Source organism: Prionailurus bengalensis, chromosome A1 (assembly GCF_016509475.1).
Source record: "Prionailurus bengalensis isolate Pbe53 chromosome A1, Fcat_Pben_1.1_paternal_pri, whole genome shotgun sequence".
In the NCBI taxonomy this organism is placed as follows: Eukaryota; Metazoa; Chordata; class Mammalia; order Carnivora; family Felidae; genus Prionailurus; species Prionailurus bengalensis.
Window position 1 is genome coordinate 141,246,204 of NC_057343.1, and position 551,104 is coordinate 141,797,307.

General features: G+C 42.4%; 6 protein-coding genes and 1 pseudogene across 13 annotated transcripts; 6 read left to right on the top strand and 1 right to left on the bottom strand.

Annotated features, from left to right (window-relative positions):
• Positions 1 to 33,566: 33,566 nt before the first annotated feature.
• IQGAP2 (IQ motif containing GTPase activating protein 2) lies at positions 33,567 to 330,327 on the top strand. Of its 4 annotated transcripts, XM_043592352.1 has the most exons (36): positions 33,567 to 33,911; positions 82,291 to 82,390; positions 178,923 to 179,079; positions 189,334 to 189,411; positions 192,997 to 193,073; positions 208,948 to 209,015; positions 209,436 to 209,549; positions 210,248 to 210,426; positions 212,549 to 212,636; positions 216,976 to 217,139; positions 220,989 to 221,149; positions 226,300 to 226,424; positions 239,059 to 239,222; positions 254,300 to 254,390; positions 260,172 to 260,339; positions 262,884 to 263,026; positions 264,878 to 265,048; positions 276,573 to 276,656; positions 278,243 to 278,314; positions 279,352 to 279,421; positions 281,624 to 281,832; positions 290,042 to 290,191; positions 292,941 to 293,104; positions 295,217 to 295,441; positions 296,885 to 297,025; positions 297,366 to 297,450; positions 297,897 to 298,129; positions 300,644 to 300,776; positions 304,249 to 304,351; positions 304,871 to 305,012; positions 315,793 to 315,880; positions 318,007 to 318,219; positions 321,129 to 321,289; positions 323,252 to 323,389; positions 324,451 to 324,559; positions 329,380 to 330,327. In XM_043592352.1, exons 1-36 carry the CDS (start codon positions 33,866 to 33,868, stop codon positions 329,491 to 329,493), a joined length of 4,728 nt encoding a protein of 1,575 aa, XP_043448287.1. In that variant the 5' UTR covers positions 33,567 to 33,865; the 3' UTR covers positions 329,494 to 330,327. The 4 variants fall into 4 exon arrangements, with proteins under 4 accessions (XP_043448287.1, XP_043448308.1, XP_043448298.1 ...); XM_043592373.1 differs by lacking the exon at positions 264,878 to 265,048; XM_043592363.1 differs by lacking the exon at positions 209,436 to 209,549.
• F2RL2 (coagulation factor II thrombin receptor like 2) lies at positions 244,133 to 250,435 on the bottom strand. 3 transcript variants are annotated; one of them, XM_043592441.1, is made up of 3 exons: positions 250,100 to 250,431; positions 249,675 to 249,921; positions 244,133 to 246,264 (listed from the first exon to the last, which is right to left on the bottom strand). In XM_043592441.1, the coding sequence occupies exon 3, from the start codon at positions 246,254 to 246,256 to the stop codon at positions 245,186 to 245,188; it is 1,071 nt and encodes a 356-aa protein (XP_043448376.1). In that variant the 5' UTR covers positions 246,257 to 246,264; positions 249,675 to 249,921; positions 250,100 to 250,431; the 3' UTR covers positions 244,133 to 245,185. The 3 variants fall into 3 exon arrangements, with proteins under 3 accessions (XP_043448376.1, XP_043448370.1, XP_043448357.1); XM_043592435.1 differs by lacking the exon at positions 249,675 to 249,921 and having other exon boundaries at positions 244,133 to 246,258; positions 250,100 to 250,435; XM_043592422.1 differs by lacking the exon at positions 249,675 to 249,921 and having other exon boundaries at positions 250,100 to 250,430.
• Positions 330,160 to 332,955, top strand: LOC122479776 (annotated as a pseudogene).
• A 10,375-nt stretch (positions 332,956 to 343,330) lies between these two features.
• F2R (coagulation factor II thrombin receptor) lies at positions 343,331 to 362,087 on the top strand. Of its 3 annotated transcripts, none has more exons than XM_043592399.1 (2): positions 343,331 to 343,465; positions 358,687 to 362,087. In XM_043592399.1, exon 2 carries the CDS (start codon positions 358,968 to 358,970, stop codon positions 359,880 to 359,882), a length of 915 nt encoding a protein of 304 aa, XP_043448334.1. In that variant the 5' UTR covers positions 343,331 to 343,465; positions 358,687 to 358,967; the 3' UTR covers positions 359,883 to 362,087. The 3 variants fall into 3 exon arrangements, with proteins under 3 accessions (XP_043448334.1, XP_043448327.1, XP_043448343.1); XM_043592392.1 differs by lacking the exon at positions 343,331 to 343,465 and adding an exon at positions 344,195 to 344,495; XM_043592408.1 differs by lacking the exon at positions 343,331 to 343,465 and adding an exon at positions 352,830 to 352,949.
• A 65,811-nt stretch (positions 362,088 to 427,898) lies between these two features.
• Positions 427,899 to 444,096, top strand: F2RL1 (F2R like trypsin receptor 1). Its single transcript, XM_043592452.1, has 2 exons — positions 427,899 to 428,281; positions 441,779 to 444,096. The coding sequence occupies exons 1-2, from the start codon at positions 428,164 to 428,166 to the stop codon at positions 442,888 to 442,890; spliced, it is 1,230 nt and encodes a 409-aa protein (XP_043448387.1). The 5' UTR covers positions 427,899 to 428,163; the 3' UTR covers positions 442,891 to 444,096.
• A 25,543-nt stretch (positions 444,097 to 469,639) lies between these two features.
• S100Z (S100 calcium binding protein Z) lies at positions 469,640 to 476,206 on the top strand. Its single transcript, XM_043592464.1, has 2 exons — positions 469,640 to 470,619; positions 473,739 to 476,206. The coding sequence occupies exons 1-2, from the start codon at positions 470,479 to 470,481 to the stop codon at positions 473,895 to 473,897; spliced, it is 300 nt and encodes a 99-aa protein (XP_043448399.1). The 5' UTR covers positions 469,640 to 470,478; the 3' UTR covers positions 473,898 to 476,206.
• A 30,264-nt stretch (positions 476,207 to 506,470) lies between these two features.
• LOC122490035 (corticotropin releasing hormone binding protein) lies at positions 506,471 to 519,552 on the top strand. The gene is made up of 7 exons (XM_043592477.1): positions 506,471 to 506,869; positions 507,254 to 507,347; positions 507,630 to 507,787; positions 509,399 to 509,609; positions 511,818 to 511,966; positions 516,222 to 516,339; positions 518,783 to 519,552. Exons 1-7 carry the CDS (start codon positions 506,792 to 506,794, stop codon positions 518,938 to 518,940), a joined length of 966 nt encoding a protein of 321 aa, XP_043448412.1. The 5' UTR covers positions 506,471 to 506,791; the 3' UTR covers positions 518,941 to 519,552.
• The last annotated feature ends 31,552 nt before the right edge of the window (positions 519,553 to 551,104 follow it).

Sequence of the window (551,104 nt, forward strand, 5' to 3'; positions counted from 1 at the left end):
AGAAAAAAGCCCTGTAGACTGAGATGTCCAAGGAAGTCTCACCAGCAAATTCCATTTTGGCTGGGGCTGTAGGGAAAGCTACTGCACATTGCAAAAGCTGAGCAATTTGTAAGTTTCCCCTAAGCCTCTTCTGGTCTCTGAAAAGATTGGACATGTACCATTGCAGGCTGGGGACTTTGCTGTGCTATTGACCTTAGGCTAGAGGATGCCTGTGGCCTCTCATCTCCATTAGAGGACCCCTATAGCACTTTCTGAAATGGAGGAAGCTGGGGCTTTTCTAGACCTCAAAGTCGCATTTCTCGGTCCACACAGGGGACTGATGAAACTTCCAATGGAAGGTTCCACCATCGCTAAAAGCATGAGTTTGAGTAGGGTCAGTTCCAAGTTTGGTGGGAGGGGGTGGCAGTGGGGGGGTTCCTCCTTAAGAAAATTATAACCAGAAAGTTAGCTACCAAAGTAACTATTTAGAATGAGAAAAGAATTTCCCACAATTTACAAAGCTTTAAAAGTTGACAAATATCAGAGACCGTAGCAAAATCCCAGAAAAGTAATATAGTGTCTTCATTAATTAACTGCCTGACACATCTCTATAATTCTTTTTCTGTATTGTTTGCATATTCTCTGATTGCCTCTTCCTCTGGTAACAGTTTTGTGATATCATTGTCTAGACAGAGAATAGAAAGATAAAAATTAGTTTTGATTGCTAACAGTTTTTACTGTTGAAAGTGTCTTGTTTCTTCTCCATTTCCCACATACTTCCTGTGCTGACGACAGAGACGGCTTCACATGGGCAATCCAATCTCTGGCTCTGTATGTTCAAGTCACAAAGCCAGGCAAGTAGGCACAGGGGGCGGCAGGAATATTTCCAGAAGCCATTCCTTCAGTGAGACAGCTAGCAATAACTTAACAATCACAGAAGTGGTCGTGAGCCACATCAATGTATCTCACCAAACCCAAACTAAATATCTACACGTCCCAAATGCCCAGCTCCACCCGGGGCAAGTGTGAGGGAGAGAAGACAGAGTAGAAAGATATGATAGTTTTAACTAAGGAAACAATCTATGAATTTTGCAATTATATCTTTAGTTTTGCAAATATTTAAAGCACATACGACCATTTGAATACTGTTAGGAAGCACTTGTTAGGACCCAGTGCTTCGAAGGGGCTCATGCAATGGGGGCCTTGAGGTTTATATTTCATTAGCTTCGTGGTAAACACTCTTGTGGGTTTCAGAGTCACACAGATGTGGGTTTGAATCCTGACTCTGCCACTTAGCAGCTATGAAGGCACGGAGGAAGCTACAATTAGTCTTCCTGTGTGTTCATTTCTGCAACTATACATTAGGAGTGATGTTTGTGTTTCCCCGGGATTTTTAAGTATTAGGAAAATGTATATAAAAAGTTTAGCAAAGCACTTGGTGCAGGTCCTCAATAAAGGGTAGCCAATATGATCAGCATGATGGGCTCAAATCTGCTCCTGGAGGCAGGTCTGCACTTCCCTCCGCTATAGGGACATTGAGGTGCAGTGATGATGGGAGCCAGATCCTCTTGGTTTGCTCACACAGGGTGGAGCCCTGACGTTGTCTGGTTCTCACAAGGCTCCATACAGGATCGGGTAACTTCTGGCTTCTACTGTAACAGGCAGGCCTGGCAACAACTCCCAGTGACTCACCTACAACCCCCAACCCAGCTGAGAGCCCTCCTCCCACAAAGGCAGCGCACACAGTGCCCTGCCTGAGAGACTAGATGCTCAGCTCCACAGGAGGGCCTCCGGCAGCCAGGGAGAAAAGGCAGGAGAAGTGTTGGCACAAATACCAGGATACCAGGACCCTCCTGACTCCAGCGGTCCACGGGTACACGGTGTAGACCTGGCATTGCCCATCCACAGCTACCTCTTCCCGTGGGGCCCGGGGCTTTGCCATCCATCCTGCTCCAGACACAGAACGTTGTCTACGTCTTTCCCACGTACAGGAGCCTTGCTTCCTCAGGACTAAGAAAAAGACCAAAGAGCAACCGTTCCAGCCGGCCAACCTAACACAACAGCGAAGGAAGTGAATAATTTACAGGGAGGAACGAGGGCCGTGTTAAGTGATCCCTGCACACAGGAAGGCACAATGGTGACACATGTATGGAGCCTGACGTTGTGCAGGCCCCACAGGGGACCATTTGGAGGCAGTAAAGTAGTGTAGCACCAGCAGGAATTAGGAGCTTGGTCTCTAGACTCAGTCAAATCTAAATTCAAACCTTCACTTCTCCACTACTAAGCCATGGGGTCCGGGGCAAGTTGATTACCCTCCCTGAGCCTCAATTTCCCATCTGTAATAGAGGGATACTTATATCCCTGTTTGAAAGGACAGAATGATAAAATGCAGGTGCTTAGCACCCTGTCTTAATGATGCCTTTTGATGACAGCAGTTCCTAATTTTAATCTACTCTAATTTGTCAACCTTTCTGTACAGATCAATACAAAAAATAGATAATAAAAAAAAAGGAGCAGAGGCTTAACTTCTGGAAACTTCACAGAAGATATCCAGAAGAGCATGCCATTAGACACGTGAAAAGAAGGAGCACCTGGCTGACTCAGTGGTTAGAGCATATGACTCTTGATCTGGGGGTCATGAGTTCAAGCTCCAGGTAGGGCGTAGAGCTCACTTCAAAAAGGTGACAAGAATTTCATGAGTCTTCATGGAAATACAAATAAAACCACGATATGACACCACTACGTACCCTGTGCCCCAGAATATCTGAAATTTAAAGACTGTTATGACCAAGCGTTGACAAGGACTTCTCATCGAGGAACTCCCACTTGCCTGTGGGAAGGTAGATTGAGGTGACCATTTGGAAATGGTACAGAGTTCTTCTCCTTGGGATATGCTCAACAGTAAGAATTTAGATATGTGCGTCAAGGACATGCACAGTAATGTTTGTAGCAGCCAATGCCAAATATGGGACAGGCTAGGGAAATACTACCATTGTGTCCCCAGTGCCTTGGGCCATGCCTTACATATAGTATCACACGGTTAATATCCGTTAAATGAACAAATGAACAATCTGCGGATACAATCCGACCCCTCAGCCTGCATACAAGGCTCTCTAGGATCTCGTCCCTGCCTCCCTCACGAGCCACCTTTCCCACTATGCCCAAGTGTATACATCATGCGGGCACATAGGTGCCAGTAGAACTGCCAAGTCTTGCTCATGCAGCCCCTCAGCCTAGAAGGGCCTTCCACTTGCTTGCCTTCTTAGGTCACGTTTCCCCAGAAACAGACTCTGTGAAGGAAGCATATATGGTGAGTGCTTTGGGGAGTAACACCCATAAAGGAATGTAGAAAGCAGCACTGTGCAGAGATCTCAGCTGATCCCACGTGGCCCTATTTAGGGGCTGGCTTTCAGAGTGGTCTAGGGGCGCCTGGGTGGCTCAGTTGGTTAATCGTCTGACTCTTGATTTCGGCTCAGATCATGATCTCCTGGTTTGTCAGTTTGAGCCCCCGCATCGGGCTTTTTGCTGACAGCACAGAGCCTGTTTGGGATTCCGTTTCTCCCTCTCTCTCTGCCCCTCCCCCACTTGCTTTCTATCGCTCTCTTAAAATAAATAAAAATAAAACTTAAAAAAAAAAAGCGGTGTCTCAAATTCAGGCAAGAGGTGGGGCCTTCGTAACCCCAGCAACGGGTTGTGGCACGAGGCCATCTGAGGAAGGGGATAACCTTGGATGAAGTGGCTCCCTTTGAGGAGGGAGAGGCCAGGGGAGGGATTCAGCTGTGACTCATCGGCAGACAACATTCAGAGCAGCTGGGGAGCAAGTGCTTTGGTCCTAAAGCGGAGGGAGAGAGGCTGTGGTCACAGCGTGCCCTGCACATCCTCATTTCTCACAGGTAAGAAGTGATCCAGTCATAGCCTTGCCTGCCCCAGGAAGCCTGCCCTGACTTCCTCTACCTGCCCTCAGCAGCTAAGCTTCCATAATCTGCAGGGGTACTTGATGCCTAGTTCACCCAGAGGGGGCCATCCATGCGTAATTTGATTCTATATAATAAAAGCAAATCTACAGGTGTCTCTCTTTCTAAATATAGATAGTATAGCCTATATGGTTAAGAGCGTGGATGCTGGAGCCAGGTTTTCTGAATCCACTTGCTGGCTCTGTCGCTTCTAGCTGGATGACCTCAGGCAAGTTGCTCAACGCTCTGTGCCCAGCGTTTCATCAGTAAGAACAGAAAAACACTAGAAAGAAAAAAGAGAAAAGAAAAAAAAAAAGAAAGAAAAAAGTAAGTACCTCTTAGGATTGTTGAGTTGTTGAGTCAAGGCTGCAATGCTCAAAACAGGGCCAGACACAGAGCAAGCTTTCAATAAATGTGAGCAGTTATTACCAAAGGCATGCATCGTTTCAGGCATTCAGTTTAAGTTGTTAGAAAACGAGTAAAGCCAAGTCCTTGCAGGTCTTAGCTCTCAACAAGAACTCAGAGAGAGATTTCTAGCCCTCATTTCAGCCACTACATTTTTTTCATTGTCACACACTGTGAAGCAGTGTACCAGACATTCCAGAGCAATAACTCCAGGAGTCACTTGAAGACTTTCTTTCACACGGAGGAGTAAGACAGCATATCTGCACCCAGGCAGCGGAAATCAGCTTCATGTTGATAAATGGCACGGCCACCGCCATTGCTCTGAGCTGTTCGTTTAAAATGATGCAAGAATCAAACAACCACAAATCTGCATGTCCTGGGTGACTCCTTCCCCCGTTCCACCCTCCACGCATGCCGTTCTTCTCTAAGGGCCCTACAGCTGCTAGAGAAAAAGATACAGAGATTTCCTGCTGGCGTACTGTCGCTTACCTGACTGCTAGCCTTCACTCTCCAGAAGCAAAAAGAAGGAAAGGGAGAAGGAAGCCTGGGGATATGGAAACACAGGGGATTTTCCAAGCAGGGGAAGTGAAACAGGTGCCCCCTCCTTCTCCAGGGCAACCCTTTTCCTGAGGCGCAAGGCAATGTCACAGTCTTACTGAGACTCTGGTGAACCCAGCACCCAAGTTTTGTGGTCGCATTGTCGCAATGTGAAATCTTTCATTCAAGGCGACTCAAGAAATGACATCCAGATGAGTTGCAGAGGTCCAGGGACCCTGAATTGTTGATCGTTGCAAGTTTATTAATCTAGTCAAAAAAATAAATAAATGCCAAGGAACTACTACACGCCAGAAATCATTGCAGGCACCAATAACAAATAAGACAGATGTGGTCCTCTCTGTTTTCAAGAAGCCTACATTGCAATGGGGAAGACAGGGGAGCCTGGGTGGCTCAGTGGGTTTAAGCATCCAACTTCGCCTGAGGTCACGATCTCACAGTTCGTGAGTTCGAGCCCTGCGTCGGGCTCTGCGCTGACAGCTCAGAGCCTGGAGCCTGCTTTAGATTCTGTGTCTCCCTCGATCTTGCCCCTCCCCTGCTTGTGCTCTGCCTCTCTCTCTCTCTCTCTCTCTCTCTAATATAAATAAACATTAAAAAAATTACAATGAGGGAAGACAGACAATAAATAAACAAATAAATGGAAATGGTTGCAGAACTAATACACAAAACACAAAGCAGGATGGTATACCCTCCATCACTGGGTAGGAGCTACTTTAGATCGATTGGCCAGGGAAGCCCTCCCTGAAGAGGTGACTGTTGACCTGAAGGACAAGAAAACATCTCAAAGCTCAGTCTGGTCTAGACGGTGTTTTGCTTTGGAATCCTATAAGCCGGGAACCCCCTCTCCCCACAAGGAGACAACTACCAAGTTAGATGCAGGGCTGTAGCAGGAAGGGTGTGGGAGCTGTGGCGGCAAAGAGAACTTGCTGCCCTCCTCCACCCTGCTGTCGTTGAAGCGGCAGCTGGCACTCCTGCCGGCCTCCGGTAGAGCCGTCTTTGGTTTTCTGTCCCAGAACCGAATCCGTCTAGAGTGCAGATACCAACACGGTGACGCAAAGCATCTTGCTGTTCCGTAGCTCCCGGTTCTGCGGCAAGCCGGACCATGTGGACTCTGCTTACATACTTCTCACTGTTGCACAGCCAGCTCAGTGCCTGCAGCACAGCCCTGTCCCTTTTAGCAGTGTCGTACAGGGAACGGTGCCTCACGGGTGGTAAACCTCAGCTTCAACACACACACACACACACACACACACACACACAGCTCACAGAGCTCACACTACCCAGCCACAGGAAAAAAAAAAAACAAAGGTGCATTATGAACATAAGCAACCCTGCCCAAAAAGAGATCTCGCCAGACAATAGATTTTTTTTTTGGTAACCCTCCAAATTCTCTTTTTGTGTTCAGTAACGTGCAGTAATATATTTTCCACAATTTTGATCAGCATAAATACACAGGTTTGTATCTTGTTTTTTCTATTTGGCACTTTTCATATAATACATTTTTCCTCATTAGTATTGTTCCCAAGTGTCATTTTAACAGCTTAATAGAATGCAAGCGTGTTGAATTTCATTGTTTATTTTTGCTTGTTTTTTGTGTTTTGGTTTTTTTTTTTTACATTTTTGAGAACTGAGATTGTTTGAGGTTTTTGTGTATTATTCAAGACCCGGCTAAGGTAGACTTAGTTTTTCTCTTATTTTTTTTTTCTTCTCTTTTGCCTTGTCAACAGTTTTATGGCTCTTGTTAAATTTACTAGCAGCTCTCAGGAAAGATGGAGCCAGTTTATGGCACCGGCCAATAGTGGACATGTGCCTTTTTTCTTAGATCTGTTTCTCAAGGGGCATTATCAGCATAAAGAGATGAAAGTGTTGCAAACAGTTTGAAGGAATTCCTTGTTTTATAAGGAAAAAAATCCCAAAGCCTTCCTTTAAACCCACTAGTGGTTATATAGCCTTAATTTAACCTTAACCTTGGTGCTCCATAAACAGACCACTTTATGCACCTGCCTCAGGCCTGTCTTCACTTCTCCCTGCTCTGAAATGCTCTGTCCAGAAAATTGCATGGCTGGCTTGCTTACTTTTTAGTCAGGTCTCTGAAGGAGAGGCCTTTGCCCCTCACCCCACCTAAAATGCCGCTCTGCCCCACTCTGCCTCTCTTCTCTCCTCTTACCTTGCACGGTCCTCGTCATTGCCTGACATAATATGTGTCTTTTTTGTTTTTATAGATGTTATCTGTGTCCCTCCTCTAGAAGGGACATTTCATAAGAACAAAGACTTCATCTCTTCTGTTTGCTTCGATATCCCCAATGCCTAGAAGATGCCTCATACATAGCATATGTTCCATAACTATCACTGAATGAACGAAGGAGTGAATGAACGAAGTGTCTGATTACATCATCCATCTTGACATTCTGAAGAGTAAGAGCTGGAAAACTGTGCTAGGCTGATTGGTGAATCTAAAAGTTTGCTGGTCATGAGGGGGCAGCTGGGTGGCTCAGTCCATTAGGTGTCCAACTTCAGCTGAGGTCATGATCTCACAGTCTGTGAGTTTGAGCCCGGCGTTGGGCTCTGTGCAGACAGCTCAGAGCCTGGAGCCTGCTTCAGATTCTGTGTCTCCCTCTCTCTCTGCCTCTCTCTCCCTTTTTCTCTCAAAAATAAATAAATATTTTAAAATGTTTTTAAATAAATAAATAAATAAATAAATAAAAGTTTGTTGGCCATGAGTTCCTAACTCTAATGAAACTGATGACTACTCTCACCCCCAAAATGTACACTCACAAAATTTGCCATGTGATTTCTATGGGTCCTGCCTGGCTGAAGCTTTTAAGGGATCCAGAAATCTCAACTTGAGAACTAGTGCTCCAATGACTACAGTGTAACCCAGAGATCATAGATGGGCAGCCCTACAAACACACCCTGTTTTGGTTGAAATGGGTTCAATGCCAGATGAACTGGCACAAGGTTTTTTTGTTTGTTTTTGTTTTAAGTTGTGAATTTGGTTGCTCCATAATGGAAAAATCTGAACATTTCACATAGGAAAACAAATCCATATTTTCTCAGTTCTCTTGAAAATTCAAAAGATTCGGCAGCACTCAGCCCACATTCCTAACTGGAGATAAGCAATCATGGCCCCAGGTTACCTCAGTCTCCACTGCTCCCTGTGGCTTCTCTGGTTTAGAAGCTGAGTGTTCGTGACCATTTATTAGGCTCATGACACTGTTTTCTTAAACCTGAGTTAAGAGGAAAGCAAAACAGACCTCTGCCTCTATTTTTCTTAAGCTGGGTCCACTTCACGTATTTCTGTCACCTGCCTGGCTGCTACAGGAATTTGACTTGAGACCCCTTATCTAACTCAACCATGAATCCTAAGTGGAGGAAGCTAGGAGCCCAAACGGTTACGAAACTTGCCCAGGATTACATGGGGGCTGACTTGAACTCAGGTTTCCTAAATCAATGTTTTTTCCGCCGCGCTGTCTTCTCAACTGAATAAAGAACCAAGAAACGTTATCATGTCACTAGAAACTATGGATTCCTGCAAATCTACCAGAATTGCCTAAATTTTTCAAGGTCATCTCTGTATACCTGCCAAATGCTAAGACACATCCAAGCAATGCTTGATGTAGTGAAGGACCAAACAAATGAATGAATCAGTTTTAACCTGGGGGCTGGGGAAAGGTTTAACCTGGGGAAAAGTAGGATTCATTTATTTATTTTAGTGTTTATTTATTTTTGAAAGAGAGAGAGTGTGTGAGCGGGCGAGGGGCAGCGAAGGGGGGTGAGACACAGAATCTGAAGCAGGCTCCAGGCTCTGGGCTGTCAGCACACAGCCCGATGCCGGCCTCGAAATCATGAACTGTGAGATCATGACTTAAGCCAAAGTTGGACACTCAACCAACTGAGCCACCCAGGTGCCCCGTAAGTAGGATTCACAACTTTCACAACTTTCACAACTACCGAGGGTATAATTTTAATTCTGATGCCTCATTTTTGTTTTCTTTTTCTTTTTTTTAAAAGGAGATAGAAGTTTATTGAATAATACTACGAGGGAAGGTCAAAGGAGAGCTGTCTGCCGTGAGGCACTGGTAAGGGACCAAGTCATAGGGTGGAGTGAGAAAGTATAGGGACATATGGAATTTTCCGTTGTTTTGTAACTGTGCCTGGGTTGCTAGGGACATTGGTTGGTTATGGTCTGTTTGTGTTCAACCTGGTGATCATGGTGGGCCCTTTCACCTCATTCAGGTTTCCATTGCTCAAGCCTGTTGCCTAAAAGCAGCCTCTACATTGCTCCTGATAGATCGACAATAACAAATCTTTGACAATTGGGCACAGGCCTCATGTTCAGTAGCTGCTTCATGCTGTGCGCAGTGGGTGGTTCAGGGGGGTGCGGTGTCCTTACCTAAACTTGCTAGTCTCAGGGGTTCTGTGCCGTTACAGACCAGAGCATGGTATTATATTAATGTGCTGGTAGGCCATTTGAGTGTGAAATTCCCTGGTAGCCAGGTCCATGGGATTTAGGGGGAGGGAACTCCCCGACGGGGTAGGCTGGAATCCTTGTTGAAACATCATTTGTACATGAAATTGTTAGATTCACTCAGACCCATGGGAACGTATTTTGCCTGTAGATCAAGGTGCCAGCTGGAGGCTTACAAGGGACAGAACAGGAGAGGAGAGGAAAGGAAAGGGGTTCTTTGCCCTCATAGGCTTGGGCAGTCAGACCTCTTTGCTGTCAGACCTTCAGACCACATCAGAAAGCCACCCTGGCCAAAGACCTTCAGTTGTCTAAGTAATACTAGGGTTAAGGGCGAGAAAGGAGAGGGAGAGAAGGATCCCTCCAAAGGGTGAGAAGGGAAATACCTCCCCCTTTCAGGCAAGGGTGATCTGGCTGGTTCCCCCTGGGCCTTCGAATTCTCCCCCAGGAATACCCTCAGCCGGAGGTCCTCAGTTCCCCAAGGAGAACCACTGAGGGAAAGCCCTGAGAAATTCCTGGCGAATCCGGGGGAGTCCCTGGCTGGCAGAGGTTCCCCATGAGGGCCACCGAATGTGGGGCGACCGGATCGGGTGGAGGCCAGCGGCACAGGCTGTGAAAGGATTCACCCGAGGCAGAACAAAGGAGGTAGAAGTTTATTGGATGCACTGCAAGGGAGCAGCGGGCAGGACAGCAAAGGAAAAACTGTGTGCCCGCTCATTTTTATTTTCAATAGAATCAGTTCCACTGTATGAAACACACAGCTCGAGCCCACCACGTGAGGTTGGTGCACCGCAAACTGAGTAGGGATTAGCCACCCGTCTTCTGCAGGACACAAATGAGTTTCATTATCTTCATCTGCTCATTTGATTTTAAACTCTGCAGGCTCCTTTAAATTCCCCACAGCTTGAGTTTCAAGGCTTCAAAACTCATGATTTGTGCTGATTCCAAGAGATAAGAAGCAGGTGACCTGAGCCGCTGGTGCTGGGAAGTGCCGCAGAGGTTGCGTTCCTTCTGGCCACTGACGCTAACCAGGCTGGACGTGAGCCCTGACTCTGTTCTGCAAATCCATTCCTCTCCATCTCCAGCTGAGTATTGCCTCTCTGTGGGAAATTATTCTCCATTCTGACAGTAGCAATGTTGTGCCCTAGAGTAATAAATGAGAGCCACTTGACCTTTTTAGGAAAGTCATTATCGTTATGATAGCATAATTTTGAAAAGCATTTCCCCCTTAATATTTATATCATCCCAACCCTGAGGACATTAACTGCCACTTCTAGTGGCCCCTGTATCTGTTTTTTTCTATTTTAGCAACAGGTGACCTGTTTTCAGCTAGATACACAGCCATAGAGTAAATACCACGTTTCCCAACCAACTACCCTTGTAGACAGAAAGAGCCATGTGTCTAAGTTCTAGCCAGGGGCACCTAAGTAGAAGTATCATGTATAATGTCTAGAAAGATCAGGCTGCCTAGAGTGTGGGCATGATGGCTGGATATCAAACAGCCATTTCAGACCATGAGGCAGAAGCCACATGGAAGATGCCAGAGCAAGAGGATAGAAGGAGCTTGACTTCCTAATGATGATGGAATTTCCTGTGATTTTTCAGCTGAGTCTAATGCTAATTAAAGCAACTAAAAGTTTGTCGAGAAGACTGAAAACCATTTTGCTAAGTAGGAGTTAATTATATTTAATTAAAAATAGGTGCTTGAAGTTACTTTTCACCATGTCCATCGAGACACTCACTTCTGCATTATGGGTAAGTGAAAATCATGTTTCCCTTCTTTCTACATAAAAATAAATGAATGCTTAAAGACTTTTGTAGCAATTTGTATGTTTTATTATTATTATTATTTTTTTTTAATTTTTTTTTCAACGTTTTTTATTTTATTTTTGGGACAGAGAGAGACAGAGCATGAACGGGGGAGGGGCAGAGAGAGAGGGAGACACAGAATCGGAAACAGGCTCCAGGCTCTGAGCCATCAGCCCAGAGCCCGACGCGGGGCTCGAACTCACGGACCGCGAGATCGTGACCTGGCTGAAGTCGGACGCTTAACCGACTGCGCCACCCAGGCGCCCCAATATGTTTTATTATTTTTGAGGTATCATTGACATATAACATATGAGTTTCAGGCATACAACATAATGATTTGTTATTTGTATATAGTGCAAAATGATCACCATAGTAATTCTGGCTACCATCTGTCACCACACATAACAAAACTTTTTTCTTGTGATGAGAACTTTCAAGATTTACTCTCTCGGCGACTTTCAAATATGCACTACAGTGTTATTAACTGTAATCGCCATGCTGTATATTACATCCTCATGACTTACTATTTTACAACTGGAAGTTTGTACCTTTTGACCTTCTTTATCCATTTTTCCCCCCCTCAACTCCCCATTCTGGCAACCACCAATCCGTCTTCTATATCCATGAGCTCACAGGGTGTTTTCGTTTTTGTTTCTGATTTGTTTTAGAATCTACCTATAAGGGAAATCACATAGCGTTTGTCTTTCTCTGACTTACTTCACTTAGCATAATGCCCTCAAATCCATCTATGTTGTTACAAATGGCAAGGTTTCCTTTTTTATGACTGGATAATATTTCCAGTGTGTGTGTGTGTGTGTGTGTGTGCATGTATGTGTGCGTGCACGTGTCTGTGTGTACCACATTTTCTTATCCATTCATCCATCAGTGGATACACTTAGGTTGTTTCCATATCTTGGCTATTGTAAATAATGCTGTAGTGAACATGGAGGTGCAGGTATCTTTGGGGGAGAGTATTTTTGTTTTCTTTGGATAATACCCAGAAATGGAATTGCTGGATCATATGGTAGTTCTATTTTAAATTTTTGGAGGGCCCTTTACACTGTTTTCCACCATGGCGGCCCTAGTTTACATTCTCACCAACAGTGCACAAGAGTTCCCTTTCCTCCACATCCTTGCCAACACTTGGTATATTGCTTGTCTTTCTGATAATTCTGACAAGTGTGAGGGGATTACTTTGTGGTTTGGACTTGCATTTCCCTGATGATTAATATTGAGGCCCTTTTCATGTATCTGTTGATCATTTGTATACCTTAGCTGGAAAATATCTATTCAGATCCTTTGCCCATTTTTTAATTGGATTGTTTGGGGGTTCTTTACTGTTGAGTTGTAGGAGTTCTTTATGTTCTTGATATATTTTTGATATTAACCCTTTCTCAGATATGTGATTTGCAAACATTTTCCCAGTTTTCCCTGTTGTAAGCTCCAGGGGTACCTTATAGATTTTTCATACTATTTCTCATGTTTAGAATTATTTGCTAAGTATCTGTCTTTGCTGTTGACAAAAGCAGTGAAAGCAGGCATTTCTGTCTTGTCACTGCCGCTTCCTCAATATCTGGTCTAGCTCCTAACACTTAATGGAACTTAATAAATATTCATGGAATGAACGAGCTTTTGTTATCACGCTATCTGGACAATGTTTTTCACTTAAGAAAAATGTATGAACCCCCACAATCTCAATGTTGAGCAGAATCAAAATAAAATGTTTTAGAGTTGCATTAGCAATTGAGAAAGATTGGTCTTCTATCTGGACCGGTGGGAAGATTTCCAGGTACATCCTTGAAAAGGGACTCAGGACAGAAAATGACCGGCAGTCAGGCAGAGAGGAGGCCGGGCTCTGTGGTCAGTCAAGTCACAAACAAGTAAGGGGCAGAGGTAGTGTTCCTCTGCGTGCACTCCCTCCACCCTCTGACCCCCTGCCTCACCCCGGCCTTGCCTCAGGGTTGCCGCTGCAGGGCCACACTGGAACATCAAACAGGGGATTTTGTTTGCTGACTTGGCTTCATAACAGGGCCTCTCCCTGACCTTTTCCTTGCGTGTAATAAAGGGGAAGGACGCATTTAAAGTGGAATTGCACAAGTTTCCCGTATGTAGTATTACGCTTTCAAAGGAACACCTCAGCTGAGCACCGCTGCCTGGAATAGATTGAGGGCATCTGCCCCAGCCGCACCCTTGGCACTTTTGCCCCAGTGCCTCAGCCTTTCCTGTGGGAGTGAGAGCTGGCCCAGCCCAGCCCCCGGGAGCCCCTGCCACAGCAAGAGATGTGCTGGTACTAGACTCTGTGTTGCCAGGTGCCTGGAAGGATCCAGAGACCCCTCAGGTTTGACAGTGGTGAGCTGTTTTTAGGATGTGTAGAGAATGAAGGAAGAAGGACCCAGCCACACAGCTGGGCTCCGTGGCCCCCCAGGACACCATTCAGGATAGTAGAGCCCCTCAAGTATCTCAACACCCATTTCCAGAGTCGTTCTCTGGAATTATCAGACGGGAGTTTCTCCGCTGTTATGTTGACTCGGCTTTTCTCTATCTCCACTTGAACCACCTCTGTCCCTGCTGACTAATTGTCTGTACCACCCTTTTCTCTTCATCAGGCTTCTGCTGCCTTTACCCTGTGGCCCCTCTTTAGCACCATCCTACTGTCACTTTCCCTGTCCAGACCTCACAGACCACCCCAACGGTGGTGTCTGATGCGTTCAGCCTGTCGCCGTGACCAAGTTCTCACGTCAGACCTCAGCCATTGGCCAGCCATGGGGAAGTTGCCGTCAGGTTAGAGGCCAGTTCCCAGCTCAACCCATTGTAACTGAAGCCACACATGCAGAGTGACGTGGTAGAAACCATTCACCCACTGGACATGGGCACCTTGCATATGACAGGGCTCCGTGCTGGCGCGGAGAACACAGCAGGGAAACAAAACAACACAAGCGTCAGGCTTCGTGAACGGTGCTTTCAATTGGAGGTTAGGAGGACTGACAAGAGGCGAACTAGAAAGGGAATCATAGGATAGACATGGGTTGATGTGACGGACAGAAACAGAGCAGAAGTGCATAGGGAGTGCTGGAACAATATCGGAGTGGCTGTCCTTTTCAAACAAGGCGCCAGAGCAGGTCCATAAGAGAGAGTGAGGTGTGTGTCATTAAGGACACAGAGAAGGTGAGAAGGCCACGAAGGAAGTCTCACAGGGCTCTCGCGTGGTAAGAATGATGAGGTTGCTGGAGACACGGTCATGTCACTTGGTATTGGCTTTGTCAGCATTGTCAGCACTGAGAATCGCAGGGAGTCCTGCCCTCTGTGTCTCGGAGAGGAGAGGAAGATGCCTCCATAAGGTACGTAGTGCAGCATCTGATGCTCCAAAAAGTCCAAGAAGGACCGGACCCCGAAGGGCATTTACAGAGGGAACCAGAGGACAGGCACCGCATTCTGTCTGCGCCTGTCCCTGCTGTCCCAGAGCCTTTCCACAGGAGCAAGGATGCCATGGACTTCCAAGTCGGAACTATCCGGTTCAGTGGGCCTTAACCTGAAGGGGTGCGGGAATCACCCGGAGGCCTTGTTCAATTCAGATTGCGGGGCCCATCCCCAGCAGTTCTGAGTCAGTAGGGCTGAGTGGGCTCCAATGACAGATGTTTCTAACTCTTTCCCAGCTGCTGCTGCTGCTGCTGGTCCAGGTATGACTCTTGGAGAAGCACTGCTCTCATTTACACTCTCATCCCTCCCAGTCCCTCAGAGTCTGCCCTCACCTTTCTTCCTGTCTGAGATGGCTGGCTTCCTCTTCTGTGTCTCCCTCAAATCCAGCTTGGAGCCACTTCCTCCAGGAACCTCTCCAAGGAAAAATCCTTCTTGCCTTCCTCTGCCTGTTTCCATGCCGTGTCATATCTGTACTCATCTATCTGCTTTCTGGATTGTAAGGGCTTGAAGGCATTTCCTCCAGTTCCTAGTATCTAGTAAATGTTAAGTGAAACTGTCTGAGACCCCTGGTTTTCCCCCTTGGCATCTGCGAAAGGAAGGCCGTGCTGGGAATGAGTTCCAGCTTGCTGCTCCCTGGGCTTCCCTCACCATCAAGACCCCATCTCCTCTGAGCTCCCGAGCTCCCCTGAACTCCCTAGTTCCAGCAGATCCAGACGCGCTGTTGTAACATCTAGCCACCCTGGAAGTTGAAGTTCTTTCTCTCACAAAACAATATGCAGTTAGAAGTTGTAAGAGGGCTCTTTGTCTAAGAGACTCCAATAAGCAAAATCAAGTACCGGAATGGCCAAGTGTGCGTGGGGAAGCTGGAGAGTCAGGAGACTGAGTGATTCCACCCTGCCTCTGCACAAGCTGAGTGGCCATGGGCCAGCCACTGGCCCCTTTATGTGTCAAATGAGGGAACTGGACTAGATGATTTCTAAGGTCCTTCTCAGCTCTCAAATTCCAAGACTAGAGAACTGAGTTCATGTAGATGCTAAGCAAAGATACCCAGACTTCCAGCATGAGAGTGCCAGCTCTGGAGGAAAATCTGTTTTTCCTGTAAGCTCTTTCCTAGTTTTTGCTCTGCCTGTGGAGTCATAGGCAACTCCCTAAAGATTCCAGGGGAGCTGTGGATGGAAATGCAGCTGCGGAAGGAAAATGCGGGACTAAATTGTAACACAGAGAAAGGTGCATAGACACCTTACAGGATAACTACAAGAATTAAGAGAAAATGATATAAACAGCAAGCACCTAGCACAGAGGCTAGCCCAGCACGTATGTTCAGCGAGTGTTAGTTCTTCAGTCCACGTCTGCTGCCAGGCTGGCCCTTAAAGGAGGAAAGCATTGTGTACTCTGAACCCCAGAGTCCTTCTTATCAGTTTCTGGTCACTCCCGCTGGCCTTGCTTGGTCACTTATTCATTCAACCTGTGTTTATTGAGCTTCCACCGAGTGCCAGATAGGGTGTGAAGGATCAGCACAGGTAGTTACAATACCATCCGTATTCTCGAGGAGCAGGCGCTGTGCTTTAGTTAGGGATATGGACAAGTCAGCAACTATGATGAGATGGGACACATCTACTAGGAATAAGCTTTGGGTCTAAGAAGGTAAGAGAGATCAGAGGAGAATTCCTGGGCAGGTGACATCCAAATTGATTCTGGAAAGGTGAGAGACGATTGCCTAGACTAGGTGGTGGCAGGGTAGAGGATTCTGGGGAGAGGGAGAAATGAGTCTGGGCAGGTGAACAGGATCACATCACCAAAGGTCTGTGTCCTACAATACAGAGCTGAGTCTTTAACTTAGGCATAATACACTGCAGGATTTCAAGCAAAAAAATAACTAATTAACTTAATTGAATAAATTGACAGTTCTGATTTTAGCCCCCATGTTTCTTCCTCAGCAGAAGTTCCAGCCACTTCTTTCTTTTGCCTGTGTCATTTGCTCTAGGCCAGCAATCCTCTCTGCCACTGTTGCACTCTGTGTCCAGCCCCAGACCCATGTGGGTCCACGCAGGTCAAGGACCGAAGGAATCCCAGAAGCTGCAGGCCCTCTGCTCCATCATGGGCCTTCAGGAACCAGGGGGAAGCAGAAAGTAGAAGAATGTTCCAATGGGTTAGGAGAGTTTTCCTCATTTAATATCTAGATTTTAAATTGAGTAACTTTTCAAGTATTTACTTGTGAAGAGCTTGTCTTCAGATTCAAGGGCAGCCAGTATAAACCTGGATCTTCAGTGAGCAATGAAATCTAAAGAGTCTGACCTCTCCACTCCCTCAGAAGTGGGGTCACCAGATAATGTCATTCCTGGCTGAGAAACCCCTGTGGCTTCCCATCTCGCTTGGAAGGAAGTCCAAAGTCCTGCACAGGCTGCCCTGCCTCCAAAATCAGTCTCCTCTGAGTCTTGCCATCTCCAACCACACCTGCCTATGGCTGGTGTGTCCTCCGTGGCTGCTGCCTGAGATGCTGTCCCTTCTTGGCAGTCTCTTTTTTGTTCAAGGTCTCACACCTCTATTTCACCTACTCAGAGACTGTCTCTGGCCACCTGGTCTAGAGCAGCCTCGAAGAAGGGCCCTGAGATCGGGGCACAGGTCTGTCCTTGTCCCCTTACCTCGCTTCCTATGTTTCCCCCCAAGACCCTTCTATGAGCCACTGCTCAGGTCCCCAACACTCCTTCGTCTCCCTCCACAACTTGGTTGCATTCCTCTGAAGTTCTGCATGTGCCAAGTGTTCTCCCAATGTTTGCTTTTCCCTCCTGCCTCTTCCTCGAGAAAAATAATCTTTCTCTGTGTCCTATCTCTCCAGGATCCAGAGTAAGGGGTAAGAAATGGGACTCTGGAGACATAAACACATGCAGCAAATCCTGAAGGACTGTGGTGAGCCAGGTACTGTCCTGGGCCCTGGTTTACTCCGGGGTTTGAATCCTAGCTTTTCAACTTACTCCCGGGGTGTCATGGTCCTAACCTCTTGGACCCTTAGGCTTCTCATCTTTAAAATGGGACTAGTAGGGGGTGCCTGGGTGGCTCGGTCGGTAAGCGTCCGACTTCAGCTCAGGTCATGATCTCACAGTCAGTGAGTTGAGCCCCGCATCCGGCTCTGTGCTGACAGCTCAGAGCCTGGAGCCTGCTTCAGATTCTGTGTCTCCCTCTCTCTCTGCTCCTCCCCCACTCACTCTGTCTGTCTCTCAAAAATAAATAAACATTAAAAAAAATTTTAAATGGGGCTAGTAAAATCTACTGTGATGGTTAATTTTATGTGTGAACTTGGCTGGGCTACAGTGCCCAGATATTTGGTCAAATATTATTCTGAATGTTTCTCTGAGTGTGTTTTGGGATGAGATTAACATTTAAGTTGGTGGACTTGAGTAAAGCAGATTGACCTCTGTAATGTGGGTGGGCCTCGTCCAGTCAGTTGAGGGTAGACAAAAAGACTGGCCTCCCCTGTGCAAGAAGGAATTCTGCCAGCAGACAGCCTGCAACCTCAGCTCTTTCCCAGGTCTCCAGGCTGCCGGCCCACCCTGAAGAGTTTGTACTTGCCAGGCTTAATTACATGAGCAAATTCCTTAAAATCAGTCTCTCTATGTATAGATGCATCCTACTGGTTTTGTTTCTCTGGAGAACCCCAAACTCATACATCTACCTTGCAGGATTTTGTCACATTCATCAGCCCTAATATTTGCTCCCACTTACTGAGTGCCTACCGCGTGCCACCCGCCTTGCTAAGGGTTGACCTTACTTGATCTCGTGTAATCCTCACCACAGCCTTACCAGCTGCCATCATTATTATCCTGTGTACAGCAAGGAAATGGACATTCATATGGCAATCTGACAGTCAATAAAGGCTGGCGTGAGGGGGGCTTGAGAGGGGAGCTCATAGAGGAGAGAGAGATGTGCGTGACCAATTACCTGGACTTTCTACAGCCTCATTTCGAACCTGTCCACTTAAACATCTTTTCACTGATAAGCTCATACACCGAAACAAGCCGCCCACATGGCCTGCTTCCAGTGAAGCAGAAGGCAAGAGAGATGTAGCTCGCAGGGTGCTGTGGCTCACGGAGCGGCTGCCAGAGAAAGGCTGCCCAGCCGTCACCACAGGGTTTACCCTGTCTGCCCTGACTTTGCTGTCGCTTCACTTGGCCTGCTCTGGGAAGCAAGAGCCCCCGACTGAGAGGCTGTTAGTCCTTCTGGAATGGTTCTCCCGGTTTGCCATGCTAGATGTTTCCCCAGAAAATTCCCTTTATCCATGAACAAACTTTTTTTAAATTTTTAATTGGAAAGGGAAGGACAAATGAAGGGTTTTCAAAAAAATGAGAAAATGGGGCGCCTGGGTGGCTCAGTCGGTTAAGCGGCTGACTTCGGCTCAGGTCATGATCTCGCGGTCCGTGAGTTCGAGCCCCGCGTCGGGCTCTGGGCTGACCGCTCAGAGCCTGGAGCCTGTTTCAGAGTCTGTGTCTCCCTCTCTCTCTGACCCTCCCCCGTTCATGCTTTGTCTCTCTCTGCCTCAAAAATAAATAAACGTTAAAAAAAATTTTAAAAAAAATGAGAAAAGTCTTTCGAGGCAGATAAATGTGCACTTTTCTTCCACGCGAATTAGAATGGATTCTACAAAAGCATGTTCCATTTACTATACTCCTTTTAGCATTTTGTTAGGAGCTTTGCCTGCCCGTGTTTTCTTTTTTCACGTTCCCATAATGCTGTGAAATAGATATTGCTTGACAGATGATGGCATAGTGGCTCGAGGGACACAGGGACTTGCCCACATTCACATAGTCACACAGTTACTCCAGCTTTGCTCTGGTGAAGGAGCCTCACCACGAGTGATCACCTGGCAGCTATGGGGAGACCTGGTGATTCTGATAATCCTTGGCTTCTGCTGGGAAGAATGCCTAAGGGGAATGCCTGAAAATAGTGGGATCTGTTTGCTTTCTTTTTTTTTTTTTTTTTAATTTTTTAAGTTTATTTATTTTGAGAGAGAAAGCGCATGAGACGTGTAAGGGCAGAGAGAGGAGGGAGAGGAAGAATCCCAAGCAGGCTCCACACTGTCAGCACAGAGCCCAATGCGAGGCTCGAACTCACCAACCGTGAGATCATGATGACCTGAGCCAAAATCACGAGTCAGACGCTCAACTGACTAAGCCACCCAGCACACGCGCTTACTCTAGGTTTCAACATATTCTAAATGCTAGCCATAAGACATAGTTCTTGTCTGGCCAAACACTGGGTTGACATTGTGCAGATGGTAAAACATCATAAATGCCAAATTCAGCAAAAATGTCCCTGATGGATCTAACTTTCTCTTTGTCCTAAAAACTGAGAACACTGGTTTTTGCTAAGAAGTGTCCTTATTACTACAGTGTTCTTTCTGTTTGGCTGACGTTTGTTTTCTTATTCTTGTTAATCCTTTCCGAAATCCATGCCTTCTCAAACCAGTTAGACCACGAATTCCTTGAAACCAGAGGTTACGCACTTCCAAGCAGCTCGATAAATATGCTCTGACTTCCTACAAATCATTTATGACACCCAGTAATTTCCCTATAGAATCAAAATTGTGTACTTTAGCAAGCCATCAATTTTATTTTTAAGCAGTAAAGTTCATGCTCTCACTTCTCCTATCATGTTTTTTTCTCCTGGATCTAAATCACACTGTGAATCCATGTGTGTACCCTGATAATGTATGATATAACTCGCAGTGCAGCTCTTTAAGCCTCCTTTTCCTGCAAACCTAGGGAAATCAGAAATGTTTGCCAGGGACACATTAGCTTTAAGAACTTGTTTCCGAACTGTATTTGCATACTCATGCCCCCTCGGTCTCTGTGTCTCTCTCTCCTCTCTCCTGGCCTCTCTTGCATTCCCACAGATCGCAGTGTGATTTTTGCCAAATTCATACAGTAACTTCTGGGCTGTGAGCAAAGGCTAGGGGACTGTGAGAAAGGTCACTGCTCCCTGCCTATTGTTCCTTGGCGTTCCCTGGCCCCAGCCATGTTCTTGTTTAAACACAAGACTTGTTAAATAGTTCCTAAAACTAGGTGTTTGGAGAAGGAGAAGGAAAAGTCATAGGAACTAAACCAGCTGCCAGTCTGGTGACCCTAGTACAGAACCTACACAGGGCCAGGCATGAAGGAGGGGACAAGGCAGGGGTGCAATGTAAGTGCAAATGCCCCTTTATTCTCTGGGCTGTGGGAACCCATGCCTGTCCTTCCTCACCTGGGCAGCCCTCCAGTCTTGTTTGACCTTGGAGCTGTACCTGCAGGGCAAAAGAGAAGCCATGTGTTTCCCTAAGCAGTTCTTGGTAGTCTGCCAGGAGGCCCGGCGCTCTGCTGGCATCGCTGGCGATTCGGACAGGCTCCTCACTGCTTGCTTTCCGGTTAAGGCTGGCCTGACCCCAGAAGGAGGCCCTGAGAGAAGTTCCTTGGAGGGGACCTCTGGAGGCAGGTGTGGGTGGGGGGCCCTTCTCTTCTTTCCTGAGACAGCATTGGCGAGGCGTGTAACCACCCCACCACCCCACCATCCAATCGCGTTTCTCAAATCTTGAGTGGGTCACACTCTCAAGAAAGGATGGCCCCGCCCCCCCTTGCCCCCCAAGGCTGGCACAACAGACAGATCACCTGCACGAATATCTCTCTCCACCTAGCCTGGCACCTGGTCTAAACTTCACACCACCATGTTCTTTCCGGCAGGTCCAGAAAACCCTGTGAGGATGAACAAGTGTCACTTGAGAGCGCACGATGCAAGCAGTGCACCGATTGGCCACTAAGACTGTCCAGTGTGCGGATGCCTCCCAGAAGATAGCAGGGCTTTGAGAAGCAGGAAGGAACTCAGCAGGGGTAAGTCTGAATGCACAGGCGAGTCAGAAAAATCTGCAGCACCGGCTTCTCAATAGACATGGGTGCCAGTAAAATAGGGGAGGAAAAGGTTGTGAGGCAGGACCAAGCTGGCCCTTAGCCCAGAGGAGTAGCAGGGCCTGAGGGCTCTGGCTGAAGAAGGGTCCATGCCCCATTTGCAGGGGAAGTCATTGACCACTCCCAGCCCTTGCTGCGGGCCTGAGAATGGGGGCCCCACTGGCCAGGTGTCGGTGTTTCTGTTTTTTAGGAGAAGGGAGAAACCACAACCAGCTTGTTTTTATATATTGGCAACTAATTTAGTATTTAGAAACACTGCATAGTCCTGCCCAGTATACACTAATTAAAACATTTGTGTGCCTCATTTGGCTTCTCGGAAACAGTGAAGGAGGAGACCACCCAGGGTCATACTGCCTCTAGGGGCAGCCGAGACCCTGTTCCTTCCAGCTCTAATGCAGAACATAAAATGATGTGACAGGCAGGAGGCCCTTAACAATCGATCAGACCCATTTAAGCCAAGAGCCAAGTGTAATTCTGTCCACCTCTTTACCTCAGATCCATATCTTGACCCTGGGAAAAAAATAGTTCAATCCGTTCTTTTTCTTTTTCTTCCTCTTCCAAGCTCAAAAAAAAAAAAAAAAAAAAAAGCAAAAAGCTAACATGTAAAGCTTCACCAGGATTATCTCTTTGGCGAGGTGGCACTTACTTCTACAGGAGACCTTTGTCTCCTAGTCATTAGTCAGCAGTGTTCAGGTGAATCCCCAAGCCAGCAACATTTAGAACTTGGACAAAAAGCCATGAAGCCCTGAATGACCTTGGGCAAGGTTCTTGGTCTATCTAATTCCCTTCTTTTGCTCACTAAGAGAACCTGTTGTTATGGGGGAAAACACAAAACCAAGAATAACTAATCATCTTCCAGACATGTGTGCCTCAGTTTGTTCCTCCATAAAACTAGTGGAACAGGTCCAAGGCCTTCGGAGGCCAAGGGTCTCTAATAGCCCTCTACCTAGAACACTTCCCCCTGTGAACTCAGGAATGCCCTCCAGCAAGAGTGTGAAATGCATGACGTTTCAATTCTTTGAGTTTCTTTCCACTCCCCCTACCTCTGGTTACCGGATGCCCTGGCTGAAGTCTGGATGCCCAGGGACACTTAAATGAATAAAAAGCCTGGTTGTTTTACTAAATGATGTAGCAAGATCTACAAATACAAACACCCCTTGGACCCAAAAGCACATGAGGAACTTGTGCTCCCTGTTTTAAAGGTTCAGAATGTCCTCATCATTCATTTTAGAAATCACATTCAGGACTTTCATGCTGAATGCCATTAAGTGGGTAGTGTTTGGAACTATCTGCTCATCCTAACTTGGAAGCAAGTTTATTTACTCAGCATAAAAGGAAGTATTTGAACTCACAGAGTGTGATTCTCTGCAACTTTTAAAAGTAGCAAGACTGGACAGGCAACTTTTAGGACAGTAAGACATATTTCTCTGTTCTGAATACCACCTTGCTACCTTAACTAGGCAGTTGTAGCTGGGTAGACATTCAATGTGAAAAAGGATATGAGTTTTAGTAAATACGGGTAATATACTTAGATGATACTAATGGGCTCTGGTTTCTAGGATTCCATTCTATGGCCTTCTTCATTCAGTTAGTTTTGAACCATTCTCTTGTGAAACTAAACGTTTGAACCATTCTTTTGTGAAACTAAACGTGTGAACAACGTTTTTGAGACTATCACAGTATCACCTAGGTGAATAGGATGACCTTCCCATCCCACCATTAATACTTGCCGAAGACGTTATTAGGACCCAGCTGGCCTTTTCAAATGACAGATTTGCGTAAAAATTAGGCTAGGAGCAAAATGGACCTGAAGCTGCCTTAGTGCATGGCATATGGTTATATTCCCTTCTCCCTTCCTCCACGTATAGCTCAGTATCCCTCAAAAAGGAGACATCAGAAAAATTATGGAATATGCAGAAGAACTGAACCTGAGAAAAGGCCAGCAACTGCTGAAGTAGATGGTATATGGGAATGAGAAGGGAACAGGAAGCAGGCTGAGCCCCAGCTGTCCCAGCTCTGGGTAGAGGGCACCTCACCAGGCTTCAGTGGTGCTGGAGATCCTCTCTCAGATACTTTCTCCAGGGCACAGTTTCACCCTGGTCCCAGCTCAGCTCTCCCGCTTCTGTGCTAAGAAGCCAACCTATTCTCCTCAGGCCCCTCCTGGCTTCTTTCTCTCCCCCACGTGATCATTTTGCTCACCTCCTCTGGATTCTCGCCTAACGCTTACAGCCTTGCTTAATCATTTAGTAGCTGCCAGTAAGGAAGGACACGGCACAGGGAATTTCATTGAAGCTGTGTTCTTCTAAGCCATTAAGTGGAAACAAGCATCACACTCTGCCCCAGACAGTGTTTTGTTGATGCTACACTTGGTTCAAAGCCTCCCATGACTTCCTAGGATTTTTCTATTCTTTTTCTATTCTTTTTCTATTCTTTTTCTATTCTTAGGCATAACTCGCCATTCTTCTACCTTTATGCAGCTTGTGTTTCCCCTGGCCCTTCTCTTTTGCCCTGGCCTCTAGACCAGGAGTGGAGTGATTAGAATGTGCTCGTGTAACTTTTACCCCTCATTGTGGTTCCTGGAGCTGGAGCCTCTCCAGTACGACTCCCTGCTTCTGCAGGGTTTTTCTCTTGCTGGAGTCCTCCTAGCCCTGTGGTCTTATCCCCAATGGGCAGCTCCTGGGAAAGACAGGTCCATCATCTCATCTGCTTTGTTTTTCTTCCTCTTTCTGGAAGTTGAACGGCGTGGCTGGCTGGAACGGACAACCTTGCACTGAAAGCACCTAAGTGAAGGTGTGCCTGGGTGGCTCAGTCAGTTGAGCGTCTGACTTCGGCTCGGGTCATGATCTCACGGCTCGTGAGTTTAAGCCCCGTGTCAGGCTCTGTGCTGACAGCTTGGAGCCTGGAGCCTGCTTTGGATTCTGTGTCACCCTCTCTCTCTGCCCCTAATCTACTTGCATTACATCTCTCTCGAAAGTGAATAAACATTAAAAAAAAAAAAAAAGCACGTAAGGGACTCCAAGGTGTTTTTTCTTCTCAGAAATGTCATAGTTACCCCTCTTTCTGGATTTCATTCTATTGTTACATGTAATTCTGCCATGTTGCTGCTGTGTTCTTTTCTAGGTGGGGGAGGTATTGCAATACAAGTACTTGTTACTCTACATGTAGGTCATCTGCCAAGGTTTAGCTCTCTGTTGCAACCAGATTCTGCTTGAAGGTTGGCCATTCACCTGATAGGTGGTGTTAACTGAATTTCTTCTGCATAACAGGGCTTGTTGGCATCAAAAGGGCAAGGGAGAAACAAGAAATTGACTTCAGAACCCCAGTTTGAGGGTGTACCAAGAAATTAATTGTGGGGAGAATTGAGATTGAAGTTAATCATTCCTTGATTTGGTGAATATTTATTGGGTCCCTACTACATGCAAAACGCTGGGTTTACAAGCAATGAATAAAACTAGAAAGCAGTTAAACCACAATAACAGATGATTTGTTAACAGCTCTAAGACATGGAGACCCAAGAACTCTTTGAGGAAGAAATGAAAATTACGCAGAAATAGTAATTTTATATATTAGCTCCTACCTTTTCCTTAAAAAAACTGAAAGTCCTGAAATAGAACTCTTTTATCAAAGAAGCGTGATAGAAGCATCCTTAAAGAAGAAGCAATGACTGCCTGGGGTAAGATTACAGAGGAGGAAGAATAGGGACGTGTGACCTCTTTTCCTTGTGGCCCTTGGACACTAAGGGATTTTTTTTTAATTTTTTTAACGTTTATTTATTTTTGAGACAGAGAGAGACAGAGCATGAATGGGGGAGGCTCAGAGAGAGAGGGAGACACAGACTCTGAAACAGGCTCCAGGCTCTGAGCGGTCAGCACAGAGCCCGACGCGGGGCTCGAACTCGCGGACCACGAGATCGTGACCTGAGCCGAAGTCGGCCGCTTAACCGACTGAGCCACCCAGGCGCCCCACTAAGGGATTTTTTTAAGGGACTGAGCCACTTAATCAAGGGAAATAAACACGAGTGGAATTCCAAAACCTAATTTTTGAAACCAAGAACTATAAAACTGATAAAGGCCCTGACACAGACAAGATACCCAGTGTTAACTGAATTCTATTGAAAATTATATTATCACAGAGACTCATTAGCTTAAATCGAGGAGCTAGAAAAAAAAATTAATGAGAAAATAAAGAATGAAAAAAATCATTTAAGTTTTAAAAGAGCTATTTGTAAACTTGTTTACAAAGAAATTAGTGTAAAAACCAAAAATAAAATCAAAGTGAGCTCAGCTCTTCTGGCCCATGGAGAGTTTGGAATCCTAGGAACATCTCTGGTGACCTTGAAAAGGAGTTGCATGTGAATTGTGGACAGAATTTCAAAACTTTGATCAAAGGTTCCCTTGCTTATTGAAAAGGACTCCACCCAATAGAGGAATCTTCTCTATAGCATTTCCAGCTAAATGCTTTCTTTTTCAAAGAACATCTCATACAATTTCGATGGAGTGTTATTTCAAACCTCAAGTTTATTCTAATTAACAGCTTTTCTGAGAAGATATAAACTCCAGACATTTAGAAAAACTTGATTTACCACACTTTAAAGGACACTGAAAGTTGATAGTACAGTTTGCAAAAGACAAATTCCTGGCTCTTTTCTATTTTGTTTAATTTTACCTCCTGGAATGTTCTCAGTTCTCTCAAGAGATTGTAGAATTCACTCTCAGAATGAAAACAATTTAAATTCATTTAAAAATAATTTAATAAATACAACTAGACAACACATAGCCCTTGGAGTGGAAAGAAGGACTGAAGTTTTTAACAAATCTAACAATAAACATTAAGGGCTTGAAATAACAGAACATTAAGCAGCTTTTTCTGGGGACCGTTGTGTCTCCCCGCCCCCACTCGACCTTGTGGCTGATCAGTGGGAGGTTTCTGCCTTAGCCTTCAACACAGTCCTTACTCTGCATATGCGGTTTGTGTTCATAGTACATTTTCACAGAAACATAGAACATGTGTCCTGGTAAACTAACAGCTCTGACACTCCAACATGCTTAGAAATTTTAGAAAATGAAAAGAAGCTGCTATGGACTGAATGTGCTGCCCCACCCCCACACACCCAATTCTAATCCCACCCAGCTTGGTAGCATTTGGAGGCAGGGTTTCGGGGAGGAAATTAGAGGCTATCATGATAGGATTAATGCTCTTCTAAAAAGAGACGGGAACCTCCCCTCCCCCTCCACGCATGCACCAAGAAAGAGCCATGTGAGGTCTCAAAGAGGACCATCTGCAAATCAGGAAGTGGGCTCTCATCAGAAACCAAATCTGGGGGTGCCTGGGTGGCTCCCTGAGGTTAATCATCCAACTTTTGATTTCCGCTCAGGTCATGAGAACAAGCCCCTGTGTGGAGCCCCCATGTTGAGCCCCTGCTTTGGGTCAAGCCCCTCTCTTTCTTTCTCTCTCACTCTCTGCTGCTCCCCCACTTGTGTGTGTGTGTGTGTGTGTGTGTGTGTGTGTGTTGCCACCTTGATCTAGATTCCTCAGCCTCCAGAACAATGAGTAACAAGTGTCTGTTGTCTAAGCCACCCAATCTATGGTATTTTGTTATAGCAGCCACTGCTGATGGAGACAACAAGCCTTCACAAGTCAGTTTACTGACTTGGCTTAGAACCTGTGGAGATCAAATGATAATCTTTATATGTGATAAGCATACTGTATTTGTTGATGTCACCCAAAGAGATCGCTACCATGATTTTCCAATCTTGATTGAGCCCCTACTCTATGCTAGACAATGATCAAATTTCAACTCCACGAAAGCTCTCAATATTTAGACTCCCAGAGTCTCTAAGAAGAAAACAGTAGCTTGGAATTCTACACATGGAAGATCAGCAGGTTTTCAACAGCTATAACTCTCCCATGTTGTCTGGACCTTCTTGCGGCTACTACTGTTTGGTAGTAAGGGTGAAATCTGGGTACTCCAAGTGCTAATATTTTATTTCTTTTTAATTAAGAGGAAGTAGAAACATAAATAGCAACTAAGGTAGCATTTACTAAAGGCTCAAAGGAAGATATTACTAAAGATATTTGATACAGGAATTTGGAGGGGAAAATAAACTTAAGTGCAAGAAGGAGAAAGCCAACACAGGAATAGCCACTGGAACAGTCCAGGTAAGAGCTTGAACCTGACTGGCCACGGTGAGGATGAGAGCAAAGAAGAAAGAAGAGACATTAACTTGGAAGACGGCTATTTATAAGGAACCACCTGTCTTAGTGAGGGATTGGACGCTGAGCAATCAAACCAGATTGGGGTTTTGAATCTAAGTGACTGAAAATGTTTGTATGAATAAAGTATGGCAAACACAGGAAAGGTACATTAGTAGAGGGGGAGGGGGTCGATGTGGAAGTGGTTGATTATGATCTTTTTATCTGTTGAGTTTGAGGTGGCCGTTGTATTTATAGTATGGCAAAGGGCAGGCCCTGGCGAGAGCTGCCTTCCTTGCAGTGGTGTTCCTTGGTGCACTATTGGCTTTTACGCTGGGCCTCAGGCTGACCAGATCCAGATGTGAAGTTAACTCTTAGCAAGCTGAGTGACTGACCTTTAGTAGGTAGCTAGCTCTAAGTACAAAACACAACAGAATGTTTAAGCTGTGCTTTGTGATCAAATGTGGCAACATCTACTTAGACAATAGACCAATCATATGGCCATCCTTCCATTCACTCATGAAGTGATCAGGTGTCCCTTGTTGAGTCTTAACGGGAGGACCAGGAGTCACTAACCAATCGCCAAATGGAGAAGCAGTCATCAGGGACTGGGTCTCTGCAGCCCGGTAAAGAGCAGCTGAGTTTTGGAGTAGGAGCTACAACCCCGTCACCAGAAAACAAGCATCTTGTCAGAAAGATGTGTATGTTTGCATATTCAGATTGCTTCTATTAATATGTTTATCTCAATGAGGCTTTGTTTCAAAATAGTATAGATATGCCTTAATCAAGCAAAGTAAAAGAATCTCAACTTTAAACACTGGTAAACCAACATTCTAAGACACTGTTTCTATTTTGACTACATTAACAAAATGCATATTTCTTTTAAAAAATATTTTGAAAAGCGTTCCAAACACAGAGAAAGATATAGAGGATAAAATAACAAATATTTATGTATGTACCGCCTGGATACAAGAAACGTCATATTTGCCTCATTTTTTTGAAAGGAAATGAAATCTTACAGAATTTGATGTTCCTGTCTACCTTCTCAGCATCCATCGCCTTCCCTAGTTTGTCGGTCGTTATTACTATTCTGAAATTGGTATGTTCTTCCTGTGAGTCTTTTTATGCATTTGCCACATGCATATGTCCCAATATCATGTAATATTATTTTATATGTTCATAACTGTACATGAATGGAATCACATAGTATTTTCTTATTCTGTCATATTTTTATATATCACAATGTGTTTATCCAATTCGCGACTTAAGGACATTTAGGTTGTTTCCAGTTTTTCCTGGAATGAACATCCTTGTACATGTGTACCTGAATGTGACCACTTCTCTAGAGGATCTTAGTAGATGGGGAATTACTGAACTTCAGGAATTGTACATCTTTGCCTTCGCTAGAGATGGCCAAGTTGTTCCTCTACATGATTGCTCGAAGTACATTCCTCTCGATACTGTATGAGCATTCCTAATATTCCACACTAGCTAAACATTTTAATTTTTGCCAACCTAGTGGCTGTTTTAATTTTCATCCCCCGAAAAACAGTGAAGCTTTTTTTTCAAACTATCCAAGCTCTCCTAAGTCAGCTAGAAGTTTGTTGGCCTCTCACCCACCAATTAAGACAAAGTGTTCCAGATGGGGAGTAAGAGTCAGAGAAAATTATGCTGGGGGAACACGTGTAGACTCAGATAAACCCAGTCCTGCCATTCACTACTGTGAGGCTCTCCAAGGCTCAGTTTCTTCACAGAGTTGCTCCAGGATTGAAAGTAACAACTATTTCTCTTACGCTGCCTGGTACACACAGGTATTTAGCAAATTCATGATTGTATCAAAATAATTGAGTAGCCACTACATTCCAGGCATTGCTGCAGAGTCCTGGGCACACAGCAGTGAGCATTAGATCAAGCTCTACCTGTCATGAAGCTCACATTCTCAGACAAATAATGAACAAAGAATCCACTATGTGGGATGTCCGATGATAAAATTAATGCAAGGTAAAGGGGATAAAAATGGAAGAGGGGCCCCTAGAATCAATGCTGCTTCTTCCTCTTGCTCATTTCCAGGCTGCCCTGGGATCTACTGAATCACTGGAGTTTTAACTTTCTTGAACTGTGAAATGGGAAAATAATAATGGAATCCTGTGTGGTTTTATTTACTCATTTGCTAAAACTGAAGTTTAGATAGTCGTCCCAAACTTTGATGTGTTTAGAACTTTAACTTGAAAGTAAAGAGAAAAAACAAGAGTGCTTACTGATTTGACATTAACAAAATCGTTGAAAGTTGTCCAAAATTATACAGATTTTAGTGGCATGAAAAAGGGCTTCAATGAAAAAAATGTGTATGTATATATATATATATATATGTAACAAAAATACGTAAAGTACAAAAGGCAATGGGTGGAGACTCTCTGGATACCTGGAATGTAGTTTAGCCTCTATTGCTCCATAGCCATGGAATCATACCTCTCTGTGCTGCTCAGTGTCCTTGTCATAAAATGATGCTAAGAGGCCATCAATCCTACAGTTATTTTGCCCCCTGACACTACTACTTTTTCATTTGTTTTTGAGAACTGAGACATTTATTTCTGTTCTGATTCTTTTTTTTTTTAAACTGATGTTGGACTGTAACAATTTCCCTTTTTAGATATGGAAGTCGTCTTTGCAAAGAAGTGTGGTTCCTGCTTCTGCTCAGGACAGGGGATGAGTTGGAAAATCTTAACTTAAGGAGCACCCGGGACTTTGAAGAAGCTTTGAATAATTTCTTTGTTGTCATTGCTTCATGCTTCACTTCTTTGGGTGATGCTCTGAAAGCACATTGGTCAATATTCGGGTAAATATGTTAAAATGATTGATAACATGATATTGGAAAATCACCAAATTATTTCAAAGGTAAATGGAATGTTAGAATTCCATGCCAAGAGTTTTACTTAAACATACTTTTTTATCCTGTCTGATGCTCTTGATATAATTAACCTGTTATTGTTATAAAAACAAAGTTACATTTTTTCCAAACACCTTCATGTTCATTTCAACTTATCAAAAGGAAAGAGGTAAGTCTTAGAAAATCATCTTTTAAAAATAATGTTGCTTTAAAATGGTTTCACTTTGTCTAGTTTTTCAATGTCATCTTTTGTTTCACAGTAAAGAAAAAACTCCTCTTTATTAAAAAAAGATTTTTTACTAGATGGCTTCAGTTTTTGTTTGTGATATTCTCGTAAGCACAATCAGATGGCAAAGTACGCTGGCACATTGTCCTGTATTTATTTGACTCCCTCTCCAATGTCAAACCCTAAGAGAAAATAGCCCAGAATTCTGCAAATAAGTTTCTTTTCTGAGACTGTGCAGAGAAATGATCTCAGAGATAGTACTGTTACCCAGTGAATGAAGATGGAAATCCCAAAGATTAATTCCAGCACTTGCAAAAAAATCAGGAGCATTTACTTTTACAGCTTCTTCTTAGTGTTGTCTATACAAACAGTAGTTGTGACAGAGCTTGAAGCCTCCCCAGAGCCCTCAGAAAAGAGCTGACCAGCTAGAACATGAACTTAGAACGACTCTGGTGATCACCTATGTATGTTTCAACCTTCACTTTCTACCATGAACAGATACTTGCTTACTACAATCTGTGACATCTATGTAAATATTGATGGCACCAACTTGTTTGTATTAAAACTCCCCCTTTATCACTTACTGGTGTCAATGTCATTGAAGCTCTCCTCCTACTTCTGCCTCAGCCCTTTTCATCAGGTGTCAGCCTCCAAGTTACCCCTCTCTAATCCGTCCTATAATCTGCAGCAAGATTCACGTTCCCTGAACTCCCTTTCATCATACGGCTCCCATGGCCATAACTTTGAAAGCTCTCAAAAGCTCCTATGATCATATCCACACAGTGATGTCAGTGTCCTCCATGATCTGATATCACCTCCAGAACTCCCACCCTCACCTCCCTCGTGCCCCACCCATTGTCCTTTGTCCTGTTGGTCTTCCTGGAGGGGACATTGTGTATCTCTTACCCACTTTTCAAGGTCCACCCTAAGGCACTCTTTCAAATCCTATCACCTTCATCAACGATTCTAGTTTATGATTTCACCTCATCTCTAAATACATAGACTACCCACTTACTTGGGCCTGAATTCTCCATTCACACTGAAAACTGATATACGCAAGTTAGAGTTTCATTGTTAGTACTTCAGACATGGAATCATAGAGACGGAATGAACTTTAGATTATCCTCCTATTCAGCATCGCCTGAAGCACAGAAAATTCTCCTAGACATGTTCCCCTCTGGGTGAACACTGACAGGGTGCTATAACTTAACATGTGTCTGTTTCACCTTTGAATTGTTCTTATTATTAGAGGCATCTGCTCTTTAAGGAAGAACCCCACTCATTCCATTCCAACCAGGTGAGAATCTAATGCTCCCAGAAAAGAAAAAAAAAAATAGGGGAGGAGGAGAGAACCCTCTTGTTCTCCCACCTGAGCGAGATTTCCCTTAGTCCAATTGAAATCCCTTGCGCCTATTTTCTAACAGAACTACTCTCCTGGGTGGCTCAGTTGGTTGGGTGAGGGACTCTTGATTTTGGCTCAGGTCATGATCTGGAGGTTTGTGGGTTCAAGCCCCACATCAGGCTGTCCACGCTGATGGCGGGGAGCCTGCTGGGGATTCTCTCCCTCTCTCTCTGCCCCTCCCCCGCTCTCTCTCACCTTCTCTCCCTCTCTCAAAATAAATAAACTTTAAAAAAAGCAGCTCACTTTTAAACATAAAATTAAAAAGAAAAAATAAAAAAGAACTAGTCTAAGCAGGGCCTGCAGATCTGCAGTGTCAGCATCACCCAGCAGCTTGTTAGAAATGCAAATTCACCGGCCATAGCCCAGAGCAACTGAACTGGAAAATATGAGGGTGGGGCCCCAGAATCAGAGATTCAAGGGAAGGCATCACCGCTATGAAATGGAAAACAGCTGGCCACTGTCTGCATCTCTGCATACTTCAAAATAGTGTCACTACGCACTTTCTCTCCAAATAATCTCACCACTCTACCTCAATTATTTTATTTTGCCGGCCACGTGGTCATCCCCGCATCCCACATGTGACAATCAGGTGAGGGCACAGGGATAGAACGGTCCCACATTCCTCCAGATGTTATCACTCTGAGGCACAAAGAGAAAAACAGCTCCAGGTGACCGTATTAGAAAACCCCTTTTAGAAAAGCCACAAGCAGTTTAATTTCCTTTAAAGCTTAGCCGGAAAAGATGTTCGTGGTGTGCGACCCCACCTGGGCTGGGCGGCAGTTCTGTGCACCGTGGGTGTGGGGCGGAGGGGGAGCCAGCCGAAAGTGAGCGGAGGATACTCAGAGTCGTGTTTTGAGTGGTTGCTTGGGTAGTGTTTATCTTGCTATTCCAACACACACACACACACACACACACACACACACAGAGTTTCTTGTCCTGAAAGGGGAACCCTGTATTTTGCAGACAAAGAGTCGCAGAAGCAACTTTCGAAGGAAAAAAAAAACCCGAACAAGAGAAAGAAAAAAAAGAAAAAGGCTTCGTGCAATCTCCCCAGAGGGCAAAGAACCGCGCTGTTTGTCCTGTAACTCGGCAACACCCCGGGCGAACGGCGCTGCCTGTATCTTCTGCGGTTTCTCTTGCTCTTCTCCGCGCGGGCTCACTTCCACTCTCGGAACACCCCAGAAGTGCAAATTCAGGCTGGGCGGCCGCGGGCCCCAGCTGCAGGGGATCCCGCCCCAGCGTCCCGCTCAGCCCCTTCCTCCACCCGCGCCAGCAAAGGGGCGGGCTCACGCGGCCCGGGCGCTGCGCCCCGCACGCGGTAGGGGTCGCTGCTCGGCGGCGCGCGCTCCCACCGCGGAGAATAACGGGGCCGGGCTGCAGGAGAAAGGAAACCTGCCCGGGACGCGGCGGCGGCCGGGACGGAGCGAACGACGAGAGTTCACTTTTGCTCGGGTGTCAGCGCGCGGCGGCTGCAGCGAGCGCCGACTAGGGAGCACCGCGCGCGCGGGTCGCCCATCTCGGGGCGACCGGGGGAGGGCAGCGAGAGGCCGGATACGAGCGCGCCGGCGGGGCGCGGAGCCGGCGAGCCTGGCTAGCGAGGGGAGCCGCGGGGGCGCGCCCCGGGCGGGCCCCCGGAACAGCGCAGGATGCCCCACGAGGAGCTGCCGTCCCTGCAGAGACCCCGCTATGGCTGTAAGTACGCCGGGTGCGCGGGGCTTCCGGCGGCCTTGGGGAGACCCCTCCCCGGGGAACGCGTTGGAGAAGCCGAGGGAGCGGGGTGCGCGCCGCGGAGGGAGCCGGAGGGCAGCAGCTGTGTGGCTGGCAAAGTTGGGAGCTGGAGTTGCAGAAGGTAGTGAGCGGCGTCTTCCCGCTCTCCCCGCAATTTTCAGATCCTCAGGGGCAACCCCAGTCTTCTGCCCGGAAAACCCCGCCGGGGCGCGCGCAGGCAGTGCTGAGTCTGAGCTCTGGGACGGGCCCGGTTGTGCGTTTAGGGGTATCAGGTGAGGAGCCCTTGGAGCTCCGGGCCGCTGCCGGCTCGGACCAGGGGGTGGCGTAAGGGACTGGATTGTTCCAACTCTGAAGGAAAGTTTGCCGTGGCTACAGGTGGGCACCGCGAGTACTGCGCCCACGCACTCTACCAGTGGCAAAGTCGGTTCTCCTGGAACAGCTCTCTTCCTACCTTGCTCCCTCGAGCTGCACGTGAGCTGAAAGAGCCAGTTTGCGCACCATTGGCGTGAATCCTTTCCTGGTGCTGCTGAAAGGGGCACCTCCGGGCCCAACCCCTCTGTTCCCTGCTGCCCTAAGACCCTGCCAGGACTGCCATGGGGAGAGGACGCAGAGCTAGGCTCCCCAGGATCCGGTCGGAGCCCGTGTGACTTGAACGAGATGGTGTCGATTTACCCAGCCAGGGGCTGCTGCCATCGGAAAGAGGTTGCTTTGGCGGATCGTGAGTAGATGGAGCCAGATTAGCACCAACCACGTGGCTTCATGTACAGAGTTCAGAGCCTTGGCTAAACATGCCAGGAAGTATTTCCTTTAAAACAAACAGAAAGTTGGCGTCCATCGCAGGCCCTGTCAGTGGACCCATGGCCGAAGACCACTGGTTAATCTTTTGCCCTGGCTGGCCTTGGGGTAGAGGAATCAGGTTTGGGTGAAGGTGGTGATACCTGCTGCAGGGTTGTTTTGTGCGCTTGGGAGGGCGGGGTGGGAGGGGAGGAGTTAACGTGTGTAAGTTCTTTCTCCCCATTAGTCTTGGAATGGAGAGTTAGAGATAGGAAGTTAGTTTTGCCATGTGACCCGTTTGGTGTATGGCAATGAGGAAGAAGCCTGAGGAGCCAGCTGCAGACTCCGTACAGCAGGGAAATGCATTAAACAACGCGCCAGGACCCGGTTCTTTGCAGCCTTAATGACACTGTAGTAAAGCACACAGACAGCAGAGCTCCTTGGATTCGAGGAGCCATGCTGTGGTCATTCAGTGTGTGTGGTGTCACCCACAGGTTGGTGAAAGCCTCTTATTTATGTGACAAGCTCTCGGAACATATGGTAGCTTCACTGTGTCAAATTATAAGATGACCCCGTTCTGGAAACTAGGCAAATAGACCCCCCCTCCCCATGGCTTTGGATGCACATTTTAAAGCATGATGTATTTGGTGGGTCATCTCTCAGGAGTTCAATGTGCGTGCAAAGTTGGAGTGAATGAAGTGCGTTAGTGTAACGTTTTCACGTGCAGAAACAGATGGATCTGTGATGGTGCCTGATTTTCATCAAATACACCTGTGGACCTAGCCCACGTCAGAAACGCAACCAAGGAGGTTCACATCCCACAAGCATGAAGAACACTCCACACTGCCACTTTGTTTTGTTTTGTTTTAAATGTTGATTTATTTTTGAGAGTGACAGAGACCTAGCACGAGTGGGGGAGGGGTAGAGAGAGGGAGACACAGAATCTGAAGCACGCTCCAGGCTCCGAGCTGTCAGCACAGAGCCCGACGCGGGGCTCGAACTCACGGACCGTGAGATCATGACCTGAGCCACCCAGGCACCCCAGCCACTTTCTTTGGAAATAATTGTTCCATTTCTCGCATGAGTCTGGTGTAATGGAGTGGGGTGCCACCTGTTGGAAACACTCCCATTTGCCTTCCCCCAGCTCACAAAGTGCTGGCGTTGTTTGGTCATTGACTAAAAGTGTTTGATAGTTTCTAGACTTTAAAAAAAAATTTTTTTAATGTTTCTTTATTTTTGAGACAGAGAGAGCATGAACGGGGGAGGGTCAGAGAGAGAGGGAGACACAGAATTGGAAGCAGGCTCCAGGCTCCAAGCTGTCAGCACAGAGCCTGACGCAGGGCTCGAACCCACGGACTGTGAGATCATGATTTGGGCCAAAGTCGGACGCTCAACCGACTGAGCCACCCAGGTGCCCCAGATAGTTTCTAGACTTTATGGTCACCCTAAAATATTCAGACTTCAGTAAAATAGGCTGTATGTCATTAACATGAACATTTCTTTATTTTGCTGCTAGGCTCATGAATGGTTGTACGCTCATAGTTTCTTTGAAAAAATCTAGTTGAATATACCTCCGTGTTAGTCAATGTTAAGGAACACTCATTATTCATGCAAAAGGAGACTCTCTGATGTATTAGAATACATCATCTCTGGTGGTGGTCTGATTTTGGGGCTCTGTCAACATGAGACTGCAAACAGTGCTGTGAGCTCCTTACAGGAAACCTGGCAAAGGAATGAAGGAAAATGCACTGTCCTTGGTGTGTTGATTACAGAATTGTGCTTCTTCGGGTTTCTGAGTTTGGTGAATACAGGTTTAGTTTAACAAAACCTCAAACTATACCGAACAGGTATTACCCCTGACATTAAATGAACAGAATAGGGCACCTGCGTGGCTCAGTTTAGTGACTGACTTTGGCTCAGGTCATGATCATGCAGTTCGGGAGTTCAAGTCCCCATGGGGTTCTGTGCTGACAGCTCGGGGCCTGGAGCCTGCTTCAGATTCTGTGTCTCCCTCTCTCTCGGCCCCTCCCCTGCTTATGCTCTATCTCTTGAAAATAAATGATAAATTTATTTGATACATTGTTGTAATTTAACTTCCAGTACTGTACATTCTGAGTAAAAGGTATTTGAGACTGGACTGTGTGAACAACTTTTTAGTAGTTGGTATTAAACTTGTTTTAGGTGTATTTTTTTTGTTCTGCCTTCTCTCTTCCTCTTGAAATGTCATTTAATTTAGTAATTTTTGTACAAAGTTAATTCACTGAACTCAGGGCTGTTTTCCACCAGGCTGAGTGTGGGTAAAATACCACATAGTAAGTTGCACTTGAGGGGTTTCTCAATGAGTGTCCATGAAGGCACTCGTCTCGGATTTCGGACATGAAAGATTGCTGAAGTCTTTTTGATTGGCACATGGGAGCCCGGAATTAAAATTAAATCATTTTTCTGTTTAATCCCTGCTTTTCCACTTTGGCCACCTTCTCCTGCAACCTATGAAGTTATTTTGTATCCTGTGAATACCGAACAAAGCTGAAATACCAGCTCATTCATGTAGTGCTGCAGGGAATAAGTGGCAAAAGAGAAAGGTGGAAATTGCTTTCTAATTTATTTTTTAATGTTTATTTATTTTGTGAGAGCGAGAGTGAGAGCGAGAATGCAGGGGAGGGGCAGAGAGAAAGGGAGAGAGAGAATCCCAAGCAGACTTTGTGCTGTCAGCATAGAGCCTGATGCTGGGCTCAATCCCACAAACTGTGAGACCATGACCTGAGACGAAATCAAGAGTCAGATGCTTAATTGACTCAGCCACCCAGGTGCCCCAGCTTTACTACTTTAGAACCAGAATGTTGTATAAGATAACTAGGGTATGTTTTTACACTCAAAACCAAATTTAAGTGACACTGATGGGTAGGCATGATTTGCAAGTAATTTTTGTGCTCTCGTAATGAACGATAATGAATTAGCCAAAATAATTGTCAAAACACACTGCCACCATGATCTGTCAAAAGTTTTGTTCCAGTTACTTGAGAGTTAAGAACGTCACTGATAGCAAAAGATGACCCTGTGCTCTGATGATCTCAGAGCTGATACCAGTCAGCGTTTAGGTACTTACTATGTGTGTGGGGGGGAGGGGTAGTAATCAATGTGTTTTTGGCAAGCACTGTGGTTTTCTGCCCTCTGCAGACTTCTCTCACGAGAAACGTCCTGAAACGAATAGTTGTCAGTGTTACCCTGTTTCTTTGAGAAAATGCAACAGGAGCCTAGCAGAAGCGTGTGCCAGCCTCAAGTGTGCTGGGGTGGGGGTGGGGCTGTTCTGGCTGATGCGGTGAACGTTTTGTTTGTTTGTTGGATAATGCTCTTGTTTCAGCAGCGAGATTTCTAAATCACCTGGTAGCTGGAGTACTGGGGTGGGTAACAAGACACAAAGTCAAGTTATTCCTTCATGGGCTATTTGTTTTGATTGAGTTTTGCCAAAGGATCTTCAAGGTCAACAGCCAAAGTGTGGTTTTAGTATGCTTTTAACTTTAATTACACGTGTTGTTAGCCAAAATGACTTGTTTGGGAGAGTTTAAGCTTGTAATACCAAGGTTGTTGTAGAATTTAGTATTTAGGGGGTCAGTTAACCCCCTTTTTTCTCTAGGGAACCGTTGGTTTGCCATTGCCCCTTACCCTCCCGCTAGGCAAGCTTTTTAACAACTTGCTTAAAAGTCTACTATACAAACAGTTCTGATGCACCAAGTCTTCGTGGTAACCAGTGGAGAAACAGAGTCCACTCGACTTCTGTTGGCTGGTCAGCTGTAGTTCCACAGGGCAGGCACTTGAGCATGGGCATTCAGGTTGTGCGCTTGGCAAGAGCTGGTTCTTCTCATGACACTTGTTACCATCTGCTTATTAGTACCTTTGAGAGGGCCAGCGGTCTCCCCATTTCACAGAGGAGCTGAAATCCAAGGTAACGTCTCAAGGCCACACAGCTGGCTGGTGACCCCAACTTGACAGCTGGTGTTACCAGGGCCTGAAGGCTTTGCTCAGTGGCTATTGCCAGTTTGTCTTCTCTGAATTACTCATAGGGGTTCCACCTCTTTTTCTTTCCGGTGTGTCGTCATTTTTTTTTTTTTTAAAGTTTATTTATTTTTGAGACAGAGAGAGACAGAGCATGAACGGGGGAGGAGCAGAGAGAGAGGGAGACACAGAATCGGAAGCAGGCTCCAGGCTCTGGGCCATCAGCCCAGAGCCTGACGCGGGGCTCGAACTCAAGGACCGTGAGATCGTGACCTGAGCTGAAGTCGGACGCTTAACCGACTGAGCCACCCAGGCGCCCCCGGTGTGTCGTCATTTGATCAAAGTCACCAAACCTGTAGCTATTTGGCTAGTGTGCTCTTCTAAAAGTGGATGCACGGTGAGGCGACTGAGTGGCTCAGTCGGTGTACGTCTTACTCTTGATTTCAGATCAGGTTATGATCTCACAGTTAGTGAGTTTGAGCCCCTCACTGGGATCTGTGCTAGCGGCATGGAGCCTGCTTGGGATTCTGTGTCTCCCTCTGTCTCTCTGCTCCTTCCCTGCTCATACCCAACCTCTCCCTCTCCCTCCCTCCCTCTCTCTCTCTCTCTCTCTCTCCCTCTCTCTCTCTCTCTCTCAAATAAACCTTAAGAAAATGAAAAAAAAAAAGTAGATGCATGGTATTGTCTAAACTGGATTTTGTTTCCTCCCCACCCTTAAGAAAAGCATACAAGAATACCTGAGCTTTTTTATAGAGCGCGTCCAGACTCATCAAAGGATTTTATATATGTGTAGAGACCTCCCATCTGACTGTGAGGCACTAAAATGAAAGAACAGTTTTTCCATAATACAGAGGTATGCTCCAGTGATTCCAAATAGGATAATTTGTAAAATGCACTTTTATTATGTATACTGGCCATGCCTTAAAATCCGGGGTTGATGAGAAATCAGGCAGAAGTTTGTGATAAGTGAGCCAGACTTGTTCACTTGACTGTTAATAGTTTATTTCTCCCTTGAAAGGCCGAAGAATGGCGTCTGTGAAATGGCAAAAGGTTTGGAGTGGAGTAGATGTGGGTTTGAATCCTTATTTGGGCACTTACTGGTTGAGTAGCCTTAGGGTTTTCTCCTGTACCTCGGAGGGTGGTGTTTTATATTCCTGTAATGGTGGCTGATGTGGTTTCTGGCACACAGCACGAAACGTGTGGTGGTAATTTCCATTAACAGGGCACCTACTAAGTACAGCAGGTTCAGATGAAAGGAAAATGACGAAGATGGGCACAGCCTGTGAGAACCTGGAAGATAAAGACTGATGCTTATACTTGTGTTTGTGCACTTACTAGTTCTGTGGCAGGGAAGAGATCAGGGTGGATTAGGATGGGGCAACAGGCAAGCTTCACGAATTGTGAATTTGAACAAGACCTTGAAGGTGGGAGGTAAAGGTGAAAGGCATCCCCCTGTATTTGTTGTGTGGGGTTGAAGCTTAGGTTGTAGGATAGATGTTGGGGCAGGGTGGTGTAGCTGGAAGGGGATTTCTCAAGGAATCCTTTCTTTGTGGGCACCAATGGGCAGTTAGAGCTGTCTTGAAAAAAGTAGCTTGGGTACACTTTTTTTTTTTAAACTTTCCAGTAAATTTGGAGAGGGGAGTGGCCCAGTGAAGTGGAGAATTGTGGGAAGGCTGGGGGTGATTGGAGTGCCTGGTGCTGGAAGCTGCGGGGGTCCGGTGAAGTTTGTGCACGTGGGCATTTGGGTCCCCTGTGTCTGCTGCTCGCAGATGCCCACGCCATGCTTCTAGGTTTGGGGATGCCCACGGATGGGCTCATTTATCAGATGCTTTGGCTCAGGATAGGACCGAGGATGCTGCGTGAGGATGATGCGTATGATACTGAAGGCATTCAATGAATCCAGAGGCAGGTAGACACGGACCTTATGGGGCCCTGACTGACTGCGGCCCGGGAAGCGCACAACTAACTCTAAACCATGGCAGAAGGTAAATTCCCTGAGATGAGGTGAGAAGAGTATCTTGACAACAGCAGGGTTTCTGTCACTTATTTTTTTTTAACGTTTGTTTATTTTTGAGAGAGAACGTGCGCACATGGCAGAGCAGAGGAGGGGCAGAGAGAGAGAGAGGCAGCGAAGGAATCCCAAGCAGGCTCTGTGCTGACGGCAGAGAGCACAATGCAGGGCTTGAACTCAGGAGCCCTGAGATCATGACCTGAGCTGGAGCCAGACGCTCAACTGGCTGAGCCCCCAGGTGCCCCTTTCACTTCTTTTTTTTTTTCTTCATTTTCTCCATTACTTGGGACAGTTGTTACTTTTCAAATTTCACTAGAGATATAGTGCCTTCAAATGACCAGCATCCCAGTTGGATTGAAAAATGGCTAATGGAGCACTCTCAACAATAGCCAACTTGTGGAAAAAGCCTAAATGTCCATCAACTGATGAATGGATAAAGAAATTGTGGTTTATAGGGGCGCCTGGGTGGCGCAGTCGGTTAAGCATCCGACTTTAGCCAGGTCACGATCTCGCGGTCCGTGAGTTGGAGCCCCGCGTCGGGCTCTGGGCTGATGGCTTGGAGCCTGGAGCCTGTTTCCGATTCTGTGTCTCCCTCTCTCTCTGCCCCTCCCCCGTTCATGCTCTCTCTCTGTCCCAAAAAATAAATAAACGTTGAAAAAAAAAAAGTTTAAAAAAAGAAATTGTGGTTTATATACACAATGGAATACTATGTGGCAATGAGAAAGAATGAAATATGGCCCTTTGTAGCAACGTGGATGGAACTGGAGAGTGTGATGCTAAGTGAAATAAGCCATACAGAGAAAGATACCATATGGTTTCACTCTTATGTGGATCCTGAGAAACTTAACAGAAACCCATGGGGGAGGGGAAGGAAAAAAAAAAAAAAGAGGTTGGAGTGGGAGAGAGCCAAAGCATAAGAGACTGTTAAAAACTGAGAACAAACTGAGGGTTGATGGGGGGTGGGAGGGAGGGGAGGGTGGGTGATGGGTATTGAGGAGGGCACTTTTTGGGATGAGCACTGGGTGTTGTATGGAAACTAGTTTGACAATAAAGTTCATATAAAAAACCCCAGAAAAGAAAAATGGCTAATGGAAAATGGCTGACCCCACGTTTCCAGTTGGCTTGTAGGTTCAGAGATGTAACTAAATTCCAAGTGGACTCTCTTTAATGTTACAATCCTGGATTGGGCCGTGTGTGCCCATGTGCCTGAAAGGAGCTGACCACTGTTCCTCCTGTCAGTGCAGTGGTTTGCAGGGAGCAGTTTTCTGGAGAAGCAACAGGAGTAGAGCATCCCTGGGGGCAGGCCGAGCACCCTTGCCGCAGAGCCTTCTAGGTGATTCTGTTGCACTGCTCTAGGGCCAAGGTGAAAGAAACGACGTTCCTAATATGCAATTACCCCCCTCACAGCGCCTGCAGGTTTTTGTGAAATAAGTGTAAACACATGGGTACAACACTGAAGGTTTTACTTGTTCCTCCTGTGTTTGATTTGAGCACACACCTGCACCACCCGCAAATCCAGGCATTGGTTTCTCTCTAAGTTTGTGTTTATATTACAGGATTTATTTGGGTCTGTCTTTAAGGTTTCTTTCCTCTCTTCTAGGAAACAAATGTGATGGGGAAGATCAAGTCCAAAATCTCCACTGAGGAGAGAGTGAGGTCCACTTCGCAAGGATTTCTAGGTGGAGGCAGTGCTTTTAGGAGCCACTGGGGAGGCTGAGGGAGCTGGCAAATCTTTCTGTGTAAAAGGGAGGCCCCAAGCTGGCATTCCGGGCTCTGATACTTGCGGGGGCTCCTGGACAGTAAGGTTTGAAAGATGTCCTCTTCCTCTTTCACTTCAGAACAATTTGAAGTATTTTTTATTCACTTATTCACAGTTTTTTTTTTAATTTTTCAATGTTTATCTCTTAACATTTTTTTTAAACGTTTATTCACTTTTTTATAGAGAAAGAGTGTGAGAGGGGGCGGGGCAGAGAGAGAGGGAGACACAGAATCCGAAGCAGGCTCCAGGCTCCGAGCTGTCAGCACAGAGCCCGACGCGGGGCCCATACCCACAGACCGCGAGATCATGACCTGAGTGGAAGTCAGACGCTTAACCGACTGAGCCACCCCGGAACCCCTACAGTTTTTAGAACAGTTGAACATGCTGGCCGAAATATCATTTGCTAGGCAGAAGTGGTCCCAGGGAAACTACAGATCTGTTTATTTTGCTATTGGTTACCGACAAGAGTATATATTCCTATGATTGCATTTTTTGCTTGGGATCCCCACAGATGACTTCTAGTTATTCTCCTTTTGCTATCCATTGCTATCAGACCTTTGAAGGAAGACCTTTTTATATCATTAAAAAAAAATTAAGGTCGATTAGTTCCTGGTAACTTTCTCCATGCTCATATTTTTATTTGCAGATGTGATTTCAATCTTAATGTCAACCCATTTCCTTAGTCCTCTCCATTAAAAGGACTTGATTTGCAAGAGATAGAAGCAACATATATTTCAAATACTTAGGTAATGTTTATGTTCATTACCTAGCTGGGAGCCTGGTGCCGTGGCACTGAGACAACGTTCAATAAATATTTGCTGCCATTACTGGTTTTGCTTCAGGTGTCTGTACTGTTTCTCTAAAGGAGGAATTTGTTTCTCTTATCCGTTAAAGATCATTTGAGCAGCTTTCAAGTGGCAGGCAAATGTTTAATGTTTAGATTTGTTTTTATACTCTGGAACCTCGGCGAGTTATTTTAATTTCTGTATGCCTTAATTTCCACAGTTGTAACATGCAGGTGGGGCAGTCCCTGCTCAGAGGGTTAAGTGATTTAATACACGGGAACATACCTGGTCAGAATGTGCCCCTGTAGAGGCAGCCCTTGACTGTTGGGCAGGGGGTGAGGCTGATGGTGGTTCCCCCTCGTCGCTACTGCCATGCAACTCTTGATCTCAATGTCGTTAGTTCGAACCCCATGTTGGGGTAGAGTTAACTTGAAAAAAATCATGGGCCCATACTCTGTTGAAAGTTGATACTCACGAGAACATGCTTTAGTTATCTCTATGGAAATTGAATGAATCTTACTTCGGGTGGAGATCAAATTATCCTTGTTTGTGTATGTGTAAGAAATCCTAATGCACGTTGTTCCTGTTTCTAAATCAAGTTGGATGGGGATTGGCTTCTTGCACTGTACTTTTCTGTCATCTTAAAAAAAGATTGTGGTGTTGTCACGCACACAGTTGAGTAAGGAACTCTGCAGTTACTAAGCATCCTGTTGTCTCTTTTCGGGTCCAGTTGATTGTTGCTACTGCTGCTGGTTTGAAAGCCCAAGTGTTCATGATGGAAACATACCCTGATGGGAAGGAGTCACTTGAAATAAGTATTAGCCTTTTGCCTGGATCACATTGTAGAGTTTGACGTGGCTAGCAGGGTCCGCCTAGTGCTGTGGGGTTTCAGAAGGGAGGTGAGGAGGTGGATTTGTCTGACACCCCTCAGGCCTTCCTGCCTCTAGAAAGTTAGTGAAGCTTAAATTCATGGGTCCAGCGAAGCTCAACCACTAGGTATAACCTGGGATGTGTGTTGGAGCTGTGAGAAATCAACAATATAGGCTGTTTCCCACCTTGGCACTTGCAGATTATTCTTCATTCTGCTCCCCTCTTCTACCAGGCTTTTGATTCTAGCATGTTTCATATAAATGTTTTCTATCCCCCCTCTACTCCTCACTGTCCCACAAAGAGACCGTTGAGACCAGCTGCCATTAATTGACTCCTCCTTGGCCATTGGGTACGTCTGCCCTGGGCTGACTGAGTAGGCTTCCCACAGGTGAGGTAAGGGGGCTGGGAGGTGTTGGTCATAAAGCCAGCCATACAGGGTAGGAGTTCTCCTTTCAGCCCCTGCCCCGCCAAACTGTGCTACCCCATAGAAGATCCAGGAGGGTGGCTTCCCAGAGCTTTGCTCCTACTGAACTCTTACAAGTTTGTCTGAGAAATGGTCGTTTCAGAGCTAATACAAACATGCTTTAGCTTTTATTCTGAGATTTATTTTCAGAGATTTATTTTCCAAAGGGAAAAAAATTAAACATAAATGAAAAGATAGTTACCTGTCCACTGGAACCAGGTTGACAAAAGTCCTTTCATTTGGCACTAATTGTGGATACAGCTTTAGATTTCTTCCTCTGTTCTCCAAAAAGGTATTTGCTGCTGTTCTTTTAAATTAGTCAGTAGTTTGGAGGATGGTGCTTATATGTTCCTCTTCAATGAAGGCTCTGGCAAGGGCCTTTCATAACAATCGAATGAGTTTAAAAAAATACTATACTACATTGATTACTCTGAAGACAAACATGGACAAAATAAAAGAAACACCTTAAGGGTAGGGACTGTTTTTTTTTTTTTTGGTTACTGCCGTATCCCCAGTATTTGGCACATAAGTAAATCATCATGTCAACAGTGGTTCCATCTAGGTAATGAGGTAATGGGTGAATTAAAAAAAAATGTTTTTCCTCTTCAAATTTTCTATGAAAATGCTTTTATAGTTGAACAGTTCCAATAGGTGCCCTTACCCGATGAAGATGCAAAGTTTTTGTTGGATATAAACCCTGCCTTGAGAAAATTACAAGTCTGAAAAGCAGGTCTGTTGGCATGGAAGCATTCGATGGAGAGCGAATTTTCCAGGTGTGTGTGTGTAAGGGCGAGTCGGATGGAGAGACTGACAGAAAGGCTGAAGTGATGACAGGGCCAGGATGCATAGTTGTTAGGCTGCTGTAGTTGGGATAGAGATCGTTGAGAGGCTGGATGAAAAACATAAAGATCAGCAAGGTGAACTTGGCAATGGCGACAGGGAAAGAATCCCAGGTGGGCAGTAACTATTTAAGGTTTTTTGTTTGTTGGTTTGTTTCAGTCATTTCTGCACCCAAAGTGAGGTGGGAACTGAGGACTTTGAGCCTGTTAAGAGTCCCATGCTCTTCCCACTGAGCCAGCCAGGTGCCTTAGGTTTTTAACATATGGGAACTGATTGGTAAAAAGCAGTAATGACTCAAGAAGTCCTGTCTGCAGTGACGGTAAAGATGGCTGCCATTAACAACAGAGGGATTATTCTCCTGACTGACCAAGAGAACTCTGAACAGCCTAAAAAGAGGAGACCACTAACTATTGTTCTTTGATTCGACTACAAGTGCTGGATGCTGTGTAATTCACACGGAGTCTGCAGACCACTGCCTTCAGGGGTCAAGTGTGATCAGAGCCTTAGGTAAAAAAAAGCAGCTTTGGAATGTCCTTCACTTGGAGTTTGCATTCGCTATGTTAGTCACTCCAGTTGGGAGGAAAATATTTGCGAACAGTACACAGATCCCAGTACATAGGAGTCTAGAAACTTATTGGCCCCTTGGAAGTCGCCACTGTCCCCTGAATTATGTTAAAAACCTGTGGTGGCTGTGGTGGAAATACTCTAAGCCTGAAACCATGAGAGGCGTCAAGCGCTGTGAAGACTAGGGTAGCGTAGACCATCTGAGAGCTTGGGGGTTAAGGTGTTACTTGTTGTGTGATGTGGAGTAGGACTTCCCTGAGCTCCTGTGTCTATCCGAAAAATGAGTTGATGTTTACCCCAAAAGGGACGTGAGGTATGGGACATTGCTTTGAAAATGACTCAAGTGTGTGTATGTGTGATCGTGTCGGGGACTAATTTGGCCACTTGAGGAACTTTTTACTGTAGTCTTAGGCATGTTAGTGTCATCCTTTCATCCTCTATCTGCCTCCAAGCCAGTGCCACTTGAGTTTTGTGACACAGGCTGTCTTTGGGCCCATATTCGCAATGACATTTTTTTTTCTTCTTTCTCTAGTTTGAAAGGCAACGTTTTGAATTTGGGTAACAATACCTGTGACATGTGAACTTTCTAAATACTAATACATAATCTTTGGCCAGATCCTTCCTTGTCTGTCTGAACATTTCTTTTCCTAGAAAGTGTAAATAATGCAGACCCAAGAGAGGAGTAGTAAGATCTTTAAACTTGAAAAGACTTTTCAAGAGTAATGTCTTGCAAATATCATATCACTTCACTCATATGAGGACTTTAAGACACAGAACAGATGAACACAAGGGAAGGGAAGCAAAAATAATATAAAAACAGGGAGGGGGACAAAACGTAAGAGTCTCTTAAATATGGAGAACAGAGGGTTGCTGGAGGGGTTGTGGGAGGGGGGATGGGCTAAATGGGTAAGGGGCATTAAGGAATCTACTCCTGAAATCAATGTTGTACTATGTGCTAACTAACGTGGATGTAAATTAAATAAAATAAAAATTAACACACACACACACACACACACACACACACACACACTAATGTTTTGGAGCCCTGTGCCGTGGGGGAATGTTTCATAAAGGGAAACTACCTTAAGAGTTAGGGGAAATCTGTGTGTTCAGCAATGGGGGGATGAAGCTAGGGAAGGCAGTTGTGTCTCCCAATTCTGAGGAGAGAACTTCTTTGCCAAATTGACATGTTGTGATTTATTGTTAAGTAAAGGAGGGGTGGAAGGGGGGCAGCTGGGGTCATTTAGGGCTTGAGAAGATTTCTCAGGGCTGCTGGGTGTCAACAGTGGGCCAGCTTGCTAGGTTAATAGCACAGCTTTGACTCCTACGATGCTATCGTAATAGCACATCTTGTTTTAGAGCCGCGGAATTCATAGTTGGCAACCTAGTAGAATCTCCACGGAGCTTTACAAAGAAAACGTTGATTCCCTGGATCCCATCCCCCAGATACTCTATTTGTTTGGGTGTAGACCTCTGGTACAGGTATTCTTATTTTTTCTATTTTTTAAATAAAAAATTTTGAACCCCCCCCAAAAGCCTCAAAGAGAACAGGACAGTGAATACCCGTTGCGTGCCAACAAGGACATTGTCGTCCACATCCCGGGTACCAACCGTACCATGCATTCAAGTCCACCATCCAATTTGAAATTCAACCAAAGTAATTTTCCCCGAGCGTACTTTATAACCATTTGGGTCCACGGTCCAGTCAGGTTTTTCACATTACGCCCACCCCCAACCTTGGTCTTCCCCAGGCTGAACCACCTCCCTATCAGTTCAAGGACACTGAAGCCCCCGAGGGGGCCAGGCCACTTTCCTGGCATGAATGACTTATGGGTGATGTGGTTTCCTCCCAGCACATCACATCAGGAGGCCACCATGTCCAGCCTCCTGCTACTGGTGATGAATAGATGAATTTTAAAACTCCATAGGAGATTTCAATGGGCAGCCAAGGTTTGAAATCCACCTAATTAAAACTTCTCACTCTGTGTGTTTGTCATAAAATACACAATATTTGCCATTTTAGCCATTAAAAACATTTTTTTAACGTTTATTTTTGAGAGAGAGAGCACAAGCTGGGGAGGGGCAGAGAGAGAGGGAGACACAGAGTCCAAAGCAGGCTCCAGGCTGCAAGCTGTCAGCACAGAGCCGGGCACGTGGCTCGAACTCATGAACCGCAAGATCATGACCTGAGCCGAAGTCAGACGCTCAACCAACTGAGCCACCCAGGCGCCCTCATTTTCGTCATTTTTAAGTATAGTTCTGTGGCATCAGGTACATTCACAGTGTTCTGCAGTCATAACCACAATTCTTCTCCAGAGCTTTTTCCTCTTAACTGAAACTTTGTACTCGCTGAACAATAACTTCCCATGCTCCCTTCTTAGCAGCCCTTGGCACCCACCCTTCTACTTTATCTAGGATTTTGACTACTCTAGATATTTCCTACAAGTGGAGTCATGTGATACATGTCCTTTTGTGTCTGGCTTCCTTCACTTACTCTCATGTCCTCAAGGTTCACCCAAGTTGTAGAACTTCCTTTTTAACACTGAATGATATTCCATGGTGTGTGTGTGTGTGTATACATGTATGTACATATGCATATATACGTGTCTATATATGTGTGTGTATTTGTGTATGTGTGTGTATGTATATATGTGTATATGTATGTTTATATACACACGCCATATTTGTTTATCCATTCATCCATCAGTGGACCCTTGGGTTGTCTCTGCCTTCTGGCTATCGTGAATAACATGGCTGTGAACGTAAGTGTGTATGGTATGTGTTTGCATGTCTGCTTTCACTTCTTTTGAATCTATATACTCAGAAGCGGGATTGCTGGATCATACGGTAATGCCATGTTTAAAAAAATTTTTTTAATGTTTATTTTTGAGACAGGCAATGTTAGCCGGGGAGGGACAGAGAGAGAGAGGGAGGGAGACACAGAATCTGAAGCAGACCCCAGGCCCTGAGCTGTCAGCACAGAGCCTGACATGGGACTCAAACCCACAAACTGTGAGATCATGACTTGAACCAAAGTCAACGCTTAACGGACTGAGCCACCCATGTACCCCAATGCTATGTTTAATTTTTGGAGGAACTACCACCCACCTCTGAGTTTTCAGTAAAGTGAATTGAAGAAGCCTGTGAAGGGTGAAATATCTTTGAGTTCAAGGCAGAACTCCATTCGAATGCCGGCCTCTAGGCTCCTGTTCACGTTGCCTCCTCACGGGTGTGTGGGGACCTATGTTGTCTTCATAGAGCATAAAAGACCAAGAGTGTAAAATCTAACTGTGGTAAGATTTACTTTTTTACAGGCCATGTGGCATGCAGGATAAGAGCATGTATTATTTCATTCACGGTATACATCACTTTTTAAATCAGGAGTTTAGTTTGGGGCTGGTAATTTAAATAGTACATGGACAGCAAGTTGCCCTTGGTTTCTATAAAAAGTGTAAAAGCAGGTAACAGGTTGCCTCTTGGGGGCTTCTCGGTTTTTTAAAACCGAGTATTTTCGTTACCTTAGCTCCTCCAAATACTAAATGTGTGACCTGGGGCAAAGTCTTCGCTTCCCTGGTTCAGGTTATACACCTGTAAAATGGGGATGACTACAGTACAATGAATTACCTGCGTGAAGTACTCAGTGGCTGGTACAGAGAAAGCACTCATTCAGGAGAAGCTATGAATATAATATTTCCCGTCAGTTTCAAAGATGTTATTTAGATCTGATTTTCTTCAGAAGTTTTATTTGGAAAGCAGACATTTGTAAAATGAGCTATTACTATTTTACTGGACCTGAAGTCTCTATTTGGCAGTCTGTGACTGGTAGCCTCAGGCTCCTAGAGTGGTGATTCTTAATCTAAGCCAAAAGTGGCAGGAACGTGTGAGAACCTGGGCTGTAGAACCGTGGACTGAAGGTAAGAGGAAACCATGTCATACGGGTGAGTGTTTGTATTTTTATATACAGCTCCAGCCGTGGAGGCTGAGATTAAGAAAGCATGTTCGGAAGACTTTGGCTTCATTGTACCCTGCGTAAGGTGGATTCGGGATTGGCAGCCTGCTCTTTTTGAATGTTGGTTGTTATTCTATTTCCTGGTTGAAAATGAGCTGAGAATTTTTAGATCAACAGTCTAACTGCATATAACCACGTTGCTGTGCGTTAATGATTAGTTTGGAGCTTGTGCTAAATATGACGTGTGAGGTCCCAGGGATTATTTAACAAGAGAAAATGTTGGTTCTGCAGAGCCTAGTAAGTGTTGAAAATGGGCAGTGTACTTTAGTGGGAAATCTTGATGGAGCCCTTCTCTTGGGCCTGTCTTTGGTTGCCTTGTACAGCCTGGGGAGAGACATCCCATAATGCTTCATGTCTTCTAGGAGGGGACAGGACCCTGAGAGGTGGATCTTGTGTACACAATTCTGAAAGGAGGGATTGGTTTCTGCCTTTTTCTGTGAGTTTAGCCTCTAATGATACTGATAATAACAAGCAGACCTAGTGCTTATATGGGCCAGATGCTGTTGTAAGCCCTTTTTATGAATCATCTGATTTGATCCTTATAATGACCCTCTGCTGTTGGTAATGTTATCCCTATAAGTAGGGAAAATAAGAGGGATTAAAAGGCAGAGTCAATATTTGAATCCAGGTGATGGCACTCCAGATTTTGTGCCCACCATAGCTATCGGATACAAGTTAAAAAGTTCGTTTGGGCACTTGGTACTCTGTCTTCTTCTGGGTATTGTATTTAACCATTGTATTCATTTCCTATTTTATAACAAATGAACACAAACTGCGGGCTTACATGCAGTTTTAGAGAAAAGAGAAATTTATTTTCTCACAGTTTTGGAGGCTAGAAACCCAATCAACCTGTTGACTGGGCCATGATCCCTCTGAAGTCTCTGCTAGAGGATTCCCTTCTTTCCTCTTGGCTTCCTGCTTCTCCTTGTTGTTGGCAATCCTTAAATTCCTTGGCTTTAAATGAATCCCTCCAATCTCTTCTTCCATGATGAAGCATTTTCCTGGGTGTCTGTTTGCTCTTCTTATAAAACACTACTCGTTGGGTTAAGGCCAATGCTAATCTGGTGTGACCTCATTTTAATTCATTGCATCTGCAAAGACCCCATTTCAAAATAAATTCACATTCCAAAGTTCTGAGCATGCATGAATTTGGGGGGGGTACTATTCAATTCAGTAAAACCATTAATTTTGGAAAAAGGGAAAATTGTGGACGTCGTAAATTTTTAGCACAATGACTTCGGCTGCTCATAAATAGTTGGTAAGTACAGCCACGGAGAGGAGGTGAGTTAGGGGACTGGCTGGTACCCGCTCTTAGGTCAAGTACTTGATCCTCACCAAGCAGATGAAAGAAGGGGGTTGCAAGCAGAGTGCAGAAGGAGAAGGTAGCAGAGAAAAGGTTTGGCCGCATCAGCATGCAGATGATGTGTGGTGGGCACTGACCTAGTGAGAAAGCAGTAACAGCAACACTGTTGAAGAGCAAGCCCCTCGAGCTGATCATTTAAACCTTCTCTCAGTGACTTAAAGTGCATTTAGCTCATTCTGAATAAGAGAACTGGGTAGTGTGTGGCCGTTTTTAGAGCAGTGTGTATCAAGCATACCTTGCAGGGCCTGTAGGCTTAGCCAACAGGCAGAAAATAAGCTCATTTAGAAGTCATTTGATCAGGCTGCATGGCTGAGACATAAATTGTTCCCAATGTAATTTCTATGGCAACAGGACTTTATGACATATATCCATAACTCAAGTTTATGAATATCCACTTTGCGTGTTTCGCTTTGGCCCGGTGAGCACAGAGCCAAATTTGGGGCTCATCTGTACAATTTGTGGAGGGCTTACCCCTTGTTTTCAGTTTTTTTATATTCTTTCTGGCTTCCTTGCCCTTGTCTTGTACTGCTCTTTTTACCCCTTTTCTTCTTTATTTCTTTTTTTAAAAGTTTATTTATTTATTTTGAGAGAGACAGAGACAGCATGAGTGGGGAGGGGCAGAGAGAGAGGGAAAGAGAGAGAATCCCAAGTAGGCTCTGTGCTGCCAGTGCAGGTGTGATGTGGGGCTCAAACCCACGAAACTGTCAGATCATGACCTGAGCCGGGACCAAGAGTAGGACGCTTAACTGACCGAGCCACCCAGGTGCTCCTGGTTTTGTTTTGTTTTTGTTTAATTTTATTTTTAAGAGAGAGAGACAGAGTGTGAGTGGGGGAAGGACAGAGTGAGAGGGAGACACAGAATCCGAAGCAGGCGCTTTATATTCAGACTTGTTTTTACTAATCTATCCTGACTGACCTGCTCAAGTACTCCTAGGAAGGGAGGGAGACATAAGTATTCCTGTGACAGAGAAGCGCTTAGGGCAGATCTCTGGCTGAGGACATAGCACGGTGTCAGGGAGACCTGGCTCTGTTGCTTACTGTCACTCAGCTGTGGTTTTCTGTCCTGTGAAATCAGAGTGTTCCTGTCGGATGGCATCCTTAGGACAAAACGGGATAGCAAACGTAAAGCACCTGACACAGGGCCTGGCATGTATGGAGTGCTCCGAAGAGCAAGGAAGCGTTCCTGAGAGGGAATGGTGTGAGCTGAGCCCGGAGATGGGAATACTATGCGGGATTGGTAAGAGCATGGGGACGGGGACTCTCGAAGCCCACGTGCACCTCGTTCTTTCTGCCCATCTTTGCTCCGCGAGGAGCATGTGCTAGCTCCGGGAAGTCAGGAGGCCTGGCCGCTTCCCTTCTGCCAGCAGAAGTGACTGAGAGATCTGAAACTCCTAACACTGTTGACCAAGACTATTTTGGGAGATGGATTCATTAAAATTTTATTGCTTTCGTTCGTTTGTTTTTCTTCTCCATCCTCTCTATTTACTGCCTTCTGTTGTGTATAAACTTTTGAAGTCTGAAGAGCAGACAGCTGTTAATGTTGCCATTGGAGAACCACAGACACAACTTAAACTGATTGATTTCTAATGACACAGAGAAGTGCTTACAGAATCAAGTGAAATGTGAAGATACACCGTGGGGAAATTAGAATTTAAATTCTGTGGGGGAAAAGACTGGAAGGAAATGCTTCGGATTGTTAACAGTTGTTTTAGGTGGAACTCTGTCCTGTTCTTTAGTCTTTCCTAGAGAGGCCTGTAATCATATTAAAAACAGAGGGAGAGGGGCGCCTGGGTGGTTCAGTCGGGAAGCGTCTGACTTCGGCTCAGGTCATGATCTCCTGGCTGGTGGGGTTGAGCCCGGCATCAGGCTGTGTGCTGACAGCTCAGAGCCTGGAGCCTGCTTCCGATTCTGTGTCTCCCTCTCTCTCTGCCCCTCCCCCACTCACACTCTGTTCTCTCTCTCAAAAATAAGCAAACGTTAAAAAAAAATAAAAAAAAAACAGAGGGAGAAAAACCCTCACACTAGATTGCATATTACTCCTTCTGATGGTGAGAGAGCAAGTTCTGTTCCATTGGGACTTGATGGACTTGGGCGAGTATAGTCTCAGCTAGAGGTTGTTGGTGTGATAGAGTTGCTAAGGAATCATACTGCCTTGCCTTCCTGCTACCTTCGCCCTGGGCCTGGGAACACCAGAAAACCATTCAGACCTCCTGGGTCCATGCATGCGTGTCACATGGAAATAGGAAGGAGGCTTTCGTGTGTGCTGGTGTTAGAAGTCGGAGGATGGACTGAATTTGAATTGGAAATTGTTGTGTAACTAACTGCATGGATCACGTTGAGAATAGGTTTTCCCATGGTCTGTGCCAGTAACCTCTTTGACACCCTCAAGTCAGAAGATTAGAATGCCTTTGCTCTGTTTTGGGTTTCCCTTCATCAGCCTCCAGTCATGTTCAGTGAGCAGAATCTCAGCTGGCATCTTGCCAGCAAGCGCCAAATTAGACATAATTGCACATCAGTTTCACTTGCAGGTCTGGTGCTTACTGTGCCCTGCAGAAGCATGCCAGACCTGGAGCTTTGTTCTCCCTGGGAATAGCATGCCCCAGAAGAAAGGTTACAGTGTAACTCATCGTCCAAACCTAGACATCTTTGTGGGCAAAGGGGGATTCTGTTAATCATGCCAAGGCAACAGTGTCCGCAGCAGAGTCAGCTGGGCCATTTCTGGGCAGACTGAGACGTAGGGTCCCTCTGCTCCTTACGATGGACCTTTCCCGGTCCTGTGAAATTGAACCTCCTTTCCTAGACAGCAACCTTGGGAGGAGAGGAGAAGCCAAAACAGTTGGAGAGTGTGCTGGGCATTTGAGAAAAGGGGAGGCAGGGTGCCTTTTCAGGGAAGTTGAACTAAAAATAGAGCACAGCCATTCAGCAGTTGCTTGGACACTTCAAACGCTCTCGCTCTCGGGTTTGTGCCATTGTTCCTTTTCTCTGCATTCCATGTGAGTCCCGTCTCCCTTTCCCCTGTGTTATAAAGGAGCTGGTCTCCAGGCTGCCTCGGCTGGGATGCAGCCTGTTTAATATACCGAGGGAGCTGGATGAGAGGGTCACGAGGCCTCTTGTAGCTCTCTGAGCCGTGATTTTATAATAGGTAACCTAAGGCCTGCGCTGCATGAGAGATGAGGGGGCCACAAAGCAGGAACCCTTCCTGCTGAAAGGGCAGGGCCCCAGATCCTCTGTCCCTGGCTGTCCCATGCTCAGTAGCATGTTTCTCTCTGAGCGAAGGGAGTGCAGGCCTTTGACTGGAGGGTAGGTTTCCTGGTGGGGTGAGCAGTAGGTGTTGGGGATGCTGAGAGGGAAGAGAAAATGGCACTATAGTTAATTCTGTAGGTCAGGCTTTCTCAGCCTCAACACTGCTGCCATTTTGGACTGGGCACTTCTTGGGTGGGGAGGGGAGGAAGGGACTGTTCGTTGTGGGATGTTTAGTGGCATCCCTGACACACCATGTGCCAGCGGTACCCTCCCCCCCACCACGTTATGACGACCCAAAATGTTTCCACACATTGCCAAATGTCCCCACTCGAGAAGCTGCTGTAGGTAAAGAATCAAAATTGTTTTCTGGGTATTTCTGTATTGCTGGGCTTGCTTCTGGCCACGCTCCCACCTTAAGCTTTTATAATACCATTTACCCGACCAATTAGTGTTTGTGATGGTGGGTGGCGATTTAAAATGAAATAGCCTCACTTTCATGAGCTGGGATTTGGCTCTGAAATAAAGTGAGCTGAGCTCTTCCCCCCTCCCCTTTCAAGAGTGCATGAATAATAAAGTCTTTCTGCTGGGAATGGGATTAGGCTTTTTTCCCACCTCTTAAAACTCTTTTTGCGGTATTTCTTTTTTTTTTTTTTTAATTTTTTTTTCAACATTTTTTATTTATTTTTGGGACAGAGAGAGACAGAGCATGAACGGGGGAGGGGCAGAGAGAGAGGGAGACACAGAATCGGAAGCAGGCTCCAGGCTCTGAGCCATCAGCCTAGAGCCCGACGCGGGGCTTGAACTCCCGGACTGTGAGATGGTGACCTGGCTGAAGTCGGACGCTCAACCGACTGCGCCACCCAGGCGCCCCTTTGCAGTATTTCTACCATGCCTAGTACAACAGGTTTTTTACTGACAAAAATTTTAACGTTTACTTAAAAAAAATTTTTTTTTAACGTTGAGTTTTGAGAGAGAGAGAGCATGAAAGAAAGAACGAGAACGAATTGGGGAGGGGCAGAGAGAGAGAGGGAGACACAGAATCCGAAGCAGGCTCCAGGCTCTGAGCTGTCAGCACAGAGCCTGATGCAGGGCTCGAACTCACAGAACACGAGGTCGTAACATGAGCCGAAGTCACACGCCTAACCGACTGAGCCAGCCAGGTGCTCCAGATGTTAACTTTTATAAAAAAGGGTTCTCACATACAGCACATGTCACATGTTAATGCATTCATGCATCCTCTGAGGACGCAGTTATACTGCAGATATAGGAGATGTGGGCTGGGCCTGAGATTGCACATGTCAGACAAGTTTCCAAGTGATGCCCATGCTGTTGGTTCATAGGCCACACTTCAAGTAGTGAGTGTCTAAGAAGGACCAACTCTTGACAGTTGAAGAAAAGTTGGCAAATAGGTCCAGGAAGATGATCGAACACTCTGAGTGGGGGCAGCATAATGCTTTGGGCAATCTGCCGTTTGTGCGGGACTACCCACAGACCTTTCCGTGCACCGGACATGGTTGTCTGAGCTGTCTGTAGCATTGCAGGCTGTCAAGCAGCGGGAGGATCAAAGCTTGTAGCCAATTACCTGGCACCGTGAGGAGCAATTTAACAGGACAGCCTGAGACAGATGGCTGCACCCTCTGATTGGGCACTAAAGGGGTAGGCCAGTTCCAGAAAGGTAGCAGATTAGACCATTTTAGACTCTGAGATATTTGCTGGTTCCCTGGGTTCAGTTTGAGCAGAGAGAACGAGAACGAGTCACACAGGGGAACCGGCCCCTCCAAATAGCTTTGGCATAACTTGGTAGTTGCTGAGCTCTGCAGGGAGAGCAGCAACCAGGCACCTGCTCTCCTAGCAAGGGACACTCTCCCAGGGTATTGGGCAATATGAGGAACAGTTGGTGCTGTTCTTGTTGCCCTGAAGCCTTTGTTTCTGCAGGTCTGCTCGTACCAGGGATGGAGTGGGAGAAGGTACTAGGAACTGTGGGAAGAGAGTAAAACATATCCAACTGGTGATGCAAGGGAGGTGGGAGCCCAGGCAACCCACTGTTCTTGTGCCACGAGTGGGGATTGGATATCAATCTATAAATACAGCAGTGTCTTTGCATTGATTATTAAACCAACTAACTTAAAGACTGTATGTTATAGAAGTAATAAATTGTCATCCAAGCAAAAAAACCTGGAATGTAAAGAAAAATTTTAAATAATCTTTAATTTTCTTACCCAAGTACAATCATTGTGAGCATTTATTTAGACATAGTTCTTTGTAGTTTTTTTTCCCTTCATATCTGTTTTGTTTAATGTATGTTAAAATTAGTTAACATTGCTGTCACTCGGATGCAGGTATTAAAGTAAATTTGTTTTATTCATAATTATTCAAAGTTAGAGTGTCAATCTATAAAAATGTTTGTGGGAGAACAGAAATAAATGAGTCCTTACATTCTCCAGAAGTCCAGAGACCCTGACTAAATCTTAAACCCCAAGTTCATGGGAGATTTGCATTTGAATAACTTCACTCCCGCTGAATGAAAAGGGACGCACACATGCACACGCACACACACACACACATACACACACACAACTATATTGCTTGCGTAGGGTTTTAGCACATTTCTGAGTTCTCTCACAGTATCCCTCTAGGAGGGAAAGTAGATCTCTTTAGTTTGTAAGTAAGGACAGGATAGTTAAAGTGGTTTAAAGACTGATAGGGGGTACTAGTCTAGACCTCAACGTCTTTCCGTATGTCTTTACAGCAAGAAGCAGTCGAAGTAAGAAGATTGGGGATGAGAGAAATGTCACTTGATTGAGTTAGGCACATACACCTATGTACACAGATTAATTTGTATAGTGCTATGTGACACATTACCCCCAAAACTTAGTGGAATAAAGCCACCCCTATGTTAAACTTGTAGATTCTCTGGTTTGGGTTTTCAGGCAAGTCACAGTCTCTCTCCATTTGCTGGACCAGTTAATGAACTGGAAAAGCCTCAGAGGTGTGGCTGAAATGACTTGAAGACTGAACTCAGCTGGGCCTATTGTCCAGAGCAGCACCAGGTCGACTTTGCATGTGGCATGGTGGCTGGCTTCCAAGAGGGAAGGTTTTATGAGAGCAAGAGGAAACCACGTGGGATTTTATAACCTGGCTTCAAAAGACAGATAATACCACTTGTGCAATCCTTTATTCGTTAAAACCATTGTGAGTCTGCCCGGATTCATGGAGATGGGACCTAGACTCTACCTCTTAATGGAAGGAATCAAATCATTTTTAACCACTTAAAAAGAAAAGACACTGTTTAGTTCACACTGTGCTGCAGCACTGATTAAATAAAAAATTAGCTTGGCTTGAAGTTAGCAAAGCTAAATCAAGAATGGGTTCATTGTAGGGATGTCTGTGTGGCTCAGTCAGTTCAGCATTCGACCCCAGCTCAGGTCATGATCTCATGGTGCATGGGTTTGAGCCCCACATCAGGCTCTGTGCTGATAGCTCGGAGCCTGGAACCTGTTTCAGATTCTGCCTCTGTCTCTCTTCCCCTTCCCTGTTCATGCACGTGCACACGCTCTCATATAAAAAATAAAACATTAAAAAATGTAAAAGAATAGGTTCATTGTAAATAGAGAAATAAAAGATGTGTATGTTGTAAAGAAGCAATGAAAATAACTATGAGCACATTTATTATAGTATGGGAAGTCCTAGGTGCAGCAATCAGACAAGGAAAAAGGCCCCCAAATAGGTAAGGAAGAGGCAAAACTGTCACTATTCGCTGATGACGTGGTCCTGTACACAGAAAACCCTAAAGACCACCAAAACACTATTAGAATGAATAAATTCAGTTAAGTTGCAGGATGCAAAATTAATATGCAGAAATCTCTTGAGTTTCTGTACTAATTCTATATTAATAACAAAGTGGCAGAAAGAAATGAAAACAAAACCACATTTACAATTGCACAAAAAAGAACAAAATATTGGAGGGTGGAGCAGCCAGGGGAAAGAAGATTAAAATATCTAGGAAGAAAGTTGGAAAGATGTATACTTGGAAAACTGTAAAATATTGATGAAAGAAATTGAAGGCATACACATGGAAGATGTACCATCCTCATGGATTGGAAGAATTAATATTATTAAAATGTCCATTCTACCCAAGGCAGTTTACAGATTCAATGTAATCCGTATCAAAATACCAATAGCATTTTCCACAGAACCAGAAGATATAATACTAAAACTTGTATGGACTACAAAAGATTTCAAGATACATTACAAAGCTATAGTAATCAAAATGGTATCGTACTGGCACAAAAATACATAAATCAATGGAACAGAATAGATATCCCAGAAATCCACGTTTATGTGGTCAATTAATCTAGGGCAAAGGAGGGGAGAAAATAAAATAGAGAAATTCTAGTCTTTTCAATAAATGGTACTAGGAAGATTGGACAGCTACATGGCAAAGACTGAAACTGGACCACTGTCTTACACATAAACATAAACTTAATGTGAGACTTGAAACCATAAAAATCCTAGAAGAGCAAACAGGCAGTAATTTTTTTGACGTGAACCTTGACAATACTTTTCTAGATTTGTGTCCTCAGGCAAGAGAAATAAAAGCAAAAATAAACTACACCAAATAGTGTATTTTGGACTACACCAAAATAAAAAACTTTTGCACCAGCAAACAAAACCATCAACAAAGTGAAAGGACAACTTCCTGAATGAAAGAAGATAATTGCAAATGATCTATCTGGTAAGGGGTTAATATCCAAAATATATAAAGAATTTATACAACTCAACACCAATAAATCCAATTTAAAAATAGAGGACTTGAATAGACATTTCTCCAAAGAAGACCTACAGATGGCTGAAAGACACATAAATAGATGCTCAGCATCACTAACCATCAAGGACATGCAAATCTAAACCACAATGAGCTAACACTGGACACCAGTCAGAATGGCCAGTAGCAAAAAGTAGCACGTGTTGGCCAGGATGTGGTGAATAAGGAACCGTCATGCACTTGGGAATGTAAATTGGTGCAGTCACTGTGGAAAACAGTATGGAGGTTCCTCAAAAAATTAAAAGTAGAAATACCATACGACTCAGTAATTTGACTATACCCAAAGAAAATGAAAACACTAGTTGGAAAATACATATGCACCCCTATGTTTGTTGCTATTTACAATAGCCAAGATATGGTAGCATCCCATGTCCACTGATAGATGAATGGACAAAGAAATAGTATATACACACATTATACATATATGTGTACATATATACATATATTGTTAGCCATGAAAAAGAATAAGATCATATGTAACAACATGGATGGAAAGAACTAGACACTATTACACTAAGTCAAGTCTTTGAGAGACAAATATCAAGTGATTTCACTTATATGTAGAATCTAAAGAAAAAAAGGCAGAAACCGATTCATAAATACAGAGAACAAACTGGTGATCGCTAGCCAGGAAGGGGATGGGCAAAATGGGTGAAGGGAAGTGGGAGGTACAGACTTCCAGTTCTGGAATGAGTAAGTCACAGGGATGAAAGGTACAGCACAGGGTACATAGTGGTATTGTAATAGCATTTTATGGTGACATATGGCAGCTAACACTTGTAGTGAGCACAGTGTAATGTATAGAGTTGTCAAATCACTGTGTGGTACATTTGACATTAATTTCAAATGTACCCTTGTATATCAGCTAAACTTCAGTTTTCAAAAACAATGAAAATAATTGAAGTGAATAGAAAAATTGAGGCCAACCTAAGAGTTTGGTGTTTAAGGAGTGGTTTAAATAATTTATGAAATCTGTGTATTGGCAATATCCTGCAGTCTTTGAAAAGAATGATGTAGCTCTATATGGAGTGACATGGAAATATATCCATCTATTAAGTGGAAATAGTATTTACAGAAAAACATGTATCCAATGATTCGTTAATATTTTACTGTAGTCTATACATATATGTGAAAATTTTAGGAAACAGTCTTAAAGGAATCATACCAAACTGTTATGGGGGTTTCTAATGAAGACAAGAATATGATGTGGGTGGGTCTTAGGTATGAAGGAGAGACAACTCACTTGTTACTCTCTATAGTTCTATGCTATTGAAATTTTATAGTCAGTAGTTTGTATAAAACCAATTATGTGGATCGACTTCTGTTTAGAGCTGAAAACTAACGAACCATACTATGTCTTTCAATTCAACATGCAATGGATTTTTAAAAAAAATTTTTTATTTATATTTACTTTTGAGAGAGAGACAAATTGTGAGTGGGGGAGCGGTGCAGAGAGAGAGAGGGAGACACAGAATCCGAAGCAGGCTCCAGGCTCTGAGCTGTCAGCACAGAGCCCAACGTGGAGCTTGAACCCATGAAGATCATGACCTGAGCCGACGTCGCACGTTTAACCGACTGAGCCACCCAGGCGCCCCAAACATGAGAGGGATTTTTTTATTAGAAGTCTGCAGAAAAAGAGCATTCTTCTGAGCATAATGTTGAATTTAAGTGTTTTATTACTTACCTGTTCATATCATGAACCTAAAAATAGTGGCATAAAGTTTGGGGTGACAGGCATACTTTTCATGTTTGATGTTGAGTTATTCTAATTTCTAACCTAGCGTTACATGCTGAGTCCATTAAATCCAGCCAATTACCACTGTGCCCTGTCATAGTCATACTGGTTCATGAGCAGGTCTCAGTCACAGTGTTGGTGCTTTCTTTCCCCCACACAAAGCTGCGCTGTCCCACCCTGTCCTACTTTGTTTTGCTAGTCTCAGAGTGTCTTGGCCCCATGTCAAACTTTTTTCCCCAGTATCACCTCATGGTTGTGAGCTGTTCATGATCCAAGTTGTCCTTATTGGAGATTGATAGTGACTTGCCTGAATTTGCACAGTTGAATTCCTGGTTTTCCTTTTTCCTACCCTTTGTTGGCACAGTTAGTTAACTCTGCAAATTTAGAAAGTCCTAGGGGATAGCTGGGAAACGGAACCTATTTCTTGGGGTTTTGATGTTCCCAGGTACCTCAGTGTTCACAATCCATACTTTTCAATCCTTTGGGGCCTGTTCTAGACAACTATCTATTATTGTAGAAATGTTATGGTCTGCCTTTTTGGTGCCTGCCTCTCTGATTCCCCCATTTAATAAGCTGGGGTGGAGTTTTGTTAAAATCTGAAAAGGACATGTCAGAATAAAGAAACTTTAATTGGGCACAAGCACTTAGACTTTACTGTTGAGTGTCTCCTTTTGATATGGATTGTGTCTGGACCAGTTTGTCTAAGTCCTGGCTCTTGGTTCATAGGAAATAATGTTGTCTTCTCTTTGCATATTATGTATACATTAGAAAATGAAAACTGTGTGAATAATACTGTGTGAAATTTAAAAATTTGATAGTGATTTTAGTACGCCTGTATTGCTGTTATGATTTGCTATGTGAGATTTTAACCTTCAAAATGTAGTAAAGTTGACTTGGTAAACATGTAAGTCAGGAGAGGGAATTGGTTGCTTCCTGGGCCTGCTGTTCTATCTTGCCTTCCTTGTGTTTTATGATAGGTAGAGATGCAGTAGGTGTGGTATTGCACAAGAAAGAACTGGTCTGCAGTACATTGTCATTGCCAGCCAGATTTAAGAAAATCTTTGTTGATTAGTTTTGCATCCTCTCCTCTTCACCAGAACGTCTGCTCACTGGCAGCACAGTTCCTGAAATGCATGGTGATTCCAAGTGACCTTTCCATAATGCCTTTAGTAGAAGTTAAGAGTAGACAGACATACTCCTGTTGAGTGGAATCATGTAATCTTGCATTCTCTCTTAAATGAAATTAACTATATTCATATAATCAAATTGGGGAAATTCAGTAGCATTAGAAAAGATTTACAGCTTTAATAAGATTTAAACGGGTTTATTTCTAAGACAGTATTCTGGGGTTGGGTTTGTCGTTGATATTTTTTGTTTGTTTTTTGTTTTTGCTCCCTTTTTTTTTTTTTTTTTTAGCATCGAATAGTTCTCAAACTAATAGAACAGGGCATAAGCACAAATGTAGATTTGGATCTGTATTTTAAAGGTGTGTAAGCCCTCTACTTATTTCTTGTCTTGCACACAATCCAATCACATTTTATTTTTCAAACAATGATATTATTTAAAGTAATATCATAACGAGAGCTGGTAAGAGGGACTTAACCTGTGCCAGTGAGTCAGCTGTGTCCTCGCTAGGCAGATGTCTCCTGTCCTTATGGCATTTACCGTTGAGCAGGACAGACAGAGACATAAACTAAGGGGTTGTGAGAGGATTGGCTTAGAACATGGAGCTGGGTAATTTGCTGCTTCCAATCCATCATACTCTGTTCCCTAGCAGGCAGGCCATTATGGATAGTCTATAGGCTCCCTTGCCCTCTGGCATTTGGGAGATAAGTCACCATGTGTGTTTTCCTCACTTCCACCTTCCCCAGGCTGTTGGTTAGAGGTGGTGCTGAGTTCCTCTGCCGAAAGACACAACTCCTGTTAGATGGCCCTCTTCTGCTGTTGCTGCAATTAAGTTCTTGATGCAACCATTTTGTCCTCTTGTCCCTTCAGACCTAGGGAGGGTGATAGCACTCCACTGTGGCTAGCTCCTGGGGACCTCAAACCCTTGCTAGTTTCCCTTATCTTTTTCATAGTTTTGTAAATCGTGCTTTCATTAAACTCTTTTCTTTACCCTGTTTGAGTACCATTTCTTTCCTGCCTGTACCCTGAATAGCTAGACAATATCCCAAATGAAAAAGTTGAGGCTTAGATATCAGTGAATAACAGAACTGGGGTTAGAATCTAGTCTATTTTGTGTCAAAGCCTGATTCTTAAACTCACTGTTTTACTATTTGCCTGTAGTGACTTAGAGATTCTTACTATCATCTTGAAATTGAAGAGAAACCTGAGGGAAGTTGCCCACCTGTTGCGTGTGAACATTGTTAGGATGCTAAACAACAAACTATCTCCTGCACTTTTAAATTAGTGATGTACTTCAATTCAACCTCTGTAGTTCAGAGTTTTTTGTTACTTTCTTTGGGAATTGCCATCAGGATTATTTTATCAGGAAGGGGAAAAAATCTAAAGTAATAAAATGTTCAATTTGCCACTTAATTTTCTAGGCTTGGCTCAAGTTGACTAGTGGTTGTTGGCAAACATCTGATCCTATCTTTAAGGACCAAGTTTCAGGACATTTAAAAGAAATGCATAATTAAGTTGAAGGGCATTCCAAAAGGAGCATCTCAAAATGTGCTCAGTAATGCATCCAAGTTGGAATGAACATAGAGCTTCTTGGCCAGTTATTTTGGAAGGTAACATATTTTATTTCTATGTGTGGTCTCTTGACTTAGAAATACCAGAATTTTATCATGTTACCTGAGTCTCCTCCTCTCACTGCCCATTATTGCCTTATAACCAGACTGCTCTTTGAGGCAACATAACTTAATGGTTAAGAGCTGGGCCATTGAGGGGCCCCTGGGTGGCTCATCAGTTAAGCATCTCACTTTGGCTGAGGTCATGATCTCCTGGTCTGTGGGTTCGAGCCCTGCATTAGGCTCTGATATTTCAGAACCTGGAGCCTGCTTCAGATTCTGTGTCTCCCTCTCCCTCTGCCCCTCCCCCGCTCACTCTCTTCCTCTCTCTCTCAAAAATAATTATTACAAAAAAAAAAAAAAAAAACAAAACGCTGGGCCATTGAGCCATGCTGCACTGGTGCCATCCAGGCTCCACAAATACCTACTGAGTGTCACAGGGCTCTGTGCCTTGGTTTCCTTATTTGATAAGTGAAACTAATAGTACCTACCTTACAGTTTTGGGGAGGATTAAAGTAATTATGAAAGTGTTTAGGATAATGTCTAGTACCACTATATAAATGCTAAGTAGTGGCTAGCATGTTGAGTTTTTTGTTTATCTCTGATCATCATCATCATCTTCAGTCTGGATTCCATTGATCCTTCTGTCCTTTGCGTAATCACATTCCTTCATAGACCTTGTCCATCAAACTTTAGTGAGTTTCTTCTTGGAAAGATACGGAAATTAACTCCCTGTAGTTCCTACTTTTGAAGAGGTTGTATCCAAATCCTGGCATGGAGAAAAGGAACTGAAGGAGAAAGAAGAGATTAGGAGCCTGGTGGGAAAGGGAGCATGCTGGGGGGGTTGGGGGGGGGGTAGGGAGTTGTTGGTTTGTTTGTTTCTATTTGTTTTTACAAAGCTAGTACTTAGGATTCAGCCCCACGTTTGGGGTGGTTTCTATTGAGTCTGATGTTAATGAGCCAGGTACCTTTGTCATTCAGTCACTACCTCCTGTGCCTCTGTTTGGAGTTTGCAAAGTGTTGTTAATGTTTCTTACTTCCCTACCTTCCAGTTAACTTGGTGGACCTCTTGCATGACAAGCATCCCTCTTGCATCAGACATATAATAGATATCAAAATCAAAGGAATTTTGCTTTAAGAAGTTATGCATGAGAAATCCCCGTCTGCCATAAATAAAGAGGGCATTCAAAGCCTGAATGTGGAGTAGGAATGGGAGAAGGATGGCACATGGAGAGTGAAGTTCAGGCCTCGGGAGGAGTAGGGAAATGGCACCCAGCGCTCCCTGCCGTTGACTCTAGAAATCGGAAAGAGCTGTTCTACCCACAGTATGGGGAGTTGAAAAACTCTGCCCCTGGCTAGAGAATGGCCATGGGAAAAAAAAAAGAGAGGAACTGGCCAAAAAAACTGGGACCCAAAGCTGGGTCACTCACAGATGAGGTAGTGAAATTCTTATCCATGGGCTCAGAGCCCCTCCATCTCAGACATTAACACAAAGTTGTCTAAAACCAGTGGGGAAGGTTAAGGGAGCTATAAAAAGGGATTGGGCTATAAGACCCTTGTTGATAATGTATCTACTCTACCTCTCAAATTTTCTTTAGGGGATGTTGTAATTCTCCTCTTCCCACCCTTCCAATGAAAATAAAAACTTATGGTATGATTTATTATAAGAACTCTTTCTTAACTTCCAATTGCCTGATCTCATTTCCTTTAATGAAAACGGTATTGCAGTAAAATTAGGTTATAACAGTTAAAGTCTTGATCCTAATACAGGCCTATGGGTTGACTTATCCCACGGGATAGCTCTAGTAATGCATAAGAAGACTGTGCGTTCTGGGTGTATGGAATGGGGAGGGGAAGGAAGGTGAGTCCTTTTTCACTCAAAGTACACTGACTTCATTTTTAGAGCCACAGGCCAGGTCTGAGAGCACATCTGGCCACTCATGCCTCCTTCACTTGGGATGAAGAGATTAAACATTGAGTGTGTGTAAACCTGTCTCACTTACCTGAGTCACTACTCAGCCAGAGGCCCCCACTCCCACCTCCTTTTTTTTTTTTTTTCTCCTAAGTTCACATTCATCTAACAGTATGATACAGGAATAAAGACAAAATTCTTTCTGCCTCAATCTGAGGAGATTCATTGAGAGCTTAAATAAACCATGTCCTGGTTGAAGATTTTCTCTGGAACAGGCTCTACCATGGGAATGCCACAGTTAATAATGAGAAAACACATTCAAGTTAATCATTTTGAGAGTTTTAAATCCTCTTTATAGAACCTCATTTCAGTATAATAGCTATGACGCATAAAACAGGTGGAAACAAAGGTTATGGTAGATGCACAAAGTTTAAAGTTCAACATTATCCCCTTGTATATATACAAAGGGTCAGAGCTGTGTATGGAAGAGCATGGGTTCTAGAACCTTAAACTGGCCTGCCTGGCACTGGGGCTTTGGGCAAGTCCTTAGCTGTCTGAGCCATGTTCTTCTCTGTAAATTAGGGTTCTCTGTCTAGCAGGGTTGTGGAGAAGATCAGTAATTACATGTCAGGCCACTGGCACGAAGCCTGGTAAATTAACAAATGGCAGATGTTACGGGACATGGCATTTCATGTCTCAGATACACCCAGGGTTTGTCATAGAGCAGGCGTTCAGCTGTAGACTTAATTGCTACAGTTTTAGCACATCTATTGGGCAAACTGTAGAGTAGCTTTATGAGATACTTGTATAAAACTTGAATCTTTAACACTTCTTTTTTTCATGCCAAACTTTGGTGCATTTTTCTTTCTGTCACTTTTTCAAAAACAGGTAGGGCATTGAGTACAAAATCCACAAACTGATAAAAATGAGAAAAGGTAGGCTCTTTCTTTCAGTAGACAGCCTTCCAATGGTAGAAGGAATAATGGAGTTAGGAAATCTTTAATAGATGCTGATAGTGGTGGATGAAACTTTTATAAAGAAAAGGTTATTTATATAGTCTCAAGGTATCTCCCCACAAATGACTTATTTGTTGGTGGGGGAGGGGGGGTGGGGGTGGGTGGGGAAGTATAAGCATAGTGGAGAAATCTGGTATACCTCTCCTTAACCAAGTGATTAAAGTTAACATCATCCATGTGGAAATAAACCAACATCTCCTGCCTCCTGATTTGAGTCTGTGAAATCACACAACTTGAGTTTTGTGTGGTAAGTGCAAAAACTACATATTCTGAATCAAATCCTAAGGAAACATCAGACAAGTCTAAGCTGGTAGACATACTATAAAATGGTCTGTAATCCTCAAAAACATAAGATCAACAAAGATAAAGGCTGACAATTCAAGATTAAAAGAGGTTAGACATGGCAATGAAGTGGCGTGGGACAGAAAGCCATAAAGAACATTCATTACTGGGATAAGTGGTGAGACTTGACTGTGGGTTAGCTAATAGCATTGTATCAATATTAAATTTCCTGATTTGGATAATTGTACTGAGCTCACGCAGTAGGATGTCTTTGTTCTTAAGAAATACACACCACATAAAATAGCCTACAAGAAAAGAGGCATGGAAAATGCAGCCGTAGGCCAGAAAGGTTCACTTTTGCTGTTAGGTTTGCCAAGGGCTGTCTGGTCCGCTTTACCCCTGTCCCATTGAGACCTTGGGGGAGGTAAGCAGGATGCTGACAAAAAGAGAAAGGCATTTTCTCTGAGCAGAGATGAAATACCCTATATTGAATGCCTTGTTACCTTTTTGATGGATGAGTAACAAGGTGTGAGAAACCGATGAGAATGCCAGAAACAAAGGCCTGGCTGTGATCATTCTTCACCTATTTGAGTATTTTATTTAGATCTTTATTTTTTTTTAACAGCCTCCAGGTGGATGGCATTATGAGAGCATCATTTAACTTTTTGAAAAATATTTTTCATACCTTAAGGTAATCTCAAATCATTAATACTGTTAAAGAGAAGATAGATGTAAAAGTATTCCCATTTAGCAGGTGAGGAAAACCCAGAGAGGTGCTCACTGTGGTTCTTCTCACACCTTGCACCTTCATCCTGTGTCCTGCAGGGATTGGGTTCTTTTCAACCATGGATTCCTATGTGCTTGTTGGCAGTACAAGGACACGTGTAAGTATAGGACCAAACCTATCTTCTCCGGTATAGTTAAGCAGTAGTTCTTGTTTTGAAAGGAAATTAGACCAGAGAGATGCCATTTCTCATTTGAAACTCTTTGGTTCTGCAGAATTGGTGAAAAAGGCCACATTTGATTCGAGATCTATCTCTATGTCGTGAGCCCTCTGGATATTCCTAAATTCATCCCTGTGAGGCTGGAGTCGGCAGGTGTCTATAGGACTCCCCCAGTGGTGCATAAGCCATCGGATCTGTTACTGTTCCTATGGGAATTGGTTGGCAAGCCCCCCCAGGCCCAGCTGTCTGCCTTTCTGACAAGTAGCAGAGTGGTCAAGGGTGGGGCACTGGGGCTGGGATGCTAGCCTGTGTTTTTTGGCTCTGCCGCTTGCCCCCTCTGGACTGTGGGCAAGGATCATGCTTCAGGTGACAATAATAATAGAACATACCTCACAGCTTTATAGTGAAGATTAAATGAGTTAGTATCTGCGAAGATGTTAGAACCATGCCTGGCATTATACAAAGTGCTATGTAAACATTTTTTAAATCGTGGTAAAATACACATAATTCTCATATTAACCGTTTTAAGCATACAGTTCTGTGGTATTAAGTATATTCACCATCCATCTCTAGAATATTGCATCTTCCCAAGCTGGCACTCTGTACCCATTAAATACCAACTCCTCATTCCCCCCTCGCAGCCGTCTCTGGCAACCACCCTTCTACTTGTTGTTTATGCTTTTGAATATCCTAAGTGCTTCATAGGAGATTGTGTGGTATTTGTCTTTCTCTGGAACAGCTCATTTCACTTAGCATAATGTCCTCAGTGATCATCCATGTTGTAACAGGTGTCAGAATTTCCTTCCTTTGGAAGGCCAATTTGTATTCCATTGTATGTATAGACCATATTTTGTTTATCCATTTCTCTGTTGGTGGACACTTGGGTCACTTCCACCTTTCAGCTATTTTGAGTAATGCTTCCTTGAACGTGGGTATGCCAGTGCCTGTTCAACTCCATGCTTTCACTTGTTTGGGTTGTATACCCAGAAGTGGCATTATTGGATCACCTGGTAATTCTGTGTTTAATTTTTTGAGGAAACACCATTTTCTACAGGGATTGTACCATTTTGCATTTCTACCAGCAGTGTGCATGGGTTCTAAATTCTCCACATCCTATTTCTTTTTTTAGATAAGCTTTTTTTATGTAGGGGCGCCTGGGTGGCTCAGTCGGTTGAACGGCCAGCTTCGGCTCAGGTCATGGTCTCCCAGCTGGTGAGTTCAAGCCCTGCATGTGGCTCTGTGCTGACAGCTCGGAGCCTGGAGCCTGCTTCAGAGTCTGTGTCTCCCTCTCTCTTGCCCCTCCCCCTGCTCATGTTCTGTCTCTGTCTCTCAAAAATAAAAAAACATTTTTTAAAAAGTAAGCTTTTTCACGTATAAAAACATTGGGGGTATTTATTTAACAAACACTAGTCTAATAATCAGTGTTGGTTAAGTTGTAGCTTTAGCCTTTTCAAGGAGAGAGAGGGGTGAGCAAGATAATTTGACTTGAGGGGCACCTGGGTGCCTCATTCAGTTAAGCGTCTGACTTCAACTCAGGTCATGATCTCACGGTTCGTGGCTTCAAGCACTGCATCAGGCTCTGTACTGACAGCTCAGAGCCTGGAGCCTGCTTCAGATTCTGTGTCTCCCTGTCTCTCTCTGTCCCTCCCCACCCCCTCTCTCTTTCTCTCTCAAAAATAAACAAACAGTAAAAAATTTAGAAAAGATATTTTAACTAGAGAAGTTTGAGGAAATGTTTTGGTTAATGAGATACTAATTAAAATGTTTACCATCAAAACTTGTACCCAAACCTTAATTCTGTATTTCCTGCCCCCACCACCAGAACTCCCACTGTACTCTACTTTTAAGGATAAAGGCAATTCGTAACAGGTATGCTCACGCCAAGAACTTAGAACCAAAGAGCTTTTTGGTTCGTGTGCTGGAGTGTGTAGAGAATGAGCTTGCTCAGTTGTATCTACCAAATTGGAGTACATCTACCTTCCAAGAGTTTTTAATAACTTGAATGACTTTTAATAACTTGAGTTTTAATAACTTGAATGAAGAACAGAAGAACCAGTTCAGCTCTGAAAAAAGGTGTGGAAAAACAGATGGGATGAGAAGTTCTGGTTCCTCTTGGACCCACAGTATGAGTGGATGCTGCAGGTAGCCGTGCACTAAGACTGTCCTCCCATTCCATGTGCAGTTCCGGTGAGCCCTGTGGATCACCAGGAGGGGTACTGATGCAGGGCAGGGGCAGACGCTGGAGGGCTGATGGGATGAGTAGATCCGCTGTCTCCAATGAGATGTTCCCTGGGAACCACGCCTCCCGGCTGCTTCTCTGCCTAGATTTGCCTGCGCATGTGCAGCCGAGTGTGAGCTGAGCTGGGTCAGCGCCTGAGACCTCTGCGCTGTGAAACCCGGTGCCGGCGGGGGTGCAGACCCAGGCAGCCAGCAGGGTACACGAGACACGTCTGCTTTCAATGCCAACTATACTAAATTTGGAGGTGGGGACTCCTATCCAAATACTGAACCACAAATGGGGGAGTGGAATGCACAGTGGATGATTTCTAAAAGAGTGACACTGAAATTAGATAACTTGTGCTTATTTGCCTTGGAGCCCTGCCCCTGCATTCTTCTCTTCACCCCAGTTCTTTCCATGTGTTTAGTCTCTTCTGCATTTAGGGATATTTTTTTTTTTTATGATAAAAGGCATTAATACACAGGAGTATATGGAGGTCAAGAGAGGGCTTAGAAAGGCAGGTTTGCATCTCCTGAAGGCACTGTGCTGGTTAAGACCGACCGCCGCTAGACCGTGTTCCCCGCATGTCAGCCGTGATCTTGAGCAAATGATTCAGCTGTACCAAGTCTCTGTTGGCACATCTGTAAACTGTAAATAATACCAGTGTCATAGAATCACTGTAGGTTAAATGCAATAATATTAGAGCCACGAGAAACTGCCCTGGGAGTCCTGGGGGGCGGGGAGCACAGAAGGGTGGATGTGAAGGAGCCAAAGGCTCCCCAGCTGTTTCTACTGGCTCCCTTTTGGTTCCTCTGCTAACTTAATCCCGTAGGAGAGCTTCTACATGCTGCAATTCACAGACGTCTTCATTTTCTTTCTGGACCTCTTCTCTTTGTCCTGCTTCTAGACTCTTATTCTTTCCAGCGTGATCTCAACAGGAAAGGAAGGCTGGCATGGGAGAGGGTCTGGAGCTGCCTGGGACCATTGCAGAGGAATCCACCTCAGAGGGCAGAAAACCATTGAATGTGCTGCTCGAGGCTCTCTGACTAGTGGAGGCATCAAGTTGGCAGTGGACGGTGGACTAGGAGAGGGCATGGGAAGCATGGATTTTGAAGAGCAGATCTAGGACTTGCTCCTTAATCTCCATCCCCGCCTCCTGGGATGCAACGCTGAACACGTTCCAAAGGAAAGCAAATCGTTCTTGACCGAATACTGGTGAACTGGCAAACTAAGGAGCTTGGCTTGAGTATTTAATAGTAATTACATTGATTTATGTCACTGCTTTAACAACTGATGCCCAGTGAACTATATATGATTCTATTGCAATTATGTGTGTTATTAGATGTGCCGGGTTAGCTTTGTTGAGAAAGCTTTTATCAATGGAATGGAAGTCTGCCCTGCTCTTTGATTGTGAGCTATCATGTGATCTCCTCGCTGTCATCAGACGCTTGTACTCGTTTCACCTACACTGCTTAGAAGCAGCTGTCAAGAGTCCTGGGGAGCTTCCCTGTTCCTCTTAAGAAATTCAGAGACGCTTGGAAGGGTGGCGAGGGGCTGATTGGAAACTCTGAGGGCTAAGGAGTGGGGCCAAAGATAATGCATAAGACTGCATCTTGAAGCGCACATGCAGTTTGCCTGTTCTTGATGTACCTCTCTAGCTGTGTTTCCCCACCCAGCCATCTCTCCCCCTCTTACAACCTGACTTCAAACACATGTCATGGAGAACAGTGGCCCTGAATAATCCCATTATTGAATAATCTTTTCTCTTCCCCTTGGCTTTTCTGTTCTTTGTCTTATAATTAATTTGCCCTTTTTCCAAAGGAGCTTTCTAACTTTTCTCCCACATTAAATACGTGTTCTGTTAGATTTTAAGCTATTAGGGGCACTGAATCCTTTCTTCCACCCTATTCCATCCCTTCTCTCTACCCTTGACGTGCACTGTAAGTATTTAGCCATCGGTAAGAGACTGCCACATACCAAAAGAAACACATTCTGTTGTTGTATTTATTGGTTTTAATTACAAGGCATTTGGAAGGCATTTTAGCACTCTGCGTCTTCATAATTTTCTGTCAGCATTTTGCACCTAGTGGACCGATAGTAAGTTTCCAGCTTCACTTGGCTTCATAATCACGGACACTTGTGCTGCACAAATGCTAACGAGGCTCTCGTGTCTGAAGTAGAAACGATGACTTAACTCTGAAATTGTATTCAGATCCTCTCAGGAGCTTGGTGGCTGACACACACTTTGGCTGTCTCCTCTCATGTGCGGTGGACATGTGGTGCAGTTTACGTACGGTACCATGGTCCGTTCCCCAGCCAAGAAAGAAATGCCAGAGGGAGACCAGTTATTAATTTAAGTCTGAAGCAGAAGAGCATGAATTCTGCTTCATGCGCTTGCTGTCCTGACTGTTGTATAAAGCTTTTGAGTTTTGGACTAAGGGAGCATAATATGTGAAAATCTCAGTCTCGTTCATTGCACTTATAAGAACATCCACTTTTCTAAACTTGGGACCTCGTACTGCGTGTTCGAACAAAAAGCACGCAACAAGCCAAAACCAAAATATTTTCAGCTTTGTTGCCCAAGTGGGGTAAATTCTTTCCCACAAGAGAGCCGTTCCCAGGGTATTTTACACACTTCTCAAGAAGTTTACAAAATCATGGTTTGTATACATTCTCTTCAGCCTGCAGAGTTGACGTTGGCCTCACCCACTCTTGCCAACGCCGCTCCCTTCCCACCTCAGCCATTCTGTGTCCTCCTACTGCTCCCTGTACTGTTGACATAAAAGAATAAAAATACTTTTTCTCTCCTATAATAGGGTACCTCCAAAAGTTTGCTAAAAACTAAACATAAGCCAAGTGTTGGTTTATAAGAACAAACCAGCTCTGTAATCTAGCTCTGAGACCTGGAGCAAAGCACTTAAACCATTTTAGTCTTAGTCAAGTGGAAGTAATTTTTACTTGTCCATCTCTCTGATGGGGCTCTTAGAATGGTATGAGATAATTTTCATGGTAACACTTTATAAATGTACAGGACTGCTATGAGACAGAAGAGCCTGATTTAATTGGTTCAAGTCCTGCTGCCTGATATTGGCCCCGTGGGTGGTGTCACATGATTTCTCATGGGTCTGATTTCATGCAGACCTGAAATGTGTGGACTGGTGGTGATCTTCATGTCCTTCTTATAAACAGAGAAACTTCTTGGTCACGATAACTAGTCTAAATTGTGTTAGCCCAAAAATCAGGTTGAAATGTATTCTCGATCCGTGACTGTATTGTCAGAATATCTCCGTTTGCACGGTATGATCCATTTGAGAGCTCAGTTTTTGGCATAGTTAGAAAATTGACTGTCCTGAATCATGTGTTAATTCACACTCACTAACAAACAGCATATGCTTGCATTGATAATGCCCTTCTGTTCTACATCATAGCCTTCTAATTGAGTCTGTTACATTAAACTTCTAAATATACGTTCAGATTGAAAGTCGGCTCCTTAGTATATTGCTAGAACAGTGGGATGCTTCCACCTTTTTTTTTTCTCTTTAATTGTACAAATTTGCCTTTATGTGAATTGGCATATTAGCGTGACTTACTGGTGCTGAGCCATTTCCACCTCCACCATCTGAAGTCGCAAAAGGAGTTGGCTACTCCTTGGCTTCCTTTTTCTTCCCCCGTACCATGCTTTTCTTCATCCTGTTCATTCTGTTGCCAAATTCTGCCCTTGGAAAGCATCACTGCCTTTTTCTGTCTTGTCTCTAATTCAGACTCAGGAGGTTTCATGTCACACAGGCATGTTGGAGCCGCCTTTTCATTCTTCAGATTAGGTCCCCTTCCATTCATTCCATTTCACTCTGGGCTTACCCTGTCTGTTGCCTCAGATAGCTTGTCACACCCAATCGTTTAGGCAGGTGGAGCCTTCAGACAGAAGATCCTGGCATTAGTCGTCTTCCTGTCTGCCATCTTTGTTTGAACTTGTGTGATCTTTTTTCCTCATTAAGCCTATTAATATTTGTTGCCCATTTTCAGTGTCGGTGGATCCTTCTCTAAAAGTTATGGAGCAATGGAGCAATTAGTGCATGGAAGGCATGCTTCCCAGCAGAATTGGCATTAAGGCTTGTTCCTCATTTTCTTATTTTTCTGCAACTGATCATTAAAACACATTTAATCTTCCATTACTAAAACGGTACGCATCAGTGGTATGGAGTATCTGGAAAATGTCTATGAATCAAAAAAGTTGATGAAAAAACCCCAGCTCACTCCTTTTAAGAACAAGTGCTTTAACATTGGTATTTCCTTGTAGGCATTTTCCTTCCCCCTTAATTATAGTTCATATAATAACATAACCTTATATTATTTAAGTTACAAATATATACCCACTATATATATGTACACATATATACATATGTATTTATGTACATATATATATACTGAATATATATGTATATACATATATACTGAATATATATATACATCCAGTGTGTGTATACATGAGAAGAATTCAAATTTGGCTTTTTTTCAATTTATGTACCACTCTATGTATTCAATTCAGATACATTCAGTTTGCAAGTTATATCGGAGATATGCACTAAAGGCAGAGTGAGGGGAAAATTGAGTATAATCAATTATCCTTGAAAAACTAGATGATTATCTGTTGTCTTTATTATGCATATCCATAAACTTTATATTTTATAAGTTATTTAATAATTGGTTATATTATAGTTTAACTGTAAAATATTTTCTTAATGTTTATTTTTGAGAGAGAGAGAGAGATGGAGTGTGAGCAGGGGAGGGGCGGAGACAGAGGGAGACACAGAATGTGAAGCAAGCTTCAGGCTCCAAGCTGTCAGCACAGAGCCCCACACGGGGCTCGTACTCGTGAACTGTGAGATCATGACCCGACCTGCAGTCCTGTGCTTAACCAACTGAGCCATCCAGGCACCCCTAACTATAAAATAATTTAAAGTATATGTGATTTTTAAAAAGTATTCGTAAAGTAGCTTCATGGGGCAGGTAGCATTATTCCCATTCTACAGATGGTGAAACTGAGTGTCTAGTTAACTGATCCATGACTGAATGTGACAGTATTATAGGCATATTTTACCCCACAGCCACTTCCCTTTCCACTCACCCACACCTTTCCATCAGGTGTCTTTGTCAGTGTAGTCAGAAACTCGCCTTTTGCGGGGACAGAGGAGTAGAATAAAGGAGGGTGCCTGAGATAAAAATGTTTGATTTTCTCCGGTGTGTTCCCAGCATTTATTGATCATATGACTTTGCTTGTGTGTTACATAAGCAGCGTCACTGACGTGTTTGTTTTTGTTTTGCTCTTGTTATTGCCCTTACGTTCTGATAAGTCTAATTTGGCAATGCTGAATAGTATCTTAATATTTTTCCCTTCGTTGGACTATCTTTGACATTACTGCATCTCTAAGAAATAAGCCTCTGATTTTACTTTCTTTACTCATTCAAAATAGCACTAATTTATATGGCTTACAGTAGAAAGGAAAGAAAGTCACATAAATCTATTTGCTGACTAGTAAGATATCAGTAATACCATTAAAAACACCCTCAGAAAACCCTAATGGCTGCTGGGCCAGTCATCAAATGGATGCAGGGAGGCAGTGACGCTTGAGTGTAGTTGAAAGACCACTCAAGAGTGGTTCAACTCAAGTGAGTTGAAAGACCACTCAAGAAAGAAGAGTGTAGTTGAAAACTTTGGAATCGGTGTTGTTTGGAATCCCAATTCTGCCGTTTACCTGTCTTCATGATCTTTGAATTACCTAACCTCCCTGATTTTATTTCCCACTAGAAAAGTACACATCCAAATTCCTATCACAACGGGGGAAGCAGGGACTGAGATAGTATATGTAACATATCTGGCACATAGAAAGTGCTTATTAAGTCTTAGTCCCTTCCCTCCACTACTTTTCATGTATGTATCACAAAGAGTTTATGCTGATTAGAGAAATGCAAGAAATAATGCATGCGCGTGGAATGTGCAGGAAAAACACCTATTCAAAACCAAGAGGTTGTTTTGTTTTCCTGCACTTAGCCTTGAAGTATTTGTGATTTATTTTCTCCTAATAGTAAAAGAAAAAATAGACCAAGACTCAGTATCCTATTGTCTTCTAAAGCTCAAACAGCTTTGTAGAAATCTGATACTCTGGTTTGTTTGGGGTAGTTTTTGAGAGAATAAGGACAAGGTGTTAGCAGTGACTTGGTACTCCCTGAGAGCAAGCCCAGGGAGCTGTCATTATGTAACCTGCTACATCTGTTTAACAATAATAAAATATCATTGTTCGCATTGGGGTCATTAAAGTTAAGGTAAATACCTGCCTCCCTAAATGTTCATTATCTATAGAGAACAGGGAGAATAATTTTAGGACTAGTTCTACCTAATAGGAGACGTGTGCACTGACCATCTTAAGCATGAAAAGTTCATAGACAAGTAGGAGTTGAATTCCTTTCTCTCCTTTTCAAATAGTAGAATCTCATCCAAACTAAAGGTTTTACAATTCCTTCTGTAATTTTAACTGTTGGAGCTAAAAATTTCAAATTGGCCTTGGAAACTTGACAACCCTTTCTTCCTTACTGAGATCTGTTGCTGAAGTGTGTGTAGGAGCAGACAGTGAGCAAATGGAATTTTCCTCGTGCCTACTTGGTAGCAAAAGAAGTGGTTTTTGTCCCTCAAATATTTTTTTTGTAACAGTAATTGATTAATAAATCCCCAATCTAGGAATCCTTGCCTTTAATTCTTCCCCTGAATGGAGCAAAGTCCTAGATCGAACCCTCCCATCCCAGTCTGCAGGGTGGACCTTAACAATCTCTATGTCCTGCTTTGAATTTGTAGATTATATATATATATATATTTTTTTTAAAAAGTGAGACATTCTTTGGGTTTGTACAGTGGACCGACATTAATTTTACTCTCTGTGTGAGAGTTAGAAATGAGGTTCTGTTCTGAAAAGGTGTGCGGGGTTTAGAGATTCAGGTTTGATAGAAACAAATGGCGTTTTTTTTTTTTTTTTTTTTTTTTTAATTAATTTTTTTTTTTTTTTCAACGTTTATTTATTTTTGGGACAGAGAGAGACAGAGCATGAATGGGGGAGGGGCAGAGAGAGAGGGAGACACAGAATCGGAAACAGGCTCCAGGCTCTGAGCCATCAGCCCAGAGCCTGACGCGGGGCTCGAACTCACGGACCGCGAGATCGTGACCTGGCTGAAGTCGGACGCTTAACCGACTGCGCCATCCAGGCGCCCCAACAAATGGCGTTTTAAATGCTCAAGGATGATAACATTTTTGTGGGAAACACGTTTGGAACTTTTTGTATCAAAGTGAGATCAAAGAACCCTCTTTCATATGCAGGGCTTAAAGCTGTGTACATTTAAAGCATATTTGCAGAAAAGGATTAACCATTTTCACAAAGCCTGAACTGTTTATTTCTTTTTCCTGAGTAATTGTGGCAAAGAAGTTCCCTAAGTCTCCTGAGCATTAATAACCTCACTGGAGAAATGAGATTAGTGTCTGGTTAGAGACTAACTTGTGTAAGTAACCTGTGTTGTTTCGAGTGGTTACTCTTTCCTCACATAGGAAATTCTTCTTCCAATGATTAGCTGGAGATTTGGGGTTTTGGCTTATTAAAGGACATGACCACAGTCCCTTATTAAGGGAAGAGACCTCAGTCCCTTACAACCTTGTCTAACATGAATATCCTCTGAAGTTGTACATTGATACATAACTTGGGAGTTCTTAGAAATGTGTGATAGGGGAGAAGTTCTAGGAAAAGTGTGGAGGACGGGCATTGGAGCTCACCTTCCCTTAGGATCTGGACAGTAGGGCTGTGTTACCACCAGGGCACTGGACTTAGTAGGACTAAACCTGAAAAGGACACAGCCTTTCTGCTCGCGAGCACAAAGCTGAGCACATCACTTCAGCAACTTTTATTGAGCATGTACTATTTACCTGGCACTTGGTAGGGATGGATGAGTTACAAACCCCTGCACTCAGTGTCTCATAATTTTAGTGACTTGATAAAACTTCCACTGTTTTTAACACGTGGCATGGCGCTCTGTACCATTATTGAAGATTCTTGACCTCAGAATATGCCTCAAGTTACTAATAGCTTTAACCTCAGGTTTGCCTGTTTTTCAAAAGAAGATTAAGATTAGGGAAGTTGGATCATGTGATCCTTAGAAGCTTAAGATCAGCTAGCTGTGAAATACTTCAGGAAGCATCCCGGTATGAAGCCAGAATATATCATGGGTCAAGTTTATTGAGTGTTTCACTTTATTGGGAACTTTGGACTTGGGGTTCTCTCATCTTGGTATCCCAACCCCTGTCCCCTGCCCATTTTAGGGTCTTGGAATCAATTCTCTTATCTCTAGTTCCTTACTTGGGGTATACATCTCTTGGAAGCATTCTTTAAGTTCTGAGAATGGGGAGATAACCATTTGGCTCTACTCTCCCAGCTAAAAACTGGACCCAAATCTTAAAAGGTGGTTCAATAGACATTTGAGTTGAATTACACATTTAGGACTTAAGATTCTCAGGGTTCCTTTCAGACATTTTGAGTCACCCAGAATAACTGTATATAAAATGCTAAAGTCTAGCATGTTTCTATGAATTAGTGCTTCATACCATATTTTTAACTTGTTTCCCCTTAAAGGGACGTTTTAAATAATACCATTTCATAAAATAGAGGTTCCCAATCCTGATTTTTGTGATTCTTTTTAAAAAAAATTTTTTTTAATATTTATTTTTGAAAAGAGACAGCATAAATGGGGGACAGCAGAGAGAGAGGGAGACACAGAATCCGAAGCAGGCTCCAGGCTCCGAGCTGTCAGCACAAAACCTGATGTGGGCTTCAAACTCACGGACTGCTAGACCATAACCTGAGCCGAAGTCGGACGTTTAACCAACCAAGCCACACAGGCACTCTGATTTTTGTGATTCTTGCAGACCCGCTCTCCACTGGAAGGGAGTATATCCCTACCTATCTTTTCTTTTAAGTTTATTTATTTATTTTTGAGAAGCTAGGGGAGGGACAGAGAGAGAGGGAGAGACAATCCCAAGCAGGCTTCACACTGTCAGCAGGGAGCCTGATGTGGGGCTTGATCTCCTGAACTGTGAGATCATGACCTGGGCCCAAACCAAGAGTCAGATGCTTAACCCACTGAGCCACCAAGGCACCCCCCCCCCCCCCCCCCCCCCCCGCCCGACACACACCTATCTCAGCATCCTGCAGTTATGTCAAACTTACAATTGTTTAACTCTAGTAAAAGCTTTTTGAGGGACTTTGTGTATCATAGTTGTCACTGTATATCCAGTCTGTACAACAGACTGATACAAAGCAGCCACTCAAATATCTGTTGAACAAGTGAATGGATTTTAATACCAAGGAGATGGTGGCTTTGTTGTGTCTATGTGTGAAGGGAGCAAGTAGGGTAGCTGAAATTAACAAGTGACCAGGCAAACTCCTTAATGAAGCAGGTCTCTGGGCTATTTTTACATTAGATTTTGTGGGTATTCTTTGGAAAATGAACTCAAGTTTCCTTCCATGACTTAGAGTTCTACTTCAACACCTTCTCTACCAACACTTACTGTGCTCCTTAGATCTCTGAATAAGCCCCATAATGTGATTGCTGTAGAATGTTAGTGCTTTAAAATGCCATTTTGGAGCCAGCATCTGCTGATGTTACAAGAGGAATTTTGTGAGCTGCTAATATTTCTGGAAGTTCTTCACAATACCTTTGTGTCTCTTAGGGTTCAAGGCAGCAAGTGAAGATGAACTTCAGAGGAAATGGCAGTTAGTCAAGCTGTTTTAAGGTGAAAGCCATTCTGAAGGCACTTAAATGGTCTGCTCTTGGGTTTGGCAGTGACCAGAACCTGTTCTGTCCTGGCTCACTCAGATCTAACAGCAGCACGGCACTGGGCAAGGGCAGGGGCTGCTGTGTTCAGGGAACTGGTTTCCAGCCCTGGCTCAGCCATTGACCCAGCAAGTAACTACATGCCATCCCTTTCCCTTACATGACCGATGTTTCCTAGAAGGAGGCAGTGTCTATTTCTCAGAGTGATTAGGAGAACCACAGAATAACATGGAAGAGTGATTTATGGGTGGTAAAGTCATGCTTAAGTGAATTAGTTAATCAGTTCCATGATGACTCTTTAAATGGCAGTGTTATTATCCATGCCTGTGGTTCTTATCAGAAGTTGCTACTTGGTAAATGTTAAATAATGCAGAAATAGTTGCAGGCAACCTCTGTGGTCCAGAAGGATCTACTTTTGCTGTGATTAAGACATTTTCACGCTCATAACCGTAACATGTGCTTTGACCATACGTCACGAAGGAAAGAAGTGAGGCTGAAGTGGATGTGGTTGAAAGGGCAGTGGCCAGATGTGTGACCCGGTGGGCCAGATCAGAAGGGAAGGAAGGGATGTGTTAAAGGAAGCCCCACGAGGGCAAACATGTTTTGTTCACTGCCCTGTCCCTGATGGTTTGGCTCATGCCTGATCCATAGAATCTATAAATTGAACATTAGGTAAGTGAGGTGTGTGAAATGTTACTGGACTTGCTCCATCAGTGACCATACCCTTCTTGTATTCGGGGTAAGTAGGCAAATAAAACTACCCGCATAGATATTTTAGAGTCCTTGTGTTAATCATTCCTGATGAGAGATTGTGTAGCATATATTCTATGGAGCATGTAGCTTGTGCAGGGTAGTGAGCTGGGCATGGTGAGAACATAACTGTGTCTTGTAGGAGTTGACTATGAAATGAAACGAGATAGGAGGTGCCAGGAGAGAGCACATTTTGAGTGGGAACAAACAGGGGACTTTGGGAAGGAAGTGATGATGGAGTTGAGCCATCAAGATAGGCAGAATTCTATCAGCTGGGGCCAATACTTTGGGATTGCAATTTAAGGCTTTGTGGCATATATGTGTGTGTGTTAATTCAAACATTAAGTCTTCCCGTTGGATGGGGGTGATGTCACAGTTTAAGAGCCTCTCTGCAGCTCTCCTGGACTGGTGGATTCTTGCATGGCTTGTGGAAGGAGGTGGGGGTTGAGGCCTCGGGACCAAGTACTGCTAAGGCTTCTCTTTCCTCCTGGGTCGGTTTGTTGAGGTGGAAGGAATTCATAGCCAAAAAGGAAGGTGGCAGTAAGAATGTCTCCTTTTGAATGTGACCCCTGCACTCATACTTAAAAGTTGGGAAGGTAGCATCATCATGCGGATATATACTAGGAGTTTTATATTGTTTTCAAGCTTTAATGTATCTGAAGGTACTATGAGATGAAAATGTTCTGTCAGGAATGGAAAACCGTCTTTAGACTGAAGTTAAAATGAGAGATTGGCAATCACGAGGTGTCCGGGGGATGACGTGTTAGGAGCCCTGGAGGTGGAAGATTAGGTGATGATATGTGGGCATGCCAGGTACCTTCTAGGAAAACTTGGGATATGAAAATCATAATTTGAGAAGTGTATTCATTATGGGATGAGGGTCAGCTCACTTAACAAAGGCATTTTTTCAGAAATGTTTGTTGTCTGCATGCAAGGAACCATGATAAATGTAATGGGGACATGCAGATGAGTTAAGAGTCTTTTCCTGCAAGGAATTCCCATTTCGTAGGGGGAGACGTGACTGAGCTTCTGTGATGAGTGATGTAATAAAAAGGTGAACCAAAGTGCTGAGGAAGGTAGATGGATCCTGACTTGCAGATCTACAGAATTTTGCTTGAGAAGATGTAAGACACGGAGGTGGGAGAATGGCTTTCCAGGGCAGAGGGAAGGTGGCGAGCAGAAGCACTCCAACCTAAAATGTGGTGTTGTGGTCCTGGCACACAGAACTGCCTGGAAGGAGTTCTCAGAAGGAGTTTTCTGATGTTTAAATATCCCTGTCTCTTAGTGTTCATTGTTGAATTGCCTGTGTTTTTTCGGGTTGTTGTCTCAAGTGTTTATTTGATGAACACTACCCTTAAAAGTAATGTGATGCTTTCCTCTATTTCTAGCTATTGTGGATGATGAAAGGCTCTCTGCAGAGGAGATGGATGAGAGGAGGAGGCAGAACATTGCTTATGAATATCTGTGCCATCTAGAGGAAGCCAAAAGGTAAGATCCCAATGCAGTCTGTGTACCTTCTCCTGGATAAACTTTGGGATACTATACTTTTTAAAAAATGTTTTATTATTTTGGAGGGGGGGGGGCAGAGAGAAAGGAAACAGAGGATCTGACATGGGCTCTGTGCCGACCGCAGAGGGTCCGATGTAGGGCTTGAACTCAGGAACCGTGAAATCATGACCTGAGCCAAAGGCGGACGCTCAACCAACTGAGCCACCCAGGTGCCCCTGGGATACATACTTTTAACCACTCATTTGCAGTCTTATTGGTAGCAGTGTAAGTGGAGAAGAACCACCTGTATTTTTGTAAATGGTCAGGCGGAATTGAGAAAAAGTTGCTGCCACAGCCAGGGTCAAGGCCCTAGGAGGGGAGGCAACTATTTCTTTTTCTTGCTTACGTTCTCCCAGGAAATCTCTGGGCCAATTGCAGATTATTTCAAATTCCTCATTTCACTGATTTGGAAGTGAGGGCACAGCAAAGACTTAAATCAACTTCTTTTTTTTTAAGTTTTTAATTTTAATTCCAGTTTTGTTAACATACAGTTAGTTTCAGGTGTGCAGTATAGTGATTGAGCAATTCTGTACATTACTCGGTGCTCATCATGATGAGTGTACTTGAACTTCCTTTTCCCCAGAGCTTCCTCAGATATTTTTGTCACCCCAAATGCCAGTAATTATAAATACTGTATAGGACAGTATCATTTTGAACTGAAGTCCATCGGTCACTAAGCTAGAGAGTAGGTTTATGACTGCAATCTCCATTTAAACATTGGGTTCTCTGAGGAGAAAGTGAAGATAAACTAATTTGCCCTTAGGCCTCTGTATCGGAGGAACCACAAGAACTTTGTCCTGTGCTGGGTGAATACTCCAATGCCCATATGCCATGAATTACATTCTGATTTAGTGCTTTGTGCTGTGATTGAGTAACAGTATCATTCCTTGGACAGATGGTATGTTCTAGCTTTGTTAAGTATATAGAAATAAACATTGGGGTAATGGTCGTTGGTGTTAATGATCTCTAATCACTGTTAAATAGCTGTCTACAGAGCTGGAGGAATGAGGCTTTTTATCAAGTGCTGGGTGGAAGAGAATTCAGTGACACATGAACTAATTTGGCCTCAGAATCACTTGAAAGGGGATTTCTCAGGGTTGTTTAATAATTTAACAGTGTCTCGTAGCTCTAAGCTCTAAGCTCTGAAGAATACTTTTAAAGATTCTAAAATATGTGAAGTTGACAGGTGGCAGGTCACTGAAGACTCAATATCAGCCTAAGATTATTAAAAACAGGCTTTTAGTCAAGTTGTTGATAATAAAGTTAGATACGGAGAATGGCTCATAAATATTCCAAATAAACATGCTTTCAAAGAAAAAGTTTAGGAAGAGTAACGAGAAACTTTCTCCTTACACACATGTTGAGTTCTAAATTTTTGCCTCTTAATTTTCTAAATGAGAAGCAGTGTCCTACTGGGGAGAGGTCAGCTGACTGGATTTCCTGGTCCCAGCATTACCACTTAGGAACTGTGTGACCTTGGCCACATTGTTTAACCTGTGGGAACTTCAGTTTTGTCTCCTCTGTAATGGGATGATAAACATGTTAGCACAGTAATGAGTTTTTGTTGTGTCATAAAATAAAATGCGTAAATTAGGGGTGTCGGGGTGACTCAGTCGGTTAAGTGTCCGACATCAGTTCAGGTCATGATCTCGCGGTTCATGAGTTCAAGCCCCACAGTGGGCTCTTCACTGACGGTGTGGAGCCTGCTTGGGATTCTGTCTCTCTCCCTCACTCTCTGCCCTTCTCCCACTTGCATTCTGTCTCTCTCAAAAAAAAAAAAAAAATCTAGGAGTTTCTAATGTACAGCTAGATTTAAATACTACTTTAAAAAATGCATGAATTAAAAAAAATAAATAAAAAGGATGTTAGTGCCACCTGCCCTACCTCATGATTCCCACCCCTGCCCCTGCTCTAAAAATCACCTAAAATATAAAAGGCAAAAGTGTTCTGTAAACTTAATAGTGCCAGTTAGGTGTATGGTGATAAGTATAGTTTTCTCCTGAATGTATTGAATGTATCAATACAGCTTGACAGCTTGTCACAGTGTTTTCAAACCTTTGTAGTTGAATTTTGTTTTAGAGAAGTCAGAGTAACAATTAGCCTAGGTTTTTTGAAGAAAGTTTCCTAAGAATAGTTTCATTGAAAGAAAAGACTATGAAATATACAACTTTTCCTCTAAGATGACTTTATTAGTTTATTTTACAAGAAGAGATTAGGTGTAATATGTATTTATGAATCTTATTAACATCTGAACATTTTTGGTGACTTTTAGGGAACCTGATTTTTGGAAGTGGAGTCTGTAAAAATGTGGCCGTTAATAGATACATATTAATATGTGAGCCATGATTTCAGAAAGCATAGTACACAGAATTCTGATGGTCCTAAACTCAAGAAATAAATGAAAGGGTGAATTAGTCTCTGTCCAAAAAATTCAGAGGGTTTGGTACATGATTCTTTTACAATGCTAATGCCTTAGGAATTTGTCATATTGGGTTTATTATAGTGCATGCATGTGCAGGTGTTCATGTGAGTATGGTTGGCTTAAAAATACTGAGTTTCTACTAACTGGTAAACTTAGAATGTGTAAGCTTAGCCAGGATCTGTCTCTAGTTCAGCTCAGAACTGATTGGGTGTACTTAAACTAAAAATGTGTAGGTTCTGTTGTTGTGCCTCTTTTTGGTTCCAGAGGTAAGAACTGGAAGGATGTGTTTGTATGTTCTTTTAATTCAGAATTTTTGAAAACTCAAAATTGTAATAGTCTGTTACATATTTAACTTTGGCTTTATTAATTTCAAGATTTGTGATAATTAATAATAAACCATTTAAAAGCTACATCATTCAGAGGAGATATCACTACTAACAGAAATAAAAAGGGTGATGTACTACTATGCCAACAAATATATGTAGGATAACCTAAATGAAATGGACAAATACCTAGAAAGACATAAACTATCAAAACTGACTCAAAAATAAACAATCAGAATAGACTTAGAACAAGTAAAAAGGTAAAGTTAGTAAGCAAAAAATTGCCTGCTTTTCAAAAAACATGTAAGAGGAGGGAACACTTCGCAACCCATTCTACTAAGACCCATTTTTTCTTTGATACCAAAAGCAGACAAAGATACCTCAAAAAAATGATAGACCTACATGCCTTATGAGTACAAATAACAAAATCCTCAACAAAATACTAGCAAACCAAGTCCAGCAACATAAAGTATCATATACCACTAAGTGGGATTTATCCCGGGAATGCAAGTTTAGTGTAATTCAAAAATCGATCAAGACATTTTAATGGGAAAAACATCTTTTAACAAATAATCTTGGGCAACTGGAAATAGTCAAGCATAAAAATGAATTTGGATCCCTATTCCATGCATAATCTAATCGAAATGTGAGAACCACAACTACAAAACTCCTAAAAGAAAACAGGTATAAATACATGTGATTTGGGGGTAAGTAATGGTGACATTTCACCAAATAAGATACACATGCACCAGAATAGGACAGGGGGTTTAACATCAGTTGTTAGGGAAATGCAAAGCAAAACCACAGTGAGATACTACCTCACACTGGAATAGTTAGAATAGAAAAGACCAACAATATCAAGTGTTTGCAAGGATGAGGGAAGGTGCTTGTTGAATTACAAAATGGAGCAGCTACTTTTTATAACATTCTAGGGTCGCCTAGGTGGTTCAATTTGTTGAGTGTCTACTCTTAATTTTGGCTCGGGTTATGATGCTAGGGTCATGGGATCAAGCCCCCTATCAGGTTCTGCACTGAGCATGGAGCCCGTTTAAGATGCTCTCTCTCCCTCTGCCCCTCTCCCCCACTTGCACACACTCTGTAAAATAAAATTTCAAAAAATGTAAAACATTCTGGCAGCTACTTAAAAAAAATTAAATATGGAATTACCATATGACCCAACAATTCCACTACCAGATATATACCAAAGAAACCTGAAAACCTGTGTGCATGCAGAAAACCTGCACACAAATGGTCATTGAAGTATTACTCATGGGAGCAAAAAGTGGAAACAACCCAAATGTCCATCTACTGATGAGTAAATGAAATGCGATATATCCCTACCATGAAATACTATTCATCTATAAAAAATGATATTAGCAAATCACATTCAACAGTGTATAAAAAGTACTGTATAAATCACAACCAAGTGAGATTTATCCCAGGTATGCAAAGCTTGTTTCATATTTGAAAATCATTTGATGTGATCTATCACATCAACAGGCTAAGTAAGAAAAATTACATGATATGTCACTGTATCAGTGCAGAAAAGGCACTTAACAAAATCCAAACTTATTCAAGAAAAAAATTCTTAGTTAACTAGGAATCAAGGGGGGGGAACACCCTCAGTTTGAGAAAGACAGTGAACAAAAAACATGCTAAAAGCAAACATCATATTTAATGGTGAGAAATTCCAAGCTTTCCCATTAAGATACAAGGCAAAGACCTTCCTTCTCACCACTCCTTTTTCAACTTTGAACTGGAAGTTCTAGTTAATATAATTAAAAAAAGAAAATATAGATTGAAAAGGAAGAAACAAAACTGGGTTTATTCATAGATGACATGATTGACTATTTTAAAACTCTGTAAGAATTTTTTAAAAATTGGAACTGGGGCGCCTGGGTGGCGCAGTCGGTTAAGCGTCCGACTTCAGCCAGGTCACCATCTCGCGGTCCGTGAGTTCGAGCCCCGCGTCGGGCTCTGGGCTGATGGCTCAGAGCCTGGAGCTTGTTTCCGATTCTGTGTCTCCCTCTCTCTCTGCCCCTCCCCCGTTCATGCTCTGTCTCTCTCTGTCCCAAAAATAAATAAATGTTGGAAAAAAAAATTTAAAAAAAAATTGGAACTAATAAGCAATTATAGCAAGATACAAGATTATATGTAAAAGCCTATTGCTTTCCTATATGTCAGCAATGAACACGTGGAATTTGAAATTAAGAACACAGTTCCATTTACATTAGCACTCAAATGAATTATTTAGGTATAAATTTAATAAAATATGCACAAAATCTATATGAGGAAAACTATAAAACTTTGATGAACTAGAAGAAAGAACTAAGTAAGTGGATAGATATTCCATATTCATAGATAGGAAGACAGTATTGCTAAAATGTCACTTCTTCCCAACTTGATCTATAGATTCAATGCAGTGTCAGTCAAAATCTCAAGTTATTTTTTGCATATTGGCAACCTGATTCTAAAGTTTATACTGAGAAGCCAAAGACCTAGGGGCACCTGGGTGGCTCAATTGGTTAAGCATCTGACTTCGGCTCAGGTCATGATCTCATGGCTCATGAGTTTGAGCCTGCATTGGGCTCTGTGCTGACAGTTCAGAGTCTGGAGCCTGATTCAGATTTTGTGGCCCTCTCTTGCTCTGTCCCTTCCCCACTTGGGTTCATTCTGTCTCTCTCCCTTCCTCCCTTCCTCTCTCTCTCTCATAAATAAGCATTAAAAAATGTTTAAGAAAAAAGAAAAAGACCTAGAATTGCCAACACAATATTGAAGGAGAACAAAGTTGGAGGACTGACACTACCAGACTTCAAATTTAATACAAAGTTGCAGTGATCAAGAGAGTGGCATTGGTGAAACATTAGGCACATAGATCAGTGAAAGAGAATAGAGAACCCAGAAATACACCCTAAAAGTATAGTCATTTGACCTTTGACAAAGGAGCAAACCAATACAATGGAGCAAAGATGGCCTTTTCACCAAATGGTGCTGAAACTGGACATGTAAAAAGTGAATCTAGACTTTACACGTTGTACTCGTCACAAAGTATACCATTATACCCTTCACAAAAAAATACCTCAAATGGATCACACCTACCTATAAAAAGAAAAACTGTGAAACTTTTAAAAGATAACAAAGGAGGGTGTGCTTGGGTGGTTCAGTCATTTAAGTGTCAGACTCTTGATTTCGGCTTAAGTCATGATCTCCCCATCAGTGGGATCAAATCCCACATCAGGCTCTGTGCTGACAGTGCAAAGCCTGCTTGGGATTCTCTGTCACTCTCTTTCTGCCTTTCTCTCTCTCTCTTTCTCTTCAAATAAACATTAAAAAAAAAAGATAACAAAGGAGAAAACTTAGATGAAATTCAGTATAGCAGTGACTTTTAAGATAGAGCACCAATGGCATGAAAGAAAAAAAGTGAGTAAGGTGGATTTCATTAAAATTAAAACTTTCTGCTTCACAAAAGGCAGTGTCAAGAAGATGAGAAGACAGTCCACAGGCTGGTATAAAATATTTGTAAAAGACCTGTCTGATACAGAACTGCTATATAAGATATTTAAAAACTCTTAAAACTAAAGAATAGGCTAAAAACCTTAACAGACATATCTCTGAAGAAGATACACAGATGGCAAATAAGCATAGGAAAAGATGCTCCACGTCATGTGTCATCAAGGAAGTGCAAAATAAAATAAGATACCACTGTACAATTATCAGAATGGTCAAAATATGAAACGCTGGCAACACCAAATGCTGTGAGGGTTTGGAGCAACTGGAACTCTCATTGCTCATGGAAATGCAAAGTGGTATAGTCACTTGCAGTTTGTTAAAAAAAACCAAGCATACTCTTATCATGCTATCCAGTAGTTGTGCTCTTATTATTTAACTGATGGAGTGAAGTCTTAGGTCCACACAAAAAACTTGTGTATGGATGTCAAAAGACTTTTTTAATAATAGGCAAAAGTTGGATGTGACCGTGATGTCCTTCAGTAGGTAAATGAATAAATACCCTGTGGCATATCCGGACAGTGGAATATTATTCTTTGCTAAAAAAAAATGAGCTATCAAGCCATGAAAAGAGGTACAGGAACCTTAAATGCATACAGCAAAGAAAAGCCAATCTGAAAAGGCTACATCCTATACGATTCCAACTATGACTTTCTAGCAAAGGCAAAACTATGGAGACAGTAAAAATATCAGCAGTTGGGAACGGAGGATGAACAGATAGAGCACAGAGAGTTTTTAGTGTAGTGAAAATACTCTGTATGACACCACAGTGATAAATGTCATTATACATTTGTCCAAAACCAACAGTGAACCATTATGTAAACTGTGGAATTTGGATGATTATGATAGGTTCATCAGTTATAGCAAATGTAGGTTCGTGTAGGCTAATCAATTATAACTAATGTTCTGGCTCATTTGGCTGAGTGTGCAACTCTTAATCTTGGGGTTGTAAGTTGGAGTCCCACGTTGGGTGAAGAGATTACTAAAAAGAAAACCTTTCAAAAAAGTGAATTAATATACTGATACAGACTTCAACCTGAGTGGACGCTGAAAATATACTGAGGGAAGGAAGGCAGACACAAAAAGCCACTTATTATATAATTCCATATATATGAAGTGTCCAGAAAAGGCCAGTCCATGGAGACAGATGGTAGACCATTGGCTACCTAGGCCTGGGAGAATAGAGGGGATGGAGAGTGACTGATTATTGTATAGTTATTGTAGGAACAAAAGTGTTCTAAAATTGATTTTGGCGATGGTTGCATAACTCTGTACTGAAAATCACTCAATTGCAGACTTTAAAAGGGTAAATGTATGGTATATAAGCTGTACCTTATTAAAGCCGTTACAAAGAAAAGTTCCTTTGACCAGACCAACTTGGAGAAGTGCTTAGTAAACCTGTTAAATAAGATTAAGTGGTATTCAGTAGATAAAATGAGCATAGAATGTATGCCTAAGATACATGGGTTCTAAACACTGTTGATTTTATAGTTTCTTGAGCACCCACCATGCTTAAACTGGCGCGGTAGGGTCACTTTGGGGGATGGAGATCAGGCAACTAATAATGTGCTCACAGAAACTGTTCAGTTAATGCTTTTACTCATGAGTTTAAAATTCTGTCCTTCACTTACATTTGCTCTTTTGATCTCTCTGTATGTGTGTGCGGGAGTATCTCCCTGTTTCCAGCTCATCATTCTCCTAAATATCTCTTCTATGTTCACCTCTCTATCCCACCACTAACCTCGTGAAGCCTTCTCACTTCCCCTGCTAGATTACTGCAGTGCTCTCTGACTGGTTTCCTCAACCCTCTTGCCCCTTTAATCCTTTATCATCTGTATCATAGTCAAATGAATTTCTTCAAAATTCTCATCTGTTCTGGCCAGCCCCATTGAAAACCACTCAGTGTTATTGCAATTCTCATAGAATAAAGACCAGACTCTTACAAGGCCTCATGAGCTTTGTATGGTCCAGTTCTTACAGCTGCTCCAGTTTCATATTGTGCCCCCTTCCTTATTGCTCTTTTTCCAGCCACATTGACCCCTTTTCCATAGGACCTCTGCATGTGCTATTCCCTTCTCCTGTGTATCTATTCAGGCTCTACTGTCTTTAGATTTTAACTCCCTTTTTCAGGGAGTCCTTCTTTGGCATGGCCCATCTAGGTCAACTACCCCTATTATAACATGACATCATATCTGTCACATAGTTGAATGAATTACTTAATGCTGGTATTGGCCTACTATCATTTGTTCACTAATGATGATTCGTTGTTTTTTTCTGTGTGTTTTAGTTTTCCTGGAGGTAACAAGTAGGATGTGAATTAGATTCGTGGTGGACAAGATTCTACATGGTGTGCCAGGACTGCCAGCCTAAAGTAAAATTTAGTCTTTGTCTCAGTGGAGAATTCTATGTTGTAGTTAGATGGTACAAGTTCTTCCTGCCATTTATGTGACCCAGTGGGTTATGAAGCTGGGAATCCGAGACAGTTTGATACCACAGGGAAGTAGAGGTGACCCAGAGAAGGGCATAGAGTATTTTTCAGTGAATGAATAAATGACTGAATGAACGAAGAGAGGAAGAGCTAACCTGTATTATTAAGACGACTTGTGGCTGAAATTATTGCTCATAGCTGATAAAATTACGACATCTGGGCATATGGACTTACTAATTAAGTCTCAAAGTACTAATATTAATGACCAGGGAAAATATGAAAGGCATGTTTTTAAGACCAAAAAAGATAGTTGCTTTATAAAGTGGATCTTGGGGCACCTGGGTGGCTCAGTCGGTTAAGTGTCTGACTTCGGCTCAGGTCATGATCTCATGGTCCGTGAGTTCGAGCCCCGCGTCGGGCTCTGTGCTGACAGCTCAGAGCCTGGAACCCGTTTCAGATTCTGTGTCTCCCTCTCTCTCTGCCCTTCCCCTGTTCATGCTCTCTCTCTGTCTCAAAAATAAATAAACGTTAAAAAAAAAATTAAAAAAAAAAATAAAGTGGCTCTTGACCCTGTGTTTATCCACAGGCTAACAGGTTTACATGACGTCACAAAGAGCCAATCGTAATTCTGTTGGGAGTGCACATAACTATGTGTACTAGTTATCCATGACTGTGTAATTAATTACTCTAAAACTTAGCAGCTTAAAACAAAGAACATTTATCTCACAGCTTTTCAAAGTCTGGAATCTGATTCTAGTTTAACTGAGTCCTGTGCATTCAGTCTGTCATAAAGCTTCAGTCCTCCTAGGGTCCAAGCAGAACAGATCTTCCAAGCTCGGTCATGGTGTTGGCAGGATTCAGTTCCTGACGGACGTTTGGACTGAGGACCCCATTCCCTCGTTGCTGTTGGCCACAGGCTTCCCTCAGCTCCTTGACATATGGGCCTCTCTGTGGGCAGCTCCCAATATGGGAGCTGGCTTTCCTCAGTGAGCAAACAAGAAAGGGCCAGTAAGTTGGAAGCCAGAGCCCTTTTGTAACCCATTCTCAGTAGTGCTGTCCCATAGTCTGCTGTATTGCAGTCATTAGAATCAAGTTAGTAAATCCAGCATGTGTTTCAAGGGGAGGAGATTCTAGAAGGGCATGAATTCTAGAAGGCAGGAATCACCAGGGTGATTACAAGCTGCCTTCTACAGGGTATATATATATCCTTTTGCAATTGACCCCAGAAAAGAGGGCAGGATCCTCTTTATTAATGTCAGAGACCAGATCAGAAATTGGATGGTGTCTTGGTGTAAATGATTATGGTATTAAGGTTATTTATGCCTGGATAGTTTAAAAAGATTTTTTTTTGAAATGTATTTATTTGAGAGGGAGAGACTGTGTGTGCATGTGCGCAAGGGAAGGGCAGAGAGAGAGGAGAGAGAAACCCAAGCAGGTTCTATGCTGTCCGACGTTTCACTGAATGAGCTACCAGGTGCCCCTATAATCTTGAATTGTGAACTATTTGGGACTAAGCTTTTCATTCCTCTGCCATTTTAAATAATACTAAATGGACTTTTAAGTTTTCTTTTCAGGTGGGCCCGGGAGACTGTCTTGATCATTTCTTTGCTGTAGGGATTTTGCTGAAATGGGACCGTTCAGACAAGTCTGCTACTCCTATGGGCTTTGAAAGTTTCTCTCTGATGCCAGAAATCCCACCCTTTAAATTAAAGGAGTTAATTTCCTAAAAAAGAATTTCTTCTGCTGAGTAGATTTCATATTAACTTCTGCAAAATATCTTTGAATAATGAAAATAATTCCCTTTTAAGAACTTCATTTCTTTAGTTTTGTAGGGCAACTGTGAAAAAAATCTAAGATGGAGAGTTCTCTTTGGGAAAGTCTGGATCGAGGAAGGGAAATCAGACTAGAGCTCTTAGGAAGAGCAGGGAATGGGAGGGGGCATGTTGGCAAGAGAAGGAGAGGGAATTTGCAAATTATAGTTGAGCAAATAGTTATGAATGGGGCTGCTGTTGTATGTTTCCCAAGGAAGTTCCTGATATATTTCTTTTTTAAGGAAGGGGAAAACACTACAAATCTGGCATGCTTACTTTTTCTGTCCTACCTCGGAAAGTAAACAGAGCAAAAAAGCCTTCCCTTGGTGATGGGCTTGTTTAGAAATATTATCTTCAAAGAGCTCTTTATGTGAGCCAAGCTGTTCTTTGTATTAGTGACTCCGAGGCAGTTTCATATGTGGTCTGGAAAAGAAACAAAAACACGGTGTGATTCCTTTTGTGTCAGTGCTTACAACTCAGACACCAAAAAGAGAGCTCATTGATTAGATCAGGTTCTGGCCTTACCTAGTAGAGAGGTAGAGAATCATACTTGAAAGGAGAAATGCTTCAAATGTTTAAGCAAGTGAGGACCATGAATATGGGTTTGCTTAACCCTGAATATTTGTGATTTCTTTAAGAAAAAGAATCTTATGACTGGGGAGTGCTTTAGAGAATCCATTGGATTTCTTCTACAGGCTTGGACCTCACTGTTTTCCTAAAGATGCTGCCTATGGCTTGCTCATAAGCGATGCTAATAGAAACTAGGAATCTGGAAGGAAATATCTTCCTTGCTCATCAACCCATTAAGGGACATGTTGTTGCTCTCTACAAATGTTAATCAAATATTAAGGAATTCTTAATTGCGTTTTCAAAAAATAAATAGTTTTTATTCTTCTATGGTGATTCTGCATTTCCCCCTTCCTCCTTGTTCTCTCCCTGGCTCTGATCACCCCTCTGTGTCCCAGGGAACAAGAAAGTGTGGGGTCGCTCCATGCAGTGGCTGACAGGCTGGTGGGGCAAGGGGCACAGCTGAGTCGAGAGCAGGGACCCTTTTCAGGGTCTGGCTCCTGGGTAAGGGGAGGGCCTGCCTTCCAGGAGTGTCCTGTTTGGATTTGCTTACCAGTCAGCTTGCTTTGAGAGCCATATGCCACAGGTCGAGGACCTTTTTGACATCCTGGGGCTTGTCCCCCTAAGGTACGTATCCACAGTAGGCAGACAGAGTAACCTCCGAGGAGAACTAGTCATCAGGGTTAGCCATCAGGGGATAACCACAGACAAGAGGATAAGATGAGACGTGGTCTTTTTTTTTTTTTTTTAAACAGAAAGAGTACATAACGGGTGGGGGGTGGGGGGAGAGAGAGAGAAAGAGAAACATTCTTGAGCAGTCTTCACGCTTAGCACAGAGCCCAGCACAGGACTTGATCCCATGACTCTTGGATCACGACCTGAGCACAGGCTAAAAACAGCTGAGCCACCCAGGCACCCCAAGAGGTGCTCTTGAGGTGGTGTCTCCATGGCAGGCAGCCCAGCCTTCCAGGGCATGCTGCTTGCAGCTAGGTCCTCAGAGGAAATGTTGATGCTGAGGTCCAGCTGTGTTGTAACCAGGGATGGTTCTGTGGAGCTGCAGTAGAAGGGACATTTGTTAAGGACATAAAGGGAGAAGCCATACAGTTTCACAGGGAACTATATTTGAGGGACAAAGGAGGTTGGGAAGTCAGATGCGTTGGGGAGGATCCAGGCATCACTAACCTGACTCAGACACACACGTTGTATGGTCTCCATCAGGCAAGCCTGGGGTTGGAACACATAGTTGAGAGACTTCTTTAGTTTCACATATTTTGTGTCCTAGCCTTGGGGAAGTATTGGGCAGATGCCAATCAGGTGTGAGCCCACAAATCAAAGCTTAACTCTTTAGCGTGCCGGTATTTTTAAATACAAATAATCAATATTAATCCTCTCTAGCCAAAGAGAAATTGAGCAACTGATATTTGATCCCAAAGTTTATATTAGTCTTTCAAGCTCTTTGAAGTTGGAGAGCTGGGAGAGGTTAGGAATTTTCCATGATCTCAAACATACTTTACTCCAAGGGTTACCAAGTGAGTGTCCACTCACCAGACACACACAGGGCCCAAAGCATTCAACTTACACAGGGTCATTCCCATCTTATAGATGGCAAAAACAAGTCCTGGAAAAACCTAAGGAATTTTTCCAAGGTCACAGCCAACAGACAGATAAATAATATTCCAACCCAGCTCCTTCTGATTTCATAGCCAATTGCTTAAAAACTAACACAGTCTCTTTTCCTTCTTTTTTTTTTTCCTTGTGTTACTTGCTTTTCTTTTTATTTTTTTCCATTTTTATTTTTTAAAATTTACATCCAAATTAGTTAGCATATAGTGCAACAATGATTTCAGGAGTAGATTCCTTAGTGCCCCTTACCCATTTAGCCCATCCCCCCTTCCACAACCCCTCCTGTAACCCTCAGTTTGTTCTCCATAGTTATGAGTCTCTTACGCTTTGTCCCCCTGTTTTTATATTATTTTTGTGTCCCTTCCCTTATGTTCATCTGTTTTGTCTCTTAAAGTCCTCCTATGTGTGAAGTCATATGATGTTTGTCTTTCTCTGACTAATTTCGCTTAGCATAATACCCTCCAGTTCCATCCTAGTAGTTGCAAATGGCAAGATTTCATTCTTTTTGACTGCTGAGTAATACTCCATTGTGTGTGTGTGTGTGTGTGTGTGTGTGTGTGTATATATATATATATATACACATACCATATCTTCTTTATCCATTCATCCTTCAATGGACATTTGGGCTCTTTCCATACTTTGGCTATTGTTGATAGTGCAGCTATAAACATGGGGGTGCCTGTGCCCCTTTTATCCTGTGGATAAATGCCTAGTAGTGCAGTTGCTGGGTCATAGGGTAGCTCTATTTTTAGTTTTTTGAGGAACCTCCATACTGTTTTCCAGAGTGGCTGCACCAGCTTGCATTCCCATCTTTTCCTTATTTCTTAATGTGCTTTAGTCATGTCATTATTTTTTTTAAATTTAAATTCAAGTTAGATAACATATAGTGTAGTATTGGTTTCAAGAGTAGAGTTTAGTGATTCATCCCTTGCATATGATACCCAGTGCTCATCCCGGCAAGTGCTCTCCTTAATTTCCATCACCCATTTAGCCCATCACCCCACCCACCTCCCCTCCACAACTCTCATTGGTGGTCCTGGCTTTTAGGTTCTAGATAGACTAGCTTTGTTCTAGGTCTCGATCAGTTTTCACTGCTTGAGCTTTGGTGGACTTAGCACAATATGACCATCCGTTGTCTTTCTTGATTTTCTTTCCCTTTTTTTTCAATCTTTTCTGTTGCTTACTTGCTTGTTTCTGTTTTCTTTTGCTTTGTTTTAAAGATTTATTTACTTAAAATTTTTTTTTTACATTTATTCATTTTTGAGAGACAGATAGAGTGTGAGTGGGGAGGGGCAGAGAGAGAGGGAGACACAGAATCCGAAGCAGGCTTCAGGCTCTGAGCTGTCAGCACAGAGCCTGACGCAGGGCTCAAACCCACAAACCACGAGATCATGACCTGAGCTGAAGTCGGACACTCAACCGACTGAGCCACCCAGGTGCCCCAAGATTTATTTATTTTTTTAGAGTGTGAGAGTGAGTGGGAAATGGGCAGAGGGAGGGAGGGGGAGAGAAAGAGAGAGAGAGAAAGAGAGGGAGGGGAGAGAGAGAATCATAAGCAAGCTCTGTGCATAGCCCAGAGCCTGACACGGTGCTCCATCCCACAACCCTGGGATGTGACCTAAGCCAAAAGCAAGAGTCAGACACTCAACTTGACTGAGCCACCCAGGCGCCCATGTTTCTGTTTTCTTTTAACTAGTACGTATAGTAGTTCTGGGAAGAATTTACCTTGTATTCACCCTCCCTTTCTTGTCTCGTCTGTCTGTTTTCTAGTAGCCTTCTTGAAGTTTTAGTAGGAATTTGCACTTTTCAGTGATGTAGACTTTATTTCCTTTTGGTGCATCTTTGTTCTTGGTTGGGTCTGGATTCTACATTCAATCTATCAATTGCCTTTTGGGTTCTGCCACAACTAAAACTGGCTGGAAAGAATGCTGTGCCTTGTGGTTGAAACATCAAAAGGGTACAAATAGCAAATACCGCTGAGGTCTCTTCCTTCCTGTAGGAACCTCCCCACCAGATGCTGCCTCATGCTGTGATGCTTATAATTCATAAAACAGTGTCATTATTTGAGGCCTTAGGGGAATTCTAAGGAGGGCTGGTGGGGGAAAACAATTGTAGAAAGTTCTACAGTGATTTTTTCCATATCTTTCATTTGTAGAATGTAAAATAGTCTGCCATTGCTTTTTTTGGTCTGAACAGTTTTGTTATCCTCTAGCTGAGTGCAAATCTCCATATGTATATGGGGACATTGAGTGTCAGAGAATTTCATCAATTCACCAACCCATGATGGAGTTACTGGGAGATTTGGGATTAGGATAAAGTCTCCTGGCTGTTTGACAACTGCTCTTTTGTCCCATGATTCCAAGTCCTGTTGATTAGAAAAAGCATTAGTAGAAGGCTCAATGGTGAAAATACACAATAATAAATATATTTAATTTAGGCTGTTTAATAAATTCAGTTCGGGTTCTCAGCTATATACTGAATTCATAGCATACTTTTTTGTCATTTATCTTATATTTTTCCTGTGAAACTTGAACCTGTTTAGGTGCTAGAATAGGAATTCACGAATTGAGTTCTAGTTATTTCCATACTCTCCTCATTTAGTCTCGATTGGCTCAGATGGTCCTTGACTTTATTTCCTTTCAAGTAATATATAATACAGAAGTTCCTTGCTCAAGGATTTCACAGGGCAAAAGCTGAGGCAGCTACATCATCTAAGTGAGAAAGTGACTTTGGACAGTGATGCTCATATTCAGTTACCTACTGCATGGGGATCACAGGGGCACTTGTGCAAATACAGGCTTCTCAGGTTCACTCCAGACCCTCAAAGTCCATCTCTAGGAAGTGGAGCTCTGGCGTCTGCATTTTAACAAATGGCTCAGGTAAATGTTTATGCTCAGTGAAGTTTGAGAATCACTCTCTGAAGAGAGAAGAGACCAGCATGTATCTCAACAGCTCTGGCTTTCCCATCCCAGCTAAGATGAACACAGATTCCCCTTGCTTTGTGACCAGAGTGGGAGAGGAAGAGTATTGAGGGTGTCCTGTGCTGTCGAGAGAATGATGGAGGAATGAAAACAGCTTCTGTAGAAAAAGTGATAGTACATCAGCCAGGGTTGGGTACAAAGCCTGGGCAGTTTTTAGAACTTTGGTTGGCTCTTGAGTTTTTCTCATGGGGCCGGTCAGCATGTTCATGTGAATTTTGCCAACAAAATGAGAGGACATGAGTGGGGCAACTGGGTTCAGGGATTGGCATGTTGGCTCTGAGAAAGTCAAAGGAACAGGAGCCACTGGGTGAGCATCATTGACATTGGATGGCCTTGAGGTCCCATCTTGGTAAGGAAGCTCATGAAGCCAGGATGAAGTGGGGTACAGGGAGAGTCAAGGAACTGCCTATTATGATGTGGGTGAAAGGGAAGACTTGTAAAAATGACAAGTGGAGAAGTGGGTAAATGAAAAGCTCTGGAGATTTGGAAGCCTAGATATTAAAGGTGAAGTATTTCCGGATAGTTCAGGTCCAAGATGGGGCCTTTGTGTAGCTCAAGTGCAATGGAGGAGAAACCTTTCGATGAAGGAGGGAGTCTTCCAGCTGTGCTTTGGGTTTTCCCAAGGGCCCCCACCTTCTTGAAGCCGCCAAGCAGAGATGAGCATGGGAGGAACACAGTGATTGTGGCAAGAAAAAATCTTGGAGGTCAGGAGATGAGTGATGAGGTTAGGAAGTGAAACAGATGTGAGGTGGAGGCAGAGGTCTTGGAATAGAGGTGTTAGGGCCTGGCCTGGGCAAAAGTCAGTTTAGCTGTAATGGTGATAAATAACCCTTTGTTCCGTGGTTCTGTGAGTTAAGGAAATTTGGGAAGCAAACAGCCCTGGTTTGTGGGAAGTAGTATCACAAAGGAAAAGTCAGAATGCCATTAAGACAAGCAGGTGGGGAAAGTGTAAACAAAAAGTTGAGAATATAAGAGTATTACATTTTTAAAACAGGTCAAGAGTTCCAGAGGCACATCAGAAGGAATTAGTAGAGGGGCGTCTGGGTGGCTCAGTGGGTTAAGCGTCCCGACTTCGGCCCAGGTCATGATCTCTCAGTTTGTGAGTTCAAGCTCTGCCTTAGGCCCTGTGCTGACAGCTTGGAGCCTGGAGCCTGCTTCGGATTCTGTGTCTCCCTCTCTCTCTGCCCCTCCCCCGCTCATGTTCTCTCTCTCTCTCTCTCTCTCTCTCTCTCTCTCTCTCTCTCTCTCTCTCTGTCAAAAATAAATAAACTTTAAAAAAAAAAACTTAAGAAGGAATTAGTAGATTGAGGGTATGTATGGGAGGACTGCTCAGTAGGACTCAGTGAGACAGATGAATGTATCCAAAAGTGTGCTTAAGGGTCAGCCCTTGTTTCAGACCTTTGTAGGAGACTAAAACCACTGCAAAAACAAGGTTAGATTGATTTGACAATGGGCAGGCTCATTAGAGATCTTACGTTACTAATTCATTACTAATTCATTAAAGTGACATACACTTGAAGCGAGTAACTTTAAAATCTTGTGACCCAGAGTGAAACAGGCTTATATCATGCCCCCAGCTAGCCGTGTGATGATGTGTGCATGTGTGTCTAACTAAACAACAAAGATTCACAAAGCAACACTTCACCTTTAATACCTACAACACGCCCTGACATTTACTGCTCTGTCCTAATTCATTTTCTCCAAAAATGCTGGTCGTGACCCCTTGATTCATGACGGATGCAGGGTTCAGCCTGCTGCTGAACAGGCATGCATCTGCTATCTTAAGCCTCTGCGGTAATACTAGGCGCTGTTCCCTGGGCATCCTGTGGATGAAGAATATTCATTTGCTTTTGTTGATCATAATGAGAGCTTATTGTATGATCAGGAAGAAGCCAGCAAGTCATGTTTAATCAAGGCTTTCCTACTTAAAATCTTTACTGGCTCTACACCACCTACAGGACCGAACTGTACCTCCTTGTGTGTGTACCTCACACAAAGGGCCGCAATGGTCTTACCCTTATGATGGCTTTCTGTGGTTAATCCTTCCCTCTTTGTCCTTTTCCCACTGCACTTACTACAGTTTATGATAATTCTTAGTACATGTTGGCCTTTCCTAGCTATCAAGGAGCTCCTCAAGGTAGACCTTCTTCTCTCAGTACCTCCAGTGACTCACACACAGCCTGGCACAGAATGCATGTGGGTTGGTTTGGCTGAGCAAGTGCAGTGATCTCCGAAGTCCTGCCTGCAGTTTCTTGTCCAGTATGGCCTAGAGGGACCCTGTGAGGGGCACCAGTTCTCTCCATTCAGTAGTTCTTGCTAATCATGGGTGATGTTCACTTCTGATTTGTGTGGGTCACTTTGGGGAACACAGATCAGCCAACTGCTTTGACGTTTTATTGTGGAAATGGTGGTCCCAAAATGGTAGTACTCACATTCCATATATATTCTGTTACCCATGATCTTCAGTGGTACCCGTGTCATGCCTCTCACAGTTTTGGATAGTGTAGGACTGGGTGCTGTTCACTTTTCTATTTTTTTAAAAAATTTTTAAAAGTATTTATTTTGAGAGAATGCAAGTGGGGGAGGGGCAGAGAGGGAGAGAAAGAGAATCCCAAGCAGGCTCCACGCTGGCGGAGGGCTCAAACTCACAAACCCCAAGATCACGACCTGATCTGAAGTCAGACGCTTAACTGACTGAGCCACCCAGGTGCCCCATCTTTCCATTTTAGTGGGGCACTTTGGTGGCTGCTCTGTGTCTATGGCCTAATGGGATAGGAATTCTAAAGGACCTCTATGTAGATAGAACTGCCCACCCCTGATGATGCATTTTGCACAATAAGTTGAAATAGGCTTTTTGTGGATCAGAACTGCCTACGGTCTAACATATATCAATAAGATATATTTAAGGATGGATTAGCAAAGGTTCAGCAGACTGAAATGATAAATGCAGATGCACAGAAGTCCAGTGGCTAAGTCAGACAAAACTAAATTCATTTATGTGATATAGACCTGTGTGTGTGTGTATGTGTATGTGTGTGTCTTTTGAGAAACACACAAAAATGGTAGATGGCATATTATTTTCTTGTTCCTGATATGCCTCCCAGGCTGGATATAGACAGAACAAAGGGAAAGTAGGCTCGGTTGGGGATGGGGGGAGGGGGTCAGGCAGGAGTGACCTGGTTTCTAGTAGCCACATGAACAAATCAACAAACAAGTTCAGGTAATTTTAATAAATTCTATTTACTCAAGTATGTCCTTTAAAATATCCTTTCAATATATAATCATTGTATAAAACTATTGAGATGTGATACTGTCTTTTCTCCTCCAGCACAACTCAATTCAGATTAGCTGCCCTTGAAGTGTTTAATAGCCAAGGGACTAGGGGTGACCACATAGGTCAGCACAGGCCCTACGTGCTTGATGCGTTAGTCTATGCGGGGGCCTCTCAGGAACCTCTGACCATGCCAAGCAAACATGAGAAAAGGTACAGAGATAGATGTGTGTTGTGTACATTGGAAGCAAAGTAAACCTTTAAGAGAAGAGAAATGGAGAATTCACCGGTGAGGTGAACTTGAGTTTTTCTTCTCTCTTAATTTCCAGCCCACATTCACATTTAGAACAGAAATGAACTTGCCAAGATTCTTAAGGAAATAGTAAGTGATAGGCAGTGCATTCCCCTTTTCTACTTCACTGTGTTCAGGGGTGAGTGGATGATACCCCTGCATCTTAGCAGAAGAGGTGGTGTTGGAGGGCTGGGGGTTACAGCCAGTTCATCCTCTGCCTCTGATGGTTTCTCGCTTCACTCATGCAGTTCAGCAACCAAAATGGACGCTGATAAGGTGGTGATCAGGAAGTCACCTACCCACCAGCAGCCAAATGCATGTCGTCAAATCCACGTCGCTTTTACCTTTTTCTCTTCCTTAATAAAGGTCTAGTTAATGATGGACTATGACACAATTGGCCATCTTATCTTGAGGCATAATGGAGTTAAATTAAGACGTATCTACAATGCTTGATTTTTACAAAGGTGATGATGGAAAGAGAGGAGGTGGATAGTACAGACATGGGAAGGAAGTTGGCCCAATATCGACATTTTAATTCCCGGGACTAAAAACAAAAGTGCCTACTGTTTTATAAAGGCCAAGAAGGATGCTTTTTCTACCTAGGCAGACATTCTCTAAATTTTATTCATAGGACAGTCCCTTGTGTAAAGCTGCAGAAACAATAGAAAATACAGCTTCTTTGTTATCAGAGAAGCATTATCTAAATAAAATTAGCAGATTCAATGTTCTGATTTGGCCTTGACTGAAAGTCAGGTGCAGAGGCGACACGCTGATTTTGTTGTTCTTAGCGAACGAACTATAGTTGATTTCTTTTCCCTAGTTCTGGCTGCGTTACTATTTGAGTGACCTTGAGCAAAGCACAATGTCAGTGTCTCAGCCTTCTTAGTTATTAGACATGTCCAGGAATACCTTTCACACCTCCCTCCTTAACGTTACCTTGTGATAAGCAGGCTGAGAGTTGAGTAGTAGGCTGGTGTATATTATAAAAAGTTGAAACATGAGATAAAATGCCTCTTAAACTCCACTGTTGATTAGAAAAACATTTTCAGTGGTGGGAACAGCTGCGAATCAGGCATCCCACCTTAATTAGAGTCAAAGAATGTGTGCCTTCAGCTGCTTTTTATTGATTCTGTTTGCACATTTACTTCCTGTATAGCAGAAATACAGGTGGAGTAGGTTTACACAGGGAAGAATGAGCACGTCTGAACAACGCAGAAGGGGAATCTTCTTTCTGTAAACAGTATATTCAGGACCAGATACAGGCCCCTCTTTCATAGCATGAGGAGACTAGGAAATTGCTTTTTAAACCGGGAAACACACACATGGATTAATGATACCTTTCCATGGTAGAGCATCCATTGAGGAAAAACTTTGACCAATGTTGGCATAGAAAATCCAGCTTGTCAATGTAACTCTTACTGAATAGGTCACCATCTCTTGTAGGCAGAAAAATAGGGTGGTTAAAAACCACCCTTTGTCCTCTCACCTTGAGCAGGCCTGGAAGTCAGTCCCTGGCTGTTAGAGGTGACTCGGGCAGCAGGCAAATTGGATTTCTTTGAGGCAGGTGCAGACAGCACTACAGGACAGCACGTTTTCTGAAATAAACCTGAAATCAAGCTCATTTGGGCTCACCTCAGCAACCTGCTACCTTACAAGTTGAGAGTACACTTGTTCTCCCCAAGTTCCATTCTTACTTGTGTCCCCTTAGGCTCAACCCGACGCCTCTTCTCTCTACCCCTGCCCCCACCCAACCAGTCAGGCACAGCTGAGAGTTTGGGTGGAGGACTCCTGATAGACAACTCCTTAGCTGCTCCAAGGCCTGCGAGGAGTTGCCACAGAATGGGCAAAAATCAAAGCTTTTCCTTCCTTCTGTGAAACCTTCTACAATTATTAAATTAGTAGGGGGCTGCAGTGTGGGTATCAGGGAGAGGCCTGCCTGACTTTGGGATATGAGGAGTGCAAGTTTTTTGAGGGTAGAGACTATCATCGATGATAGTTTCTTCTGTTGCTCTGCAGGACATGTTTTCCAGCAGGTTCTTTTAAAAGGTGTGGTCGCTAAAGTGACTTCCAGCGTGGGCCCCAGATGTTCCATTGGATGGGCCGTGATTTAAAACCTAAATTTAAGTTAAGCCCAAAAGAAAGAGCAAACTGAAACTTCAAAGAACCCAAAATACAGCATGTAATTTTATGTGCTATAAAGGCTTATGGGGGTGCTTCGCCCAAGTGCCAGCATCATCTTTGGTTTATAGGAATAATCTAGTCCAGCTGTCATTACAGATGTGGGAGGGGCAGGTTGTGACAGGTGGCTCTAGAAACCCTGTCAGATGGGGAGGAGTGTCTAGAATGCCAACTGGCTTCTGTCCATCTTCTAGATGTTCCCCTTCCCAAACCTGAGTGCTGCATTCTCATTTCTTTCTGGGTTGTTCCCCAGTCTCGCTGGTAGACATCAGAATATGGAGTGAGCTCTCCTCTCCACCTTGTGAAGCAGTGGCTCAATGCATCAGGCTCATCAAGTGTTTTTAATTCCTTAAAGTGTTTTCTCCATCTCTGCTTTCCTTTTAGCATTGCAAGGTTAGGGTTGCTAATGGGCAGAAGCAAGACAACTGATTTTCAGAGCTCAGAGCAGAATCCAGTTCTCTGGATGATCATGCTTCCTCTGTAACTATCTTTGTGTGGAATGTTCTGAATCTTTTGATATGTCAAGATTGATTAAATAACACGCAGACATGTACAGCAAAACACTGTTTGCAATAGCTTTGAAATACTGTTACATTAGCGGTAGGTTCTGATGGACGTGTGTAAGGAAAGAATTTTTCTTCGCTACCTTTTAACTGCAATAGGGAATAAACAAATCTGAGTTTTCCTTGTTTCGTTTTGTTTTAGTGAAAACTACCTCGTTTTGCATTTGCGTGGGTGTTCTTAAAGTCCTACTGTTTGGCATTTTTATAGAAATGACTTTCTGTGTAATACAGGCACCCATTGGGAGTCAAAAATCCATGTGGTCGTAGGAAAAAGGTCCAAGCTGGGCATAAGAGCAGGCTGGGCATATAGTGTCTCCTGATCTTCCCTAACTGGTGCTTCATGTGCTTTGTGCCCTGGGCGAGGCTCCAGTGAGAAAACAGGTGGATGCTATCAGGCACAGCCTGGTCTCTTTTGCTTCTGGAAGGGAGTGGGAGTTGATCTTTTCTGTGTTTTAGATGCTTGACATATTTCAAGTACGTTTTAACCTTGAGTCTTAATTTTGAGTTTCTCACAGATTTTCATTGACTTCCACAGGAAACATACTTTTACTGGTTTTAATATTTGGTAGCATAATGTTTTGTTGAACACTTAGTCCTTGATGTTTAGATTCACCTTTTTCTCCTTGTAAAAAAAAAATCCTACCAAGGCCAAATTATCTAGAGTCGCTATGGTAACTTCGGAGAAATTGAGAAAGCATGCTAATGCAAAGACCAATATGCTTGACTGCATTTAAAATGTGGGGGAAGAATAGCTTTGGTATAAACATAAGCTGAATCTTCCTGGAAAAAGTTGAAAAGGACTAAAAGATTGGTGGCTTGAATAGCTTTTCATGGAAATTTTAGCCATCATTTTTGTTACTAATGACTTGAGCATCTTTTATTCCACATGTTGGAGTTTCCTTGCTCTAGCCATCTTTTGAAAAAAATAAAATATTTAAGTTTATTTATTTTGAGAGAGACAGAGACAGTGCAAGTGGGAGAAGGGCAGAGAAAGAGGGAGAGAGAGAGAATCCCAAATAGGCTCCGTGTTGCCAGCGTAGAGCCTGACACACGAAACCGCGAGATCTTGACCTGAGCCAAAACCAAGAGTCAGACGCTTAACCGACTGAGCCGCCCAGGCACTCCTGAAAACAATAAATCCTAGTTGGTTACAACCTGTACAAGAATAGTATCAGTTTAGATTGATCTGCAAGACAGTGATTTAAAATTTTGCCCAATTTGTTTCCCTCTTCCCCCCAGTATGATTTTATCCATAGAAGATTAGCTTCTAATTTTAGTTATAATTCAGTCTTACATTAATATACTGCTTTACGTTGAAATCAACTCATATTTCCCCCTGAAATACAAATTCCATCAGTTTCAGCCCCTCTGGCACAACTATGAGCATATTAGATGCTTCTGTTTGTCTTTGACTAAGTATTACTGAACACCTATCAATTAATTAGGGAGAAGTTTCCTGAATATTTTCCTGGATCCTTTGCCAACTATCTGGAATTTTGGAATTTTGATGTATTATTGGTCTTGGCAGCACAAAAGAGTATTACAATTCGATTAAAAAAAAAAACAGACATTCTCTTAGATTGAGTGATATCACACGCTCAAAAGTGACAACCATTTAAAGGAAGGTGGTGACAGATTTGAGTGTTGTATAAAAGATGACTGAATTTAAACTTTCTCCAGAATAATACACTATTTTGCCCCTGTTGCCACTCTTGATTACTTTTCCTTCTCATACCTGTCCCAAGCACAATTTTCCACCTGTCAGGTTGGTAATCATTTAACCTCTAAACTCGCTGGAATATAAGATGTTTAATTTTTTTAGTTACTAACATTTATCTTAACTGAGTGCTTACTCCATGCCAAATGCAGTTCTCGGCTCTGTGAACACAGTAGTGCTATTTTTACTCCGTGTGATGTGTGTGTGTGTGTGTGTGTGCATTGGTATTTAGTATTGTCAGCTTGAAGGCTGAGAGTTTGTATCACTCTAAGACAAAAGTATTGCTTTTTTTTTTTTAATTTTTTTTTCCCAACGTTTATTTATTTTTGGGACAGAGAGAGACAGGGCATGAACGGGGGAGGGGCAGAGAGAGAGGGAGACACAGAATCGGAAACAGGCTCCAGGTTCTGAGCCATCAGCCCAGAGCCCGACGCGGGGCTCGAACTCACGGACCGCGAGATCGTGACCTGGCTGAAGTCGGACGCTTAACCGACTGCGCCACGCAGGCGCCCCAAGCATTGCTTTTTAATATCCTTTATTGAGGTGGTTGTTGGCTTAGATACGGGTATGTAAATCTGAAATTGAGGATGTTGTAAACTGGCTGCTGAAGGAGTAGAAGGGCTAGGTTCCTTCATGTGACAGTTTCTGTCCTCCCACTTGGCCATCGCAACCCCAGCCCTGGTGGAGGGGGGTGGGGGAGGGGGCACGTGGAGTTCTAGGGCAGCTGGGTGCACCTTCCTGCGATGGGGTTGGAGAGTGGAGGGCGAGGTCTTTTCTTTCTGTCGTGTCAAAATAATCTCATGTTCTTAAGCAGTACTTGATAGGAGATTGCAGACCAGCCAAGGGGAAATTGGGCAAAAATCCTGATCTCCTTCTCTGTAATTTTGTTAAGGTAAGCCAACAGATCAAGAAGCAGCTTAAAATGGATCAGGTGAGGAGGACATTTTTAGAATAATGGACATTATGCAGATACAGTAGTATGTACCTGTGATGGCTGGACATACAGAAGCTATTTTGGCTACGAAGTATGGTCATTATTCTGAGTAGCATCATGCTCATCTAAAATCTAGAGTACTGCCTCAACCTGGCTGTGCCACCTTGCCCCGGGCTGGATGTTGGGGCTTTGCTGTAAACAACACAGGTGGCCCACACTTGTGGATCTCGCAGTAAACAATTGACCAGGTTATTTCATTGATGGGAAGGTTGAGGGTGCTAAGTTCGCATATGGCAGGGAGACCTAAACTAGTCAGAAGACGAACAAGAATAGTAAGGTTTCATTGAAAAGTATGTGTTTCTGAAATCAAACTACTAGTTGGTGGTTTAAAAGTCAATAATTGTAAGGTTTAAGTACAGAGGATATCTGCTAGCTTGTAAGATACTCATTAGTAACCCACTGACATGCATAGTTAGTCTTCCTTACAGCTGGCTTCCTTATAAAGGAAAGACAAAGTCTGGTTATTTGTAATAATTGGGGGTTGTAAGAAGCCTTATGGTTCATTTATTCCTAAGAGAACCTTGCGAGGTAATACAACTGATTCTTGAATTATTTTATGTTATTAAAAGAGAGATCACTTCCCCACCATTGGTTTATATGCCTAATTTTGTTCTCTGTTAAAGTATTACCAATCCAGCCTCCTGATATCAAATAGGTCGATTGAAATAGTAGTCAGCTGGATGTACAGACGTAAGAGTTATCTTCTGCTATCCCTGGGTGTTCACCTTTGCTTGGTGGCTGATCTATAAAGTAAGCGTAAAATTTGCCCCTAGAGGTATTGGGAAGGGAAAGGAGGAATTTGGGGAAAATGTGGGTCAGTGATGAGAATAAGTTTACAATCAGTTCTTAAGTTGCACTGTGTATCTGTTAGGTGAATTTGACTTTTAACTGTTAAAAAAAAATTTTTTTTTGATTAACAGTTCTAAATGATCGTATGAGTATGCAGTTGACTGAGGAATGGCTTCTAAAGATATTAGGTCCAAAATCCTGGAACTTATAAATGTTAACTTATTCAGAAAGAAAGTCTCCACAGATGTGATTAAGGATCTTGACATGGGAGAGTTTCCTGGACAATCTGGGTGGGCCACAACTGCAATCCTAAGTATCCTATAAGGAAAACAAGAAAGGCAGCCATCTACACAGGAGGGAACTTGAGTGATGTGGTCACAGTAAGCTTAGGTACTCATAGTTCCCTCTTTTTTTTTTTAAGGAATTAAATTTCTTGGCTTCTAGCTGTCATTTCAGGATTGTTCGCCATGTATGTGGGCGCAGAATGGGAAGCGCGTGGACTGAGGTCACAGGGCATGTTTGCTAGACATTGTGTTCTCCTGTGTGTCCTGGTGAAGAGGGGGTGGGTAACACCTCCCCTCAAGAACAGAAAGCCCAAAGCTGAACTGAAACAGTGATTTAGAAAACACAGGTGTCCAGTGCTTTCAGAATTCAAAATGATGGACCCATCCTGAGAAGTCCTGAGTTGGGATGGGGGAAGAAGCTATATTAGGCCCAAGCTAGAAAGGAGTTGTGGGCTCTGTGGAGTTGCAACAAGGCACAAGCCTGACCTCCCGTCTGTGGGTTACCCTTCTCTAGCCATGTGACCTTGAATGATTATGAACCTCTTCTCAGTGTTCTCCTAGTGAAGGAATAATTCGCACGTCATCGGATGGTTGTGGGGCTAGAAGTAATAGTGGATATAGAAGCTGTTTTAGCAGTTTGCACACAGTTTCCTTGGGAACTGGGTGTCCAGTGCTCATTACTTGCTAATCCCCACTTGAATTATTGTAAATGTGAGGTGAGAGGAATGAGAAATTCTTGTTAGTGAGTAATTAGTGTAGTATTCAGCATCAAATTATTCATGACACTTGCTTCTTGTGTCTATTAATCATAGTTAAGGTCAAACCTTTATTCTTCTATAGACTATGCTCTTTAAGAATTACCAATTAATAAACTCAGGGAACAAAGCAATCTATAATAAACACCTATATTTTAACTTTGGTCTAAAGTCGGAGGGTAGAATTTAACTTAATAATCGCCCTACAAAAGATTCTTTGGTTCTAAATTACTAAAGGTCAGCTTTCTGAAATAAAATTCTTCTGGCCTGAACATATCCCAGTGTAAGGAAGGGGAAGAGAAACTGATATTCAATAATTCATCTTTCTAGAATCTATCCTGTTGGTAGAAGTCATCTTTGCAAACGTGAGATAAGGTTGTTTCATTAAGGGAAGCATAAAGGTACAAGTTACATGTGGCCTCAGAGGAAGGGGTCGTATGTTTGCCCTTTCCCTGTAATGCCAGACTAATCCACAGCCTGTCTTAGGCAGATTATCCATCTGTTAGCTTCAAAATCAGAGGCAAAAGTCTTTGCTTCCACCTTCTCCTCATGTGTGGGTTTGGGAACGGACAGATAAAGCTAATAAATACCACATACCTTGAAAGGCCAGGCACCAGCTAGGTTTTAATGTCTGTTGTTACAGCCAGTTCCATAGCAGTCCTGTGATGTAGGCATTGCTCCCCACTTCAGTCAGGAAACCAGTGATAAGAGGTTCTGTAATCTTTTAAGGTCCCATGACTGGAAGAAAATGGACAAAAGACTGAAAAAGACCTCCAGATGTGTGAGGTCAAGCTCCCATCCTAGCTCTTCAACTGTGTCCTAAATACTTCTTCAGCTTGGGCCTGACAGAACTTCGCTTCCCCCTACCCCCTTGTAGAGGCCAACTTGCAAAAAAACAAACAAACAAACAAAAACCCCTCATTTTACCAGTTGGACCTGTCGATAGGATGTTCTGGAGAAGGTATACCTGGTGGGAGCAGAAAGTCTCCTTCATTCCAAACAGAACCCACGTCCTTGCAGGAAGTGGCTCCTGTTGAAACCAGGGATGGTTTCAACCACGTTTTTTTTTTTTTTATTAAATTTTTTTTAACGTTTATTTATTTTTGAGACAGAGAGACAGAGCATGAACGGGGGAGGGGCAGAGAGAGAGAGAGGGAGACACAGAATCGGAAGCAGGCTCCAGGCTCTGAGCCATCAGCCCAGAGCCCGACGCGGGGCTCGAACTCACAGACCATGAGATCGTGACCTGAGCTGAAGTCGGACGCTTAACCGACTGAGCCACCCAGGCGCCCCTCAACCACATGGTTTTTGACTTCTAGACGTCGCTCTTCTGTTTTCTGCCACTCGTCACGTCATGAAGTAACTTTTTGTAGGAAAGCATCTTTGCCCGTTAAGTATTCTGAAAAGAAAGGGTTGAGCCCATTAGAGGTTGCATTAAGCTATTATCTTCATGAGGATTATTTCTGACTCCCCTTTCTTACTTATCACCCCCACTCCCATTCACACACGCAGTCCTCGTAAACTCCTCACATCCACACACTCTGCACGTCACCACCCACCTTCAAGATGAGTCACTTCAAAATCAGACTTTGTTAACCTGGCTGCAAGGAGATTTCTTAGCTCTTCCCATATGTGTGGAGAGAGCCCCATTGGCATTCTCCCATCCTAGTTCAAATATATGCCTCAAACTTAAGTGTGCTAGTTGGAAATAACACTTCGCCTTAAGCAGTATTGTTCACTGAAACGTAAATTGCCTTGTACCCATTCTCATTCTTGCAGAAATCCTGGGAAGAAAAGAGATTTTATGTTGCAAGTATTAAAGAAAAATCCTTTCTCTGCATCTCTCTTTTTTTTTTTAAGTTTATTTATTTATTTAGAGACCGGGGGAGGAGCAGAGAGGTAGAGGGAGAAGAGAATCCCAAGCAGACTCTGTACTGGCAGCCCAGACCCTGATGTGGGGTAGGAACTCAGGAACCCTGAGATCATGACCTGAGCTAAAATCAAGAGTCCAACGTTTAACCAACTAAACCACCCAGCTGCCCCTAATATCTCTTTTTTAAACACATAACAAGACTGTAGATGACTGATTTAGGCAACTCTGGTCCACTATAGAAGTTTTTATATCTAACAGCAATAAAAAAACATTCTCAGGGATTTTACCATTATGGGATTGTTAGCAATTTGGGGGAGGAGAGATAACTTTGGACTTAATTCCTGAATTAAGAAGCTGCCATCACCCTGAAGGCCAATTTTCTTTTCAACTATTCCTTTACTCACCTGTGAGCTATGTTAAAGCATTTATCAAATAGTCTTTTAAATGTAAAAATAAAATGCAGTAGGATTGAATGTCCTGCGTTTGGAGTGCTTTTAGAGAGCATTGGGATTTGTAAGGGGCGAGGTATACACGGAGAGAATGAAAGATTCAGTAATAACCGAGTAAGACCTCACAGTACCACTCACGTACAAAAATATGGCCTAAAGCATAATAGAGCCTATAAGATGAAAGCAATTTTGTTGTTATTGTTATAATAGCCAACAGGCATTCTGTATGTTTTAGGTCCTTTCAAAATCTTCCTTTTGAATACCACTTTATTCCTCTTGTGACTTTGAAACATGGCCATTTCATTTTTAAAATGGTATTGAATCTGCGTGGCAGAATACATTTAAGACGCACGAATTACATTCGGAAGGCTTCAGGACCAAGGGGCTAAACAGCCTTGAGCATTTTGCTTTAAATATGTGAGCTTAGGGGTTGTGGGAGGGGGAATGGGCTAAATGCGGAAAGGGCGTTAAGGAATCTACTCCCGAAATCTTTGTTGCACTATATGCTAACTCACCTGTATATAAATTTAAAAAATAAATAAGAAAAAAAGAAGAAAATTTTTTAAAAAAGAGAAAAGAAAAAAAAAGGTATATTCCTTAGCACCCCTGAAAGGAAAGTTCAGTAAAAGGACTGTAGTAGCATTTGAGATTTTTATCTTGTATTTTAAGACCTTGCATTCATCACAATTTTAATGGCATTATCACATGTCTATCTAGTAGCAGTGAGTGTGATGTGAGTAGTATGTGCTTTTAAAATGGCCTCACTTCGGAGCACCTGGGTGGCGCAGTCGGTTAAGCGTCCGACTTCAGCCAGGTCACGATCTCGCGGTCCGTGAGTTCGAGCCCCGTGTCGGGCTCTGGGCTGATGGCTCAGAGCCTGGAGCCTGTTTCTGATTCTGTGTCTCCCTCTCTCTCTGTCCCTCCCCCGTTCATGCTCTCTCTCTGTGCCAAAAATAAATAAACGTTGAAAAAAAATAAAAATAAAAAAGAAATAAATAAAATGGCCTCACTTCCACAAAGTTTGCTTTCTTTCTCATACATTGTCCTTGGTGAGTTTTATGTCCTATTTGTATAGACACCAGGAGACCCATGTTGTTGCCTGCTGCTTTTTCGAATGGCCGGCAATGGATGTGTGTCTTTTACTGTTTTGCCAGATCTTGATAATTCTAGTTATATGGGGTATAATGGGAGAGGCTGGGAAAATGGATTTTTTTTCTCCTACTTCCTTTGTGAAAAAAATCGAAACAATTTAATAGATGTTCTGTGAGTTGTGCTGGAATAGAGTTGGTAACAGCTTTACAGGCTTATAGCGCCTTTCGTCTATTTGAGAAGATAAGCGTGTGGTGTCTCACAAGGTGTCTTACCTTTATGTAAGGTAAGACATGAGACATTTTGCTCCTTGTGTCCTGACATGCCCTTGAGCCTCCGTCATTGGTAAATATGATTCCCGTTGATTGTTCCATCCTTTTCCTGCTCTCGCACTGCCTCCTTCCTTCACAGGGAGCTCCTTGTGGTTCTCTGCCAAGTGTGTGTGCCTTCCAACACGCTGTCCCCTCTGCTTCAAGTATTTGCCCCCTTCCTTCTTGCATCAGTAGGTCTGACATGTCCTGAGGACATTTGAGTTGGGCCTTAGCTTCCAGAAGTTCACCCTGGTTTTCACTTCTTGGCCTCCCACAGCTCTGCACACATAGTGATTCTTCTTTGCCTCTTCTTAACCCCTGATACACTTTTCTTACTCTTCCTGCACTGGGCAGTCCTTGTTGTCTTATTCACCAGCCGTCCTGCCCCACTCCTGTGGCCACCCCTCACCACACACACACACACACACACACACACACACACACACACACAGCAACGTCTGCAGTGAGAGACAGCCCTGTTCATTACCTTAGTAACAACTTCACAAGAGCAGATTGCCAATGAATACCGACCAACTGTGTAAATCTGTTGAGACTGTGAAAAGGGATTCAGAGAATTCTGAGATGCCTTTGGCCCCAATAGTTCTTTCGCGGGCTTGGGAAATACGGCATGTACTGGGGGAAAGTTGCTGAGTTGGAAAGTCGGCGGGCTGTAAAGTGGGCCAGGGCAGCAAGAACTTGTGGGGTGTGTTCAGGCTTACTCTCTCCTTAGTGTGAGCCTGGGAGTGGCTCATGCCTCCTGTCCCCAGAGGGTGGAGAGCAATCACACTGGTGGCAGAGGTCACAAACTGAGTGAAAGGGTAGCACTGGGATATTGCCTTGGGATGAATGGGATTTCTTTAAGCTGTTGGGCAGAGGGGGGAGGAGCACAAGGAAAAGATTAGCTCTACGCAGGGACAAGGTATTTGGGCAAAAGGTTGGAGCCCGGATTTCCTGTTCCAGAATCAGTAGTAGCAGGGAAGATGCCAAGGTACGCTAGAAGCCAGTTCTGGAGAGCCTCGTCTACTAGGCTAAGATGTTTGGGTGTTACCTTGGCGTGCAGAGATACGTTTGAAGGATTTCGGGTTGCAAAGTGCAGGAAGCAGACAGTTTTGGTGATGAGAGGGGAGGGCGACTGTGGACAGAGAAGGAGGTTCTTAAAATAATCTAGGCAGGAACAACAAAATGAGCACCCTCTTGATTCAGCCGAACTGAGTCCTGTGTGTCAGGCAATCGGGATTCAAAGGTAAGGAAAGTGGGGTCCCTTTGCAAGAAAAGGATTTGAAAACAAAATCACCTCAGTTGTCACGCTGATAGCGAGAAAATTGCCGCCTACAGGAAGATGCTTGGGTGGTGATAGGGTGGTAGTTAACAGACGTTGCAGCCAGGTTGCAGGATGCTAAGATAGCAAATAGTAGATTTGGCCTTTGTTCACGATGAAATGAATTATACCCTCTGTTCGCTAGTAGCTTCTGCCAGGAGTTTGGTCTCTTTAACTGGTTTCCCTGGCTCTTTGCTTGTCCCCCCACCTACCATACTGTGTTCCCAGCACACTGCCAGGACTAGCCTTTTCACTCACAAGTCCAGTCATGTGACTTCTCTTCCCCAAACTCCACAGTGGCTCCCATCTCAGGGTATGAGCCAAGGTCCTCCCAGTGGTCCACAAGGCACCCTATCCATTAGTGCTCTGGTCTCAACTCCTTCATTACCCACTCCACTCTGGCCACCCTTGCCTACTTGGTGTTGCTCAGATCCCCCTAGAATGCTCTCCCTTGAGGCCTCACCCCTGCATGTCTCCACGTCAAATCTCACCTCCTTGAAGTCTGCTCAGATATCTCCCGACCATCCTATTTAAAATTGTAACTTGTCCTCACACCCCTGCCTTGGCCCTCCCCATACCTCTGACCCTACTCTGCCTGTTAATGTTTGTGACTTGAATTGATTTCAAACCCAATACATCTTTTATTACTACCACTACTCTTACTAGTATTGTTCGCTATCAGACCTCTCCACATTGCCCCACCCATACGTATGCTGTTTAAAGGCAGGAATCTTCACCAGTTGTGTTAACTGGTGCATCACAAATGCTCACAATAGTGCCTGGTACAAAGCAGAAGTTAGTGAATGTTCGAATGCATTGTGATTTTCCTGCTATTACTCATAAGGCCTAGTTAACTACACTTTCCCACCCCATATTAAATGGGTTTTGGTCACTGGAAAGAATAGTTGATCCTACCAGGATCTAAATTCTCTGTATATTTTACCCAATTTTTTTTTCTTCAAATGACCCATTTCCTCTGAGATTTTTAGAGCAAAGTTTTATGAAATGTGTACAACAATTAGAGAACAAAATTTGAAGTCCACTTTTCACATAAAAGACAGTTACTTGGCAGAAGGGTCCAATCATATTATATCATAGAGGATTTGTGCTGTGCAAGGCTGAAATGGACTTTACTATAAAAATCTGGCAATACTGGAAGATAAGGTCCTCTGCTTCTGGAGCATACATTTCCTGGATGCATTTCAGTAACGCTTAACAATGAGCTCTGCATCATAACTGTCTTGAGGAATATCTGTTAACCCCAAATTAGGTGTGACCTTTACCATTCTGTTAGCTCTTAATTCTGGCACTAAACATACTCACACACACACACACACACTCACACAGGAAACAAAAGAGAAAATACGGCGGAGAAATAGGCGGAGAAAGAATAATTGCATAAAAGGACCACAGTTTGGAGTGGGTGTTTTTGTACTGATTTTTGTCACCTCACCTGCTTTTCTTCTGTGCACACGCATATTAGAACACTCATACGCTCTCACCTCCCTCTGCTCCTCCATCAAAAACAAAGTTGTTGCAAGAAATTTAGGAAATGATCGTAGAGATCGTGGAGATGTGCAGGCCTTTGGATAACTTCAAATTACATAGCCTGCCATCTTACAAGTAACTTGCAAAGGTGAGTTGGGGGCTCTTTAGAGTCTCAGATGGAAAAATTCCAGGAATACTGTGTGAATGGGTTTTTCCCGCCGTCCAAATGAGAAAGTTCCTTTTTCTGAAGAGCTGTTTCTACACCTTTTTATTGCATTACTCATTTCTCAATGGGTTTATTATGTGCAAGATGGGCAAACATTGGTTCTTGAGAGGCCAAAAAAAAAAAAAACCCAATTTATGTATAAAGGACATATGTACACACATATGTAAACAAATATACAATATAGCTATGGTATTAAAATTTCATGGAAAGGCAATTAGGAAAAATCTAAAGAAAATCCTAGGGGTGGAAGCCATAATTAAAATAATAGTTGTTACACCACACCACTCTGACCTAGACTCCTAGGCACCAGCCTAGGGCATGAGTGGCTTGTTCTGGGCGTTCATGGTTTTGTATGAGGTCTGGAGGAAGTTGTTTTGATGGCTTAGTAGTGAGCTGTGTCCAGGGGCCTAAGTCTGTAAGGAGAACAGGTGGGTCCATTTGATGTGTCGGGCTATGGGTGAACAGACAGAATTGCTCAGGTTCCCTGGAATCCTGCAGGGCTGAGTGGAGGATTTGCTGGACTCCCAGAGACTGGCAGGCAGGAGCAGCATTGGGGAATGTGAAGGGCGTTTGGAATGTCCCACATAAGCCACCTCCCCGAGAAGCAGCACATCGCCTTTTCTTTTTGCTTCTGCCATTAACGTAGGTCCCTTTGCATTGGTCATTTGAGCATAGCTGAATGCAGCAGCTGGCGGGACAGACCCGTGGCTGCCGAAGATCAGCAGCACTATGTCAGCCCTTGTGAGGAACAGAATGGTGGCCACACGTGGCTTGGACATAGCTGCCTGTGCCTGCGGAATTTCTGGAGACCACTCTTTTGAGGACTGTGGTCATGAGCCCCCATGAATGTAGCTTTCTGAGGGTGAAGTGGGTTTCCTTTAGCATCTCCGTAGACGAAGACTGAATTTTAAAGTTTTATTCAGTCTGTTTCTTTAAGTTTATTTATTTATTTTGAGAGAAAGAGTGGGGGAGGGGCAGAGAGGGAGGGAGAGAAAGAATCCCAAGTAGGCTTTACACTGTCAGTGCAGAGCTCCATCTCCTGACCCTGAGATCGTGACTTAAGGCAAAATCTCAAGAGTCCGATGTTTGATTGACTGAGCCACCCAGATGCGTCCTTTAAGTTTCTTAAAGCTTATATAATTCCTTAACATCAGGAGAGGAAAATTTTGCCCAGACTTGCCAAGTACCTCAGACATGGCACTTACAGCTCATACAGTCTGTCTCTTGGGGTTGATTGTGAGGAGCTTGAGGGTTGAACCTATTACCTTCATCTGTGTCTTTAACACTTAGTACAGTATATGACACTTGGGAATTTTCCATTAAATTTTGTGATAAGACAGTGGCCTTGTATGTGGAAGAGGTGGCTGGTAGCTGAAAATTTGAACATCACCGAAGGACAAATGCTGTAATCTTCTATTTTGGCTCAAGTCAGACTACAAAGGGTCCTTACCGTAGAGTTAAGTTGTGTACCTTAATATTTATTAGGTTACTTTTAAAGAATATTTTCATTAAAAAATTCTGAGTGTTAACTAGGAAAAGATAGAGTTGAGGGTAAATTGCAACATGTAAGACAAAGATTAATCTCCTTAATACATAGAGTCTCTTTTAAATAAGTAAATAAGAACATTCAGTTAGAGCTTTTTTGCCTACATTAATTCATAATTGATGTTTTTAAAAAGTAAGCTTATGAAACATATTCAAACTCATTAAAGAAAGGCATTATGAAAGCTTCCCATTTTGCCTATCAAATTGACAAGGATTAAAACCTGATCGCTGCTGTTAGAGTGATGGGAAACAGGTATTCATACCTCTTACATGGGAGTGTAAATAATCTATAATCTTGGGGTGCCTGAGTGGCTCAGTCAGTTAAGTGTCTGACTTCGACTCAGGTCATGATCTCACGGTTCTTGAGTTCGAGCCCTGCATTGGGGTCTGGGCTGACAGCTTGGAGCCTGGAGACTGCTTCAGGTCCTCTGTTCCTCTCTCTCTGTCTCTTTCCCTCCCCCACTTGCATTGTCTCTCTCTGTCTCAAAAATAAATAAACATGAAAAAAAAAATTTTAAAGTAATATATAATCTTCTGGGAGGATGGTTTGGCAACAAATATTTTTGTGACTCAGCACATTCTTTCACAAGAATGCTTATTGCCACATTTACAAAAGAGAAATTATAAGCAGCCTGCATGGTGAGGAATAAGTGACTAATTAAATGAGGTAAACACAAATGGTGGACATTTGGTCATTAAAAATCAAGTTTGTGAAGTCTAATATTGTGTAACTGAACTAGAATCGTAGAAAACCATATCTATAGTATATGTTGTATTCAGAAAAATGTATATATTTTCTTAATGTTAATTATATGTATTACTGGATCAAAAATTACAGTTCTTCTTGATACTTTTCAAAATTTCCTGTTTTTATAGTAGGGCAATATCACTTCCATAATCAGGAAAGTTATTTGATAATACAAAGCACAGTCTATGGAAGTGAGAGCGATCTTAGGTACTTAATAGGTTACCCATCACTATAATGTATTAATGATGACTTTTCTTTAAGGGTCCTTCCCCAGTGGTTACACAAAGAAAAGTAGTTTAGTAAAAAGCCCTTAATGTTTACTTTAATCACTATTAAATATGTTACTAAAACAGAAACAAATAGAAGCTGCGTGGAATTGGAGAAGGAGCAAGGACTTCTCAGGTACATAGTCCTGGGTTGGGATCCTGGTTGTAGCTGTGGGACCTTTGGCGTTGGACCTACAATTTCCCCATTTATGAAGTGGGTGTATTAACCATCTCTGTCCTCTTAGGACTGTCTCGGGAAGCAATTTGAGTAGCGTGTGGGGGACACTTAGCACAGAGTGTGACTCAGTGAACAGGTGGCTCTTCTTAGGGGGAGCAGCCTCGAGGGAGGAGTATAGCATTTCCTCTAAGAGATCCAAACTTGAAAACCATGTATTAGGAAGTGATTACTCCCTTTACAAAGGATGACTATTGTGATGGTGTATTAATTTTCTATTACCTAAACTTAACAGCTTGAAGTGCAGACATTTATCATCTAATGGTTTCTGTGGGTCAGAAGTCTGGCCATGGCTTAACTGAATCCTCTACCGGAGGCTGCCATCAAGATGGTGAGTGGGGCAGGGCACCTGGGTGGCTCAGTTAAGCATCCGACTCTTGATCTCAGCTCAGGACTTGATCTCACGGTGGTGAGTTCAAGCCCTGCGTTGGGACCTGCGCTGGGCATGAAACCTACTTTAAAAAAAAAAAAAAAAGAAAGAAAAGGTGGTGAGTGAGGTGGATTCTCCTGTGGAGGCATCTACTTCCTTGTTTCCTGGGGTTGGATGCAGGATTCATGGCAGCTTGCTTATTCCGAGCCAGGAAGTGGGAAGAGAAAGACAAGCACAGATGCTTGTAATAGCAAGACAGAGTCTTACCTAAGTCAGTGTAATTATGGGGATACCAGTCTGTTACCTTTGCCATATTGGTTAGAAGAAAATCACAAATCCCACTGGCACTTAAGAGAAGGTAATCACGCAAACAGGTAAATACCCTAAAGGGGGGATCATGTGGAGGGTTGCTTTGCTACAAATGATATTGACATGTGTTCCATACACAGAAGCGAGTGCACTATTTTAGAAAGTGATTTGGTTGAGGAAAATACTGGCTTACATTTTAATAACACTGATTGGAAAGCAAGATGAAACCACCCTGTGTTTGTTTGGGTTAACTGTTAAGGGCCAATAGTGCTGTCATCTGTGATTTAGAGGTTGAGGGCACTGCTCTCTTCCTTGAAAACCCTGGTTATCTTCCAACTCAGCCTTTGGGGATCTCAAGACTTGTTACTTTGTAAGTAATGGGTAATTGAAGTATTACTTCAAAGATGGTTTTTCTTTTCTATAATGCCGGACTTTCTTTTATTATTTCTGTACTCTTTATAAGTATTTATTTCAGCAAAAATAAACTTTGCCTTGTCTCACTCAGATTCATTGTTAAGCGTTAAACCTTCGTTTGTTCTCTAGATTGAAAAAAGGCATTTGTTTTGCTTTGAACTTGGCATTCTCAAATGAGAAGTGTGGCATTTTGTGTTCTCTGCTGGGTTCCCCCTCCTTGCACTGGCTCAGAGTTCTGATTAGTCAACTCTCCTCTGTATATGAAAATGTTGATGAATAATGCTAAGAATTGCATGGGTCTCACAAAGGCCCACATGTGGTTGCTGTTTGAGACAAGTATACTGAAATACAGAATGTAATGTTTTTGGAGGTACATTTGTAATCCAGAAGATGAGGACGGGTGACTGATCATACCCACACCCAAGGGAAAAGAGGCCCTGATGAACATCAGAACTTCTTTCGGGCTGTGAACAGATGTGCCAGCTGCCCCATTATGGTACTTCTAGTGGCTGCAGGTTGGAGCCTTGGTGACTGGACTCTGGAATATTTTATAACATGTATTTATGAGAGCCTAAGTGTATGGCTGACTGACCAAACTTAGCAAGGCACTGTTAAGTCCTGCACCATCTTACAGTGTAGAACTCCTGCATGAGGAAACATCAAGCCTCCCAACTCTCATATCAAAGAGACTGTTAGTCCTTGCTGGACATATTCTGATTATGCATGCCATACGTCTTAGAATTCAGAACAGAGAGATGCTCAGCATTTTCTCTTCGGCCACTTGTTTGTCAGAACGCTGGATTAGATAACAAATCGCTACACGTTTCCATTCTTACTGCAATGTATTTGTGTAGTGCTAACCTTTTCAGAATATCTTTTCTTGGTTTCGTATCTTTTCTTGGTTGAATGAATGCATCCATGTTGTGGACTTGAGACAGTTGGTATTATCTCCATTTTATAGGTGAGGAAACTAAGCCTCAAGGATTTGATCTTCCAGGATCATGTCACACAGAAATAGAGTCAAGGCCACCTTGTCCCAAACCTCAGATGCCTTTTATGAATGAACTGTGGTGAAGGGCGGGGGTCCATTTGAATCCCACCTCTTCTCTGTCCCAGTTCTGTGACCTTGGACTGTCACTAATCTTCAAAGCCTCAGTTTTCTCATGTGTGATGTGGAGAGACTGCCTTCTCATAGGGTTATTAGGGTGAAAGGACAATGAAAGCATAGTTCCTAAACGTGGTGGGCACTCAGTTTATGGCACCCATTGATAGAATTGATTCTGCTCTTATTCTCACAATTTAGGTGTTGGTTGGGCTCCCAAGCCCATGGGATATAGGTATCTGAAATTCCAGGCCCATAACCCACAGTCAGTGAAAGAGAGAATGCTGGTGAATTCCTGAAGGTTACCCTGGATGTGGCCTGATCTCTGGGGTCCTGGATCATACTCCCCTACAGGAGAGTTGTCACGATGTGGGGTGAGATGCTCTGAAGGCAAGAAGATGAGCAGAGGATAGTGGAAAAAGTGGAAGGTGTGGCTTTTGGGCAAACTCTCAGATTTGCTATTCATATATTAGCGATTCATTTAAAGGAGAAAAAGGAGTAGGGAGGTATGATGGGTTTTACTTAGTGTGGCATCCAAAAAATTCTGAATTCTGACCTCCTGCCAGGGATTTGGATTCTAATTTGTCACTCGTACAGATAGCACTGTCATTACTGTGTTAACACAAGAAGCCATCTCTTCTTGCCCACTGTCAAAATCCATCTCGGGTACTAAGGTCGGTCAGAGAAAGACAAATATCCTATGATTTCACTCATGTGTAGAATTTAAGATACAAAACAGTTGAACATAAGGGAAGCAAAAATAATGTAAAAACAGGGAGGGTGACAAAACATAAGAGACTCTTAGATACAGAGAACAAACTGAGGGTTGTGGGCGGGGTGTTGGGTGGGGGGATGGGCTAAACGGGCAATGGGCATTAAGAAGGGCCCTTGTTGCTATGAGCACTGGGTGTTATATGTAAGTGATGAATCACTAAATTCTATTCCTGAAATTACTATCACACTATATGTTAACTAACCAGGATTTAAATTTAAAAGCATAAATATAAAAAAGAAAACCCACCATCTCAGGGACTAGGAGCAAATATCCTGCTCTAATGAAGTCTGTGTCTTTTATGTGTATGCCAAGGACGGTTGCTTCTGGAACTCCAGCATCTGGGCCCTCAGTCCTGCCCCTCTGTCTGGGAATCAGAGAGAAGCTCTACTCCTGGACTTCTGAGCAGATGTCTTTTTTTTTTTTTTTTTCAACGTTTATTTATTTTTGGGACAGAGAGAGACAGAGCATGAACGGGGGAAGGGCAGAGAGAGAGGGAGACACAGAATCGGAAACAGGCTCCAGGCTCTGAGCCATCAGCCCAGAGCCCGACGCGGGGCTCGAACTCACGGACCGCAAGATCGTGACCTGGCTGAAGTCGGACGCTTAACCGACTGCGCCACCCAGGCGCCCCAGCAGATGTCTTTTTTAACCGCTTTAAAAGCGTTGTTGCCCTGTGTCTGGATCTTCTTTTACTCATTCAAAAATAAAACAGCTCCTTTAAGAGGAGAGATTCCTCTGCTTTCCTGCATGAGTTCTGAGATGGGGTGCAGAAAATGAACTTCTCTGAGCTCTTTTAAATTTTGCGTCCCATAGCAAGTTATCTCTGCAGGTTTTTTAAAGCATGGCACCATATACATACACATGTGCCCACCAGCATTTAATGAAAGGCTACAATTCCAAGGTAAGACAGCTTGAAAGTATTCAGAAAACTAACCCGCTTTCTAACCTAACATAAACTCTGGGACAAGTTGCTTAAACTTTCCAAGTTGCACGTAAAATAGGAAGAAGAAGAGCTGCTACGCAAATTTGTTCTGGAGAGCATACGCTCTCAGTAAAACATCAAATGTTAATTTACTTTATTTAAAAGAAAAATCCTGGAAGCCCTTGTTGCAGTGCAGCATTGTCATAACAAACTCTTTTTTCTTAATATAGAAAGCTTAGAAAATACAGAAATGAGGGGCGCCTGGGTGGCTCAGTCAGTTGAGCGCCTGACTTCGGCTCAGGTCATGATCTCACAGTGTGTGAGTTGAAGCCCCATGTCGGGCTCTGTGCTGACAGCTCAGGGCCTGGAGCCTGCTTTAGATTCTGTCTCCTCTCTCTGCCCCTCCCCACTTGCTCTCTGTCTCTGTCTCTGTCTCTCTCTCTCTCTCAAAAATAAAAAAAAAAAACCTTAAAAAATTTAAAAAAAGGAAAAACAGAAATGCATAAATGTTCATTTCAAACTTTACCCTACAGAAAAATAATAAGACATCATGATATCTTTATTCCCTGGGGTTTTTTTTAACTGGAGATACTTTTGTGTGTGAAACATGTCATGCCAATAGAAGTCCATAGAACATACATGCACAGCTTAAGGCTCACTAAATATGTGGGTACCTATCACTCAGTTGAACATCCAGAACATTGCCAGTTCCTATGAACCTGTGTGCCTGATTTCATTTATTTCGTTTTTAAAGATCAAGTTGGATTTATATATTTCATATTGTGCTCTTTTTCTTTATCATCTGCGTTTATCTATAATGTGATCATTTTAGGTTGTTTTTTTTTGTCTTTGGAGCATAAAGTAAGCTCATGGACTATCCTTATCTTAATGATAATTATTGCTGGTAACCTAATATATGCCAGGCATTCTGTCTAAATGTTTAATTTTACACTACCCTATGAGCTGCAGTAGTTCCTCATTTAACTAATGGGAGAACAGACTTTCAGAATATTGAAGTAAATTGCCACATGATCTAACAAGCAACAGATCTGAGAATGGAGCCCAAGTGCCTTGTCACTTCTATTCCCACCAGCTGCCTGATGGACTACATATTGGAAGTGCAATGCACATTGAAGGAATTGGCCATTAGATGTATTTCTGCCTAATTCTAAGCAAGAATTACACACGTGACTAGGCTCTAGTTTTGTGTGCTGGTGCCACAGAAACCCAAATGGAGGCAAACTTCAACAAGAAATGTGGGGAAAGGATAATTTCTTGATAACCTAAACAGTATCACATGCAGAAGGTCTGCTTTTATTTGGAGGGCCCCTTGTGTTGGGTTGTCTGGTCCTCCCCCTCTCTCCCGCTCCACCCCCATATTGTAGTGGACCAAAGTCTGGGCTTTTATGTTCTCAGTTGCCCTCCTGCTGTGTTTTCTACATCTGTGCATCTATAATTACGGTGCCACCTGGGAGAGCCACTCTCCTCCTCTCTTTGCCCATGGAGACATTGCCCTGTGGAGTCTAAAGAACGAAACGGTTGCTATGGTTGCCGCGCGGCAACAATGTCGAGCTCAGTTTGACTTGAAAGTCACGCTGCTGCATGTAGAAGGTTGGAGACTCAATTTGGCCCAGTTACAAGTCGCTTATTATATTCTATAGGTATAGTCACTGTGGCATCCTTGGCTGTACTCTGTGACCTCTAAGATGTGTATAGAAATAGGACGTGAATAAAAGACTGTGTCTGTTGAGGTAGGAAAGCCTCTCTCCCATAAATAACTTTTAGCTCTCGCGTGATATGCTACAGCTCTCGTTAAGTTTAGTGAGGCAGCCGTGGTTCCACTTGCCCAAGCGTTCATTTCTTCAAGCCTCACCTTCATCCTCACTATTGTCTCTTTTTGAGGTATGGGAATTTACTGCCTGGGACCAGTGAATAGCAAAACCCTGTTGGGATTTTTTCAAAGGGCCATTAAATGCCAACAGCTACCACCACTTGCTGAGGACAATAAAAGGAGTGGAGTAAGGTGGTCACCATTAGACAAACACATTGAATTCTTACACTGTAGGTGTCCAACTTCAGTAATGCTATAATCTGAAGTTCATTTAATCATGCTTGCATTGAAATAGGTTTTTGCATTGAGGAGGACATTGGTTGGGATGAGCCCTGGGTCTTGTATATAAGTGATGAATCATGGGAATCTACCCCCAAAACCAAGAGCACACTGTATACACTGTATGTCAGCTAACTTGACAATAAATTATATTAAAAAAATTAAAAATAAATAGGGGTTTTTTTTGAAACCTAGAGATAATATTGCAACATAAAAAGAGTTTAACGTGTTTTGACTTAATGTCTGAAGTATGATACGATTCTTCGAAAAAGTTGGAGAACTTTGGAACATGCTCTTAAGAGAGGTTACTCCTAAAATGTCATTCAGTGCAGTTCAGATCGACTTTGTAATTTTTTAGTAATTCATTTAAATTTTTAATTCGTTTAAAAGTTTTTAATTTTACTGTGGTACACAATGACTTTTGGTGGCATGCTCCTGTGTTGGTGTGGAGTCCTGGTAAACAGGGAAGTCTCACAGATTGTTGTTCTTTCGAGCTGGACTGGTAGTTTTGGATGAGAGGCAGGTATTCTCTTGGCTGGTGATGTTTCAAGATGTCTGCATGGAATCTTGCGTCTCACAAGACTTGATCTCATTGGTGGGTTCTTTCCACATGTCCTACTAAAGCTGCTGAATCCGTGAACCATCAGAGCTGGCAGGGTCTTTGGCAGTGGCCTTGATTTTAAAGCATCCTGTGCCGACAGAGGAGTGTGCCTCCCTAAAACATTGTCAGGATACATTCAGGTGTCAGGGCTTCGAGTGCATTCCTCCCCCCCAATCCTCCCCGCCCTTGATTTTCATCAGCCTTGTGCCCCTGACTTCTCACAACTCCTATCCTAGGGTTGGGGGAACAGGCAAAATCTTTGGGTCAATACCTTCAAAGGGAGCAAGGGCAAGGGAACTAGTTACCATATCTCCACACAGCTCAAGTTACCTGCTCATAAGGTCTTTTTTGTCTTCCTAATTTTTGTTGTTGCTGCTGTTCCACTGCCACTCTGCCTTCTGTGTCTGCTGCTCTAATCAACTTTTAAATGCTGAAGTTCATCAAGACTCAGTCCTAGGCTCCCTCCTCTCCCTCTGTACTTTGTGAGATAGGTGGACGAAGATGGAGTTTTCCCTGTGGGAGATGACTTGTAAGTGTCCATCTCTAGCCCAGGCCACCTCTCTGAGCCCCAGGTCTGTCTGTGTCACTGCAAACTCAACATTCTCCACTTGTGTGTGCTATCTCAAACAAGCGTTCAGATCCAAACTCAAGACTTTCTAATACCCCCCTCCCGCCATAACCCTTCCCCCAACAAAAGATTGGGCTTTCCTCCATGTCTTCTTCCCATGAAAAGCACCACAATCCACTCAACTTCACAGCCCAGGAATCTACACCAGCATCTCCCCTTTCCCCTTTATGTTCAATAGTGCCTACGTTCTATCATTCCTGACTCTTAAATCTCTGTTCTTCATATGGCTCTGCCTAGTGATTTGGTCCTTGCCTCCTTCACTCATCCCTAGCACCACCTCCCCTGGCCATACTGGTCCTCATCTGTCCCTCAGATGGACCCTTCCCACATTAGAGCCCTCTGGCTCTGGCTACTGCACACCATCCTACTGATTTCATATGAAGGACCGTGTCCTTAGAGGAACCTTCCCTTGATACTTAGATGGCCATTCATCGTGGATAAGCTCTTAAGGCCTGTGTGGCTCTCTCAGAAGAGATTTAGTCCCAGAAGAATAAGGACTGTGCCCTTGTTCACAGCATATGCTTTCTGCCTAGTGCAGGGTCTGGCACTAGGTAAACGCTTGGCAGATCCTCGTTTAGTGAATGAATGAATGAAGCCCGGCTCCGTCTGGCAGTTCACATACGTCATCTACTTGGGCCTCAAAATCATGTTCAGATTGCCTAAAGAGCTTGCTAAGGCTACTCTGGAAGCAACAAAACAGAGCAGGGAGTCACCTTGGGACTGGGGAGTCGCCCAAGTCTAGGCTCTTCTCCCATCACCAGCTTTCTCAAAGAAGAAACACTTGCTGCTGTTAGATTTAATTAATAAGTTAGGGATGATAAAAGGAGAAAGGAGCAAGGATTCTTCTCATAAGGGAAATTGAGGAAGAGTTTGAGGAGCTTTGCATTTTACAGGTGCTAATTTCCTTAGGGTAGTTTCTTTAAAAAAAAAATCCTCATAAGTCATAAGCTTGGGGGACTATAGGTTTTGCTGCCACACCTCTGAGTGACATTCCAAGTCTACCATCCGCTGCTTCCTGAGATGGTCTGGCCTCCAGAGCCACACCGATCTATTCCTGATCTCCAGGCTTGTAGCTTTTAATCAAACCTCTTTCAGCTTCTTTCTCCTCTACCATTTTAGTTCTTATCTTTTTAGACCCCATTTATCCACTCAAGAGGTATCTGTTTATCATCCATGATGTTCCTCGCACACTGCTGGGACCCACCTTTATTCCTGTAGCTTGTAAACATCTCCCCACCAGTACCCCTCTCCTCAGTAACCACCACAGTTTCAACAGGAACTGTCATTAGTTATGTAATGAGGTCTTGACTGTGTCAGTGTGCTGAGCCTTCTTTATACATTGAGTACTTTCTGTACTAGGCTTGGAATTTTAGGAATAGACACCTTCAGCATTTCGTGGTCTGTTTGCCCTACCAGCAGTCAGGCAGGAAAGGGCAGATAACTAGTGTAAAATCATGAAGTACATATAATTCACCAAAGCCACGCAAGTTTTAGCTACTGGATACCTCTGAGGCCTCCGTCCATTCTTGGCTCAAACACCATACAAAAAGTAACCTAAGAGACCTAGTATTTGGGCAAGAGGTAGTACTAGTTGATTTTCTTTATCACTTTCTCACTCTGCTCTCCCCACACCCCATTTATCTAAGTACAATTAGTTTACTGCGAGTAAATGTCTTGTTCCTAACATATGAAAGCTTCTAGCACTTAGTGGACAACTCATAAATGTTACTATCTTTTCACAGAAAGCAGTGACATGTGTTTATCTCACACTTGAAGTTAGTGGAAAAAATACTGACCATCAAGTACACATCTATCTACCCTATTTGGATTTGACCCAAGAGTTAAGCCAGATGGACCCTACAGGAGACAAAAATAATGGTCTTCAGAGTGGAAAGTGGAAAAAAAATAGTGGGACATCTATTTTTTTATTTATTGCCTCTTCAAATGTTATTTTTTAGACAAAAATGTAGATAATATTTTGGAGCTAATAATTACAGCAAGAAAGAAGTATACAAAGTTAAAACACAAAATTCAGTGACTTTTTTCTGTACACTATCAATGAATGAGTGGAATTGGAAATTAAAAACACAACACCATTGACATCAGCACCCCCCAAATGAAATACTTAAGTATAAATAGAACAATATGTACAAGAAGTATATGAGGAAAGCCATAGCCCTCTGATGAACAAAATCTAAGAAGCACTACATGAAGAGAAATACTCCCTGTAAGAAGACTTAATTTTACCAAGGTCATCTGTTCCAACTTACTCTATAGATTCAATGCAATTTCAATCAAAATTCCACAAGTTATTTTGTGGATATTGACAACCTAATTTTAAAATTAACACGGAGAAGCAAAAGCCCCAGAATAGCCAACACAATACTGAAGGAGAATAATTGGAGGACAGTACCTGACTTGAAACTTACTGGAAAGCTCTAGTGATCAAGACAGTGTGATAGTGGTAAAAGAGTAGACAGTACATCAATGGAAAGGAATAGAGAGCCCAGAAATAGACCCACGTAAGTATAGTTAACTGATCTTGGACAAAAGAGCCAAGCAATACAATGGAATAAAAATGGTCTTTTTAACAATAAAAGAGTAAAAAGATCACTCTCTGGCTGCCAAGGGTGAGAACAGGGAAGGAGAGATGAATAGAAAGAACAAAAGATTTTTAAGGACATGAAAATACTATATATGATACTATAGTGGTGGTTACATTTGTCCAAATACATGGCATATACAATACCAAGAGTGAACCCTAGGGTAAACTGTAGACTTTAGGTGCTAATGATGTGTCAATGTTGAGTCATTGATTATAACAAATGTACAGTTACTGTAGGAAAATGTTGAAAATGGGAGAGGCTGTACCTGTGTAGGGGCAGGTGGTAAATGAGAAGGCTCTGTACCTTCTCAATTTTGCTGTCAACCTAAGACTACTCTAAGAACTATTTTTTTAATTAAAAAAAATTTTTTTAATGTTGATGTATTATTGAGACAGAGCGAGACAGAGCATGAGCGTGAGCGTGGGAGGGGCAGAGAGAGGAGGAGACACAGAATTTGAAGCATGGCCCAGGCCCTGAGCTGTCAGCACAGAGCCTGACGTGGGGTTCAAACCCACCAACTGTGAGATCATGACCTGAGCTGAAGTCGGACACCCAAATGACTGAGCCACCCAGGCTCCCCTAAGAACTATTTGTTTAATGGGGACAGTGTTAGTACACAACAGCAACACCAAACATTCTCTTGCTCTATGTCAGCCACTGTCGTGAGCTCTTTAGGTATATTAGTTAATCCTCATAAAAATCTTATGAAGGGCTGTTTTTATCCCTATTTGACAGATAGGGAAATAGGCAGACAGAGGTTTAGTAACTTGCTAGTGAAGCTGATAAGTGGTAGACTGTCAAACCCAGGGAGTCTGGTACCAAAACTCTGCTCTCAACCATTCTGCTAAGCTATAGTATGTGTATATAATTTGCAAGTAAACATATGTGTGCTTATAATACTTGTTCTATAGGAGTATATGACTGAGAAAGCTGAGAGACCATTGTTTGAGAAGGCTTGATGCAGAATGGGTACTGACTTTTGTTCACTTCTAATATTATGCATCATCATATCATGGGGGTGAGGTTTGCCTATAAAAGGGACTGGGGGAAGGAGTAGATTGTCCTTTCTAGAGGAAGGGTCCTGCTGCTTATTGGAGAAGAACATCCTTAGGTAAAGAGGGGTGAGGAGGGAAATGAAGGAAAAATTAGGCCAGAATATATGTGTAAGATACTATGAAAATAAAATGGGTGTGTCTTTTTTTTTTTTTTTTTTTTTTTTTTGCAAAAGAGAAGGGTCCAGAGTGAATTCGAAAAGGAATAAAGGAAGAATGGCAAAGAGCACAAGGGCCTGTTTAGCACCGGTTTAAGATGGAAGCAGGGCAGGCGATGAAGAAAGGGAGGGCTTCATGACCTGGTGATCCACGGGTGGTTTCCAGAGCACCTCCAAAAGCTCAAGGCCAAGTCCTAGAACTGAATACAGTGAGATGCTTACAAATTCATAAGAAAAAACTAAGCCCTTAACAGTTGTCTGGCCAAAGACCCAGGCCAATTCCCAAAAAGGTAAAACTAATAAACTTCCAACAAGCTCACTTCTACAAAATGTCCTGAAACCACTTAGATGTGTTTTTTTTACCGGTTAATTGAATGAAACAAACACACACAGTATAAAGCCCTCATCTGCCCCCTCTGTTTTAGGTATCCTGATCCCTTTGCACTTGTGGGGTACACTTTTGGTAAAGTCTGGTGATGTGTGTATGTATGTACACAGACACACACGTATTTTTCAACTATATATGATATATATACATGTATGTAAAACTAATGTTTCCTTTTAAATCCTGCCCCATATAGCAGTCTTGGATACAGTAAATATCACATAGCTGTCCTAGCATCACTGATTGTAGTGAAGAGTTGGAAATGACACATGTTGATGGTATTTAATCTAGCAAGTCAGTGGAGCATTAGGCAGACTTAGCAATCAGTGATTAGGAAGACAGTATAATCATGCAAGAAAATGTTTGATTATGATGCTGAAAAGAGCAAGACACAACTGTACCTTATAGACTACCTCTGTTATAGTATTTGTCACCTTATGTTGAAATTCCTTATCCGTGGGATACCCGGATGGCTCAGTTGGTAGAGCACATGACTCTTGATCTCTGGGTTGTGAGTTTGAGCCCCATGCTGGGTATAGACTACTTTTAAAAAATTATAATAAAATATTTTAAAAAGAAGAAGAAGGAAAACAAGGAGGAGAAGAAGAAATTGCTTGTCCCTTACCTGACTGCCTTTATGGTCCAGACTTGGGAGTTCCAAGCACAGAGATGGGCTAATTTATACTATAGTGCATGTAAATGTATCCACAGTGCTTGCCCATGGTAGATAATGCTGAATGAATAATCAACTTCTTCCCACGAAACAGTACCCAAGAACTAACAGTTTCTCATATTTTTAAAATTATGGCAAATGGTATGTAGAGAGTTTCTTTTCTGCATTGTATAAAGTATAATCTTGGGAGGGCACCTTTTGGGATGAGCACTGGATGTTGTATGGAAACCAATTTGACAATAAATTTCATATTAAAAAAATAATAAAATAAAATAACTCTGTATTAGACAAAAAAAAAACAAAATATTATCTTAGGTTTCTGGATTGAAGATTAAATGAAAGCATTGGTAAAAATTCTCTGGTGTCATATTGGTAACTGCAATAAGGTATCTACCTTAAATGAATGTATACAGATGATTGGTATATGGTCTTGTTACAGAAATCATTAGGACAAGAACATAATACATTTCAGATATCTCCAGGATGCTTTGGAGCTGGATTCTTCTAAGTCTGATTCATACTGTCAGAAAGACCAAGTTTTCTAAGACTAATTTTAGTAATACTTGACCATTAGCCAAAAGATAGAATATGCCAGTAAAGGAGAGGGTTCTGAATCTTCACCCCAAGAGAATTACTGAGCTATCCAAACACAGATAGTGAAAGACTCAAAGAAGAGAACTCAGGCTTTGTCCAAGGGTTTTGTATCATTGGAAGGAAAACTTTAAAACCCCTAGGCACCCCCAGGGCTTCATGTTCTGAATCCCTCCTCCATGCCCAGTTGATGCATGCTAACCTTTCTGCTTTAGTACCTAACTTTGTATTCCATGAAGTCACAATCTTCTAATTGCTTCCTTTACTGGTGACCTTTAAGAGATCACTTAGGCTTCTTGGGCTCAGTCTCTAAAGAAACCAAAATCTAAAGTATGATAGCATTTGTTGAATTAGGCAGAGAAAAAGCTATTTAGAGCTACAGTGAGACCGGAGAGCTTCTCAGATGCTATAGCCTGAACTGTGGATGTGGATATTCACAGATTTTTAGTCTCAAAGTCTGTAAGTCATAATTTTTATTTAAAAAAAAAGTTCTTTCTGGGGGCACCTGGGTGGCTCTGTCAGTTAAGCATCGACTCTTGATTTCAGCTAAGGTCTTGATCTCAGGGTCATGAGATTTATCCCCACATTGGGCTCTGTGCTGAGCATGAATCCTACTAAAAAAAAAAAGTTCCTTCTAATGTTTGCAGGGTTTTGCCTCTTAATAACTATTTACTACATGTATTAGTTTTATAAAATGTTACCTTTGAACTCTCATGGCCTTAGCTAATTTTAATGTTCCTTCATTGGTAGAAGATTTACAGACCATGAAAAAATTAATAGTTCCTATTTATTGAGTGCTTCCTCTGTGCCAGGCACTGTGTTAAATGTAATAGATGTATTATCCCAGTCCTTCCAGCACTCCTTTGAGGGACATGGTATTATTCCTGAAATACATTTTTTAAAACCCCTGAGTTTTCAGAGTTCAGCTTGCTCAGGGTCGAAGCAGGAAGGGAAAGTTCTGTGTTTGACCAAGATCTGTCTGCCATCAAAGCACCACTCTTAAGAAGGATGATGGTCTGGAACTTTGGTAAGATTTAGCATATTAAAACAATTGAATTGGCTTGTGGGTATGTTTCATGTGGGAATTCTAGGAATTCCGTATAAATTTGTGATACTGAAGTTCATTAACTTCCCATCTTTCAAATAAGCCCCCGAAGTATTGATCTGACCTAGCACAAGAGTTAAGTGGAAACTTTTGCACCAGTTGGCATCTAAAAAAGCCAAGCCTTAAAAGACTATATATATTCCCACTGTATGACATTCCAGAGAAGGGAAAGCTGTGGGAAGAGTAAACGGATCAGTGGTTAGTTAGCAGGGGCTTCGGAGGGAGAGAGGGACAGAAGAATGAATCGTTGGAACCAAGATCATTAGGGGACTGAAACTATTGTGTGTGGTACTGTTAATAGTGGATATGTCATTATGCGTTTGTCAAAACCCGTGTATCAGAATATGTGACATCAAGAGTGAGCCCTGATGTAAATTAGGAACTTTAATTAATAGGGTCTCTGTATTTATCAGTTGAGACAAATGTACCACCCTAATGCAAGATGTTAATAATAAGAGAAATTGGGGGATGCCTGGGTGGCTCAGTCCATTAAGTGTCCAACTCTTGATCTCAGCTCAGGTCTTGATCTCAGGGTCATGAGTTCAAGCCCCGCATTGGGCTCTGCACTGGGCGTCAGGCCTACTTAAATAATAATAATAATAATAATAATAGGAGAAAGTGGGAGGTGAGGGTGGAAGGCATATTTGTCCTTCCCCCGTAATTTTTTGTAAACCTAAAACTGCTCCAAAAAATACTTAAAAAAAAACAAACAAACAAAACTCAAATCTTTCCCTCCAGTGTCAGGATTTCCTCCATGCTTTTTAAGGTACTGACCCCGTGTCCTAAAACAGCAATTACATGTAAAATTCTACTGTCCTTAATCCCACTCCTGGTCTTCTACCAGGTCTGGGGGTGAGCTTTTCTGTATACACTTTGTCTTTCCAGCTGCCATTATGGTCTCTGCTTACATTTGATCTATCCACTCTCGAGCCTGTCCTGCATGTCATATACATCTTCCTGAAATGTAGCCCTGCTCATATCCCTCCCTGAGCCAAAAACCTTTGTTTCCTTGCCCACCTCAAAGATTCTCTATCTGCATCAGGCAGCCTGTACTCCATGAAATCTTGTTAGAAACAATTGTTTCTTGAAATCAGAAGTGATCACCATCAGTATATCGTCCATAGCTTTTTGTTGGCATTTAGTCTAGTGGTCTTAGGTTAAACATTGTGTTGTACCTGCCCGTTTCTCCCCAGGCAGTTGGACTCTGTGATTTGATGGTAAAGACAGTGCTTTCCCCCGACCAATTATTTTTGAATCAAGGTATTGCTTTGAATACAGTAGGCACTAGAAGGATTGCATTCAGCTGTATTAATGTATGTATGTTCCCAGTCTCCTTAGAGCTTTGCTGTTTGGTGAAATGAAAGAGAAATCCATTGCCCTATGTTAATAGAACAGGAGGTGAGTTGTCTGACAGTAGAGTATCGTAATTTATTGGTATTTGATCACTGGCGCATTTATGTGGGGGTGCATACCCTGTACTTTGCCCTATTGTGTCTTAATAGTTTAGAGACACCTGGGTGGCTCAATTGGTTAAATGTCCAACTTCAGCTCAGGTCATGATCTCAAGGTCAGTGAGTTCAAGCCCTGAGTTGGGCTCTATGCTAACAGCTCAGAGCCTGGAGCCTGCTTCCAGTACTGTGTGTCCTCTCTCTGCCCCTCCCCTGCTTGTACTCTGTGTGTCTCTCTCTCTCAAAAATAATAAATGAACATTAAAAAAAAAAACTTAAACAGTTTAGATTGGGGTGCCTGGCTGGCTCAGTTGGTTGACTGACCAACTCTTGATTTCAGCTCAGGTCATGATCTCACAGTTCGTGAGTTCGAGCCCCGCATCAGGCTCTGTGTTGAGTTTGCGGAGCCTGCTTGAGGTTCTCTCCCTCTCTCCCTGCCCCTCTGCTGCGCTCTCTCTCTCTCTGTCAAATAAATAAACTTTAAAAATTAAAAAAAAAAAGAGTTTGGATTGACATTAATGGTCTTAACCAGTACATCTTGATCCAAATATCTATCCACGTGTCTTTCCAAAAGAAATTTTTGTTGCCTAGTAAATGGGTACCTTTGCTATCTCTCCAGTTAGAAGATTGAAAATGATATTTAAAGATGCTGTTGTTTTGATAACTTTACATTTTTCGAGGATTCTTGTGACTGTTTCTCAAGTAATTCTTTTAAAAAAGTCTTTTTACCTTTGTGGCTTAATTCCAGTGTAAAATTTTCAATGAGGTGGAAAGGGGTATATATTTTCTAGTCTTTTTTTTTTTTTAATCTCAAGTAGAAGGTGGGGTGAGATAGAAATACGTAGTAGCTCAGTTATTGCCTCCAACACTTAAGAGTTCAGCTTGAAGAAAAATAATTGGCTGGAAAGAAGAAAGGAGCATGCATCTATAGAACCAAATTTGTTTCTTATTTGCTTTCAAAACTGTTTTAGCAAAGCATATTTCACCAAGATGAATTTCAGCTTGAGAGATGTCCAGATGTTAAAGTGGCAGGACTCCAAATACTGAATGTGCTGTGGTTTTAGAAAAATAGTCTCTCTCTCTCTCTCTCTCTCTCTCTCTCTCTCTCTCTCTCTCTTTGGTTTTCTTTTGTTTCTTTAAAAATAAAGGTCAAGAGCGATACCAGCAGGAAAGTCAGAACAGAAGTGAATTTGGAGATATGTTCTCATTGAGGAATAAAGGGAATAATCTTTGAAAAAGGAGCCGCAGTTTAATAAGACATAGGAAATGTGAGTTCAGTTGACCATAACCTCTATTTCAGTCAGTAATGCAATTTGGTGTCAAAAAAGTCACCGAAATATTAGGTTGTTTTATTCTGTGTTTGTTTTGAGGGGAGATTAGCATCCTATTATGGTTTCAGGTGCTACATACATTTTTAACTTCTGTATTTCTTTATAAAAATTAAAAAGCTATGACAAAACTCTTGATGTTTGTCTATCAAATTTGATATCTATCATCAGATTGCAAGTCAGTATTGGATTATTTGTTGAATTAAAAGTTATTTCTTAATTTGGCAAGATGATAGAAATAGTAATTGGTCAGAAAGGCACAAAATACAATAAGAATTGTAGAAGAGATGTTGGGGTGCAGGAAGGGAAAAGTTGGGTGAGATGGAAAGTTATCCAATGTGTTCTTAGTGCTTTAAAATAGAGCAGAGCCAGGGGTGGGGGCAGTACCTGGGTGGCTCAATTCGTTGAGCATTGACTTCATCCCAGGGTCATGATCTTGTGGTTCATGAGTTCAAGCCCCATGAGGGGCTCTGTGTTAACAGTTCAGAGCCTGGAGCCTGCTTCACATTCTGTGTTTGCCTCTCTCTCTCTCTGCCCCTCCCCTACTCTTATTCTGTCTCTGTTTCTCTCTCAAGAATAAAAAAATGTGTATTTTAAATGCCTATTATAGATAGATAGATAGATAGATAGATAGATAGATAGATAGAGTGAGTGAGTGAGTGAGCGAGCGAGCAGAGGGGCGCCAGGGTGGCTCAGTCAGTTAAGCATCTGACTCTCAATTTTGGCTCAGATCATGACCTCATAGTTGGTGAGTTTGAGCCCCATGTCAGGCTCTCCACTGACAGCACAGAGCCTGCTTGAGATTCTCTCTCCCCCTCTCCCTCTCCCTCCTCCCCTCCTTGCTATCACTCAAAAATAAATAAATGAACTTAAAAAAAATAATAAAGTGAAATAGAGCAGAAGGTAGCCTTGGAAGATGTCAAATGACTGTTTGACATCTGTGAATTAGATCTTAGAACATTTACGGATGAGTTTCTTTTGCAAATGATCTGTAGGTGGTCACTTTTGGTTGTCTGGTGGCTTTCTCAAGAAGAGTTGCCATCTTACCTTGAAATTTGATTGGTAGTCCCAGAAAACATCGTATTTTAAGAATTGGTGAAGATTCTTCCATTTGTAAATGCTTGTTTTTAAAACACACACACACACACACACACACACACGGAAGGCAAGATAGTGATCCCCTTCTCTGTAAATGTGGTATTCCTAAGCAGTTGATAATAGAGTGAACTGTTGGTAAGTAAGACAGCTAGTGAAGAAAATGGTAGCCAGATGCCATGTAATGGCGGTCAGTAATAATTTTGTTGATCTTCCTAATCTCCCAAGAAGGATAAAATAAGTTTTTTTTTCTCCCTGATGCAAGTTAATGCTTAAAGGATAAAGGAAATCATTAGGGATTTCATACACCCTTATTCCACAATTTTTTTGACTTTATTTATCGCTGGATGCCTACACAAATATGATTCATCCATGTGAAATAATTTCAGGGAGATGAGTACACACTTATTACTTTTGAACCTGCTTACTGTTATCCCAAATTTTGTTCCTCTTAACTGACGTCAACTCTTCATAAGTAGAAGATACATATACATGCAAATGCAAATAACAGTAATATATCTACTGGGTTTTTCATTTCAACCTGTTATTTTTGTGCGATTTTAAATATTAGGCATGTAGAAAAGAAAACTTAAAGCAGAGGTTGTTCTCCTCCACCCCCACTGGGGGAGTTGGGAATTAGAGATTTGGATAGCAACAGATATAAGTTAGATCTATCACCTACTGAATTGTGTGATCACTGAATTGCTTCCTAAACTGGAACATGAGCTGTTGTAAGGGTTAAGTGAAAACCTGCCTACAGCATCTAGTTTGTAGTAGGACCTCACTGAAATGGCAGTGTGCATAAGTGGAAGAAGGGATATAAATAGGGTGAGTTTGGGATTTCAACTTTGACATACATTATTCACCTCTGGTGTTTTTGCCTGATAACCTCTGTCCAGTTACTATTAAGTATCATCTACCCAGAGTCTCCTTGAGTTTATGAGCTGTCTGCCAGAAACTATTGGTGGAATCAGTGGAACCACAGAAAATAAATAATTCACTTAGAATATTTTCACTTGATTCTCACTTTTTAAGGGAATAATAATAAAAGTTCTCTGAGGGAGCTTTAACATTTTATGTTTGAATTTAGTTCCTCAAAAATGCCATTTTGGGGGGAAAAGTGGCATTTGGGTCTAGTGTTAATTTTAGAAAATTAAAATGATTGAGTTTCAAGTTTTTGGTTTACACATGTTTAAAACTTACAAGCCAGGAAATTTCCTGTCAGAAACTTAGCGTTGTAAAACTAAGATCTACTCACACACCAGAAGACATAGGACCATGAGTTTACCATCCCGAGAAATGCACTTTTACTATATTTTAAACTAATACTCATTACATTTTACTTTTTTGGTATAGCGTTCTACACGTTTTAACGATGGCATATATTTGTGTAACCACCACCACAATAAGGATACAGAACAGTTTTATCACCCCAAGTATCTCCTTTGTAATCATACCTTCTCCCTCCTCCTAAACCTTGGCAACCACTGATCTAAAGTTTTGGTTTTTTTCCAGGATATCATATGAATGTAAGCATAAAGTAGTAACCTTCGGGTACTGGCTTCTTTCACTCACTGCACCACATTTGAGATTCATCCATGTTGTTGTGTCTAACAATGTTTTATTCCTTTGTATGTCCATGAGTAGTGCTCCATCATAGGAAGGCACTACAGTCTGTTTGGAGGGCACTGGGGATGTTTTGGGTTGTCGGTAATGATGGTAGAGCTGCTATAAGTTCATGTACAGAGTTTTGTGTTAATGTTGGGTTTATCTAGAAGTGAGATTGCTGGGTCATATGGAAAGTGCATAGTTAACTTAATAAGAAATTGCCAAATAATTTTCTGGGAAGGGCTGTGCCATTTTGCATTCCTGTCCGCAATGAAAATTCTAGTTGTTCTCCATCTTCCTCAGTACCAGATACTGTCAGTTCTTCGTGGTTGGTCTTTCTTTCTTTCTTTCTTTCTTTCTTTCTTTCTTTCTTTCTTTCTTTCTTTCTTTCTTTGCTATTCTAATAGGTGTGTTGTAATATATTGGTGTAGTTTATTATTTTACATTTTCCTAATTGGCCATTTCTGTCATAGGGTTATTTGGTAAAGTTCTCTACTCGAATCTTGAGCCCATTTTTAAAGTAGACTTCTTCTTGTTGAAGTATGGGACTTCTTTATGTTTTCTTATCCGTTCTTTGTTGGACATATGATTAGCCTTTTTTTTCTTTGCACTCTCTTTCACAGGGTCTTTAATTGAGCAAATGTCCTTAATTTTGATGGATTCCGGTTTATGATTTTTTTTTCTTTCATGGTTTATGCTTTTGGTGTCCTGTCTCAAAACTCTTAGACCAAACCAAGGTCGCAAAGATTTTCTTCATGGTTTTTTTCCTAATAGTTTTATAGTTTTGTGTTTTGCATTTAGGTCTGTGGTACATTTTGAGTTAATCTTAGTATAATTTTAGTGTAATTTTAGTATAAGATGCAGAGTGTAAGTTGAGTTTCATTTTTTGAGTATGGATTTTCAATTGTGACAGCACCATTTGTTGAAAAGACTACCCTTTTCCTGTTGAATTGCTTTTTTACTTTCATTAAAAATCAGGTGATCATATTTGTGTGCTTTTTATTTGTGGACTGTATTCAGTGCCTTGATGTAGGTTTCTGTCCTTTTGCAAATACTCCAGTAAGTCTTAAAAGTTAGTACCATGAGTCTCCTGGCTTCTTTTGCCCAAAAGTGGTGGAGCATTTTAAATTCCTTGGCCATATAAAGTTTATTATTGGCTTGTCTATACTTCCAAAGAAATTCTGATGGTATTTTTATAGGAATTGTGCTAAATCTGTAGATCAGTCTGGTAGATCAGTCTGAGAATTGACATCTTAACTCAATTAAGTCTTCTGTTTCATGAACATTATAGGTCTCTCCATTTGTCTAATCTTTCAGTTCTTTCATCAGTTTTTTGTAGTTCTTTAATTTTTTTAATGGTTGTTTGCTTTTGAGAGAGAGAGACAGAGTGCAAGAGAGAGAGGGAGACACAGAATCCAAAACAGGCTCCAGGCTCTAGGCTCTGAGCTGTCAGCACAGAGCCCGATGCGGGGCTTGAACCCTTGAGCTGTGAGATCATGACCTGAGCCAATGTTGGACGCTTAACCAACTAAGCCACCCAGGTGCCCCTTAGTTCTTTATTTTTTTTTTTTAATTTTTTTTTTTCAACGTTTATTTATTTTTGGGACAGAGAGAGACAGAGCATGAACGGGGGAGGGGCAGAGAGAGGGAGACACAGAATCGGAAACAGGCTCCAGGCTCCGAGCCATCAGCCCAGAGCCTGACGCGGGGCTCGAACTCACGGACCGCGAGATCGTGACCTGGCTGAAGTCAGACACTTAACTGACTGCGCCACCCAGGCGCCCCTAGTTCTTTATTTTTAAAGTGGAAATGGGTTTTGGATTTGGAATTGGATTTTTTTCACCTTTTTGCTAACAAAAAAAATTTTTTTTTAATCTGATGCATTTTCTTTTACTGGAGTAGGAATACAGGAAACTTGATCATTCTAGATTGTTACCTCATTTAGTGCTGGACCCAGGCCCTTAATGATGGAAAACTGCCCCTTGATAGGGCAGTGACCATATATATACCAATTTTATTTTTCATACCAGCTTGTTATAAATTACAATGGAATAGAGACCGTCCTGACACCACTATTTCCTATTTCTGTTTTCTTTAAGTTACAGTTTCTGTCTTGGGGAAAAAGCAGGCAAAATCTAATTTGTAATGGACAGAACTAGTTGTCCACTTAAACAATAGAAAACTGAGTCATAAATTCTGTCTTCATAAAACTCCTCCATACTTTTGGAAAATGAGTCATTTTTAGGCAGCGTCTGCCATAGATAGTTGCCAGAAAGTGATCTAACTTGGATAAGCTTGATGCTTTGTGTAAGTTTCTGGGCCCCTGTAGAGAAAGCATTAGGAACTAGAGAGATCCTTGTATGCATATCTGTGTGCCAGGCTTACCAGTACATCAACACAAGTCATTGTAGCATTTGGAATGTTCAAGTTCATTTTTTTCCTCCAACATTACCTTGTTTCAGAATCACCTGGAGAGTGTGTTTAAAAAACAAAAACAAAAACGCTGTTGTGTCCCACTACCACAGTTTGTGACTCAGAAGGTCTGGGATGGGCCCTAAAATTTATATTTCTCACAATTTCCAGGAATTGTGAAGGCTGCTAGTTTGGGGACCACTTCGAGATTCATTCCTTCAGTTTATCTGTTTGAGTCACTATAAAGAACTGATATTTAAAAAAAAAAATAGAGCTAACTGAATGTCCCCAAGATCTGGTTTATGATAAAGTCTTGCTCATAAGTGACATTCTCCAGCATTTGGGTTATTGAAAGGGAACAGGAACTTCTCCACGCTAGAGCCCAGTCTATTGGAAATGTGGGGGGGGGGGGGGGGGGGGGAGGAAAGAAAGCTGTGTCATGTTGCTTTCTGCCTCTCCTTTTGTCAAAACAGGATGGGATAGATGCCTAGAAATGTAACAGCTTATTATCTGAAGTCTGGGTCTCAGGTGCTCTTGCCTGTGGGAGGTGTCAGATGTTTGAACGTATTTCTTTGATTTAGTCACAGAATTTCATGCTAAATTTTGTAGGTTGAAAGCAGACTTAACTTGGATGCAGGGAGAAGAATTTAGCAGTATGCAAAAGGAATTTGCAAGATGACTAGGTGATTCATTCTAGCATGCTTACCTTGACTTAAAGGTTGACTTCTCTGTGTCATAGATAGTATGATAGAGTGGAAAGATAAATCATTAACCAAGAAAATAGGTGTTCTTGTATGCCTTAGACACTCAGTGCAATCACCTTGAATGAGTCATTGAATTTACTTGAGTCTTGATTTGGTCAGGAAACAGGAGTCTTTGGAATAGATGTTCTTTTAAGTCGCTCTCTGGCCTTGAGATTTTGTTTCTCTTTACTTCCAACTAAGCGATGCCTTGTTTTATTCCCTCACCACCATCCATCCCTATTATAAAGTGAATACCTTCCTAAGAACTGTATAACACCCTGATATCAAAAGCAGAGGAAATGTAATTAGTGAACTCAAAAATGTCCTTTCACTGTTAATATTCAAAGGAAGAGCTATTTGAACCATGCTCTATGTTCTGTTCATTAGAGATCTTGCCTCATCAAATTCGTCCTACCTAAATTGAAATAGAGAATTTTCACATCTTTTTAAAATACACACGCTCAGTTTTGCCTGTAGATGTCAATTAGACAAGGCTCAGCCGAATAAGAGATGAAGGTAAAGCTTGTGGCAAGTATAGTAAGTGGAGGAGTTTCTAATACTTTCTATCCTATTACTTCTGTAATAATAGCTCAGCCTTCGTCTAGCTCTGAATAAAATGGTAGAGTCCATTCTGGAGCCTACTCTTACAAAGTGCGTTGAAGAGAAAAATTGTCATCTAGTAAGAAGTGAAGAATTCTTAATGAATGATCACATTTGTTTTCATTGGCTTAAATTGAGATGATTAGGAGACAACTGTGGGGCAAAGAATTGGGATTTTAGAGACTAGTTTTATTTATCCCGATTGAGTGGTTACACATCCACTGGGCCTCAGACACACTGTGGACTTTACTTACCTGCCTTTTGATACATAGCATTAGATAGCTCTCAAGTGCGCTTTGGCCAATGATCTTTTACATATAGATTTAAGAAATCTGAAACTCAAGTAAAACCTGCATACAACCTGATCTCTTTAGGAATCTGTAAATCTGGGACAGCTGCTCTGAGATGGATAAAAGCCATGGGGGGGGGGTCATTCGCTATAGGAAGGGGTTCCCCTGAAATGCATTGGATAGTCTGCTTTCAAGCTTACCTTGGAATTCAGCAGAATTAATCCTGGTCTTGATCATGTAGGGAATCAAAAGGCATGTGGAATGGAGTGAAACAAAGTCCTTGATCCAAAAGTCTCTCTCCCAACCTATACCTGACTTCTGTGTGCATGATTTTATTATCTACGCTGTGTATCCTAAACGTTGGACTTTTCAAAACTCATGAAGACTGGGCTGATGGGTGTAGCACGATAAAGCCCTTTGACAATCCATTAATAACAAACCTAGAGACCCTGCCAGGGTTTCCGTTACTCCCGCTCTTCAAAGGCGCCCTGTGTTTGAGAATCAGCTAACACTGATTCAATGACGCACAAACTAAAACTCGAGGATTATGGAAAAACAGAACTGAAGGCAGTGTTGACCATTCAAGTCATGTGTCTGAGCATAATGTAGGCCACAATTTCTCACTTTGCTTTGAAGATGGAACCACAAGGAATTTCATTGTTAAGGATTGGGGAACATAGGGTTGAATAAGCCAGAGGAAGAAATGATATCATGGCCCAGTTGAATCAACTGAGAAATATTTTTATATTAAAGAAATTCTTCAGCCTTTATAACCTCGGCGTTCACGTTCTTGTGTGTAGTGAGTGGAAGATTCTTTTGAAAAGGAAGTTAACATTAATGGCTTTGTTGAAGCTTTAGGGAAAATGTGGTAATGGAAGACCCACTATTGGTGATCTGAAATATGTTTTTCTTTCCTACTAATCTTCTATACATTTATGGTAACATCAGGATGCTGACACTCTACAATTGCTCTGTGCCCTTAACCCAAACGCATGCCTTGTGCCAACGTATTCAGTGAGGGAGCTCTCTTTTCCTCTGTCTTATTATCGTTGAGGAAACCCACGCCTGTACATTATGTATGAGTCTGGTGTGTTATTTAAGTACACTCCCAGGAGACTACCATTAAGTCTGGACGTGGGGGAGAGCTGCGTCTTGGCATTCTCAAACATAAGAAAGATGTTACCTGATACTTGAAGAATCTTGGCTACAGTTGAGTAGCCATCTCTGGATTAGTTTACTGTTGTTCTAGAATACTGCTTTTTGTTTTAACCGATTGTGCCATTGTTCGCTGATGGAAATTATTTCATGCTGGCAGCAGTTGTTAGGCACTTCTAGGATTTCTGATAGATGACGTTCCCCGTGTCCTTCTCCATGTCAGCAAAATTAGAAGTCCGGTCTTGGACCATCATACTTAAAGCTAATTTGGGACTGAAAATCTGGAGCCATGCAAACTTACAAATAAAAATACTACTTAATAGCAGACGGTACGTTTAGTTGATTTAGTGGTTGAATCTTCAGTGATTTTTTTCTTTTTTTAAGTTTGTGCAGGGAACCATTTTAAGATAGTCTGGGGAAAGAGAGAGGCAGGGAGGAAAAGAGTATGAGGTAGGCTAGGTGGGAAAACGACAGCGATAGAGGCTCAGGGGTTAGAGCAGTGGTTCTCAGACTTCGTGTTTGCCAGTAGCTCTTCTAGCCGGCTGGCCCTTCCCTCAGAATTGTTTTAAATGCATAAAATAAGGCAAAAAGGACTAGAGAGGAAGCCAATCACATTGAAAAACAGTAACCAAAATATTGAAGAAAACAATTTGTTGGGGTAGTATGTGCATCTTTATTAGCGTACGAAATGTGCTCTAGTGGTACATCTAATCACTGTTAAAATGTATAATAGTGATGAGCTTACACACTACTTTGAAATCAGCAGCTGTAGAGGGATACGGAAGTTTATTTCTGTTGCTGACAAAGTCAGGTACTGCCGGTGCCTGTGGTGGTTGGTTGCTCATATCCATCATTACAGGAAAATGCTAAATTATAGGGAGAGATTAATGAAAAATAAAATGTAATGATTTCCCTGTCGGTGTCCCCAGACCAGGAGCCTGTGGGTCCCCCTGCTGACAAGAATTTGGCTTGAATATTAATTTGACCATTACTGGCTGTTTGACCTTGGCCAAGTCAACTTACCTACATGTAGTCTTTTTCCTTCTCTGATACCTACGTTGTGAAGTTGTTAGAAAGCTTATGAACAGCGTGCATCGCCTAACCCCTTGGGTTGAGATAATAACTGGAGGCATGTTAGTTGTTGGTTCCTCTAACTGGCTTTCTTTTAGTAGTTAAATAATGAAATAACACTCCTGCTGACAATTCGGGGCTACTACTAAGGGGAGAAACCCAAACCAGATTATACTGAGAGAAGAAACCTCTTTTTACCTTTAGATTCTCTTAATGGTGGTTGACCCTTAAGGGGCATAAAGGGTGAGGTTATGGTATAATGTGAAGGAGAGGAAGCATTACACAATTTGGGGGAAGGAATGTATTAGGAAATTCCCTCCTGGCCTTGTGATCCAAAGTCTTTACTTGCAAAGAAATAGCTTTTTGCTCATTTTAAGGGTTTCAGCAGGAACTGGGAGTGACATTACCACCTAGCCCATTTGGGCATGCGTTTTTCCATTTGTCCAGTAGGTTCCCTGATGTTTGATTGGCTGAAGCATATGAACATGTCTTGGGTGCTTCCAGAAGGGGCAGATCTCCTACCTTCTTAGATCACACACCCTCTACCTACAGAGCTCCCAAAAGTCTGGTTACGCTATTAGATTCTGGTTTAGTATGTGAGACGGGTCTGGTTTTATTACTTAAGGGGAAGCTCAGAAGGGTGGAGACCCTGGTTTTGTATGAATATTTTCTTAAGCAAACATACCTCTGAGGCACGAGGATGTGTTCTTTCTCTGACCGGCTACACGAGTAGGTCTGTGCACGGTGCCGGGCAATCCTTTTTTCTCTGATGACTTTTAAAGGCAGGATACTGTAGTGTTTGATCCGTCCCTTCCGCGGGGGTGTGCGCTCTGTGAGGCAGTGGAGTTTCAGAGTTTCCTTGTCCCTTGGGTAATACTAACACCCCATTTAATGTCTCCTTTTCATCAAAACCAGATTTGTCGTCTCACTTATTTCCCAGTGTCTGGCCGAGATAGTGATCTTTATGAAAACAAACTGGCAGTAACCCAAGCCAGATAAGATGGGAGAGCTGCGCCTCGGCAGAAGGAAGCTGTTAGGGGAACAGATGGAGACAGTATCTAAACAGCTTCGAGAAGGTGTATGCTTGTGTGTCTCAGAGGCACTTCCTGTCTTCCAACGGCTGTTTGAGTCAGGAGAGCACTGCTGGGGGCCTGACGGCCTTCCCAGGCCCTGCCAGGGACCCTCTATCGGCCTAGCACTTCGGACAACGCTTGATGCCCGCGGCAGACTTCGCCTGGACAGACATCGTTGGACATTGCTGAATGCAGGAGTGGGGTACAAAGAGCAAATAGAGCAAATCGATACATGGTGTATATGATTAGTAAAACAAGGTGTTGCACTTGGTGGAGAATTACCAAACACGCTGTGTAGAGATGACTCATTTTCAACATACCATAACTTACTAAATCACCAAAGGTGAAGACCGTAATTGTCCTATTAATCTCAAGGTAAAAATAGGACTTGAAGAGGTTCCAGTGCTTTGCCCATCACTGTGATGATTTATTGTTACTAAACAATTTCCTGACTGCATATGGCTGGTAAGCACGGAGGACAAGGAAGGAAAGAAACCTTTTATCTGTATTTACCAGAGCTTATGTCTTGGCTCTTTGCAAGTTTTTGCTCTTCTGTTAATCTAAATTCAACGTACCTCAATTCGTGCCTTAGCCTGTGTTAACTTGCTAACTTACCTCCTTGTGTCATCATTTTCTTTCTTCTGATCCAACATGTCCAATTAGAAGGAAGATTTTATACTTCCCCTTGTTACTTTTATGATTGTCATCTTCTTGTTTAAGAATCTTCCTTGGTACCCCTATCAAGCCTCAACTTCTCTGGCCATCAGGCCCTCGGGTCATGCCTTTTTACCTTATTTGTTCTCTGATCCCCAGCAGGGATCCTTGGCCTCGTGAGGGTGGCTTGGTCATGGTCAGATACTGCTTGTTCCTTTTTATTCTTTCTCTCAGGGGGTTTTCTCTCTGCCACATTCCATACATTCTCCCGGGCTCCACTCTGGTGTGTTCTTGCGTCCTGGAGCCATTGAATCTTGGCCCGCACTGCCTCCCCAGCGTCCTTGCACCCCCTCTCCCATGGTCTCCCCCACACATTTTGATTATTTTGTCGATTTGGCTGTATATTGGCCTTTTGTCATTTCACATAAGTTGGTTGACTTGTTTCCCCAGCAAGTCAAAGTTTCTCAGTAGAGTGGACTCTGCTGTACTGATTTTACATGTAATAGTTGCTAGCAAATCATCAGGACACAGTAAGTGTTCAATAAATACTTAGAGGGAGTTGGCAAAAAATGCTACCAGTTAGATGTCTCGCAAGAGGATGTGGAGCCTTGATGTGGTCACCAGCATTAAGTTTTCCCCAATATACTCAGAGTTGATGCAGGATCAGCTGAAGGAACTTCTTAAAACCAAGCTCAGGTTAGTGATTGCCAGTTTACTCACAATGAGAAGTCTAAGTTCTGGGCAACTGGAGTATCTGTGGTAGCTGATCACTGCTTGCTTTTCCTGGAGGCAAGGTTGCCAGAAGGTTGCCCTGGGGCCCTGGTTGGCCAGGAATATTGCTTTGAAGCCTTTCCAAAGCCCTAGCGTATGCTCTCTAGACTCCCTGAATATAGTGCCAAATTCTTGCTCTTAAGTTTCCTATATTCCTCATAGGTGGCTCGGCTTTTAGGAGTTGAAGGGCTGATCTATGCAGGTGGGAGTAAAACCCAGTCACTGGCATTCTAAAGGCTGGGTTGGGGGTACCTGGGTGGCTCAGTCAGTTAAGTATCTGATTCTCGATTTCATCCCAGTCACGATCTCCCTGTTCGTGGGATCGAGTCTTTCATTGGGCTGTGTGCTGACAGTGTGGAGTCTGCTTGGGATTCTCTCTCTCTCCTGCTCACACATGCTCTGTCTCTCTCTCTCAAAATAAATAAAGTTTAGGGTTAATGGATGAATGAATGAATGAGGGAAGGGAGGGAGGGAGGAAGGAAGGAAGGATGGATTTGATTTGATTTGCTGGGGGAAGAAAGGGAAGGTGACTTAGGAAGAAAAGTACAATTAAAAGGCTTTGGAACAAAATTGCCCAAGGTCACACCAGGGATGTGATGGGATGAAGTTTGTGGATCAGATGAATGGCAACCGTGGGGGCGCCTGGGTGGCGCAGTCGGTTAAGCGTCCGACTTCAGCCAGGTCACCATCTCGCGGTCCGTGAGTTCGAACCCCGCGTCGGGCTCTGGGCTGATGGCTCGGAGCCTGGAGCCTGTTTCCGATTCTGTGTCTCCCTCTCTCTCTGCCCCTCCCCCGTTCATGCTCTGTCTCTCTCTGTCCCAAAAATAAATAAAAAACTTTGAAAAAAAAAACTTTAAAAAAAAAAAAAGAATGGCAACCGTGAACTTGCTGAGAGCATGTGTGACTCTGGGTACAAGGGAGAGACAGTCTAGAAGGGGCAGGTGGGAGTGCTATGTAAAGCTGAGGGGAGGTGAGAAGTTGGAAGAGAAGTATGACTGATGTCTGGTTAGTTTGTTTTTCCTGAGGCTGATTGGGCCAGTGATACACATATGAATAAGGTATTTATGAATAAATGACCTTCCAACTCCTTTTCCTGAATATTTTTTTACATGGAAATTCAGAGTATATACAGAAAATGTGTATAGGCATAAAATGGTTATTTTAAAAGTATAGTTTAATATGAATCATAATGAGTATTTTTATACTGGTGGAAGGGGCGCCTGGGTGGCGCAGTCGGTTAAGCGTCCGGCTTCAGCCAGGTCACGATCTCATGGTCCGTGAGTTCGAGCCCCGCGTCGGGCTCTGGGCTGATGGCTCAGAGCCTGGAGCCTGTTTCCGATTCTGTGTCTCCCTCTCTCTCTCTGCCCCTCCCCTGTTCATGCTCTGTCTCTCTCTGTCCCAAAAATAAATAAACGTTGAAAAAAAAAAAAAAAAAAAAAAAAAAAAAAAAAAAAGTATACTGGTGGAAGCTGCGGGGGATTAATTTCCGGAATACACTTATTGTTCTTTTAACACTGAGTATTTTTAGAAGCTTAGAGCTATATGTTTATGAGGACCTTCTTTGTCCCCTCGACAGCATCAAGGGGGTGTTTAGAAGTGGCGTGAGCTCAGGAAGGCTGGTTGAAATAAACACTACTCAGCGGGCCGATGAGGGTTTACCGTCTCTGAGCCACTGATGAGCACCGAATGTGCACAAGAGGCTGAATGGTCGATTTTTGCAACAATCAGTAGTAGTGTTGTTTGCAAATGGGAGCAAAGGTTCACTTGGTCTGGAACAAGGGTCAGCTCAGCTTTTCTGTAAAGGATCAGATATTTTTGAAAGCCACAGTGTCTCTCTGTTGGAGCTACTCAACTTGCCTTGTCGTGTGGACGCGGTACAGACAATACAGAAACAAATGCATGTGGCAGAGTTCCAAAACTTTATTTATGAATACTCACATGTGATACTCCTATCAATTACGTGTCAAGAAATGCTATTTTTTTAAAAATTGTTTCAACCATTTGAGATACAAAAAATACCCTTGGCCTACAGGCTGTAATTTATCAGTTCCTGATTATAACATAGAAATCGGATGTTAGGGACGAAGCCATACCCCATGCGGGCTGCTATACGCTTGTCGCCGTGCAAAAGGGAACTTTACTCTTTAATTAGCAACTGATAGCGTTTACACTATACGTTTTCAAAACCCATGATTTTCTTGGCTGATTTCTTCACACTGATTAACACTTTCCTGAGGTATTTGGTCTATAACCAAAGTACTGTCTTTGTCTCTGGATTCACAGGCTGTGGTTTAGTATTAGGTTTCTCCTGCTTCAAAACCAATTGTATGTGTACCCAAATGTGTGTGCATATGTACCCATACCCACATACACACATATGTGCACATAAGTGGGAGGGCTCTTGACCTTAGAAATTTCAAGCTCTTCTCATTTTGTTTTTTACCCAATACTCAGTGGTTCTTCATTTATTAACCATGTGGCGGTTTCTTTCCGGATGTACATCTTGGTTTTCTTTTGATAGAGTCCTGTTTCTTCCTCCTCTGGCTGGCAGGAAACTGCAAAAATAGTTCTTAACATTAAGAAAATGGAACTTCAGCTATAAATCTTGTCTACTTTGAGAAGAATGAGAGTTTGAGGTCCACTGTTGATATCCAAGCCCCCCACACAGAATTCACTCAAATGGGCGCATGTGGTAGAGAAAACTGAAAAATGGCAGACAGAGCTTTACAAAACAGCCCAAAGGTGTGGGTGTCCTCATGGTTAGAACTTTGGCTAATCCACAGTTAGTGGATTAAGACAGATGGATTTCATTTATGAGCATAGTGTTGTTTAATGCATTTAATTATTCAAGAAATGCATAAATGTGTTTCTGACCTTTTAAGATAATGAGGATGAAATTTTGTCTTGCTAAACCATTTTCTGTATATACGTAAATGTTCACAAAGTATGTTTATTCATATAAACTGAATCATACCATAGGGATTATAATGCAAATTGCCTTTTTAAAAACGTAATACATCCTATGAAGCACAGGTCAGTATCTTTCTTTTCACCATACTTTCTTGAGGTTGGAGGTGAAAGGATAGCAGAGGGGACAGAAAACCCTTGGTGTGACTGATGGTGTGGTAAGTTGGCCTCCTCTCCAGGCCTGAGAGAGCATTATTGGGATGCTCTTCAAGGCCCTCATCTCTTACACTGTCTTAGCCCCTGAGAGCCTAGTGGTCCACCTCCAATTCTGCCTCATGAGGTCATGTTGCCCCTCAGACAGCCGTAGAGGTCTAGACCTAAGACAAGCCCTGGAGTGGCTCATTCTTGCCTGCGGACCACTATTGGCCCATGGAAACATCTCATAGTCTTGGCTTCAACAGACTGGGAGGGATAAGCCAGCCCCAGTGTAGCTGGCATGTTCCTTCAGCCCCTAGTCATCAAGGCAGCCAGCCACACTGCCTCTGATGTTCTAGATTCCCAAGGTTGAAATCAGGCACCAGCTCTCTGTGCTTCCTTAACCGTGGAGAACTCCTGTGCGGCAACCCAGTTGGCCTCACCAAAAACCCTCCTAAGAGGCAAGAGGTGATAGTCCCACTCTTTGTTTAATGGGGAGAGGGGGCTCTCAGAAGATCTTTCCAGAAGGGGTCTGACAGAAGATCTTTCCAAAGAAATCCTCCTTCACATCTTTGTCTTGAAGTTCACCATGGGGGAGAGAGTCAAGTCTGGTTCTTCATTATCTCCCTCTGGCACATTTTCCAGGGTGAACTCTTTTATAACTCACATTGATATTTGATATTACTACTAGTATCTTGTGTTACAGTAAAAACTTCTAATGTAGCATCCTCATTACACGGATAAGTGCAGGTTTTTTCTCTTCAGTTGGAGACAGCCAGAATAGTTGGATTGTACAGGGTGTGTGTGATAGAAGAATGTCGAATTATTCACCCGTAGGGTCGCAGGTACATGTCACACACTTGCCAACACTTTGGCAAAAAAAATTTAAAGATCAGTTTTATAAAGTTTCTTTTCCTGTGAATTGCCTCTTTTTTTCTAAGTTTAGTTCTTTATTTTGAGAGAGATCATGCAGGAGAGACAGAAAGAGAGAGGGAGAGAGAGAGAGAATCCCAAACAGGCTCCACACCACCAGCACAGAGCCTGAAGCGGGGGCTGAAACTCACAAACCTATGAGTTCATGACCTGAGCCGAAACCAAGAGTCAGAAGCTTAACCACCTGAGGCACCCAGACGCCCACTGTGAATTGCCTCTTAATATCCTTAGCTCAGTTTAAAAAAAATGTCTTCTTTATTGGTTTATCGTTCTTTGTATTGTCTGAATACTAATCCTTGGTTATATGGTAAATACTTTCCCTAATCCTGGCCTTGTCTTTTAACTTTGGGAAATTGGACGACATCCAAGATACGGTAAATAATGTTCCTTTCTGTGATTTTTTTTCTGGTGTCTGGCTTAAGAAGACCTTCCTTCTCCACGGTTAGAGACCTACTCCCCTCTATAGTCTTCAAATGTTTTCATAGTTGAAGATTTTTGATATTTAGAGGCTTCATTTACCTGGAACGTTTTTGTGGACAGCTCTCTTAATTTTTTCCCACATGGAGAGCCAGCTGTCTGAATGCTCTTGTGAAAAGAAAAGCCAGTGGCATCATCTGTGGTGTTCAAGAGCTAGTTAAAGAGGATGGGGTGGGGGGAGAATGTCAGATCTTTTTTAAACATCCTAAAGGCCAAGGTGAGGAGACCTCTCAGTCCAGAAGATATTCATCTTTTGGAAAAGCTCTCCTAGCAATGGACTTTGAAGACCCACAGTAGACCAGTGGACTCGTAGGTATACTGTCAGAGCATTAAAATAGAGGCAGACTAAAATCTTTGAGCATCTGGGCATGTATAGCTCATGAGAAAACAGTTGCGGGCAACTTATCCATAATGGTACCTTTCTTTCTAAGCAGGAAAAGCCATTATTAAACAGTTTCTCAATGGATATTTTTTCAGCTCTAATAGTTAAGTTTCTTCAAAGAATATACAGGGGGTCCTCTTGAACTGAGCCCTTAATTCCTCCCCAGTAATCCCTTTTTTTTTTTTTTTAGATTAAAACCTCTTTTTTTTTCTAGAGCATTTTAAGGTTTACAGCTGATTGAGCAGAGGGCACAGAGACTTCCCACAGACTCCGACTTCCACACACTTCACAACTTCCCCCAACCCCACCGGACTGCTACATTAGTTACAATTTATGAATCTACTTTGACACATTGTAACCACCCAAAGTCCACAGTTTACATTATGGTTCACGCTTGGTGTTGGAGGTTCCATGGGTTTGAACAAATACATAATCACATATTTATCATTGGGAATACAGAGTACTCCTATCAGAATACCCCAGAGAGTAGGTTCACTGCCTTAAAAATTCTCTGTGCTCCACCTATTCCTGCCACTCCCTCACCTGGCAACCACCGGTTTTTTTGCTGTGTCCGTAGCCTTGCCTTTGCCACAATGTCATACACTTGGAATCATACAGCAGGTAGCCTTTTCAGATTGGCTTCTTTCACTTCGTAATAAACATTTAAGGTTCCTCCATGTCTTTCCATGGCTTAAAAGGGCAAGTCTTTTTACCTGAGTAGCATTCCATCATCTTGATGTGCCACAGTGTTTCTCCATCCACCTACTGAAGGACATCTTGATTGCTTCCAAGTTTGGGCAGTAAGGAATGAAGCTGTCATAAATATCTGAGCATAGATTTTTGTGTGGACACAAGTTTTCAGCACCCCTTGGTTACATAACAAAGGGTACAAGTGCTGATTGTATGATAAGAGTAGGTTTAGTTTCATAAGAAACTGACAAACTGTCCCCCAAAGGGACTGTCCCATTTTCATTCCCACCAGCAGAGAATGAGAGTTCCTGTTGTCGTACATCCTCACCCACATTTGGTGTTGGCAGTGCTCTCCATTTTGGCCATTCTAGTAGATGTGTATTGGCACCTCATTGTTTTAATTTGCATTTCCTTGATGACCTAGGTATGGAACATCTTTTCTTACGCTTATTGGCCATCTCTGTATCTTCCTTGGTGAGGTCGCATTAGTACTTTTCAGTTTATTTTTCCAAAACCCTTCCAGTTTGTTTGGGAACACTGTGTCTAAGAGGTCAAGAAAGATCATGCAGATGGCTCAGTAAACCTGAGCTGGAAAACTTTAAAATTGACCTTCCCTACATCTTCCCTTCATTGTCCCAGGTTTCATAGGTAGATGGAGACTCATCATCCTTGCCATTGGAAAAGTAGTCCAAAGCATAGCATAAGTGAAAAACTTATTTACTAAGAAATCTAGGCATTTGTAAAACCCCTCTTGTGTTTCTTCTATGATATAAAAGCCAGAAGTGATTGTTGATTTGAGTCTAGGATTTTTGCCTTATTTTATCTAAAACCCTTGCACATAGATTGAAGTATTTATCCCTTGGGCAGAGAAGACAGTGCATGCAAAGGCTGTGTGAGATGGGCATGGAGCATGGTACTTTCCAGAAGCTGAAAGTGGACAGAGGCCAAGCAGCAGGCAGGGGCCAGAGCTCAGAGCCTTGTGGCCACCTGAAGTCTCTGGTGGGCTTGATGCTGAAGCCAGTGGATGCCACTGAAGGTTTTTAAGCAGTGTGAGAAGATTGGGTTCGTGCTACAGAAGAACTTGGGCTGTGTGAAGGCAAGTCAGCGTTGGACAGGAGTAGACCCAGAGAAAACAGCCGAGAAAACTTCTCAGTGATCCAAGTGAAGGATTCTTGAGTATTTGACCTTAATTGTGTTTGAAAATATAAAAGTATCAATGTCTGTGGTTTTTTTTTAACGTTTATTTATTTTTGAGACAGAGACAGAGCATGAATGGGGGAGGGGCAGAGAGAGAGGGAGACACAGAATGTGAAGCAGGCTCCAGGCTCTGAGCCATCAGCCCAGAGCCCGACGCAGGGCTCAAACTCACGGACCGCGAGATCGTGACCTGAGTTGAAGTCGGACGCTTAACCGACTGAGCCACCCAGGCGCCCTGCGATGTCTGTGTTTTTTAAAGTGAAATAAAACCTCTTTAAGTACAAGTATGATATAGAGTAACCAGTCACAAAACTTGCAGGGCCCACTGCAGAATGGTATCGTGAGACCCCTTGTTCAAAAGTTGAGAATTTCAAGCTGGTGACAAGGCATTAAACCACATGCGGGGCCCTTAGAACTGCCCTATAACTGATATTGGGTCTGTGTAATAGAATGACTTGAGTGGGGTTCTCAACCCACTGAGCCACGATGGTGCCCCAGAGCCCTTCTTAACCTTACTAGTGGTGATCGATAAATTGTAGAGGTTGAAAGCCAAATTAAAAATAAATATTATGACTGGGCTAGCTAAGGATGATGGTAGAAATTAGGAGGTAATCTCTGTTATTTCTTGTTATAGAGGCTGTGGTTGATGAAAACCTCACTAAGAAAGGGAAATGCTATTTAAATCTGTTCCTTAGAACTATTCCTTACCAATACATACCCACTGAACTGACTTTCTCAGAACATATTCTTGAATAGTTTAGGAAATACTGGTTGGGGCAGAAAGTTTCTTGTCAAAAAAATTTTTTTTAGGAAGAATTGGTAAGACACCACTTTTTATTTCAATTTGAAATGTTAGGACCATTCTCCTTTCGTTCAGTGTCTCTAGAAAATGGTTTGCAGGACTTGTTGGCCTTTTCATAGGAAGTGTCAAAAATGTCAAGTTCTTTCACTCTGAAAATAGAACGCATAATGTATACACATATTTTTAGCTACTGGTATCATAGAAGCATAGTGGCTCTGGAATTGGGCAGTTGGGGATTTTCTGGAATGGGATGCTGTGTTTTTCCTTGGTAATAAGTTGTCTTGGTGAGCTCTGTACCAGAGATATCTTGAGGGCAAAGTGTGAGAGCACCTTTTAAAGCATAGCCTACATTTCTAGGGAAAAGATCTTGTGCTTACTAAACCAAATCCCTTTCAGCAATTCTCAATGACTCAGAGCCCTGATATTTGCATAGTGATTCAACCAGCAAGGAGAGTGGCTACTGAGATAATTTGGTTAAGATAAGTTCTCTGGTTAATGCTTTTAAAAGGTTAATAAAGGCCTTTCCTGAGTAGTCTGCTCTATAGTGGTTTCCAGGAACTTTTGATTATCTACCGTGCTACCTACAGAGCTGGGTAGTAATTGTGGTATTAAAGTATTCTTTCAGAGAGACCCAGAAGGCCAGTTCTGGACAGTTGACATTAAACACTGCAAAATTCCACAGTACAGACAGCTTGGCAAGTTTGATTCTGGTGCATTCTGTTCAGAACTCGTTTCTTGTTTTTTGTGTGTTTTTTTCTCAATAGTGCCTTTGTCTGTCTGCTAAAGGTCAGACTGCAATTATCCAGTACTGGTGGTGGTGTTCCTTTGTGAGACCAGGGAAGGGGTGGACAGAGTGACTTAGTTTTGTTATTTATAACAACGTGTCACAACACCAGGTTTTATATATTTGAAAATGTAAATAAAATCATCTGCATTTTCAACTACTGATGGGCAGCTGTCGACTCTTTTTTCTTTTTATTGTATGTTTGTTTTTGAGAGAGAGGAAGGGTGGGTGCGCAGAAAGAGAAGGAGACACAGAATCCGAAGCAGCTCCAGGCTCTGAGCCCTCAGCACAGAGCCTGATGCGGGGCTCAGACTCAAGAACTGCAAGATCATGGCCTGAGCCGAAGTCGGATGCTTAACCAACTGAGCCACCCAGGCGCCCTGAGCAGCTGGCAATTCTAAAATCACTTGGGACATTTGTAGGTCTCTCTTGAGCTCATTCTCCCCCTCTGCTCTTTGGTGTCATGGGTCAGAGCCAGCATGGATTTGGCTTAGAGTCAGAGTTAGTCGGAATCCCGGTCTCGGCATTTGGAGCATCGATGGGACACTCAGATAAGTGGGTTTTCTAATGTGGGGTACCACAGCAATGTGGCAGAGCTCTTAGGTGACAGGACTGGCATATTGCCTGCTACAGAGTGGGGAAGGCATACACATTAATTCACCAGTACAATGCCTAGGAGAGGGGGAGAGGTTCGAGTGCAGACCTGTGTGAGTCTGGTCACGTGCCCTTTCTTTCTCCAGGGCATCGGGGCTGGCACCTGAAGACTGCTACTTAGAGAGTGACCAGGGGTGGCCTCTAGTGGGCCTTGGCATGCCTCAAGCTAGAGTACAATCCTATCGTACTGTTTTTCAGCTGCACCCAATTTAGGAAGAGTTGATCATTTGTGTGTATTTATACTCACTTTCAGTATGGCTGGTTTCGTGAGGAGCCTCTCTCAATTTGTTCAGCGTAACAGCCTGAAATAGCCTCACTTCCCTCTAGGCACTGCTTACAACTGTGCTCTTTCAAATCGCATTTCCAGTCCCTGGACGATACACACTGATGATATTCTGTAATTCCTTAGTCTTGCTAAAAGTCCCTAATCTCATATCCAGTTCAAGCTCTGGACCTTTCCTACTCTCCTCTGAGCTCTGCTCCTCCCAGGGTGACAGGAAACAGAGAGCAAGGGTCAAGCAGTTATTTAACTCAGCAGGTCAGTCAGGGGTGAGAAAGTACTTCCATCTGGTTCATTCTGATGCCAGGGGTCTCTGCACGGATACTGTGTGTGGCTCCCCCAGGGCTGTGCTCAGCCTCGTGTCAAGCTCTTTGGCCCAGGACCTGTTCAGGAGGCTCTGTGTCTCACTTTGGTATTGCTGGGTGTTCATGTCCCATTCATGCTCCCAACTCCTCCTCAGAATTGTGTTTTGTTGACGGGCTCAGGGGCTGCCTGGCAGCCTCAGGAATCCCACCCCACTAACTTGAACATCCTTGAAAAGGAGCTCTGCAAACTACCCTTCCACTCTGCCCGGGGGCTGTCATGAACTAGAGTGTAAAGGAGTTTGCTCACCTTCTTTCCCCAAGTACTACACCTGGATCCCTCTAAGCTCTGCTTCCATGGAGGTCCTCGGTGGGCTTCCCACCTTCCAAATCTCTAGCTCACAAATGGATGCCAGTATCTGTATCTATGGGTATCCCCCCCACCCCCCGCCATCCCAACTCCCTGACATGCCCCTTTCCGCTGCACTGCCAGCCAGGGTGGGCCTAGGGGTTCTACAGCTCAGCACGCAGCAGACAAGGGATAGAATGCCTGTCTCCCCTTCTTGTTGGGTACTTCAGTTTGTCTTAGAGATTGTCTTGGAACCCCTCCCATGTTCCTGACTTGTTGAGGAAGCAGGTAGTAACCAGTGCCAGAAACTTGGCCTCCACACAAAGGCAACATCAACTGTTCTCCCTTTTCTTGGAATCTGGGGTGGGGGGGGTATGGTCTGCTGGTCAGACTGGTCCTGTGACCTCTGGGTAAGCACTAGGGGGCACTGTCTATTCCTACACATTCATGGCTTTCTAAGTAGGCTACTTAGCCTCATTGTCCTCAGCTTTGGGCCTTGGCCATAGGTTTAAGAACAAGAAAAAAGTCCCATTCAATTACAGCTTCTTAATGTTAGTAACATTCCCTTTCTTTATATACCTGCCATCTAGTGCTGGGAATATTTTTCCCATTCATCTTGCATGGCAGAACCAGGCTGAAACTTAGTGGCATCAGTGTAGGACTTGAGTTGTAGGCTTAAAATAAAAGTAACTTTAGGAAGGGTACCATGGATCATTTCTCGGCCTTTTGGCTAAGCTCAAGTGTGAGGAAGGGTACCACAGAGGTCTCCATGGACTTTGTTTGCTATGGTCTGAATGTTTGTGTCCTCCCAAAATTCTTAGGTTGAAATCCCAGTATCCATTGTGATAGTATTAGGAGATGGGTTTGGGAGACAATTAGTTCATGTGAGTGGAGCGCTCAAGAATGGGATCAGTGGTTCTTCTAAAACAGATTCCACAGAGCTCCCCAGTCCTTTTTGCCATGTGAAGACAAAACGGGAAGTTGCCAGCTCTGAATAAAGAAGAAGGCCCTTACTGGGCTATGCTGGTACCCTGATTTTGGACTTGGCGACCCCCAGAACTGAGAGAGACCTCATTTTAATTAGTTACAGGGATAGGAGGTTAAAGCTTCCCTAAAATTTCTTCCATTTCCATCTATGGACTCCTTGCCAGCAACTTGGAAACATAAAAGTGTATTCTACTGGAAAGATTGTTTGAATCACTGTTACTTCTTCACACTCAACCAGGAAAAAGAAAATCAAAATAGGCTGACAGTCTCACTTAAAATAATAGACGTGACAATTAGGTGTGAGTAAGCTACTGGATTGCTCATTTACTCAACACAAAGAAGAGAGAAAAAGGAAGCCCCTGCAGGTATGTGAGTGAAGTGGTGATCCCTGTAAGGGGAAAATTAATCTGGCAGCAGCAGGTAAACCGTTTCCTCTAGGGAGGGGTTGCTCAAGTTTCCTCTGGGGAGGGTTTGCTCAAGGTATGGCACCCTAGTCAGAGGTCAAAGGGCCTGAACAGGGTAAGAGGCAGTGCAGTGGAGAGGATGGCAGAGACTAAAGGAGAGAGAAGCAGAGTTAGTAGAAGCCAAGACCTGAATGGAAAGGAACAGGAAGGGAAATTGCAGTTGGAACAGGGGGTCACCGAGAAGAGACGTTATCATGAAGGGAAATAGGCAGGCAGAAGGGAAGACCGGTTTGAAGGAGGGAAGATCAGGGCCACCATTAGCCTAAAGTTCCTTTGTAAGAAGGAAAAGACGCCCCCCCCCCACCCCCTTTGAGCCACAGAGCCTGGCCAGTGGAGCACAGGCTCGTCCCTGGGCCAGGATTCTGTGCACAGTGTGCCACCTGTACAACCATACACAGTGGCCCTGTGGAAGATTGCTGTAGAACAATGAGATTCCTATGGTGACCGCACTTCCTTATAGCCAGGCTGTAAGGTGTAAGGGGTGGGGTGTGTGTGTGTGTGTGTGTGTGTGTGTGCGCGCGCGCGCACCCGCGTGCACACTGGGGACGAGGTGGGGAATCCTGGGCCTGTTATCCCCATTAAATCCTAACCTAATACTACTACTTTCCCCAGTCCTGGCAACCACAATTCTCCTTTCTGTCTCCATGAATTTGGCCATTCTGGGGGCCTCCCATAAGTAGAATCATGCGGTATTTGTCCTTTTATGTCTGGCCTGTTTCACTTAGCGTGATGTCTTCAAGGTTCGTCTGGTTTGTGGTATATATCAGGATTTTTTTAAGGCCGAGTAACCCATCGTATGGATATAATGAACATGGGCATACAGGTACCTGTTTGAGTCTCTGTTTTCAATTTTGGGGGGTATGTACCCAAATGTGACATTGTTGAGTCATGCATAGTTCTGTTCAGCTTCACAGAGGAGCCACCCAGCTGTTTTCCAAGTGACTGCACCATTTTAGACTCCCACCAATAGTACTTGAGGGCTTCAATTCATCTACATCTTTACTAACATTTGTTATTTTCTGTGTGTTTTTTTAACATAGCCATCCTCCTACTGGGTAATAGATCCCTGAGGTGACACATTATTGTGGCTTCGATTTGCATTTCCTCAGTGTCCCTATTTTACTTTCGTGCAGCTTCTAATGTGCTTTTATCATAAACAAAATATGTAAATATAGTGTCTTGCCTTTTTTTAACTCTACTTTTCCTGCTTTCTCCTCTAAGGTTTTGATGGTTTCCTATCTCACATTTAGGTCCTTTATCCATTTTGAGTTTATTTTTGTGAATGGTGTGAGACAGTGGTCTAGTTTCAACCTTCTGCATGTTGCTGTCCAGTTCTCCCAGCACCATTTGTTAAAGAGACTGTCTTTTTTCCATTGGATGTTCTTTCCTGCTTTGTCAAAGATGAGTTGGCCATACGTTTATGGGTCTAGTTCTGGGGTTTCTATTCTATTCCATTGGTCTATGTGTCTGTTTTTGTGCCAATAACTCTACTTTTCAAGACTGTGCTCAGACAGAGCTTCTGTTAACCTTAGAAATGTATGGCCAACCTTTGCCTATTTGAAAACATACTCATGGGACATATTTTCACTTCCCTTTGTAATGTTATAAAAGTTTAAGATGTGTTTCATTCGACATACAGTGTGTTTACCTATTTTTTAATTAGTTCTGAGCTCTTAAAAATCAAAAAAGCTTGTAAAAACTTGGATCTCTCACTTGCAAAGAAATCTTGAAGGCAGAACCCCAGTGGTTCATGTTCTGACAAGACAGTGAAGGACTGAGTAGCACAGAGCCCTCTCCCAGCCAGGTCTGCCCCTTGCTAATACCTGCCTCACCCCTGCAGGCATCTGTTTGCAAGCCTGGCTAGAATGGATTTTCTGAGGCTAACCCTAGTCTAGATTTATTCCATAAGGTAAGTGACTAGAAGTGACTAATACTTCTGCTCCACCTAATTATTTAATACCTCCACTGACACTTTCCAATAAATTCTGAAATCGTGTATCCATCGTTGTAGGCCTCAAGCCCTTGGGGACAAGTCTGGCCAACAGATTGGTCCCAACTAGTTAAAAGTGTCTTCAAATCTGAGTGCTGCTTCTTAGCTGGAATAATTTGAAATCCTGTTTCTGTGTGTACATAAGGCACATGTACTCTTGTAGCTCTGTCATGGGCTGGCTTAGTGATGTAGCACGGTGTCGCCACCTAATTCTAAGTCCCTGCTTGTTGTTGTCTACCAGTGATCACACTGAGAAAGCTGCCGTTCGCATATGCTTTCTATTTGTGAGTGTGTGCCTATCCATTTAATATTCCATGTATGTGCTAGAATTGTGGCTTGAGATACACTGTTGATGTCTGTGGTCTGGAAATACACTTAGCAATGTCTGTAGATATTTAGACGGTAAAGATGGTAACTGGTCAGCTTCAGATCCTGTGTCTTCCAGATGATCGGTGCTGGAAGGTGTTAGGTGAGGCTGCCTTGCAGCCCTGAAATGGAAGCATTGTGAAACCTGAGCCGGCCCAGAACACCCTCGCACCAGGATTTGTTATTGCCCAGAGCTGGCTGTACCGTTCATCAAGCCACATTTCCTGAAACCTAAGAACACCAGGGTGTGATAGTGTTCTCTTACAACCAGCTCCTGTTCCCTAAAACCTTCGCGTGACTCTCCCAGTGGTTTGCAACCTAGCTCTCTCTGTGTGGTCGCGAATGACTTCCCTGAAGGTGAAGCCTTAAGTGAACATGACGGTAGTGGTGGAAGGAGCATGTGAGGAGGTGTCCCCGTGCTTGAGGGGGGCTCTCCTCCCAGGCTCCACTCTCCAGATCTCTCCTCTGAAGCTCTCTCGGTCATTTGTCCAGGCAGCCGAGCTGGAAAGCTCCATGTCAGTCACTGCATGGGCCCCGATGATTTGTGCTTCCTGTCAGAGGGGGAAACCATGGTGTGTATTTCAGCAGTATGTTTGTCTCCTGCTTTCCAGCCAATTTTTTTTTGTGTATATCACTCTTTGCCTGTCGGCCCTCTTTTTCCTAACTAGATATAATGCTCTGCAGTGTAGTTTAAGTTTTATTTTGTCACTGCCTAGTACGCTTGTTTTCTGGCTTCGTGGAGCTCCCCCCTAAAAACTCCACTTGCCTGTCACTTTTTCCCCATGGTGGGTGGGACAAGATTCCTTTTCATTTGTGTGGTGGACTTGTGTTGCCCTCCTCTTTTAAGAGTTTGCCACGGGAAAAAGTTCTCTCGATTTCTGGTGTCTATTTTAATACAGAACAACGATGAAATTGTTAGACAAGTGAAGTGGTCCTTAATTATCTGTCTGGAAATTCTTGTGCATGTCAAAGGCTTTCTTAGATTTCACTGTATTTGGCAATTAAGGTGCCCAGTTCTGGAACATGCCATAGGGGCAGGTCCCACAGGCACCACTTTGTAATGGGGCCAGACATTGCTGGCCTGCTGGCCCTGTCTCCCCACTCTCGATGACCATTCCACCCCAGGTAGCTGCTGTTGTGACTCAAGAGCTGGCACACAGTAAAGAAATGGAGTCCTATGAAAAGGACCCGAATTGAAAAACTTCTTAACATGGCTTCCTTAAGACCCGAGGCTTCTGAAGCCCCCTGGGGCTCCTGCCATCACATCACAGGGGCGTCTGTATTTCTCATTGCCAAGACATACATACTCAAGGGTGGAGATATTTAACAGAGGATGCAGTCCCCAGCTGCCTTTGGTCCTGGGAAGATAATCTAGGTGGCTCTAATTAATAATTAATCTACATACAAAAATCAAAGATCTACAGCTAGTATAGCAGCAAAATGCTGCCACCTGGTGAGCTGATTCTGGTTGAGCGGGGTAAAAAGGACCTGGGAAGAATGGTATCTAGCCAAGGGAAACCAAGGCGGGAGCTTAGAGAAGACTGGGTTGGATTCTTGCCGATTCTGGTATAATTGGAACGTTTTACTTCTCAAGCCTGTTTTGTAATATTTCGTAGGCCGGGTGGGTGGATTAAGTGCTTTGAAATATATCTGGTCATAAATGCGCATGGTGCAAAATTTAAAAGGTCAGAAAAGAGAGTACACAAGTGAGAATGACGTCTTCCTTTTACCCAGTTCCCCTCCACAGAGATAGGCACTATTGCTAGTTTCTTTTGTCATTTTTGAATAGCTACATATAGTCCTAATACCAGATGTATATAAATAAACTCTACATACACTCACATCTTGCTCTAAAACGGTTAGGCAGTTGTGTACACAATTGGAAACGTGATTATGTATTTTTCAGTAATGATGATTTCCTGCAGTCTTTTAACCCTGTTGTAAACAGAAGGAAAACTAGAATGCGGGGCTGAATGGAATGGCCGTTATGTAAAGCAATTAGTGTTTGGGACCATGGTACCTGTCTCAGAGAGGAAATGTTAGGGGCAGAGGTTCAGCTAGTCACGCTCCCCAGAGCAGCACACAGTCTCGCAGGTCACATGATGGTGGCCACATTTTTATGCTGGGCTCCCTTCAAGTTCTTTTTAGCCCTTGTCTCCTCCCTCCCACAGGCAACTATTGGAACATGTGTACAATATGTCATTTAGAGCTGTGTATATTCTTGTATCGCATGTGGTGTGTAGGTATAGTTGACCCTTGAACAGCACAGAATTGAACTTAAAAATACAGTAGACCCTTGAACAACACGGGGGTTATACGATAAAGAGGACTGTAAATGGATTTCCTCTACCTTACGATTTTCTTAACATTTTTCTCCACCTTACTTTATTCTAAGAACATGATATATAACCTTATAACCTATATGACATATAGAATATGTGTTAATAGACTGTTATTGGTAAGGTTTCTAGTCGACAGTAGGCTATTAGTAGCCAAGTTTTTGGAAGTCAAAACTTACATGCAGATTTTCAATCGTGGTGGTGGGGGTCATTGCCCCTGACCCCCACGCTGTTCCAGGATCAACAGTATTTTTAATTTAGGCAAAGGTAAGGCCGTCTTAGTTTTAGCTTTTAGTTATTTTTAGTTAGAGTCTTTTCCTACCAGGCTCTGAAAGCTCCATTCTTGGTGCTAGGTGTACATCTAGTTAGTTGCTATCTACCCTTGTGTGGCAGAGCTGAGATTTTGGAAACAGTTGAAGTAATTGAGGCGACTTTTTACCCCAGTTTTTCTTTGACCTTAATTTTTATCATAAACACCTCAAAACAAATTTAAGAGACCTTACAATTCCACCAACCTAGTATATCAACTTTTCTAACTTTTTCATAGGAGGCTATACCTAGCATAGTTAAAACCAGAAAAACATAAGTTTGTGTTCTTGTTTTACTCACTTTACTACATCATTATTCCTCCATTTTTCTAAGTTATCATTCACAAATGTTAATGGCTGCCTCATATTTCATCTGTATTTATAATTTCGAAGTGTCTGCTGTGAAGCAACTTTTAAGTTATGTTTAATATCACTGTAATTAACATCCTTGCACACACACTTGGTCTTTTGTTTTTGTCATTTTTGTTCCATCATCTTGCCAGGATAGATGTGCAGTAGGGGATTATGGAGTCAAAGAGGAAAATTGTCCTGTGGTTTATGATGCAACTTGCCACATTCTGCTTCTCGCTGTATTCCAGAATGCGTACAAGTGTCTGTCTTCCATTTAAAGCCCACTTCTTTTATTTTTAGTGGTATACTTAGAGCTGTTGCCATGGGAATTGATTTATCAGTGTCACGATGGTCAGCGGAGAAATAAGGAACCGCAGGCTCTCTGTTGAGGAGTTCTGTAGAGCGCCATCTGCTACCTGTGTCGCGCATCCTTTCCCTGCCGCCAACCCTCCTGCATGTACAGCACCGTGTTTGTCATGAGCCTTTCTGCTCTACAGCGTCTGGGTCACCAGCAGCCAGTGGGTGCACAGCCCTGCTCCAGTCTGGCTGGGGAGCATGTGAGCTGGGAACTGTAAACATGGACGTGCGTATGACGAAGAATGGTGATGGGGATGCTTCTGTCTGCTCCTCACATATCCCAACTGAAGGGCTGTTAAAAAGTGACTGGCTGCTCATAAAGATGTGTATCCGCGAAGAGGGGGTGGCGTGGGAGTGGACCGTGGGAGGCATTTGCAAGAACATTTGTTGGATTCTTTTCATTCTCCTCTTAGTGACAATGATTGATGGCATCTAGTGAGTCCCCGTTTGTCACTTCCTTGGTACAGCTGGTAGTGGGGGTGGGGGAAATCAGTAATGACTGGGCAAAGGATGTAGCTGGAGGGGGTAGGGACTCTTGGTATGGTACTGAAATGACACGTCTTGCCCTTAAACTTCTCATTAGTGTCTTCTCCGCTGTGCAGTACTACCTGCCAAGAGCTACTTTTTTTTTGGATCTTTAAGACTCTAGAAGAATTGGTCTTTGAATCTTTGCCTGTTTTCCCATCTCCAGGAGAGGGTTAACTTTGCACAGAAGGGCCAGTACTTGTAGTTTAAGGATGGAAGAGAGGAAAGAAAATCCACACCGGATGCAGTTTTGGACAGTAACGTTTCCGAAGGTTTGAAAGAGGGCCTGGCTTTAGCTATGACATTTTCTTGGTGTTCTAGAATGTCTGTTTAACAATTCCATGCCGAATATTTGGTTAGAAAGTAGAAAAGGGTTGTAAAAAAGAGTCGAGGGAAGAGAGTGGTTGTGGCAAATTAGCCAAGTTCAAAATGAGCCTATTAACCTTGCTGCTTTTGTTTTCCAGCTACTTTGAGACAAAGAAATGTTAAAAAGTGCAAGAACAGTGATTATTTTGTGGTTAGGTCACATGCACAATGCAGGCAAACCCAGGAAGGAGAATCTGCTTCATCAAGCCTTCAGTTGTTAGGCCACAATTTATGCGGAAGCTTCAAATGAGTGTTGATTTGCCAGGAAACTGCTCCTGTCTAGTACTTGAAGTTCTTTGCTTTTTCTCTGCACCCCAGCTCATGGCTACCTTGCAAAATGGAAGGTGTTTTGCACTGAAAGAGAACCTTACAGCCTTATCTCACCCTGTAGCAAGTTCTCGGAAGCCAGGTGAACAGAGCCCAGTGTTTTAGTTCAGTTTTCTACGCACTTGGATTTGCTGGTTTTCCTGCAAGGTATCCTCTGCCCCTGCAGCCTCCCTCCAGAGGACTTTGAATCTTAGATGTACAGGCCAGTGTGGCCAGACTCCTTCCATGCATAGCAAAGACCCTCCTTGGAGAATATGTGGTATCTGATGGCTCCTTTGGAATCTTACACTTGAAACTAATGCTCACCTGCCTATCTCCCTTTTCTTCTTTGGTGAGCAGTTGTTTCTTGAACACCTGTTGCGTGGCAGGCCCTTTCTTTCCCTAGGTGACTCCACATACGGTATTTGCTTTAATTCTCATGACATCTTTGTAAGGTCGCCAGTGCTGTGCCCAAATTTCTGAAAGGGCAAGTCTGGATCCAGGTTGATGGCTGCCTGCAAAGGTAACCACAGCTAATGAGTTGTAGAACCAAGCTCATAAGCCAGATTTGGGGGAACCCAAAGTCCAGTGATCCGCTGCACCCCACAGACACCTCAGAAAGTGAAAGCTTCTTCAGCCAGTCCCAAAGAATACGTTCTCTTCACCTTCTGTTAAAGCACAGGTACGCCTCGCTTTGGGAAAACAGTCTGTGAAGATCTGAACTGGCTTATTTGAGTGTTAGAGAAGGCTTCACTGTGAGTTTATGCTTCAGAAGTGATGATCCCTAGGAAGTTAGCATGAGCCCTGTTCACCCCATTCATCGTAAATGAGCTGTCAGAGCAGAGTCGAGTGTGGTAGGACCCATGAGCTGCGGAGGCGACGTTGAGCTTGCATTGAAGCCTGTTTACTGGCTGTGGGACCGTGAGAAGTTCATACTTAACTCTGAGCCTCATTCCCTCTCTCTCAGAGGGAAATAATTAGCCATCTCATGAGGTTAGTGTGAGAATACATTCATATCAGTGCCGACTACCTGCTCGGTGCTGAGCTCACCCATGTGCTGTAGTCATTTGGGAACAGCATTATTGGTGTCCTAGGAGGCCCGTCACAGGGGAAGCCTGCCTTCCATGCCTACGTGTAAACATTTGTATAGCCTCTACTAAATACCTCTTAAGTCTTTAGCTGGGGTTAGGCAGTAGTGTGTGTGTTTGGTGGAGCAGGTGGCTGGGATGGGCTGGGTTAACGAAGGGGAAGCCACAGACTGACGAGAGGAAAAGGTATGTTTGACCTGGTAAGAGGCGGGCATAATTGCTGCCCCATGAGTGTATGGATGGCAGGGGACAGCTAAACAAATAGAGCTGGAGGACAGATGCATTCGGCGGATTATGTTGGCCGTTGTGCCGAGGGTGGGCCTGGGAGCTTGCAGGGAGCAACGACAGCTACCAGAGCGACCACGGAAGGTGCCTACCGCCTGAAGGACGCTAGTGTCATGCTTTTCTTCTATTCGCTAACCGTTTTCGGGATCAGTATGACTATTATCCCCATGTTGGAAATTAGCAAACTGAGACCCAGGCTAAGCAACTTAACCCAGCTACGGGACAGGTGAGCAGCAGAGTTTGGGTTCAGTCTCAGCATGGCTCTTGAGTTTGTGCTTTCCAGTCATGCTGTATGCCTTCTCCGACACGGGAGCTTGCGCTGACGGTGCTTTAAGTAAGTGTCAGTCAAACAAATAAATATGAGGTAATCTGCCGGGTAGCAATAAATGCAGTGAAGAGAAATGGAATTGGGTAAGGGGTTGTAGGGGATAAATGGTGGAGGGGAGGGGTTGTAGGGGATAAATGGTAGGGGGGAGGGTTGGTTAGCTAGTGTCCTTGCTTGGGCTACCATAACAAAATACCTTAGAATGAGGGACTTAACACAAATTGGTTTTGTCGAATTTCTGGAGGCCAGAAGTTCAAGGTCAGCTTGTCAGCATGTTTGGTTTCTCCTGAGGCATCTCTCTTTGATTACAGATGACCGTCTTCTCACATTGTCTTCCTTCTGTGCGTACATTGCCCCGGGATGTATCTGTGCTCTTCCCTCATAGGGACACGAGTCATTCTGAATTAGAGCCCACCCTGATGCCCTCACTTTAACTTGGTCTTCTCTTTCTCCAAATATAGTTGCATTATGAACCACTAAGGGTTAGGATATCAACACGGGACTTTGGAGGGGACACCCTTCTGTCCATAAGACTGCACCCTCTAGACCCCCAAATCCATAGTCTTCTGTAATACAAAATGCAGCAGCCCCAAAATCTTAACTCACTGGAGCACCAACTCTCACTCCCAGATCTCACCTGAACACCTAAATCAAGTGTGGGTGAGACTAGAGGTAACATTCATCCTGAGGCGAAAATTCCTTTCCAGCCATGAACCTGTGAGACCAGGCAAGTTACATGTTTCCAAATTATAGTGGGGGACAGGCCCAGGTATTCCCATTCTGAAAGGGAGAAAGTAAAAAGAAGAAAGGGGCCACGGATCCCAAGCAAGTCAAAACCAAGCAGGGCAAGTTACATTAGATTTTAAGGCTCATGAGCCATCCTCTTGGCACTCTGTCCTGGCCATCAAGGAGGTGGCCCTGCCTTCCAGGCCCCCTGGGGCAGCAGCATGGCCCAGTAAAACCAAGGGGGAGACAGAGGCCGGACCTGGGGTAGGAAGGCAGCCTTGTCAGTCTCTGAATCACCTTCAGGCTCATTCTTCCCTTTTCTTGTTCACAGCCAGATAATTTTGCTGCCTGGGCCGTAGAATCCCAGAGGTCTGACAACCTTTTTCCTCTTTGCCTCGTAGAGACAAGACACTTGTCTGAGTCTAAGTGGGCAGTGTCTCTGCTGGTATAGCCCCATCTCTACGCCTTCCTGACTGTGAGATGAATGAGAGGGACTCTCAGGCAGTGATTATCCAGCCACACCCCTTGTTCCTCCAGAACATGCTTTCTCATTTTTTGCAGTGTTGGTAGGCAGAAAATTTTCTAAATCTTCAAGTTCTGCCTTTTTGCATAACAATTTCTTCTTTCTCTATTTCCTCTCGTGTTAAACAGTAAGGCTAATCCAAGCTGTGCTTTGATTTTTTAATATTTCATTTATTATGTTTATTAATGATAATTCTTCCTTCACTTTCCAAGCCTTAAAACCAGATGGTTGATATGGTTAGAAGCACATGAAAATATACCTGCACTCAATGTTTTCCTTCATAGGGAATTGTACTAGTTAGGTGTCTTAATCAATGTGCTTGTTAAAAAAAAAAAAAAAAAAAAAAAAGCTTAGAGTGTTTTCTTTTAGTTTTCTCCTCCTTCTGTCCTCTATCGCAAACTAGATTAAAATCACAAACTGCCATTTTTCCCTGTACTCCTATTCCACCTGGCTTTTATCAGTATTTCAATGTTTCTACCACAAGACTTGATGTTGGTTCAAGTGTTTGGTGTAATCAGCAAACCAGTTCTTGTCTTTATATATGCAGAAGAGACAGAAACTTGAGAATGCGCTGTATTTCATTATTTTCTATTTATGAAATAAGACATGCTTATGACAAAACAATGATACGTGAAAAGATAAAAAGTTATGTAATTACACAAGGAAAACCACTGTTAATATTGGCTGTATGTTTTTTCTGGTCTGTGTGCATTTATTTATATATACGTAATTTTAGAAATAGGATTATCAATTTTATAATTTTGCCTCCTGTCCTTTTCTCTGAAATTTACCACCAGTATTTTTCCATTATCTTAACTATTTTTGACAGAGAGTGTCTACGGGTAGGGGAGGCATAGAGGGGAAGAGAGAGAGAGAGAGGGGGAGTGGGAGAGAGAGAGAGAAAATCTTAAGGGGGCTCCATGCTCAGCGCAGAGTCTGACGTGGGGCTCAATCCCTCGACCCTTGGGACCATGACTTGAGCTGAAATGAAGAGTTGGACGTTTAACTGACTGAGCCACCCAGGCGCCCCAGTTTTCTTAGATATTTTTTGAAAGTATCTTTAGTGGCTATATAACACTGTAAACAATGGCCACAACATGATTTTATTAGACATGGAGGCTATTTTCAGTTTTGGTGTTGGACAAAAATCTTGGACCATAGCTGTGTTTATTAAACTATATTCACAAAGTAAAACATCTGGATTGTATTTTAAGTTTCTTCAGCTATTCTTTCAAGAGCCATACAGTGTGGTGGTGAATATACACACTGCCGAGTGATCTTTGGATTCATATTTTGCTTTTCCCTCTTATATACAATCTTCGACATGATGTTTCATCTTCCTTGGTATCTGACTCCTCATGTTTTTAAAGATGATAACCCACTGGATTATGGGAAGAGTAAATGAAACTTTATGAAGCACCATGCCCCGCACTTAACAGGTGTGCAATAATATTTACCATCCTATCAGGAGATTGCTCTTGAGAAAGTTTGTGCTAGTAGATTCTAACTGCTTGAACATACCGGGGAGGTTGCATATCTGAGAACCTGCAGGCACATGTATTAGACACCAGCAGAAAATATTGGAAGATTCTAAGGAGGTGTGACCTGTGAACCCGCCTCATTCTCGCCCTGATCTCTGGATCCCAGAGGCTCCAAGGCTCCGAACACTTCTTCTCAAGTATATGTATTTGTTTAATTCCCACATTAAAACCAAGTGCATGTTTTGGGTTAAAAGATTTTTTCTTATTTTATAGGCTCTTTGCTTTATGGGATGTCTGCTTACCTAGAAACTTTAGCACATGTAAATGTCTTTTTTGTGTTCATGTATCTGTCACGCCAGTCATCTCTGCAAGCATGTGGTACTACCAGTATAACACATCCAGGTAGGTGGTTAACTGGGCCAAGCCTAAATAGAAGCATAGTAAAGTCTGGTGCCTGGAGTAAGGATGAATTATCCATCGAGCATGTATCTGAGCAACTGTATTTTGTGAAAAAAATTTACGTAAGTTTTTTTTTTTTTTTTCAAAATCTTCAAATACTTACCCAACCTGTTAGAAATAGGCCTACGAGGTTTGCAGGCTTCCCTTATTTCCATCACTGCCCCAGGCCTGTATGTTTCTTTCTCTTTCTTCCTTATCCCACATCTAAGGGAAACATAGGGGGAAGGAGAGCACCGTTAATACATTCGTTAAATATGCTTCTCTAAGAAATAACTCACCCACGAAGATTCTCTGAAAAAACTGGTTCAAGAGAGGAGAATCTTAGGTGTGACTTCCAGGTGCCAGCTCTCTCCTAGAAGCTGTACTGAGGCTGTTCAGCTGAATTCGCAAAACAACTTTGAACTCTTGGCATCCCAACATCAGTGATAATCTGAGACTCTGCTCTGTAAACTGAGGGGCTTTGCCTGATCCTCTCCTTGAAACAGTAGTAGATTCTTAAAAGTATGAATTGGACTAAACCTCTCAAGGTTATGTGTGGTAAGGAAATGGACCATAGTCAAACTGGAGGACAGGCTAAGAATTGTGGTTAATGTGGGCTAGGTGCTTACTGAGTGCTGGGCACAGTGCCGAACGTTGTACACATATTCTCGTTAACTCCATACAGTAGCCCCTCCCCCCTAGAGGACAGACACTTTTAAGTCTCTTTGTTTTCCAGACAGCTCAGTGATGTTGTGCTGCAACTAGAATTTGCACCCAGAAAGTGTAACCCCCGATGCCACAGTTTTAGCAAATTGTACTGCATCTTTCACTTGCCTGCCATTTCTTTCATTACATGAAATGTTGCTAAGTGTTCAAGGAAAAAGGGGTTTTGTGGCCCAAAACCGTGGGGAACATTAGGTTAAAGGAAATTAAACTTGGCTTCCTACTTCAGGAATTCTCTGAGCTTTTGGCATAGTATTACTGCCACTTAGGAATCTTCCAGAGAGGATATAGAATGCAGCATTTTTTTTTAAATTTTTTTTTCAACGTTTATTTATTTTTGGGACAGAGAGAGACAGAGCATGAACGGGGGAGGGGCAGAGAGAGAGGGAGACACAGAATCAGAAACAGGCTCCAGGCTCTGAACCATCAGCCCAGAGCCTGACGCGGGGCTCGAACTCCCGGACCGCGAGATCGTGACCTGGCTGAAGTCGGACGCTTAACCGACTGTGCCACCCAGGCACCCCGAATGCAGCATTTTAAAAATTTAATTGCCCCCCCGTCCCCGTTCCTCCCAGGACACTGGTAGTATCTCATGGAGCCAGCGTCCTGTGGAACACAGTTTGGGAAATGCTTGCCAGACTTAGTAGATTTTGCTGTATCCTCTCCTTCCTCAAGAGGAGAGTGAGAAATACATCCAAGGACGTCTGCCCCATTCCTGCTAGATGTGGAGTCACCTACTGATTGTTCTCATGGTACTGTATGTCTGTGTTTTAAAGGAAACAATTCACGCATTTTTTTTTTACATTCCCCATGTCATTTTCTTACAGTGAACTAAATAAGCATTGTATGAGCATAGGATGGGGCTCAGTTTTACAGTGTGTGATTTCCTACATCCCTGTTCACTTGTGCTAATAAGGCTGATAGAATTGGGGTCACCATTTTGCATCAGCTTCCAGCAAATGAGAAAGGTTGACCATGAAAGTTTAATCCAGTCCTCCTGACATCTGACTTCCCAATGGCACAAAAGGGACCACTTACACTAGATGTATTAAAATATCTGGTCTTTGCTTTTATTTTTTTTAAATACCTCATAAGCTGATTTTCAAAACATTTAGGGAGATGAATTGACTTGTAATACTTGAAAGTTCGTACAACTAGACCCTGCCTTAAAATAAGGTTTGTGCAGGGAAAAAACACACAGTTTTTCTTTTGTGGCCAGCAATTGTCCTTTTGGGACGTTTCTTCCATACAGTGCTGGATGATAGAGACCAAAATTTATAGTTGGTGATTTCCTGAATAACAATTCAGTTAGCAAATGCCTCGGTGAAACAACTTTCATATGTTCTGCAAGGCACAAGTTAGGACAGTAGGATGGACCATTTGTCTCATGGTTTCTATAAGGTTTTTGTTTTTGTTTTTGTTTTTGTTTTTTTTGGTCTCTTGCAAGACAAAATGGCGTTTGTTATTTTTCTTTTTGGCCTTAACCTAAAAAGAAAAAAAATTGAGAAGCTGCTCAAATGATAAAAAGGAAAATTCCTTTTCCTCTTACTTCTAATTTCTCTGTCCCTAGCGAGTGATCTGAACTTTCCCTACAGAGAGAAAAGAGAAGAATCACATGGATAGGAAAGTAGTGCCTTCGTCCTGAAAAGGAAGATGAAGTTCTAGAATGGCTCTTCAGATTCTCATAAGAAATAACTTTGACTTTTGCTTTGGGATGAGACGTTCACATACTGGTGTTGTGGCTCAATAGGAGTAATCAGTAGAAGGACCAGGGAAGAACAGTACAAGGGCAACAGGCCAACTCTGGTTTTCATTTGCGAGGGTTTTTAGGTTGATTTTAAAGACAAGCTCCAGGCTCTTGACGACAGGAGGTCTTTGTAGCTTGATTTTATTGTGTGCATACTTCATGTCTTATCCATATGTAAACCATCCATACATAGATCATTAGAATAGAATCAGGAGTCTACAAATAACTTCTTACATTGACAGTCAATTGATTTTTAATAAGGATGCCAATTTAATGGGGGGAAAGCATAGTCTTTTTAACAAATGGTGCTGGGACGACTCTAAATCTACACGCAAAAGAATGAATTCTTTGAGAGGACCCTTACCTCTCAAAATTTACCAAAAAAAAAAATCACTGAAAATGAATCAAAAGCCTAAATGTGAAAGTTAAAACTATAATGCTCTTAGAAGAAGACCTAGGTGTTTGTGACTTTCAGTTAGGCAATGGTTTCTTAGCTATGCCATCAAAAGTACAGGCAGCAAAAGAATGGATGAATGAGACTTCGTCAAAATTAAACACCTTTTTGTACTTCAAAAGACAACATCAAGAAAGTAGAAAGACAACACATACCCAAAATGAAGAGAGACACTCAAATCATTTATCTGATAAGGGACTTGTATATCATATATAAAGAACTCTTATAATTCCATTATGAAAAGATAACCCAGGTAAAACATGGGCAGTGGATTTGAATAGACATTACTCTAATGAAGATATACAGATGGGTGATAAGTGTATAACATTTTCAGTATCATTCGCCATCAGGGAAATGAAAAGAACCAGAATGAGGTGCCACTTTGCATCTACTAGGATGGCTATAATCAAAAAGACAGCTAAGTATTGGCAAGAATGTGGAGAAATTAGAATCTTCTTAAACTACTGGTGGGAATATAAAATGTTGCTGCTGCTCTGGAGAACAATCTGGAAGTTCCTCAAAAGACTAAACACAAAGTTCCCTTAGGACCCAGAAATCCCGCTTCTAGGTGTATAACCAAGAGAAACGAGAGCCTCTGTCCATGCAAAAACTTGTACACTAATGTTAGTGTACAGGTTAGTAGCAGTGTTCTTAATAGCCAAAAAGTGGGAAACACTCAGATGTCAATAAACTGATGTAATCTTAGATATAGCCATACTGCAGAATATTATTCACCCATAAAGAAGAATGCAGTATTAATACATCCTACACCATAGATGAACCTTGAAAACAGTATGCTCATGAAAGAAGCGAGTCACTAAAGGCTACATATTGTAGAATTGCATTTATATGAAATGTACACAATAGGCATATCAATAGAAAGTACATTAGTGGGTTGGGATTAACAGGGTAAGTGGGGAGTGACTGTTGATGGTTGTCGAGTTTCTTTTTGGAGTGATGACAATGTTCCCAAATTGATGATGATCTCACAACCCTGTAAGTTAAAAATCATTGCACTGCACATCTTAAATGGATGTGTGTATGGTGTATGGATTATTTCTCAGTAAAATGGCTAATAAAATCATATTATGTAATTATACTGTCATATTGAATTCCATTCCGATTTTAGGCTCGTGGACTAAGACCATTCCGGTACATCCAGCTCCTGCTCACAGAGACACGTTTCCTGAACATCAGGCCAATTGTCTCTACATTGTGCTTGTTGTAGGAAGTTTGATAACAACAGACCGTAAAAATCACACTTAGGATTTTTGTTGGTTTGGCTCAGTAACACTGGCTTCTTTAACAGATCAACCACTGAGTTGAGTTGACAATAGAAGTTCAGTTCTCGCTCCTGTAACACTCAGTAATGTAAGACAACAATGAGGGAGCACAGGCACTTCTTTACCGCAGTTATTTGGGAGCCAGGCTGAGGGAAGTTCTTTGACTTTGCTTTCATGAGTTGTGGTATCCTGCTCACAGACAGCAGAAGAGATAGTGGAACTCATCTATGGGAGACATTCCTGAGGCAAGCCTCGGGGCAATGCACATCATTTCCTCTCATATTCTGTGATCACAACCCAGCCACTTGACCCCAAACAGATAGTGTGGGACTGGGAAATGTGGACCCTGGTCAGCAATCACTCCTAGCTGTCTCCTTACTTCTGGAATGAACCATTGGGTATCGCTGTTCCAAGTTCTTTCCTTATACTTTTGAAAAGTAGATCAAAAGGATATTCAGCCCACATGACCGTATGCTAGTTTAGAAGCTTGCATACTATAGTTTCTGCTTCGTTGTGAGGTATTTTAATACAGTCAGAACAAGGTTAACTAGCCAGTCTATCTGATTATTTTGTCAGGGTTTGCCACCTGTCTCAGGAGAATAGTCTTGGTATCAGCCAATTTTTATTAATCGTACACCAATAATTGAGTTTCCAAGTAGTATATTTTAGAAGACTTTGTGAGATCTTGTCTAGGCTTCTGGGAGTTCTCTAGGAAGTAACTCCATTTGGAGAGGCACTCAGCTTCCCATACCCAATCCCTGCTTGAAACGGCAACCACGAGAGGCAGCCCGTGCCTTTTGCCATTCATCGTTTCAAGACAGGTGACCAAGAGGGAATCGTAAGAGGATGAATGAATCCCCAGGAAATTGACTCAACTCTGACCTTACACTAAAGTGGCGGCAGCGTGTATGTCTCCAAACCATGGGAATCTTAGTGCTGCTCTGGAAGTAGCCTGGGTGAGTCACGAGAAGTTGAAAGTTAGAATTAGAGGAGCAGAGGTCCTGGCAGTTTTTTGAGGTCTTTCACTTACCAGTCGTGTGGCATTGGGCTTTTCCGAGCCTCCGATTATCATCTAAAAATGGTGATCCTTGGGGTGCCTGGGTGGCTCAGTTGGTTAAGCCTCCAACTTCCGCTCAGGTCATGATCTCACAGTTCATTCGTTCGAGCCCCATATGGGCTCTCTGCTGACACCTTGGAACCTGGATCCTGCTTCGGATTCTGTGTGTGTGTCTCTCTCTGTCTGTCCCTCCCTCCCTCCCTCTCTCAAAAATAGATAAACATTAAAAATGAATGAATGAATGAATGAATGAATGAATAAAAATGGTGATCCTAATAACACCTTTTTATGAAGTGATCTTGAGGATTAAGTGATAATTCCCATGAAGTATTAAATACAGGTTCTAGCACAAAACAGTGTGTTAAATATGAGTTACCATTGATAATGGCATCATTTAACTTCCAAGGCAGCAAAAAGGAGATACCTCCATTGATGCCTAATGCTTCAAAAATCTTTGGCAGTGTCCTAGGAGATTTTATGATGCAGTTGTGATGCTTGGAAAAGTTTTTCTGACGCACTCAGAATCTGTCATCAAATCACAATTTATCGGCTACCTACTATGTGTAAACACATTGCCAGGCACAAAGGGATTGTCTATAAACAAGCAGAAGAGATGGCTTTTGCTTTGAGTAGTTCATAATGTGATAAGCATTAGCAGTGGCTGCGTTTTAAATAGGCTGTAGCTAACCCAACTTTTTGGTATCCTTAGTATTTGAAGCCAACTGCACATATATTCGAGTGTAGACGGAAATAAGTGCGGGGGCGCCTGGGTGCCTCAGACACTTAACATCCAACTCTTGGTTTAGGCTCAGGTCAAGATCACATAGATCATGGGATTAAGCCCCACATTGGGCTCTGCACTGACTACGTGGAGCCTGCTTGGGATTCTCTCTCTCCCTCTCCCCCTCCCTCTCTCTGCCCCTCCCCTGCTTATGCTCTTTCTCTCTCTCACGATAAATTTTTTTTAAGTGTGACTATCTTTTTTTTTTAACAAGCACAAGTCTAAAATACCGTATTTCACTTTTTATTTTAACTTCCTGCCCTTTGCTCCCTATTGTCAATTTAACCCCTTCCACAACCAGTTGTAAGGTTACCTCTCCCCCACTCCTGACACATATACTCCAATCCCAGAATGGTGATAAAGCAACTATATATTGTGTGAAATGCAATTTCTTAAATTTCCAAGCTAATTATTCAAAAACAGATTGTGTTTTTATATGAATTAGCATAATACCTTGATTTGTAATTTATGTCACTTAGAAAATTGGCCTCACAGGGGCACTTGTTGTGATGAGCCCTGGGTGTTGTATGTAAGTGATGAATCACTGAACTCTACTTTGGAAACCAATGCTGCACTGTATGTTAACTAACTAAAATATAAATTAAAAGAAAGATTAGAAAATTGGCCTACTGTGGTTTTTAATTTGGCCAGATTTTTATTTAAAAAGCAACATTATCATCTATTGCTTAATTTTTTAAAAATTTCTCAACCTTGTGGTACTCTTACCTCCGTGATTTGAAGCAAGGCTCACATATACCCCATATCCCTTATATCCCTCATATGTGATATGTGAAAGTCAAGGTCTTCGTGTTGTTTTACCAGTTGCTTATTCTCTCAGTTTCACAGTCTCCCTAGGATCTTAGGTTGTGAGAAGAACCTCATCATCCCATCCTTCTAATTCCCTATCCCTTTAGCAGAGGAGAAAGCAGGCCCCTAGAGCTTAGGGGACATACTTGGGGTCAGACAGTGGTCATGGGCTGTGTCCCCCATGCAGAGAGCTCTCTTCACACCAGGCCCCACCTGGTAATATTTTCCTTTCCTTTAACCTCCTTCTCTAAACTGTCACCAAGTCCTGTTACTGCTTTCTCAAAATGTCTGCTGGCTTTCCACCTTCCCATCTCTTCCCATCTAATCCAGTCCCTCAGTTCTTCCCAATGGGAAAGGCCTGACAGAGCGCTTTGTCTCCAGGCATCCATCATACAAGATGAATTTTCTCTAATTACCACTGTCAGCGTGTCACTCCTCAGCTGCGAAGCTGCCAGGAGCTCCCTGCTTCCTTTGGCCACAGATAACAACACTTCTCCTGTGCTAGATGCTCCAGAGCCTGGCTTGGTATATTCAGCCTCATTTCCTTTCTCTCCATGAGCCCCAGAAGCCCAAAGTCTTGTGTGGGTTTTCTCCATGACTCAGCCATGTTTCCTTTGTGCGTTTATCCTGTCTTGCTCCCCGGTTTCTAGCACTTCTCTGCCTTCCCAAATACTCTATTTTTCTAGGCCAGATCCAAGTCCCATCACCTTTTTAGCGCTCTCCCTCATTAGTCCAGTGATGAACTAATCACCCTCCTTTATTCCCAGCCTTAATTTTTTTTAATTTGTTTATTTTTAGAGAGAGAGAGGGACTGTGCACACGTGTGCAAACATAAGCATGTGCACCAGTGGGGGAGGGGCAGAGGGAGAGAGAGAATCTCAAGCAGACTCCGTGCTGTCAGCACAGAGCTGGGGGAGGGGCTTGATCCCATGAACCATGAGATCATGACCTGAGCTGAAACCACGAGTCAGAGGCCTAACTGACTGAGCCACCCAGGCACCCCTCCCAGCCTTAATCTTAAGCACTAGCATGTAGCATCGGGCATAATAAACTTTCTTATATGATTCTGTGGTTTTTCCTTGGAATTGCATTGCCTTTTCAATTATACTCAATGCCCTTTAAAGGCATGTTTATGTTTATATTTGTTTATATTTTTATGTTGGTATTTTTCTCATATATTCTATGTTTTACAGTGCTTAATAAGCGGTCAGTAAATATCCATTGCTTATTAGGGGTTCTCGGAGCTTTTAAAAGATGTTGCCAACAAGCAGTTAAGATATTTTACAACATTCACTGCTTGGATCAGGATCATTTGTTAATATTGCAGAACAGTGTTCTCTTGTGCCAAATGTTGATAAGATCACCTGCGGATGTGTTAATGGTCTTTAGGCAGGGACTGGCCGTATAGGTACGGTACTCATACTAATAGTTTGTTTGTGGATCGATGGCAAAGGTGGGGGCTCCTGTGCCGAACACCTGCACGTCTACCTCTTGGATCTTACGGTAGGTTAATAGTTACTTGAGAACAGATAGAAATAGGATTATCTTTATAAGTCTGGCAAATTCTCAACACACCAGCCTGAAATGTGAGCTGGCCCAGCCTCCCCTCCCACTGTGTGTCCTTGAGCCTGTAATGACCTCGGTGCTCTCTTTTCTACAGTACTGGCACAATGTCCTAAGATTTAATCTGATCTTTTTCTGAGATATTTTTTTCATAATTCAGTAAATACTGCATTTTCCTGCAAAAGTAAGAAAGTTGTAATAATTTCCTAGTATTGGAAAAAGGAACATATATTATTTGAAGAAAACTTTTTGAATTTTTGATGCCCCTTTCCACACCTTCTTACCTTCTCTGGTAGTCATTTCTGGACAACAGAGACAAGCTGCAGATTTTACCAGACCTTGGGCTGTGCTTTCCCCAAGGCATCAGCCCTACAAAAATCTCCTCCACTTTGGGTTCATAAACCTGGAATTACATTTTCTTTCATGTCAGCAGACAAATTCCACCCGTACAAAATGGTTTGGCCATTTTACTCTTTGCCACAGAAGAAAATTGGCAGAGACTCAGACAAAGGTGAAGCTGACAAGCCCTGGCATGGAACTGAGTTTGGTGGCTCTGGGCTTTGAGTCCCCCTTGTTCATACTGTATTCTGAATCCTGGCCCACCCAGAAAGTTCTCTCTTCCCATCCCAGACAGCTAAAGATGTTTCAGATCGTGCTCCCTTTTTTAATGTCTCCAGCAGATGTACCGAGGTGCTGTGTCTCTTCATCTACACAGACTTACCCAACTGGAGTCACTTGAAGGTTTTGTTTTTTGTTTTGTTTTTTTTCATCCTTCTAGGTGGATGGAAGTCTGCTTAGTTGAAGAATTGCCACCAACCACTGAACTGGAAGAAGGGCTCCGGAATGGAGTTTACCTTGCAAAGTTAGCCAAGTTCTTTGCCCCAAAAATGGTATCAGAGAAAAAGATCTATGATGTGGAACAAACACGTTATAAGGTAACTGAGATCTAATTGGTTTTGGCTCCCATCTAAAAGTGAAAGTTCAGTATTTAATTTCCTTTCCCTGCGTTTACTCTGGGTGTTTGTACAAGGATTTTGTGGAATGGGGGGAGGGGATGTCCTTGGTGTTTGAAGCCTGTTAATAATGATTCCTGAGGCAGCAGCAGTTTTCAAAGCAGAGCGTTTCTATTTTTGGGCTGAGACTGAGACACATCTGATGTGTGGGGCTTCCCAGACTCCCCGCCCCATTCTTCCTTCATGGAGGTCATTTTTATTAGTACCAGTAAATGTAAAAGTGAGGGCACTCTACCCTCTTTTTTCTGCCACCAACTCAGTTTATTAGCTCCCTTGTTCTCATCAAGGAGTAAAGTACCCAGCTGGGACTTGAACTTGTGGCCCCAAAGAGTTAGGGCCAATGTGATCCAATGAATAATAATTTTGAGTAGTCAAGTAGGAATTCTGTTCCATTTAATGCTTAAAACAAAATAAGACTAATTTTTTTGTAGGCAACCAATTTTAATTATTTCATGGCTAATTTGGGAGTGTACACGGGGGAGAAGACAAAACCAAAATAAACAATAGTCTTAATTTTAAAAATGACATTTTAGAGACACATGTCTAAATATTTACAGACAGTGTGATATATTTAGGATTTGCTCCACAGTAATCAGGAGGAGGATGGAAAGAGATTCAAGACTGGCCGTAAGTTCATTATTGTTGAGGTTGAATGATGGGTACATAGGAGTTCATTAACTCTGTTTCATCAACATTATGTTTGACATTTTCCATTAAGAAATGAAGGAGAAAAAGGCAAACACCAACGTGAATGATTCCTCCATTAAATGTGTCTTCAAAAAGGAGTTTTTAAGTGTGTGGTATTCTCTCCTGGAGTAAGTGATTTCTTGTGCACTTTGGGCCAGGATTTCCAAAGCTGCTTTGAAATGCGATTCTTTATTTTCTTAATCTGTTGTACAATTGACCCCTGACCAAAGAGGGTGTTAGGGATGCCCCTCCCAATGCAGTCAGAAATCCGAATATAACTTATGTGTGTATGTGTCATTTATTTTATGGTCATTTATTTTCAGAAAGTAACCTTAACCGACACTCTTAATTTACATCCTTCCAACTACAATCCTGCCTCTGTGGGAAAAAAGGGAATATGGGAACTGAAGAGGGATTGGGGAGATCTTCTTTAATCTTACAGGGGAAGGTGTCCATCTGCTTGGGTTGTCTGCTTATTCACTCGGTTGCGTTTGATTATCAGTTCCGATTCCGGGATTTGTTGGAAGAGGTGGAGCATTATAATCAGATGTGCCTTCAAATGCTTTTTCCTGAAAGAGAGTGAGCTGTTCAACTTTACAGAACCTCACCTTTTGACTCTGTTAATCAAAGACCAGAATACTCTATATTGACATTACTTACAGAAAATTTAAATGAGTTTCTGCAAAGTGTCTAAGAAGGGATTTAGAAAACAGTACTCATTTAATTTTTCTATTTACCTTTGTCTCTCCGAAAACTTAACCAATAGCCTCCTGTTGACTAGAAACCTTTACCAATAAGATAAGTTGATGAACACATATTTTGTATGTCATATGTATTATATACTGTATTCTTATAACAAAATAAGGTAGAGAAAAGAAAATGTTATCAAGAAAATCATAAGGAAGAGAAAATATATTTATAGTACTGTACATTTATTGATAAAAAATCTGCATATAAGTGAGACCCACGCAATTCGAACCTGTGTTGTTCAAGGGTCAACCCTATTTAGATCTTTGTATTGTTTTTTGGTTTTTTTTTTTTAGCTGCAGATTGTCTAGTATCTTTAAAAGTTCCTTGTCAGGGCGCCTGGGTGGCGCAGTCGGTTAAGCGTCCGACTTCAGCCAGGTCACGATCTCGCGGTCTGGGAGTTCGAGCCCCGCGTTGGGCTCTGGGCCGATGGCTCAGAGCCTGGAGCCTGTTTCCGATTCTGTGTCTCCCTCTCTCTCTGCCCCTCCCCCGTTCATGCTCTGTCTCTCTCTGTCCCAAAAATAAATAAACGTTGAAAAAAAAATTAAAAAAAAAAAAAGTTCCTTGTCTTAAAATTGCAGGGACAACACTTAGTTGAAAATGGAATGCTTTCCCATTAATTGAATGATTCACACTACCCTTCAGTTGTTATTGAAACAAGATTTATTTTTTAAAAGTGTATATTTAGGGAAAAAATAGTTGCGAATAGAGAGGAGGCAAACTATAAAAGACTCTTAAATACAGAGAACAAACTGAGGACTGATGGGTGTGGGGGCCTTGGGGTGCAGGGAAAATGGGTGATGGGCATTGAGGAGGGCCCTTGGGATGAGCACTGGGTGTTGTTTGTAAGCGATGAATCATGGGAATCCACTCCTGAAGCCAAGAATACCCTGTATACCCTGTATGTTAGCTAACCTGGCAATAAATTATAATAGACAGATACATAGATACATAGATAAAATATGTGTATTTAATTCAGAGCAAATGTTTGAGTTACTATTTGGGCTAACCATAGAGAAGAGGAATTGAGAAATCTTCTGCGTTTGTTTTCATATTCTAGTCTAAAAGATAACTGAGCAGAAGTTTCTGCCTTGGATAATGTTAGGAAAAAAAATGTTTGTGTTTGTTAAAGTACTTTTGACTTTATCAAGTCATGTGTTTTACCCCAGCCTTTAACTTATTATGCTAGCCTTTCACAAGACTTTACTGAATCATTGATTTAGTCAGGCAAAGTTACTGTTTTTTAATTTTGAAAAATACTTATTTTAGTTCCAAAAAGAACAGAAAAAAAATATTTGTATCCCCACACAACAAAATAAATTAACGTTTGTCCACATTTTGCAGCACGATTCGTCTTTTTCTTCATTGCTTCTAGAAGGATTATTACCAAGCCCTAGGCCTATTTCTACTAACAGTTGTGTAGATTTGATGACAGACTTAAAGGGTAGTAGGTTGGGCTTGGCTCTAGCCTGTCCTGAAAGGGAATTGTGGGTATTTTGTTTTGACATTGGGAGTAGTGAGAATCAGGCCAGCAAGATCCTCCGTGGAGCCTCAGAACAGAGGCTGGGCTAATTCGTTTCTCCTCTTGGCACACCATACACCTTTGAATACAACTTTGTCCACAGCCTAACTGTGGACCCTCTCAAGGCAACTCATACAGGTGCTATTTCCTCCTGGCATCAGAGAGCCTACTATTGGAATGAATAGCACTTCTCTTTGGGACAGGGGAAGTACTTCCAGTCTCTTGTTACAAAATGAAATACCTGTGGAGCACAGGCAGGTGATGACATTCCTGAACAAAACCTTAAGAGAGATGGAAGTATTGTGTTTGCAACTCCTGCCCATCGGGCCCTGGAAAACAGATACACAGAAGAAGGGATGATACTAGGAGAGGGGCAGAGAGAAGGGAAATAGCATCGGGGGGGCGGGGAGCAGGTTGGTGCCAGCTGTGATGTGGGGAAAAAATACAGGACCAGTGGAGACTACCCTTCTGTTGATTGACTGGAGAAAGGAGGCTTTTTTTTTTTCCTTTTTCTTTTTTAGTTTTTTTTTTAATGTTTGTTTATTTTTGAGAGAGAGAGCACAAGCCGGGCAGGGGGCAGGAAGAGAGGGAGACACAGGGTCCGAAGCAAGCTCTGCACTATCAGCACAGAGTCTGATGCAGAGCTCAAATCTATGAACCGTGAGAACATAACCTGAGCCGAAGTCAGATGCTTAACCAACTGAGTCACCCAGGTGCTCCCCCACCTTTTCCCCCCTTTTATTAAATCTCTGAGAAGGCCTAATGTCTTTGAAAAGAAACTTCTAGTGATTTACCACATAATCATAAAACGTTAAGGCCATTTCCTTCATTTTACAAAATTGAAAGGAGTCAGATATTCGTGAACAGGAGACTTAACTTCCTGTTCTTGGGTTCTGTAGGACTAAAGCCCTTGGCAAGGAGCACCCAGTCATGGGACTGAGACACAAGGGAACTCAGGTTAACACAGGCCCACCCCTTTGATAAGCCTTCTGGAAACCATGAGTTCAGTGAGTGTGGGCTCTCACTGCAGCGTCTGCTTAGACTGCAGCCATAAAATACGACCTGCCCATTAGGCGCTGTGTCTCGAGGCACAGGCTCTGTCCCTGAACTCTGAAGGCCTCAGTTTGGGCAATGATGGCTCTGAGTTGAGCCGATCAGAACTCTCATTGCCATCCCATCCTCTTTGTTCGCCAGCTTATGTACAACCCTGGCCCCTCATTAAGGTTACAAAGGTGACCTAGGTAGTAGAGTTAAACCTTCTAATGATGAGTGCCCTTTCCCTGGCCACCCCTACCTCTGACTCCAGGTCGCAGTAATGTGACCATGCCGTGTGTGCTATGACCCCTGACACTGTCTCTCTTCGATGCAGCATGGTGTACCTTAATGATGACCTTTATCGTGAAGGCAGGGACCATGTATGTTGTCCGTGCAGTGTCCTCAGTGAACAGAGTAGACTGTAGCCCATAGTAGGATAGTAGGTGCAAGGGAAAGAGCTGTTTAGTAAAAAGAAAAGAAAAGAAAAGAAAAGAAAAGAAAAGAAAAGAAAAGAAAAGAGAAAGTAGTTTCAAATAAGCCTAAGGACCCCATTCCTTCTGTGCTTTGATACTGGAGGTGCTTGGAGTCTGATACTCTTCCGTCAAGTATGATGCTCAGACTTCCGGTAGGGTCACTTGATGCCTGTGTGTAAAAATGTGGGCTCCTGGGCCCACCAGAGACTGTTGAGTCAGGCAGGGTCTCTTGGCCAGGGACCCAGGAAGCTACACGCTTAATAATTATCCCAGGTGATGCTTATGTACTACCTAGCTTTGAGAACCACTGCTCCAATGGTAGACAAACAATATAACACATTTTAATGAAGTTACAGGGAAAGAAGATAAAGTACTATGATAGAAACACATACGGGGTAGAACTTATTTATCTGTACGGTGCTTACAATACCTGCTTGTACCAGGAACTGTTCTGGGCACACGAGGCAGCGTGGTGAGCAAGGCAGACATGATTTCATGGCACTTAGGCTTGAGGAGACAAGTTATAAGCGAGTACACAATTGTGAGTTGTGATGAGTATATGAAGGAAGGAATTAAAGCCACTGTTGTTGACAGGTAGCCACAGACAGAAGATGAGCTTCTCTGAAGAGATGTTTATTTACTCTAAGGCAGGAAAAATGAGAGGAAAATCATCCATGTGCAGCTTTAAAGGTGGGGAGTGGGGAGTACAGTCCAGAGATGAAGGAACCTGTTTTTGAGAGACTCGAGGAAGAAAAGAACTTAGACAAATGGAGTGGCTGAAAGGCTGCGGTGAGAGACAGTGGTGAAAAATGACACCAGGATGGAGGCAGAGACAGATCACACAGCCAGGCTGGAAGATCTGTGATTTCATCCTAAGTTACTACAGAGGAAGCCATTGAAATGTTAAACAGAGACATCATGGCTTTAAAAAGATGAGTCTGGCAGCGCCTGGGTGGCTCAGTTGACTAAACATCCGACTTTGGCTCAGGTTATGATCTCACAGTTCGTGGGTTCGAGTCCCATGTCCGGCTCTGTGCTGACAGCTCGGAGCTGGAGCCTGCTTTAGGATTCTCTCTCTCTCTCTCTCTCTCTCTCTCTCTCTCTGCCCCTCCCTTGCTCGCTTGCTTGCTTGCTCCCTCTCTCTGTCTGTCTCTCTCTCAAAAATAAACATTAAAAAAAAGATGAGTCTGCTGCCATGTGGAGAAGAAATGGGAGGATGAGGGTGAGGCAGTCCGATGAGGGGATAATTCAGCCCAAGTGACTGGTAACAGTGGCCTGCACAGACGAGAATTAAATGGATGCAAGAGGGAAAATAACCTGCAAACGTGGTAGAAATGGGTAGAGGGCAGTGAAGAGAGGATGTCTGGGTGGCCGGCCAGTGGGATGTGACCAAGGAGAGAGCGCCAGTTCTAAAGGGGTAGGACGGCGAAGAGGCCAAGGCTTCCATGTTGGGCGCTTTAAAGATCAGTGGGTGTTCCCAAGGTGGCTAGGATGGACGAGAGAAAGAGGAGGGGAGAGAGATGGGCATTCCTTGAGCTTGATGAGGTTCAAGGACAGAAAACAATATCTGTTCAAATACAGCACTGATAGTTGTAGACTTATAATAGATGTTGACTACTGAAGTGAGCCTTAGGTAGGAAATGCATATACAGTGGTTAGTAGTAGTAAGCTGTAGAAATCAGAGTACTTCAGAGACTGGCTTCATCACTAACTTTGCCTCTGTGAGTCTTGGTTTCCTCAGCTTTAAAGTGGTATTACTAATAATAGTCTGAACCTTTGTACAGATACTGTAAGGAAAATAATGTGATCATCCATGCAAAGTACTTGTTACAGTGCCTGACAGAGAGTTCCTTCTCCATAAAATAAGCAAATCAAAATAATTATTGGCTTTTAAGCAATCTCTTTGTTCTAAAGTGCTTTGATTTTCTTGTGTAAGAAGTTACCATCCAAAGAAGACTTAAATAATTCCTCATCTATTCCATTTAAGCTAGAATAACCTTATTTGCTGGTGACATAGGTCAGCAGTAGAAAATCAGCATTTACTTTCTGATCCAGTATCTGGAAGAAATTAGGTGGATGGACACTAACAATCCTTTCCTAAATAGGACTATAGACCTGTCACCTAGTCTGATAGAAATATGTAGAATTGGTGAAAGAAGGGAGACAGGTGAAAGTGGTTATAATGGACTAAGATTATGTTGAGCCTAGGGGTGCCTGGGTGGCTCAATCAGTTAAGTGTCCGACTTCAGCTCAGGTCATGATCTCACAGTTGTGGGTTCAAGCCCCGTGTCGGGCTCTGCACTGGACCGCTCAGAGCCTGGAGCTTGCTTGGGATTCTGTGTCTCTCTCTTCTCTGTGCCTCTCCCTGGCTCACACCCTGTCTCTCTCTTTCTCTCTCTCTGAAAAATAAATTTAAAACATTAAAAAAAAATTATTTAAAGAGTATTTTGAGCCTAAGTGTGTAGAAGACCATTTTTGTTCTAACTGAAGTAAATATAGTAACTTGAAGATGTTAATGCATGTTACTCACTGAACTTTGCTTCTTAAATATGTACCCATAGGATTCTGAAGTCAGCATTCTTCAGATGTTTAAAATGGATAAAGGATTTGAGATCTGTCATTTTATTTACTGTAGAAATAGGATCAAGATAAGCACGCTTTCGTTCAGTGCCCCTTACATGAAGCACTAAACCTTTTTCTGATCTTAAGGTGAATAAAAGTTTTGAGTCTAGTCTTAGAGCGTATAATAACTATAATAAACTGGTATTTATTGCCTTTTTGGTGTACTTCACAACTAACTGCTTTATGCATATTCTCATTTAATCTCCTCTGCTCAAAGAAGCATACTATACCCATCTTATGGCTGAGGAATCAAGGTTCAAAGAGATTTGTAACTTTCCTGAGGTTACCTAGCTAGTAAGACCACTAAATGGATGGGGGTGTCTGTTTCATGGTTTGGATTGTTGAAGCCCGCCCAGGTGAAGACCCCCTCCCCCCTGAAACCAAGTTTCAAACAAGGGGCAAATAAAATTAAGTTTATTTAACTTGGGGCAAGGAAAAAAAATGCATACCTATGGGACTATGAGGAGGATAAAGTAGAGGCTTCGTGTAGATTTGGGCTTGTACTGGTGATGCTAACACGGATTTAGCGAAGCAAGGACCAGTTACCTTTGAGGTGTTGTCAGGAAGCAGGATCAGTTTGGTGTTTTGGTAATTTTTATGTAGGAGGTGAGAGATGGAATGAAGACTACATTGTCATCCATCAAAACGGTCGTTCCATCTTAGTTGGAATAGTGGGACATTGAGTTAATTTGTGGTGCCTAGGGCCCTCTTCTCTGTCTTTTTTGTGGTTGTTAGAGGGTGAAAGCGAGTGGGGGAGAGTGGGAGAAAACAGAGAGAGAGAATCTCAAGCGGGCTCCACATTTCATGCCGGGCCCAACACGGAACTTGCTCCCATGACCCTGGGATCATGACCTTGAACCGAAATCAAGAATCAGATGCCCAACCAACTGAGCCAGCCAGATGCCCCTCTCTTCTCTATCTTGATGTGATGATTGTGGGTTTTTCCCATCTCCTCCCTCCATGGTCAGAGTGGCTGTGTCTGACAACTGTTTGTATTCTGCAAAAGTTGTTTGTGCTAAGTCACCCTCAGACTCTACCACCTGACCCTTCACCCTCTAGGCTCCCTCTCTCTCCCCGACCTCCTCCCTCTTTCCCTCTCACCCCTCTTCCCTCTCCCTTTGCCTCTCCTGCCTCTAGTGATGTCATAGTAAGTGCTGATTTTTTCCATCTAGAGAATAATCCCACCATCATGAGTTCCTATGCTCTAACATTGGGGAATGTTAGCAAAAGGAAGATTTTCAGACTAAGGGAGACTTCATCTTGAATCTCATTTCAACACACTTAATTTGATCTTAGGCAAAATAGTTCATCTTTTTGGTTCAGGTTTCCTCATCTCTAAAAACTGGGAAATGATAATTGCCTTGCAAAGTGTTTTGAAAATTAGAGATAATTTTATTTTTTTTATTTTTTATTTTTTTATTCTCAAGTTAGTTGACATACAGTATAGTCTGGGCTTCAGGAGTAGAACTCAGTGATTCATGGAAAATTAGAGATAATTTTCATACAGTGCTTGGCACACCAGAGTCCAATCTCTGGCCACACAGAGTCCAATATGGCCACTATTAAAAAGGCATAAACATTTATCAAATGTTAATTTCACTTAGGCTTTGTAAAGTCTAACAGCAACAAAAATACTTTCTGATATATAAATTATTTGACTGTAGAAAGTCACAGAAGATGGGAAGAGCCAGGCTTTATGAATGTGATGATCGGCTGTTGAATATTACATGATGAAATTTGCTGTAATTACAGTTATTAAAATGTAAAATAAAATACATAACATTATGCTACTCATTTAGCTAATTAAAAACACAAGGTAGTGTTAAAGCTCCCAACATTTCATTACCTGATAAAACTTCATTAGATACAGGCAAGGATACCATAGTTATAGACTGGGCAGAAAAAAAATAAAATGGTGGCTGATGAAGATTGTAAAGAAAAACGGAAGACCTAGAAAGCCTATTCTCATTGTGTGGGTAGAAAAAGTTCTTGTAAAACATTTCCACTGAAGGTTTACTTCTTACACAAGGCAAAGGTTAGGATTAACTTATAGGAGGAATACAGGTGCCTGGGTGCCTCAGTCATTTAAGTGTCCAACTCTCAATTTCAGCTCAGGTCATGATCTCACGTTTTGTGAGATCGAGCCTGTGTCAGGCTCTGGGCTGATAGCATGGAGCCTGCTTGGGATTCTCTCTCTCACTTTCTGTCTCTACCCCTCCCCTGCCCATGCTGTCTCTCCCTTTCTCAAATAAATAAACCTTTTTAAATAATTGTAGGAGAAAGAGGGGCACCTGGGTGGCTCAGATGGTTGGGCATCTGACTTTGGCGCAGGTCATGATCTCGCAGTTCACAAGTTCAAGCCCCGCATTAGGCTCTGTGCTGCCAGCTCAGAGCCTGGAGCTTGCTTCAGATTCGGTGTCTTCCTCTCTCTCTGCCCCTCCCCTGCTCATATTCTCTCTCTCTCTCTCTCTCTCTCTCTCTCTCTCTCTCTCTGTCTCAGAAATAAATAAACATTTTTAAAAATTTTTAAATAATTATAGGAGGAAGAGATACTACAATATACCTCTGAATTGTGGGATGGTTTTTGTTTTCATCTTTGTATTCTTGTGTGTTTTCCAGGTTTTCTACAGAAATCATATTTATGATTGGAAAAAATATTTTGCCAAAACCAGAAACCAGGAAAAAAGACATTTAATCTTCTAAAAATCTCGTTTTTCTTGAAGTTGCTAGTTTTTTCAGCCGTGGTTGGCAAAATCTTGACACCGTGTGTGTGTATGTGTGCGTGCATGCTTGTGCACACGTGTCTCATAAAACATCCTTAGGCATGTGCTAGACATTAAATGGTCTTTGAGATTCTAGTTCAGAGTTACCTCAAATATGTGAATCGTGGAAATTGGAATGGTCTATTATAAACAGTGTTGCTGAGATAGCCTAGTCTCCTTTATTGTGTCTCCAGTTACTTTATGATTTAATAACTCTATTTTAGGAGAAATACAATTGGAAAACATCCTGCTAATGAAATAAAGTTGTTACAAATGACTCACTTTTGACGTGGTCCCTTCTTCTCCTCTCTCCCCATCCTTGCATTAGAAATCCGGCCTCCATTTTCGACACACAGATAATACAGTCCAGTGGTTACGAGCAATGGAGTCTATTGGTCTACCCAAGGTAAGCCTGAAGTGGGAAGCCAAAAGGGGTCATTGCAAACTCCTCATTATGAAAAAGGACTTCGTATACTGGGGTATGTTAATGGAGCAGATGGCCTTATTGCCTCAGGCATGACAAATGTGAGGACTAAACAGGAATATGGAAAGGCCTATACAAAGTAATCTATGACAAGAACTCAGAATTAAGTGTGTATACAAATTGAGAGCAGCTAGGTGTAACTGTGTATAAATGAAACAAGGTCAGAACAAGCTTTACAGGTAGATAGTTGATTTAAAATAGTCACCTCCTTTTTTGTGTTGCCATATGTACTTTATATAATGTATTATCTTAGTCTAGATTGTATCTCTCTAAATTATCGCGATAAAGGTATTTTTAGAAAGTATTGTTATAAATCATATTCTCACTTTAAATGTTAAAAGCTACTGGGTTACAGCCCTGACTCTTGAAATAGCTGTCCCAAATAAAATTCTGCAAATATTCAGAGCTTCTTAGATTGAAAGAGCAGGTGCCCTTAAGCCTGAGAGACAAATAGACAAGTAGAGGAAATGAGGAAATAATTACATTTGTTAGAAATTGTTGAGTTATTTCTTGAACTTGTTATTTTGAAATAATTATAGAACCACAGGAAGTTGCAAAAATAGTACATCTGTGTATATCCTTCGTTCAGCTTCCCCCATTGGTGACATCTAGTAACAATAGTAAGATAATAAATTCACATTGGTTAACTAGGCTACAGACTTTACTTCTTTTTCACCATTTTTAGATGCATTCAGGTGTGAGTGTGTTTCCATACTGTTTTCTTCCATGAATGTATTTGTGTGGCTACCACAATTAAGATACAGATACCATGGAGGAGTGGGACTTGTCATTTCATTTCCCTAGCTCTGTCCCCTGGCAACCACTCATCTGTTCTCCATTTCTATAGTTTGGTCATTTTAAGAATGTTAAAAATGGAGTCGTAAGTAGGTAATCTTTGGAGATCAACTTTTTCAGTAAGCACAATGCCCTCCGGATCCATCAGGTTTTTGTATGTGTCGATAGTAGAACCCTTTCTGTTGATTATTCTGTATAGCTGTTTTAAAGAAATGGTATAGGAGTGGTCCCGCTTGAAGGTAAGGAGACATGTTACTGATGTAAGACCTGTGTTGTTTTTGTTATTATTATTTGTCAAGGTTTAAATTCAAAACACGCACCACAACAAAAACAAGAGATTCCTTAACGCAAATTATGAATGCCTATTTTCAATATATCTGTGCTCATAACTGTTTTAGCTCAGCATATTTTATCTCAGAATAGTCAATATTGATGGATTCTTTGATTTTTAATCAAATTACTTTCCCTTCTCCTAAAATGCTGTTCCCTTCTGGGCACCAGTTAGAATTCAGAACTCATAGTTCTAGATTGTCATTTAGCATGTACTAACTGGGTAGGTAAACAGATTAATAAAGAAATTCAAATCGGATTTTTGGTATGAGGCACCGTTATTTAAGTTAGGATAATTTTGTTAGGTTTCATAGATTGGATTTAAACCTTTTCCAGTTGTGTGTGTTAGACCAGGTTCTCCTTAATTTTAAGCCAAATAAGAGTTCCATGTAGCAGATTCTGTTTTAACACTGATTTTTATGAAGTGATTGCATACTCTCATTGCAAGTATGAGAGTCCAATAGTATATTGGCTGATGTATTTGACTCCTATTAATGCCTTCACTTATCAATACTGAGTGTCTCCTCTCTGCTCAGCACCGTGCTACGTGCTGGGGATACAGTAATGAATAAAATGTTCTGGTGAGCTAAATAAATTGATCCCATCTTACTGTCAAAAGAAGACCAATTCATAAAGGGTTTCTAAAAGAGATGAAACAGTATTTATATAAATATGTATTTCTATGTAGAAGACATAAAGAAATGTAAAAGGTTGTTTAAAGGAAAGGGAATGGGGAGTTGTGATGATCTTCTTTTTCCGTAGTGGAACTTTCAACCTGGTCACGTTCTTCGGAATGGGGAATCCTCTTCTGGCTAACGCTTGAAAAGCAAATGTGTTAAAGGAAAGTTGAAAAGACCTTTGAAATTTCCTAGGCTACAGCCATTGCTCGAAGCCCTGAGTGGCTATACATTTGTGGCCAAGGAAACTTTGCTTCTTTAATTTCTCAGCTTTTTTCAGTGTCTCATAGAAAACTGCACTTGAATGTCTACTGCTACCATATGAATCATGATTTAATTTTAGTTTTTTTTTTTTTTTTTAATTTTTTTTTTCAACGTTTATTTATTTTGGGGACAGAGAGAGACAGAGCATGAACGGGGGAGGGGCAGAGAGAGAGGGAGACACAGAATCGGAAACAGGCTCCAGGCTCCGAGCCATCAGCCCAGAGCCCGACGCGGGGCTCGAACTCACGGACCGCGAGATCGTGACCTGGCTGAAGTCGGACGCTTAACCGACTGCGCCACCCAGGCGCCCCTAATTTTAGTTTTTATGTCACCTTTTCTAAAATATTTACTGAAAGCCAGCAGTGCTAGTATGCTTATCTTAATCTTAGAAGCCTCCAGCCTAATTATCCATTTTTTGGTGCTTAGGAACAGAGAAGTTTGATGCCCTATTGTGAAATCTGTTCCTTATCAAGCTTTTCGTTTCAAGCTTAAAAGTAGTGTAAACGTGTATTAAAAGCCTCAGTGTTCAAACTTAACGATTCAGTACTTCCATATTTAGGTGTGTATCCAAAAGAAGTAATCAGGCGTTCAGCAAATTCAGGGATGTTCATTGCAGTGACTTTTAATAGGGACAAATTGGGAGCCAAAAAAAAGTTCAGCCATGGAGAACTGGCTAAATTATTGTTCAGAAAGATGAAAGGTTCATACACATCCATTAAAAGGAATGTTCTCACAAAATGGATGGAAAATGGTCAAGCTCTACTAAGTGCGTCAAAATAGGCTAATAGTATTACAGTTTTGTTTTCACATGCATACATAAACATAAAAAATCAGAGAAACATACTAAAAGTCCCATACCGAAGAATATATACCAAAATGCTAATAGTAGTAACAATCTGGAAAGTGGGATTATAGCTAATGTTTCTTTCACACTTGATAATACTCTCCAGGTTCTATCCGGTAAAATACATTCCTTCAAGAAGAAAAAAATATCAGTGCGTATTGTGTGTGTGCATATTTGTTTACACAACTGTGTAGCTAGGTTTTTAGTGTTATAATAAAATGCTGTAACATGGATACCCTTCTTAGGCTGGGTACCTCTGGTCCCTCACCAGAATGACTCTGCTACAGAAAGCAGAGTCTGAATCAGCCCATTCCTCGTGGACTGAAGCTGCCCACCTAGCCCTGTGGGCGCAGCCTTCTTGGAGTGGCCACCTGAGAACCCCTCACTCTCCTGAGCCCACTAGGGGGCGTACTGTCAGACGGGAGACCAGGTGGAGCGCTGGGTTTGCCTGTAGAGTGAGAGGAACCAACATTTGAGAGGTTCCTCTAAATTTAAGTAAATACAGTACAGCGAGGACAATCAAAGCATCATCTGAGAGATTTAAAATAACTATGAAAAGCAAAACATAATGAACACATTGTTTCTTTTATTTTCCAGATATTTTATCCAGAAACAACAGATGTTTATGACCGGAAAAACATACCAAGAATGATATATTGCATTCATGCATTGAGGTGAGGAAAAAATACAGCTAGAAGTCTAGGAAGTAGATTTAAATGGAACTGGGATTTCTATTTTAGAAGAGGGATCTTATTTAAGTAAAATAATCTGAAGAATTTTTTAATTGGATTGAGTTGTGAATTTGGCACAAGAAATTTTATTTTTTTTGAAAGTTTACTTATTTATTTTGAGAGAGAGAGAGACAATGCCATTGGGGGAAGGTCAGAGATAGAGGAGACAGAATCCCAAGCAGGCTCCCCACTGCCAGCACAGAGCCTAGTGTGGGGCTCAAACTCACCAACTGAGATTATGACCTGAGCTGAAACCAAGAGTTAGACACTTAACCCACTGAGCCACCCAGGTGCCCCAGCACAAAATATTTTAAATTGGCACAAAAATACAGTCCTTGAACTTGAAAAATACTTTTTCTAACTTTTAAAATCTAATCCAAAATAGAAAACCAGAAAATGAATTAAAGACCTATAAGTATACTGAGAAAATTTAAGTTGAAACTTCTAGGGAATCTCATAATATGTTACCACATTCTTGAGTTATGGTCTACTTTACAAATATAGCCAAAATACATCAAATGAGCAGCTTTAATGGTCATTACAATTTTGGTACTCTTAAATTATCATTTAGCTTCGATTCTTACCATAGGCTGGTAAAGTCCAATATAAAGATAGTTTCTTTTGACCTTTGCTCAATAGAACTTGCACCATAAGGATAAAGAAGCAGCATAGGAGTTGATACAAATTCATCAAATCAAGATACATTCATTATTTTAAAGCAATTGTTTTACCTTATTTTTGGAATTGCTTAAATTCTGCTAGCTCACAGATCATTTTTTATCTTACTGGCCTGGAAGAAATGTTATCTTTAGATGGTAACAAAGACGATTCTAAAAACCCACTTTGTGGCTGTTGTCTTGCATACACACAGGTAATGGCTGGAAGACTTCTTGTCTAATTAAATTTTAAATTTCTTTTAGAACATCTGCCTTGTGTTTCTATCACTACAAGTCATTTTCCTGGCAGAGTCTTCTGCATAGAAGTTTATATTAACTTCTTCCTGGCTCTTTTCCTCTCCAAAGGAAAAGGTTTCTACAATAAGTCATTGCACTGCTGGCCTACTAGAAAAGAATTTTGATTATGTCATATAATTTGACTTTTCCCCCCTGATCAGTGCTTGCAAGATTTCTTTGGAAGATGACAGCTGCCACAAATATAGACCAAATGTTAGGTGCCTTTTCCGTAATTTCTTTTTATTCTTGTAATTTAGAATCAGGGGTGGAAAAAACAATTCTCTGCCTGCCTCCTCATGTGTGGCTAGTATATCATTATGCCAGCCGTGTTTCTAAAAGCTTTCTGTGCACAAATGCTTATTGTGAGGAATATTTTCAGATGTGTTGCCCAACATTCCTTGTCAAATATTTTTCATAGTTTAGAATGATTTTGTGACCTATGAAAGCTAGCTACCATTAGTTAATGTCATTATCATATCCACGCATCATAGTGCTAATCTCCAAATCTGTGGCATGCTCTTGGAGTATCTTGGACAAATTTAAATTGATTTCTTGAGGTGGACCCCTGGGGTGTTAATGTTAAGCTGCTTATGAAGAAATGGTGTGCTAAGTTCCTTCCTAGTGATGTCACTGTTATTCCACAGAAATTATGTAGAACTGCCCTGAGATTTACGAATGTGTTTGTGATAGTTTTAACAGTGGCTTCAACAGCTTGGTAAATAAAGAAAAGGCACCTTCTTATTCTTGCCATTTGTATGCAGATGTTGGTATAGTTTCTAGGATTATTTTCTCATTCAGGCAGTTACTTATCATGGAAGTCTCCATTACTGTTACTCATTCTCAGCAGATTCCTAACAAGCCTGTCAATCACCAGATCTGATCTTAAATAGGATCTTTAATGTTTGCCCAATAAATAGCATTCCCTGGGAGAATGCTATTCACTTTTCTCTGTCATAAACTTACTGTACGGCTACTTCCTGGCATATATCCAAAGTTGTTTTCTTTCCTTTTTTTTTTCTTGTTTTTTTATTTTTTAGTCTACAGTTTTTTCAAATGCTCAACTAACTGAGCCACCCAGGCACCCCTAGTCTACTGTTTTTTATCAAAACATTTTTTCTCATTGGTTTAGGGTACGGTCACTCAAATGAGGCCAATATTCTGCTCTGTTGGGCAAGACGCGTTTGGAAACCAGGTGGCAGAGCTCTTGAATAAGTACAATGGGTTTGCTCCCACTAGATAATTAGAAGTGATGCTGGAAATGAACAAATACATATCCAGCCATTATATATATCCTGGCTGGGGATACAGCAACATTTCTAGTGTACTGAATCGTCATTACTGGACAGGAAATTAGGCAGGTCAGAGGTTCTGAGTATATAGATCAGGAGCCAGGTGGAAAGATCCCCTGGGTACCCAGGCACTACCATCCCGCTGCCTCAGCCCATTGGGCCTGGTGTGATCTGCAAAGTTCTCTCTCAGCCCTGCCGACTTGTCTTTTGTTTCCTGTCTTCTTGATGTGGGTTTAAACTGCATTAAGATCCTCTGGGGTTTTGCCTTTGCTTCCTGTTTGTGTCTGCTTTCCTCTTTTCCTGCCTGGTCCTCACCTTTTTACTCATATTTCTGACCCGGGTCTTGCTTGCTGCAGCTCATTGCTCCCTTTGTCTGCTTGGTGTCATCAAGCTGACAGGACACTGAATGACAGCACAGCAGCCCCAGAGGAAATCCTCACCTCCGTGATAGGTGACCTCATTCTTTTTTCAAAGAAATGTTTGTTATCTTTTTTCTTATTTAAAATAGAAAATTTAAATTCTCATCTTGGGAACAGTCGGAAAACTCAGAAAAAAATATCAAAGGAAAACTAGCTTTAAGTACCCATTATCAGGGCGTCAGGGTGAATCAGTTGGTTGAGTATCTGACTCTTGATTTCGGCTCAGGTCATGATCTCACGGTTCGTGGGTGTGAGCCCCGTATGGGGCTCTGTACGGACAGGGTGGAGCCTGCTTGGGATTCTCTTTCCCTCTCTCTCTCTCTCTCTGCCCCTCCCCCACTCACTCAGTCTCTCAAAATAAATACATAAGCTTAGAAAAAAAACAGAGTACCCGTTATCACACCACCAAGTAAAAAACAGTTTGTGACTCTCTTGGCATAATTGCACTTCAAACGTATACATGGCATATTTTCCCTTTGTGGCTTCACTAGGAATGTATGAAAGTCTACAATGAAAAGAAACCAGTTTAAGAAGTGAGAGCCTTGCTAACAAGTTACTGCTAATGATTTTTTAACCATATGGGCTTTTATGCAGGGAGAAGAACACTTTTTACCTGTTGTTTATTGCTCAACTTATTAAACAACTGTTAAATGTGTAAACACTGGTTATAAAATTGAATTACTTTAAAAATTTGAGTAGAACTGATTTTTGGAATATGTCAAGTGACTTGAAGTGCAGATGAAAAACCCAGGTACATTATTACAGACTTACCCCACTTAAACCTATTCTGAAAGATCTACATGGTAAGTTTCCCTAGTGTAATTATTTATACACTAGTTTTGACTCATCCTAGGACTATTATACATTGATCCATAGCCTGAGTTGACATAATTTTAAGGGCACCAGAAGTAAAAGAACACCTTCAAACGTCCCCAGGTTACAGATATGATTTTGATCAGTCACTTGTCGGGCAGCACATGGTACCAATTGGCTTCTTCCCCCGAGGTGAGTCAGACCCTGCCTACCAGGCATCAGGATAAACCTGACTGGTGAAATCAGTCTGACCTTTTAAATTTTCAGTATCAAGCTGAAATTTTTTTCATTTTCAGGTAGGTTTTTATTTTCAATCTGGTCCCCACCACTATCCCATCCCCCCTTACCCAGAAATGATTTACCACCTAAGTCTCACTTGGCCATGTTACATAACCCATTGTCCTGTCATAATGATGTATTGGCCAGATCTGTTAACATTATTAGAAGCTTATGTATGCCTTTGGAACATTTTCTTGAAATTAGTTGGGCATTCTAGAAGTTTCTCACCCATGAGATGAAGGGTTGACTCTACCTAATGTTCTTTGGGCCATTTGGCTAATTTATCATCTCAGATCATGTTTCTGGATCTTCTCTCTGCTTAACGATTGTGTGACTGTCACTGTCAGGCCCTCTTTTCACTCACTGTTATTGTCACAAACTGTGTTCTTCCGTCATTTCTTGTCGTGGGTCACTTTCTTGGTTTTCTACCACACTCTGGCTTAGAGTTCTTGGTTTCTCTTCTTGCGGTGTAAGTATAATGTAAATAATGTAAAAACAAGTACATATCTCTACCCTGTAGACAGATGTAGAAAAAAACAAAGCACCTGTATTTTAATAACACTTCCCACCTTGCTGAAATCAATGCACATAATTATGCATGTCTTACTTTATCAATTTGTATTGCAATTTGCTTTCGTACAATTTGTGCCATTCTTTTTTGATTGTTGTTTTGAACTCCTGGCCTTTCACAGACTTAACTAGGTTAGTATCTTAATTTTTTTTAAGTTTATTTATTTATTTTGAGAGAGAGAATGCAAGTGGGGGAGGAGCATAGAGACAAGGAATCCCAAGCAGGCTTCATGCTGTCAGCACAAAGCCCAACGCAGTGCTCAAACCCACAAATCATAAGATCATGACCTGAGCCGACATCAGATGCTTAACTGACTGAGCCACCCAGGCGCCCCTATAGGTTCTATTTTGATGGACCAGACTGATTTCACCTTGGTCAGTGGAAACTCTTTGGGGCCAGCCCCTTTATCCTTGTAGCCCTGCCCCTGATATTTTTGGAAATATCCTTGCTTTGTGGTTACAACAGGATGTTCCAGTGCTATCATGATTATTTCTCCTTTATGACCTGAAATCAACTACCCTCCAAGGAATCCCTTGCAAGCCATCTGTTCATAATGATTTTTCTCATTTGATAGATTAGGGTTCTGGATTCTGCTTTTCTTACTGTATAAAGTTTCCTGGGCCATTAAGACCCTGACAACAATAAGCTAAAGAAAGATCTGCCCACCTCCCCACTATGTCATGATTAATGCTCCTGCTGTGATGATGTCATGACTGTCCCAGCAGTCATGTTTTCACATGCAGTGATGATGCCAAAGCAGCACACATTTGTGAGAATGGCTGTGGCGACCCCACTTCTGATGAAGCAGTTGTCCCGAGTGTCCTGAGCGCTTAGTGAAGTAGGGCTCTTCTGCAGCCTTTCCACAGCCCGGCGGCTGCCTTGCTTACCAGGCTGATGTTGTGTCTGGTCCTCAGGGGTTAACGTAGAACTTTGCCTGTCTTATACTCTATACCTGAAGGACCCTTGACCTTTTAAAAAAAAAAAACAGTTGATGGCTTATACCAGACCAATTGCGTATCTGACAGACAACATGCTTGCATTTATCAATAGGCTTCCTAGAAATTGTTCCTTAACCCAAAGGGCGGGCTCTAATTCTGTGTTCTCAGAAGGCATGTGCGGAGATGGCAGTATGTGGGATGAAGATGAGGACGGTTACACCTCACGTAGCTTTCAGATCACTTCTTGTTCAGAATTCTCCCCCCACACTTTCCCCCTCCTATCCTGAATTAGTATCATGGCTCTGCCTTTTTGTCCTGCTAAACTCTAAACTCTTTGAGGCCGTGAATCATGCCAATCATGCCGTCACCTAACACAGCACATAAACACCACTGATCCCAAATTTACGTCTCTGGCGTACATATTTTTAACTTTTTAGTTCGGTTAACTGAACTGATTTCCCTATGGTAAGGCTGCCTCAGGATCTTTTTTATTTTTAATTGAATATTAGAACACTGGATTTTGACAGGGTACTGGCAGTGATGTATGTGACAAAGATGGGAAAATAATTGGGTTCTGTAGAAAAAAAATGATTTCAAACATGGAGCCAGTGAGGGAAAAATAGTAAAAGATTCTTAGTGTTGAAAATGGGGAAACTTGGGGCGCCTGGGTGGCGCAGTCGGTTAAGCGTCCGACTTCAGCCAGGTCACGATCTCGAGGTCCGGGAGTTCAAGCCCCGCGTCAGGCTCTGGGCTGATGGCTCGGAGCCTGGAGCCTGTTTCCGACTCTGTGTCTCCCTCTCTCTCTGCCCCTCCCCCGTTCATGCTCTGTTTCTCTCTGTCCCAAAAAAAATAAATAAAACGTTGAAAAAAAAAAAAGAAAATGGGGAAACTGATGTGATGAGTTATTAATGTGTTGTTATTAGGTTGCTTATTATTCATTTGTTAATAAAGGACACACTTATTTAACAAGGATCATAGTGATAATAAAACAAATAATTTTATGCCCGGCACTTTAAAAAAAATTTTTTTAACATTTATCCAGTTTGAGAGACAGAGATTGAGTGTGAGCAGGGGAGGGGCACAGAGATGGGGAGACACAGAATCCGAAGCAGACTCCAGGCTCTGAGCTGTCAGCACAGAGCCCGACACGGGGGCTTGAACTCACAAACATGACCTGAGCTAAAGTTGGATGCTTAACCGACTGATGCCTGGCACTATTCAAAGTACTTTTTAACAGGTGCAGCCTCACTTAATCCTCACAGCACACCTGTGTGGTACAGGCTGTTAATAATCCCATTTTATAACCAAGTCATTGGAGGTACAGAGAGCCTGAGGTCACACAGCTAGTATATGGCAGAGTTGGAATTCAAAGCCAGACTGTGTGACACCAGATCCTGGGCTGTTACTGGCTCAGTCGTAGCAGAAGGGAGTCAGGTATTTCCACACTCCTAAGAAAATTCTAACAACAGCATCCAACTTGAATGTAAGCACAGGCCTCTAAGCTGTTAATTTGAAGAAGTTTTAAAATGAGAAATCTAGGAACCTCAGAACTGGAAAGACCTTGAGAAGTTATTTTAGTCCCGATGCTTCTTTCACAGATGAGGGGGCCGAAAGCATGGGTTAGGTGACTTGCTCAGAGCCACACATCTAGGTGGCGCCAGTCTTGTGACCGCGATCCGGGTCTTAGGATTCCAGTCCCGTGGTCTTCGTGGTCAGCCTGACACTTGGACTGACAGCCATTCATCTCACATCCTACAGCATAAAGTGAGCTGCCGACGATTTGATCCAGAAAAGCTGAAACAAATTCAGTCCCTGCCTTCTGAGTGTGCAGTTCGTTGCTATGGCACCTTTTAACGTATATATTGAAAGTAGTAGGATAAACCCTGATAGATTTTTTTTTTGTTTTTACTTTATTGCTTCCTGTGCTTGAACGGATATTATTAATACAAATGGGAGCACATGGACCAGTGGTGCTTTACCTACCTCGGGACAACCTGTCTGAAACTTGCCTCTCTAAGCAACACAAGTGTGCTTTCCCTTTGGTGTGATAAGAGACTCCTTATTTCATACCACGTGCTTTCGTATCTGGGGGAAGCAAAGCTTTGGTGATATTAATTCCTTGGCTTCCTTTGGAACCCTCTTAGCCCTTTGTGTTGACTGTTAGGCATGAAAGGTGCTTAAAAAGCTGTGTTGAAGAACTCCAAGAAATTGGTGTCTTGTTGTTTTTTTTTTTTATGTTGGACAGGCGGGTTTTTTTAATTATTGCTTCAAGATCAAGACTCTGTATTTCCTATATGCTTCAGGTAATGAAGGGTCTCATTTGAATTTAAATGCTTGGGAAGGAGAGGGCTGCTCTTGTAGGTTCTTTTCAGCACGGGAATAGTGGATAAGTACAGAATAAACTGCCCTTTTGAGTAATCCTCTTAGAAGCGCCTCCCACGCAGAAATTCATTATCAGTCTCCCATACACCGTGACAAGTAGCATTTTTTTAAGAGCTAATAATTTAAAGTTCAACATTGGAAGCAATAATTGTTGAAAATTGAAGCCAAGTTAAAAAAAATGCATTAACATTTAGACATTTCTGGCGAATGTATGTACTATATGCAAATGAGATTTCTAACTGATCCATACTAATTTGAGAAAATCTGTTATTTGAAATAACTTTGAAAGTGAAGATTCTTTGATTCAGAAGGTAACTTCTTAGCACCACCTTGTGGTAAGTTTTAGTTAAACTTAAGCAGTAAGCAATAAGTTTGCTTATTTGAGGTTTGTATTAAGTATTACAGCGTATAATGGAGAAGTAGAAAGTATCATTGAAATAAGTCGCCTAATTTCTTCAGTCCCACGGGGAAAATTAGAACTTTTGTTTAGTATAATAGTGACAGTTTCTATTACCAACAAACCTGTATTTTTTTTTAAAAATTTTTTTAACATTTGAGAGACAGCATGAGTAGGGGAGGGTCAGATAGAGAAGGAGACACAGAATCTGAAGCAGGATCCAGGCTCTGAGCTGTCAGCACAGAGCCTGACGCAGGGCTCGAACCCACAAACTGTGAGATCATGAACTGAACTAAAGTCGGATGCTCAACCGACTGAGCCACCCAGGCGCCTCATCAACAAACCTGTATTTTGTGGAAGCTTAAACACCTTTATTTTAGGAAGAGTGTGGTAGAGAAAATATTTTTTACATGGTAGATATTCCATGCATAGTGATTAAATGAATGGATAGACGAAGGAAATAATGTGAAAACAGTTGTGTCAAGGTCACTGACTGAGCACAACTCTCCTCGTCCCTTTCCAAAACTGACATGAAATTACTAAAGTAGTAATTAAAAAAAAAATTACTGGGGCGCCTGGGTGGCTTGGTCGGTTAAGCGTCTGGCTTCGGCTCAGGTCATGATCTCATGGTTTGTGAGTTCGAGCCCCACATCGGGCTCTGCTGACAGCTCAAAGCCTGGAGCCTGTTTCAGATTCTGTGTCTCCCTCTCTCTCTGTCCCTCCCCTGTTCATGCTCTGTCTCTCTCTGTCTCAAAAATAAATAAACGTTAAAAAAAATTTAAAAAAAAATTACTTGCAATAAGAAAGAATGCCATCCACTGACCAGAAAGACAGGACTGGATTGACTGAGAAACAAGACAGAAGAACCCAGCTCAAAAATCACAGGATGCAGCAGAGCCAGGAGCTCTCCTGGGGCTTGCTCCAAGGAAGCAGGAAAAAGAGAGCTCCAAAATCAGTGTTGTTGAATGTGGACCCACTGAGTCTCTTGATCCTTCCTGGCAGCGGTAAGTGCAGATGCTGATGGCAGTGTAGCATGCCAGTCCCCAAGATAGCTAATGACCCCAAGAAAGCCCCTAAGATAGCTAATGACCCCATGAAAGCACAGGGAGCCCCGATGTAAGAAGGCAGGACATGGGGCACCCTTGTGGTGTCAGCCCTGTGTTCCCACGCAGTCTCCCTAAGGCTGGCTCCTGTCAGGGGATCCTGTGGTCAACAATGGCAGAAAGTGAGTCTCAAGCCCCTAGATGAGCCCCAAATCAGGAAATGCCAGACCTTTGAGGGAAACCAACACTCTGAAAGTGGTATTAGATTGAACAAGAAGAAGCGACACCCAAGGAGAAAATGAAAATAATAAACCATGTGCTATTTATAATTTATTCACCTTACCTACTTAACATATACTTACTGAACACTTATGCTTAAGTAGAACAAAAACAAAGGTAAAATTAAGAAAGAGGAAAATTGGATACAGATGAAATTAGAAAAACTAATAAAATATATAGTTGCCTAAATTTTTGCTATGTAACTTGAAAATGAAAGGATGGATCTAAAATTTTAGATGATCCACTTGTTGGGATGAGCACTGGGTGTTGTACGTAAGCGACGAATCATGGGAATCTACCCCTGAAACTGAGAGCACACTGTATACGCTCCATGTTAGCTAACTTGACAATAAATTATATTTTTAAAATAATAATAAAATAAAATTCTAGATGATCCCAACATTGCATACGTGGGGAAATGGAAGTGCAAATATATCAAGGATAATAGATATTCATTAGCTTAGTTTTTGATTAAGAATGTTAACTTTGGGGCTCCTGGGTGGCTCCGTTGGTTAAGTGTCCGACTCTTGGTTTTGGCTCAGGTCATGATCTCACGGTTTCGTGAGTTCGAGCTCCACATCAGGCTCCAAGCTGACAGCACGGAGTCTGCTTGGGATTTTCTGTCTCCCTCCCTCTGCCCCTCCCCCACTTGTGCTATCTCTCTCTCTCTCTCAAAATAAATAAATAAACTTAAGAAAATTAAAAAAAAAAAAGAATGTTAACTTTGAGGTATATTCAAACTTTAGCAGAGTATTTATACAAGTATTATGCCTTAAAAAACAACACTTAACAGGAACACCTGGCTGGCTCATTCAGTGAATCGTGCAACTCTTGGTCTTGGAGTTGTGAGTTCTAGCACCACGTTGGGTGTGGAGATTACTTAAAAATAAAATCTTAAAAAAAAAAAAAACCTTAAACACTTAATTACAGATATAAAATGGGTTCTTAGAAGACATTTTATGTGTGTCTCCTACTTAAAGTTTACCGTCACATTTTCATTTTCTCGTACTAAATTATTTTTATAGTTTTTTGTAAATTAGGTCATGTATATTTTTAAATTGAGTTGTAAAAAGAGAAGAGGAAAATGCAAATTAGGTACTAACTGAAGAGATACAATGTTTGTTTTTTTTTATCGTTTCTTAATGTGTGGCTTGATTTTATTTTCCTTAAATTTTTTGAAGCTTTTCCATTCCTATCTGTTTAGTTCTGTTTATTTTTTTTGTGGTTTTTTTTGAAAATTTTTTAAAAAATATAATGTATTGTCAAATTGGTGTCCCAATTCTGTTTCATTTTGTAGTACCTTTTACAGAGGAACAGTTGAAGACGGTGACATTTCATTTGTTCTGCATGATATGGTCTTCGTTCTAACAGGAATCGTTGTCCCATGTAATAATGAGTTGAGAAGTGGTTCATAAAATATTACGGTTTTGAAAATGTCAGCCGACTAATTTTAATTCTAATGACTTGTTTGGCGTGAGCCTTCGGTAATGAAGTCTGTAGAGGCTGTGTAAATAGTTTTTTATCCCTGATAATCTCTAAAGACCTTGAATTTAAATTAAGGGATGTATCCTGTCTTTCTAGCTTTGAATTATGAATACATAATTCCTATTTTAATTTGAAGAATGTTCAGAGTCTAATATGTTTTCCACCTGTGGATACAAATATCATATTGGAAGTCTGTAGTAAAATTAGTTACCATGTTTAAAATGTCATTTGTTCTTTTTTCTTTGATACTGGTTTTGAGGGAAAGTGGGTATCAAAGAAAGGTAAACTCTCCCAAAAAAAAAAAAAACACTTAAAATTCAAAATTTCATTAATGGGCATTCCTGGGAAAAAAGGGCCATGGAACCATATGTGTTTGGAAAAATGTTTACCCTCAACAACTAACAAAAGAGAATGCAGACTTAACATTTTTTGGCTCTCAGATTTGCTAGGTTTTCATGGATAGTATTCTGTGGTGATAAGCAAAGCAAGAAAATGGCATTCTCTTGGATAGGTGGTGGAGTAAGGTCCCAGTCATCATTGGGTTCTTAGGTTCAGCTCAGTGTCCATTCTCTTAACTGCTATAAGCCACATCTGGCCCCAGTTGCTCAGAAGGATAGAGAAGCCCGAAAACCAGTCTGCTGGCACAACAAGTGTTTGCTCTTCAGTGGGAGACGTCGTGACACTCCACACAGTTAACCACAGAGCCATCTGCAAGCTGTTGTCTTTTGTAGGCTAGGTAACAGCTTAGGTGCTGAGGAGTGAGACTTCCCTTGGTGGGTGCAGGAGCCTTCTTGGCATAGGACCTTAGCCCCAGGAGCCAGTGTCTAACACCTTCCAGTGGGCTTCCCAGTTCCCTACAAGGAGTATGCAAGTTAGCAGTCCCCAAACTCAGGAACACCTAAACATATTCCTTCAAGTAAGGGGCACCTGATGGCTCAGTGTGTTGAGCATCCTACTCTTGATTCCTGCTCAGGTCCAATGGTCCCAGGGTCATGGCATTGAGCCCCACGTTGGGGGCTCATGAGCATGGAGCTTGCTTTGGATTCTATCTCTCCCTCTGTCCCTCCCCCCACTCATGCTCTTTCTCTAAAATAAAACAATAAAAATAAATTTAATATAATTCCTTCAAGTCAAGATGCAGTTTATGAATGAGGTGTTTTGTCCTCAGCAATTATGCTTATTAATATGCTTATCAGGTTCCTAGGGGAACAGAGCTAGAAAGTTAAAAGTTAGATTCCTGTCAGGAAACAATAGATGGTGCCAAGGATGCAGAGAAAGGGGGACCCTTTTGCATTGCTGGTAGGAATGCAAACTGGTGCAGCCACTCTGGAAAACAAACAGGTTCCTCAAAAAAAATTAAGAATAGAACTACCCTGGGGCGCCTGGGTGGCGCAGTCGGTTAAGCGTCCGACTTCAACCAGGTCATGATCTCGCGGTCCGTGAGTTCGAGCCCCGCGTCAGGCTCTGGGCTGATGGCTCAGAGCCTGGAGCCTGTTTCCGATTCTGTGTCTCCCTCTCTCTCTGCCCCTCCCCCGTTCATGCTCTGTCTCTCTCTGTCCCAAAAATAAATAAACGTTGGGAAAAAAAATTAAAAAAAAAAAAAAAGAATAGAACTACCCTGTGACCCAGAAATTGCACTACTAGGTATTTATCCAAAGATAGAAAAATGCCGATTGAAAGGGGCACATGCTCCCCATGGTTTATAGCAGCACTATCAACAATAGCCAAATTATGAAAAGAGCCCAAGTGTCCATCAACTGATGAATGGATAAAGAAGATATGGGTGTGTGTGTGTGTGTGTGTGTGTGTGTGTGTGTGTGTGTGTGTATAATGACATGTATGTAAATAATGGAATATTACTCCATGATCAAAAAGAAAATCTTGCCATTTGCAACATGGATGGAACTGGAGGGTATTATAATAAGTGAAATAAGTCTGTCAGAGAAAGACAAATATCATATGATTTCACTCATATGGGTTTTAAGACACAAAACACATGCAAATAGAGGAAGGAAAGGAAAAATAAGATAAAAACAGGGAGAAAAACCGTAAGAGACTCTTAAATATAGACAACAAACTGAGGGTTGCTAGAGGGGTTTGGGGTGCAGGGATGGGCTAAGTGGGTGATGGGCATTAAGGAGGGCACTTGTTGGGATGAGTGCTGTGTAAGTGATGAATCCCTAAATTCTATTCCTGAAATCATTATTACACCGTATGTTAACTAACTTGGATTTAAATTAAAAAAAAAAAAAAACACCATGAAAGAAGTCAGATTCTTTCACGGAGGGAATGGTGTTTTGTTAACCTTTACTCACAAAGAATGAGTATCATCTCTTTTTTAGAACACAATTCGACAATATGTATTGAAAGTTTTGAAAGCTTTGATTGTGTGTCTTTCAAGGTGGCAGTTTTGTTTTTAGGGATTTATTGTAACAAATAAGATACATACACAAATATGTATCTGTATATAGGTAGGTTTCCTGTAGCATTATTTGGGGTTTTAAGTTTTTAAATGTTTTTTAAATTTTTTTAATTTACACTTATTTATTTTTGAGAGACAGAATGAGGCAGAGTATGAGCGGAGGAGGGGCAGAGAGGAGACCCAGAATCCGAGGCAGGCTCCAGGCTCTGAGCAAGCATTCAGCACAGAGCCTGAAGTGGAGCTCAAACCCACGAACTGTCAGATCATGACCTGAGCCCAAGTCAGACACTTAAACGACTGAGCCACCCAGGCGCCCCAAGTTTTTTAATGTTTTTGTTTGTTTGTTTAAAATTTTTTAACGTTTATTTTATTACTGAGAAACAGAGACAGAGCATGAGCAGGGGAGGGGCAGAGAGAGAGGGAGACACAGAATCCGAAGCAGGCTCCAGGCTCTGAGCTGTCAGCACAGAGCCCAACACAGGGCTTGAACTCACAGACTGCAAGATCATGACCTGAGCTGAAGTCAGACGCTTAAACGACTGAGCCACCCAGCCACCCCAAGTTTTTTAATGTTTTTATTTTATTTTTGAGAGAGACAGTGTGAGCCGGGGAGGAGCAGAGAGAGAGGGAGATACAGAATCTGAAGCAGGCTCCAGGGTCTGAGCTGTCAGCAAAGAGCCCGATGCGGGCCTCAAACCCACAAACCGCAAGATCATGACCTGAGCCAAAGTCAGACGCTTAACCGACTGAGCCACACAGGCACCCCTCCTGCAACATTATTTGTAATGGTGAATAATTAGCATCTAAATGGTCAGCAGTTGGACAGGTAAAATACAGTATATTCATATAATGAATACTATGTGAGTTTATGGGTAGATATTTCCAGAAATAGCATTAAAAGTGTTTATGCCAAAATATTTAGTGTTTAACTTCGGATGATGCTTTTCTGTATAATTTTTTTTAACATGAATCACTAATTTTTAATGTGGACTGTGTGTTATTTTTTCAAAAGATCGTTTTGTACAGAAATGACCAAAGAGGATACCTGGGTGGCTCAATCAGTTGAGCATCCAACTTTGGCTTAGGTCATGATCTCATGGTTCCTGAGTTCGAGCCCCACATCGGACTTGCTGCTGTCAGTGCGGAGCCCGCTTTGGATCCTCTGCCCGCCTGTCTCTGCCACTCCCTCACTTGTGCATGCGTACGTGTGCTCTTTCACAAAAATAAACATTGAAAAGAAAGAAAAAAAAGAAAGGACCAAAGAAGATTGAAATGCATACTCCTTAAATTGAGTATTCATTCACTTTAAGAGTTTGTCTTAATACCATTTAAAAAGGCTTAATCTTGAACTTCTTTAGTGAAGTTTTATGTATTTTATAATCTCAGGTATATCTCACATCAGCATCTGATGTGATAATCTTGAAATATTGCAAGCCAATGAAATCATTTTCAATTCATTTTCTCTTATGTTATTGTGTAAGTTCTAACTTCTAGTTAAAAATCTCATAAATTACAAACCTATCATAACTGATAATAAAGTGAATACAGATTTTTTTTTTTTTAGTTGACTGATAGGATTAATCTTTGGGGCTGAGGAGGTTAGAATCAATATGGAACAGAAACTGTGACTCAGTGATTAAGTGGAAAAAGCCACATAACCATATATTTTCATGTTTGGCAAAATTTAGATGCTAGCCCTCAGCAACTTTTGTCAAATTATGGGTAGGTTAGTGGGTGCCATCCTTACTTAAGGGGTTTGAAATACACACATACATATGCACACAGAAAGTTTATTCTCCATGTTCCACTTAGTAGTATGCCCATATCGTGGTTTGTCATTAACATCTCCCCAGCTGCTAATAGTCTTGCTACTGTATTTGTTTCAGAAAATGTAAAACAACTATTTCCTCAAATGTTACTTAAAGGAATATTGAGAAGGAAATTAAAATTTGAGCTGTACTTTAAAAAAAATAAGAATCCTACAAGGAATATCCAAGGAAATGTTTGGGTTTATTACCTACAATTTTATATCAGTCATGTTTCTTATTCTCCCTACAAATGGATGCTAGAGAGTTAGTTGATCCTACAGAAATGCCATGGGACTTCAGGACTTAGACTACGGTTATAGTCCCTGTCGACCAAGGACTATGTTACCTCAGTTGCTCCATCTATAAAATGAATGAATTAGATGAGATCATCTCTTAGGTCTTTCTCAACTAAAGAAGCCCTTAAGATTGAAGTAACTTTGGGGGTGCCTGGGTGGCTCAGTTGGTTAAGCATCCAACTTCAGCTCAGGTCATGATCTCCTGGTTCATGAGTTCGAGCCTCGCATCGGTCTCTGTGCTGACAGCTGGGACCCTGGAGCCTGCTTTTCAGATTCTCTCTTTCAGATTCTCCTTCTCTCTCTCTCTGCCCCTCCCTGCTCATGCTGTTTCTCTTTCTCTCTCAAAAATAAACATTAAAAAATTTTTTTTAAAGATTGAAGTAATTTATAATTCTAAGATTTATACAATGAAGTTTCTCATAATTTTATGTTCTGTCTTCCAGTTTATACCTGTTCAAACTAGGGATAGCCCCCCAAATCCAGGATTTGTTGGGCAAAGTCGACTTCACAGGTACTCTTCTTTACCTTTACGATTTTTACATGGTTGTTTACTAAGAAAATGAATCTATACTTTTTTTTCCTTTTGACATCATCGAATCCCATTTTCTTCTATCGTGATCAGAGGAGAAAACGTTATTATCTTGTTTGTCTTTGACCAGTTTTCCTTTGCCCCACATTTGTGCAACGTGAAACCGAGGTTGACTCCTTCCTAAGGTTCTTGTTCGGAAATGTCCCGCCTTCTTGATAAAGACATTTTTTTTTTCCTTTCTTTTTGTTTTTAAATAATGGCGTGGTGTTTTTGATTTTCTTTATTTAGAAAAATAAGCCTTGCATTTTGGGGAGAGAGGCCTGGGGGGTGAAGACATTTCTTGACATGAATAGACTCATTCCTACCTCCATCTTGATATTGTTTGTTGTTGGTTTTTTCCAGAGGAGGAAATTAGTAATATGAGAAAGGAGCTGGACAAATACGGAATACAAATGCCATCTTTCAGCAAAATAGGTGGTATTCTGGCTAATGAGCTGTCAGTGGATGAAGCTGCTTGTGAGTCTCCTGAAATCAGAACTTGCTGTTGACCTGGGATTCACCTATACTTTATTCGTTGATTTTGGTTACAAGAAATAGAATGTTTAGAAAATACCTTCAGCCCCCTTTTGAAGTTTTTATTGTATGTATTGTAGATGGTTAAGTTGAGCACATGAAAATATAACCATGGGATTGATTTAGTCTTTAAACATCTACTTAGCAGTTTGAATTAAAACGTTTTAGAAATATCTTTATGCTCCAAAATATTTCTTGGTTTTCTATGTCCTGTCCTGGCCCTTTGCTTTCTTCGGTTGAGTACATTGCTACAGTTGTCTTTTAGCGTTGCAAGTTAAATTACAGATACCATTTGGAAACAACCTGGTACTTTAAACGTGTCCATGTGACCCTTCAAACCCCTAGTGGTTGACATAGTGTTTGGTTCATTTGAAGCTTTCAATGCAGGTTGAGTAAATTAATACAGATTACACGGTAGATGCTTAGGAGACAGGACCCAAGATAGATGGGCAGGTGGAGAGGTCGTCAGAGGGGCTCTCTGGGAAGTGTCTAGGGTCTCTTCTTTTGCCCTTGTTACTGGAAGCCGGAGAAGAAAGTAAAAGAAAAGTAAATTAAAAGAAAGCAAACTGCTTACATTATGTGGTGTCATTACAGCTGTCCATGTTGTCTTTCCTGATAAAAATCTTTTTTTCTCTTGTCAGTGCACGCTGCAGTTATAGCCATTAATGAAGCTATTGAAAAAGGAATAGCAGAGCAAACCATCATAACGCTAAGAAACCCAAATGCAGTTTTAACTTTAATAGATGACAACCTTGCACAGGAGTATCAGAAGGAACTCTGGGAAGCCAAAAAGAGAAAAGAGGAAAGTGCAAGACTGAAGGTATTTAATTAGATTCCTAGTACTATGGCTATGAGCATAAAAAAGCCTTTTTGTTAAAAGTGATATTTTTAAATCAACTGGCTGTGGTCTCTGTAGCCATAGGCCGTTGGTTTGGGTGAAATGTAAGGGTAAGAGAAGACTATGCACTATGTAAAAAAAATGAGGTTTCCTTTTATGATGATTCTTCCAAGTTGCAAGGATTAAAGGTCATGTCGTAAATGTTTACTACTTTCCTGGGAAGTGTAGATACAGTAGCTAAACGTCTTCCCTCGTGAGGCATCACCACCTGCAGACCTTGTATTAGCCAGGATACCTTTAGATTCATTAGTAGAGAGTAATGATTCATTGCGGTGAAGTTGAGAGATGCTGTTTTTGAATTCACTGTCCTCGTTTTCTCCCATTAGTTCACCCTCATATTTTGCCTTGCGTCCTCTGCAAGGCAGCCTGATCCTGACTTGACCCAACGTGTCTTACATGACTGTGGACTTTGTATATACGTAGAGCTTCCATTTCCTGGCCACCTCTCTCCTCCTCAAGCTCTTGCCACATCAGCTTCAGCTCCGTTCCCAAACTTTTCTCACCTGGTGGCTTCTGGCGCTATCTGGCACACTTGCTCCCCCCCCACCCCCCGACCAGCTGCCTTGAGGTTGTTGACTCACGTGGCTCCTTGCTGCTTTGTTGCCATGGTTCTCCTCTGTATCTCTTAGTGTCTCTTCTTCCTCCTGCCTCTGTGTATGGGAATTCTTTAAGGTCTGACATTGAATCCCATCTGTCTCTGTTCTTCCTAAACTCATCCACTCACTGAAGTGATAGGAGCTTGCTACCAGGCCCTCTAATGCTCCTCCAGGTGACTTCATCTCTGTCCCATGGGCCTTGCCCCTCACTACATAGGAAGAGTGAAGAGTGCTTATCTCTACCCTGCCCTTCTCACACATGGGCCCCTTACTGACTTCACTTTGGAAAGACTTCCCCCATGTTTTAGAACTCTTTCTGTGCCCCCCATATCCATCACTGCATTCTGTTGCCTCTTCTTGCCAGGCTTACATCTGTCTCCCACTTTCTAGTCTTACCATTCTTGTCTCAGCCTTGCCCTCCCCCCTTACCATGCCTCAGGGTTCTTCCAGCACCTTCCTCAAGGGTGGCCCTGCTTCCTACCATTCTCTGAACGAACCGCTATCGGAGCTACAGGTGGCAAAAGTAATCTTCAACTATAGATCTGATATCAGCCCCTGCAAACCTCCCTACATTCCCTGCTGCCTACTGAGTTAAGTACAGGCCCTTCACTTTGCTTTAAAAAGCCTCCGGAGGGGGCACCTGCGTAACCCAGTCAGTTAAGCGTCTGATGATCTCACATTTCAGGGATTCAAGCCCTGCACGGAGCTCGCTGCTCTTAGCACAGAGCCCGCTTCAGATCCTCCCTCCCTCCCTCCCTCCCTCCCTCCCTCCCTCCCTCTCTCTCTCTCTCTTTCTCTCTCTCTCTCTTTCTCTCTCTCTCTCTCTCTGCTCTTCTCCCTTGCACACTATCTCTCTCTCTCAAAATGAGTAAATAAACATTAAAAAAAAACTTCCAGGATACCCAACCAACCTCCCCATCTTTCTGGCTGTGTGCTGTAGCCCAACTTGCCAAACTGTCTTGCCTTTTTCACCAAATCCTGTAGTCTACACCCTGTTCCCCTCTCTGCCCTGTTCCTCCAGGTTCTCCTCGGTTGTCACCTTGTTCAAGTGTTCTTTCCAACTGAGTGTGTAATTCTACAGAGTCTGTTCTACGTATATTCATTATTTATGGTGTCAATTTTATTAGATGAATGCAATGAAATTGCCAATATTCCACTGGCTTCAGTCTACACAAAGTGGCAATATCAAGTGGTCCAACCTAATGTTTTCCACAAGAGACAGTTAGACACTTTCAGAGAGTCACTAGGGCTCTTGTTCGTCTTCGTCATCCCTGCCAGGTGTATGTAACCCCAGTGTCTTGCACAGAGCAAGCACTCTTTGGTGCTTATTCTGAATTCAGACGAATCTAAGTAAACCATTTTTCTCACTCTTGGCATTTGGCTTTTGAATATCGAGATTGGAAACCTTGTATTTAACCTCAGGAATCAGGAAAGACTTTGTCTTGTAGAATAACTGTATTTCCGAAGAAGAAAGAGACGCCTACGAAGAGCTGCTGACACAAGCAGAAATCCAAGGCAACATCAATAAAGTCAACAGTAAGTAATGAAGGAAATGGATACTACCGTAAGATACAAACTTTCCTTGTCAGAATTGCACCAAAACTCCATTTGTGTCCTTGTAAAATTGCCTTATGTGGTGAAAAATCCACTAAATGTCAGTGTTGCTCTTAATTATGGTGCATCATCTGGCAGCATCCCATGGAATTTTGGGGGTGATCTTGCCCCCCAGTGCATGCAGAGTATCTTGGAATACCTTGAAGCTAGTTTAGTTCTACCATCTCATTTCGAACCTATCCCTTAGTTGGGCTCATATTGAAGGCTGTTTAGTAAAAGATTATGACTTAAGGATTTTCATTTCTTGCCCATGATTATGTGACAGTGTTTGACTGGAATTGTAAAAAATATTGTTGACACCTGTCCTCTTTTTTTTTACTGTCCAGTCATTGGTTCGCACTTGGTAAGAATTATTTTCTTACAGTGTGTGCACCTTTATGGCAAGTGAATGAGACTGAATGGTCCAGTGAAATTGCACCGTGGTGGGTTTGAATCTCATGTCCCCGAACTGTTGGGGAGTCTCACAGTGTAATTTCTCTTCATATCCAGTTCATTTGTATGACAGTAAAGAACAGAAAACTGGGGTAATTAAAATTATCACATGTAAGTTCAGAGACATTAATCTCTTTACTAGCCTTTTTCCCATCTCTAATAAAAATTGGTTTTATGGGGCACCTGGGTGGCTCAGTTGGTTAAGTGTCTGACTTCAGCTCCAGTTAAGATCTCATAGTGTGTGGGTTCAAGCCCTGCATCATGCTCTGTGCTGACAGCTCAGAGCCTAGAGCCTGCTTCAGATTCTGTTTCCCTCTCTCTCTGCCCCTCCCCTGCTTCCTCCCTCCCTCCCCCCCCCCTCTCTCTCTCTCTCTCTCAAAAATAAATAGAAATTTTTTAAAAATTGGTTTTACTTGAGGCAGTAAGGAATTCTATGTGACATTTATTTCCCTGTGGCTTTTGAAAAAGCCCATATATACACAAAAAACTAATACATGGAAGACCATTGAGCCCATTTGATAAAGTTTATGAACGATCTGCCCAATTTAAACTTGGGGGTATCCACTAATTACAACAGTCCTAAGCCTTGTCCCTGATTTAACCTCTTAGATGACCTTTGAATGCTCTTTATTGTACTTAACAGTTGCAAAGACACCATAGGTTTTCCCTAGAAGTTTGCCCCAAGTGGCTGGTAGAGACATATTCAAAGGGTTCAAACAGTAATCAAGGAGGCCCAGAGAAAATTGATGTAAGTATCTCAGTTAACAACTGAGTGGGTTTGAGAATTTCCCTCACACACAAAATTGCTGACCCCTCCAGGGTAACTTTATTTTTAAGGGATCACCTTAACACCAGGGAATGTATGTTCTTCTTTCATTCTTATTTAATTTTGAACATATTGGGGATGGTACACGAAACAGTTTTAAGTTTCTCTTTCTGCTCTATTTGAAAACTGAGAATTTCATTATGCTTGACAGAAATGAATTACAGAAAGAAATTACATTGCCAGTAAGGCAGCTGAGGTCCGTAAACTTCGGGAGGAAATGATTCCATAGCCTTTTGCCATCCTTTATTTTGAAAACAGGTTTCTTTTTCTTTTTCTTCTCTTTTTTTTTTTTTTGGTTTCTTTTTTTTTTAATAGAATACCTTATATAAATGTTTTCATACTTAATGGCATACTTTCCTGACCACAAATTTCATGCCACAGTGGCTATGCTTTCTTTCCCATTTTCAAATAAAAAGCATGAGATGATTTGCACTGATGCATAACCAGCTCGAATTATGAAGGGCATTGCAATGTTCGCCGGCTTCCAATGTGTAGAACATGATGATTCTGAAGTTGTTTTCTCTCTCCCCATCTGAAAATTATTAATCGAATAGAACTAACAACAGTCTTGACAAACCCACTAGAACATATTTTAGTCAAGGACATGACAATAAGACAACCGTATGCTTTAAAATAAGTATAGCTGCTTGGGGCGCCTGGGTGGCGCAGTCGGTTAAGCGTCTGATTTCAGCCAGGTCACGATCTCGCGGTCCATGAGTTCGAGCCCCGCGTCAGGCTCTGGGCTGATGGCTCGGAGCCTGGAGCCTGTTTCCGATTCTGTGTCTCCCTCTCTCTCTGCCCCTCCCCCGTTCATGCTCTGTCTCTCTCTGTCCCAAAAATAAATAAAAAAACATTGAAAAAAAAAATTTTTTTAATAAATAAATAAATAAATAAATAAATAAATAAAATAAGTATAGCTACTTGATAAGCCTTTTCTCAACCATGTAGGTTATTATCCTAAAGTGTTAAGGTGTCTGTGTTCATTACAGCCAGAGAAGTGACGTAAGTGACAGCTTCGATGGTAATGTCATCAGATCTATTGTCAGAGGCATCAGCTTTGTTTGAACTGCCATCATTTAACTTTTTGGTTTGGCATATGCGTTCCATTAGTTACAACACATATTCTGTTAAGATCAAGGCGGGAAATACTGTTAAATGCAGAGTATAAATGAGTGGGTAAGCTCACTTTATTTGTTTACTTTTAGGAGAAATGGTTCCTAAAGAGTGTCATAAGGATATGATTTTCTGCTATTTTACCATCCAGTGGTGCACATTCACATAATAGAGTTTTCAAAGGGGAAGTAGAATCCTCTCCAAAATAATGAGAGACACAGCTGGGAGGCTTTTGGTGACTTTCACACGACAGCAGATGCCACAGATGTCCACTGACCTTTCTTTCTGGGATTTTTTTTTGTTGGACATAGCCATTCTTAGAATGGAGAAACATGTTGGGGTTCTTAAAGTCCTTTAGAATAAGTGTAAGTTTTGGAGGGATGTAACAAAGAAAATCACGTTGGCTGTAAGTATTTCCTGCTGTTGAACGATGTGTGTCAGGAGAAAGGTTATGGAGGGTAACTCCTTGTGAATGAGTTGCAGAAGGCAAATTGTCATCTGTTCAAAGGGTTAGAGTAATCTTAGCTTTAATCTAGTCACGCATTAGGGAGACAGACTACCCATGAAAAGCTCTAGAATTCTATGAGTCTGTGCGCTCTCTCTTACCCTGAAACTTAATTTACAGGACAAAATGCTGCTGGTTCTGTCCAGTTTGTTGCTGCCTGGTGGCAGGGTCAGTCACTCATTCTTCCAGTTGGTCAGCAATTCTGTTTCTTTTTTCTGAAAACTGTGATGAATCTACTGTTTCAGGCACCCTCATTCTGGTCACTAAATTCAGGTCTTTAGAAGCTGAACATTACAACGGGTAGAGATCTCACAGAGCTTGTGGTAGGGTCGGATAATGTAAACCAAGGCATTTCTGTCATCAGTGTTTTTGGTTTTGTTTTGTTTTTTAAGGTTAGGGGATACTGGCACAGTTATTTAATTGTACCAATTTTGGTTGTAATATTTTTAAAAATTTTTTAAGTTCATTTGAGAGAGAGAGACAGTGTAGGTGGGGGGGGGGGGCGGAAAGACAGAGAAAAAGCACCAGTGGGGGAAGGGCAGAGAGACAGAGAGAGTCCCAAGCAGGCTCCACACCGTCAGCCCAAAGCCCAACGTGGAGCTCAAACTCACAAAACCGAGAGATCATGACCTGATCCGAAACCGAGAGATACTTAACCAACTCAGCCACCCACACGCCCCAGGTTGTAATATTAAACACACACACACACACACACACACACACACACACACACACACCTGAAATTCTTTTTCTTAAAGTCACACTTGGCAAAACCCAAGAGTGGGGGGAGAGTGTTCTGAGAATGAATACCAACACTCTCAGGCAGCACTCTCTGCAGGTGCTGGCCGGGTTGCCCGTGGTGCTGCATCAGAGGGGGGGTACAGCAGCAGGGCGAGGCTGGCTTCTCATGTTCACGTAGCTTCGGTCTCCTTGCAAAGTCAGTACTAATACACAAGGAGCGTTCAAGAACAAGGCCTGTGGGATCCGTACGGCCCATCTCTAAATACTGTGGGGATCCCCAAGTGGTGACCTCTTGAGGAACTGAAACAACCTGAAGCCTTAATGGAAGTGAGACCAGAGCTGATCCTGAAGGGTAGGATTTCGTAGGGAAGTCATGCTAGACAGGAGTGACCTCAGAGCCCCAGCTCTTTCTTTGCTGAAGTCCTTTTAGGGACCATCTCCATGGACTGGACTGACTTCTAGGTACTGAGCTACCATTTCCACGGCTCTGCCTGGCCTCCATCTGCAGCTTTTCAGAGTTCATGGAAAGGGACTGCTTAGGTTGTAACCCTTGGAAAGATGGGCTGGCTAGGTCAGCAGAGAAAGCTGTGGAAAAAGCGGGCATTCTGATGGAATGTGACACCCACCCCCCAACCCCTGCTCAGGGCTGGCTGCAGTGAGCCACATCAATGCTGTCATTCGGGAAGGCGACCCCGAGAACACGCTGCTTGCCCTGAAGAGACCGGAGGCCCAGCTGCCTGAAGTTTATCCTTTTGCTGCTGGGATGTATCAGAACGAACTTTTCAACCTCCAGAAACAGAATGCCATGGTAAGTCCGAGGGCACTCCAGTTACAAAGATGTTAATTCTAAGTTAGAGCCGTGAGGAAGGCAGTTTAGGAAAGGTGAATGGGCATAGAGTCTTTAACTTGTCTCAGCCCCCATTCCCACTCCCTCCCTGGATCAATTCCATGGCTGAGTTCCTCTTTAAATCCTGCTTTTTATCTCTGTAAAGAATCTACATAGTTAGGAAATTCAAGCAGGGCTCAACACAAACACACCTTGAAAAGAAGTCATTCTTGTTCTCTGGTTTTTGAAACACGTTGGATAACTTTTCCACTATACTGAAATTTTTTTTAACTATGTCATGTTTTTGAAATAGAATAATTGGCTGTGAATCTGCAGTTCTAGAAATCTGCAACCAAGAACATTAGCAGCATGGCTTTAATTTTTTGTAAATTTCATGCTGCTTAATATGCTGATGATATTAAACAGTAACATATACGGTTACAGTATTAAAACCATGTGTACTCGTATAGGATTAACCCAGACAACGGAACAGAATAAAAATTACTGGAAGCAGAGCCAAGAATTAAGTATATGAGAACACTAGTATTTCAAAAAGGTGGGGAAAAGAATGAAATCCTTCCAAGTGTGTAACCATTTGGGAAAGAAAACATGACCTCATTCTACATATCAGAATAAATTTCTAGTATAAAAAGTCAAATGTAAAAAGTAACTTAAAAAATGAAGGTTCGAAGGAAACGAAAAAAACCCTGGATCTTAAAAATCTGAAATGGGGGGCGCCTGGGTGGCGCAGTCGGTTAAGCGTCTGACTTCAGCCAGGTCACAATCTCGCGGTCCATGAGTTCGAGCCCCGCGTCAGGCTCTGGGCTGATGGCTCGGAGCCTGGAGCCTGTTTCCGATTCTGTGTCTCCCTCTCTCTCTGACCCTCCCCCGTTCATGCTCTGTCTCTCTCTGTCCCAAAAATAAATAAACGTTGAAAAATCCGAAATGGCACTGTTGCACCAGAAAAAAAGCGAGGAGGAGAGGCCGAGAGCATGAACAGCTAATTCACAAAGCAAGGAATATACAATGACACACAAAAAATGTCCAACCTCAATCGGAAGTAAATGTGAATTAAAATAGTTATTTTGGGAAATCAGATTGGTAGAGCGTTGAGAGATCTAACGTAGCGTAGGCATAAATTTGGCACAGTAGGCGTCTTCACAGCCGGTGGAAGCAGGAATGATGCACCCTTTCTGGAGAATGAGCTCAGCAATGTGTATGCAAGTCTATTAGCCATTATCCTGTCAATTACAGTGCTAGGAAAAGAGCCTAAAGAATATGAATCAAAAAGTATTCACAGCATGGTGTATAATACTGAGAAGCAAGGATCAAACCATGTGCTTCGCAACAGATTGCACACACTAAATCGAGCAGAAAATGAGATCAAAACATACAGCATTGTCTAGAGGGTTTTTGGTAATAGGGATAAAAACAAGTTCTAAAAAAAAAAACTTCTATAAATGTTTGCATGAATTAAAAATAAAAGGATATACCTTGAAGAGCTTGGGTGGGAGGATTTTTTTTCTTACTCTTGATTATCAAGACTTCTCATTTTCTGAAAAGAAAGATGTTACTTTTTAATGAAAGAAAAAGAGCTTATCTTCTTAAGTTGCACTTAGGTTCTTTCATTAATAGTTCTCCTATGCCAGCAGCTTTGAAGCCCAAGGCTACTTACGCTCAGGCCTAGTGATTCATTCCTAACTGGTCATCGGTCAGCCTGTGGTTGTCCAGCCCCATTTCTTCTTTTTCTTATCCTTGCTGCTGTAATACCACATTAGATACTTGTGGGCACTTCACTAGAAAGGGTAGAGGAGGTGGATCTCAAGTGATTTCATTCTCCTCTTCTGTTTATAATTTTATACCTTCCTTACATGTTAAACATGTAGTTCATGTAAGAAATTTGGATAAAATTTGCTTACATGCTCCCTATAATAACCTCCTTCTTGCTGTTTGCTTTTGTTACTCTAAAATCCATTGCTGTGAGATACCTGGGGAGATCCAGAAAGCTATAATGCATTTAATATAAATATTACATTGTATACATTGAATCCAGAAAATATCCTAAATGTAAATATAGTTGTCAGCTTTTTTCTATTCATTTGATGCTCCCTCTATGTTCCTTCACTATGATGGAAGAAGTAACCCTTTTGAAGTTGGACCCAGTTAGTATAAAATTGTTAAAAGGAAGAGAACAGGGGCACCTGGGTGGCTCAGTCGGTTAAGCGGCCGACTTCGGCTCAGGTCATGATCTCATGAATGTGAGTTCAAGCCCTGCATCAGGCTCTGTGCTGACAGCTCAGAGCCCGGAGCCTGTTTCAGATTCTGTGTCTCCCTCTCTCTGACCCTCCCCCGTTCATGCTCTGTCTCTCCCTGTCTCAAAAATAAATAAACGTTAAAAAAAATTTTTTTTAATAAAATAAAAAAATAAAATAAAAGGAAGAGAACATTTAAGGGGGAAGGTGTTCTAAAGTGTAAGATGGGTTGTTTTTTTTAATTTATTTGAGTATAGTTTTTTTTTTAATTTTTTTTAACGTTTATTTTTGAGACAGAGAGAGACAGAGCATGAACGGGGGAGGGTCAGAGAGAGAGGGAAACACAGAATCCGAAACAGGCTCCAGGCTCTGAGCAGGTCAGCACAGAGCCCGACGCGGGGCTCGAACTCACAGACCGCGAGATCATGACCTGAGCCGAAGTCGGCCGCCCAACCGACTGAACCACCCAGGCGCCCCAAGTATAGTTTTTTTTTAGGTTTATTTATTTGTTTTGAGAGAGAGAGAGCATAAGCAAGGGAGGGGCAGAGAGAGAGAAGGAGAAAGAGAATCCCAAGCAGGCTCCACACTGACAGAGCAGAGCCCAGTGAAGGCTTGATCTCATGAACCAAGAGATAATGACCTGAACCGAAATCAAGAGTCAGATGCTCACCCAACTAAGCCACTTAGGTGTCCCTCATTTAAGTATAGTTGATACACAATGCTGTATTAATTTCAAGCGTGCAAGATAGTGACTTGAGAAGTTTATACTTTATGCTCTGCACATCACAAGAATACCTACCATGAGCTGTATTTTTTTTAAATAAGCCAAATTCAGAATTATAAATCCTACTTACATTTACCAAAAGATACACTTCACATTTCTTCAAATATTCAGGACTCAGAGTATATTATAAATTTTCTACCCAGTTATTAAAGAGTGACTCAGACTAACTTTTGTGGAACTAGAATTGATACTCTTGCCTTAACAATTGTAGTTTATCTTTCTGGGGTTACAGGTGAAATTCTCCCCTCTTTTCCTTACTCTTAATTTAAACTGAAAATCACTCCCTAAAATCTTAACCTCACACCCTGAGACAGTGACAGCATTGTCTAATCCTTCACTTAATTATTTGGTAAGTCTGAGCCTGTAAGCGGCTAATAAAACTGGCGGGAATCAATTATGGGAATGCACATGTTTGTGGAATCATAACCATTGGTTGCCATTAACTCTGTCCCCAAAATGATCAGCTAAGGACAACCCGGAAGTCTTTACCTGTTCTTTAAAGCCAGTGACAAACAGGTAGCCAGTGAGCCCTCTTCCTCCTGGGTTCTCAAAATCTTTAATTTTTCATTGTTCTTTGAAATATGCATTCTAGAGGTGCCTGGGTGGTTCAGTCAGTTAAGCATTCAACTGTTGATCTCAGCTCACGTTTTGATCCCATGATTGTGAGTTCAAGCCTCAAGTTGGGCTCCATGATGGACGTGGAACCTACTTTAAAAAAAAAATGCATTCTAAAACCCCATCACATACATGAGGTGTGTAATTTGGGAAACTTTTATTGCTTACATTTTTCAACAGAACTACTTGGCCCACGAGGAGCTCTTGATTGCAGTGGAAATGCTGTCTGCTGTTGCTTTACTAAACCAGGCCTTGGAAAACAATGATCTTATGTCCGTGCAGAATCAGCTCAGAAGCCCAACAATAGGCTTCAATAATCTGGATGAATCATATGTAGAACGGTAAGGGAACATCTTCCAAATCTCCTTTTAATGCAGAAATGTGTGTTTGGCAGATCTTGCATATTAAAGATGTGTTCTTTGCTGAAGAATTCCCTATCTCTGTACTCATGTTCTTAAAAGCTAGTGTACTTTGTTTTGAGAGTCCTTTTAATATGCGTCCTTTTTTACAGCCTTTCTTTTAGGGGGACAAAGAGTCTAAAAATGATCACATTGTGGCTTTGATTGATTTGTCATTACCGAAGATTATTGGATAGGCTAAAAATAAAAGAACTATTGAAAACATACCTTCCCTTGGGCTTCTTTTGGAGACAACTGAATGTAGAAGAGTTGGAAGGAACTTTAATAACCATCCAGTCTAATCTTCTTTTATTTTACTGATGAGAGAACTAAACTTGGATTTATGGACTTACAGTTGGGCAGTTGAATCTCAAACCCTGTTCTTTTTTATTGTTAAGCCAAAGGAATCCTGAGACCACAGTGGATCGTGTTAGTGGATAACAGTCTCAGTTTAGCAGCTTCCATTTCATGTTTCTGAAATATGCTGCTTGATAGTATAAAATGCTATAGCAGTTCTAGAGAGAAAATTAAAGGGCCAGAATAAGGAGCCCATCAGAGATTCCAAAAGACAAAAGTCCCAAGTTAAAAGGAGTGATTTTCTGTCCTGGATTCTTGTTAGCCACTAGGGGGAGATGTCTGCATAGATCTTGACAAAAGCTCTTTTCAGGTCCTGATTCCAGCTGGAACTACGTAAATAAGTAGATTGGGTAATTGTCTTGGATCGTGTACATTGTACAAGAAAACTGAAAAGACTTTAGATTTTTTTTAAATGCTTTACCACTTGTCTGTGGAGAGAATGGCCCCAAAGCGGTAGGACAGAAGAGTTTGCTTTTTAGTCTTCTTGGAGAAACTGATGCTCTTATTCTGCATAAATTTGGCCACCTGGTTAATATAACTCTTGAGTCTGTTACCAAGGTAATTTATTTCCACCTCCACTATTTCTAATGGCACCATTCTCTTCCCCAAGCTTAGAAACCTCAAGTTCAACTCATTTTCCTCAGCCCTTTGCTGCCTTGTGCTATGAACAGCCTGCTCATCTCCTTCCCTGACAACAGCCAGTGTGGGGGTGTTAGCTCTGTCAAATGTCCCCATTTCCCAGCCAGTACCTCATTTGATTTTTCACCTTTACTTCTGTCATCACTTCCAGATTGGTCCTCCTGTGTCTTTTCTATCCTCCTCATTTATTCTCATCCAACCAGTCTTTGCTGCTTTCCCTCAGTGCTTAAGTGGAAGACAAAGCTGGTCACTCCTTTATGAAACATACAGCCCCGTGGGGCTGTAATGGGATGTCTTGGTGAGGTAATTGTCATGACTGTCCCACCCATTGGGCATCCTGGCCGCTGTCCTCTAAATAACCGTGCTCCCTCCCTCCATATCATCCACTTTGATTACGAAAATTCCTCACTACCTCCCCAATTTACAAATGACCTGTTAAGGAAATGGTCTCACACCCCATTTGAAAACCAATTTTACCCCTGTGGTTTTCAACGTGGGCCTACAGATACAGCCTCAGAGTTCAAGTATTCTGTATAGGAAACTTTAAAAAATTTGCTCATTTTTAATAATCTTTTTAAAGCTTGACTTAAGCACTTTCTGGGCCAGCTGGATGACCAGTACCAAGATGAGATTTCAAGGTCCCCTTTGGTTCTTGTACTGACAGCCCTCATTGATCTTCTCAGCCTCAGCATTTTACTTGCCTGGTCAGCTTTTTAACTCAGTTCTTGGAAACCCAAGTTCACAGGTTTTCAAGATGAAGAAACGTGGCTCTATCTGGGCCTCACCCCATGCTTTCCCAAGTTCTTCATAGCACAGGGGCGTGGGGCAGGGCAACCTTGATGAATCAGACAGAGTGTCAACCTATTTACCGTGGCTTCCACCCTTGGGCTGTGGTTTCCCAGAAAGACTCATTTGTCTAATTCTCACCAAAGTGCTGTCTAGTTGGTATTGGCTCTAGGCATATGTTGTCCCAGATTAATTGTTCTAAATGTAGCTGTGGTTATAATGCTCTCCATTTGTTTCTTGTTCTCATCTGAATTAAGAACATGCTCCTCACTGTAAACGTGTTGTTCTGACCTTAGCTCTCGGTCCAGCTCTCCTTGTGTTTTGCACCTCAGCCAACCTGAGTCCTAATACACTGTGGACTTTCTGGCCCGCCTGCTGCAATGCATGGTTGTGTCCCCGCCGGGAATGGAGTGCCGGTCACCCCTGTCCTGGCACACTCCCGGAGCTGCCTTCCATAGATTCTGCTTGCACAAATTATTTCCGTACTTCTCTCCACCCCAGCTAATGTCATCTCTCCTGAGAACTAGCATTCTGTGGTTAGAGGAACATAGCACCGGAGTCACACATACTTGAGTCTGACTCTTCATAGTCTTGTCTCCTCATCTAAGCACAAAAAAAAAAAAAAAAGCAAAAACACTCACTCTGCATCTGCAGAACAGTTTCGAAGATTAAATACTTGGTTTGATGCCTGTTTCGGGCAAGGTGTTCTACCACTAAGGGTTTCCTCCCACTTCTTCCTTGGAACTTCGTTATTTCTACTCTCTTGGACTGTCTCTTACGACCTTTCTTGTGCTCTGCTTTTATACCCTGTTGGAGTTTCTGTCTTCTTAACCCCTGGGCTGAAAGCTCCTGCACCTTGTTCATGCTCACAGCCCTGCATGCCTGCCACAGGCCTTGCCACGTTGGTTTCATGTTAATAATCATTGGCCGAACTGAATTGGGATTGTAATCCTCTTGGAGCTTCAGAAGTCTGTTAGAAATGCAGCATTACTGGTCTGCGTGTAGCAAACAGTGAGGAGAGCTCGGAGAGGTGTGGAGGGAAAGGACTAGGATCTCTCTGTGAGGGTGAACTGCAGAGTATTTTCTGTGGTTGGTGCCTTAGTACCGGACACTCATCCTCACATGGAAAAGCCAGTGGACTTCTGCTGCATTACTTGTAAAATCTCTTCCTTTTGGCCATCGTTGATTCATTTTGTTTCTAAAGAAACAACGTGCAATTCTGGGATTTTTTTCTGCATTCCTCCTTAAGCTTTCTAGTTTTATTCCCATCGGATCATCATTTAGATGTTAAGCATGTGAAATGCCCATGGGGATTTCACACTTGCTTACAGAATGGTCTCTGTCTATAAGGGGTATTAACAAGTGCAAGTTGAAGTTTACCCATTTTGTTATTGTATCCAGTATTATTTATATATTACTAGTGCAGCAGAGTGTTTTCCTAGGCTTATAAGGAGTGGTAGGGTGAAAATCTCAAACACGACAGTTAGCCAGTTTCAGGCCTGAATTTAGTGATCCCTCTTTCGGTCACAGATAAAGGATCATTGCCACCACTTCCTACACTGAATGATGTTTTTCCCTCTCAAGCTACACTCTGTAGGCACTCTGTGCGCCTTTAAGCACACAGAATTTTGAGAAAATTGGTCACAATCAGGAAAACAATTTTTTTCAATAGTTTATTTGGCAAGTGAGTGGTGCTCTGTTAGTGCAGAACCCAGCACGGGGCTCAAACCCACAAACGGTGAAGTCGTGACCTGAGCTGAAACCAAGAGGCAGACACTCAACTGACTGAGCCACCCAGGCATCCCAGGAAAACAATTTTAAACTGAACGTGATGTTATTGGGGCGCCTGGGTGGCTCAGTCGGTTAAGCGGCCGACTTCGGCTCAGGTCATAATCTCGCGGTCCGTGAGTTCTAGCCCCGCGTCGGGCTCTGTGCTGACGGCTCAGAGCCTGGAGCCTGCTTCAGATTCTGTGTCTCCCTCTCTCTGACCCTCCCCTGTTCATGCTGTGTCTCTCCCTGTCTCAAAAATAAATAAATAAACGTTAAAAAAAATAAAATAAACTGAACGTGAGGTTCCTTTTTTTAACCTCTGCTGTTAGCAATCCAAAGATGCTATTCAGAAGTCAAAATGCATAGTGAATAAATATGTACATAGAAGACTGATCTTTATTTCCATGGTGCAATGCAAAAGCAAACTAAACTCTTGAGTTTCTTTACTTTAGGCTAGAGTAGCTCATGGTAGCTTACGGTTGCAACATTGGTTCTGTGATTTTTAACTGGGAAAATTGACTATTGAGAAATGACAGTTTCTTAATATATCAAGGTGGATAATTTTTTTCCCTAAAATTCCCCAACCAAGACAAGTAATTGAGGTGGTTGACCAAACTCTGTCTTCCATAATAAAGAGGGTCAGAGGTCAGAAATGAGGTATAAGAGTGCCGTGGCAGTGACTGGACACAGAGGGAGGTTTTTCAGTAGGTGCTGTGGAGCCTTACAAAAAATGGACAGGTGAGGAGGGATTTTACAACATTCTGATTCAACCCCTATACCACCTTATCAAGAAAATGTATAGTGAAAATGTGTGTTATTCATCAGGGTTTCTGGAAGGAACAAGAAAAATGAGAAGGGTTGAGAACCATGGTTGAGAACCATGGTGATTCTGAATTTTATCACATAAAACTTATCTGGGGGATGTCTGGGTGGCTCACTTGGTTAAGCATTTGACTCTTGATCTCAGCTCAGGGCTTGATCTCAGTGTTGTGAATTCAAATCCCACGTTGAGCTCCACGCTGGGCTTGGAGCCAACTTAAAAAAAATTGCCTACAGCCTCAACAGAGTCAAAACATGCAAAGGCAAGGAAAATTAGTAACTGAGGGGAAGAAAGCAGTTTCATAGAGTTGAGGACTTCAAGGGTTGTTTTTTTTTTTTTTTTTTTTTTGCTTAAGTTGGGTACAAGGTTGGATTTTGAGGTACTTTCATTAAGCAGCATTTGTTTCCGATTCTGTGTCTCCCTCTCTCTCTGACCCTCCCCCGTTCATGCTCTGTCTCTCTCTGTCTCAAAAATAAACAAACATTAAAAAAAAATTTTTTTTAAAAAACAGCATTTGTACATAAAGTATCTTTAAGAAAAAAAATGTAATATAAGTGAGCTTGTTGTATGTTCACAAAGGTGTGAAAGAACATTTCATGTGTCTTTCTCCTTTTTAACCTTATAGCATCTACTTTTGGCCATGTGCCAAATTTGAGATGCACAAAATGAACAAAGAGTGAGTGTCTCTGATTAGTGTTAATGATTCTCTTCTCTTCCACAGTTACACAAATGCACTATTCACCATGAAGCTGGAAGCCTTATCCCAAGGGCAAGAGAATTTAAGCTGGAATGAAATTCAGAAGTGTATAGATATGGTGAATATTCAAATTCAAGAAGAAAACGATCGTAAGTATGGAACACGTTCCTTCTCATAGTATAATGAGCAACTGAGGTTTCTGGACTACTTAGTTCCCTAGATTAGGAATGCAGATTTTTGCTCATGGAGCCCCAAGAGAGCACTCTTCCCTGATATGCATGTGTATATATAAATTTTTTGCCTGTAATACTGTGTCACCATATATGCATTACAAAGCATACATAAAAAGACATAAAAGGATGGGATAAAAATATGTAAACAGAAGTCCTCATGTTTTCTTATTTATACTTCACAGGTGAATACTCTAGTTAACTCAGTTTTTAAAATTTTTTTTGAATGTTATTCATTTTGGAGAGAGACACAGAGCATGAACAGGGGAGGGGCAGAGAGAGAGGGGGAGACAGAATCTGAAGCAGGCTCCAGGCTCTGAGCTGTCAGCACAGAGCCCGACACAGGGCTCGAACCCACGAACGGTGAGATCATGACCTGAGTGGGAGTCGGACGCTTCACTGACTGAGCCACCCAGGTGCCCCATAACTCAATTTTTTAGATGCTCAACTTTATTTTGATCTTTTATTTGGGCTTTTTTTTTTTTGAAGTTTGAACATGTTCCTACCCTAAGAAGAAATTGGAACAAAAACTAACTGTTGCTTTAGGATCACATACCATGATTGATGATTGACTGTGTATCTAGAAATTATGAGCTACCTGCGTGAAAATGGACAATCCCAAGAAGATATGCTCTGAAACATGCTTTCTTGAAGATACACTTGCCTCCTTATCATTTGCCTCTTGCTTCCAAAAACAGAGTTGTGGAATCAAGAGCTCTGTAACTGAGCACTCAGTGTAGTCACTGCTTTCCTGTAGCATGAACTATCAAATTCAAGTTCCACGTGGTCTGTTTCATCATAAAAACAAACCAGCACCATCATCTTTGGCTTCCTCTGAGCTCTTTGATTTGTCAGCCACATTTAGATTAAGATCGCTGATGTCCCTGACCTCCCCGCTGTCCTCCATCTTTGACCTATAACTCATTCTAAGTTTGCTGACTGAATAGGCAGATAGTTCTCTCACACGTTTAGGCTGTTCTAGTGCGTTTTGGTGAGGTCTTAGGTCTGGTCTTCTAAGGCAGAATCTAACTTTGGGATAGTAAAATCCCTGTTGAGATAAAAACATATGACTTTGTTATTTAATTGCATTTGCATAATCTGCTTTGCTTTCTTTACTCTTTCCTATGAGCCCTGTGCCCAGCATCATGGCAGGGTTTGTGTTGTTGTTGTTTTTGTTGTTGTTGTTGTTGTTGTTGTTGTTAAACATCTTACTCTAGGTGCCTAATAGATAACATGTATTCAGATATGCTGCCTTGACATCATATTCACAGATGGGCCGCTGTTACACATATATCCAGGCAGTTTCTTCATTTTGTCCTTTTTAAGTTCTATAAATCTAAATTTCCTCTTCTCTGACCACACAGCTTGCTGCTGCCTCTCTGCGTGTCCTTGGAGACATTTTGGAATCCCTGCAAACGGACAGTTTGCACACAGCCCACTTAGCTTTTTTCTGACACGTTGCCTTGGTCGCTGGTGGTTCTTACCAGATGTTAGTCAAGAGGGAAGCACTATTGTGAGCAGATGTTTGATATCGTCTGGTCTGGACGGACACTAGTGTATGTCCTGTTACAAAGTTCACACCCCCGGCCCCATGCCCTCCTGCCCTGCTACTTGACTCCCCCAGCTGCACACTCTTGAGTTTCCTGCAGCAATTGTTTGAGTGCTTTGGCTAATGCAATTCAAGAGTAGGACTCCTCTGTTTCGGTAAGCAAAACTAAGAATCAGGTCCCATCTTTGTTTTCTCATTTCTTCCTAGTTCTTGCTGGCAATACCCACAGTCCAGGCCTTTGGTAATTTCTATATGTGCTGCTTTTATGGCAAAGGTGCATTAGTTCTCTGTGCTAAATGGTTGTACTTTTACTCCCATTCTGGACGTTAATTAAAAAGCAGGGTGGAGGATGCCATTTTTGTTGCAGACTATCCAGGAGAGCTTTTGCTTTTTTTTAGGAAAAGAAAAACAAGTAACATTTGTATCACTTAAAAAAAGAATGGCTTTTTGTCAGGTGGGTGTTCTATCTAAGCAGAAATATTTTTGGATTGGTATCTTTGGATTGGTATGGATTTGTCTGTATAGGCATCTACACTACATGTATTTTCCATGGACTGTACGTCACATGGCTGTTATCATATTTCCTTTGATTATCATGTCATGAAGGGCATATGCCATAACCACAGTAGTTATTTCAGAGACTTCTTTATCACATTTCCTTTCTAGAATTTGGAGAACTCAGTGCAGAATATATAATTTCTCTGTGCTTTGGTTTGTTTTATTAGGTCACAATGAGGTATTTTTGTTCAAAGTTCTTGAATTCTTGAGTGTGATATCCTCTGTTTATGTAATTGTTTTAAAAGCTACATAAAAATATACACCATTGTGAACAGACATAAATTGCACAGTATAGTAATTAAACCACCCCAAGAGCTAAGGATTTTTCATGGACACCTTGAAAGTGTATTACCCTTCCCACCCTGCCCCTGCCACACACACACTTCAAGGTCTAATCCTGTGTCTGAATTGTGATGTGGATAAGGTACCACAGCTAATGGAAATGCTAAATGTGGAAGGTGCATTTAATAGAGAAGATGCTAAGTGCATTTCCTCAGACTTGGAGGCTCTGTTGATTTCTTCCTGGAAAGTTCACTTTTCCTGGTAGAGCCAGAGAGGAGCATCAGTTTAACCACGTAGCCTAAACAAGGTAGTTTTGTTCCTTTGAATTTTTGCTTTTTTAATTTAGTAGGTACTTGTCTTTGTAGGTTAACTCATCTGCTATGTCAAATGCATGAGCTGTAAGAGAATATCCACTGTCTCACTGGAATAGAACATTATAGTCTCTGTGATGGTTTAAAGAAGTGGGTCATGAACTGGGGCTCAGCAATGGGATTTTCCCTTCTCTTATAAACAGAGGAAGTGATGTGCATGTGCCCTGGTGGCTTCTGGGTAGGTCTTACATGTCCTGTGAGGTCATTCACTATGACCTCAGTAGCTTGTGTTCTTAGAAACATACCAAACAAAAACTTAAACAAGTGGTTTCAACCAAGTCAGCTGGAATGCACTCACTCCCAGGTGACTGGCCATTAGGAGCACATATTCTCTTTCTCAGACATAGTTCTGTTAAGATCATTTTTGGATGGGGTGTTTAAAAGTATTTGGAACAGTCTACCGAAGAGACTTCATGTCCAGGGAATGATATGAAGTATCCCATGCTCTCCAGGTTGTAACTTCTACAGGGTAAAACGATAATACCTTGTATGTGGATAGAACTTAGACTTTGTTGAGTTCTTCCAATGTTTTCAGATCATGTAACTTGAGTGTTAGGGAACTATTTTTGCTTTTTCTTCAAACATGTTTAAGTGTTAGAATCTAGAATAATTTCTGGCCTTTTAGATCATCCCTTTTCTTCTACAGATAAATCTCTTCATTCTTAGCGTTTGAATATCGGGATGAAGATACTTCTTAAAAATTATAACCACTTTATTCCATAGCATGTCACATTTGTAAAGTGACATGATTGTGTTTGAAAAAATAACTGACAGAATGAGAAATAGTGAGTTTGGCTTTAGGAATATTTATTTTCAAAACTTACTGCTTGTTAATGTTTACCTTCTTTCCTAGTTCTTGTACATCAGCACTAAGCTGGGAAGTGAAAAAACCCCGTTTGTGTGTGTGTGTGTATATGTGTGCATATACAGTTGACCCTTGAACAGCGTGGTTTGAACTATACGTTTTTTTTTTTTTTAATCAGTAGAGTACTCTAAATATATTTTCTCTTAGGATTTTCTTAACATTTTCTTTTCTCTGGCTTACTCATTGTAAGAATACATGTTACTTGACTATGTTATTACTGAGGCTTCCAGCCAGTAGTAAGCTCTGATTAGTTAAATTTGGGGGGAGTAAAAAATTATACCTGATTTTTTTCAATATATGAAATTTATTGTCAAATTGGTTTCCATACAACACTCAGTGCTCATCCCAAAAGGTGCCCTCCTCAATACCCATCACCCACCCTCCCCTCCCTCCCACCCCCCATCAACCCTCAGTTTGTTCTCAGTTTTTAAGAGTCTCTTATGCTTTGGCTCTCTCCCACTCTAACCTCTTTTTTTTTTTCCTTCCCCTCCCCCATGGGTTTCTGTTAAGTTTCTCAGGATCCACATAAGAGTGAAACCATATGGTATCTGTCTTTCTCTGTATGGCTTATTTCACTTAGCATCACACTCTCCAGTTCCATCCACGTTGCTACAAAGGGACATATTTCGTTCTTTCTCATTGCCACGTAGTACTCCATTGTGTATATAAACCACAATTTCTTTATCCATTCGTCAGTTGATGGACATTTAGGCTCTTTCCATAATTTGGCTATTGTTGAGAGTGCTGCTATAAACATTGGGGTACAAGTGCCCCTTTGCATCAGTACTCCTGTATCCCTTGGGTAAATTCCTAGCAGTGCTATTGCTGGGTCATAGGGCAGGTCTATTTTTAATTTTTTGAGGAACCTCCACACTGTTTTCCAGAGTGGCTGTACCAGTTTGCATTCCCACCAACAGTGCAAGAGGGTTCCCGTTTCTCCACATCCTCTCCAGCATCTATAGTCTCCTGATTTGTTCATTTTGGCCACTCTGACTGGCGTGAGGTGATATCTGAGTGTGGTTTTGATTTGTAGTTCCCTGATAAGGAGCGATGAGCATCTTTTCATGTGCCTGTTGGCCATCCGGATGTCTTCTTTAGAGAAGTGTCTATTCATGTTTTCTACCCATTTCTTCACCGGGTTATTTGTTTTTCGGGTGTGGAGTTTGGTGAGCTCTTCATAGATTTTGGATACTAGCCCTTTGTCCGATATGTCATTTGCAAATATCTTTTCCCATTCCGTTGGTTGCCTTTTAGTTTCGTTGGTTGTTTCCTTTGCTGTGGAGAAGCTTTTTATCTTCATAAGGTCCCAGTAGTTCATTTTTGCTTTTAATTCCCTTGCCTTTGGGGATGTGTCGAGTAAGAGATTGCTACGGCTGAGGTCAGAGAGGTCTTTTCCTGCTTTCTCCTCTAGGGTTTTGATGGTTTCCTGTCTCACATTCAGGTCTTTTATCCATTTTGAGTTGATTTTTGTGAACGGTGTGAGAAAGTGGTCTAGTTTCAATCTTCTGCATGTTGCTGTCCAGTTCTCCCAGCACCATTTGTTAAACAGACTGTCTTTTTTCCATTGGATGTTCTTTCCTGCTTTGTCAAAGATGAGTTGGCCATACGTTTGTGGGTCTAGTTCTGGGGTTTCTATTCTATTCCATTGGTCTGTGTGTCTGTTTCTGTGCCAATACCATGCTGTCTTGATGATGACAGCTTTGTAGTAGAGGCTAAAGTCTGGGATTGTGATGCCTCCTGTTTTGGTCTTCTTCTTCAAAATTACTTAGGCTATTCGGGGTCTTTTGTGGTTCCATATGAATTTTAGGATTGCTTGTTCTAGTTTCGAGAAGAATGCTGGTGCAATTTTGATTGGGATTGCATTGAATGTGTAGATAGCTTTGGATAGTATTGACATTTTGACAATATTTATTCTTCCAATCCATGAGCATGGAATGTTTTTCCATTTCTTTATATCTTCTTCAATTTCCTTCATAAGCTTTCTATAGTTTTCAGAATACAGATCTTGTACATCTTTGGTTAGATTTATCCCTAGGTATTTTATGCTTCTTGGTGCAGTTGTGAATGGGATCAGTTTCTTTATTTGTCTTTCGGTTGCTTCATTATTAGTGTATAAGAATGCAACTGATTTCTGTACATTGATTTTGTATCCTGCAACTTTGCTGAAGTCATGTATCAGTTCTAGCAGACTTTTGGTGGAGTCTATCGGATTTTCCATGTATAAGATCATGTCATCTGCAAAAAGTGAAAGCTTGATTTCATCTTTGCCAATTTTGATGCCTTTGATTTCCTTTTATTGTCTGATTGCTGATGCTAGCACTTCCAACACTGTTAAACAACAGCGGTGAGAGTGGACATCCCTGTCATGTTCCTGATATCAGGGAAAAAGCTCTCAGTTTTTCCCCATTGAGGATGATGTTAGCTGTGGGCTTTTCATAAATGGCTTTTATGATGTTTAAGTATGTTCCTTCTAGCCCGACTTTCTGAAGGGTTTTTATTAAGAAAGTGTGCTGAATTTTGTCAAATGCCTTTTCTGCATCGATTGACAGGATCATATGGTTCTTATCTTTTCTTTTATTAATGTGATGTATCACGTTGATTGATTTGCGAATGTTGAACCAGCCCTGCATCCCAGGAGTGAATGCCACTTGATCATGGTGAATAATTCTTTTTATATGCTGTTGAATTCGATTTGCTAGTATCTTATTGAGAATTTTTGCATCCATATTCATCAGGGATATTGTGGTTCTCTTTTTTTTTCTGGGTCTCTGTCTGGTTTAGGAATCAAAGTAATGCTGGCTTCATAGAATGAGTCTGGAAGTTTTCCTTCCCTTTCTATTTTTTGGAATAGCTTGAGAAGGATAGGTGTTATCTCTGCTTTAAACGTCTGGTAGAACTCCCCTGGGAAGCCATCTGGTCCTAGACTCTTATTTGTTGGGAGATTTTTGATGACTGATTCAATTTCTTCGCTGGTTATGGATCTGTTCAAGCTTTCTGTTTCCTCATGATTGAGTTTTGGAAGCGTGTGGATGTTTAAGAATTTGTCCATTTCTTCCAGGTTGTCCAGTTTGTTGGCATATAATTTTTCATAGTATTCCCTGATAATTGTTTGTATCTCTGAGGGATTGGTTGTAATAATTCCATTTTCATTCATGATTTTATCTGTTTGGGTCATCTCCCTTTTCTTTTTGAGAAGCCTGGCTAGAGGTTTGTCAATTTTGTTTATTTTTTCAAAAAACCAACTCTTGGTTTCGTTGATCTGCTCTACAGTTTTTTTAGATTCTATATTGTTTATTTCTTCTCTGATCTTTATTATTTCTCTTCTTCTGCTGGGTTTAGGCTGCCTTTGCTGTTCTGCTTCTATTTCCTTTAGGTGTGCTGTTAGATTTTGTATTTGGGATTTTTCTTGTTTCTTGAGATAGGCCTGGATTGCAATGTATTTTCCTCTCAGGACTGCCTTCGCTGCATCCCAAAGTGTTTGGATTGTTGTATTTTCATTTTTGTTTGTTTCCATATATTTTTTGATTTCTTCTTGAATTGCCTGGTTGACCCACTCATTCTTTAGAAGGGTGTTCTTTAACCTCCATGCTTTTGGAGGTTTTCCAGACTTTTTCCTGTGGTTGATTTCAAGCTTCATAGCATTGTGGTTTGAAAGTATGCATGGTATAATTTCAATTCTTGTATACTTATGAAGGGCTGTTTTGTGACCCAGTATATGATCTGTCTTGGAGAATGTTCCATGTGCACTCAAGAATAAAGTATATTCTGTTGCTTTGGGATGCAGAATTCTAAATATATCTGTCAAGTCCATCTGATCCAATGTATCATTCAGGGCCCTTGTTTCTTTATTGACCGTGTGTCTAGATGATCTATCCATTTCTGTAAGTGGAGTGTTAAAGTCCCCTGCAATTACCACATTCTTATCAATAAGGTTGCTTATGTTTATGAGTAATTGTTTTATATATTTGGGGGCTCCCATATTCGGCGCATAGACATTTATAATTGTTAGCTCTTCCTGATGGATAGACCCTGTAATGATTCTATAATGCCCTTCTTCATCTCTTGTTACAGCCTTTAATTTAAAGTCTAGTTTGTCTGATATAAGTATGGCTACTCCAGCTTTCTTTTGACTTCCAGTGGCATGATAAATAGTTCTCCATCCCCTCACTCTCAATCTAAAGGTGTCCTCAGGTCTAAAATGAGTCTCTCGTAGACAGCAAATAGATGGGTCTTGTTTTTTTATCCATTCTGATACCTTATGTCTTTTGGTTGGCGCATTTAGTCCATTTACATTCAGTGTTATTATAGAAAGATATGGGTTTAGAGTCATTGTGATGTCCATAGGTTTCATGCTTGTAGCGATGTCTCTGGTACTTTGTCTCACAGGATCCCCCTTAAGATCTCTTGTAGGGCTGGTTTAGTGATGACGAATTCCTTCAGTTTTTGTTTGTTTGGGAAGACCTTTATCTCTCCTTCTATTCTAAATGACAGACTTGCTGGATAAAGGATTCTCGGCTGCATATTTTTTCCTGTTCCTCACATTGAAGGTCGCCTGCCATTCCTTTCTGGCCTACCAAGTTTCAGAGAGATCGGTCACGAGTCTTATAGGTCTCCCTTTATATGTTAGAGCACTTTTATCCCTAGCTGCTTTCAGAATTTTCTCTTTATCCTTATATTTTGCCAGTTTCACTATGATATGTCATGCAGAAGATCGATTCAAGTTACATCTGAAGGGAGTTCTCTGTGCCTCTTGGATTTCAGTGCCTTTTTCCTTCCCCAGATCAGGGAAGTTCTCAGCTATTATTTCTTCAAGTACACCTTCAGCACCTTTCCCTCTCTCTTCCTCCTCTGGAATACCAGTTATGCGTAGATATTTCTCTTTAGTGCATCACTTAGTTCTCTAATTTTCCCCTCATACTCCTGGATTTTTTTATCTCTCTTTTTCTCAGCTTCTTCTTTTTCCGTAATTTTATCTTCTAGTTCACCTATTCTCTCCTCTGCCTCTTCAATCCGAGCCGTGGTTGTCTCCATTTTATTTTGCAGATCATTAATAGCATTTTTTAGCTCCTCCTGGCTGTTCCTTAGTCCCTTGATCTCTGTAGCAATAGATTCTCTGCTGTCCTCTATACTGTTTTCAAGCCCAGCAATTAATTTTATGACTATTATTCTAAATTCATTTTCTGTTATATTGTTTCAATTCTTTTTGACCAGTTCGTTAGCTGTTGTTATTTCCTGGAGATTCTTTTGAGGGGAATTCTTCCATTTCGTCATTTTGGATAGTGCCTGGAGTGGTGCGGACCTGCAGGGCACTTCCCCTGTGCTGTCTTGAATAACTTGCGTTGGTGGGCGGGGCCGCAGTCTGACCCGATGTCTGCCCCCAGCCCACCGCTGGGGCCACAGTCAAACTGGTGTGTACCTTCTCTTCCCCTCTCCTAGGGACAGAATTCACTGTGGGGTGGTGTGGCCCCTGTCTGGGGTACTTGCACACTGCCGTACTTGTGGTGCTCGGGATCTGGCGTATTAGCTGGGGTGGATCACCAAGTGCAAAGGGGCAGGAAGGGCAGGCTCAGCTCACTTTTCCTTCAGAGATCCTCTTCGGGAGGGGCCCTGTGGCACCGGGAGGGAGTCAGACCCGCCGGAGGGATGAATCCGCAGAAACACAGCATTCGGTGTTTGTGCGGTGCAAGCAAGTTGCCTGACAGGAACTGGTTCCCCTGGGGTTTTGGCTGGGGGATGGGCAAGGGAGATGGCGCTGGCCAGCGCCTTTGTTCCCCTCCAAGCTGCGCTCTGTCGTCCAGGTCTCAACAACTCTCCCTCCCGTTGTCCTCCAGCCCTCCCGTTCTCCAAGCAGAGCTGTTAACTTATAACCTTCCAGATGTTAAGTCCTGCTGGCTGGCAGAACCCACGCAGTCTGGCCCCTCTGCTTTTCAAGCCGGACTCCAGGGCTCTGCTTGGCCAGCAGGCTGCCCCTCTGTCCCGGCTCCCTCCCGCCAGTCCGTGCAGTGCGCACCGCCTCTCCGCCCTTCCTACCCTCTTCCGTGGGCCTCTCATCTGTGCTTGGCTCGGGAGAATCCGTTCTGCTAGTCTTCTGGTGATTTTCTGGGTTATTTGGGCAGGTGTGGGTGGAATCTAAGTGATCCACAGGAGGCGGTGAGCCCAGCGTCCTCCTACGCCGCCATCTTCCCTATACCTGAATTTTTGACTGCACAGGGTTTGGTGCTCCTAACCCCCACATTGTTCATGTGTCTACTATATATAAGTATATTCTTGCATATACTGAAGTATTTTATGACTGGTTGATAATTTATTTTTAATAATAAGGTAGTACGGAGAATGGGCCTCCAAATAGATACCCTTTGCTGGTGTTGCAAAAATTTGCCAAGTTCCATGACTTTGCTCTGTATTTTTCTTTCCTGGACCTTCTAGTCTATTTCCTAAGAACCTGTGGTATGATGGAGATGGTAGAAGGTTGAGCTGGTAGATACGGTTATTATTCTTTTGGCATATCCATGAGTTAGGGCTCCAGATGTTATTTTACCAGGTGGTTTCATAGAAGCAATTTGTGATAGTAATTAGTCATAACTAAACCTTAAAACTGTCCTAAAAAACATGTCTGACTATTAATCTCTAGGAGGCCTATCCACACTCCCCAGCTACGTGCAGCTACTTTAATCATTAAAATTAGATAAAATTTAAAATTAAGTTCGCCAGTCATACTGGCCACATTTTAAATGCTTAATAGTTACATGAAGTGTATTGGACAGCCCAGTCAGAGAACGTTTTCATCATCACAAAATGTTCTATTGGACAGCATTGGACTGTATGGACCTGGAAATTCACTTTACTGATACTATAGGGAATTGTTTGATTTAGAACTATCTCTGTTTTGGCATCCTTCACAAAGTGGTAAAGTCATCTAAACAATAGAATGTATATCCAAACCTCTTTGTATTTCAGTTTTTTTTTTTTCCTGTACATCTCAACATTAAATTTTTCCAGCTCTGTTATTCTGTGGTTCTGTCACTCATTGCCTTCACACTGCTATCTAAGTGAGGTTTACACTAGAAATTAGCATTCCTCCTGCTACTTGTATATAAAGTTGTCCTCCCGTTTTATAACACCTTCATTGAGATATAATTTATATACCATAAAATTCACCCATTGATTGTTTTTATGGTGACTTTTATGGATTTAAAAAGTTGTACTACCATCACACTATCTAAATTCATAACATTTTCATCACCCCGAGAAGAGACTTTGTAGAGTCACTCCCCTTTGCCTGTCCTCCCGTTCCCCCCACCCGCAACCACTGGTCTAGTTTGTTTCTGTGGATTTTCCCATTGTGGATATTTCATATAAGTAGAATAGTGTCTGAGTTTTTATGTGAACCTGTGGTTCCCTTAAGTGTATATACCTAGGAGTAGAAGTGCTAGATCAGATGGTAATTCTGTGTTTAGTATTTTAAGGAACTGCTTGTTTTCCATTATGACTACCATTTTCTGTTCCCACCAGCAATGTATGAGAGTTCCAGCGTCAGCACATCTTCACACTTGTTACTGTTTGTCTTATTTTTATTGCCGTCCTAGTGGATATGAAGTGGTATCTCATTGTGATTTGGATTTGCATTTTCCTGATAACTAATATTGAGTATCTTTTCATGCGATTATTAGCCATTTGTATATCTTCTTTCAAGAAGTGTGTGTTCAAGGCCTTTACCCATTTTAAATTGGGTTTTCCTTTCTTATTGTTGAGTTGTAAGAGTCCCTTATATATCTGGTATACATGTGTATAAGGTGTACGAGTCTTTTATCACATAGAGGATTTGCAAGTATTTTCTCCCATTCTATAGATTGCCTTCACTTTCTCTGGTGTCCTTTGAAGCATAAAAGTTTGCATTTTTACATCTCGTGTATTTATTTTTTTTCTTCAGTTGTGTTTCTGGTGTCACTATTAAAATTAGCACCTAACCCATGGCCACAAAGATTTACTCCTATGTTTTCATCTAAGTGTTACATAGATTAAGCTTTTACACTTCAGTCTGTGATCCATTTTGAGTTATTTTTTTGTGTAGGCTCTGATGTAGAGAGTCCAGCTTCAAATTCTTACGCATGTGGCTGTCCAGTTGTCCCAGTGCCATTTGTTATAAAGACTTGTACTTGTTGAGTTGTCTTGGCAGTCTTGTCAAAAATCAGTTGCCCACAAATGTAAGGGTGTATTTCTGAACTCTACATTCTTTTCCATTGATCCGTACATCTATCCTTATGGCAGCACCATGCAGTATTGATTAACTGTAGCTTTGTAGTAAGTTTTGAAATTGTTAAGAGAACTCCAGTTTTGTTCTTTTTTCAACACTGCGTTGGTTATTCTTGGTCCCTTGCATTTACATGTGAATTTTAGATACAGCTTGTCAATTTCTGTTTGAAAGAAAAATGCAATTGGGATTTTGATAGGGATTACCCTGAATCTATTGATCAGTTTGAGGAGTATTTCCACCTTAACAGTATTGTTCGGATCCATGAACATGAGATGATTTTTCCATTTATTTAGGTCATCTTTAATTTTTTTCAGTAGTGTTTCGTGGTTTTCAGCATACATGTCTCATGCTTCTTTTGCTAAATTTATTCCTGTTTATGATTTAAGTAGTTATAATGTATTTGTGATTGGAATCTATTCCAAATGGAATTTTCTCCTCCATTTCATTTTCACATCGCACAATGAGTGTGTGTAGAAATACTCTACACTTTTGTACATTGTAAAAAATGTACATTGTACCTTTGTACATCCTTAGCTCTGCTTATTAGCTCTTAGAGGTTGTCTTATGTGCAGGGGGTTCCCTACCCCCTTTCTAACTCCATCTTTCTTATAGGTGATTCTAGAGGACTTATGATGTATTGTGACTTAAGAGGAAAACTTTTTTTCTTGCCCTAGGAATCGTAGCTGTAGGGTACATCAATGAAGCTATTGATGAAGGGAATGCTTTGAAAACTTTAGATACTCTGCTCTTACCTACTGCTAAGATCAAAGATGTGGATCCAGACTGCGCCCAGCACTACCAGGATGTTTTATACCATGCTAAAATGCAGAAACTCATGGTGAGTCTTAGTAGGTTTGTTGCTTTTAAATTTACCAACAGGGTGGGGGGAGAAGGGCTGAGAGGGAGGATTTTCTTGATTTGTTTTGCCTACGGCTTATGAGATACTCTTCCCACAATTGCCTATGGACCAAAATGGGAATAATAGGGCTATTTTTATCCTGGTGTCAAACATGAGCAGGAAGCTGGCTCCAGAGCTAATCACTGCTTTTACTTTAACTAAAACCTCACTGATGGGTGAGTTCTTGTTCAGATTCCAATTCATTGGATATTTACTGAGCACATACTGTATACATAGTGTACTGTATAGTGTGTGGTAGAGGGAAAAAGGGTAGAAGGAACACATGACATTTGAAGATCTCTGTCCTTCTTAAGATGCTTAGAAACGGAGGTAGTGGGCATTCTTATATAGAAGAGTTAAATAACAGTAGAGATGAGTATGTGACACAGTGGGAAAACAAGGCATGGACCGAGTACTTCAGAGACCATGGATTTTTGTGGGCTAGAATCCTAAGAGGAGTGGTCATGGAGAGAGAACAGGAGCTGCCCCTGGAAGGGAAGGAGGAGCTGGTTAGGTGGGTGGAAAGCAGGATGGTGCAGGCTGGGAGTACAGTGCTGGGCAGGTGTGAGCCTGGTTTGTTCTCAGCACAGGAAGAGTCTGACCTGGCCACAGTCCCTTTGAAGAGCACAGGGTTTTTTCCATGCTGCAGAGCTTAGACTGGTGTTAGGAGGTGTTCCACAGATACTGGCCAGTGTTGGAAGGGTGCTGAGTGGTGAAGCTTATGATCTGTTCCTTGAGAGTGAGAGAGAGATGCTCCCTGGAACCGACCCCACTCATAGATGCCATGTCTCCAGCTGCAAGCCAAAACCTCAAGGAGTGGAGGTCTTCTCTGTATAGGTGTTTACAACCCAGAAACTGCCTCATCTGAAACAGGAACAGCATCTTTGATTAGAACAAACATTTATTGAGCACCTGTTGTTTGCCAGGCATGATGCTGCGTATTTGTATGCATATTATCTCATATAATCCTCATAATAATCCATAACAGCCATGTGGGTTAAATGTCCTTATCATCACTTACAGATAATGAAACTTAGGCTAAGTAATGTATCCAAAACTATCCAGAAAGTAATTCCTTCTGCAACTATGCCCTGGTCCATTGGATTCAGAAACCTGTATTATAAAGGCAGAGGGAAGGGGATGTTTATTGTTGCATTGTAATAACAAAAGACCCCAAACAATATAAATATCCTTTAAGAGAGGCCCAGTTAAGTAAGTTGCAGTATATCCATATAGTGAAATACTCTGTGGTCGTCAAAAAAATTGAGTGAATCTATATTGGATAATCTTCAGTATGTATATTGTTAAGTAAAAAAAAAAAAATGTTTCCACATGCCTGAAAATGGGATACACACCCATATTAAACATACTCTTGCATGTGCATAAATTATTTCCAGAAGGAAACACCTGGAAGGTGAACTAGAAGTCTGGTGTAGATGGGAGACTTCTTTGTTTTCTGTTTTTGTGCTGTTGGGATTTTACTTTCTTAGAGAGTACATGTATTACATGATGAATGTTTCTAAACTTAAGAAAAAACTCACAAAGGGCCAAGATTTCCCTGGTAACTTAGTTTGTGGAATAGGACCTACTGCCCCGATTGAGGTGTTCCCCTTCAAGGCAGCTCATTTTGATGCAAGGTATTAGAAATTATTTTGGCATAATGTAGTCTCCAGCAGCATAGGGAAGTGTTGACTCTGGCAAAGAGAAGTGAGTGGTGAGGGAGGAAGAAAATAAATTTTTTTTTAATTTTTTTTCAACGTTTATTTATTTTTGGGACAGAGAGAGACAGAGCATGAACGGGGGAGGGGCAGAGAGAGAGGGAGACACAGAATCGGAAACAGGCTCCAGGCTCTGAGCCATCAGCCCAGAGCCTGATGCGGGGCTCGAACTCACGGACCGCGAGATCGTGACCTGGCTGAAGTCGGACGCTTAACCGACTGCGCCACCCAGGCGCCCCAGAAAATAAATTTTTAATATAAACTTTGTACCATGTATTACCTATGCAAAAATATTTTTAATAAAAATTAAAGTGTATATCTTTTTATGTATGTGCATATTTATTTACATTTATATGTTACATACATATGCACATATAATCATATGTACTGCTGAACTGCCTCATTAAAGGTGAATAAAAACATCCCTCCAAGTCAGGGACTTTTGTACTGTTAACCTTCTGATGGGGATGGCAGCAGCCTTGCCGTACCCCCTGTGCTTTAGGGGTGCCCTCACATTATTTATCTTCATTTGACCCTCACAGCAGCTGTGTGGCTGGTTGCCCTTTCATCTGATGGAAAGGAACGGGACTGGTCAATAAATAGCGGGCCAGCGAATAGGGGAGTGAAACTGAAACCCAAGCCTTGTGCCCCCACACCCCATGGAGGGGAGAATGGGTCTCTGCCTGCCGTCCCCACTGATGGAGCCAAGACTGTGGCCCGAGGCACACTTGTCAGCATTGGAAGATACAGTTACTTGCTTTGGAGACAGGCACCATTCCAATATTGGCTTTGTCAAAATAACCAGAGATTTTAGTCAAGTCCCTTGAATTCTCTTTACTTCCATTTCCACACGTGTAAAATGGATATAATAGTGCCTATCTTACAGGATCACGATGAGGGGTTAAGAGTAACATAGAGATGTAATAAAGTGTATTTGTATGTTCACGTACTTATATTTCTATAGATTATATTAACATGTAATCATATATAATTATATTGTGAACATATACATGTGTTTGAGTGTTCAGCATTTTGCATGGAGCTTGACACCCCCCAAAAATACTGAAATAATGTAGCTAATATTATTGTGGGTGCCAGCGGTTGCCCAGGTAAAGGCTGAGTGATGTCTGTGTCACAAAGTCCTTGCTAGACACACACAAATTGTTGTATCCACAAACCACACGTGGGATCTTCTGGGTACAGGATAGAGATAGACCTAGGTTCCTCTCTGCCCACAGCCACATGCGGTTTGTCCTTGACTGCACAAATCTTTCATAGGCAGGCTATGGAAGTCCCTTCCAGAGCATTCTAGTCTGATAGCTTTAGGTCAAGATGGAGTGCCATGGGACCTCACCAGGACACTTAGAAGCCTTTGGTGGGTGTCTCCACTTTGCCATCTGTCTGTCAGGCTTGCTTCCTAAGTGTAAGAGCAGCAGCTTTAGTAATGGAAATAGAGCATTAAATAGGAGCCTAAGGATCTGGGTTCTAGCTCAGGCTGGAATTAAACTGCTTCGGCCTATAAAATGAGGAGCCTGAATTGTATTGGCAAGAGCTAACAGATTTAAAACATTACAGTTCCAAGCAATGAATATGATTTGGTTATATTGCTATTTTTAAACACCATTTTCCTTTTCTGCCCATTAATTTTGAAACTTTTTTTTTCTCTGCCTGTTTTTTCCCTGGGGAAAAAAAACTGATTCTTTGCTTATTTGATGAGGTCTATGTGTGTGTGTATGTGTGTCTGTGTGGGGTTTTTTTTGTTTTGTTTTTTGTTTTTGAGAGAGAGAGTGGGGGAGAGAGAATATTAAGAAGGCTCCACGCCCAGCGGGGGTTGATCTCATGACCCTGAGATCATGACCTGGCCAAAATCAAAAGTCATACACTTAACTGAGTTACCGAGGTGCCCCATCTGTGTGTGTTTTTTAACATTTGTGGTTTGGATGCTTGGAAGTTGCAGTTGTGTTTTGATGGAGATAATTCTGTGCCTTGCCTTCCCAAGATCTGGCCTTGAAAATAATAGAAAAAAAATTATATTACTAGTATTGCCAGTATAAAGTAAAGCTTGTGCGAAAACATACAGCTGTTAAAGATCACATTGGAGGGGCTCTGGGTGGCTCAGTCAGTTGAGAGTCTGACTCTTGATTTCGGCTCAGGTCATGATCCCAGGATCATGGGATTGAGGCCTGCACTGGGCTCCATGCTGAGCATGGAAACTGCTTAAGATTCTGTCTCTCCCCCCCCCCCCGCCCCCCACTTCATGTGTTCTCCCTCTCTCTCTAAAATAAAAAGAATTTTTAAAAACGATGACAATGGATAACATCCGCATGGAACGGATAGCCAGTTTTATCAAAGGTTGAGGACAGGGATTTAAGCTGGTGAGAATTCTTGCTCCTCGTTAATAGTATTTCAAGTGTAACCTTGTATAGAAACCAAATTCCTTTTGTCTCAGGAGAAAGGCTGGGTAATGCGCATGTTGGCACATACTTAACAGAAAACACACTTTGTTCACCAGAGGCAGTGAATTGTGAGCTATTTTAAAATTGAAGGCTTTCCTTGAGACTTTGTGAATTAGATACCCAAAAACGTTCTGTTTTGCTACGTATATATTTACTGCACAAGAGTTGTGTGCTTTTAACAAGTGAATATTACTACATTTTTCTTTTACGTGAAACTGTATTACACATGATGGCTTTATTTGCAGAAACCAATTCCTTTCATTGAAGTTTCTGTCATCTTAAAACTTATTTTAGGTTTCTTTTTATGTTTTTTTTTTCTTTTTTCTTCAAGTAATCTCTGTACCCAATGCGGGGCTGAGAGAAAAGGAGACCCAGAATCTGAAGCAGGCTCCAGGCTCTGAACTGTCAGCACAGAGCCCAACACAGGGCTGGAACTCCTGGACCGTGAGGTCATTACCTGAGCCAAAGTCTGCCTAACCGACTAAGACCCCCAGACACCCCACCCTTTTTTTTTTTAATTTTTTAATGTTTTGTTATTTTGAACTTTTAAATGATTTTATGAGTATGTTCTAACTTACCTTTTTTTTTTTTTTTACATGCCCAACCAAAAAATAATGTCCCTTGTCATACAAGGTACCTTGCCTTCTCAGTAACAATTGAATGGGCTTTCATACTGTTTTGCTGCTTTGAGATTTTATTCATTCACTCAGCAACATGTTATACAGAGCATGGATCTGGGCCCCACAAACCCTGAGAAGACTTGGGTCTACAGGAAACTAAAGAAGGGAGAGGAGTAGCCCCTTCTTTACTATACAGGGTGTTTAATAAGTATTTATGAAATTAATATTTGTATATAAATGTCAAAAATACAAGAAAGGGAGATGAGAAAAATGAACTTCTAGCTTGAGAATCAGAAGAATGGTCCATTGAAGACTTTAAGAGATGGAAAGAATTAAGGCAAACATGTTAAAAACAGCTTTACAGTTAGAGAAGCAAGAGCAGAAAGGAGAAGTCAAGATTATAGCAAATCAAGAAGCTTGGCTGGTGCCTACTTTGCAGGCAAGGTTTATTGGGAAGCAAAGTTCGAAAATTATCTCTGAATGTCAGGCTAAAGATTTATAACTTATTCCAAAACAGTGAACAATCATTGGCAGTGTGTGAGCTGGGATTTTTGAGTGATGTGTTCAATATGATCTCAGGAAGATTAATCTGGCAATGGCCAGTGACATAGAATAGGCTGGCAGTGAAAAGAATGGTTAGAAGGCAAATGTGGGATTAAGGTAATGGCCCCTAGTGATAAAAATCACTTCGAGTGAGCTGATGAGGCACCACCTGTGTGAGAGTTGGAGAAGGAAGACGAATCAAAAATGACGCCAAACACTGAAAACTGAGATGTTAGCTTCTCCCTGTGCTTTGCCCTTGTCCCACCTCCTCCTCCAGGACATGTAGGGTTGAAACCTACTGGAAGTAGGGAAGATGGAGAATTAAAGGTCTTGAAGTACCATCAGGCAAGTGTGTCAGTTGCCCTAAAGATGATCATATCTTTTCTTCTGCACTGACACTCTTAAAATCCTGAAAAAGTATTAAAATAAAAAAGTGCTTTTGTAGTGTTTTATTTTGAGGCAGTATTTCTTAGGAGCTCAAGAATGGAGTTAGAGGGTAGAACCCTTTGTACTGGGCATATATCGTCCCAAGAAGGTGTGTTTTCACAGATGGCGTTCCTGGTTCTCTAAGGTGATTTCACCATTGTAAGGTAAACAGTGGAGTGATCTATGATTTTTGACATAAGAAAATAAAGGAGTGGATCTAGGCAACTATTCAGGCTCCCAAGGCACAAAGCTATGAGATAGACAAAATATAAGCCATCAGTATTGTTGTAGTAGTAGTTAGCGTGGTGAATAATGAGGATAATATTGCTTGGAGCAAAGCAAATGGTGAAAATCAAAAGAATGAGGAGACTCGCCTTAACATACCACAGCCATCTGTGATCATATGCATTAAGTGTCCGAATGATGACTGTGTAGCAGTAGATAATGACCACAAAGGGAATTAAGAATCCAAAGAATGCCAAGGATATGAAGTAGTAGAGTTGGAAGGGTGATGAGGACTCGCATGTGTTGTGGACATCATGGCAAGTGGTGATGTCCTGCTGGACAAGGTAATATTCCTGCTTCAGGATGAAGAATGGCAGCATGTATAAGAAAACCGTTGCCCACACCAGTCCACATGTCAGCAAGGTGTAGGTACGCTTGGGCAGACCTCGGTATGTGAAAGGATGGACAATGGCTAGGTAGCGGCTGATACTAATGCAGGCGAGGAGCAGAATGGAGCAGTACATGTTGCCATAGAAGATGACTGTGGTGGCCCGGCACATCACCTCTCCAAATACCCAGTTGTTCCCATTGAGGTGGTAAGCTATCTTAAAGGGCAGTGTGATGCAAAAAAGAAAGTCTGCCATGGCCAGGTTGGTGTAGAAGATGTTCATACAGATGGATCTGGTCCTGAAGAGGAGCATCCACAGGGTCACCGCATTGGCTGGCACACCTACTACAAACACCAGGATGTAGACGGCTGGGATCAGTTTGGTACTTAAGGAGCTGCTCAGGTACCCCATGGTAGCATTATTCACGTGGAGATTTGAAACCCTTTCTTCTGGGCAGTTAATTTTTACAGTTGTGGTAGTTCCTGTCCAGCCTTCTATGGCAGAAAGGGGGAATTCTTCAAAAGAATTTGGGGGAGCCCCACGGAAGGTCTTAATAGGTAAGGTTGGTTTTGCCAAGTTGTGTACGTCATTTGCCATGCCTGCAACTGAGAAGAAGTATTATTATGAATTATTGCTGAGTCCATGCCTGTAGTTCAGGACACAATGAAACTAAAAGTTTTATCTACATAGTTTCTGTAGTTGTAGAATTTAGGATCATTTTTATTTTTACAAATCCCTATAAATCTGGTAATTAGCAGGAATGCATTTAGTATATATCGTATGCCCCAGCACTGTGCTAGGCCATGCAGGAGCAAAAGCTAGATGGCAACTCCTTGCAGGCAGGAAGTTTATAATACCGTTGGAGAAAGCAATAATAGCACATCAAACCATTATAGACCAATATCATATTGGCTGTAAATTGTATAGACATTCAGACAGTGGTTAACAGATTTAAATGTTTGAGCAGAATGTCAAGGAAGAGGTAAAGATGAGCAAGGTTCATAGATGAAATTTAATAGATGAATAAGATATATGGGCTGGCATGGGATCTGGCAATGTCAGATAAGTTAATTCAACAAATGTTTATTGCATGCTTATATGCCAGTGGTACAGTGTTACACTCTGTCCCTGTCTTCAAACTGTCAGACCAGTGGAAAAGGTGCACAAAAACTCATTGTCTTACGCTAATAAGGTGTGTGAAAGAAGATGACAGGGTAGGTTACAGATGAAAGGGTAGGATACAGCCAAATCTCTGAAAGACCTTTAACTAGAAGAAAACTCAAAAGAAACCATGTTTCTGTTCTCAGATGCCGGGCTTAGGCTCATACAAAATTGTGAACAGAGGCATGGCCATTATAGTAGACAGCATGATGGCCCCACAAGATTCCACCTGCTAATGCCTGGATCCTTTGAATATGTTATTTTATGTGCAAAAGGGACTTTGCAGATGTGATTCAGGATCTTCAGATGGCATGAGTGTCCTGGATTGGCTAGGTGCATCAGATGTAATCATAAGACTCCTTATAAGAGGGAGGCAAGGGAGTCAGTATCAGATATTTTAAAATGCTGTGCTGTGCTGGCATTGAGGATGAAAAGAGGAGCCATAAACCAAGGAATGCAAGCAGCTTCTAGAAGCTAAAAAAAAAAAAAAAAAGACAAGAAAATAACTTATGCCCCAGAGCCTCCAGAATGAACACAGCCCTGCTGACATCTTGACTTCAGGACTTGTGACCTCCGGGAGTATCATCTGTATTGTTTTAAGCCACTACAATTGTGGTAATTTGTTGCAGCACCAATAGCATACTAATATAACTGTGATCTGGTTTATATTTAAGATGACTTGGGTGACAGTGTACAGACTGAAAAGGGAAGAAATTAGGGGCAAGGGGGACTGATCTGGAGGCTACTGTAGTCATTGAAACTCAAGATGGAAAGTAACAAACTAGAACAATGGCAGCAGAAAGGCGAAGTGAACCGTGGAAACTGATGGCAGCTTAGAGGGACTTGGCATCCAGTTGGCTTTGGTGGCAATGAGGGAGAGGCAGGAGGCAAAAATGACTAGGAGGCGTCTACTCCAGATGATTTTGGGGAAGAAGATGGGACAAATGACAAGCATAGAGGAGACAAAGGAAGAAAAATGAAAAGAGGGGAATAGAGAATATAGTCCATAATGTAATAACATTGTTTGGTAACAAGTGGTAATTACACTTACGAGATAATGTATAGAATTGTCCAATCACTATGTTGTGCACTTGAAGCCAATGTAACATTGTATGGCAACTCTATTTCAGTTTAAAAAACTAAGGAAAAATTCAGAAATGGAACAAAAAGGAATAGAGATGCAACAACTACATACTATAAATTATACTATATGTTGGGCGTTCGTTGGCGTGCTAATTTTAATCCTCCTAATTCATGCAAGAGCAATTTCAAAAACACAGTAGACCTTACTACTCAAACCTGTTTCTCATTATATAATTTTTCCGTAAATCTTTGACACGTACATGAAGTGGATTCTCTCACATTTCTAAGATGGACTTTAATGCCTAATATAAACCTCATACTTACCAATTTAAAATGCCATTGTTCTGCTAGTTACGTCTTTTCACATGACTTCTGAATTCCTACGTGTTGAGCACTTGGGGTTAGTGTTTAGTAACCTGGTTCTCATTCAAAGCCAGTTTCTCTTCCTGCTTTAATCTCTAGCAGTTCGCCCCCAGGTGAAATTGAAGCCTTCCTCATAACCTTGAGATTGCATAAACTGAATTCAGTGTATAAAACAGAGTATTGCCTGAACAAGTAGGGACAGGGAGGTGGTGTTAAGGTGTCGTTTAAAGGAAGATAGATTAACGAAAAAGAAAGAAATATCTGGGAAGTGTTCTTCTCTGCCTGTGTTTAGATGTGAACTTTGAGGACCGGTTAGGTGACCCTTGGATTCAGCCATACAAATCCTTCTCTTCATTCTCGCATTTTGAAAAATGCTTAAATTTGATGTCACCCAAAGAGAAATGCCTTGAGAATTAGGCCCAAAGCTGGAAAATGGTGGCTGAAGAACATGCTGTGCAAGTTATTTCCTTTCAAGATCTGATAAGAGAGTTGTTGCAATGAAGTGTTTGTCAGTTTTCAGAAAATTCCTGTGATTGAGCAAGACATGGTGCCTAAAAACATGGTAAACAGTGGCTGTGAAAAAGCCTCGATTCCTTTTTCCATGAGAATTCCAGATCTGGCTTGACTTGAGTAAGTCTTTCAGTGCCTAGAGTCTGGTGTGCTTTCAAATAGTACTCATTGTTAAATTTGACATATTTTTCAATTTGTTTGGATTCTTAATACAGGCTTCCGTTTGGCATAATGTTTCTAAAATGTTTTTACTCTGGGCAAAGGCCTTGGAAAGGGACTGGTCCAAGGGGACCAGACTTCAGCCTCTAGACGATGGGGTTTTTTCACTCATTTCTCCCCCACCCCATGGAAGAAAGCCAATGCCTTGCTTCTTACTTTGTCGCCTTTAAATGCCCCCTGTTCACTTGCACCAAACTCCACCAGCATCTTGAAGGAGCCCCCTTCTGCTGCATTTGGGTTCACCCCTACCCAGAACGCTCACTCCTTGTGAATCCCACACCCGCTGCTGCTCTGAATGCTTAGCACTCTCCCACAACCACCTTGGCGATTTCAACTGCCTGTTGAAGCAACATTCCTCTATAGAGGTTTAGTTTTGTCAAATTTTTATTTTTTCCGCCTCACCGTTGTCCCTCACCCCAGCTTTCCTGCTCCAAACAATGTTGGCTGGAGAGTGACCTAACAGCAGAAGAGTTGTGGATACAGATAGCGCAAATTGGCTTATTTTGGAGTAAGCAGGAGGTGACAGGCTAACATTGGGTTGAGTGAAATAAGAAACACATTAAGAGTTGAATAATAGTATTTGGGAGATCTCATTTCTAAAAACTAAAAGATCATATGAATGTAAGGAGAACTCCATGGTAAAGTCATTAAGAAACAGTAACCTGTTAGCATTACTTACTGGAGGACCACTCATTCTTTCTGGTACTGTTCTTGTTTTCCCTACTTGTGGCCCAAGACAAGGTATAAACATAGGAATTTTGAAAATCTCTTGAAAAAGTGCTGTCTTGCCGAATCAGAGGAAATTCTTAGAAGATCAGAATCTTGTCACAATGAAGTTTGATCCATGACTTCATTGTAGGAGTTAAAATCTTGACTATGCCACAGGTTTTTAAATCTAAGCAGAGAACACTGGTCTTCGACAAGGTCTGAACAGAGCAAACAAACGATAGCTAATTCCTTCCAAGATGCTGCCTTTTCATAACAAACCTCAAACTCTGCCTTTCAGGTTGCAGATTGTGTAAAGTGCGAAGAAAATTAGATTCCGTTTGCCCTTGTAACACAAACCACCACCCCCCGACCTACCCCCGTATGAAAAGAGCTTACCGCTTTGACAAAAAGTGGGCGACAGAAGCATGACTCCAGCAGCTACAAAGATGAGGGCTTTCATCTTGGTGACCTGAGTCCCGTTTCTCAAATGTTGTTAAACGTGTAAAATTAGGGAGCACAGCTTCCCCTCGGTTTCGTGTGTGAACAGCAAATGGAACCCTTGTTCTCGCCGTAGAGCGTGCTGTCTGTCGCATGCTCCACAGACTGGGAAGCTTGCCCAGGTCCTCTGGAGGGGAAGGGTGTGACAGCGCTCATGTTGCAGGCTGCGTGACTCAGGCTGAGTCTCTGAACACATTACTTTATTCCTGGAGCAAATCATTTAACTCTTACCCACCCCTAACAGTTCCTTCTGCGTAGATGCTCTAATTCCCACCCTGTATACTTTGACTTGCTGAAAAAATGCAGGTAGTATACAGTGAGTGCTTACAGAAGTAAGCTGAACATAGAGGCCGAGCAGCAGTTAGTTTTGACTGTCCTATATCTCATTTTTATCCATTTAAAAAGCACAGTGCCAGAGTGTGATGTCTACTGAATAACTGAGCTGTCAGAAATTAGCCTTTCCTTAATCCTCTCTGTTATTCAAACCTTAATTCTTAAACCCATTACATAATTATAAATGAAATGAGTCACAGAAAACAAACTTTTTTTAGGAAGCTAAATTAAGACCTTGGTTACTTTGAAAATTCTCCATCAGTGTCACATGTTCTGAATTTGCCATCACTGTTTGGCCATACTTGGTTTTAGGGGGGTTTTTTTTGTTGTTTTTCCGTAACTCAACATATTCTGAGCTGTTCGTTTACTACAGAGTCAGGTAACAGTGGGGTGTGGAGGGGTGTTAAATAATAAACTAAAATCGTGATACAACATTAAAATGCAGAGGACTCTGTTTATTCCATGGTTATTGGTGAGCAGGTCTACAATAAACATTTTTTTAAAAATGTGAAATGTCCATAACATAAAATTTACCATCTTAATCATTAAGTAGTGTCCATCTCAGTAGTGTTTAGGACAGCCACACCGTTGTGCAACGTATAAGCTTTTATGGATAATTATATCCCGGAGGATATGGTTTAATATGTAGTATAAATGAAACTGCATTGTGACAGATTTTTCTGTACTTAACACAACTTAAGGTTAAACCCTAAGCCAAACAGTCCCAACAGCATGTTGCATATAAAATGCAGCAAGAATCAGAAAATGCAGATTTGGTGTGAGACTTACAGGCTGAGGGCTAAGCCAGGAAGGAATTGATCTGTGTAAACTTTTCACATCATGATTAAATTTCATCACACCAAGAGTTTTACAATCAAAAATTAATAGTACTTCAGCTACATAATATATGTTAACAGAAGCTGAAATTGAAAGCTATTTTATTGCAGAAATAGCCAAAATGCCATAAAATATTGAAAAGGGTACTTTTTGTTGAATTAAAATATTCTAGGACTCATCTGAATTCAGGAATTTATCACTTGATTTGCAGATGGCCTGCTTTCTCTTTACTTGATCCATTTGTCACTCAGATGTTGAACCTGGCTATGTAGCTTGAGGTAGAACCCTGACCATCCTATAAATAAATTTCCAGTCTTGTAGCAAGCAATTTAAAAGGAGATCTTAAACCACTAGGGCTTGGTTTTTACTCTTGGTTTTACATTTAACTCTAGCATCCTTTGGTGTAATGAGTCATGATTTAAACTGTTGACTTAAAGCCATTTGGTTTGTAAACTTTTTCTTTTCCTTATGAAACAAATACTTTAAGCTTTTAAGTGGGATTTAACTTCCTTTTCATCTGGGTCAAAGTTTGTATGGTGCATCTTCTACAATGATAAGTTATGAAAGAATTTGGTAAATACTCTTAAAAAAAACTGAAAGAGACATAAATGAACTTGTATGGAACTTAGTCTTTAGGCTAGTCCTGGGAGGAGTGTTTGGGTTCTCTTTGGCCTTGGGAACAAATAGTTCCTACTCCCCTGTCTCTTCATTCTTCCTGTAGTCTTCAACTTCCTATCATGCTTCTTGTTTGATTCCTTCACATCCATTCTTTCAAGAAATGGAGATCTTGCTACAAGTAACCATACCCATGTGGCAGATCTGCCTAGAGATGGTTGTGGAAGCAGGAGCCAAGCCTTCCATGATGGTCTCCATTAGCCCAGATATTACAGGATGAAGTGATAGATTCTTTGTCTTACTTTCAGAGTGCTTTCCACATACATTATCTCAAGTTAGTCTAAGAGGGAAATAGCTTTGAAGCCTTGCAGAGGAGCAGGTGGGTGTCATTTCTCCTTCCTGCCAACTCTCCATCCATCATGAGTCCTGAATGATGGAGCAAGTTCTCCATGGTTCTGATGAGCTACTTGCTGTTCATCACAGGCTTGCCTTAGGATTTAGTACGTGACACTTATTACTACACATGGGCAAGTGTCCCCATTGTTGAAAATTGAATGCCTCAGGGTGCCTGGGTGGTTCACTCAGTTGAGCATCCAACTCTTGATCGTGGCTCAGGTCATGGTCTCAAGATTTGTGGGATTGAGCCCTGCGTCAGGCTCTGTGCTGACAGTGCGGAACCTGCTTGGGATCACCCCTCTCTCTGCCTCTGTTTATGCCCCTGCATGTGCTTTCTCTCTCTCAAAATAAATACACTTTCAAAAAAAATTGAATTGAATAAAATAAATTGAATGTCTCATCTTCCCTGAAAAATATTTAATTTCTCCTGATAACATTTACTTGTAATCTTTGGCAAGTTTATGTAATCTTGGGCAGTTGGTTTCTGAAAGTCCCATTGAATTACTATATAGTAGCACCATATTTGTAGTATGGTAGTCAGAATCAACCCAGAAGTAAAAAAAAAAAAATGGGGTCACCTGGGTGGCTCAGTGGGTGGAGCATCCAACCTTTAATTTCAATTCAGGTCATGATCCCGAGGACATGGAATCTAGCCCCATGTCACTCTCCATACTGAGTGTGGAGCCTGCTTAAGATTCTCTCTCCCGCTCTGCCCCTCTCCCTCACTCATGTGCATGCTGTCTCTCTTTAAAATACAACCAAAAATAAAATAAAATCACTTTAAAAGTAAAAAAAAAAAATGGTAGATAATTTAGTGCCTTTTTATTGCTGTTATCACTTCCATTCTGAAGCTGTCCTTAGCTCCAAGTATTTCTTCCCCCTGTAATTAACCCCTACTATAATCATTTCTTGACTATTTCTAGATCACGTGTCGACAGCCATTGTCGCTCTGATCACATTGTATTATAATTATTTTTTATGTAAATCTATCTTTTCTACTAAGTTGTTAGCTCCTTGAGGGCAGCCACCATGTTTTTGTATGGGTCTTTTGTTTTTGTCTCTGTGTCTGATAAATGCCAAGTATCATTGTCTTTCCTTCAAATTTAAAGTTTCCTGTGAGGGGCGCCTGGGTGGCGCAGTCGGTTGAGCGTCCGACTTCAGCCAGGTCACGATCTCGCGGTCCGTGAGTTCGAGCCCCGCGTCGGGCTCTGGGCTCATGGCTCAGAGCCTGGAGCCTGTTTCCGATTCTGTGTCTCCCTCTCTCTCTGCCCCTCCCCCGTTCATGCTCTGTCTCTCTCTGTCCCAAAAATAAATAAACGTTGAAAAAAAATAAAAAAAATAATAAAGTTTCCTGTGGTACTCTGGGCCACCTTGGGAACACAGTGATTAAGGGAGAGCGTATTCAGAGGCAGCTTTTCTGGAGGAGGTGACATTTGAATTAAGCCCTGAATGGTAAGAAAGAATCCACAGCCACACAGCTGGAGGAGAACATTAGGGTCTGAAGGAGGCTGGTGTGCAGGTCTGAGACAGGGAGTAGAGGAGTGTGAAGGGCAGCCAGAGGAGTCAGCAGGCCTGCATCATTAGATCCCCACGGTCCCTGGGAAGGGGAGTTACATTTTCCCCTAACTGCAGAGGAAATCTGTGGAGGAGTTCCAGCACAGGGATCATCCGGTTCTTTATAAAGGACCACCATGGGAGAGGGCAGTCTTGGAAGCAACACAAACCAATAGATGAATGCACCTAAGTGGGAGATGGGGGTTGGAATTGGGCATTAATAGTCTATACAGTGTATGACAGTGGTTGGTAGTTGGTAAGAGTCTGTGGGAACTGTTATAAATGGGCTCCTGAAAAGCAGTTATAAATTCTGTTTCATCATCATTCATTGTTCTTTCTTTTATTCTATGACCCTATTCCCAGGACTCTGAGATTGTTTCCAAAGTCCTTTGGCTGGATGAGATACAGCATGCGGTCGATGAGGCCAACATGGACAAGGACAAAGCAAAACAATGTAAGTCCTCACCTCCTTTTGCTGGCTCAATGAACCTTGCTGGTTATGCCACTGATTTTTTATTTTTACAACTGTATAGCTTTAGTTTCTGAAAAGATTTGGACTCTCAGCAATTTTAGTTGTTGAGTATATATACAAAAAGATCTATTGGTGGTGGCACTATTTTCAGTGATTCGGTGCTATCTCTAGCAAAATCTAAGGATTCTGGTACAAAATCCAGAAAGCAAAAAAAATGGTTACTGAACTCTCAAATTTCTAGTTTAATCAAGCCCTTTTTTACCTTTTTTAAAAATGTTTATTTATTTTTTTAATTTACATCCAAGTCAGCATATAGTGCAACAATGATTTCAGGAGTAGATTCCTTAGTGCCCCTTACCCATTTAGCCCATCCTCCCGCCCACAACCCCTCCAGCAACTCTCAGTTTGTTCTCCATATTTATGAGTCTCTTCTGTTTTGTCCCCCTCCCTATTGTTATATTATTTTTGTTTCCCTTCCCTTATGTTCATCCGTTTTGTCTCTTGAAGTCCTCCTATGAGTGAAGTCATATATTTGTCTTTCTGTGACTAATTTTGCTTAGCACAATACCCTCCAGTTCCATCCACGTAGTTGCAAATTTTCATTCTTTTTGAATGCCGAGTAATACTCTATTGTATATATATACCACATCTTCTTTATCCATTCATCTATCGATGGGTATTTGAAGCCCTTTTTTTATCTTGACCCACTAAGAAACTTGCCCAATCTGCTTAATAAATACCTATGCTCCCTTCTATGCCTTGCATTGTATTAGTCCAGATTTGCCAGAGAAACAGAACCAAATATATACTTTTCTCTGGAGAACTAAATGTGTGGTCATATATCTGTGTGTGCGTGCATGTGTACAAGTGCATGTGCATGCAGATAAATAGTTGTTTCTCTGGAAAGTATGTCGTATCTGTATACACACACATACATAGAGAAAGAGACGGAGAGATTTACTCTAAGGAACTGGCTCATGTACTTGCAAAAAGGCTGGCAGTCCAAAATCTGTGGGCAGGCCACAGAGGCCAGGTGGCAGCACTTAACCACCAAAGGTGAGTGGGTGTGGTTACTGTCATGGGGAGCAGAGTCAAAGCAGTAATCAGAATGATCTGACAGACCTGTGGGATTGGCTAATTGACTGTGGTGTCCCTAAATATGATTTAAACAGTTTACTAAATTCATTCCTGATTTGTACAAGTGGAAGAAGAATTCTAGGTCAAATGCAGAAGTATAATTTGAGTAATGAGAGCAAAAATCATGACCCCTAAGTCAATTCCCATACTTAAGCCATTTACAAACCAAGAACCCCTTAAGTGAAGAGGAGACCGGGTCCACTTGAGAACAGAGTGCCACAGTCAAAATTTTATACTGTTCATCTTTATTCCAGGCTTCCCCTAAAGAGAGCTGCAGTTTTTTACCATGGTGGCTGTGCTGAGGGGAAAGGACGCAATCAGACGTTCCAGGGGTTCCAGCACACTGGCTCTGAAACTGACACTAATTGCAGGAAACCCCAAATGTCACTGTGGTCCACCAACCAGAGTAAGGGCTCATGGAGCTCAGGTGATCAGTGGAGTCTTAGCTCAGGTCTTTCTCCCAGCGAGTCCTCAAACCGACATGCAATTATTCCCCCAGGTCTAGGGTGCAAAATTGAGATAGACGTACTCGGCAACTAGCAGAATCCCCTCATTGGCTCAAACGATTTAATTTTAGTTTTATTCTAAGACTCATAGACGAATAGTAGGAAAATTCACATGGAAATCTAAAGTAGCTTCAAGATTGATATACTAACACTCTACATGGACAAATAATCTACCGAAAGTAAGACTTCTGAAAGTGATGTTCCTTAACCTGTCTATTTGCAGCATAACTAGGACGTATCCTATTGTATCAGGTCATAGAATGCTGTCGAGACACCTTAGTCTTCTTGCCCCCAAAGATTGGCTTTTCAACTTTGGAAGCATCTGTGGGGAACATCTGGTTTTTATTTCCTTAGCCCGGAAAACTCTGTGCATTTCTCCAACCTGAACTTATACCCTCAGGATCTTTGAAGTCTTTCCATTCTAGCACTCTAATCCTTAAGAAAAAATAAAATAAATTTGAGACAGGTTCGTAAGAGATTTAGATTTAAACGTAAAACTGAAGGAACACTTTGTTCCTTCCTTGTTAGTTTGAAGAAACGCTTTTAAAGAAATTAGGTTGTAACATTGGCACTCAGCCTGAAAGGGTTACAGTTTTGCTCTTAGAAGTCAAACCAATCTAGAAATCATTTTATTCATGTTCTTCCTACATTTGGCCTGCAGATGAGAAGCTGTTCCTTGTTTTACATTGAGATTCATTGTTGTGTTGACTGTGTAAGAGGCTTTCTCAAATATGTGACTGTGTACTCCAGATGTACACGTTTAAAATCCTGTCTTCTGCCTCTGTCCTGTGTCTCAGAAGAGCTGATATAGTTTCTTCTATGATACATAACACCAAAAAGATGTTCTGAAGTAAAATCATCTATATTTTAACAATGAGATGAGAATTTTCCAGTTTTTCAAAAAAAGAGTTTAATCTTCCCTTTAAAAGCATCCATCCTTTGTATGATAAGACTTGAAACAGATTCTGGTTTCGTGTTGTAAGCATCTAACCCACTCCCAGATAATTTGGTACAAGAAAGTGCTGCCTTATAGGTTTTACCACAGGCAAGACTGAAAGGACACCGTAACTCAAGTCTCCTTCATTTGGGTTTCTTGCTTTCTTAAAGTAGGTTTGTCTCTACTTTTGACTCCATAGAGCAAAATTCCCCAGCTTTCTTCCATTATTGTACCCTAAGGAATCTTTTTTTTTTTTATTTTTTTTAACGTTTATTTATTTTTGGGACAGAGAGAGACAGAGCATGAACGGGGGAGGGTCAGAGAGAGGGAGACACAGAATCGGAAACAGGCTCCAGGCTCTGAGCTGTCAGCGCAGAGCCCGACGTGGGGTTCGAACTCACGGACCGCGAAATCATGACCTGAGCCGAAGTCGGACGCTTAACCGACTGAGCCACCCAGGCGCCCCTAAGGAATCTTTTTAGATAGATTTTCCCTAATTATTTTTCACCATGGAATTTTAATACCACAGATATATTGAATCTGTTTTTGTACCATATGTAGATCTGTGCTGATACATAAAAAGATTTCTCACCCTCTCCCCCACAAGAGCCATTTTTTGCCCCACTGGAGGTTATTTCACCTCATTTAAGAATGCATAGCTTAGAGAAAGCATGCTGATGTATGGCTTAAGATGCAACACAAACATTTCTTTCGGATCTTTTAGGAGACTTATGGGAGATTTCTTCATTTGTTCCTTACCACAAACATACCTGACTTTATGTAGACCATTTGTTTGACATCTTCAATTACCTGGAACTAAACGGCATCCCATGGATTAAGCAAAAACACAGTCAAAGTACATGTCTCAAAGCCTTTGTCCTAGAACTGATTTACTCTGCTCATTGGGGATCTCTTGGGCAGACACTTAGAACCTTTGTATTCTTATATTAGGCTTAACACTAATATGTTTGGTTGTGTCCCTTCCCAACTCAGAGTACATCAGAAGCTATGAATTACCAGGCAATTAGGTGATTGGGCTGCTCTCTGCAAGCACATAGCAGCAAGAAGAAATAGCTGGTGGGGACCGGAGGTGGGGGGGGGGGGAACTAAACAGCATAAGAGTCTGAGGCCATTCAGTGCAGGAACAAAGAAGCCCAAACATCTCCTTAGTATTTGACAATACTAAAATAATCACTGTATTATAGCAGAGGATGACAGGAAGGGCTCTTCTAGCAGCTCTCAGCAAACATTAAGCACCTACTGTGTACCAGGGATTATGGATAAAATGATGAGCAGCGTAGAGACTGTTCTCTTACGGTATTCTCCAAGGGTTTAGATTTTCATGGGAAAATTAATGGTTCTGTTAAGATGAGTAGTAAGCTTCAATTACCTGGAAGATTCATCTGTGGACCCACTGCTTGCATATCAATATTCAATGGTAAATCACAGTTCCATATCCAAGAAATTTGTGGCTTTCTTATACCCATCTTTTTAAAAAATTTTTAAGTTTATTTATTTTGAGCGAGGGAGGGGCGAAGAGAGAGAATCCTAAGCAGGCTCCTCCCTGTCAGCACAGAGTCCGATGTGAGGATCGAACTCACGAACTGTGAAACCAGGGCCTGAGCTGAAACCAGGAGTCAGATGCTTAACTGACTGAGCTACCCAGGCGCCCCTATAATACCCATCTTTTAAGGAACATGGCGGGGCGCCTGGGTGGCGCAGTCGGTTGGGCGTCCGACTTCAGCCAGGTCACGATCTCACGGTCCGTGAGTTCGAGCCCCGCGTCGGGCTCTGTGCTGACGGCTCAGAGCCTGGAGCCTGTTTCGGATTCTGTGTCTCCCTCTCTCTCTGCCCCTCCCCCGTTCATGCTCTGTCTCTCTCTGTCCCAAAAATAAATAAATGTTGAAAAAAAAAATTTAAAAAAATAAAAATAAAAAAAAAAAATAAGGAACATGGCATTTTACTGGGTTAGATGAAGCTGTCAGGTGTCATTCATGCGAGGATTCTTTGTCATTTTCTTGTTCCTTCTGCTCCTCTGAGACCACAAAGTTCTCAAACACCAGTACCACATTTGTCCCATCCTAGAAAGCTTTTCTGGAGAAGAGGAAAGGCAGGCTGTTTATCCATTCTTATTAGCTCCTGTAAGCACAAGAGCATACTGCTGTGTCTTTTGTTCTGCAACAGTTGAAGTTTGCTACAGAAGTTCTCCTTGATTCTTTATGTGCTCCTCCAGGTTTGCATCACTTTGGTTCCAGATTGTTGAAAGTCAGACTCCATTTTTCTTGCCCCTTCAGTGTTCATGTTTGTATGCACATACATGCATAACTTAATGATACCAATATGCCAGTTAGCCTTTGTATGGTAGAGTTTTGTGGGGGGGGGGGGTGTTTATAAAAATGTATATCCATCTCTCCTCATTTCATCAAAACCTTCTGTCTAAAAAGCATTTTAACCTGGTTTCTTCCATTGTTGTTCTAGGTTTCTAACTCAGTGCATTTATAGTTTGTAAAAACAGTACTTTCATTGGTTGGGCCAGAATATTCTCGGCTGGGAATGAAATGGATAGTAAAGAACTCACCATGTTAACTTTCTTTAGGTAACCAAGAGTTCACTGTAGTTTGATTTATAGGGAGAAGCAGAAATTTAAAATGGAATAAAATGCTTTCTAAGTCTAAATGGGTTCCAGAATTAAGTTTCTGGACTTGAGTACATATGTCCATCAGCCCTACCTGTTGCTTTCCTAGAATATTTGAAGTATACTAGCACCATACAAGAGACTATCAGGATTTTTTATATATTCTAAAATAAATAAATGTCTTCATAAGACAAGTTCTCAAATACTGATGGATGACCTATTTGAGGACTGCATATCTACTGCATTTACCACACTCTTATAGGTTAGTACAGTGAGTGGAACCTAATGTGTTCCCACCACACGAGAGTAGCCTGGAAATGCTGTAATTTTTAAAAAACTGTGCTCCTGTGGGATCTTGTTCTTCCTACAACCTAAACCGGTAGGTGAGTTGGTGACAGTCATGGGTATTTGTGGTACTAACTCTGAAAAGGATATAAAGGTTTAATTCCAACGCATTACTGGAAAAGGCTGAATTACATCTCACCTTTGCACACCACTAGAATAAGTAGCAGATAACCAGTAACAGAAACTTTGTTCTCGTCATGCAGGGGTTACCCTGGTCATCGATGTCAATCAGTGTTTGGAGAAAGAAAAGCCATGTGATATTTTGTCTCATTTGAAGTCTTCTGTGTCTAATACAAATGACATAATCCCTGAATGTGCTGACAGGTATTATGATGCCCTCGCGAAGGCAAAAGAGCACAAATCTAAAAGTGGTAAGCTTTCTAGTCATTTAGCACTGACTAAATATCATTTTGAATATGATGTTGTCTTGCATCAATATGTATTGTATTGACTTTAAGACAGTTGCTTTCGTATGAACATTTCTGTAATATTTTTTGTATTGGAAAAAATTTTTACATGTGTTTTTCTTTTTTTGTTTTTTGGAAAAGTCTGATTAGCTTGGTGGCTATGCATGGGTGACATCATAAACTTGAGAAAATACAGCATTTAAGGAGAATTTGCTTTATCTAGTGCTTGCTTGTTGATCCATTTCTCCAGGGATAGGAAATTGATTTTTTTACTAATGTTTGTCTCTCTCATTTTTGAAACAAATGGTACATGATTGTGTAATATTTAATAGGAGTAAGTTTGAAAACGTGGAACAAAATGCAGTGACACTGGTCTCCAAGGGCCCAGATCAATAACCTTGGCAAATATTTATGCCTGTTCAATCCAATGGTAGACCATGATGTGTTAACTTTGTAAAGGATCGTTGAGATCATGAGTCTAATAGTCATTTTTTAGATTTAGAAACTTACATTCATGAGATTTTGGTCAGAAGGAGACTCTGCCAAACCAGAAGAGGTTAATTTTTGAGAGTCAGTGCACCATTCCTTTAGTAAATTGATACCAAGCACTTCACATCCTATCAGAGATCAAGGTATGTCCTGATTCGCAGGCTGGAGTTGATTTACACATCACAGGTCATGTACTTTGCATCTTCAGGAAACTGGCCTCAGAAGTGGAATTGGAGAAAAAAAGGTTTTCTTAGTTCAACTGGAGGTCTTTCCTGTGGTACCCAATGCACTTGGTGGTTTGTCTGATGTATTTCCAACTCAGAGATTGCACCCTTGAATTCAGCAAGTTGCCCGTTAATGAAACATGCAGAAGGCTATTGGTCATTCTTTCTTACCTGGCATCTGATCTCTGTTCCCTTCACATATTTTCATCCGGAGTACTGTAGTGTCCTCTGCCCCTTCCTTTATGAGGAAAGAGTTGCACAACAGTGTTAATGCCAGGGTTCGTTTCAGTTTCAAATCCATCCTGGCCTAAGCCTAATTGATCTTCTGCTTGCTCCACTTGCCTCCACTTCCCGTGTGCCATGTTCTGGCGCATACTGTCTTATATCCCCAAATTGCCAATTCAGAAACCTAGGAGTTATCTTAGATTCATAATTATTACTTGTGATCATCTTGATTTGGCTGTACAAGGTACTTCTGGTAGGCCAGCATTTCGACACGGCTAACAGCTGTCTGCCCATTCGAAAAGAGATACATCTCTTTTCCTGGGCAGTGACAAACAGAGAACAGTTGAGGAGCATTTAAAACCAAATAACCGGGGCGCCTGGGTGGCTCAGTCGGTTAAGGGGCCGACTTCGGCTCAGGTCATGATCTCATGGTCCGTGAGTTCGAGCCCCGCGTCGGGCCCTGTGCTGACAGCTCAGAGCCTGGAGCCTGTTTCCGATTCTGTGTCTCCCTCTCTCTGACCCTCCCCCATTTATGCTCTGTCTCTCTCTGTCTCAAAAATAAACAAACATTAAAAAAATAATAATAAAAAAAAACAAAAACAAATAACCAACCACATTAAAGGACCTTAAAGTTACCCCTGCTTAGTTTTTTTAATCCATTTAAATATTCTGTACAGATATTCACTTTGAACTTTGATTTCCTGTAAACACAATTAGTCGAGTGCTCACTTGACAGAAACTGGCTTAGATTGGTCTAGGTCAGAACATTTTTATTTTGGCTTTTGTTGTTGTTGGCTCTCTGGTCTGGGACCAGAATCATGACCATTCAACAAAATAAACATATTTCTAAATGGGAAGGATAGCCCATGGATTCATGAGGAGGAAATATTCTTCTTGACTAATTAAGCCGTGGCTGCCATAGATTTTTTTTTCCTAGTGCACCCTTCGCCACCCCCAGACATGAAGTCCTTTCCACATTTTTTTTTTCTCATTTTGTGTGGTTGTGTAGAACACGATGAGTCGAACCAGGACATTTTCCTTCTCCCTACTTAGTGACCATCGTGCTTGCATATGCCAGTTTTTAGTTAGAATAAAGTTGTCTGCAAAGACGAGTTACTTCTGCTTTGATTTAATGCAGATCATGGGCTTTCCTTAAATAATGGGTCACAGTCTGTATAGGTCACTCCTCAGAGAAATTGCTGGAAGAGTTGCTAAGCAAAGAAGGTTCTTGCTCACCAGTCTCCTCTGACCACTTTGATGCCATTCACATCTGGGACATACATTCTTTGTCTACTTTTTCCTTCTTGATGACCATTTGTGACTCTTCTCATCCTCGTGAGAAATTTGAGATCCAGAACCATGGCATTACCCGTCAGACTGTCCTCCCCATTTGGGTTAGTAGAGAGCCCCCATTGAACACATAAAATTCATTCCATTTTAGCAAGTCATTTCTAGGCTGTCGGAATGCTTGATGAAAAATTGTTCATTACATTATTTTACATATTGGAGAAAGTATAATGTTGAAGCGTTCAGTATTTCTCTCTAGAATGTAACAAGCTTCTTTCTTTAGTGTCTACTGAAGGTTCATGGCTCAAACTCACCCTGCAGGATAAATATGACTACTACTACAACATTGATTCAAAAGAGAGTTCCTGGGTCACACCTGAATCATGCTTGCCTAAAGAATCATGGCTCATGGCAAAAGAAATTGAGGTAGGAGGTTCGTGTTTAATGCATAACTATGTGTGATTGCCTTTCTGTTTTTGAATCATGGAAGTGGTGGGAGGAAATAACTTATTTTTTGCAAGCTGGGTATAGAGTAAAGTCGTCATGAATGCAGTTGGATGGGGCTGCATGCCTACTGACTTGTACAGTTATTTCCATATTGACATAACACCACCGAAGAGAGCAAGGGGAAGAAAGATATTGTAGCTTATTTGTAATAGTACATTATCCTAAAAATTAATCTTCGCATTTACCTTGACACAAGAGCTCAGTTAGTAGTAATTTCCTGGTTGTCAGTGTTCAGTAATTTCTTTCTTTCCCCCCACAGCCTACCACAGAGATAGATATGTCCTTTAAAAAGTCAGTAATATTTTCCAGGGGGAAATACTCTTGAAAGGATGTTCACCAAGATTGCTTTGGACTTGAGACCAAAGTTGGACCCAAAAGATGTGAAAATTGCTGTTTGTTCCATGCATTGTAGTATGTTTAAAGAGAAGATACAAATAAGAATTTAGTTCCATTTTGAAAAAAAAGACAGAACACACAAATGTAGGTCTTATAAAATTGTTCAAAGTCACCAGCATCAAAGATATTTGCTAAAACTCAGAGAAAAAAAATCTGTGGCCTCGAGGCTGATGATGCCACCAGAAATGAGTGACAAGAAGACAGTGAAGAAAATGGTTTATTAAGTAATTTTAAACATTGTCAATCATTGTTACAATGTATTATCAGTGCTACCTTGCAAATAATGAAACTGTGGGCAATATGTAAAAACAATATGCTAGAGTGGAGAAGATGTATCACACTATGAAGAAGCAGCATCAAAGGGTTAAAAATCAGAGCCACAAATTGTTCCTGTGGCCTCCAAAGATGCCCTAGGAGTAACTTTGTAAAATGGAGCATCATTCTTTTAGGATTATTAAAAAGTGGAAGGTCTAGGGGCGCCTGCGTGGCTCAGTCAGTTAAGCATCCGACTTGAACTCAGGTCATGATCTCACAGTTCATGATTTCGAGCCCCACATCGGGATCTGTGCTGACAGCTCAGAGCCTGGAGCCTGCTTCGGATTCTGTGTCTCCCTCTGTCTCTTTTTATGATTTCAGTTTTAATTTTTTTAATTAATCATCCGTTGATTCTAGTCACATTGGTAAGAGGCATCAGCCATAGAAGTGAGTCCAGTCTTGGCTTGCATCTCTCAAAGAAAGTAAAAAGCAAACCCAGTTCATCATCTCCCTGAGACTTTTCATAGTCCCTCTCCTTTGTTCTCATTCATCTGGGTTTCGCCTGTCTGGCCAGGGGAACACCTGTCTCTCCTCGCCCACCCCCTTTCCTTCTGTCCAGAGTCTTTTATTTTCCCCCCCAAGTTTATTTCGGTCTCCTCCTGGCTTGTTGCAGAGGTCTGCTCTCTGGCCTGGACTAGAAAGGGGGCCTAGGAGCCAGAAGACTTCATGGCCATTGCATTCTTTTCCTTGGCAGCCCTGGAGAGGGAGGTGGCAGTGCATATTCATACCACAGCCGTCCTTGTCCCTTGTACACTCTGGAGCTCAAGCCTCACACTTGGTCCTTGCCAGCATCATTTGTCCATCTCCGCCTCCAGATCCTGAGATCGCTCAGCCAGATTCTCCTAGTACCTCAGCACCAAGGTCAGAGGATTTCAAAAGCACGTCATTAGAAAGAAGCTCAGCCAGTTCATCCTTTTGCTCTGGTCAAGTCTGTGCTTAAACCAGGCCAGAAAGAGCCGTCCATGTCCTATTTTTCAAAGATAGAAGCTCCAGAAGCTATTCTCTTTGCTCGTTTCACCCGATGTGTGAAGTGTAACCGTAAGAAATATCTCTTGCCAGGACATTGTTGAGGAAGTCACAAGAGATTATGTTCGTGAGAAGATGTGGTCTGCTTCTGAAGATTTGCTTCTTCGCTTGGAAGCCACAAGTGCAGGACCCCTTCTTAGGAAAGAGCATGAAGCTAGGAAATCATATTTGTATGGACAAGAAGAGCAGGTGGTCAAAATACAGGTATGTGAATCGTCTACTGCTAGTTCCAGCAAACTGTCATATCTCCTGAAGATGCTTTATTTGATAGTGTGACCGTCAACTACTGGCATTCTAATAAACAAATCAGAGTGCAGATTTTCCGCTTAATCGATGCCCCCAAATCTGCTTTATTATGCCCGGAGCTGGGAAGGATGTTGAATGATTTTTCAACCATGGAGACTATTAAGGGGCGCTCCGGACCTGCCAAGGTCCACCTGCCACCAACCTTGGTGGAGCCAGAGGGACCCCTCAAATCAGAATTGAAATCCTCTTTCTCTAAATTGATCTCCTTGTGTCATCTACTTTCTAAGCCAGGTGTTCTCTGAATTGCTTTTTCAGTGGCTGGTGGATGCTGAGTGGTCCTTGTTGGTACACACTTCTAGACAGAAAGAGCACAAGAGCTGACGAAATGCTTTTAGCATCTGCAGGCATGTCTTCTCCCTCACAGACTCCTCATTGAGTCCTGTAGGAAAAATCCTCCTTTCCGACTGTTTGGTTTTGAGTTGTTCTTCAGCTTGCGTGACTGTCTCAACTTTCTGGTCGGCAGAGAGCTTCACAAATGTAGATGTTTCTCATTTGTATTCCCCTAGCACCCTCTATGAACCAACATGCTGCCTTCCACAAGGCTGCATGTCTTTTTTTGTGTGCATCCAGAATGACACTGTTATTGACAGACAGTATTCAATGGGCTTTTGCTTTGGCCCATAACTGTGAGATTTCCCAAATTGGAAGTTTTTAGGTTGAAGATTTCTCTTTTGTGATCATTGGTGTACTTACCTGCTTCCCTCACCTAACTATGACATCATCCAGGTCAGAAAATAAGTTTCCAAAAATTGTGTATTCTTGTGTCTTATGTACGATCGGTGCTCAAATAGTCAAATTTGTTCGGAGCTTAAGTTAGAAGGCAGACATGATTAATTTTTAGGAGAAATGTCTCCCACAAACCTGACTGTGAAAGATTTTTTTTCTTTGCTGAACCAGTAAGTTTTCAACTTTATCCCTTCTGTAAGCAAGTGGTAGGCAAAACACACAGGAAGTGACAAAAAGCCTAAAGATGAAATCCTCTACACTGATGCTGAGGCTCTAATTTTATACAGAATTAAACAGGGTCAGCTGACCTGACAATTTGGACCAACCTTAAGCTCTCCAGCCTCAGGGAATGGATCAGTATTGTATTTGGAGGACATTCTGTGGATTGCACGGGTGTAAAATCCATCTGATAATGGGACCCAGGGCCGAAGTCACAAGAGGGCTTGGGAGAAGAAGGGTAGAAACAATCATCTGGGGCCTTTTGCTTCACCTCAGCAGAGGCAGAGAGATTGAAGCAGAAGCCATAGAACTATGAAGTCACCTCACCTTATTTTTGTTTTTCACTCTTCTGACAGTTTTCTAACAAGGAAAGCAGAAGGTCTATAGGCAAGCTATAGACTGGAGATGAACATGTATTCAATGGAAACTTGCTGACCCACAAAACCAAAAGATCATGAACCAAAGGGTGCTACGCTAATCTCATTTTTTGGCAATGTGGCCACTTCACCCTGAATTAGAGGAATGATCTGAAAAGTGAGGACTTCTCCTCCATAGAATGGCTCAACCTTCCTAGCTGGCTGAATCAGCCCCAGCCACAGTAGTCTTAACACATTCAGAGAGAAAGTTCCCAGGCTGAGGCCAGCCAACCCCAGCTCTAACACCCTCACTCGGTCTCTTCCCAAGGAACTGGATAGTGGTACAGAGAATATGGTTTCGTTAGCCAGTCCTCTGTCTTGAATACTTATGGAACAATTCAGAAGGTGCCTGAGGTGTCTCCTGAGAAATGCAATGTCATTCGTAAGATTTTTCCCCTCTAGGTAAGTAAGATAACATCTCTCTCTCTCTGCAGAGAGAGAGAGAGAATCTCTTGAGAGCAGCGAGGGAGACATAACCATGTTATTTTTGAACGGTAAGAAGGCCCTGGTAACATTGCCTACCTTTACAAATGAGTGAGCCAGAAAACAATCTCAAACAAAAAGAAATATCTTACATCGAAAAAAAAGGAAAATGAATGTAAGTTGGAAAATGTAAATTAAATAAACATTTAAGGATACTCTTACTCGAGGAGGCAAAAGACTTTTTTGTGCCGAAACTGTCGTATGCTTTCAAGGAATTTAATAAGGCATGATCTTAGTGAAACAAGACAAAACATTAAAAGAAAAAGGTAACTGATACTGAAAGAGAGGAAGAAAAATAATGACATTGTCAAATGTAAATAAACTTAAAACTGCAGAACGCAGAAGAAACACTGAAAATAACTTCACCACATGGATAACTTCAGAAAAAATCTCACAAAAGTTGAGGAAAAGAATAGATAATTTAAAATGCATGTTCTCATCTGAAAACTGGTAGTACTCAATTTGTTGCTGGGTTGTGAGAGTTAAATGGGATAATTCACGTAACAGACTTCGCACAGAATGTGGCCATAGGCGCTCAATAGTGTTAGAAATGATGAGATGACGGAGATGATGTCTCTGAGGGCAGATGATGGAGTCAACATTGAGGCTGTTGGCATGGCACAGGAAGAGGTGAGAAAAACTGAACAGGAACAAGAGTAGATAGCTATGGTATTCTTTTTTCCTCGAACTGAAGAAAGCTGGAATGCCAGTTTTTAAGAAAAAGCATAGTAGTGACAAACACCAAAACTTAGCCCTGGGAACTATGGTATTAGTTTTTGAACTTCGGAGAGTGCCTCAAGCATCCTGGCAGAGAAAAAGGAACAAGCTGCTCTGAGGCACCTTTCAGATTGCCAGGAGCAATAGTGGAGTCTGTAGGTGGAGAGGAAGGGGGTGACCTGTTGTGACAGTCCTTCATCACGTTATTTCCATGTAAGTGACTACTCTAGTAGATCAGTGGATTTTCTACCTTTAAGCTGAGAAGGAAAAGAGAGAAACGTTTAGAGCCTTCTTGGCTATCCAAGAGATCACACAAGAATTTGTGCTCCAGAAGTTGGAGTTGGTAATTTGACTATTACAGCCCTGGGTGCCCAGTTACCAAAGAAGGCAGTCAGGTTAGCAAGCAAGATTGTCTAGGGATTGACAGTTACAAAATGTAAAACGGAGCAGTAACCCCGAGGTCTAAATATTTTGGAAGACTACTTTGTTACAGATGCGTTACATAGAAAACAAATTTATGGTAACAAAAAAACAAAGTTTTACAAAAAGATGGCTCTTTTAAATTTTCCCACAAGTTCTTCTGCCAGTCAGAGAAGGAGATTGACACTGCAGGAAACACCTTCTATCTCTAATTGTCTGCAAAAAGCAGCTTCTGAAAGGCTTTATAGTTTAGAATTTTGCTTTTTTGCATTTGCAGCAATAACTCATTTCTCCCAACCTCATACCCATAATTGCTCTTAATAAACATCTTCTACTTAGAAGAGCCTGCAATCTCATAGCCTGGCATAGGATTTCTCTTATTAGCACAGAATAGGAAAAGCCGGTCCTGATGAAAGTAAAACTTACAAACTGGAAAAGAATGTGTCGTTTTGGCAAATAAGAGGCATATAGGATTCTGCTTCTATAGATAAAAAATTCTATACCCAACAGTTTTCCTTGGTTTGGGAAGGTAACAGTACAATATTCATAAGTATAGGAGGATTCCAGAAAAATCTACATAATCGATAGAGAGGTGGAATACACAACGAGGGATGCCTGGGTGCCTTAGTCCATTAAGCTTCTGAGTCTTGATTTCACCTCATGTCATGATGTCAGGGTTCATGGGATCAAGCCCTGCCTCAGGCTCTGCACTGACAGTGCGGAGCCTGTTTGGAATTCTCTCTTCCTCTCTCTCTGACCCTTCCCACTGCTCACACATGGAGGCACATTCTCTTCTCTCAAAGTAAATAATCATTTTAAAAAAATACAAAATGAAATCTCAAGGAAAATTCTGTGGTTGAGCATTGAATCCTTAGTACATTAAACAATAGTACAGAATGTGGGGCTGGGTGGCTCAGTCGGTTGAGCGCCCGACTTTCAGCTCAGGTCATGATCTCACAGTTCGTGGGGTTCAGGCCCCATGTTGGGCTGTGTGCTGACAGCTCAGAGCCTGGAGCCTGCTTCGGATTCTGTGATTCCCTCTCTCTCTGACCCTCCCCTGCTCACACTCTGTCTCTCTCTCTCTGTCTCTCTCAAAAATAAATAAACATTAAAAATTTGTTTTTAAATAGTACAGAATGGACAAGTGGGTTCATTTTACAGATGCAAGAATTCTTCAATATCACATCATCTGTGACTGTGATAGGTTATCCACAATGTTTGTGAATCTGAGTTAATAAGATTAATACTGTTTCTGGAGTTTAGATAATTCCAAAAAAGCAGAAGGAAGAACTTGAGCTAATCCCGTATTTTGTTTGCTTTTCAGTTTGGATCAAGGAATGGGATTTATAACATATATTTGTAGATTGACACTTCTCTTACCCACAGAAACATAGGAACCACCATTGAGACTCATCACAACAAATGTGTTACTAGTTAACTTGCCATGGAATCCAGTAACCCATGGTTAGGGTCCACTTCTCTAGTCCCTATAGCACAATCAGGCCACTTTTGCAAGCAGGTGTTGATGACATCAAAGTCAGTTTTTCTCATCATTTCAGAAATGCCACACTCACAGATCCCATGGGCATTTTCTAAATGGACCTTCAATTAGAAATCCTTTATTTTGAGACACCTGGGTGGCTCAGTTGGTTGAGCATCCAACTCTTGATTTTGGCTCAAGTCATGATCCCAGGATCTTGGGATCCAGCCCCTTGTTAGGCTCCACACTGAGCCTGGAGCCTGCTTAAGATATTCTCTCTCTCTCTCTCTCTCTCTCTCTCTCTCTCTCTCTCTCTCTCTTTCTCTCTCCCTCTCCCTCCCTCCCTCTCCCTCCTTCCCTCCCTCCCTCCCTCCTTCCCCCCTCCCTCCCTCTACTCCTTTCCTCTGCTTATGCCCTATCTCAAAAAAAAAAAATTTTTTTTAAATCGTTCATCTTTGTTTAGATCTTTGTTACTTAAAGTGTAGAGCGTATACCAGCATTGTCATTGCCTGGAAGTCCCACCCAGACCCACTAAATTCAAATCTCCATTTTGAAATGGTCCTCTGATGATTTTGTATACATATTAAAGTTTGAGAAGCTCTGTGAGGGTACCTGGGTGGCTCAGTCAGAAAAGTGCCCAACTCTTGATTTTGGCTCAGGTCATGATGTCACATTTCATGAATTCGAGCTCCGTGCTGTCAGCTTGAGCTTCTCGCTCTCCCTCTCTCTGTGCCCCTCCCCCCCCCTCGTGTGCTCGCTGTCTCTCAAAATAAATAAACTTTAAAAAATGAGGGACACCTGGGTGGCCCAGTCAGTTGAGCCTCTGACTTCGACTCAGGTCATGATCTCACCGTTGGTGAGCTTGAGCCCAGCATGGGGCTCTGTGCTGACAGCTCAGAGCCTGGAGCCTGTTTCAGATTCTGTGTCTCCTTCTCTCTCTGCCCCTCCCTCACTCACATTCTGTCTCTCTCAAAAATAAATAAATGTTAAAAAAAAATGTTTTTTTTTTAAACTTTTTTTTCAACGTTTATTTATTTTTGGGACAGAGAGAGACAGAGCATGAACGGGGGAGGGGCAGAGAGAGAGGGAAACACAGAATCAGAAACAGGCTCCAGGCTCTGAGCCATCAGCCCAGAGCCCGACGCGGGGCTCGAACTCACGGACCGCGAGATCGTGACCTGGCTGAAGTTGGACGCTTAACCGACTGCGCCACCCAGGCGCCCCAAAAAAAAAATATGTTTTTAAATTAAAAATGAGAAACACTGTGCAACTCACTCCACTTTTAAACCCTCAATAATGCATCTTCCTGTATAATTCTTAATCATCTCATAGCTTAAAGGAGAAAAACGTGTGCTCATTTCCGTAGCTAGTGCAAAGGCAGCTGATAAAGTTCCAAACCCATTCCTAACATTGCTATAATAATTGTGTTGAAGTTTTAGCTTAAGGAGATTGGCATCTTTGCAATGATGACTTTTCCAGTTCAGTTATCAGTATGTCTCCCCATTTATTAATTTTTCCCACCATATAGCACAAAATTTACTCCTTCCTCTTTAGTTTACTCCATTGGTTAGTTTTGGCTCTTATGAATGTCATCTTTTTATCTGTTGTTATTTTTGACATATGGAAAATGTATCAAGTTTAGATACACATTTTATAGCTAATTACTTGGAAGAACTCAGGTTTTTTTTATTTATTTAATGTTTGTTTATTTTTGAGAGAGAGAGAAAGACAGTGTGAGCAAGGGCGGGGGAGGGACAGAGAGAGAGAGAGAGAGGGAGACACAGAGCTCAAAGCAGACTCCAGGCTCCGCACTGTCAGCACAGAGCCTGATGCAAGGCTTGAACTCCCGAACTGTGGGATCATGACCTGAGCTGAAGTCAGACTCTTACCGACCGAGCCACCCAGGAATCCCAGAACTCGATTTTAATAGTTGTTCAGGTGACCCTCTTGACTAATAACTACTTTTTACATTTCTCATTTTTTTTAATTTTTTTTAATGTTTTTATTTATTTTTGCAACAGAGAGAGACAGAACATGAGCAGGGGAGGGCCAGAGAGAGAGGGAGACACAGAATCGGAAGCAGGCTCCAGGCTCTCAGCTGTCAGCACAGAGCCCGATGCGGGGCTCGAACCCACAGACTGGGAGATCATGGCCTGAGCCGAAGTCGGACACTTAACCAACGAGCCACCCAGGCGCCCCAGTTTCTCATTTTTTAAATCTTGTAATCTGTCAAGGAATAAATTCATATGACCCTAATAGTATAGGACACTCTAAAACACTGAGGACTTAAAAACTATGTGGGCTTTAAATCCCACCTCTGGGAATATGGAACACAGCTACTTTTCCCTATTCCTTCCTCTCAGTGCAACTAAAAGCCCCAGACATTATATGTAAACAGACACAACACTGTGGAAGATGGAGAGAGAAAAGCCAGACTGGCTAGGGAACCTTGAGATCCAAAGAAGGACATGGAGGCGAGTTTCATGGTTTTCTTTGAGCTTAAATATCTCAGTCTTGCTGCAGCAGAGTCTGGCAGCATGGAAATGCTATGGGTGCAGGCCAAAATAAAAAATAAAAAAAAAAAAAAAAAGCTCCAGCAAAAACCTGCTGTCTGTGGCCAAAGGATCAGAAAAGGTGCAGCCCACAAAGACAAAACTTTGAGATAGTAACCACTCTCCTCCGGCCACACACCACGGAAAAAAATCTTGACCCCACACCACTCATGCCCCAAAGTGGAGAGCCTGGCCCTCCACCCTGGGTAGAATCTAACCAAGTATCCAGATTACTGCAGAGGCCACTTCCGTGGCCAGAAGCAATAATGTGGCCACCCTCCTTTTCCTTGCTGGGAGGTGTCAAAGGAGGCATGGTGGAGTCAGGACTTGGATCACAACGTGGTGATAATGAGGCCACCTGCCCCAAAGCCTTCTGCCATCAGTGGGCAGCACATGGGAAATAGTACCAGGCACCACTACTCTCCCAGGCAGAGTGGTACCAGCACCAACGTAGGTGGGTAGTTAGAGCTCCCACCTCCCATTCAATGTAATAAGCAGCCCCCACCTCAGGTGTCAGTAGAGGCCAGGTGGAGAACTTGAACTTCCACCCTTACTTGCCAGTAATGAGGCAGCACCATGACCCTTCCCTTTCCAAAGCAATGTCAGGGAAACAGATTAAATGAGTCCAGAATCTCATCATGTAATATCCAGATTTTCCAAATTTCGGTCAACATTTTAAGAAACAAGCAAGCTATAAATTTTCAAAGGTAATCAATAGATGCCAATACAGGTGACAAAGATGTATAATCATCTGACAAAGATTTGAAAAGCCAAACAAATTTTAAAACTAAGGACTAGAACAAATTAAAAAAAAAACTCAATGGATAGACTCGGCAGCAAAATGGAGGGAACACTGGAGTGAATCAGTGAACTAGAGAATAGAATCATAGAAATTACCAGATCTAAACAACAGAGAGAAAAGATTGAAAAAAGAGTGAACAGAGCCTCAAGGCATCTGTAGGCCCATAACAAAAAGAGTTCACGTTTGTGCCATCAGAGTTTCAGAGAAAAAAAGGGAAGTAGGGACGCCTGGGTGGCACAGTCGGTTAAGCGTCCGACTTCAGCCAGGTCACGATCTCACGGTCTGTGAGTTCGAGCCCCGCGTCGGGCTCTGGGCTGATGGCTCAGAGCCTGGAGCCTGTTTCCAATTCTGTGTCTCCCTCTCTCTCTGCCCCTCCCCCGTTCATGCTCTGTCTCTCTCTGGCCCAAAAATAAATAAACGTTGAAAAAAAAAAATTAAAAAAAAAAAAGGGGGAAGTAGTGAAAAGGCCCTGGTAGAAATAATGTCTGAGAAGTTGCTGTCTGTGGTCAGAGATGCGGAACCACAGAGGCATGAAGCTGAGTCAACCCCAAAGAGGATAGACTCGAGGAAATGCCCAGTGCAGAATTCATGATCCCCCCCAAGATATTCTTTAGGAATGAAGGGGCAATCGAGGCATTCTTAGATGAAAGAAAGTTAAGAGAACTTGTCACGAGCATACCTGCCCTAAAAGAATAGCCTAGAAAGTTCTCTAAACAAAAAAGGAAATGATAGAAGAACTGTGGGGAAATCAGGAAGGAGGGGAGAACAACTGAATGAGTACAAATGCGGGTTCAATACATTTTCTTTTTGCTCTTGAATTTCCGTAATTAGGTTCACAGTTGAAGTAAAAGTTAAAACACTGATGTGGTTCCAAATATGTATGTGGACAAAATACAATTGTATTATAAAAGGGGGTTGGCGGTAAAGGTATATGTAGGAAGTTACGGTTTCTGCACTTTGCTGGAGATCAGATTATCTGTAAAAATGAAGCAGCAGTTCTTATCAGTCAGTTTGGACATTATCCATCTTTTAAATTTTTGTCAGTTCATGGGGACCCAGTTTTGTCTATCAGACGTTCTTGGGAGGGGCACCCGACGGAACCTATCAATTTTAAATACCAACTTTTGAGCCAATAATACCCTACCTTGATGGAAGCATCCATACAAAATACATAATAATGTGTGTAGAGGGTTGTTTACAACGGTGTAGTATATAGACACCACGACGTTTTGCCATTTTTCAGGAAATACCTAAAAAAAGTTAATAAATCTTTTGGAGAGTAGCTAAGTCAAAGTAGGGGTAGGTACATAGGCACATTTTACTTTACAGCTTTTCTCTGTTTTTGCTGTATATCCTTTTATTTTTTTTTAAGTTTATTTATTTTGAGAGACAGAAAATGTACTCACAAGCAGGGGAGGGGCAGAGAGAAAAGGAGGGAGAGAGTCCCAAGCAGGCTCCATGCCGTCAGCACAGAGCCCAAAACAGGGCTCAGTCCCACAAACTATGAGATCTTGTCTGAGCCGAGATCAAGAGTCAGACATTTGACCGACTGAGCCACCCAGGAGCCCCTACTGTATATCCTAATACATCAACTTCTAGGCATTGAGTACAGATGCTTGGCATAAAAACTTATATCATTATTTTATGTTTTCCTTTTTTTTGTTAACAGGTCGCATCATAATATAGGCAGCAAACTACAAATTGCTTTTTTTCTTCGCATTGTATCTTGGAGATCTTCCTACTCCTCAAGATACAGAACATCCCTGTAGCCAATGTATGGGACTCATTCTTCTTAACTGCCATGTAACATCCCTCACTATGACTGCAATTGCACTTGATCTGTATCCCCATGTGTAAACATTCTGCTCTATACATGTTTGGTATTATAAACAATGCTGCCATAAAAACCCTTCTTCCACACAGGTGCTTTCCGTAATTTGATACTGCTAAATTCCCTCAAAAAGACTATACCCATTTGTTCTTTTCCTGAACCTTAGTCCCCTGTCTTTGCGTTTTCATTCACTGCTTGACAGGTGGATAAGGTAGCAACTTTCCCAAAATTATTCTGGCTGCTGCCCCGGGCTCCCTCAAGCTTAGAGCCATCCCACATTTTTTGTAGATGTTCTTACATTTTTGTAGAAGTTTGTTCTGTGGTTCTCTCTTTAATCCAATTCCAGCTGTCGGCTCTCTTGCAGGGTCCCTCAGAGTCGTTGATCCGTATGCTTTCTTGTTTCTAGTACTATCGTGAATTGTTTTAAAAGCCTTTTGGTGAGATTTGGGGGAAAGTGGGTGACGGATACATGAAACTCAATGTATCATTTTTGGAATTACCTGAGAGTCTCTATTGCAAAATTGAAAGTATTTTTTAAAAGCAATTTGTCATTTCTAGAGATTTGAATTGAGACCAGATATCTGGAGCAAGGGCTCAGTTGCTCTCCCCCACCCCCCATACTGACTGGCTTATTTTAAATCATCACAGAACATTTTTTTTTAATGATAAAAATTCCGTGTACCTTTTTTTAAAAGAAAAAATGAGGTAGATTGATACAGATAGACATGAAATTTATAAAAATAATTTGATTTTTTGTGTTTATCCCCTTTAATAAGGAAACTTTATTTCATTTCTAATTTGAAAACAAAACCAGAGAATTAAAGTGAGTTACATAGTTAGGTTTCAATAAAAAGATTCTCAAAACTGAATTAGAATAGGGGTGTCTGGGTGGCTCAGCCAGTCAAGCATCCGACTTCGCTTGGGTCATCATGGTTTACAAGTTCAAGCACTTCATAGGGCTCTGTGCTGTCCACAGGGAGCCTGCTTCAGATCCTCTGTCCCCCTCTCTCTGCCCCTCCCTAACTTGTACACGCACACATGTGCTCTCTCTCTTTTTCTCGAAAATAAATAAAAACATTTTTTTAAGTCTGTTTCTAAAAAAATTGATTGGGATAAACTTCAACAATTTGGTATTTAATAATTCTAAAGATAACAGTTTGTTTCCAGTTTTTGTAAATGTTTCCTATAAAAGTTCCCTTTGATGGTGATAAGCTAGTAAAGCTTTGATGATGAAGCATCACTAAACTTTATGTAAAAATAGATAAGATAATAAATGATCAATCATAGCACTTCTATTTTAGGGATCCAGAGTTACAGATGAGTCAAGTATTTTTCTTCCTTTTTGGTCTGGGCCATGGTAGGTCATTTGTTGTAGTAAAGGTACTTGTGTAAGTCATTATTTTGAAACATCTTATGTTATAACCAAATGATACCAGTACTCAGTTAACCTGTTTGTATGTTTCAGGGCAATTGCATTTTATTACTTCTTACCACCCAGAGCTTTGGTAAAATTAAGCTTTCGCATGGGAAAATGGGCTTCTACCTGGTAACTGTGCTTTCTGGAGTTCGGGACAAGCTTCTTCTGTGAACTGGTGCATTCTGCTCAGCGTAACGTCCACCCCTAGTGATGGCGTTCACATGAGATTTCGAAGGGAGGGTCCCTGACAGTGTTCCAACTCACTGTCTACTGAGATGTACTCTCTTCTTGTGCTTTCTAGAATCAACTGTGAGAAACTGTTGCACACTGATAATTCTCTAACATGCTGTTTTCCACAGGCTTTTTGGAAGGGACATAAGCAACGGGAAGCATATATACGCAGACGGCAAACATTCATTGATAATACTGAAAATATTGTGAAGGTAAACATGCCTTCCTACCTTATTAAGTGCATGGCTTGAACCTTCTCATTGCATTTCTGCTTCTGGAAGACAGAGTATGGAAAGAGTACATGGGAGGCTTAAAGTCAGAATTGAGTCCTGGGTTTGAGTCCCACATCCATTACTCACTTAGCTGATCATCTTCAAACAATTCTGTTAAAACACTGTAACTGGCTCAGGTTCTTTATGTGGTTATGAGAAGAATAATCAGTAAATGCTCTTTCTCTGAGAAGTCCAAATTGATTATTTAAGCTCTGGGGGAAACCAGCTATATTTTGCATCCCTCTTATCATATGCACTAATAATATTAACAAGGCTCAAACTTAACAGTCGAAACCTTAGTTATTAGGCAAATGCAAAACCAGTGAAAAGAAGAAATAGAACTAATTACGACCTGGATATGTGGGGTGAGTGAATATAACCCAGCTTTCTACCCAAGCTGATGGCTCTCAGTTTCAAGAAAGAAAAGGCACTGGGGTGCCCACTCCCCAGTGCTGAAAACCAAAGGATTGGCAGAACTGAACTTGCAGACAACATGGAAATCCAGATGAGATTCGGAATAGCAAGGCTAGAGAGAGATAGGAGTCACATGAGGTTAATTAAAAGACCTTTTAAACTGAGAAGACAGAATGACATCATCCAGATCGATTGTGCTTCTCAGTGCTGTGCTGTGCTTGCTATGGAATGCGTGGCTGTTCTCTGGGAGAGCTATAGGTCCCAGTCGGTCCCTCATGAGAACTCTAGACCTGTTACCCATAAACAGCTAAAGGATATTGGATGCATTTAAGGGAATGAAACCCTGGCCTTTATTTTTGGTTCCCTGTCCCATTGCAACTCTCAGCAAAATGCCTTGAGCTCTTGGTTTTTATTTACTGAGATTAAAGCACAGTGATACAAAGCTAAATTATCTTCCTCATCATAAGGTATAAAATACTTTGAACCCCTAGGAGAAAAAGCAATGAAAGAAGTAGGAGGTTAAAATTAGGCTTTGCTGGGGCGCCTGGGTGGCTCAGTTGGTTAAGCCTCCAACTTCAGCTCACGTCATGATCTCACAGTTTGTGGGTTCTTGCCCTGGGTCGAGCTCTGTGCTGACAACTCAGAGGCTAGAATCTGTTTCGGTTTCTGTGTCTCCCTCTCTCTCTGCCCCTCCCGTGCTCATGCTCTGTCTCTGTCTCAAAAATAAATAAACATTAAAAAAAATTAAAAAAAAAAAAGATCAGGCTTTGCTCAGCCTTGAGCATCCGACTTTAGCTCGGAGTCATAATCTTGCTCTTCATGAGTTCAAGCTCTGCATCGGGCTCTGTGCTGACATCTCAGAGCCTGGAGCCTGATTCATATTCTGTGTCTCCATCTCTCTCTGCCTCTCCCCTGCTCACACTTTCTCTCTCTCTGTCTCTCTGTCTCTTTCAAAAATAAATAAACATTAAAAAAAAAAAAAAAGATTAGGCTTTGAGTATTATTTGGTGGGCTTCTAAATTTACCAGAATATCAGTATTATCCTTAGGCTGCATGAAAAGACATTAAAGGTGTTTTTAGTAATTGCCTCAATGTCTCTAACTCATTTTTAGATCCAGTCCTGGTTCCGGATGGTGACAGCACGAAGGAATTACCTTTCACGACTACAGTATTTCAGAGATCATGTAAGACACACAAGAGTGGATTTTCATCCTTAGAATGAATTAAATGAATGCTTGGTTGAATGTTAGCATTGAATGAGTTTTATTAAGTGGTGGAAATGTTTTTTAGAAGAGAAACCAAGTGGAAGGCTGTTGGTATATTGTATATGCTGTTTGCACAGTGTTCCTGTCTAGTCATTGTATTAAATAGAATATTTTGTCCAGAAACAGAAAATGAAATGTTTTCTTAAATATTTTTCATCCACTTGCTCCCTTTTGTCTTAACACACACACCAAACCTTTTAATTTGGCTAAGTGATACTTTCATGTCTCCCCAGCTGCCTGTGGCTCAAGTTTTAAAACCTCAATTGTGACTTAGCTGGATGGATAGTTGCAAACCATACATCAGTAACCTAACATACTTTTTAACAGCAAGTCCAGAGCTAAAGGGTGGAAATGAACAGTAGGAGAAAACAATAGGTCTTAGAACTCAATATGGTAATATTTGGAAGCTTTTTTTTCTTCTTTGAATTAAGAATTCATGTTCAGAGTGAGACTTCACTAGTGAAGACTCAATAGGAAATGTGTGAGAAGAAACGGCTGTGGGCTAGTAATGCTAAAGAGAGAAGATTCCAGTCAAGTATTTTCGAACACTGCTTATAAAGTTTTTATAACTGGTAACCAGTGAAGAAGCCCACAGGAGGAATTTTTTCAGGATCTTGAAAGAATGGATATGTGAACATAGATTAGATCATCTAAATTTGGGGCTAAAATTATTTTCCCCTTTAGATCTCTTTATAAACAGTCCTATACAACCTTGTTGATACTTTTAGCTAACATATCTGACCCTTTCTTCAAAGAAAATGCAAAAAATAAATAGTGAACACACCACATCTAAATGCTGTCTATTCTAAATAGTGTCTCTTCTTAAATACTGTCACTTCTGGGTTGATTGGTTGGTTGGTTTGTTTAGTACTGTCAGTTCTTGACTAGTTCTGAATTTGACAATCGTGGAGTAGATGGACCTCCAGAAGATCATGACTGATCTCATTCTTTTGCAGAAAAATGAAATTGTGAAAATACAGTCACTAGTGAGAGCGAACAAGGCCAGAGATGATTACAAAACACTGGGTAAGTTGGGAGCATAAATCTTCCTCCACTAAGGGTAGAGTTACGTCTGGATAAACTCATCATGAGTTGACAATATCCTAAGCCAAAAGGACATTGAACACACCTACCCTACAGAACATCACAGCTTAGCCTGGCCTGCCTTAAACTTGCTCTTAGGGGTGTCTCAGTGGCTCAGTTGGTTAAGCACATCCAACTTAGGCTCAGGTCATGATCTCACGGTTTGTGAGTTCGAGCCCGGGGTCAGCCTCTGTGCTAGCAGCTCAAAACCTGGAGCCTGCTTCAGATTCTGTGTGTCTCTCTCTCCCCGCCCCGCCCCGCCTGCAAATAGAGTGGTTTTGTGGTAACTGAAATGCAAATTTTCATTTCTTTCTCAATTCAGCATCTTTATAAGACTAAGGCATTTTTAATCTGAAAGAAGAAAGCCATTTTTATTAGTCTCTCATTATCCATTTTCACCCATTCCCCCCAGAGAGGCATTGAATACACTCAGGCTTAGAGGTTGCTGCAGCTGTGATATGGCCTGTAAGTGCTGACTAAGAAGGTAGGTGATTACCTGCAATTAAAGTACCCCAAAGTGATTGCCAGCATGAAGATGTCACAAGCCTACTATTGACCGACGAAATCTTAAATTTGAGCCATAATAATTAGTAAAGCTGTAATATTCATTTCTAACAAGTTTATTAGCACATACAGAGATAGAAGGTCATTAGGAGCAAGAAGAGAGAACTTGAGACCAAATGAGATGGCTCACGTTCTCCCAACTTAGCTACCTACATGAGCTCTGGAGCATCTCTCAGGCTTTTTCTGATACAGCTATGTCACTAGCAACACCTTTGTTAGAAATAGTAGAACACAGGGGCGCCTGGGTGGCTCAGTTGGTTAAGCGGCCAACTTCGGCTCAGGTCACGATCTCGCGGTCCGTGAGTTCGAGCCCCGCGTCGGGCTCTGTGCTGACAGCTCAGGGCCTGGAGCCTGTTTTGGATTCTGTGTCTCCCTCTCTCTGACCCTCCCCCGTTCATGTTCTGTCCCTCTCTGTCTCAAAAATAAATAAACGTTAAAAAAAATTAAAAAAAAAAAAAAGTAATAGTAGAACATAAATTCCCTTGGGCATCAGGAAGGGAAGGGGGTCCCAGGATCCAAGGTAATTTCTCCAATAAAGCCCATCAGAAGCGGCAAAATGCTGATAGTGATGGTGTCTAGATTTAGTTCATGTGAGGTTCATGGTCTTAGTTATTTGTGTTGCTGGTTTACCTCTTTTTTTTTTCCTTCCCTTGAATGTGAAGACACCCCAGAACCAAGCTGGCAGTTAAAGGAAAATTGATTAGGGCCTCAGTGTAAAGGAGAGGGTGGTGACAGAGTGGCCACACCGGGGCTGATTTGAAGTCATCTTCGTGTTGTTGCTTGTACTCCCTTATCATTAAAAGTCCAGATAGTTTATTCATACAGTTTGCCCAAGTAGATTTCACTAAACGCCTTAACAAATACATTTTTTGTAAAGTTAGAGTGCTAGGGTTTTAATTATAATTCATGTTCAAAGCACTGAGGAGAAACACTTTTAAACTTCAGACACCCCTCTGAACAGTTGAGGCTGGTCTCCCAGGTTCTCGCTGCCCACTCTTGGTCCATGCTCAAAGGACAAGGACCAGATTTCAATTTCTAACATAGAACGTGTGTTCCGCTTGTCACTCCATGGGCTCCCGAGTGGCCTTACAGGTCTCCCCTCATTGACTGTTTCTAATTCACCTTTCACCTAGTTCCTGCTTCTTCCCCCATGGTCTTCTGGGCTGAGAGGAAACTTTCCGTTTCCTGTTGCAAACACACAAATCCCTTATCTGGCTCAGCCCCCAGCTCTCAGTGATAACTTAGTTAACATTCTTTCTCACGTTTCTCATCAATAAGGCACGGATAGATAGAACTTTCTTCTCGGTGGAGAATCCTGGAAGCAGGATGCAAGAAGGCCGATAAATGAGAATTAGATAACTAGAAAATAGTGAGGCCAGATGACATCAGTGGTGTGCACTCATTTATATGATCAGTTTCCTTGTCCAGATTCAACCTGGGAAGAATAAGTCCTTCCAGAGACCCAAGTGCTTCCGCCGCTGTGTTTTTCTACTACTGCTGTATTGAGATACCTGATTTCCCTACGACCGATGGTAATTCCAAACATGCCTAATTAAAACATGCTTGTTCCTTTCCCCGCAGTTGGCTCCGAAAACCCACCACTAACAGTGATCCGAAAATTTGTACACCTGTTGGACCAAAGTAACTTAGATTTCCAGGAGGAGCTGGAAGTAGCACGATTAAGGGAAGAAGTCGTGACCAAGATCAGAGGCAATCAACAGCTGGAGAAAGACCTAAACCTGATGGACCTCAAGATTGGGCTCTTGGTGAAGAACAGGATCACGCTGGAGGTCAGTGCGATCTGTGGGGCTGCTGGCTCTCAGAGGAGAGAAGGGGCACGTACGTTTGCCCACAACGCCTTTGTCCAGCTAAACTCATTCGGAATCCAGGATGTGTGGTCCAACTTCCTGGACCATTTTTCTCATGGTTCTCAGACCTGCAACATTTTATGCCCCACCCCTAGATAAGATCTTTTGTAAGGCTTCTTTACCATTCTGAAATGAAATGACGTGAAATGAAGCCTGGTTACGTATGTCCCTCCACAATAAGACTTTACACGAGTATAGAAAAGTAATGTATAATAAAAACATGGATTTGGGCCTGAAAAAACATGGGCCAAATGCAATTAGAAGATGTGCTCAAGTTGCCTGAGGCTTGGATCTCTTCCCAGAATAACCACAGATTGAACAGTCTACCAATAGCTGCAGACGAGACTCTGGATACCAGTGAGAGGTGGAACTGTAGTGATTTCATCTCCCAAAATGGAAAACGTCTCTTTGCAAAGTTCACAAGAAGCAAGGAGTTCTCCCCCACAGAATTGCAGTCCTAGAAAATCCAATATATATTAAACCTGGGGGGAGGTATTTTGCTTTCACCTAAAGCAATTAGATTTGAGACTCAAATAATTACAGAATTTTGACCTACATGAATGACCAGCAGGACACCGAAAAATCCAGCCATGCAAAATAGGGACAGTTATTTACACAGGACTGTCGTACAAATCGCAGGACAGTAGTGCTCCCTGCCCCCACCCAGTAGAAGCCAGCAGTCCCTTAGAGTTGTTAGGGTGTTTAAAAAAAAAAAAAAAAAACCTTTGCACATTTCCAAAATGGTCCCTACGGAGTGGGGTGGCCCCCCAAATAGCCTCTAAGTAAGTAATGCTACAGTTGTGTATCTTTATGAAACTTGTTAATGTCAGAGCTCCCTCAAACTATGTGAAAAGTTTCATTTTTACCCAAGAAATGGAAATTTGTAGGGTAAGATCTCTTACCATGTCACTGTCCCAGTGCCACATCAGTTTTCAGAAAATGTATAGGTCAAGAGGGGCATAGGGAGCTGACCTTCTGGAAACACTGAGAAAGCTACCATGCGTCAAACATAGAGTGCTCACTGCCACTGACTTGAATCTATGGTTCTGGAAAACTGGGAGATGAGCAGCTCAGAAGGCCAGCAGATAAAAGGACATGAACACCCCACTCTTGTCTCCAGCCCTCACAGAGAAATAGTGAAATAGTGCACAAAAAATAAGGAAAGTAGAGCAATTTACAAAACAGGAAATGATACTCTTTTCTAAATATTAAAAAAAGTATAGTGTAAATGTTCTGTATTAAGTCTGTTTTCATTATTTTATCCGGAAGAACCGTAGTCCTCTCCTTTTTAAAAATAATGTGTTTGTGTTTGACAAACATGAGAATTTTTCAAGTGTAATATATTCCAGAAGGTCCTTCAGAAAACGCCTTTTATAGCCTTAAACTACTGTTTTACCCAATTCCCATAAAGTTGTAAACAGGAAATGCCTTGCCTTTTAAAGTAAAGGCTAGTTGCAAAATAGTAAATGGTAGAAATAACATGTAGCTTGTTATTCATGTGGATAATGAAACCATGGCAAATTTTCAGGTTTTTTAAATGTTTAAGATTGTTCTTTTAGGTAATCCTAATTGATAGCTTTGTGAAACAGCTATTTTTTCAACTTACCTTTTCAAATGCCAAGTATTGATCACTTACTGGAAATTAAAACTAAGGTTTATTAAATATATGGTCTTTAGTCTTACAGTAGCATTTTTAGTTTGATGCTAAGAATAGTACTGTTGAAGCTTTATTTATAATAGTGAAAAAGTGGGAAATAACCCAAACACAAAAACAATAGAGAACAGCAGTAGGTTATATAGCCACGAAAAATAATTTTTCCAAGGCAGGGGCCTAATTCAAGGGCAGGGGGAAGAGTGTGCAGTGTAATAGAGAAGACCGTAGTACTTAAAGCAGTACAATTTCATTTGTTGTGGAAAATATATATATATACTTAAAGCTAGGGAAAAAACTGATTTTTCTTTGGGTGGGTGGTAAAATTTAACTTCTTGATCCTTTTTTATTTTTAAACAGTAAGCATATTTTTAGTGAGGAAAAAATACTTTTTGTGATGTTTATTTTCTTTTTTTTTAATGATAAACACAATATTATTTTTCTTAATATTTTTTACATTTATTTATTTTATTTTTTTAATTTTTTTTCAATATATGAAATTTATTGTCAAATTGGTTTCCATACAACACCCAGCGCTCATCCCAAAAGGTGCCTTCCTCAATACCCATCACCCACCCTCCCCTCCCTCCCACCCCCCATCAACCCTCAGTTTGTTCTCAGTTTTTAAGAGTCTCCTATGCTTTGGCTCTCTCCCACTCTAACCTCTTTTTTTTTTTTCCTTCCCCTCCCCCATGGGTTTCTGTTAAGTTTCTCAGGATCCACATAAGAGTGAAACCATATGGTATCTGTCTTTCTCTGTATGGCTTATTTCACTTAGCATCACACTCTCCAATTCCGTCCACGTTGCTACAAAGGGCCATATTTCATTCTTTCTCACTGCCACGTAGTACTCCATTGTGTATATAAACCACAATTTCTTTATCCATTCATCAGTTGATGGACATTCAGGCTCTTTCCATAATTCGGCTATTGTTGAGAGTGCTGCTGTAAACATTGGGGTATAAGTGCCCTTATACATCAGTACTCCTGTGATGTTTATTTTCAAGAGAGAGGGAGACATAGAATCTGAAGCAGGCCCCAGGCTGTGAGCTGTCAGCACAAAGCCCGACATGGGGCTCGAACACACGAACTGTGAGATCCTGACCTGAGCTGAAGTCAGGTGCTTAACCGACTGAGCCACTCAGATGCCCCAGGGAAAAATATTTTTAAAGGAAGTTGCTTAGTTTGTAAAGAATAATTCCAGCTCTCCAAAGTAACCATGTGTCTTAAAATTCTTCTAAAATTGGCATTCCTTGGGGGCACCTGGGTGACTCAGTTGGTTAAGCGCCAAACTCTTGATTTGGGCTCAGGTCATAATCCCAGGGTTTGTGTGATTGAGCCCCACATCAACTCCACGCTGAGTATAGAGCCTCCTGTAAGATTCTCTCCCTCCCTCTCCCTCTGCTCTCCCCTGCTTACATGTGTTCATTCTCTCTCTCTCGCTCGCTCTCTCTCTAAAAATTAAAAAAAAAAATTTTTTTTATTTAAATTGGTGTTCCTTACTGGGCTGGCTTAGTCAGGAGAGGGTGCAACTCTTCATCTTGAGGTCATGAATTCAAGCCCTAAGTTGGGCATAGAGCTTAATAAAAAATAAATAGGGGTGCCGAGGTGGCTCAGTTGCTTGAGTTTTGGACTCTTGATTTTGGCTCAAGTCATGATCCCAGGGTCAGGGGATGGAGCCATGCTGAGAGTGGGGCCCGCTTAAGATTCTCTCTCTCTCGGGCACCAGTGGGTGACTCAGTCATTAAATATCTGACTTCGGCTCAGGGCATGATCTCACAGTTCATGAGTTCAAGTCCCACATCGGGTGAGCTTGAGCCCTGCTCCATGTGACCTGGAGCCTGCTTTGGGTGAGCCCCCACTTCATGCTCTCACACTCTCTCTCTCTCTGCCCCTCCAGAGATTTTCTCTCTCTCTCTCTGCCCCTCGCTCATTTGTGCCCTCCCTCTGTCTCTCAAAACAAAAAAAAATTCTGTCTCCTTCCACCCCTCTCCCCAGCACGTGCTCGCTCTCTTGCTCTCTCTCTCTCTGTCTCTCTCTCTCTCTCTAAAATAAAAAATAATTGGTGCCTGGTGGCTCAGACAGTTAAGCGTCTGACTCTTGGTTTCAGCTCAGGTTATGGTCTCGCAGTTCAGTGAGTTCAGCACCGACAGTGTGGAGCCTGCTTTGGATTCTCCTTCTCTGCCCCTCCTATGCTTGAGCATGCACTCCCTCTCTCTCTTTCTCTCAGAATAAATAAACTTAAAAAAAAAATAAAATAAAATTTTATAATAAATTGGCATTCCTGCTAGAAATCACAGAAAGTCAGTGGATGAGTGAAGTGGCTAACATTGGTTTTAGGCAAAAACATTGGCTTGTAGATGGAAACAGAACAACTGGGGTAGAAGTTTCTTAGAGATATAGGGAGGAAGAAGGGTATAAACTCAAACTACTCTGAAAGAAAATCTGGATAGAAATTAAAAGTAGTTTTTTTAATGTTTACTTATTTTTGAGAGCGAGACTGAACACCAGTGGGGGAGGGTCAGAGAGAGAGGGGGACATAGAATCCGAAGCAGGCTCCAGGCTCTGAGCTGCCAGCACAGAGCCCGACACGGGGCTCAAACTCACCAGCCATGAGATCATGACCTGAGCCGGAGTCTGACACTTAAATGACCGAGCCACCCAGGTGCCCCGAAAGTAAAAGTCATCTTGAATCCCTGAAATTCCCAGTGATGAATGTGGTGTATCGTAAGAGACTTGAAGGCCAGAGCTGCCTGAAACCCAGGTGAAGACTAATTTTACCACTTCATTACACCATTTCACTGTGTATATTAGCAGGTTTCCATGGGCAGGTTTCTTAACCTCTCTGAACCTTGTTTTCTTCACTCAAAATGTGCTAAATGTTTCCCATATATTGTTTTTAATCTTGACAGCAGCTCACACTGCTATTATTAAGCCCATGTTATAGACTTAGGAAACAGGTTTAGAGAGGTTAACCTGCACAAGGTCGCAAAGCTTACTAGGCTTCGCAGATACCCCTATTTTCGTGTCTCCAAAACCCCAAACCTTGGACTAGTCTGTAACTTCCATAAAACTTTTCATATTACCGCATATAACCTGCATGCAGGTATCTGTTATTAGGGGAAGGGACAAAATGGTGGCAATATGAAAATAAGAGAATGTCATGAACAAGTTATTAAATAAATACTGTTGCTCCTTCAAACCATGATTCTTCAAATGTTCAGTATTTATTGGTAAGAATAGAGGACATTAACTTTCTATTAATGAAAAGCATATGACTCTGTTTGGAACCCCTCTCTGGGTTGGCCTTCGGCCCCTTCTTCAACCTTCCCAAAGAAAACTTGCCTTGCCACAAGAGCCGTCTTGAGCAAGGCATAGTTTCCCCGGAAAGAATGAAGAAAGAAAGGCTTATTGCCGGTGCTGCGCTTGGACCTGCAGCCGATACTGTTCCATCGGCACAGCCGCTAACTCCCTCGCCCTTCCCCTTCAGGACTCAGCCTCTGATGCTCCTGCTTCCCATCCCAGATGACTCTCCCTGTCCTGTCCTCGCCAGAGGTCTCTATTTCTAATGCAGAGCAACTTAGTTCTAGAAGCCCAGGAGCTTGCTTGCCACGCCCACTCTCCTCTTGTGTGTACGTCAAAAACCATGATGTAAAGATGGACTCTGAGATCAGAACATACGAGAGGTCTTCAGTTTCCAGATCTACCTCAGTGGACAATAATTGGAGGGAGAGTTAAATAGCAAGTTTTTTTTTCTGCCATGTATTTAAAACCAAGATCATGTGTTTATTCCATGTATTTGAGGGAATTCAATGGTCTATACCTCACCAGTTACTTGAAGACAAGAGAGCTGGGTTGTCTGAAACTCTAAACCAGACTTCTTCTGGTGATGTTTTAAGACTTGCTGTCAATAAGGATGTCAGGCAGCTGCCTGCCTAGACTTCCTCTTAACCTCCATCTGGTGCTAAGCACACTTCCTTTTGAATCCTGAAGTATTTTATATGTCTGTGAAATGAAGGTGACAATGTTGCCTTTCTAAAAAATTTCATGGAAATGCAAATCAAATCCCCCTCTTTCCGCATATGAGCAATTAAGAGGACAGACGTTAAGTGATGAAGTCCAGGTTTTCCCTAAGCTGAGAATGGCAAAGAATAAAACCACAGACCTGGAGGGCAGTGGATATCACCATATGGAACCATCTTATTTATCTCAGAGCTCCAAGGGCTTTTTCCCACGTGTGACTGAACCAGGGAGAACGGGGTGGGAGAATGGGGTGCTAGGAGGTAAGCAGATTTAGAGCCTGTACGCAAAAGCTGACAGTGGTTCTCACCCCCAGGGCCAATTGGAAATGGTGGCAGGCACATTTTTGACTGTGAAAATGACTAGGGTCCCTACTGGTATTTGGTGGGCAGAGGCCAGGGATGCTAGATGACCAGCAGAACATGCACAGCAAAGCTTTTTATTGCCTGAAATTCCTGGAGTGCCCCCCTCAGTCAAGCATCCTAATGCTGGCCGCAGATCAGCTCCTCACATGGAGGCTGGGCTAAGAGCTCGGGGAAGCAGATGGAAGAACATTTAGGAAAAACAGCTTTATTGCCACCTGTTCTGTGGAACAGTGACCCATTGTTATGTGGCAGAGGAGGCATTCTAGAGCAGTGGCGTTCATGTGAGTCATGTGCCCTTGGTGGGTCATGAAATCAATTTAGTGAGTCACATCAGCAGTCCTTAAAAAAGAATAGAATAAAAGCAAATTGAAGGTACCAGAGTGTATCCCAGTAGTATGGCTAAGTATTTCGTAGTGCGTGTGTGTGTGCACGTGACTGTGTGTTTCCCAGCGAAAGATGTAAGTTGTATTTTCTGCAGTGGATCCCTGTAAAAATGTGTGACAGACCCTTTTCTAAAAGTTCTACTCTTGTTCGTGACTCTTGAAACATCTGAAAGGGACACAATAGCCTGAAGGGACCTCTTGACGATATTTGCAGCCATCCCTTTTCCAAGATTCTCTGTAAATGGTTAAAGGAGCACGATTGACAAAAACTTTGTTAAAGATTTAGGGGATTCCTCTCACTTCTGTCTCTAATCTCTGCCTCGCGTATTTTCTTGCAAGTGCTTTTATAGTTGTAGATCTAATTCATTCTTTCAAAGTGTACACTTTAATGGTGTTTAGTATATTCAAAAAACTGTGCAACCGTAATTTCCATAATTCTAAAACATTCACCCCAAAAAGAAACCCCAGAGAAAATGTTCTCAGATAGTTTGTGCATTTTATCATATGTGAATATCATTTCAGTTACAAAAAAAAAATTACACCTGTATTCATTAATGGTTATTACCTATTCTCCCCTATAGCAGAGCAACCGTTAATCTATTTTCTATCTCAATAGATTGGCCTGTTGTTGATATTTCATATGAATAGAATCACACAGTATCTGGTCTGTTGTGACCTACTTCTTTGACTTGATACAGTGTTTTTAAGGTTCACCCATGTTTTAGCATGAATCAGTACTTCGTTCCATTTTATTGACAAAATTCCATTGTGTGGCTCTACCACATTTTGTCTATCCATTTATCAGTTAATGAACATTTGAGTTATTTCCCCTTAAGGGGTATTATGAATAACTGAGCATTCATATACATGTTTTTGTGTGAACGTATGTTTTCTGTTCTCTTGGATATACACCTGAGAGTGGAATTGCTGGGTCATATGGTAATTCTGTGTTTACTTTCAAAAAACTGCCAAAATATTTTCTAAGTGGCTATAGTTTACACTCCTACCAACAAGGTATGAATTGAGAAAATGTCTATTCAAATCTTTTGCCCATTTTTGATTGGGCTGGGGTTTTTGGGGGGTTGTTTTTTTTTGAGATGCAAGACTTCTTTGTATCCCTTTTCGATGCATAATTTGCAAATATTTTCTCCCCTTCTGTGAGTTGTCTTTTTATTAATAGTGTCCTTTGAAGCATAAAGGTTTTACTTTTCATGAACTCCAATTTATCTTTTTTTCTTTTGTCACTAGTACTTTTGGTATCCTAACTAAGAAACCATTGCCTGATCCAGGGGGAACAAAGATTTATGCCTAGGTTTTCTTTCAAACAGTTTTAGCTGCTGCATTTAGTTCTTTGATGTCTTGTGAGTTAATTTTGTTTATGGTGTGAGGTAGGGGTCTGACTTCTTTCTTTTAAATGTGAATGTCCAGTTATCCCAGAATCATTTGTTGGAAACACCGTTCTCTCCTTAATGAAATGTATTGATGCCTATATTACATCTTAAAAGCAAATAAGTGCAGCTTTGGAGAACAAATATTGTAAAAGCCAAACTCACCTGTGAGCTGGATTTCCTTAACATTCTCAGTCCTTTGTTTCTTCATGAATGAAATGTGGAAAATCAGTCTTTCCAACTATGTGTTTCAGGATGTGTATGAAGGAAGGAGATAAAGAATACCATAGTAAAAAGTAGTCCTTTCATAATTTTTTCTTCCAGGATGTAATTTCACACAGAACAAAGCTGAATAAGAAAAAACATGGAGAAATGCAAATACTGAATAACACTGACAGCCAGGGAATTAAAAGTTTAAGTAAGGAGAGGAGAAAAACACTAGAAACGTATCAGCAGCTGTTTTATCTTTTACAGGTGAGAACATTTGCTTTTACTCTAAGTTTTGGATCGATATGTTTTGGATCACTCTAAGTTTTATGGTTTACAGTGCAATTTCCCCCGTGCTAAAGTTGTGGCAGCTGACATGTTTTGAGCGCCTACTAAGTACCACGTGTCGTTCTGGGATGTTTGGCATTCATTATCCCATGTAATTCTTACTACAACCCTGGGAACCATCAGAAAATAGTAATTATTGTTATTCCCCTATTATGTGTGAGAAAACTGAGACACAGCCGGCAGAGGGCAAAGCAAGGGTATTGGAAACCAGTCAGTTTGACTTTGGAGCCCCTGCTTTCGTGACATTATATTATAGTTATCTTCAGAAACCGTATACACCTAATAATAACATAAGTAGATGCTGTCAGCCATGAAAAAAAAGTATGTGAAAAATGGATCTTGACCTGTACCAGCTTGCCCTTCATGAAAGAAAAGAGCCAGAGAGTTTGGATTAGGGAAATAGGGTATCTTTTTTATTTCATTATTTTCATGCCATTACTCTGATGTAAATGAACCGTAATTCTCTACTGCTTCCAGGGTGCAGGTGAAAGCTAATCAGCTGAGCTGCTTGTGGTTGGACTGTGGTAGACCAGCTATTGTTTTGGTTAATGCCTCATTCACCTCATCTACCCTACTAGCTCATCCACTTAGTCCCAAGGAAACTGAGTAAGCGCTAGTGATAAACAAAGCCTCCCCTTGGGCAGGAAACCTTTCCCCCAAAAGTTCAATCAGCCCGACTTGCCTGAGTCGGGTATCCCTTTGTGTGGCTGCTTCTGCTTGTGATGGTGATTCCCTCAAGGCCTGGAGGTGCCTGAATCTTTGCCTGAGGATGGCTCTGGCAGGAGGTATACAGAGAACACATTACTCAAACCATGAATGAAGTGTGGTTTGCCCCAAGGAGAGAAGTTATGTTAACTTTAGCAGGGTTGAGAAGTCTACCTGGAATAATAGATTGTAAAGCAAGTGTAGTGCCACAGATGGCCACAATGTGGCAGCATACAGAAAATGTTAAAACGGTATTGTTCCAGGAATCCATTGCTTAATTAACACCAGCAACCATCCCAGAAAGGAAGGGTTTTTGTCTACCTAAATTAGAAGACTAGTCATGCACCACTTGGAAATTTAATCTTTGACATTTATTCTTTTTGATATCCATGAACCTCCCAAATGTATGAGGCTTCTTTAGGATTCAGCTTGTAATGTTAGATTTTGATGGATTTTGTGTCATAAGGAAAGTGGAAGTAGTCATTGGCCTAAGACTTCTATTTTTTACCCTGTTCCACAAGTAGACACCCACTAATAGAAAGGGTAAAAAACACAGGAACATATTGAGAATATTCCCACCAAGTTAGATTCCCCAAACAACCCAAAACTGATAGTCCCAGAGCATGCCCGTTCAGTTGTACAAAGGGAAGTGTCTCTTGAAACCGTGTATTTTTCTTTACTTTTCCTCTCTCTCCTTTGGAGACATTAGCCCAAGATCATTGAGGAAACTATATAAATGCAAGTGGTCTGGATTTGGCCTTTGGTTACTGCCTTGGCAAGAATTCTTAGCCAAAGCACAGGACAGCTAATATAGAGATTGTTGAGTTTGCCTCTTCAGTATGAGCCTAAATGTAAAACTTTCAGGTCATCTGGGAGGAACGAGGAGTAGGATTCTTTAGCTTTAGAGTGAGTTTCCTTTCTCATAATCCCATGCTTAGTGTGGGAAAAGAATCACTGTAGCACCGTAAAGAAAAACGTCCTCAGCTACTGCTTCAGAAAATTTCAGCCAATAATTATTGAGCTTGAAAGTAAATTTAGTAGTAAAGTAAACGAGAACTCGTGTTTTCTTAAAAACTTTGAAGCAAAACTGCTTGGGTGTATTAAGTGAACACGAGTTTCCATGTATGGAAAAGTTTCTTTTCTCATCGGAAAGAAGGTGAAGGGTAGGATATTTACTTTCTTTGCATGAATATTTTCCTCTCTTGCCTAAATAATAGTTTTTCTCCTCTAACTTCCACCGGGCTGGTGTAGCTGTTGGAGAAAACCCATATAACCCGAAGTCTGGTATTGTTATCTCAGGAGCTCCACTCTGAGCGGAGCCCTCAGAACTCGACATCAATTTTCTTTTTTTAATTCTTGAGTTCTAAGGTGTCTTTTTTACCCCCTGTCACTTTCTTCTGCTTTTCGTCTATCAACTGTCCTGACCTTCACCCTTCTCTTCAGCCTCCCTACCTCACTCCTACCTTCTCTCTCCTTGGAAAACATCATGACCATCCCACTGTCTCTACATGCAAACATACCCTTTTTCTAGACTCAGAATATGGGATGTATTTCCTTCTATTCATTCAGCAGTCCTTCTGGAATAGTCTGTTTCACTGGGCCCTTGTTTCATTATTGCCAGTATCTTCGGATACCAGATTCTGTTTTTCACCCCCTCTCTCTTCTGTGTCTCTATAATAAATATTAATATGTGACTTGAAATGGTTAACAGTATAAAGTGCACACAGTTGTATTTCATTAAATAAATAAATCCTGTTGTAGCTTTCTAATATAACTTCCTGTGGTATCGATATTAGCTGATACCTTTTAAAGTATTATTTTGTGTCAGATACTCCACTAGAGGCTTTATGCGTATTAAATTACTGAAGGGCAGGGAATTGGGTACTCCTTTCTGCTTTAATAATATATTAACATACAGTTTTGGGGGGGGGGGACTTTGTCTCTCTTCTCTCTTTTCTTTTAGACCAATCCTTTATATCTGGCTAAGCTGATTTTCCAGATGCCACAGAACAAGTCAACTAAATTTATGGATACTGTTATTTTCACACTATACAATTATGCCTCCAATCAGCGAGAAGAATATCTACTCCTCAAGCTTTTTAAGACAGCTCTGGAGGAAGAAATAAAGTAGGTATATAAATATATATGTAAAGATATTAATGAATAGATCATTTTAGATTATCATTATTTGCTAAAATAATATTTAAATTCTCAGAAATGACTCATACATATTAAAGTGTATCAAATTCCTTAAGAAATTTCTACATCACTATAGATACATTCATGTACAGCTTTCTCCCACCAGTGATACCTTTTTTTACTGCTAAATTAACTTTTGATTTTGCAAGTATGCAACAACTTGAAAATCAAAAGGTTTTTGAAAGTCAGTGAGAAAAAATTTAACTTAATTAAAATTCTGTGAGTAATAAAGTTATAAACAGATGGGGGTAACAATCTCTGCCAAATAGTCTTTTTATACTTCTCTTACTGGAATTAAACTGATTTTCGCTGATTTCAGATTCAGTTAAGGTAAGGAAAAAAATGTGGATATCTATACTAAGTGGGAAAAAAAAAAAAAAAAATTGAAAATGCCCTTAGCAACTAGCTGGAACCTAAACTGCCTTCCTGGCTTCTTAATACCTTAAGCTATACTATTTCCTACAGATCTCTGAAGCATATTAGCTAGGAACCTCTGCCCTCAGGGTATCTGTGAACCAACATGAGAAATATATGGGAATGTGTGCACTGAAATAAATGAGTACTAATGAATGATCCATATCGTGTAACAGATCAGAGGGATGGAAAGAAAAGTTCCAGTTACAAATGGTATTGTAATAGTGATGTAACAGGACAGATGGCTGCTACGCTTGTGGTACACCTAGCATAACATATAAACTTGTCAGAACACGAAGTTGTATACCTGAAACTAACATTGTGTGTCATCGGTCCTCAAATTAAGAAGTAATAAATATATACATACATACATAAGGAAAGCTCCACTTAAATTAGGTCACTCAATAAAGATTTTGTGGAAGAGGAAGTCATTGATCCAAATCCTTGAAGTATATCTATAGTTTTTTTATAAGAAAAAGTGGAAAAGGGAAATAAGGCACACCGCTGACAGAAACAGCACGGGCCAAAGTCCAAGAAAGCCAGTAGGATCAATCTAGCCAAGATGCGATTTAACCCAGATGACTGGGAGGTGGAGCTAAAAGGATAGGTTGGGCCAGATCATGGGAGTCGCTGAGTGTAGGCCTGAGTGCAACGCGCTGTTTTACTTCCTGTGAAGGTGTGAAAGGCCTTTGAGTGGGGTATTGACCCAGCCGCTTTGGGTTTTTAGAAGAATTGTTCTGCTGCTGTGTATGAATAGAATAGATTATAGCTGCCCAGGTCAGAAAAATGGGGGAGTCAGAAGGAAAAAGGTGTAGTTGGGAGTGTTAGAGCAATATGAGCTACAGGTATAGAATTTATGGGTGAAAATGCTCAGCAGAAACCTGGAAATTGAAGACCCAACTCCCAGGAAGGAGAAGTGGATTACTCACTGGGCTCAGAGGACAATTTCCAAAGAGATGGTAATTGAAGTTGCACGTATGAGGTCTGAGGATAGATCATGGAGAAAGACATGAGTGGGAACAGTTAAAATGTGGGAAGCGGAGCAGCAAAGGAAAAAGAGGGAATGACTGAGTAAGGTAAGAACCGGAATGCAGCTCTATGAGACTGTAAAGGAAAAGGGGGTACAGAGGGGGCCAGTGGTCGTGCGGGAGCGTCAGAGGTTGCACAGAGGTGAAAGGGAGGAGGAGAAGGGACGCTCACGGGAGTTGGCAGTCAGCAGTCGAGAAAAGCTCTCTGAGCCATGTGACATAGTCTCAGCCAGAGGCTGCCCCGCAGTCAATTTGGGATTCGAAGAAGCGGAGTTCATTGAATCAAGAAAGTTGTTTTTGAAATTTGGTAACTAGACGGGACATAATACTTGCACAGTGGTACCCTGTATTCTTCTTAGTGTTGGTCCACTTTCAGTTCCTTCCTGCCTTCTAGACTGAAATTGAGGCTGAGCACTTAGGTTTTAAGTGCTTGAGTCCCTCAAATAAGGAACACACGTATCAGAAATGATCGCTTCCTTTTAAACCACACCATCTTTGATTTTCATGGAGCAAGTCCTTGCTTGCCAGAGGGACCATACACTGTTGAAAACTCTGTACATAGAGGCAAACCACTTGTTTTGGTCTGGGCTTGTTTTAGGTCAAAGGTGGATCAGGTACAGGACATAGTGACTGGGAACCCCACCGTCATCAAGATGGTTGTGAGCTTCAACAGGGGGGCCCGTGGACAGAACACCCTGCGCCAGCTCCTGGCTCCCGTAGTGAAAGAGATCCTCGATGACAAGTCCCTGACCATCAACACAAACCCCGTAGAGGTGTACAAGGCTTGGGTGAACCAACTAGAAACACAGACTGGAGAAGCCAGGTAACTGAGGCCAGAAGATGTTGGTTTTGCAGTCGTGTTTTATTACCATTTTTACATGGTTATTATATATACTCTAAACTCTGTGAAAAGAACAAAATTTAGGGGCACCCGGGTGGCTCAGTCGGTTAAGTGTCCAGCTCTTGGTTCCGGCTTAGGTCATGATCCCACAGTTTATGGGTTTGAGCCCCACATCAGGCTCTATGTTCACACTGCAGAGCCTGCTTTGGATTCTCTCTCTCTCTCTGCCGCCCTCCACCCCTCCTCCCCCCAGTCCCCAGCCACTGCTCATGCTCTCTCTCTCAAAATAAATAAAAGCTTTTTTAAAAAAGTTTTAAAAAAAACAAAATGTACTATCCAGAGTCAGTTTTCAATTCAAGATGTTACTCCCTTTAACATATCCATGCAGGCCACATTCTTGGACTCATCTTGGTTTTTTGCATGGTATTTTCACATTTCAGTACCAGTTGAGCCCCAAAGCCACAATTTCTGTAATTCTCTGCCTTGGTTCTTCGTCGTGTGTTTCTAAACCTAGACCTAGAAATGGCACACCTCCTCACCTGATGATATGCACTGTTTCACAACTCCCAAGTGAGTGGCTTGCCTGCGTAAGCATTAATAAGCCAGGTGGAATGGGCTTATTCTGGGTGGTAGTTTGTAGATCTAAGCAATCCCGGCTTTTTATTTTCTGCAAAAGGATGCCTTGTGCAATAGTTCAGATACGCACAGAGAATTACATGGATGGTTCTCACGCACTGTCTGTAACAGCAAAAAGTTGGGGAAAGTCAAAATATTTAGCTTTGAGGAATTTGTTAAATAAATGTTTGTATAACACATAGTAGACTAATAACTGTTTGGAATAATGATATATTTTTATCAGTATGGAAAAATGCTTGTATAGTTTTCAGTTGCAGGTGGGTAAAATAACCCACTTTCTATAAAATATATATACATGTGTATGTACACACACACACACACACACACACACACACACACACACACATAGGATCTGTGTGGGATATGCCTAGGCACCAACTCCATTATACCCAGGCGTATGGAAGGCCCACATACCCAGAATTATACAGTAGTACCTAGAAAGCTATGCATCAAGATGTGGAAAATGGTTGTCTCTAGGTTGGTATTGTTGTTTGCCTATATGCATTTTTTTTTCTGTAAGGAACATACCGCTTTTTTGTAATTGAAGAGATAGAAAGTTAGGTTTATATCATTTGAGTCGCCCGTTATTTTGCCAGAAGAGCCCCAAGAGGGAGCCTGAAGTCCCCCTGATCCACTAGTGACAGAGGGACTGCCTGGGCATGTAGGGCCTCCCCTGTGTGGGTAGAGTCCGCTTCACTGTACAAAGCTTGATAGCAGAAACAGCTTGGCAAGGACACAAATGCTTATTCCAAGGCCCCAATTAATCGAAGGCCCTTGTTGTGTTTTCAGCAAGCTGCCTTATGATGTGACCACAGAACAAGCTCTGACATACCCAGAAGTGAAAAATAAACTGGAGGTATCCATTGAGAACCTGAGAAGGGTCACGGACAAAGTCCTGAAATCTATCATTTCTTCCCGAGATCTACTACCGTAAGTTGTACATGTAGCAACGTAAACATTCTTCACTGACAGTTCTCGAAATGCTATGTAAAAGAAATCATGGCAGTAAAGAGAGGAGTGTTCCCTGATACTGTTTGACTACTTTAAACGATTGCTTGTGTTTGCATTTTAAGTGCACAACTATTCTCTAAAGAGGGGACGCTCAGTTACTATCATCGGTGAAGGTCCTGTGATTCTGTTACCATCTCATTTTATGTTTAATTTTTTAAGACCACTGCTCAGCTTTAGTTGACAGGAACAACTGATATGCATTTCTTCCTCACTTAGCCTTTTTTCCATTATTTTCTTTTGTCATCTGTTTTACATGTAGTTATGGATTGAGGTATATAGCCAAAGTACTGAAGAATTCGATCCATGAGAAATTTCCTGACGCCACAGAAGATGAACTATTAAAGGTAGATTTTCAAGGGTCATCTCACCCTAGCCTCCCCTGGGGGTGTCAGCCAAAATTACCAGCATACCATTTTGTGAGATTTTTTTTTTTTTATCTCCTGTATACCTGTGTGTAAAAAGTTACAGGTCTTCTGTTTTTAATGACTGTCAAGATTATTGATTATGCTGAGTTTACTTTGGAGATCTTACACATTATTGACATTCTGCATTTAGAGCACTTTGGGGCAGTATGGTCTAATCAATTCTATTTCTCACCAAAAATAATTTTGTTAACTATACTAGTAATGGGTGATTCTGTTCACTCCCTTTACCTAACTCCTTTATAGGATTCAGATCAGAAAATGATCTTTCTTGGGAAATGTCAGTAAATACTGACTTCAGTTTAAAGGAATCTAAAGCTCTTGAGTTTTTTCTCTTAAAAATAGTCTTTTCCTCTGCATTACCCCAGATTGTTGGAAACCTCCTGTACTATCGGTACATGAACCCAGCTATCGTAGCTCCTGACGGCTTTGATATCATCGACATGACAGCCGGAGGTCAGATAACTTCCGACCAAAGGAGAAATTTGGGATCGGTGGCCAAGGTTCTTCAGCATGCAGCCTCCAATAAGCTGTTTGAAGGAGAAAATGAGCATCTCTCATCTATGAACAATTATTTATCAGAGACCTATCATGAGTTCAGGTGAGAGGGCTCATGGCCTGTGGAGAAACTTGGAAGATGATGAACAAGAATAATGTGTGTTCTGTACACAGAACTGGAGTTGGGGGTGAGGGACGGGAGCCTCCGGTGGTGGCGTGCATTTTTTCTGGTTGGCCCTGTGGGGAAAGAGGAGGGGTACTTATGTCTGGGGCTCCCCGTCCCACCCCTGTACCCAGTACCCCTGCCATACTGAGTCATCCCCAGATGTTTGATTTCTGCTGTGGACAAAACGAAATGTTTATTTTTCCTGGTATGCTGCAGGCTGATAGTACTTAGAATAAAAGTCAGAATGGCTGATGTCTTCTTCATTGAACTTAAGAAGATAGTTTTTGAGTTTTTTGTTTGTTTGTTTTAAAGAATGTGTCCAGTGAGAAAGAACCTGCTTATCTGCATCAAACACTTTAGTAGGAAATGGAGTATTTGGTTTTCAAAAAGCCAGGAAAATCCAGCTTTTATATTTCTTGTGGATTGTATATGAATATGTCCTATTCTCAAACCTCTCTTAGCCGTGTAAGACTTAATGTCATTGACTTGATATGTATTTCCAAATTACATCCCTAATCTTTCCGTGGGTACATTTTAGGAGTGAGTCTGGTGGGAAGATGTACTCACCCTGAGCTCTCCAAGGAAGCATGTTCAACTTGGCATTTGTTTTTTTCTCTTGTTGCCATTCGATTGGTAGTAGGTCATAGAAATAAGACACAAATATGGACTCTTTGACTCCTCACTTGGAAAATTCATCTCCCATTCCTCAGTTTCCTCTGGATTAGTGATTTATCTACTCACAGGTAGTTCATGATCACTGTTCTCTCTTTAGAATTGTAGCCTCTTGGGAGCCTGGGTGGCTCAGTTGGTTAAGCATCCGACTTTGGCTCAGGTCATGATTTCACGGTTTGTGAGTTCAAGCCCCACGTCAGGCTCTGTACTGACAAATCGGAACCTGGAGCCTGCGTTGGAGTCTGTGTCTCCCTCTGTCTCTGCCCCTTCCCCGCTCATGTTCTTTCTCTCACAAAAATAAATAAACATTAAAAAAAAACAGAGAAAAAGAATTGTGACCTCTTGTGAGAAAACTCCCTCCAAATCCTCTTACTACAGGAAGTTTTGATTTCTCAAGCTGCTAATTTTAGTTCTTCTCACGGATGAATAAAGTACTATTTGTTGCATATCCTTATCTGCTATTACAGCTTCCCTTTACTTCCTTTCTTCTCAGATTATTGTTATCAAATATCTATGGTTCCAGCTCTTCAAAAAGAAAGCCAACCAAAGTCCCCCCTCACTTCCTTAAAATTCATACTTTTTCCTCTAACACTTGTATTTATCCTATGTGTTGCTCAGCAACCTGTTAAAAGTGTCAATGTCAAAGTGTAGAAAGACCAGCTGTCACCTGGAAACATGTTCTTCCCCCCCCACCAACATGGCTGTTTGCCATTTAACCTCTTCAGCCTTGGGCTGAGAAGGTAGAGGTCTTTTCTGGTGTATAAGCCTTGGGTACCTTAGGAGATAAACCAAGGATAATTTCAGATGTACAAAAATTTACTACATTATAGACGAAAATACCTTCTCTACCTGTACAAAGGATCATTCCTAAACCATGATCAGAGCACCTGCCTTTCTTGATCTCTCTAAATTTGCTCTTGTTGAAAGAGCAGACTTGTTAGACTCTGACTACTGGAGGAATGGGACCTTGTATGTATTTGTGTGTCTAGCCTTAACAGTCTTTCCCTTGGCCAGCAACCGTTGTTTGGATCAACTGGGAGTAGAGTAGGCTTAACTTGAATTTCTGTCAGGTTGGCAACAGAAGCTCTGAAGGATTATTAGTCCCAGGAGTTTGTGCTATGTAAAGTAGCACATTTGATGAATTGCTTTTCAGATTATTTTCTCTAGAATGATTTGATTCTTAGATCAAAGATTATCAGTCTCGACTTTTGTGTTTAAATTTCAGGGGCCCACTTTCAAAATAACATTTTTTTAGGGGCGCCTGGGTGGCGCAGTCGGTTAAGCGTCCGACTTCAGCCAGGTCACGATCTCGCGGTCCGGGAGTTCGAGCCCCGTGTCGGGCTCTGGGCTGATGGCTCAGAGCCTGGAGCCTGTTTCCGATTCTGTGTCTCCCTCTCTCTCTGCCCCTCCCCCGTTCATACTCTGTCTCTCTCTGTCCCAAATAAATAAATAAACGTTGAAAAAAAAATTAAAAAAAAAAATAAATAAATAACATTTTTTTTAAATAACCTGCCCCGTAATTGGCTTACCCTGAGTCACTAATAGAACCGGGACCCTCTTTCTCTCTGCGTTCCTGTCTGAAGAGCTGGGTCCAACGTCCAGAAACATGGACTCAGCTTCCATAGCTAGGCGCCAGTCTGGAAGATACTATAAGAAATCCTCACGCAACCACAGTTTGGGAGAACAAAGCCCTAATCCTAATTCATGAGTTCCTCAGTGTTGGTTTACCTCAGAAATTTGCACCCTCTCTTAAGAATTTGTTGGGTTTTTTTTTGTTAGGAAATATTTCAAAGAAGCCTGTAATGTCCCTGAGCCAGAAGAAACATTTAATATGGATAAATACACAGATGTGGTGACAGTCAGCAAACCCGTCATTTATATTTCAGTTGAAGAAATCATCAGCACACATTCAGTAAGTGGGGTTGGAGAAGGGTCTTAGCAATAGACACATGGTTCGGACGCCATTATCTTGAAAATGCTTAGTTTTTACCAGACTTAACTGTAAGCATGTGCTAGTAATACTTATGCTCTGAATACTAAGAAACCTTTGGTTATTTATTCCCTGACATTTGTACATGGATACAACTCCTTTTCCTAAACAAGTTATGTTTACTTTTTACATGGTATGTTTATTCCCTCTTGTGCATAATAAAACTCCTTCACCCAAACAAGGAAAGTTAACTTCTTACTTAATCCATTGTAAATGTGAAGATTAAGCCCTGAGCAGGGACAGGCCCTAATATTCCCCCACCCACCAGGGATACACTGCCTGGACCCCCCACACGATTTCTCTCTCCCTTTCAAGAATCTTCCCAGCTTTTCCAGTAAAATTCTGGGACAATGACAATATTCTCTCTAGTGGTGGACGTATAGAGAGGTCAAATAAGCAGGCTGCTTGAGATTAGGCAAGAGGAGACGCCACACCCAACATCAGCCACCTGCGAAGAATCATTTCTTTTGTTCTGGAAAACCCCATTTCTCACAGGCAGTTTCATAGTCTCTGCTATGTCATAATGTCTCCATCCAGATGGCGTGCAAACATTACTGCAATCAGCCATAAAAGGAGCATTAGGCATCTGTTGGGTCAGGGCCTTTAGCTCAGCATGGGAAGCCTTCGATGGCTTCTCAGTCATTTGAAATAAAAAGGCCAAGCATTGAGAGGTTTCTTTTGTTTTGTTTTGTTTTGTTTTGTTTTGTTTTGTTTTGTTTTGTTTTGTTTTTAGATCATTTGGTACATATTTCCTTTTATCCTAAAAGAGAATGTTTTTAAAATAGCTTTGGGCCTTGCTACTCCAAAGTCTTGAGAACTTGTTAGCAATGTACCCCAGACCTGCATTCTTTTTTTTTTTTTTTAAGATTCTGTTTTTAAGTAATCCCTACACCCAGTGTGGGACTTGAATCCACAACCCCAGGATCGAGATTCATGTGCTTTACCGACTGAGCCAGCCAAGTGCCCCCAGAACGGGCATTCTAACAAGAACCCAGGTTCTGCAGATACATACTGGAGATGAAGAAGCCTGGTTAAGGATATCCCCAGTGTGGATTATACCCACACGTAGGAGGAAAGCATAACAGATACACAGCTCTGAAAGGTCCTAGGTACACTCACAAGTGGCAAGGTGGGCTGCTTAAAATTTCAGGCTTTATTATTAAGCTCTTCCCAGAAACAAAATCCTGAGTACAGGCTTGGAAGAAAGACTGCATCTCCTTTCTATTTCCCTGTTTTACCGCTGGAACAGAGAATCTCCGTAAGTGTTTTGAGTGATCCTAAACTAAGGCAGGTCTGAATGACCAGCGGAAGGAGTGAGTCGGCTGATTAAATGAGAGGCTATACGTCTTTGCTCTCTGTATAAACACTGGAAATCACAAAACGTGTGCAAGCAGCGCCACATTTGTAATGGCAATTTTCTAACGATCAAGTGGTCTCATTCCTATTTGAGCAACGAGTCTGTTGTCTCTTTTTATGGTAGATAATCCATCTCCAAAAAATGTCTGCATGCTGGCTACGCATTTGCTGAGGGCAGTATCCTCGTGCGGATAAAGTGGTGGGGAGTTCTCTTTTAGAATGAGACATTCTTTCCCAGGCATAGCAGAGGAAAAAATGTTACTGTATTAATTTACATTGTTACTCTTTAAGGAGAAATGGTCTGTTTTTTTCTGTTAGCAAAAATTTAAAACAGAATCCAATCCTGGGAAATACAGTTTGTGACCAATCTGGATTTTCCTCACAGTTAGATTGGAAGCAGATGTAATAACGTGGGAGGAAAGTAATTGCAGAGAAAAACTGTCTGTTGACTGTCTGTCTGAAATGAAGAGGTGTCCACAACCAGGCATAACAGCAGTTCACTTGGCCCAGCCTGTGGCCACATGCTTGCCCCTTGTCCTCTAAGGAACATGTAGAACCTCCAAACGCTCTTTAAAAAGACACTTTTGGGGCGCCTGGGTGGCGCAGTTGGTTAAGCGTCCGACTTCAGCCAGGTCACGATCTCGCGGTCCGTGAGTTCGAGCCCCGCGTCGGGCTCTGGGCTGATGGCTCAGAGCCTGGAGCCTGTTTCCGATTCTGTGTCTCCCTCTCTCTCTGCCCCTCCCCCGTTCATGCTCTGTCTCTCTCTGTCCCAAAAATAAATAAACGTTGAAAAAAAAAATTTTTTTTAAAATAATAAAATAAAAAGACACTTTTGAGAAATGTGCATGTTCTGTAATTACCAGCCTAAAGGGTAGAAGCTAGCTGCCTAAATTTTCACTCTCCAGAGAAAGCAGCCACATCAGCTCTCCTATCCCCTCAGAGAACAAGGGCATAAATGTATCCATCTTACTTTGTTTTGTCTCTAACTTACTTTCCCCCCAAAAATAGATATACTACCCTTCCAGATTTTACTGTGACATTATATCACCTCTATTACTTGTGTAATGTCTTCGCTTGCCTTTGATCCTTGTGGGGATTATGTACCTGAGGAAACACATCTGGGCCTCAGGCCAAGGAACTATATGGTCATTTCCGCCATCCCTACCCTTGAAAGATCTTCAATGCCAGGCAGATTAAAATAGCTAATAGTGGTGATTTTTTTTTTAATATCCATAGTGTTTGATTACTGCATAATTTTTCCCTGAAGAGATATGGAAATGCCTTTCCAGTTTGTTACCAGTGTTAACCAAGGGACTTCTGCCTCATTTTAGGCTTTTTCCTCCCCAACTTTGACCTTTCCTCTAAAGGCGGCCTGGAGCACAGGGGTCGAAGTAGAAGTAGAAGGCTGCTCCTTGGCACACCTCACATGATCTTGCTAAAAGATGGTTTGTGAACACCTTTCACTGAGCTACAGTTTCTTCGTGTGGAGTAGGCACATCCCTTTGAGATAAAATTAAAAACTGTGTCACCTCCCTGAGGTCTCTGATTTGAATAAATGTCAGACTTGTGGGGCACCTGTGTGGCTCATTCGGTTAAGCATCCGACTTCAGCTTAGGGCATGATCTCACGGTTCGTGGGTTCGAGCCCCGCGTCTGAAGCCTGCTTCGGATTCTGTGTCTCCCTCTCTCCCTGCCCCTCCCCCGCTTGTGCTCTTATCTGCCTCTCAAAGATAAATAAACATTAAAAAATTAAAAAAATAAATAAATGTCTGACTTATAATTAAGATTCAAATAAATGATAGGGGTCCCTGCTTGGCTCATTCAGGAGAGCACACGACTCTTGATCTCAAGGTCGTGAGGTTATGCCCCATGTTGGGCATAAAGCTTACTTTGAAAAAGTAAAAATAAGATTAAAACAATATGAGAAGAAAATTATCTTGGAAAACTGGAAAAGGAACTTGATGTAAAAATGGTAGCACTTAAGAATTTACTTTTATTTGTGTGTGTGTGTATGTGTGTTTATTGCTTTATTGCTTTAGCTCCTGCTGGAACACCAGGATGCAATTGCTCCTGATAAACAGGACTTGCTGAATGAATTGTTGGAATTGCTGGGAGAGGTTCCTAGTGTGGAATCTTTTCTTGGTAAGAGCTTCTTCCTTCTGCTTATCCTGTGGTTGACATTTAGTTGTTTAGTTTTCCTAGTCTAGATCAAAAAAATCTTAATATTCAACTTTATTTAAGAAGATAACTACAGGGGCGCCTGGGTGGCTCATTCAGTTAAGTGTCTAACTCTTGATTTCGGTTCAGGTCGTGATCTCACAGTTTGTGAGATCGAGCCCTGCATCAGGCTCTGTGCTGTTAGAGCACAGAGCCTGCTTGGGATTCTCTCTCTCTTCTCTCTGTCTGCCTCTCTCCAACCCCTGCCCTCACCATGCTCGCTTGCTCGCTCGCTCGCTCTCTCCCTCTCTCTATCAAAATTAATTTTTAAAAAAAGAAACTTCAAAAAAAATAAAAGCCTCTCGCTGTATATTAGAAATTTTTTTTTATGAAGACCATTATCTCCTGTGCAACTGAGCCTTTCCTGTAAACCTTTATCTTGGGTTGCTGACGCCATCATCACAATGAGCAAATGGTAAGAGTAACAATGTTTTCTTTCTACAGGGGAAGGAGCAGTTGACCCCAATGACCCCAACAAGGCAAATACACTAAGCCAACTCTCAAAGATTGAGATCTCCCTTTATTTGACAAGCAAGTACAACATAGGGGACGGTGAAGCTGTTGATGGCCAGAGCCTCATGATAAAGTAAGTTTGGGGCTCAGCGGGCACATGTCTCCGATTATGCGTCTTCAACTATGCAAGTTGAAATAGACTGAATCCCCAAATCCTTTTAGTACATCTAAATATTAAAATACATTATTCATCAAACATCTAACCAAACAAAGGATAATAGAGTATCATTTAAAAGGGAACAAAATACAATTTGTAATTTAGTTTATAATAGTTTATAAAGGCTATTTTTCGTTTGTTTGTTTGCCGTGGAGCACTTTTATTCCTTTCTTTTAAGAAACAAAGTGATTGATTCTGCCTGTAAAAATCCTTAGGTAACTGAAGGGAAATAAGTGTTTCAGAGTGGTGAAAAGATTGGCAAGGAAGTGCCTTAAACCAAATTTAATGTCTGGCATAAAATATCTACAGAAAAGGCACACACATGGTAAGATATCCCACTGTCATTTGATTTATTAACTTGGTTTCCTATTAAACTAAGCCTGGATATGTTTACCAGCTTTGACTTACACCCTACTTCCTGCCCAAAGATTTCAAATGAAGCATTCACACTTTTAATTTCTACCGCATTGGTTCCATCAAAGCTTCTTAGATATCCCACACCAGTCCTTTACGTAAAGAATGAGAAAGAATGAGGTACATCACCGTAAATCAAAACACCATAAACCAAAATGCTTGCTCAGCAACCAATATGGCTTTTAAGAACTTATGTAAACAGGGGCGCCTGGGTGGCTCAGTCGGTTAAGCGTCCGACTTCAGCTCAGGTCACGATCTCACGGTCCGTGAGTTCGAGCCCCGCGTCGGGCTCTGGGCTGACAGCTCAGAGCCTGGAGCCTGCTTCCGGTTCTGTGTCTCCCTCTCTCTCTGCCCCTCCTCCGTTCATGCTCTGTCTCTCTCTGTCTCAAATAAATAAATGTTAAAAAAAAATTAAAAAAAAAAAAGAACTTATGTAAACAAGGATGCATGTTCTATGAGTGATGTGTTGGAGTGAGGTGGAGAATGGACGTAGAAACAGTGACCAAAATGGAATACTTATGTATTTAAATAATACTTGACACATTACTTCCAGGTTACACGTCCAGAGTTCTGACATGGTTTTCATTTGTAACAAGAGCTTTCTGTTCTGCCGCTGACATGATTCAAACAGCGCTCATTTCCAGTTAATTTTTTCCCAGATATTCACACTCATCCATAAAATGATGGGGGGGGGGGGGCCTTGTTCATTGTCCTGTGCTGCAATGTGTGCTTCTTCTAATTAGGCTTGATTATTTTGTCCTCAGATCATCTAAGGCTTCATGCATTCATGTAGCAGATCTTTTGAGGACCCGTTCTGTATCCATGGCCCTGGCTTCACGCTGGGGAGACAGCAGTAAGAAGCCCTTAGCAGTCCCTGCTTCCCAGGGGTCTAAAGTCTGATGGTGGGGAGTACAGCTCAATTGCAGGACAGAAGCCAAGCTGCAGAACTCTTACACACTCTTGGCCTCTTAAGAGTTGAAGGTACTTCCTTAGACTGCTGATTACCAACTCATATTGAATTTGCAAAGAGACAACACAGAGCAGGGCAACAGAGACAGGGGAAGCTTTGCAATCTGTTCCCTGGGTTCCTCTGAGAAATTGCCAATTATAAAGGTAACTGGAAATGCAGAGACTCTGTGGTTCTGCCATGCAAATTAAATTAGGGCAAGTATCCTATGATCTCATATGCTTTGTCCTTAGAAGTAATGGGAAGAAATGTTTTTGTAATTGGTTTTGTCTGTTAGTTGAACATCATTTTCTAAATGCATTCAACTCACTTGTATGCATTAATGAATGGAAATCACAAAGTGGGTAGTCTAAAATACCACATATTCTCAATATCCTACATTTATATATATTTATACTTGTTTCTGAATGAGCGTTGATGGGTCTGCGAATTTTTGGAATTGATTTTAAAAGTTAGGTATGTTGGGCAACCATATATCTTAGCTAGGGAAACCTGGTCCATTGTCCTACTTACATCAGCCCTTGGATGGCCCTGTCCCAGCTCCCCAGCATGTGCTGGAAGCAAATGCTGTCTGCTCCTTTAACCGCCATACTATGTAGAACCAGTGGTTTTTTTTTCTTATTGTTGTAAAATAAACATAACATAAAATTTACCATTTTAACCTTTTAAAGTATACAAATGAGTGGCATTTTGTACATTCAGAATGTCACACAACCATCACAACTTTCTAGTTCCAGAACTTCTATTAATCAGTTATTCCCCCACTACCCTCAGGGCTCTGTAGGCCCTGCCCCAGCGTCCCTAGTGCTTTCTGTCTCTATGAACTTGTCTTTTCTAGACATTTCATATAATTGCAATCATACACTATGTGATCTCTTGCATCTGTCTTCTTTGACTCCACATTATGTTTTTGGCCGAATAATATTCCCTTGTATGGATACAGCACATTGATCATGGACATTTGGGTTGTACCTTTTGACTATTGTGAAAAGTATTGCTGTGACCATTTGTGTACAAGTATTTATTTGAACACCTGTTTTCACTTCTTTTGGATATAAACCTAGGAGTGGAATTGCTGGGTCATAAGGTAATTCTAAGTTTAGCTTTTTGAGAAACTGCCAAACTTCTTTTCATAGTGGCTTTACCATCTTGTATTTCCACCACCAAGGTATAAGAGTTCGAACTTTTCCACATCTTCACAGACACTTATTTTCTGTTTTATGTTGTTACAGCCATTCTAGTGCATATGAAGTAGTATCTCGTTGTGATTTTGATTTACATTCCCCTGATGATAAATAATGTTGAGTTGTCCTTGTCAGCCATTTGTGTACCTTCTTTGTAGAAATGTCTGTGCAAGTATTGGGCCTGTTTTTTGGTTTGTCTTTTTTGTTGCAGAGTTCTAAGAGCTCCTTCTATATTCTAGAGAGTAGACACCTGCCAGATTTATGACTTGCACATATTTTTTACTCCTATGGGTTGCCTTTTTATGCTCTTGGTAATGTCCTTTTATGCACAGAAGTTTTTTAACTTGATGAAGGACAGTTTATTTTTTGTTGTTGCTTGTGCTTTTGGTGTCATGAAATGAGAAATCATTGGGGCCCCTGGGTGGCTCAGTTGGTTGAGTATCTGTCTTGAGTCTTGGTTTCAGCTCATGTCAGGATCCCAGAGTCATATCTCTCCCTCCCTCCCTATCTCCCCCACCCTCTCTCTCTCTCTCCCTCCTCCTCCTCCTCTTCTTCCTTCCCCCCCTTCCTCCTCCTCCTCCTTCCTCTCCTCCTCCTCCTTCCTCTCCTTCTCCTTCCTCTGCTCCTCCTCCTCCCCCTCCTCCTCCTCCCCCTCCTCCTCCCCCTCTCCTCCTCCCCCTCCTCCCCCTCCTCCCCCTCCTCCCCCTCCTCCCCCTCCTCCCCCTCCTCCTCCTCCTCCTCCTCCTCCTCCCCCCCCTCCCTTGCACCTCTCTCACCCACTTGCACTCTGTCTGAAATTAAAAAAAAAAAATCCTTGCCCAACCCTGAGTCCTGAACATTTACTCCTATGTTTTCTTCTAAGAGTTCTATAGTTTCTTTTATGTTTAGGTGTATTACCCCTTTTGAGCTAATTTTTGTGTTTAGTGTAAGGCAGAAGCCCAATTTCATTTTTTTTTTTTGCAGGTGCATGTTCATTTGTCTTACCGCTATTACTTAAAGACACTATTTTTCTCCCTTGAATGGACTTAGATACCCTTGTCGAAAGCCAATTGACCATACACGTATGACTTTCTGGACTCTTGATTCTATTCCATTGATCTGTGTCAGTCCTTATCCTAGTCCCACATTATATGGATCACTGTAACTTTGCAGTAAGTTTTGAAATTGCTAAGCATAAGTCTTCCAACTTGTTCTTTTTCAAGATTCTTTTGGTTTCCTGGGGTTCCTTGCAATTCGTAGTGAATTGTATGATCGACTTTTTCATGTATACAAAAGGACTACTAGGCTAGTGTTTTAATAATTCTTGATAATTTGCTGCTTTCATGGACCTCTGGGGTCTAGATAGTCTTCTTCTGGGCATATTTTAAGATCCTGCCATAGGAAGAGCCCCTCACTAAGCAGCCCGGTGATCAGTGTGGACGACAACCTGAAGAGAAGATTGTCCAAGTAGCCTTCCTTGAAAGTGGGATTTGGATATTGCCCAGAAGATTGAACAGAGTTAGTTTCATGATGTTAGGCAAACCTTACTTCCAAAGACATATATTTTAGGTATATATTTTTAAATCTTGTTAATAACAGACAATTATAAAATGTGTCAATGATAGCAAGCTTGAAGACCATTCAGCCCAAGTCTGTCTCTTTGTGGTGAGGAAATTTAAGTCTAAAATTATGGGAAGCAAGTAGCTAGTCCCTGACGTGCTTTAAACTCATGTGCCCTGTATCATGGATTCTCCATTAATACACACTTTAAATATTGATTTGAAAAGTTTTATGGGGATGTCTTTTCTCCAAGCTAACCAAATTCCTATCTCAAACATAATACATACTTCTTGAGGATCTTCATTACAGAACCGAATTTAACTAACATCAGACAAGGCCTTCAGGAAGTTAGTTTGAAATGGCCAATCATGGAATGAAGAGCATTTGGGATATGAAAGTATCTGGCTTTTCTCTAACAAAAAAAAAAAACTTTCTTGCTTCCTTGTTAAACAGATTGTGTTTTTAACTTTCACCAACGTCCCCTTATGATTAATTACAAAATAACTAGCTTTACAGTGATGAATAACTCATCTTCATGGGAGCACCTGCAGTAGAAGAATTTGAGACATTGTTAATATCCTTATGCTTGTAAACTTCATAGCGTGCTAATTAATAGTTAGATGAAGATGATAACAAACACCTATGGAGTGCTTACCATGTGACAGGCACTATCCTATAGATACAGGTAGATAATAATATGTATATTCATTCCTTCGTATATATATGAAATTTGTCATGTTATATTCTTGGCAACCACAAGAGGTAGAGGTTACTAACTATATTTTACATATGAGGCACAGAACAGACAAAAACTCTTTCCTAGGCAATATGGCTCGTGAGTGGAAAATGGATTCAGACTCAGATGGTCTTAAGTCTTGCAGGGCCTACACTCTTGATCACAAGATTTTACAACTCACTGAGGGCAAGGCCACTGCTCTTTGTATTCTTAGGAAACTTAGAATAAATAATGAGAATGATAGCAAAGCAGTTATTGCATAACTGATGCTGGGACTTCTTTCCAGGCCAAAGAGAAAGACTGACTAATAGATCTGAGGCACATGAAGGCACATATGGGGATAGGGAGAAACATTCTGTTTCCCATCTGTGGGTTTATTAAATAAGGCACCTCAGTTTGGGCTACCGCCATTCTGTCAATAGTACCAAGCCTGGTGGTATTGAAAAAACAAACCAGAAAAACCTGGTTGAGGAATCCTGGGGAGACCTTGGATGACAGCCTGAATCTGTCTCTTATTAGCCATAGAACTCTGAGCAACTCACCTACGCTTCAGTCTCCTCATCTATAAAAAGGGGGAGGGGAAGGAAGGGATGCAATGAGCAAATGAAGGCTGCATTAACACTTTATAAATTATTTTAAAAACTACACAATTGCAAATCTCTCTCATTTTAACTTATGATTCAACTTAAAATGTGTGATCATGGGGCGCCTGGGTGGCTCAGTCGCATTAGTACCAACTTCGGCTCAGGTCGTCATCTTGCACTTTGTGGATTTGAGCCCCGTGTCAGTGTCTGTGCTGACAGCTCGGAGCCTGGAGCCTGCTTTGGATTCTGTACGTCTCTCTCTGTCCCTCCCCTGCTCGCGCTCTCTCAAAAATCAACATTAAAAAAAAATTTTTTTTAAATGTGTGATCTTTGGGACACCTGGCTGGCTCAGTCGGTAAAGCATGTGACTCTTGATCTCAGGGTGGTGAGTTCAAGCCCCACGTTGAACGTAGAGCTTACTTTAAAAAAAAGGGGGGGGGGGCGCCTGGGTGGCGCAGTCGGTTAAGCCTCCGACTTCAGCCAGGTCACGATCTCGCGGTCCGGGAGTTCGAGCCCCGCGTCAGGCTCTGGGCTGATGGCTCAGAGCCTGGAGCCTGTTTCCGATTCTGTGTCTCCCTCTCTCTCTGCCCCTCCCCCGTTCATGCTCTGTCTCTCTCTGTCCCAAAAATAAATAAACGTTGAAAAAAAAAATTTTTAAAAAAACATGATCCTTATGGCCTTTATTAAGGTTGTTTTTCTACAAAAGTATGCGTGTTTAAGTAGAAGGCAACATTTGTGGGTTGCAATCATACTTTGCTGCCTGAGAGCTTTGAGTTGTCATCTCTCAAGAATTCGTTTTCTTACCACATGATTCAGTGGAGCATCTATCATCCCACCTGAAAGATTTCTTTGCTTTTGGTCCAAAACTAGCAGGGGCACTAAATGGCTAAGATGGTATTTGATGTCTGGTGATAAAAATGTATAATCGTATTAGAAGAATTTTAAACAACTGGAAGTGTTCCTTAGGTTCCACAAACATGAACTCCTTTTCAAACTTGGACAAAGTGTCAGGCAGAGGGGGAGGCTCAGGGATGCTACTGGTTCAGAGCATAGGAAAAGATGCCATGTGACTGGAATGGTCAAATCTGAGGGGCCACGCCAGTTTACAAGCACCACGTGGTCTCATTCACCAACAGTAGGATTTGAACACAGCTATGATGAACAAACTTCCTGGTGTATTTCTCTCTCTTTTTAAGTTTATTGACTTATTTTGGAGGGAGAGCACAAGCAGGGGAGAGGCAGAGAGAGAGAATCCCCAGCAGATTCCATGCTGTCAGTGCAGACCACGATGCAGGGCTCCATCTCACAAACCATGTGATCGTGACCTGAACTGAAACCAACAGGCAGGTGCTTAACCAACTGAGCCACCCAGGTGCCCCATCCTTGGTGTATTTCTTTCTTGCTTTTTTTTTTTTATTCTTCCTCAGAATTAGATACTTCCTCAAACAGGGAGGGTGGTAGAGTCCTTGGTTTGATCAGCATTTCTTACATATTGTTTGAACAGCCACAGAGCCGATACTCTAACCAGTTGGTTTATGGTGGCTAAACCCTATCTAGAATTTTGTGTTTGCACTGGGGTGAGGAGGGGACACATCTTAAGACCATTGGCAAACAAATGTGAGCAAAACTATGAATTCTGTTTAAACCCTCTCATGAAGAGGTTTAAGGAACTGGAGGTTTCACTCACAAAAAGAAAGGGTAGTGGAAGAGGGGTTGGGGACACATTTGAGGCACCTCTGTACAGGTTTGTGGAGGCTGATGATATGGAAAGAGCATTCAACTTGTGTTTTGCAACCCTGGAAAACAGAGTGACCTTTGTGTAACCACTGAGCCTCTTATATCTTAGTTGCTTCATTTGTATAATCAGGGATTGAACTATTTCCCGAAGGTTCCCCTCAGTGCAGAAGTCCTATGACTAACCAGGTCCAGTGAGTGGACTTCAGTGGAAGACACGTCTCTCACAGTGAGGTTCCTGCATAAGAATGGAATTTTCCAAACTTGCACTTGCCAAACTACATTCAACGTGAGCCACACAAGTAATTTTAAGATTTCTAGAAACCACATTTTAACTTTTTTAATGTTTGTTTATTTATTTTGAGAGAGAGAGAGAGCATGCATGCGCACATGAGCAGGGAGGGGCAGAGAGATAGAGGGAAAGAGAGAATCCCAAGTAGGCTCTGGGCCATCAGCAGAGAAACCCAGAAACCACATTTTAAAAAGAAACAGGTGAAAGGGGCACCTGGGTGGCTCAATCGGTTAAGCTTCCAACTTTGCCGTAGGCCATGATCTCATGGTTCCTGAGTTCCAGCCCAGCATCAGGCTCTATGCTGACAGCTCAGAGCCTGGAGCCTGCTTTGGATTCTGTGTCTCCCTCTCTCTCTGCCACCACCCCCCCTCCCCCACCCCAGCTCATGCTCTGTCTCTCTCAAAAGTAAACATTAAAATAAATAAAAATTAAGATAAAAAAGAAAAAGAAACAGGTGAAGGGGCGCCTGGGTGGCTCAGTCAGTTAAGCCTCTGACTCTTGATTTTGGCTCAGGTCATGATCTCACAATTTGTGAGTTTGAGCCCCGTGTCAGGTGCCGTGCTGACAGCATGGGACCTGCTTGAGATTCTCTCTCCACCTCCCTCTCTGCCCTCTCCTGTGTCCACACGTGCACATTGTCTCTCTCAAATAAATAAACGTTTAAAAAAAAAAAAAGTGAAATTAAGTGCCTGGGTGGCTCAGTAGGTTGAGCATCTAACTTCAGCTCAGGCCATGATCTCATAGTTCCTGAGTTGGAGCCCCCCATCAGACTCTCTGCTGTCAGCACAGAACCCGCTTCAGTTCCTCTGCCCTCTGCCCCCTCTCTGCACCTCCCCCACTCATGCTGTCTCTCTCAAAAATAAATGAACATTTTTTTAAGTTAAATCAATTCCAATTTATTTTATTTAGGGGTGCCTGACTGGCTTAGTTGGTAGAGCATGCAACTCTTGACCTCAGGGCCATCAATTCAAGCCCCACACTGGGCATAGAGCTTACATAAATATTAATAATAATTCCAATATATTTTAGTTAAGCCAATGTATCAAAAATGTCAGTATTTCAATATGTAATTAGTGTAAAAAACTGTTAGTTTTTTCATCCTAAGCATTCAAAATCCAGTGTGTGTTTTACACCTCTAATACATCTCAATTTGGACCAGGCATGTTTCAAGTGGTCCATGGCCACCTGTGGCCAATGGCTGCCATCTTGGGCAGCTCAGCTTTAATGACCACGTGAGTGCTTACTACACGTCAGATCCTACTGAGAGGCTTTACGTGCCACTTTCCCTTCAGTCCTCCCATAAGTCCTCTGAGAGAATCCCATTATATAAATGAAAAAAAAACAGAGTCATTGAGGTTATATAGTTTGTATAAGTCCACACAGCTAGTAAGCAGCAGGAGCCCCAATTAGACCTTACATCTGTCTGACCCCAGTACCCATAACCATTAGGCATACTGTAGGGGGAGATAGTTCCCTATCCTGAAACAGGACGGTTCCTTACATGCGAGATGCCTAGGATAGAACTTTGGCAGGGGATTCCACAGGCTTGACGTAAAGTAGAATTCCAAGACAAAAATGCAGTATAGGCAGTTTGTCCTTGATCAACTCCTTAACAAACATTCTTTGTCCCTTGCACAGCATGCTTTAGTGACCCTAGTCATTTTGGTCATCAGATACCCTCTCTGAAGAGATGAGCTGGGAGTTTCCTGGAAACATGTACCATAAGTAGTTCCTAGAATGTTGTTTCAAATATGAAACCATCACTGTGTCTATATTTTTTAAATCATCCAATGTTTTCATTTTGAACTTGATGTTCCTGTTTAATACATTCATGATGATTGGTAGAAGGAGTAGTGTGAGGAGAAAACCAGACTTGGCTCTCTAAGCTGCAGCCGCCTTAGAAACAGTGCCTTCGCCCACATGGCTGTAATCAGCTGTGTGTCCACCTTTGACTCTCGGAGGAGTATTTGTACATTCCCAGACAGCCTGTAAATCCCCAGGAGTGAAGGGTCATGGGCCAGAGGAAATGGCTATAATTGTTCTTCTCATATAGACTTGAAATAAATAAATGACAAAAGTGTTTACAGATGGTTTATTGGATTTTATCCTATTTTCAAAAATAATATGTTTGGAATTAACCGTGAGGATTTTCTCTGTCATTTGCCCTGATGTTTCACGACAAGAACAATGTTGTGTTTTCATTTTCTAATTTTCATGCCATGTGAACATTTCCTGCTGTAGTTGAAGGGGAAATATATCATCTAGTGATGTCACACAGTGCCTTTGGAACTAGTGAGGTTAAATACCATAGAGCAGCAAAAAAAGTGAGACTTCCGTCATCAGTTAGACCTGTTGATAATTTTAGGCAGCTTCTGTTTATGTTTCCATTTTTTGGAAAGGAAGCTATCTCCACTATTTTTGCCACTCATGTAAAAGTACACAGACTTGACCTCTTGCCTTTTATGTTGAAATTTTTTCACATCATTACATAACCTGATCTTTTAGGAAGGGGTGGCTGACCACATGAAGGGACACATGGGAAAAAGTAGTGTGCTCTTAGCGCCTCCAGCTGAGTTTCCTAGCTATTGATGTTTCATTGAGCAGCTCTTCTCTTAGCTGCCCCAGGAAGACAAGGACGCAAGCCTAGTAGTTAGCTTTTCCAAGGGACCTGAGGCTCTTGAACACTGTCCTCCCAGCGGCTCTGTCAGCCAGCAGCCAAAGCCCCCACAGCCCATCTGGGACCGCTCGCTCCCACGGGCCTTTACACCATTTCATAACTTTCTCAGAGCAGGAAAGGTAACATTTGGACTGGCTCCTAAAGGCTTAGAATATATTAAACAGGCTCAGAAGCTTAAGCATTATTAAAGTCGGGAAAGAGGCAAGGGTACTAGATACCATTCCTGCATCCTCTGTGGTAGCAGGACATATCGGCACCACTCGTCCATCCCACTCATCAATAATAGTCCCAGCCTACAAAGAAGGAAACGTGTTTAGATAAGGAATCCTATGACATACCTGTCCCCGTGTTACTGACACCATAATCCCACGACATCCAGTGTGTAAAACCCAGACTTCAGTTATCAAGCATTAGCGAACTTGCAGGAGCCTCAGAGCAGATGTGAATTTCCAAAAGACTTTTATTTTCAGGGATTATCTTTGCATGTGTTTGTGCACTCCCTCGGGAAAAGCAGATGGTTGTGCATCAGGACTGCTGTCTGAAAGTCTGTCTCTTCTCAATTTTGTAAGGACCAAAAAGCTGATCATTGATGTCATCCGGAACCAACCAGGGAACACATTGACAGAAATCTTGGAGACACCAGCAACTACAAAAGAGGTTAAGTAATTGGTCTTTGAATGTAAAATAATAAGTACCATGTGTGGAAGTTGACTTGACTGATCTTCATGTCCAGAGTTTACTGTTGTCTTGAAAACACTATACATGACATGGTTTGAAAGTAGGGAATTTTATCTCTTACTCTAGCCAGCTGAGTTGAGTCATATATATAAAATCCCTATCCAAGGGAATGAAATAGAAAATGCAGCACCAAATTTATGCTGAATGTAATTTTGTCCTAGACTGTGAAGGTAGTTTTCTGGGCCATTCAAAGCTTCTGAATGCTCATCGTAAACTTCATCACTCACTGGGTGGGCAGGTAAGTTGTTAAGACATAGTTCTGGTCAATAGGATATAGGAAAATACCTCTCATGTTTTACACGTTGGATAACTTGAAACAAACCAGTGTCTCACACATGAAAACTGTTTTCTAAATGCTTCAGGAGCAAATGTGTTCAGTCCGTCAGGTCAGAGCACCATTACCCTGGTATAAGCAACTGAAGATTCATAACAATCTTGCGTTAAAATCTTTGTCAACATCTGTGAAAATACATCATTGTTTATTTCACTCATTTTTAATGAAATTAATTCACTGTTACTGCTTTAGTTGTCAATAATTGTCACTCCCTGGAAAAAGTTAACAAAATTATCTAATTAGGTACTTCCTGGCAGAGCTACCCATAATTTTCCTGAGTCAATCTTTTTTTTTAAAGAGTTTACCTTTTTTTAATGTTTCTTTGAGAGAGAGAGAGACAGAGAGAGAGAGAGAGAAAGCCCGCTCACATGGGGGAGGGGCAGAGAGAGCAGGGCACAGAGGATCCAAAGCGGGCTCTGCACTGACAGCAGGGAGCCCAGTGCGGGATTTGAACTCACGAACGGTGAAATCTTGACCTGAGCCAAGATCAAAAGTCGGATGCTTAAGGGACTGAGGCACCCAGGTGCCCCCTGCATCATTTTTAATTAAAGTGGTTGCCTCTAAGAAATGACTGTCAATTTTTAATTTTAAAAATATATAAGATAAAACTACAAGTGATCTGATGTTGGTTAATGTATGAATATTTTTAAACAATGTGAGTGGAATATTGTGAGTGGAATATTTTAATTTAGTAAGAGAATTTTAGTCCTTATTGAATATTTAATTTTTCCCCAAATGTCACTAAGAATGCTGCATCTCCTAGCTATGTAATTCTGGGCACTTAGAAGTTTTTCTGAGCCTCAGTTTTCTCAGCTATAAAATGAGAATAATAATAGTGCTTAATTCACAGCAGTAAAAAATGAGTTAAAACATGTTAAGTGGGTAGAATACCTAGCTCATATTAGATGTTCAGCAACATATTAGGTGCTACAGTTGCTATTGTTATTTACTGCTGGCCTGGTTAACTATTCCTATGTAGGTGATACTGATCTGTCATCTGATAATACTTGTATCCTTAGACTTCATTTATTGTGTCAATCATCTAATGAAATGGGAAGATCACCAGTCTCCTTAGAAAACTTTTTTTTTTTAACAACCTGTCCAAATTCTATACAATCATTTACTCTTCATTTATTTGGGAAATTAGTATGAGCTCGAATATTCTTACTCCATTTTGGTTCCAGAAAACCCTGCAGGTTTTTCAGAGTTGGTAGTTTGAGAATTATTCCTTCATTAGAACAAAGGTCTCTGCCTTCCTGGCTTACAGATCTCCATAAATATGGCTGAGGTGTGAGAGTTCAGTCAGGTTCTGGATGTTCAGGGTGTTAGCTGTGTTTTCGTGAATAATGTAGTCTTAGTTTCCTCAACTGAAGTCTCTAGCAGATGGAAATCCTTCCATTCAGGGAATTCTAAGACATCAGTTCCCCACTGGAGTATGTTTGTTACTAAGGTGATCTGTCATGTTTGCGCTAAAGGAGCCATTGAGAATTTTGCTCACAATAGGCCTGCCACCACTGCTATATTTCTCAAAAAGATGAAATAATCCCTTCCAAAGACCTACTTCAAAATCCATGAGCACGTGCTGATTCTGGCCGTTGAACTCTGACCTGAGGACCTCTTTTATTTTGACATTAACTTGCCTTACACAGCTTATGAATTTGTGAGATGGGGGAATCAGAGAAAAGTCAACATCTTGATATTCCCTTTTCAGGAAGCAGATCATGCCAGAGACATGGAGAGCCGTGCTATTATAGATTCCCAGGCCCCAGAAGAAATGAAGCATAGCCAGTCTATGATTGAAGATGCACAGCTACCCCTGCAGCAGAAGAAGAGGAAAATCCAGAGAAATCTTCGGACTTTGGAACAAACCAGACATGTGTCATCCAAAAATAAGTACCAAGACATTCTCAATGAGATTGCCAAGGTTTTTGAAAATAGTATTCTTGCTTCTACACTTAGCAGACCAACACTGGCTAATCGTTGGTCATATGCTGGGCAGTCTATGAGGTGGCATAGTTGTAATTCATAGTTGTAATGCCATGGTCAATATTACAGATTTTTATTTGACTTTTTTAAAGGATCATTTGCTTTATTTTTTTAACATTTATTTATTTATTTTGAGAGAGAGAGAGCTTGCAACTGGGGGAGAGGCAGAGACAGGGAGAGAGAGAATCCCAAGTAGGCTCCACACTCAGCACAGAGCCACATGTAGGGCTTAATCCCACGACCATGAGATCATGACCTGAGCTGAAATCAAGAGCCAGACACTTAATCAACTGAGCCACCCACGGGCCCCAATATTACAGATTTTTAAGGGTTCCACACCCATTGATGACTTTTTTTTTTCGAAGTTTATTTATTTTGAGAGAACGAGTGGGGAAGGGGCAGAGAGAGGGGTGGACAGAGGGTCTGAAGCAGGCTCTGTGCTGACAGCAGAGTCTGATGTGGGGTTCGAACTCACAAACCATGAGATCATGACCTGAGCCAAAGTCGGACACTTAACCAACTAAGCCCCCCAGGTGCCCCCATAGATGACTTTTAATAGAGAAAAGTCACAACTTTTCCAAGTCATTAGGACATTTGACACACTAGAAATAAATGCTCAGGAAATGGAATAGACAAGTTTCATCTATACTTTTAAAACAATACCTACTAATTTTGTGGGGTTTTTAAAAGATTTTTTTAGTAATCTCTATACTTAACATGGGACTCAAACCTACAACACCAAGGTCAAGAGTCACATGCCCCACTGACTGAGCCAGTCAGGTGTTCCAATACCTACTAGTTTTTTGGCTTTGTTTTTCCCAATACCTACTAGTTTTAAAAATGACACTTCTGGGGCGCCTGGATGGCTCAGTTGGTTAAGTGTCCGACTTTGGCTCAGGTTATGATCTCGCGGTTCGTGAGTTTGATCCCCGTGTCGGGCTCTGTGCTGACAGCTCAGAGCCTGGAGCCTGCTTCGGATTCTGTGTCTCCCTCTCTCTCTGCCCCTTCCCGGTTCATGCTCTGTCTCTCTCTGTCTCGAAAATAAACAAAACATTTAAAAAAAATTTTTTTTAAATGACACTTTTATGAGAGTTCTCTCTTGAGTTGTCCTATAGCCCAATTGCTCTTAGGACCTGGCATTGAGATGATAACTCTTTGTCCCTGAGAATTTGCCTCTGAACAATTGACCCTAAATGCAGTTGAGACTTAGATGTTGCTTTCTGTTTTCTCATCCCGTATTTTAACAGTTGGGAAACTTCCTGAGAAAAGGATCTCAAATTAGTGTGAGGAAACATCACAGGATATGGCTGAGATCTGTTTGCCAAGGATAAGGAAATACATATTTGGGTCAAAGAACATTTCATTCTTTGCATCCAAACATGCAAATTAAAAATGGGTCTGGAGGTTCATAGCAGTTAAGTGATCAGAAAAAAAAAAAGTAAATTGTCTTAATTTCTTGGTGGAAAATCACCTCCATTTCTTTTTTCCGTGGAAAGTCATGGTCACTTTTGGCAATAGGCTTATTCCTCCTAGCCTAAGTGACTGTGACTCAAGGGAAGTCACATTTCTTTCTACAGCCCTGGGGTGGAAAATATCTGTCTTTGCAAATATGTAGTAGAAAAATTAATGTTTTCGCCTTTTAAAAAAAGCTGTCATGAAGGTATCCTCCAAAAGATCCTGTTTAATGGACAATTTTTACACATACATGTGTATGTCTGTCTGGATTCCTAGGGGAATGTTTTTTAATTTGTCCACATAGGGAAAATAATATTAAACAAGCATCATTTTTATGATTTTCATGATTTACCATTTAGAATTACAAATAAATCTTATGTCTGTAAGTTTAAACATAGCATAGCCCTTGTAATTTGTGAGTAACTTGAACGACGTGATGTTCTAGGAACTGTATTTAAATCCAAGCAGTAGTCACCAAAGTTAAATCTTTCCAGTCAGCCTTGAGAGCTCAGTTGTTTTTGCAAGCCTTCAGAAATAGTTCCCAGATTAAAAAAAGAAAAGAAAAAAAAAAGAACTATTTCCCAGATTAAAAAGTGCATTGTTTTTTTGTTTTGTTTTGTTTTTATTTCTAAAATGGATGCAGTAATTGCATGTAAACCTTTTCAGGTAAAGTATTCTTCAAAGTGGAATGTTGAAAACATTTTGAAGAAATTGCTATCTCCTACTGAAGTCTTCCTTATGCCCCTTTTAGAACACTATTTTATTTTATGGTCATTCTAAAAATGCTTCTCTTCTTTTCCATCAAAACAAAAATAAATGTTAGCATCTCTGTTAACATGAATTAGGGACCTTTGCCAGTCTGAAGTAAGCAAGGAAGGGGGGAGCACCTTAGTTTGCAGAGATTATGGGGTACCTGGCTGGTTCAGTTGGTAGAGTATGGAGCTCTTGATCTTGGGGTCGTGAGTTCAAGCCCCAGGTTGGGTGCAGAGATTGCTTAAGTTAAACTTAAACATATATGTATACACACACACACACAACTATATATATATATTTATGTAAATATATATATTTATATATATAAGTTATAAGAATATATATTATAAAATATATATTATAAAATTATAAATTATATAAATATATAAATATTTATATATAAATATATATATAAATATATATATAAATATATTTATATATATATTTATATATATAAATATATTTATATATATATTTATATATATAAATATATATATAAAGATTAAGGTGACTAAGGGAAGTTACAGGTTAACAGTCACAAACAGTGACTTCATAGTCCACATTCTTCTTGTCCCAAATTGGCAGTGTCATAAATTAACCTTCTTAAATGTCATATCATAGCCTTTACTTGTTTTTTAGGACATTCGAAATCAAAGAATACATCGTAAGCTTCGAAAAGCTGAATTGGCAAAACTTCAGCAGACCCTGAATGCACTTAATGAGAAGGCGGCATTTTATGAAGAGCAAATTAATTATTATGACACCTACATAAAGACTTGCTTGGACAACTTAAAAAGACGGTAAGTTAAAAATCATATATCCATTTGTAATGTCATGATTTATATGGGTGTCAATTATTTTACCCACTTGAATGATGGGGTTTGGAAGCAAACTCCTTGCTTTCTTTTATAACCAAAAAACTAGAATCTGGATTTTGTGATTTGCTACTGGGATCTAAGAAGTCAGGAGTGCATTTAGATACTTTTTAATTGCCCATCAGTATTGAAATTCATGTAGCTCAACCTGTTGTATTCTAAGCAAGTAGCTTTATTTTTTTTTTTTAATGTTTATTTACTTTTGAGACAGAGAGAGACACAGCATGAGCAGGGAAGGGACAGAGAGACACAGAATGTGAAGCAGGCTCTAGGCTCAGAGCTGTCAGCACAGAGCCCAACACGGGGCTTGAACTCACGAACTGTGAGATCATGACCTGAGCCGAAGTCGGACGCTTAAGCAACTGAGCCACCCAGGCGCCCCCTAAGGAAGTAGCTTTAATGCTTGGGGAAGCACTCTCATTTTCCCTTTGGTCTCTTTTACTCAAAGAGGCCAAACACTATGATAAAAAAAAAATTGAAGCTACTCTTACTTTTTGAATATTTACAATAAACAATGTTAAGTAACCCCAGGTATTTGCTACTAGCAGAATGTGGCCTAATGATTTTAAATTAGTTAGTGCTTTTAAAACATTATCCTTGATGGGGAACCTGGATGGCTGTGTCAATCAAGCATATAACTTCGGCTCAGGTCATAATGTCACGGTTCGTGGGTTTGAGCCCCACGTCGGGCTCTGTGCTGACAGCTCAGAGCCTGGAGCCTGCTTCAGATTCCATGTCTCCTTCTAGACACATCTCTCCCCTGTTCAGAGTCTGTTTGTCTCGCTTTCTCAAAAATAAACGTTTAAAATTTTTTTTTAATTATTATTGACATGAAAGACAAAATTTGGCAGTTCCCCATTACCCATTAGCATACATATTACAGATTTTTTTATACACAGCAGAGCCACTTTTAATGAGTATTCTTTGCTCGTTGTTGTTCTTCCTACTTACTAGACTAAGGCTGACACTAATCAAATTTTAATTACCCATTTAAATGTGCAGCATAATGTTTTCATGCAGTAAGAAATGGTGCTGTATGGAATAATCAATTGCATTAATCACAGAAGATTTGATGAAGGGAAATAACCAAATTTAAACCTCCTTTATTTGGGCCCCACTAGTTCTGAATTTTAATTCATTGGCTTGAAGCCTGTAAATTACTGTATTCCTGGAGAAAGAAGTTGATCCAGCCAATAATACCCAGTAGAAATAAGGTTGTTAGAGGGCTGGGGTTTTTTTGTTTGTTTTTTTCACTTGCAACCACTTGAAGACATTTTACAACCTTTGCCGCTAATTAGGTGAGCTAGATTTGCGTTCTAATTCTTCCTTACGTTGTGTGATCTATGACCGAGCCCAGTGAACTCTGGAACTTAAGTTTTCTCATCTTGAAGGTGGCAAGAGGAGTACCAGCCTCACAAGTGTTTCTATGAGAGCTAAATGAAATCATAAGAAAGGAATTAATTGATTTCCAAGCACTATAGAAATGTTGATTTTACAAAGGTGAGGCAGTATTCAAAAAGCGCTTAGAACATGGCTGGCCACACAGTATTTATTCAATAAACTAAAACAGTCCTAGTAATACCTTTACTTAGGAGTATGCAGTTCATATTACGGAACCAAAGCTGCTTGGGACATGACTTACTATCGCCACTAAGTTCAATATGCCTGAGAAAATAGAGTAAGTACTAGTCTGTCGGTCACTTTGTAAACAGCCTTCTCTGACATTTCAGCAGTGAGGTTTTATGGCGAGGGAAAATCACCACCTACTTTCACAAAATAAAGTTTCATACTCAGGGCGGTGGGGGCCAAGCGTGAACAGTGGCGGGCACCACCGCAACCTCTGAGTTTGCCGTCATGACGACAGGTGGTTTATTCTTATTGTTTCAGAAATTCTCGAAGGTCAATTAAACTAGATGGAAAAGGAGAACCGAAAGGGGCGAAGAGAGCCAAGCCAGTGAGGTACACGGCTGCAAAGCTGCATGAGAAGGGGGTCCTGCTGGGGATAGACGACCTTCAGACAAACCAGTGAGTGTGGCCTGGAATCTGCGCAGAATTACACATGCCCTCTAATCACTCCCGTAAAATCTGACTCACTTCTTTTTGGTTTCCTGTGGCCTTTGAAGAGAGCTTCATTTGGTCTCTCAAGGCTTACCCTTGATTACAGATGACAGGGCGGGGACGTACATGTATTGTAATCTCTAGTCTGCCCATCAGACCCTGAGCATCAGTGCTGGGGGTTGTATGAAGTGCTGAGCAGGTCGTGTTTCCCATGGCTGGTCCAGTACATTTGGGTTTGCCAGCCTCCCCCTTCTCTCAGGAAAAACTGAGTCATAGCATTGAGAATGAAAAGCTGTCTTTTTGTCTTGATAGAGTTATTTACAATAGTATCTTTCTCACTTCAGAGCCACAGACTATGTGTGCCAACACCCGGGTCAGAGCCACTCTCGCAGTGTGCTGCTGGTGTGCGTGTTTGATGTAGAGGAGAAAATGGAAACCCTCCTCCGCAGCCCGCACTGGGTGCCCGAGGGTTCTCTCTTTTCACGGAACTGTGAGCCTTGTGGCCCATCACTGTTGCAGGGAGCCACATTCACCATGTGCGCTCCTCTCTAACTCCTGCCCTCTCTCCAGGCCTGGCTTCTGTTCCGTTTATCGCAGCAAACCTTTTCTCTCAACCATACTGACTCAGAGAAAATGCTTCTTCGTCTTTGTAGTTTCTATAGAAGTAACCATCTAAAACATTGAACTGGCGTCTCAGCAGTCTAAGTCACTATTTAATTCTCAGGATCTGCGAACCCCATTTTTCCAACTGTATTTTAAGCTCTTTAAGAACAAGGGCCCTATTTAATAGCATTTCTTCAGTAATAAAGCATCTACTTGGGTGCTCTAGGCAACAATCTCAACAAGAGCTATCAAACCTAGTTTTAATGAGCAGAGTGGGGAAGGGGAATGATGGGAGGTTGGGGAGGCTTCCTTAGGACTTTCGGGTGGACCTTTCACTAAGCATGGTAATTTAGGATTCCGTTAACTAGTTTCAGCTTTACACATAGAATTGCAATTCCTCATGTGAATGTCCCTTTCTTCACTAGGTTTAAAAATGTTACATTTGATATCATATCTACTGAAGATGTGGGCATCTTTGATGTCAGATCAAAATTCCTTGGTGTTGAGATGGAGAAGGTACAGCTCAATATTCAGGTAAGCTGGGATTTCTGCAAAGTGGGGGTGAGTTTTATAATGTGCGGCGTGCTTCCCCTGGCTTGCCCTCTTCATGACAACACGGGGGTATAACAGATGACCACTGCAAGCCTTATTTGCCAATATTGGCCTTTTAAGCTTTGATGATTTGTGGAAAGCTCTGATCTTTCAAAGTATTAGAACTTAGGGGCGCCTGGGTGGCTTGGTCGGTTAAGCGTCTGACTTCGGCTCAGGTCATGATCTCATGGTCCGTGAGTTCGAGCCCCGCGTCGGGCTCTGTGCTGACAGCCCAGAGCCTGGAGCCTGTTTCAGATTCTGTCTCCCTCTCTCTGACCCTCCCCCGTTCATGCTCTGTCTCTCTCTGTCTCAAAAATAAATAAACGTTAAAAAAAAAAAATTTAAAAAGAACTTAAAACGCTTTTAGATGGCAAACCATAGCAGTCAGCTTTTCTAAGTCATGTTTCCATTTTGATGCTTAGAGGGAAAAAATAGCATAAAAGTATTCAAAGCTATTAAGGCGAGAAAGTTTTCTTATTTTATTTTTACTTTTTTAGTGTTTTTCTTTATTTTTTATTTATTTTATTTTATTTTTTGAGAGGGGGCGGTTTGTGAGCAGGGGAGGGACAGAGAGAGGGGGACAGAGGAACTGAAGTGGGCTCTGCACTGACAGCAGAGAGCCCAATGTGGGGCTCGAACTCATGAACTAGAAGATCATGACCTGAGCCAAAGTCAGATGCTGAACTGAACTAAGCCACCCAGATGCCCCAAAAGTTTTCTTTCATTAGGAACTTGGATTTCTTTGTAAGACTATATATCCCCAGGATTGGAACTTTACTGACCTCATTTCTGCTTCTTTCTCCTGCTTAGAATCATTTCTACATTAGTTTATGAAATCTGTTAAATGCTTAGGCACATAAGACATGCAAAATAGTTATCTACAAGTAGAAAAATGGCGTCTACAGTTGGAATTATTGCTGTTTTCTCATGAGGACCATATTTAAGCCAAATAGACTTGAACAGAAGCTGAGACATCCAGTTTCTATGTCCAAAAACAAAAGGAGCAAAAACAACAATGACCAAAAAAAAAGTGAAAGGAGAACACAATCCAAGGCTTAAGATCATCTTCTGCCAAATTGATCCTCAGCAGAGGATCAATTAAAAGATGTAATTGAGTTTTTCTTTTTCACATGAGAGATTTTCAGTGGAAATAACACCTATTTACGTGGGTCCCAAACTACTAGTAAAATGGGCCCCAGGTATTCTGTGTGTATCTACACAAACCATCTTGATGAGCCACTGCAAGGGACAAGTTCTAGCCTCCCTGCCTGCTGAGCCCCTGGCTGAGAACCCTGAAATTATTTCCCCCTCCTAGGAGCAGATGCCATTGCCCTTCTTTCCCCTCTAGCATTGCTTGTAACTTACAAAAAAACAAAAAACAAAAAACTAAAGGAGTATGATAAGGGCCATTGAGATAATGGAGTGAGAGTCCAGAGAGAAAACGAAAGGTAATGAGTAATTGTGAAAAGTATACATAAGTAAAACAGCGTTATTTTCTACCTTATTTTTAAACGCCAGTAAATGTAGCCATCTAACAATTTAACTGAAAAGCTTGAGTTACTTTATGTACCATTTAGATAAACACGGGAAGAGTAAAGAGAGTGCCGCTAGGGATGTGCCTTCGTTAGTCATTCTTCTTTAGAAGTGGCAAAAACGTATCATGTGTTTGTCAAGAAGGAAATGACCCGAGACCAATCACCATCAACTGGACAGATGAATCCCAAGTGACAGGGACACACCTGTTCAGAGAGACCTCAGGAATTCCAGGGCACTTCCTTTGAACACTGGTGCAAATACCAAGCTTCATTTGCTCCTTTGTTAAGGTTTCAGCATGCGGTAGGATTAACTCTTCATGCCATTCATCTGTACACAGAATTGATTGTGAAATGTTACTCCTTTGCTGCATACAGATAACTCATACACCCCAGATTTTTAAAGTCATGAACATGTCACCAGGGCTAACTGCATAACTTGTGGGGCTTGGTACAGAATGAAAAGGTACAGCCCCTTATTCAGAATTATTGAGCGTCTCAAGATGGTGAGAGCAGAGCATTATACTCTGTACAGGTTGAATGCCCCAGTAGCCAGCCCAGCATCTAACAGCTAATAAAGTCAGACTTGTGTTTATATTTATGGCTTTCAGACAATTACATTAACAAGTGAATTACCTGATGGCCAGGTCTTTAGTGTGAGACAAGAATTGGCAAAAGGACAGAAATTTCTAAGAGAACTAAGGGAGATCCCTTCTAACATTATGTTTCTGGGTCTTCTTCTCCCCTCCTTCCTCACTTCCTAAATATTATGTAGTAATTGTATCCTGCAGCTGTCGGCAGTATACCTAACAGGTGGGTGCGACTTAAGATGTTCTGCTCCCACAAATAATGTTCAGTGTTTATCAAGGGCTACGGGGTTGACTCCGTTCCCTTCCCAGATGAAGAGCTGAAGTTCAGGGAATTCATTATACAAGAGGCAGCTGGAGTCCAAGTTGTTCATCAGTCTGCTCCATTGCCCCTCGCCTAGGATTACAGTTGATCTTGACAAAGCATGGGCCCCTACATATGGCTTGTGGACTTTGATCTCCTATGTCCAATAGCACCCTTGTGAAATTAGCAGTGTTGTCCCAATTTACACAAACAAAACAACTTAAGAGAGGTGGTGTGATGTCGCAGGGTCATAAGATAGCAAATGGTGGGGCTAAGTCTCAAATCTGATCTTCCATCCACAAGTACAATCATTATCATTGCTCCCCACCTTAGGGGCCCAGCTGCTTCCCCTGCAGACACCTACAGGTGTCTCTCACTTTGAGTACAGTTGGAGGAATGTGAGGAGGTGGAGGGGGACGCTGGCAATAGCTAAAGTTCTCTCAAAGATGATTCCAACTTGTGCAGGTGGCCTTGCTTAATAGAGATACAAGGCATTATCATTAAGAACCAGGAAGTTTCCTGGGGCGCCTAGGTGGCTCATTCAGTTGAGCATCCAACTCTTGATATCAGCTCAGGTCATGATCTCATGGTATGTGGGATCGAGCCCCACATCAGGCTCTGTGCTGATAGTGCAGAGCCTGATTGGGACTCTCTCCCCCTCTCTCCCTGCCTGCCTCTCTCTCTCTCTCTCTCTCTCTCTCTCTCTCTCTTTCTCTCTTTCTCTATCAAAATAAATAAAACATTAAAAAAAAAAAAAACAAGTTTCCAGAGCTAGGAACAAGAAAACGAGGTCTGGGTTTAGTCTAGGGCAGTTCAAGAATGATATCTTCTATTTGGGGAAGCCCCCCTGTTCTATGTTATTGTGAGACATTGCTCCTAAATCTCATGCATATGATTAGTGTGACCCAGTTACTAATTCTAGCAAGAGTTGATGTCCTTTGATTATGTGGTGGCAGTGAAACATAGAACGATAGACCGACGTGAGAATAAGGGCTTGTTCTCAGTACAGGAACACAAAGTAGTCTAGATCAGGAAAGACTAGCTTTGTACACTGCTCTCCAAATTGTAGTCCACAGCTTCAGTAAATAACATGAGCATTTATCCCCACTTTACATACTTATTTATAAAGTATACATGTTCATGCTGACAGCTCAGAGCCTGGAGCCTGTTTTAGATTCTGTGTCCTCTCTCTCTGCCCCTCCCACCCGCATGCTCTTTCTCTCCTCCAAAAATAAATAAAAACATTAAAAAAATGTTTTTAAAGTATGCATGTTCCCACTACTAGACTCAAAATATACTTTATAAAATATATACACAAAATTGAAGTGTTTAAAGAATGAGAGAAAATACTAAATGGGAGTTCTCATACTCTTTTTGCTCCCCAAGGGGTAGCCTTGCTCACTTCACTTTAGAAAACACCACTGTTCTTGCGGCACCTGGGTGGCTCAGTTGGCTCAGGTCATGATCTTAAGGTTCATGAGGTTGAGCCCCATATCAGGTGAGCTCACCTCCCTCTTCGGATGAGCCCCAATTCTCTCTCTCCCCTTCTCTTTGACCCCACCCCTCTCCCTTCCCCTCCCCTCTCTCTCCCCCTCACTCGTGCCCTCTGTCTCAAAAAAAAAAAAAAAGAAAGAAAGAAAAAGAAACACCACTGTAAAAAGAAACACCACTGTCTAAAGGATATGCCCCATCCTGCTGGATTATCTGTATTTTGAATGTTTCAATTAAAATTATAATTACGGGGCTGCCTGGGTGACTCAGTCAGTAAAGCATCTGACTCTTGATTTCAGCTCAGGTAATGATCTCAGGGTCCTAAGATCAAGCCCCATATGGGGCTCTGAGCTGGGCATGGAGCCTGCTTCAGATTCTCTCTCTCTCCCCCTCCACGTGCATGCTCCCTCTCTCTAAAATAAATAATTTTTAAAAGTTACAATTACATATCTGATATTAACTTGATGATGGTTTTCTTGCATACAGTGCTCATCAATTCTAAAAATCTGTTTTCTTTCATTTTGGTAGGTGCTTCTCAAAGTATGGCACTCAGACCATCAATACCATCATCACATGGGACCTTGTTAAAATGCATATTCTTGGGCCTTACCCCAGAGCTACAAAGTCAGAACTTCCAGTGCATGGGGCCCAACAATCTGTGTTTTAACTAGCTTGTGTTTTTAACCAAATGATCCCGATGCACACTGAAACTTAAGAACCTCCACAGAGGTCACTAGGTCAACTGAATCTATTTTTGTCGACAGATTCTTCTAGAATGTTTTTTTAAGAATGTTCTTAAGCACGCAAAATGTTAAATTTGAGATTTAACGATGTCCCTTACACTTTCAGGATTTACTCCAGATGCAGTATGAAGGCGTAGCTGTAATGAAAATGTTTGATAAGGTTAAAGTGAATGTAAACCTTCTCATCTACCTGCTGAACAAGAAATTCTATGGAAAGTGAAGTGCCTACAGAAGTGTCATGGAATCTGTATCACCTGGATTGAGATGAATCTGCTTAATATTTTTGTTGTTAAACATGATTGAAATCACTGCTTACAAATGTGTGGGTTTTTTTTTTTTTCTTAAATGACCAAAACTGTTCTGAAGAATGTACCCATGTGCCTTTTTGATAATTTGATACGATGGTAGAATAATACAAAAATGAATTGATGGAAACACTTCCACATTATGCCGTGGTATAGGTACTCTGACTTAAAACTTTGGCAATCTGTGATTTGTTTTAAAGTAGGGAGAAAATAAGTTTAGCTGACTTAGAGACAAATCTGTAGACCTATTTTCCTATGAAAAAATAATTTTAAATGTCCCGTTTGAATAACGTCATCCTTCATAGATTTGTTCCTTTGGAGAAATGGAAACCTAATAATTTGTAATGAATTATTTACACAGATACTTTGTTCTAAGCCCTGCCTTCTGGGAGTTACCAATTTTAAAGAACTTTTGTGCAATTCAAAATGAAGTTTTTATAAGTAATTGAAAGTGACAGTACAATAACACTTTCTGTATAAAATTATATATTTTATGTGATTTATTCCTACTAAATGAAGTGCACTACTGCCTTGTGGTGAAGGCTCTTGTTCCCAGAGCCTTTAAGTGACTAAGGAGCACCATGGATAGCGAGCTTAAGCCCCCACCTCCGCCCCTCGCAGTTTATTTGAATACTTCAATTGTGCCTCTCAATTTTTTGTAATGCAATAAAATCAGTATCTAGATGGTTTTTAAATGTATTCTTTGAAAATTGTTTTATGTAAAATAAATGTTAACTGAATTACATGAATTGGACTTTTTAGGTGTCCTAATACGAAATCATTTTGTGGGTAGAAGGTTCTTGGTGGGGCTTACCAGGAAAAGAAATAACGTGTCGACAGCTGTACTTGTTAGGGTGCAGACTAAAAAGCTGTAACCGAGGGATTACAAAACCCTGTGGCTGGGGCGCCCAGTCGGTTACACGTTCTTTCAGTCGTTACTGAAATAAGAGAGAAGTTGGTTTTTGTCAGATTCATCAGTTCAGAGGTAAGTGAGCGGGCTTACAAGATTGTGTAGAGACCCAGGCTGGCCACTTGGCTCTGTCTTTATCACTGAAGGGAGAAAGAAGTCCAGAGCATGCCATTTTGTTTTAAGTAATTTGAGTCACTTCTCACATCTGATTGACCAAAACTTAGTCATGCAGCCACAGCCAGCTTCAATAGAGCCTGGGAAATAAGATCTTTTAATCAGGCAGCCCTGTTCTCAATTAAAAGCTGAGGTGGGGCACCTGGGTGGCTCAGTCCTTTAAGCTTCTGACTCTTGGTTTTGGCTCAGATCGTAATCTCGCAGTTCGTGGGTTCTAGCACCGCATGTGGCTCTGCACTGACAGTGTGGGGCCTGCTTGGGATTCTCTCTCTCCCCGCCCCCCTCTCTACCCCTCCCCTTCTCTCTCTCTCAAAAAACTAAAAAAAATAAATTTTTTTTTAAACTGGGGCAAGAGAGGTGATACTATTAACAAAAGAAAGAGTGATTCCTGGGGACAGGTTAGCTAGCTATCTTCATGACAGTAGTGATTCAGACTCTCAGGCTGGAGCCCCCTGATACTTGGGATTCTGTTTATTCATTCAACAGGCTTTATTTTTCATAGGGATTACAAAATATTTCTCAGTGTAACTTAAGCTCATTTAACAAAAGTGAACTTTTAGTGTGAGATCAATAGAATTTGGAAATTACAAATTTTTAAACTTTTTTTAATCTTTTGAAAGAGATCAGAGGGGGGCGGAGGGGGGCAGAGAGAGGAGAGAGAGAATCCCAAGCAAGCTCTTTGTGCTGTCCCTGCAGAGCCCAATGTGGGGCTCAATCTCACAGACCATGCGATCATGACCCAAGCCAAAATTGAGACGTTTAACTGACTGAGCCATCCAGGCACCCCAGAAAGTTCAAATTTTCAAATGTAGAATCTGCCACTTTAGTGATTATGTCCAGCTGTACATATTTTTAGCGAAGAGAGTAAGTCTACACTACTGGTCATCTGATCTACAAATGTGGTGGGATCGACACAAGAACTATCAAAAAAATTTGAGGAGTCTGCTGAGTGGGAAAGGGCTCCTTCAAGTACGCCTGGGTCTCAGATAAACTGAAAGTCGAATGTGAACATGGTAACAACACTGATATCTCCCTGTGGAAATTTGAGACCAGCAAGTCTTGTGTGACTACCATTGATTGATGCCCCAGGACACAGAGACTTTATCAAAAATACGATTACAGGCACATCCCAGGCCGACTGTGCTGAGCTGATCGTTGCTGCTGATGTTGACGAATTTGAAGCAGGTATCTCCAAGAATGGGCAGACCCATGAGCATGCCCTTGTGGCTTACACGCTGCGTGTAAAATAACTTGTTGGATTCCACTGAGCCACCCGACAGCCAGAAGAGATAGGAGAAAATCATTAAGGAAGTCAGCACCTACAGTAAGCAAATTGGCTACAACCCCAACACAGTGGCATTTGTGCCAATTTCTGGTTGGAAAGGTGACAACATGCTGGAGACAAGTGCTAACACGCCCTGGTTCAAGAGATGGAAAGTCACCTGTAAAGATGGCAATGCCAGTGGAACCACACTGCTTGAAGCTCTGGGTTGCATTCTGCCACCAACTCGTCCAACTGACAAGCCCTTGCGTCTGCCCTTCCAGGATGTCTACAAAATTGGTGCCATTGGTGCTGTCCCTGTGGGTCGAGTGGAGACCGGTGTTCTTAAACCAGGCATGGTGGTCACTTTTGCTCTAGTCAATGTTACAACTGAAGTAAAGTCTGCTGAAATGTACCAGGAAGCTCTGAGTGAGGCTCTTCCTGGGGACAACATGGGCTTCAATGTCAAGAACCTATCTGTCAAAGATGTCCATCGTGGCAATGTGGCTGGTGATAGCAAAAATGACCCACAATGGAAGCAGCTGGCTTCACGGCTCAGGCGATAATCCTGAACCATCCAGGCCAAATCAGTGCCGGTTATGTACCTGTCCTGGACCGTCACACAGCTCATATCGCCTGCAAGTTCACTGAGCGGAATGAGAAGATTGATCATCATTCTGGAAAAAAGCTGGAAGATGGTCCCAAGTTCTTGAAATCTGGTGATGCTACCATGGTTGATATGGTTCCTGGCAAGCCCATGTGTGTTGGGAACATCTCTGACTCTCCTCCTCTGGACCGTTTTGCTGTTCATGATGTGAGACAGATGGTTGCTATGGGTGTCATCAAAGCAGTGGACAGAAGGCAGCTGGAGCTGGCAAGGTCACCAAGCCTGCCCAGAAAGCTCAGAAGGCTAAATGATTATTGTCCCCAATCCCTGCCACCCCAGTCTTAATAAGTGGTGGGAGAACAGTCTCAGAACTGTTGTGCCAATTGGCCATTTAAGTTTAATAGTAAAAGACTGGGTAATGATAACAATGCACCATAAAACCTTCAGAAGGAAAGGAGAACGTTTTGTGGACCATTTGCTCTGTGGGGGGGGGGGGGGGGGGGGGGGCAGTTTTGAGTTATTAGTTTTTAAAATCAGTACTTTTTAATGGAAACAACTTGACCAAAAAATCTGTCACAGAATTTTGAGACCCATTAAAACAAAAGTTTAATGAGAAGAAAAAAAAGAGGAAATGCTCTGTCAAAATGCTCACTATCTTAACAGTTTGTGAATGTGTACATTTTTGTAATGCGTTAACCTTAACACAGACCTGCATACCTAAAAGGAATCAAATAAACATGCATCTTGTGTAGGGCCCATCTTGTGAAGAAACCTCATCTTCCCTGCAGTTACAGTACGTGAGGAACAGGATCCAGGGACGGTGGGAGGTAGATTAAGCTTCCTCCTCTGTGCTCCAGGAAGGATTTTTAGTGGAAATGTGTAGAAGGAGCCAAAGTTAAGGAAAAATGTTTAGAGGCAAAAGCTAACGTTTCATAGTATTTCTGAAGGGAGTTTGTCTTATTCCGAGACTGAGCATTATGCTTGAGTCTTTATTAATATATACCTTCGTATCATGCCAGTACCGTCGAGGAAAGCAGTGCATGTTTTCTCTCGGCCGACATGGTAAGGCTATTGTTTTTTGTTTTTAATTTTTTTTCAATGTTTGTTTTTGAGAGAGAGCATGGGGAGGGGAGGGGCTGAGAGAGAGGGAGACACAAATCTGAAGCAGCCTCCAGGCTCTGAGCTGTCAACACAGAGCCCAATGCAGGGCTCTAACTCACCATGAGATCATGACCTGAGCTAAAGTCAGACGCTTTACCAGTTCAGCCACCCAGGTGCCCGGTAAGGCTATTTATTGTTGAAGACACTACCAACTGCTACTTGAGATCTTTAAGGCACATGAGTGAATGGGTGACCCAGAGAAGAAATGTGGTAGAGTGTGAACAAGAAGAAACCAGCAGAGGCATGGATGTAGATATGGTTGGAACCAAGGCCTATACCCCTCCCAGGAGCACTGAACCCCAAGCCAGCGAACCGCTGTGTCTTATAACCCTGAGCCAGTAAAGACTCCTAACCATTGTAGAGGAAGAAAAATAATTTTCCCTCTCTCCTTCTGAGTGCTTCTTGGCTGAGACGCTCTGTAATAAATTATCAAGAGAAGGGTGCCTGGGTGGCTCTGTCGGTTAAGTATCCGACTCTTGATTTTGACTCACGTCATGATCTCACGGCGGTAACTTCCATGGTGGGCATGGAGCCTGCCTGGGATTCTCTCTCTCCCTCTCTGCCCCTCCCCCACACTCTCACTTTTGCTCTGTCAAGGTAAATTATGGAGGAAAAAAACAAATACAAGTTTAAAATGCATACCTCATGTATACACAGGAAAACTAAGAAACACTCCTGGAAAGAGCCCAAGCCCCCACCTTACTATCTTCGGCTAAAGACAAAAGGTAAACATACATTAAAAAAAAAAAAAAGAAGGATGGTAGGGGGTAGATGGGGGATGGAGAGTGCAATTCATGGGAAAGTGATAAGAGGAAATGTTTGCTCAAATTTGCCCCACCTCAGGGCGCCTGGGTGGCGCAGTCTGTTAGGCGTCCGACTTGAGCCAGGTCACGATCTCGCAGTCCGGGAGTTCGAGCCCCGCGTCAGGCTCTGGGCTGATGGCTCAGAGCCTGGAGCCTGTTTCCGATTCTGTGTCTCCCTCTCTCTCTGCCCCTCCCCCATTCATGCTCTGTCTCTCTCTGTCCCAAAAATAAATAAACGTTGAAAAAAAAAATTTTTTTGCCCCACCTGGAACATAAGCCAGGTGAAGAAGGAATGTCTGATAATAGGGCTCCAGTGTAAAATCTCTTTATATGTGTAAACTGCCGTTACAAAAGGATTACTTGTGCTTACAGAGCTTCTCCTGTGTCGTTAGTTTCGAAAAAATCATCGCTTCAAAATAAGCCATATGCCACAAGGCATATTTTGGAGCATTACACTCTGCTACCCTCCACCAGCTTCCTCCCCAGAACTCATAGCTTTTCTTACTCAGTGGGAAGAAGAAAAAAAAATGTTTTTTTGCTTTTGAAACACTTAACCAATTGAAACTATAACTTCATTTTTGTATATCTGACTCCTTGACTTTGATGTATGACTAGTCGTGTTTCCACTATTAAAAAATGGTATTGTTGCAAGGTTTAGAGTCCATGCTACCTTGAACTGTACTTTTTAGCACCTAGACCTTAAGCTGCATTCTAGCTCCTCTCGAACAATGTGTCCTAGTCATCTCCAAGAGAGGGAAAACCTGTGCATACTTAATATTCTGGAAGTTTGTGGTAAAGAAAGAGACCACCTCATTGTGACCCTTGTCTGACCTGACATGTCTCCCTTAAGTCATTGAGAGACCAGAACCGTGGCGATGTGTGTTAGTGTATGTGTGTGTGGTTGAGTTCTAATTAGAGGGGCTATTCATGATGCAATTTTTAAAACTTTGGCTGTGGTTAAGTAGGGATTTGTGGTACTCCTCAAATGTCCCCAGAGGTGAACCACAGGACTCTCAATGGTGATAGCTGCCTATATTTTAAGAAATTCTGTGGCACAAAAACAGACACATAGACCAATGGAATAGAATAGAAACCCCAGAACTAGACCCACAAACGTATGGCCAACTCATCTTTGACAAAGCAGGAAAGAACATCCAATGGAAAAAAGACAGCCTCTTTAACAAATGGTGCTGGGAGAACTGGACAGCAACATGCAGAAGGTTGAAACTAGACCACTTTCTCACACCATTCACAAAAATAAACTCAAAATGGATAAAGGACCTAAATGTGAGACAGGAAACCATCAAAACCCTAGAGGAGAAAGCAGGAAAAGACCTCTCTGACCTCAGCCGTAGCAATCTCTTACTCGACACATCCCCAAAGGCAAGGGAATTAAAAGCAAAAGTGAATTACTGGGACCTTATGAAGATAAAAAGCTTCTGCGCAGCAAAGGAAACAACCAACAAAACTAAAAGGCAACCAACGGAATGGGAAAAGATATTCGCAAATGACATATCGGACAAAGGGCTAGTATCCAAAATCTATAAAGAGCTCACCAAACTCCACACCCGAAAAACAAATAACCCAGTGAAGAAATGGGCAGAAAACATGAACAGACACTTCTCTAAAGAAGACATTCGGATGGCCAACAGGCACATGAAAAGATGTTCAGCATCGCTCCTTATCAGGGAAATACAAATCAAAACCACACTCAGATATCACCTCACGCCAGTCAGAGTGGCCAAAATGAACAAATCAGGAGACTATAGATGCTGGAGAGGATGTGGAGAAACGGGAACCCTCTTGCACTGTTGGTGGGAATGCAAATTGGTGCAGCCGCTCTGGAAAGCAGTGTGGAGGTTCCTCAGAAAATTAAAAATAGACCTACCCTATGACCCAGCAATAGCACTGCTAGGAATTTATCCAAGGGATACAGGAGTACTGATGCATAGGGCCACTTGTACCCCAATGTTCATAGCAGCACTCTCAACAATAGCCAAATTATGGAAAAAGCCTAAATGTCCATCAACTGATGAATGGATAAAGAAATTGTGGTTTATATACACAATGGAATATTACGTGGCAATGAGAAAAAATGAAATATGGCCTTTTGTAGCAACGTGGATGGAACTGGAGAGTGTGATGCTAAGTGAAATAAGCCATACAGAGAAAGACAGATACCATATGGTTTCACTCTTATGTGGATCCTGAGAAACTTAACAGGAACCCATGGGGGAGGGGAAGGAAAAAAAAAAAAAAAAGAGGTTAGAATGGGAGAGAGCCAAAGCATAAAGACTGTTAAAAACTGAGAACAAACTGAGGGTTGATGGGGGGTGGGAGGGAGGAGAGGGTGGGTGATGGGTATTGAGGAGGGCACCTTTTGGGATGAGCACTGGGTGTTGTATGGAAACCAATTTGTCAATAAATTTCATTAAAAAAAAAAGAAATTCTGCTAAGAATGGATGATACACTGCTGATAAGCTTTTGAAAACCTATTGCCTCTGTTACTGAAATCTGGATTTAGCAGCAGGTTAAGATAGAGCTCTCAAAATCATCCTCTGAGTTCCAGAGGACAGAGACTGTCTTAGCCACTGCTCTAAGTCCAGAGCCTGGCCATGCCTCGTACTTGGTGCAGAGGTGGGGACCCAAAGACTGGATCTGATGGGCTGGGAAGGAGGCAGACCTCACCACCCCACTGTCCCTCAGGAGTCACAGTCTTGCTTTAGGTCAGCCCTGCTGTGAATGGAGCAGCTAGTGACCATCTCATTCTGACAACGCATATGCTCTCAAGTCAGTCTCCAAATAAAGGGGTTCATACAGATTTTCTAGGTTGCCTCACCCTTGTTTTCCTTAGAGCATAAAACTTCTGACCTAAAATGCAGTGGACGGTGTGATGGTTAATGTTGTGTGTCCATTTGATAGGGCTAAGGGATGCCCAGATAACTGGTTAAAAAACACTATTTCTGGATGTGTCTGTGAGAGTGTTTCCAGAAGAGATTAACTTTTGAAGGCGTGGACTGAGGAAAGATCCCTTCACCTTTGTGGACAGGCATCATCTAATCTGTTGAGAGCTCAAATACAAAAGGGCACAGGAAGGCAAAACCTCCCGCTCCCCCACCCCCCAACTGGGCCTTCTATCTCCTGCCTTTACACAGGTTCTCAGGCCTCCAACTCTGGAATTCACACCAGCAGCCTCAGTCTCAGAATGGGAGTTATGCCATTAGTTCCCCTGGTCCTCATGCCTTTGGGCTGGGACTGAACTATACCACCAGCTGTTATGGTTCTTCCAGCTTACAGACAGCAGGTTGTGGGACTTCTGAGCCTCTCTAACCACGCGAGCCTATATGTATATAAGAGAAGATTTATATATGTATATCTATATGTGTATATCTATATACATGATATAGATAGATGATAGATGTAGACTGTTGGTTTTGTTTTTCTGGAAAACCAAAACTAATATAGAATATGAATAGGAGAAGTAAAAGATACTGAGTTCACCTTATAAAACTGGAACAGGGGCGCCTGGGTGGCTCAGTCGGTTAAGTGTCCGACTTCGGCTCAGGTAACGATCTCGCAGTCCCTGAGTTCGAGCCCCTCGTCCCTGAGTTCGAGCCCCGCATCGGGCTCTGTGCTGACTGCTCAGAGCCTGGAGCCTGTTTCAGATTCTGTGTCTCCCTCTCTCTCTGACCCTCCCCTGTTCATGCTTTGTCTCTCTCTGTCTCAAAAATAAATAAACGCTAAAAAAATTTTAAAAAATAATAAAACTGGAACAAAAGTTTTTGTAGTTGTTTTCTTTTTATTTTATTTTAATTTTTTTTATCAATGTTTTTACTTACTTTTGAAGGAGAGAGAAACAGAGCATGAGCAGGGGAGGAGCAGAGAGAGAGGGAGACATAGAATTTGAAGCAGGCTCCAGGCTCTAAGCTGCCAGCACAGAGCCCAATGCGGGGCTCGAACTCACGAACTGTGAGATCATGACCTGAGCCGAAGTCGACGCTTACCCGACTGAGCCACCCAGGCGCCCCAGTTGTTTTCTTTTTAATAGATACTGAATTTGACCTTTTCTTAGCACCCCAACCAAAGGGATGGTCTACCATTCTATCCATGGTGTAATTAGTGGAAATACACATGGTGACCCATTATGAGAGTTTAATTTTATTTCTAAACTCAAAATACGAATGCAGATTTGTAACAACAAAAGGCAGGAATGGGTCTCCTATTGACTAGCTTGTACCTTGATTACAGACCCATCTGCTTCAAAAACAAATATGGAGATCTCTGCACAGAACCTGGAGTATGTCGTACCTAGTTTGAATATAACTTGATTTTATTTCATATGAGATATGAGCCCTGGTATCACCACCATTATCTTCCAAAAGAAATTACTAAGGAAGTTCTTGAATATCTTGTTGTCTTTGGAGGGCTTCAAATAGAGAAGCAGTAACCATAATACCTGAAGCAGGTATATCATGTAAAGGGTTTAAAACAAACTGCTTTCATATCATCTTACGATTAAAATTTTCACCGTTTGGGGGCACCTGGGTGGCTCAGTTGGTTAAATATCTGACTGCGGCTCAGGTCATGATCTCACAGTTCGTGGGGCTGAGCCACCCCATAGGACTCTCTGCTGTTCAGATCCTCTATTTCCCTCTCTCTCTGCCCCTCCCATGCCTGTGCATTCTCTCTCTCTCTCTCTCTCCCCCAAAAGTAAACATTAAAATTTTGTTTTCTTTCACCATTTTATGTCACATTTGTTTCAAAACAGTATTAAATACCACAAACACTGTAAAAGGATAGCTAATGACTCACACTATTAGGTACCAGGTAAGTTCAAACAGAGAAAATAAAAACCAGGAGTCAGTGTCAGATGATTTCAGTATGAATAATGCTGCAATGTTGAGATTTCACCTCTGACCAAAATCAACGTGTTAGGGAACCGCTGTAGTGTTTGGTTAGGTAGATTTTCTACCTGTGGAGCCTGCACACATTTGCTCTAAAACTGTCAACGAAGGGATTTTGGTATGGATGATATGAAACAAATAGAGAGAGATCTTTTTCAAAAGCTCTAAGGAGCACACAAATATTAAAGGAATTTTGTAGAGTATGCAAAAAAAAAAAACAAACCAGAAAACAGAACATTACCAGCAGACCATAATATAAAATTAGAAATTAATCATAAAGCAGGGCACCTGGGTGCCTTAGTTAAGCGTCCTAGTCTTAATTTCAGCTTAGGTTATGATCCCAGGTTTGTGGGATCTAGCCCTGTGTTGGGCACAGACTGACTGTGGAGCCTGCTTAAGATTCTCTCTCTCCCTCTGCCCCTCTCCCCTGCTCGCCCACTCTCTCCCCCTCTGTCTAAAAACAAACAAAAAAGAATTAATCAGGAAGCCAGTCAAAACTTCCAATAATGGGGGCGCCTGGGTGGCGCAGTCGGTTAAGCGTCCGACTTCAGCCAGGTCACGACCTCGCGGTCCGTGAGTTCGAGCCCCATGTCGGGCTCTGGGCTGATGGCCCAGAGCCTGGAGCCTGTTTCCGATTCTGTGTCTCCCTCTCTCTCTGCCCCTCCCCCGTTCATGCTCTGTCTCTCTCTGTTCCAAAAATAAAAATAAAAACGTTGAAAAAAAATTAAAAAAAAAAACTTCCAATAATGAACGGATTGAGGAAGAGTTAGTGAAATTGACAAAATATTTTCACCTGAATTGCCATATATATGCACATGTCAAAACATACAAAATGCAGATGAAATGTTTACTTGAGGGAGGAGTGAAAATTAAACTAAGCAATCAGTTCAAAACATTGGGAGAATAATAGTAAATTCAAAGAAAGTAGAAAGAAATGATAAAAAGCCTGTGTGAAAATTAATGACAATGAAAATAAACAATAAAAGCAACAAAACAAAAAGACGGGCATTGGAAAAGAGTCATTTCCAACCTCTGGCCAGATTAATCATGGAAAATAAATCAAAAATATGTTGTGTGAAATAAATTGGACAAAACTTCAGATAAAATAGTGTTAGAAGAATAAAATGTTCTATGTACAAAGGCATACTATAAAGAGTTTAAAAAGAATTAGATATACATATACAACCAGGTGAATCTAGAAAAATGAAAACTACAGAAGTATTCCTAAAGTATGTTACTCTTTGTATAAGTATATAGAACATACAAAACAATACTTTTTTTTTTGAAACACAAATGTACCAATGGTACAAAAAAAACATGAATAAAAAGGTTACTCTTTTGGGCAGGAAAAAATGAAATCAGAAAAGGGTACAAAAAAAAAAAAGCCTAACGAGTACAAGATATATATACATATACATATACATATACATATACATGTTAATGCCAGGTTGTAAGCCCATGGGTATACTTTTTGATGCTTGAAATGTGTAATTTATTTTTTTAATGTTTATTTACTTTTGAGAGGGAGCACACACGCGCCAATGGGGGGGAAGGCGCACAGAGGAACCGAAAGGAGCTCTGGGCTGACTGTAGTGAGCCAGATGCAGGGCAGAACCCAAGAACTTTGAGATAATGACCTGAGCCTGAAGTCGGATGCTCAACCAACTGAGCCACCCAGGCGCCCTGAAATATTGTGTAATCTAAAAAACTCACACAAACTATATGAAATCCTGTTTAGTTCTTTTTATCTCTCAGAGCAGTTTTCAAAGTGTGTCCCTCCCACCTGCCCTTGCCCCATCATCTTCAGCATCTGCACCACCTGAGAACTCGTTAAAAATGCAAATTTTCAGGGGCACCTGGGTGGCTCAGTCGGTTAAGCGTCGGACTTTGGCTCAGGTCATGATCTCACGGTCCGTGAGTTCGAGCCCCACGTCGGGCTCTGTGCTGACAGCTCAGAGCATGGAGCCTGTTTCAGATTCTCTGTCTCCCTCTCTCTCTGACCCTCCCCGTTCATGCTGTCTTTCCCTGTCTCAAAAATAAATAAACGTTAAAAAAAATTTTTTTTTAAAAATCCAAATTTTCAGACCACACCCCAGACCTACAGAATCAAAAACTCTGGAGATGAGGTCCAGCACTGTGGTTTAACATATCTTCCAGAAGACTCTGACCCATGCTTAAAGTTTGAGAACCACTGTCTTAGAATTACATTTGTCTAAACTTTGGCTAGGCACCCCCAGACATCACCATCACCTGGGGCTGCTTGTCAAAAATGTAGAATCTGATTTCATAGGTCTGGAATGAGGTTCAGGAATCTGCACTGTGTGTGATAAAAGTTAAAACCACTGTTTCCGAAGGTAGGTTTTTAGTGACTGTTCAATGAGCAATCCACAACCTATAGAAAACACTAAAGGGAGGAAGAAAATGCCTCATTCTGTTCCACTCTCCACCCTTGTTCACTATGTCTCGGCCCCACTGTAAAGGACGCTTCAATCTGGCTAATATACACAAAGAATGAAGCCTGAGTTTCAGCACTCTGTGCATTCTGTTCTAATGACTAACCGAAAGAGCGTCCTTTTAAACTTCAGTTTTGTAAAATGGTTAAAACCATTTTCCACCAATGACATAGTTGAACTTTTAAAGCATACTCGTAGTTTTATCCCATTGTTATTTTAAGAATATACATATATATACTTGTATGTGGATACAAACCCTTGAATGATGGACAGAAACTTTTAACCAGGGTCATCATGGATACATGGTTCTTAGAAGGGGAGGCTGAAGACACTTTTACTTTTCATTTAATTTCCTCGAACTGTTAGAATTTCTTGTCACCTGTATTGATTACTTTTATATTTACACTATTTCGTTGATTCTAAAGTGGTCTTCCTTCATGTTTAAACAATCCTGAAGTTGAGATGTTTCTTACAATCAACAGGTATGCCACAGTTTAAACACTGGCAGCATTTTTGTGTGGGTGCTTTGTAGTACATAAATTAAAATGAGTCTTTTTTTTTTAATGTTTATTTATTTATTTTGAGAGCGAGCCCAAGCAGGGGAGGGGCAGAGAGAGAGGGAGAGAGAGAGAATCCCAAGCAGGCTTGGCACTGTCAGTGTAGAGCCCCATGTGAGGTTCCAACTCACAGTGAGATCACGACCTGAGCGGAAATCAAGAGTCAGCTTAACAGACTGAGCCATCCAAGCACCCCTAAAATGAGGCTTACAATCGATGGCATCTTAGGATGTCTGAAAAATAATATAAGTTAGGGAGTGAGGAAATACATGATTTTAGGGGTTCACATCTACTCTTGGATATGTTTTCCTTGGAGAATTGAATAGGAAAAGATTTTTTTAAGTAACTATGTATGAGTTATTCAGTCATTTATTGAGCGACTTCTATACACAACAAGGTCCTGTCCTCTGAGAACGATGGGAGGAATATAGGAAACGAGGCAGTCTCCTCTCTTTTCTCCTAGTTTAAGTGTCAGGGCTGCACTAGGGAATGACACTCTCAAAGCGAAATTCCCTTTTTAGAAAGCTTAAACCCGACCAATGACTCTCAAGTAGTTTTATCAAGCACATAGTGCAGAACACGCCCGCACAACGAAGAGGAGAAGGCGCTGCGGGTGAACTCGCCCGGAAAAGGCCGGCTGAGAGTAGCCGTTTCCCGCGGCGGTCTTTAACACCCACCAGATCTGCCTGGGCAGCCAAATCAACCGCGTGCTCCTCCCCGCCCAGCCCCAGCCGCGACGTCCCCCGGTGTCTGCCACCCTGCGACTCGAATTTGGCCGAACTGCGCCAAACTCCCGTACAATCTTCCCAGAAAGCGCGAGGGATGCCTTCGGAGCACCCGGGCCGCCCTCGGGAGGCAGGCGCCGGAGCCGTGCCGGGGGCGCAGGGAACGCGCAGCGGCCGCGACCCCGGGGGAGGCTGCGCAGGTGCTCCAGCGCCCGGCGGGGCGGAGAGCGCGGTCAGAGGACAAAAGGTTGCAGCCGTGCGGGGCGGGAGCGGCGAGAGGCTGCGCTCGAGCTCGGCCTGACGAGTTCCCCTCGAAGTCAGTCCGCGAAACCGTAAGTGCCCCACGCAGGAAAAGACTAACTTCAGCAAATAAAGGGAAACGAATTTGTAAAAATGTCAAAAACTCTGCCCAAACAGAAAGGCTCCTTCTCATTAGGGGCTACCTTGTTACTGCAGGATAAACTTTGCAGTCCACTCTCCCTAAGTTAAAAAACACGAGTCACTTTGAACCTTTCAGCTAAAGACCCAGTTTCCGAAAGGGCAGCAGCGCTCGGCCTGAAGGGGGGCGCTTTGGCTCGGGTCGGGAAGGTGTCGGCCGGGGCCGTGGGGGCCGGCGCCCCGGGGCGCATCGCTGCTCGGAAGTTCACTGCCGACGCCTTTGCTCCCCAGGAGGGTCATGAGAAGCCAAGGCAAAAGCTCCCGAGGCCGTGCGGCCCTGTTCCGAGGACCCCGCGGGTCTGAGTCACTGAGAGTTTGTTGGGTCAAAGGCGCCCGGAGGAAAAACTGTCTCGGTTAGATTCCCCCGCCGGGCAGTGGCCGGCTGCCGGGACCGGGGCAGGGCGGGGCGCGCGGTGCGGCGCACCGCGAGAGGCCGGATCGCCGAAGCCGGGGACAGCGGAGCGGCGGCCGAGGGGCTCACGGAGAGGGGGAGGGGGAGGGGAGCGTGTGGCGGGCGGCCAACGCCTGGACGCGCACACTCGGCGCCGGGGGGCGCCCTTCCCCGCTCGTGCGCCTTGGCTCCTGCGCTCCCGGGTTCCGCCCCCCGCCTCCGCCTCCGCCTGCGCCCTCGGAGAGCCACCGCACACGCCACCAGACACTCCGGCCAGTGGGGCGACGCGGAGCGTCCTCCCTCTATCTCCGGGCAGTGAGCGCTCTGCCCGCCCGCGCGTGCGCCCCGGCGGGCGGCTGGACCCCGCGGCGAGAGGGAGAGCGCAGGGAACCCGAGCCGCTCGGAGGCGGGGCCGTCTGCCCGAGCCGCGCGGAGCCTCGGGACAATGGGGCCGCGGCGGCTGCTGCTGGTGGCCGCGGGACTCAGTCTGTGCGGCCCCCTGCTGTCGGCCCGCACCCGAGGCGGCAATTCCGGTGAGAGCTGCCCCGGTATTCCCTCCTTGCTTGTTGTGGGCCCGGCAGCCAGGGACCCCGCGGGATTGGAGCGGGCGGGAGAGGGGACCGAATGGGTACAGGCTGCGCTTTCCCCTCGACGGCGGTGCCCTTGGCCGCACCCTTTGTCTCAGGTTGTTCCAGAAGCCAAGCAGCTATTTGAGCTGAGATCCAGAGTCTCCCCCAGTCAGATCCCGGCGGGGACTATGAGCCATGCTCCTTTGCACTTGGTTTCGGAGGATGCAGCCTTCTGGAGACGTGGTGTTGGATAGGGAGGAGGAAGAGGTGGTCACATTTTCCTGGGGAAGCCTGAGGCCCCTGGCCCCTCGTTGCTTTTGTTGTCACCGTGTGACCTGTTTCTCCCAGGACCGCCCCAAAAAGAACGGGTCCTGGGTTGCTCCACCAGTCTACGTTCTGGCCTTTTCAACATAAAGTGGAGAAGCGCTCCCGCTGAAGTTTTGTTTTGCTGGAATTGTTTCTCTTGCACATACTACGGGCGAGGAAAATGGTGTAGAGAAAAGCTAAGTACTGGGGACTTTTAGTAGAAAATCGGTATCAGCAGCTTCTGACACGGGCCGTGTGTATGGGGAGGTGCTCATGGTGAGGAATGTATGGTGATAACAGGATAGCCACAGGATGGCAGTGTCAGCGGCCTCAGTGATGGTGCTGGTGGCTGGGAGGTTTTGTTACCCAGAACCCAGTCTTCCAAGTGAGCTGAGGAAAGAGAGATCTCTCCCCAGAACCTGGCTCCCTTTGACACTATGGGAGTTCAGTATTTCTGTTTCTGGCATGCTGCAAGGAGGAGGTTGCTTACCAGAATATAATTCTCGCCATTAGTGTGTATTTTTAAGTATCTGGCTACTTGACCAAATAAATGTATTTTCCAAACGCCCCTCACCCCTAAAAAGCAGGACAGAGAAGTTGGTTTTAACTGGTAAAGACACTAGTTTGAAGCTGAGGGGGGAAACAATGTTTCAGGTTCTTCATAGCGATAGTACTTCATAAGCTTTTAGCCCCAACCCCCATTTTTTTCCATGTACAAACAGATTCTAGCTGGATTTCTTATGGGTGACAGATTGTGTACTTGACATTGTTTTCACACTGGAACCTAGTGTAGGTGCATCAAGAAAAAGGTGGTAGGGTGCCTGGGTGGTTCAGTTGGTTGAGCATCCTACTCTTGGTTTAGACTCAGGTCATGATCCTAGAGTTGTGTGATCGTGCCTCCGATGGGGCTTCTTACCAACAGGATGGAGCCTGCCTGGGATTCTCTCTCTCCTTCTCTCTTTGTTCCTCCCCTGCTGTGTTCTCTCTCTCCCAAAATAAACAAATAAACCTTAAAAAAAAAAAAAAAAGAATAAGGGGCACCTGGGTGTCTCAGTTAAGCGTCCGACTTCGGCTCAGGTCATGATCTCACTGTCTGTGAGTTCGAGCCCCATGTTGGGCTCTGTGCTTTCCGTTCAGAACCTGGAGCTTGCTTTGGATTCTGTGTCTCCTTCTCTCTCTGCCCCTGCCCACTCACTCTGTCAAAAAATGAATAAACACGTCGGGCTCTGGGCTGATGGCTCAGAGCCTGGAGCCTGTTTCCGATTCTGTGTCTCCCTCTCTCTCTGCCCCTCCCCCGTTCATGCTCTGTCTCTCTCTGTCCCAAAAATAAATAAAAACATTGAAAAAAAAATAAATAAAAAAAATGAATAAACATTAAAAAAAAATTTTTTTTTAAAGAATAAGAGGTGACAAAAATAGTGTTTTCTCTGCTCTGCATCTTTGCTCAGGGTGAGTTTGGACACGGCACTTTGGGGAAAAATAAAAGCTTCAGACAGAGGCCCAGTTTTGCAGGAGCTAGCCAAGCTGCTGTGGATAACTGGCATTATCTCCTGGGGTGTTTGAGGAAACATGGAGAACTGAGCGTTGTGTGTGGTATTACGTGTGCTGTATTATGTGACTTTGTAATTTTATTTTGGGACAAGTTGTTGAGAATACAAATTGTTGTTTGTGATTTGGATGGTAGTGTTGGGGACAAGTTTATACAAGCGCTGACCCACTGTAGTCACCTTTCCTCGCAGTGGCCTCGGGGAAAGATTCTTGGTCTCTGTTAAGGAGTAAAGTTAAGGCTGCTGTTTGTGCTCTGCTTTCTTCCTTATGAACTGAGAAGGTGCATGCTAAGATGGGCTAGCCGGTGTGGACGGATAACTGAACACACACACTGACTCATTTGTCTACAGTGGATTCTGGAACCACTTGGGGAGGGAAAGAAGAAGGGACACCGAGGGAGGAAAAGGAGCTCAGGCTAAGTGTCCTATTCCTTGTCAGACCCTGGGTTGGGAGGCATATGCACTTCAAAGTATCTTAATTTTACCCTGTCAGAACACTTGGTCAAGGCAGATGTTTATCCCGTTACCATTCTGAAACTAAGGCTCAGAGACAGTATACCGAAATTCCAAATGGGGGAGGGGGCCCTGCATGCAGGAAATAAGTGGGGCCTTGTCTTTAGAGAGTTTAAATCACTAATAAAATCAACTAAAAATAGGTCTGCTTTTTCTTATCACCGTTCACAGGCAGCTCTAAAGAGTATCTGTCATAACCGGTTGTATGCGATCGGAGGAACTGTGAGACCCCAGGCATTGGCAAGCCCTCCAGGCTGGCCCTGCCCACCAGTTTGAGCTTTCCTGAAGCTCTTGGGACTTTTTGTCCCCACTCATGTTGGCATTTCCTGCACTGTCACTATGTGGGTATCTCATCTCTCCAGTTAAGATTATAAACTTCCATTTATCCCCAGGGGGTCTAGAACCAGTGTTCATTCAGCCGACATTTATTGAGAAATTCATGAGTTCATTAGCTGGTTTACTTTCCTTTATCCATGCGATGTAAGTGACATGACTTGCCTTCATTAAAGAGGGCCAACATCCAAGGGGCGACGTTTGTAAATTTTGTGAGGATCTGGAGGGTGAAAGGGTTCGAGAACAGCTGACGGCGACCATGGTAGAGGGGATTGGATGGAAGATTCTACATGTTGCCCAACTGCCCAGAAGGTCAAGCCCAACTCCTTAGCATAGAGTGAGGTGCCCCTCCCCTTGCAGGATGGGTCCCCAGCCTCTATCCAGCCTCCTCTTTACATAACCTGTTATATTACCTATATTTCCCCCAGCCCCACCCTTCACTTCCTCCTCCAAGGAGCTCTGCTTTCTCTGGCTTCTATCCACCTGCCACTCCCTCTGGCCAAAATGCCCTCCCTTACACCCCACGTATTCACATTTAATTAAAAACAGCCACTCTGTATCAAGCACCTACTACAGCAACATCATGCTTAGGTTCTTTACATACACTTTCTTGTTTATTCCTCATGACAGTCCTTTCAGTAGATGTCATCTCCATTTTACAGGTAGGTAAACAGACCCCAAATGGTTAAGTCACAAGTCTAGCAAAAAATGGATCTGGTATTTGACCACAAGCCTGTCTTTCCTAAGTTCTGGCTTTCTCTATCCGGCCCCTGCCCCCGCCCCCCTCCCCATAGAGAAGAAGACATCCAGACCCCCTGTAGAGAAGAGTAACTCCTAGGTTCTCCAGAAAACCTAAAGCGCAAAGTCTGCACCCCATTGGTCTGTAGCCCAGGCCTAGCACATGGAGGTGTTTAGGGAACATTTATGCTTAGGTTGTGGTATCCTACCATTTACTTTTGCAAACACGTGATAAGACAGGCCATAAATGCATCCCTGCTCATGAATATGCTAATTAATTGGCTGTTACTGAGAGACTGTGATCTTAAGCCTAAATAAAAGGCACAAAACTGGACACTGATTCTACCCTAAGCAGACCAGAAACCTCTGTAAGATTGAAAGCCAAATTTCTTATGAAAAGCAAGAGTCGCCTTCTACTCTAAAAATCTACCTAAATTAATTTCTTCCTTCTCTCCCTCCCTCCTTCCCTCATTCACTTTTTTCATCCCCTATGTCTTTGACGTTTATTTTTATAGGACATATAGAGATAATAGGTTCCCCCTAAATTAGTCCACCCTTCCTTTGTGTGAGGGAATGTTTCTGAGGAGTGGGGGCCCCTTCTCAGGAATATTCTCATGTCCTCTCTGCTGGATGCCTTTGCACCCCTCTCTCCATCTTTCTAATTCAGTATTTCTCAGCCCTTTGTGTCTAAATGGATTGGTGTGCTGTGAACCCTAACTTGCACTTTCTCACCAGCTCTGAATTTGCTCCTTTTCCAAAATGCTTCTGGCCAGCCGTCCTCCCACTGCCCTCCCTGCCCCTTCCCCCTCCCTCACTCAGTTCATCTTTGTCCTTGTCACCCTCACACACTGGACCTCAGCTGAGCCTTAAGTGTGTGCAGTTCCACAGAGACAATGGAATCTCCAAGACCCTTGGTTTCTAATCTTCCCCGCTCTCCTCTGTTTAGACACACATTCCTCTTTTCCCTCAGAGCTCCATTTTCTTTCTTTCCTGTATATTTTTAAATTGAGGTAAAGTTTACAGAGTGTTAATTAACCCCTTTAAAATATACAGTTTAGGGGTGCCTGGGTGGCCCAGTGGGGTAAGCCTCCAGTTCTTGATTTCGGCTCAGGTCACGATCCCCCAAGTTGGGCTCTGCACCACAGTAGGGAGCCTCCTTGGAATTCTCTGTCCTTTCTCTATGCCCCTCCCCCACTCGCATGTGCACGCACGCTTTCTCTCTCTCTCTCTCTCTCTCTCTCAAAATAAATAAACATTTTAAAAGATAATAAAGTACATAGTTTAGTGGTATTTAGTACATTTACGATGTTGTATAGCCACTACATCTGTCTAGTTCCAAAATATTTTCATCACCCCAAAACATGCCCCTTAAACCCCCTTCTCCCCCCCAGCCCCTGGCAACCACAGATTTGCTTTTTGTCTTTGTGAGTTTACCTCTTCTCTGCATTTCTTTCTTTCTTTTTTTTAAAAGATTTTATTTTATTTTTTAAATAATCTCTGCACCCTACTGGGGGCTCGATCTCACCACCCTGAGATCAAGAGTCACGTGCTCCACCAACTGAGCCAGCCACGCAGCCCTCTTCTCTGCACTTTGTATAAATAGCATCATACAGTATGTGGCCTTTGGGTTCTGGAGGACTCTCCTCTCACTAGTTTTCAGGCTCCCCTGTGCTGTGTATACTTAGGAAATCATTCAGGAAGAGTCATGAGGAACCACAGCCTTGGTTTATTTTTTACTATGAGGCTGGTATTGGTTTCAGTATTCAGAAATTTGTTTATTTCCCTATTTTGAGGTTTCTGTCATTCTTCCTTTTGTCTTCTCTTGCTTATACCCAGAACTGTCAGAGCAAATAGCTCTCCCCATGGGCCGAGATTGTTTTTTCTGGGTATGAGCGTCCAATTCCTCCAAACACCCTCTCCCACACTGATCCTGTGATGGTATTTGCAGAAACCCTCTGAAGTTACAACCTCCATTTCCTCCAACCCAAGGCATCCGATGAAGTTTTGTCACTTCAAGGCCATTACAGGCCTTTATGCATTCTTTATTTACTTTCAAAAGAACCAGCCTTTTGACATAACAGGAATAACCTGTAATTTGCACTTGAAAACAAATTTACTTAATTTTAAGAAAGGACATTATGGAATCTGTATTTCAAGTCCATGATGAATTAGAAGTCAGGTATTAGAGTATTGAAGAATAGTGTTTTCCAGTATTTTCTTTTTTTTGCTAACAGTAAAGACTAAGAAATATACTTTTTATTGTGACACAGTAGTTGTGTGTGTGTGCAATAAATATGCATGGGCAGTTGTGTATATACATAGACATGAAATAAAAGTTCTACTGAACTATACTCACCTTTACCATGTGCTATGAAGTCCAGTATTTTCTACAGTATTCTACTTTTTCAAATGCTTGTTAAGCCTTCTAAATTAATTTCATAACCATTATCAAGTCTCCACCATCATGTAAAGCATAGTGTAGCAGGCTCAGTGAATTGTCCCATGGTTAGCAGAATTGACAACCTTACTTGTTTTGTGAGAAGAGTTTGCTTCCCACGAAGTGCTGTTCATGATAGTTTCTGTCACAGTCTAGAATCCACATTGTCTGAGTTCAGGTTTACAGACTGCAGTAGGACTTGGGCGGGTTTGGGGATGGAGACAGCTTAGTACCAGGAGGAACTGATTATTAACATCTTTTAGAGTGAATTAGTTTTCATTTTAGCTTGTTTTTATAGAGAGCAGTGTTCCCAGGACCTGGAACTCAGGGCTTCTAACTTTTGTGACTAAACAGGCCGGAGGAATGGGAAAAAACCAGGGAATCAGAATTATTCCCAGAGAGGCCTGCTAGTGTCCTAACCCCCCATGTCAAGCCCTGGCCTCCAGGAGGCTCCAGCCTAGGACCCCACACGCTTCTCTTCTGTCATCTTTGTGCCTGTTCTAGCCTTGAGTGCCCCCACATTGAAATTTTCTGGTTGCTTTTATCTTGTGTTCCCCTGTAACTCCTCTCCCAGCTTCGTCTTAAGTTTGCTCTCCTGTGCTTCCAGCTGAGTCCCTGCCCCAGGGATGTGGGATAGAAGGGAAAGCAGCCCCTGATACTGGCAACCTTTTCTAAACCTTGCGGTCAGTGCCTACCTTATTCTACCTTTAATTCTGCTTTTCTCGTAGCAGAGACTTTTGTTCATTGCTGCTTTTGCTTCTGCCCTATCTTGAACACTCTTTTAAAGATTAGTTTTTCTGGAATGTCTGGGTGACTCGGTCAGTTGGGCATGCAACTTTGGTTCAGGTCATGATCTCACAGTTTGTGAGTTCGAGCCCCGCATCAGGCTCTGTGCTGACAGCTTGGAACCTGGAGCCTGCTTCCGATTCTGTGTCTCCCTCTCTCCCTGCCCCTTCTCTGTTCACACTCTGTCTTTCTCTATTTCAAAAGTAAATAAACGTTAAAAAATTTTTTTTCAAGAAAAAAAGATTGGTTTTTCTGTTTTGTCCTTGAACATCTCTGTACTACAACTGATGTGTCTGTGAGAACTAGGTTGTTAGCATGTGATTGGTGTGTAGCCAAGGTCAGCAGGACTCCTGAATTCCCAAGCAGTGATCAAGAACATCATCAACTGAAGTTACATATTCACCTGGTCATGTACCGTCTGCTCTAGTTACAAGGAAGGGCACATTCATTTGTTTGCTGAAAAGGTTAGAGGAAAGTAATTATACTGTTTTAGGAGTAGGTCATAAATCTCAGGTCTTATTTTTTTATTATTAAGTTTGAGAGAGAGAGAGAGAGTACAAGTGGGGGAGGAACAGAGAGAGAAGGAGGGATGGAGGGAGAGACAGAGAGAGAGAGAATGAGAATCCCAAGGAGGCTCCACACTGTCAGTGAAGAGCCTGATATGGGACTTGAACTCATGAACCGCGAGATCATGACCCGAGCCGAAATCAAGAGCCAGCCACTTAACCACCCTGGCACCCCTCAGGTCTTTTAAAGAGACAGGGTATGCGGTATGGTTCAAAGGGTATGAGCTTCGGAGCCAGGAAGATCTAGGTTCAAATCCTGGCTCCTCCACTTCCTGTGTGATTTTGGATTAGTTACTTAGCCTATCTGTGCCTCTGTATATTGTCCATACAACAGGGATTATAATACTTATCTTGTAGAAATGTTAGAGTTATATGAGGTAAGTCATGAAGTACCTAGCACAGAGTAGGTGTTCAACACATGTTAAGTGTTTTTCATAACAACTCCTCCATATTCCAGAAAAGCCTTTGAGGAGTTGGTATTGCATGAATTCATTAAATGTAAAACAATGTTCATTTACACATTCATGAACTTTTTTCCCTTCAAGACTAAAATAAAAGGAAAACAAGCAAAAACCCTTGTCCTTAGTTTCTAGGAGTAAGTAATTATGCATACAATATTTGTTGTTCCTTTTTTTTTTTGTACCTTTTATTATGAAAACTTTCAAACATACCCAAAAGTGAACAGTATAATTATTCCCCATATTTTGTTTTACCTACACCTCACTTTTCTTCCTCTCCAACTGAACAATATTAAAGCAAATCCCAGACACATACATCATTTCATCCACAAATGCATTGACATATATCCTCAGAGATAAGAACTCTTTTTTTTTTTATGTATAACCATAACACCATTATATCACCTAAAAAAAATGAACATCAATTTTTTGATATCATGCACTATTCAGTCAGCATTCAGATTTTGCTGATTGTCTCATAAATGCCTTTTTACAGTTGTTTTGTTTGAATCAGGATCAAACAAAGCCAACCTTGGCATTTGGTTGGTATGTCTCTTAAATCTCTTTTACTCTGTAACTGTTTCCCCTCTCCTCCTTTTTCATGGCTGTTTATTTTTCAAAGAAACTGGGTCATTTGTCACGGAGCCTCCCCTGCCCGCTGGATCCGGCCAGCTGCGTCACATAGGGTTGGTTGTTCATCGTGCCAATCTGTCGCCTGCATTTTCTGTCACATGGTAGGTACATCAGCAGGCTTGATCAGATTCGGGTTTGGATTTTTGTAAGACTAAATCGGCAGTGGTACTGTGTACTTCTGATGCATCTCAGGATTGCCTCTCTTTTTGTGATCGTGAGATTACTCAGTAGGAGAAAAAAAGAATGAAATCTTAAAAAAAAAAAGATTACTCAGCCGATTCAGGCATTTGCTTGCTTGCTCCGGCTGTTATGAAGTTTTCTATCCACCTCTCATCCAGTGGCTTTAGTGACCATTCCTGATTAGACTGAGTCCCTTTTTTCACCAAGAGCTTCCAAACGATGCTTTCCTAAATCTGTTATTGTTTCTGCGTTTGTGAGCTGGAATTATTTTATAAAAAAGAACCTTCTCTCATTGACTGTTTTGTTTCCCTGAAAATACAATTTATATAGAAAAGGCAGGGTAGGGGCGCCTGGGTGGCGCAGTCGGTTAAGCGTCCGACTTCAGCCAGGTCACGATCTCGCGGTCCATGAGTTCGAGCCCCGCGTCGGGCTCTGGGCTGATGGCTCAGAGCCTGGAGCCTGTTTCCGATTCTGTGTCTCCCTCTCTCTCTGTCCCTCCCCCGTTCATGCTCTGTCTCTCTCTGTCCCAAAAATAAATAAACGTTGAAAAAAAAAATTAAAAAAATAAAATAAATAAAATAAAATTTTTAAAAAAAAGAAAAGGCAGGGTAAATGCTTGAATCTTGCTTTTATTTACCAATTTTTGTACAGGGTCCCCTCATTTCCTCCAGAGGTGACCAAAAAGGTTTCATTTTCCTTATGGACCATTATGGACTCCTGGATCTTAACATATATGACATATTTCAAATGTTTTAAGTCACTCTTGTCATTCATTATTCTTTTGGTGGTCAATTGTCACACGTTGGCCAGTGAGAGCCCAGACTCCAGAGTCGAACCTGACCCTAATATTCTTTTTTTTTTTTTTTTGACCCTAATATTCTTTAAAGAATAGAGATTCAGCTAGTGTATTTCTTACCCCACATCTGGAACTAGCCATTTCTTTCAGGAGCTCTGGTTCTTTATATTGGAAAATGGTGTGTATTTGCATTTGAGGCAGTGGAGTATTCCAGTAATTTTGCTGTTTGTCATTTGATGGAATTAATATGTTTCTGTTAATTTTCCATCAACTTCTTCTCTACTTCTCTTTAGTCTGTAGTGTTGATTCACTTGTGGAGAAGTGCAGGGTACAGCTGTCCTGTTCTGTGTGGGAATGTGGGCAAGGTCCTGAGACTTCTGCTTTGCTAATTCCTACAAAGCAAAAGCCCTGTAGGCCGGAGCTCTGAGTCAGAACCAAGGCTGGTGCTTCAGCGGAGGCTGGCATGGTGTAAATTCCAGGATCCCAAGGGACCTCGGTACCGCATCTAGTCACCACTCTGCTTCCACGCTAGATCTCATCAAAGATAAATGAAGCATGGCCTGACTTTCTCCAGAGTTAGAGAGTCCATATTTAAGCATTTAGCAGTGTGCTGTATTGAACCACAAAACGACTCTAGGGTCAAGTAAGAGAAACCTAAATGGAGTGAAACTTAGCAAGGAGTATGAGAACTGATTTTAGGACTTGAGCTGCTTTTTGTGTGTTTGAAACCATAGCTTAACAACAAAACCACAGATGAATTGAGAGAGTGTTTGGCACACTGACAGGCGCTTTCTCCTTGACCTGTGAGCTGTGCCAGGATGGGAGAAAAAGGGAGATACTCAAACTGAATTTCAGCCTAAGGGGCTTGAGTTAGTTGGATATGTCTATTTATTTGGAATTGGTTTTGTTCTTTCTTTGATGCTGGTATATACTTAAATCAAAAATTTTTTTCCTGACATTTTTTAATTCCAGAAAAACCAAAATATCAAACCTATAGTAGCAAGAAAAGGTGACGCCTTAGGTAATGATATTTAATCAAGGGATTATGCATTCCTCCTGGGTTCCAGCCTGTAAAAATGTCCTGTCTCAGTGGGTATAATGTTTCCGTTATAAACACCATACTGCCTAAAAAGACCTAGCCAGGGAAGAAATTTTTTTAAAGCAAATACTTAATGCCAGAGTACTAAACATAGAGTAAAACCCAACAACAGTTTTATTTTCAGATGAAGAGATAGTGTCTAAGAGGCTTAGTTATAAGTGCTCAGTGGTTTTCAAATTATGTCATTCCTCTAGGTAATGTCTGAATTCATACCTGTCTGTGCGGGCCTGTGTGTGTGTACTTTTTCCCTCCATGCATGACGGAAGTCCTTAATCAGGCCAGGTTTCCAAACTGCAGAGTAAGATTGTGTTATCTTTAGGTTCTTCTAGGTCAGCTTTTTCTTTTAAGTTTATTTATTTTGAGAGAGAGAGAGAGAGAGAGAGAGAGAGAGAGAGAGAGAGAATGAGAATCCCAAACAGGCTCCGCACTGGCAGCACAGAACCTGACATGGGGCTTGAATTCACAAACTATGTGGTTATGACCTGAGCCAAAACCAAGAATCAGAAGCTTAACCAACTGAGCCACCCAGCACCCCGGGTCAGCATTTTTAAGGACACTTATCTTTGTGGTATTAAAATGCCAGAACCCATTCATTCTTTTCCTTCAGTTCTGACTTATTCATTATGACCCCGAGGTAGCCTCACATCCCACAGGGGCTATTCTTAGTGGTGTTAGGCCTCCCTGTGACTGGGTCAGTATGCACACAGATTAAGTTAGATGCATCACAAAGGGAAGAAAGTTATACTTCCGGAAAAGGCTGTGAATTTGAAATTTGATTTGCATCTCTGAATGCTGGGGCTATATACTTTACAACCTGTTCATGTTCCTCATCACACTGAAAAATTAAATATTGCTAAACAGTAGGGAAGAGGTGCATAGATTCCATTTTAATTTAAAATAATTGAGAGTAGGGGCATGTGGGTGGCTCATTCACTTAAGCATCCGACTCATGATTTTGGCATAGGTCTTGATCTCACAGTTTGTGGGATTGAGCCCCACATTGGGTTCTGTGCTGGCAGTGCAGATCCTGGTTGGGATTCTCTCTCCCACTCTCTCTGCCCCTCCCCTCCCCATGCGTGCATGTACTCTCTCTCTCAAAATAAATAAGTAAACTCTAAAAATAATGAGAGTAAGCAAACAATTGTGTCTAAAAGCAAGCTTCCCTTGAAGTGAAAGGAGGATGATATTAATTTCTTACACTGATTAATTTTTATAGTTTACAAAGTTACCGTATGTCCTAATTCACACGGGATGCACCTGGCTCCAGATTTGTAGGCCAGACAGGTACATGAATCCCATTCTTATGATTCTGAGACTGAGTTCGGAAAGGTTAAGTGATTCCTGACAGAGCCAATATCAGAAGGCAAATCTGGGAATAAAAGCCAACTTAAGGAGCGCCTACCATGTGCAGGATGCTAGAGATTCAGATATTCGTAGGAATGGTTTCTTACCCTTGAGGAATAATCGAGACATACGTGTTTCCTCAGAAGCTCACCCCTGGAGATATTTGTCCTTCCTGGTGACAGATCTCCCCTTCACGCCAGGCCACCCCTTCACCCTCAGGGGCCCACTTAGGACCTTGCTGAGGTAGCCTCACCTCAACCTTTCACCTCCAGTCCCTGTTCTCCTCTAGCTGTGCTCCTTGTTTTGGAAATAGATGCCAATCGATGGTATTTTATTTTCTAGTTCTAGAATTTCCGTTGGTTGATTTCTTTGCTGATAGTGCCTATTTTTTCATTCATTTCAATGAAATAGTTCCCTTTAGTTCATTGCAACACATCCTTTAAAATCCTTATCTGCTAAGTCCAACATCTGGATCATCATGGGATTGGTTTCCACCGATGATCGTTTTTCTTAAGACTGGGTCACGTTTCTCTGATTCTTCTTGTGTCAGATGATTTTGGATTATATCCTGGACATTGCCGTTCTACAGACTCAGGATTTTGTTTTATTTCTCTGAAGAATTGTGGTGTTTTTGCTGTAGCAGGCAATAAATTTGGTTGGACTCAAACTGCAAACTCTCCATCTTGAGCAACAACGCCGCTTCAGCTCTTCTGTCTTCAGCAGGGCTGCTTTTTACACTTACATGTACGTGATTCCAGAGTCAGCCACAGGCCAGGGCAAATGCACATTGGAACTTAGGACTCCCCTCTCTGACTTTTTTCCTTTCTAGAATTCTCTCCTCACTTGCCAGTGACTAGAATGGCCCTGAACTCTGTCCTCTGGTTCTTCAGGCCGGAAACTGGGTTTTTTTTATCTCAGTTTTAGCTATCTTCTGTGCCACTGATTTTGGCCTTCCCTCAAGCTAAACAAGAAAGTCAAGAAAACGAGAAAGTCACTGGACACCATCCTTTCTTTCAATATTCATTCCTCCTCTCCCCAGTACTACCTGATGAACCTAAATGCCTTCAGGTCATTGACTGGAGGGAGGCAGAAGGTCAAGAGTTTGTAATTTTTATCTAAGGGATGGTCGGGTCCGGTGGGACACTATCTCTTCTGTTACATTATGCCTCTCTCTGTAAGCGTTTGTTTGCGCAAAGGGTCCACCACTGAAAGATGAGAACAAAAGTTTGACAATTCACTGTATTTATCAATTTGTAGCCAGATTTTAAGTCTCTAACATCACTTCTCAGGGACCTGCATGTCCAGACATTGTTGAGGCCACTTTCAGTGATGGAGGCTTTGCCCTTCTTCCTCTGTGGTTTCTTTCCCAGTTGTCAGCTTCCCAAGGCCCAACAAAGGCTCTTTGTCCATGTCTCCTGAATGGCAGAATTTTAGCCGAAGCTCTCCAGAAGGAACAGCTGGTGGAGTTCCAGCAGCTCAGTGTGGCCATTCTTTGATGAACACTTTCATTGGGTGCTTTTGGTAGAAATGATGGTAAAAGGAGGAAGTCTGCAACTGAGCCTTTGTTTTGACTTCTGGTTGACACTCAGAAGAGCCTGGTTAGCCTGGCATCGGCGTGGATGCAGGTAGCATTCTGGAACTCAACTGAGGAAGGCCATCAGCTCAGAATATCTGCTCCTCCACAGACCTGCTCAGGAAGGAGAAGGAAGATGACCTAGGTGGTGTGCACCTTGTGGTTATATTGGAAGATGACCCGAAGGACTGTGGTTTGGGTCCAAATGTGATGAGACATTTGGGACATCCTACTGTGTAAACACACTGAAGATAGTAGAGGAAAACTCCTGTCACATGGACAATGGCCATGGAAATGGGAGTCCTCAGTCCTACTCTGAGTTTGGCTCTAGCTCCATAACTGAGGAAGTCCCCTCACCTTCCTGCAGATGTTTCCATTGGGAAGGATGGGTTTCAAGGGGTGTCTGCAAACTAAATGGAGAAAATACACACACGAAGGCCTGTGGAGGAAAACGAAGTCATAGAGCCTGGGAGTGATTGGTTTATAGAGACGGCAGGTAGTGTGGAAAAGAAGTCGCTGCTGTTTTCCTTCACGTCAGGCCCTCATCCTTTCCTGATGCCTTCAGGGTATATCTCCGAAAACATATCATTCCCCTCTGTCCTTATTTTCCCCCCTCTGTCATTCTGAAGAGCAGAGTTTTAAGTGTTTGCTTGTGCCAACAAAAAATGCTGTACGGTATTCTGAGTCAGCTAATTCCCTGATACGATCTGTAACCCATTGTGCATTACTTGCTCTTTACCACTCTCCTAGTAAGAACACAAAAAATAAAAATAAAATGTACTCTCTAGTTTGCCTTTTTAATTTGTTCTCTTTTTTTTCTTTTCTTTTCTTTTTTTTTTTTTTAAGAGTCAAAAGCACCCAATGTTACCTTGGACCTCCGGTCATTTTTTTTCAAGAACACCAACGACAGATTTGAACCATTCCCACTGGAAGACAACGAGACGAAAAACGGAAGTGGGTTCCCTGAAGACAGATTAAGCTCCATCAACAGAAGCCATCGTCTTCAAATACCGCCCTCTCTGCCCATCTCGAAAGATACCTCAGGATATCTGACCAGTGCCTGGCTGACGCTTTTTATCCCCTCCGTCTACACTGGTGTGTTCGTCGTAAGCCTTCCTCTGAATGTCATGGCCATCCTCGTGTTCATCCTGAAGATGAAGATCAAGAAGCCTGCTGTGGTGTACATGTTACATCTGGCCACAGCAGACGTGCTGTTTGTGTCAGTACTCCCGTTCAAGATCAGCTACTACTTCTCCGGCACTGATTGGAAATTTGGGTCCGAGATGTGTCGCTTCGTCACTGCAGCATTTTACTGTAACATGTACGCCTCCATCATGCTCATGACAGTCATTAGCATTGACCGGTTTTTGGCTGTGGTGTACCCCATCCAGTCCCTCTCCTGGCGCACTCTGGGAAGGGCCTCCTTCACTTGTTTGGCCATTTGGGCTATGGCCATCGCCGGGGTGGTGCCTCTCCTCCTCAAGGAGCAAACCACCCAGATGCCGGGGCTCAACATAACCACCTGCCATGACGTGCTCAATAAAACCCTTCTTGAAGACTATTATGCCTTTTACTTCTCAGCCTTTTCTGCTGTCTTCTTCTTTGTACCGCTAATCATTTCCACAATCTGTTACGTGTCTATCATTCGATGTCTTAGCTCCTCCGCCGTTGCCAACCGGAGCAAGAAGTCCCGGGCTTTGTTCTTGTCGCTTGCTGTTTTCTGCATCTTCATCATTTGCTTTGGACCCACAAATGTCCTCCTGATTGTGCATTACTCATTCCTTTCTCAAGATTCCATGGCAGAAGCCACCTACTTTGCCTACCTCCTGTGTGTCTGTGTTAGCAGCATAAGCTGTTGCATTGATCCCTTGATTTACTATTATGCTTCCTCTGAGTGCCAGAGGTACCTCTACAGTATCCTATGCTGCAAAGAAAGTTCTGATCCCAGCAGCTATAACAGCAGTGGTCAGTTGATGGCAAGTAAAGTGGATACTTGCTCTAGTAACCTCAGTAATAGCATATACAAAAAGCTCTTAACTTAGGGAAAGGGACTGCCAGTTAGTTGAAAAGAAAAGATTAAAAAAGTGAGTAACCTGAGGATTCTATTATTCCTTGCCAAAAAGGTATTTGTGATCAAAAGCAACACATCTATAATTTGCATGCCTCTTTCTTATGAGAGCCATTAATCATATCTATTAGTTATAGGAAAAGATAACAAGAATAGAAAACAGTGTTATTCCAAGAGTTTTGCCAGTGCTACAGTAATAACTGTCATTTTTTTATATATTTATGTGACTTACTATGTATGTGTGTATGTGCATACATACACACACACGTGTTTGTATCATTTGGAGCGCAGTATAGAATAGGCACTTTGAAACCCTGTCTTTTCCCCCCCTAGGAAATAAACCCTAGTTTTCTGATTTTATGTGCAAAGTTTAGGTTGGTGGGTGAACGTCTGAAGATGTTCATCAATAGGGAGGGATTCCGTGGTTTGGACTCATACGGCTTTTGCAAATAAATGTGTTTTGAAATTGTTCAACAGCAATGTTTAAGTTATTAAGGGACAAGACTTAGCATTATCTGTGTGTAGAAAAGGTTCTACTGTTTTTCATTTTAAACGTATCAAAGTTTGAATTCTTTAGATTATGAAAACAGATAGATGTCTCACGCCCTCTGTATGTAAAGCAAGAATGAGCATAGGTCCCACGAGTGACCTTAGGTTGGCTTTCAAAGCAGCCTGCCCCGGATGGAGGACTCCAAGCAATAGATACAAAGCAGGGCCATTTCAGACACGGACTGGTCACAAACCCTCCAGCTGAGCCTCCCAGAGATCAGAACCAGGGCCACCACCCTTACTTTCTCCTCCTGCGGTTCCCACAAGGGCTGGCTGCGAACTCTCTTGTTCATTAGAATTTGGCAAAGTAGGTTGTACTATCCCAGGAGATAATGAACGTAAAAGACTTTTCTCTGCCCATTTTAAGAATAGAGAAGGAGGTCCCATTCACTTCCAGCAATTATCTCACAAGGACCATTCTCAGATGGAAACACTCATGGAGCAAACATGAACACACGTTGTGTGCTCTGGGCACAATGATGGGTGCTGGGCATACAGAGTTGACTGCGACTGAGACCTGCCCTCAAAAAGAACGAAGTAGGGCGCCTAGGTGGCTCAGTCGGTTAAGTGTCTGACTTCAGCTCAGGTCATGATCTCACGGTCCGTGAGTTCGAGCCCCACGTCCGGCTCTGTGCTGACAGCTCAGAGCCTGGAGCCTGCTTCCGATTCTGTGTCTCCCTCTCTCTCTGCCCCTCCCCCGTTCATGCTCTGTCTCTCTCTGTCTCAAAAATAAATAAACGTTAAAAAAAAAAATTAAAAAAAAAAAAAAAAGAACGAAGTAGACCAGTACAGGGTGTGGTATGTGTATGATAAGTAAATATGTCCTTATCTAAAGAAGCTTTTTTAGCCCAGTGTAACCATGCAAGTTTCATACCAGCAAGGATCGTCAGTTGAAGAACTTTGAACATTTTGGGCTACTGTTTCCAATGGTTATAACTTCAGATGAAAACATAACACAATACAGGAATTACATTTTTAAAAAACAAGTCTTCCGTTCTACGCTGGTTGAACACTATTTATTTACAAATGTTTTCAAAATTAAAAAATTTTTAAAGAATCATTTATGCTAGTTTGATGAGAAATAATAGGAGAAATTAAAACTGACTTTGAAATCTAGGAAAATTATTTTTTTTCCATTTACTTTTTTTTTAAGAGTTAATGAGATGATTTTAAAAGCATTTTTTAACCCCATGATTCGTATCAAGTACAGGAAATTCTCATGGATTTGACAAAATAATTTGAAAATTACTTTGAAATGTATATTTTTTCCTTATGGAGCAATGTTGGCCTTTTAAACAAAAAAAATAAAACAGTTTCAAGGCAAATGTTTACCTTTTCAAAAGAGCAAACGCTTTCCAAATGCCATAGAATAATTTACATGAAAGAACATAATGTAAGGATAAGCTAACATCGATTTTATTTTTTTAGCATGGGTTTTATTAACTTAGTTACTATATTTTATTCAACTCAGTGGAGATTGTTTATTCAGTCTGAAATATTAATATACCTCTGACTTTATATGACTATCATTACTATGTTATCATTGTGTACTTATGTCATTGTTTTTATGTTTTCTGTTTTTTAAAAAAATGTATATAACATATTAATAAACATCAAAGTTTGCTTGGTATTTGTTTGGAATAAATTTTGACTGGATCTACCAGGGTCCTGGCAGGAAGGCCAGTCTTAGGGCTTAGCTGAACAGTATTTAATGAAGAGGCGATGTGCACTGATGTGGACAGGGTCAAGGGAACCCACAGGGGATGATGAAGCACCCCAGGGGCTAGCAGTTCGAGGATGCCTTTACACCCCCAGGTCTAAAGGCGGTGGAGGAGGGAATACTCTGACCTTTCCCTCAACCCTCTGACGACTCAATCGTGGTACCTCCTCGTCTTGCTTCTGGTCTTAACCTAAACTCAGAGGTCAAGGGAACCTGGGTGGCCCAGTCCATAAAGGTTTGTTTCTTGGAGCATGGAGAATGGATCTGGAAGAACAAAGGAATTGGATGATGAACTTTCTGTATCTTTTTTTTTTTTAATTCCTTCTTAAGAGAATGGAAGGTTGTACCATTGAGAATATGTTCAGATTCCTGGGTTGTAGGCATCACGAACAGAATCTGCAGTTCTTTCCTAATGAAGACAGCAATGAAATGTCAGAGCCAGTAGGGTATATCGAAACCTCCAGAAGGATTGCCCTTGAGTGACAGTCCTTTGCCATGTAATGCTCCCTGGGGCAGGGGGCAAGGAGGCAGGAGAGAGAATTAAAAGCAAAATACTACCTCTAGGAGGTGAAAATCAGCACGAAAAACTCTAGGAACATATTTCTACATTCATTGTCAACAAAAATTGTTTTCAACTGAATAAGAATTCTGTTAACACACAAAATTTTTAAGTTAATATACAGGCTTAAGTTTCTGAGGCCCACATGCTCCACAAATGTTTCAGGATTGGGTATGTTGAAGTAGGCCCAGCTCATGGCCACCAGAAATAGGATGCCTACCCTAAACAGAAAGTGACCTTTAAACTCTATTGTTGTTATTTTTCAAAATATGTTTGAAGTCAAAACAACACATTTGAATTCTCTTTTTTAAAAAATTTTTTGAGGGGCGCCTGGGTGGCGCAGTCGGTTAAGCGTCCAACATCAGCCAGGTCACGATCTCGCGGTCCGTGAGTTCGAGCCCCGCCTCAGGCTCTGGGCTGATGGCTCGGAGCCTGGAGCCTGTTTCCGATTCTGTGTCTCCCTCTCTCTCTGCCCCTCCCCCGTTCATGCTCTGTCTCTCTCTGTCCCAAAAATAAAAATAAAAAAAACGTTAAAAAAAAAAAAAAAAAAACGTTGAAAAAAAAAATTTTTTTTGAGTTTATTTCGAGAGAGACAGAATGTGAGTGGGGCAGAGGCAGAGAGGGAGACAGAGAATCCCAAGCAGGCTCTGCACTGTCAGTGCAGAGCCCCATGTGGAGCTCGAACACGCAAAACCGTGAGAACATGACCTGAACCAAAACCAAGAGTCGGATGCTTAGCTGACTGAGCCACCCAGGCGCCCCTGAATTTTCTTAACGGAAAAATGTTTGTTTTTTCCACCTAGTCAAAAATAGGATTTTTAAGGAAATAGAATATTTGGCTGTTGAATATAAATATGGAAAATTTGAGGTTATACTTATGAATGTAAGAAATCGTTTTAAATGTTGGCGTATCCTTTAGGAAGTCTTGAGCTCTGCGAGCAAGTGGAAAAAGTTAAGCAGTGTTTATGACCAAGCTTTTTAAGTGTGTGAGGCCTGGACCCTCCACTAGAAGCTTATCTTCCCCCAGGTGTCATAAAAATTAAGCGGGAAAACAGTCATTAACAGTAATTTCCTGGCAGAAGTGACATCGCTGGGTGGCTGTTTCTGGCAACATTACTAGACCAAATGTGTGTAGAGAGTAACTGACCACAGGATCCACCTGTGTTTTATGAGCGAGGTGTGGTTAAGTAAGCCACAGTGCACACAGAGAGAAGAAATGCTTCAAGGCAGTGATTCTGAGTCCTTGAGACCTGTTTAGGGGATGTATGAAGTCAAACCTATCTTAAAACACTAACGATGTTACTTGCCTTTTCCTGCTCTGGTTTTCTCTACCATACAGTTGAGTTTTCTGGAGGCTGCATGACACATGATATTGCAACAGCCTGAAAGCAGAGACAGTTAAGAAAACCTGTCTATCAAACCAGCCATTAAAGAAGTTTACAAAAACAGAAAACAGTGCAACTCTCCTCAGAAAATCAATAATCGTTTGGGGAAGAAAATTTAAAAAAAAAATATGTCACAGATTTATTGTTATTTCCAAGTGAAAGAAATCTTTTCAAACGTTCTCCATTTTAATGTCTAATATGGTAAATGTTGGTGGGTAGAATCAGTGGTTTGCTGTTGATCTCCAGAGAAAGAAAAAAGGCCCAGATTTGTAGCATTTGCCTGTTTCCATAGTGTAAATGCCCCCTCTCAGCTGCCAATTTCAAGCTTCCAGTGGTTTAACAGTTGGCTTCAAAAATTCCTGAGTATTGAATTCTGATACAAGCTGACTCCAACACACCAGTGGATATAACCTACTTAAGTGAAAAATCTTTAGGGGTCCTCAGTAATTCTTAAGTGTATCAAGGTATCCTCAACCGAAGAAGCTTGAGAACCCTGCTCTTATGCAAGATTTGCCAACTTTATTGCCTTCAAGAAGACAGAAATCAGTCCTATTCAGGGGCGCCTGGGTGGCTCAGTCCGTTGAGCATCTGTTGGTTTCTGTTCAGGTCATGATCTCACGATTCGTGAGTTCAAGCCCCTCATCGTGTTCTGCACTGACAGTGAGGAGCCTGCTTGGGATCTCTGTCTCTCCCTCTCTCTGCCCCTCCCCTGCACATGCTATATACATATATATATAAAGACAGATAAATCTTTCTATCTTCAAAAAAAAATTAGCCATAATTAGAAAGCACTTATAAGGGCAAACAGTTGGTTCACAGCTACAAGCCACCACATTGAGTTTCTGGCAGCCTCACAGCTGAGGGGGTCAGCACCTTACAGCAATGGCAACTGACTCAAGGGAGCAGGTCCAGTGTGGCTTAGAAGTTAGTAAGCTTTGTGTGAGGTCTGTTTTGCAGCCAGCTGCTAGGAACCACCCCTGGCAGCATCACTAAAGTGAACATCAGGCTCCATACTTCTTGTCATGGGGACTGTTGGTCTTCTGGAAACACAGAAAACCAGAGGTCAGATTCAGAAGCATCTTGGAATTTAGATAACACAGTATGTTTTTAACCAGCTGGCTATATGCTCACAACTTCAGGAAATGACTCATAAGCACTGTGGAGATTAGCTTTGAAAGCTGCATTTATAGCCTCAACACATCAGGTGGTGGCAGGGCCAGTCTGCTTCTTTTGCCTATTTTAATAACCACAATATTGGACCTTTTTAGCATGCTGCTGTGTGACCCATGCAGGGAAGTGAGAACATGAGCGAGGGTGGGATAGGCAATACTATGATGCATTTAAGAACAAGACCCTGGGATGCCAGCCTGGCTCAGTCAGTAAAGCATGAGACTCTTGATCTCAGGGCCTGAGTTCAAACCCCAGGTTGGGCTTAGAGCTTACTTAGGGGGAAAAAAGACCTCAATTGATCAGCATGTTTTTGCTGTTTAGCTGCCTATCCCAAGATATATAATTGCTCTTGAAATTGGCCTACATGATGCCAAAAAGAATTTATTTAATGTATCCCTGATTGCCAGGAGCTAACCAGGTTTTGGATTTAATCATAACATAGAATGCTTTGTCAAGAAGCATGGATTTTGAAGACCTCAAATCTTAGCGTTTTAGCACCTCTGCCTTGTTAGAAGGAAGTTTTGGAAACTTTAGGTCAGTTCTCATCTCTGGCGGCACATAGAGTCATTGGAGAGCTGTTAAACAATTCCATTGTTCAGTCCCTACCCTTGACCAACATGAATCAGAATCTTTGGGGATGGGGCCTGGGCGTCCATATTGTTTTCAAGCTCCTAGGATATTCAAACGTGTAAGCCGGAGTTCATGCCACTGCTTTAAGAGAGTGCTTCTTGGGGAGCCTGTCCAGTTTCATCAGTAGAGTGTGTGACTCTAGTTTTTGGAGTTGTGAGTTCAAGTCCCACACTGCACATAGAGCTTATGCTAAAGAAAAAAAGAAGTGCTTCTTGGGCACCTGGGTGGCTCAGTCGGTTGAGCATCCAACTCTTGATTTTGACTCACGTCATGATTCTGGGGTCGTGGAATGAAGCCGGTTGATGAGCATGGAGCCTGCTTGGGATTCTCTTTCTCCCTCTCTCTCTGCCCCTGTCCCCAGTTTGCACGTGTGCTCTCTTTCGTGAGTTCTCTCTTGCAAAAAAAAAGTGTTCTTTAAAAGTGCTTCTCAAATTTAACATGCATTCAAATTATCTGGGGATCTTCTTAACTGCATTAGGTCTGGGATGGGGTCTGAGTGTCTTAACAAGTTCCCAGTGATGTTGACATGGATGTTGACATGATGGTTCTTTGGACCGAACTTTGAGTACCAGGGCCCTGAGGCAAAATTTGACCATGATGGAGGTCGAGGCACTCAAAAACTTCAATTCTCATATTCTTAAAATAATTTTCTGAGACATTTTTTTTTTAATCATGGTAAAATTGGGGCAATTTTTAATGTAGCAGCAGCATAAGTGCTTGATCAAAATTTGTTTTGGGTGCTATCTTACTATATTTTGTTCTCTGCTCTTGGGTGCTTTCCTAGGGGGAAGATAGCTTAAAAGGCTTTAATCTCATACATAAAACCATTTCACAAGAGGCTGGGGATTTAGAGTGGCGACTCCGACCCTCGTTTGTAAAGATAGTGCAGGGCAGATAGCAGCAGCGCCTGGTTACCACGAAGATGTGTTTCTTGTCTCTGGGTCTGGCTGAAAAATGGTGACCTCAGGGACATGCTGGGGTACTAGTAAGCACCCATAGCTTCAGTCTTGATGGTGCTGGAATGAGTGGCTATGGAAACCCTCAGGCAAATGAGTCAGTCCAGGAGTCATCCTGAGGGAATCCATGACTCCACTGTGCCTGGGAGAAAACAAAGGTTTGGGAGGTCAATTCTAGTAACATGCATTTGCAGCATGTGCCATAAACCTGGGATAATTTCTTCATTCTGGAAGCCCTTTTACAAGGTGATGAAAAAACTACTGAAGGATAAAAGAAGAGCTATAACTTGTATGGGGAAAACGTTGTATCTCAGCAATAATCGAGTATCTGCAATTAAAATTTTTTTAACGTTTATTTATTATTGAAAGACAGAGAGAGACAGAACATGAGCATGGGAGGGGCAGAGAGAGGGAGACACCAAATTTGAAGCAGGCTCCAGGCTCTGAGTTGTCAGCACAGAGCCCAATGCGGGGCTCGAACCCACAAACCGCGAGCTCATGACCTGAGCCGAAGTCAGACATTTAACCAACTGAGCCACCCAGGCGCCCCGAGTATGTGCAATTTAATACAAGAGAGTACTGGTTCCTATCTAGTTAGCAGTGGATTTTTTTTCTATGACGGCTATAAGCAGCTTCCTAAGGAAGAAAGGCAAGAAGGAAAATATAAAAACAGCAAGAGTAAGAGAAAGCTGGTGGGCTTGCTTTAGGAAAGCAATCCGACAAAATGTCATCACCCTTCAGATAACCATAACCTTGGATCCAATTGTATGACTTCTGGGAATCAGTCCTCAAGAGATCACTTTAAGTAACAAAAAAAGCAACAGACTTCTAGTTTTTAATAGCGTCCTTATGTACATATTTGTTAAAGCCTAGAAACCCTCTAGATGTTCAACCCTAGAGTACTGCTTCAAAAACGAGCACACCCCTTTAAAATGGCAGGTATGGGGGCGCCTGGGTGACTCAGTCGGTTAAGTGTCCAACTTTGGCTCAGGTCCTGATCTCACGGTTTGGTTCATGAGTCCTGTATCAGGCTGTCTGCTGTCAGCACAGAGCCCGCTTCAAATCCTCTGTCCCCCTCTCTCTGTGCCCCTCCCCTGCTCATTCTCTCTCTCTCTCTCAAAATAAATAAATAAACAAACTTAAAACAAAACAAAATAAAATGACACGTATGATGTGCATAGAATGGCACTGAGAAGTGCTTATAATACTTAATTTTTTAAAAAGCAAGGTACAATGATGTGTGTGTAGTATGAAACCAACGATATGGGGAAAAAAACCAGATCTGTGTGGGATCTGTTAACAAAGGCTAATGGGAAATATACCCAATTATTTCTATTAAATTGTGTTTGGAGAATAGGGCTACTTTTTCCCTTTTATGTATTTCCTACCTCTTTCCTGAATATGTGCTACTTCTCTAACAAAAAAGCAGTCATATTAAAACAAAACAAAAATTGGGGACGCCTAGGTGGCTCAATTGGTTAAGCGTCCAACTCTTGATTTCAGCTCAGGTCATGATCTTGCAGTTTGTGAGATCGAGCCCCCATGGGACTCTGCACTGACAGCGCAAAGCCTGCTCAGGATTCTCCCTCTCTCTCTGCCCCTCCCCTGCTCGCTCATGCTCTCTCTCTCTCTGTGTGTCTCTCTCTCTTTCTCTCAAAAATAAATAAAGCTTAAAAAAATCGAATAAACAGAAAAAAAAACTCAACAAAACCCTGTCACCTATCACCACGTTCTTCTCTTTTCCAAAGTACAAGGGTGTGTGGTCCTGCCTTTGCTATCATTTTTGGACAGACACTCTTGAGCATCTCCTCACCACAATTAGTACTTCCTGCCTCAATATGTTATTCAATCAGGGGATAAAAATGTTAGAAAATTCTGATTTTACATCCACATCTTCACCATTATTCCAGAATTACTGTGTAGAATCCGTAGTGCTGCAAAACTTGAAAACATAAAAATGCCTTTAACTAGCCAGACTCTAAAACCAGAAATATTTGTATTTGTCCCCATAGCTACCAGAATGTTCAACACAGGGGCGCCTGGGTGGCTTAGTCGGTTGAGCGTCCAACTTCGACTCAGGTCACCATCTCATGGTTCATGAGTTCGAGCCCCACGTTGGGCTCTGTGCTGACAGCTCAGAGCCTGGAGCCTGCTTCGGATTCTGTGTCTCCCTCTCCTTCTCTCTGTCCCTCCCCTGCTCATGCTCTGTCTTTCTCAAAAATAAATAAACTTTTTTAAAAACTTAAAAAAAAAATGTTCAACACAGCATAACCAGAGCTGGACTTTTTCCTCTAACAGATTTTGTACTCCCACCAAAAGGACTGCTCATTTATTTTCCTGCGGAATTCATCATTCCTCATCAAGCAGGAAACATTATTTTCTCAAAGCAGAACAAAAGCTTTATTTTGGCTGATTCCATTACATAATTATGTCAGTCTTCTTATTCTTTAATTTATATATGTAACCCACATATTATTATCTAGTATTTGAAAAATCTGATTAATTCTTCCATAAGCTCCTTCAAAAAAAATACTAGAGCTTTGTTTCTTTAACTTGCTTCTACCTTACTTGACCCATGTTGTTGGGTACTTAATTTCGCTTATTCCTTTTGTTATAGTTGTCAAATAATCCATCTGGTGAAAGTGGATCAAGCACCCACAGACTCATTATTTCTGCACAGTGAAGGCAACATGGGTACTTGATAGAACCACACGGAAATGACAACACTGAGCATTTCTCAAAAGGAATCCATAAAAATCATTTGAGCTGCTTGTGATAATGCAGATTTCTGGGCTCCATCCAATACCTGTAATCAGAATTTCTGCACTGGGACCTGGACCATCCACATTTTTAACAGGGGCAGGGGTGTTTCTTATGCACACCAAACGTGAGAACCATAGAACTAATATTTTCCAAAAATCTCTGACCTAGTGTAATCTCTTCCTGTGGTCAGGAAGTAGCAAATCATCGTTTATCTGTTAAAATGCTAATGTTTTCATTATCCTGTAGATTATCATCTCTATCTGCAAAGTTATTAGAGTATTATGATTCTGAGCTATTTCTCCCTAGATATTGGCCATAAATATCAGGTTATATCCTTTGAAAGATTTAGCCTTAATTGTTTCTGTCATTTACTTTGCCTTTTATGTGTAGAAATGGGTACCTTCTCCTCTAGACATACAAGTCAATGCTCTGTGTTCATGTAGGATTTTTAACATACTTTTTTGAATAAGTAACACTCATATAGTTCAAATTTCAAAAGAACAAAGGATGTACAATGAAAATTTTCCCTGACACCCTTATTATCTCCTCAGAGGCAACCACAGTGAACAGGTTCTTGAGTATGGTGTTGGATGTATTTAAAACATAATCTGGGGCAAAAGGAAAATATATAATTGGCCATTTTATTTTTCAGTTATATGTTTGAGTTTTAAAAACTCCTGTTGAGAGCTGCCTGGCTGACTCAGTTGGTAGAGCAAGTGACTCTTAATCTCAGGGTCCTGAGTTCAAGCCCCACATTGGGCATGGAGCCTACTTCAAAAAAACAAACAAAATAAACAAACAAACAAAAAACTGTTGACATACAGGTATCAGTCAGGCATTGCGGCATAGCAAACAACACACATCCCTCAGAGGCATACAATAATTTAGATTCATTGCTCGTGCTCTCAAATAGTCAAGTAGACAGTTCTGCTGACATATTCTGGGAATCTGTTAGCTGATTTAGGAAGGCCTTGACTGGGATGACTGGCGTGGCTTAACTGGGATCCATAGGTCTCTCGCCTTCAAGCGTGCTAATCCTGACATATTCTCATGGCAATGGCAGAGAGCAAAAAAAAGAGGAAACATGCAGGACATCTTGAGGTCTGGGATTGGAATTGGCATATCCTCACTACGATCACATTCTCTTGGCCAAAGCAAGACACAAGCCCATTCCAGATACAAGGGGATGGAGAAAGAGATGCCGCCTCTTCAGTAAAAGGAATTTCCAAGTCTCGTGACAAACTCATGTCTGGAGAGAGTGAAGAATTGATGTCATCAGTGAAATCACACAATGTCTGAAAACTTCATAATGATCCTTCAAGAAATGGCTTAGCATTCAAATATTATACTTTTATAACAACATGGCCATGATTGCCGGAGATTTTTTAGCTGTTTAAATATTTTTCAATGCTAACAGAAAGATTATAAAAACAGGTCAAAGCCCTGGGTTCCAGACTCAGCCCAGCCAGCACATGTCATGTGTGAAAGAGGAAAAGGTGAATACTGATCCGAGGGAAGTAGTCAAGGAAACATGAAATATAATGAATGCTTCAAACCCCACCAAAGAAATTTGAAGATTTTAATTGAAGATTTGCTCTTAAGTATCTGACTTCCTTCAACAAGGATGCTGATGTAATAACAAGCCACTTGGGGAAAAGTAGTGTGTTCACGTATGGTTTTCACCCTTCTTTGTCAACGTGTTTTTGAAGATTATTTTTAGCATTTTAGTATTGATTCAGATCTTTGCATTTTTAAAATCAGAATAGTCATGCTCACAAAGTTACCGTTAAGAAATGTTTATGAAACAAATGTCAGAGGTCATACTGGTTTCTGCTTCCCATTTAGCTTCATTTCAATTGCTATTTTGCTTATTTTAATAAATAAACTTTGTTTCTTAATATAACGTTGCCTCTGATGCTATCAGTAGCCTCATCCAGATGTTTAAAAAAATAACCTTTTAACTAGAGTTTTCAAATACTTTAATATGCCTGCGGAATTACTTAGACATTGAATGACCCAAACGCATTCAGTACTACTGACTGATGTGCCTAACAAGAAGAATGGAACATCTCTCTCTGATAAGAGGTGCGAGGTAGGACTTGGTGACACATACTGATCAGGCCACACATAGTTCAGTGAGTCTAGACATATACTTAACAGGCCGGAGCCTATTCTGTAGGTTTGGAGATGGGACTTTGGCATATGGTAGCACCTGATGGAACAGGTACTTCCTTTGTAAATTGTCTCCTGCCGACATCAGATTGGAGCTACCCATACTCCCCATATGCTAAGATACGTACAAATGGCATAAAGCATCATCTTACATAGATATATTCCTTCTCCACTTTGTTCTTTCCCTAGCCAGGTCCATGGCATGCATGTGTCTCTTAAGGTTTAGCTAAATGGCCCCAACCCTCCAGCTTCCCTTACAAGAAAGGCTGAACACACCTTCCCAGGGCACCGGGACTGTGCAGCCTGCGGCTCAGCCACAGGAGCCATGGGGTATTGATCTCCATCCAGTGGACTTCTGGAACCAAGATCCAAACAGCCAAGATAAGAAAACTCTGCCCTGTGGACCTAGCTATTGTTTAAGATGGTTCAAATCTGGGACCTGGGAGAATTCAAAGGAAAATGTCTGATTGCCCCTCAGTAATCTATGAGCTAAATTTCTGGTAGACAGAGGGAAGGAGAGAGGGGAAGAAGCAGGATAGGGAGGGAAGAATTATATATAAGAGCATACCCAGGGAAAAAGAGCAGTGGTAGGAAAGGCATTTTGGTTTTGTATGTGCACCTCATTTTTGAGCAACACTGAAGAAAAAGTCTTGCTTCAAACATATAAGTGTTCATGTAGTTGAAGCTTACCTTCCTGCATTAGTGTGAAGTTTTCCAGAGGCAGATCCTGAGGGTACAGATAGTTTATCTTGGAAATACAGGGAACACCTCTAGGGAAGTAGCCAAATGCTACAGGATGGTACCGCAGCCACCAGAATGTATACTATTGACTGAGTTAGCACAGAGGGTGACTGGAGCCTAACACAGGGGCAACTCTGGGGGCCTGTTAAATGATCCCACTCGGGCACGGGAGCAGATGTGTTTATACACCAACATCTGCTGTGTATTGGCTGAGTGCTGCTTCTAGGACAGCCGATACTCATTCCCCGGCCCTTCTGGACCTCTGAGCAGGACCACATTTAGGAAAGTGACCTTCTGGTTTCAAACAAAACCCTCAGTGTAGAGATGGACAGTTGGAAGTCAGCCAGAGGATAATGAATCAACAAGGTCCGAGGAATGCAAGCAGGGCACTGACGGCATCTACTGCATTCTATTAATTCCAAAACTCACTTGAGCCCTTGTGAAATGCTTTAGCACAGTACATGGAACATAATTGAACCTTTTCTTAGTGGTTAAGCAGCATCATAAAGAGCATTAGTTATTTTAGCCTGCTGTGGCATAGCTACTGTTGAGGTGGTGGAATGATTTGCCTTCAACAACACGGTTGTAGGCCTCTTGAAACTTGTGTGAGCTCTTGCTTCTGCTTCGCCTAGTTCTCCTGTCTCTTCCCCCTTCTCCTGGGGGTGAGGTCGGGTGCCTGCCTGCAGCAGCACTGCTCCTTCTCAGCAACAGGATCGAGTCTGCTGGGAGCGGAAAGCAGAGACATAATCAAGCTTGTTGGAAGTATAATTGGAAAAAAAGGAAAAAGATGGCGATACAGCCAAGAGATTCCCTGTGAGTGTTCTGAAAAGGCCTTGTGTGTCATTTGGCTCATCAGAAACCATTTCTGCCTCTCCCTTAAAACTTGGCTTGAAGTTGTGACCTGTTGAAGAAATGACTTTGGGACAAGTACAAGGTCTCGCTTCTGACGTGACCAAATGCATTTGCCTTCTTGACTGAGGCCCAGACAAGAGCAGCTACCATACGTAATCACAGCAGAAACATGTAACAGAGCTGAAGAGGGCCCCATAAAGAGAGACTGGCTTTATTACAGGCAAAGTGGGAAGGACACGACTGAGTTATGAAGACACATCTTGGAGAATCACTGGAGCCAGCTCTAAAAGCACATGATGTGATGTGGACTCCTGAGAAGTCATGGAGCAGACTTTGTAGGTAGCCACAGAAGAATTCATTCACATGAGGCCTAAACACTCAAACTCTTTATTTACATAGGAATGTTAGCAGAATCATAGGTTTCCATTGTCTCCACTCATATTGAAGAAAAGGAACATGCCAGTGAAACTACTCTTATGTAGCAGATAAATCTTACAAGAATCTCTAGATCATTTAGGAAAACAGATGTCAGTTACAACTTCATTACCAGGGCAGCAAATTATCAAGTAAGACAACCTATTACAAGCCTCTATTTAGAGATGAAAGGCCATGACAGAAATTTCTGAAGACAAAGTATCTCATAAGACTCCCTTGTTCAAATAATATGTCCAGGCGCTCCTGGCTGGCTCCATCAGTGGAGCATGCGACTCTTGATCTCAGAGTTATGAGTTTGAGCCCCACGCTGGGTGCAGAGATCACTTAAAAATAAAATCTTAAAAAACATCCAAACACAAGTTGGTAATAATCATAAACAACCACTACATCTCTACACTGAACAGGAGAACAAGATTGATTTCTGTAAATGGTGTCAGTTGAACAGTTTATTGGATAACATTCTTAGAATTAGTTTGAGGATATAGAATTGGTATCTCTTCCTCTGCAGCTGTAGGGAACAGGCAATACCATCTCATTCTTCTCCTTCTGAATTTTTTTTTTTTTTGGTCTACTGGTTAATTAAGAAGACTTGAAATTTTAAAGTTTAGACTGCAGAATATCATTAGATTAATTTATTAGGAAGAGTAAAGTCTGAGGAACTCAACTTTTGTTAGAAGTAATTAAGAAAGAACAGAAGAGGATGTATGCAAAATGGAATAAGGGTTTGCAGTGTCCTAACAGAATTGATGTGGCTATTTTGTTTTGGAACAAAGTCATCAGTCATATTGAAGGTTAAGAGTCAAAGCTGCAAATTGTAGCACAGACACTAACCCAGTGTTACCCTACCCAGAGGACGGGGTAGAAGATAGGGTGAGTCATGGGCAAGCGTGAGTCTTGTTAACCACAGTCTCCCACACAGCTTGCCATCAGCGGCAACTTCTCTCAACAGGAAAGACAGTGGTGGTGATGGACAAGGTCAGTAGGTTGGTGGTGTATTGGTTTACTACCTAGTCAGTTCTAAAATGAAACCTAGGAAAAGCACAAAAAAGACTACCACGTGTCTTTTTGGGGAGAAGGAATCATTGTGGAGCTAGTAGTGATGGTTACACAATGTTATGAATATACTAAAAACCACTGAATTACACTTTTAAATGGTGAATTTTATTGGGAATGCAAGCTGGTGCAGCCACTCTGGAAAACAGTATGGATGTTCCTCAAAAAACTAAAAATAGAGCTCCCCTACGACCCAGCAATTGCACTACTAGGCATTTATCCAAGGGATACAGGTGTGCTGTTTTGAAGGGACACATGCACCGCCATGTTTATAGCAGCACTGTCCACAATAGCCAAAGTATGGAAAGAGCCCAAATGTCCATCGATGGATGAATGGATAAAGAATATGTGGTATATATATGTACACAAAGGAGTAGTACTCAGCAATCACAAAAATGAAATCTTGCCATTTGCAACTACGTAGATGGAACTGGAGGGTATTATGCTAAGTGAAATTAGTCAGAGAAAGACAAACATCATATGACTTCACTCATATGAGGACTTTAAGAGACAAAACAGATGAACATAAGGGAAGGGAAATAAAAATAATATAAAAACAGGGAGGGGGACAAAACAGAAGAGACTCATAAATATGGAGAACAAACTGAGGTTTACGGGAGGGGTTGTGGGAAGGGGGATGGGCTAAATGGGTAAGGGACACTAAGGGATCTACTCCTGAAATCATTGTTGCACTATATGCTAACTAATTTGGATGTAAATTTTAAAAAATAAAAAATAAAATTATAAAAATAAATAATTTTTTTTAATGGTGAATTTTATTTTGTGTGAATTTCATCTCAATAAAAATAAAATTGTAAAGAAGAAAAAGTTCAAGGGATCCTAATGCACCACTGTGGTTGAGAGCCAGTAATCTAGGGGATTACTAGGATGATTGGGGATCAGTATACTGATTTTTCCTTCTGCCTTGGGCTCTGGTGTGGCTCCATACAGCACTATTAACTGATCCTGTCATTATTTAAATGATGATATTTTGCTCATTATGAATTTTTTTGCATTACTTTTGATTATTTTACAGTATTATATTGACATTATTTACTGTGACTTATCGATTATTGTTTCTACACTCCCTGAAATTTTGCATGCTGATCCCAATCTTGAGACTGAAGGAAATGGATGTAGGGAGTCCTCAGTATATGGGCAAATTGAAACCATGGATATGAATGAGATTGCAGGGGGAGAGAACATAGAGCAGAAAAGAGAGAATATTAAGGCCAGAGTTTGGGGGAGACATTTGGATTTAAGGGTCAGTAGAAGGAAAAAGAAAATCCATAAGAGAGACCTGTAGTCAATGAGGAAGCAGGAAAACTAGAAGACAGGGCTGTGATAAAGAGCAAGGCAGACAAGCTTCCAAGAGAGGATGTCACATGCTCTAGAGGATTCAGATAGGATGCCATCCAGGAAAAGGTATTTGATTGGGCCAAGGGACTTGGGGTGGGCTGTTCCCAGGACCTCTAAGAGCAGTGGCAGTGAAGTAGGAACAGAGAGGCCTTGGGGGAGAGAAGGAGGTCAGCAGCTTCTGATGGGAAGAAGAGAAGGTGCTGGAAAAAGAGACAGACTTGAGTTGAGATTATAACGTATTTTAGGATGAAAAAGCTCTGAACAGGTTTGTAGAAAGAAAAAGAATGAAGACTTAGGCAAGGAGGAAGCTTTGAAGGAGTGAGAAAATCAGGAGGAAGACTATGGCTCTCCCTGAGGAGGGAAGACAAGCCACCAGCAGAACGCAGAATGGACCTGAGGAAGAGACAATGCATGTGCTCCTCCTCCCTTAAATGAACCTGCCACAGTTAGGAACCAAAATCTATAAAGAGTTTACCAAACTCAACACCCCAAAAACAAATAATCCAGTGAAGAAATGGGCAGAAGACGTGAAGAAACACTTTTCCAAAGAAGACATCCAGATGGCCAACAGATACATGAAATGATGCTCGATGTCACTCTTCATCAAGGAAATACAAATCAAAACCACACTGAGATACCAACTCACACCAGTCAGAATGGCTAAAATGAACAACTCAGAAAATGACAGATGTTGGCGAGGATGCGGAGAAATGGGAACCCTCTTCCACTGTTGGTGGGACTGTAAACTGGTGTAGCCGCTCTGGAAAACAGTGTGGAGGTTCCTCAAAAAATTAAAAATAGATCTACCCTATGACCCAGAAATTGCACTACTAGGTATTTATCCAAAGGATACAAAAGTGCTGATTCAAAGGGGCACAGGCACCCCAATGTTTACAGCAGCCCTATTGACAATAGCCAAAGTATGGAAAGAGCCCAAATGTCCATCCACTGATGAATGGATAGAGAAGATGTGGTATATAAGTATATATACAATGGACTACTCAGCAATGAAAAGGAATGAAATCTTGCCATTTGCAACAAGGTGGATGGAATTGGAGGGTATTATGCTAAGGTGAAATAAGTCTTTCAGAGAACGACAGATATCATATGATTTCACTCATGTGGAATTTGAGAAACTTAACAGATTAACATAGGGGAAGGGAAGGAAAAATAAGATAAAAACTGAGAGAGAGGCAAAACCGTAAGAGACTCTTAAATGCAGAGAACAAACTGAGGGTTGATGGAGGTAGGGTGGGGAAAATGGGTGACAGGCATTAAGGAGGGCACTTTTCAGGATGAATCACTGGGTTCTACTCCTGAAACCAAGACTATACTGTGTATTAGCTGACTTGAGAATTAAAAAAAAAAAATTAAAAAAAAAAAAAATGAACCTGCCACACAAGCCCAGACCCTGGAAATCCTCATTCTGCCCCTGAAGTCTTTCTGGGCTCCACCAACTTTTCCCGCTTCCAGATCTCCTCGTTCTTGGCTCTTCCAGTGTTGTGGCCTCTCCTGGGCCCCCAGGTTGCTCTAGGAATTGCTCTCTGGGCTTTTATTTTTGTTGTTCCTCTTGAGAACTGCACCCTCACTACACCTTAGAATCTGCTTGCCATGTTCCCTAGTGGGCAACACCCCAATATCAGGGTCCCAGACCTTTTCTCAGTCAAGCCTGCCTGTCACCCAGCTGCCTGCCACCTGGTGTGAATGTGTGTGTGCTGGGGAGGGGGGACATTTGCTTAGTATGACTTCACCCCTGAGAACCCCATTTCTCAGTAAAGCAGAAGGCCCAGTAGTCATGTTGGTGCTGGGACAAACAGCAGCAGGGAAGGGGCTTGTGGAGAGCCTCCCGACCTGGGATCCACAATCCAGTGCCCCAAGCACCAAGCTGGACCCAGAAATAGTAGTTGTGGATTTTCCCCCACAGCATTAAGGAAGAAACTCCAGTGCAGGAATTTGGGGTAGAAAGGATTTGTGGGTGGGGACTAGCAAGTCCAGGGTCCTAAGTGGACCAGGGGTAAGGAAATGGAGGGGTGAATGAGAAGGTAAATAAAATGGTTGCCATGGAGTCTGAACAAGTTAGAGAAGTAAAGGAAGCAGGAGGGCAGATGGGTTGGGAAGATGGGCAGGAAACAAGGGACACAGTGGTAACCGCAGGGTCAAAGAGGGGCTTTGATGGGGAGGAAGGATGGTGTGAACAGCAAAGGCAAAAGGAAGAGTCCCACGTTTCAGAGTTGGAGCAGTTGGAGACACAATGAGGCGGCATTGTAGAACCAGGAGCTGAGGTTAAAGGCCAGAAGCAAGGTAGGACCCGGGCTGCCTGGGTGGCTCAGTAGGGTAAGCGTCAGACTTCAGCTTAGGTCAAGATTTCCCAGTTCGTGAGCGCGAGCCCTGAATTAGGCTCTGTGCTGACAGCTCAGTCCTGGAGCCTGCTTCAGATTCCATGTCTCCCTCTGCCCCTCTCCTGCTCATGCTCTCTCTTTGTCTCAAAAATAAATAAACACTGAAAAAAATTGTTAAAGAAGACGCAGGGAAGGACCAAGGAGCGATGAGGTTGGGTTAGTGGCAGGTGCACAGGGGAAGCAGTACAGGTAGCAGTTAAATGTTCTACACACCCACAGGGCCCACACTGAATTTCGTTTTCATCTTGACTAGTCTTGTGTCTTTAGAGAAGTCACTGAAGTTCATTGAGCCTTGGCTTCCTAATGTATAAAATGGGAAGCATAATACCTGCACTCACCACACTGTTTTCAGGATTAAAATGAGAACATACGTGTAAAATCCAACCCTGGGAAGATCGTGAGATATGGTCAATACTGCTGCTCTACAGACTTCCTCCCCCTGCCCCACAGAATAAGAGATGCCAGATAAAATGAACTGAAAGGATAGCTAAGAAAATTGCAGTGGATATTTTTGGTCACCAGCCCCACATCCATTCTTCTTTTTTTTTTTTTTTTTTCTTCCTAATAGTTCTCTGATTCTTGTCAAGTTTTATAAAGCTCTCCCCACCCCACGCAGCCTATGGGTTTCAGGGAAGGCTGATTCCGACCCCAGCCCCAGGAATGGGTCTGGTAATCTAAAAGTAATCCAGGCCCCTGGACCCAGGGGTTACTCAGCAAGAGGTGTGTGCCCTGATTCAGGCCAAAGACCAGTGATACACAAAGGAAGTATCCTAGAAATTTCTGGGAAAGAAGTTTCCTGGATTTTAAAAGGAATTATCTTCTCTTCCGCCACGTGTTGCATTATGTGCATGTGAAGGCCGTGCTTTCATAAACTGCTTTCTGTTTCACCTTTTTAAAGGCTGAATCCAGCTCCAATCATGTTTGTCCTCAAGACTTGTGGCTTCAAATAAGCACAAAGAGGCCAAGGATTTCCTATCCCAGTATCCCACAAACCTAAGGATAGATACAGGAGCTATGCTGAATAAATACATTAGTGTTTTCATTTCTTTCAAATAAAAAGTGTGATGACTCTTTGCTGGGTCTGGATTCAGCTTTGTGGGTGACTAGGGGTAAGCACACCATGACACCCTGCTCTCCCCTTTCTCCCCAATGCAGCTCATGGACTCCCTCCCTAGCAGCACCTGAGAGCAGTGCTATTATTACTGAATCTCCTCCAGATGGCAGGTGGCCAGTCTCTCCCAGAGTTCTGCCATGTATACTTACAGGAGGGACCAAGCACTGACCTCAGAGATGGTCTAGGGCAAAGACCTCTTTATAGGTGGATTTTGGAAACTCAAGTTCACATAAACCAATTAATGAAAGATATACCAGTGGTGACAGGTCTTCTGGCTCTTGGTCTAGTATTGTTCACTCTGTTACTCGCTTGTCTTAGAAACAGAACTGGGCTCATTTTTGAAGTAGCCAACCCAGCTTCCCATTGATAGCAGGAGCTTCCCCAGAATCACTTTGTCAAAGCCTTTTTTAAAATGGTATTTTGGGGGCACCTGGATGGCTCATTTGGTTGAACGTCCAACTCTTGATTTCAGCTCAGGTCATGATCCCAGGGTTGTGGGATCGAGCCCCGCACTGGGCTCTGCCCTGGGCATGGAGCCTACTTAAGACTCTCTCTCTCTCCCTCTGCTCCTCCTGCACTCACATGTACATGCTCTCTCTCTCTCTGTCTCTCTCTCTGTCTCTCTCTCAAATAAATAAATACACACACACACACACACACACACACACACACATATTGGTATTTTTAAACTATACTTTTAACATTAAAAATAAAACAAAATTTTAAGCAAATAGAACAATCCTGGGGTTACATCTTTTTATGTTTTCAGAGCAATTCTGTGTGACTTGGTTTTCTCATTAGTGAGAAGACTATCCCTCCGCCTATAGAACCACAAAGTGTGCCTGGTGTATGTCTGTGCATGCTAAAGTAGAATGCTATCTGCCTAAGGCTCTCTGTACAGACCCATGATTGAGGCCATCACAATGGTGTCAGAATGACCTAGAATCCGCAGCATCTCACAGCAGTTCACAGGCAAATAGTTTAGAGTCAGATCAGGAACCACACAGTAGAAGCACCTGGGTGGCTCAGTCCGTTAAGTGTCTGACTCTTGATCTCAGGGTCGTGAATTCAAGCCCTGCGTTGGACTCCATGCTGGGTGGGGAGCCTACTTAAAAAAAAACAACAACACACACACACTGAAGAATGTGATTTTTTTTTCCATCCTCCTTCCTGCTTCTGCTAAGACTTACTAAAACCACCAGGGAGGAAGGAAGAGAGGGAGGATAGCAACTTTTATTAGGTGAGACTGTAAACTGACAGATACGCCCTGATATGTCGGTTTCGTTTTATAAAACATTTCACACATTTTGCACTTGGTGAACCCTCAAGCTGTCTATTCCTCTGTAAAACAAATGACAAAGCCTCAAAAGTACCGAAGATCTGATCTACGTTGTGACACCCACAAAGAGCTCAACATCCAGATACCACTTAGCTGTTGTTGAAACTGAACTCCTGAGTCCTCAGTTACTCTCCACCTGCTTTGTGGTAGGGTAGGGACAGGGTTTCAAGTTGCACATCTGACAGACTCAGGCCAAGGTAAGATAGTGCAAGCGCAGAAAACTCTGCCAAGATTCGTTTTTAAAGCAACAGGTTTCTGTCCCACAAACTGATGTTGTTCCAAAGGTCATCCGTTCACGGTCCAGAGGCCACTTGGCTTTTTCTAAACCACTTTACAGATGACCTAACTTAGGAAAGAATCTCATGCCCCGAGTCCACTTCTTTCAGGGAACATTTACTTAGCATTTGAATGAGTTGGCTTCCCAGGAGGGCCAGTGGTTTAACCTTGGCCTCTGTTCTGTTGTGGACTGCGGGTTGTTCAGGCTGTTAGTCTAACCTTTGAAGCCCTCTGTTAGGTTCTCAGGATGGAGGCGCAGAGTCCTGGAGCTCTGTGTCTCTGTACATACTCTGGCTGTTGAAAGCTGCTAACATACAAGCATACATTGCACCCCCACCACTACCACCAGTTGAAATGGCAGCAGACAAAATTTGGGGCAAAAGAGTCCAGACTGTAGAATCTGCAACTGTTGGTAAATAGCCAGAACGTGGGTTTGTTCACTGTTTGGGTCTAGGGTCAGCAGGGCGATCTACGTTCACTTACTTGGTTTTCTTTCCTCATACGGAGTACCTTTCTAGAGTTGGTGCGGAGCCACACTGGGTATGCAGAGGGGTGACTCTTGTCTGAGGACTGCTGTAGTGAACACAGTCTTTAAAAATGGTCACTCATTCCAGGATTGAGACCTGATCAGTACCTACAATACTATACAAATGACTAAAAGAGAAGAGTGCCTGACTATCCAAGGATCAATTTTCAGTTCCACAGAGCAGAGCAGAATTCTCCAAAGGCAGAGAGACATAAGTGTCCCAGAGGTATTAGAACCTGGAACCAGCAAGTCGTTTTCAGTTTTCCAGTCTGAGAAGGAGCCCAGCAGAGTTGAGTGTAGCTGATAGCAGCAGTCTTCCTTAACCAGCATCTGATGGGGTTTGTACCTTCTTCCACTGATAAAGAGGAGTGTTCCCCCGGACAATTTAAAGAATTTCTACATCACTCAGCCCAATTCTTAAAAATCTTTTTAATGTTTATTCATTTTTGAGAGAGAGCGAGCGAGAGAGAGAGAGAGAGCGTGAGCAGGGGAGGGAGGGGCAGAGAGAGAGGGAGACACAGAATCTGAAGCAGGCTCCAGGCTCCAAACTGTCAGCCCAGAGCCCAACAGAGGGCTCAAACTCATGAACTGCGAGATTATGACCTGAGCTGAAGTTGGACACTTAACCGACTGAGCCACCCAGGCACCCCAACTCAGCCCAATTTTTCTTTCCTCTCCGAGCAATGCAACGTCCACATTCCTCAAAAAGTGACATGCTTTTCCACCCCACTTGAACCTTCTACGGGTGTCAATCCCAGTTTCTTTACCGGTGCCAGTCCCAGTTAATTTGTGGGTGAGATTGCTCACCAAGGATCCGGCTAAAAGAATCACAGAGCACTGGCTTGAGTACTTCAAATAACTTGATTCAACCCCACAACAGCTCCAGAGGTAAATACTGTCATTATTCCCGTATTGCTGAGAAATACAATGGGTTCAGAGAGCTTAATACATTTCCTAAGGAGAAACATCTGAAGGGGGCAGGGACAAGTTTTGAGTCCCAGGAAGCCTAAACCCAGGCTTCTCTTCTGCACAAACTGTAGTATTCTGAGAAGGTTCTTGTTTGAGCTCAGCAGGTCTGTACCATCACAGGCCATGTGATGTCTCCGTCCTCTTATCCTTTTCCCTCTATTGGAACCATGTCCAAGTATCTGCAGTCAATCGTGCAGCTTGTCCTGACATCATTTGACATAACCCCATCATTTACCTATTAAGTCCCCCTGGCTCTTCTCTAATGTACTCCAAGTACAGTTTGGAGCCCAGGGAATCAAAACACAGAGGGAAATGTGGGCCCAGCATGCTCTGGATAGAACCCAATTAAAATGTGGTCATGCCAGCAATTTACAATAGGCATATATTATTTTAAAAAGGTTATTATCAAGTTAAAAACACAATATTCAGATAGACTTACAGAAAACTAACAAGTCTCTGCTAATTTATCTGTAGACCACTGGTATAATTAAAGAAGTCGAGTACTGTTATTCTGTACCCCTTATATTTATAGTCCTTATAATATTATTTGTAGCTTTTATAAGAAGGCTAACTGGGGCTCCTGGGTAGCTCAGTCACTTAAGCATCCGACTCTTGATGGCAGCTCAGGTCATGATCTTATGGTTCGTGGGTTCAAGCCCTGCATTGGACTCCATGCCGACAGTGTGGAGCCTGCTTGGGATTCTCTCTCTTTCCCTCTCTCTCTACCCTTCCCAAGTTCTCTCTCTCTCTCTCTCTCTCCATCTCTCTTCTTCTCTCTCTCTCTCTCAAAATTAATAAAATAAACTTTAAAAAAATTTTTAAAGAAGGCTAACTCTCTTTCATCTCAAGTAAGATTCCTTTCCTAAATATGAAAAATTCTAGGGGCACCTGGGTGGCTCGGTCGGTTAAGCGTCCGACTTCGGCTCAGGTCACGATCTCGCGGTCCGTGAGTTCGAGCCCCGCGTCAGGCTCTGGGCTGATGGCTCAGAGCCTGGAGCCTGTTTCCGATTCTGTGTCTCCCTCTCTCTCTGCCCCTCCCCCGTTCATGCTCTGTCTCTCTCTGTCTCAAAAATAAATGTTAAAAAAAAAAATTTAAAAAAAAAAAAAAATTCTAACTGATCCTTAGTCCTTCCAAGAAAGGTAAGATCCATGACATTTACACATGCTCTGTGGGAAACTAAACATTGCCCTTTTTTTTAATAGTCCAGCTTACCTTGTTAAGACTGACTTTTGTTCCTGGGTGACTCAGTCAGTTAAGCATCCGACTTCAGCTCAAGTCATAATCTCATGGTTTATGGGTTCAACCCTGCACTGGGGCTCTGTTCTGACAGCTCAGAGCCTGGAGCCTGCTTCAGATTCTGTGTTTCCCTCTCTCTCTGCCCTCTCCTGGTCATGTTCTCTCTCTTTCTGAAAAATAAATAAACATTTAAAACAAAAAAAGCTTTTGTTCAAAAAGACAAATTATTAGAATTGACAGTGAAAGAGTCCTGTGAATCATAATGACTTCGCTAGTTGGCATTATTTATTTCTCATTGGCTTTGCTCTTTAGTTGGTGGTGTAAACCCAAGTATCTATTTTGCTCTTGGAAATTATAAACTTATCAAGAATGGGAACAATGATTTCTCTATAGAATGCATTTTCAGGAAGCCTGTGGATTAATAACTGCTTGTTCTGAGAAATAACCAGGGTTGTACCCTCTAACCTGTAGGAGTTATGCATTCCTTGTATATTTCTCCTTCCTCCCCCTCCTCCTCCTCCTCCTCTTCTTCTTCTTCTTCTTCTTCTTCTTCTTCTTCTTCAATTCTCAAGTTAGTTAACATACAGTGTAATCTTGGCTTCAGGAGTAGAATCCAGTGATTCATCACTTACACACAACAGCCAGTGCTCGTCCCAACAAGTACCCTCCTTAATGCCCATCACCCATTTTCCCCACCCCTTTCAACCCTCAGTTTGTTCTCTGTACTTAAGAGTCTTTTATGTCTTGCCTCCCTCTCTGTTTTTATCTTATTTTTCTTTCCCTTCCCCTATGATCATCTGTTAAGTTTCTCAAATTCCACATGTAAGTGAAATCATGTAATACCTGTCTTTCTCTGACTTATTTCACTTAGCATAATACCCTCCAGTTCCATCCATGTTGTTTCAAATGGTAAGACTTCATTCTTTTTCATCGCCAAGTAGTATTCCATTGTATATATATACCACATCTTCTTAATTCATTCATCAATTGATGGACATTTGGGCTCTTTCCATAATTTGGCTATTGTTCATATCCTTGTATACTTCTTTTTTTTTTTTTTTGCCCTTAACCATCAGTTAATAAATCAGGAATTCCTAAATATCCAAAAGACCTAGTCAAGTTTGCCCAACTGTTTTATAAACATGGTGGCAGTATTTCTGGGTTGTTTTGTTTTGTTTTAAGCAAATACTACTCCGGTAATTGTAAAAAAAAAAAAAAAAAAAAGCAAACAAAAAGGCAAGGGAAAACAAAGGTGTATGAAACAGGTTCTGATTCAAGAAGTGATCTGTGCACTTACGTTTGTCATCCTTCTTTCCCACTTCCTACTGAAGTGATAAAGAATGTAAAAGAATCTAAATCCACAGTCACAAAGACAGTGAAGGATGAGTTGATGACGAGCAGTTAAGAGATTTCAGTTAACTTCTGGGAGATGGAAAGAGGGTGCAAATGTGTAGTCAGAGGGGGCAAAGTACAGGGAATGTGCCAGAAGGGCTCCAGGGAAGTGGGTCTTCTCTGCCTGACAGATGCCCAGAGTAGGTTTGGACTGAAGTCTGCACGTAAGAAGAGACTGAGAAAGAGGCTGAAAACGGAATGCTAAAAGGCAAGATTTTCAAAATGCTGCGGCATAGTTATTTAGGACCTAGAATTCTATTCATCTAAAACATCTGTCAAAAATTAAAGCAGATAAGGTTCAGTTGCTATATACCCTTTTGAATGCTGGAGGATGTACTCCAAAAGAAATGGAGAAACCCAAGGAAGAGAAAAAAGATATAAAATACAAGCAGTTGAGGAACCAAACCAGGATGAGAGCAATGCAAATGATTAAAGTGTTTGGGTTCCAAGAAGAACACCACATGGGCGCCTGGGAGGCTCAGTCGGTCAAGTGTCTGACTTCAGCTGAGGTCATGATCTCACGGTTCGTGGGTTCGAGCCCCATCTAGCTCTGCGCTGACAGCACAGATCCTGGAGCCTGCTTCAGATTCTGTCTCCCTCTGCCCCTCCCCCACTCGCACTCTGTCTCTCTGTCTCTCAAAAATAAACATTAAAAAAATTAAAAAAAAAAAACACCACTATGAAGAACGGACTGCATTCCAGGCAATATATAAAATAAGTAAGAAACTGTGGAGGAGGGGGTAGGGAGAGACTGATGGCAAAAGAATGTTTCTTCTTCATTAAGAAAGGAAGTTAGGATTGCCTGGCTGGCTTAGTCTCAAAAAGCAGGTGACTCTTGATCTCAAGGTCGTGAGTTCAAGACCCATGTTGGGCACATAGATATCTTAAATAAAACTTGGGGCGTCTGGGTGGCTCAGTTGATTCAGCATCCAACGTTTGATTTCAGCTCAGGTCATGATCTGTGGGATTGAGACCCCTGTCAGGCTGCACACTAAGTGTGGAGTCTGCTTAAGATTTTCTCTCTCTCCCACTACCCCTCTCCCCCGCTTACACACACACACACACACACACACACTCTCTCTCTCAAATAAAATTTTTAAAAATTCTAATTTAAAAAACAAAAAAAAATTTTTTTAAGGAAATTAGAGCTCCAAGGAATAAATCTGCACAAGAAATTGATAATCCTTATAAGAAGCAAACTAAATTATAGGGTAATTTTGAGCAGTTGATGGAATATGAGACAGAAGAATCTTGATACCCTAATACCAGACATTCACTCACCGCAGCATAAGGGAATACAACACTACATCTTTGGAGAAGGAAACATAATCATTGCTCAAGGCAAAGGAAATTGACTTTTATGTGAATGATATGTACCTAGATGTAATAATATAATCAGTTTGCTGATTCTCAACTTTTAGACCCTACCCAACAAGGACAGCTTGATGATTGTAGAACAGAATGAAAAATGTTGTCAGCTTTGATTGTGTAAAAGCAAAGGCACCCATGGCAGAGGCCAGAAAATGGAAGGAGAGGAATTGGAGGGAAGAATGGAAATTTTATTTTATTTTTTTTAATTTTTTTTATTTTTTATTTATTTTTGGGACAGAGAGAGACAGAGCATGAATGGGGGAGGGGCAGAGAGAGAGAGGGAGACACAGAATCGGAAACAGGCTCCAGGCTCCGAGCCATCAGCCCAGAGCCTGACGCAGGGCTCGAACTCACGGACTGCGAGATCGTGACCTGGCTGAAGTCGGACGCTTAACCGACTGCGCCACCCAGGCGCCCCAAGAATGGAAATTTTAATATTCTCATTCTATTTGTGGGGAGTGGGTGTTTGTGTATAAAATGGATGGAAGAAGAAATAGGAGTTAAAGCATATTACTTGTAGTTATGAATATAACCAATTAAAATGATTTGAAGCAATAATTTGGTGATGGACAAAATTGGGAGCAGAGGGAGAGGAAAGGCAAGATTTAGTGTAAGTGAATAAAAATCTAATCTCTCATTGTTTGAAGTTAATAGATACTTTTTAAGTTAAGAATCAAGAAATAGAAATAGAAGCTTATGGTGGTAACATCCAGAAGAATTAAGACCAGATATTTTGGAAAAGCGCTTGTTTCTGAGAAGTGGGAAGAAAGAAACAGAAGAGGGAAAACAACTGATCTTTTTTTCAAAAAACCTTAACTATTTGTTTTTTTTTTTTTTTTTTTCTCTTTTAACCGTGTCCATGCATACTTTGAGGTAATGGTAGGTACTGGTTGAATTATGGAAACTACTGGAAATTTGACTTGTATATCTATCTTTGAAATTACTGTGGTCGTTGCCTTATAAGTAGTTAGCTCAGTGAGTTATAGTTTTTTTGCTTATTTGATTCCACAGCACAGTTTTGAAAATCACCCAGAAAAAGTGATGTGTGGCTTGAGCTGACTTTTTAATGGGATAAAATTAAAATTTGGTTTGAAGTCTGTATGACTTCCCATAAGGAAACTGGTGACATTGTGGTTTCCTGGGTGTACCCTGAAATTACAGGTGCACATGTGACACAGTGGGAATTAGCCAGACACCTGAGCACCCACTTTTAGCTAGGGAAATCACCAGCGCTTACAAATAGCAGAATGGGCTTGTGGGGCCCCCTACTGCCATGTTGGCAAACTGCATCTTCCTGGGCAGCATTCCAGGGTGATTTTTTTTTTTTTTTAATAGTAGTAATAGTAATACTCTGAGCCTGAAGGGAGAAGATATGAGTAGTGGTGGGAGAACTGGGACTCCATGTGCATTTATTTATGTGTTTTAATAAATATGATTTCCAAAATTAGTTACATAACAATTTGAGAAATTTGAACGTGGACTGCACATTAAATGATATTTGGGTATTATTGTTAATGTTCTAATGATGATGCTACGGTTATATAGAGTGTCCTTGGGTGCCTGGATGGCTCAGTCAGTTAAGCATCTGACTCTTGATTTCAGCTCAGGTCATGATCTCATGGTTGGTGGGATAGAGCCCTTTATCGGGCTCCGTGCTGTCGGCTGCTTGGGATTCTCTCTACCTCTCTCTCTGCCCCTCCCCCACTCGAGCTCACTCACGCTCTCTCTCAAAGTAAATACACAAACATTAAAAAATATATAAGTTCAATTTTCTCAACTTGTTTGTAGTGCCCTTATTTTGGGAAATTCATGCTCAAGTATTTAGGAGTGAAATATACCATCTACAGCTGACTCTCAGATGGTGTCCTTACTCATTCAGTTAAAGCCAAAGCCTTACGAGGTCATTTTCCCATGGAAATCCTCTCTTATCTTCCATAATTGATTTGGAGTTGGGAAGCAGCTGTTAAGCCCAGGACTACATTTCTAGATTCTTTGCAGCTAAAGGGCACACAGTGACCACTTTGAACTCTATGTCCACGTCCAATCGCTTCTCGGCCTTTTGGCTAAGATCAAGTGTATGGCCACGTCGGTGACAAAACCTTTAAGAAGGTGATGTACCCTCGGGGTGCCTGGCTGGCTCAGTCCATAGAGCATGCAACTCTTGATCTTGGGTTCATCAGTTCAAGCCCTATGTTGGGTATAGAGTTTACTTTAACAACAACAACAAAAGCTGGTATATACTCTTAACACACTCTTTCCCCCTCTGCAGACTGGATCCCCTAAACCGGAATATAAAACAGTAGAACAGTCTGATTGTGTTCGCTCACAGGTAGGTGTATGCGTGCCCCATGACACAGAGACCCACTTCTGAGAATATATCTTAGAGAATTGATCTTACAGAACCTAAGGACACAGGGACAGTTTATGCACCATTACTGGTGGTGGTGAGAGTCAGAAGTAGCCAAGGTGATCGTCACTATGGAACCAGGGTAAAATATGGGGCACACGCTGTGACATGCTAAGCAGGTTTTAGAAGCCCCAAACTATTTGTACCTAGAAAATATGGAGAAAGCTTAAAACCTTGGTGATAGTGGATACCTATAAGAGGGAGAAAACAGGAGTGGAGAGTGGCGCCTGACACAATCAGAAGGTGATGGCCCACCCTGACCCGAGGACGTGTAACTAGCTGGTTCCTTCTACTGTAGCAAACAGATCAGGCACCACCTTTGGGAACCTCCCCTGGTCCCCCCAGCCCTGGGGGTTCCCACAGCATCCTTTACACCTATCCAGCCCAGCACAAGATTCTTGACTTTTTTTTTAAGTTTATTTATTTTGAGAGAGCGCGCGTGCTCAAGTGAGGGAGGGGCAGAGAGAGAATGGGGGAGAGAGAGAGAAGTCCAAGCAGGCTCAATACTGCCAGCACAGAGTCTGACACAGGGCTTAAACCTAAGGACCGTGAGATCATGACCTGAGCTGAAGTCAGATGCCTAACGAATTGAGCCACCTAGGTGCCCCTTTTCTTTCTTTCTTTTTCTTCCTCTTCTTCTTCTTCTTCTTCTTCTTCTTCTTCTTCTTCTTCTTCTAGAGAGAAAGAGAGAAAGCATTTGAGAGGGGGGCAGAGAGGCAGAGGGTGGGAGACAGAGAGAGGGAGAGGGAGAATCTTAGGCAGGCTGAGGCAGGACTCGAAACCATGACCCTGGGATCGTGATTTGAGCCAAAATCAAGACTCGGGTATTCAACCAACTGAGCCACCAAGGCACCCCAGGGTTTTGGACTCCTTACTTGCCTGTGTCCATTCTCTTAGGACTGTGAGCTCTGTGAGTATGTTTCATCTCAAGAACCTTTATATTTGGCCTAGTATTTGGCAAGTAGTAAGTTCTTTTTTTGTTTCCTCTCTCTGATACAAAATTTTGCTTTAGAGATGGAAAAAAGTAGTTGTGAAAATAGTTTCTAAAATTGTAGACCTTTTCAAAATTCACATATAGCTAATGCATGTTGTTATATTAGTTTCGGATGCAAAATATAATGATTCAACAATTCTGTACATTACTCAGTGCTCATCACAAGTGCACTCTTAATCTCCTTCACCTATTTCCCATCCCCCCACCCCACCCCCCTCTGGCAACCACCAGTTCTCCCTATTTCAGAATCTATTTTGGGAGCACCCAGCTGGTGCAATGGTTGGAGCTTGGGGACTCTTGATCTTGGGGTTGTGAGTGTGAGCCCCACATTGGGTGTAGAGATTACTTGGTTAAGTATCAGACTCTTGACAGGCGCCCGGGTGGCTCAGTCAGCAAAGCGTCTGACTTCGGCTCGGGTCATGATCTCGCGGTTCATGGGTTCAGTCCTCACTATTATTGAGGAGCCTGCATGGAATTCTCTCTCCTCTCTCTGCCCCTACCCTGCTTGTGTTCTCTCTCTCTCAAAATAAATAAGTAAACTTTAAAAAAGAAAGAAAGAAAAAAATTTTAATTAAAAAAAATTTTTTAATGTTTATTTATTTTTGAGAGAGACAGAGCGTGAGCTGGGGAGGGGCAGAGAGAGAGGGAGACATGGAATCCGAAGCAGGCTCCAGGCTCTGAGCTGTCAGCACAGCTTGACACGGGGCTTGAACTCATGGACCTCGAGATCATAACCTGAGCTGAAGTCAGATGCTTAACCAACTGAACCACCCAGGTGCCCCAAATTAAAATTTTTTTTAAAAGAGTCCTATTTTTGTCTCTTTTTTTTCTTTGTTCATTTGTTTTGAGCATATGATGCAATTCTTGAATTTGCAATTAATACATTGTGAGTACATACAATTATTCATAACTACACATCTTTTAAAAGTATCAATTCTTTGGGGCACCTGGGGGTTCAGTCAGTTGAGTGTCGGCCTCTTTATTTAGGCTGAGGTCATAATCCCAGGGTCATGGGACCAAGCCCCCAGTCAGGCTCCGTGCTGAGCATGGAGCCCGTTTGATATTCCCTCTCCTTCCCTCCCTTCCTCTGCCCCTTTCCCCCACTTGTACTCTCTCTCTCTAAGACAGAAGAAACTTTTACAGTATTAATTCTTTCATTGTTTGCCAATTGAAAACTCCTAGTTCCGAAGGGATAGCAGCACACAGATTCTACATCCACTATCCAGGCCATATTAATATCACTGATTGTACACTGGTGGGTAAAACAGGTAACAAAGCAAAACCAAAATGACAGAGATAAAGAAGAGATTGGTAACATTTTAGCCTGAGAGACGCTACCCCAAAGGCAAGAAATAAAAAAAAGTAGGGGCACCTGGGTTGGTTAAGTTTCTGGCTTTGGTTCAGGCCATGATCTCAGGGTTCTCATGGGTTTTAGTCCTGTGTCAGGCTCACTGCAGTCCATGCAGAGCCTGCTTGGGATCCTGTCTCCCTCTCTCTCTGCTCCTCTCCAGCATGTACATGCTCTGTCTCTCTCTCTCTCAAAAATAAGTAAAGATTTAAAAAAAGACTTATTGGGACGCTTGGGTGGCTCAGTCGGTTGGGCGGCCAACTTCAGCTCAGGTCATGATCTCGCGGTCGGTGAGTTCGAGCCCCGCGTCGGGCTCTGGGCTGATGGCTCAGAGCCTGGAGCCTGTTTCGGATTCTGTGTCTCCCTCTCTCTCTCTGACCCTCCCCCGTTCATGCTCTGTCTCTCTCTGTCTCAAAAATAAATGTTAAAAAAAAAAATACATTAAAAAAATAAAGCAGCAAGTATCATATAGCAAAATACCATGGAAAAGTGATATTTTACCACCATGTGGCCCCAGGAAAACAAACCAGAACCAAACGAAAACCCTGGAAAAGATGCGGTTCTAAGTCATTAAGTCATCCTCCGGCTCACCCCTTGACCCTACATGTGATCTCAGGCACTTCAGCTGTCTGGGACTCAGTTTCCTCCCCTATAAAATCAGGAGTTGCACTAGATGCACCTTCAGGTCCCTTCAGCTCAAACCTCCCCCTCATTCTACAGAACCGGATCTTTCTGACCTCTGAAGGGAAGATCAGAACTCCCAAGAACACTTTGTAAGACTTCTAACTGGACTGGCTGGCTATGAGCCCTTCTGTTGGTCCGTTGGCCAAATAACAATGAGTCCATCATAGAGCCCCTAAATGGGTCAATTTGGATGCGCAGCAGGTGCTTTGAAAAGCTACTGCTTTAGGCCAAACGAGCGGGACCGGCTTGGAGTTGCCTTGGAGATGCAAATACGGATGGCAGGCGGAACTGTAAATCATTCTGTGCTCAGGACTCTCTCTCTTTGTCCCACCCTCCCATCGTGCTTTCCAACCCTGGGAGCCATTTTCAGGGTGAGCAGAGGAATCTGTGGAATGTTCATTTGTTTCTATTGTTTCCCACAAGCCGTCTTTGTTTTTGTTTTTTTGTTTTTAACTTGAATATCTAACATCCCCTCTTCAAACCAGGACTCAGTAAAAAAAAAAAACAAACAAACAAACAAAAAACAAAAAACAAAAAACGGTGCTTCATGCTATTTGCAGTAGCCGAAAACTGGAAACTCAAATGCTCGTTAAAAATGGGATGAGTAAGTGACTGGTGGAACATTCACATAACAAAGTGGTAGACGACAGTGACCAGGAAGGAACTGCAACCGGCGACAGCCACATGGGTGAGTGTCCCTGACTAAATGAAGAGAATATGACTCTTCAGAGAAATGAAGAGAAGAAGCCAGAGAATATGACTCCACTTACATCAAGTTCAGCAGTTAAAAAGGAGACAAAAGGAATCTATCCTTCTAAATCACCCTGATGGGGACTAACAACTAAAGGAGAGGCCAAGGGGAGCCTTCTAGTGTCCTAGTAACATTCGGCCTCTTGGTCGGGGCTCTGGTTATACGGGTATATTTTATATGGGTACATCCACTTTGTAAAACTTCATGAAGTTGCACGCTTATGTCCATTTTTTGTAAGGAAGTAACACTTCAACAATATTACATACATTTTAACAATTAAATAAATATGCATGTATATTTTAAAGCTGGGACTGCCAGTGGGGGGAGGGGGGGAGATTATTACATCACAGAAAATATAAAAGCTTTCCAAAGTTCAGAAACACACACACAGTGGCAGGGGGTGGGGGAATCTTGATACTATACAGAAACAGGATTCCCATTTGTGAATCAGGAGTATGATTTGGGGGGGAAACAAAGGCTTCGACCCTCAGGAGATGGGAAGGAAGCAGCCTTGAGGAGGAAACAGAATTAGTCAGCAGTAAAGTATGACTCACTCAAGAATACGAACAATCCAGCACTGTCCTTTGTCATTTGGACTCTGAACAAAAGTTGGTGAAATTATTCTAAGGTGTGAGTGAGTGAGGGGGTGTGCCCCAGAACACTATTTACTCAGCTTGATTTCTCCCTGTGGTAAATAAACACTTCTATCCCACGTAAGCTCCCCCTTCCCATTTGAAAATAGTTCATATATCATCAGGTATATGATGTGATTTGATATGGGACCCAGGAACAAACGGTTAAGAAAGAATTGCTGAGATATTTTTGGAGCAAAATAGATGGTTTTATTAAAACGTGGAGACAGGACCCATGGGCAGAAAGAGCTGCACTAGGATTGTGAGGGTCGATTGTTTTTGTACTTGTAAGTTGGGAGGGCTCGAGACAAAGGAAGTTTCCAAAAGATTTTCGTATGTTAAAGAAGACTTACAGGATGCTGGAGGCCTGGCTTTTGTCAAGCTAAGATTGTTTTTTCCTCTAGCCAGGCATTAACATTAAGACTGCTGGGAGTTCCTGGAGGAATGTCATACTCTGCCTGCTTGATTATTTGTCAATGGGCTGGCTGCAGGTTATAAGGAAATGTAACTTTATCTACATTTCCTTTTATCTTTGTTGTCCACATCAGTATATACGACATACCATTCTCTGTGATCATTGTTGAGTTTAACATCCTTCCATATTGCCAGATCTTGTCAGAATCTAAACAGCAGTATTTGGACTGTAACATAAATAAGCTTTGGGGAACTTCTTTAAATTTTCTTTTATTTATTTATTTCTGAGAGACAGAGTGAGACAGAGCACGAGCGGGGGAGGGGCAGAGACAGAAGGAGACAGAGAATCTGTAGCAGGCTCCAGGCTCAGAGCTGTCAGCACAGAGCCCAACACAGGGCTTGAACCCACGAACCACACCGTGAGATCATGACCTTAGCCGAAGTCGCACACTTAACCAACTGAGCCACCCAGGCACCCCAGCTTTGGGGAACTTCTTAGAGATACAGACTTCTTTGAGCAATGAGTCTGATTCAGCAGGTGACAGGTAGAGCCCAGGAGTCTTCATTTTAACAAACGCCTCCCCACCCCCCACCCCATCTGCTATTTTTAATCCTGGCCATAGTTGTGATGGTTAATTTTTTGTGTCAACTTGGCTGGGGCACAGGGTGCCAGACACTTGATTATTATTCTGGTTGTGTCTACGAGGGTGTTTGTAGAAGTATAGCATTTGAATTGGTAGACTGAATAAAGCAGATTGGTTTTACACCCCAGTGTAGGTGCCCTCGTCCAATCTGCTGAAGGTCTGAATATACCAAAAAGGCAGGGTAAGGCAAAATTCACTCTCTGACTGTCTTCAAGCTGGGACATCAGTCTTCCTTTGGACTAAGACTGAGACTAGAATTTCTATCCAGCTCCCTGGTTCTCACGTCTTCAAACTCAGACTAGAACTACACCATCAACTCTCCTGGGTCCCCAGCTTGCTGACTGCAGGTCTCGGGACTTCTTAGCCTCCATAACTGTGAGCCTATTCCTTATTTATAGACCCCATTGGTTCTGTTTCCCTGGAGAACTCAGACTAATACGACAACTCTGAACTGTAAAAATTATGGACCTGCTATGTTCCTCTGAAGATACCTGATGTTTGGTTTAGCAGGCAGTTAACGTGGCTGAATTCAGACTCCAGATTCTGTCTTCATAGGGGGCAGCAGCTGAAATCCCAATTCGGTTTTTTGAATTTGTGCTTGACGTACATTATCTTATGTATTGCTCCTAACAAACGCTATGAAGTAAACATATTATCCTCATTTGACACACAAGGAAAGGAAAGCTCATAGAATATTAAGGTGCCACGCAGGAATTGAAATCCAATGCTTTTTCCAAAGCTTTTAGACTTCGGAGAGCCAAGAAGTGCTCTATTTAGCTTTGTGTTCAATTAATGTCCGTTGAATAAACCAAAGAAGAAAGGCCTCCAGGTGTTTGGCTGGAAGAGTGCCACAGGGCAGATGATTTCCCATCTGCTGCTGGGTGCCGGGCAGGACCAGAGCAGGACCACCTGTTGGGCATCTGTTGGCAAGCTCCACCCTGAAGCGGAAGTGCTCCCCCCCCCAAGGAATGCAGTCATAGTAACACAAACAACAGGGTGAGGCTATAAATAGGAAGCGCCATGGCCTCAGAATAGTGCACCTGGCTGGTGACCTTGCTCAAGATCATGTGGCCACTCGGCCACTAATTGCCAAACTCATGCTAATGACCTTGGCCGAACACGGTGCATCCTCCTCCCTGGAGCTATAGAGTCCTCATCACCAAACTAGCCCAGCCCTTCTGTTCGTCACTTTCTCTGATCCAGCTATTTCCTACACAGCTTGTAGCACACAATGCCGTCCTGAGCACTTTCTTTCCTTCCCTTTACGTGTTTTATTACACAAGTACAAATACATTAATTTTCCTGACACAAAGGATACCAAAAAAAAAAAAAAGGAACAAAATGTGAAAGCCCTCTTTCTTCCTCACCACTCCCCCAGCATGTTCTTCCTCAGAGGTAACTGCAGCCAATACTCTCTCCTTCTAGTTTTCCTTTTTTTTTTTTTTTAAGTTTATTTATCTTGAGAGAGAGAGAGAGCACAGGGGCAGAGAGAGAGAGAGAGGGAGAGAGAACTCCAAGCAGACTCCTCACTGACAGCACAGAGCCCGACATAGGGCTCGAACCCACAAACCATAAGATCATGGCCTGAGCTGAAACCAAGGGTTGGACGCTTAACCAGGTGCCTCTGGTTTCCCTTTCTGTACATATATCAACACATAGATATATATGTACCTGTAGCTTTTGTTTTTCAGAAAGCATTTCATCATACTCTGTGTGTGTTTCTGTGATCTGTATTTTTTCATTCAATGGGGCATAGTTGTCAATAAGACTGCAGTTCTCAATTTTGTAAATTTACAGGGTTATAAATTTGTGCGGTCCTCTAAAGTAGTCGTATTATCCATATATGTGTTGAAGGATATATTTTTATTTAAAAATTATTTTCTTAGGGCGCTTGGTTGGCTCAGCCCATTAAGCATCCGACTTCGGCTCAGGTCATGATCTCTGTTTGTGAGTTCAAACCCCGCATCAGCCTGGAGCCTGATTCAGATTCTGTGTCTCCCTCTCTCTCCGCCCCTCCCCTGCTTGCACTCTGGCTCTCTCAAAATTAACATTCTTTAAAAAAAAATTTAATAAAAAATTATTTTCTTTAATAATTGATATTATTTTTATACATAATTATATACAACCTTTTTCCTTTATATTTTATTGACCTTTTAAAATTATATAAATAGGTAAGTTATATTGTTTATGAAATTAATTTCAGGATAGTAAAGAGAGCATTAAAATCTATATTTTTAAGTTTATTTATTTATTTTGAGAGCAGGAGGGGCAGAAGGAGAGAGAGGGAAAGAGAGAATACCAAGCAGGCTCTGCACTGTCAGCAAGGAGCCTGGTTTGGGGCTCGATCCCACAAACCGCGAAATCATGACTTGAGCTGAAACCAAGAGTCAAACACTTAACTGACTGAGCCACCCAGGTACCCCTAAAATCTTTGTTTTTAATTTTTTTAATGTTTATTTATTTTTGAGAGAGAGAAAGACAGAGGGCAAGCAGAAGAGGGGCAGAGAGAGGGGGAGACACAGAATCCGAAGCAGGCTCCAAGCTCTGAGATGTCAGCACAGAGCCCGATGCAGGGCTCGAACTCACAAACTTTGAGATCATGACCTGAGCTACAGTCGGCTGTTTAACCAACTGAGCCACCGAAGCACACCCTTAAAATCTATTTTTTAAAGGGTGTATAAGTCAGGCACCTGGGTGGCTCAGTCAATTAAGCGTAGGACTCTGGGTTTCGGCTCAGGTCTTGATCTCATGGTTTGTGAGATGGAACCTGAATCAGGCTCCTTGCTGACAGCGCGGAGCCTGCTTGGGATTCTCTTTCTCTCCCTCTGTCTGTCTGACTCTCCCCCCATGCACATGCACATTCTCTCTCAAAATAGAAACTTTAAAAATAAATAAAAGGTGTCTAGTCCAGGCTGAGAACCATGTAAGTTTCCTTCTTTTCAGATTCAGTGTGGTGATTCCTGCCTAACATGAAGCCACTCTTTCATCACACAGATGTTTGGGTGTTTTCCCACAGTCCTGCTGTGGACATCACAGACACTTTCCTGCCTTGCCTGCACCCCTCCAGGGAAGACCTCACTTTGGCCAGGCTGCTGCCAGGCTTTATAAAAGAAAGCTTTAGAGCTGGCAGTTTCTAAGTCATGGAGGATTCTTGGTTGCGAGTCACAGAGACCTGCTCGGGCTAACTTTGGCAAAGAAGGAAGGTACCGGCAGGTTATTCAATAGCTCACGGAAGGAACAGAAATGTCGGAGAACCAAGATGAGAAGAGAGCAAGAATGTGGGGAGGTGATGATGAAGCAGAGGAAGAATTCACTCAGTCAGAACCTGCCACAGCACCAGGCCATGTGAGGGGCTGTCTGCTGCCACTCCTGACCTTGACACCACTGTCCTGGGAATAATCTCCAATTTTCCAGGCCTCTGTGTATCATACCCTCAAAAGTCAAAACTCCTGGGTGAAAACATCTTATTGGATGAGCCTGTGTCATATGTCAGTGCGCTGGTTGCCAAGGGAGAGGGGAGAGGACTCTCTGGGCCAGCTTTGGCTTCTGAGGTGCCTCCCGAACCCATATTTCCTTAGGAAGCAGGAACCGGTAGCCAGGAGGGCCACCATACGACTGGAAGGAGTTAACAAGCAAGGAAGGATTTCTTAACTCTCTTCTGCTTCCTTTAGATTTGCTTTTTCTTCCCCTATCTTCCTCCACCAACCTTTTCGTGTAGATACAAAATATTCTGTGCATTGTGGGGAGCAGGGAATTGAAAATGTAGTGGGCTGAATAATAGCCACCCAAAGATATCAGATCCTAATCCCTGAAATCTGTAAATGCTACCTTGTAAGGAAAAGGAGTCTTTGCAGATAGGAGTAAATTATGGATCTTGCCACGGAGAAAATATCCTGGATTATCCAGGTGGCCTCTAAATGCCATCACAAGTGTGCTTCTACAAGGGAGGCAAAGGGAGATTAGGTTCACACAGAAGAGAAGGAGGTCATGTGAGGCAGAGATTGGAGTTATAAGGGCACAAATCAAGGAATGCCAGCCGTCATCAGAGGCTGGAAGAGGCAAGGAACAGATTGTCTTCCAGAACCTCCTAAGGGAGCACGGCCCTGTTGACCTCTAGATTTCCAGCAGGTGGTACTGATTTCAGACCTCTGCCCTCCAGACATGAGAGAATAGTTTTCTGTTGTTTTAAGCCTCCAAATTTATGATGATTTGTTATAGCTGCCACAGGAAACTCATACAGAATATGGAGACAATATGGAAGTATTCATATCTTTAAAACAAAATGGAAGGGGTGCCTGGCTAGCTCAGTTGGTGGAATGTGTGATTCTTGATCTTGGGGCTGTGAGTTTGAGCCTCATGCTAGGTGTAGAGATTACTTTTAAAAAAATTTTTTAGGGGCTCTTGGGTAGTTCAGTCGGTTGAGCCTCCAACTCTTGGCATCTGATCAGGTCATGATCTCAGAGCTGTGGGAAAGACTACATCGGGCTCCGTGCTGAGCATGAATCTGCTTGAGATTTTCTCTCTCTCTCCCTCTGCCCCTTCCCTGCTCGCCTGCTCTCTCTCTCTCTCTCTCTAAAATAAAAAAAAATTTAATAAATTAAAAAAATTAAAATTAAAAATATAGGGGCTCCTGCGTGGCTCTGTCGGTTAAGCGTCAGACTAGAGCTCGGGTCATGATCTTGCGGTTCATGAGTTTGAGCCCCGCATCGGGCTCTGTGCTGACAGCTCAGAGCCTGGAGCCTACTTCGGATTCTGTATTTCTTTCTCTCTCTGCTCCTCTCCTGCTGGCACTCTGTCTCTTTCTCTCTCTCAAAAACAAACAAACAAACATTAAAAAAAATAAAATAAAATAATAAAAGTTAAATTTAATTTAATTAAAAAATAATACAACAAAATGGGAAAAAAAAGAAGAGAGAAAGAAAGAAAGAAAGAAAGAAAGAAAGAAGAAAGGAAAAGAAACTAAGCCAAGTAGTTGGTGAGCTAATGAGCTCCTTCCCAAAGGAGTGAAAAGCAAAGAAATTAATCCTGAAAACCATTCCTCTTTTGAAAATAAATCTAGGATTAGAACACAACAGCCTTAGTAATACAAGCAAAAGCAATAACTCTGTTAATCCGTCTCAACCAGATATGTTATTTCCTGACAAATACAGCAGGAGGTACTATAGGAAGTTTGGATTTCTTTACTGCTGGGGTGATTTTTGAAAAGAGAGAGAGAGGGAGGCCAGCGAAATAAACTGGATGACTCAGGGAACGATCTGTTTTCAGATAATTGCTTCCTAATGTAGCGATGATGTGAGTCTTAGTCATTCCAATACCAATTCCATGTAGAGAGCAAATTAGCCAGAACACAAAGTCTGCTCCACCCACCACAATGACTCTGGTGGGAAAAGTTCCTAGTGAAGCCCACGTAATTAACTTGGACTTGCTCTTGTATCAAAGAACAATGCTGCGAGAAACCCCGAAACTAGGGTGGATGGAACAGTTCTAGACATTTGTTTCCTGTTGTGTCTTGTTGCTTCTGTGAAGCAGGACACTCTGATAAACAGGGCAGACACACATCTGGGAAGGAAAGTTGCTGGAAGAGTGAGGTCACCGGCAGCAAATCAGAATCCCGGCTTTCAGCCTCCCAGGGCCTCAAAGGGCAGTGCCCTAGAAGGCAGTGACCTCCAGCACTGCACACCTTTATCTTGAATCAAGGTCACAAGCCCCCTGGCAGGCCTATGCTGAGCTTCTCCTCTGTGCTCAGGTTGGGCTGGTGGGCTGCTGAAGGGTGGGTGGGAAAATAAGACTCAGACTCTCCTCACACAATCCAGATGTGTAGGTAAGATACAAATTAAAGAATGATGACAACAGGGGCACCTGGGTGGCTCACTTGATGAAGTGTCTGAGTCTTGATTTTGACTTAGGTCATGATCTCAAGGCTTGTGGGATCCAGCCTTACACTGGGCTCCACAATGACAGTGCAGAGCCTGCTTAAGATTCCCTCTCCCTCTCTCTCTGCCCTTCCCTGCTTGCATTCTATCTAAATAAAAAAATAAATTAAATAAAAAATAAAGAATGATGAGAACAAAACACACAGAAAGTATTATACTGAGGGGCACCTGGGTGGCTCAGTTGGTTAAGCAGCTGACTTTAGCTCAGGTCGTGATCTCGCAGTTGGTGAGCTCAAGCCCCGGGTCGGGCTCTGTGCTGACAGCTTGGAACCTGGAGCCTGGTTTGGATTCTGTGTCTCCATCTCTCTCTGTCTCTCTCTGTCTCTGTCTCTCTCTCTCTGTCTCTGTGCCCCTACCCTGCTTGTGCTCTCTTTCTGTCTCTCAAAAATGAACAAACGTTAAAAAAAATAAAAGATATTTAGAAAGTATTATACTGACATACCAACTCGGCTTAAAATTAGTGGATAGGAATGCAGCTATTTTCTTGAGTTGGCATGTGGTTCCTAGGATTTGAGGAAGATGGCCTTAGTCATGGGTTTGTTCTGCTGCGGGACTTGGCTGTTTAATCAGTGAATAAATCATCTATGTGCACAGCTTTGTGCTAAAAGCCCGAAGGAATACAAAAGCTCAGGGCCCTTGACCCTAAAGACATTTTGCAGGTCAGCTGGGGAAATTTGACAGCCAACAAGCATCATAAGCAGTGCAGTAGAAACAAGTGGTATGCTCCCAGCTGTCCCTGCTGTAGTTCATAAATTCATTCATTCAGCCACTAGCTCTTGAATGCCTGCTTGGTGCTGAGCACTTTTCTGGACACTGGAATACAGCAGTGAACAAACCAAAACAAAATCCCTACCTCCTAGAGCTTGCAGCCTAATGTATGCTTTGGTAAAGTCAGACATATTTGCAATACTGCTAGACACTGAGGGAGAGATCAGATTCATCAGCCTGGAGGCTCAGGGAAGAGATCTGGTCCAGAGTTCAAAGAAGGGTGACATCAGTGTGGTTTGAGGAGATTTCAGGGAGCGGAAGAGGATTGAGTGGGGCCTTGAAGGGGGTCAGAATTTGGAAGGACTCAGAAGAATGGGAGAGAATTTTGGAAGGGGCCAGGAAGACAGGAAACAAAGTGACTGAGCCATGATGGGCAAGGCAGAGGTAGGTCAGGCTGGAAAGTCAGGGCAAGTTTGGCTTAGTGACGTGGGCTTACTTACTGCAGGTGTACACAGTGAGTGCTGGTGTAGACAGTGAGCAGCCAAGCTACCCAACATCTGGAGCCACTTTGGCAAATCCTTCTGCCTGCAGCCCCAGCTCCTCCCCATCGCCCACTGCCTCTTTCCCACTTCTGCCCTCCTCATCAATCTCCACTTTCTAAGGATTCACCTTCTTCGTTCCCATCTGCCTCCTTCATCTCATCCTTCGATGGTTCCTTTCCTGCCCCTTTTGTTTTATTCTCACCCCACCCCCTGCCCCATAATCAATGAGAAAAATCAATAAAACAAAAAATTATTCTGACCGAAGGCTGATTAGAAAAGCAAGCGTTCTTAGAGAATTGCAGCTTGACAGAGAACTACCTTTGTGTTAATTCTCTCAAGCTGGCTAACATCTCCCAGGGCTCTGAGCTTGCCTTTGTGTGTGATGTAATCAGATCCTCAAACACAACCTCAGAAATAGCTGCTCTTTCAAAACACTAAGAATATCTGCTAAGGCATTGGAAATGTGAACTTAATTGTTAACCCTGCAGAAAGAGGAATAGGAGAGAAAATACATGGGAATTAGCATACTCTTGTTTTTAAAGGTCTCTCTTGTTTTTTCAAGTTTATTTATTTATTTTGAGAGAAAGAGAGAAAGAGGAGGGGGAGGGGCACAGAGGAGAGAGAGAATCCCAAGTCGGCTTTGTGCTGTCACCACAGAGCCTGACTCGGGGCTCAATCCCATGAACCATGTGATCAGGACCTGAGCTGAAAGCAAGAGTCAGACGCTTAACGGACTGAATCACCCAGCTGCCCCTTAAAGTTGTCTTAACAGTCTTATAAAGTATGTTCTTTGTGTGTCCAGTTCAAGCAAGTCTCATCTTGTATCATAATAGTGAAGGACCTAGCAGGAAATGCGTGTTTCCTCATGCTTTATTGATTCTTTTCCCGTAAAAGTAAAGCAAACTTGTTCAAATATACTTGAAAAATACAGAAAATAATAAGGAAGAAAGTTAAAACCCACTAATTTATCATTCAGAGAGTTTTTGCTTCATTGCCAACTTTACAATATCAAGAGTTTACAACAAACATTTATTTTCTGTTTCCTGGGTCCACTGAGGCTCTGAGTATCCAGCTGTGCTTGGCTGGGCTTTCGTTCTGGATGAGTTAGGTTAGTTCTGCTGCCCCTTCATGTTTGCTCATCTTCTTCAGTACAGAATCTCCCAGGAGATATTTTTTTCCATGGAAGATCACTAGAATGCACAAGGGTGAGCAGAGAAAAATATGGTACCTCCTTAGGTCTTCACTTGAAACTAGCTTATTGTAACCACCACCCACATTCCATTGGTCAAAGCAAGTCATCTGGCCACACCCAACATCAATGGGGTAGAGAATTACATCATTCCCAGAGCATTGTAAGTTTATGCAGCAGGAAGAATAGAGAGCATAATCCAGTCTTGCCACAACTGTTATCATATTGGTTATCGGATTATCATATTGGTGTATTTCCTTCCAAGTCTTTTTATACACACTGTACATGGTTAAATAATTTTATAAAAATAATCTTGAACCTTTTTATTTACTTTTTTTTAATGGAAACAATTTTAACTTTTTATTATGGAAATTTAAAAACACAAACAGAAGTGGAGAGAATAATATGATAAACCTGCTTATACCCACCACCAAGCTTCAATAATTTTTAAATTCCTCCTTAGGGTTCTTGTGTTTCTTTAAATACAAAGGCACCATCACCTTAACATAATGTAAAACATTTTCTCAAATCTTCAATAATCACTATTCTTCACAAGTCCCCCGTTGTTTTTTTTCCCTTTTTAAAAAATTTATGGGATGCCTGAGAGGCTCAGTCAGTTAAGCGGTCGACTCTTGATTTTGGCTTAGGTCATAATCTGAGGGTTATGAGATAGAGCCCAAGCCCCTCATCAGGTTCTGGTGCTGGGTGTGGTGCCTGCTTAAGGTTCTCTCTCCTTCTCCCTCTCCCTCTCTCCTTCTCCCCCTCTGCTCACACATACTTTTTCTCTCTCTAAAAAAAATTACATACTGGATTTGTGACTCAAATAAGGTGCATACATTGCAGTTTATTGATATACGTCTTGTCTCTTCATAGATTCGCCTTCAATATTCTGGGTTTATGTCTTTGTACTTTTTATTTTTGTTTTGTTAAAGAAACCTGGCTATTTTGTCATACAGAATTCCCCTAGAATCTGACTTCTGTTGATTGCGTCTCCATAGTGAGATATAGAAGAATGGTAAGATTTGGACTCAATTTTTGGTGTGTATGCCATGACTGTTCCATGGGTAATTTTGTATATTTCTATCAGGAGATGCATGATATCTAGTATCTCTATTTTTTTAATGTCAGTAACCACTGGCAATCATTACAGTCCAGTACTGGTAGTATTCCAATTCTACCACTTCTTACTCTTTATTAGCTGGCATACATAATAAGAAGCTTGGTTTCATCAATTATTTGAATACTGTCACATGCAGATAATACTGGAAAGTCTGGGCAAATATTTGGATCACTCTGTTTACTAGCTTTTATATTTATTTATTTATTTATTTATTTATTTATTCATTTATTTATTTTTATTTTAACTTGTTTTATTTTTTTAAATTTACATCCAAGTTAGCATATAGTGCAACAATGATTTCAGGAGTAGATTCCTTAGTGCCCCTTACCCATTTAGCCCATCCCCCCTCCCACAACCCCTCCAGCAACTCTCAGTTTGTTCTCCCTATTTATGAGTCTCTTCTGTTTTGCCCCCCTCCCTGTTTTTATATTATTTTTGTTTCCCTTCCCTTATGTTCATCTGTTTTGCCTTTTAAAGTCCTCATATGAGTGAAGTCATATGATGTTTGTCTTTCTCTGACTAATTTCACTTAGCATTATGCCCTCCAGTTCCATTCGTGTAGTTGCAAATGGCAAGATTCCATTCTTTTTGATTGCCGAGTAATACTCCACTGCATATATATACCACATCTTCTTTATCCATTCATCCATCGATGGACATTTGGGCTCTTTCCATACTTTGGCTATTGTGGATAGTGCTGCTATAAACATGGGGGTGCATGTGTCCCTTCGAAACAGCACACCCGTATCCCTTGGATAAATGTCTAGTAGTGCAGTTGCTGGGTCGTAGGGTAGTTCTATCTTTAGTTTCTTGAGGAACCTCCATACTGTTTTCCAGAGTGGCTGCACCAGCTTGCATTCCCATTATTTCCTTTTTTAATTCAAATTTTAGTTAACATATGGTACAATATTGGTTTCAGGAGCAGAATTTAGTGATTCATCACTTACATACAACAACCGGTGTTCATCACAAGTGTCTTCCTTAATACCCATCACCTGTTTAGCCCATCCCCGCACCCAACACCCCTCCAGCACCCCTCAGTTTGTTCTCTATTGGTAAGAGTCTCTTGTGGTTTGTTTCCCTCTCTCCTCCCCCCCACCTTCCCATATGTTCATCTGTTTTGTTTCTTAAATTCCACATATGAGTGAAATCATACGGTATTTGTCTTTCTTTGATTGACTTATTTCACTTATCATAATATATTCTAGCTCCATCCATGTTGTTGCAAATGGCAAGATTTTATTCTTTTTGATTGCCGAGTAGTATTCCATTGTATATATGTACCACATCTTTTTCCATTCATCAGTTGATGGACATTTGGGCTGTCTCCATACTTTGGCTATTGTTGATAAAGAATCTTGTACCTTTTTGTACCTTTGCATTCATTGCCTTTTCCCTTGGATTCTGCTCATCCACTTCTTTCAGATTCACCTTCTGCATTCCTGTCTTCCTCTTTCCCATCTGCCTTCTTCCTCTGACACTTCACTTCCCTGCCCCACCCCACCCCCCAACTCCACGTTTCATTCTCCATCTGGGTCCCATAATGATATTTAAAAAACAAGGAAGTGATTTATTTTTATTGATTTCTTTATATTTTTAAAAGATTTTTAAAAATTTAAGTTTATTTATTTATTTTGAGAGAAAGAGCAGGGGAGGGGGCAGAGGAAGAGAGGGAGAGAGAATCCCAAGCAGGCTCCACGTCAGCATGGGGCTCAACGTGGGGCTTGAACTCACAAACGTTGAGATCACGACCTGAGCTAAAACCATGAGTCCGATGCTTAACCAACTGAGCCACCTAGGCGTCCCAAGGAAATGATCTATTTTTAATTTAGCAGGGTAATGTAAGCAATCTGATGACTGAGTTCAGTAATATGCTGCAGAAATAGCGATCTCCCAACTATCTGGTGTATAACAGGCAAGTGGAACAACCACTTTCTCTGGTGCCACATCTGAAGACTAAGTGGACGGAGGGTTTACTAGTATTAGCACTGTTGGTGGTTGGGGTTTTCCTTACTTTGCATGAGTTAAAAAACGGATTCACACTGCTCTACAGAGATAGACCTGAGGGTTAAGGGATTAACAGAAACCTAAATTTAAATTAGAAGGCAATGATATCCTAACAAAACTGAGCCAACAGATCAAATATCCGGCTGTCTCAGAAGCACAGTGGTAGAAATGCTGTTCCATTAGACAGGAATATATACTTACATATCCAGAATAAATACCTACAAAATAAATAAGTAGGCAGCACTAATAAAATGCCCGTCATAACCATGGAAAGCAACCTGTGTGGCGAACGGATTCATTCTATATATGTAAGTTCTAAAAAAGAAAAGCAGCCACTCCATCTCCAATTCAGAAGGACAGTCTTCTGGACAGCTGTTATATATGGGGGGGGGGGGGGGGGCAGTGTCAGAAATAAAGATGTCAACAGAGGAAACTGCACTTGTAGTGCCCAGAGGTGGGTAACATATAGATGTGGGTGCCTTCGGCAAATAACTTAAGGACTTTGAGCTCAGTTTCTTCATCTGTAAAATGAGTAAGTGGGATGAAGTCATTGGTTTATTGTCACTGAGCATATTGTGTAAAACAGTGTGCCTGTCCTGGGTATGCCACAGAGAATGAGTAGGAAACAGTCCTGAACCTGATTTACTCATTCATTCAGTCACTCAGTCCCTGTGTCCCTATTCCATGACAGGCATTGAGTAGATGACAGTGAGCGTGAAAAATACAGTCCCTGATCTCACAGTTCCATTCTGATGAGGAAGGCAGACAGACAGCCAGGCAACTCTAAAGCACCACAATGTATGTTATACAAGGGAAAGTGCAGGGGCACCTGGGTGGCTCAATTGGGTAAGCATCCGACTCTTGATTTCAGCTCAGGTCCTGATCTCACAGTTCATGAGTTCAAGCCCCGCATCAGGCTCTGCATAAATAGCAGAGAGCCTGCTTGGGATTCTTTTCTCTCCCTCTCTCTACCTGTCCTCTGATTGCGCTCTCTCTCTCTCTCTCTCAAAATAAATAAATAAACTTAAAAAAAATAAAAGAGAAAGTGCAGGGTGTTATGGAAAAAGGGGTAGCTAACCACTCTTTACCTGGCACCTCAGTGCTATTTTCTCATTTAACTGTTCACCCAGTTTTACAGATGGGAAGACTGAGGGGTTACATCATAGCTTCTCCCACTGCCTGTGAATCTTGTTAAAATTCACATCCTGATTCAGTAGGTCTGAGATTCTGCATGTCTAACAAATTCCCACTCTTGCAGCAAGAGCTAGAGAGCTTGGGTCACTGTTCCTAGGTTACCCCGCTGGTAAGGGTCAGTGCCAGGTTCCCAGCCTAGCTTCAGTCTTTATTTTTTTTTTAATTTTTTTTTCAACGTTTATTTATTTTTGGGACAGAGAGAGACAGAGCATGAACGGGGGAGGGGCAGAGAGAGAGGGAGACACAGAATCGGAAGCAGGCTCCAGGCTCTGAGCCATCAGCCCAGAGCCCGACGCGGGGCTCAAACTCACGGACCGTGAGATGGTGACCTGAGCTGAAGTCGGACGCTCAACCGACTGAGCTACCCAGGCGCCCCGAAGCTCGCTTCAGTTCTTTAAAGCCTATGCCTTTAATCACCTCTCAGAGGTCCTGCCCCCAGAGCTCCCACTACTCTAAAATTCTGATTCCCATGCCAGGTAAATTTGAAAAATACTAATCAAAAAATAGCAATAAGAAGTCTGGCATTTCCCAGTGCCCCAGCTATTCCCTAAGGGAAGAGTATTTAGGGATGTGTGGGCACTCTCTCAGGATGGGAGGAGGCTCCTGGGGTGAGGCAGGAATAAGCTTCTGTAGTTATAAAACCCCCATGGGACCCTCAAAAGGGTCCCTTCTGAGACCCGGTAGTGTTAAAACACCGATCTTCTGGTGGCCCTGCTCTAAGGCCTGCCCCAGAACTGGAGCAGCCAAATAAAGAAGTTGTCATAAAGTTAACAGCCTCATATTGCGCCCTTAACTGTGTGCCAGGCGCTTAACATTCAATTTTTATGGTAACCTGACAAAGTAGGACTATGACCGTCATCTTCACTCCACAAATAAGGAAACAGAGGTTAAATAACTGACCCAAAGTAACATAGCTGGACAAAGGCAGAAAAGAGGGGCCACAGGGCACCTGGGTGTCTCACTCAGTTGAGTGTCCAACTCTCCATTTTGGCTCAGGTCATGATCTTACAGGTTCGTGAGTTTGAGCCCCACATAGGGCTCTGTGCTGACAGTGCAGGGCCTGCTTGGGGTATTCTCTCTCCTCTCTCTCTGCCCCTCCCCCACCCACACTGTCTCTGTCTCTCAAAATAAATAAATAAACTTAAGAAATTTTAAAGAAAAGAACGCCACTGCTCTGTGTAGGTTGACGCCCTGTGTAACACTGTTTTCAATCAATCATTCTAGCTGAGGAGGAAAAAGAATGGCAGCTTTGGGTCAGAGTGTTCCTACACACTCCCCCCCCACAATACCCTGCCAGCAGCCATGGTGACCTATGCGGACATATAATCATATGTACACATAAGCATATGTGAAAGGCCCGCCCCTCCTCTCTTACCCTGATTTGAGAAGACCTGCCATGTAGTAAAAAAAAAAAAAAAAAAAAAAAATACAGCCTCAGAAGCCCCTAAATTAACTCATGTAATTGGAACAACTTCGTTCCTCCATGTTTACTGTAGGCCTACTATTTGTTCATAACCCATGCCTTCAAGGAAGGTGACTGTCATTTAAGAGATAATTTACGGATATGACAGAACTAGGAGAAATACAGAACAATACCTCATGAAGTGATAAATCATATCAGAGGCTTAAACAGATAATAATAGCTGTCATTTATTGATCATGATCTATGAGCTTTATTTTTTTAATGTTTATTTATTTATTTTTGAGAAATAGAGAGCTAGCGGGGGAAGGCATGGAGAGAGAGAGAATCCCAAGCAGGCTCCACACTGCCAGCATAGAGCCCGCCATGGGACTCAAACCCACAAACTGGGAATCCATGACCTGAGCCTAAACCCAGAGTCAGCCGCTCAACAGACTGAGGCACCCAGGTGCCCCAATCTGTGTGCTTTAGATGTAGTATCTCATGGGATCTTCCCAAGGGTCCTTAGAAGCAAGTTATTATTATGTCTATATTATAGATGAGTGGAGAGGTGCTTATATACAAAGTAACTTGGCCAAGGCTGGGCAGCCAGTAAATAGAAAATCTGGGTTTGAACCAGGAAACGGGCCACCCAACTTTTACACACCTTGGTCAAAACCACATGCAGGGCTTTAGTGCCTCTGTCTGAAACCACTTCTCTGTGCTGTGCATCTCCGGCAGGGGAAAGAGTTGCATTACTTAGAATTACAAAGAAAAGCCTAATGAAGAAAATGATATTTGATAGACGTTGAGCCAATAAAACAACCACCAACTCATCTTTATTAACCACTGGGTATAGTACTGGGACATTTTAAATAGACAATAAATGCTTTTCAAAAATATTTTTTTTTAAGTTTTATTTATTTAGGGGCACCTGGGAAGCTCAGTCGGTTAAGTCTCTGACTCTTGATTTCTGCTCAGGTCACGATCTCATGGTTTGTGAGTTCGAGCCCTGCATTGGGCTCTGTGGTGACAGTGTGGAGCCCGCTTGGGATTCTCTCTTCCCTTCTCTCCCTGCTCCTCCCCCATTCATTGACTCTCTCTCTCAAAATAAATAAATAAACATTAAGAAAAAAGTTTTAGGGATGCCTGGGTGACTCAGTCTGTTGAGCATCCAACTTGGCTCAAATCATGATCTCACATGACCCACATGGGGGTCTCTGTCGTCAGCGTGGAGCCCACTTTGGATCCTCTGTCTTCCTTTCTCTCTGCCCCTCCCCCTCCCTCACATAAATTTTTAAAATCTTTAAAAAATAAATTAAAATTAAAAAATTAAAAAATAAAGTTTTATTCATTTAAGTTAGAGATTACACCCAACATGGGGCTTGAACTCATGACCCAAGATCAAGAGTTGCATGCCTGACTGAGACAGCCAGGTGCCCCAACAATAAATGCTTTGTGAGCTAAAATATTTTGCTTAACTAAGAGTTTGCTATGAAAGGGTTGGGGTGTGTGTACAAATGAAGGGGTAGGGAATACCGGTTGGAGGGCATGGATGAGCAAAGCTTTGCCAAGAATAAGCTCAACTTGTTTTGGGGAAACTGTGAAAATGCTAGTCTGTTGAAAATGGAGTTCATTTTTCATTCAGTCATTCAGTCATTCAGTCATTCAGCAAACAGTTCTTGAGCACCTACAACATGCCAGGCACCGTGTTAGAGGTTTGGAATACAAACATGAGTAAGACACAACCCCAGCCTTCAAACGGTTCACAGTTTTGAAGTGCGGGGTGGTTGGTGGGGAGGGGACACAGACATATGCCATATGTAGGCTTATAAATGGCTTAAGAAGGGTCTAGAGAGTGGGGCACCAGGGGGGCTCAGTCAGTTAAGCATCTGACTTACGGTTCTTGAGGTTCTTGAGATCAAAGCCCCCCTCGAGCCCCATGTCTGACTCCATGCTGACAGTGCAGAAACCTACTTAGGATTCTTTCTCTCCCACTTTCTCTGCCCTTCCCCCACTCACTCACAAGCATGCTCTCTCATAAATAAACAAACAAACAAATAAATAAGTAAAAAAGAAGGGCCTGGAGAAAGAGCTGAGGGTGCATAGAGGGAGAACTGATGGGGAATTCAAGAAAGAAGTTGAGCAAGGATGGTCAGGCCCCTACAGGCAGTGAGATGAAGAGGGCAGAGGGTGGAGTTAGAATGAGGAGATAAGGATCTCCTTATGGCATGACCTCCTTATGACATGGCAGATGACACTATCAGGGTCATTTCAGTGACCCAGGTAAAGCGTGGCCAGACTCCTCAGTTGCACAAGTACACTCGGGCCATGAACAGATAGATGTCTTCAGAAACAATCCTTCAATGGGGCACCTGGGTGGCTCAGTCAGTTAAGCCTCTGATTCTTGGTTTCAGCTCAGGTCATGATCTCATGGTTAGGTTCGTGAGTTTGAGCCCTGCATCAGTCTCCACGCTGACAGTGCAGAGCCTGCTTGGGATTCTCTCTCTCTCCCTCCCTCTCTCTCAAAATAAGTGAATAAACTTAAGAAAGAAAAAAAAAAAGAAAGAACTGATCCTTCTGTAAGATTAACAAGGCAGCTGTTTTCTGTGTTCTCAGGCAATTTCCAGGAAACATTTAGGCATACATCTTTTAACTCCCAGTGACCTCGTCAGAGAAAAGAGTAGGAAAAGTGGTCACGCTCTCAACATTTCTGCATAAAGTTTTCTTCAGCATCAGAAGTTATTCCATAAATCTTCATGGAGTACCTAGCATGTCAGGTACTATCTGAGGCAATATCTGAGGTGCTGAGGACTCAGCAGTAAACAAAATCTCTGACTTCATGAAGCTCTCATTCAAATGGGGGCCACAGACACAGTCAAGAGAAAAAAATTAGATCTACAAAATGGGAGAAGATGATGTGTAAAGGGAAAGGGAAGAATGATGTTGCGGAGGGCTATTCTGTGGGGGACTGCTCTGGTGGAGTTACACGCAGCCAACTCTGAATGGGGGGAGGGTGAGTAGATGGCCAGGGGAAGAGGAAACTCTCTGAAGTGGGAGAGTGCTCAGTGTATTCCAGAAACAAGGAGGCCAGTGCTGCTGGAGCAGACTCCCTCAAGCAAGGGAAAGGGGAACCCTGAGGAGCCAGGGGCTAGATCCTGTGGAGGCCTTTGGCTTTCCTTCCACCTGAGATGGGAGCCTTGGGAAGTAGGCACAGGGTCTGGGGTACCTCTTAAGGATCACTCTGGGACAGAATTCGAGAAACAGGGAGGACCAGGGAAATCAGTAGGAGACTGTTGCCACAGCCCAGATAAAAGAGGATGGTGGTTTGGACTAGGGGGGCAGCCAGAAGAAATTGTGAGATTTTGAAATCCGAAAGGATTTGCTGACAGATTAGATGTGAGGGAAAGTGAGCAGTCAATGATGATTCAGATTCCGAGGATTTGGGCCAGAGTAAAAACTGCCATTTATCAAGTTGGGAGGACTTCTTGGGGTGCCTGGGTGACTCAGTTGGTTAAGCATCCAACTCTTGGTCTCGGCTCACAATCTGGCAGTTTGTGGGATCGAGCCCCACATCTGGCTGTATGCTGACAGTGCAGAGCCTGTTTGGGATTCTCTCCTGCCCCTTGTCCACCCCACCCCACCCCTCCTCTCCAGCTCATACTCTCTCTTTCTCAAAATAGATAAATAAAAACTAATAAATAAATAAACAAATAAACAAATAAATAAGACGGGAGGACTTCTTGAGGTTGGAACTCAAAATTTTGATTTTGGACATATTAATTTGAGGCAGCTGTTAAGATACATGAGCCCTGTGTTAAAGGGAGAGGCCAAAGCTGGGGACAGTAGTTATTAAAGTAAGGACAGGTAATTAAAGCCATGGGATCGGGTGAGGTCACCTGGGTAGTGATGGCAGGCCAAGGAGAGGTCTGGTCCTCCAGGCATGACAGTGTATAGAGGAGGAGGGGAACCAGGAAAGAGTGGTATCTTGAAAGTCAGTTGCTGCTGAGAGGGGAATCAACTAATGACTCGGCCTAACCCTTGGATTTGGCAAAGGAAGGTCACTGGGGACTTGGACAGAAACCAGTTTAGATGGAGTGGTGGGGATCGAAGCCTGGTGTTCTCATCAGGGTTCAAGGGAAAACTTGGGAAAAGAGGATGAGGAGATAATAAGAGTGGACATCTCTTTTAAGGAATTTTCTGTGAAGTGCAGTCAAGAATGGAATTGGAGGGAGGCACCTGGCTGGCTCAGTTGGAGGAGCTGTGACTCTTGATCTCAGGGTCATGAGTTTGACCCCACGTTGGGTGTAGAGACTACATACATACATACATAAATACTTTAAAAATGAATTAAATTGGAGGAAGATCAAGAAGGAAGATATCATTTATCATTTCATGTAATACACTAGAAAGCAACCAGCCAAGGGGAAAAATTATTCATGTAAAGAGGAGGAGTGAGGACACTGAGTGATATCCTTATGCTGTGGAGAGGGGAGGGGCCCAGTGCACATGTGCAGGGTCAGCATAGGTGGGAGCATGGGCAGTTCACCCATTTTCAGGAAAGGGAGGTCAGAGGATATGGTGGGTGGATTTGTGGGTGGAACATGTGAATGTTTTCTTCTGACTGCTAATCTTTTCCTCCTTCTGTTTGTATGTGGTAATGGTGTTGTTTTCATCAATTCTAAGATGCAATCTTTTCATATTCTAGCAGCTATGAAATTAGAATAAATCTTAAAATCAGTGGAACATTTAATTGTTAGTATTTAGTTAACCCTTGAACAACATGAGGGTTCGGGTGCTGACCTCCACTCCCCACATAGTCAAAAATTCATGTATAACTTTTTTTTTTAAGTTTATTTATTTGGGGGTGGGGTGGGGCAGAGAAACAGAGAGAGAGAGAGAGAGAGAGAGAGAGAGAGAGAATCTTAAGAAGATTCCAAAATGTCCCCTATGATCATGACCTGAGCCAAAATCAAGAGTTGGACACTTGACGGACTGAGTCACGCAGGTTCCCCCCCCATGTATAACTTTTGACTCCCCCAAAACATAACTATTAATACCTACTGTTCACTGGAAGTCTTACCAATAACATAAACAGTCGACTAACACATATTTTGTATCTTATATGTATTATATTCTATATTTTTGCAAGAAATTAGGCTAAAGAAAAGAAAATGTCAAGAAAATCATAAGAAAGATAAAAGACATTTATAGCTCTACACTTTATCCAAAAAAATCTACACTGTTAGCATGGAGGCTACTTGGGTTCTCTCTCCCTCTCTTTCTATCCCTCCAACATTCATTTGTGCTTACGCACTCTCTCTTTCTCTTTCCTTCTCAAAATAAATCATTAAACTTAAAAAAAAAATCCGTGTGTAAGTGGACCCGCAGTATTCAAACTTGGGTTGTTTAAGAGTCAACTGCATTCTTTCTCAGAACTACATATAATAAAGAAGAGTTTATGTCAAAGGTGACTCAGGCTTGGTGAACTGTGGGTTGTCACTTTCCTTTGGACCCAACTAGAGTTGTCTGTCCATTGGAGAGGAGGCCAAGCAGGGTCCTGCAAATGCTGTTTGGCTTGTGAGTTAAAGGAGAGATGTCAACATTTTTAGTAAGATACTTTGGGCCACTGAAAAGAAAGACAAAGAAAGAGGGAGGCAAGGAAAGGCAAGGAAAGGCAAGGAAAGATAAGATAAGGAGGGAGGGAGGGAGGGAGGGAAGGAAGGAAGGAAGGAAAGAAGGAGGAAAGAAAGAAAGAAACTAATTTGGGGCCATAACTATCTCTCTGGTAAAAATTCATCCAGCCCAAACTTCTGAAGAAAGGTCCAGGTGCCATGAAGTAGGGGAGGGAGGCTGGGCCTCTGCCCACAAGCTACAGGACTGTCTGGGCTTCTGATCTTTCATCAGGGGAATATGAAAGACCATGGACAAGGCAACTAACACTACTTGTCCCACACCTGGACCTGGACAGCCACACCTGACTCAGAAACCAAGTGCTTCCTTCAGTCAGACAAGATCTTGGCCGCACTTCCTGTGTGGTAAAGACAAGGAGAAGTCCAAGTGTCTGAGAACAGGGAACTAACTGTGTCACAGCATAGCTCTTGGGGTTACTTCAGCTTTACTTCTTGGGTAAGAGGAGCTAGGACTCCAGTCCCACTTTTCTGTAGCTCAAGTCTAGGAATGGTTTGGGAGGTTCTCTTTGTCCAAAGAGTTGAGTGCTTACCATATACTGTGCTGGCTGATCACTGGGTATACTGTAGAAGCAAACTCAGACAGGGCCCCTGTTCTCAGAGCTTATATCTAGTCAGGGAGATTTATTAACAAAGTAATTTATACACACACACACACATATATATAATTTTAAATTTAATTTTAAAGAAACTTTAAAGAAACTGGGCGCCTGGGTGGCTCAGTCAATTGAGCATCCAAGCTCAGGTCATAGTCTCATGGTTTGTGGGTTCGAGCCCTGAATCAGGCTTGCTGCTGTCAGTGCAGCCTCTGACTCTGCCCTCTTCCACTCACGCTCTCTATCTCTCAAAAATAAAATAACACTAAAAAAAATAAACTTTAAAAAAAATTTTTATTTAAAAAAAATTTTTTTTTAATGTTTTATTTATTCTTGAGAGAGAGAGAGAGAGACAGAGCATGAGCGGGGGAAGAGCAGAGCGAGAGAGGGACACAGAATCTGAAGCAGGCTCCAGGCTCTGAGCGGTCAGCACAGAGCCCGATGCGGGGCTCGAACTCACAGACCATGAGATCATGACCTGAGCTGAAGTCGGATGCTCAACCAACTGAGCTACCCAGGCACCCCTAAAAAAATTTTTTTTAATGTTTTATTTTTGAGAGACAGAGAGAGATGGTATGAGTCGGGGAGGAGCAGAGAGACAGGGAGACACAGAATCCAAAGCAGGCTCCAGGCTCTGAGCTGTCAGCATAGAGCCCGACATGGGGCTTGAACCCACAAACTGTGAGATCATGACCTGAGCCAAAGCCGGATGCCCAACCGACTGAGCCACCCAGACACCCCCCCCACACACACACCGAAAAAAAGAAACTTTAAAGAAACTATGTGCCAGGACATGTTCTGAGCACTTTACAAAGATTAACACCTGGGGTGCCTGGGTGGTTCAGTTGGTTGAGCATCCCACTCTTGATTTCAGCTCAGGTCATGATCCCTGGGTTGTGGGATCGAGCTCCATGTTGGGCTTTGCGTTGAGTATGGAGCCTACTTAAGATTCTCTTTCCCTCTGTCCCTCTCCCCTGCTCATGCTCTGTTTCTCAAAAATAAAAAAATAAACATTTGTACCATAATCTAAGAACCAGGTGCTATTACTATTACCCCTGCTTTACAGAAAACTAAAACTCAGGCACAGAGAAGTTCATTATCTTGCCCAAGGTCACAGAACTCCTAAGTGGCAAAGTCAAGATTCAAACCCAAGCAGTTTTGCCTGGGAATCCTAGCTCTGAACCAATGCTGCCTCTCAGATTATTTTGTCTAGCAGTTATTCAGAAAAACAAGTTGCTTTGGAAATGGAAATGACTCATCCTGGAAGGAGAGATTGTAGCATGTGACAAGCCAGTGGCAGCTTTGAAGGCTGGCTGGAGAGACTGCTGCTCACCAAGCAATAAGCAATTTGCATCGGGCACTTCTGCAGTGTATTATACCTTGAGCCTCTCCCCCATCCTCCTCTTCACAGACGTCTCCTTTGGGCTCTTACATGGCATCCTTATCTCGCCTTGCCTTTCGTGCTTTTACTCTGCCCTCTCAGGCTTTACTGTTAGGGGCACAGATTTATTTTTCTCTTTGACCATGCAGCTTATAGTGACCTTGGCTAAATGTGGCACAGGACCACACCCAAGAGAAGGCCCAGTCAATGTATGGGGTAGGGGGTGGGGGGAAGGGGAGAGGAGTAGAGAGAGATTGGAAATCAGATTTTAAGAGGAGAAGCAGTTCTAGACCAAGACTATGTCTATCCTGGCCAATGGAAGAGACTCCTTGCAAAATCTTGTCTCGTCTATGGACTGGTTCAGTGGCCTACAACTTACTCAGAACTCAACACTTTCGCTATAAAACTGAGTGTTGTTCCTACAGTACTTTCTGCTTTTCCAAGCCCATCTGCAGTCCTGATCTCCTTCAACCCAACCACAACCCCAGGAGGTATTCGTGGCAGGACACAGCTGGATCCCAAAGGGTCTTCAAAGCCACAGTTTGCTTGTCAGAAGCTAAGATCCCTCACTGCTGGGTGAGTCATTTGCATTTCTAAAGTGAGTCTCATTTCAGAGTAAAGGGGCTCTGAGTTGGCAGGACAAAGCTGGATCTCTGTGCTTTAAACTCCACACTCTTCCACTCTGTTTCTCCCTCTCCGAGGAAGAGGACAAGATAGTCTCAGATGCAGGACCTTCGAGAACCAAGACCTGAATCCCTGGACACAGCTGCTTGCCATCCTTGGTTGGGCTCCACTGCCAAAAATGGCCAGATCCACCCCCCGCAAGAAATCAACACCAAATTTCTTATAAGAGTGCAAAACTTCAGAAAGCTTCTGGTAACACAAGCATATTGTGGTGGTACAAGGAATACAGCCATTGTAAGGTTGTGAGTTTGGCATTTGTTTCTGAATGTGCTTCTGAAACGTTATTTTTTAACACAAAGGCAATACTAGTCTCTATTTCATAAGAAACCGTGAAATTAAGTGAGTTAATAATTTGAACATGTTACCTTTTCCTATTACAATATCTTTTTCTTTTCAATATCACTATACTTTCTATTTGTATACTGGACCCATAACAGAGGTAGCTGAGACCCTGGGGAGTTTTGGAAATACAATAGATTTTAGCTTCCACTGGGACAGAAACCGATTCTGGCCCGTCGCTTCTGGTGGAGTCCAGTAGTCAAGACAGAAAGCAGGCTGACGTCAGAGCCATTACCCTCCCTGCCCCCACACCCAGCTGGCCAGCCTTTGTGTGGCTCTAAAGGCTCCGTGGGCATTCTGCAGGCGCTTCCTTCAAATGCTAATGAAAGCTCACAAATGGTAAACAGCAGGACGGAGCTAGTGTCTGTAGCCGGCCCGAGCAGCTGCGAGTTATTGCCCCACCCTTCCTCCCAAGATTTCCCCGACCCCCTCCTCCAGGTTTCCAGAGCTGTGCTTCAACTGCCCGGAACCGGCCGCGGCCGTAACTCTAATCTCTGCGCCTGCGCGGTCCCGGCTTATCTTTCATATCAAATCCTAACGTCCTAAACCTCCTCCGCTCCTTACCAGCCTGTCACAGGCCTTTGTTATTCTCTGCAGTTTCCCCAGGCATTCCAGGCGCACGACAGCCTCCTACCACCCCCTACCAAGCCCAAAGCACCTCTGAGGCGTCCCAGTGGCCAGGCCTTCTAGTCCTTTGAATACAAGGTTCTTGTAAGGTAGGTCGTATTAATTTTAAAGATGAGGAAGAGAGTCCCAGGGTGACCAACTGACAGAGCCAAGATTTAACCCAGGCCTCTTGGATTCCCTGGTCTAGACCCTTCCTTCTTATCACATATCTCTTCAAACGCAGGAGACATTTCTGATTGAAGGAGCAATGGGGCAATGGAGTCTGGATAAGAGAAGGGTCCATGGAGGCCCCTAGAGACAGAGCCGCTTGAGGGAAACGTCGAATCTGGCCCTGTTTGAGGGCCACAGCTTCTCTCCAGACCTTCCCTCCCAAGACCTTGGTGGGGCTTTTTCTCTGACACTAATGATAAATAGCTTTCAGGGCCCAGGATTGAGAGTGCATGCTGGTCTTCAGTTCCTCCTCTGACATGCCCGACTGCTTTTTGAAGTGCATCTGTTTCACACAAGCAAATTACTTTGTGAAACTGTGAGCTCCTGGGTTGTTAGGAGGTGGCTCTGAGCACCCTCCCTCTCCCCCAGAATAGTCTGTCAGATCTCCAGGATGCGGGTCTAATCCTGCTGGGTTGCAGAGGGAATACTTTTAGCTGGCTAGGGATTATGGGATCATTTGTCTAAAAACAATATAACCTTTTTTTTTTTAATTTTTATAATTTTATCTATTTATTTTGAGAGAGCACAAGCAGCACAAATAGATAAATTTTATCTATTTATCTTGAGCATGCACAAGCAGCGGCGTGCAGGTGTGGGGTGGGGGGAGAAGGTAGAAGAGACAGAATCGCAAGCAGGCTCTGATGTGGGGCTCACAAACCGTGAGATCACGACCTGGGCCAAGAGCAAGAGTCGGACGCTTAACTGGCTGTGCCATCCAGGTGCCCCAACAGTATGATACATTTAAGATCAGCTGTAATATGATCATTCACTGTGGTCAGTCACAGCAGTAAGAATCCCCTGTATATATATAGAGCGCTTTCATGGTCTCCAAAGGACTTCTGGGCACATTTTATTATTTCGTTGTCACAACCAACCTATGGTTTGCACAGCTTGAGTGTTCCTATCACCATTTCACGTAAACTGGAGATTGAGAGGTCTCATTGTTGGCTAACTGTCCTATAACTGGTAAGTACAATGGACTCTGAAGCAGGTACCCTACTCCAGCAATATATCCACCAACCTAAAGCAACTCTGCTAAGAAAAGATCTGCATAATACTTATGCAGATATATACTGATTTTATGCTTAGATTATGCTTTAGAATTCACAGCTCCCCACCTCTTAGGTTCTTCTCACCACCATGAAAAAACCTTTTTTCCTACTCTGTAGCCAGAGTAAGTAAATATTAATAGTAAGGCAGAATTACCAAATCAGTAAAGATTTTTTAATTTTTAATTTTATTTTTAAATGTTTATTTTTGAGAGAGAGTGTGAGTGGGGGAGAGGCAGAGAAAGAGGGGGACAGAGTATCCGAAGCAGGCTCTGTGCTGACAGCGGTGAGCTCAATGTGGGGCTCGAACTCACAAACTGGAGATCATGACCTGAGCAGAAGTCATACACTCAACCAACTGAGCCACCCAGGTGTCCCAGTAAAGATTTTTTTAAATGGTAACACCCAGAGCACGTGGATGGCTCAGTGGGTAGAGCAGGTGACCCTTGATCTCAGGGTCATGAGTTTAAGCCCCATGTTGGGCAGAGAGCTTACTTTAAAAAACAAAACAAAACAGTAACACCCATGCTGGTAAAGATGTGAGGAGATAGACACACTCAGACACTGCTGATGGGACTATAAATTAGTGCTTTGTTTCTGATGGGCACTTTGATAGTAATCATTGAAAGCTTTTCATTCCTTTTGATGTTTATTTTTGAGAAAGAGACAGAGACAGAGCCAGAGCATGAGCAGCGGAGGGGCAGAGAGAGAGGGAGACACAGAATCTGAGGCAGGATCCAGGCTCTGAGCTGTCAGCACAGAGCCTGACATAGGGCTCGAATTCATGAACTTGGAGATCATGACTTGAGCCGAAGTCGGACACTTAACCTATTGAGCCACCCAGGAACCCCTAAAAGCTTTTAAAATAAGCAATTTTTGATGTGTCAAACACACTCCTCTTTAAAAATATTTTTTTCCTAAAAAAAACCAGTCGGAGACTACAGAAAGAGGTGTATTTATTAAGGTATGTTTATCTCTATGTTACCTAAAACACAGTAAAATCCTGAAATAATATGGCTATTCAGCAGGTCAAATAAAGATCTACAAGAAGATGAAATATCCTGTAGTAATTAAAAAAATTTTTTTTAATGTTTATTTATTTTTGAGAGAGAGAGAGACAGACAGAGCATGAGCAGGGGAGGGGCAGAGAGAGAGGGAGGCACAGAATCCAAAGCAGGCTCCAGGCTCCGAGCTGTCAGCACAGAGCCTGATGCGGGGCTCGAACTCACAAACCGTGAGATCATGACCTGAGCTGAAGTCGGATGCTTAACTGACTGAGCCCCCCAGGGGCCCCTCTGCAGTAATTTTATATGACACTATGGAAGAATATTTAACCAGCTGGGGAAATGTTCACTGTTCTCCAGTGAGGAAAACTAAGTAATAAAACAGTTAAGCAATATAATCTCAATCTGATTTTTAAAAAGATAGCTTGAAATAGAAAGCTATCAAACTGTTAAGAGTAGTTTTCTCTGGGAGCATCTAGGTGGCTCAGTTCGTTGAGTATCCAACTTCGGCTCAGGTCATGATCTCACGGTCCGTGAGTTCGAGCCCCGCGTCGGGCTCTGTGCTGACACCTCAGAGCCTGGAGCCTGCTTCAGATTCTGTGTCTCCCTCTCTCTCTGACCCTCCGCTGCTCATGCTCTGTCTCTGTCTCAAAAATAAATAAACATTAAAAAAAAAATTGTTTTAAATAAAAAAGAGTAGTTTTCTCTGAATCCTTCCTTCCTCTCTCCCTTCCCTTCTGTTTTGTATTTCCTAGTCTTTTTTACAATAACTTAATAAGCATGTGTTCCATTTGGAATCACAAAAGAGAAACCTTTCTTTTTTAGATGAGACTCTAAGAATGAACTGCCCAGGAACCATGGCAAGTGGTGGGTAGGGCTTGTGGTCAAGAAAATAAACAGAGAAGGGGGAACAACTAGTCTATGAGTAACTAAATTGGAAAATGTATTCTGGGATTGAAATGTCTTTTTTTTTTTTTTTTTTTTTGCTACTCATCTAAAGAGGATGTTGTGACTGATTTTACAAGAAAAGTCAGCAAATTGCCTTCTTTGAAATGGGACTGGTGGTTTTCACCTCTGGTGGTTAAACCAAGTGAGCTCTGCCTCCCTTCCGACACTGGAAGTCTCTGGAGAGGCGCAGGGTGGCAAATTCTGCCTTTGGTACCGCCTGTTGTCCTCTGGTAAGCCGGGCCACCCCTGCCCCACACTGGGTTTGGGCCCAAAAGGCCTTGGTCTGTATGCTTTCGATTCACGTGAGGTTGTTTACTTCAACTTATAAATGAGAGGTGGAGGGGTCCTTAGAAGCCCCCTGGTATGAGAGAGAGGAGGCCGCGGGATGCCTCACTTCTCCAGCATAGCTCAGCTTGTCACCAACGGAGCAGAGGGGTCTGGATGGTAACTGAAGACTGGAATGGTAATGGAGACCATTCAGCTCCCCAGCGATATCCTGGACCCACGGAAGTCATTTCAAATGATAATAATTTCAGACCTTAGTGACCAACTGCTGTCTAGGCGTATGATCTTTGGGTTCAAGTTTGTTTGGGTTTTTTTAGATCTTTCTCAGTTTCTGCCATTCAAACAGTTGGGGAAATTTTTTAAGGACAGAAGTTGTGGAGAACGTCAAAGAGGCCTGAAAGTGACTGGACGACGCATCCCTGAGAGGAGTGTGATGTCACGGGAAATACAGCCACAGTCTTACTGTTCTAAAAAGATGATGCTGTGGGGAGCAGGACTGGTACCCTATACTGCATGAAGAGTCAATGATGGCACCTGTACCTGAGATTACTTAATGAAATAGGCACGTGATGAGGGTGAGGAGTGGAAACCGTCATTATGCTACATGGTGATTAAAAAGATGGGAACAGTTGATTGGCGGGGCTGGGTTGCTCACTTAGGCGGGAGTTCATCCCTCTTCTCTTTCCATTTTCCTTTGCTTACTTCGTCCGTCTACAACTCCAACCAGATTTACTCTTTTCTTTTGGTCCCAGAAAGACCATCCCTCCCTCCCACCCCCATCTCAGTGTTACAAAAATAGGATTGAGAATGGATGGTTCAGTCTTCAGCGGCCTCGCCGCTGAAAAAGTTCAGAGTCTTTTTCACAGGAAACACAAGTCCTTCACAGATGAGTCCTTGGCTACCTTTTTAGCTTTATCGCTAACCACTTTCCTTCACATACACCGGTTTCCCACCACAGTGTTCCCCAAACCCGACACATTTTCATTATACCTGGAATAACAGAGATTATTAGCGGTCTGCTGAGCTCCTTTTCTCTTCCTTTGGGGCACACAGCCTTCTTTTGCAGCGGGCTGTGGCTACATGACTGAATTCTGGTTGGCAGAATATAGTAATAATGATTGTGCACCACTTTCAGAGCAGGGCTGTGGAAACCTTATGCGCACACCCTTCACATTTCCTTCTGTAGTGACGTTGGAAACCTTCAACTGAAGATGACAGAGTCCCAAGGAGGGACAAGTCCAGCTCATTTATCCCCACTTGGAAGAGAGGTTCCCACCAAACTTAGCCTCGGATTTGGCTTTAAGTAAGAAATAAACATCTGTTGCAGGGCATCACTAAAATTCAGAGATTTATTATCTACTATAGGAGCTAGGCTTATCTTAAATACTACTTGGTGAACTCTTCATGCTTCAAGGCCCTCTTCAGATGCCCCCTCTTTTAAAAAGCCTCTTCGGATTTCCCCAGGGAGGAGTCATTCTTTCTGTGATTCAACCATGCATCACTTACCGCTACTCCCACCCCCAATGCTTGACTTAATTATGCATCTCTCTTCACATTGGACCATCAGCTCAACAGAAGCAGAGATACTGATCTTTGCAATTCTCAATTTTAGCAAAATGATAGTAGGTGTACAGCATATGAAAATTCACTCATTCAGAAGTATATGTCGAGTCTCTTCTGTATGCTAGACCCTATTCTGGCACTGGGAACACAGCAGTAGACAAAACAGATAAAAATCCCTGTCCTCTACATTTTAAAGGTTAGACATTTGCCTCCCTGTATTCTAAGGAGTGCTTTAAACTGGGACTGAAACAATTATTTGACATTATAGACGTGTGTGTAAGAGGCACCTGCCAGGTCCAGGTGATGTTACTTCCTAAATCTTAAACAATTCCACAAGCTAAAATGTAAAAACAAAACAAGACAAAACAAAAAACCTCTGTAGTCACGGAGCTTGCATTGCAGTGGGGGAACTAGATAGTAAGTAAATACATGTAGATTATCAATACTGGTGATATATGCTATAGAGGTAAAGCAGGAGAGGAGGATGGGGAGTATAGGGTGGGAGTTTGATTTCACTTCATTTCATTTCATTTCATTTCATTTCATTTCATTTCATTTCATTTCATGTTTATCCATTTATTTTGAAAGAGAGTACATGAGCAGGGTAGGAGCAGAGAGAGAGGGAGAGAGAGAGAATCCTCATGGGAGGCTCAATCTCATGAACCGTGAAATCATGACCTGAGTGGAAATCAAGAGTCAGACGCTTAATTGACTAAGCCACCCAGGCACCCGGAGTATAATTTTATTTTATTTATTTTTTTTTCAAGTTTATTTACTTATTTTGAGAGACAGAGTGTGAGCAAGGGAGGATCAAGGAGGGGGGGAGAGAGAATTCCAAGCACAGTGTCAGTGCAGAGCCCGATGTGGGGCTCTCTGGAAACCACACAACTGTGAGACCATGACCTGAATCAATATCAAGAGTCTGACGCTTAACGAACTCAGCCACCCAGGTGCCCCCAAGGAGTATAATTTTAAATAAGGAGTTCTTAGAAGGCCCCACTGAGAAGATAAAGTTGTAGCAAATACCTGAAAGAAGTAAGGACTGAAGCTATGTAGGTGTTTGAGGGAAAAGTATTCCAGGCATGGCTGGAGCAGAATGAGCAAGGGAAATAAAAGAGATGAAGTAAAAGGGTGTGTGTGTGTGTGTGTGTATGTGTGTGTGTGTGTGTGTGTGTGTGTGTGTGTGTGTGTAGGGGGGAGGAAAGCAGGATGTATACACTTTTGACAGACTTTGGTTTGTACTCAGAGGGAAGTGGGGAGCTACTTCAGTATTTTAAATAAGGAAGTGATCTGATCTGATGCACATTTGAACAGGTTCACTCTGACCACTATATTGAGAGAGGACTGTGTGGAGGGTTGGAGACAAAAAGAGGGTGACAAGTTACAAGGCTATTGTAATAATCTAAGTAACAAAATAACTTGAATGCAATTTTGGATGTATTTTCAAGGTATAATTTGTTGACAGATCAGATGTGGAACATGAGAAAGAAGTCAAGGACGACTCTAACATTTTTGATCTGAGCAACTGAAAGAATGGAGTTGCAATTTAAGGAGATGAAAAAACTCTAACAGGGGCAAGGTAGATGTGGAATTTAGATTGGGACTTATGCCTGCCTGATATATCTGTAGTCACATTAAAGTGGAGGTGTTGAGTAGCTGGAGGCATATGTTATGTGTGTGGAATGGAGAAAACTGGGCTAGAATTACAGATGTGGGAGTGGTCGGCATAGAGATGGTATTTAAAACCGCAGGACTGGATTAGATCACCAAAGGAAATGAGTGTATATTGAAAAGAAGCCCAAGGACAAAATCAGGGGCACTCCAGAGTGTAGAATTCAGGAAGGTGAGAATCAAAGAACCAACTCCTTATGAGTTGCCAGTGAGTAGGAGGAGAATCAAGACAAGAGTGGTCCTGGAGGCCAAGTGAATACAGCATTCAAGGAGAGAGAACTCAACTGGGTCAAATTTCACAGTTAGGTTAAGTAATGTGAATACACATTTGAGCAAAGGATTCACCACGTGAAGGTCACTGCTAGCCTTGTCTAGAGTGTTTGCTGAATGAAGGAGTGAATGAATGGGAATTTTTTTGCCACTTACATATTTAAAAATTTTTTAAATATTTACTTATTTTTGAGAGAGTGCTAGTGTGGAGGGGAGTGGCAAAGAGAGGGGGACAGAGGATCTGAAGCCAGCTCCGTGCTGACAGCAGAGAGGCAGATGCAGTGCTCACTCGAACTCACATGTGAGATCATGACCTGAGCCGAAGTCGGACGCTTAACCGACTGAGCCACCCAGGCTTCCCTCACCATTTATATTTGGCCAGGACCCAAGAGTGCAAGGACTAGATCTTTGCTTCTCCAGGAAGAGTTTGATGAGTATGATAAATGATTGTAGAACTGACTGAGTGAAAATGGTTTCTCCCTCAATGTCCCTCAATATCCCGTTTCCTACTTTATTTTCCTTAGAATTGTAGTGTGTGGGAAACTGCACACAGTTCCCAATCTTTGGCAGCCAGTCTATCTGGAACTGGCTGTGCCTATCATCTCTGTACTCTTCCACAGCACCATACTACACCCTAAGCCCTTCAGGGCAAAGAAGTCATCAACATCAAAAAACAAACCACAGGAGGGCACCTGGCCTGGGTGGCTCAGTCGGTGGAGCATCCGGCTGGGGTTGTTATCCTGGAGTCATGAGACACTTAACTGTCTGAGCCACCCCTGCACCCCAATCCTCAGGAACCTTGAAACTAAAAAAGTATTAACTCCATTTTATAGGTAAGGAACCTAAAGCTTAAAGAGGGTAAGTTATTTTTCTCTAATGTCACACCAGTGTTAGCAAGGGGAGAAACTAGAATGTGCCCACAGAGTTACATGATTTCAAGGTTAAGCTTTTTGCACATTCCCCAAAGAACTGGAGACAACAATGTGAGATTCCTTAGAGATGCGCTGCTGAAAGGCAGTCATTACAAAGAATTCTGGACAGCTTTCCCTGGCCATTCTTGGCTCTGTGTGTGTTGAGGGGCAGTCCAGTCTGTTCCTGTTATTCAGGGACCAATTATTCCATTCTCATGGCATGTTCAGGACCATTTGCTTCTCTTCATTTTCAACCATTTATTTTCCTACTCCTACAAGATCCTCTGCCAGGAGAGAGGGAAGAGGCAGAAAGCTAACCATCCATGTAGGTAACTTTGGGGAAATGTTGTATTGGGGATATGCTTGAGACAACTGGCTAAGATGACATTTTACACAATTTTGTCTGCCTGAATGATCTGGAATCCACATTAGTTCTGTTAATTGGCCCCATGGTGGGTTCAGTTAGAGGCTGCACAGGGCCCTGATCATTTATAAGCTCCATCCTAGAAACTCACAGGTCTGTGGCCATTTGGTTCATGGTTCTTGAAAAATTCATAATAATCACCGACAACTGATTCATCAGACTTTAGTCTTCTAAGGAGAAAGGATTCTCGGGGCTCAAACCCCTCAAGAGGCTATCTGGAGTCACCTAATCTGGCCCCTCAGCCTGGGAGGGAACTCCCCACTCCAGCATACTCCACTCATGGCCTGGTCCTTTGGTGCAAGTCCGGCAGTAATGTGGCCCTTAACCTCAGCAGGAGGCTCTCAGGACAGTACCAGCGGGACTTGTTAGAAATCTTTCTATATTGAGCCAAAACCAGCCTCCCACTGGAGCTACTCAAAACCTGTCTAAGCCTCTTCTATGAGCTAATCCTTCAAACATCTGAGGACAACACTAATGTTTCTCTTTTCTGCTCCTCCATTACCCGATAGTTTAGCTGGTAGCTTTAAACTTTATTTTACCTTTTCAAAGCAAGTAAAAAATATAAGAAAGTATTACCAGTATGATGCTGGCCCTTGTGCACCCATCCCCAAAGTCTCACTCCTTTTCTCCCCACCCCCTCTATCAGCTTATTTATTTCTTTGGACTACTAGCTCCCAATGCAAGGGAGACTCTGATGTGGCATTTACAGTGCAGTGATTAACAGAAAGTGGCGGTCGTAGACTGGAGATTAAATGTGGTGTGCGTTTACAAACTGTACCTATTAACTGCGTACTTGTGGGCAATTTATCCAGCCTTTCTAAACTCCATTTCCTCAGCTGTAAAATGGGAATAATAAACATACTTAATGCTCAGCTTGTTGTCGGGGTTAAACTAGATAATGTTCCAAATCGTTAGCTCTAGGCACTAAAGTAGCTCTTCCAACTATCACCTCACAGACGAGAAAATGGGCCTAGAAGGGCGTGAAGAGGTTTTTTCCGAGGTCACAGCTAGTTAACAGCAGAGCTGGAAACCCAATTCCAGATCCCTGACGCCCTGGCGGGACCCCTTCCTGCTCCCCACCGCTTTGTTGGTGACCGAAGAAGCCATCCATGTTGTCTCTGCAGATTAAAAACTCACCCCTTATCCCTTAGTGCCCGCTACGCTGAGAAGCTTCTACCAATAACCGACGACAAAGTCAGTGAGCTCAGACCATGGCTTTTTTCCATTTAGCAAAGGGGAGGGAAGGAGACCGGACCCTGGCTCCCCAGGAGTAATTAAAGGGTAATGGTAGTTTTAGGCGTGGCCAAGTCTAAAAGAACGCCTTTGCATTCCAATACAGCTACTTCACCCTCCCAGCCCCGCCCGCGGGCGGCTCCCGCACCCTCCCCAACAGCAGCTCTCGCACCTGCAGCGCGTAGGTGGGCGCCCGGGCTCCTGGCAAGACTGCGTGGGGCCGAACCCGCGCGTCGGACGTCCGAAGGGGCGGGGCCGAGCCCCGCGTTCCGGCCCCGGGGCGGGGCCTCGCGCAGGTGCGCGGAGACGCTCCGGTTTCACTGAAACTCATTCGTCTCCGGGGAGGCGAGCGCAGAGGCTTGGATTCGGGCAGGTGAGACGGTGGCTTTCTCTTGGAGCGGCGAGTGGGACTCCGAATTTCGAATCATTGGCGGCGAATGCCCTGCCCGCCTGGCGTCGGGGCTGCAGGAAGGATGCGAAGCCTGAGCGCGGTGTGGCTGCTGGGGGGCGCCATCCTGCTGGCGGCCTCTGCTTCCTGCAATCGCACCGTCCAAGGTGAGAAACTTGGTCAAGGAGGGCTCCTGCAGCTAAAGAGCCAGGGGTCCCAGGCACACGCACTGGTGGTGGAAGCTGGGCAGGTGCACGAAAGGTGTTCTCTTGCTGCCGCGGCCACCACTTCTCGCACCTCCTCTCGGAGGCTTTAGTGGGGATCGCTGCGCCGGAAAGCACTGGGCTGGAACAACTGGGAGAGGCTGAAGTCCGCGGAGGAAGAGGAGGGAACGGAGTGCTTGCGTCTAAAGGGTACCTAGAGGGCTCAGCCTCCCCTCCCCAGGGTTGGCTTCTTTGTAAACATTCAGTCATTAAGGCGCTTTTCGCACACTGGTGGCAGGACCTCTTAGACTTAGTTGGCTCATAGCGGTGTGGAATGGGTGAGAGCCCGAGGCCTGGGAAACTTCTTCCTCGCTTTTTGTGACCTCCTCAACTTTCGGAGCCCCCTCTTTGGGGTCGGCTCCCGTAGTTCGAAACCGTCCTGGGGTCCGAAGCTCCTCTGGCACGGTGGATGGCTCGGGTATGGAAGGGCCGGACCCCACTGGGTTTTCGGGGTATTGAGCGCTCAGCCTGGAGTTTAGGCCAGTTGGGCGTCACGCGGATTTTACAAATGGAACTTCTTGGACCCTGCCATTTATTCGACTAAGTGACCTTACTGCGGCCCTGGGTTTCCGGGCCTTTATATGCCACACGGAACCTATTTGGGCCGCCATTGAGGTCTGTGTGACCCAGGCTGCCCGCTCCGGGAATGGAACAGCACAGGAGCCGTCCCGGCGGTGCTCAGGTGCCAGCTTGTGCAGGGCTGCCGAGTTCCGCAGGTGTCCTGCACCGGGTGTGCTCCAACTTGTCCTCCTGGGGGCGGGATCTCCCCTGCTGAGCAGGCTTCTGAGGGTGTCGGGGATAGTTGGCCAAAGATCAAGCTGCTGTGATGCTAACGGGTGCCCGGCTGTTTGTAGCTGTCAGGGTAGTCTCAAAAGGGAGGTTTAAATTTCCCCGTGAATTTTGTAAAGGAGCAAATCACTGTCAACTTGAATTAGATTAAAGAATGTGATTCTTTTGCCTCTGGAATTACAGAAAAGGGTGTTCTAGTATATACTTGAAACTTGCACCACTGTATAACTTTTTGGGGCAGCATTACAATAAAGGCATTTATTAATTACCAGGAGGTGTTGAAACTGTAATGAACACGTTTCGATTTGCCTTTGTCTTTTAAAGTTGGAAACTTAAGTAAAGCTAAGTAGGTGCAAACATTAAGAAAAAAAATGTAGGTATAGATGACCCATAGCTTTTCTGATTTATACAGTTCCTGTAGGGAGGTAGCCCTGAGGATTTAGCTGGTTCTTGTTTACAGATTGAGGGAGCTGGCTGGGAGGTGGGCATTCTTGGACAATGTGGTGAACTTGTTTAACAACAACAACAAAATCAAGTTACTTGTTAACCAGAAGTATTTAACATTGCACCTTGAGGGTTTTTGTTTTGTTTTTTTCCCCTCCACATACTTTTTTGTTCCTTTGCATGGTAACTTTCCTAAAGGGTTAGTTAGGTAACAGACTTAGGTAGATGGAGCTTTCCTCCCAACTTGAAAGTAAATTGAATTTGATTAAGAAATAGAGCATCCCCAAAGTTTTTCTGCCCCTTAGCATACCTCTTTGCTCATCCACTTTTACCTTTACCCTTATGCATGTTTCTCAGTTTGCTACCAGGCAGATATTTGGTTTGATTTTCTTCCCAGGCTTTTTTGATCTCACCCTAAAGACTGACTCATGGAGGGCAGCTCTGCCTAGAATATGCATTTCTCATTTTACAGATGGGGGCCACTGAATTGGAGGTGGAGGCAAGGAAAACACTTTGTCAGGCCACATTCGCATTCCAGTCACAACATTAATTGATAATTATTTGGGTAAATATGTTTAATCTGTCTTCCTCCTGGATCATAAACTCTGGGAGGCCATGGACTCTAGTGTCCTCTCCATCACCATGGTCCAGCACGGTCTCATTATCTAAAGGACCTCAGTAAACATTGAATGAGGAATGAAGTGAGGGGGCTTGGCCCTAGTGATCTGGCAAGGTGATGGAAGTTTGGCGTTTCAGCCAGCTTGTTTTAAGCACTTCTTTCTACCACATCACAAGCCTAGGAGGTCCCCTATGACTCAGTCATTCTGTTCTTCTTTTGGAGACTGAAACTTCTGTTCTCTTTGTAATTGACTACGAATTATACAAGTAGTATGTGATCACTGTAGAGCAATAATGAACAAAATTTTCTTTGAAAAAGACAAGTTTAATTAAATCATTTTCAGTACCCAAAGTATACCACTTCTGACATTTTTTTAAATGTTTTTTTTTAATTTTGTTTTTAATGTTTATTTAGTTTTAAGACAGAGAGACAGAGCATGAATGGGGGGAGGGTCAGAGAGAGAGGGAGACACAGAATCTGAAGCAGGCTCCAGGCTCTGAGGTGTCAGCACAGAGCCCTACGCGGGGCTCGAACTCACAGACCGTGAGATCATGACCTGAGCCGAAGTCAGACGCTCAACCGACTGAGCCACCCAGGGGCCCCTAAAATGTTTTTTAAATAATTTTTTAATGTTTTATTTATTTTTGAGAGAGAGAGACACACACAGAGTAGAGCGGGGGAGGGGCAGAGAGTAAGGGAGACACAGAATCCGAAGCAGGCTCCAGGCTCTGAGCTGTCAGTGCAGAGCTGGACGCGGGGCTCAAACTCGTGAACTGAGAGATCATGACCTAAGCTGACGTCGGACACTTAACGGACTGAGCCACCCAGGCACCCCCACTCCTGACATTTTGGTTTGTATCCTTTCCCATTCTTTCATACATCCTTGCATAAAACATGTACTCACAAGCAGAAAGTCTTTCTGTACAGCATGGGATTATATAAACGTCAGTATCATGTCAGTAAATAAAAACACTTTTAAACTCTACAACATGTTATAGGAGGATTTATCATAATTGAAAAATTAATCTGTTAATGGACACATGGTGTATTTCCAATGTTTCGTAATGAGAGAGAATACTATAATGAAATGTGAAGATGGGACTCTAAATTTCTGTTTGGTTTCTTGCCTGCTTTGTGCATAGTTACTAATTAACCCAAGTAGATGATGTTTTAGTGCTCTGTGTTTGACTTTCTTATGGTTTTATTAGCTGGGCAAGTGTTGAGAAGAAAACAGTTCATCCTGAAAGAACACATGAAAATTTACTGATGTGTACCTAGGGAGAGGTCTCTGGTCATTGAAGCTTTTATTTTTCAGTCTGTGTTCCCAGATATTGGAAGCAAATAGATTTGTGGTGAGGAGATAGTAAGGAAAAGGTTACAAAAGGATACTTCCCACAAATAAAGTACTTGATCTGTACTTGGTTTGGTGGGGAGGGTGGGCCACTGGAGGATGCTTAAAATAACAAAGAACAAGTAGTAGTTTTAAAGTTAAAGTCGTTAAAAGTTTAAAGAAAAAGTTTTCCATGCATTTCCCCCCACAATTGTCTAAATCAGAAGTGTTTTAAAACAGCGAAAATACCCCATTCTTTCTCCTCTCCAGTGTCAGTGGACTTCTATGCCCAATACAGTAAAACCTTGGTTTGGGAGCCTAATTCGTTCCGGAAACATGTTTGTAATCCCAAGTACTTGTATATCAAAGCAAATTTCCCCGTAAGAAATCATGAAAACTCAGGTTATTCATTCCACAACCCCAAAAGATTCATATAAAAATTATGACAGTACTGTATTGTATTATAATAAATACTGTATTATAATAAAAAATAATAAATCCAAAACATAAAGAAAAATAAACAAATTAACCTGCACTTATCTTTGAAAACCTTTGTGGCTGGTGTGAGGAAGATGAGAAAGGAGGGTTTTGTGTAGGACAACTTTGTCACTAACGGAATCACTGCTATCTCTTGGCTCAATGGAATCTTTTTCTGCATGGGGGCCACTGTATATGCTCACACGGGTGTTGACTATAGTACAATATTAATAAACTCTTGTCGTATACCGTATTTAATGTAACTGGCAATAGGTCGGCAGAGGAAAGGGTCTGTATCTGTGGGCAGCCTGACCTACAATGAAGCAAAGCATCGCTAAGCTTACTCTTGTTTGCAAAAGCAAAGGACTGTCAGTAGGTGCTTTGAAGTGACAAAAAGTACACTAATGCCAGTCGTGGGCACCTACCAATGTTCTGAAAAATAACTGATTTTTGCCAAACACCGCAGCCTGAGACCAAGCATCTGAGCATGGGAGACAATCACCCACAATCCCACATTGCGAGAGAGAGAGAGAGTGGGGGGGGAGAGAGAGAGAGAGAGAGGGGAAGAAAAACCCTTAGTTGTGATCATGTGATGTTCAGTATCACATACTGCTCACATGTATTATCACTCATTTATGAAGTTAAAATTTAACGGAAGTGTTTGCTTGTCTGGCAGAACACTCAAATAACAAGTTACTTGCAACCCAATGTTTTACTGTATATATATTTTGTAACAGTAGAAGGATTTTATTAGATATACTGTGCCGTAATTTTTTTAATGTTTATATACTTATGGTGGGGGGTGGGGCAGAGAGAGAGAGGGAGAGAGAGAATCCCAAGCAGGCTCAAAGCTCAGAGCCCAATGCAGGGCTTGATCCCATGACTGGGACATCATGATCTGAGCCAAAGTCAAGAGTCACACACTTAACTGACTGAGCCACATAGGTGCCCCACGATTTATTTTTTTAACCTAATCTGCTCATGGTCAGTATGGGGAAATTTATCCATACTTTTATAGGGGGAATATTATTCATTATATAAATGTCAGAAGTTACTGAACTAGTCTCCTTTTTTTTTTTTTTTAAAGTAATCTCTATGCCTAACGTGAGACTCACTTATGACTTGGAGATCAAGAGTCACATGCTCTACCCACTGAGCCAGCCAGACACCCCAAACTAGTCTCCTTTTTTTTTTTTTTAATCTTTTTTTTTTAATGTTTATTTGAGAGAGAGAGACAGAGAGAGACAGAGCGTGAGTGGGGGAGGAGCAGAGAGAGAGAGAGAGAGAGAGAGAATCTGAAGCAGGCTCCAGGCTCTGAGCTGTCAGCACAGAGCCCAACATGGGGCTTGAACTCTCAAACCATGAGATCATGACCGGAGCTGAAGTCGGATGCTTAACTGACTGAGCCACCCAGGCGCCCCTTTTCTTTTTTTAAATGTAAATTTTTTCATTTTTTTAAGTTTATTTATTTATTTTGCGAGGGAGAGAGAGAACAAGTGGGAGAGGGGCAGAGACAGAGGGAGAGAGAGAATCCCAAGCAGGTTCTGCACTGTCAGCACAAAGCCTACTGCGGGGCTTGAACTCAAGAACTGCAAGACCGTGACCTGAGCCGAAATCAACAGTCAGCCACCACCCAGGTGCCCCCTAGTCTCCTTTTTAATAGTTATTGAGACTAACTTTTGTTTTAAAGTTTATGATTACTTTTTTTATTTTCAAGAGAGAGCACGATCGGGGAGGTGCAGAGAGAGAAGGGGATAGAGGATCTGAAGTGGGCTCTGTGCTGGCACAGAGCCTGATACAGGTCTTAAACTTACGAACTTCGAGATCATGACCTGAGCCGAAGTCAGATGCTTAACCGACTGAGCCATCCAGGTGCCCAGAGACTGTTTTTATTTTATCATGACACACAATATTGCAGTGAATATTCTTGTACATAACAGTATTTCTGTGCACGTTTGCTAGTATGTATGCAGGGCAGATTCCTCTAAGTAAGTTCATAGGTCCTAGGGCACTTTAAATTTTGATGTTTTGCCCCATTGACCTTGAAAAAGATTGTACCAATTAACGCTCCTTCGAAAAGGAAACCCAAATGATGTGGAGGCCTGTGAAGTCAAAAAAGAAAGTTCTCCCCTCCACACCTATTCCACTCCACAGATAATGGCCATTGTTTATAGTTTGGTTAGTATCCTAGATTTCAGATTTCAAATTATAATTTTGTTATACCAAAGCATATTGCTCTGTCAGGGGCTTTTTTCGGTTGATAGTATATTGTAGCTCTCAATTGCATTTCAGTATTACTGGATAGTAAGTATAGCATCTACTGTTAATGTTAGAAACCATATGGGGATATGGTAAGTTAGGAATAGGAGCTAATGAACATTGCTTGTTTTCCTTTTATTTTCCTTTTGCAATTGGGGTGGGGGGTGCTGCTTTGAGTATCTGTGGGTATGTGTTCTTGCATACTTGGGCAAATATTGTTGATTATTGCCCATAAATGGGGATGTTTTTATAGCCAGTACTGTATTTTATTTTTAGTTAAGAATTTTTTTAAATGTTTGTTTATTTTTGAGAGACAGAGCACAAGCGGGGGAAGGGGAGAGAGAGAGGGAGACACAGAATCCGAAGCAGGCTCCAGGCTCTGAGCTGTCAGCACAGAGCCTGGCATGGGACTTGAAGTCATGAGCTGTGAGAATATGACCTGGCTGAAGTGAGACACTTAACCAACTGAGCCACCCAGGGGCCCCTATCGCCAGTACTTTACATGTGCTCAAAGTTCATACGTGCATTTAATTTTTTTCCCACTATGAAATAGAAAAGATTTTAGCTGATCTATAGATGGGAGATTATAGGTAGGTAGATAGGAAGGTGGATAGATAGGTAGATAGTTGGGAGCTGGGATAGTATCAGTTCTAGAGGAATTCTGGGAGTTTTGGTGCCTGACATAGGACATTGTAAGGGGTAAAAGTCTGCACTATCCTGAAAAGGCTTTAAGGATCTTTGAGTAGCATCTTTCCTGTGTGCTCTGTGACTGGTACAGTGAACACAGTTACTATGAATGCTATTTTTTCAGTGTTTATTTTATTACGTATTTTGAGAGAGGGGGCATGTGCATGCACGGGTGGGGACAGAGAGAAGGAATCCCAAGCAGGCTCTGTGCTATCAACGCAGAGCCCAAGGCTTGCTCATTTTCTGGAACCGGGAAATCATGACCTGAGCCAAACTCAAGATCAGATACTTAACCAACTGAACCACTCAGGTGCCCCATGAATGATATTTTTGATTGAGACCATTCAAGGTTATATGTTGGAATATTCTCAGGAAATTTTTCTCAATCTCTTCCTCTCTGCTTTTTTTTTTTAATTTTTATTTTAGTATTTCTTACTGTCCCCCCCCCCCCCTTTATTTTACTGTTCTTATTAAAAACAGATTTTGATCTCTGCAGGAACCTTCCTGACCTGGTATGTGCTTGTTTCTATGGAGAATTTTAAACATATGAAAGTCGAAGATTATAGTGAATTCCACACTCAGTTTCATGATGCTCTAGCCTGTTTTTTGTCATATTTTTAACAGCTTTGTTAAGATAATTTGCATACCATTCAGTTCACCTACTTAAACTCTACAGTTCTATAACTTGAAGAAAATTCACAGTTGTATATCCATCACCACAATCAACTTTAGAACATTTTCATTACCCCAAAAGAATATCCCACCCCTCCCCAGCCCACCCCTGAGCCATCACTCCCCAATCGCCCCATTTCCCCAGCTGCTGACACCTATCATTCTACTTTTCTGTCCATGGATTTACTTATTCAGGGCATTTGATGTAGAGGAAATCATACACTCTGCGTGTTCCCTGGTGACTGACTTCTTGTACTTAGTCTTTTCAAGGTTCATCCATGTTGTAGCGTGTGTCAGTACTTTTATTGTGAACTAATATTCCACATTTTGTCCATTTATCAGTTGATGAACTTTTGGGATTGTTTTCCACTTCTTGATGCTTATGAATAGTGCTGTCAGCATCCATGTACACATTTTTGTGTGGACATGTGTTTTTATTTGTCTTACGTATATACTAGAAGTGGGAATTGCTGGCTCATATGGCACCTCTACCCTTAGCCATTTGAGGACCTGCCATCTTGTTTTCCACAGCGACTACACCATTTCACATTCCCACCAGAAGTATCCGCAGCTTCCGGTCCTTGTGTTACTTTGAAAGGAGTCCAAACATAATTTCATCTTAAGATGTTTCAGTATGTATTCATAAAACATGAAGATTTTGTTGTCAAACATAACCACATAACCACTTAAAATACATCCTTAACATAAAATATTCAGTCAGTATTCAAATTTCTGTCTCATAAGTGTCATAAGTACTACTTTTTTTTTTTTATTAAAAATTTTTGTTTTCCCTGGGTGTGCGTGGGTGGCTCAGTCAGTTAAGCGACTGACTCTTGGTTTCGGCTCAGGTTCGTGGGTTTGAGCCCTGCAATGGTTCCATGCTGATAGCGCAGGGCTGCCTTGGGATTCTGTCTCCCTCTCTCTCTACCCCTCCCTCTCTCTCTTTCTCTCTCTCCCAAACAAATAAGTAAGCTTAAAAAAATTTTGCAAGCTCTACACCCATTGTGGGGCTTGAACTCACAACCCCGAGATCAAGAATTACATGCCCTACTGACTAAGCCAGCCAGACCCCTGTATAAGCACTATTTTAAAAAGTTGTTTGAATCAGGATCCAAATAAGGCTAACCACACATTGCACAGGTTGATAGGTCTTTTAAATTTTTTAATGTGTGAGTCCCTGCTCCACACCTCTTTCTCTCTTATTTTGTTTTTGCTTTGTGATTTATATTTTGAGGAAATTAAGTCCTTTGTCCTGTAGCAGTTTCCACATTCGGGATTTTGCTGGGTCCATTCTTGTTGTGTTTTTTAATATATCTTACTGTTTTCTTTATTTCCGTTAGTTTGGCGGTTGGATCCACGTGCTTGATCAGATTCAGGTTTGTTGTTTTTTTGCAAAGTTAGTTCCATGGTGCTTCTTTTCTTTTCTTTTTTTTTTTTTTTTAATGTTTATTTATTTTTGAGAGCGAGAGAGAGCAAGCCTGGGGGAGTGGGGACAGGGAGAGGGGAATAGAACATCTGAAGTGGGCTCTGTGTTGACAGCAGCGAGCCTGATGTGGGGCCCGAACTCACAGAGTGTGAGATCTTGACCTGAGCCCAAGTCAGATACTCAGCCCACTGAGCCCACGGGTGCTTCTTGTCTTAGGCACACAATGTCTGGTTATTCTTTTTGTGATATTATTAACTGTGGAAATCAATGCCTAGGTTTTTCTCCCTTTTATAAAGCAAACTTTATAATTTTTGTTCGTACTAAAAAAAATTGAGTTTTCTTTGTGATAATTCTAAAATCTTGGTGGCTCCGCCCTACAGAAATGCAGGCTAACTCATTGAATTAGTCTCTGGTGGGGTGTGTCTAGGGTGGAGGACCTAGATCTTTAATGGCAGAGTTCATCGGAACACAGTCCACCAGTCAGTTACCAGCTCTGCCCCATTCCCTCTCTGGAGAGTTTGTGAACATTTTACCGACACAGGATTTACAGGATTCTTTTACAGCTCTGGAAGGCTTCAAACATGTTGATATTAATACAAATAAATATATTAATTATTAGAGAAGGAGCTAATTTAAAGATAGTCATTTTTAAAATGGTAAAATTTGGGGCACCTGGGTGGCTCAGTCGATTGAGAATCTGACTTCTGCTCAGGTCATGATCTCACGGTTCATGAGTTCAAGCCCCGCATTGGGCTCTGCTGGCTGTGAGGCGCCCACTTTGGATCCTCTGTCTCCCTCTCTCTCTGCCCCTCCCCCGCTCTCTCTCACACCCTCTCTCTAAAATGGGTAAACCTTAAAAAAATAATAAAAATAATAAAATGGCAAAGTTTTACATTTAAAATTTTCTGTTTGAGAAAAAATACCGTGTGGAGTCGGCATAGTTTGGTCTCAAAGGATTACAACACGTGAGCTCAGGTCAGGGCCCCAGAGGGGCAATGCGGTATGGACTTTAGAAGCCTGGACTCTAGAAATCGACTGCCTGGTGTTGAGTCCCGACTCCTACCTAGCAACTGTTTAACCTTGGGAAAGTGACCCAGTTTCTTGGTGCGTCAGTTTACCCATCTGTAAAAGGATGATCTGTTAATAGTACATCCCTCACAAGGCGGTTGTGAAAGCAAGTTAATACATGTAAAGTGTTGGAAGCCATGTTGGACACAGGATACGAGCCCTTAGTAAGAGCTCTTACTGGTTATTGTAGTTATTGTATTTTGTAGCGCTGTGCTCCTGTAGTCCCCAGCTAGTGCTCCTGTTTTGTGTGGATTGGCTACTAACTGGATCAGCCCAAGGCACTAAAGAAATGGGCAGGAGAGCTCTTGATTCTCCCTCATTTCCTTCAGTGGTGTGCCTAGCTGAGCCTCTCGGTCCCTCCCAGGTGTGTTGAGCACCTGCTGTATGTCCAGGGCTATGCCAGGGACTGTGGGACTTAGAAAAACATTATGACATGGTCCTATAATCTCACACAGAGACCCTTACCATTGTGAGGTCCAGGGGGCATTCCACAGACATCTCATCTGTTAATAAAAAACAAAAAAAACAAAACAAAAAAAAAAACTGGTCTCTTGAGGTGTTTCAAACTTGGTTACTCTGCTAACTGGTTTTGAAAAACAAGTGGGGGGGGCGCCTGGGTGGCGCAGTCGGTTAAGCGTCCGACTTCAGCCAGGTCACGATCTCGCGGTCCGTGAGTTCGAGCCCCGCGTCAGGCTCTGGGCTGATGGCTCAGAGCCTGGAGCCTGTTTCCGATTCTGTGTCTGCCTCTCTCTCTGCCCCTCCCCCGTTCATGCTCTGTCTCTCTCTCTGTCCCAAAAATAAATAAAAAATGTTGAAAAAAAAAAAAAAGAAAAACAAAAAGAAAAACAAGTGGGGTCATGAAGTCAGGTAGAGGGTGGTGACTGGCTCTTCATAAGGTTGAACTAGAATACCGTAGAAAGTACTAGAGTGTAGCCTGTGTGATCAAGCTAATTGTTTTGTGAAACTTTTTTTTTTCCATCATGGATAATACATATTGGAACTGGGTTACCGTATAGAATGTTTCTTACTGTTTTAGTCAAGTATTTGAAGAACGCTGTAATATATAGCAATATTCTGCTATTTTAATTTAAAGATAATTCATACTCTTTGGAAAAAATTATAAAAGAAATAAGAAGAGATTGGTCTACCTGAGTGTTTAGTTTCCTGTGGCTGCCATAACAATCGGCACAAGCTGGTGGCTTTATTTATTTATCTTAAGTTTATTTATTTTGAGAAAGAGAGAGCATGAGCAGGGGAGGGGCAGAGAGAGAGGAGAGGGAGAAGCATTCCTTGGCTGGTTCTGGCAGGGCTCCAACCTCTGCCTCCATTTTCGTACTGTTTTCTCCTTTCGGTGCTCTCTTCTATTTCTCTCAAATCTCCCTTTGCCTTTATTTTTACTAAAAAAAATTTTTTTTAATTTATTTGTTGAGAGAGAGACAGAGGGAGCAGAAAGGGGCAGAGAGAGAGGGAGAGAGAGAATCCCAAGCAGGCTCCACACTGCCAGCACAGAGCCCAATGCGGGGCTCGAACCCACGAACCAGGAGATCATGACCTGAGGTGAAACCAAGAGTCAGATCCTTACAAGACTGAGCCACCCAGGCACCCCACCTCCCCCCCCCCCCCCCCCCCCCCCCCCCCCCCCCCCCCCCCCCCCCCCCCCCCCCCCCCCCCCGCCTTGGCCTTTCTTTATAAAGACACTTGTTGGATTTAGGGCCCACCTAGATAATCCAGAATGATCCTCTCATCTCAATATCCTTAATTACACCTACAAAGATACTTTTTCTTTTTTCTTTGTTTTAAGTTGTTACTTTTTGACAGAAAAGAGAGTAAGTAGGGGAGGGGCACAGAGAGAGGAAGAATCCCAAGCAAGCTCACTGTCAGCACAGACCCCAATGTAGGGCTTGAACTCACAAACTGTGAAACCATGATCGGAGCTGAAACCAAGAGTCCAATGCTCAACCTACTGAGCTACCCAGGTGCCCCAAGATAGTTTTTATTTTCTTTTTTCCTTAAAATTGTTTAATGCTTATTTTTAAGAGAGAGAAACAGAGTGTGAGCAGGGGAGGGGCATATAAAGAGGAAGACAGAATCCAAAGCAGGTTCCAGCTCCAAGCTGTCAGCAGAGCCCAATGCAGGGCTCAAATGCATGAACCGTGAGATCGTGACCTGAGCCGAAGTTGGACACTTAACCGACCGAGCCACCCAGACGCCCCAGATCATTTTTCCAATAGGATAATGATCACAGATTCTAGGGATTAGGACATGGACGTTTCATTTTGGGGGCTACCTTTCAATACACTACACTAAATGAAAACTGAAGTATTGATCTCCATACCCTTTATTTCTCCACCCAAGCTAACTTAACAGAAACCTCAAGAGAAGTGAACAATCTCGCTGAACATGGGTGCAAAGCTAGGGGATGAAAAAGTAATGACTAAGCATAAAAGTTATCGAATAAACTTGTGAGTATTTTAACCTCCTCCCTGGCATACTGTGATGCAGTTTGCTGTATTTTCTCTACGTGGTGAAGAGAGAGAGAGACCTGTTCCTCAGAATTCGTGTCATCCAGTTGTCCCTCGTTTTCTTATTCAACTCCATGAACACTTGGTTAGGTAGGATATAGACTGGATATGCCATTTGTTTGTGGTTTCTAAAGTTTAATGCAAATATGGGAATAATAGCATAAGTTGTTAAAGCTTGCCATGATACTTGCTTGAAAGTCAGAGCACAAATTTGTCTGAATACAATAGTGCAGTGACCTGTTCCGTGATCCTGAGGCCAGAAGACTTGCCTGCCAGCTGGCCTCCGTAGGAAGGTTTCCAAGAGGCCCACACAGAAGCCAGGGAATCCCTGCCCAAGGCTTGGGCTGTCCTTGTGGCTGGAGAGGGAATGTACCTTGTGCTCCTGGGAAATTCCCTATGTTGGACTTTGGGATAGGGAATGACTGATAGGCCAGGCTGGATCTAGTCTCACAGCCAGAGTGAGATGGATGGCCATTATAACAACAGAGAAGGGGTGCCTGGGTGGCTCAGCCCGTTAAGCATCCGACTTTTGATCTTGGCTCAGGTCATGATCTCATGGTTTGTGAGATCGTGCCCCGAGTTGGGTTCTGCGCAGAGAGTGCAGAGCCTGCTTGAAATATTCTCTCTCTCTCTCAAAATAAATAAACTTAACATACACACACACACACACACACACCAGTTAGGAACAGTCATTAGACTGTGGGTAGTTTGTAAAAATAAATTGAAGTACTATCAGTTTTTTTTGAGATTCAATAGAAATCAATGTTCTATTCCACATGTACCCCACAACCCTCTGAAAAAAAATCCATTGTAAAAAACAAACCAACAAAACCCAATAATCCCATCCCCCAAAGAAAACCCTTGTAAGCATTTTGTACATTCCTGTCTTTAAAGTACTTTTATGTAGGAGCACCTGGCTGGGTCTGTTGGTGGAGCATGCCATTCTTCATCCTGGGGTGGTGAGTTCGAGCCCCATGTTGGGCATAGAGGTTACTTTAAAAAAAAAAAAAAAGACAACTTTAAAGTACTTTTATTTAAATAAACCAGCATTACTGCTGAAAGATTGATCTCTGTAATGACCCTTGTCTGCCTGGCCTTTCTTGTACAGGAACCAATAGAACGTCTAAAGGAAGAAGTCTCATTGGTAAGATTGATAGCTCATCTCAAATCACTGGGAAAGGAGTTACGGTGGAACCAGGCTTTTCTGTGGATGAGTTTTCTACCTCCGTCCTCACTGGAAAATTGACTACTGTCTTTCTTCCAATCGTCTACACAATTGTATTTGTGATAGGTTTGCCAAGTAATGGCATGGCCCTATGGGTCTTTCTTTTCCGAACAAAGAAAAAGCACCCTGCTGTGGTTTACATGGCCAATCTAGCCTTGGCAGACCTCCTCTCTGTGATCTGGTTCCCTTTGAAGATTGCCTATCACATACATGGCAACAACTGGATTTACGGGGAAGCCCTCTGCAAGGTACTCATTGGATTTTTCTATGGCAACATGTACTGTTCCATTCTCTTCATGACCTGCCTCAGTGTGCAGAGGTATTGGGTCATCGTGAATCCCATGGTGCACCCCAGGAAGAAGGCAAACATTGCCTTTGGTGTCTCCCTGGGGATATGGCTGCTGATTCTGCTGGTTACCATCCCCTTGTATGTCGTGAAGCAGACTGTCTACATTCCAGCCCTTAACATCACAACCTGCCATGATGTTTTGCCTAAGGAGGTGCTGGTAGGAGACATGTTCAATTATTTCCTCTCTCTGGCCATCGGAGTCTTTTTATTCCCAGCCTTCCTCACGGCCTCTGCTTATGTGCTAATGATCAGAACACTCCGATCTTCTGCTATGGATGAAAACTCAGGAAAGAAGAGGCAGAGAGCCATCAAGCTCATTGTCACCGTCCTGGCCATGTACCTGGTCTGCTTCACTCCCAGTAACCTTCTGCTTGTGGTGCATTATTTCCTGATTAAAACCTGGAGCCAGAGCCACGTCTACGCCCTGTACATTGTAGCCCTCTGCCTCTCCACCCTCAACAGCTGCATTGACCCCTTTGTCTATTACTTTGTTTCACAAGACTTCAGGGATCATGCAAAGAATGCACTCCTTTGTCGAAGTGTTCGTACTGTAAAGCGGATGCAAGTATCCCTCACATCCAAGAAATTCTCCAGGAAATCCAGCTCTTACTCTTCAAGTTCAACCAGTGTTAAAACCTCCTATTGACTTTTGCAGCCCCTCCATTGGTTGTTTTACAGGAGGATTTGGAACCTGCTTGGTGTTATGGGTATGTTTCTGTTGTTTTCTGACCAAGTGGGTCTCACCACATACCACCATGTATATGCAACATCTCTCAGGATTGCTGGAAGCTTCCCTGTTTGCATGAGGAAAGTCCCCCAAATTAATACAGATGTCAGTTTTAGACTTCTCAGATGCTCCCGGAAATGCAACCAACAGAAGCAAACTTTTCAGACAACGGTGAAAACACAGAGACCCAGTGACTTGTACAAACTAGTGTTGGCGTGCAGACAGAGTTCTTAGCTGAGACTACGTTTCTTTTACATCTGGGCTCAGTGCCAGCCCTGTTAGGGCTTCAGTGCCCTCAGAGATGATCAGACCAACTGACTGACTGTACAGATGAGGAGGCTAAAGAGGCGAAGCAGCTACTCGCAGTAGGGGAGCTTCCGTTCCAACCAGTGGCAGCCAGTTAGTGTTGGACAGTACAGTGAGAATGTTCAGTGGAGTCCTCCTCCCACCTCCTCGTGGCTCTTGTTTACAAATGCAGGTTCGTCAGACTCAGGAATGAGAGCTCAGGGTCTGGGTCAGAAACCTGCATTTTAATGAGCCTCTGCTGCATGTGCCCACACACACCAGCCTTTGAGAACCATGGGTCTGGGTGCTGCTTCTATTCACAAGGTGCCACAGGAGAAGCATACAGTGCTCTGGGTGTCTTTTGCAAGCAGCTTGTGATGACGTCTCTTTGTTGTCTCATCAGGGCTTTCAGTCATTTATCAGTCCTTTGAGGTTTTGGGTGTGCCCTTACCACGACGAGGAAAATACAGTGCGGATCTTAAAGGTGGAAATACAAATTGTGTGTAACTGTATACTGACTCAGAATCTTCAGGTAGTGTGAGTGACAGATTGTTTCAAAGTAAGGATGGCATTTGCCACTTAGTATTTTTCGTAATTATAGTTGGACTATTTATTGTCAGTTTTCTTCACTTGCTACCAAATATGACATTGTAATGCCTTCACTGGATTTGAACCACATCTGTTTGGGAAAGAATGCTAAAGAGATGTGATTTACAGTATATTTAGGGGGCTATTTACCCCAAACTGAATTTGTAACTGTTGTATTTGTGTGTTTTTTTTTTGAAATAATTTTATTGTAGAGATTTATAAATAACACATGACCCTGTTTTTTACAACTTATTTTTGAGTTGTGTGTTTTGTGGGTTATTTCTGAGGGAGGGCATGGGAGAAGGGAAACCCCAGCATTGCTCTTATAAAAAGAAATTATGTGTTGCTCACACTGTATTTCTTAGATAAACAGGGCCCACACTCTGTATATTGCTTGGTGACAATTGTTTTCACTTAAGGTTTTAGCATTTTTTCCATGTTGTGTCTATAGGCTGACCTCCGTTTTTTTAAGGGATATAGACTTTGGGGTGCATGGGTGGCTCAGTGGGTTAAGCGTCTGACTCTGACTGGGGTCATGATCTCGCGGTTCATGAGTTCGAGCCCTACGTTAAGCTCTCCACTGACAGCGTCGAGCCTGCTTTGGATTCTGTGTCTCTTGCTCTGCCCTTCCCCTGCTCGTGCTCTATCACTCTTTCTCCTCCTCTTTCAAAAATTAAGTATTAAAAAAAAATTGTTTTAAAGGATACAGACTTCAATTTGGGGATATATTGTGATGTATTTAGTCATCTCCCTACTGATGTTTCCTGAAGTCTCCTCTTTTTTCGTTGTTGTTATTAAAACAGTGCTGCACTAGACATCGGAGTAGACATCTCTGTGAGTATTTCTGTAGGATACGTTCCTGAAAGTAGAAAGACCAGGTCAAAAGTTAGATAAGCATTTTAAATTTCGGTAACTCTCACCAAATTGCCTTCAGTAATTTGTGTTTCTACCAAAATAGTACCTTTGCACCTGTTTCCTGAAATGCTCTTTGACATGTGACCTATCAGTGTTTTGAAATTGTGCTAATTTGACTAGAAACAAAATCTCAGCTGTTGTTTTACTTTGTACGGAAGCAGCAGAGCTTAGTGGCTAACAGTGTAGCTCCTGGGCTGACAGGCAGGGCTGACTTCTGACCCCGTCATATCTTGTTGGGTTTTTTTTACTTTAAAAAAATTCAATATATTTTTTAAGTGTTTATATATTTTTGAGAGAGAGAGAGCACGGGTGGGGCAGGAGCAGAGAAAGCAGACAGAGGATCCGAAGCAGGCTCGATGATGACAGCAGTGAGCCCATATGGGGCTCAGACTCACAAACCATGAGATCATGACCTGAAGCCAAAGTCGGACGCTTAACTGACAGAGGTACCCAGGCACCCCCATCATGTCTTGTTTTGTGAGCTTAGGGAAGATGCTTCTCTGTGCCTTAGTTTCCTCATTTTGTAAAATGAGAATAGTGATATTTTCCTCATAGTGTGGGGATGAAGTGTTTGGCACACTTACGCACTCAGAAATATTACGTAGCATTGTTGCTGTTGTTCTCTGACTGCTAATGAGATTTCATTTCTGGTCTGCCCCTTTCCACTCCAGTGCCTGTGTACACGCTGCCTTCCTTGCTTGCTCTGTTCTGAGTCTCCCAGCAGGCTTAGGTTGTCCTCATTTCACAGGTAAGAAACCAAAAGATGAAGGACACTGAGTAACAAAGCAGCGGAAGCAGATGGCTCACAGGGGCCCTGCAGGAGGTGTATGGGCTGATCCGTGAAGAACTTACTTTGGTATTTGCCATTTCTTTGTTAGTCATTTTTATAATACATGCTGGTGTATGAAACTGAACAAGAACATATAAAATGAGAATTTTCTTTCCTACCCATGCCCATTCTCATTTCCCAAAGGAAACAAATTTTGTAATAACTTACCTACAATATCTATATGTCTATTACACTCTTAAAACAAGAAATACATGTATATATATATATACACATGTGCATATGTATTAACTAATAAGTCAGCTAATATGGATCTTCCTCATTATTTTTAAAAGTATTTATTCATTTTTAGGGCACCTGGACGGCTCAATCGGTTAGGTGTCCAACTTCGGCTAAAGTCATGATCTCATGGTTCATGAGTTCGAGCCCCACATCAGGCTCTGTGCTGCCAGCTCGAAGCCTGGAGTCTGCTTCAGATTCTGTGTCTCCCTCTCTCTCTGCCCCACTCAAGCTTGCACTCTCTTTGTCTCTTAAAAATGAATAAACGTTAAAAAAAAATTTTTTTTAATTTATTCATTTTCAAGAGAGCAAGAGATCGTGAGCAGTGGAGGGGCAGAGAGAGAGATGGAGACAGAGAATCGCAAGCAGGCCCTGCATTGTCAGCACAGAACCCAACGCTGGGCTCGAACCCACAAACCAGGAGATCAGGACCTAAGCTGAAATCATCGGACGCCTAGCCAACTTAGCCACCCAGGGCCCCATCTTCCTCATTATATTTAATGACGAGGTAGTATTCCATGTATGGATGATTGTAATATGGTCAGGGCCCTATAGAAGAGAATCGTTGTTTTGGTTCATTTTTCTTCACATCTTTGTACATTAAAAAGTAGAAAAGGGCACCAGGGTGGTTAAGTGTTTCACTCTTGATTTTGGCTCGGGTCACCTCATGGAGATTGAGATGCATTGTGCTTGGCACTGACAGGGTGGAACCTGCTTGGGATTCTTTCTCCACTTCTCTCTGCCCCTCTGCCCCCTCAAAGTAAATAAAGAAATTTAAAAAAAAGTTTTTTTTCTTTTTTAACGTTTTTTATTTATTTTTGAGACAGAGAGAGACAGAGCATGAACAGGGGAGGGGCAGAGAGAGAGGGAGACACAGAATCGGAAGCAGGCTCCAGGCTCTGAGCCATCAGCCCAGAGCCCGACGCGGGGCTCAAACTCACGGAGTGTGAGATCGTGACCGGAGCCGAAGTCGCTCGCTTAACCGACTGCGCCACCCAGGCGCCCCAAGAAACTTTAAAAAAAGCATTAAAGAAATGACTTGAGAGCTAGAGTCCTAAGAATGTGTGTTTGCTGAAGCAAAAGCTTTCCGAATGATTACATTTCTTTTGCTTTTGAGAGGAGCTGACAAAGCCCCTGGGCTACCTGACTCTGCCCCTTACTGGACACGAATGAGGAACTCGGGCCCCAGCCCGGAAGCACCCTGGTTGTGGTTGTCTCTGCTCCTGTGTTTACTTTCTTATTGGGGTCTGAATTTTTTAAACTAGCTGCAAATTTGACTATTTTGCACTCCACTGGCTCTATTCAAATTAAGAGGGCCTTCTTACTTTGTAAGCAAATGTGGGTTTGTGTCCCACTGCCAGACAGTAATGCGGAAGGAATGGCCTTACTGGGAGTTGATCTGTGGCTATGTCCTTGGTGTCCCTTTAGTTGGCAGCAGCAGTTTCAGACCAACTAATTTCCTGGTTATCAAGATTTCATAAATCCTGGGGCTATAATCTCATCAGTATGCATAGTTTAGTGATTACAGCTTTCTTCCTGGAACTTGAACTCATTGGAGGCCCTTGAGAGGATTGGGCTGTGTTACAGAATCAAAGGTAGAGTTTGTCACTGCTGCCCTCAGTCTCGATTAAAATTACGGGTCTGTGCTACAGAGTTTGGATGTCTTCTTTTAATTTTTTTTTTTTTTATGTTTTATTTTGTATTTGAGAAAGAGACCGAGCGTGAGCAGGGGAGGGGCAGAGAGATGGAGACAGAATCTGAAGCAGGCTCCAGGCTCCCAGCTGTCAGCACAGAGCCCGACATGGGGCTCGAACTCATGGACCGTGAGATCATGACCTGAGCCAAAGTCAGTCGCTTAACCGACTGAGCCACCCAGGCACCCCTGGATGTCTTTAGAGAGAAGTTAGTGATTCCACCTAGTCAGAGGCCTGTGACATCCACCCATGCCCAGTTCTGAAAAAAGAAACTAAACAAAGATCAAGTCCCACATTAAAAAAAAAAATTATATATTTAGAGAGACAGCGAGCACTCACCCAAATGGGGAGGAGCAGAGAGAGGACAAAAGGGAATTCCAAGCAGGCTTTGCCCTGTGTTACTGCCAGCTCAGAGCCTGACATAGGGCTCGAACCCACAAACCATGAGATTATGACCTGAGCCAAAACCAAGAGTCAATGCTCAACCAACTGAGCCACCCAGGTGCCCCAAGTCCCACATTTTTTTTTTCTTTCAAGCCAGAAATACTTGACTAAGATGGTTGTTCTTATCTAAATGGAAGTAATTGGAGTCACTCAGTCCACACCTCGTGCCCCACCTTGAACCACCCAGGTGCCCTGAGTCCCACATTTTTTTTTTCCTTTCAAGCCAGAAAGACTTGACTGAGATGGTTGTTCTTATCTAAATGGAGGTAATTGGAGTCACTGAGTCCACACCTCGTCTTTACTGAAGGAGAGTCTGAGCTGGCTTGGGTATGAGCTGCCCTTGCCTCCACCAGTTGCTCATTTTGTGGAATATTTCCCAGTCTCCATCTTTATTGATGAGAAATTAGGCCCAGCTGGAGTTATGGGCCACCTCCTGCAGAAACCAGTGGCCCAACCTGCAGGCTCCATGGTGACCTCCAGGCAAGACATCAGCACCCAGCAGCAGTGTGAATGGTTCATTTGATCATGCCACACATGGTTATTGCAACATTATTGCTTATTAAGTGCAAATAATCAAATCAGGATTCCTACCTTAGCAGTAGTCTTCTCGTGGTTGATGGTTAAGTGAAATGTACTAATACTAAAGACAAAACGGGCACCTGGGTACTTCAGTTGGTTGAGCATCCGATTCTTGGTTTTAGCTTAGGTCATGATCCCAGGGTCATGGGATTGAGCCCTGTATCAGCTTCTGTGCTTAGCACAGAGGGTGCTAGAGACCCTTTCTCTCTCTCCTTCTGCCACTTCCCTGCTCATGTGCTCATGCGCTCTCTCAAAATAAGTAAGTAAATAAACAAGTGAATAAATACAAACAAAGACAAAATAAACCAATCCTCCAGTATTTGGGCCACTGGAAAGCATTTAAAGAATTTTAGCCTATTCCAAAATTAGGTGTTGAGAGTAGGACAAAAGGAAAACATGAAGGATGAGAAAGCTTGAAAAGGGCCACCATTGTGGTTTATCCCTCTTAACAGTGTTTAGCTTAAACATTTCAAAAACTAAATTTTTAAAAATTATAAAAGTAATGTTATTCTAGTGAGTAAACCTGAGAATATAAAAGCATATAGTGAAAAGTGAGCATATTCCCTCCCTACACACTGTGTCAGAACCAAGTTACTCCCTGTGTGTACCCTTTACCATATTTTCTACGCATGTATAAGTATGTGTACCAATATGCTTTTTTAAGTAAAAGAGGAGTATTAGTTCTATGTATACATAATAACTTACCTGAAAACTTGGTGATTTAACACAATAATAAAGATTTACTAACATTCACAGTTTCTGTGGGTCATGAATTCAGGAGCAGTTTTGCCAGAAGGTTCTGGCTTGAGATCTCATAAGGGTGCAGTCATCTGAAGGTTTGACTGGGGTTAGGGGATCCACTTCCAGTGTGGTTCCCTCACAGAGCTCACAGGTTGGTGCTTGCTGTTGACAGGAAACCTCCGTTCCTCTTCATGTGTGCCTTTCCACAGGTCTGCTTGAGTGACCTCCTAACACAAAGGAGGGCTTCATATGCCCCAAGAGGACAAGTGGGAAGCTGCAATGCCATTGATTGATTGATTGATTGAGTTTATTTTGAGAGAGAGAGAGAGAGAGGGAGCCAGGGAGGGACAGAGAGAGAGAGAGAGAGAGAGAGAGAATCCCAAGCTGCCTCTGCAATGTCAGACCAAATCCTGACGTGGGACTCAAACTCATAAACCATGAGATCATGACCTGAGCTGAAATCAACAGTTAGGCACTCAACTGACAGCCACCCAGGTGCCCCTGGGCTGTGTTTTAGTTGTTAAGTCAACATATGTGAGGAAGAGAGGAATTGAGGAATTGAAGATCATGCCTAGATTTTTTTCTTAATGGATGATGGTGAAATAATTAGGAGTAAACAAGTTTGAGGCTTGAAAGTCAAGAGTTCTCTTTTGGCCTTGACATCTTGAGTTTGAGGTGCCTGTTAGACATTCATTTAGAACGGTTGAAAAGGAAAAAAAAACCAAAAACTAGAGTAGGACATTGGATATCTGAATCTGGATTCTTTTTTTTTTTTTAACTGATCAGGGATGGTGAGTCTTTGCCATATTATTAGCATTTTAAGTTTTTTATTTAGTTTAAGCACGCTCTATGCCTATGCCCAAAGCTCATTTTATGTATGTATGTATGTATGTATGTATATATGTATGTATTTATAGTGCATGTGAGGTGGGGAGGGACAGAGAGAGACAAGCCCAAGCAGCCTCCACACTGTCAGCCCAGAGCCCAACATCGGCCTCAAACCCACAAGCCGTGAGATCCAGACCTGAGCCGAAATCAAGAGTCAGATGCTCAACCCAATGAGCCATCTAGGTGCCCCTCACTAGCATTTTTATTATTTATCTATTTGTTTGTTTGTTTATTGATTGAGAGGGAGAGAGAGAGAGGGCGCTGGTGAATGAGGGGCAGAGGGAGAGAGGGAAAGAGAGGGAGAGAGAAGCATGGCTCAAGCTCACCCAATGGGGAACTCAAACTCACTAACTGTGAGATCCTGACCTAAGCCTAAGTTAGATGCTTAGCCAACTGAGCCACCCAGGTGCCCCCATTAGTGTTTTTAAAGTAAAGGACTTCGTGAGATGCCCTAGGGGAGAGACTATAGGTGAAGAGAAGCAGGCCTAGGTCAGAGGCCTTTGGCACTTACTTTTTTTTTTTTTTTTAAGATTTTATTTATTTTTTATTTTTTTAATTTTTATTTTATTAAAAAAAAATTTTTTTTTTTAACGTTTATTTTTGAGACAGAGAGAGACAGAGCATGAGCAGGGGAGGGGCAGAGAGAGAGGGAGACACAGAATCTGAATCAGGCTCCAGGCTCTGAACAGTCAGCACAGAGCCCGACACGGGGCTTGAACTCACAGACTGCGAGATCATGACCTGGGCCGAAGTCAGACGCTTAACTGACCGAGCCACCCAGGCGCCCCTTAAGATTTTATTTTTAAGTAATCTCTGCATCCAACATGGGGCTCAAACTCACAATCTCGAGATCAAAAGTCATATGCTTTACTGACTGAGCTGGCCAGGCACCCCTGGAACTTACCTTTTGAGCAAAAAAAAAAAGAATCTGTTAAAGAGACTTTGAGAAGGGGGGGGGCACCTGGGTGGCTCAGTCGGTTAAGTATCCTACTCTTCGTTTTGGCTCAGGTCACAATCTCACAGTTCATGGGATCAAGCCCTGCATCAGGCTCTGCACTGAAAGCACAGAGCCTGCTTGGGATTCTCTCTCTACTTCTTTCCCTGCCCCTCCCATGCATACTCTCTTTCTCTCTCCAAATAAATGAAAACGCTTTAAAAAGAGAGAGAGACTGAGAAGGACGGGCCACTGGAACAGGAAGAAAGTCCAAAGAAAGGAAGCCAAGGATGTAAAGGAGCGTGGTCAACCATGTGGAATATTACTGAGAGGTCGAGATATAAGAACAGAGAAATGACCCAGTGGGTCTTACCACATGGAGAACATTGGTGACCTTGACAAGATCACCAGTCTCAGTCACATGGTGGGGATAGGAAGCCACAGTTGTGTGTATTTAAGAAAGAATGAGAAGGAAGTGGACACGGTAATGACTGATAATCTGGTATAGCAAGTTTAATTGGGAAAGGGAGTGGAGGATTGTGGGGCAGGACAAGCAATGAGAGGGATTCTATTATCTTTATTATTATTTTTTTAAGTTTATTTATTTTGAGAGAGCACAAACAGGAGAGGGGCAGAGGGAGAGAAAGAGAGAATCCCAAGCAGGCTCTGCACTGTCAGCGCACAGCTTGACACAGGACTTGATTTCACAAACCAGGAGATGATGACCTGAGCCAAAATCTAGAGTCAGATGCTTAATTGACTCAGCCACCCAGGTGCCCCTCTGTTATCTTTAGACTATGTTGATGAGTGTGATTCAGTAGACAGGGAACTGTTTGGTTTCTGTGCGGTTTTTTTTTAAGATTTTATTTTTAAGCAATCCCTACACCCATTGTGGGGCTTGAACTCACAACTCTGAGATCAAGAAATGCATGCTCTACCAACTGAGCCAGCCAGCTGCCCTGAGCGGGAACCGTTGATGGTAGGAGTGTCTTTGGATATACCGTATTACTAGAAGTATAATTTCTGGTTTTGTGGGTTTTTTTGTTTTGTTTTGTTTTGTTTTTTAATTTTTTTTTCAACATTTATTTATTTTTGGGACAGAGAGAGACAAAGCATGAACGGGAGAGGGGCAGAGAGAGAGGGAGACACAGAATTGGAAACAGGCTCCAGGCTCTGAGCCATCAGCCCAGAGCCTGACGCAGGGCTCGAACTCACGGACCGCGAGATCGCGACCTGGCTGAAGTCGGACGCTTAACCGACTGCGCCACCCAGGCGCCCCGTTGTGTTTTTTTTTAAGTTCTTGGTCAAAGAGTATGCGTAATATTTTTAAAGGTTTCTTTATTTAAGAAATCTCTGCACCCCACATGGGGCTCAAAGCCATAACCCCAAGATGAAGAGTCTCACACTGCTCCAATTAAGGCAGCCAAGTGTCCCAGGGGTATGTATAATTTTGGTCATGATAAATTGCCCTCTTGAGATTTTGCCCCAATGTATATATCTGTCAGCAGTGCGTGTCTGTTTGCCCACACTGCTGTAAACACTGAGTTTCCACAGTCTCAAATATTTGTCAGTCTGAACAACTTGGAAGTGATGTCAATATGCTTCTAAGGACAGGCAAGAACAAGCTGTACCTTGAAGCTGCTTCTGGATCCTTCAGCCTAGACAAGAACAGGAAACTTTGGAGTTTTAATTTTTTTGTTAATGTTTATTTATTTTTGAGAGAAAGAGAGTGCACAAGTGGGGCGGAGGGAGAGGGGGATAGAGGATCTGAAGCGGGCTCTGTGCTGAGAGCAGGAACTGTCTTTACTCCTGTATTTACTTGGTATTTTTTTCTCCACCTCCTTCTCACCAATAAGGCAGTGACATTTGAAAGGTTCTGGCCTTGGGGCAGTTTGGTCCCATTTCTGTTTGTATTATCTCTGAGAGGACATCTAAATTACTTTTCTGGGTGGGTTGCAGAAAACTTCTGTTCTATTTGGAAAGTCATTTATTCTAGAATGTTCTCTATTATTCTTTTATGGAGAATGTGAGAACAGGCCTGTGGTCACTACTGCTGGTACCTAAGGGCTTGAAGTCTGAGCCCTGGGCCCTGGGCAGCTCACCATCACCTGCAGAGAAGGGATTAATTCTCAAAATTGCCGCGTCTTGGCTGGGTTCCAAGTTCCTCACCCCAGTTTCACCATGTAGCCTGCGTGAATGACTTAAGTACACAAAAGGGTTTAATTATAGCTTCTGTGTAGCACTGGGTAGACTTAATTAGTTAATCCAGAGAAAGTAGTTTTAGCCAAGCCTTGTGTTGAGCTCTTTCAGAAGCCACCTGGGCACCTGGAGGAGGCTGTGTCTATTTCTTCTTGGTGGCAGAATTTCACTCCAGCCAAAGATACTTGCAGACGGGAGATTTTGTTAAAAATATGACTGCTTTGTCAGAATTTGTGATTTAAAAAAAAAAAAATTGAAGGAAAAATTATAAAAATAAAAATTAAAAAATTGAAAGGCAAGGAGGGAAATGAGGGTATTTATTTCAATAATAGTTTTTGTTAATTAAAACTAGAATGCTGTTTCCTTTCACTTTACTTTTTAAAAACTTAATTATGGGGGACTTTGTTCCCTCACAGATGGTATATTGTAAAAGGAAGTTCCATGTATCCATCACTCAGTCCTAATGACCAGTATTTATTGTTAAATTCTACCCTATCCACCTCCTTATCTCATTTATTCTGAAGCAAATCCCAGAAATCGTATTATTTCACTTGTAAATGTTTCAGTACTCTAAAAAATAGGGAATTAAAAAAATTTTTTTTTCAACGTTTATTTATTTTTGCGACAGAGAGAGACAGAGCATGAACGGGGGAGGGGCAGAGAGAGAGGGAGACACAGAATCGGAAACAGGCTCCAGGCTCTGAGCCATCAGCCCAGAGCCCGACGCGGGACTCGAACTCCCGGACCGCGAGATCGTGACCTGGCTGAAGTCGGACGCTTAACCGACTGCACCACCCAGGCGCCCCAAAAAATAGGGAATTTAAAAATCGTGCCTTACAAAAAGCAATTTCTTAATATCAAGTATCCTGTCAGTGTTCAAATTTCCACTTGTCTCAGATGTTCTAATTGGTTTTTTTTTTTTTTTTTAGTTAAAAAAGAATCAGAATCCAAATGAAGCTCACACATTGCAATTGATTAATGTCTTTTTAGTCTCTCCATTTATCTTTTTTCCCCTTTGCAATGTACTTGTTGAAGAAAACAGGTTGTTTGTAGTTTTTCCCATTCTGGACTTTGTTAACTGTACCCCATTGACAATTTAAAAAGCATACTACAGGATTCAAAGGCTCTGTTGACCAAGAACTCTGGTTATACATCTGTTCATTTTGCACTTATTGGGAAGCAGCTAAGAATAGTAAAATTCATATGGCTTTGCTTTCTCATGGTGATGTCAGTACGCTTCTAAGGACAAGGAAGAACAGAGAACAGGACCCCCTTCACCCCCGACCACCATCTGGATCTGTCTGGCTGTGCCTGGGAATTCCACTCTAACAGGATTCATCCTTAACTGGCAATGTGGACATTTCACATGTGCCTTTTGCTCCTACACATTCGTTCTGATCTCCCTAGAATGCCTATCATTCTGTGATTCTACAGTTTGGATCCTCTTAACTTTCCTTCCCTCTCTCTTTTCCATCCCTTCCTTCCCTCTCCCTCCCTTCATTCCTTTCTTTCTTTTTCTGCTGTTTTAACTTAAGATAACTTATTGCAAAAGGAATAGAGAAATCTCAGTTATAAGAGCACAAGTAAAGGAAACCAAGAGACACGAAGGAGACCCTTATAAAGTGATAAATATTCCTAAAATCTTAGATGCAAAATGCTTTTGATCTTGGCTTGATCCTGAATGATATTGTTTGGTTTGATTATTATATATAAAAAAATTTAATGTTCATTTATTTGGGAGGGGGGCAGAGAGGGAGGGAGACACAGAATCCAAAACAGGCTCCAGGCTCCAAGCTGTCAGCACAGAGCCCGACGCAGGGCTCGAACTCAGGAACCGTGAGATCGTGACCTGAGCTGAAGTCAGACGTTCAACTGACTGAGCCATCTAGGCGCCCCTGGTTTGATTATTGTAGTCAGATTTGGATAACCCTGTTATGGCCTCAGATATTGGGCACTTGCGGCAGAATTTCAGTAGAAGCCAGAGAATCCATATCCTCCATAGCACCACGGGTGACAGCAGCCGTATCTGTAGCCTCCCCAGCCACAGCCATAGCTCAGGCCTCCATATTAGCTGCCGTAGTAGCTCATCATATCAGGGATGTTGAGTTTGGTTGGTTTTTCAAGGCAAGATCCTGAGTGTGAGTTTCAGCATGTGTAGAGGGATGCTTATAGACCTGGGTCAGAGCATGTGATAAATCATGTGTATATCTTTTTGTGTCATTTTTAAATTACCTACTTGATATTCATTCGATGTCCCCTGATACAGGGTAGATCCTCTTCATTTCCATTTTTGGGTGGGGTAGAATAGTTATTTTAGAAAGAGAGAGGTTCCAGTCTTCAGAACCTACGTTGGAGTTGCTTTTTTCAAGATAGTGTTTTGTGTGTTGGACATTTCCTGAGCTGTGCCTTCCCCTCTCTCTTCTTTTGATAGTCGTTCTCTAGGCCAAGAGAGATCTTACACCCAGCATTGATGGTCTAAACATTCCCAGTGCTGGCTGCTCTGAGGAGGAGTGCACATGGCTGCTGTGGTTTCCTGGGACAGGAATTAAACTGGCACCTGACAAGACAGGAGCAAGACATGACGTGACATGTCTGAGAAGACAGAAGATTAAGTTAAATCTCTTGAGCAGATCTAGGGAGCCCAAGCTGTACCTTGAAAGTGCTTCTGGGGGCGCCTGGGTGGCGCAGTCGGTTAAGCGTCCGACTTCAGCTAGGTCACGATCTCGCAGTCCATGAGTTCGAGCCCCGCGTCAGGCTCTGGGCTGATGGCTCAGAGTCTGGAGCCTGTTTCCGATTCTGTGTCTCCCTCTCTCTCTGCCCCTCCCCCGTTCATGCTCTGTCTCTCTCTGTCCCAAAAATAAATAAACGTTGAAAAAAAAAAAAAAAAAAAAAAAAAAAAAAAAGAAAGTGCTTCTGGATCCTTCAGCCTGGCCAGGAACAGGAAACTTTGGAGCTTAAACTTTTTTCTTAATGTTTATTTATTTTTGAGAAAGAGCGTGAGCAGGGCAGAGTGAGGGGGGACAGAGGATCCAAAGCGGGCTTTGTGCTGAGAGCCGAGAGCCGGACACGAGGCTCAAACCCACAAACTGAGGTCATGACTGGAGCTGAAGTTGGATGCTTAACCGACTGAGCCACCCAGTTGCCCCGGGAACTTTGGAGTTTTCAAGGTGAGAGTTAAGCAGGACTCCAGGATGGTTACAGGAGCCAGAACAGACTACCTGCAGGACAAGGGGCCTATCAAAACCCACCATCAGGCTGCTCGTGGGCTGTGTGTGTGTGTGTGTTTCTTTTGCGGCCAAGGTAAGGTCACCTTTTAGAGAGGAAGCCCCATGGCAACTGCTTCCTGCCCTTGTTTGTGCTCCTCAACCCCTCCTCTCTGGCCCAAAGCCCTCCCCCCTCACACTCCAACTACTAGATTTAGAAACAAGAATCTTCCACCTTGGTTTTTTTTTTTTTTTTTTTTTTTTTATCTTCCAGCTGCATTCTGAAGAGATGAGGTAAGGAGAATGCTCTTATCTAAATTTCAGGGGATGGTGATGGGAGCAGTCTTCCTTCAGGGAGCTGGGGCAGTGAGGAGCCCTGGCTGGGAATCGCACAGGTCTGAGGAAGCCTCTGTGGCTGTGCGAATCCAGACTCAGGGCTTGGCAGGCATGTTCCTTATGAGGGAAAGCAGGAAGAACTGTAATTTATGATTCACAGCCCATAAATCTCTGAGTAAACAGAGTGGGAAGGGCCTGAGTCTGGCAAGAAACTGCTGGAGGTAGATTCCCTCCCCTCTGTATGCCTCCTAGTACTTCTGGAACCAGATGCCCTGGGTTCAAATCCTCACTTCACTGCTGCAGCAACTTTGGGAAAGCTATGAAACCACTCTGTGCCTCAGCTTAAAGAACTGTAAACCAGGGCTAATAATTCCTCTTAAGATTTTTGAGGATGATGGGGCACCTGGCTAGCTCGTTAGGTGGAGCGTGAGACTCTTGATCTCAGGGTCATGAGTTTAAGCCCTGTGTTAGGCATAGAGATGACTTTTAAAAAAATTGTTTTTATTACATTTACTTATTTTTGAGAGACAGAGTGAGAGCACAAGCAAGGGAGGGGCAGAGAGAGGAGACACAGAATCCTAAACAGGCTCCAGGCTCTGAGCAAGCATTCAGCAGAGCCCGATGCAGGGATCGAACCCACGAACCTTGAGATCGTGACCTGAGCTGAAGTCAGACGCTTAACTGACTGAGCCATCCAGGCGCCCCAAAATGCATTCTAACTAGTATAGCCTATAACAAATTCAAGTCCAAAGAAAGAGCAATAAAATTCGTGATCTAATTTCTCCTCCCAGAAGTGTAAGTATACAAGTGATAGGCAAGTAGCTAGGCTATGCAAAACATTGGCATGTCACAGGAAGTTGTGGGTCTGTATTGTAGGTGAATGAAAGTAAAACAGTACTGATACGATTCTCAGGGATCTCAGGTCAGGGTTGAGGAAGTAGGCTTGGGAATTGGAATTTTATAGCCTGAAGGTGAAACCATCATAGTAGATAAAACTGCCTGTGTTGACCACGTAGAGCACTGGAGAATACCCACATTTAAAGGGCAGACATTAGAAGGCAAGATTCCTTTAGAGGCAAGGACACAGAGGAAGAAGAGTTAGAGGTTGGAGGGAAAGCCTCATAGTAAGAGATCATGGAAACAAAGAATAGAAGCCTTCAGAAGGCAGGAATGGGAAACAGTGTCAAATACAGCCAACCAATATAGGACTTGCATATCTCAAATGAAATCTGGGGTTCCATACATCCTCTCTCTGAAATGGATTCGTTAGATAAAAATTTTCTTGATCCATCCCATTCTTGTTTTTAATAATCATACTTAGAGTCTCTCACATAAACTTTCTTACCTAAGGTTTTTAGAAAAAATAAAAATCGTTTATAATAAAATATAACTTCATGAGCTCCTAGGAACATCTTTTGTTGGTTTTTGCCTGCCGTTTTCTTTAGCCAGTTTTTAAAAGGGCTTAATGGAAGTTCCTATCTATCCAGAATTTGAAGCAATAAAGATTTTGCTTGCTAAAAGACAGAACAGCCAGGACCGGTTTCAATCTGTCAGTCATCTTTTGATAGGTATAAAGAGGGTGGAGCCTCTCTCTTGAAGCAATCGAAATGAAGTTCCAAAAGTATGTGAAACATCAGGGATTTCCAAGGTTCTTTCGTTCCTTCTCAGTCTTCAGCCATCTTCTCTTGCCAGTCAAATCATGGCACAGATTGGCTTAGGGAACGTCATGCCAAGAATAAGGTGAGGGGAAATGGCTGATTCCTCTGAGATCCACTGTGTTATCATCGTAGGGCAATGATAACCAGGGTGGAGGCTAATCATTCCCAAGTCTAAAAACATAAATTATTCACAAGTAACCTCTAAACTTTTATTTCAAAACTATATGTTTATAGGGGCGCCTGGGTGGCTCAGTCGGTTGCGTGTCTGACTTCGGCTCAGGTCATGATCTCATGGTCTGTGGGTTCAAGCCCCACGTTGGGCTCTGTGCTGACAGCTCAGAGCCTGGAGCCTGCTTCCGATCCTTTGTCTCCCTCTCTCTCTGCGCCTCCTCCGCTCTCACTTTGTCTCACTCTGTCTCTCAAAAATAAGTAAATGTAAAAAAAAAAAAAATTAAAAAAAACCCAAAAAACTATGTAAGTGAGTAAGTATGGGAGTTTTTCAACTCCAATTCCTTTACAGGGATGATACATAGGGATTGAACCTGCTAAGGCTATAGGCTGTAAAGAGAAATGTCTCAACTTGGTGGATATATAGAATATAAAAAATCTAAAAAAATTTTCAATTGTAACCAGATGGTTTGCTTTGGCTAAAGAAAAGTAAACATTAGGGGCACCTGGGTGTCTCAGTCGGTTAAGCGGCCGACTTCGGCTCAGGTCATGATCTCATGGTCAGTGAGTTCAAGCCCCGCGTCGGGCTCTGTGCTGACAGCTCAGAGCCTGGAGCCTGTTTCAGATTCTGTGTCTCCCTCTCTCTGACCCTCCCCCGTTCATGCTCTGTCTCTCTCTGTCTCAAAAATAAATAAACGTTAAAAATTAAAAAAAAAAAAAGAAAAGTAAACATTAAAGGCATATGCTGTCCATGTATTGAGAGCCAAATCAAGGTAGGAGAAATATATCATTATTATATGAACTTGGGAGCTCAGAGTTGACTAAGATTAGGATATCTGAGCAACTTTTACCACCACGAATCTATTTCTGAGCTGCTGGGAAAAGGAGGAGTTTGCTTGCTGAAAATGAGCAAATAACTTTGTTGGAGTCCAGGTCTTTTGGAGGCATATGTATTAAAGTCCCTCCTCCCCCCAAAAAATGATGCAGGATCTTCACGCCCTGGACCCCATCCATCTCTGCTGGAAAGTGAGGAGTCTTAGTCACGTGGAGGCAAACACCAAACTCCAGGGAATCTAGTGGTCTAGAAAGGTGCAACCATAATTAGGCTCTGTGACTTTGCCTAAGTTTGTAACTTAACCTGAAACTGGCAAATCCAGTCTATCAGGCCTATTCTTTTTGGAGAGTCTGCTGCTTTCTGGACCAAGGGCAGGGCTCTATGGAGATTTTATCGGTTCAGCAGAGTCTGTCTTGAATGGGGCAAACCACTCAGGGTTCTTAATGGCAAACTATGGAAGTTGAGAGTAGCTGCTGAAACAGAAAAGGATTACCTTGAAATAAACATGACTGGCTCTCAAAACTCTTGCAAGGGGCATCTGGGTGGCTCAGTCGGTTAAACATCTGATTCTTGGTTTTGGCTCAGGTCATGATCTCACGGTTCGTGAGTTTGAGCCCCACATTGGGCTCAATGCTGACAGTGCAGAGCCTGCTTGGGATTCTCTCTCTCTCTCCCCTTCTCTCTCTACCCCTGCCCCCCACCCCAATAAATAAATAAACTTAAAAAAATTTTTTTAACTCTTGTGAAAGCTGTAAGTAAACAATGCTTGAGGTGATTCTTCTAAGAATGATGTCCAAAACCACATGGCAGAGTTGGCTGGATGAGAGAACTCCTCCCTCTGTGGCTGATAAGCACCAGAGGCCATTCATTGCCCTGTTTGACTTTACAGTCCTTGCTACTTGCAGCCCCTATACATGCTGTGTCTATACCAGGAACTCTAACCTCATTTGTGGCAGAGAATAAAAAAGATGAGCTTACGCTACTGAACAAATTTCAGAAACAGCAAACTTTTAGGGTTGCCATTTATTGGAGGAGGCTAGAATGGAGGGAGAAACCTTTCTCCCTGGAGACTCTGGGATGGGCCTTGCTCTCTCAGCTTCTCTGGGAAGCTGGGGAGGGGCTGCTAGGAAGCTTTTGGAGTTCTGGGTTGTGAATCACAAAAACCGACAACTGAGAAATAAGTACTAATGCACTTGAGTGAACTTTGGAAATCAGAGAAGTTTTATTAAGTAGACATTGCTTGGATGATGCTGAGGAGTGAGAAAGCCGTGCTGCTTTGTGATCCGAGGTGATGTTTTCAGTATCAGAAACAGCGGTTTTCGGTTAAACTGTTAATTTTTTAAAAGCCCTGTAGTAACTCTATTAAGCTATTCAAGGAGGTCACTTGCAGCGTTGTTACTCCCCCTAAATCTTCACTTCTGCTTTGTGGAGAAAGGTGCTGTGGAAAATGGGAAACAGTGCCCCCTCCTGTAAGAGTTTGTCCATTCTGAGACCAGATATGAGAATTTCCTTTCTTACGTGTGTATTTCTGAGAACTTATAATAGAAGGCACATATTTATTTACATTGCACCATTTTTCTGAAGAGTCATGTAAAAAAGACTAAAATTTTGGGGGCGCCTGGGTGGCTCAGTCACTTAAGCGGCTGACTTAGGCTCAGGTCATGATCTCAATGTTAGTTCAAGCCCCACATTGGACTGTCTGCTTTCAGCACGGAGCCTGCTTCAGACCCTCTGTCCCCTCTCTCTCTGCCCCTGCCCCATTCTCACTCTCTCTCAAAAATAAATAAACGTTAAAAAAAAAAAGACTAAACTTTTAACCAACAAGCTATATAGATGTCTATTGTTTCATAACGATTTACCCAAAATTTTGCTTTAAATATGTATTATCTCATGTAGTTCCTGTGGACAGGAATTTGAGAGCTATGTAGCTGCAGTTGTGGCTTGGGGTTTCCTAAAATGTCGTCCTGCGGTCATGTGAAGGCTTGACTGTGGCTGGAGGATCCCCTTTTAAGGAGTCTCATCACATGCCTGGCAGGTTGGTGATGCTTGTTGGCCGAAGGCCTCTGTTCTTTGCCACATGGATCTCTCTGCATGGGGCTTGTTGGGTGTCCTCACAACATGGTAACTGACTTCCCCAGAGCATGTGATCTAAGAGGAAGCAAAGCAGAAGTCACAATGTCTTTTATGCCCTAAGCTTTTTTTTTTTTTTTTTTTGAGAGAGAGAGAGAAAAAGAGAGTGCCTGTGAGTATGAGCTCAGTGCTCGAGGTAGGGGGAAGGGGCAGAGGGAGAGAGAGAGACAGAGAGAGAGAGAGAGAGAGAGAGAGAGAGAGAATCTCAAGCAGACTCCATGATCTCCAAGTTCAGCACAGAGCCTAACATGGGGCTCAGTCTCACCACCCTGGGATCATGACCTGAGCAAAAATCAGGAGTCAAACTGAGCCACCCAGGCACCCCTTTTACGCCCTAGTCTTACAAGTCACACACAATATCCTATTGGTAACACGGATCAGTGATGTTCAGTGTGGGAGGGGACGAACACCAAGGGGTGAATACAGGAGACAAAAATCATTTTGGTGCCATTGTGAAAACTGGCTACCAGTGGGACCTTGTTTCAGCATCCTGGCAGACAAGGACTGTGGTTTTGGCTGACATTGGAAGTGTAATTGTTGGGCTTCCTAATAGCTAGACAATAAACAAGCTGAGGTTCAGACCTGTGGAATAGATGCATGCCACTTGTCCAAACGCGTTCTATTCTACCTGCTTTTTTTTTTTCAGTCTAGTCGTTGTGACTGGCTAAGGTTCACATCAAGATTCACCCACCTCCTTTGGCCCCAGAATAAATTTGGGCAACCAACAAGCGTTAATATTCTGCTTACCCATCATGTAAAGAACTCTGTTTTAATCTCTATTTGCAGTGAAAGAATTTCCTTAGCTATCTTCTCCTAGTAATTATTTCAGTGTTTAACAGCCTTCATTGTTGGGAAGATTCTTGTTCCCTTCACTATGTTTAAGCTGTTCTTTATCTGTGTGCAACAGTGACAAAAAGTCACAGCTTCTCTATCAGTAATCCTCCATATGCTCAGTGCCATTAAGTCACTTCTCTGGTGAAATAATTACAGTATTAACTTTTTTCTCATGCTGACAAAGGTGGGGATTATGTAGGTGTATATACGTATATGCACACTTTTTATTAAGGGAAGTCTCAACATAGAGACTCAAACATAGAGACTAAAAAGTAGACTAGTCTAAAGAACTGCCATGTACCCAGCTCCCAGCTTCACCGGTTAAAATGGACTCATGGCCAGTCTGGTTCAATGTCTTCTCTACCCACTTCCCACCAAACCACCTACCTCCCAGCCGCTGAATTATTTTGAAGCGAATTGTAAAAATCTCCTCATTTCATCTGGGGAAAGAGGTGTTTGACTTGTAACAGAAAAAGGAGGATGTTATTTTTAAGTAATCTCTACACCCAGTGTGGGGCTGGAACTCACAACGTCGCAATCAAGGGTCATATATTCCCCTGATTGAGCCAGCCAGCTGCTCTTAGAATTCCTCTTCTTTTTTACTGTTAGCTTTAGTCTTCAGGTAGAGGGCACGATGACATATCTTGAATTCAGCAGGTATTCAGCAGATATGATACACCTTGAACTCAGGGATGTAGGAGAGATCCTTAAAGGGAAAGAAAAGGGAAGAATCTTTCTGCAGTTCCTGGAGCAGAGACAGACTTTCCTGGCAGAAATGTGTGGCCAGTCTCCTAAGCCTGTTTTGTTTCTGGGTTGTTGTTTGTTTGTTTGTTTGTTTGTTTTGGACCACAAGGGTGAGGAGAAATGTGCAGTCACAGCTCTCCTTACGGTTCCTGGTTCCTCAAGGGACCCCTGCCCTTCACGTCATTGTCCTAATTGTTTTCAGAAGAATGAGAAACAGGACAGCCCCCCCCCCTCCACAGTGAGCCCACGTGCTGATCCTTAAACCAACTTTGGAATAAAAAACTTTGTCAAAGGAAAAGGAGTTCAAGGGCATTAATTTGAGGTTGTCCTTTTCCTCTCATGAAGAAGGAGGCCCACTTATGTACCTTATGGTTGGTTTGGTATTTAATAATGTATTTTTCAGTAATATTTGAGCATTTGTCCTGAATTATGTAATTTCTCACGGACTCTATATAGCACTGGGAAAATATTTGCTGCCTAATAGTGTGTGTAAAAAGAGCTTTGCGGGGCGCCTGGGTGGCGCAGTCGGTTAAGCGTCCGACTTCGGCCAGGTCACGATCTCGCACTCCGTGAGTTCGAGCCCCGCGTCGGGCTCTGGGCTGATGGCTCAGAGCCTGGAGCCTGTTTCTGATTCTGTGTTTCCCTCTCTCTCTGCCCCTCCCCCGTTCATGCTCTGTCTCTCTCTGTCCCAAAAATAAATAAACGTTGAAAAAAAAAATTAAAAAAAAAAAAGAGCTTTGCAAACTCGAAAGTGCCTGAGGAAAGTCAGTGGATAGTACAGCCAAAAATCTATATTTAGGTGGTTCAAATGCTTTGTCAACTCCATGATTTTTAAAACACTCCATTGCATTTTTTTTTAGTTATAAAAGTAAAAAGAGCTATTACTGAAGATTTAAAATTACCAAAACCAAGAATAACACATGTGGAAAAAAGAAAAAAACCTCCTTCAAAAACTCCTATTAACATTTTTGCATAGTTCCTTTATCTTTTCTCTTACATATATAAACAAATGGCATAATCATTTTGAACCTAGAATTTTATATACTAAGTATTAAAATTCAACATTGCACCTTAAAAGACATTGCCTAATATGGAGATAGATTATAATTTTAGATATTATACAATTATAATTGATATTTAATTGAAAATACAATTTAATGGCAGCATTGAAACTTTTAAAAAGCATCCATAATTCTATTAGATAACTATTCAAACTATTCGTATTTTCCTTCTCTTCTACATGTATGCAGATTTTTTCCATGACTGCACCCATATGGTTATTTTGCTACTGTCATTTATTGTGCTGGGAAAAATATTTTTGCATTTCTGTAGTTTTTCTTTTTTCTGTTTTTTTTTCTTCAGTCTTTCTAATTCTAATTTTAAATGGCTGCATAATTTTATGTATTTCTTTATTTTTGTCAGACACACATGGGTTTGAACGTCAGCATGCTGTAATCTAGTTATGTGATTCTGGGAAAGTTTCTTTGACTAGCTTTATTGAGTTATAATGGAGCACATAATAAAGCACACATTTATTTTAAAAAAAATTTTTTTAACATTTTTTTATTTTTGAGACAGAGAGAGACAGAGCATGAACGGGGGAGGGTCAGAGAGAGGGAGACACAGAATCTGAAACAGGCTCCAGGCTCTGAGCTGTCAGCACAGAGCCCGACGCGGGGCTCGAACTCACGGACCGCGAGATCGTGACCTGAGCCGAAGTCGGCCGCTTAACCGACTGAGCCACCCAGGCGCCCCTAAAGCACACATTTAAAAAGTATATTTGGATAAATTCTGACATGTGTACATCATCACCACGATCAAGACAATGACCATATCCATCACCCCCAAAAGTTTCCTCATGCTTCCTTGTAATCCCTCCCTCCCACACGCATGTAATCATAGATTTCATCCATGTCATAGCTATGAAAATGTCAGACCATTTGAATCAGGTTAAATAAAAAGACAAGGGGCGCCTGGGTGGCTCAGTCGGTTAAGTGTTCAACTTCAGCTCAGGTCACAATCTCACGGTTCGTTGGCTCGAGCCAGGCATCAGGCTCTGTGCTGACAGCTTGGAGCCTGCAACCTGCCTCGGATTCTGTGTCTCCCTCCGTGCCCTACTCCTCACCCCCCCGCCCCCGCCCCCCAGCTCACACTCTGTCTTTTGCTCTTTCTTAAAAATAAATAAATATTAAAAAAAAATTCTTTTTAAAGGACAAAACTGGAAACTTTGCAAGGAGGCAATTTGGCCTCCTGCATAACTCTGGCCTTGACCCCAGAGGCAGAGCCTCCTAGGATTTTGTGGCAGGTTCAGCAGCCTGGGGGGCTGGGTGGTGTCCCAGTTAATATGATGGCCTATTTTTTTCACATATGTCCTTTCTTTTAGACTCCTGGGCCACGGCCCCACTTAAACCAACTCTCCTCTTTTTGCCTCCTACCTGTGGATTTGTACTTTTTCCCTCCAAAATAGCCCTTACTTGTAAACTCCCCCAGATCTGAAATTTCCATTTTTCTCATTCTTTGCACACCATCTTGGATGCACAATTATACCTTTTAGCCCTAAGGGTTATGACTCATGCCAGAGATTGAAAAGTAAAACTGTAATAATGAATAGAATATGTAAAGGGACTTAAACAGATGTGTCTTCCTTGCCCACCCTGGGATTTCATGTCACTTGTAAATTTGCGTTCCTAGCCTGACCGAGTCCTTGTGACATTATCTTTGTTTCTGAAAGGCTCCTGGAGGGTGGAGGTTGAGGCTGGCTTACATCACAGATAAGCCCGCTGAAGGGCCAAGAGTCTTACACAATTTCAAGCGCATTCTGGGAATGAGTGTTTCCAGATGCAGTCCTACAGCCTGACGCTAAGGGGCAGCATGTACCAAAAGAAATATCTAGGTCTGCTAAAACCAAGCAGAAACCAAGTAGAAACCACCTTGTTTCTAAATCCCAAGAGCAAAAAAGACAGAGGTCACATTCTCATCTCTCGAATCAGATTATAGCATGACAATTTTACATATATATTCCATTAAGAGTTTTACCTGCCATCTGAATTCTCCAGTAAATTCATTTGTGGTTGAATATGATTTAAATATAATACTGCTGAGACATACGTGCTCTGTAAGACTTAGTGCATTTATTAACTTCAGCAACTTAATCTGAAAGTATTTAATTCCAAATTCAAACTGCTTATATTATTTGAAATGACTATTTTCTGTCTCTCCCTTTGATGAAACAAAAGTTTTTTATATGAAGTAAAGGCAATCAAATCTTTAGACAATTAAACTAGACAAGGCTGAAATCTTTGAAGATCTTAGTTTCCCACTATGGGTCCTTTGCTCATTAATCCATCCACCAGCAAAGATTTCTGAGCATTTCCCTCCTATTGTTGGAATTGGTGCTAACATTTCAGAGATGAACCAGATATCAAATCTGCCATCAAAGGACTCATTCATGGTCCGTAGAGTGGAGACTATATGAGCAGGCTTAAAAAAAAAAAGTGATTACAGGAATGTGTGCTCAATGAAATGATAAAAACGATAAAGAGATGTTCCAGTGGATAAGAAGACAGGTGGGCATCTACCCAAGGTGGGAGGTTCAAAGTTGGGAAAGCGCTGGAAAACTTCCAAGAGGAGATATTTGAACTGAGCTTCAAAGAATAGACACAATGAGCTTTCCAGAATGTGCCAAGGCAAGGAAGAATGAGAGCACAGCATTTTGGTCAGTTTTTAGGCAAGGTGGGACTTTTGACCGCACAGGGGTGAGGGCCGTGATTTGTGCTTTTGCTAAGCTGGCCTGACAGCAGAATGGAAATGGGAATGGAGAACAGAAAGTAGAGAGAACAGAAAGGAAGCTACCTCTGTTTTGGTAATAGAGATCAAAATTATGAAGTCCCAAGGTGGGGAAGAATGGAGAGAAATGGGCGAGATCAACTGGTATTTAAACATAGTGACAGAAGTGGCACCTGGGTGGCTCAGTCGGTTAAGCGTCCGACTTCAGCTCAGGTCATGATCTTTCAGTTTGTGTGTTCAAGCCCCGCATCCGGCTCTTGCAGTAACATCCGGGAGCCTTGAGCCTGCTTGGGATTCTGTGTCTCCCTCTCTATCTGCCCCTCCCCAGCTTGTGCTCTCGCTCTCTCTTGCTCTCTCTCTCTCTCTCAAAAATAAATAAATAAACATTAAAAACAAACAAAAATGCTTTCCTTGGGGGAGAGGCGGGATCATGATGCTGAGAAGCTCAGACCCCCTTGCTTCAGCTCTCACCTCTGCCACAAGCTGTGTGATCCTGGGGTAGTTAGTTACCACAGTCTGTTTCCCCATCTGTATAAATGGGATAACGTAGTACCTACTTAACAGAAAGTATTACATGAGTTCCAATATGTGCCTGCCACATAGTAAGTGCTATGTATGTGTCAGCTGCTATTATCCTTACAGGAAAAAAAAAAAAAATATATATATATATATATATACACACACACACACACACACACAATTTATATAAGATACATATTATATATGTACCCTTACAAATAAATGTACATGATAGTCTCAACATGTGGTACACCTTGTTTTTTTCACTTAACGTATCTCAGAAATTTTTTTAAAATGTTTTTAATGTTTATTTTTCAGAGAGAGAGAGAGACAGAGAGAGACAGAGCATGATCGGGGGAGGGCAGAGAGAGGGAGACACAGAATCCAAAGCAGGCTCCAGGCTCTGAGCTGTCAGTGCAGAGCCTGATGTAGGGCTTGAACCCACAAGCCGTGAGAGCATGACCTGAGGTGAAGCAGACACTTAACCAACTGAGCCACCCAGGTGCCCCTGGAAATCTTTTTATATCACTACATGGATCTATCCCAATCTTCACTAAAGTTGCATATTATTCCACTGGATGAATGTACCTACATATATTCAAATATTTATCAGGCATTTTGGTTACACCAGGCCCTGTGTAAACGTGACAGATAAACCTTGCCCTTGGTGCAAATCTTGTTATTTTTATTGGGGTTATGTTGCGTACATAGAATTCAGAAAACATTGGCAGCTTTTTTATTTTGGATCTTCCTACACAAGAACATTATAAGAAATGATTCTCACCTGAGTGTTGTCAAGTAATTTGTATCAGTTATTATAACATAATATAACATAATATAATATATAATAATATTGCCATAGTATAACTAATATAAGTAATATGTGCTTAAGCTCTTGCTTTTTTCTTTTTTTTAAATTTTTTTTAATGTTTATTTATTTTTGAGAGACAGAAAGAGAGAGGGAGACAGAGCATGAGCAGGGGAGGGGCAGAGAGAAAGAGACACACACACAGAATCCGAAGCAGGCTCCAGGCTCTGAGCTGTCAGCACAGAGCCCAACACGGGGCTTGAACCCACAAACCGTGAGATCATGACCTGATCCGAAATCAGACGCTTAACCAAGTCAGCCACCCAGGCACCCCTCACCCAGGAAAGTGTTAATGGAGAGGGACAAGGGTGGGGAATGGTGGAGAGAGAAATTTACTTCTATTTCAAACTCTTGAGTATTGAAAATATTATGATTTTAGCATATGTGACATTCTTTTAATAATAAAACACTAATTTAAACATATTTTTGAAAATTGGACTTTAGGTATCTGTTTAGTGAGAACCTCCCAGGGGGAGCTCCAGGGAGGTTTCAGTGGAGTGTGTGGGTGGTAAGAGGGAGGGGGATGGGCTGGCAGAGGCTCCTTCCCAACAGGCTTGTTGAAAGGAAATATAAATACTGCTTTTTAGATAATTGAATTTCAGTCTTGAGAAGATAGGCAGTGTTTAAAAGCACAGTAGCCAATTTCTGGCTTTAGTTTTTCTTTTTTCTCTGAGTTTTCTGACTTGGAATCCTGCCTCACGTGGTTTCTTACATACACAGCTGCTCTGGGCTTTTGTTCTTTCTCTTTCCTTCTTTGCTTCCTTGAAAGTGAGCGAGAGCAGGGGAGGAGCAGAGAGAGAGGATATGAAGCAGGCACCGCAGGCACCGTGCTCAGGGCAGAACCCACTTGGGGCTCAATCTCACACACCTTGAGATCATGACCTGAGCTGAAATCAGGAATCAGTTGCTTAACTGATTCAACCACCCAGGCACTCCTGGGATTTTTTTTCGGTTTCAGTCTTTTGACTCGGTAATACATTCCTATAACTGAAAAAGTTAGATCAGCTGAAAATGTATAAATAAGAACTCTTATTCCCAGCCAGTCTGTCCCACCCTCTTTCCCCTAACTCCTTATAGCTACCACTTCTATTTCTTATGCATCTTTCCAGTGACTCCTTGGGCAAATGCCAGTATATATGCATATATATTCGTGTAATTTGTGGGTTTTTTTCTTTTGTTACACAGCTAGGATTGCTTTGTTCCTTTCTAACTTGGCTTATGGAGAGCTTCCTCATTCTCTCTCTCTTTTTTTTACAGCTATACAAGCATCCATTGGATTCGTTTAACTAGTCTGCTCTGTTTATTCCCTTGACCTTGCTCTTGGCCCTGCTAAGGAGTCTACAGGTTTGAACCAGTGTTTCTTCTTTTCTCCTCTATTTTTAAAGCTCTTCCCAGGCACCAACTTCCTAGCTCCTGAATGTGAGTTCTACCCATATTCCTCACAGGGAGGGTACTGAAGGCTTCCTCTTTGCCTCTCATTGGCCTTCTCATCTAACGCTCACTGGGCGCTGAGGGCCCTCGGGGCAACAGAGCACACCTGTTCCTTCTGATGATTAAAAACAGACCCAGAGGCCCTTCCATTTGAACCTCTCCTTGCTGGTAATTTTTGTCTTCTGGGGAACAGGCGTGCCTAGGTGGAACCCGGATTTAAAGAGTAGAGTTTAATGATAAACACCTGTTGCCGAGTTGTGCCCTGGGGGAACAGGTACGAAATTGGGTATTTTCTTCATCTTCTATTTATTTTTAATCTACGTTTGATTTATTTTTTTTAAATCTGTGTTTTACTATCGACCCAATTTGCGTCTGATTGCTAACTTGTGAACCCACTGGAACTGCTAGCTTTGGGGGGAGTGGAGATTGGGGAGGAGCAAACTCACCTGCACAGGTCTCCTCGCAGCCTGCCCCAGATGCACAGACGCTTTAACTGAAGAGCATTACGGCCTAGCGAGCGTCCCCCGTGGCGCGGGAGGATTGGGGGAGGCAGTATTCTGTTCTCATGCATGGGTTGAGGCTTCCCCATCTGCTTCTTTTGAACAAGTGTTTTTTTTCCCCCCCGAGTGTGGTGGCCAGTCCCTGGAAGTGATCAGGTTAACATGCCCACTCAGCTGGAGATTGCCATGAACATCATGATTAGAATCTTCCACCAGTACTCCTGCAAGGAAGGGGACAGATTCAAGCTCAACAAGGGGGAACTGAAAATGCTCCTGCAGCAAGAGCTCACGGAATTCCTCTCGGTGAGTGGCCGCTTACACATGCAAGGGTAACCCGTACGGTCTCCTACCACTCTGCCACAAACAGTGCGATTGATTTTGGGTTGTTTTTAATGTTTATTTTTGGGAGAAAGAGACAGAGAGAGAGCACTGGGGAGGGACAGAGACAGGGAGACCAAGGACCTGAAGCGATCTCTGTGCTGACAGCAGTGAGCCCGATGCCGGGCTCGAACTCAGGAACCTTGAGACCATGACCGGATCTGAAGTCGGCAGCTCAACCAACTGAGCCCCCGAGGTGCCCCTCAACAGTGCAGTTTGCACTGAGATTCAAAAGCCAGGCAAGCAAACAGTAGAGGCCTTGGTTTTCTGTGTACTGTCAATTCCTGAACAACACAGGTTTAGGCTGCGTGGGTCCTCTTCTCTGTGGATCTTTTACAGTGCAATCCTCCTGTAAGTGTATTTTCTCTTACGATTTTTTTAAATTTTTATTTTAAAAAACAATTTTTTTTAACGTTTATTTATTTTTGAGACAGGGAGAGACAGCATGAACAGGGGAGGGTCAGAGAGAGAGGGAGACACAGAATTTGAAGCAGGCTCCAGGCTCTGAGCTGTCAGCACAGAGCCCGATGCGGGGCTTGAACTCACGGACCGCGAGATCATGACCTGAGCCGAAGTTGGCCACTTAACCGACTGAGCCACCCAGGTGCCCCTCTTAGGATTTTCTTAATAACGTTTCTCTCCTCTAGCTCTCTTATTGTAAGAGTACAGTATATAATACCTATCACATACAAAATATGTGTTAATCTACTGTTGATGTTATCAGTAAGCCTCCTGTGCTCAGCAGGCTATTAGCAGTGAAGTATCTGGGAGGTCACAACTTTCCGGGGAGTCAAAAGTTGCGCACAGATTTTCATGTCTTTAGGAGGGGTGGGCCTCCCTAACCCCTGTGTTGCTGGAGAGTCAGCTGGATGTAGGCATGGACCCTTCTCCATATCGCCTGTGGCTAGGGTTTCCCAGGGTTGTAAATGATATTTAGGTTTTCCTCAATTATTCAACATTCCTGGGCAGCAAAGAAGCAGCTAGTTTTACCAGGAGTTTTGGTTGTAACTAGTGGCCCTAGTTACCCCTGCGGCTTTGTCTAGTTGTCTATAAAATTAATATTATGTATTATGCCAGAAATGAACCCCGGGGGACCTCACGCTGTGGTGACAAATACTTAGCTTTGTCAGGAAGCAGAGGCTGATTCTGCGTGACAGAAACGGTGTGTCTGGCCAGTGACCAGTTGGGTAGCAAAGAGATTCGCATCTCAAAATAGCCAGGAGTTAATAAATCTACTCGTGAAGGCTTACAATGAGGTGTTTGGGGGCTCTTCCCTTCTGAGGAAAACTTTACTCTGATGTTTATGGGGCTGCCTTGAATTGACTGGAGCACAAAGTGCTGCCCTGGCGAGATGTTATTTGTCCAAACCCTGTATTAAGACTCTAGTGTTTGTAATCACAACACTCTTTTCTCCTCCGTCCTCTTTAGGAAAACTTTAAAGTCAAAATTTTTTTTCAGGGGCACCTGGGTGGCTCAGCCGGTTCAGTCAGCTCAGGTCCCGATCTCACGGTTTACGAGTTTGAGCCCCACATCGGGCTTTGTGCTAACAGCTCAGAGCCCGGAAGCTGCTTCAGATTCTGTGTCTCTTTCTCTCTCTGCCCCTCCCCTACTCGCTCTCTGTCTCTCTGTCTCTGTCTCTCTCAAAAATAAATAAACATTAAAAAAAATTTTTTTAATACTTTTTCAAGTAATCTCTATGCCCAGTGTGGGGTTTGCACTCATGACCCTGAGATCAAGAGTCACATGCTCTACCGACTGAGCCAGCCACGCACCCCGAAAGTAAAAAAAATTTAACATAGTAATTCTTTAAAAACAATTTTTTTAAGTTTATTTATTTCTTTTGAGAGAGACAGAGACAGCCCGAGGTGGAGAAGGGCAGAGAGAGAGAGAGAGAGAGAGAGAGAGAGAGAGAGAATCCCAAGCAGCCTCCTTGCTGCCAGCCTAGAGCCTGACTTGGGTTTGAACTCTCCAAACCATGAGATCATGACCTGAGTCAAAACCAAGAATCAGACGCTTAACTGACTGAGCCACCCAGGCGCCCCTAACACTGTAATTCTCCACAGTACCTTTTTAGTGATTTTCGGAGTCCCCAGGAACTTAAAAAATTTTTTTTTCAAATTCTGTTCCCACCTTGTGTTCCACACTGATGATGCAGAGACAGACTGCTTGGGATTCTTTCTCTCTCCCTCTGTCTCTGCCCCTCCCCTGCTCTCTCTCCTCTCTCTCTCAAAAGAAATAAATAAACTTAAAATTTTTTCTCATCAACTACCAATCATAGGACAAGTGAGTGCTTCCTAGTCCCACCCTTTCTGGACCCTGACCCCTCTATGGGCTCTGTGTTGTACTTTGTGCCCCTAACATGCAGTCCTCCTTACAAGATGTATACTTCATTAGGTGCCTCTTTTGTGTGTGTCTGTCAAGTGTTGTGCTAAGTAAGGCTGTCAGGTAAAATATTGTACTTCCCACGCAGTATTTGGGACACACTTACAAAATTACTTATTGTTCATCTGAAATTCACATTTAACTGGCTGTCCTATACTTTTATTTACTAAATCTAGCAACCTGGTGTTGAAGTACGCCCCAACTTTGTGGGGAGATATTTTCCTCATTTTATAGATAAGGAAATTTAAAAATGTTAAGTGATTTGCTCACGGTCGCATTGTTGGTAAATGGTAGAGCCACTTACTATCCCCTTTTGGCTTTAAAGCCTGCTTTGTTCCATGTCTCCTGTTCTGGCCCTCAACCTTTGAAGTTGCGTAAATGCATTTTCAGGATCAACAGCTCACTCTGATGCTGTTTGCTCTTCTCGGTGTGAATTATATGGCCTGAGCCAGAATTATGTGGCCAGAATAATATGGCCCTGGGGCAGAAGGCTAGACTCATTTAGAATCCGTGCTTGCTTTAAATCTACCTGTGAATGGGCTCTTGGAAATGGCCCTTAGATTCTGAAATGGAAATTAAAACTTTAGTGTAAATAAAAGGACAATGCAATTTCATTATGAACCTCAAAGCCTGGGAGTTAGTAACGTTCTCTTTCCTTTTAGTGCCAGAAGGATCCCCAGTTGGTTGATAAGATAATGCAGGACCTGGATGCCAATAAGGACAACGAAGTGGATTTTAATGAATTCGTGGTCATGGTGGCAGCTCTGACAGTTGCTTGTAACGATTACTTTGTGGAACAACTGAAGAAGAAAGGAAAGTAAAGATAAGTAGTAAGCTGACCTAAGGGCAGAAATCTATCCATAGTTATTTGCTTCCTGTTCATCTGCAGTCTTCAGACCTATAGTTATACTAATGCCATTAATAGAAATAATATACATATAACTAATTGCTAGCATTATTAAATGGTGTGTACCTGAATATATTGATTTAAATGTTCCAAATCTTATAGGCCCTGCTCGAAATCTTCCTGTCCCATTAAGGACGTTGTATGCCTTTTTGTGTCTGTCAAAGAGCAAGCGTCACAAAATTTCACCACTTCCAAGTGAGACGAAAGCTTAGCACACTTCTAAGAGACACTTCTCACCCTGAAATTGTATCTGGAACTTCTTATCCCATGAATGAAAAGAGGTGGCTCTCCCACGCTCTGGTGATTCTGCTTCACACGGAAGAAGCTGCGCAGGTCTGTAAGCAGAAAGGCTGATAAACAGAAGGGCTGGCTTTGTCAGTGAGATAGGTCAGGAGAGGGCGCCATATTCAGAGCTAGGTATTCAAGCCACAAGAGCTGAAGCCAGCAGCTCTTGAAGGCTGGTGTATAAGTACCTTCCTTTGCTCCTTGGGTCCCCTAATTCTGGGGCACGTATTTTACACCACTTCCCAGGGCTTGCCCTGGGGCTAAGCTTCAGTTGCCTGCCCTGGGAGGCTGGCTTGATATCACACCTTCTCTGGCCTACCTCCTTTTCTTTGTCTCACCACACACGCCCACCCTGTGTCTCCGCCCCTCTCAAATAGCTGACTCGCATGCAAATCCTTGACTCACCATCTGCCCGGGGCAACCTAGACTGTGGCAGATCCCTCGGAGAATTTTAGAAAGAAAATGGTGGGTTGTGCATGGAAACACTTACCCTGGCTGCTGTTTGAAGAAAGGGCTATAGAGAGGGCCAGTGTGGAAGAGAGAGACTAGTTAGGAGGCCGTTCTTTGTTCTGAGTGAGAGACGATGGTGTCCCAGGCCAGGTTTCGAGCAATGGAGATCAACTTGTTAAGTGTTTTGGATGTGGGAGTGGTAGGACGTGCCAATGGACTGGTGAGGAAGGGTCAGAAAAGAGAGCTCCGCAGGGCAATAGAGCACTCACTGCTCTTGCCCATCCTATGAATGTTCTCCCTTTCTTCCGTGTATTAGGGCCCTGATTTGTGTGGGCTAGTAATCAATGTGCCCAGCTAAAAAAGCTGTATTTCCCAGTCTCCCTTGCAGCTGAGGTGGAGCTTGTAACACAGTTCTGGACAATGGGACTCAAGCAGAAGTCTCCTGGGAATTTTGCTATTTCCATACAGGTTCTGTACCTTCACCTTGTTAATTCGTTCCTTGTCTTTCCGTTGGAATGTAGATGTGAGGCTGGAAGTGAGGCTGCCAGCTTGCAACCATGAGGATTGTGAAGAAAAAGATAGAAGGAGTTGGGACATTGTGGTCATTGAGGAGGCACGGCACAGCCCTGGTCTGCCTGTCTCTGGTCCTCCTATTGTGTGAAAAAAGAATGACTCTTCTCTGGTTAAGCCGAATTCTGTACATGGAGCCAAACATAGTCTCTAATGTTTAGATTTTTGGTCAAGCAAATGATGCGATTTACTAAATGGGAAAGACTGAGAGAGGAACAGCTTTAGTGTGGGGACATTGGGGAGAATAGCTCCATTTATTTATTTATTTTTATTTTATTTTACTTATTTTATTTTTTTCAATATACGAAATTTATTGTCAAATTGGTTTCCATACAACACCCAGTGCTCATCCCAAAAGGTGCCCTCCTCAATACCCATCACCCACCCTCCCCTCCCTCCCACCCAAATAGCTCTATTTAAAATGCCTACTGGACATCTAAGTGGAGATATTACATGGGCAGTTGGATAGATGATCCAGTCCAGAGCTCAGGGTAAGGAGTGGAATTAGAGATCCACATTTGGAAGTCATTAGCATCTAGACGATATTAAGCCATGGGCCTAGAGATCACTTAGGATGAGAATGTAGGGAGGGAAGAAGAAATATCCAACAGTTAGCTGTCAGGAAAAAGAGAAACCAGCAAATCATACAGCAGAGGCATGGCCAGGAAGACAGAAGGAAAACCAAGAGAGTATGGTGCCTCAGAAGAATGGAGAAGAAAGTATTTGAAGAAGGAAAGAGGGCAAATCCACTGAGAGGGGAAGTTAAGATGACAGTGGAGAACTAGCCATTACATTTGCCATGGTAGAGATGATCGAAGACATCAATGACCTGGTGAGAGTGATTTTGCTTGCAAAAGTATCTATGTCCCAGTCTGGCAGACAGTAGACACTCAATAAATATTTGTTAAGTAAATGAAAGAAACTGCCAACTGGTGATTTTCTAGTGCTAGGACCTGTCATTATTTTTTCTTTAAATAGAAAAATAGTTGGGGCGCCTGGGTGGCCCAGTCGGTTAAACATCCTACTCTTGATTTTGGCTCAGGTCATGATCTCACAGTTTGTGAGATCGAGCCCCAGGTCAGACTCTGCACAAATAGCAAGGACCCCTTGCTTGGGATTCTCACTCTCCCTCTCTCTGCCCCTCCCCCACTTGCACGCATGCATGTGCGCGTGCTCTCTCTCTCTGTCTCTCAAAAATAAACATTAAAAAATAAATAAATAGAAGGGGTGTCCAGGTCCTCAGTCAGTTAAGCCTCCAACTTTGGGCTCAGGTCATGGTCTCACGGTTTGTGGGTTCAAGCCCCTCATTGGGCTTTGCGCTGACGATGTGGAGCCTGCTTGGGATTTTCTCTTTCTCCTTTTTTTCTCTGTACCTCCCCTACTTGGTCCCTCTCTCTTTCAAAATAAATAAATAAACTTAAAAAAAAAGAATAATGTTTTTGTCTCTCACAAACCAGTTCTGAGCAGACAGGACAGGGAGAATTTAGATGTCAGAGCATTCAAGAGAAGAAATGTACACTCTTAGTATTGGCTCCTGTCTCTCAAAAGGTTGGGGAAAAATGAGAAGGAAAAAAGTGAACCACATATTTCAGAGGGGCTCAGACTTTGTTCTTAGAAGATGGTACACTACTTACGCAAGAGAAGGTCTGAATATTTCTCAGGGGCTTTTAAACATTTCATTTTAATTTGGTTCGAAGTTTACAATCCTAAGATGGGTCACCAAAACATGAAAAGTAAATCCAAACTTTTCCTCACATCCAATTCAAGAAAGGACGTTCTCAACATAGAGAAATAAATGAAGAAACAATGTTCATTTCATGCTCTTTCTAAAATTCGATTAAAAATAAGGAAAAGCAATTTATGTGTCAAATTAGATTTCAAGTGCATAAGATTACTTGATGCAGCAAAAGCTCTTTCCTAGTGAAGGCCAAGGTGGGCTTTCTCTTGTGTGTGTGTTAGGTATGTGCAGTACATTTGTAGGAGGCAAAACTGATCATTTCTGCTGCCTGTAGGCACTGGCTTTTGCATTTGTGGCCGTTTAAATCAACTTTAAACAATATTCCAGGGTTGTCTCTGCATTAGTACGTTCTCATGTTTAACATTTACCCAGTGTGGTTATTAGAAGACAAGGCTTATGGGAGACAGTAGCCTAGGTCTCTTTGGGGCCCTGAGTTTGAGATGTGGCCAGCAATACAAATAGCTAGAAAGCAAACAAACAAACAAACAAAACAACCAAAAGTAAAACAAAAACAAAAAACAAAAAAATGTACAAAATACCCCAAAACCTTAAGTTTTAATTTAAAACAGTTTCTTTTTCCCCCAAGAAAAGGCTTTCCAGAGGCAGAAACCTGAAGTTGAGTCTTTGATAAAACAAAGAAATGGGAGAGTTAATTACAGGAAAAGAATTTGAGGGGTGCCTGGGTGGCTTAGTCCAATGAGTGCCCGACTTTAGCTCAGGTCATGATCTCACGAGCCCCACATTGGGCTCACGGCTGTCATTGCAGAGCCTGCTTCAGATCCTATGTCCCCCTCTCTCTCTGCCCCTCCTCTGCTCATAATCTTGCTCTCAACAATGAATAAACATTAAAAAAGAGAATTTGGGTGAAGTCCTGCAGGGTTGAAGAGGGCAATGCAAGTGGTCTGGTGCCCCCTAGCATGTAGGGGTGGGAAAATAGGAGATGGGGCTGGAGAGGTAGACAGGACTCAGGATGGGAAAGGGCCTTTGGTGCTAATTTGAGAAATTTGAAATTCATCTCATCTATCTATTTATCGATCTTTTTTTTTTTTTAATTTTTTTTTCAACATTTTTATTTATTTTTGGGACAGAGAGAGACAGAGCATGAACGGGGCGGGGGGGGGGGGGGAGGTGGGGGTCAGAGAGAGGGAGACAGAGAATCTGAAACAGGCTCCAGGCTCTGAGCTGTCAGCACAGAGCCCGACGCGGGGCTTGAACTCACGGACCGCGAGATCATGACCTGAGCTGAAGTCGGCTGCTTAACCGACTGAGCCACCCAGGTGCCCCTCGATCTTTTTTTTTAAGTCCAAGTTTAGTGTAGTAATGGTTTCAGTAGTAGAATTTACTGATTCATCACTTACATATAACACCAGGGTTCATCCAAACAAGTGCCCTCCTTAATATCCATCACCTGTTTAACCCATCCCCCCACCTCCCGCAACCCTGTTTGTTCTCTGTATTTAAGAGTCTCTTATGGTTTGCCCTGAAAATTATCTTGACTCTCATGGGAAACCATTCCACAGTTTTATGCATATTTTTCTAATTTAAAGCCATTTGTTTGTTTCTCAATACTCCCCTAAATTTTTTAAATCTTTGAAGCCGTGAATTTTGAACCCTAAGTTGACATTACATTCACCTGAGATATTATTAAAAATATATATGAGTAAGCTCCACCTCCCACAAAGATTCTGATTCAATTGGTCTGGAGATGGGGCCCAGGCATCAGCATTTTTTAAAGGGCATCAGTTGATTCTTAATGCAAACAGGGTTGAAAATCACTGCTTTTATGATGCCTCGCATAATCAGATCAACATCTGGCTGGGAAGTGTCTAGGACAGCAGCTGTTCCAACTTTAATGTGTAGGTGAATCACCTAGGGATCTGATTCAGCTTTAGAATGTCTGGGCTGGAGCCTGAAATTGTGCATTTCTGACAAAGTCACAGGTGATGCTGATGGTGCTGATAGAAATGGTCTAGACTCTAGGGGGGAAGAGAAAAGAGTGAAGTGTCATTTTGAAAGCAAGCACCTGTCACATAGTTCTTTCTGGGGCGTATTCCCTTTGGAAGAATATAAGACCACACAGGCATTGGGCTCAGAGAGGGCCTGGGAGAAGAGAAGAGAGGTGGGAGAAACCAGGACAGAATATTCTCTAGGGCCCTGGGGAATAAGGTGGGGGGGAAGGGTGCTACCTCAGGTCAAAGGTCTTGGGCAAGTAATTTAACTTGTTTTAGTCTCATTTTTCTGGCAAGTCTCAACTTGAGTGACTCATCTGCCTCAGAATCAACTCAAGGCATTTTGAACATTGGGATTCCCAGACCCTCCAGCAGTCCTGGTGGATCAGAAGGGGATGGGGTGGGGAGAGCGGCATCCGCATTGATAGCAAGCCCTCTAGATGATTATTACGCACCCTTGAGTGCAAGTCCTCGATCTCTGATGGTAAAATAAGATAGCAAGTGCCCAACACACAGTAAGTACCCAGTACTAAGTGATTGTGTGAAGATGAAAATGGTGGTAAGGCTGACAGGATGAACATCTCTGGTCCAGCTTAGAGTCTGCAGCCCATGGGTTTTATCCAACCTACTACCCTCTCAAGTTGGTGTCTGCCAGATGCCTGCTGTGGGAAAAGGCTATTTCCCCCCCTTGACTTCTCCAGCTCTCTCAGAGAGCTTCCTTTCTTTTTTAAAACTTTTTTTTAAATGTTTATTTTTAAGAGAGAGACAGAAGGAGATAGAACATGAGCAGAGGCGGGACAGAGAGAGAGAGGGAGGCACAGAATCCGAAGCGGCTCCAGGCTCTGAGCTGTCGGCACAGAGCCTGATACGGGGCTCGAACTCACGAGCTGTGAGATCATGACCTGAGCTGAAGTCAGACACTCAACCGACTGAGCCACCCAGGTGCCCCTAGAGTTTCCTTCCAAGAGGTGGACTGCTATGCAGTCATTATGTTTTTGAAGAACATTTCGAAGAACATTTCGAAGCTCCATTTGATGGAGCTGTCTACTCTCGGATACCAACATTAATAGTTGATATCGTTTTCAATTGGATCTTTAAAAGTAGTGCTTCAGCATGAGTTTTTAAGGTTTAAAGTTTCTGTTTCTATAGCTAGGGCACAGGGGTGAAAAGCACCTGGCTCTGGGGGTCCCACACATACCAGGTTGGGCCACTAGCCGCTGACAAAATGCAAAGTCAGAGTCACAAGCGGTGGAGAAACAAGAGAGGAATTAATTTCAATGAGGCCAACACTGGGAAGTCAAGGGAGTAGCTTCTCAAAGGCTGTCTCCAAAGTGCTGAAAATACTTTCCAGTTTATATAAGGAGAATGTGGGACAGGGGTTGGTGGGTACATGCCGGTGGGCAGTGAAGGTCAAACCAATCATTGTCTTGGGGGTTGGCAAGCCGGCATGGTTTTACTGGCTGAGAGCAGTCCTTAATAAGAGAATAATTATAAGAGAACTTAATAAGATAATCAGAGAACTTAATTAGAAAGTTTGAGGTCAAAATGAAAGTCGTTAAAGCCCTCTTTCATTTCTACTTGCTATTTTTCATTTTCTTTATCCCAATCCGGAAGAGAAGGGCTCCCTTACAAAGGGAAGGTCTGAGATGGGATGGAAAGCAACAGCTGCCTGGAAACCACTTCCCTTCCTAGCTTTTTGTTTTCAAGAGCCCTGAGCCACTGAGGCAATTATGTGAGGTGCCTGCAAGGAAAATACATGTCAAGGGAAAGGAATTATCCCTAAGGAAAGGATTTCCTCTGAGACTAAAAGAAGACTTCCTGAGCTCTGGAGGAAAGGGAGAGGTTTGTGGTTTCCGAGGAGTGCAAGCCTCAGTGTTCACGTGACCTCTCTCTAGGGGTCTCTTCTAATATCTAACCTTGTCTCAGTGTCCCCATCTTTGATATTTATCACTCCTGGAGGTGGGTGATCAGCTAAGTATGCACTCTGGGTTTCTACCGTCTCTTCTGAGTCTTCTAATGTGTTCTCCAACTTTCCTTTGGAATATAACATCTGTTGTCTTGAGACCTCAACCAGAATTCTAACTGGGTACATGTACCTTGAAAAAAGACTGGAAGGAAGCCCACTAAGGTGTTCACCATGATGGTGGCATTATAGGCAATTTTAATATTTTCTTTGTACTTCTGGGGAACCTAGGCGGCTCAGTTAAGGGTTAGACTTCTGCTCAGGTCATGATCTCATGGTTTGTGGGTTCGAATCCCTCATTGGGCTCTCTGCTTTGAGTACAGAGCCTGCTTCAGATCCTCTGTCCCTGTCTCTCTGCCATTACCCCCCACTCTCTGTCTCAAAAAAAAGTCCTTAGAAATATTTTCTTTGTACTTTCATCTAATTGCTGGTGTTTTAACAATGAACAATAATCAGAAAACAGTGCTTCGTTATTTATTTGTATTAGAGAATTCCTGCTATTCTAGCTTTACATATCTGTATTCCTCCCGTACTGCCGGCTTACTAAAATGTCTTTTTCGGGGCGCCTGGGTGGCGCAGTCGGTTAAGCGTCCGACTTCAGCCAGGTCACGATCTCGCGGTCCGTGAGTTCGAGCCCCGCGTCAGGCTCTGGGCTGATGGCCCGGAGCCTGCTTCTGATTCTGTGTCTCCCTCTCTCTCTGCCCCTCACCCGTTCATGCTCTGTCTCTCTCTGTCCCAAAAATAAATAAACATTGAAAAAAAATAAAATAAAATAAAATGTCTTTTTCTCTGAGACTACTTCCTCAGCTACGCTGTGCTCTTGTAACATTCCTCTCTGTACTATCTTACTTTCCTCCCTCCCTCCCTCCCTTCCTTCCAAGTGTTTTATTTTGAGAGAGAGAGAGAGAGAGCAAGCTGGGGAGGGCAGAGGGAAGGGGACAGAGAATCCCAGGCAAGCTCCTGGCTGTCAGCACAGAGCCCCAGGCAGGGCTCGAATCCACGAACCCACAAGATCATGACCTGAGCCAAAACCAAGAGTCAGACTCTCAACCGACTGAGCCACCCAGGACCCCAGCCTTACTTTTCTTTCTAACCCTAGGACCTGTCACAGCACCAACCAATCAGAGAAGTTAAGCACATGCTTTTTTTAGTGAATCTGTCTTGAGAATGCCTAGGAATTCCTTTATTCACTTCATCACCATTAGAAAGCTTTCTGCTGGGCAGTTACATTGCCAACCAAATAATAGAGCCATCTGCCCCTTTGTTGACCGAGAGCCTGTTACCATGTGCTGGTCCCTGGAGTTCCACAGGGATAAATAAGAACTGATTTTTTAAAAGGGATTTTTGGCAAAAACCTATCAACAGTTCCCAAATGGTAGTAATTTGGTCATCACATATTATCGAGTACTATCAAAGAAAGTTAAGGTCCAAGAACACTTTAAAACCCCTGATATCCACTTAAGCAGTTTCACTTTTAGAGGCTCTCTCTTCATACGTTAACATGTGCTTACAACCTTGGGAAATGAATACATTTTGCAAATCACGTGAGGGCATTGGTATTGACCACAGATGCATCTGACAGTCCATTTATTAGCGTGTAGTGAAAACTTTTTTTTGGGGGGGGGGGGAGATCATTTAAAAACAAACAAAAAACATCCCAGAATTTAAAAAGGGGGGTGGGTGCTGATTACTTCCTACTCCTCCCTCCCTACTCTCTCTCCCCAATCCTGATGGCCACTGACCCATCACTTTTGCCTTTTCTAGCATGTCATATAAATGGAATCATACACTATATAGCGTTTGAGTGGCTTTCTGCACTTAGCAGAACACATTTAAGATTCATGGTTTTGTCTCTATCAGTAATTTGTTCTTTTTTATTGTTGAATAGTCTTTTTCGTTACAGAATGTACCACAATTTCTTTATTCACCAGTTGAAGGACGTGTGGACTATTTACAGATTTTTGTATGGACATAAATTTTCCTATCTCCTGTACCTAAAAGGGGCTTGCTGGGAAGTTTGGTATTATAGATTTCTTTTCTTAAAGATTTTATTTTTAGGTAATGTCTACACCCAGTGTGGGACTTGAACTCACAACCCTGCAGTCAAGAGTCACACGCTCCACTGACTGAGCCTGCCAGGTGCCCCTGGGATTATAGATTTTTTATTTTTAGCCTTTCTAATAGGTGTGAAGTGATATCTCACTGTCACTTTACTTTTTAAAAAAAATAATTTTAAAAAATATTTATTTATTTTGAGAGAGACTGTGCACGTGAGCATGAGCAGGGGAGGGGCAGAGAGAGAAAGAGAGAGAGAGAATCCCACACAGGCTCACTGCTGCAGCATGGGGCTCAAACCCACAAACTGTGAGATCATGACCTGAGCCAAAACCAAGAGTTGCACCCTTAACCAACTGAGCCACCCAGGCACCCCTCACAGTGGTTTTAATTTGTATTTTGCCACTGACTAATGATATTAAGTACTTTTTATATATTTGTTTGCCAATCTATATGTCTTCTTTGGTGAAGTGTCTTTTCAAATCTTTGGCCCATTAAAAAAAGTTGGTTGCTTATGTTTTTATTCTTGAATTCTGGGACTTCTTTACATGGTCTAGATTCTAAGACCTTTGTCAAATCGTGTGAATATTTTTGTGTGAATATTTCTCCCTTTCCTTTCTCTTAACATTATCTTCCCCTGGGCAGAAAATTTTAATTTTTAAAGAAGCCAAGTTTATCATTTTTAAAAAATGGATCATGCTTTTGATACTGTATCCAAATAGTCTTTGCCTAACGCAGTGGTTTTTGAATGGAAGACAACCCTCCTGCCCCAAATATTTGGCAAGGTTAATTCCTAAAAGTGGAATAGATTTTTTGTGTGTCGAAGATATTTATATTTAAATTTCTTATTTATGGTCTCGAATTTCCGTCCAAAACCTCTGTGCCAACTTATACTCCCAACATCTTCATGTGAGCCTTTTCTCCGTACCTTCAGCAACATTGCATACTATCCATAACTTTATTTTTTGTCAGAACAATAGGCTTTTTATTTTGTGCTTTAAATTTTGTGACTGTTTTGGAGTTTCTTTTTATGTTTTTTTTCCCCCCTTGAAATGCACATCTCCCTTCATTTGGCATTAGAAGTTGATTCCACTGCTAAGACTTCCCACAGTGCTTTTCTTCCCTGGGATCTGCCTAACTTGGAAGGAACATGCCTGCCTACCTTCCATGAAAGGCTGTGCATCTTGAGTGTAACGGGATGCTACTTCTCTCTTCAATGCAGAGCGGAAATAGTCACCGGAAGCAACATAAACTACAGTCAGTGTGCCCAATTTAGATGTTTCAGTAATCAGCAAGAAACATACTACACAGCCATTGGCTGGATTTCAAGGGCCTGTGTGGGCCTGTGATGTCAGGAAGTTCCTGAGTGCTCATCAAGGGCTAAAGAAAGTGGAAAATGTCTTTGAAAAGCATGACTCTCTGGAGGGGGTCTGCCTGGAATAGTACTGGCTGTCTCAGGCTACGCCTAGCACTTGGGGGCTTCGGAGCAAGCTGCTCTCCCTGATAAATTGCAGAGGGGGCAGCGAGGAAGTATCGGCAGCTTGTCAGCACTGCGGTATGAAGAGCAAGTGTGAAATGGATTCGCTGATTTTACCTTGAAATTCACAACTGCCACAAAAACACCTTTTGCCATTTCTCCTTACGGAAGTAATACAAGTTTATTTTCGGGGGGCAGGGGGGATATGAACATTTTCTTTTTTAAAAAAAATGCCATTATCACATGTAAAAACTTCTTTTAAGCTTATTTTTTTTTAAATTAATCTCATGACCCCGAGATCAAGAGTCAGACGCTCTTCTGACTAAGCCAGCCAGGCACCGCGTCACCCCTGAAAACTATTCTGTAGTAACATCTAATACTCCACTCAAAATCACATGTTCACAATTGTTTCAAAATACCTCTTCTTGTACTTTATTTGTTTGAATTAGAAACCAAACAAGAACCACAAGTTACATTGGGTTGAGTCTCTTAAGTCTGCTCACTACTCAGCAGCCCCCTCTCATTTTCCCCCCTCTGCCCATGTTGCTGAAACCAGGAGGTCCTGGGGGAAAGCCCCACATTCTGGATTTGTCTCTTTGCTTCCTCGTAGTTTTATTTAATTGGTTCCGCTATGGCTACATTTCCATTCGGTGAAAGTGAGCTTGGGAGCCTTGATGAGAGTCCAGTTGGACCGTCATTGAAAGCATTTCGCTCGTGGGGCTGTGGAATCCACATGGTGCCAGGTGCCGTGTAAAGCCTGGTTGCCCGCTTTCAGAGCCCAGCTGGCCTGGGCCACACCGTCCAGATGGTGGCTGGAGGGCAGTGCCGTGACACATGCAAAGTGCTCTCCCACTCGTGGTGGTTCCTCTTCCAGGCTCTGAGTGCCTCACTCAGCAGTGCAGAACCAGACTTTGCTTTGAGATGGGGGTGTGGTTTCCTTATCCAGCTCACAAAGCCAGCATAGCCCCATCAGAGGCAAGCTGTTTTCTACGGCCTGGCGATTCAGTGTGTGCGGACCAGCAGGGGCAGCAACAGCCGCTGAAAGCTTACTGGAAATGCAGAAATTCTTACCCTAGAATGACTGAAGCAGAACATATGTTAAAATTTTTTTTTTTCTGTTGAGGTAAAGTGCACATAATCTTTGCCACGTTTACCATTCTATTTTATGTCTTATTTTACGTAATCTCTACCCCCACCATGGGGTTCGAACCCACGACCCGGAAATCAAGAGTCACGTGCTCTTCTGACTGAGCCAGCCAGGCGCCCCTCAAGACGTGCATTTTAACGATATTCTCAGGTGATAAGCATGCACTTCAAAATTTGAGAAGTGCTGGCCTAGAGGGCCCCAGATAAGCTAGGAATGGATGAGAGAGATGATAGCCCTTTAAGACTGCATGTTTGGAGAAAAGAAGAAGAGAGGGAGAGAGGTGATGGTGTTTTTTATAACCTAATCTCAGAGGTGGCATACCATCACATTTGCCACGGCCTACCTTCACACACTAACCCTGTGACTGTGTGGGCAGGGATTATACATGGGTGTGAACACCAGGGGGTGGGGCCATCTTGTAGACTCACCAACACAGCAGTACCCATCACCCAGGCTTCTGTCTTGTTGAGAAGGGAGGGGGACTTGCCGCTGGGAACAGCGGAAGCCTGACGTCCCCCGTCCTATTCCGGGAGCATCAGGTTTGGCTTATTGTGTCCAGGCTCTTAGCTCGCTCTCCTGGCATCCCGACTCCGTCCCCCTTGTGCTTCCGTGCTCAACTTCCCATTTCCCACAAGTGCTGCTGTTCTTTCAGGTTATAGGTTTCCTTTTATTTTATTTATTTCTTTTGAGAGAGTGAGTAGGGAAGAGGCAGAGGGAGGGAGGGAGAGAGAATCCCAAGCAGGCTCCACACTGGCAGCGGAAGAGCCCCACGTGGGGCTTAGTCTCACCCACCGTGAGATCATGACCTGGGCTGAAATCCGGAGTCAGACGCTTAACCAACTGAGCCACCCCGGTGCCCCTAGGTTTCCTTTTAATTAACTCATTCAGACATATACTGCTTGTCATAGGAGGAACTTAATGGCTAACAGTAATAAATCATGTAATATAAGATTATATAAAAACATACAGGTACTATACTTTGAAAGTTCTGCAGACAGTTCCATTCAGAATATGGAATTGTGATAGCTAGGCTATAGAGGGAAGCCTCAAGGTCAAAGGTCACTAGGGGTAGCAGGAGATGACGTAGGCAGCGGACAGTGGAGACGTGTGTTCTTTTCGAAAAGAGCGGTGAATAAAATTCACCTGGTGTCCTACCCTGCCATGCTAGCCTAGTTGCAGATATTAGAGTGATAGAATGATCCCATCTGGTGGGTGACAAGTTCAGAGCTGGCGATTCATTGCCACGAGGGTGGGTAGTCCTGGCTGCCAAGGAGAAACCAATAATACTCCAGGAAGACGCATTTATGTTTGTTCCACCAGAAAAGAAATACAAAACAGTTCAATTTTCTCCAACATTTAGGTAATGTGTTTGGGGGGCAAGGTGACAGTGGTAGTTCATCAGGGGAGCTGGGAAGGACCGAGGGAGTGAGCGGGACTGAAAGTTAGCCCTCGCTCCACTGTCTGCTCCGCTGGGGAGCTGCCACAGGACCTGCAAGAAAGGTCAGGAGACCTGGGGCTGAAGAGACGCTCCGGGGAGAACTAGGTGTGAAACTTAACACCCACCTGTGTGGATATGGGTGGAACAGGCTAAGTGGCAGAGATGGAAAAAGGACAGAGTGGTCCTAGAGCAAGAGAAAGATGAGACAGCAGAGGAGAGCTGGACGACAGGGGTGCTGGAGAGAGAGTGAGCTGATGAAACCAGATTGAATGGGGCGCCTGGGTGGCTCAGTCAGTTAAACGTCCGATTTCGGCTCAGGTCATGATCTCACAGTTCATGGGTTCGACCCCTGCATCGGGCTCTATGCTGACAGCTTAGAGCCTGGAGCCTGCTTCGGATTCTGTGTCTCCCTCGCTCTCTGCCCCTCCCCTGCTCATGTTGTGTCTCTCTCTTTCTCTCAACAATAAATAAACATTTAAAAAAAAATTTTTTTTTAAGAAACCAGATTGAAATTCTCTTCTTAAGATTCGTAACAGTTTCCAGATCAAGGTGGTAGAGTCAGCTTTCCAAAATGGAAAGGAAAAGATTCCCCCTGAAGAGTTGCAAAGCAATCTGGTTTAGGATTTTGTTTTCTTAGAAATTTCCAAGGTAAATACAAGAAATTTCCATGGTAGGTATACTCTCTACCAGCTTCCTTGTTGTTGTTCCTCTGAATGTTCTGCTATTGCCTTCCATGTGTGTAAGTTAAGATAGTGTCTAAATACTCAATGGCTTGGGCAACTGCCCTGATTCATTGTGTTTGTGATTCTCTAGACACGTGTGGATTGAAGACTTTCCTGCTTTCTTCTTATACTAATAGCAGGAAGAATGAGACGTTAGGACCCAAAGCAAAGATGCCGACCCACAAGAAGTGAAATGTGCAGATAGTGTCTTTGTCCAGAGAGCCCCAAAGCAACTGGTGTTTGAGTCTCTGAGGACCTTTCACGTTCTGGGTGAGATTATTCTAAAGCCTATGCTCCTCATCCTGGCTTCCAAAGCCCCTGTGATGATCTTGCTCCTTAGTTTCCTCTCTACCCTCCCTTCACATCATGTTCCCCTGGGCTCTGGTCATCTGGCCCCTTTCTGGGGCTGAGGGGACAGTCAGGGATGCCAAGCTGTGCTCTCCCTCTGCTCAGACCCTTGTGTGGTTGGCTCCTTCTCATCCTTCTCATCTCTGTTCAGATGTCACCTCCTCAGTGAGGCTGTTCTGATCTCTTCTCCGAAGGACCCTCTACCAAACCCTCTTGGCCCTATTTCTTGTTTTATCTTCATTGCACTTCTAGTATCAGAAATTGGTTCATGTGATTGATCATGAATTTCTGCTATGGACTGAACGTCTGTGTGCCCCCCAAATTCATATGTTGAGGCCCTACTTCCCAGTGTGATGGCATTGGGAGGCGGGGCCTTTGGGGGGTAGGTAGGTCGTGAAGGTAGAGCCCTCATGATGGGATTTGTGCCCTTATAAGAAGACACAAGAGAGAAATGATCTCTCTCTCTCTCTCTCTGCTGAGGACACAGCAAGAAGGCGTCTGTCCGTAAACCAGAAAGAGGGCTCTCACTAGAACTCAATCATGCTGCAACCCTAATCTTGGACTTACAGCTTGCAGAACTGAGAAATAAATGTCTCTTGTTTAAGCCCCCCTGTCTATGGTGTTTATTAGAGCAGCCTGACTAAGAGGCTCTGTCTTCACCCGACTGTGAGAGGTCCAGGAAAAGAGACCTGAGTTGGCCTTGTTTCCTGGTCTTTTCGTCAGCATCTAGAACGATGCACATAGCACCTAGTACATGCTCAAAATGATTTACTGAAAGCATTGTGAATGGTGAAGAGTTCTAAGTCTCAGTCAGGCTGCCCCTTCATCCCCTTTACATTTAAATCCCTCCTGGTCACAAGTTAGGCCTCCCCGATCCCTCTCAACCAGTCTTTGTTACCAAGTCGTTCACCTCAAAGGTTCAGTCGAGTTAATGACCTTTCTGATGGTGGCTTAGGCTCTTGAAGGAAACCGTTGGAAAATTATAAAAGAAAATCAGAAGAGCATTTGGAGAAGGAAGTTGCGAGATAAGTATTTGAATTTTAACATACAAAATGACAGGTGTACAAAGGGGGGATATAGGGAGGTGAGGACTGACCATTTGTTATGGTCGGGCCTTGTCCCTATGTTAGCCCCCTGCTGTGACGCTGTACCCACGCTGTGAAGTGAGAATTTGTACTATTTTACAGAGAAGCAAACTGAGGCTCAAAACAGTAATACAAATTCGTCAGGATCGTATGTAGCTAATGTGCAGAAGTCTGGCTTTGGGCTGATGTCCGGCTGACTCCAAGCCTGTGTGTGTTTGTTTCCCCCTTCCCACACCCTTGCCCTCTCTGGTCTAAGGACAGGGCAGGGAAGATGGGGTGCCGACATGACACAGGTATTACAAGACCCCTGGGAAACCAGACTGAACGCCCCAGTGCTCTCACCATCTATGTTGATTTCAAATACCCTTTAGAATTACCTGAGTCAGAACCGCCTCCTCGGTTTAGAAACAAAGGGTCTAATTCACTGTCATTTTTACACAATAGAGACCTCCACAAATTATAGCTTTTTGGTCTTTCAGCCACAAAGGAAACAGGGACTGTAACTGGGCCATCAATAATCCCCCCTGTGCAGAGGAGGCGGACGTATAAGCAACAGAAGGTGCCTGAGATTTCACAACTCGATTGCTTCCTGAGTAATCTTTACTTGGCTGAGTTAAATGTAAGTGTTGTCGTGCCCGTGGCTTCAGAGCCCATTTTGAAAATGAGAAAATGCATCTTCAGGGTGGGAGAGAGAGTCCTTTGTCCCTCCTGTCTTATTTTATGGCATAACAACAGAGGCTCTACAGAGTAGCTGGGGCGGGAACGGGAGCCACTTCTAGCGGCCGCTTTCTTTCTGAGATAGCGAACTGTCCAAGCCACATGCAGCTTCCAGCTCCCCTTCTAAAATGCTAGAGGATGAGCTATGGCAGGGCAGATGCAGCTCAGGTTCTGTTAAAATCAAGAGCTCTTTGCATGTCCATGTGGGGCTCTCTGGTCTGCAAACTCCCAGTGTCACTCACCAGGTCAGAAGCCATTTAGCTCGCTCCTGCTCCCGTGTCACCTTCCTTAATAGAGTCTGAGCCACGGTAGGAGGCCACCTTGTTGATGGACACCCTAGAGAGAAAATTACAGGGCCACGAATGTGGAATGAAAGCTCCTAGCTAGACAATGCTCCCAACACAAGGAAGTTTGGTCTTTGAATTGTATATTCACCCCAGCTTTTTACGTGTCAGGGAGAAAACAGATGCATATTGCACTTTTTTGCTGAAGAAAGATCTTGAGTGGGGCCTGTGGGTGTGTATGCCCACTTTGCCTGGAAACTTCTTCACTAATGCAGGGAAATATGCCAGTCCCCTTCTACGAAAGGAAGGGGGTGCAATTAATAGAAGGCACCAGAAACAGAGGAAAGGAAAAGAAGAAGATATGTATATGCCTTAATGTCAAGAGGCAAATGGGGATAAAAACAGCTTGCGTGTCAGCACCCTAAGATTCTGCTGCCACCTGTTGCTGGCCTGCTTTCCCTAGAGCATTGCAAGGCACTGGTGGCAAACACATCTTCTATTTCCGCCCAGAGTCATTTTTCCTTGGTAAATCAGAGAAGTCTGAGAGCTAGAGAAGACCCAGCAATCTCCCCATCTAACGTTTCCTAAATTCTCCTGTAGAGCAGAGTCATTTGTGAGGTCCACCCTGGACTCTGCCAGCATTTCTGGAGCACTGGCTGGGCTCTGTCTGTTGAGCAAGCTCCCTTCTCATTCCTCAGCTTCCACGGGTCTCGTGACCCGCCTAGTGCAAGTCTGAATTTTACAAAGGAGGAAGCTGAGGTCCACAGAAGTGACACACCCCAAGGCACAGCAGAGCGGGGACTGAGCTCAGCTCTGAAGCACATTAAAACTTAATCTCACTTAATTTCCATAGTAAGTAGGCACAGATCTCACAGTGTGGACTTCAGGGCTACGGAGTTGCAGATTTCCGTTGTTTACAGCAGGAGGCAGTTTGGATCAACGCCCCTCCCTGTTCAGTCTGCAGCAAGAAATTCTTTACCAAGCTCCTAACAGAAAACAACCCTGAAAATTCCTGATTAGTACGTCAGCTGAGGTGACTTGAACTTTATCTTTAGCTCATAACTCTATTGAACATAACAGATCTCTGTTCTATTGATCACTGTGTCTGACTCACCGCTGATACATTTTTTTAATGTTTATTTATTTTTGAGACAGAGAGAGACAGAGCATGAATGGGGGAGGGGCAGAGAGAGAGGGAGACACAGAATCCGAAGCAGGCTCTAGGCTCCGAGCTGTCAGCACAGAGCCCGATGCAGGGCTCGAACCGATGCAGGGCTCGAACTCATGAACCGTGAGGTCATGACCTGAGCCAAAGTCAGATGCTTAACCGACTGAGCCACCCGGGTGCCCCTCACCACTGATATTTTTAAGCAATTGTCTGAAGTATGCTTGAAGTGAAGGGGGGGCGGAATCTAGGGAGAACAGAGTTTGTGGTCCTACAATATCCTGGCATGCTACCCGTCTGGGGAATGCTTTAGGAGTCCACTAGAGGAGATATTTTTTAAAAAATACAGTGTGGCAGGCTTTTTGTGGAAATTGATACCCAAGTTATTTCAGGGGCAGCTTTGAGAGCTGGACAGGGATGTGTAAAGTTCAGAGCTTCCTTTCCTGAAGCTGTCAGCAGGCAACTGACTGAGATCTGCACACTTACAGAAATCATAAAAAAGCAGAGTAAGTCTGATTTATCTTTAAAGGGGCCTCTTTGGGTCCCTTCAGTGATGATTTGTGATCTGTGATGGAGAATCAGTTGTAGACTCAGTTATATTAATGTGTTTTCTGCCTAAGATGTTAGTTTAAAATCTTTCTTTCTCTTCCTTCCTTCCTTCCTTCCTTCCTTCCTTTCTTTTGGTACAAACCTATAGTTTCTGCATTTATCCTTAGTAGAGTCAAAAGAATCCCCAAATTTACAGAACTTAAATTGATGTTAACTTATATTTTTGCACATAGATAATATTCCATTTGTGGACTTGAAGTGAGGTCAAGGAGGCTGTTCAGAAGTCAGAAGGAGTGGGTTTGAAACCTATGAACTCACTGGTTGCGCATAAAGAGTAAGACAAGAGAGACAAGCAAATCCCCAATTTACAGGGTACTTGTGCTTTTTGCGGAGACAGTGGCATTTCATGAGGAGTGATTTGTGCGAGGCTGGAAAGCCCTCCAAACCCACACGGATGCCTTAAACTCAAAGTAATTTATTCCCTTTATGGTTACGTACTCTGAGCTCCTCCTTGGCAATTCCATTAACTCCTGAGAGAGGAACACAGTCCTTAGCTACACTGTGTCTGTTTCTCAGGCAGAGAAGGAGTAGAGGCAGGGACCAGCATGGGTTGAAGTCTGTTTTGTACCTGGAAGAGATATAAAGTTTCCAGCATATTACCTCTCAGTAGGTCCTCTCAACAACTCAGAGAAGTAGGTGGGATTAGCACCCCTTTACAGATTATCCCCAGACACAGGAAGGTGAATAAATTGCCCTGAGTGGCACAGCTAGAAGGTGGCGTTGTGTTAGTTAGCTGAGCTTGAACAAAACACATTTAGTTCTCACTGTTTTGGAGTTTGGGAAGGCCAAGATCACGGTGGTAGCAGATTTGGTTCCTGACGTGGGCCTACTTCCTTGTTCATAAACAGCTGTCTTCTGTCTCCTCCCAGGTCCAGGGGGAGAGAAAGCATGCTCTGGTCTCTCTTCCTCTTATAAGGACACGAATCCGTCATACAGACCCCACCCTCGTGACCTCATGTAACTAATCACCACCCAAAGGCCCCACCTGAAAATACCATCACATTGGGGAGTAGGGCTTCAACATAGTAATTTGGGGGGGGGGGGGATAAAAACCTTTTATTCATAGCAGGTGTCCTTACTTCCAGCCCCCTCGTGTGGTTCAACCATGGCATGGATGAAGCAGTGCTGTAGAAAGGACGAGATGGGTAGGGAATCTGAGAACACGAGTTTTGCAATAGGAAGGCCACCAGCTGTGGGAGCCTGATCCCCAGGGGCGAGGTGCAGTCGTGAGAACAAAGAAAGTGTCTTTTCTTTCCTTTTTTTTTTTTTTTGTACACCTAAGTCACAGTGTAAAATTTGACTCCAGCGTGTACACACCCTCATATTCACACATACACACGTGAAGAGAGATACAGAGAAATAGGATTAGAGCCTATTGACAACAGTCATCTCTAGCTGGGGAAATGATGAGTTATGTTCTCTTTTTTTATTCATTTGTAGTTTTATATAATTTATACCAAAAGTCCTCCCAGTATATCGGCTGTTTTTCAGAGGCCACGTGTATTGTGTCGACATATCTCAAAACAGTGAGTTGTAAAATCAAGCATTTAATGTTAACTCTTTTTTTTTTGTACTGATTTTATCTTTTTTTTAGCTTTTTATTTTCTTTGTTAATTTTTAATGTTAACTCTTATTGTTGTTCTTCTCCCCTCAGATTGGCATGAGTTGCTCTAGTTCATTTGTTCTTTGTACAGAACTGACTAGTTCTTTTGATATCCTATAGGCACAACCTAAGTAATATAATTCAGTTAAGTTGGAAAATCAGTGTTTTTCTGAGATGTTTCCCTCGGCTTTCAACAACAAAAGGCTTTATGCCTTTATAGTGACCAGACAGAACTGAAGGTTATTTATTGAAACTCTCATTAGAAACATAAAGCCCCACTGAGCTTTCCACTCTCGCCATTCCATAGATGAATGCTTCATCATTACCCTTTTCAAAGAAAAGCCATTTATTTATTCATCAAAGTTTTAAAATAAAAAGGAAATGAAGCTAGATTTTTTTGTTGGTGGTGGTAGGATTTGGGAAGAAAGAGTTTAAAAATCGGCAAAAGAAAAGCCTTTAATGAGTCTTTGTAATATTTAAGACTTAAACAAAGCAACTCAGTACCAGTGGGAGCTAAAACTAATTAGAAATCAAAATTATATTCGCTTCATCAATATTAAATCCAAGAGAAAACAAAGAGGAGCTTTCGTAATTAAATTTCATTTAGTGTAATAATCTTAGTTCCTGCCACTTGCAACCGTGGGAGTTTTCTTCAAGAGAATGTTTAAAGATGTATTTTGTAAAGAGTCAAGAGCTCGCTAAATTTTGTGTTCAATTGAGATGATTGAAAGGAGAGAGAACAGAGAGCATCAGAACAGAGAGATGAGGGGAGATCCACGCAGTTGCCCAAGACCTGTGTCCTTGGTGGGATGACTCAGAGAAGCCAGGCGAGAGGCCTGAGGTCAGCTGGGTCCTCAGGATTAGGCTTGCGCTCTCTTCTCAGCTGCGTTGCTGGGCAGAGTTTTGACTCCCTCAAGGGACCACAGGAGAGGAGAATGTTGTCCTAGTGGGCTGTTTCCCTGACAGGAGCAGTGAAGCAGGGAGAAGCCTACAGAGTGCCAGTCAGCCTCTTCTAGAAGGAGTGGAACAGCCCTGGGGGCTTGGGGAGCCTCCCCTGGACGGCTTGAAGGCACCTCCGGGCGCTGAGTAGCTGCCGATCTGATCATATCTGGGCCACATGAGCCTTGGTATGTAGTGACTCGCCCTCTCAGCACACCCCAGGCAATGTCACTGTGGATAGGAAGGAGCAGTTTCCTGTCACGCAGGTGGCACTACCATCTCCTGAACTTTTGCTGCAGGCCAGACCCTGTATTAAGCACTTTTCAAATATCTCCCTCGATAGGCACAACCTTAAGGAAGAGGAACTGTTGTCCCCATTTTTAAATAATACAACTTGTCAATTGTCCTTTCTTCGTGGCCACATCTTTCTTTTTACTGTAGCAAAATATACATTAAATGAAATCTACCACTTCTTTTTTTTTTTAATTTTTTTTAACGTTTTTATTTATTTTTGAGACAGAGAGAGACAGAGCATGAACGGGGGAGGGGCAGAGACAGAAGGAGACACAGAATCGGAAGCAGGCTCCAGGCTCTGAGCCATCAGCCCAGAGCCGGATGCGGGGCTCGAACTCACGGACTGTGAGATCGTGACCTGAGCCGAAGTCGGACGCTTAACCGACTGAGCCACCCAGGCGCCCCGAAATCTACCACTTCTAACCAATTTGAAGGATACAATTCAGCAGTGCTACAAACATTCACGTTGTTGTGCGGCCATCACCACCATCCATTTCCTGAACTTTTTCCTCTTCCCAAACAGGAACTTTATGCCCATTTAAACAAACTTCCTTCCCTGCCCTCAGCCCCTGTTAACCACTATTCTACTTTCTGTCTGTATGAATTTTCCTATCCTACGTACCTCGTATAAGCAAAATCATACAATGCTTGTCTTTTTATGTCTGCCTTATTTCCCTTAGCATAGTGTTTTCAAGGTTCATCTGTGTTGTAGTATCCCTGTTTTGTTTTGTTATATTATTTATTTATGTTGCCCACCCCACCAAATAATCATCTTTGCATTTTTATTTATTTTTTAGTTTTTTTCAATGTTTATTTATTATTTTGAGAGAGAGAGAGGAAGAGCGTGAGCGAGGGAGGAGCAAGAGAGAGAGAGGGAGATGGGGCGCCTGGGTGGCGCAGTCGGTTAGGCGTCCGACTTCAGCCAGGTCACGATCTCACGGTCCGGGAGTTCGAGCCCCACGTCAGGCTCTGGGCTGATGGCTCAGAGCCTGGAGCCTGTTTCCGATTCTGTGTCTCCCTCTCTCTCTGCCCCTCGCCCGTTCATGCTCTGTCTCTCTCTGTCCCAAAAATAAATAAACGTTAAAAAAAAAAAAAAAAATTTAAAAAAAAAAAAAAAAAGAGAGAGAGAGGGAGACACAGAATCTGAAGCAGGCTTCAGGCTTTGAGCCGTCAGCCGGGATATTCAGGTGGATTCTCCTGGGATGATTTCCAGTGTGTCCATCCTATATCCCCTCCGTGGCCTCATGACTTACCCTTTTATCCTTTTATGAAGCGAAAAGATAAATCTTCCATAGTTATGCTATATTTTTCATTCTCATTTTTATGGATCATGTCAACTTGCATTGCGTCTGAAAAACAAACTAGCTTATTGTTCAGTGCTGTGAAAATGTAGCATCTGATGTGTGGCATAAGAAAAGAAACATACCAGGGACTGAAAATTCACCTTCAGGAAGACTTTCACCTTGAAATTTGATGATATGTGGAACAGATGTTTTAATTTACCTATTATAATTTGCATAATCAATTTAACATGTGGTTTATCAAACCTGCCAAAGAGCAGGTGACAATATGGAATTAATATGATCGCTAATTTGACACATCATTGAGATTAATTTGACCTTTCCTGCTCTCAAAATACCCAGAGGTCTTCACAGACAGGCATGTTGTGCTGTGAGATGCCACGTGTAGCAATCTAAAACCCATCATTTAGCCTCACAAATAAAGCAACCCCTTTGTCAGTCTGCCTGATGCTTTTACTCTTTTCCTTTCAGGCTCTCTTCTAAATTGAAAAGAAGGCAATGAGTGAATGCTGGGGGAGGCATCCAATTCTGAGTGTTCATGACTTTATGAAGAGTAATTGATTTATTTCTCCTCCAAAACTATAAATGGTATTGACGTGTCCTGCTCTGTTCGTTGATTCTTGATCCCAGACTCAAAGAGCTATTACCTTTAAGAATCCGTGGTGACGGGGCACCTGGGTGGCTCAGTTGGTTAAGCGGCCGACTTCGACTCAGGTCATGATCTCACGGTCCGTGGGTTCGAGCCCCGCGTCGGGCTCTGTGCTGACAGCTCAGAGCCTGGAGCCTGTTTCAGATTCTGTGTCTCCCTCTCTCTGACCCTCCCCCCGTTCATGCTCTGTCTCTCTCTGTCTCAAAAATAAATAAATGTTAAAAAAAAATTAAAAAAAAAAAAGAATCCATGGTGACAATCCATTTCAGACTTTAGCTTTAAATCTAGAGAACCAAAGTAAAGGACTTTAAATTATGCATTCATTTAATAACCAGTAGTAAATTATTAGAAGCAATGGAAATGTTCACCAATAGGGGTGTCTGGGTGGCTCAGTAGGTTAAGCGCCCGTCTCCTGATTTCAGCTCAAGTCATAATCTCACAGTCATGAGATACAGCTCCATGCTTAAGATTCTCTCTCTCTCTCTCTCTCTCTCTCTCACTCACTCTCTCCCTCTCCCCCCTCACCCCCCCCCGACTTGTACTCTCTCTCTCTCAAAAATACCCAAAAAATCAGGGTCACCTAGGTGGTTCAGTCAGTTAAGCGTCAGACTCTTGATTTCGGCTCATGATCTTCGGGTTCTGACACATCAGGCTCTGCGTTAACAGTGTGGAGCCTGCTTGGGATTATCTGCCCCTCGCCCGTGTGTGTGCTTTTGCTCACTCTCTCTCTCAAAATAAATAAATAAAAGCTTAAAAAGAATAAAAAAAAGAAATGTTCACCAATAGATGATTGATTAAATAAAATGTCATGCCGGTAGAATCCTTTAGCATTTAAATGATGTGAGAAAAGTATATTAATAACATAAAAACCTGTTTATAATATAGGACATGAAGAAATCATACTGCAAAATAGTATATGTACTATAAGCTCATTTTTGTAAGGAAAATTATGTATATATCTCTCTGGAAGTAGAAATACTAAATTGTTAACTATGTTCTATCTACATGGAAGGATTAAGGATGATTTATGGCTCTTCCTTTGTATTGGCCTATATTAATGTTTTTATTATGAATGTGTTAAAGGAAAAAATGCATATTTTTTTGTAATTATGAAGGATGGCAGATTGAATGCAGCACCCAATTTCACTGTCTCCCAAAACGCTATTAAATTTCCTTTAAATGGGTTCACGCACACACATTGTGAGAGTGGGAGGAGGAAAGAGAGAGAAAGGTTGAACGTGGAGATGGGGTAGAAGAGAGGGGGGAAGAAAGGAGCAAAAGAGAAGGGAGGGGTTGGAGAACCAACTGTAAAGAAGACAACAGCACCAACATTTTGGAAGCCAGAAGGCAGATATGAGAAGAGTACCTTGTTTGAGACTAGAGAAAGCATAGTCTCAAGGCAAGCAGCGGGGGGGAAACTACAGAGCAACCTGCTCAAAGGGGTTGCTGCTGGAACTGAGCTCTGCAGGGATGCTGGCGGGGGTGGGGAGGCAGTGGAGACACCCAATAAAAAGCACTGCTGAAAGCCTTGGAGAAGCTGCTAGATCTCCAGATACAGGTTCTCCTCATTTCTCAGCCCTTGAGCCTACTATCCATCCCCCTTCCCACAGAAGTTTGGAGGTTCATTCTCTGCAGAGGGTCTCTGTACTGTGGACACCAGACTGTTGACATTCTAGCACCGTATGAGAAACAGACAAATGACTGATCTTTTGCACGCTGAACCCTGAATGCAGAGCCCTTCCAGATCTTTCCACTTGGCTCCAGAACACCATCACCCAGACTCAACCCTTCTAGAGAAGAGATTGGGAAAGGCTTCCTTACAGACTATATTTACACCTGTTCCTGAAGGCTTAAAAATTAAAAAGTATTGCCCTTAGGGATACATATCTAGGTGACACAACCAGTGATGGAGAGTAAGGGAAACTGGGGTAGACCCCTGGAAGACCCCCTCAGTTTCTTAAACTGAGTGGTAGGAATAAGGATGGTAATACATCTTATTATTCTCATTTAAACTACGTATGTACATTTAATATACTCTATGCATTTCATATTTTATAATTCAAAAAATGTTGGTGCTAACTCAGAACCTAACGGTAGGATAACGACTGTGGGGGCACCCCAAGATCTCTTTCCTCCCTCTGCTTTTCTCCCTTTCTTCTTTTCATTCCTGTCCTGTTTCTTCTATTCTCTCATCCCCTCTTTTTTTTTCTAATTTCTCTTATTTTGCCTTACTTCTCTTTAGTCACACCTCATTAGCCTTCTTCAGGGAACAAACGTGTTAGTGTCTCTCATGAAGCTTTTAGAAGGTATCACGCATTTTCTCACCATGATTTTTATCCCCCAATGTTTATAACTGAGAAATAATTTATGTATGATAAAATACACAGATCTTAACTGTACAATTTTATGAGTTTTGACAAATGTATATACCATGTAACCACCATCCCAATCAAGATATAGAACATTTCCAAGCTCCCAAGAAATTTCCTTGTGCCCCATCAACCTCCCAACCCCACAGACAAACACTGTTTTGATTTCTATCACCACAAACTAATTTTGCCCACCCTCAACTCCCTAATATCGCAAGCATGCATCATGTACACGTTTCGTTTGGCTTTTTGCCCCTCTCAACATAACTTTTTAAAATTCATTCATGTTGATACATGGACCAAGAGTTTCTCTTTTTATAGCTGGATACTTTTCCATTACATAAATACATTACAATTGGTTTGCCTTTACGTTTTTTCTTAATGTTATTGTCAGTTTTTTTAAGTTAATGTTTCCTTTTTAATTTAGAAACTACCAGATTTTTATGTCATCCTTGTATTTACCCAACTGTGGGATTTGAACAATACCTGGAAAATGTAACATAATCCAGGTCTTCTTGTTTCATTTTTCTTACATTGGTGCAGCCATAGTTTTCCAGATGATTGAGTGGATAGCACAGTGATGCGGGCAGGTGCTCACTGCTCTGGCTCTGTTTTAGGCCGCAATAGTTAATAGTCTGGCCAGAGGCACTGGTTCTAAGGCGTTTGCATTAGTTTCTCTGCATATGAGCATATTTTCACACTGCGTGTTGTGAATGGCGAGTTTGAGATTACTGATTTGTTATAGAAGGATACAACTGAGAAAGAGCTGAGCGGAAGAGATGCATGGGCAAGCTGTGGGGAAAGGAAGGGGCATGGGGTTTCCATGCCTGCTCTAGGGACGCCACTCTCCTCAAAAGTCCACCTGTCATCAGGGGGTTTTTGGTTTCTTTCTTTGTTGGTGGTGGTGGTGGTGGTTTTTTGTTTATTTTTGTTTTTAGTTTTAATTCAGCTCTTTAGTGCATGTGAAGTGGTATTTGATTGTGGTTTTGTTTTGCTTTCCCTGGTGGCTGGTGATGTCGAGCACCTTCACATACACTTACTGGAAATTTCTGTATCTTTCTTCATGAGGTGACTTCTCAAGGCATTTATTGGCCTATTTTATTTTATGTATTTTTTGCCCATTTTAAAATAGAATTGTTTTCTCTATATTACTGGTTTGGAAGATATATGAATTTATAGTATTCTCTCCCATTCCGAAGTTTAAAAAGTTATGTTGAGAGGGGCAAAAAAGCCAAACAAAAAAGTGTACATGATGCATGCTTGCGATGTTAGGGAGTTTAGGCTGGGCAAAATTAGTTTGTGGTGACAGAAATCAAAACAGTGTTTGCCTGTGGGGTTGGAGGGTTGATCGAGCACAAGGAAACTTCTTGGGAGGTAGGAAATGTCTTTTCATTTTCTTAATGATGTCTTGTGATGAGGAGAATTGCTTAATTTTTTTTTTAACGGTTTATTTTATTTTTGAGACAGAGAGAGACAGAGCGTGAATAGGGGAGGGGCAGAGAGAGAGGGAGACACAGAATCCGAAACAGGCTCCAGGCTCAGAGCTGTCAGCACAGAGCCTGACGAGAGGCTTGAACTCACGGACCGCGAGATCATGACCTGAGCCGAAGTCGGACGCTTAACCGACTGAGCCACCCAGGCACCCCGAGAATTGCTTAATTTTAATGAAGTTCAATTTATCAGTTTTTCTTTTATGGTTTGTGCTTTCTGTAACCTAAGAAACATTTGGCTATCCCGGGGTTGCAACAATATTCTCTCATGTTTTCTTCTGTATGCTTTAGAGCTTCAGCTTTCATGTCTATGTCCGTGATCCATCTCAAATTAATTGTTGTATATGGTGTAAGGTAGGGATCACGTTGTGTGTGTGTATGTGTGTGTGGGTTTTCCATACGAAAATCCAGTTGTACCGGCAGGCACCTCATGCCTTTAAACTGACTGAATGTACCTCCATCCCTTTGCCTATCACACAGAAAAGTCTTCTAAACCTAAACCTGAAACCTCAGGATTTGTATCTTTGTCTCTCACATTCTGTTGCCTCCCTTAGATGTGGCCAATACCATTTTTTTTTAATTTTTTAAATTTACATCCAAGTTAGTTAGCATATAGTGCAACAATGATTTCAGGAGTAGATTCCTTAATGCCCCTTACCCATTTAGCCCATCCCCCTTCCCACAACCCCTCCAGCAACCCTCTGTTTGTTCTCCATAATTATGAGTCTCTTATACTTTGTACCCCTCCCTGTTTTTATATTATTTTTGCTTCCTTTCCCTTGTGTTCATCTGGTCTGTGTCTTAAAGTCCTCATATGAGTGAAGTCATATGATATTTGTCTTTCTCTAATTTAATTTTGCTTAGCATACCTTCTAGTTGCATCCACGTAGTTGCAACTGGCAAGATTTCATTCTTTTTGATTCCCAAGTAATAACATAGCCAATACCTTTAAGTGCAAATTATTATATCCTCCAGACAGTTACAAATAATTTGCTTCTTTAGAATCATACATTTCAAATTTAGAGAGAAAAAAGATTTTGTAAGGAAAAAAACCTTTCAGCTTCTCTTTGACTCTGCCCTTTCAGTGTTTAAGATGCAGACAAAATCAGCTGTTGAGTTTGGTGCTGCAATATATAGTGATCTTTGGATGTGGTCAGCCAATATTGTAGTGGTGACAATGCTTTAATTTGTTTTTAGGTACCATCCAGGAGTTCCAGGTGTGTGTGTGTGTGCTGAGGACAGAGAGGGATGAGCCACAGGGCCAGACTTCCAGGAATTGACATTTGGAGTCGAAGACGGGTATATTAAAAGGTATAACAAAATAAGATAAAGGCTACTCAGGGTATATATAAAATACTATGAGTGTAGAGCAGCTAAATCTGTTGCTCACAATTTGTGGAGGGAAGGAAGAATGGAAAGAAGGAAGGAAGGGAGGGAGGAAGGAAAGAAGTGGGGGGAAGGAAGGGAGGGAGGGAGGGGGGAGTGAGGGAGGGAGGGGGAAGTAAGGAAGGAAAGAAGGGAGGAAGGGAGGTAGGAAGGAAGGAAGGATGGATAAAAGAAGCGGTTGACAGAGGGGAGAAGCAAGCTGGCCACTGGCAGGGGTCTCAGAAAAGTGTGCTAAAACTCACTCCAGATAGCTCACCACTGCCTAGCTTGCAGTTATCCCTACTGATTTCCTTATTTAGAACCTCTCGTGTCACTCCACGTAATTGGCAGAATTTTCTCCTTTAGATTTATTTTAAGGCACTAAGAAATGAGACTCTTTACACTTCATTTCTCTTCCGTCACAGACGCGGCTGATGTTATGTGCCTATGCACGTCACCACTACCTGATGACAAACACACCAACTGATCTGGACACGGCTGTACTTTTCCCTTTGATGCAGGCAGTGAGGGATTATTAAATTGCATTTCATCATGATCTATTGGCTAGATGTTAGTCACGGCATATTTTGGAGTAAGCCTGAGGGAAGTTGAGATAACAATGTCAATCCAAAGTCAAGGAAGCCAACGAACGCGCAGACATGAACAATCCTCAGTCTCCTTTGTACTTATTGATCTGCCAGTATCTTGCTTTGGGCTGTGCCGTCTCACTGTCTGCTGGTAGCCTAGTAGTTCTTAAAGCCCAAAATGTAATTTTGGGGTTAATTTCCAGGGCTGTTGTCTTTGAAAGAGGATCACTTACCTGGCTGGACATAGATCTTTTTCGTCTAGACTTTGTTTCTGACTCATGGTGATAATCTGGGAAGATCATTTAATCTCTCTTACTTTCTCATATCATCACTGTTTGGAAGCTTTCCTTTGTGTGGGACATAGAATATTAATTCCTAAAATAATCCTCAGCATAGATCATCTTTTTACAGGTAAGAAAACTTATGGTCAAAGAGGGCATTAAACCAGGGTTTTTTTGTTTTGTTTTGTTTTGTTTTGTTTTGTTTTGTTTTGTTTTGTGTTTTCAGTCTCTTGAAGATACCTATTATTCTGTGAACCCAGCATCCCTTCTAGAAACTTCTCCCTTTTCTGTCCGTATGGCTGTCATGAAAACAGTCATGGTACACCAAGATCCTGTCCCCTGGGCTTTGAGCTTTTTCCCACAAAGTTATGTGGACTGGGAATTATGAGAACATTGATTCAGGGGGGCAGGATTTTAAATTGTGCTGAAACTATAGTGGCTCACCCAGACAATCTGTAAGTATGCCAAGGGGACTTTGTAGTCACCCCCATGGTCTATGATGTAACTGTGACAGCCAAGTGTAAATTTATGGAGTCTTCGACATCTTATATATGCACTGAGGTATCAGGAGAAGCAAGGAACTACATAATCCCAAATCTCTTTCTATTCTAGGGTCAATCCCAAACCCACCTCCTTAAGTACTCCCTGTTTGTAGTAGTAAACTTTTTCTTTTGTTAATCACTTCAACAGAGGACACTTGCAACCCCCTAAAGTCCTAATCTTTACTGACTGCTGGTCATCTTTAGTAAAACAAAAGAAGATAATGGATCTGGGTTGAAATCACTGACATATGAAGCTTTCATTCAAAGGCTGGTTTATATTAGTTCCCAAGGATATTTGCTTAGTTTCTTTCTTCCTGATCTCAAACACATCTGAAAAATAAGTCTTATCTATTAAGATGATTGCATTAAAAATAGCCAAATGTATTCAAACAGCATATCATCTTGAAAGCAACTGAAAATTAGTTTTTTGTTATTGGCTAACAATGAGTTTTATTCAGTTTATTTTCTGCATTTTATAGTTCTGATTCTGCTTTTTGTTTGTTGATTTATTATTTTTTGTTTTAGAGTCCATTTATTGGTGGAACCATATGGTATTTGTCTTTCTCAGTCTGACTTATTTCACCTAGCATAATACCTTCTATGTCCATCCATGTTGTCTCAAATGGCACCATTTCATCCTTTTTTATGGCTAAGCAAAATTCCCTTGTGTATATATACCACATTTCCTTGTCTATTTATCTGTTGATGGACACTTAGGTTGCTTCCATGTCTTGGCTATTATAAATAATGCTTCAATAAACAAGGGTGCATATATTTTTTGGAGTTAATATTTTCATTTTCTTTGGGTAAATACCCAATAGTGGGATTATTAGATCATATGGTATTTCTGTTTTTCATTTTTTGAAGAACTTCCATACTGTTTTCCACAGTGTCTATACCAATTTACATTTCCACGAACAGCGAACGAGAGTTCCTTTTTTCCCACATCCTTACCAACACTTGTTTCTTGTGTTCTTGATTTTAGTCCTTCCAACAGGTGTGAGGTGATGTCTCATTGTGGTTTTGATTTGCATTTCCCTGATGATGAGTGATGTTGAGCATCTTTTCATGTATCTGTTGATCATCTGTATGTCTTTGGAAAAATATCTCTTCAGCTCCTCTGCCCATTTTATTTTATTTTATTTTATTAAGATTTTATTTTTAAGTAATCTCTACACCCAGTGTGGTGCTCGAACTTACAACCCCGAGATCAAGAGTTGCACACTCCACCAACTGAACCAGGCAGGCATCCTCTGCCCATTTTTAAATCAGATTGTTTGTTTGTTTTGGACTGTTTGAGGGTATTTTTTGGTGTTGACCTGTGTGAGTTCTTTATATTTTTTTGGATATTAACCCCTTATCAGATATATCATTTATAAATATTTTCTCCTATAGTTACTCTTAATTAAAAAAAAACAAGATACAATTTCTATTGGCTTAGTAGATATTTTCCAACTTGGAGAAAATAACACATTTGGTGGAAATAAAGTTCACCCATATGTGATCATTTGTGGGGTGTTACATAAAATGGAATGTTATCTATCTGTGGTTATATTTGCCCTTATTTATCTTCCAGTGTGCACTTCCTGAGGAGGGAACATCATGAATGCATGTAAGGAACATCAGTATTGTGTGTGTGTGAGCATGTGAAGATTGGAAAAGAATGTCTCCGTGGTGACACTACAAAAGCCAGACCCTCAAAATGGGATAAACAAGAGTTTCCCAAGCTGAATGCCAGGCTGAATTCTGGGAATAGGCCAAGGCTATGGCTAGGTTGATGGTAAAGCCTGAAAGCTTCCTCAGGCACAAACAGGGAGGGAGACAGGCATGAAGATGGCCTGGTGTGTTTCAGACCAAGCAAGCTGGTGTTACCCCATTTATTTTTGTATTGTTTGATTCCTCTCTTTACGCCCTTTCTGAAATGTAGACATCTACACCGTCCCAGGATGGAGAGAAGAACATGGTGGCCAGCGTTCATGACCTTTGGGTTCGCTTCCCCGTCACACTCTCTGTGGCCTGAGGATTGTTTCCAAAAATGGAGGAGGTAGGAAGGCCTCCCAATTAAACAAGTAAGATAAGGAAATATCAAGTTCTATACCACTAGGCAAATTACTACTTAATTTTGAGTATTTATAAACATAATATAACCATTTCCTTGACTGAAATTTTGTATTAACATCTCATTATTTGCACTAATTTTAATAACAAAGAAAGCTAAGGGTAGTACCATGTTTTCTGTCAGGCAGAGGTAAAACAAGACAAGGTTTTTAGAATTTGTAGCTGCCTTGCTTAGCACATAAACTGAAAAGCCAAAAGTTTAGTATCCCCATATTGTCCATAACTTTTGACATGAAGGGGAAGCAACCATCTTCTGTCTAATCAGCAGAGATACTTATTTCTGGATCTCTAAGTCATTTGTTTAGCCCTGTGCAGTTGCTGGTAAGCAGTTATAGTAAAGTTTCTGGGCAGTTCTTTCTACCAGAATATTCAAATAATCCAAGTATTTGAAGGTATGAAATGGAATGACTTCATCTCTCACTCGTTCAGATGGATGCCAAGGTCATGGTTACCGTTAGCTGGCCCAGGAGTGTGTCCTATGGTGTACACATTTGGGCTAAATGACAAAGCTAGGTGAAAATCCAGAAGTTCACAGACGCCAGAGTTAGCTTTCCGTTAGGGAAATGCTTACAAGAAACTGGACCAGGATAAAGCAAAGACTAAAGGACAGAAAGAAAGTTTGAGTTGCATTGTTGCCATATTCTGCAGAATCAGACTTCGGCTTCTGTTCAGCTCTCTTTGGAGCTAAAAACTCCTCAAGTTCCTTCCTGAGAGACAAGAGCAATTGCACAAACACTATAATCTCTGACGATTTCCAGCATGGTTCCATCAAGGTTCTGTGACAAGCCTGCACGATAAGATTATCTGTTTGGGTATTTTATGTATGTGTGTAACCTTGTCACTTGGCTTTGCAACACTGAAAATTCCCTAAATATCCACAGGAAACCATAATTCAGCATTTGGCAGGTCAAGCCAAACGCCTTCCTTTATTTTCTATCCTTACCTCCTTCTTTGTCCCACAGTTTAGTTCAATAAGTTTTAAGTGCCTAAAATCATTCTTGGTGAATAATGCTGGACCACTCTGAGAATTTGTGGCTGAGAGCTGGACCCTCGTCATCAGCACGCACTATGTCACTGAGACAGGGTAACCCATGGTTACTGAGCTCAGATCAGTTAAGGGGCAGAGAGCCTCCCCTCCTCACTGCTCTATAAAAGAGACCCAGCAAAGGGACCCTACCAGCTTCTAGCTCTCAGCCTGGGCGTAGTTTTGGGAAGCAAATCCTGAGACCTCCAGAGCCCAGCCGACCAGCTGCAGAGGCAAGACAGGCATGTCGCCTTCCTTCAAACTTCAATGTCACTTCATTCTCATCTTGATGGCTCTAAGAGGGGAGAGCCGGTACCTAGAGGTGAGCGATCTCCGGACTGAGCCGTCACATCTTCCGTGTGTGTGTGTGTGTGTGTGTGTGTGTGTGTGTGTGTGTGTGTCCAGCCTTGGGGGTGGGTCTGCTGCCTCCGCTCTCAGCCCGTGTTGGGCTTAGCCCTTTCTTCCCTATCTTCTGCCCCCTCTTTCTCGTGGTCTTCTTCCTCGCCACTACGTCCTTCCCTTGGCCCCTGGGGACACCCTGGTCTGAGGGAAAGGGTCTGAGACCTCTTCTGCTCCGGACGCGGACGCGGGAGACCTGGATCCCTTCACTTTATTCTCTTCGCTGCGGGGCAGGGAGAGTGCCCCGCTGCGGGTCCCCTTTCCCGCAGTCTTGAACTCGTTCGGACTGACGCGTTTTCCTCGCCAGCTGCGGGAAGCTGCGGACCACGACCCTCTCCGGTTCCTGGGCGCCAACCTGAAGCGGGAGCTGGCGGGGGAGCCGCTGTACCGCCGCGCGCTGCGTGAGTCGGGGTGCCGGAGCGCATCCGGGGGGCAGCGGGGAGGTGACGAGGCCGGGCTCCGCACCCGCTCACGGGGCCCCGGGCACCGCCGGGAAGGGGCTGGCCAGGCCGGCCAGGGGCGCGATCCCCGTGCTCAGGGGCCCGCCGGGGGTGGGTGACGCGCTCCGCGTGGGGACCGGGCGCCGCGGACCCGGGAACGGGGGCCCGCGGGGAGGGGCCAGCCGGGCCCGGGGCGTCGGTGGCCGCAGCCCCGGCCCCCTGGCCCCACTGCCCCTCCCCCAGGGTGCCTGGACATGCTGAGCCTCCCGGGCCAGTTCACCTTCACCGCCGACCGGCCGCAGCTGCACTGCGCCGCCTTCCTCATCGGTGAGCCCGAAGAGTTCGTCACCATCCACTACGACCTGGTCTCCATCGACTGCCAGGGCGGCGACTTCCTGAAGGTGAGGCTTCCTCACGGCGCACGCTCCCGCCGCGTGGCCCCGAGGGGGGTGAGCCGGGGCGCCGTGCCCGGCGTGGGGCTGCGGCGCGTGGAGCCGGCTGGTGGCCGAGCGGGAGAGGCGTCCCCCCCAACCCCGGACCGCCGCGGGGCGCGAACCCCGCCCGGAGCTCCGGCCGCGGTTGTTTGACTTCCCCTCCGTGCGCTTCTGGGACCCGGGCGCCCCCAAAGACTTGATTGAACTTGCGGCGAGAAGCGCTGTGTTACACGAAACTGATCCAGACTGGCACCGGCGCTCGGGGCCACGAGGAGGGCCAGCCCGTTTCTGAGGCCGGCCCTTGGCTCTGGGGAGCTGTCGCAGGCTCGCGGGAGCTGTCTTGAATTCCCCGGGGGACTCGGTCTGGAAGCCCTGGGGCCCGGGCCTCTGGGCGGGATGCTGAGAGCCAGTCTAGTCGGAGGCAGGTGGAAGGCCGAGTCCCCCGGCCTCAGTACATGCCCCCTCCTAGTCGGTCTCCCTAAGTCTACCGGGTCAGCCTGGGACGGTTGATGGAGTTACACAGCCCTGTTAAAAGGATCATGATTAAAAACCTCCCAAGTGGAATGATTTTGGAATCTGTCAGACTCCTTTTAGAAGAGGACCAATCCGCGGAAGCACTTTGTAGCTGGTGATTTTGCCAGTGTGAACCAGGCTCAACCCGTTACATTGAAGACCTGTGGTGATTTTAACAGTAACATCAATAGACTCTGACCATTTGTCCAACAAGCAGACTTTAACAGGTGAAGGTAAAAAGCCCTAAGTGGCCTAACAGCCATTGCTGTTTGAGTGTTGAAGCAGTTCTTGGTATTTTAATATGAAATAAAAGTTTCAAAGTGAGGAAAATGGACACATATAATCATGGGCAAGTAGGTGAAGTTGCTGCTCTAGTTTTTTTCTTTTGTTAGTTTTTTTTTTTTAATTTTTTTTTCAACGTTTATTTATTTTTGGGACAGAGAGAGACAGAGCATGAACGGGGGAGGGGCAGAGAGAGAGGGAGACACAGAATCGGAAACAGGCTCCAGGCTCTGAGCCATCAGCCCAGAGCCTGACGCGGGGCTCGAACTCCCGGACCGCGAGATCGTGACCTGGCTGAAGTCGGACGCTTAACCGACTGCGCCACCCAGGCGCCCCTCTTTTGTTAGTTTTGAGATGTTTTGTTTATATGTCAACGAGGAGAAGAAAGAGACCAAGTGAAACCCAAATTAGGCTTGTGTGGAATTCTTCTGAAGATGGGATGTGTGGAAAATATGACCAAGATAAAAATGTATATTGGCTGTAGTTTCAGGTAGCAAGGAGGCTGGAATTATAAAACAGAGTATAATAAAGTTTACTTGCTTTGGATACTTTAAGGTTTATGGAGGAAAAAAACCCAATCATTAATTAACAATAATACTTGCAGACAACCTTCACGGTCAAAAAATATATAGATGGAAAGCAAGTGGGCAGGGAAGTGCAGGTTGTCCCTTGCTCACAGACAGACATAGGACAGAAGGTGCATTGCTAGGTAAGACTTCAACACACCTGTGACTTCAGGAGTTGGTGGAGATGATCATCTCTCTCTGTGTTTTTTGTTGGAAGGTATTTGATGGTTGGATTCTCAAGGGGGAGAAGTTCCCCAGTTCCCAGGATCATCCTCTCCCCACAACTGAGCGGTACATAGATTTCTGTGACAGTGGTCTTAGCCGAAGGAGCATCAGATCCTCCCAGAATGTGGCCATGATCTTCTTCCGGGTTCGTCAACCAGGAAACGGATTTACAGTAACCATAAAGACAGATCCCAACCTCTTTCGTAAGTGGGCTCCCTCTCTTCTTAGTCAGTAAGGACTTGGAGGGAGGGAGTGTCAGATCCACTTTTCATAGGTAGTGTGATTGCACCAGACTTAAGAAACTTGAAGTGAGGAATGATTTGAATGGAAATTTTTTTTTGTCATTAGAAATGACCTAAAGGATATTTCCTATTCATTGCTCTGAAAATCAATTCACAGTTTTCAACTTATTTCCTAGGCTAGGTAGGATATGAAGTTTTGGTGGGTAGAATTTTATCTTTTTCTCTTTAGTCTTATTCTAATCTGAGGCATGACAATGGATTCAGTGACAAACTGTAATCCCTCCATGTCATTCCATTAATCTTGGATACGCTTGAGGGATCAGATCTGAAGTTGTAGTCTTAGAGATATTTAGGCAAAGGCTGAAAGACTGCATCTCTGGGATGTGGTAGACAGAGTTCATGTCCTGAGCAGAGGGTTGGACCAGAGGACCTCAACATTGCCCTCTAATTCTGAGTCCTCCTCTCTAACTTATTCCGTTTCTGGTGGATACAAACATAGATGCTGTATAAAACTGAACAGCCCAGGCCTAAAACACATTATTCTAATCAAAATTAGTTCATTCATCTGCTTATTATTTTTCCCCATGAAGCGAAATATATATATGCATCTATATATTTACAGAGTTAAATGGAGAAAAATAGTTTTTTAAAAATCGGGAAAATAAAACATCACTCATTTTTGGTTGCATACAATAGTATTAATGTTGACACTTTGAGTGGTGGAAGAATGGGGCCTTATCTGCCAAAGAATAATGTATTATATTCCAATTTTTATTTTTTAAAAAAGAGAATTTTTGAAAGAACCCCTCCGCCACCCCCGCAAGGCTATTTTGAGAGCTAGAATAATCCCAGAAAGCAACATGAAATGTTTCTCCTATATTTGTGTGGTTAGAAGTCGGAAATCTTTGGGGTGCCTGGGTGGCTCAGTCAATTAAGCCTCCAACTCTTGATTTCAGCTCAGGTCACGATCTCATGGTTTGTGGGTTCGCGCCCTGCATTGGGCTCTGCACTGACAATGCAGAGCCTGCTTCGGATTCTCTCTCTCCCTTTCTCTCTACCGTTCCCCTACTGTTCCTCTACCATTCTTCTATTTTTCTCAGTCTATTTTGTAACAATTTTATTATTTATTTACTTCATTATTTAAAAAAAAATCATTATGATTCTGGGGCGCCTGGGTGGCTCAGTCATTTGAGCGTCTGACTTTGGCTCAGGTCATGATCTCACAGCTCGTGACTTCGAGCCCCGCGTTGGGCTCTGTGCTGACAACTCAGAGCCTGAAGCCTGCTTTGGATTCTGTGTCTCCCTCTCTCTCTGCCCCTAACCCACTCACATTCTGTCTCTGTCTCTCTCAAAACTAAATAAACATTAAAAAAATATATCATTATGGTTCCAAGTTCAATGAGTGAATGTTTCAGACAGGCAAGGTTTTAGTTCTGGCTTTACCTTTGAGCCTTTATTTTTTCTAGACTTTCAGCTGGAACTTGGACCCTAGTTAATGAAGTATTTCTAGAACTTCCACTAGCTAGTGTTGTTTGATTAATTACTAATTTAAGTCTTGTGCTTGTTGTAAACAAGGTAACTCCCTGAGATTGAGATTGAGATTAGAAGCATTCTTTTTTTTTTTTTTTTAACATTTATTTATTTATTGAGAGACAGAGACAGAGCATTAGCAGGGGAGGGGCAGAGAGAGAGGGAGTCACACATTCCAAAGCCGGCTCCAGGCTCCAAGCTGTTAGCACAGAGTCTGACACAGGGCAAACTGTGAGATCATGACCTGAGCCGAAGTCGGATGCTTACCCGACTGAGCCACCCAGGTGCCCCAAGATTAGAAGCACTCTTGCCACCTAGAACCTTCTGACCATGTCTGCACATCACCAGTGATTTTTTATTACATTTAAAAAATATTTATTTATTTTGAGAGAGAGGGAGGGAGTGGAGGAGGGGCAGAGAGAGTGATGGAGAGAGAGAGAATCCCAAGCAGGCTCCGCACTATCAGCATGAAGCCCGACATGGGCCTTGATTGCATGAACCCGTGAGATCATGACCTGAGTTGAAATCAAGAGTCGGAAATTTAGCCGACTGAGCCTCCCAGTCGCCCCGGATAGGATAAATTTCTATAAGAACCCTGCATACACAATAATGACAATGTGATTCTGTTTTTCCGCAAAGCCTGCAATGTCATTTCCCAGACCCCAAATGGAAGGTTTACCCTGGTAGTCCCGCACCTGCATCGAAACTGCAGCTTCTCCATAATTTATCCTGTGGTGATCAAAATATCTGATCTCACCCTGGGACACTTACATGGTTTGCAGTCAAAGGTGAGTTGCTTTCTTCCTTCCCAATCATTTACTAAGGCCACAGCTTTATCAGAGGAGGAGCAATCATACAGGGCAAACATGGACATTAGTAAATTGTGGGAGCATGCTCTTCTGTTGATTTAGCCCCACATCCGCTTTCCCTCGCCTCTTTGATGAAAGCCCCCTTCTATTTGCCTCACGCTGCTCGGTGCGTACTCATGTGCCCCTTCCAATTACTTGACTACTTTTCTTGTGATACAGGAAAGGTTTTCAATTGGGAAAGTTGTGACATGTAATTACAATTGAACTCTCTGGTACTTGCCTCTTTTACAGAAATTCTCTCCTAGCAGAACCTAGTGTGAGTCATCTACACAGCTGTTTTTCTGATTATCGGAATTTTTTTTTTTGACACGAAGGAAGTGTCTCATTGACAGAACTGTGTTGTGAAGGAATGCTAAGTGTAGCATAAAATACAAAATTGGATTTTTAAGTTGCAAAATACAGTAGAGTGTTGAAGATTTTGTTGCATTATGTTTAACTCAATTCATTTTGCATGAAAATATTAGCTGAGAAGCTCCATCAACCTATATTCCTTTGAACTTCTGTATGGAATTTACAACTAATGCTGAGCTTGATCTTTTTTTTTCTTTTTTCCCTTTTTTTTTTTTTTTTTGCACCGCTAGCTTCTTCCCTCTGGGTCATTCTCAACATTTATTTATTTTTGGGACAGAGAGAGACAGAGCATGAACGGGGGAGGGGCAGAGAGAGAGGGAGACACAGAATCGGAAACAGGCTCCAGGCTCTGAGCCATCAGCCCAGAGCCTGACGCGGGGCTCAAACTCACGGGCCGCGAGATCGTGACCTGGCTGAAGTCGGACGATTAACCGACTGCGCCACCCAGGCGCCCCATGGGTCATTCTCATTTCCTTATACTTTCTTATATTTCTAGGTTAAGGTAGCTCATATATTTGCTGACATCATAGACAGTCATTGTTCCTAATGAGGTAGATTCCAGTAAAAACCAAATAAATAGGACCAGGACTGAAAATAGGTGTATATCTAATTTCCTTTAAGCCCTGAATTCATGAGCTAGTGCCTGTTTGTTGTTGTGTTGTTTTGTTTTGTTTTGTTTTGGGGGGGGGGGGTTTGTTTAGTTGAACCTTAGTGGAAGAATGATCCTTTGATAAAGACCAGAATAAGGAGATGTCTTTGGCATAGCCCTTCGTCCTGATACCACGTATATGTTATTCCTGATGTATACTGTAGAAGATGGCAAGCATGATCGCAGGTTAGGAGATCTACCCTTTAGTTATTCTAGGCTGTGAGGAGTAATTTTGGTATTTTCCCTTGAAAAAATGTTAAAGTCTGCAGGGTTCTAGGCATCTATCTATTCCTTTACAAAATATTTTTTGAGCACTTTCCACGTGCAAGGCACTATCTTAGATGCCGGAAATGAGCGACGAACAACAGAGCTCCTGCTCGCAGGGAACCTGCATTCTAGTGGGTTGAGCTCAGCAACAGTGCAATGCATTTGCAATAGCGGTGAGTGCCCTACAGAAAATGAAGCAGAGTGGTGTGATAGACAATGCAGTAGAGGGAGAGGCGGGAGCTCCTTGAGATAAGGTGGTTGGGAAAGGAAACTTCTGAGAAGGAGGAATTTAAAGTAAAACGTGAGTGATAGGTAAGAAGGAGCCAGCAGCCATTCCAAGGACCAGGGACAGAGGAGACGGCAGTGCAGAGGCTCAGAGGAAGAAGTGGGCTTCCAGAAATAAAAAGAAAGGTATGGGGAAGGGGGGATATTAGGCAACATCAGGGAGGCGGGCAGAGCCAGGGTGTGGTGAACCCAGCAGGTCATATTGAGGATTTGGAGTTTATTCTAAGTGCAGTGGGAAACCACTGAAAGGGGGCAGGCAGGAAAGCAACATGATCCATTGGATTATGCTCGGTGGGTTGAGGGTGGCTGGGAATTGCTGACTTCATGACCAAATTAATTAACGAGGTCCGAGGCAAGAGGGAGAGGATTGATTACCTAAAGGCCATTCTGCCTTTGCATGGGCTATGGGGGCCAGAGTGGTACAGGGAGTGCCCCTAGGGGCCATTGTCACAGTCTAGGCAAGAGACGATAGTGGGTTAGTCCAGGGAGGCAGAACCTCAACAGAGAAACCTAGGGGATCACTACTGAGGAGCAGGGTAGTATAGTACTTCTCATTCCTAAGAATAGCTAAGATGTTTGGGAAGAGGAGAGAGAAGTCATTGAATGCCAAGGAACAGGTGTGTCTAACTTCTATGTTTCTTTGTTTGGTTTCCCTCATGTTAGCACCTACTTCTTCCCAACCCCCCTACTTCCCATTTCTCTCTATGGGGCCTGCCTTTTCCCCTTCACCACTCTTGCTGAAATTTAGAACCTGAAGAACCGAGTGGAAAGTTTAGTCTTAACAGATGTTCCCCCTGGACATCCTCTACTCAAGGGAGAGGCAGTTAAGGTTTTTTTCCTTCGCCTCTTATTCAGCTCTTCATACAAGAAGCCCTGTCTGTCCACAGGGGAGCTAGTTAAGCCTCTGTTTCATTCTTGGATGAAATGATGTGTAGAGCATCAAGGCATAGGACCCAGCATACAGTAAGCACTTAAAAAATGTGTGTCCCCACCTGCTTCCTTGTATTGGACAAACAGTTGGTATTCTATTTTTTTTCTACTCGGTTGTTTAGTTCTAGTTGCATCTCAATGTCTTCTGCATGTTTGAATGTGTGTTTTTATGTGTGTGTGTGCGTGTGTGTGTTTAACACTGTCTATTTGAGATGTTTTTCTGTGTGTGTCAGGGTCCATGTGGCTCACTTCTGAGCATCTTGCCGCTCTGCACTAGATCTCTCAATGAGTATGCCTCAATAAAGAAGATCACAGGCGAAGCTGGCCATGTAATTGTGGGGGACAGTGCAAACTGAAAATGTGGGGGCGCTTATTTTAAAAGTATTAAGAATTTCAAGATGGTGACAGCACAGCATTAAACCAAGCAACAGGCCCTTGTATGGCTTGTCTGGCTTGTGGTCACATGCCCACAAAGGCTAGTAGCCCTGACCTCAGGAGATAGGTGGCCCAAAGTACAATGTTTGGGACTGAAAGTGGCTGCTTTATTTTTGTGGGAAGAGTGAAATGCAGGAATTTCTGTGGACAAGGCAGTGTGGATAGACAGTGTGGATAGGCAGTGTAGATAGGCCGTATGGACAAGGCAATATGGACAAAGCAGTGTGGATAGGTGGTGTGGACAGGCAGTGTGGACAAGGCAGTGTGGAAAAACCAGTGTGGATAGGTAGTGTGGACAAGCATTGTGGACAAGGCAGTGTGGATAGGTAGTTTGGATAGGCAGTGTGGACAAGGCAGTGTGGATAGCCAGTGTAGACAGGCAGAGTGGACAGAGCAGTGTGGACAAGGCAATGTGGACAGGCAGTGTGGATAGGCAGTGCAGACAGGCAGCATTAACAGGCAGTGTGGACACGGCAGTATGGACAGGCAGTGTGGATAAGCGGTGTAGACAGGCAGCGTGGACAGGCACTGTGGACAAGGGAGTATGGACAAAGCAGTGTGGAAAGGAAGAAGGGAAGCAGAAAGTGGTTGTTACAGTGATTGTACAAAGTCTAAGAATACATTCTGGTTTTGAGCAGCTCAAAATAAATTAGTTTTAGTCGGGAGGAGAAAGACAATGGTGACTCTAGGTAGCTTAAGCCCCAAATTAGGGTTCTTTTCTTTCTTTAGCATTCTTATAACTAATCTAAATGCCTGTCAGCAGAAATGATAAGGATCATCCCAATAGCGGGAAAAGTCTTTTCTAAAGAGGAGGGAAAGAGGTGAGTTGAAGGAAAAACTGTGAAGACCTATCTATTAATAGAAATTCTGACTGCATGAGTTAAGAAATTCAAATAATTCAGTATGTATGTCCAAATGATTTACAAAGCAAAGCATTTTCAGATCCAATTTTCATTCATTTTATGTGGGGTTTACAGATTCCTATTGCATCATTCCAGTCCTTGAGCTGATAAAAAAATTTTTTTAATGCACACACATTTAAAGAAATGATGACTCAACTGATTTAGAAAAGCAGTTCTTATGATTATTTTTTCTTTTCAGTATCTTTTAATTTCCGGAGTCCTGGGTGTTAAATTAAATGGCACTGCCAGGATGTCCACGGCAAGTGGAGTGAATTCACCAAATTGCAGTTGGTCAAATGGTTTGACTTCCGTAACTGGTTGAAATACATCTTTCTCTGCTGCTTGCTTCTTTTAGAACCCCTCAGCAGGTTGTGGGGGAATAGGAGACTTTGTGGAGCTGTTGGGAGGAACTGGACTGGACCCTTCCAAGATGATGCCTTTGGCTGACCTCTGCTATTCCTTTCACGGCCCTGGTGAGATGTGTCTTTGATTATTACTTATGAGGCTATCAAGATTCCTTAAATAAAACCTGATACTTCCTAAAATAAAACATCCCACGTTTTTTATACATGGGAAGGCAGGTTCCACCTAGAAAGCTTCCATTTTGTACATTGAGCCAATGTGAGGATTTTACATTTGAGCGTATGTATGGTTATAGTGAATGCATTATCAAAATATCGGACACTGGCAAAGAAACCTCTGAAGGAACACAGGTGTATGTTTAAGGTTGGCCCTGAGTAAGACCATGAAAAAGACAAAGCTTTTTTCCGTGCTCTTTCCGCCTTCCTGAAAGTCGGTGCTTTTGTCCTCTGGATACCAAAGAGTTTACTAACTGAAAACTATAGTTCAAATAGATATGCCATCAATTAGTTACAATATAATAATATAGTAATATCCAAATAAATTTCCTAACTATATGTGTATGTGTGTATTACTCGTAGCACATAAATTAAAAAGTGATATTCTTTATCAGAAAGTCTCATAACTGCTGAATGTCCCCAACTTGTAGGAGCAAAACCAGCTTCTGAAAGACTACTGCAAAAACAGAAATACATTCTAAAATCTAGAAGTGGTCACTGGGAATAAAAGGCCAGGCCAGTGCACAGGATGCCCAACAGAACCAGATATTCTTTGCTAGGGATCAGTGAAGATTTTCCATTTGATTCTGCCCAGGTATGGTGAGGGTGGCTGGAAATTGCTGGTTTAGACCATCAGTACATGTGGCTTTTCTCGCCTCTTACTGTGTTCTCTGAGGCACTGGATCCTTCCATGCAGGAGGGCACCTGTGAGGAGATGCATTTGCACTAGGTAAGAAGAGTAGATTAAGGTCTAAAGACTACTCTTGCCTTAAAATGTAGGTAATTGAAGCCAGAGTAATTTTGGTACAGTTATGTCCAGTAATAAGCAAATACGATGCACATTAACGAAGGAAACAGAGCATGTTATATATATTAAAGTTTAGAGTAATATCAGAAAAAGAATGGCGTTTCAAATAATTTAAAGCAAATTAAATTTGGACTCCTCACAGAAGCTTCACCTAGACTCCCTGGTGCTTATATAAAAGAAACATAGGTTTTATATTTATTATGTATCTAAATTGGCTTTTACCTCAATAAGTATCTAGCTGTTTTACTTCATTTGAACCCAGGCACAGGCTTGTGAAGCACCTCTTATGCAATGATAATGTTCATGTTTCTCAGAATGCTTATAGGCCTTATAGAGACAAAGTGGGGAGGGAAAGATGGACAAAATTAAAATAGCAGAAAAAAATCATCGTAGGGCACATAAATTTTGCCTCAGGGACCAGCTTGACAGTGGAGAAATGGAAGAAATTTTAGATAAAAATATGTGTTTCAATATACACTTGTTTGGTCATATCTGCAATAGAAGATAGACATAAACGTTGCCAGATGCTTACACAAATAATAATAAGATTGGATTTAAGAGAAGTAAGGATATCAAAAGCCATTCCATGTAAGAAGCACAGAAAAAAATGAGACTGAAAAGGTGCAGGTAAATAATAGAACAAACACAAGTATATTCATGTGTATCTAAACTATGCAAATTATTTTTGTTTATATGTAAAATAGAGTTATTATCTAGGCTCAGAAAATAATTAGCAGGTGATTTTTTTTTAGTCTATGTAATGTTCATCGGTGCACTGTGTCCTCTAGCCATGTCCACTAACTGCCACTTGCATCCTCAGAACTAGGACAACCAAAAAGTACACCTGCAAATTCCCAACCTGTCCCTAGAGGGCGGTATTTGAAAGATCTCATTGGCTTTACGAAATAATTCATGAATCGGGGAGCATTCCATCTAGCAAGTAGAGGGGTCCCCAAGGCATTGTACAAAATGGAAGGTTTTTATAGAAGGGTAGGACAAGAAATTTGGCAAGAGAAAAGGATTGTTCCAGGCAGGCCACTTTCCCTGAGGGGGAAAAGCAAGGTGTCTTATCCTGCAGATTGCCTCATCTTCCTTCGGGGGGGATGGAGAGGGCCCCTGTGGCAGATTCCTTGACGTTGATGGAAAAATTCCTGACTGACTGGTTAAGGCTATTTTTCTAGGGGAGGTTGAAATTACAATTAAATTAGGTATTCAGCCCCAGTTTGGGACCTTGGTCTCAGGGACGCCATTTTCTTTTTAACTCCTCTTTCCAGCCCGTTTTATTTGGCTAACAGTGGTTTTTTTTGCCCATGAGGAGAACTAAGTTCAATTTCAGTATCCTACAATTAATTATATATTATAATAACAATGAAAACAAAACGTTTCACCTGATGGCAGGTTCATGGTTTAAGTATGTGAGAGGAAGATGCATCCCCCTGCTTTCTTTGTGTTTAAATGATCTTATCGACAGGAATGGTTTATGTGGTTTCTAACCTGCAGGGAACCTTTTGCTTTTTCCATGAATTATAGCCCAGATGAAAATTGGCTGTGACAACACGGTGGTGCGCATGGTCTCCAGCGGAAAGCACGTAAATCGTGTGACTTTTGAGTACCGCCAGCTGGAACCATACGAACTGGAAAACCCAAATGGAAACAGTATCCAAGAAATCTGTTTGTCTACTCTGTGAATTACCAACCCCATGATTTACATGCTGCTAGCTAAGTGAGTTTTTAATGGCTGTTATATGTGATTTTGATGACCAGCAAGGTAAGAGCGTTTCGAATCAGTCAGTATTCCCAGGCTTGGACACACATTACACATACACACACACATATGTAGACACACACGTGGGCGTGCAAGCGTGCATTTATTTTTGTACCTTGCTTCTTTTTCATTTGTAATGTATAGATGACCACATGGCAGCAGATAAACCCTCCTTTGCCTTTGGTAGGAAAACAGTTTTCTATAATTCTTTGGTATGCTACAAACCTGCCCTGATAAGACAAGTGCAGAGCAATGGGCACTAAAAAAATTGTATCTCAAGGGAAAATACGACAAAGAAATTAAAATGGCGGTGTTTAGATTCGTCTTAGAACAGAAAACAATTAAATGTCTGTATACCAAAGTAGTTGTACCTGTGTATTTTCTGTATATTATTCTGTTTACAATAGATAGTAGTCGTAGCTGTTGTTTATTGATTTGTAATGTCTTGTTGCTAACAAAACTCTGGAGCATGGAAAAAAATTTTCCATCCACAAATACAAACATGAATAAATACATCAGAATGTTGGCGCCTTGACATTGTGCTTTGTTTTCCTGAGTAGTCCCCTCCCTTATTACCATCAGAAAATAGTGTTCTCGTGTGAAGCAGAACCAAACGCTGAGCTAAATCATGTTACGCGTCTTCATGCTGGTAGAACTGTGGGCCTCTACAGCAGAATGATTTAGAGCAGAAGGCACAACTGCAGTGTTTGCACAAACAACGCTAACTGGTCCTCGTAGGGAAGCAGGATGCAGAAACCCCTTTCTACTGTCCAAGAAGACTGAGAATACATGTTTTTGTCACAATGGGGTGTACTTCTTTTTTTTTAATTTTTTTTATTAGTTTTCTTTATTTTTGAGAGGCAGAGAGAGACGTAGAGCACGTGGGGGAGGGGCAGAGAGAGAGAGAGAGAGAGAGAGAGAGAGAGAGAGAGACAGAATCAGAAGCAGGGTCCAGGCTCTGAGCTGTCAGCACAGAGCCCAATGTGGGGCCCGAACTCAACGAACCGTGAGATCATGACCTGAGCCGAAGTCGGACGCTCAACCGGCTGAGCCATCCAGGTGCCCGCCAATGAGGTATACTTCTTAACAAGGACAGCAAGGGCCTTACAGCTCTCATAGATGTTTGCAGAAATCTTAGGCCTTCTTTGGTACCCAGGGCAATTTACTGTTGACTTAAGACTTGTCCATGTTTGGCAAGGGACTAAGCATGTGGCCTGTAAAAGACAGGATGGGGCCAAAACTGAGGTCCTGAGCAAAAAAGGAAATACTCCTAAGTGAACTCTTTCCTTTGAATTAATGGATAGAAGCTGCAAGCAATACCATAATTAATGGCCTGATTATGATTCCCAGAACATACATTCTTAAATTTTTTTTTTAATTTTTTTTTTTAATGTTTATTTATTTTTGAGACAGAGACAGAGCATGAATGGGGGAGAGTGAGAGAGAGGGAGACACAGAATCTGAAACAGAGCTACCAGGCTCTGAGCTGGTAGCACAGAGCCCGATGCGGGGCTCGAACTCACAGACCGCGAGATCATGACCTGAGCCGAAGTCGGACACTTAACTGACCGAGCCACCCAGGCGCCCCAAATTTTTTTAATGTTTATTTATTTTTGAGAGAGAGAGAGACAGAGCGTGAGTGGGGGAGGAGCAGAGAGAGAGGGAGATACAGAATGTGAAGCAGGCTCCAGGCCCCAAGCTGTCAGCACAGAGCTCGACATGGGGCTCGAACTCTTGAACTGTGAGATCATGACCTGAGCTGAAGTCAGACACTTAACCGACTGAGCCACCCAGGCGCCCCCTGAAATATCTTTAATATAAAGGTCATTTTATAATGAAATGTACTGGCATCCCATACACTGGGCTTGTTAACAAAATTTGAAAACCAAGCAGAAAGAAAACTACTGAATGAGGGTGCTAAACACACCTAGGATTTAGCACAAATTTTGGCTCAGTAGATATTTTGGAATGAGTGAATACTTGAGCAAGTGAATGAATGAATGCCCGAATTGATAAATGAGTGGATGGATGAATAAATGGTAGGAGAAAGACTGGCATGAGTGAATAAATGCCTGAATGGATACAGTTCCTGGCTAGTTATATAACAAGACATCGGATTCCTTATTTCATAGACAAGAAATTCTATGAAGTTGAACCCTTTTCTTTTTCACGGTTCCTTTAGCAACATAAGAATGAATGTAGTCACGTCACTGCTTACAGTTTCTGGCTTTTAATTCTTACGATCCCCTTACGCTGAGTACAGAAAATGGTCTGAGGTAAGGAGGCAAGTATTTTACGTGGAACTTTGGACAACCTGCTTTTATTCCTCAGGGACAGTTTTCAAGCTACTCAACCTCGCTGCCCTAAAACGGGTGGACTGTGTGTGGCCCTTCTAACCCTGACAATCTGCATTCATTCATTTGTGGCATATTTTACTTCCAAGCTTATCACTGTGACAGAGCACACATTTTTTGAGAGGACAGCCCCTCCAGTGAACTGCCCAAGACGTTCTTTGGATATCCATGACTTAGTCTGCATTCCAAAAGGATGGGGCAGTTTTCTGGAAACAAAATGGTAGGTGAAATCTCTGGGAGAGAGTTACATGGTGTGTCCTCACTGGCACCTTCACTAAGTGAGTAAATGTTATCTGAAATTCTGGCCAAATTTGATGATCTAGGAAAGGCAGTATGCACAGTGGTTAAGGCCATTGACTCTGGAGGCAGACTTCTTAGAATCCCAGCTCTGCCATTTACTTGAGCAAGTTACATATAAGTCTCACTGCTCAGTTATCTTTTTATTTTTTTAATGTTTATTTATTTTTGAGAAAGAGAGAGAGAGAGAGAACGAGCGGGGGAGGGACAGACAGGGAGGGAGACACAGAATTCGAAGCAGGATCCAGGCTCTGAGCTGTCAGCACAGAGCCCGACATGGGGCTCGAACCCACGAACCATGAGATCATGACCTTAGTCAAAGTCAGACACTTAACCGACTGAGCCACCCAAGCGCCCCTCACTGCTCAGTTTTTAATCTGTAAAATTGGGGTAATAAAGGTACCTCCTTCCAATAAACATTTTTGTAAAGATTAAGTGGCTAAATGTATTTAAAGCCCAAGAACTAGGTCTTACACATGTTAGCTGCTACTTTTATTATTTATTACTTATAAGCAAATATGCCACCCTGGGTCCTCTATACTCTAAGAGAGGTATTGGCTCTGTTCTCTGAAGGGTTTGTGCTGATTCATTGCCCTTTTTCATCCCAAAACATTTGTGAGGAAACTAGGTTTAATTTGGGTTATTGTCTGTGACTGGGAAGCAGAGTATAAAGTTACTGGTAACATTTGAGGGTGGATCATGTCAGGCCTTAACAGGTTCCCTTGTGCTTCTCCTTATAGTTGACCCCTGTCTGTAGGTTCTGGTCATGAAGGAGTCACCTCACAAATAATCTGTCTTGACTCTACCTTTGTGTAACCCCTCATCTCTGTGGTGTAATCTTCCTGCTCTTGGTTATCTCACTCTAGGTCTTGCCAGAACCTCCTCTTAGCCTCCCCTCCTAGCCCTACCTCTTCCCCAATACTAATTAGGTGACTCAGGTTCTGATACTGATCACCGAATTCCCAAATTCCTCTTGCCTCCATGCTTGACATTCTGAGCATTTGTTCTCCTAAGTTTTACTTCCGCTGAGCCTGTCCTATCCTCTGGACACTTTTCTACCTCCTGCCTTTTTTGCCTACTGTTGTTGGGATACATTGGTCGCCATTGACAATGGACTTTCAACCAGTATCTAAAGCAGCATATCTTCTTCACCTCCAACCTCTTCCTGGTACTGTTGCTTCATTTAAGAGAGGGCAGAAATGCTGTGTGTTCACCAAAACTCACCACAAGTTTCTTCTACCCCCTAAATATACAGCTAGGCCATATTTCCCAGTCTCCCTTATAGTTAGGTTTGGTCATGGGGCTGAATTTTGCTTGAAGGAACGTGGGTAAAAATGATGTCCAATCCTCATGAGATCCTCTATGCCCTCTCTCTCCTCTGCTACCTCCTGGCAAGATAGCAAGATTCTAACAGAGGGATCCAAGACTATACAAGAAGACAGAGCCATAGGATGCAAGGACCCCGGATTTCTGAGTGACCACGTGGAAGGCTGCCTATTGACCAGGAATTGGACTTGGTGTGAATGAGAAGTTAATTTTTATTTTTAATTTTTATTTTTTCTAATATATGAAATTTATTGTCAAATTGGAGAAGTTAATTTTTATTATGTTAACTTACTGAGATGATGATGATGATGACGATGATGATGATTTGGGTATAGCATTGAGCGTTCCCATAGTTCACACAAGGGGCTTGCCTCAGTGTAACTCTCAGCTCTTCTCTAATTTTCCTGTCAGATTTTGTTGCAACTCTCCAGACAGACCTGATCTCATTGTCTTCCAGAGAAAAAGACCTTGAATGCACATCCTTGATCTCATAAACACCAACATTTAACTGAAACGTATCTAACTGAATCGAACTTTTCCATATTTCTTAAAGAATCTTCTAAGAACACTGATTCTCAGATTTGAAAATTGGAAACTTTGACAGAAACTACAGAACTTTTCCTAGGGAAAAAAGCCCAATATACATAAGAACACACCTAAATTTCTGAGAATTTACGGGACCCTGAAGCCCATCCAAAGTTTCAGGATAAGAAAGAATCCCTGCTTCAAGAGTAAATAATGCATGAAAGTAATTTCTAAACCAGTCTTCTCAAACCGGACTGCCCTCTCTTCAATATAAGTTAAAAACATTCATTGGTTAATCCAGGTGGAAAATAAGTCCATAATGTCACCTTAATGTTTCTGCTTTTATACTTAACTTTCTAATTTTTTTAAATGTTTGTTCATTTTTGAGAGAGAGAGAGAGAGAGAGTGTGTGTGTGTGTGTGTGTGAGCAGGGGCAGAGCAGAGAGAGGGGAAGACACAGAATCCAAAGCAGTCTCCAGGCTCCGAGCTGCCACCACAGAGCCCGACTTGGTGCTTAAACCCACCGACCATGTAATCATGACCTGAGCCCAATTCGGATGCTTAACCGACTGAGCCACCCAGGCACCCCTTGTATTTGACTTTCTAATTTTGCCTTTTACTACATGAGTTTTTATGCCCTCTACGTAGTTTTTTCTCAGGGAGGAAATACATTTGACACAGGACAATTTTTTGTAACAAAGATTGTTCCAGAGTCTTTTCTCTCAACTTCAATTTTTCTTTTCTTGCTATTTTAATAGGTGGGCGGCGTTGCCAGAGTTTGCCTGCAAAGTGGAATCTTTGTGAAAGAAAAAGAAAGATTTGATGGACAAGATTTATTGGTAAGCAGTTTGTGTGCTTAACAACACCTGATAGAGAATTGTGGCTAGGAGCGCCTGTTATAAGATAATCACATGAAATTATATCTGAATACACTCTTATCTGTTCAGTGTAGTATTTCAGAAGAGAGATATGCCTTTGTATGTTCAAATAAGCAGATTGAATGGCTTCAGTTCTAATGGGTCATTTGTAATGATTACCACCCATTTATCTCTTTGCATTTAAATGTTTTTTCTTTGTGTGCTAAGACAAACAATGCAGAAGCAGAGAGGCAAAAGAGGAAATACCAGTAAGAGAAAGAAGGCTTGATTTGAGCGTTTGAAAACATCATGAAAACCGAGGTCTCCAAATTGGACTCTGAGCTTTGTTTTTAGTAGCAACAGTGTATTCAATGCCTCTGCAGCTGAAAAAAATTGAAAATGAGAAGCGTTTTGTGCTGTAAGGGGAAGACATAAAGTCACTACTAGGACATACAGCTGGATAGGCTAGAGAGAACCTCCATCTTTTTTTTTTTTTTTTTTAACGTTTATTTATTTTTGAGACAAAGAGAGACAGAGCACGAACGGGGGAGGGGCAGAGAGAGAGGGAGACACAGAATTGGAAGCAGGCTCCAGGCTCTGAGCCATCAGCCCAGAGTCCGACGTGGGGCTCGAACTCACGGACCGTGAGATCGTGACCTGAGCTGAAGTCGGACGCTTAACCGACTGAGCCACCCAGGCGCCCCGAGAAGCTCCATCTTTGTAATTAGGTGGGTTATTAGATACAGGGTTTTTGTAGTAAGAAAATGGACCCCTCTCTGCTGACTTCCCTCCCCTCTCCAGGTTTATAAAGTTTAAGAAAGTGTGTCCTATGTTATAAATGGTTCGGATGTAATCAAGCGGGCTAAGGCACAAGCCCATATGATGGCTAACTATGTGGTATGATTGGAGGGACAAAAAGACACACTTTACTGAGAATATCACCAAAATTTGTACCCTTAAGATCCTTCTCCTTCTGCTCTTTAGGATGTGTTTTTAATTAAGCAAGTAATTCATGAGTTCTTTATTTCTTCAAAAGATTCAAACCATGTAGAGGTAATTAATGACATAACTTAAAATTAGTAATGAATTTGACCGTGTAAGGTATCACTAAGCATTATATCATGACATAGAATTGGCAGGTAAGCTATGAATAAAGGAGAGTGTGTGGGTGGGATTAAGAGTGTGAGATGCTGAGAGAAGGGGAAGGACTCAGATGGACGCCCCACTAAGGTTCTCGGGGAAAGCCAGCAAGGAACTGATGACACCACTAGCTGACTGAGAGTCTGTAGAGGGAAGCAAAAGAGAGCTTGCTGGGGAGTTGGAGGTGTTGTCAAAGACAAATTTAGTACACTTCCTTAGATTTGCCTAGGACCAGCTCGGAGTGCAATCTTGCCTCTGTAGAACGGACGGACCAGAGACACAGCTTTAGAAACAAGTTCTAGTCTTATGAGTGCAGGCATTGGAACGGGGAGTGGGGGAAAGGAAGCCAGACTTAAGAACCAGACCTGAGGCTGAGTTCTAATTCAACCACTAATCCCCCACAGGCCCTCGAGCAAGTCAATTTCCCTCTCCTAGCGGGAGCACCTACCTCTTTTGTTAGATCGCTTCTCTAAGTGTCAAGCAGCGTTCTAGGCCCATGGCTGACACTATGAGTGTACCTTTCCCCGAAAAGTTGTTTATGAATTAAGGCTTTGGTAATATAATTTCATCTCACGTGCTGTAAGCAAGTGTGCTATTTAAAGGAAATAAGAGGTGGGCCTTTTAAGTGATGAGAATTTATATGGTAAAAAGAAAACAGCTGATTGTTTTTGTAACATTAAATTGTTATATACATTTTTTTTTTTCTTAGAATGGCCTTCCTAGCATGCCTGGGTGGCTCAGTCAGTTCAGCATCTGACCTTTGCTTTTGGTTCATGATCTCATGGTTGTGAAATCAAGCCCCTGCATCACCCTGCCCTACACCCACTGTGGAGCCTGCTTAAGATTCTCTTTCCCTCTCCCTCTGTCCCTCCGCTGCTTATGGGCTCACTCTCTGTCTCTCATCTCTCCGTCTCTCTCTCTCTCTCTCTCTCTCTGAAGAGAAGGGGGATACCTGGGTGGCTCCATCAATTAAGCGACCAACTCTTCTTATCAGCTTAGGTCATGATATCTCAGTTAGTGAGCTGGAACCCTGCACTGGGTTCTGTGCTGGCAGCACAGAGCCTGCTTAGGATTTTCCCTTTCCCTCTCTGCCTGCCTCCCCCCCCACTTGTGTGCATGTTTGCTCACATGTGCACACACTCACTCTCTCTGTCAAAATTAATGACATTAAAAAAAAAAAGAATGGCCTTCCTGCTACAGTATTTACTCATCAATTTATTTAAATGGGATAGTTCATTTGCAGGGTTCATAAAGTTTGCCATCTGCTCAGTGAAAGCCAATCTTCCTCCCCCCCTGGGGGGGGGGGACAAGGAAGGACAGCCCCCTGTCCTGTCCTTACTTATTAATAGGAATCTCTCCAATTCTTCCCTCTCTTGGCCTTCCTAGTGAAAAACAACTTGGTTACATTGAGTGCCCCTTAAGGGATATGGAGATGTCAACACCAGGATAAAGGTAGGAAGGGGTGAGGTAGAGTATACCTTTCTATAAGGCTATAGGCTTAGAAACAAAACAAAGAAACAAAAAAACCTCTCTAAGATGGACAAGCATTAAGAAAATGTTTGGCTTTGTTATTAATTTTAAGTAATAACAAAAGCTAATATTTATATAATAATATGTACTTTGCACCCTTCTACAAACTTCCAACGAGTTAGAACATTTGAACCTATCTCCATTTTTGGATGGAGAAACTGAAGCAGAAAGAAATAAAAGTGGCCTCAAATCACATAGAAAGCAATAAAGTCAGAATTCAGATTCCGATGATCTGACATCAAAGCTTGACCACCATATTACTGCACCACTGTGCTCGAAACTGTTACTAGAACAAAGTATGGAGGCACCTGGGTGGCTCAGTCGGTTATGCGTCTGACTTCAGCTCAGGTCATGATCTCATGGTTCCTGAGTTAGTGCCCCATGCGGAACTCTGTCCGAGCAGAGCCCACTTAGGATCCTCTATCCCCCTCTTCCTGTCCCTCCCCCACAGGCTCACATACTCTCTCGCCAAAATAAAAAAAATAAATAAATAAACATTAAATTAAAAAAAAAAAAGAACAAAGTCTGAGACACTGCTTTCACAGGCAGTTTCTGCCCACATAGCAGTGACTTGGAAAACTTTCTGGTCCTTATTCCTTTATCGAAACACAGCGTTCAAAGTGATTTGAGGGCATTTGTCTGAAGATATTTTATAACTAATTAGTCCCAATTCCAATTCTCAGAGAAGCCAAATGGAACAGCTAATATTTTGTGTCAACTTGGCTAGGTCATGGTACCCTGATATCTGATCAAATACTTGTCAGGATGTAGCTGTGAAGGTATTTATTATATGAGAAGAACATTTAAATCAGTAGACTTTGAGTAAAGCAGACAACTCTCCATACTGTGGTGGGCGTTGTCAAATCAGTTGAAGGTCCTAAGAGAAATAAGCTGGAGGTCCTCTGAGGAAGAGGGAACCTGTTGGTTCTGTTTTTCTGGAGAATGCCAACACACTAAATAGTACTAACTTTTTTCTCTGAAAAATTTTCTCTTGTACTCAAGCCATGATGTGCTGTAAGCAAAGCTGTTGCCAAATCACTGTTTGTCAATGAAGGGTCTGAAGTAATTATGTCTTTTCTTTCTCCACATAGTCCCATGTGACTGGCCAGTCACAATCAAACTGACTTTCAAATACGGGAGCACAAAAGGGCAAAGGAATAGATGCCAACAGACTCATTAGCACCTTTCCCATATCACCCCGGTCTACTTACTTGAGAGGCAGGTGTTGACAATGGCAAAGGCCAAAGTTCTCACCCAAATAAGCTATCTCGGAAAAGGAAATCCAAATAATAATGGTTGTGAGATGCCTTATCCCATTTTTTTAAAAACAACTTTTTTTAATGTTTATTTGTTTTTGAGAGAGAGACAGACAGACAGAGCACAAGTGGGGGAGGGGCAGAGAGAGAAGGAGACACAGAATCTGAAGCAGGCTCCAGGCTCCCACCTGTCAGCACAGAGCCTGACGGGAGGCTGGAACTCATAAACCGCGAGATCATGACCCGAGCCAGAGTCAGACACTCAACTGACTGAGCCACCCAGGCGCCCCAAGCTTTATTTCATCTTTAGGAGGAACTGTAGAAAGAGCAGCCAACAGTTACACAGACAGTTAAGATTGTGCCTCCATAAATTCCAGGCAATATTCTAATTGTAACCCATGCTGATTAAATGTTATCACTTCACATTCATGATTAACGAAAGTTTTCTGGCTGTTGTCAAATCTTAAGCGACAAGCTTTTAACTTCCTTCGTTTCTTATCAATGAAACCCATTTGGAAGACTCGTTCAAAGCAATGTCTTTAACTGGAAAGGACTCCCTCATGCATGAATGAACAATGTGTTTCCTCAGGTCCCTAATGAAATGTGCTCTGTTTAGGATTGCAGAAACATCTGGAATGTGTGTGATAAGACAAGAGGGGAACATTATAGGGGGGAAACTCAGAAGGTTCATTTGTTTTAACATAAGAGATGAAGAAAAGAGACAGTAAAATATAAAACTCACTAGATGGGTTTGTTTGATAGCAGCTGGGACAAGCTGAGAAAAATCTGTTCCGAAAGAAGTCAGGAGACCTGCATGTAGAATGAGATGCACTGTGTATCAGGCATTTTGTTTCTCCTTGTTATAAAAGACTAATATTCTCAGATACTCTGCAGATTTTTAAAAATAGTTCTCATGAAAACGACCCTCTCAAAAAGTGATGTCTATAAAGATGCTGTGAGGAACTGATTACTTCTATTAATTAAATGAATGTGGGTGAACAAAACTAATAATTCAGGGGAACCCTTCTGTTATGAGGGATTTGTGTCCCACGCCCGCAGAGTCATATGTTGAATCCTCGTCCCCAGTGTGATGGTACTTTGAGGTGGGGCTTTTGGGAAGTGATTGGGATTAGTGCCCTTATAAAAGATGCTTGAGAAAGCTTCCGGCCCCTTCTGCCGCATGAGGTCACAGTGAGAAGATGGCTCTCATCAGATACTGAATCTCCTGGAGCCATGCTCTTGGATTTCCTAGCCTCCAGCACTCTGAGATACAGATGTGTATTGTTTATAAGCCACCCGATTTATGGCCTTTTTGTTGTAGCAACCTGCACAGTCTAGCTCTCCCAAGCCTGATTCATCTGCTCATTCCCCTAGTCATTGTGTAAAGCACCTCATTTCCTCATTTCACTTCTTTACGTAGGTAGATTTAAATCTACATGGTACTCAGATCTTTGCTCTAATACATTCCTTTAGTCTCAGAATTCACTTCATTTCGATGCAACAATAGATCTCACATGTACTCAGTGTTTATTACATACTAACCCCTGTGAAATGGTTTACGTTCACATAGTATCTCATTTAATCTTGCAACAGTCCAAAGAGGAGGTAGTACGATTATCCTCATTTACCAGTTAAGAAACTGAGGCAGAAAGAGGTTCGGTCATTTACCCAAGGTTATACAGCTGCCCATCCATAATGGGAAACAATTCACACGGCTTTGTCAAGGTTAATCCGTGGCCACAGTGACTCATCCTATCCCTAATTATCAATCATTCTTTTATACTACAGGTTTTACGCCCCATCTCTTCTCCTCTTTACAATCCATCCCGTTCCGTCCTCTCTTCCCCCAAATTAAAAAAAAGTACAAAGTCTGGGAGACAAATATCTAGATAATTGAAGGGTTTGCTTTCATTATTTGGTTTTAATGGAAAGCTCAGGGTCCTTTCCCTCATTTTTCATTTCATTTTAATTTTAAGAGCTGGTCTTTGGTATTTCACATGTCTGCTAGGAATGAAGGCAAGTCCTTCAAACTGGGTGTTTTGCCTATCAAAACATTTTCATAATGATCCTTGGGCTAAGGTTAGATAAGAAATCCAGCACTGTGATGAATAAGAAGCAACAGTATCACACTCTGTCCTGGCTGGAGGACATAAAACTTGCTTTTGAGCTTTTCTTTGGCAGTTTGCAGGCAGTATTTCTAGAACAAAAGCCTCCTCCATTCGGTGCTGCAGACCATGGTGCCTGATTCACTGATGGAGTCTCTGAGCTGACTGGGTGAGCCAGAGTCCAAGGGACATGTCTCCGAAAACGAGACAGGGCACAAGAAAATCCTGGGGACCCAATACCTGGCACAGCTTGGAAACTTATTTGTATGATAAACTGAGCCTAAACTGCCAAGGCTTCCTCTTATTGCAGAAAACAGTGACAGTTTTCCACTTAAAAAAAAATCTTACCAGGCCACCAAGACTACTGAAAAGGAGTGGTGCCTCAGAAGAGAAACCCTCGGTAGGCAGCTGCTGGTGATGTTATTATTTAAAGGAAAATTTATACTTGGCAATGCTTCTTAAACCTTAACGTGAATGTGAATCTCCTGGGGATCTTATCAAAGATCAGATTCTGAATCTGGGGTGGGGTCAGAGATTTTGCATTTCTAACAACTGCCAGATGATGCTGATGTTACTGGTCCACGAACTTCAAGGATATACAGACCTGCATAGAGAAAGGAGATTACCTTTCAGTGTGGCTAGCCCACGGTTGGTCTATTTGTTTTTTATTTTCTTGAAGGCTTGTGCTGAATAATAAAGTCTACTTCGCTTCCTTTCCACCTTGTCACTTGTGTTTGGAGCAACACAATGCAAGGGCAAGCTGGAACTTGTGAACAGCAGACACATTAATAAAAGAAAGCTCCAGAGGGAGAACCCACGACCAGCCTGTTGCCATGACGCCAGGTTAATGACACTGCGCTGGAAGAGTGATTCTCCCTGGACTAGGGATCAAGTGACACCATCTTAATTGCCCATGGAAAAGACTGCCCCTTTTCTAGCAAACAATTATTTCCTGGTCAATACCCCTGTCTTGTTAAATACACTTTCTGACCATTTATAACTAAACATCTGATACACTTTCCCCGAGCAGGAGAACACCTTCTCAGTTACCGCTACTCACCAGCAGCCCCGACCCACAGAGCACACAAAAGCTTCTACGGGTAGCCAGTCTCAATTGTTTGAAACTCTTCATTATTTGTTATGCTTCAGTGACTTTTGACTATAGATGGAGAAATAAGAAGGGCCCACAACTTCCCTTCTAGCAACTTGTTTTATGCTTACGGTTAAAGCCTCAGCTTGGGGGAAGGAAAGTGGATTGTCTCAAGCCCTCTCCGGAGGCATCGCCTAACCTCGGCCGCTGCCCCTCGCCAGTCCTCATCACCCTACTCACTTCGCATTTGGTTGTGGCCCAGAGGACTCATGGACTGCTGTCCCACCTGACACCGGATGAGATACGGGTTAGGAGAGCAGTGCATCTCTCACTTCCCCTTTTGGTTCTCTATTTTACTTCCCCCGTAACATCATCACACTGCACTGAAAATTTTATTAATGAGTGTCCTGGGTTGAATAGTGTCCCCTGAATTAATATCTACCAAGTACCTCACAGTGGAATCTTGCTTGGAAATAGAGTCTTTGTAGAAATAATTAGTTAAGACGAGGTCACGGTCAGCATGAGCCCCAAATCCAATCGCTGTGTCCTTATAAGAGGAAAGGGCACACACGTACTCCCAGAAGAGGGCCATGTGACAGTGGAGGCAGAAATTGGATGCCATCCAAGGAATTCCAAAGATTGCCAGCAACTACCAGAAGTGAGGGAAGGACAAGGAAGGATTCTCCACCAGAACCTTTAGAGCTGTTGGTATGGCCAATAACTTGCTTTCAGAGTCCTAGCCTCCAGAATGATGAGAGAATAAATTTCTATTGTTCAAAACCCCCCAGTTTATGGTACTTCATCACAGCACCCATAGGAAAATAATGAGTGAGGGAAATCAAAGGAGTTAAAAGGTATGCTGGAAAGAATTTAAAACTGTGGGGAAATTTGACTTACAGTCTAAAGAAAAAGGCTCTGGGAATTAAGCCCTCCATAGAGTTCCATTTCCTCACTTTGTTAATGGGTCAAGTCTGGGCTTTCCACGGGAACATCTTCTTCAAACCTCTACAGTTCAAATCCCATCCACCTCTTGGGAAATCTCACAAACAATCGTTTGGGATTGGTCTGCCAATTTTAAGCCCAATACCAGAAGCAGAAGTAGATGCCACAGCCATAACCAGCTCCCACAATTGTATAACGTCTAATCCCTATGTATAACTCATGGTGGTTCTGTTTCTCCTATTGAATGGTAATCAATCCAGAATTTTCGTACCAGATATGAGGTGTCCTGGTTACCCAGTGCTGTGTAACAAAACATCCCAACACTTTTTCTTAAGGGAGAATTATTGTTTTTTTTTTTTTTTTAATTTTTTTTTTTCAACGTTTATTTATTTTTGGGACAGAGAGAGACAGAGCACGAGCGGGGGAGGGGCAGAGAGAGAGGGAGACACAGTATCGGAAACAGGCTCCAGGCTCTGAGCCATCCGCCCAGAGCCTGACGCGGGGCTCGAACTCGCGGACCGCGAGATCGTGACCTGGCTGAAGTCGGACGCTCAACCGACTGCGCCACCCAGGCGCCCCGAGAATTATTGTTTTTTAAATGTTTACTTATTGGGGCACCTGGGTGGGTCAGTTGGTTGAGCGTCCAACTCAGCTCAGGTCATGATCTCACAGCTCATGAATTCAAGCCCCACATTAGGCTCTGTGCTGACAGTTCAGAGCCTGGAGCCTGCTTTGGATTCTGTGTCTCCCTCTCTCTCTGCCCCTAGCCCACTCACATTCTGTCTCTGTCTCTCTCAAAAATAAATAAGCATTAAAAATATTTAAATGTTTATTTACTTATTTTGAGAGAGAGAGAGAGAGAGAGAATGAGCATGAGAGGGGTAGAGAGAGAGGGAGAGAGAGAGAGAATTCCAAGCAGGTTCTGCTCTGTCAGCACAGAGCCCAACGTGGGGCTCAATTCCACAAACTGTGAGATGATGACTTGAGCAGAAATCAAGAGTCAGACGATTAACCGACTGAGCTACCCAGGTGCCCCAACATCCCAACACTTATTGGCTTAAAACAATAATAGTCATTTTATTAAATCTCATTATTACTGTGGGTTGGGTATTTGGCAAGTACTTAGTGTGGTAGTTCTGTCTTGGTCCTTACTTTTCGACTTCTGCTAATGGTCTACTCAACACCCTTCTGGTTCTGGCCACCAATGCCAATGGCAAATGCCACTTGTTTTAGGGTTTTGTTATAGCAGCATTCAACTTCCAGGTACCAAATCTTCTTCTGGTATCTATTACTGACTTAAAAATCACCCCAAGACATCAATAATTATTTCATTATCTCTCATAGTTTCTGTGTATGAGGGATTTGGGAAGGACCCAACTACCAGGTTCTGGCTCAGGGTTTTCATGTGGTTGCAATCAGGTGATGGCTGGAACTGGAAGAGCAGGGAAATGGAGCAGCTGGGGGCTGGCCAAGCATCTCTCTCTTTACCTGTAGTCCCAGAGCCTCTCCATATGGTCTCTGCATGGACCACCTGAGAGCATTGTGGCCTTTTGGCAGTGAGCCATTCATATTCTGGGTGAAGTCTTTGACAGCAAGGGGCCCAGTGAATAAGGCAACACATTTAATGACTTAGCTTCTTTCCTTCTTTCTTTTCTTCTTTCTTTCCTTCTTTCTTCTTTCTTTCTTTCTTTCTTTCTTTCTTTCTTTCTTTCTCTCATGAGAGAAATGAATTTATTTCAAAAAATAGTTGTTAAGGTGTTCAGACAAAAGCTTTCATGGGTACTTAGAATTATAGCATATACATAGGAGTCTTTGCTTTCTTTTTTTTTATTATTTTTTTAAAATTTATATCCAAGTTAGTTAGCGTGTAGTGCAACAATGATTTCAGGAGTAGATTCCTTAATGCCCCTTACCCATTTAGCCCATCCTCCCTTCAAACCCCTCCAGTAACCCTCTGTTTGTTCTCCATATTTAAGAGTCTCTTATGTTTTTGTCCCCCTCCCTGTTTTTATATTATTTTCGCTTTCCTTCCCTTATGTTCATCTGTTTTGTCTCCTAAAGTCCTCATATGAGTGAAGTCATATGATATTTGTCTTTCTATGACTGAGTAATTTCACTTAGCATAATACCCTCTAGTTCCATCCACGTAGTTGCAAATGGCAAGATTTCATTCTTTTTGATTGCCAAGTAATCCTCCATTGTATATACATACCACATCTTCTTTATCCATTCATCCATCGATGGACATTTGGGCTCTTTCCATACTTTGGCTATTGTCAATAGTGCTGCTATAAACATTGGGGTGCATGTGCCACTTCGAAACAGCATATGTATCCTTTGGATAAATACCTAGTAGTGCAATTGATGGGTCGTAGGGTAGTTCTATTTTTAGTTTTTTGAGTATTCCAGAGTGACTGTACCAGCTTGCATTCCCGCCAGCAATGCAAGAGATCCTCTTTCTCTGCATCCTTGCCGACATCTGTTGTTGCCTGAGTTGTTCATGTTAGCCATTCTGACAGGTGTGAGGTAGTATCTCATTGTAGTTTTGATTTGTATTTCCCTGATGATGAGTGGTGTGGAGCATTTTTTCATATGTCAGTTGGCCATCTGGATGTCTTCTTTGGAGAAGTGTCTATTCATGTCTTTTGCCCATTTCTTCACTGGATTGTTTGTTTTTTGGGTGTTGAGTTTGATAAGTTCTTTATAGATTTTGAATGCTAACCCTGTATCTGATATGTCGTTTGCAAATATCTTCTCCTATTCTGTCAGTTGCCTTTTAGTTTTGCTGATTGTTTCCTTCCCTGTGCAGAAGCTTTTTATTTAATGAGATCCCAATAGTTCGATTTTGCTTTTGTTTCCCTTGCCTCTGGAGACGTGTTGAGTAAGATGTTGCTGTGGCCAAGATCAAAGAGGTTTTTTCCTGCTTTCTCCTCAAAGATTTTGATGGCTTCTTGTCTTAGATTTCGGTCTTTCATCCATTTTGAGTTTATTTTTGTGTATGGTGTAAGAAAGTGGTCCAGATTCATTTTTCTGCATGTTGCTGTCCAGTTTTCCCAGCACCACTTGCTGAAGAGACTATTCCATTGGATATTCTTTCCTGCTTTGTCAAAGATTAGTTGGCCATACGTTTGTGGGTCCATTTCTGCATTCTGTATTCTGTTCCACTGATCTAAGTGTCTGTTTTTGTGCCAGTACCATACTGTCTTGATGATTACAGCTTTGCAATAGCTTGAAGTCTGTGATTAGCTTATTTTTGTTCTAAGAATATAATGTCTTCTCTTTCTTCTCCAAAGATATTAATAATACCTTTTTTTCCTTGTTAGTTTTCATCTCCTTCCATAGTTTGTTTCCTTCAAAATTTTTTGTTTGCTCTCTTTCATGAGTGTCATTATTATTTTTTTTAATTTTACTTGAGAGAGAAAGCGAGAGAATGGGAGTGAGCAGGAGAGAGGGGCAGAGGGAGAGAGAGAATCTCAAGCAGGCTCCATGCTCAGCACGGAGCCTGACATAGGGCTTGATCCCACAATCCTGGTATCATGACCTAAGCTGAAATCAAGAGTCAAATGCTCAACTGCCTGAGTACCCCTATTTTTTAAATCATAAATGTCATTATTTTAATTCGTATCCATTTCATTAATGCTGAGGTTAAACCTTTAAAAGCTGTTGGGGCTCCTGGGTCGTTCAGTTGATTAAGTGTTCGACTTTGGCTCAGGTCATGATCTCATGGTTTGTGAGTTTGAGCGCCATGTTGAGCTCTGTGCTGATAGCTCAGCATCTGGAGCCTGCTTTGCATTCTGCATCTCCCTGTCTCTCTGCCTCTCCCCTGCTCATGCTCTGTCTCTGTCTCTCAAAAATAAATAAACATTGGGAAAAAAATTAAAAGCTGTTTATTGATCACATGCATTTTTATCTTTTTTGAATTGTTTTTCATTTCATTTCTTTCTTTTCTTTTTCTTTCATTTCTTCCTTCTTTCCTTCCTTCTTTCTTTTGTCAGAGAGAGAGAGGGAGAGAACACAAGCATGAGAGGGGCAAGGAGAGGGGTAGAGAAAGAGAATCCCAAGCAGGGTCCACACCAAGCACAGAGCCCAACTCAGAGCTCTGTCCTATAGACGTGATATCATGACCTGAGCTGAAACCAAGAGTTGGACACTGAACTGATAGAGCCACCCAGGTGCCCCAACCTTTTCATTTCTTTTGCCCATTTCCCTATTGTGGTGATTGTCTTTTTTTAAGGTTTTAAAGAAGTCTTTATATGCTAATGACACTGTTTGCCATTTATACTGTACATATTATTCTCCCATTAGTTGTCATATTTTCCAAGCTAAAAAGTAGGGTAAATGCTATGAGAAAGGATGTTTCCTGATTTTCCTGTTTATATATATTTAAAGACTTATAACAATCTATAAAAATAAATTACAGTTACAATTTAATAATTCACCTTTAAAGAAAATAATAAAAACTCCTGAAATTAGAACTGTTCCTGAAGATCCATACCTGTTAGATAATGGTTTTCATTTCTGCCCGCACATCAGAATCACTTGGGGAACTTTCAAAAGTACTGATGCCTGGATCCTAGCCATACCAAAGGTTGGTCTGGAGATGCTAATGTGCAGCCAGCAGTGAAAATCTTTGCTATATGTAATCAGTACTCTTGATGTAATCAGTACTCTTAAAACCTGTGGGTCAAGATTCCTTCCAGAGAACTGGGGGCTGAGCATGGCTCTTGGGTCTTATCCTTCCTGGGTTCTTCTGAGCAGTCTCTTTATTGATAGGTTACAAAAAGTCCATTTGCTCATATGCACCTCCTCATCCTCTTTTGTCACTAGCTGCCTGAAATTCTCAATATCATGGTCAGTCCTTAAGGTTTCTTCTCTTAAGATGTCCTGTTGCTTGAGAGTTGAACACACTGGTTACCTAGTTCCTTGTTACCCAAAGTGGTGTTCTGGACCAGCAGGCCCCCAGCTCTAACCCCAGACCTAATGAATCAGAGTCTGCATTTAAATCAAATTCCTAGATAATTCATATGCACATTAAAGCTTGAGAAAGACAAATCCACAGGCAATTGTCCACAAGGATGTAAACCACAGTAGGGCAGGGACCTTGTCTATCTTGTCCACTGCTGTGCTTTCAGACCTACAATTACATATGTTGAATGAATGGATTTGCTTATTAAAGGAAGTTAAACATGTGCTATAATATGAGTCATATAATATGTGTCAACAAAGCTTTATTTGGGTGCGACTGTGATAGGCAGAATCATATTGTGGATATATTTTGTTCAATGTAGCATAATATTTATATATGCTATATTAGTATGACTTGAGTTGTACTAGGTATAGTGACTTATTACTACTATTTGTATTTTTTTTAACACTTCCTAAAGGACTTTCATGTGTCTTTATTTATTCTCTACAGTGTGCAAGGACTCAACTCTGTGAACCAAGAGAACATGGGTATCTTCACTTAATACAAGGGCAAACACAAGATTGAAAGATTTGTGCAAGCTTGCTAGTGAGTTACTGCCAAAGTAGAATTTGTACTTGAAACTCCCAAGTTTCCAGACTACTGGCTAACCACCTCTCATGGAATGTATCTAGAACTCAGCATTGTGTAATGCTAATGATGTTCAAACTTCTGTACCAAGAACGTGAAAGAATTGTAATATCGGTAATAAAACTTTTTCATTTAAAGGCATTCCCCCTAGTTTTATATACTAATATGTTTGGATTTAAGTAACTAATTAAAGTCTACAGTAAAACCCCAAAATGAAGATTGACAATACACACCTGTAAGGATTTCATGAAGTAAATTTGAAATAAAATTGTATTGGGTATTCATCAGAAAACTAACATGAAATTGCTTTGCCTTTTCTAGCTCTATATCTTTATGAACTGGGAAGAGAACACATTCTATTTTGTGGAACTGTCACTTTATTTTTTGCCTCAGAAAATAACCCTTCATTCCTTTTTGATGACACCCAGAATAATCTCTGATCATATAATTTATTTCTCGGTTCACCAGAGGATATTTGTAGCGAAGTGAACTTCAGAGATGGATGTTTAGGATAATGTTATGACGTTAGAGGCAAAGTAGATAAGAGGCATTTGGAAGGAATTCATGACAATGTGATAATCTTTCATAAATGATTCCTTCCTCGCCTATTTTTAGATAGAAATGCCATTAGATGCATTCAATTATCTTCAACAGACTCTATTGTTTAAACCCAAGAGTCAGAACTGCTTTTTAGTTGTCTTCATATCCCTCAGAAATTTGTATGTGACACTGCCTTGTATTTAAGAGGAGTTCCACAAATATTTGTTTAATTGAATTACTCACCTGTACTGTGAGACCCCATGTTTATGTTCTTTAGATGTAGAACCCCCAAAACCTAAAGTAATAATGATAAACACTAAACTCAATCCAGGTTCTTAAAACTATCCTCAAATAGCTTAAAAAGGGGGTGTTCTTAAACTGTAAATTTAACTTCTACAAATCTGCCCTTAGAGTGAACACCAGCATCATTTTCTCCCTAGAGCTTTCTTCATCCCTCTACCCTTGGTCAAAGTAGAAAGACAATTTTGGACATGGTGAGTGGGTCATGCACCACAGACCTGGATATGTTTTATTCTAGAAATGAGTGACAAACGTAAGCAAAGTTTTACCTGAAGAGACGTGGAAAGAAAAAACAATGTCCTCCATATATTGAGAACGTGTAAGTATTGGGTGCTATACTGAATTCTTCTTGAAAAATTTTTTTTTAATTTTAATTTGAGAGAGAGCACATTTGTGCATGTGGGGTGGAGGGGGGGGGTGAGAGAATCTTAAGCAGACTCCATGGAGCCTGATGTGGGGCTTGATCCAATGACCTTGGGATCATGACCTGAGCCAAAATCAAGAGTTGGATGTTCAACTGAGTGAGGCACCCAGGTGCCCCATACTGAATCCTTTATAAAAGACAAACTCCACTATTACTGCCTTCTATTTACAGATAAGGACTGATGGGGAAGCTGAGACAAAGAACTTTTGAGTAACTCTTCTGAGCTAGTGAGTGGCAAGACTGGGATTTGAACTCAGGCTGTATGGCTCCAGACTCATCACTCTCTATGGTATGCTGCCTCTCCAAAATGATTGTTAAAGTTTCTTTTTCTTGTATAATGAATTAAGACCTTTTCCACACCCATTTAGAACTGATTTGTCCTGCATCCCATCCCTCTTTCACTGGATAAGCTTATTCATAAAACCTATCATTAAAAACCCACACCCTAAATGAACATGATAGGCAAACAGTTTAAGGGATTCCAATAGCAATTAGCTTTCCCCAAATAGCACATTTTTTTTTTTAGCAAGGACTCAGAAAAGCCAAGGAAGTCGTGCTAAATCACCATAATATTAGTGGGCCAAGATGTTTCTGAACAAATGGGATGCTCTAAGGGTACCCATGCAAATGGTTTCTCTCTTTGGACTACATGATGACTAATGTTCCTTCCCTGCCTATACCACCTATCTTGGCTTATCACTGTTTCTGGGGGACGTGGGGAGGACATGTAACTCCCCAGGCCTCCATGATATTCATCTACAATTCTGGGCAGCTCTTGAAGCAAGTGTGAAGGACTAAAAGGCCAATAAAGTAAAACACATATATGTAGTGACAAAGCAAGACACAACTGATAGAAAATAATGCAAAGAAATTTCATGAAGCTCAAATAAATGGACAAACGATATAGGCATTTGTTGGTCCTCCTTGGTGTGATAAATGAAACAGGCATTAACATGGAGGACAAAGCCCATTGTAGCTCTTTGTCAATGATCCGGTAGAGTACTGGCTTCTACTCCTGACCAGAGATCACCCTTTTCTATACAATAAATACTTGTAGAGTACCTACTATGTGCTGGACACTTTCTAGACATTGGAATTATGTCTTAGTTCATTTGGGCTGCTATAAGAAAAATGCCAGAAGCCAAGTATAAGCCACAAAAATTTATTTCTCATGTTCCAGAGGCTAGAAAGTTGAAGATCAAGCACTGGCTGATTCCATATCTGGTGAGGTCCACTTCCTGCTTTATGGATGACTTTCTTTTCATTATAACCTCGCATGGTGGAAGGGGTGAGCTAGCTCCCAAGGTCTCTTTTATAAGGCCACTAATGCCAAACATGAGGGCTCTGCCCTCATGACCTAATCACCTCCTGAAGGTCCCCACCTCCCACTACCATCACCTTGAAGGTTAAGATTTCAACATATGAATGTAGGGGGGCACAAACATTTAGTCTGTAGTGGTATAAACAGAACTAACAAAGAGTTAGTTCATATTCTTTTTATCTTTCTTTTTCACATTCATTTTAAAAGGAGCCACTGTTCTTTTTGTTCAGATGTTTCTTTATATTTTTAGTCCTCTTAGTGGGTAAAATGTGGCAGATTGCATAAAATAGAGCAACAAAGGTACTAAACCACAAATAGCCCAAATCCCTGACCGTTAATAGCACAGGAGACATCTGAGATTGCATGAGTGTGAGGTAAGGCCCGGAGGCATCGCATGGGCCAACTTCTGCATTAGTACTGCTTCAGGTTTGGGGCACGTGGGTGGCTCAGTCGGTTGGTCGTCTGACTTCCGCTCAGGTCATGATCTCACGGTCCGTGAGTTCGAGCCCCGCGTCGGGCTCTGGGCTGATGGCTCAAAGCCTGGAGCCTGTTTCCGATTCTGTGTCTCCCTCTCTCTCTGACCCTCCCCTGCTCATGCTCTGTCTCTCTCTGTCTCAAAAATGAGAGAGAGTACTGCTTCAGGTTCAGCTTCGGAACTTTTTTTCTTCTTGGGACAAAATGGCTGATGAACGTGGATTTTTTTTAAAAAAATGGCCTAAGATGTTTTAAGTCCAGGTTGAAGAACAAAACGCCAACTCACCTCAGCAGGTGGAGGCTGAGATTCCTCTTGATGCTCCTCCTGAAGTAATTGCCCATTAGCTGCTTCCCCACTCCCATTCTTGCCCCGTCCTGTCCTCCTCATCATGTCCTTTCTCTTTCTGCTGCGAGAGCTCAGTGTACTAGAGCCTGCAGACAACAAATAGGCCTCCAGACCCCCCAGCCACACAAGTCCGTGGCACAGTGGGCAGGAAACACTCAGTGGCAATTGCTGTTGGGAATCACTGGCTGAGTTTAACAGGTGTGGATCCTTCTCCTGCTACAGTGATGCTCTTGTTTGTCAAAGACTACAGTCTTGTCCTTGGAACCTTTGATCTCTGTACTCACATACTTCGGACCAGCAAAGCTGAGGCCTGACTTGTTAAGCATCGCTGAACTTGGAAGAAAACTGCTGGGGCCACTGATTATTTCACAGTATGTACAATGAATAGGAGGTAAAGTTACTCTTTAGGTTATTGCTGTCCTCCCTTTTCCTCAATGTACTGTCTTCAATGTCACCATCCTGTAATGTCACCGTCCCTTAGGAGTGAGACCCCCTGTGGGCTTCGTCACCGTCTCCCCTGCTTTCCTAGCCAAGTTCTGGGAAGGAGCTTCTCCAGAGTGCTTGCAAAGTGTGGGGCTGACCCAGTCCGAAGACCTAGAAATTATGTACCCAGCAACTCTTCCACTTGCCTGCCCCACACCCCAGGGCAGGGGACAAGGGTGTTTGGAATGGAGGGATGGGCATGGGAAAGTTCTCTTGCTTTTAGAATTAAGGAGTGATGCAGCCGGTCCCCCGCCTACAGGGTATGACTCAGTGGAAGAAAGTGTAACGCTTCCCTCTCATGCCGCTCTCCTCAGAGCTGTCTGCCATCACCCAGAGCAGTAAGCAGCACCGGGTCCCCAAATTCCTCCTTGACCTCTGCTTAAATCCATCATCTCACATGTCATTCCTTAGGATCCCCTTCCATGTGACAACAGTGGGGAGTGGGTCTTAAGTGGCCCACCTTTGAAATTATTATGGGAATGGTTGTCAGCAAAACAGCCAAAGGGATCTGTACTTCCTTATTTGGATGACTGTCAGGAATTAGGATTCCAAGATGTAGACCACAACACAGCTGTGGGTCGGAAATGACAAACACGTCCCTGAAGAGGCTGTTCCGCATTAGGTAGTCTGAATCTTGTTTGAGCTGGAAGGCCAGCCTGGATGTTTACTTTGAGAAAAAGAAACATCTGATACATTCAGGGAGTCATAAGGCAAGTTTGTTTTTCAGCATGGTCCATCTGGTACTAGGAGTCATTTAAGCCAGTTTCTCAGTCATCTCTAGAGGCGGATTCTGAGGTTCCTCTACAGGCTGTTTTGATTCAGCAAGTCTGAGTTAGGACCCAGGAATATGCATTGCTCACAAACTGCCCAGCTCCTCTTTCCCCTCTCCTGGTGATTGTTATCATTATGGAAGTGGAGAAAATATTTATTTAAAACAATGATTCTTAAACTGTAGTCTGCCCCCCCCCCCAAAGACCAGAAGGGTTTGTGAAGACACCCCTTCCCCCTTAGAGTTCCTGATTTCGTAGATCTGGCCAGGGCCTGAGTATTTGCATTTGTAACACGTTCTCAGGTGACGCTGATGTTGCTGTGCCAGAGACCACACCCTTTGAGAAGCACTGATTTAAACAACACAGTTACCCTGTGCGAATCCTTTGCATCGGAAACCCTTTTACTACTCTGCTAGGCCTGAGGGGTGGGCTGGATGTCTGTGGATCAGACAGTTCAGGAGTTGTACTACATTTGGAAATGCACTCAGCAGCAACTTCTGGAGTTCATGGCTCTCTCACTACTGCTGCCTCCCATAAGGAGTCTGAACCAAGCAAAACCTGGCTGTAGCTTCCCAGAGCTGGGGTAGAAGCAGGAGTCTAGCTGTTGTCTGAGCATTTTCCACCTGTGTATTTTCTTTATTCCGCTGACCTCTGGATGGGTCACTCTTTGCCTGACTGTTACCAACATCATCATTTTTGTGTTGCCAGCACTTGTCAGGTATTCTCAACAGCATCTCATTTGCGGTATAAGAAAAGGTTTTGGGGCACCTGGCTGGCTCGGTTGGTTATGCCTCTGGCTCTTGATTTTGGCTCAGGTCGTGATCTCATGTTTGGTGAGATCAAGTCCCACGTCAGGCTCTGCACTGACAGCATGGAGCCTGCTTGGGATTCTCTCTCTCCTACCCCCTCTAGCTCCGCTCCTCCCCCACTCACATTCTCCCTCTCCCTCTCAAAATAAATAAACATTTTTTTAAGAGGAAAAAAAAAGGAAAAGATGGTTTAATAAAAGAGTTAGCTTTTAATAAGAAAGTCCCGACTTGCCAAAACCACCGTGGCATAATCCCCCCTGAAGGCACAGCAGCAAATACATTTTATTTATTTATTTATTTATTTATTTATTTATTTAAAATAATTTTTTTAATGTTTATTCATTTTTGAGAGACAGAGAGAGACAGAGCATGAGCAGGGGAGGGGCAGAAAGAGAGGGAGACACAGAATCTGAAGCAGGCTCCAGGCTCTGGGCTGTCAGTATAGAGCCCAGCATGGGGCTTGAACTCATAGACTGTGAGATCATGACCTGAGCCTCAGTCAGATGCTTAGCTGACTGGGCCACCCAGGCACCCCCTTACCATTTGGGTTTTGAGTTTGAATGAACTCTTAAGAAAATAAACTCAACTTGGGGTGTCTGGCTGACTCAGTAAAGCATGCATCTCTTAATTTCAGGGTGGTGAGTTCAAGCCTCATGTGAGGTGTGGAGCCCACTTAAAAGTAAATACATAAATAAAAGAAAGAAAGAAAGAAAGAAAGAAAGAAAGAAAGAAAGAAAGAAAGAAAGAAAATAAATTCATCTAAAAAATGACAAAAACAAAACCTTTAACATTTTACCATAACACTGACTGGCATAAACATTAATCTAGCTTCCTGTTTTTCTTTATTTTGTTTATTTTTGAATATGGAATACTTACATTGTTCAAAAAGTTTGAAAATGTAAAATCAGAAATAATACTGTTTGTTTTTTTTACAGAATGTTTCTGATTCTCATCCCCCTTTTGACTGAATTCTTACCCTCCATCCCTATGGCTAATCACTTTTATTAGTTTCTAGTATATCCTTTTAGAACTTTTTATGCCTCCCTCACCACCCCCCACACTGCTGCATTTCACTTCTCAGCCCATTTACAGTTTCTTGGGTATGCTTTCAGAAGTGTTTTATGTGTATCCAGAATATATACTCATAGGTGCAAAAATTAGTTTTGGCTCTCTCAGAAATGGACTCTTAAATGAGTTTATCAGGAATTACTTGATCAGTACTAGTTAGTTAGTCTGCCTGATAGACTCCCTGCTGTCCCCTAAAGGAAAGTAACCTTGCAATAACCAACCTACTTTGTTGTTTGTTCCCCCTTCCTTCTGCCTATAAAATCCTTTCATTTTGTACAGCTCCTAGGAGCTCCTTTCTATCTGCTAGAACGGGTGCTGCCTGATTCATGAATCACTCAATAAAGCCAATAAGATCTTTAAAATTTACTCAGATGAATTTCTTTTTTTTAGTAGGGCTTTAAGATGATTTGTATGAACTGACGCAAAGGATGAATTGAAGCGGATTAGCAGGTTTTGCTATAATCCCAAGTGAGGGTGTAAGAACCTGATTAAAACCGTGGGAATGAGGGGTACCTGGGTGGCTCGGTTGGTTGGGCAACTGACTTCAGCTCAGGTCATGATCTCACGGTTCATGGGTTCAAGCCCCACATCGGGTTCTGTGCTGACAGCTCAGAGCCTGGAGTCTGTTTCAGGTTCTGTGTCTTCCTCTCTCTCTGCCCCTCCCCTGCTCACTCTCTGTGTCTCTCTGTCTCTCAATAATAAATAAACGTTAAAAAATTAAAAAAAAAAACATGGGAATGAGAATGGAAAGCAAGGGGTTAGAGAAAATTGGGTACCTTACATGGCAAAAGAAACTTTGTGGATGTGGTTAAGGTTAAGGACCTTGAATGGGAGAATATCCTGGGTTGTTCAGGTGAGCCCAGTGCAATCGGTGAGTCCTTAAAAACAGAGATGCTTTCCTGGTTGTGGAGAGAGGGAGATGTGATTATGGAAGAATACAATCTTGCAACGCTGCTGGCTTTGAAGACGGAGGAAGGGGGCCACCAAGCCAAGGGGTGAGGAAGGCTTCTAGAAGTTGGAAAAAGCAAGGAAATAGGTTGTTCCCTTGAGTCTCCAGAAAGGAATACAGCCCCGTTGACACTTTCAGTCTGGTGAGAGGCATGCTGGACTTCTAACCTACAGAACTGTAACATCCTACATTTTTTTAAATGAAGTATAACTGACAACATCATATTAGTTTCAAGTGTACAACATAGTGATTCTATATGTGTATATATTGTGAAATGATCACCATAATAAGTCTAGTTAACATCTGTCACCATACAGTTACAGAAAATTTTTTGTGATAAGAACTTTCAAGATTTACTCTCTTAGCAACTTTGAAATATGAAATATGCCATGCTGCATATGACATCCCTGTGACTTACTTATTTTATAACTGCAAGTTTGTATCCTTTGACCCCTTTACCCATCTCACCACCCCCAAGCCTCACCTCTGTCAACCACCCATCTGTTCTCTGTATCTATGAGTTTGGGTTGTTGTTGCTGTTTTTGGATTCCACATGTAAGTGAGAACATACCATTTGTGTTGTTTTAGACCATTAAGTTTGTGGTAATTTTTTTATAGCACCAATAGAAAACTAATATATGGGATAAATGACTGTGTACATTATAAGGTATTTCTCTTTGCCAAAAATCCTCCCACCTCTGTATAAATCATGTTCAGTAGTGACTCCAGATATGTTCCCAGGTTAGCCCACTGCCTAAAATGCCCTCTCCATTCCCTTTTATCTATTTACTTATTATTTATTTATTTATAAATGTTTATTTATTTTTGAGAAAGAGAGCACACAGGGGAGGGGCAGAGAGAGAGATGGAGACAGAGTTTCCGAAGCGGGGTCTACACTGACAACAGACCCAATGCGGGTCTCGAACTCACAGACCATGAGATCATGACCTGAGCTGAAGTCAGACACTGAACCAATTGAACAACCCGGGCACCCCATATGTTTATTTAGTTTTTAAAAAGATTTTTTATTTTTAAGTAATCTCTACACCCAATATGGGGTTCTAACTCACAATCCTGAGATCAAGGACCGTATGCTTTACCAACTGAGCCAGCCAGGCACCCCTCTATTCCCTTTTAAACATTATCTGTCAGTCAGGCTCAGCTGGAGACTTATTTCTTTCAGATTATTCTAAATCTCTTCTTTGCAAAGTATTGTCTGCACTTATCATAACTTTCTTACCTTGTTTCTCAATTGTTTGAAGTCTCTAATGTCTTCCTTCCATAATTAGATTTTAGGCATTGGAGAACAGGGTCCATATTTTACCTGTTTTGTGTCCTTTCCCAAGAAAACTGCATATACATATGTGATCAGGCCTTAATGAATAGTTTGTTAGAAAATTGTTTAAGTTGGGGGGCATGGGTGGCTCACTTGGTTGAGTGACTCTTGATTTCTGCTCAGGTCATGATCTCATGGTTGGTGGGATTGAGCCCCATGTCTGGCTCTGTGCTGACAGCATGGAGCCTGCTTGGGATTCATATTCTCTCTCTCTCTCTCTCCCCACTCCCTCTCTCTCTCTCTCTCTCTAAATAAATAAATTTAAAAAGAAAAAATTTTAAGCTAAAAAATTTAAAGGCAAAGTCCTGTCAATTGAAAAATAATCATTGAACTCTAAATTATAATGCAATTCAGCAAGGAAACAATCCAATTGTTAAGCAGCTTTTGCCAGGAATGTACTCACTGCATTAAAGAAAGGCATATCTGTGCATGTTTTACAGCTTAGTGTCAAGTTAAGCTGTAATTGAAATAAATGAGCTATCGTCTGTTGCAGATGAGTTATACATACTTTACAGATGAATAACAAATAATACTTTCTCACCAGCTTGGGAAAGAGATCAGCCTACCTTTTTGAGCAGAATGGACAGGTTTATGGTTAGTGATTGAAAAGCATAAACTCCAGGTGTGCTGTGTTCACAACTCTTAGCCATGCTTTTGTTCACAACTTCCTTCAATTTCATTTCTTGGAAGAGGAAAATTCAACCTTTAATAAATTGCTACACTTGTATTAGGCGTATTGAGGAAATACTGAGAATATTCCTATTCAGTATTAGGCATATGAGAAAACCATCCCAAACCTGATGTTTTGCCACAAAATATGTGTGCATTTAGCATTGGCCAGATGATCAGGAGGGTTCTTGGGCCGTTTAATTGAGGAGAGCAAGATGAACCATGAAACAAGCCTAAGGTGAGACAAGGGTGAGATTATCTGATGTTCTTATTATATTGTTGATATTCTGATATACTTATCTGCCTATCCCTGTTCCAGTTTATCTGTAAGAGAACATTTGTTATCACAATCCTTTGGATTCTGATGACTTGGGTAATTACTGGTTCCATTTGCATGTTCTTTTTAATTATGTGATTGAGCTCCAAGGACAGAGCAACATTTGCAACAGGATCTGAAATTGAGCAGAAGAGGTTTATCTCCATATGAAACACTTGGGTAAGCTGGGAGAGAATGCAGAGTGTGAGTTACTAAGTAACAAGTCCCCTGATGAATTGTCAGTGGTTGTGATTTGGTGATGACATCCATACCTTATCAACAGCCATGGTTCTCTCTTTCCACTTCCTTTTTCTCTTAGTTTAGTGGGCATCTAAACAGTTCAACCCAGATGGAGTCCCCAGAAAAAAATATTCATCTTCCTGCTGCCCCCAAATTGGTAGTCAAGCTACTTATTTAAGCCTATCTAAATTAGTCCTCTATGCATTTTTGCAGCTTGTCGGCTAGCCCTCATCTTACTGTTTATGATCCATTGGGCATATTGGTTCAAGTGATGAAAAATATATTTTATCCATTAAAGGACAACACATCCAGATAGTTTCTCATGAAAGCCTAATACTGGGCTTTAGCAAGAGCTCTTCTTTGTTTTGGTAAGTTTATAGCTAAAACAGTTCAGGAGCCTGAGCAAAAAGTTGGTATTTTATTTAAGTAGAAGACAGGACTTAGCTTTGCCATCCGAAACCCTCAACTTGGTTTGGTTGTAGTGCTGAAACCTCAACACAAAGCATGTGTGAACAAGTGAATGGGTCACTTCTCAGTCTGGCCCTGTGTTTTTTGTCAGTGTCTCCTCAGCAGTTACTAACTCCTTCCTCTGCCTTCCCACAGCCCCTTGTCTGTTCCTTTCTGTGTCTTTCATTCTGCCTCTGGATTAATTTTCATTGTTTACATGGGTGCCTTTACCTCTAAGATTAAGTCCTTGACAGTAGAGAATTTGTTAATTCACATTTAAATCTCCCTCAGGACATAGCAAAGTTCTGTACACACAGTAGATAGATAATAAACATTTGCTGAGTATTTTTTGAGTGAATAATGCTAACTGAATTGTTAACTTTCAGATTCCTATAGATTCTGCTACTATAGGTTCTTCCATTTTTTTTTTTCCATTTCATTCTTAAAAGTTTTATTATAAACTAATTTTAGAATCTGGGAACCTTACCCAAGTAAAAAAAAAGGGGGGGGGGGGAGTGGGGGAGTGGGTGGGAAATTACCTGTTATCTCTCAACCATATATACGACCCATATATATTATAGTGTTTATCCAGGCTATTTTCTATGCATATGTACACACATATAAAGATGAAATAAAGTGTTTTGCAATTTGATTTTTCACAGTAAAAGTGTATAATCTATATGCATTTAAATATAATTAATATATCCACATATTACCATCTTGACAGCTACAGAGTGTTTCACTATACAGAGATACTTTATAGTTCTACATTATAGTAATTTTCAATTTTTGTCTTTTCAAAGCCAGCGAAAGCGAAGCTGTGTTTCTTGGCCACAGCTATCTTGTTAACTTGAGGCTCTCTTGTCAAAAAGACTCAAGATGTCCTGTGTAGTTACAGCTACCTGTAAATCCATCATGACCTAGGGGTGCCTGGATGGCTCTGTCAGTTAAGCGTCCGACTTCGGCTCAGGTCATGATCTCATGGTTTGTGGTTTGAGCCCCATGTTGGGCTCTGTGCTGACAGCTCAGAGCCTGGAGCCTGTTTCGGATTCTGTGTCTTCCTCTCTCTCTGACCCTCCCCTGTTCATGATCTGTCTCTCTCTGTCTCAAAAGTAAAATAAAACATTAAAAAAAATTTTTAAGCCATCATGACCTAGATGGATTTACCTGGTGGTTGATTGCATGAGATCTTTTTTGTATCCTTAACCAAATTGTGTGGAATTCAATTAAGAAAACTGCACTCATTCATTAAATCTACTTCATTCTTTTTTTTTAAGAATTTTATTTTTTTATTTTTTTAATGTTTATTTATTTGAGAGAGAGAAAGAGAGCGCGAACGGCAGAGGGGTAGAGAAGAGAGGGAGAGAGAGAATCTGAAGCAGGCTCTACACTGTCAGCACAGACCCTGATGCAGGGCTTGAACCCACAAACCATGAAATCGTGACCTGAGCCAAAGTTGGACGCTTAACCGACTGAGCCACTCAGGCACCCTTACTTCGTCCTTTTGATAAGGCAAATGTATCTGAGAATATATTAGACTTCAAAGTGAGCATTCATGTCCTATGACACTTCGTATCTGAGTGGGATTCATTGTCTATAAAAGTCTCTTGGGAACTTCAAGCTCTGGGTCAATTGTAAAGAAACACTGATGAAATTGAAATAGTCACAATGAATCAAACAAAAAAAATGAAGGTGAGAATTCATCAAATACTCAAAAATGTTAATGATTTCACACTAGTTTCTTTCCTTTTTTTTCTCCCTCTTTGAAAATGATCATCAATCTGTGTAGTATTTTACATAGATAAACTTAAACCCCACTCTAAATACTTTATCTTTAGTCATTGGCTGATTAAATCAAACTCTGTTGGGGGTATCTGGCTGGCTTAGTCAGAAAAACATGTGACTCTTGATCTCGGGGTCGTGAGTTTGAGCCCCATGTTTGGTCTACAGGTTACGTAAATAAATAAAACTTAAAAAAAAAAAAAACAAGCCACCCAACTCTGCTGGTTTTCCTCCCTCTAGGCAGTCAGGCAGGCCAGGGTGGAGTTGGTGACCCCCTCCCTGTTACAGAAAAGCCTGCTCTGCAGAGACAGTTTAGGGTGAGGAAATGGAGACTATGGCGGTAACCAGCTGAGGAAGACACATCACAGTCTCTTCCTATCCATTAACCTAGTCAGAGTACAGCCCATGTCTCACAGTAAACCATGACCTGCCCCAAGCCTCCTATGATGCCCAATTACCAAGAATCCAAAAGACCACGTCACGCTACACCAAATAAAAGAAATAACCAAAGGCAAAAGTAATGGCGAATATTTGGGAAATGGCACAAAGCGGTTGATAAGCCGGTAGAGATCATTGACTCATAACTTACGAATTAAACCCCATAGGCGCATAATGTATCAAAGAAAAGTATCGGGTCTCCGAATGTGTTTCTGACATTTTCTAGACCTTGAGATCAGCTATGAATACTCAGTCAGTCCAGCGCTGTTCACTGCCGCTGTAATTAAGACTAAGTGAAGCGAAAAGGCTTCTAACAGATGTGTCATAGAAAATGTTGTGATTCATCTACTTACAATGCAATTAGAATCTGGAAATATGTTGCCAATTTCTTTGCCATTA

What these genes read in the sequence shown, in the direction of transcription:
- IQGAP2 (XM_043592352.1), top strand. Translation starts at nt 33,866, where the DNA reads ATGCCCCACGAGGAGCTGCCGTCCCTGCAGAGACCCCGCTATGGCT. An exon ending in TGGAACAAACACGTTATAAG is followed by an intron (nt 179,080 to 189,333) that starts GTAACTGAGATC and finishes TCCTTGCATTAG; the next exon opens with AAATCCGGCCTCCATTTTCG. An exon ending in CACCAGCAACTACAAAAGAG is followed by an intron (nt 315,881 to 318,006) that starts GTTAAGTAATTG and finishes TTCCCTTTTCAG; the next exon opens with GAAGCAGATCATGCCAGAGA.
- F2RL2 (XM_043592422.1), bottom strand. Translation starts at nt 250,163, where the DNA reads ATGAAAGCCCTCATCTTTGTAGCTGCTGGAGTCATGCTTCTGTCGCCC. An exon ending in GCCCACTTTTTGTCAAAGCG is followed by an intron (nt 246,265 to 250,099) that starts GTAAGCTCTTTT and finishes ACTTCTTCTCAG; the next exon opens with TTGCAGGCATGGCAAATGAC.
- F2R (XM_043592392.1), top strand. Translation starts at nt 344,408, where the DNA reads ATGGGGCCGCGGCGGCTGCTGCTGGTGGCCGCGGGACTCAGTCTGTGC. An exon ending in CACCCGAGGCGGCAATTCCG is followed by an intron (nt 344,496 to 358,686) that starts GTGAGAGCTGCC and finishes TTTTTTTTTAAG; the next exon opens with AGTCAAAAGCACCCAATGTT.
- F2RL1 (XM_043592452.1), top strand. Translation starts at nt 428,164, where the DNA reads ATGCCCTGCCCGCCTGGCGTCGGGGCTGCAGGAAGGATGCGAAGCCTG. An exon ending in CTGCAATCGCACCGTCCAAG is followed by an intron (nt 428,282 to 441,778) that starts GTGAGAAACTTG and finishes TTTCTTGTACAG; the next exon opens with GAACCAATAGAACGTCTAAA.
- S100Z (XM_043592464.1), top strand. Translation starts at nt 470,479, where the DNA reads ATGCCCACTCAGCTGGAGATTGCCATGAACATCATGATTAGAATCTTC. An exon ending in AGCTCACGGAATTCCTCTCG is followed by an intron (nt 470,620 to 473,738) that starts GTGAGTGGCCGC and finishes CTTTCCTTTTAG; the next exon opens with TGCCAGAAGGATCCCCAGTT.
- LOC122490035 (XM_043592477.1), top strand. Translation starts at nt 506,792, where the DNA reads ATGTCGCCTTCCTTCAAACTTCAATGTCACTTCATTCTCATCTTGATG. An exon ending in TACATGGTTTGCAGTCAAAG is followed by an intron (nt 511,967 to 516,221) that starts GTGAGTTGCTTT and finishes TGCTTCTTTTAG; the next exon opens with AACCCCTCAGCAGGTTGTGG. An exon ending in CTATTCCTTTCACGGCCCTG is followed by an intron (nt 516,340 to 518,782) that starts GTGAGATGTGTC and finishes CATGAATTATAG; the next exon opens with CCCAGATGAAAATTGGCTGT.